The 523,462-nt window shown below is 39.6% G+C and overlaps 1 protein-coding gene and 1 long non-coding RNA gene across 3 annotated transcripts; both read right to left on the bottom strand.

Moving 5' to 3' along the window:
- Window positions 1-1,121: 1,121 nt before the first annotated feature.
- On the bottom strand, window positions 1,122-310,323 carry GRIK3 (glutamate ionotropic receptor kainate type subunit 3). The gene is made up of 17 exons (XM_074216447.1): window positions 310,317-310,323; window positions 309,294-309,428; window positions 147,111-147,287; window positions 137,894-138,151; window positions 130,962-131,143; window positions 115,540-115,593; window positions 99,290-99,463; window positions 97,160-97,303; window positions 83,233-83,340; window positions 73,866-73,979; window positions 58,284-58,487; window positions 46,350-46,573; window positions 34,010-34,128; window positions 24,036-24,253; window positions 3,951-4,173; window positions 2,848-3,098; window positions 1,122-2,056 (listed from the first exon to the last, which is right to left on the bottom strand). The coding sequence occupies exons 1-17, from the start codon at window positions 310,321-310,323 to the stop codon at window positions 1,862-1,864; spliced, it is 2,787 nt and encodes a 928-aa protein (XP_074072548.1). The 3' UTR covers window positions 1,122-1,861.
- A 140,992-nt stretch (window positions 310,324-451,315) lies between these two features.
- LOC141508712 (uncharacterized) lies at window positions 451,316-508,346 on the bottom strand. 2 transcript variants are annotated; one of them, XR_012474481.1, is made up of 7 exons: window positions 507,734-508,346; window positions 492,782-492,821; window positions 472,867-472,928; window positions 471,210-471,637; window positions 470,781-470,842; window positions 465,706-465,760; window positions 451,316-464,315 (listed from the first exon to the last, which is right to left on the bottom strand). It is a non-coding gene; the product is annotated as an uncharacterized LOC141508712 (long non-coding RNA). The 2 variants fall into 2 exon arrangements; XR_012474482.1 differs by lacking the exon at window positions 465,706-465,760.
- Window positions 508,347-523,462: the final 15,116 nt, after the last annotated feature.

Below are 523,462 nucleotides of genomic sequence, written 5' to 3' on the forward strand. Positions count from 1 at the left end.
GGGTCAATCATCCCAGCCCAACCCAAACATATCTACCCAGTCAGAGCTGGGGACATGTGATGATTCTATAAGTAGGCACTGGGTCTGTCCCTCAGTCCATGGGCTACAGAGAGGATACTCCTGTTTAGGCTGTAGTGCATGGGGAGCACTCTTTGCTTGGTCCTTTCTAATCCCAGGAGCGTAGGGCCAACTTCAGAACAGAAGTTTGCCTGCTTCATAGGGACTGGGAGAAGGGTAGGAGAATTCAGAGATTCCTTTTTTTCTGAGAAACCCCAAGAATCAAATTTAGCTCCTCAATAACAAGGTCACTTCAGCAGAGCTGGGGGGCTAGGGCAGGACTGAAGCATCATGTTTGAGCCAGGTTTTGGAGCCTTCACTCTGGCCCCCACCCTGAAGAATGCCCTCTCTGGAGGGCAATCCTCCTACTTGAGCAGAACCTCTTAGGCCAAATCATGCCTTCCTTAAGTACACTTTGTTCCTTTCAGCATTCCCTGTTCCCCACTTCTCTGGCCAGTCCCCCAAAGCACCACAGTGTCCCCACCATTCCAGAGGGAATGAAGAAAGAAGTTGAGGGGTGACCTGGATGGAGGTCACCTTGTGGGGTCTTTGGTTAATGCTTCTAGGCACAGTTTCCGTCTCCCACCCTGAGGAGATGAGACATTGCCCAGAATTGCCATTGGAAACAAGCTCACAGTTTCTGAAAGGTCCTGAAGGTCAGGGCCTATTGTGGTCATCTCTTTAACCACTTGTCCTCTCCATGTTCTCAGATGTCAGCCTCTACAGGATGCTATCTAGCCCAAGGCTCATCTATGCTCTGAAAAAATGAGGTCTGGCTTCCTCTTTAGCCTGGGCCAAGAGTTAATTTCTTTTTCATTCGTCCTCTGAAGAGGACAGAGGGAGGCAGATAGAAAAGAGTCAGTGTCAAAGGAGGCAGGACATGATCAATAAACCCTTCAGGCTCCAAATGAATATTAGCCTGGCTCTGGCAATTGCTTGGTTGCCTCAGTCGAGAGCCAACTGCTTTTTCCATGATATATGTCTTCCTGCTTGGCTTTGGAGGGCAAAGACTGGTGGCTGGAGTTTCTGGACCTTTCTCTTAGACAAAAAAGATATCTGTCCCTTGGGCCTGGAAGAGCTTGTTGAAGAATTCATTGTGGTTACCTCCCTCTACTCTTGAGTCCTCTCAGCCTATTATAAAAAGAGGTATCTCATCTATAAAGAGTTCAAAATGTCATTTCTTCCTGGGTCATTCCATCACCACCAACATGGAGCCTTATGTAAGGCCAATGGGCTTCAATCCTCTTGACTACTAAGGATGAGGTCAGCAGTCAGTATACAAAAGTCGTTTTCTTCCAGTCCATTGGTTCTGGGGGGGTGTGGGTGTCCATCTGTCCATACTGATGGCCATTCCCCCTTGGTCAACATGACTGCTGCTTTTTTTTTAAATTGTCATACTTCTGGAAGCCCATGGGACAGAGTTTAGACAGGGACTTGGGATCTGTCACCAGAGGATCCACTGTATGATCCCTAGAAGATGGGGAGTGTTCCTTCTGAGGGAGGAGTGTGTGTGTGTGTGTGTGTGTGTGTGTCTGTGTGTGTGTGTGTGTGTGTGTGTGTGTATTCTTTGTCTTTGTCTCTTCTGCTTTAGACAAAGAGAGAGATAAACAAAAAAACCCACCTACTACACATTCAATCCCCTAACCACAGGCTGGGGTCTGGTAGGTTCATTGTAGGTAAGCGAGTAGGCATGGGGCCAGCTTCTTTCACTGACCACAGAGTTGGAAGAGGGATCTTTCCTTCTGTCCCCATCCTTTTCCCTAAAGGAACTGCTTCTAGCCAGCCCCTGACCCTTGCCCCAGTCCTAGGGGAACACGGGTGCCAGTGCAGTATTGCAGGTCATGCTGTCCTTGCCTGGGAGTCGACGGTCATTGAATGTGTGCATGTTGATGACAGCGTCGGCTTTGACCATGACTGGTGGCTGAGGCTTGTGTTTGACCCGTCGCTGGCAGGTGAGGGAGAATCGGATTTCGTCAGCCACAGTGCTGCAGAATGAACGCTGGAAGGAAGAGGGAGGAGGAGGCCTGGTGTTATTCCCTGTGTGGTATAGAGGGCAGAATTATACTTGGGGTAGTATCTATCTCTTTGCAGGAGTTAAGAGACCAACATTCTGGCCCCAATTCTGCCACTAACTCACTATGTAATCTTGAATATATATCTCATTCTCTGCCTGACCCTCAGTTTCCCCATCTGTACAATGAGGACATTGGATTGTAAGAACTCTAAGATCTTTTCCAATTCTGACATTCTATGTTCTAAAGGCCCTCCCAGCCCTGACATTGTGTTTTCTAAGGTTTTTCCCAGTTCTGTCATTCTATTCTCTAAGGTCTTCCCCAGCTCTGACATTCTATACTCTAAGACCTTTCCAGCTCTGACATTCTGAATTCTAAGAGCACCCCCCCCAACCCCAACACTGCCATTCTGTGTTCTAAGATCCTGCTCTGGTATTATTAAAGACCCTCCTAGCTCTGACATTCTGTTTAATAAGGTTTTCCCAGTTCTGCTATTCTGTTCTCTAGGGTCTTTCCCCAGCTCTGACATTTTATATTCTAAGACCCAGCTCTGACATTCTGAATTCTAAGAGCCCCCCCCCCCCCAGCACTGCCATTCTGTGTTCTAAGTTCTCTCAGTTCTGTCATTCTGTTTTCTAAGATCCTACTCAGTTCTGACTCTCTCTAAGGCCCCTTTCCCTCCCACCAGCCAATCTTTGCTCAGTCATGGTCTCAGATAAGCCCCCCTCCCACCCCCAGGCTTGCCCCTGAACCCCCACCTCCTCGAGGAAGGGGTTACCTGTTCCCGCTCGGCTGTTTTTCGGAGTTTGTAGATGAACTCGCCCACAGCCACCAGCACAGAGACCACCAATCCTGCGGCGAGCACAATGAAGATGCCCCCTATCTTCTGGATCCCTAGGGCGCTAGCCTCCTTATTCTCCTCCTCTGGGCAGCCATTCCCCCGCCACCACTTCTCCTTCATAATGTGAAGCTTGTCTTCCTCCTGGAGCTGGAGGATGGCAATGGTGATCTTGTCCCTGTAGGGTGAACCTTGGGGAGGGGGCCAGAAGAAAATTCTGTCAGTGAGAACTGAGTACAACCTTCTCTTGACCTGGCCTCACACCCTTTTTAAATAAAACAATTGCAGAAACAATAAAAGCTCACATTTCTATGATGTTTGTCTTACCCCAGTGAGGTAGATCAGGAAACTGAGACCCAGGGAGGGAAGTGATTTGTCCATACTCACATTGATAAGTGACAGATGCCTGAACTACTTAATCTTTTGACTGCAAATAGGTATTAGCTGAGATGTGAGGGTAGGGGAAGGAAGGAGGGAGAAAAGGACCTTTGCTGGGTAGGGGGCTTATCTCTCTAGCTCTCTCCCCCTTAGCATATTAGTCCTGTTCTAAGGAACAGGGAGATCTGAATTTGAATTTCAAATTCTGCCACTATGTGACCTTGAGTAACTCAGTTTTCCCATCTCTAAAATGGGATAGTAATCCCTGCCCTGACTCCCACCCAGGGTTGTTGTGGGGATCATTTGAGATAATAGATGAGAAGACAGCATAAAGGTGAGCTTCTAAAGGTGAGTTATTATGGGTCAGAAGATCATATGACCAAGTAATTGCTCAGCTACAGGCAGAAAACCCCCCAGCTGTCAAGCAGGAGCCATATGAGCCCTTCACAGTATTGATCGGGAATAGAACTTTTCAGACTAGAAGAGACCTCATGAAATCTTCAGATGCATCCTCCCATTTCTAGGTATTGCTAAATTTCAAACCTCCAAGCTACCTGCATAAGTGATCCCAAGCAAGTCATCTCTACCCATTTTTTTTTTACCTCACTCCCTTGCCTGGGTTGTGAATGATGGATAGCTTTGTCTTTGACTGGATACCCACTCACCCATAGGTGTGCCGATCCCATAGCCTTTGGAATCAATGAGGCCCCCAATTTGGGTGAGGTTGCAATTCCTCTGAGTGATGTATTCAATGGCTGTGGATTCCATGAGCAAGGCGTAGTCGGCTGTAAGGGCTCTCTGGATGCCCTCCTCATTGTTCTTCACCAGGGCTGAGGGTTTGCTGCTCATGAATGCCCACATCTTCTCAAAAGTGGAAATCTTGGATTTCTGGAAGAAAGAGGGGAGTGAGGGAATATAAATGGAAAAGACAGAAAAGATTCAATGCAGAAAGGAAATAGCATGTCAAAGAGAGGGAGAGAAAAGGAATTGGGGAAGTAAAAGAAGGAGAAAGGAATAAGAAAGGAGAATGGGGAGGGGAAAGCAAGGGATAAAGGAGGAAAATAAGAAGGGGGTAGAGAATAAGAATTAAGGAGAATGGAGGAAAAATGAATGAGAGAAAAAAGGAAAGAAGGAAAAAAGGGAAATCATATTACAGAGGAAAGAGTCAAGAAGAAGGAAGGAAAGGAACAAACCAGAAGATAGGGAAAAGTAAGAATGAGGGGGATTGGAGGTAGAACAAAGGAGAGGGAGGAGAAGAAGAGAGGGTAGAAGAAGGGAGGGAGGTAAGAGGAGAGAAGATGATTGAGAATAGAAGGGGAGGAGGCAGAAAGGAGGGCAGTTAAAGAAGGCAGGAAAGAAAACAAAAAAGGAGTAAAGGAGGATAAAAAGGAAGGAAGGAAGAAGGAAAGAAAGAAGTGATAGAGGGAAGGAGGAGAGAAGAGGGAAAAAGTAATGAAAGAAGAAAGGAGGGAGAGAGAAGGAGGTAGAGAATGGAAAAGAAGGAAGAATAGATAAGAGTAAGAGGGAGGATGGAGGAGAGTGGATGGAGGTGAGGGGATGGAGAGAGAGGAAGGAAAGGAGGGAAGGCATAGAAGGGAAGTCATAGGAGGGAGGAGACAGGTGATAAAAGAGAAAGGGAGAAAGGGAGTAAAAAAGGAATAGAGTAAGAGGAAGGATGGAGGAGAGACAACAAAGAACAAGGAAAGGGAAGGAAGGAGGAAAAATGAATGAAGAAGAGGGAGGAAGGAGAGAGAATGGAGCAAAATCAGAAGAGGGAAGGAGGCAAAGTCTCAACTGCAAACTCTTCCATGTAGAGACTCCTCACCTGGAGTCTCTCTCTAAGGAGTCTGGTTCCCATCCAAGGCTACTGAGACCCCAGGAAAGATCAGGAAGGGGTGGCTGTGGTATCCACTAAGACTTCATCCAAAGGGAGGCTAGGTGGTGCAGTGGATAAAGCACCGGCCTTGGAGTCAGGAGTACCTGGGTTCAAATCTGGCCTCAGACACTTAATAATTACCTAGCTGTGTGGCCTTGGGCAAGCCACTTAACCCCATTGCCTTGCAAAAATATAAAAAAAATACTTCATCCAGTATAGTCTCATCCCCTCCTAACATCTCCCAATGCCTGCCAGAGATTTAACCGATGGTGATACAACTGATGTGAATAAAAATGACCAGATCAGAAGACCTGGATATACAAGCTTGAACTAGTCCAATTCCCATCTCTGAACTTCCATTCCCTCATCAGTAAACTGAGGGAGTAGGATGAGATGAGTTGTGTCCCCTTTGACCTCTGTTAGTCTATGATTTTACAGTTGCCTTGGTGATTCACAGTGAATTTGTAATCATGACCTAGCTTCCCATCTCCTTCTTTTTATTCCTGATCTCCTCCCTCCCTCACCAGGAGAGACCAGAATTGCAAGCCCCTGGTCTAATGGGGAGAAATCAATCATAACTAAGAAGGTGAGACCATTGTGTGGAAACTTACAGAGTACTATCTGAAGCCAAAGGAAAGTGAGTCTGGGATTATCCAGACCACTGCTTTCCTCTGTCAGGTGACAGAAGATTGGCTGCATTTATATTTTCTCAAAGAAACTCAAAGCATTCCAGAAACAATTCATTTTATTTTCCACTTTGCTTGCACTGGGAGCAGGGAGGAGATCAGTTACAGCCCCTGAGGATGGATTTAACTACCCTTCCCTTATCTGTGCTCTTAATCAGACCCTCTTCTATCTGTCTGTATCTGTTGCCAAAGATCCCAGCCTTCCAGGCTGCATATGTACCTAGACTGGTGCCACATTCCATTGACACTAATCATTAGAAATTCCACTCACACTTCATTCTTCCACACAAGCCCCATGTGTACCTTGTGGGATCGGAGCTATTTGTGGAGATTTTGTACATACTTAGAGTTCCCTAGAGATTTTATTAATGGGTCACACAGAAATGTAGGGGGAGGAGAACTTCTTCCTTTCCTACTTTCCAGTTATGCCACTGGTCCTAGGAGGTGCCAATCATCAGACCTACTGAGAGTTACAATCATTATGGAACAACTGGTTGGTCCATTGCTGATCTTTAGCTAAACCTACCAGTATGAAGATTTGAGGAATGTTTGAAGGCAATGTGTCTCAAATGAACATGAGGAGACTCCAGATACTTGAGTGCAAACAGACTGCTCAGATGTCTAGGAACATAGCCTGAGATGGTTAGGGTCTTAGATTGGCTGAGACCCAGGAGCAGGAGGATGGATGGGAATTTATACTCCTCTTCCTGAGATACAGAAAATTTGAAGACAATCATATTGCTCCTAATCAAATACCCCTGGAATCTTCTGGAGAGCCTGGCATCATCTGAGTCATGTCCACAATGCTCTAAGCAGAAATACCATAGGGAAAGGAGACAGATCATGGGTTTCCCCACTGATATACTAAATCTGAAACCTACTTCATCATAGGTCATTTTCTAGTTCAAGAATCCTTAACCATTTTTGTGTCCTGGATCCATTTGGTAGACTGATGAAGTCTATGAATCCACTCTCAGGAAAAAAAATTGAAATTCACAAAACAGAATACATAGGATTGCAAAGGAAATCTATTATATTGAAATATATACACATATATAAAATCTATGATTCCATAATTTTATCTATCATCTCTCTCTCTCTTTCTCTTTATCTATCTATCATCTATCTATCTATCTATCTACACAACAGATTGAGGCAACAGATTAATGAGTCAATAAGTATTTTTGATCAATATTTTCTATAGTCAGGATAAATCAGCAGTGCACAGGGATTCTAGTGGCTTCCCTCTGCTAATTATCTCCTGTTTATTCTCTATATATTCTGTTTATCCATTTTTCTTTACATGTTGTCCCCTCCATTAGATTGTGAGCTCTTTTGAAGGCAGGGACTGTTTTTGTCTTTCTTTGTACTACACTTAGTATAGTGTTGGCTGTCATTAGTGCCTGGTTTATCATTACTGAATAATTACTGACTGCCTGAAAATGGAAGGGACTTAAGATAATAAGGATATGCCCAGGAAATCCTAACCATTATAATCCTTCTGTTCAGTCATGCTCAAGAGGCCCACATAGCTGCTCCTAAAAACTTGGATAGTATTATAGAGAAAATGTTGGATGCAGGAAGATCTGGATTCAAAACCAGCCTTAGATACTTCTTAGCTGTTCAACCTTGGGCAAGTCATTTAAACTTGGTTTCTTAATTCACAAAATACATGTACTTGATGAACTTTAATCTGTGATCTTATACCCACTTCCCCACATTGTATATGTGATCTCCATACAGCTATAGGATGTTGTGGACCAGCCCCAAGATATAGGCTGTGATCTTCACATTACTTCATTTCTTTGGAAACTTTTGTTGATAAATATCCTGAACAATGTAACCCAGAATGGAGGCACTTGCATGGTCACTAAGTGAGGCACCATATAATCGTATAGCTTTGACAGTAATTAAGAATAGTAACTCAGTCTTCTAACCCTGTAAAGTAAATGAAGAACTTTAGTTAATTTAGCTCTCTCACAACCTCGAGAGGCTATTCAAAATCTTCTCTCTTCAAGCCCCCCCCCCACTCTTCCACTGTCCCCTTAGTAGGGCATCTTGCCTCCTATTTTATTAAAAAAAGGCATCTGACTTCAGCTCTATTTTCTTCTACTCTAAGCCTCAGACCTCCTTTATACCATTCCCCCATTTTCTCCTCCTTTGTTCTAGTCTCTGAAGGATAGCTACTTTGCTCTTCATCCCTGTTTTTGTCTTTGATCTAACTTTCTCTCATGTCCAGAAGCTTGCCACTTACATCATCTCAACAACTCCCATCTTTATCATTGTCTTATTTGTTGCTTTTGAACCCTTTTCCTACAAACATACCTAGCTTTTCCCTTTCTTAAAACCTCTTATGGCCTTATCATACTGTATAAAAATGACAAGTAGAATGGCTTCAGAAAAATCAGGGAAGATTTGAAAAAAACTGATGCAAAATGAAATAAATAGAACCAAGAGAACATTGTATACAATACCAGCAATAATGCAATTATGATCAACTGAGAAAGACTTAGCTATTCTGATCAAGACAACAATTCAAGATAATATCAAAGGATTCATGATGAAAAATGCTATCCACCTTCAAGAAGAGCCAATTATTGAAGCATACTTTTCAAAAAAAATATTTTTCTTGTTTTTACAATATAGACACTATGGAAATAGGTTTTGTATTACTTCACATGTGTAATTGATATATTGCTTGTTTTCTCAATGGGTTTGGGGCAGGATAGGAGGGTGGAAGAGAATTTGGAAATCAAAAAACTTAAAAATGAATATAAATTTTCAAGATTTAATTAGGAAATACTTACTGAAATCTCTTATTCCAAAAATTTCTATCCATTCTTCATCCCCTTTCTAAAACATCTCTCTTCCTACTTACTGTCAAAGTCCTAGCAAGAGTTGCTTAGAATCCTTGTCACCTTTTCAATCCAACTTTTTTTGAGTTAATCTCTTCCAATTTGGTTTCTGATACCATCACTTCACTAATTTCTAATTCACATTATTAATGATCTTTTAGCTGCTGAATCCAATAGCTTTTTCTTAATTCTAAATTTTCTTGACCATGCTGTAACTTTTGATTCTATGCAAGATAACTTCCAACTTTTGAGTTCCAGCACATCACCAGCTGCATTGTAGCCTTATTGGCATCTCAAATTCAACATATCATTAATAGTACATTATTTTTCTCCCTAACAGTCCCTTTTCTAAACTTTCCTGTTTCTGTTGCAGAAGCCACCATCCTTTTCTTCTTGTTGTTGTCACTTTATTTTTAAAATTATTTTTAATCCAATTTTATTTTATTTTTAGATTTTTGCAATGCAAATGGGGTTAAGTGGTTTGCCCAAGGCCACACAGCTAGATAATTATTACGTATCTAGGCCAGATTTGAACTCAGGTACTCCTGACTCCAGGGCCGGTGCTCTATCCACTGTACCACCTAGCTGTCCTCCAATTTTTAGTTTATTATGATGTCTGCACTCTCTTTTTCTCTTCTCTCTTCTTTCCTTCCTCACCCCTAGTTGCCTACATTCTCCACCTTAGAATCAGCTTTCACTCTCCACTCTCCCTCAACTCTCATATCTAATTGTTGAGTCTTGTCCAATCTGCCATGATCACATCTCTTTTACACACATGGCTACTACTTTAGTGAGGCCCTCATCACCTCTCAGCTTGACTTTTATAATAGCTTCTTAATTGGTCCCCTTTCTTCCAGCCTCTTGCTTCCCTGATCCATACTTAACACAGATGCTAACACAATCTCTCTAAAGACAAGGTCTGATGAGGTCACTCTTGAACTCAAGAATTTTCCTTATAGACTCTAGAATACCAGACAAATTCCTCTGCTCAGAGTTTAAAGCTCTGCCAAATCAAGCTTCAACCTATATTCCCAGACTTATTTTATACTAATCTCCTTCAAATTCCAGCCAAACTGGCCTCCTTATGGTTCCCCAAAATTGACATTTGCAATATTCCCAGTGTCTAATCCAGAGATTTGACTGCAGTAGGTGTTTAACGAATCTTATTAAATCGAATTGAATTATGCTGTAAAGTCTTCTCAAGTTCTGAGATTCTAAGTTCCCTCTCATCAGTGACAGTCTATGCTCTAGTGCAACAGTTTTGAAAAGATGGTCTGTGAATCCTTGCTGGGCCCAAAGACCCTTTAGGTGTGAGATTCCATGAGGTCAAAACTAATTTCATAATATACTAATACATTATTTGCCTAATAAAATATTTTTCCCCTTTCCAAGCACATATATATGTGAGGTTGAATTTCTATGCAGCATTGTAACAGATTGCATGCAGAAGCAGAAAAGAGAATTCAGCTGTCTTCTAGCCAGTCATTAAAGAGATTTGCAAAAATATGTAAAACAATGCCAGGTTTCTCACTAATTTTTTTCATGTTGGAAAATGTAGTTATTTTATATAAAATATGTTATGTAAATTAAAATACAATGAGTTTATTATTGTTACTCATAAATAAGTATAAATTAGTATTTCAAACATTTATCATTTAAAATTTCTAATATGGTAAATATTGACAGATACAACGCACATAAATAAAAGTTCTTTGGTGTCCTCAATAATTTTTTAAGAGTATAAAGGGGTCCTGAAACCAAATAGTTTGAGAATTGCTTCTCTAAAGGCTCTCTTTCTGACATTTTATATTCTATCATCTTTCCCAGCTCTGAAATTTTATGTTATGCGTTCTGAGACCCCTTTCCATGGTTCTGTGATTCCATGTATGCCTCTTATTACTGTAGATAAATGATATCTTATAAAAGTGATGCAGACTTAGGTTTCTGGAATGCTAATATCATTATAGGCCAGTACTTGGTTGTCTGACAGTAGACAGAACAATAAAGAATCCAAATGAATTCTGACTGATAGATAGGGTTCTAGGGTGAGGAATATGAAATGCCATAAAAGGACAGAAGCATGAATGAGGAAGATGGAAGGAAGCATCAGAATTCAAAGTTAGAGCTAAAGGATGTCAGCAGGGAATAGACTCAAGTATGGCATCTCTGGAAACAGACTAATTAATGATCCTGATTGTGAGACAAAGGGAAGGGGAGATAAGGGAACAAATTTATTATTTGTGACTTCTATGTACTATCCTAAACTATGCCAAACACTTTACAAATATTATCTCATTTTTCTCCTCACGACAATCCTGAAATGTGCTATCTTTCTTTAACACTTGAGGAAACTGAGGCAGACAGCTATTAAGTGACTTGCCTAAGGTCATGTTACTAGTAAATGTCTAAGGTCATAATTAAATTCGGTCTTCATGATTCCAGGATGAGCTCTTGATCCAATATGTTGAAAATTCAGTTCAGGGCTTCAGGGGACCACCAGGGGATTATTTCAATCTGAATTAGGGTAGGGGATATAGGGAATACTTATTCACCCATTCATTCATTCATCTACTTGTCAAACATTTATTAAGAAGGGGATCTGTGCTTGAGACTGAGGACAATGATGACTACGTGACACAGATCTTATCCTGGAAGAACTTATGGTGAAGTTTGAAAGGAATCTTGGGGGCTGTCTAGTCTAAACTAATTTTACAGATGGGAAAACTGAGATTTGAAGAGAGAATTGAATTTGTCCAAGATCACACACATAACAAGTAGTAGACCCTGATTCTAAATACAGTGTAATAGTAGTAGAAAATGTAAAAGTACTTTCTGAGTTGGCAAGCTTTCAGCCCAACAAATTCATAAATATGTGAGTAATTATTGGCCCAGGGATCAAAATGGGGGGTATATACCCACCTCTATTGCAAAAGGGGAAACTCTAATACTTAGCAGGCAAATCTCAGGTATTTAATGAATGATTCTTGATTTGACTGAGACCTAGAGAATGAGAAGGGATTTGTACCATGATAAAGAGAACCAAAATTAGAACACAGATCACTTTATTTGAGTCAAGGGACATTAATCTTATACTACTTGGTGTGTAACTTTATACCAAAGTGAGAATAGGCCTGGCTTGGAAGTCAGAAGTCTAGTTTTGTGACCCTGACCTCACATGTCCTCCTGTGGCCTCAATATACTCATGTATACAAGGAAAGGAAATATAGGCAAGGGGGAAGAATGCTAACTTTGGTATGAGGATCTAGGTTTAAATTCCAAGTCTGTCACCTACCAACCTTGGACAAATCACTTATCCTCAGTTAGCTCCGTTACAAAAAGAAATATCTAAACTAGGTGAGGTTTAGATAAAGTCCCTTCTACTTATCAATCTGGGCTTCTAAGACTAGATTAAATCTAAGGTCCTTCCTAGATCTGACATCCTATGAATCTGTGACACTATGATGAGAAAGCTTCCAGCAGGTAGGAGTTGGGTTAATGATGGCAGGCATCATGTGGGCTCAGCCCTGACTGGAACTGTCTTTGTTGCTTCCTACTGATTATGGAAAAGAGGAGATGCTCCTGTCCTGGGGTAAAGCAGAGCCCACATGGTCAGCTAGTATTGTCACCAGCCCCTCTAGTGACCATTTTCTCCCTGTCCCAGCTCAGGAGGTGGCTTTAATAAGCAGTGTTTCAGGACCAGTCACCCAAATAAATTAATGCAACCGTTCAGAGCAGCCAATATGGGGCACTTTGCCAGGACACAGATGCTTTTTTTATCAGTGAAATTGGCAAGAAAGTAAGTTTTGGGCTCTCCACTTTTAACTCTAGCCTCCTGGAAGAAGTAAATTGATTTTTCCCAATTGAAGATACTTAATCTTGAGAATTTAACATTTCATCGTGAGACAATATATGTACATATATTTATATAATATTAAACACACACACACACACACACACACACACACACACACACACACACACACACATATATATATATATATATATATATATATATATATATATATATATATATATATAAAATAGTATTAATATATTCCAATAGCAAATGAAACCTGGGGACTAGCCCTGGGAGGTAACTTCTGTGAGGCTTTGTAGAGAACCTAGGATATTGTCTGTACTGGAAATGAGATCCTTTTCCTGAAATTAATTGGTCTCCTTATCCCTAGGACTAGAGTCTCTGGCCCTTATCTGATCCATGCTTGAGAACAGTTCATCATTTCTCTCTAGTTATTTCTAGGGGACTACAAGTATTCTCGGCTGCCTGGCCCTTCCTGGTTATCTATTCTATCTTATAATAAAAGCAGTCTGTCCCCTCTGTAGCCATCTGTCCAAACTCCCCCCCCTCTGTACACCAGGGGTTTATATAAGGGCACTGCTTGGAATAGTAATGATGACATACCCTTTTCTTCAGAACCTAAGGCTTACAAAGCACTCTCTGGTACCAGTTCTGTGAAGGTAGTACTGTTAACATTTCTTCTCATAATATCAACCTTCCACAGTGGAAACTCTCCATGCTTAGAGGATGTTTTGCTTTTGCCAGTGTGACCCCAGAGCCTAACATGGTGCCTGGTTTATTTTAGGATGTGGTCATCTGGGCTTGTGATTTCATCCATGTGAGGGACTTCTTAATCTTTTTTTTTGTACATGATGTTTTTAAATGCAGAAAACTATAGATGGGATTATAAAGAAGACAAATTATATTGGAATATAATAATCAAACATTTTCCCTCCATGCACTTCAGATTAAGAAACCCTGTTTCAAAGAGTTGCCTGGGCTCACTGGGATACTGTATCTTTTTTGTGGCCACAAAACTAATCTATATCAAAGGCAGGATTTAAGTCGGGTTTCCTAAATTCAAGGCCAGTTTTCTACTTTAGCATCTACTATGCCAGCTTGCTACTTCGCATAAACTAGTTATATATTGATGATGAGGTTTGTCCTTCATTTTCAAGAAAGACCGTGACATCAGGGAGGTGATGCCATGACATGCAAGCGAATTACATTTTATTGAGAAACTGCTGTGCTAAGTCACCAGCCTCTTTTTTCTCCAGAGCCATTTGGATCCAGTATCCAGATATAGAGCAGGCGACTGGAGCTGGCACTGGATGCGAGGCAGTCATGTTTACATGACTTTTCCAAGCTTTCAAAGCTAGTAAGTATTTGAACTCAGGCCCTCTTGACTCCAGAACTGATACTCTATTCACTGCTTCACCTTCTTGAATTATATTCCAGTCACTTACTAGATGAAGAAATTGAAGACGAGAGGAAATGATGGACCTAAGATCACATAGATAATCAGCAGAAACACTGGATAATAATTCTATTTCCTTTCTTTTCATATCTAACACTCTATGGTTTCCAAGTGTTGACAAAATGATTTCTGCCAATTTTTTCCTTTGCGTTCACTCTCACTATCTCATCACCCCCTTTTCTTCATGAATCACTGCCAGGATTTTAAATCAACGTCAAGAAAAGTTTCTCAGTTCTACCTCTTGCCAATTATGTTTTACCCTGGACTTCCTGAACATTTTCTTCTTTGTAAAGAGCTTCCTCATTCTATAGGGGATGACTGCAGATTGTTTCTAGGAGGAAATTAAAATTGAGTTAAATTTTTGAAAAAGTTTTAGTGATCATAAGAATTTTTTTTATAAAATTTATGAATCTATTGTCAAGTGTCCCGAATAGAGTGGCTTCTTCTGGGTGATATTCTTGGGCAAAAAATACCCATCTTTTTATGCCAAAATCCTTCCAGTGATATAATACTGGTGGATCCCTTATCAAGAATGTATGGAATGGGAGCAGCAAGGTGGTACAGTGGTTAGAGCATCAGCTCTGGAGTCAGGAGTTCAAAATTGGCCTCAGACATTTATTAGCTGTGTGATCCTGGGCAAGTCACTTAACCCTGATTGCCTCTCAAAAAACCAAATCAAAATGAATGTATGAAATGCCAGGGACAAGAGTCATATAGGAGAAGGAGATAGGTGGTAATAAGCAACAGGTTTCTTTATCTGTAAAATGTGGAGAGTTTAGACTCTAAAGTCTATTTCAGGTATTTTTGAAAGTTCTTTTAATATCTGACCTTTTATTTTTGATATTATAAGGTTTCTCTATGATCTAAAATTATACATTCTATTTTGAAGTTTCTTCCCAGTTCTGACATTCCTAGTTCTAAAGTCTTGGCTCTGAAATTCTCTTCTATTTTCTAAAATCAATGACTTCATGGATTGAATTCTGGTCAGTCAACTCCATTTTTTTTTGTCCAATTTGTAAGGCTGCAGTCCACCAGAAGGGAAGAAATTCTGTCCCACTCTGGCCCAAAGCATCTAGAGGACTGGCCTCTTCTTGCCTAGGGCAAGATGTCTTTCTACATCCTCCCTTGATCAGAGACAGACAAGGAGAGTGGATGTTCAGATTCACTGCTGAGGACTTAAGAGTGGGTCTGTCAATTGTCTTCTCTTTTCCTCTCTGTGGCAGAGATGGGGTGTGGGTGACCTTCTTTTCCTGGTGGGCTGACTGAATGACTGGGGATTTGAGATGAGAGAAATGAACAAGACCCATCTCTTGAAGGTACCAAATGTGCCATGCATCTGACATCTCAGGGTTCCCAGAGAACTGAAGATGATGGTGGTATGATACAGGGAAAAATAGTTTTTTTTTTCTGGAGCCAGATCCTATCACTGATGCTTACTTCTTGGATAATCTTGGGCAAGTCATTCTACAAGTTTTGATTCCCTTACTCTGTAAAATGAAAGGGTTTAATTAAATATGCTCCAAGGTCTCTTTCAGTATTAGATTTCTGTTCCTATCAAAAGGATCACCAGTCATGGCATCCCATTTCTAAATGGCATCTTTCACAGAGTCAGAGAATCTCAAAGCTATAAAGAATTTCAGAGAGCCTCAGGTTCAGTCTTCATTTGATGAGGAAAACTCTTCACAGCTTTCCTGATAAGTAGTCATTCAGTTCCCACTTAAATACTGTCACTACCTCTCCACGTAACTAACCTATAGCATTTTGGATTGACCCCAATTAGAACCTTTTATTATAGTATTATTAGAATTCCTTTCTTGATTTTTTGAACTTTTTCCAACAGTTTTCTCATTTCAGAAGTTCACTCTGCCCTGCAGATCCTTCCTCTGATTAGTCATCTTCTTCTTAGACCCTTCATTTTAAGGAAGATGGCCAGGTCAGCCATGTATTCATTCTTCTCCAAAGTATGGTCTTGAATTTCTGGATTTTCTCTACCATGTTCTTTTCCATCCCCATTTTCAATGTGTTGTTTTCCACAAATTTCTTGCCACACAGGAAACACTTAATAGGAAGCTTGTTGACTTTAACGGTTTCGTTTTTCTTATACAGAATCCAAATATCCCTTTCTACTGCCCTTTGAGGCAAAGTAGACAATGTCTGGGGTAGCTAGATAGTATAGATAGATAGAGCACCAGCTCTGGAATCAGAAAGACATGAGGTCAAATCTGGCCTCAGACACCTTACTAACTATGTGATCCTGACCAAGTCACTCAGCCCTGTTTGTCTCAGTTTTCTCATCTGTAAAATGAACTGGAGAAGGAAATGGCAAAATACTTTCAGTATCTTTGCCCAAAATGAGATCATAAAGTCTTAAAAATGAATGAAATGACAGAAGAATAAGGAAGAGGAGAAAGGAGAAAGAGGAGGAAAAATAGGAAAAAGGAAGAAGAAAGAAGAGGAAGAAGGAGGAGGAGAAGATGATGATGATGATTATTCATAGGTTCATAGGAGTAAGAGCTAGAAGGGAGCTCAGAGTTCATTGGTCTATTTCCCTTGTATTACAGATAAGGAAAGGTAGGAGAGCTAATAGCATTTGTTCAATGTCATAGCAAGCAAGATTCAGAATGGGGATTTGAACTCAGTTCTTTTATATCACAATCCTTCAAATACTACAAGGAAGTTATTATGTACTTCTCTAAATCTTCTCTTCTCTAGGATAACCATCTCTGGTTTCTTCATATGCAGGTAATAGGTGGAAGAGGTAGAATTTGAACCTAGATGCTTTGATACCAAATCCAAACTGCTTTCAACTGTCTAGCCTCATCTTCATTTTCCTGTTTAAAAGGCTCACACACACCTAGAGTTTTCCTATTTTCCTAATTCCAGGGCTCTTCCTGTACTCTTGGTTCTCTTGGCTTGAGCCTGGGTGATTCCTTCCTTCCTGTTGAGAGCGCTGATGATTTTTTTTCCCTTTGAAGGCTTATTGGCTCTTAAGTGAAAGAAGGTAATAATATAAGAACAAGCTGTTGGAGTCTAGAAGTAATGAGTCACATCCTATCTTGACATATCCCTGATCAGCATCAAGGACTGATTTTTTGCCAAGTCTTTTTATAAATATTATCTCATATGATCCTCACAACAATCTGAGAGGTAGGTGCTGTTAACAATTAAACTCATTTTACAGTTGAGGAAACTGAGGCAAAGATTAAATGACTTGCCCAGGGCCACAGAGTTAATGAGTGCCTGAGACTGATTTTGGATCCAGTTCTTTCATGGCCAGTATTTTATCCACTGGATCACTCAACTTCCTCTAAAAGGTTCAGTTTTCTCATCTGTAAGGAGGAGATAAGATGTGTTGTGTCTTCTTGACAGCATAGGGTTGCAATGAGGATCAAATGAAATAAAGTTTGTAAAGCAGTGGGTAAATCTAAGAAGACTATGCAAACACCAGCACTTATTATTGTGGTTTCTGGCTTTAGCCTTCCTTCTCTTAGTCACTACTAAAATTTCTTTTAGGGGCAGCTAGGTGGCAAGGTAGATAGAGTACTAGTCTTGGAATCAGGAGGACCTGAGTTCAAATTTGACCTTGCACACTTAATAATTACCTAGCTGTGAGGCCTTGGTCAAGTCACTTAACCCCATTGTCTTACAAAAACAAACAACAAAATTTCTTTTGAAAATTCAGCTTCAGTTAATAATTAGATGAATGTATTCACCTTTGATCAGGAGAATATATGGGGGTAGGTGGGTGGGAAGAGGGCTATTGTCAGTGGGTTGTTTTGTGCTGGAAACCAGACGGGAACTGGGAGAGGGGCACATGGAGAAGGGACTAGAGAGAACTGTATACGCTATGAGTTTCTTTAGGGTCCAGAGTTTTTCATTTTTATTTCTATATTCCCAACCCCTAGTATAGTAGATATTTAATAAATGTTCATTCATTGATTAATGAGTTAAGGGAACTGCCTTCCCTTCAGTTTTTGGGGGGTGACCTCTTCTCCAGTAAAGAAAAACCTGATCTAGGTCTTCATTGGGGTTTGTATAGGATTTTTATGGAATGTTGGAGCAGAAAGGGATTACAGAATTATTTATCTCACAACCTCATTTTATAGATGGGGAAATTGAGGCCCAGGAAGGGGAAAGGTCTTGTTCATGAACAGCAGAGTCAAAAACTGTCAAATCAAAGGATTTGAATTGAGGACTCTTGATTTCAATTTAGTATAATTCCTATTTAGTAGGAATGAGAATAGAGTTGTATAGTGGATCTGTTAGTGAATCAGAAATAAATGAGAATGGGGAGAGAGGTTTTTAAAGTCGCCCTCTCCAGTTACCTTTTCTTTCTTCTTTCCTTCCTCTTTCTCCCTCTCCTACTCCATCCTGCTTTCCTCTTTCCCTTTCCTCTCCCTCCCCTCCCCCTTCATGTCCCTCTTCTCTCTCTCTCTCTCTCTCTCTCTCTCTCTCTCTCTCTCTCTCTCACACACACACACACACACACACACATACTTTCTCTCACCCTCTCTCTTCTTCCCACCATCTTTTCCTTCCCCTCTCCACATCTCCCTCCATTTTTCTTCCCCCTCTCCCTTTGTTCTTTCCTTTTAGCTGAAATTCCTTGGTTGCAAATTCTTGGATCATCCAAAGACCATCGAGTTGGGAGAGGCCAAGAGAGTGTCTGATATAACTGGGGGTGCATTATTGGCCCACTGAAAAATCACAAACCCAGGAGCTCCCTATTGCTGATTTCTGACTTCCTAAAGTTGCTGCTACCATTCAAAAGTCCATCAACATAATCCCATCCAGGTTAGTGAAGCCACTGATAAAAAAGAGGGAGAATTGCCTGGGATTAGAGATGGACTTATTTCAAAGGAGTCATCTCCCTCTTGGGCTGCTTCCTGTTTCTTGCATTCCCCTTCAGTCTTTTACATTTTTTCTTTTGCATTTTTACCACCAAACAGTGGTTTCAAAGGCCCTCTTTTTCATCTTGTAATTAATTTTTATCTTCCAAGGAGGGAGGACAACATGAGGCTGGTTCTACAGGCTGGTGCCTGCCGCTCTCAGACAACTTTGAAAATTCTGATTTCCTTTTAACTCTTGATGGTGCCTGCATTCATGTTTCCCACTCCCCCTCCATTCCCTAAGCCAAGGAAAGAAGAAAAAGGGAAGGAGATGGAGAGCTGGTCTAGAGCCCACCTGGTATCTGGGTGATAATGGAGAACCTGGCTGACTTGGTCTATCATTGACCCTTGATGCCACTCTGTGCTGGCAATGACCTGAGCACTGATTCTAAAGAGCCTTGGTTTTCATCTCCCCAATTTCCCTTCTTTCTTAGTGTCATCTAAATTCTGGGGCATGGAAAGTCTTCATGTTCTACTCCTGATTTCTTGAGAGTTGATATATGCATCCATCTATATCTATCTATCCATCTAATCTATGCATCCCTCTATAAACTTACATATCTATAATTTATAGACAGATGATATGTAGTAGATAAATAGTAGATAGGTAGGTAAACAGATAAATAGATGAACAGACAGGTAGAAAATAGGTAGGCATATAGATAAGTAAGTTAATGGATAGATGAATGGACAAACGGCTAAACAGAGAGGTATAAAGATAGATGGAAAGAGAAAGACAGACAGACAAATGGATAGATAGATAGATAGGTATATATATATGTATATATATATGTATATAAATGGATAGACTAACAGATAGATGAATGGAAGGAGAGATAGATAGACAGACAGGCATATAGATGCTAAACATCAAGTACTATACAAGTACCCCACTCTTCTCTCAATTTTCCTCCTTTGAAAATAGGAATGACTATATGACTATCTCTGTTCTGCCTCCCTCACAGGTCTGTTGGGTGGCTCAGACGGGAAATTTAAGTATTTGAAATGGTAAAGTGACATATGCTATGTCCTGCTGGAAGATGGCCTTATCATTAGTACCCTTCTCTACAAATGGTCTTGTAGTTGCTTATCTAAGAGACAGCATGATGCAAATGGTGAATAAGGAATCAGAGATTCTAGTTCAGTAGTCAGGAGAGCTAAGTTCCTCTTTTACCTTTGAGTTTTATTCCTGTACTGAGTGACTGTGTTTCCATTCTATTAGCTCTAAGTTGGCCCAGGGTCGGGGGAGGACCCAGTGGCCTCCCTTCCAGGCTCAGATCTGTGATCCAATGAATATAAGCTCTTTGAGGGCAGAACTGTTTTTTATGGTAGCTTCGGTTGCTTAGTGTTTGGCATAAAGCAGACGCTTAATAAATGTGTATTGAATTGATTTAAACAAGGGCAAGGTCGACTGTTATTATTATTATTATTACTTTCTCAAGAGTATGTCCCAGTGGCCTTTTCAAGATGGAGGTGAGAGGAATCCTTGCTGAAAGCTGAAATTACAAGTTCCATTTTCTGATCAATGGTATCCTTGTTGGCATCCATCCTGGAGAGAATATGCATGACAGTATGACACAGTGCAGGGAACACTGAGGTCAAAATCAGTGATCTGTGTTGAAATCTTGACTCTTTGACTTCCTCCTTGTGAGACCTCAGTTTCCTTAACTGTAAAAAGCAGGGTTTGGCCTAGCTCATTTCTAATATATCTTCTGAATCCTTTGAATCTATTGCCAAAGGAGATTCCCTCCCCTGCCCACTCCACCACCCTCACCATTAACTGGGGGAAAGAAGTAGGTTTTTGTTAGTTTCTGCAATGAGTCTGGTCTACATACATTCTTCACTTTCCCTGCACAACTTATTTGCCCTACTGTTGACAAAGGAAATAAAAGAGTCTGGCAGAAAAATTTTGCTTGGATTAAAGTGTGAACAATGGTGGTGAGATATAGAGAACAATTTCTTGACCAACTGGGGATAAAAACTGGAAAGGGTTCCCCAGGGGATAATATGGGATCTCTTTTTTATTCACCTTATGGAAGGTAGCTTGCTTAATGATCTTTCTCTTCCCCTCTTTCCTCTCTCTTTCTTCCCCCTTTTCCTCCCTCTTTTCCTCCTTTCTTCCTTTCTTCCTTTCCCTTTATGCTTTTTCCCATTATCTCTTTTCCTACCTTCTATTCCTTCTCTTTCCCCCTTTCTCTTCATTTCCCTTTATTTCTCTTCATTCCTACCTTTTCTCTATCATTTTTCCTTTTTCTTCCTCTTTCCCTCTTCTTCTGCTCTTTTCTTACTCTATCTTGTTACTCCCTCCATTTCTCCTATTCCTAGTTTTTGTTCCTCTTTCTTCCTTCTTCTCTCTATCTCTCTTCCTTTTCCTCTCCTACCACTATCTCCATTCTTCTCCCTTCTCTATTTCTTGCTCCTCTACATTCTCTTCTACTTCCCATCCTCTGTTTCTTTTTCTCTCCTGTTCCCTTCTTCTCCCCTCCCTTCTTCCTTTTCTCTTCACCCCTTTCTTCCTCTTCACCATTCCATCTATTTCCCTGTCTCCTTCCCTCCCTTCCTCTCTCCCTCCATCTCCTTTCCTGCTTTCATCTCTCCCCTCCTTCCTTTCCTTTTCACTTCTCTCTCTCTCTCTCTCTCTCTCTCTCTCTCTCTCTCTCTCTCTCCTTCCCTCCCTCCTTTCTTTTTTTCCTTTTCTCTATGCAGGGAAAAGATGAGTATGTATGTGTTTGGCTGGGGTGAGGTGGCATTGAGGGGAGAGGCAGCTGCTCAGCATGAGGACAGCATCTCTGTGGGGAGCTGGAGCCTGGAAGCCAACGTGAGCCTTCTCAGTGGGGAGGGAAGAGAAGAGATCCAATCATTGGTGGTGGTCGATGACTCTGGATAGGGCTTGCTGGGGCCCCTTCCCTTTGATGGGGGAAACTTTGCTTGGAAATAGGGCTCATGCTTAATGTATGAGCCAAGGCTCTAACACAGTCAAAGAACCTGATGTAGCCCAGAATATTCACACCCACAAGCCTTCCCCCACCCCCTCCCCTCTCAGCTTTTCCTAGGCCCAAGGCAAAGCCCAGAGCCTTTAACTTCCTGCCAATCTGTAATGCTCAGTAAGGGCACTTCTGGAGGGAGGGCTAGAATCAAGTCAACGAGAAGGAGGAGGACAAAGCTATTTCCCTCTTCCTTTTTTCCCTCTTCTTCTTAGAACAGCAGCACCAAATCCTCCAAAGCCTCCCCCGCCCCCCCGCCCCCCAGGCTCTGTCTCAGCCCTTTCCCTTCTTTCTCATTCAAGCCCCATTTGTAGCTCATCAGCTGCTGACTGTCTGCAGAAGCATTTCTTGGAAGGAGCTGAGCTGAGCTGAGCTGAGATGAGCTGAGGGAAAGGAAGGCTTCAGGGGGAAGGGAAGAAGGGTACCAGAACAGAGAAAATACATCTAATGAGAGCAAGGCCCTGCACTGGGCCATGGACTGAGACAAAACCTTGACAAATTCTTGGGGCCTGGAACTCTTTCATATTTAACAGCCAGCATCGTGCCTCCAACATAATAGATGCTTAATTAATTGAATGATTGCTAAGCTGTAGATAGTCTGTTAGAGTTCCAAAGCTCTTTCTACATCAGAGGCTGCTAGATGGAGTAGAGGATAGAAGCTGACTTTGGAATCAGAAAGATCTGTGCTCAAATCCTGCCTTGGACACTTACTAGTGATGCAATCCTAAGCAAGTTGCTACTTTCTGCCTCAGTTCCCTCATCTCTAAAATGGGGATAATAATAGTTCCTCCCTCCTAGGGTTGTTGGGAGGATCAAATGAGATACTATTTTTGTAGGTACTTTGTAAATATTAATGTAATTTATTAATGATTATTATTGTCCTTTAACAGATGAGGAAACTGAGGCACCAAGAGGTATGTAGGAGCTAAATTTAGAACCAGAAGGCATCTCAAGAGGTTATCTGTTCCAACTCCATCCTTTGTCAAACAAGGAAAAGGAGATCCAGAGATACCTCCTTGTGACTTATCTGATGTCACACAGGTAGTGCGGTAGGACCAAGCTGATACAAAGTCTGGAGGCACGATGCTGGCTGTTAAATATGAAAGAGTTCCAGGCCCCAAGAATTTGTCAAGGTTTTGTCTCAGTCCATGGCCCAGTGCAGGGCCTTGCTCTCATTAGATTTCACCCTGCCAGAATAGCTGATGTGGTCTGGAAGGAGGTCAGACAGTCAACCAATAGCTACAAAGCACCTACTAGGTGACAGTGCTGTGATAAGTACCAGAGAGACAAAATACAAAAGTCAGTTCTTGCTCCCAGGGAGTTCAACATGAGGGAGGCAACATGAAAATAACTAGGTAAAAATAAGCTAGAGACAAGAGAAATGGGAGATAATCAATGGCTGGTAGGTTAGGAGAGATTCCTGGAAGTTTCAAAAGCAGTTATATCTTTATGTGATTTGAGGAAGGAGCTATTCCTTCAGTCACTAGGTAGATTTGGATTTGGTGGCATAGCTCCCAAATCAACCCTATCTCTATTTTCTCCCTGGCTGCCGTTACCATCCATGCTGAGCTAACTGCTCCCAGCATTTCAACTTGAACACTCTGGGTCTGTGCTTCCATCTGAATGGGGAGCAGGCTGGGCAAGATTATTTTTAAAGGCCCATTCTATTTCTATACTCTTAAGGATATATTGCTAAACTTGGACTTAAAAGATCTTGGTTCTACTCTATACTTTCCAGCTGGGTGATGTTGGGCAAATATATTACCCTCTTTGGGCTTCATTTTCTGTTCTGTGAAGCAGGGATAGTTATGCCACCTCATAAAGAAAAGTGCCCTGCAAACTTTAAATGACAATCAAAAGGCAAGCTCTGATTATTATCTAAATTGTATTCAATTCAACAAGCATGAATTAAGGACCATGAACCAGGTCAGTAGTGCCAGGCACAAGGGGTACAAAGACAAAAGTGCCTGCCCTTGAGGAGCTGTTAATCTAATGCAATAATGATTGACATCTTCTTAAGACTATCCTAAGTCTCCTGAAGTTAATCTAAATGATTAGGTATTTCAATGAGTCTGTTTGGATGAAGTCATCTGAGGAAATGCTCCTTGGTATGGGGTCCTTGGGGGATAGATCCTGGATCACCCTTTTCAGATTCTACCAGGAGGAAGATGCTCTGGGAGAGCTCACCTTGAAGAAGGTCATGGTGGCCCCATCCTTGACTGCCCCATACTCAATCTTGGTCTGCTTGGCCAGATCATCTGCTGAGTCAATGGGAGATTCCATCCGTTCTACTGTCAGGAAGGCTGCCAGATTGGCTGTGTATGAAGAGATGATGATCAATGTGAAGAACCACCAGATGCCACCAATGATTCTAGTGGACAGGGCTTTGGGCATCAATTCGGACCCTGAGAGGAAAGAAGGAAAAGGAGAATGTTACAATATCTGAACCCATAAACCATCAGAGATAGGAGGGTCTTAGAGATCAGACAATTCAATTCCTTCCTTTTACAGGGGAGGCCAGAAAAGGGGAAGGTTTTGCCCTGCTAGAGTCACAATTAGGATCCAGGTTTCTTGAATCCATTTAATTGAGATTAAAATATTGTTCATTTGTTTCAGTACTGTGTGACTCTTTGTGATTCCATTTAGTTTTCTTGGCAGAGATACTGGAGTGGTTTGTCATTTCCTTCTCCAGCTCATTTTACAGATGAACAACTGAGGCAGACAGGGCTGAGTGACTTGTCCAGGGCACAGTCTAAGGCCAAATGTGAACTCGGGAAGATAATTCTTCCTGACTTTAGACCCAGAACTTTATCCACTCTACCATAAATCTTAATTGTATTTCCGCAATGTTCATTGCATCCAGCCCTTTCTGACTATTGCTACTCCTTCAGTTCACTTCTTTGCTACTACCTCTTGCCTATACTATTGCAACAGCCTAATTGGTTTCTCTGTTTCTTGTTTCCCTTCTCCAATTCACACCTTCTATAATCTACACAATAGCCAAAGCAATCTTTGTTAAATGCGCATCATTGCTTTCTCCAAAAACTTCAATGGTTCCCTATTGCTTGTGAGATAAAATACAAACTCTGAATTTTCAACCATTCACAACTTGACTTCAACCTTGCTATAACTTTCCAGTTGCATTACTCTCCTTCATATGTATTCTATGGCCCAGCCAATTTGGCTTTTTCTCTGTTGCTATACCTAACAGGTCATCTCCATCTTTGCAACTTTGCTTTGACTTTTCTCTCCCTCCACCCTTAACCTACCATCAAGCTTAGAATGACCTTCTTTCTCATCTCCACCTCTTATATCCTTTTGCTTCCTTCAAGACCTAGCACAAACACCAGTTTTTGCACTTTTTTGTGTCCCTAACCCTCACTCCTCAAATTCTGGTGTCTGCACCCCCAAACAACTTGATATAATTTTTTGAATGTTCTGAATATATTTATTCATGTACATATTTGTCTTTCTCTGTCCCTCCCATCATTGAAGGAAAGGGTTCTTTTGGTTTTGTCTTGGTATTCTTAGCATCTGGTATAGTGCTTGAAATATAATAGGTGCTTAATAAAGTTTATTGTTTATTGATTATTATATAGTGCTTTAAGGTTTGCTTTATGTCAAACATGTATATATGTTTACATATATATTGTGATATATCAAAAGTTTGAGAGATATAATTCTGGGTAATTAATCATTTTATTAATTATGCTAGTCAATAATTAATAAAAGGAATTGGTGACACTTTTGAATGCCAAAGACCCATGGGACCTACTCAAAGCTAATATGCCTTTGGAAGACTGGGTATTCCTGAGGGTGACAATGTATTCTGATTGGTTAAAAAGCAATGAGAGAATGAATATGACATTGAGAGATGGATCTATTTTAATGAGAGGTTGGGGGGATTATGTCTTTGACTATTTTCCCTCCTAGACCACCCTCGGCTTCAAGCAATCTAGACAAAGGATCTCCCCTCCAAGCCTGGGTAGAATACAATGGGTTTCCCTAATTGGGTGAAATCTAAACAAGATTGAGGAGAAAGTTGATTCAATTTCATCTTCAGCAATGTCCTTTAGATTTAGACTTGACCCAGAAGAGAATGAGAAGATAGGGAGAGGAAAAAAAAAACCTGGATCTCTACAATATTATTTAATAATAATTTCTCTCAATGTTTTAAAATCTTCATGTAGTTTTAAGTTTATAAACTCCCAACTGTGGTATGACTTTTGGGACACCCTTTTTATCTCATTTATTCCTCACAACAACACTAGGGGCTAAGTGTTACCATTATCATTTTACAGATGAGAAAGCTGGAGACTGAGAGTTAAGTGATTTGGACAAGGTCACAGAGCTAGTAAATATCTGAATCAGGAATCAAATTCAAGTTCATTTCTCTGTCCATTATGACACCTAAGTGGTTTAATTTCACAAAGGAATAAAAAAATTTTGGCTAGAAAGTTCAGACTTCTGAATTCTTCTGTTGGTTTTGTTTTCTCCTTGCTGTGTGACCTTGGGCTAGTTACTTCCCCTCTCTGGACATCAGTTTCTTTACCTATAAAATAAGGGAGAGTCATTCCTCTTTTGGCTCTGTTTCATATGGAAAGTATGAAGAAAAGATGAGAGAATCTATAGGAAGATGCTTTGGACATAAAAGGCCTGTAGAAATATAAGGCTGCTATGAAGTATGAGGCGAAAATAAACATTTTGGGAGATGCATTTTTGCCACTCTTTATCTCTGACCTTGGGTGTGGGGCATAATTTGGAGGAAACCTTCAAACCAAAATAATTAACTAGGCTGCTTTCAAGAGATTTAAATAAAGGGTGACTCCTGAACTTCGCAAAATATTTGGTCCCACAATTTTAAAAGCTTTTACTTTGATATGAAATGGCTGTTTTCTTTTTTTTTTTCTCAAAGAAATCACTCGAGGGAGAGTTTTTCAAATACACAACTATTTTTTTCTTTCTCCTAATCAAAATGGGTGAAGGGGAATGAATACATTAGGGAATAAGGGGGGAAAGATATCAGGGGACAGAGCTTTGAAGAGTGAGAGCAGCAAGAGAGGGGGGAGAGAAAGAACCATTACCAACGTCCAGGGGGGACAAGGTCTCTAACAACTGTCATTGAATAGGGATGATGGATGGATGAAGTGGTATGCAAGGCTCTCAGGCATCTATTAAGAGAGGGGAAATAACAAGGTGCTCCACTCCTCCTCTCCCTAAGGAGACATTCATTTCAGAGGGATTTCCAAGCATTTTGCATTCCACTGAAGGGAGGTTAAAAAGACTGGCTAAGATATCTCTGAAAATGTTGATAATTGGTCCTTGAACCAAAGTAGTGGTTCTTAATTGGGGTCCACAGACCTCTGTACTTTGTGGGTAGATTACTGGGGGAATCTGTGAACCTGGAGGGAAAATCAAAACTCTACATAACTGGATTTAAATATACATACATACATACACACACACACACACACATACATATATATATATATATATATATATATGTATGTATTTAAAAACCATTATTCTGAAAAGGGGTACATGGATATCAGACTGCGAAAAAGGCCCATGTCTCAGAACATTTAAGAATACTTGGAGAAAAGAATGGAAGAGTTTTCTTTCAGCATTTATTGCAGGTCTACCTGAGCTGGGCTTACATAATTTTCCCCTACCTTCCTAAATTCCTAAATATCCTTGCCAGGTTAACACTTGGAGCAAGCATCAAACTTGGGATCTAAAGATCTGGGTTGTATCTCAGCTCTGCAGCTTACTGGCAGTGTGATTTCTCCCATCTCTGAACAAATTTCCTGTCTCTGTTTCTGTCTTTCTCTTTTTTCTTCCCTCTTTCTGCCTTTTCTCTCTCCCTTCTCTCTCTCTCTCTTCTCAACACATCCCTCTTTCTTTGTATTCCCAGGATTTAGTACAGTTCAGTTTTTTTCAGTAGTGTCTAATTCTTTGTGATCAGAGATGGGGTTTTCTTGGAAAAGATATTGGAGTGGTTTGCCATTTTCTACTCCAGCTCCTTTTACAGATGAGGAAATGGAGGTAACCAGGATTAAGTGACTTGCCCTGGGTCACACAACTAGTAAGCCTCCGAAATCAAATTTGAACTCAGACCATCCTGACTCCAGATCTGAAGCTCTATCCACTATGGAATCACCAATTCATCGATAAATGCTCTATTAAACAATTACTAGGTGCCAGACATAACCCTAGACACAAAGGATACAAGTCTAAAGAGATAAACAATGCCTACTCACAAGTAGCTAACAGTCTAAAGGAGTAGAGCAAGGAGAAGTGGTGGTATAAAATCGGGTGGTATAAAAATATAGACAGTATCAATAGCTTAACTGTCAAAAGAGAATTTTGCTACTAGCATTAATAGCTTCAGGCCTGTTGTGAGAAAAAGTCCTTGGTAGATTGGAAATACTCCAGTGGTCTGAAGTACTCAATCCCTAGAAAGTATTGGAAGCTATAGAAATGTGAGTGATTCTTCTTCATTGTTATTCTGTCTCCACTGGGCACAAGCAAGTTATGCTTCAAGGGGTTCTGATACTTCCCATTTCTGTCAAGGACATCACCAGTCTTGCAGGTACCCAGGGTCACAACCTAAGTGTCATCCTTAGCTCCTCATTTTAGATAATAATAATAATGATAATAATAATAATAATAATAATAACAACAATAATAAAGTGCTAGTTTTCATATGACACTTTCAGGGTGTTACAATAATTTCCAAATATCTCATTTGACCTCGCAATAGTCCCAGGAAAGAAGTTCTATAATTATCCACTTTTCTATAGTTTGAAGAAATTGAGATAGGTAAACATTAAATGAATTACCCAGGATTACATAACTGATGAAGGTAGAGGATAGGGAATGAGCCCTTATTAAGGTCTTACTATTTACCAGATACTGTTAAATGATTTACAAATAATATTTTATTTAATTCCCACAACCATGTGAGATAGGTGATAATATAATCCCCATTTTATATAGTTGAAGAGAGTAGGCAGGAAGAGTTAAATGACTTTTTCAGGGTTACTCAGCTAAATATATGAGGTCAAATTTGAACTCAGATCTCCCTGAGTTCAACCTCTCTGTTGCTTTGGCAATATCATCAGTTGCCAAACCTTGTTATTTTTTCCTCCTAAACATCTCTCATATATGTTCCCTTCTCCTTCACCCACACAATCATCACCATAGGCTCATAACAAGCCTCACCTCCTATTTGAAGGAGTAACCTATATATTCTCCTTACTTCAAGTGTTTCCCTTTCCAGTCTTCTCCCTTTCCCTTTCCCCTCTCTTCGTTTCCCCTTTTCTTTCCCTTCATCAAGTGCCAAAATAATTTTTTCTTAAATCATAGCTCTTACCATGTCCACTCTCCCCCAACCCATAAATTCCAGGGGTCCCCTATTACCCCTAGAATTCCAAATGAACTCCCCTTTTTGACATTTAAATCTCTTTACAATATTGGCTATATCCTACCTTTCTTGCCTAATTATACTCCCTTTTATATTCATCAATCAGCCAAACTGCCTTTCTTCCCTAGTTCTTACCCGGAATTTGATTTCCTGTGTCTTCCTTGGGAAAAGTACTACCTTCTTATTATCCACCTCTTGGAATCCTTAGTTTCTTTCCTTTAAGATTTGTGTCAGATATAAACTTCTTTTAGAAGATTTTTCTAGGGGTGTCTAGGTGGCATAGTGGATAAAGCACCAGCCTTGGAGTAAGGAGTACCTGGGTTCAAATCCGGTCTCAGACACTCAATAATTACCTAGCTTTGTGGCCTTGAGCAAGCCACTTAACCCCATTTGCCTTACAAAAAAAACCTAAAAAGAAGCTTTTTCTAGTTCTCCTTGTGTGCCTTCCCTTCCATGGTTATCTCTAGTCATATATGTCTATATATAGTGATATTGCACCCTCTATTAGAATGTAAACCCTTTGAAGACAGGAGCTATTTTGCCTATGTTTTTGTTATCTCTAGCACATACCTAGTAAGTGTTGAATACATTATTGTTGATTGATTGGTCGATTGGATAGCATGGGCATGCTTAGGCATGATACAGAGATCAGGAATGGAGAGAGCTAGGAACCTATTCTTCACCACAATAAAACATGCTAGCCATAAAATGCAAGCTTTGTCAGATTCTTTCAAGCTGGAGAGAGTCTGAATTTGGGCTCTGTGGTAGACTGGGAGGTCTGTAAACAGATTTGGGATTCATCACAGAAGGAGTGGCCATCCAGGGATGACTTGTTTCAGCTCTATCCATTCTAAAAGATATCTATAAAGAAGTGGAGGTATTGGGCACCTTGCATGAGACTTTGTACACAGTAGATGCTTATCAAATGCTTTTTGAATGCTATTATACAATAAACTGATAAAATTTTGAATCATTGAGATACTGTAAGTCTATATTTTGTTGGATAAATGGTGACATCTTTGTAGGTACTGTCTTAACTGGAAAGAAATGATGATAAAGATGATGAAGATTACAACAACTACCACTATTACTATAATCCTCTTTGGGACTCAGTTTATGCTTCTGTAAAATGGTGAAAATAATACTTGCACAGTCTACCTTGGGAGGGAAAGCACTCTGTAAACCTTTGAGGATCATAGACTCATAGATTTAGAGTTGGGGGGACCATAAAGCCTAACTAGTCTACCTCCTTCATTTTTACAAATGAGGAGACTGAGTCCTAATTGTGCTACAGAGATGGATGCTATCATTATCTTTAGTGTGTTTATGTTTTTCTCTCTTTTCTAGTAGAAAGGTTTTAATGAAACAGTATTATTTGACAATGGATTCAACATTACAAGACTTTGGTTCCATTCTGGTTGCTTCTTATAACTAATGTTACTTTATTTAAACCTCTTTGACTTCAGTTTCTCTTATTGAAGGGTTTGGAAAAGGCAACCTCTGAAGACCCTGTTGATTCTAAAGCTAAGATCCATTTAATTTCTGTGTCTGATCACCTCAGAGCTTTGGAAGGGGGACATAGAACAGGAAGAGCAATTTCTGAATTCTAAGCTACTGTCAACTCTTCCTGTCCATGCAACTGGATAGAGGCAATTGAGCTGATAATCTGAAACTGTCAATAATGCCAAATTTGTGGGATCATAGAATTATCAATCCAGAGTTGGCAGAGACCTTAGAGTTCATTAAGTCCAATAACCCTCATTGTACTGGGAAGAAACAGCAATTGTATTAAGTAATTTTCTTAGAGTCACACAGTTATGTGCCTAAGGCAAAATTCATGACCCAGGTCTTCATGACTTTACCTCTAGCCAGTCAACCAATAAGTATTTATTAAGTTTCTTTGTGTTAAGAGTTGGAGATACAATAATAAAAAGATCAGAAACCGTGGGATCTCACATTTCAATGTGAGAATGTAAACAATGACATATATGTTGTTTGGATATTCAGTTGTATCCTAATCCTTGTGATCTCATATGGGATTTTAGTTCAAGTCCCTTCTGTTAGTGATCAGGGAACCCCCCCAAAATGGGAGAAACCTTCCTAAGGGAGGTTGAGCTTGTGTTAAAAGTCAGTGATGGGGCTGGAGCAAGGGCAGGGAGGCTGACTTTGATACTGGGCATTATCTTTTAGAAAGAACATCATGCATACCCAGAGGTGGGTGACAAGAAAGGAAAGGGAACTAGAAACCTTTAGAAATTATGTTGAAGAAACTGGGGATACTTAGAGAAAGGAAACTGCAGGTCTTTGCAATACTTGAAAAGGTACAGTCTATTGTAAGAGGGATTACTTGGGTTTTCCTTGGTTCTAGAGGGTAGAACCAGGAACAATGGGTTTGGTAGGTGGGTCTAGTTGTAGGGATGTAGCTTTCAGCTTAATATAAAGGACACTCCAACACAGATGTCAGAAATGAAGGCTGTCTAGGGGTAGAAGAGGGTATATCCTTTATGGGGCCTCCCATGGATGAAGCTGGGGGGTCACTTTTTTTCAGGAACATTACACAAGGCATTGCTATTCAAGTGCAATTTGAGTTTGAGGTCCTTTTCTCTCCTCTTTAGCTCTTCTATTCTATGCCTATGTGTATTTCAGTCACATTTTCGCATGTAGATGGCTTCATGCAGAAGCCACACTTGACTAAGTGAGGGTTGATTGCCATCTGACCTTGTCTTTCTGAGCAGTTGTCTCTGTGCAGGATGGTGTGATATGCTTATGCATGAGACACAGGTAAGGTATGGAGAGAGACAGGAGCCTACTCTTCATCCCAACAACACATCCTGAAGATCACCAAGAGTCTCTTTTGAAGCCTCTCAAGACAACTATTTTACTTCTTTTTCCCTTAGTGAGGTTTTTTTGTGCCTGAGCCATAAGATTTCTTTATGCTTTGAGCCATAAGCGACTTGACCTATTAGAAGCAACTCTTGGGGGTGGGATATTGCACATGATCTGGAGCCTGGTCTATGCAGGGTGGCCCCCATCAAGTGTAGGTGCCTTGGGGACCTTCTCAGAGGCTTCGTCCCTGAAAAAGAGTTATAAGATAGCCTCTCACTCTTCCAGTTCTCTGTAGAAACCTACTTCTGACAGCTCCCCTGGGGAAGGCCCAGTCTCCCTCCCTCCTCCCTATCCCTAGCCTTTGGCAACAAGGACCTTTGGAGGAAGGAGGGAGGGAGAGGCTTGAAGCCTTAGAGAGAGAAGTGATTAAAGGCCCTTGGACAAGAACTTTATTTAATTGGGAGCAGTAGCAGAGAAATGGTATTCCTACATAATCCTAGCAAGAGCTCCTAATAGACAGTCTTCACTAATCAAGAAAATGGGAGGGGGAGAGAGAGAGAGAGAGAGAGAGAGAGAGAGAGAGAGAGAGAGAGAGAGAGAGAGAGAGAGAGAGAGAGAGGAAAAAGAGATAACAAGAAGGGGAGGGGGAGGGAATCAGCAACCAAGCAATTGCCAGGCCTCTTTCTCAAGGTCTGATCCTGTCTTGCCTCAGTGAGTTTAAGCTCATCTGCTATTTTGAATGTGTCTCCTAATGAATTGAGGCTAAGCTGAGGGCAGATCTCTGGACCAAGAGAGAGGCAAAGCAGGGGAGTAGGTGGTAAAAAAGGGGTAAAAAGTAGTCTTTATTCTGTGGCTGTTCTAAAGTCACAGACACAAGAAGACCTCAATAAACATTTGATGACCAGTAGAGCCCCTCCACAGGGAGGGCTTCATATGGAAAGATAGCTTCCATACTCTGGATGGTCTCCCAGGGAAGTAGTTCTATGTGGGTCTCTCAGTTCTACCCAGGTCTCAGTTCTACCCACTGCCTGTAATTCTATGGGTTCTTTTTTCATAAAATCATAAAATCAGACTTTTAGAAGTATCTTTGGTGGTACCCACATTTGAAAGGAATCCTGAATTAAAGTGTTCCTAGGCAAAAAAGCTGGGCATTAAGATGGCATAGTGGATAAAGTGCTGGTCCAAGAATCACAAAGTCCCAAATTCATATGCAACTTCATATGTATGATGCTAGACAAGTCATTAAATCTCTGTCTGCCTCAATTTCCTCATCTGTAATATGATGGTAATGGTGAAGATGCTAGTGATCTCAATGATGACAATGGTGATGACATAAATTAATTCCATTCTAGGCTGCATTTCTACAATGGGTCTCTAACCTACCCTGTGACCCTTTTTTTTTTAAAAGTTTGTTTTTTTGCAAGTCAAATGGGTTAAGTGACTTGCTCAAGGCCACACAGCTAGGTAATTATTAAATGTCTGAGGTCAGTTTTGAACTCAGGTACTCCTGACTCCAGGGCCGGTGCTCTATCCATTGCACCACCTAGCTGCCCCTCCGTGACCCTTCTTAAAGGTCCTCCTTAAACTTACAACATTTCATGAACAAAGTCTGCTTATTCTATCCCTTGCCCTAGGACTGGAACAGAGTTGATATAATGACCAAGAAGGATCTAAAGGGGACTACAGAATCCCAGGACTGGAAGGCAATTCAAGGATCACCTAGTTCAAGCTCTTTTCCCAGTCTGGATTCCCTTTCTATGGAGGACAGGGACTCGTTTTATTGTCTAGGTCAGTCTGATCCTTTGACTGAGATTGGTAAACCCAGCCCTAACCTACAGGAATTAGAGACAGGACCAGAGCATGAGGCCATGATAGAAGGGAAGGTGAAAGCAGGATGGGAAGGTCCTACCTTGCTGCATCAAGGAGCCCATCCCAAACCAGAAGCTGTTGAGTAAAGTGAAGTTGTTTTCCACGATGTCTGAGCCAGGGTTACAGGGATGAGCATCGTACCACTCATAGGGACTGAACCTGTAGAGGACAAGGGAGAGGGAAGTTGTGAGACTGGGGAAAGAGAATGGGGGAAGGGGATTAGGGGAAACACAGGGAGAAGTGGTGAGCTGAAACATGAGAAGGGGATGAGGGAGACTGGATGAACACCAAACATCTCCCACATTAATAATATAACAAGACCAGACATCCAATAGTTGCATAAAGGCTACTATTAGGGAATAACAAAACAATGATGACTCAGAACTGTGTTTCCAGTCATGATCAGAGTGAAAACTAAGTCTAAAATATGAAAGTAACAGCAGAAGAGTAATGTCTGAATCCCTTCTCTAAAACATAAAGCTTGAGATTCAAATGTGTTTATGGATATTCAAAGCCCTAATAGTCACTGCCCTAAAAGCCACAAGGAAGAGGATTGGCACACTGCTTGTATTACTTAAAATAAACCAATCAGTAGCCTTGAAGATAGTCATGCAAAGGGAAATCAAGTTAGTGGCTTTGCCAACTTTCTTTTCATGATAGACCATGAGATGATGCTGGCCCTTGAGCCAAGACCCTGCTCCCAGGGGTCTGCCCTTTCTCTGACTGAGTTAATAGTTTCACAGCCGTGGAGACACATCCCCTCAGGATCCCAACCTTTCCTGAGCAATTGGATCCAATGCCTAATTGTTGTAATTGCCTTCAAGCCAGATGGGCTAATTATTCTCCCTTTTTCATCCCTCAGGAGAACCCTAGAAGTTCAATGATAAAGCCTGAATCTGGCGCTGTTCCTGTCACCATCTTGCCCCATTGCCAGAGAAGAGACAAGGCTAGTCCTGGGGCAGGAACTTAAGAATAGCGTGGAATCTCTGGGACCAGTTTTCAGTCAAAGGGAAGAGATATCAAGGTAGGAATTTTGAAGGTTAGCCTATCAGGAACAACCTGGAGTTGGGGTTTGTTTCCTCAAGTCAATCAATGAGCATTTAATGTTCCAAGGCCTGTTAAACAAACAAAACTTCCCCAGTGCCACACAAAATACACATAGACAATTTTGAAAATAGACAGTTGGTCTAGCAGGTCACCTCCCCCACAATACCAGAATCATGAGAATGAGCAAGTCACAGTCACAGGCTACCAGGTTTTGCATCACTTCCAAATACCTCCTGTCAGGGAGGCGAATTAATGACTTCCCAGCTGTCAAGGGCAAGGCTGTGAGTTCCAGGCAATCAGGGATAATAAGACTGATGGGGCATAGTGGAGAGTGTTGAAATTTCCCCTTGAACTTGGAATCAAGGAAAATTTGAATCCTACATAACTTAGTGATAACCTATGATAATGATAATCTATGTGACTTTAGGCAAGTCACGTAATCTCTCTTAGACCCATTTTCTTCATCTGTAAAATGAGGGGGGTTGGATTCTTGATGATTTTTCAAGGTCCCTTCCTACTTTAAATCAAAGTTAGAAGGAACCTCAGAAGCCAATCTTCCACATTTTAGAGGTGGGAAAACTAAGGCCAAGAGAGGTTAAAGTGATTTGGCTAAAGTCATACAACTATCGTTAAGTAGTGGAGCCTTTATCTGAATCCAGATCTCTTTCCAGTTCTTCTACTAGGACCATATTTCTCCTTTCCTTTCTCCTAAAATCTATAGAGTTGTCCAAGTTGCTTTAAATCAGTTTTCTTTCTTCTATTAGACTGTGAACTCCCAGAGAGTAGGGACTGTTGTTTTTTGTGTTTGATTTTGTCTTTCTTTGCATCTGGTACATGTAGTTGGTTTTTAATTAATGCTTGTCACCCTGATCTGACTAGAGCACAGTGTCTATTTGTCCAGTAAGACTTCCTGAATGAGAAGCAGCTTAGATAAAATAGTATCTAGTAGAAAGTATATTGTCATCTTCCTTCATTAGACTAACAAACTGAAGCACAAGGAGTTCATCACTTAAAGGTCAAAGCTGAGAATCAAACACAGGTTCTTTCCCTTCTATTAGCCTTACAGCTTCCTATTTATCCTCCCTGTATGCCCACTTATTTTGCAGCTTTCAGGAGGTCTTCCTGGTCCTTCAGTCTCGAAGAACATCAAGACATCAGGGAAGTGATGCCAAGACACGCACATGAATTGAATTTGAGTGTTATGCTAAGTCACAGGTCTCATTTTCTCCTCCAGAGCCATGTGTGTCCAGAGGCTATCAGGGAGATAGCCCTGGATGCGAGGCAATCAGGGTTAAATAACTTTCCCAAAGCCACACAGCTAGTAGGTGTCAGAGGTTGGATTAGAACTCCAATCCTCCTGATTCCAAGGCCAGTGCTCTATCTGCTGTGCCATCTAGCTGCCCTCCGGGAAGGTGCTTTCTATCAGATAACCCACAAGATTTGGAGGTAAAAAGCCAAGGGTGGTTCAGACTGATTTATGGAAGAAGGACATTGAAATGTTGAAATGAAGTCAGGAAAGAGAAATATCATTTTCCAGAATCCTGGGGGGGGGGGGAGGAAAGAGAGAGGAGGGAGGGGAGAGAGAGAGAGAAAGAGAGAGAAAGAGAGAGAGAGACAGAGACAGAGACAGAGACAGAGACAGAGACAGAGACAGAGACAGAGAGACAGAGAGACAGAGAGACAGAGAGACAGAGATGGAGCTAAAGAGAGACAGAGAGACTACTACTCATATAACAAGGAAGGCTCAGACAATTATCAAGTCGTCAGAGAATGTCTCCAGGGCTTTCAAGGTTTGTAGGGTCTTTAAAAGACAAAAGGAATAATGAAAACTTCCATTTCAAGGAGCTTCTTCCAGTGTAGCAACAGGACTGGTGGCTGCTCAGGAAGGGTTGTGCATGTTGAGATCAAGATCCAGGTCAGAGATGGTCTCCCCTCTTCAGAGCTGGGAAGCTTAGAAGCCTTGCTGACCAAGGACAGTCTTATCTCAAATGACTTCTTTTTGGTTTATATAGCAGTGGTGGAGAGCAGTAAGTATTTCAAAGAAAGCTCCAAGGAGAAGACCCAAACTTGAAATTCTTAGATCTCAAATTGCCTCTCTAGAGAAGGCTCTGATGAAGGACTTGACACCTCCTCAAACTTTAAAGGAAAACAAGAAGCAGAAAAGGAGAAATATGAGTTTTGTGGAAAGATGTGGGGGATGTCAGTAAGGAACCAGATGGAGGAGGCTGAACAACACATGGGCCTTCATTGACAGCTCATAGCTCCTACTCTGCTCCAAATGACTCAAGACCAGGAATATGACTCAAAATCTGGAGCCTGGCCCTGTTCTCAGTCCTCCAGAAATTTAGAGAAGGGGTTCAAAGAAGAAAGTCAATACTATGACTCCAGAAAGAACACTGAGGTCAGTTGTCTTGAGTTTTGAGTCCAATCTCTGACATATAGTAGCTGTGTAATCCCCCTGTGCCACATTTTCCTTTTCTGTAATTTGGGCTATTTGGCCTTTGCATGAGCTTTATCACAGGAAAAAACACTTTGCAAATCTTTCAGGGCTATAAAAATAAGAATTATTACTTTGAGTAGTATCTCCTCATATCTTTTCATGGAATTAAGATAGAAATAGTCCTTGGGCAAATTGCTAGCCTACTATTATTCTTTTGTATTTAATATTACATGGGCCACTACTGCTTTTTGTAGTTTTTTTCCAAAGAATTCAGATTTAGGCTCATCTTCTATACACTTTGAAAACATACTTGGTATACCTGTTTGTAAAACAGGACTGCAGGGATAATATACATTGTGTCTTGTTCTCAACATGCTTTTGACCTTTTGCTATGTCTCTATTTTGAAAATCTTTCTTTTATGTAGTTTGATGAATTATGAGTGTTTGGAGTGGTAAAATCTATTAAAAACGTTATTCTTAAGTTTTTATGGATCAGTGTCAAGATGAAGCAATTATGGGCAACATTTTGGTCTTCAATAATGGTCTAGATTGAGTACAGTTTAGATAGTGAATAATTCAAAATATTTAAAAGTCTATATTTGTAGAATGGTAAATGAAAGATAACAAGCTTTTGATATGTAATTCTAGCTACCAGGTCACAAATTGCTAGGTTTTGAGTAGGTGTTAATTATTTATAATCTAAAGAAATATGTAGATAGTGTCTATCATTTCTTTACATAACCCACATTGGTCCCTACTTCTTAAGGATAAACCTGATATTAATTCCAGATGTAATGACCAGACTCTGAATCACCATTATAAACCTTTTGTTTCCATCAACATATACATAATTCAGCAGCCTGTTCATTGTTCCATCATAGGCATATTTCTTTGTCAAGTGGAGTTCATGTGGGTGTTATCTATGGAACACCTTTTGATCCCAATCTTGGATCTTGGCCTTTTCATAGAATTCATCCAGTAGCAAATCACTTTAAGTCAAATTTGTCTCATCTTATATGTGAATTTTCTATCAGCCTTTACTATTGCTCATTGAAATGATGCCTGCTTTTTCCAAAACTGTTTCTTTAGGTCTTCTAATTTGTTAAATTCTCTAAGGATACCTTCTTCCTTCTTTTCAGCAAGGAAGTGTTAATCTTTCTATAATTGCCTAAAGGGTTATGTGTTTCATAATATCATCTAGGTTTTGTGAGAATACTTTCCAAATCTTATTATTATCTATTTTGTAGTTCTAAAAGGACATATCAGCATGGTCTTGCATATATGTTCTTCCCATACATCTTCTATTTCAGAATGCTAATAAAACTCTTAATGTATTCAAACACAGGCTTCCCTTTGAAATCTTTATGCCTGATGTTTTTTGTCTGGAGGAGACCTATGTATTTGTGGGTATCATCTTCAATCATTGGTTCAATGTGACTTCTAGATTTAAGCTTGAAGCCTTCACTTTCTTTCATTGACATTCATTATAATCTTTGCATTTTGGGGGTCCAGGAGAAAATTTTGTATCATTGAGCAATATTTGATGAGCAAGATTCAAAGGAGCTGTTTTAATTTTTTTGGTGGAACTATATATAACCCAGTGATTATTAAGATGTGTTGTTTCAACTTCTCCCAGACTATGTTTGGTACTATTTAGGATAAATAACCATATATTTAAAACAGGCAGATCTAAGTGGGTTTAATTGGTTTTCCCCTCAATGCAATGCTTTATGTCAATGGTTATTGACATTATGTTGATAATATGTTTTTACATAGAAAACAGTTTTCCACATGGTCATCAAATGCTACAGTTCTCACTTCACTGGGAACTCTTTTTATATATTTGCATTATATGAATAAATCATAAGTGTACAACTGAATCAAAGGTTCTGAGATAATCAACAGAAGGAGTAAAAAACTCATGGCACTTTAGGGCAGCTTGTTCTATAACTACTGAATCAGTAATAAGTTACTCTTTATACCCTCTGGGACTTTTTGACATACTCTTTTTGTTCTTCAGCCAATATATTGCTTTCTTGTATTTATGGATTTTTTAAGTGATGCAAGCTATAAGTGCTTTTTATAAAATGCATAAGTATATAATTGACCTGTATTGAAAGGGGTCCCTGGTATTCTCATCTTTTAATAAAAGAAAAAGAATTCTTGTTAGGAATGAAAGAAATAATTTTAAAAGCATTTATTAGGCACTTACTACATGCTAAGCATTGTGCTAAGTGCTGAGGATATACAATTGGAAAAGTGGATACAGTTCCTCTCTCAATGAGCTCACATTCTATTGAATGAGACAATATATATAGGATGTTTCAACTCAGATAGCAAGATCTCATGGTCTTTAGGGTGCAGAGGCAATGCAATTAGTAATGAATCTTATTTAATGTTATATGCACTAAAAAAATAATATCTGTTTCTGATGTTGAATCAATTGATAGGACTTTGGTGGTAGGAACTTTCTTTTCTGAGTCTTCACTAGCTATGGCTGCTGAGGAGGTGAGGATTGTGGCAGAAGTAGTGGTCAGGATACATCTCCAGGTTGGCTGCTGTCCTGGATTGTGGGTAGGTAAGCTGGGGTGGAAGCAGGACAGGTGGTAGGACTGGAATTGCTGTTCCCAGAAATCTTGGGTTTTGGAATGTCTATCAAAGTCAGAGGGCAGGTGGTGGTCAATGATGGTGATGGTTTAACTTGATTGGCATATGTGTTTTTCTGTCTCCCTCAAGGTTCTTTGCTGCTTCACTTGATAGCAGGACTGATGGAATCAAGACTGGCAGAAGCTGGTAAGGTCCTTTGCTGCTCTGTTTTACACCAATTATTATGGATGGTCTAACTGGTTTAGCAGTTTTGCAAAGAAGCTAGAGTTGTAGTCACTTCTCTTGAAATAAGTTTTTTTTATTCATTATATTGGAGATATGAAAGTTGTCTGGTATTCATTTGATCCAACTTGAATTTCCATTGTACCAGTATTCTTTGTTGTTGTTGTTTTTTGGTGAGGCAATTGGGTGTTAAGTGACTTACCAAGGGTCACCCAGCTAGTAAGTGTCAAGTATCTGAGGACAGATTTAAATTCAGGTCCTCCTGATTCCGGGGCCAGTGCTCTTCTACTATGCCACCTACCTACCTCTTAATAGAATTCTTGTGAGTAGAGAGATAACTGGAAATTTTTCATATCCCACTCCCTCTAGGATTTTCTGTTATTTTGCTTCTCAAGTTCTTTATTAATGTCTTTGATGTTGAAGTTTGTTTTGTTTTTAAACTGCTTTTTACTACTTCTTATTACCTTAACTGTTAAACTGTTATAAAGGACTCTCAAATTTTTGATATCCTTTTACTTTCTGGATTCTTTTCCACATTTTTTTTATTTTTGCTATTAATTGAGCAATATAATCATAATAATAGCTAACATTTATGTAGCACTTTAAGATTTTCAAGGTGCTTTAAAATATTATTTTTTAATAAATCACAATAATTCTGAAAGGTAGGTATTATATTATCCCAATTTTACAGATGAGTAAACTGAGGTAGCTGATCTTGGACTGGATTTGAACTTGGGTCTTCTTGACTCAGATTCATCACTCTATATACTGTGTATAGTCAGTCAGCTATACAGCTGACTAGAAATTTGAACATGACATTCAAATTTTCTAATCCATGTGCCAGTCAGATTTTGTTGTGATTCTCACAGATTTTTAATAGCTCTCTCAGATTACTTCTGCCATGGGAGTGGGCGATCCCCTTATTTCTTGATGGCTCCACTCTTCTTCCTTGGCTTTTACTCACATGGCAATTACTGCCATATATATATATATATATATATATATATATATATATATATATATATATTTATATATATATATATATATAAATATATATATATATATATATATATATATATATATATACTGCTATGTGCTGATCTTAAAATACCTTTAAACTTCCTATCAAATACTATAAGAGAATAAGTTTGACTATGATGGTAATACCAGATACCAGTTTAAAAAAAATATTCTGTTTTAGTCTTTCAGTTAAATTCCAATCATAGTATGCACATTTCCTTCTCAAAATTACATGACCTCCCAGGACTCGATTATCCATTTTTGCATTAGGTATAATTTCTAAAGTTTGCAGAAAATGGAAATTTTTAATGACTTCAGGGTCTTCAATTGTTCCTTCTTCAGATTTATAGAAGCACCTTCATTTTTATCTTATATTTTATGCAATCTTGGTTTCAGGATGAAGTTAATTTTTATAATTATTCTCCTGGTAATTGGACAGTAATATATTATTATATGACTTGTAGGAGGGCACTATTTATGGAAAGCAGTGCTTAATTCTGGTGGCATGTGCTATTAGTTTATTTTTTTATCATGCCCTCTATGGTTTGCTATGTTTAATGGTCAGCACTCTGTGTGTGTGTGTGTGTGTGTGTGTGTGTGTGTGTGTGTGTGTAAGCATGTTTCCTTTTTATTAAGCAAGTAGAGGTGGTGTGCTTTGGTGGAAAGACCATGGAAGTATTTTACCAGGCAGGACATTTATTAGTATTTTTGGCTTGTTTCAGTGAATCTTATCTTCTCCTGATAACAGAATGTGAATGCATGTTTAGATCTTCAATGTTAAGGTTATCATCACCATGGTATTTGAGCAGGGCCAGATTTCAAGCCATACTACTTCATGTATTTCCTCACAGGACAGTTCCATCACACTAGCTGGGGTGTAGACCCAATAAGAGTCTAGAGCTACCAGACCCATATAGGTACCATAGTGATCTCAGAGAACAGAAAGTCCTTCTAATACATGACTCTGACTGACTTTCTGTTTTACTATTGATCTCCACCTCCCTCCCATCCCAACCTCACAATATGGATGATGGATTAGACTTTAAGGAGGATTATAATTATTCTAGATAATATATATATATATATATATATATATATATTCTAGATAATATATAAAAATATATCTGCAGATCTGGTTTCTGATTCTTGGGCTTCTAACCAGCATCCCTCCTTTTCTTCTGGCTCTTTAAGATTTTTGATCTGGACTAATATTGGCCCTCTGAATCTTGGGATTCTTTACATATTGGGATTTAAAGAATACAACCCAGGGGTCACTTATTTATCTGTCAGTGTGTCTCATTCTTGCCCTGAATTTGAGACCGAGTCAAGGGAATTCTCCTATAAGAGCCAGATGAAGGGGGGTAAGGGGAAGGTGCCAAACCTATCACTTGCCTGGAGGAGGAAGAAAGTTCAAGGTCATGTCCAAGTGTGAGCCAGATGTGCTGGAACAGATGAGGGAAACAGCAATGGCCCCTGAAACAGTGCAAGGTCTCCAAGGTCAGAGGTATAACTTGGACAGAATTGGTTTCCAGAAAAGACCCACAAAAAGACAGTGGCTCCCCTCTGATAAGGGTGAAATTGAGAAGTATTCTACTTAATCCCCAAGACCTGAATTGCCTCTAAGATACAGGTATGAGCCCCAGTATTTTCAATTCCCTTGGCAGGGCTTTCTGTAAAGGGACTGGGTTAGCTCTGGATGGGGGGAGGGCGGAATTCCAGTTTAGCTCCCTTGAGTTCCCTCTGGCCTTTTTTTCCTCCCTTAGAATTAGAATTAGAAACATTTTAAGAACTCAAAAAACTCAAAGACCACATGACCAGTCCTCTTATTTTATATATAGGGAAACAGAGGCTTAGAGTATAAATAACTTATCTGAGTATACACAATAAAGGTGCATATGTGTGTGTCTATACATGTATATATGAGTATATACACAAATTCATACATATATACGCATACTATGTATGCGTATATATGTATATATATAATATATGTTTTATTTCCTTTTCGAAGTAGCATGATAAAGTATGAAGAGTGCTGGACTTGTAATTAGAAAATTTGAGTTCAAATCAGTACTTTGCCATTTACTATATGACAGGGAAAACCCTTATCCTCTCTAAGCCTCAGATCCCCTATTTATAATATTATAAGGTCTGCATTAAAAACAGCATCTAAAGAATACTTTAAGGTTTGAAAAGTACTTTACATGTTATTGCATTTGATTCTCACAAAAACCCTGAGAGGTAGGCTCATTTTACAGATGAGAAAACTGAGGTTTCAAGAGTTTAAATGACTCATCCAGAGGTATACAGCTAGCAAAGAACTGCAGCAGGATTCAAACTTAAGTCTTTAGGATTCCAAGTCCTATTCCTTTTATATTGCCCACCTCAAAAGGCTTTGGTGAAGTTCAGATTAAGTAATAATAGGAAAAAGGGCTTTCTAAGCCTTGAAACTTACATAAAAGTCAGATATTATCATGGGATGAAGATGATGCATGTCCTTTGTTCTTGAAGAAGACTATGACATCAGGGAGGTGATGCCATGTCAAGCACATGAACTGGATTTGAGTGAGGAGGGGCTATGCTAAATCACCAGCCTCACTTTCTCTTCCAGAGTCACCTGGATCCAGTGGCCATGAATCAGGACAACTGGAGATCCTGGATATGAGGCAATCAGGGTCAAATGACTTGCCCAAGGTCACAAAGTTAGTAAGTGGCAAGTATCTGAGGTTGGATTTTAACTCCAGTCTTCCTGACTCCAAGAGCAATGCTCTATCCACTGCAGACAGAACACTGGATCACCTGATAGGTCCTACTGAAGGTAGCGATTTCTTCTGTTCTGATAATGGAATGAGCTCTGTGTGGGTATTCCAACCCAGGCTCCACCATCTTGTTAGAAATTAAAATGCCTCCTGTATTCTATTTTCCAGGTCCCAGGATCAATAACATCTCTATTATTTTCTACTATACAAGAGGAATAAGCCAGTGGCTATCTGCAAAAGGTCCTTCACATATTCTAGTTAATTCAGAGTTAGAGCTGGAATCCCTGACCCTTCGATCCTTATGTTACATGGTGCCTAAAGGAGGTGATGGCAGGAGCCAGAACACCTAATTCTCATGTATTTGGGCTGTTTCATATCTGCTGGCATCAGGGACCCTGTCACACTGAGATGTGACTGGAAGGGATAGTAGTTTTCTAAAGGAAGGCAGTCTGTTGGTTAACAAGCAACTACCAAATAGTGCTCAGAATCATGGAACCTCAAGATAAGGGAGGTCAGAAGTCATTTGGTTCATCTCTTAGCTGAAGCATGAATTCTCTCTACAACTTCCTTGCTCATTAAGTTTCTGAACAAACTCCTTCAGTGATGAGGAACCAACCAACTTGCCAGAGAACTCATTCTATTTTTAGGAAGCTTTACTTCTTCAATTAAATTTGACAGGCACTTGCACAATGGATAGAGTTGGACTTGGAGTCTAGAAGAGTCAAATTCAAATCCTGCCTCACACAGGAACTCAGTGACTCTGGAAAAGTAACTTAACCTCTGTCTGCCTCAGTTTTCTCATCTGTAAAGTAATGAGATTGGATTAGATAACTTCTAATGTTCCATTCAATTCTAAATTTATGATCCTATTATCCTGAGTTTATTATGTACAAAGTGCTGTCCAGTGTGTTTGGATTCTTTACCAGACACTTCCCTCCCTGTCCTTGATTCCCAGACACCTCTGTCTCTGGATTCCTTGTGCCTATCTTTCTCCTTGAACTCATGACCAAGCAACTATCTCCTTAAGCTTCAAAAGACACCAATTTTCCCATTATCTTCCCCATGTCTAAATCTCCTCCTTGCTGTAGATAGATCAGAGAATTTCTGGTTCCTGACATTGAACCTGTAGCATCAATCACTTAAGGTTCATTCCTCTGATCTCTTCTAACCTCTGTAAGATGTTTCCTGATGTCTTTGTGCTAAAAACATCACTGAGAAGACTCCAAAAACATTTGATGTGCCCTTCCCTTTTCACATTGCTCATACAGAGTGGCAAGACCCAGTCCTGGGTTGAATTCTTGGGGCTTCTCTTGGATTAGCAAAGTGGCTAATGTTCTAAGAGAAGCAGAACCTGGGCACACCATCCAGCTGACAGAAGGCTGTTGCTCTTAGGAGGGGCACAAAGTGTTGAAGTAATGACTGAGAGAGGCAGCTAAGAGCAGCTTGAGGTGGCTGCTTTGCCCCAGATTGGCAATTGTGGGAAAAAAACAGGTGTGAAGGAATGTGTCCTAAGTTATATAATGTGTGCATGAGTACACATGAACACATACACATAAATACATGTGAGATGTCTGCATGGGTGCATGGACACATGACTACTAGTATGTATGGCATCAGATACCCTATGTATTGTGAGGGTTCTCTGACTAAAGTCAAATCTCCTTGACCCTTGTAACCCTAAAGTAATCTCAAGTTTACCATGGAACTTGGCTTCTCCTGGTAGTACTATCTTTAGTTACCAGCTCAATCTTCCCCTGAATGACATGATGATACTCAACCCTAAGACAGAGCCTAGAGCTTCTGGGAATTCAAATTTTTGGAAACAGAGTCCAGGTCATGGATAATTCTGGGTTCTGAAGGTCAGTCCCAATTCCCATTTTTAGAAGTTCTCAGAGGCCCTGGCAAGAGGGAGAGGGAGCAGAAAATCCCTAACCTTTAACCCTGGATCTGGTACTGATACAATAAGAATGGTAAAGATGCAGATTGCATAGTGGAAACTAAGGCAGAGAAGGAGATAGTTTGTCCAGTCACATGGTGATTTTGTGAGTGAGAATATAGGGATACAAATCTAGATATCTTGATTCCGTGTCAAAAGTTTTGCCTCTTGACCCATTTTGTGCCTTCTTCCCACAATTCTTTATCAATACAACATGGCCCCATGTCACATACAGTAACCCTAGAATAATAGGGAACCAAACACCATGGATGATGAAAACCCCATCTTCCTCATCATAAACAAACACCATTACAACCCCAATCCATGAAGCTCTGAAGTCTCCCCTTACCTGGCAATGACGAAGAGAACACAGCTGACACCCAGATAGGCAAGAAGGACATACATCCAGATGTCAGGAGACAAGGGATTGAGGAAGGAGAATACACCTGGATTGGTGCCATTGGGTTTCCGGTACAGGATACTGACGCCGAGGGTCATGAAGGGCTTGGAGAAGTCAATGGCTTTTTCACGGATATGAGTGATGGTCAGAGGGGCTACAGCCAGGTCTGCCTTCTGCATAGAGTTGGGGAGAGACATGGAAAGAAGCTTTGAGAGATGGAACTAGTGAAGGTTTAGAAGAAAGGGCAATAGGGTATTGCTTAGGGTAGCTGGTGGAGAACCTTTTCTGTGAACTGTATGCTAGGGAAGGAGTCAATAGACATGAACCCTGGTAGCCTAGATTTTTGAAGAAACTAGTTCCAGAGGAGTGAGTGTATTTACTTTTATAGGGAGAATATTGAGGAGAAAAAAGCATGGAAATGTGCTAGATTTGGAATGAGAGGGCTTGGACTTGAATACTGTATCTATAATATATTACTTGTGTGACCTTGGGTAAATCACATTCCCATGTAAAATGAGGACATATCAAAGTTCCTTCTAGTTAAAAAGATATGAGCTTATAACCTCTGGGCCAATTTTCTTTGCAGCTAATATATTTGAATTCCCAGAGGAATACTGTTCTTCTAGGATATATTAAGCAAGCCATACCTCTCCTGAACAGTAGCCCATTGCTCTGGCCAGGAGCAGGAACCACATACTGTAAATATAGAGAGGAAGGACTAGCCACCTGGCATTGAAAGGACAGGGCTTCTCAGGAAGATTATTCAATAGTGAGTTCACTCAATTTAATTAGTGAAACATTTGTTAATCATTTTTATGTGAAGTAGTCTATGTTTAACCCGAGGATACAAAAATGAAGTAAGAAACAGATTGCACTAAAGGAATTTACAATATAATGGGGGTAGTGGGAACATGTTATATAGATAAATAGGAGGCCAGGAAGTGCTAACACAGGAGTGATTTATTCAAAGTCCTAGAAGATTGAGGAGGAAAATATCATTGTCAGTGGGGAAGGGAACTGTGATAAAGATAACTGGAGGTGTTCTTGGAGTTGGCCTGGAGGGACAAAGGCAGAGGTTGATGGGAAAGAGTAGAAGGAGTTCATCTCAATCATGGGGGCAGGGATAATGTGGGCAAAGATAAGGGTCTATAAGAGCAGTAAGTATGTGATGGTGAGTAACAGAAGGCAATGCTTGAGAAGAAGGTTGGAATCAGATTGTGGAAGATCTTGAGAAAAAAATCCCTCTGGATTTTCAATCAAAAGGCCTGAATTTGAATTCTGACTTTGTTCCTTAATAGTTCCCATTGTGACTTTGGGAGCAGACCCTTAATATTTTAAAATTTTTTTATTTATTTAAGGCATTGGGGTTAAGTGGCCTGCCCAAGATCACACAGCTAGGCAATTATTAAGTGTCTGATGCTACATTTGAACTCAGGTCCTCCTGACTCCAGGGCCAGTGCTCTATCCACTATGCCACCTAACTGCCCCGCAGATCCTTAACCTTTTCAGGCCATTTCTCTCAGCTTTTTTCTTTTTTTAATAAAGATTATATTAAAGGTCCCTTTCAATTCTACTACCTCTGAGAATCCAGGGTCAGCAGGTTATACTTTATTCTACAGAAAACAGGAAGTTATTGAAAGTTTTTTAGCAGGGAATTGATGTAACCAGAAGAGAGTAATTAAACTGCATGTGCTGAGACTCACTTTCATGGTAGGGTAATCATTTATCTAGGGTTATAGATGGACCTTGGAGGGCAACTTGCCCAGATATGTGGAGTACCATTTTGTGGCAATGTTATTTCAGGACCACAGACAGCTCCTAATAGTTGTACTTCAGATTCCAAGCTACAGAAGTCAAGTTTCTGATATCTTTTCTGTTTAAAAAAAAAAAAAATCTATCTATATGTATACACATATATGTATATACAAACACACACATGTGAACACACATATATGTATGTGTGCATATATCAAAATCTCTCTATATCTATATCTATATATCTATAGATATAGATATCACAGTCACACCACCCACTTCAGACCTGACCTTAGTCCTACTCGCTGACTGGGCCTTTGATTTTCTCATATTGAGAATAATTGAATGAAAGACTAAATCTGATTAAAATCTTCCTTTTGATGTGTTACCATGGAAAAATTCCTTAGTTTCCTCACCTGTAAAATGGAATTAATATCTGTAGTAATTGCCCTCTAAGGTTGTTGTGGGGCTCAAATAACATAATGTGTAAAAAAGGCTTCACAAACTTTGTAGATCTATATCAATATAAGTTGTTGTTATTATTATATTGCAGTCCCATCAAGCCTCAGGGGTTTCAATGAGATTATATTTACTGCCTTGTGTTAAAATCTTGAGTTCCGTTTGTTTATGACCCACAGTTGGCATATTGGTTTATGGATATTGGAGGCTATAAGTATTTTCCCTGACCCTTTTCTGGTTATTCCTCTCAGTGAATTACTGGCTTCCACCTCCTCCATTATTTGTCGTTCTTTGTCAACCTCATATCCTAGATAGTACCTAGCTTTGCAGTTTGAGCTGGCTATTTTCTTCTTCTGTTTTCTAAAGTCCTTTTGCCTGGATTAACAAGTCTCTGGTCAAATAGTCTCTTGCCAATATTTGTGACATGTACTCAGTGACCAGCTAGAAGTTTACCATTTTGATAATTTAAGTCATAAACCAGGAAACTAAATTTCATTCTTTGTTATGTTCTGAAAGCTTCCCTTGATAGGGAAACAGGAAGAAAAGATGAAAGTAAGAAAATACCAGATAGTAGAAGCTAGGCAGATTGGAAATAAATTTTTCTGATATCATAATTTTCTACAGGCCTGTTTTACTTTTGGGGGCTATATCAGAGCAGGCATACATCCATGCCATATAGCTGTGACTAATGTTTGTTTAGACTTCAAGAGATAAGGAGGCAGTTTAGGTAGTACAATGGATAGAATACCGGTCTTGGAAGTCAGGAAGACCTGAGTTCAAATCCAGCCTCAGACTCTTACTAATTGTGTGGCCCTGAGCAAGTCACTTAACCCTGTTTGTCAAAGTTATCTCAACTGTAAAATGAGTTGGAGAAAGAAGTGGTTTATCAGCCATTATATCATTTTTGATGAAAAAAACTCCAAATGGGGTCAGAAAGAGTTGACCATGACTGAAATGACTGAATAACAACAAAAGAAAAGAGAAAGAGAAAGAGAAAGAGAAAGGAAGGGATAGGAACCCTTTCTGATTAGATTGAGATAATAATAGATCATAGAGAGAAAAGAGAATTTAAAAGTCCTTATTTTTTTCTTACTTTTGCTATCAAGGAGGCCAATCTTTATATCAGGAATGATAGAAGAAAAATATTTAAACAGGGACTTAAAAAACCAAGAAGAATGAGAAGATGGAAGGGGAAACATAGAACTGTCCTTGATGAGTTCAAGTCACAAGTTCCAGACAAATTTCAACCCAGTATATTGAAAGAAGTGGCTGATGTGATTGTTGAGGTGCTGTCACTAATTCTGAAAAATCACAGCGAATGGAAGAGGTGTCATAGGAATGGAAAAGGGCAAATAGTCTAATTTTCAAAAAAGGAAAGAAGATGAATACTTCAGCCTCTAAGTTGGTGAGCTTGACATTGATTCTAGGTAAAATTCTAAGGTAGACTATGAAAAGGGTGGATTGTGAACACTTAAAAGGGTTCAGAAGGTGATCATTAAGAACCAGCATGGGTTCATTAAGAACAAGTAATGCCAGACTAACGTCAAGTCCATTTTTTACAGGGTTACTAGCTACGTATATCAGGAAAATTCACTAGCTTAATATATTTGGATTTCAGCAAGCATTTGGCAGTTTCTCATGATATCCTATTGAAAAATTTGGAGAGATGTCAGCTAGAAAATAGTTTTTAGGTGGGTTTAGAACTGGCTGACTGACTGAACCCAAAGTAGTGACTAATAGATTGATTTCAACCTGAAGAGAGGTCTATAGCATAGTAATCATGGTTCTATCCTTGACTTTTGCTCTATTCAACTTTTTAAAAAATTGATGGCTTTGATGAAAGCATAAATGGAATACCCATTAAATAATCACTTATATTTATATAACTCCTTAAAGCTTACATTACTCCCTTTGACCCTTATAACAATTCTGTGAGGTTTCTTACAGGTTATTTTCTTAGAGGTTATATTTCTCATTTTAGAGATGAGGAAACTGAGGCTCAGAGTAGGTAAATATTTGTCCAGAATCATATAGCTAGCATTAGATGTAAGACTTGAACCTAGATCTTCCTAACTCAGGTCCAAACAATCTAAAGATGGGAGTGACATTTAACCTAACATACTCAAAAACTTTTTTAAAAAAGGAATTTTAAAAGTGGAATGAAGTTAAGGGAAAAATGAATATGAATAAATGTTAAGCTCTTCACTTGGGTTCAAAAAATCAAATGTATATGTATAGCATGAAGGATATTTGGTTAGACAGCAATTCATGTGAAAAAGATGTAAGACTTCTAATAGGCTGCAATTTGGATATGAATTAATATTGTAAAATGACCACTAATAGATGCAATTTCATTTCAGGTTGTGATAAGAGAAATCAAAGGATCCCAAGCAAAATAGCCAATAGATCCCCTCTCTTCGATTCTGATCAAACTCATTTGAAGTATTTTGTTCTATTCTAGTCACTATATTTTAGGAATGACATTGACAAGTTAGACAATATCAATAGGAGAATAATTAGGATTAAGGGTTGACTTGAAACCAGGTCACAGTGAAGTTCATTTGAAGTCAATGGAAATGTTTAGTCTACAAAATAAAAGACTTGGGGGAGATATAACTGATTTATTCGAATATTCAAAGCACTAATAAATGGAAGAGGGATTAGCTGGATTCTGATTGACTTTGAAGGATATCTTAGTCCAACTCCTACCTACTGAAGGAATTCCTTCAGATGGTCAAACGGTCTCTTGTTTGAGTCTCTCTAATGATAGAGACCTCACTTACCATATGGGAAAGTTAATTCCATTTTTAGAGTTAAGTTCTTCCTTGCATTATTGTGACTGTTACTGGACACAATTCCATCCTCTGGAATCATTCAGAACAAATACAATTTCCTTTATTCATGGCAGCCATTCTCAATCTTGTCCCTCACTTTTCTTTTTTTCTTTAGATGAAAAAATTCTCAGTCTTACCAAGCAAAGTTCATTTTCCTAGTCACAGTTGTAGCCAGAGAAGGCTACTCTCTTTCCTGTCTACTTATCTGTGTTAGCATCACAGAATTACAGACTCTAGAACTTAACTGAAAATCCTCGTCTGATAAAGAATCCTGTTTATATCTCCTTGGCATTCATCTGTTGAAGATTCCTAGGGAAGAGGATCTCATCACTTCCTGAAATAACCCCTTTGACTTGTGGACAACACTAATTAGTAGCAAGTTTTTCCCTTTTTAAATCAAGCTTAATATGTACCTTTCTATATGTTCTTCTACTTATTTTTCCTAGCTCTCCCATCTGGGGATAAACAGGTGTCCTTTCTATAATATAGTCCTTCCAATACCCAAGTCAGCTATTAGGTCCTTGCTAAACTTCCTTTTCTCCATGCCAACTAATTCTATCACCTTCAACTGGATGACAGTATTGAGATATTCAATGTCTTTGAAGGCTAGTTCAACTTTCATCACCTTCAAGTGTTTATATGAGATAACTTTGGGATGCCTCACTGATCTGGTCATTGTCTCTCTTTTTAAAAATTATCTTTATTTAGTTATCAATTTTAATTTATCTATTTATTTTTTAGTTTTTTTTTGGTTACTGTCTTCTAAATGCTCTACAGTTTACCAATGTCCTTCCTAAAATGTGCTAATATTTGAATAGCATACTTCAGATGTGGGCTGACTGAGGCAGAAGAAAATAAGACCATCATCTTCCTTTTTCCAGATAGTGTTTTAGAGAAGGATGCTAATCCACAGATACTATTCTTTTCTCAAGCAATTCCTAATTTCATATTTTTGCTATAAACATTCTTTTGCCATTTTGGAAACTTAATGATAATGATAACAACAATAATAAAATTGCTAAGATGACATGTAAACACAGTTGCAAAAACTGTCATTGAAACTGATCACATTGACTTTTCCCTGGTAATTAGAGATGTTCTCAAAATTCAAAATCTCCAAGTAACATTTCCCAAGCCTAGGTTTCTTTTTTAATTTAATTTTTTCCTTAATTATATGTAAAGATAATTTTCAGCATTCATTTTATGTAAGATTTTTGAGTTCCACATTTTTCGCCTTCTCTCCCTTTCTTCCTTTTCCCCCTCCCAAGACAACAATTGATCTGATAAAGATTATACATTTACAATTATATTAAACATATTTTCACATAAGTCATGTTGTGAAAGAAGAATCAGAACAAAAGAGAAAAAAAGCATGAGAAAGAAAAAAAACAAATTTAAAAAAGTGAAAATAGTATATGTTTTGGTCTGCATGGACTCCAAACTTCTTTCTCTGGATGTGGGTATGCTAAGTGCTTTTTAGAGTTATCTCATTTTGTCTTCAGAAAAATCTGGAAGATGTTAGCATTATTATTATTATTATTATTATCATCCCAATTTTATAGTTGAGGAAACTGATGCAGACAAAGGTTAAGTGACTTCAATCATCACTTTTCTGAATCTAAATCTGAATCACATCTTCCTGACTCCATTCCAATACTCTATCCACTGTACCACTAGGTGCCTCTTTTTTTCTTCTTCTTTTTTTTTGGAAGGCAATAGGGTTAAGTGACTTGCCTAATGTCTCACAGCTAGGTAATTATTAAATGTCTGAGGCCGGATTTGAACTCAGGTCCTCTTGACTTCAGGGCTGGTGCTTTACACTAGGTGCCTCTTAATACAGCCAAAGGTGAACTTAATTTTTTTGAATGTGTAGGTAACCAAGAAAACTGAAGAAACTCCATTTTTGTTTTGTTTCTCTTGTAGCCCCTCTCTATTTATGACCTTCCTTTGTGCTGAAACAGCAAGTATCCAGAACAATTTTATTTATTAGGGCAAGGTTATGAGAAGCAGTTAACCCAAACAATTGTCTGTCCTGTTACCACCAGCCCCACAATTTTAACCCCAAGTCCCTGGTCAAAAGCCTTGTCCATTCAAGAGGTTTCTTGTATTCAATTTACTTCCTCCTTATTAAAATCTATATAAAATTTATACTTTTGTTCCTTCAGCAAGTTTCTCTCTGTGCAGATAGGGTTCCCTTGCTGGCAAACTCAGTAAACCCTCTTTAGTTCCTAAATTTCTGGTTCTGGTTTTGCTTTGTTCTAGTACTGGCAATTATATGGACAGTAAATGATGGTTGCAGTGGGATTCCTAGATGGAGAGGCCTGTGGACTAAAATCCAGGATTGGTGACTAGAGGAATGCCACAGGTTCTGCACATTCTGGATAAATTTTACATCTGTACTGAAACCTGCTGAGTCCTTATAGTTGGGTGGTCAAGAATTAAACAATCTGCTCTGCATATAGCAATATTCTCAATGGCATGACATGTGACTGACATTGTGATTTCTCTTCATTAAGACCCCCAGATATTTTTCAGATGTACTATTATCTAACCATAAATTTTATATCTTACATGTGAATTTTTAAATTTGAACCCAAGTGTTCCTCTTACTAGATTTAGGCCCATGTTCTGGCCTTCAAAGACATTGAATATCTCAATACTGTCATACAGCTATCACTCAGGTTTTCTGCTTGAAAATTTGATGATCATGGTATCAATGCCTTTAAGTTATTGATAAAAAAAAATGTGTCTGGACATCATTATTATTTTCCAGACATACATTCACCCATCACTGTGCAGCTCACTCAGAGACACATTCCTTAGACCATCCTACATGTAAATTTACTATTGTACATTCATTCATTCCTCCCATAAACATGTACTGAGCACCTCCCATATACGACACCCTATGGTAAATGATGAAAGGGAATGCTATGCAGTCTAAACCATTCTTTTTTGCCCTCAAGCAGTTTAGAGTCTGGTAGGGATGACGAATACCTCAAGTAAGGTATAAAAAGATAGTCATACATATGTATGTATTCTGAAGATATCTGTGTATGCATATATGTGAATATAAATATATTATATATATATATACACATACATACACACAGATAAGAGAGAAAAGGGAACAGAAAGAAAATGAGAATAAAGAATTAGAGAGGAGGAGAATAGTGGAAAGAAGAATAGGGGAGGGGAAGACAAGGAGACAAAAGAGGAGAAAAGGATTGAGCAGAAAAGTGCAAAGAAGGGGAGGGCAGAGGATTTAAATCTATATTCAACAAGGTAATCTGTCTGTCATTCAGTCATAAGGTGATGAATGGACTGATACTATGTTATATTCTGAAGGGGGACTCTTTCCTTCCTGCTTTCACGCCTCTCTAAGTTTTCTTTCTCCTTGAGGCCAGTGTATGTGGGAGTTAATGTGGTGGGAGGGCTATTTTTCTATGAAATATTATTTAGACTTTACCGGTAAGTGATTACTTCTACTTTCCAACCCCTTTTAGCTTGTAGAAGTGGGTGTTTTAGCAGCTAGCTCATTGTTCACTAAACAATTGGCAATTATAGCATTTGGGGGGCTATAGAGCAATTGTCATCAGCTATTACCTCATATGATTCTTTCCATAGCCCTGTTGGATGGACAGAGAAGACATTTTCCAGATATAGAAACTGAGACTCAAAGAGGGGAGGCAATTTTCTTTCTGGCAGAGCTATTGCATTCTGGCAGAGCCAGAATCTTATTAAAGGTCTTTAGATTCCTGGATACTTTCCTCTACTCCACTGCCTCTTTATAGTTATGGCTTCATTAGGGTTAACTAATAATGAAGCAATAATATTTCCAAGCCTTGGCTATACTTTCTAGGAGATGGAGAGAAGACTAATTATCTGACGACACTAATAAATGGTTATGATGTTATTAAAAATGGCACCAAGCTAGGATTAATAGGCCCATCAATTGTAACGAATCAAGTTTAACAAGGTTCCCTGTATCTCCTGTCAGTGCCCCGTTGCCTTGATGAACACCATGAATTTGTAATAAATGCACCGTGTATAAAGACAATAGATTAGTCTCCTTTCATTTTTACAGCTTTGATTTCGCCTGGGACAGCTCTGGCATCAATTGAGTGTTTCGATAAACTGCTTCACAAACGTGCCTCTGAACTCACCAGATCTATCTTTTCTTCACTCAAAAATCTTCAGCGGCTCCCTATTGCCTCTAACTAAAGTATAAATATTTTTAGTTCAACATTTCAGGGCTCCTCCTTCTTTCCCAGCACCAAATCCAATCTGGAAAGTTTGTTCATCATCTGATGAACATCCATTGAATGTGGAGTCAAAGGACCAAGGCTTGAATTCCAGCGCTGTTAATTAAAAACTATATGACTCTGGGTAGTACTCTTCACCTTTCTGATCCTCTTTCATTTATAAAATAGAGGTATATCAGGCATGTACAAGGAATTGTGCTAGGCATTGAGTGCACAGATAAAATAAAAAAAATAGTTCTGTTTTCAAGAGATTCTAGATTCAATTTAAAGAATTCAAGAATTGAACATCTATCTCTAAGGAATTAAAGAATCTTAGGTTGGATGTGACCTCAGATGGCATCCAGTTCATCTACTACTTGAAGTATGACATCTATAGAATGTGACAAGTGATTTTTCAGCCTCCCCTTGGCTATTTCTTGTGACAAGAAGCACTACCTTTCAAGGCATCCTATTCCATTGTTAGAGAGCTTTAATTGTTAGAATTTTTCCTTGTATATTGGATTTCAATCCTTGGTCATGGTCCCAAGGGAACCAGAGAAAATAGGGGTGATCTAGCTTTGTGACCTCTTTGCCTTTTGGAAGGAGTCCCCCATGGCACCCCTGGAGTATAGTGTATACTTCAATCTTCTTTCTGTTCAAGACTTGCAGCACTATGGAATATGGTTCAAGTAACCCAGAAATTTATCTTACTGGCAGGAGATACCTAATATAATACATTTTCCCCAGGCCCCTTACTATATGACATGTCCTAAACTCAGGTCCTTTGACTCTCCTGGGAGGGAAAAACCATGCATTGCATCTTTTTAGGGTTGCTCAAGATGGGGACTCTGGGAAGTTCCTACTTTCCAGCCAACGAATAAGAAAGGGAGAGGAAAAAACTTCAGACTTCCCAAGGGTCAAACCTATGCATGCATGCATGCATGCATGCAGAATTAATATGTGATTAAGTTGAATCACTACATAGTAATGTGGGTTGAGTCTCAGAAAATTCTAACAGTGACTAGCAGGCTCATATGGGTGCCCATGAAGCAATAGACATTCCAGTCTGGAGGAATTATAGGATTTAGAACTGGGGGTGACTTTTACATATGACTTTTAGAGATCATCTGGTCCAGACTTCTTAGTTTTACAGCTGGAAAAAATGTAGACAAGCTTGTTTGATTGCCCTAAAGTGCATAGTAAGTAGGATTAGAGTCCAGATCTTCTGATTGCACAATTTTCCTTTATATATGTTGATTCCTCAGAATGGGTCAAGTTGGAGAGAATAGTTTACAAATTAAGCTCACAATCTGGGACTGATCATGTTGATTTTTATATGTACTTAGAACGTTTTGACCCTAATGTCATATTTCTGAATCTGTATATATTTCCTTTTCCTTTGGGAATAAACTCTAAAGAAAGTCACATGTATGATGGAAGAAGATGGAAAAGAGAAAAATTCACTTTGGTCAGGAATACAAAGGTACACAGATTTCAAGGCAGCAGGGGAAGGGGGAAAAATCAGAATAGAAACAGTAACAGTGCTTTGTAGTCTAGAAAGCATTTTAGAAATTTTATCTGATTTTATTCTCACAATAACCCTGGAAGGTAGGTGCTATTATTATCCTTATCTTACAGATGAGGAAACTGAGGCAGACAACTTTTAAGTGACTTGTCCAGGACCATACTTAAGGAAATGTCTGAGGTGGCATTTGGATCTCCAATATTCTTATCACTGGACCATCTAGCTGTCCAGGTCTCTGGGAAGTCAAGTAAACTCAGGGATCAGGAAAGTCAGGAGGATCAAGATGGGGCTCTGGGAAGCTTCAAAAGGAATAGAAAAATCAAAGCCCTGCCAAAAAGTTCCCAGAATGGAGTGTCAGTAGAGAAACTAGTCCCCCATATAATCAATTCAGGGGCAAAACTCAAGGAATACAAGGAAGACATTCACTTGATCACTGGGGGCTGGGGTAAGAGGTGAAAGAGAAAAATTCTAGGATTGAGAGTTGGAGGACATCTTAAACATCATTTAGCTCAGTTCTTTTAATTTACTAAGTGTTTAAAGATGTGACGTGATTCAATCAAGATCATCAGCTAATCCAAGTGAGAGAGAAGACCCAATGATAACAGGTAGATACAACCAAAATCAGCATTCAAGAAATTGAGATAACTTCCCCCATGCACTTCTGGGGTTTTGATCAGAGAAGGATTCAAGTCAGATTGAGGACTTGTGATGGAGCAGGAAATTTGAATCATAATGAAGGAAGGTGTTCTATCTATAGACTTCAGTTCCTTGGGTGGGGGGAACTACATCAGAGGGCAATGACCCTGTTTTTCCCATTAAACCTAGGCCTGAATCAGACCCCAGGGTCTTTTCCCCTTCATCAGATCTTCATTCTTAGGGGTTCTTCAAAGTGGGGGTCATGGTTCCTCATATTCCCAAGACAGGGTCCTTTAGCAGGTCTGGGGTAGGTATACTTCTACCATAGCATTACAGAAAACATTAGAAATAGAGAGGTCCCATGCATTGCCCAGAGACATCACCACATGTCCATCCCCACCCCCTACATCCATCATGCTCCCTTACTTACGTGGTCAATGAGCTCCTTAATCATTCCATTCCACTGGCCTTTCTCATCCTGTGCCCCATATTTCCCATCTTCTACCAGCCGGATCTCATAGGTGAAGCCCAAGATGTGGGCCAGTTCCTTCAGCAGGTCAATGCAGTAGCCCTCAAACCGGTCATTCCCAAAGAGGGTCATGTCTGATTTCCGGAACATGACAAAGGGCTCCTCCTAAGGTTGACAGATGAGAGGGGATGGGGAGGTGGGAGGAGGAAGATGGAAACATGGAGGTTTTTGTGAGGAAGGGGATGGGGCAAAATTTCCCTACATTCCCCTAGATCTGGGCTTCTCCTTAGGCTGGACTACATTCCTCCATTGTGAGGGATTGCTTTGAGGGAAAATATTCATATTCATTTTTCTCTGCCCCACCCTCATCACAGTGCAATGCATACTTGAGTTTTTCAATAATCAATCAGAATATATTTAAGTGTCTACTATATATCAGACAGTGTTTCTAGGCCCTAGGGATACCAAGTTGAAACAATTGCTGAATTTGGAAAACTTACATCCAGTAAAAGACCATTGAATGAATAAAGGCATTGTAAATAAGAGCCATGACATTGATTTGATCCCAAAAGCATCTTTTGGAGGTGGGCGGGTAGAGAGGTGAGTTTATAAATCAGATCTCCTCTCCAGACTTGGAGTGACACCAGAATGGAATTGGAAAAACTTAGTAAAAGACTGAGCCTGCCTAGGGTTTCAGAGTTCAGAGGAAGCCTTTCTTCCACCCCTACCCCTTGTCCATATTTTTCTTTTCCATGGAGGAAGAAAATATTGACTCATCTTGAGACGTTCCCTAGTCTATTTGAGCTCTCAGAGAGTCTCTTCTCATATAATCAGAATTCTATAATTGCTAAATTTTAGGATTGAAAGAGATCTCAATGGCCATCTAGCCCAATCCATACTCCCAAAGAAATTCCCACCACGATAGACCCAACAAGTAGTCATTTACCTGTGTGAAGGCATTTGCTAAAAAGATAACACATTATTTCTCCTGCCCCTATCCATTTTTGGACAGCTTTTAAATGTTGGGAGTTTTTCTTTGAATCAAGCTTAAACTTACATCCTTGAAATTTCTTCCTATTTCTTCCATTTTGCCCTCTTCCACATGCCAATCCTTGAACTATTTGAAGACAGATATCATTTTTCCCTGAGTTTTCTCCCCCCCCCCCAGCCTAAATATTCCCAGTCTCTGACTTGCCTCCCCAAGGAACAGATTAGAATGGAAATTCCTTGGGCATGAAGTTTTTTTGTTTTTGTTTTTGTTTTTGGTGATTCTTTGTGTTTCTAGTGCTTGTCATAGAAACTGTGAGAACCACTTAATGTTTATTGAATGATTGAATAGAAATAATAAAAGAGAGTTCAACCTCTAGGATTAGAAAATCTGTAGTAAGACCTCCCCACACATTAGCTGCAGTACTGTTGCTTAATTAAATTTATAGATTCACAAATTATTAGATTTGGAAGATATCATCTAACTTTTGTTATCTAATCCAATACCTCCATGAATTGGGCTAGATGGCCAACCTGAAGCTGAGAGTGGGGGACAGGTTTGCCTATAGCTACAAAACAAGGAGCATGCTATTGTGGAAAGAACATTGGATTTGAAGTAAAATAACTTGGGTTTGAATATTGGTTCTATTCTCTAGAAAGCATCTCCATGACCTTGGGGAAGCTGCTTCATCTCTATGTATGAAGTTTCCTCATCAGGAAAATGGAGGGGTTGGATTAGATGATCACCAAGATCTCTTTCTGCTCTGAAATTTTGGATTCTATTTTCATTACTTGAAAAAATAAAAGTTCAAAAATATATTTAAAAATGGTTCTAATTTGCTGTTCTCCTATTTCCAGTTTACCTTTCACAGATCACATAGCTTCTTATTTAAAATGGCACTCAAGAGATTAGGGTGTGTCAGGGATGTGAAAGTGTAGAAACTTGAGATAGTGAATTTAGAAATGAAGTTTGCCCCCTCCCAGATGATGAAAGCACGGGAATTATTAGACATTTATATCATCTTTAATGGGTGAGAGTTTCTCTGTCACAAGCTGAATAATCTTAAGACTTTAACAACATAAAGGCTGGAAAGTTGCTCATACATAACTTAGCCTAGTATTTCATTTACTTATTATATATTACTTCATAGAATCATAAGATCAAAATATAAAGCTGGAAGGGATCTCAGAGGTCATCTGAGCCACCCAAACTGAGATTCAGTGAGGTGATTTGACTTACCAAAGTCAAAATTTGAACTTAGGTCCCACAGGGCAATTAATACCACATTCCACTGAACCAGATTGCCTTTCCTTTTCATACATACTATCTGAAGGAGAAAGCATTAGACTTGTTCTGCATGACCCAGAAAAGCAGAACCAGTAGCAAAAGGTGGGAGTTTCAGAGAGACATATTTGGAAGGATTGCCTGAAAGAGGTCTATTCAAAAGTGGATTGGGCCTCCCTAAGAGTCCTTGTGTTCCCATGACTAGAAGTCTTCAAGTGTTGTCTAGACATTTCAATGAATACACATTGGAAACTTTGTTGAAGAGATATCTTTTAAAGCAAGTATTACACAAGATTCTCCTGCTCTGAGATCCTGTGGTTCCATTGAAATGTCAAAGATACCAAAGAAATTCTCAATTATAAAAATCAGAAGCTAGTGGGTGGCAACTAGTGAAACTGGGTGGGTGTCTAGGAGAAAAAAAGCTTAATTCAGATGATTCCAAGCATGGAAATGACAGAAAGTCTAGTCTTTCCTCCTGAAAGTAGTTTCTTCCAGAGTCGGCAGGTTGTGCTTAGTGCTCACGGAAAAAGTTCTTATTTTTGCTACTAGTTCTGCCCTTTTGGGACCATGAAGAACAAGTCTAATGCTCCTTCAGATAGGCCCTCCAAAACCTTAAGAGATCTCTATTTTGCCGGCTCCCTTGCCTCTTCTGACCCAAGTCTTCTGTTCTAGGTTAAACATTTCTGTTTCTTCCACTAATTCTCCTTTAGCATAGAATCCAGGAAGTGTGGCACTGTGTTTTGTGTTTTGCTTATTTGTTTTAGACTAGCTCACTCTATCTTACCTGGGATGGAAGTACAGGGTTACTCATTTTAATCAGCATGGGATCTTTGATCTGTTCCATTTCCAGGACAGCCTGGTGACCTTCCAGTCACAAAAGGGCTCACAAAATTAATGCTAGAACTAGTGTTGATATCCAATTAGCTTAGCTAGTTCAGAGTTTCTGAGGTCAAGAGGAAAATCAATTAACCTTTCTTTTCCAGTTTCTGTGATCCTATGATGCCTCAATAACTTGCTAAGTTTCTAGTGCGTACTGGCTCAATCCTACTCTTCCTTCATTGTGAAACCTAGAACTAAATACAGTCCACCAGATGTGAACTGACTAGGGTAGATGGCAGTGGAATGATCATTTTTCTGATTTGGGATCCAAGATCTCTCTAAATTCAGTTTAAATTTTTGTTTACTTTTATAGCTGTCATATCCAGCTTGTGGTCACTAAATCTCTGGGAGCTTTGAAACAAGGAAGTCTTATAGCAGCATATCTCCCCCATCTGACCATGGTGAAGCTTATAATTGTATTTTGTATTTTGAACTTAGCAATCTGCTCTATATCCTCCCCAACCCTTGCCTTTCTCACTATTGTTCTGTTTCTGTCAATCACTTACATTAGCTCATTATAAAATCAACTTCCCCCAGGCCCACATTTACATTATCCTTGCATGAGACACTTCTTATTATCAGACAGAAAGGGACACAACTAGGCTGCACATGGAGCTGAGAATCAGAGCCCTTTATTGTGGTCACTTGGCAAGAATAGTGTGTTGGAAATACAATTGTTGTGGTAGAATAAGCAGTGAATAGGGAGTCTTAGGGCCTGGATTCAAATCACAGCTCTTCGCCTTGTACTTTTGTACTCTTGGACAGGTTATCTTCTCTGATTATTTGTTCAGCACCCAGGTGTTCAATGATCATTCCTAAAAAGATGATTCCTAGAACTATAAATCCAGTCCTAGTGTCTCTCCTGAGCTCCAGGTCATTATCAATTAATTGTGTAAAGGTATTTCAAACAGCATGTCCAGAACTTATCTCTCTCTCCCTCCCCCACACACATACAAAAAAATTCATCTTCTCAATTGCCCTAATACTATCAAAGGAATCACCATCTTCCTAGTAACCTAGGAACACAACCTTAGCATAATCAATAACTCTACTGCCACTCACCTCAAATATCCAATATGTTGCTATTTTTTGTTTTAACTTCAAAACATCTTTTGTAAATCTTTTTCTCTTCACCCACATAGTCATGACTTTAGTTCACAGCCTAATCACTTTTTGCCTAGAATATTGCAATAGTATTCTCAATAGTCTCCCTCTTCATGTCTCTCCTAATTCCAATTCATCCTTCACTCAACTGCCAATTTGAATTTTCTAAACAGTAGATCTGACCATGTCACCTTTCTGCTCAGTGAGCTCCAGGGACTTTCAATTACATTTAGGATCAAATATAAATTTCTTTGTTTGACATGTAAAGTTATTTATAACCTGGCCCTAGTCCCCTCCTGCCCGTCCAGGGTTCTTATATTCTACTCCCTCTATGTACTCTATGATCCAGCCACATTGTGGTTCCTTGAATAAGACCCTCCCCCTTCCATCTCTATTACTTTGCCTTCACTGTCCCCTATGTCTGGAGTGAGCGATCTTCTCGTCTCTGGTTGTTGGTTTCCCTGGCTTATTTCAAGACCCAATTTAAGTTATACTTTTTGCAAGAGACTTCTTCCCCACCCCTCCACCCCCACCCCAAATGCCTTCTCCTTTAAATTATTGTTATTATTGTTCAATTATTTTCAGTCCAATCTGACTCTTATGGACTCCATTTGGGTTTTCTTGGCAAAGTTACTAGAGTGGTTTGGAATTTCCTACTCCAGCTCATTTTACAGATGAGGAAACTGAGGCAAACTTGCCCAGAATCACACATATAGTATCTGAGGCTGGATTTGAACTTAGAACTTCCTGACTTCAAGCCTGGCTCTCTAGCCATTATGCCACCTAGATGTCCTCTGAGATTACTTTCTATCTACTCTGTGTTGATATTGTATATATATCTAGTTATTTATAAGCTGCCTCCTTCATTAGACTGTGAGTTCTTGGAGGGCTGGGATCATGAAAAAAATGGCCTTTCTTTATATTTCTGAGAACTTAGCAGAGTACCTAGAACATTTTAAATATTTAATAAATGACTATTAACTATCTGACATTGTCTCTCTACACCACATGGTCCCTATTTGTAAAATGAGCAGGTTAGATTAGATGATCTCTGAGGTCTTTTTTTTAGTTCTGACATTCTGTCATCGCAGTGATATAAGTTTGAGGGACTGTGCAATGGAGTGTGGGAGTAAAGGGGACTTAAGTCAGGAAGATGGATTGATTGATTTCATCCTATTCCACCTGAGAAAGCTATGTGGTCCAGAGTTAGAAAGAACTGAATTTAAATCCAGCCTCTAACACTTAGCAATCTTGGGCAAGTCACTTGATTTCTGTCTGCCTCAGTTTCCTCACCTGGAAATGTGGAATAATTATAGTATTAGCTCTTAGTGTTGTTGTGAAGAGAAAATGAGATATATTTATAAAGCACTTTGCAAATCTTAAAATGCTGTATCAATTTTGGTTATTATTGTTGCTATTGTTAATTCCTCTAGTGCCCTCTTTCTCATTGGCAGTGAAATAGAAGATGGACTCTTTAGCAACTCTTTCCCCTATCAATTGTCAGAGCTAATATGGTCAAAAACCCTTCTCTGAATTAGTCTGCTCCAAGACAACAAAGAATTGTCTAGTTCCAAAGCATAGGAATCTCATCCCTCAAGATAACTTTTCTGTCCTTTTGTGGTCCTTGGTTGAACCACATCTGGAGCATTGTACTCACCTTTTGGTACCTCATTTTAGGAATGACATTGAGAAAATGAAGCCCATCCAAAGAGAAGATTATGAGGAGATTGAATATTAATTTTATGTGAAGACTAACTGATACAATTAGGTATATTTATTTTCTATTTTGGAAGGGGGAAAGAGGAATATGAGAGTTGCCCTCAAGGGATTAGGCCTCCATAAAATAAAACCTGGGAAGTAGATAGAAGCTGCAGAGAGAAAGGTTTTGTCTCGGGGAACATTTCTTCATTGTTTGTTGCTGTTCAGTTGTGTCCAACTCTTCATGATCATAGCACACTAATACTATCAATGGGTTGTTGGTTTTGTTTTGGGGGGGGGGTCCTGTAGTGGTTTATCATTTTCTTCTTCAGTGAATATAAAGATAAACAGAGGTTAAATGACTTGACTACATAGCTATTCTATCTGAGGCCAGATTTGAACTCAGACTTCTGACTCCAAGTTCAGTATTCTATCTGTTGAATCACCTAGCTGCCACCTTCTAAACCATTAGAGTTGTCCAAAAGGGAAATGGGCTGCATAAGGAAGTAGTCTATTCTCTCTCAATGGAAGAGAGACAGACTGATCACTTCTCATTGACTTAATAAAAGGAGAATTTGGTTGGGAATAGTTTGGAATAGATTACTTTCCAACTGTGATATTCTGGGGTATCCATAAGCTAGCCATTAAACTGGGGGAGTTTGGTAGGACTAACCTCTCTCCAATGACTAACATCTAACCTGGCCACCATGGTCCCATCATCTTGCCATGGGAGAAAGACCTAGTATATAGTCTCCCCTGATCCCTCTGAAATCTAACATTCACCATTTCTCTTTTTTTTTGAGGTATCAGGGTCAGACTTCCAAGTTCTATCAGTTTTTCATGGCCATCCTTGTTTCAATAACACTTGGAAGCATGGTGTAGTGAAAAGGAAGCTGGATTTGGAATCACAGAACCTGCATTCATATCCCAGCTTTGTCCTCTACTGCCTGTGTAACCTTGGACAAATTATTTACTTATTTACTTTCTCTTGGGGGTGGGGTTTGCAAGGCAATGGGGTCACACAGCTGGGTGATTAAGTATCTGAGGTCAAATCTGAACTCAGGTTCTCCAGAGGTGCTCTATCCACTATGCCACAAACTTCCCCTCACTTACTTTCTTATGGTCCTAATTTTTCTCATCTATAAAATGAGTTGTTTGGATTTGATTACCTTTATCAGTCTTTCTAATTCTATGACTTCAATCTCTCATACCAGATCCTCAAAAAATAGATGTATACAATTCTTAGCTATTGTAAGGAAAAAGAATTTCTCTAGGGGCTGCATGCAACGGGTTAATCCTACCTAGGATTTTAAACACTCAAGAATTCAAACTTTGGATAGTCTTCTAAGAAGGAGCCCAGGTTCACAAAGAGTCTCAAACAAGCTTCTTGTCCTATTCTCTGACCTAAGTTCCTCAGGCCTCCAGACAGATCCTTGAAGAGGGACCAGCAGGCCAGGAGGGAGAATATCTGTTATCTGATTCTAAAAGGGGGCTCTTGACTTTTTTTTAGGAGTTCTCAGAAAATCACTTTTCCAACCTAATTTGGTACAGAAAAGGAAGTCTCATCCTTTTAACTCATCTCTACAGTCAATCTGCACCTCCCCTTCATCATTGACCAAAGTAATTTGAGGAAAGTAGTTGAAAAGAGGCTCTTTGGGGAGAAACCAAACTGGGAGGAAAGGGGGGCTTCAACTGGAGGAGAAAGCAAGCAAGAGAGGAAGCACAAGAGGCTGGCCCATCAGAGCTCTCCAAACCATCATGAATTCAATGTGAGACACTGTAAGCTCTGCTCACATGCAAATTACAGGTACACCATACAAAGTAGTATTTAGCACGAATCTGACATCTCTTCACAGTTTAACACACACTTTTGTAGGTTACTAAGCAAGAAAAAACCCATTTATAATGGAAGTAACATCCCCACAAACTGCCCCCTGGCAAAATCTACCTCTTTCTTCCTGTGCTCTTTAGAGTCCTTGGTCACCGTGCCCTCTAGTGCCATTGTGTCAATTCTCTGATGTCACCAAAGGTTAAGCCATAAAGGTTCCCCAGACACCTTGTTCCCCTGTTTTCTCTTCAGGTCCCTCCCTAACACTCTCCTTTAAAATTAGCAATTCATTTGTGAGCCCACCACAGCAACTGGATCTATACATCTCCATATAAATACGCTGGCTTCGGAGCAGCTGTAAAATGCTATTAATTTCGGGAAGTGCTTTGGGGACGACATACATATTTAACAGCAGAAGCACTGAGCATTAAGACGGGGCTCGCCTTGGTAATGTGTCTCCAGGCCGGCAACATTTCCTAGGGGGTAATTCTGAACTCCACGAGCTACTTATTCATGGACTATTTCACAATTTATTACTGGAAATGTCCAGACAGCCAATTCACAAGCTCTCTCGGCTGCTAATCGATTGCTCAGTGAAGGTGCCCTCAATTTCATAACTTCACGCTCTCATATTGCTCTGGGAGAACGGTGGTGGTAGTTGGGGTAATATTTCTCTTCAACAAGTCACAAAAAACAGGAGCCTAGAAAAATAACCTTTTCTAGCTTTGTGTTTCTGAGGCTCTTGCTCTGGTTTTTCTACAATCACTTACAACAACATGGAGCCCTGCCCAGCATTAAGTTATCTCTTGACAGGGTCTATGGAATTAGAACTTCTGGAGAGGTTTTAGGAAGGATGCCCCAAGTGAGAAGGGCTTTGCTTTCAGCCAAATAACAGCTACCTTCCTATTCCCCTTATTCTATTTCAGTATTTACAGATGAGAGACAGAAAAACCTATACATGTGTGCATATAAATACACAGAACATGTATCTTAGTGATGTTCACACTCCCAACACAAATCTCACAGCCCAATGCAGATACAAAGAAAACACATACTGACCCAGTACTGACACACAAAATGGACTCATGACTCAACATATCCATAGAAGCAAACACTTCAACACAGACACAAAAGATACAAAGAATGTACTTACGTATCTGACAGAAGACTCACTAAGACAACGAACTCGACAAGGACAAACAGAACAGATCTATGACCACACACTTACCTTATCACAAATAGGACTGAATAGACCAAAAAAGATACTTGTAGAAATATATATCATATATCCTAATGGACACAAAGAACATACCCCAAAACTAGATGTATGATTCACTCAACATACAACCATACTAACACAGACAATGATGCAAAGAATATAAAAATATACTTCAACAAAAGATACAAAACAAACACATCCTAATTCAGCTCCAAAGAACACCCTCCTCTTTCCAGAAAAAAAGAAAAACCCAGATGCATGACTCAATGAATATATAAAATGTATGCACAGGCCCTTGACTCTGATGATGTTTGCCCTTTATTCTCGAAGACCATAGCATCAATGAGGAGATGACATGACATGTACATGAATTGGATTTGAGAGCCAGTTTTGGATCAGGATGCCTGGAGATGGCCCTGGAAGTAAGGCAGTCAGGGTTAAGTGTCTTGCCCAAGGTTACTTAGCTTGTGTCAAGTGTCAGAGGCCAGATTTGAACTCAGATTCTTCTGACTCCAGTACTCTATCCATTGAGCCAACTAGCCACCCTTAACTCTAAGACATGACTCAATTGACATTAAGGATGTAATACACACTCCAATACTACTCACATACAGACAATGTATAGAGGTACTGATACACACACACACACACACACATATATTTATAGAACAGTTCTACAAAATAGATTTGTGACTCAGTTGTCACACAGAATATACATAGAAACACACACACACATACACACAGAGACCATACATAGAACCCTGACACAGTTATAAGTATCGTGTGCTATTCTATGGCTAAGAATGAGTCCTTGTCCATGAGCTCCTGGAAAAATAGGCTCAGGAGGCAGAGGTTGAGGTTTGGCCTTACCAGGTTAGGTGATGGGCCCATTTCTTGCTCAGCCTATTTTTCTCTTTACCACCAAGCCTGGTGGGGGTAGAGGGAATAGAAGGGAGAAGGCAGATTAAGGCATTTTCAAATTACAGAATGAAGGGTTCTGCTATCAGACTAGGCAATGTGTCTACCTCTGCATCTTTTGGTGGAGGGGCAGGCTGCTTGGGAGCTACATGAGAGAGGGAATTCTTCAACTATCCTCCCTTCTTTCTATCTAACATCTCAAGGCCTAGGCCCTAGGATTAGGACCTAGAGGTCTAGGGTCCAGGGAGACAGCCTGCTATAAATGGAGATAGACTGATGTAATAGAGTCAAAGTAAAATAGAAACAGATCCCAGCCAGCAGCATACTGAATTAGAAACAACACACACATCTATGTTATATTGTATTTTTTTTGTTAAACATTTCCTAATTACAATTTTTTCATTATTTCCTTATTTCCAAATTCCTAAATTCCACATTTTCCTAATTACAATGGTTCACTGGGCTGGTAGTTCCCCCTAGGCAGCAAACTTGACACTGGGAGTGGAGACATCAAAAACTAGACTTTAAAACCTCAAATACCAGGGCAGCTAGGTAGTGCAGTGGATAAAGCACTGGTCTAGAGTCACGAGGACTTGAGTTCAAATCTGACCTCAGACACTTAATAATTACCTAGCTGTGTGAGCTTGGGCAAGTCATTTAACCCCATTGCCTTGCAAAACCCCCCAAAAATAGTTAAAAAACCCCACCTCAAACACCTAAGCTATATGATCTTGGGCAAGTCATTTAACTTTAATGTGTCTAGGAGGGATTTGTACATTATGGTCTCCATTACCTCTAAGTGCTGATCCAATGGCCTGGAGCTGAGCGGCTTAGGTGTAAGAGTCTTAGGATCTTTGGACTTGAAGGATTTAGGGCATCTAGGGTTGTGAGGTTCATCACTTTGAGGGCTCAGAATTTTGGGGAAGAATAGATAAGAAAAGCTTATAATCATTATCCATTATAGGGGGAGGGGTGTGTCATCCCTCTCCTCCCACCCTCTAACCCATTCTCCCTCCCCCAAGAGACAGCACTTTTTAAACCTCTAGGCTTCCTAGAAAACAAGCAAAAGGAAAAGTCTAGAAAGCACAGGACCATCTTGAATATGGAAGTGAATATTTCTTACTTGCCTAGACTGAATGCCCAATTCTTTTCCCCCCATCATTCAAACAGCAGTTGCTGTGACAACCAGCATATGCACTCATGCACACTGGTGTGTGTGTGTGTGTGTGTGTGTGTGTGTGTGTGTGTGTGTGTGTGTGTGTGATTTGCATTTCTGGATAGCTAGGACATAAAAAGACTGCGGACGGGGAGAGGGAACAGCCCCAACTCCAGCCTGTGGCTGGTCCTTTTAGAGGTCATCTAGTCTAGTCTTTCTTATTTCAAAGATGAGGAAACTGAAGCCCAGAGACGCCGAATGATTTATGCAAGTCCATACAGTGTCATAAGAAGTAGAGGCAGGATTTGAAACCACATACAAAGCACTTTCCCCTTGCACCAAGATGCTGCCCTGCGACTCCCACTTAATGAATGGCTGTTGAATTGAACAATCCATTATCTCTCACCTCTGTGAGGGCAACACAACTTTTGCTGATCCAAAGAGACAATAAAAATTAGCCAAATTCATAAACCTTGTTTCAGCAGATTCTTATATGGCGTGTTGCCATTTGTATACTAATATGACTCACCTGGGTCTCCCATGTTCTTCCCATTTTGCTGAACTCTTATTTCAGCCATGGGGATAGGTACACTCACTTAGTCATTCCAGTAACCATTAGAAAGATCATCAACTTGTCTGGCTCAGCATTCTCTGAGAGTGGGACCAGAGCTCGGCCTATGGTCAGCCTTTGACTGGGACTAGAACTCAGTTGGTGTCATGTACTTCTGCTGTGTGAATACATAAAATGGGTGATCTCAAAATGAACAATTCCCTATCTCCATAGTACCTTACACTCCATCAAATAGACTCATTAAGTAAATAGCCTAAAAATTATTATCCTAGGCAGCTAGATACTCCAATGCATGTACTTGGAGTAAGGAGGACCTGAGTTCAAATTTTGCCTCAGATACTCACTAGTTGTGTTACTCTGGGCAAATCATCTAACCTCAGTTTGCCTCAGTTTTAAGAAAACTGTAAAATTGGTATTATAATATAATCTATTTCCCAATGTTGTTGTGAGGATGAAATGAGATGACATGTAAAGAACTTTGAAAAACTTTAAAACACTATAAAATGCTAATTTTAAAAATAATAATATTATTTTACAGATGAGAAAACTGAGGTTTAGATAAGGGAAGTGACTTTTCCAAATTACATAATCATAGATTCATAAAGGATCATAGAAGCCACATAATTAAACCTGTGCTCGAATAAAAATTTTTCTCACAATATTCTTGAAGACAGACCATCTTATGTTTGCTCACAAAGATAGTGATGAGGAACTCCCTACTTCTTGAGGAACACCTCTTCCTTTTTAGACAACTCTAAAGGTTAAGAAGTTTTTCCTTAAGTAATAGGGAAAGAGGATAAGAGAAGGGAAGATGATTAAAAGGAAGGGCAGATTGGGGAAGAGGGGGCAGTCAGAAGAAGAGGGACAAGGTGAAAGGAGAAAGAACAGAATAAACAGGAGAAATAGGATGGAAGGAAATACAGTGAAAATGCAGTGGAAAAAATTGAAGCAAATTTCTTTTATAAAGGACCTAATTTCTCAGCAGTAGAAAATGGAGTCAAATTTGTAAAAATAAGAGCCATTCCCTAATTGGTAAGTGATCAAAAGATATGCAAAGTTTTCAGATGAAGAAATCAAACATATCAGTAGCCATATTAAAAAAATGTTCTCACAATTGATTGGAGAAAAGCAAATTAAAATAATACTGGGGTACTAACTCATATCTATTAGATATACTAGTAGGACAGAAAAGGAAAGTGATGAATTTTGGAGGGGAGGTGGGGAAAAATGAGACATTAATGATTTGTTGGTGGCATTGGGAACTGATTGCATACCTTTTTACCCAAGCAATACCATCACTAGGATTATATTCCAAAAGAGAAAAACAAAGGAAAAAGGAAAAGGATCTATATGTACAAAAATTTTTATAACAGCTCTTTTTGTGGTGGCAAAGAACTGGAAATTGAAGGGATACCCATCAAAGGGGGAATGGTTGAACAAACTGCGATATAATTATTATGGAATAAATACTATTCTGCTGTAAGAATTGATGAGGAGGATGCTTTAAGAAAAATTTGTAAAGACTTCTATGAACTGATGCAAAGTGAAATATAATGTGTGTAAAGTAACAGTAATACTATAAGATGATCAGTTATGAATAATTTAACTATTCTAGCAATACAATGATCCAAAACAACTTTGAAGTACTTCTGATGAAAAATGTTCTCCATCTCTAGAAAGAGAACTGATGGTATCTGAATACAGATAGAAGCAGACTTTTTTATTTTATTTTTCCTGTGGACTTTTTCCTAGATTTTCTTTCACAATATGACTTTTATGGAAATGTTTTTCATGATTACACATTTATAACCTGCATTGAATGGCTTGCCTTCCAAATGGTGGGTAGGAGTGGGAACAAAGTGGGTAGGAGGAGGAAGAAGGGAAAGAATTTGAAACTCAAAGTTTTAAAATTATTTTTACATGTATCTGAGGAAAAAGAAAACACTAAATAATTAACCAAAAAAGAAGTTTTTATATTTACCCTAAGCCTAAATATGTGTCTGTAACTTATACCCATTGCATATTAATATATATGTATACACACATACATAACATATATATATACATATATATATATATATGTATATATATATATATATTTATAGTTGTGCCCTTTGCTGCCAAAGGGAAAGAGTTTAATCCCATTCCACATAATAGTCCTTCAGCCATTGGCAGATAATGATTCTGTCTTCCCAACATTTCCAGTTCATTCAAATGAATTTCCTATGATATGATCTCAAAGCCCTTCACTAACCTGGTTGTGTTCCTCTGGATGTTTCAGTTTGTCAATGTTTTTTTCCTTAAAAATGTCCAGGTCCCCAAGCTAATAAGTGACAGGGTTAGAACTCAGAGCCCAGCCTTCTGCCTGAAAATGAGTTGGTCCTCAAGCATTTATTGATTGCTTTCTATGTCCCTTCTGTTTCCTAAATGCTGAGGATAGAAAGAAGGGCAAGTATGTTGTACCCATGCCTCTTAGGAGTTCACATTTTAATTGGGTAGAAGACCTGTAAATCGGTAGGTCAGTACATGACAAATAGAAAGTGAAGGTAATGAGGAAAGGCTACCCACAGAAGGGCTGATTTGAGCTGAGTCTTGAAGGAATATTGGGAAGTCAGAAGATAGGAGTGAGCAGAGAGAGAATTTCAGGTGCTTTCTATAACCCCCAATCCCTCTCAGGGTAATTCTCTGTTTCTAAGGTAGATTCTAAGATCTATCCCATGTAGGATCCATCCCTATCAGCCCTACTATGGCTATGAATGGATCCCAAAGTTCTACCTAGATAGACCATGATGAATACCCCTTCCTCCCCACTGGCAACATCTGGAAGCCAGAAGGAAGTTAGTGTAGAGAGCCATAAGATGTTGAGTTGAGAGGGAGGTGGTAGAAAATCATACAGTGCTTGGATAATTAATACTCCCAGATCACCAGCTTTGCTAGAATTGGTACTGATTTTATGACAGCTAAGGACCTCTTAGTCCTGACATTCTTGGAGATGGGAATGAAAATATTTGGTTAAAGCTTCTCTTTCCTCATATTCATCTGTTTCTTCAAAAATATATATTGCAGGACCCCCATTTCATATTTCTACATGGTAGCCCATCCATTCCCATTCTGGTGATGGGATTCTTAGTAAAGAAAAAAAGGAATCTCCAGTTGTGCCTATAATGAGGTACATGAGGTCTTTTGTCATTAGTCCATTCATTCCCCAACCTTTCATCTCCTGACCTTCAGTTCTCTTCCTTCTACCCCAGTCTTTCTCTAGTCCCTTGATGCATAATCTGTCCCTCCCAGGTCCTATATCCCTATTCTCTCTGCATTAGTCCTTCTAACCCTTGTCCTGCAAATCCAAGTCCTGCATCCTCAGACCTTCTAACTCTGGTCCCTCCATTTAAAGTCCTGTATACCTGGTCCCTCCACCCCTGGTCCTCTCATTTTAGATCACAGACATGTTCTAACTCCAAGGTTTGCTGAGAAATTCTTGGATTTTTTTCATGAGAGTCTCCAAAATCCAAGAGATTGTTAACTGGGAGGGATCTGAGATATCATCTGACCCATCTCCTTTACTTTATAGATAAGAAAGTAGAGAAGGGAAGGTAGTAGTTGCCCAAGTCTGCATCAGTGGTCAGTAGCAGATTCAGGGTTCAAATCCAGGTCTGTGGGCTCCAAATTCTAAGCTGGACTATGCCAAACATTCTGTTCTTCCCTCCCTTGTCTCTCAACTCACCCTAGACCAACAGGTTCTTCCTGTTTCCCTGAAAAGACTCTATTGGGAACTGGGCACTATTCCCAAGCATAGACTTGTCATTGGAAAATGAGCTCCTCTCCTTTTACTCCCTTTCTCCTTTATCTCTTAATTTTATATTCTTTAGGGAGGTCACATAGAACTTCAGCCTCTTACCAGTACAGTGGTGACAATGAGAGATCTGTTGGTCAAGGAGTCAGTGACGTTGGGGCCCCGGCCCTTAGCAATCTCTGTGATGTTGAGACCATCAGAAGGACACCACACACCCACCTAGACAGTAAACAGAAGCACAGTCAGAAACATGAAGGAATTGGCGTTCTAAGCAGCAATAAAAAAGAGACTAGATATCTTAAAGAACCTGAGTTCAAGGTCTGCTGTTAGCCATGTATGTGAGCTTGCAAGAGTCTATTCCCCTCTCCAAGACTCAGTTTCCCCATATGCACAATGAGGAGTTCAAACTAGAACATTCCAAAGATCTCATCCAAACCTGACATTCTGGGATTCTCTGAAGTCTCAAAGGAGACACATGGAATTTCGATCAATAAAACCATTATTTTCTGCTTCTCTTTCATCAGTCAATATTTTCTAGTTCTCCATGGATAGAATGAGGGTAGAAGCCCAGAGTTGGAAGGGACTTCAGAAAGGCAACTAATTCAACCATTATTTTATAGATGGTGAGGTTCAGTTCCAGAGAAGTCAAGGGACTTGTCCAAGATCACATAGCTGGAAGACTCAAGGTTGGTTCAGGTCTTCTTACTCCATAGAACAGGCTTTCAGAGTTGGAGGGAATCTCAGAAAGCAATGAGTCAAAGTCTTATTATCTCTTCTACATTCCCCATTGATGGCCTTTGAATTTTAGTTATTTAAATTGAGTGATTCTTCTCAAATGAGATCATAGTCCTGTCTCTTCATTTTACAGATGAGGAAACTGAAATTGAGGAGGTGAAGTGATTTGGACTTAGTTAAGGTCACCCATTAGAGTCAGCATCAGAGGCAAGACTATTCTCAAACTCCAGGGTTAACACTACCTCTTTTGGTTTCTACCATTAGAACTAGGTGGTACAGTGGCTAGAACTCAGGCCTTAGAGTCAGGAAGATCTGAGTTCAAAACCAGCTTCAGACACTATCCATCCCTGGGTAAGTCACTTAACCCCAATTTTCTGAAAAAAAGGTAGAATGTAACATTTTTGAGGACAGGGACTGTCTTTCTTTATGCTTATGTTTGTAGTCTCAATTCAGGCTCTGTCATATAGTAAGTGTTTAATGTTTGTTGCCTGTTGTATGCTTACCTAAACAGCTCCCTTCTAGAATTGACACCTGGTTAAGTCATCATGTGCTCTCTCTGAACCTTGTTCTTTCACGTAAAAAGAGACAATCCTTGTATTAACTGTTGTTTAAGAATACCTGAAGTACTTGCTAATCAGGGTTACTCTAGGGTTTAAGAAAGTTCACATAAATTTTTGTGAGTTTTTATTAGTAGTGTTATTACAAAATTTACTCATTGGAAACACCATAGTAGAATGGATATTATGATGAAATATGTGTCTGAAATGCATCCTGTCAGGCAGCAAAACATATTGGATAAGGAGCTGACCTTAGAACTCAGAAACCTGATTTCAGGTTTCTCATTGGGTACATATTGGTAATGTGACCCTTTAAACTCTCAAGGTTCTAGGCATCTCTCTATGTTAATAAATTGCAAAGAAGGTGTTTACCTATATTAGTAATGGGAACCTAGTATTGGTAAAAAGAATCAGGAAGATCTGAGTTCAAATCCTGCCACCTCTGACACAGGTCTACATGACCCTGAGCAAATTACAGCATCTCAGTGTTGTAGGTATTTTTCTAAAAACAATGTTACTGATCCAACCATTTTAGAGAGCAATCTGGAATCATGTCCAAAGAGTTAGAAATACTCTTTGACCCAGTAATACTGCTATTAGTTTCTTAAAATGATTAGGAAAAGGAAAAGAAATTATATGTTCTAAAATATTTATAGCAGCTCCCTTTGTGTGACAAAGAAATGGAAATTTAAGGGAAGTCCTTCAATTGGGAATGGTTAAACAAGTTGTGTTATATAATTATATAATCATATAATGATTGAATACTACTATGCTATAAAAAAATGATGAGCTGATGGATTTTAGAAATCATGGAAAGATTTGTATGCTATGATGAAGAGTAAAGTGAGCAGAGCCAGGAGAACATTGTATGTTGCAAGAGCAATATTATTCTAAGAACACTTGTAGATAAACAAGTCATTTTGAATATTATGAATTACTCATATCAATTATAAACGACTTATGAAGGAAGGTACAATCCATATCTGGAAAAAGAACAGATAAATATAAATATGTATAGTATGGCTTGACATATGTGCACACAATTGTGTCTAAGTCTAGGGTAGGGTGGGAAGGGAGGAAGATAAAAATTAAAAGTGCCCAGCACAAAAGAAAACAGAAGGAAACAGAAAACCAGGGTAGCTTTGAAAAGGATGTGTTGTATTTATTACATAGTTTTTTAAAAGCAGTAATAGTATAAAATAGAAATTCATGGTTTTATATTGAATCCTTTTTAGTTTTGTGTTGTGCATGTGGATTTTTCTTTTGTCATTTTATATTTGAAACTTAAAATGAATAACTTTTCTTAAAGGTAGTACATAGCAGGGTAGTGCAGACCTGCATTGGTAAAGGGTCTTCATCTTGGAATTCCCTTTATATGAAATCACAGGTATAATCTCTGTTCCTATTATTATGAAAGGGAGATTACGTAGTAAAGCAGTTAATGCAGAAGAACCCAGAGATAATCAAAGAGAGGCGATGGCCTCAAATATGGTAAATGAGAGATAATGGCAGAGAGATAATGAGGACTCAGGTAATGCATTTCATCAGTGGAATTACCTCAGGAGGCCACAAACACATATGCCGGGGTAATAGGTTCTTGTCCCAGGGCAAGCCCTGGGAAGAAGAGGGAGGGGGAGACATTTATTTTCCAGAGGAAGAGATCAGGGATCATTTCAGAGACCACTGAGGCTGATCTGACCAGCTGGTGACAGACAAATGGGAAAACTGTCTCCAAGATTTCTGGCTTGCTAGGGAGTTGAAGGCTATTTTAAATTCAGCTTAGATTGAAATCCCCCTCACCTTTTCCCTCTATTTACTTCCTCTGATGCTGTACATATGCATGTGTGTACATGGATGCATGTATGTGCATGTGTGTATGAAGTGTTGAGAGAAGGAAACTGGAGGGAAGAAAGAATATGTAATGATTTTCACAGTTCTTGATGGACTCAACTATGGAATCACAGAATTGAAGAGATCACAGAGAGCTTAAAGTCCAACTTCTCCCTGGGCAGAACCCCCTTGGCTACATTATCAATAAATGGTCCTCCACTCTCTGAATTTGATGTTGACTCTAATGATAAACTGACCCTCACTAGTTGTGTAATCCTGGGCAGGTCATTTAAATTTCTCTAAGACTTAAACCATAAAATGGTCATAGTAATAGCAGTGATCTCACAGCAGCAGTGTCAGGGTTTCTGAATGATCCAGCATCCTTTCCACAGGATCAGAGAGAGAGAAGCTAGGTGGCACAATGGGACAGCATGCTTAATTTGGAGCCAGAAAGACCTGAGTTCAAATCCTGCTTCACACATTTACTACATGTGGGACCTCAAGCAAATTACATAACACCTTTGCCTCAGTTTCCTCATCTGTAAAGCGAGATAATAACAATACATTACAAGGCTGAGATAGTATCTTAAAAGCTCTTTGAAAACTTTAAAGTTCTGGATAATGCTATTATTATAAGGAGGGGCCAATGTCTTTCCTCAGTCAAGATGTTCAGAACTTGATATTCCAAACGTAGCTTGTGTAGCACAAAGGACAGTGAAGCAATCACCCCATTCATTCTTGACACTAGACTCCTATTAAGGCAGCCTTGGATGACATTATCTTTTTTTTTAGATGCCAAAATATACATCTCATATTGAGTTTATAGTAACTACTCCTACCGCACCCTGTCTTTTAAATAATATTCACAAAATCTTGAATTTCCCCCAAATTCATATTATGCTCTTCCCCTCCCCATATTATGCTCTTCCCACCACCCTTTAGAAACAATCTGATCTCCCAAGGCTGTTCATGCCCTTTCTGTCCTTGGCCAACCTCAGGAGGAAATCATCCTCTTTAAGGAACCCAGGAAACTTAATCAATTAACCAGAGAGGCAGACTACAAATATCCCATTAAGAGAGCTGTGCAAACCAGATAGCAAAGAGACATGTAATTATGCTCCAGTAATTCTGCCTTAATCCTCCCAACACCCAAGCGGGCAGGATCAGGGCCCATCCGGCTTAACAAACAGTAGGGCAAACACAATACTGGAAGACTGTGATCTGACACTTGGCCAGCCATTCTGTACCCCCGCCCCCCTGCCTTTGCTGCCTGAATGATGGAGAATATGTGTCCTGGAGAGGACCTGGAAGGGATTAGATCAAAGTAGACTGAGTGGCCCATTGCTCACATTTCCTAAACTGAGATTAAAGCCCAAAGCAGGTGTGAAATTCCAGGGCCTTCGGACAATCCTGCCTGTCCCCATAGTCCCATAGCAGGATTGGATAGCTAGTACATGATCAATAAATGTTGTTTAATGATTTTTTCATGAATTAATTCAATCATTCAATTAAGCCAAGCTATGTTATATACCATTAGAGGCAACATTGAGAGTTTGATATAGATTAAATACAACAAAAGTGTTTCTGCCTTCAAAGAGTTTACATTTGAATGCCAAGTGTATGGGATATGGTAATGATGAAGATAATGCAAAGTACAAAGAGACAGAAGCAAATGGGAACTCCAAAAAAAAGTCTCCAAAAACTGGAAGGATGAAAAAATACTTTAATGTGGCACCTGAACTAAGCCTGGAAGGAAAGGAAATATTCTGGAAGGTGGAGATGAGAAAGTAGTGCATCCTAGGCATGGGAGGCCTCCATCTTCCTACCTTGCCTCATTCCTCCCTGCTTTGTTTCCTTCCCTCCTTCCAAAACTCTCTTCCTCCTTCCCTAGATCCTTCACTTTCTTAAAGGATGAGGGCAAGCACTGACTTTCTTTTTGTCAGCCCAGCCCAAATACCCCCAAAGACTATGGCTCAGATGGAGGGATGGCAAAAGGTAGTCATAGGTATTTTACAGCATCATACTGTTTCTTCACCTCAATCCCTATCTTCTAGGTCTGGGCTTTATCATCAGGAAGAAAAACTGTGACCCCTCTCACAGCAAGGCTAGAGGTTTACAAGAGTTTACAAACTGCTTGATGGAGAGGACAGGGAGGATACTCCTTAAGGAGTTTCAGGAAAAACCCATCTTCCCCCATTTCCTGAAAAACCCTAAATGAAGTATCTACCAGAAGCAGATGTGGTCAGAGCACCCATGGTTCAGAGATGAGAACTGACAAATCCTCCCCAATCCATTCCTGCATTTCAGACAGTTCTCAGCCCAGCCATTGAAATTCATCCACTCAGGTCCAAGACCTTGGCAGTCATGAACTCAGCTACTGACATTCAGGGTTGACTTGTCACAGGCCACATTTGCAACTTACAGCCATAACTTGAGGGTCACTCTATGGTTAACCCATCGGATAGCTATGGGGGTGGAGAGCAAATGAGCAAATGAAGAACTATGATGAGAGACGGTGTTGGATAGGAAAAAGCATGCTGGCCTTGAAAGAAGGACAGACTGGGTTAGAATCCCTCCTCTGATGCTTTCTGGCTTGGACACTTTCTGGATGTGTAAGTATGGGCAAGTCACTCCCCCTCACTTTCATAATCTATGAAATGGGTTTAATTATTGTAGTACTGCCTACTTCAGTGGACTGTAGGGTATTTTGCAAACCTTGAAGGCTATGTAAATGTCAGTTATTACTGTGAAAAGAGAATAAGGGAGAGTAGGGAATGGAAAGAAGGAAGATAGGAAAGAGGAGAAGGGAAGGAAAAAATGAAGAAGAGAAATGGGAAAGGGGAGAGAAAAGAAGGAAGGCAAGAGAGGAGTAGAGAGGAACTTAAGAGGGAAGAGGACCTAGGTAAATTACTTGTTGACAGATATATTTTGTTGTTTTTGTCTTTGTGACTCTGATGCTATAAATGTTTAATAAATGAATTTTACTTGAATTATAATTGTTCCCACATCATCACTAATAGGATACAAGTACCTGGAAAGCAGGGTATATGTTGGTTTTATCTTTGCATCTTCAGATGCTAATATATTGTCTTGAACTTATGTAGGCTATGTGATTTTCTTGACATTTGGGACATCTGGTAGGGGAGTCTCCTCCATCAGTGCAGATGACAATTCTTCCATGATTTAATAAATAAGTCTATGGAGTTTTCTGAAGTCTTTAGAGGTTAAATGACTTGCTCCTAGTTGTACAGGTAATATATTTCAAAATGTATTGGGAAAACTTTTGTTGTATTTAATCTATATCAAACTCTCAATGTTACCTCTAATGGTATGTAACATACCTTGCCTTAATTGAATGATTGAATTAATTCATTAAAAAATCATTAAACAACATTTATTGATCATGTACTAGTATTTGAACCCAGATTTTTCTGATACCAAGCCCAACATAAACTTTTTAATACCTTGAACATAGTAGGCATTTTAATATGTTTGTTGAATTGAATGAGATTGAATCCAAATGTAGAAGCCTGTTCTTTAAGCATGGGAAAACACACAGAGGGGAATTTGCCCATCTCTTCAGTGTCAAAGAATTCATGGCCTCTACCTTTACCAAGTTGAGTCCTCTATTTCCACATCCATTCCTTCCCTCAGGACCTTAAAGTCAGGGATTTATCAGAACCATGGACAGCTTCCAGGTTTTTCTATTCTCTGTATTCATGTTTGGCCTGGTGAGAATGACACGTGAGACAATGGAGTAATTTCCTTGAATAAAGAACAGAGGAAATCACAGAAAATGTGAGTGCAAAAGATGATTCCAGGAGTCATCTGACAAAAAGACCACTTGGACTCACATTTTTTTCCAAGGCCTGGGGATGTATCTACCTTCCTCTTGGGGTGGGGGAGGGATATGGAGGTATCTCCCATACTAATAGGTATGACAGCCCTTCTCAGGAATGATTGGTCCTAGGCACCTGTCCAATTCATTGCCTGAACAAACTTTTTAGCTCTCATGTGGGGATACCCTGTCAGCCTCCAGGCCTTGGCTCTTATCCTTCTCACCACTAGAAATTCCCTAAAATTATCACTTCTTTCTCTCTCTTTTTTTTTTTTTTTTTAGGTTTTTACAAGGCAATGGGGTTAAGTGGCTTGCCCAAGGCCACACAGCTAGGTAATTATTAAGTCTCTGAGACCAGATTTGAACCCAGGTACTCCTGACTCCAGGGCCAGGGCTTTATCCACTGCACCACCTAGCCACCCCTATTGCTTCTTTCAAAACTTTACCTCCTTCAGGAAGTTTTCCATGACTAACTCCATCCAGCTTGGTGTGGATTTGTACTTCGGTCACTTCAAAGCTCCTTACATGTACTATTTGCACTATTGTGAGTCCATCCCTATAAGGATGGATATATATCATCTAGTCTTAACCTTGCGGATAAGCATGTTCTATACTATCAGAAATTCTGATTCAGTGAAACACAATGATTATGTATATTATGATTATGGCTTTAATCACCAGTTGTGCTTCACATATTCAGACACTAGAGATGACTGAGTCCTTGGAGGTTTCCAGTCTAAACCACTACCTGGTACCTGACAGGAGATCATGAGTCCTTTGCTTGAATACCTCCAGTGTTGGGAAACTTAGTACCTCACAAGGTTGTCCAATCCATTCTTAGTAATCTTTTTCCTTACAAGTTGCCTCTCTTCAATGTCTACCTACTATTCCTAGCTCTTCCCTCAGGGGCTAAACAGAACAAATCTAGCCCCTAATCCACATGATAGCCCTTAGATATTAGAAGAAAGTCATTAAGTTGGTTCCATTTTATCCAAACTATTTTGTGTGTGTATATATATATATATATACATATATATATTTACTCTATATTGATAAATATGTATTTTTATGTATACATATATGCATTTATATGTATACATGTATGTATATTCTCTCCTATTAGAATGTTAGCAGCTTGCACATAAAGATTACTTCATTCTTTATATTTCTATCTCCAGTGCCTAGTCCACTGCCTATCACACAGTAGATATTTTATAAATATTCTTGATTAAATAAATAATTCTCACTGTCTTGTATAGATCACACCATCCTCATTTTCTTTGAAATGATATTCAAATGACATAATCTGAGTCCCCTCCTCATCCCAAATCTCTTACTGAGCACATTCTACCTTGTCACTGCTTCTGTTATGAGTAAGGAATGATCCATAGTAGTGTGGGAATTACTGGATATAAGAGCTTCCTCCTACTCCATTCCACATACTGAAATCTTTTCTCAGTTCTCATCCTTCTTGGCCTCTCTGCAGTATTTGATACTCTTGATTATTTTATCCCCCTAAATATTTTCTCCTTTCTGGGTTTTATGACATTCTATCCTAGTTTTCTTCATACTTTTCTGAGTCTATCTTGCAGGATTAGCATCCATGTCCCATTATATAACTATAGGTGTCCACCAAAGCTTGATCTTTTGCTGCCTTCTCCTTCTCTGATATTCTTAGTGATTCAGCCACCTTATCTTGACTTTTAAATCTCTTCACTATCTTGCTCCAACCTACCATTTCCATTTTATTATACATTACTTGACTGTTCCTGGAACTTAGGACTCCATCCATCTCCAGTCTCTGTGCCTTTAGCCAAGCTAGTATTCACTCTATTCTCACTTTTTCTCCTTAGAAACAAGGTGCAGCTCAATTGTTACCTCCTACAAAACACTTTCCTGAAATCCCTGGTTGCTAGTGCCTTTTCTCCCTACCTATATTTTGGTTACCTGTTTATATTGTGTATCACACCTTGTAGGGCAACTAGATGGCATAGTGGATTGAATGTCAGGCCTGAAGTCAGGAAGACTTATCTTCCTGAGTTCAAATCTGGCCTCAGACATATATAAACTGCGTGATCCTGAGCAAGTCACTTAATTCTGTTTCTCTCCATTTCCTCATCTGGAAAATGTATTGGAGAAGGGAATGGCAAATCTTTACAGGTCTTTGACAAAAAACATGCCCAAATTCCAAATAGGGTCATAAATTGTCATAAACTACTGAAAAAGACTAACCAATAAATCCACTATCTAAGCTCCTCAAGGGCAAGAAGTTTTAAACTTTATGTTTATAGGCACTGAACCTAGCACCATGCTTGGGACAGAGTAGACATTCATGTTGAAGGATTGGATTGGAAGTGGGTGATTTGTGGGTTAATTCTTTGGGTGTGGGTCACCAGAATCCAAAAGGAATGTAAGACCTAATTTCTTCAAATTTATTGAGAAGTAGAAGGACATTCCTTGGAATGTCTCTTGCCTCTGGTCAGCAGCAAGTATGCTGGGGGCCTTTACGCACCTTCTCCAGGCCATCTTCCTTTAGGCTGATGATATCCAAGTCAAAATCAGTCCTTAAGCCACTGGTTTTGTTGAAAACAATCCGTCCAGTTAATCCTTCCCATTGAGCCTGCCGGAGGGAAGAGGGCAGAGCTGCAATTACTTAGCCTCATAAATCATCATTCGGTACAACTGTACAATGCTTCATTTTAATTACTCCTTACACCGAGACTTTTCCCCAAAGACCATGATTAATTAATAATCACCTCCATCATTGCAGGCTGCAGCACAGGCCGGTGATTTCCATAAATTCTATTATACTCTTTAGCCAGACTTACATTTGTACCTTTCTTGTTGAACATCGATCTCAGATTTGCCCAAATGAGCCCCCTGCCTCTGTGCTCAGTGCAAATGTTGCCTGCCTTTCTCAGATCCCAGAGGAGGGGGAGGAGAGGAAGGACTAGGGACCAAGCTGAGCAGAGAATGTTTAGTATGATAAGGGTCTCCAGAGCAGAGCAGAAGAGGTCCCTGGAATTGTGACAGAGAAAGTCCAACTAAGGGAGGAAATGGAATATGGAAGGAGTAGGAAGGCCAGCAAGCACAACTCATCAGTACAAACCTAGACTAGTCCATAAACTCAACTGTGATGAGAACAGGCAGAATAGAGAAAAGAGCAAGTGAATCATGGAGAGAGAGAGAGATAATAACAACTAACAGAGATTTAACTATACAGAGATTTAAGATTTACAAAGTCCTTTATTTACATCATCTCACTTGATCCTCACTACATATCTGTGAGATAGGTAGGCACTATGAGTATTATTATAATCCATCTTTTTCAAATGAGGGAAGTGAGGCCCAAAACAACTCCTAAATGACTTGCCTAGGATCACACAACTAGTAAGCATCTGAGATGGGATTTGAACTCAGGTCTCTCATGATATTCTATTACACTATGGGGTTTAGTGGGGTAGGGAAGAGGAGAAAGAGACAGAGGGACAGATTGAGATAGAGGCAGAGACAGAAACAGAGACACCAAGAGAAACAGAAACTTAGATACAGAAACAGACCCAGAATGATAGAAAAAGAGAACAATGACCAAAATAGAGGCTGAGAGAGAGACATAGATAAGAGTCATAAACAGACATAGATAGAATCAGGGAAGGAGGAGGGAAGGAGACATAAAGAGAAAGGAGAGAAAAAAGACAGAAAGGAAATGACAAAGGAAGGGGAGGGAATAGAAGAAAAGGATGAGAGGTCAGGGCAGGACAAGAGGAGAAAGGAGAGGTGAGAATGAGAAAGAGGAGGGACAGATGAAAGAAAGACAAAGAGACATGGATACAGACATAGAAACAGGCAGAAGCAGATGATAAAGATAGAGAGAAGTCAGTCCTGTTTAGACTAGTTCAATGACTAGTCCAAAACTGTTCATCCTTGAATGCTCAGGAAAGCCATAGCAATACAAAGCCTGGAACCCAGGCATCAAGGATTGTTGTGGCTGTGATGTTGTTGATGAGTTGTAACCAAATGACTGAGAGGTGGCTCAGAATAAAATACCTCAGACAATTGTTTGATTTACAGAGGACCCTTACATACAAATATATAAAAGGTTACTGCCATTCTGGGGCCTCCTAAGCCCTCCATCTCTTGTTACTGTTGATGTTGCTGGAGCTGTCCAAGGTCATTTCATTCTACTTCTTCAGACCTCCCACAACCAGTCTGAGTACCTAGGCTAGTACCACACTGAGACCACGACCGACTTGAGAGTTTCTCTGAAACTTACCCTTACTAGTCTTACCTCTTCCCAAAGTCACAACCAGTCATCCCAAGACCTAGGATAAGTATCACAAAAATTCCTGGGGGAAGGTAAGAGGTGGAGAGACCTTTGGGAAAAAAAATATGACCATTATTGCTGCTGGGGAAGCCCTGTTCAGAAAAGGTACAAAGACGGAGTTGTCTTGAGGAGGTATGCACCTGGAGCACCATCATACCACTTGGGGGGGAAGAAGTAACGTTTGGTCGCTTTCTATTTTAACTAATTATTCTAGTCAACTAGGTGCTAAGTAGTTAGCTGCAGAAGGAGTACATATGTAGTCAATATCTTCAAATTATGGTGTTCTAGAGCTTTGTTCTAGTCATTCTTACTTAATTCTGATTTTTGTTTTACGATCTGAGATCAAAAGAACAAGGGCATTATCTCTGAAAATATTTAACATAGGGATGATATCTTTCAAGTAGTCTTCTTCATCCTATCTCACTTTCTCAGGGTTCTTACAGGAAGCATAAGAATTCACTGCAGAGTTTAGTGGAAAAAGTCTTGGAATTGGAAAAGACCTGGGTTTGAATATCATCTCTGACACTTATTATCAATCAGTCAAGAAAGAAACATTTATTCATTATCTACTATGGGCCAGCTACCAGGATAAATATGAAGAAAGGTCCCCCCAAATCCCAACAAAACAAAACCAAAAACAAGAATCATCCCCTGCCCTCAAGAAACTCACATTCCAAAAGGTTGATATCATAGCTATATACAAAGGTGATATCATAGCTATACAAAGGTAAAGATAGATGTATAGATAAATTAGATAAGGAAATCTATATCCATATTTCTATATATGTAAATTTGTATATGTATTGGAGAGCGAGAAAGAGAGAAAGGAGAGAGAGAGAGAGAGAGAGAGAGAGAGAGAGAGAGAGAGAGAGAGAGAGAGAAGAATGCATCAGCAGTAGGGTAAGATTGGCAAAGGCTTCCTACAGAAGGTGAAATTCAAGCTGCAGCCATGGGAAAAATTACTTAACCTCTCAGAGTCTGCTTCCTCATAAGCATCATAGGGATGATAATAATCACAGACTTAACCTCATTGAGTTGATTTGAAAATCAAATGAAACAATGGATGTAAATCTCAATCAAAATAATGCATCATTAGGGCAGCATCTGTATGGACTGGGAAAAACTCTGGTCTTCCTATTAGAAGATTTAGGTTCAAGAAAAACATTTACTTTCTATGTGACTGTGGAAAAACCTCTTTAACTCTCTGAGATTTCCCCAACTATAAAATGGTGATGCATACAATTCATCCCTCATAGTTCAGTGAACAAAGTACTTTGTCAGTCTCTGAATGCCGTGTCAATGGAGTTATCATTACTACTGCTACAACTACGATTATTATTATTATTATTATTATCCTTTCCAGCCTGAGTTCCAGGCACAGCATGTCCCTCTGTCAGTTGAGGAAGAAGGAAATGTCAGCAGGTGCACAGGGTAAAGGGAGAGAGGGAGCCCCTCCTCATCCTCTCGCATTTACCCACCTGCCAGATACACTCCAAACAGCAGCCAGTGCTACTGAGGATTCGCTAAATGAAAGATGCCTTGTATGCTCTGAACTTTGGCCTGGTATTTTCCACCTCCTCTCAGAAATGCCAAGTCCTTAAAATGCCTTATTTTGGGGCTGTCACACAACTAGACAAGAAGACATAGATCCCTGAATGTGGTTGGCTAGGAAAAGTCATCAGCTGAAAGTTAGGCATCTCCACCCTGCATTTGAGATGTTGTGTGACCTTGTTCAAGTTTCTTAACCTGCCTGGACCTTGGTTTCTCTAACAGTATATAGAGATCATGAAATAGGTAGCACTCCTAACATACCTACCAAGGTTGTTGTAATAATTAAATGAAGCAGGATTTCTCAAGTTGTTTTGAGACACAATCATCTCAAAAAATTTACAATGAATTCATTCTATATGTTACCTTTCTACTCAAGTGTATTGAGAGACAGTGTGATGTATAGGTTTAGAATGTTGGGCTCAGAGTCAGGAAGACCTGGGTTCAAACCTGGCCTCAGCCATTTACTAGTGCTGTGATCCTGGTCAAGTTGCTTAACCTTTTACATCTTCAATTACCTTATCTGTTAAAATAAAGGTCTTGGACTCAATGACCTCTAAGATTCTTTCCAAATCTAAAGCTATGTGAAAGTCCCCTCCATGCCCTAATAGCTTTAGCTGAATAAATTAACTCATTAGTGTCCAAGTTGCATGATGAGGAGTAATAATAATAATAATGTTTGCCATTCATTCTCGAAGAAAACCATGTCATCCTGTGAGGTGAAGCCATGGCAAGCACATGAATTAGATTTGAGTGAGGGGGAGCTGTGCTGGCAGCAGCCTCACTTTCTCTTCCAGAGTCATCTGAGTTCAGTGCCGATATGAATCAGGATGACTGGAGATGGCCCTGGATGTGAGACAGACAGGGTTAAGTAACTTGACCAAGATGACACAGCCAAGTAAGTGTCAGAGGATGGATTTGAACTCCCATCCTCCTGACTCCAAGGCCAATACTCTATCCAATGCACCATCTGGCCGCCCCTATGATGAGAGTATTTTTGTACTCAGCTAGCTGGTTCCTGAATGATGGGCACATTCCATTAATAGATCTCATTTAGAAAACTTTTCAGCTGCCAGAGTTCAGGCTCTGTTGGCATAAGTTTAGAGAGTCAGAGAATCATTGACCTTAGTTTGGAAGGGACCTCAGAAGTCATCAAGTTCAACTTCTCAATTCTGAAGAAGTAGCAAAAACCAAGTGAGTTATTAATTGTCCAGGGTCACACTCTAATGAATTAAGCTCTTGGACAAGTGGATCAGAAATAGCAGGTTTAAGTCAACAAAGGGAAGCCATTCAGTAATTTTAGGAATTCTTAATGGTTTGTGTCACACACACACACACACACACACACACACACACACACACACAACACACAATCTATTGTATCATGTTATTTTCCCCTGATAAAATGTAAGCTCTCTGAGAACAAGGGCAGTTTCATTTTTGTCCTTGTATCCTTAGTGCCTAGAATATATATGGCAGTTTTTTTTTAGTTTTTGCAAGGCAATGGGGTTAAATGGCTTTCCCAAGGCCACACAGTTAAGTAATTATTAAGTGTCTGAGGTCAGATTTGACCTCAGGTCCTCCTGACTCCAGGGCCGGTGCCCTAGCCACTGTGCCACCTAGCCGCCCCCATATGGCAGTTTTGTAGGCACTTGATATATGATTGTTGATTGACTGATTCATAGTTGTGCCTTGGAGAACTAGAATACTTTTATCTTTGGTGCCTTATAGGAAAGATTGCTCCATAAAAAGAGTTTTGGGATACATTTGTAATGGATTCCTCTCCAATGAATTTCAAAAGGAGAACCTTAGCCTGAGTCTCTCTGTATAACATGAAGAGCCAAAGTAAATCTCTAAAGCTTTTTGACTCCAGTAAGAAGCACCATGGGAGGAGTACTGAACTAAAGAGGGCTCAATTTGTCCTTACTGGGCCTGAATTTTAATCCCACTTCGGTCCCTAACCAGGTGTGTGACTTTGGTCAAGTCATTTCATTCTTTGGTTTTCTTATCTATAAAACAAGGAGTCATGGAAGGTCTAAGGGACCTTGAGGGTCTCCTTCAGGTCTAGATCAGTGACTCAGGATAATGCTACTGATTCCTATAGACACAAGTTTAGCATCTATTAGGTATAGCTTAAACCTAAAATTCACCCAAGATAGAAAACAATAGGGTGCTGACCTTCTCAGTAAGCAAGACCCTTTCTCAAGAAGCTTCTGGCTCAGGGGATCACAAAATCATAGACCTTCACACCTGGGATGAATCATGGAGAAGTCTATGGAACCCTTTAAAATGCTAGGTTAAGGACTTTAGACTTTATCCTGTGGTAGTAGGGAGTCACTGGAAGTTTAAAGAGTGACCTAGCAAGATTATATTGGAACCTGTGTGAAAAATAGATTGGAGAAGGCAAAGACTAGAGGCATGGAGGTCAGCTAGGTAGTTATTAACAACTGATATTGTGGCTCTTGTTTAGTCATATTTGGTTCTTTGTGACCCCATTTGAGGCTTGTTTGTTTTGATTTTGTTTTTGCAATGGTATAGCTATTTTCTTCTAGAACTCTTTTTTTAATATGAGGGAATTGAGGCAAACAGGGTCAAATGGCTAGTAACTGTAAGTGACTGAATTTGAACTCCTGAACAGTTCAAGCCCGATGCTCAAGCCACTGAACCATCTTGCTGCCTTTACATTCAAATAAAGGAAGGCAATTGATAAAGGGGCAGCTAGAAGGCAGGAAAAAAAAGAAGGGCTTAGCCATGGATAGAAAGTCAGAAAGATCCATGTTCAAATCCTACTTTATTCTGGCTATGTGCTTCTGGCCTTGCCCTTTTTAAATTGTGCCTCCATCCCAGGGTTGTTGGGAGAATCAAGGCAGATAATATTGCCTGGCACATGATAGATATTTAATAAATATTTGCTTTCTTCCTTCCATATTTTAGCATGGTTTGGAAGTGGTCTGGTTCTGACCAAGATGGGATAAAAGCTCGTCTATCAGAATCCAAGAAGAAAGTAGTAATCAATTAACTGATTAATCAAGAACCATTTGTTAAGTATCCACCATACTTTAGGCAAGGTATTAGGTGCCAAAGGGACAAAGAATGAACCAGTTCTTCTCCTCAAGGAGCCTACATAAGTGACTTGAAAGTTTCAAGTATGGATGGTTGGGAGGGACAGAACTAGGCAGATGATGAACTTGACTTTGTGTATGAATTTGAGGTGAGTTAAGGACATATAAGATTTAGAAGCATAGTTGGCCACTGCAAAAATGCTGAAACAGAACATAGTAGAGAAGATGGAGCTAGAAATACAGAACTGAGAGTACTGCATATAGATGCAAGGATTAGAGCCTTGGAAGTAGATGAATAAGTTAAGGAAATATTTTAATAAAGTAATACATAACATATAATCTATAATGCTTTAAGGTTTATATAAAATGCTTTAAGGTTTATAAATTGTTTTATACAAATTATAAAATGATTTTCTTACAGCAGCTCTAGGAATAAAGTATATTATTGTCCTCATTTTATAGATAAGGAAGTTTAGTCAGATTTTGCCAATATCTGAGGCTAGATTTAAACTCATTTCTTCCTGACTCCAATCATTAATTACCTGCCTTATAGAGAAAATAAGAGGAAGAAGATGAAAACAGAACCTTAGGAGACACCTACATTTAGAAGGCAGGAGGAAAAGAGTGAAGGAGAAGTTATAGCCAGATCATCTGTAGGAGAGAGAGAGAGAGAGAGAGAGAGAGAGAGAGAGAGAGAGAGAGAGAGACAGAGAGAGACAGAGACAGAGACAGAGACAGACAGAGACAGACAGAGAAAAAGAGAGAGTCAGACATAAAAGACAAGCTATGGTGGATCATATGTATCAAGCATGTCAACAAAGCTATGAACTAAGAAAAGGTCATTTATTTGACAACAAAGTGGTAACCCGAAAGAATTCAGTCAAAAGCTGATTTCTCAGATACAAAATAAACAAAATCATACAAAGAATCTTTAGAATTTAGGGAGAAACAGGAAAAGCCTTTAGTAAGAGGTGATCTTTGAGCTGAACTTTGAAGGTAGGTAGAGATTCTCAGCTACAGAAGGGATGCAGAAGGGCAATCCATGCCTGGAAGACAGCCCATGAAGAAGCAGAGATGGGTTATGGAGTGTCTCATGTGAAGAATGGTAAAGAGGCTAGATTGGTAGGATCGAAGACTACATGAAGAAAATTAATGTGAAAAAAACCTTCAAGTAAGGAAGCTGGAACCAGGCTGAGAAGGAATTGAATTGCCAAATAGGGCAGTTTACACTTCATCCTAGAGGCAGTAGGGAGCTACTGGAATTTATTGAGCAGGCGAGTGATGAGATCAGACTTGTGCTTCAGAAATCTCACTATGGCAGCTGTGAGGAGGATGGATCCAAGAGGGGAGAGATTGGATGTAGGGAGATCAATTTGCTATTGTCTAGGTGAGAAGTAATGAGGGCTTGAACTAAAGTGGTAGCTGTGTGAGTGGAGAAAAGTGGAAGTCAGACTGCAAAGGGTTGAAGAGTGAGTGGGTGGTGAGGCAGTTAAAACAGCCTGCGTAGATGATTCTTTTTAGAATTTATCAGTGAAAGGAAGGAGAGAGCTAGGAAGGTAGTTTGGGGGGGTGCATCATCAGAAAACTTTTTTATTGGGGAGACTTGAACATCTAATCTGAGGGAAAGGAGTCAGTTGAAAGGCAAAGAGGGTAGATGAACTAGAAAGATGGCATGAGGAAGGGTTCAAGGTCTTGGATTAAGTGGGAGGGGCAGAAATGGAAACAAGGACACAGTGGAGTGGTTCGTTTCTGCATTGGATAGTCATCTCATCCTCTCAGAGAAGAAACAGAGAAGAGAGGGTGTTAAAGAACAATTTACTTTGGTGTTGGGTTCACTTAGTCCCATAGCTAGCAATCAAGTATGAATTAGAATTCAGATTCCTTTACTTTTTTGTCCATTACTTTCTATCTCATCACTTTATCCTGCCTCCCCCAGCTGATGGAAAGATGTGGGGGGGGCCTTAATTCACCACAAAATCAATATGAATCAGTAGCCAAAATAATATTGCAGTCTTAAGCAGTATTAATGGAAGTCTAGGAAGAGATTATCTTGCTGTCCTCTGCCTAGGCCAGATAACATCTGGAACATTGTGTCCAAGAGTGCCTCATTTTAGGAAAGCTATGAACAAGCCCTTCTACCAAGTCCTTGTATAGGATAGGTGCTTAAAAATGCTTGCACCATGAATAAGAGGTTTAAAGGCATAGAGGAGAAAAGATAAGAGTGTTTGGGTTGGATGGCCTCAGTCTTCTCAGCAAAGTGGCTCCTGAGGTGGGGTGTGGATGGAGGGGAGTTTTAAGGAGAGAGGTAAAAAGGTTTGGAAGAGACTGAGAAATTTCATAGAGAGTTAACAAGAGATGAATAAAAGGACTGCCAAATAGCAGTGGGAGCCTGGGGAGATTAAATAGCATGAATTTGTCAAGGACCCAAACAGCAGGGTTTTGAGACTTTCTCCAGTAATTCTCAATAGCCCAGGATGTAAGTAGATTTGTTACTGGTGGACAATATTGAGAACTGTTAGAATAATTCATGTGTTTGGAAAGAGGAGATTTTTTTCCCCAGCACTTTTCTCCTTCCCCGAACCCCAGCCCAAATCCTATTATGATTTCCTTGGGAAAGACTCATTATTTGCCAAAGGAAGTCAGCTTCTTCATTTTTCAGGAATGTGAGAAATCCTATATTGAGGAATTCCTAGCCAGACCTCCCTCTGGATGGGCATATGGCAGAAGGATGTGTGTGAGCCCCTTAAATAACAGTAATCCTGTCTGGTAATGGCCAGATGCTCTGATCCCAAAAGGAAACCATAAAACAAAATGTCAGAGCAGCAAAGATCCTTTCAATACTAGGGAAGCATCTGCCATTCCTGCCTGCCCTCATCTCTTCAACTCTGAGACACCATGAGATAGCACACACTTGATGAGCTGGAACTTTCTGTTGCTTACAGCAGGTAGCCGACCTGTTAGTAGTTACCCTTCCCAGATCTGCTGGAGGAAGGCAGAGGCTGTGACTGAGAAAGGAGATTGCTCAAGGGAGACTCAGGAGCACTTAGAAAACAAAGCCAGCATGGGTTCATCGAGAACAAGTCATGCCAGACTAACCTAATTTCCTTTTTTGACAGGGTTACTAGGTTGGGTAGAGCAGAGGAATGCTGAGAATATAGAATATCTGGATTTTAGCAAGGCATTTGACAGTGTCTCTCAAATAGCCTTGTGGCTATAAGAAGATTTATAACTATTTAAATAACTGGACCCAAAGAGTATTGCTCCATTAATCCACAATAACTTGGAGGGAGCTTTCTAATAGTGGCCTCAGTACTTTGTCCTTGGCCCACCCTTGTCTCTTAAAATCTTTATTTATTATGACTTTAATACACTCATAAATGGGAATGGTAAATGTTGGAGAAATAGTTAACACACTAGATCAAAAATTAGGATCCAAAAAGATTGTGACAGACTAGAATAAAGGGTCAAGTCCAACAGTGACATTTAATAAGAATAAATGTAAAATTTTATGCTTGGGCTCATAAAGTAAACTACACAAACACAAATGTGGAACAACTGGTTTAACAGCAGAGATCACAGAAAGTAAGAGGGACCTTTGAAGTAATCTAGTTCCATCTTCTCATTTGAAGATGGGAAAACTGAAAGCTAGAAATGTTGACTGACATCCAAAGTCACACAACTAGAAAATTGGAGTTATAACTAGAATCCTGGTGTCTCTACTGCTAATCCAGTGGGTTCTCTCCCACCCCTGTAGCCACCAGTTTATGTGAAGACTTTGGGTTTTAACTGACTATCCTAGTTCTTTTCTTTTTGTTGTTTTGTCAGTTAGTCACATCTAACTCTTCATGACCCCATTTGGGGTTTTCTTGACAGAGATATTGAAGTGAGTTGCCATTTTCTGCTTCAGCTCATTTTATATATGAGGAAACTAAGTCAAATAGGGTTAAGTGATTTACCCAGGATCACATAGCTAGTAAGTGTCTGAGTCTGGATTTAGTTCTCCTGACTCTAGGTCAGTTCTCTCTTTCTCTCTCTCTCTCTCTCTCTCTCTCTCTCTCTCTCTCTCTCTCTCTCTCTCTCTCTCTCCACTGTGCCACTAAGCTGCCCTATCTAAAGCTAATTTCTCCTTCTCAGTCTCTCTTTTGATCCAGCAACAGAGGTCATGCTTTCTATAAGTGGGTGTTCCTCAGAACTCTGTTCTTGGACCCTCTATTATTTCATTTGGAGATCTCATCAGCTCCCATGGGTTCAATTATCATATTTTTTAAAAAGTTCATTGTAGTTTTAATGAACATTCTCAAATCTACTTCCCCAGCCTTAACTTCTTCATTGCCTTTTAGTTTGACATCTCCAGCTATCTAATGGTCATCTCAAACTGATCTTCTGTAGGCATTTTAAACTCAACATGTCCAAACTGAACTCATCTTTTCCTCAAAATCTTCCCTTCTTCTGAAATTTCCTATTACTTTCTAAGGTACAATGTTCCTTCCAGGTACCCAGGCTTGCTACTTATCAGTTATCCTAAACTCACTCATTTACCACCCAGTTGATTTCCAAATCCCATCAATTTCACCTTCATGAAGGTGTTGTCCCTTCTCTCCTATGACCCTGCCGTTACCCTGGGTCAGGGTCTTATCACCTTATGCCTGAATTTTTTTCAAAAACCTACTGATTGATCTCCCTGCCTTTCTGTTACTCTCCACCTTAGACCATTGTCCACTCAGTTGTCATATTGATCCTTCTAAAGCACAAGTCTCATCATCTCACCCACATACCACCCTACACCCCATTTGATAAACTCCATTAATTCCCTATCACACCCAGTATCAAATATAAAATCCTTTATTTTGGTATTCAAAGCCCTCATAACCTGCTCTCCTCTTTTGGTTTTCTTTTTATCTTACTCACCCTCACTTTGATGATCCAGTGACTCAGGCCTCCTTCCTGTTTCTGGCATATAACATTCTATAGCCCTACTTTGGACATTTTCTCTGACTGTGTCTGCCATACTGAAATTCTCTCCTTCTTCATCTCTCCCTTATTGACTCCTTTAAGTCCCTGCTAAAATCCCACCTTCTCCAGGAAATCTTTCCCACTCCTCTACAATTCTAGTGCCTTTACTCTGTTGATTATCTCCAATTCATATGGTTGATATCTTGGTTGTTCTTATTTTGTTTTGCTTATTGTCCCCCCCATAAGATTGTAAGCTCCTTGAGGGCTTGTTTATTTGTATTTGCTTATTATATACTAAGCCCTAAGCACAGTGGTGCTTCATAAATGTTTATTGACCGATTGACAAGCAATATGAGAATCAGTAGTATGACAAGCCTTGAGGACATTAAGAGAATTCCAGTGTCCAGAATGAAGGAGATGAGCATCTCATTGTCCTCTGCCCATATCAGTCCACATCTAGAGTATTATACTCAATTGTGAGTCCCACATTTGGAAGCGAGTTGTCAATCCTTTCTACTGAGTTACTCTTCTTAACCTCCATCAGGGCAAGGAGGTGACCATCAGCACTCCAAAATATTACTAAGCTCTGGCAGGTCCACCCAAGCTGAAGAGTCTAAGACCTGCCAAGTCTTCTAATGATGGACAGCAAGAGGAATAAAAATAACTTTCTTACAGAGAAGTATAAGATGGGGAAGGCCCCAGGTATCTTTCCAAAGATAGGAGGTCCTTCCTTCCTACCAAAGGCAAGGCCCTCCAGGGCCATAAAGGGATGGATGATAATCAATAAAATGAGATTAATAATAGGTATCTATTATCTATCTCCCAGGGCTATTCTGAGGAACAAACGAGTATTTGTAAGCTATTTGAAACAATGGCAAATAGCAGGCATTTAACAAATCCTTGTTTCCTTGGATTCCAATCTGGGGATCCCTGACTTCATGACAACCCCTAAAACTCTTTCCTGTATTTTGATAAATAACTTTAGTTGCAGGCAGCTGAAGACCATCAAGTATTTAACCCTGAGGATCCCCACTCCCTACCTAGTCTCTGTTCTGATCTTGTCCATGTGCTCTCCAGGGCTGGCAGAAAGGGGGATGGAGAGAACAGATAGAGCAAGAACAGACAACAGGAAGCCCTTTCAAATTTTATCTTCTGACCCAGTCTCCCACTGGGGGCCTTGGCTGAGTCTAGAGGTACATGCTGGGAAATTGTTTTGGGGAAGAAAAAAAAAGTTAAAAGAGTATTGGAGTCAATGAAATACCTTTAGTTAGCTGTACCAGTATGGAGAATCAACTGTCCATGAAACACAACCTAGGACTCTGGGTAGACTGGAATCTCAATGGGAGATAGATATGTCTGCATTGGGAACCACTTACATTGGCAGAAGCCCAGTCAACAAAATAGGGAGGAGGACTTTGTCTGGAATATTGGGTTCAGTACTAAAGACATTTTAGGCAGGGTATTGACAATATGGTGGTTTTCTAGGGAAAGGTGGCTTAGATGGCATTGAATCTGAAGAGCACTTGAGGGAACTGAGAGGTGGTTATTCTGGAAAAGGGAAGATGGGATATATGGGATGATCTTTAAGTATTTGAAAACCTGTTAAGAAGAAAAGGGATTAGATTTCTTCTTGGACTCAGAGGAGACAACTAAAAGCATATGATGAAAGTACTGGGGACACAGATTTCAGGTTAGGAAAAATAAAAATCTTATTGAACACAGAATATTTTTCTTTAGAGGGCAATGAGTTCTCTATTACTGGAGGTCTTTAAGTGTAAACCCTAAAAGGACTCATGAGTCATGTTACTCCAAAGGTAGGATTCTAACCTTTCATCATTTGGCAGATGGGCAGATCTGAGGTCTACTAATTTGTTGTTTCCCAGGTTTAAGGTGTCCCCATGCTTTGGTCTTAGTCCAGAAGCAAAGAAGGAAACAAGCCTTAATTAAGCGTCTACTATGTGCTAAGCACTTTACAAATGCTATCTAATCTGATCCTTAAAACAAATAGGGGAGAGAGGTAGTATTATTATTATCCCCAATATTCAGTTGGGGAAACTAAGACAAGTATAGTTTCAGTACCTTGACCAGGGTCATACAGCTAATAAGTGTTTAAAACCAGATTTGAATACAAGTCTTTCTCATTCCAGGCCCAGTACTCTAACTAGTTGTTGTACCTGGAAGTAGGAGTTCTGGACAGATTTCACTGAGACAATAGGTTTCAGGAACATGGCATCATCATTATCTAATCTTAATAAAAGCAAAACAGCTAGGTATGTTTGAAAGCACTGAGTTAGTGGTCACGAAATATTGTTCAAGGTTTGGTTTTTCTACTTTAACTGTGAGCAAGCCACTTCTCCTATCTGTACCTTAGTTTCCTTTTGTGGCACTGATAATCCTTGTTCTACCTACCTCACAAAACTTTGTGTCCTTGCCTAAGACCCTGGCCATGGGCGTGCCTTTCTTCCTCCCTCTTTCCTGCCCTATGCTCCCTCCCATCTGGGGTTGAGGGCTTTTCTCCCACCTCCATGTTGGTCCAGACAAAGACCACTCACTTCTTTGATGAAATTCATGAAACGACCTCCAAAGCGCCAAGCTTTATGACGGTGACACTGCAGCGAGTTGACAGTCATCTGCGGAGCTCGTTGGTAGCACACAGAAACGATATGGACAGCATCATAGAGCAAGGCCGCATCTGTCTGGAATGGAAGGGTAGGGAGGGCAGCAGAGCTAAGGATAGCTTCCCTAAGGACAAGGGAAGCTTTATTCCATTTAATCCTTCCAATTCTCCAATCACCTCCTATACTCAGTCTTGGGGGCTGCAAAAGGGACCTGGGGCAAGGAGGATTTATTTATCCACACTCTTACAGTATGGAATGACTACTCCTGAAACATTTCAGATAAGTGGAGATCTCTCCATCCCACAAAAAAAAAGAAAAAACTGAGGCAGCAGGCCTAACATGGTATTTTCCCAGAACCAGGGTCCAAAGTATTTCTCTAGGTCCTTGTCTATCTTACCCTAACTGGTTGGTTCATTCTTGTCCTTTGTTCTTGAAGAAGAATAAAATGGCACCCCTATGTTTGAGACAAATTACAGTGTGACTTACTGTGGCTGATCAGCCCAATATGAGCTCAGAATGCTCTACCACAGGCTGGGCACGAATAGTTCAGGTGAACACATGTGGTGGGTACTCTAAACTTTTGGATGCAATACTTCCTTTGAGCTGCTTCTATTCTGTCTACCTCATAGACTGCAGCACTCTCACTAATGAAGGCATGCCCATGCTGGGTCAGGGTAGCCTATGGAAACCCCACTGCTTCCTGGGGAAGTCCAGTCTGGTCTAATAGGACTGTTAACTCAGTCTTTCAGAGAAAAGTTTTTCATCTGTCCCAATTCCAATCTGAGGGACATAAATGTGCTCATGTGGCACAGTCATATGAATATACAGGTGGTTAAATATGCTTACATCTCCATGCAGATGTATGCAAGCACACAGTGATGCAAGCACAGGTAGAATTTACTTGCGTACATACTTTCAAGCACATACACAACAAATACACCTTTCTCTGCACACACAGAATCATTGCAATTTGCAACATACCTACATAGTACTCTACCTATATGATCTTATTTATCACCTTTGTGTTATAATTATCATACTGTTATTCCCATTTTACTGATGGAGAAAGTGAGGCACAGACAGTAAACACTGAAGACAGAAAGACAGAAGATCTTTCCGGCTCCAATTTCAGCACTCTACTAGGCCACACTGAATCACAATATATATATTCAAGTAGCTGCTTATTTGCACAAAAATGTGGTGTGGCAGAAAAGAACACAGAATCTGAGTGCTTCTTCTACTTCTCTGTGGCCCTGGACCAATCCCTTCCTCTCCCTAGGCTTTAGTATCCTACTCTGTAAAATTAAGGTGTGAGACTAAATGATCTCTAAGGGGTCTCTTGGTTCTAAATTGAAACATACATACACAACTAGTCACATATTTACCCAATGCTTGTACACTGTATGAAGTGTCGTGCTATTGTTCTGTACTCATATGTACAATTATGCATGTCTGTACAAACAAAACAGGTTTTTAGAATGCAATCTACTTCATACATGAATACATTGAAACAGACAGCACACATGTATATACATACAAACTATACCTATACACATACATACATATATATCCACATAGGTACCACCAATACACATATCCATTTATGCACATGTGTACATATAGCATATATGCATATGTATACAACATACACATGTGTATACATAAACATAAACATGTATACCCCTCAAACACACACACATGATAGGTGCCCTAATTTATTTGGTTATCTGCTCATCTTTCTCCTACCCCCCAACAGATAAATCATCATTAAATAAGACACCCACCTTTTTATCTTTTTCCTGCCAGGCTAGTACTGTCAGGAAGAGGCTAGGATCCCACTTAGCTTCCCAGAGCTGAAGTCTTTGTGCCAGCTGTGTTGATGATTGGCACAGAAATGATTCAGACTCACCTCCCACTCAGTAGTGATTATGCCCCTAGGGTGACTCAAATTTCACCAAAACTTCAGACTCCTACTTGGTCACCATAATTATGGATAGATCAGGAGGAACCCCTCCCTAGTTCCTTTGATAACTACTCCACCCAGCCCTGCCCTGCCCTGCGCACCATCATCACCCCATCCAGGAGGCCAGACTCAGCCCGGGGTGCCGCCTGCAGTCTCTCCATGGACCACTTCTCTACAATGGCTGACACATGGGGGTTCTCCACATTGAGGATCCGGAACCCTGTCAGATTCACTCCAGAGTAGCGATAGGGTTCTAAGTCTAATGCATAAAGATCCTTAAAAAGAGAGAGAGAGAGAAGCAAATAAATTTAAATTATCTGAACACTTGGGTCCTCTCCTCCCCTCCTCTCCAGGGTCTGGTGGGGGGGGTAAAGGTCATTAGAAGAAACCCTGACCCTGAAATCAGGAACTGTGCCTGGTAGTATAGCGAGGCAAGATATTTTATAAATGTGTATTTCCTTCCTTGGATATCAATAAATAATAATACCAATAATAATTATAACAACAATAGCTAACATTTATGTGACACTTTGCATATATTATCTCATTTAATCTTCACAACATCCCTGGGAAGTAGAAGTGCTTACTTACCCCACTGTTTAGCACCTAGTAGGTACTTGATAAATGTTTATTGATGGATTGTTACTATTAAGCAACTTCCCCAGCTAGTAAGTATCAAACAGGATTTGAACTCAAGTTTTACTACTTAGCAAATGAGTGATTTAGGGCAAATCATTTCTCCTCTCTGGGCCTCAATTTCTTTATTTGTAAAATGGGGATGATAATATTCAAAACTATGTTCCTAGTAGACAGGATGCTTCATGGGCAGACAGTTCCCAAGGGGATGTATTTATTCCTAAACTCTCCCATTATCTTTTTTCAGTTCAGAAGAAAATACTTCCTTCCCAGAAAGAAAGAATAAGAGGTACCTAGCCCTGTGGCCTTGGGCAAGCCACTTAACCCCACTGCCTTGAAAAATCTAAAAAAACAAAATGAATAAGAGGCCTACTAGGGTATAGGGAAAAGCCTCAAGCTGAGAATCAGGAAACAGGGACTTGTCCATTTGCCCTTATCTAAAGTCTCTTCCCCTTAGTGGACTTTACTTTCCTGCTTTGTAAAATAAGGTGGCCTGATTCATTCTTGGAGGTTTCTGCTATCTTTGGTACTCTATGTTCTAAGATCATCACTCCTAGCTTCAAAATTCTGTGTTTAATGTCCTAAGGCTCCTTTCAGCTCAGATATTTTTTCCTCTTCCAGGTCTGACATACTGCATTCTAAAGGCCTTCCAGCTCTGACATTCTTGTTCTAAGGGACATCTCAGTTCTGATATTCATGCTTTAAGGACCCTCCTAATTCTGACATTCTGAGTTGTAAGAACCTCCAGTTCTGACATCTATGTTCTAAGGGCCCTCCCAACTCTGACATTCTGTGTTCTAAAGTCCTTCCCAGCTCTGACATTCTATGTTCTAAGGATCCTCCCAGTTTTAACATCCTGTGTTCTAAAGGCCCTCCCAGCTCTGTCATTCTGTATTCCAAGGGCCATCCAGGTCTGACATTTTATACTCTAAAGGCCCTCCAATTCTGAGATCCTCTGTTCTAAGGGTCCTCTCAGTTCTGACATTTGTGTTCTAAGGACCCTCCCAGTCTGACATTCTGTGTTCTATAGTCAAATCTGACAGGGACAGAAAACATTTCTGGATGAGACAAGAGTCCACAGGCCATGTTGCTATCACATCTCCTCTCTCTCCAGAAGGTCTGGTGCCTGAATGATGAGGAAGGTGGGATCATGAGAGTCCTTGATCATTCTAAAGCTTCCTCCCTCCTCCCCAATCTGCCTTGTCTCCTATCCTTAGGGCCTGCTTGATGTTGTGCTAGGACTATCCCATTCCCAGCAGGAAATCAGGGGACTAATTAGGTTTGTTGGGACCCTTTGGTTGTATTTTACTTTCCACAGCTACAATTATCCCAGATTTTATCATCCAAACCAGCCATATTTACAATTTTTCTGTTGAATTAATTATGTTCTGGAGGAGAGATGAAGGGTAATAAAACTCGGAGCACATAAAACAGAGACTGCCACACTGGGCTGGCTGCAGCTTGGACCAAGATCCTCTTAATTGATACTAAATTCCCTTTGTTCTGCCTTCTCTCACAAATTCATCTTCTTCATCATTTTTTAAGAAGGGGAAAGGAAGGGTCAGAAGGGGAACAAAGGTTCTTTTGTCCAAGAAAGTTCCTATCATAGATGCTAGATTTAGGAATAGAATATTATCTATTCCAAACTTTTCATTTTATGGGAAAGGAAACTAAGACCAAGATAGAGGAGAGAGAGATCCAGTTAGGAAATGGGACTTGCACAAGGTAATACAATCAGAATTTGAGACCTTTCATCATTAGAAAAAAAGTCTCTTGGCTGAGCCTGGGTCAGTAAAACTGGAAACACCATATCTGTTGAAGTAGAACTTTCTGGAATATGGAATGTCATATATATTCCAAACAATGTTTTTTCCCCTAATTAGAGTCCCCTGGAAACAGGGAAGGTCTTACTGTCAAGTGGCATAGTGGATAGAGTATTGGGTTTGGAATCAGGAAGACTTCAGTTCAAGTCTTGTCTCAGAGACTTAGAAGTTGTTTGACCCTGGGCAAGTCACTTAACTTCTCTGTCCTACAGTTTACCTGTGTATAAAATGAAGAGATTGAAACAGTGGCCTCTTGGTTCCCTTCCAGCTATAAATGTATGATGCTATGCTTTTTCTGTGTGTATCCTCAGTCCTTTGCAAATTGCCTGGAACATGGTACATGATAAATGCCTTTCCATTCAGTATAACTAAGAAATTTCCAACATGTCATTCCATTAGATCTAGTAAGCATTTAAGTGCCTATTATGTGTAATGCATGATGGTGTATATTGGGGATATAAAAACAAAAATAAAACCATTTCCTGCTATCAAGGAGTTATTCTTTTAGGAAGAGAAGTGGTAGGAGAGAGTAAGAGTACTAGGAAGTGGAGGAGGAGGAAAGTAAGAGAAAGAATACAGGTAAGAAAAAAATGGCATTAAGATGGTAAAATAGATGAAGTTCTGGGCCTGGAGTTAGGAAGAAATGAGATTAAATCTGACCTCAGACACTTAATTGTTGTGTGACTCTGGGCATTTCACCCTGTTTGCCTCAGTTTCCTCATTTGTAAAATCAGCTGGAGAAAGAAATGACAAACCACTGCAGTATTTTTGACAAGAAAACTCCAAAAGGAGTCATGGAGAGTCAGATATAATTGAAAATAACCTATCAACAAAAGTAAAAATGACAAACTAAGAAAGGAAGTATTAAGATATGGACCAGGGAAGACTTCATGTGGGAAGTAATTTAGAGTCAAGCTTTGAAGAAAGTTAAGGATTCTAAAAAACAGAGGTGAAGTGGAACCATGGTCCAGGTATGACAGACAGTCTGTGAGAAATAAAGGTCTGAGAAAACAAGTTGTTCAGTTGCTTCAAAACACAAAGGGGAAGTAAAGTTGGAGTCTGAGTTGGTTTTAAATGCCAAACTGAGGAGTATGTATTTTGTTTTAGAGGTGATAGGGAGCCACTGAAAATATTTGAGCATGAGGATGACATCGAGTTATGCTTTAAAGAAGATTATTTTGACAGTAATATATTCCTTAGCACTCCTGAGGAACTGAACTAGGATAAAATATGGCCTGAACTAGGATCAAATGTAATTGGGAAATAATTAACAAAACAAATAAAAATGAAGTAAAACATAGATAATGTCAATGTGTGTTTTTCTAAGCCAATATTTGGCCCATATAGTTTAGTGGGCCCTATTTTTATTTGACTCTGGCAATGTTTGTGGATTGGAGTGGAGTGGAGAAGTAGATTGGAGAAGGAAGAGCCTGAAAGAAGGGAGATGAATTAGGAGACCACTGACAAATTCTGGGTTAGGAATGATAAGGGCCTCATCACAAGGGTTGTGGTTGTGTGAGTGGAGATTCAAGAGACTGGTTGCATAGGGTACACTCAAGATCTGGCAACGATTCAATGTGAGGGATGTGGGAGAATGAGGAGAAAAGAACAACTTTGAAGTAGTGGACCTGAGTGATAATAAGAAAGACGGTTCCATCATCAGAAAAGGGGAAGTTTGGAAGACTGGTGATGACACCTTGAGGAACAGTAAGTTTCCCAACAATAAAGGTCTTCAAACAGAAGCTTGATAACCATTGGTCCAAGATGTCATAGAGGGAATTGGATTTGCCTATCTTCTAACTTTGCTTCCAGTTCTGCTCATTTATTGCCTATGTGACCTTAGACAAATCACCTAATCTCTTAGGACCTTATTGGTAAAATAAGGATGAACTTAGATGATCTCTAAGGTCCCTTTCACTCTGAATCCTCAGACAGCTCACTAAAGGACTTCATTAATTTTTTTTTGTTTTTTGCAAGACAATGGGATTAAGTGACTTGACCAAGATCACATAGCTAGGTATTTATTAAGTGTCTGAGGCTGGATTTGAATGCAGGTTCTCCTGACTCCAGAGTTGGTGCTCTATCCACTATGCCACCTAGCTGCCCTCATTCATTTTTATGCTGATTTTATGCTGATTCTATAGGAGAGATGGATGGGAGTTGGGGTATATAAGAGTATACTTGGGGCAGGATTTGGAGCAGAACAAATATTTCTCTCCAAGAGGAAGGGTCTACTTGTGCTCGTTTGAATAATCTCATACTTTGAAAGGCAGGGAAGGAGGTATGGTACCAGTCCCAACCTCTCTGATATGGGTACTACAGACTCCATTTCCCTGGCTATCTGCCCCCCCCCCCCGCCCCAAGCTGCACCTGTTTTTCAAGGGAGAAATCCCAGTCTTAGCATTTTTCTCAGAAGCTGCATCAGAATGAGTCAATTCTGAGACGTTAGGAGAGGATGACACAGGACAAGCAGCCACTGGCAGAGAGAAGAAAGGCAGCTTTTGGCCCCTTGGCTCAGTGCCACATTTTTGATGGATTTTTGGAAACCAAGCCAGTTTCTGCCTTTACAAAGAGTTCTGCTTAGATACCAAGGTGTGGGGGGAGTGGTAAATGGGAATGGGGGATGAGGGTCTCATTGATGAGAACTGGAATAGAAGAGATTAGGAATAGTATAGCCAGGAAAGTTTGCTTCCATCACAAATTCTGCAGGTAGAAACCAGGTCTGTTCTCTCCACAGGTTTCACAAACACTTGCTTATTGACTACAGCATAGTAGGAAATACTCAATAAATGCCAATAGATTTTTTTTTTAAATTCAGGGAGGTGTGATTATTTTTCCATATAGGAAACTGTCAAAAAAGCATTTGGAAGGGTGGCTAGGTGACACAGTAGATAGAGCACCAGCCCTGGAGTCAGGAGTACCTGGGTTCATATCCAGTCTCAGACACTTAATAATTACCTAGCTGTGTGGCCTTGGGCAAGCCACTTAACCCCACTGCCTTGAAAAAAATAAAAATTAATTAATTAAAAACTAAAAAAAAAAGCATTTTGAAAAAAGTTGGTTCCATCTTTTTTTTTTTTAGATTTTTCAAGGCAATGGGGTTAAGTGGCTTGCCCAAGGCCACACAGCTAGGTAATTATTAAGTGTCTGAGACTGAATTTGAACCCAGGTACTCCTGACTCCAGGGCTGGTGCTCTATCTACCGCACCACCTAGCTGCCCCGGTTCCATCTTAACATCTCAAAACTTATGACTTTTCATAAGGTAGTACGCCCTCATTAAAAATCAGAGATGTGCCCACCCAGACACCCCTGCTATTATTACTATTTTATTTTATTTTGGGTCTTTCTTTTCTTTTTTCTTTTGGTTTTTGCAGGGCATTGGGGTTGGGGTGGCTTGCATGTCACACGGCTGGGTGATTGTTGGGTGTATGGGGCTGGATATGGGCTCGGGTGCTCCTGGCTCCAGGGCTGGGGCTCAGTCCATTGCGCCACCTGGCCAAACCTATAATTATTACTATTATTTTTTAAAATTTTTTCTCTCCCCTTTACTTTATCGCTCAAGCAAATCTATATTTTGTGGGGGGAGGGGGTATTCTGTTTACTCTTAAACAACAATATTTTATTAATGTATAAAAACATTATTTGTACAAAAAGAGAATAAATAATTATTTAAAAAAAGATTTTAGCTTAAAAAAATAAATCAGAGATGTGGACACAGCATTTTCTGAATATTCAGACTTCTTAAATACTGCTAAGATAAACATTTCTTTAAGTGTTAATGGAGGAATCACAGGCTTCCATTTTGGGAAATGCTGGCTGGCAAAACAGATGCTTTCAAACAAATAAACAAAAAAAATGTTTGATTTGGGCTGTTGAGACTCACAGAACATGACAAGTTAAGGGTTAGAAACATATCTTCAGGACTGACAGGGCTATAATGAGATCTCTTTCCCTCCAAATTGAGAATAGCAATCATACCTTGTATTTAAATAATATTTTATACTTTATAAGCCATTTTCATATATGAGATCTTTGCAATAGTTCTGGTAGGTAGGATGATTATCAATGATCATCTAGTTCAACCCCTGTCCTTTTATAGATGAGGAAACTGAGGTTAGGGAAGGAAAATAACTTCCTAATCATACTTATGCAACGCTTTCCACCTACTAGCTCTCTGAAGAGGGTAGGGCAAAACATTACCCCAAATGTATAGGTGAGAAGGCTGAGGCTAGGGAAGGAAATTGTCTTGCTAAATTTGTGACTTTAGCTACTTCAGTGTCAGCCATTCCTCCTGGGGGTCTAACATGACTCCTTTAAGACTAATAGGATCATATAATTAAAGGTCAAAAGGAGTCATATTATCATTGTATCCTATTCCCTTATTTTATAGATGAAGGAAAACTCACACTTGGAGAAGATGACTTAACCAAGGTTATAGGGGCAGTAGGTGGCAAAATCAGGATTCTGCTTCTAAAGGTAGGATGTTCTTTGCATCTCATGACTCTGGTTCCCATCATTCAGGATGAAAAGCAGGATCCAGTCCTCATCATTACTAAGACATGTATCTCTGTTAGGACATGTGGACAGTGGAGAAGGTTCTTGCTCCAGACCTAATTTTTTCTCCACAGCTGGATGGGGCCAGGACCCTGGGTCCTATAGGCACTGAACTACTCGCAACCTCACTGCTTGGCAGGAAGTTGTAGCTCTGGATGCCAAATGTTGACACACTGTATTCAGTATCGACTGGGGACCTTTTAGAAACATTCAGTCTAACATAATAGACTAATTCATTAGCACCCCATGGGTCTAGCCGGGGAGATGCTGAAGCACAAGCATCATGAGCTAGAAAAACACTGCCTTAAGGAATGACAGATTAAAATATCTTTCCCGTGATATAACTGTTAGTGCAGGGAAGTGGCATTAATTGTGATTGCTTATCTATTAATTTATTATAATTCTTTTTTTTCCACCTCCAGGCGTTTACCTACACATGACATGTATGAGGGGCTCAGCTGGGGCTGATTAATACGAGGTTATCTGCAAACGGCTCGGAGCTGCCTGGAATAGATAATGGCAGCCAGGGTAATTAAAATGTCTTCTGCATTTGAGAAATAAGTTTCAGTAATTTTTTAAATGGGTGAGTCTGTGACATGGGTTTCTGAAAGGGAACAAGATGGATAGCCTTTCACTCCTGACCAAACACGTCTATTTTGGGCCATCTGCCTGGAGTCAACATGAAAGTGGGAAGGAAGCTCTGTTGTTGTACCTGTAATTCAGTTCAATTCAATGGAATATATTAAGTATCATGTAAGTGCATCTATTAAATATCTACTAGATGTGAATTCAAGAAGCAGAGTAGTTAATGCACAGAGAACCGGCCTGAGCATCAGGGATACTTGGGTTCAAGTTCTGTCTCTGAAACATGGTGTGACCTGAGTCTTAAGGTCCATTTATATGAATTTCTCTTCTTTGGTGGAGACTGATTATTCAATGCTCCTGAGCCTGAATGAGAGGCAGAGTTGCTGAGAGTTTGGAGGAATAGAGCTCTTGGTCTTCTTGCTTTCAGTTATTCTACACTTTCTTCAGTTCCCTGAAGGGTGAGAAAGACTCAGGGAAGAAGCCGGAATGATCAAGGTTCCAGCTCCTTTGCATGTCATAATACCAGGTAGTGAAGTAAATAAGAGTTCTGTTTCTAGAGTCAAGAAGAACTGAGTTCAAATCCACCCTTAGACACTTGCTAGTGGTATGACTTTCTGCAAGTCACTTAACTTCTTGCCTCAGTTTTTCAAACTATAAAGATGCAGATAATGATAACAACTACCTCTCAGGGTTGTTGTGAGGACCAAATGAGAAAGTATTTGTAAAATAGCACAGTTACTAGCATACAGTAAATGCTTAATAAATGCTATTAAGTTAAAGATGAGTTGCTGGTCTACATTAGTGAAATAATTTACATTAGTGGAGGATTTTTTCATGTAAGAAGTTTACTGTATAAATGGAATTATAAGTCAGGGACAATTTTTTTTTTTTTAAATCTGAGGCATTGCGCTAGGGTAGAAATGCAAAAATAAAACAACATAAGCACTGCCCTCAGGAGACTTACATTTTACTAGAGGAATAGGTTATGTGTACAAAATGAATAGAGAACAAGGGAAATTGTCTTTCAGGGAAAGAGTCCTTTAGGTCTTCAGGAATCTGAAACTATTTAAGATGAAAGGCAGATTAAAAATATGCCAAGATACTTATGATTTTCTGACTCCCTCCTCAGGTTAACTCTTCTTGGAGTCTGATTCATAGCAACTGGCCCAGAGCAGGATTTTAATGTTAAATATGGTGGACTGGGTGGGGTTGGTTTTCTTTGTCTTTGGTTTCAAAGAGGACCAATGGCATGAAAGTTGGGACTGGCAATGGCCTAGGATGCAGTGGATGACCTTGGCCTTTGATGTCTGACCAAGCTCTAAGCGTTTACACAGTGCCTGCTTAAGCCACCTTCATAGCCATTTGAACAAATTTTTCTCATCACCTATTCCACTTAGTATGTATAACCATCCTGAAGTCTCTAGACCAAGAATAATGAGTCCAGCTCTTCTTTACTGTTTATTCCAGTGGTCTGGCAAAGGGGCTAAGTTTCTCCTATCAGGGTCACTTGGGTAAGCCCATCGGGTCCCAGAAGAGAAATTGTGGGTTGGAAGGAGAAACTTCTAATTCAGCCCTGGAGGCATTAAAGGAAGGCCAAGCATAGGGGAGGACTTGACCATATAACATGAAAAAGAAGAGACAGTGGGTAGGTGGGCAACAGGTTACAAGAGAGACAGATCCCTTACAACAGCCTGTGGTCGGGAGACTAGGGAAGACCATATGAATCATTACCCATGCCAAAAAAGCGATCTTTTCCTTTCTTGATATCCTCCACAGCATTAAGGACAAGAAACTGTTTCATTGTTGTTCAGTCATGTATGACTCTTCATGATTTCATTTGGAGTTTCCTTGGCAAAGATACTGGAGTGATTTGCTATTTCCTTCTCCAGATCCTTTTACAAATGAAGAATGGTGGCAAATGGGGTTAAGTGACTTGCCCAGGGTCACATAGTTAAATGATGTCTGAGGCCAGATTTGATCTGAGGAAGATTTCTTGACTTCAGACCCAGGACTCAAAGCATTATGGTGCTACCTAATTGCCCAAGGACAAGAAGAATGCCCAGTAAAAACATGAATCTGAATCTGAGAGTGAGTGAAAGAAAGATAAATGGAATCCAACAGAATCCCAAAGGCATGCCTGAGAGAAGAATGTTGAAAAAGTAGAACATTCTACTTCCCTAGAAGTCACAAAACTTCTGACAATTTCTCTACCATCCTTGGAAGAGCCAAAGAGACAGAGTAGTGTATCGCGTAGTCTACTGAGGATGGAATAACAAAATAATAAAATCTATTATTCATATTTAAATTTTAAGGTTTGCAAAGCAGTTTGCAAATATTGTATCATTTAATTCTTATACTGGGAGATGGTTGTTATTATTATCTCCATTTTATGAATGAGGAAATTGAGACATGCAGAGGATAAGTGACTTGTCGAGGGTAATACAGCTACAGAGTATTTGAGCTTAGTTTGAATTCAGAACTTCTTGATTCCAGGCCCAGCATAGTATTGAAGTTGGAATCCCAGAATAAGAGCATAGGAACAGATTTAGAGCTAGAAGGGACTCATTTTAAAGGATGTTGGACTTGTGGTCGGGAAGGCCTGTGTTCAAATGTTGGTTCAGATGCTGAACTAGATGTGTGACCCTGGGTAGGTCACTTCACCATTCAATGTCTTTATTTGTAAAATGTGAAAGAACATAGCTCCTATTTCCTAGGTTTGTTTTCAGGATCAGACGAGATTATGTGTAAAAAGCACTTTTTGTACTTTAAAGAGTCATGTAAAACTGTGATTGTTATTTTTTGTTATTATCATTATTGTCATTTTTATCAACTGACTGAAGTGAAAGGACTTGTAGTGCAGAACCAGTATTTGAACTGAGGTCGTCTGACCCCCAAATCGAACCCTCTTTCCACTAATATCAAGTTTCTTAATGTTTTTCTATTTGTGGGACCTTGAAGAAGTCATCTTTCTCTTCAGACTTCAGTTTCCCCAACTGTAAAATGGGAAGACCAGACTAGATCATCTCCAAATTCCCTTCCAATTCTAAATCTCATGATCCTACCAGGGCTTGCAATGTCCTCCGGATGCCAGAAGTCTGTATCATTCCTGACTACCCCTCTCTGTGGCTACCTTCTCCTATAACAATGCCCAGGGAGGGATGTGACATGCTGGAAGGATCCTTTCCTGGGAGAGGAAGCAGCAAAGCTCTGAACCCTTGGGTTCAGATGCCCCTGGGTTCTGGAGTGGGGTAAAGCTTAGGATAAGTGAACACCTATGAAACGAAGGGTACTGTTTTCAGGGCTGGATTCCACTCATCAGGGCTTCCCCAGGGCTTCCCCGTGCCAGTCAGACCGTCTGGCTGCTGGGGAGAACCCAAGCCCAGGACTGAGACTCTGCAGTCTAATCAAAACACAGAAGGTTAATGAAGGAACTAGCTCACAGCCTGCCATCTTCCGCCGGAGTCGCCTGACCTACAACACTCCCCAGGGCTCAGCCTGCTAATCTAATAGGTCTCGGGTTGTTGTTGTGCGTTGGGTTGGGGTTTTTTTTTCCCCCTTTCCCCTCCTTTCTGTCTCTTCAAGTCTAGGACTGTGGGTCTTGCCATAGAAATTCAAATTGGTCGCTGCCCGTGGTGATTAGGAAACAGGATTGAAGTCGGAGAAGAATGAACAACTTCAAAGGAAACCTTGGCTACTAAAGAGCTCAGGCCCCTGGTGGTCCCGCCCGCAGTGCCCGCCGGAACCCGGGCCAACGAGAGAGGAGTCTGCAGACACTGTCTGTCAAAGAGGAACCCAAGGCCCCCGCAGAAAGCCGGCCAGATTTCAAACGTTCTCGGCGTGCTCAGGGCTATGCATTATGCATCTCCGAGAGAGAGAAGGCTGACTAAATATTGATGAAGTGGAGGCCGCCTCCAGCTTTCTGATGCGCCCCAAGGCCCCCTGGGCTCATTTGGTTCGTCCGGGTCCCCCCCCCCCCACTCCTGCCCGTAACACAGCAAGAAAAATCAGGGAAAACATTCCAAGATCAGAAAAGCGCATGGCCGTCAACAGCACGGGGCAGGCCGGGCTGTGCAGTCATGCGGCCGGTTGTGTGGTCAGTGCTAGGGGGCAGGGCTCTGGAGCGGAGGTTTCCCCAAAGGGAAATCCTGGAGGCCATTCCAAAGCCCCTTACTCTCTTACTCAGTGGAACTGTGGCCAAAGCTGTACATCAGCCAATCTGCCCAGAAACTCTTCGGTAACCACTGCTTGTGTGGAAACCAACACCCCCGGGCTTTCAGGCGCTGCCGATTGGCTCCTAACCAGTCTTCCTGGGGACTTATTTCAGGGTGTTAGTTCTGAACCCGACTACAATGGGGGAATATATTCAGGCCGTGGTGCTCCAAAGAGCTCCATTTGCCTCACCTTTGTGGGTATTTCCCAGATTCAAAAGCCAATCTTAAGAAAAATGGGTCTCACCTCTATGTTCCTGAGGAATCATGGTGCTCTTAGAGGTTTGGAATGGGGTGTGTGTGTGTGTGTGTATGTGTCTGTGGGTGTCTGTGTGTGGGTGTGTCTGTGTGTGGGGTGTCTGTGGGTGTCTGTGTGTGTGGGAGTGTCTGTGTGTGTATGTGTGTGTGTGGGGGGTGTCTGTGATGTGTGTGTGTGTGTGGGGGGGGTGTCTGTGTGTGTATCTGTGTGTGTGTGGGGGGGGGTGCCTGTTGTGGGGGGCGTGTCTGTGTGTGTGTTTTAGGTAAAGGGGTGGAGTGGGGCAGGTCCAATCTGGTCAGTTCCTAGGAAGTGGCAGCTGCTGATGGTAATCTGCCCCAGGCCACCTCCAACTTTGCTTTGAGAGGCCAGTTTCAAAGTGTCTCTGTTAATATTCTAATCTCTAATTGTTTGCAATTGGGTGGTTCATTGGTTCTAGACCTGCATTATCAAAGAAGCCAAAAATGACAGTGTATCTGACTGTGACTGATCAGACCAATAGGAGCTTGAAATGTTCTATTACTGGTTGATAGCTACTCTGTGATTCACTGGCACTAAGTCCCAACTAGAATCCCACTTTCTTTGCCAAACCTTTTCCAATCTCTCTCAATTTTAGTGTCTTCCCCTTTTTGATTATTTCCTGTTTATCCTGAATATCTTGTTTTCATAGATGTCTGCAGTTGTCTAACCTCCATTAGACTATAAGTTCCTTGAGGGCAGGGACTGACTTGTATCTTTGTTTGCTGCCTGTAGTGTCTGGATCACATAAGAGTCACTCAAGAAATATTTTTGTTTGATGCTATTTGGCCTTCCTTCTTGATATCTTTTGTTTTTAATGTCACCTGCACTTTCAGATAAGTGTCTTGTTTTTTTTTTTTTTTTACAAGGCAATGGGGTTAAAGTGGCTTGCCCAAGGCCACACAGCTAGGTAATTATTAAGTGCCTGAGGCTGGATTTGAACTCAGGTCCTCCTGAATTCAGGGCCAGTGCTCTATCCACTGTGCCACCTAGCTGCCCCCATATCCTTCATTCTTGAAGAAGACCATGACATCAGGGGGGTGATAAGCATGATAACTATGATAAGCACATGAATTGGATGTGAGTGAAGGGGTGCTGGGTTAAGTCACCAGTCTCACTTTCTCCTCAGAGAAATCTGGGTCCAGTGGCCTGATATGACTCAGGACAACTGGAAGATGGACTGAATATGAAGCAATCAGATTTAAGTGACTTGCCCAAGGTCACACAACTAGTCAGGGTCAGGTGTCTGAGGCTAGATTCGAATTCCTGTACTCCTGCCTCAGGGCCAGTATTCTATCCATTGTGCTACTTAGTTTGCTCTCATTTACAGACTAATAATTGACAGCTACATGTTGGATTTTCTGAACACTCTTAAATGCTTTCAAAGGATGAAAATGGACAAAGAAAGGGAGAAGGGAGAGAAAAAGAAACATGAGAGGAAGGAAGAGAAAGAGATGAAAAGAAAGGAGGAAGAAGGGGTAGGGGTATTTGATGCAATCCGCAGTGTTCATTTAACTGAGAATCAATGGTTCCAATCTACAGACTGAATACAAAGGGGGCTGAGGGAGGGTCATTACAAGACAGAAATGCCTGAAATTGCTGCTCAGCCTTTTTTCAAGCCCAGGATTCTTCAACTTCCTCTCAAAAGGAAATGCCTTTCATTGAAAGGATATTAACAATGCAGATGTTGAGGTTCCTATGACTCAAAATCTCATTTTTTAAGTGATCATGGGAGATAGTAACCCATTTTTTCTAGTCAAATCCATTCACTTCCGGTTCTATGAAGGCAGTATTCCCCTCCCCCCATTCCTCCATGCTTCTGAGTGGGCTGTCCGACATCCCTGGTGTAGACTTGCTCCTCATCTCTAGCAGTTTGAATCCAAAGCTTCCTTCAAGGTTTAGAACACACTACAACCTCCTACTAAGAATCCTTTTTTATTTTCCCAAATTGTTTGATACTCTTTCCCAAATTTAATGATCATATATATATATATATACATATATAGATCTGTTTATGTGACATACACCTCTAGTAGATTGTAAACTCAATGAGGGTAAGGACTTTTTTTTTTTTGCTTTGACTTCTTATACATTTCAGCACACAGGCAGCAGAGTGGATAAACTTGAATGAGACATTTAACTTCTTAATGCTTTCAGCAGGTCTCCAGGTGTGTGAGTGATAGAGGGAATATCCTCATCTAGGAGTTCACTATTTTAAGGAAATCACAGGTTCAATACCCCTCCTTATTTGTAACCTAGGTTCGAAGCACATAGTGGCCTTTTTAAGGAAATGCATTTTGATTGGATTGGACCCTGAAAGATAACAGATTTGATTCCCACATGGGCAAGTTTGTTTATTCTACTTTTCTTTCCACTAGAGCAAATTGGCTAAATCCTTTGTACATAGGCTTGTCTGTCAGTAGGGAATTTTCCCAACATGGGTCATGACATCAACATCTTAAAACACTTGAAGGCAATGTTTCTATGTGTACAATTCCAGCTTCTTTCCTGGTCTGAGATATCTATGGGAGAGGACATTGAGTCTGTGCTTGGACCTGTGAGGAAACTAGGCTGTTGTTTTTCAACAAAAAAACCTATCATCTATATGTCCCTGATGTGTCTCAGGTTCCTGCTGGTCTCTGTGGTCTGTCCACTGTCAATCTGGGACCAGTACATAGGTAGCAGTGACTATGGTACAATAAGTAAAGAGGAGAGTTAATGTATATGTAGGTAGGCAGGTATGAGTAGGCCTAGAGAAATGTACATATATATATATATATATATATATATGTACATATACATATATATATAATATGTATTTAAATATACATTATAAAAATACTCATACAAATAAAAAATATAAACTCCTTTATTGAATTTTTAAAGCCCCATACAACTTAGCTCTAATATTCTTCCCAGTCCTGTGATGCAGCTAAGCTGACTTTCATTCTGTCCTCCCATCACTCTATCTCTCATCTCTATGACTTTGCCCTGGCAGTTCCTTCCTGCCTGAACTTTGTTTTGTCCTCAGCCTTTGTCTCCTACAGTCCTCTTCCTAGAAGATACAGCCCAGGCACTGGTTTCTGTCTGAAGCCTATCCTGAGCCCCCTAGTGCCCTTCTTTCAAACTACCTAATATCTCATTCCTGTGTGTGGAGATAGACAGAGAGATGTGTGTGTGTGTGTGTGTGTGTGTGTGTGTGTGTGTGTGTGTGTGTGTGTGTCCACCCAGAGAAGGTAATTACAATAGATACATGCATATACATTTGACTATTTATACTGTGTACATTTTATATGTAGTCATCTCCCTCATTAGATATGTAAATCCTTTGCCAGTAGGGATTATTTCATTCTTTGTACTTGTGTTCATAGCCCCTAGCACAGTGCTTAATAAATATATGCTGATTAATTGTGTATATTTATGCATATATTTGTGTATATACTATTCTAAGACTTTCAGCACACCTCATATATGCCTATGTGTGTATATATATACAAACATATAATATATGTATACATATATATCCATACGTATAAAAATTATCCTAAAAAATCTTAGCTTAGTTTTTAATCTATTAAAGCTAAAATTGCTGTGTGTGTTTGTGTGTGTGTGTGTATGTGTGTATGTGAGCATCAGGTGATGAATGGAAAGGTAAGTAATAGGTAAAGTAAATAAGGAAGGTAAGGTTGGACAGATCAGTGGAGGGGAGGGATGTTCTTGAACTCCTAAGGTTTGCAAAGCCCTTTATTCATATTGTCCCACTTGGACCTCACAATAATCCCCTGAGGTACAGGCTGTTATTAGTTCCATTGTACAGGTGAAGAAACTGAGACTCAGAGAAGTAATCACTTGCCCCAAGTTGCCCCAGGAAATGCCTGAGGTAGTTTAGATGTCAGGTCTTTTTGGTTCCAGGTCTTTCCATTAGAGCAGGCTGCCTGCTTTCCTCTCAGTGGCTGGGAAATACCCATTTAATTGGTACAGGGGAACCGTGAAGCTGGTGCTTGGATTCAGGGAGCTCCAGTCATTTGCAGGACTCATTTCAAGGTCAGCCATGGCTTCCTCAGAAGCCAGAGCTCAATGTAGCAACCTAAGAGGACCTTTTACAGCAAGTTAAAACCAAACAAAAGGTATTCTCCCCTCCCTAGTCCAAATCTCCCTTCCACCGAGCCCCAAACTCTGCAGAACAGGAAATACCGCCGGTAAGCTATCTCCTCAAATCTTCTCTCAAATCTCCCTCCCTGCCCCAAACCAAGAGGAGGTCATACTTTACCAGAGTTGTGAAGATAAAGTGGTAGTACTCAGTCATCATCCCCATTGCCATGGCCTTTGGGAAAGAAGAAAGCAGAGTTAGCATCAGTCCACCAAGGCCTGGTCCTGAAAAACTGGACATCACCTCTTCCACATCAATGCTCACATCTTCCTCCCTCAATCCCCATTATGCCTAAAGAATGTCAGAACACCATTAATCTTTTTTTTAAAAAGGAGATCACTCAATTAATCTTAATAAAACCAAATGAGGAATTTATTGCAAAGTTACAAATTTTAAAAAGTAGACCAAATTAATCTTTCTCCCTCTGATGCTAGAATAACAATTCCTTTCTCAAAGTATGTATATAGATCTTCAATGCAGACAGGCAATGGAAGAAGTCAGGATATGTGTATGAGGAATGAAAGAAAGAAGGAGAAAAGAATAAGTCAAGCAACTGATTTCAATTGTGTCAAATTATACTTCCAGCAGTAAGAAGTCTTAAGCCATCTATATTATGTTGCCCAGTCTCACTTTTAATGAAAGACAAGCATGAATAATGTGGCTAGATGACCAATGACAAGGTGTGGTCTGGATTTTTCTGGTCACAAAATGAGCCCATACAGTTTCTTCTTCTTCATAAATATTGTAACATAAGAACAGTGCTATACCATGTAAGCAGGGCATGGCAAACATCAGGTGAGTGGAGGCTGCTCTCTCCTAATGTCTTCTAGGGAAAGATATTTTCCTACCCTTTCACTAGGGTTCTCACTTGCTGTAACTGGGGTTGCTCCTGCACAAAATGCCCTAGTCCTTGGGCATGTCATCTTAAACTGCTTATCTGAGTGTTTCAATTTGGGGAGGAGTTCTAGAATTACTTGCATTGATTCTGGAAGACTGAACCACTGATCCACCGAGGCTGAACCCCAGAATTGGGGTAGGGACAACAAGGTGTTGGACATGTAGCCTCTTCGTGCTATCAGAAAAGTTGCAGAAGATATTCTTTTCTTCTCCCACTCCCTCATTTTGGCAGATTCTCACTTTGTATCTATAAGATGTTATTTAAGATGTTAATTTTAAGAAAACCCCCCAAAATGGCCACTCATTTAAACCATTTTGTCTGTGTATTCTTCCTCTTTCAAGTCAATTAATTCATTTCAATTAATAATTATCAAGTGCTTTCTATGTGCCAGACATTATGCTAATTGATGGGGATACCAAAAAAGAGGTAAAAGCCTCTGTCTACAAAGCAAGTTGTGCATAGGATCAATAGGAAATCATCAACAGACGGAAAGATTGGCCACTGATCCTTCCATTCTCACTACTTCTGAGTTGGGATTGGTCTCTTGTCCCTTGATCTGCTACTTACTAGTTGATAGCCTTAAAGAAGGTATTTCACATTTCCCCTCTGAGCTTGCAGTTCTATGGAAAATGAGGAGATGGGATTCAATTAGGTCATAGAGTTAGTCCGAAGGATTCATATCAAATCAGGCATTATCACAATCAATGAACAGGTACCAGTAGGGTCAGAGAAAACAAGGAATAGTAGAAGTCTCTCTACTCAAAAAAATTAGGAATCACTAGACTCCATGACTTCTAATACTTGTTTTCAAGGCTCTCCTCCAAAATACTTTATATTGGGAATGAGAACAAAAATGTTACCAGTCTTGTAATGTAAGAATAATAGCAACTATCTATTCAGATACAGTAATGTGCTAGAGGTAGTGTTGTTTAAATTGACTAATATGAAAATATAGTTGCAGGCTTCTAACACTTCTTAAGGCCCCAGTAATCAGTCTCCCATATTGTAAATCTCAAGACATTTGCATAGGTAACTGAGTTTTCACCTAAACTTACTGAATTGTCCTTAAACTGTGGCACCTAGGACTAATCCCAATTTGACTGATCGCATCTAGAGCTTGGAAAGGAAAAAAGATAATCAATAATTATTTGTTACTAAGAGCAGTGTGTAAGTGCTAGGGATAACAAAGGGGGTAAAAGACTGTCTCTACTCTCAAGAAGCTTATGTCTAATGAGAGAGAAATAATATGGAGAGCATCTAGATAAATTATTATGATTGCTGTTGAATTTAGGGTTTGAACCCAAGTCTTCTGATTGTAAGTCCAGGGTTCTTTTCCATTATATCACTGCCTACTTCACATCCTCTACTGAATTATACAGAATCTCAGAGTGAGAACAACTCTCAGAGGATATTTGGTCTGACACCCAAACCAGAAGCCTCTTACACTATCCCAAAGAAGTGGTTGATATAGCCTTCCTTTTTTTAATACTTTTAGTGAATGGGAGCTCATTACCTTTTGAGGCAAACCATGGCACTTTAGGGGTGGCTCTAATTATTAGGAAGTTTTTCCTTATGTCAAATTGAAATCTGACTCTCTGCATCTTTTAGCCACTACCAAGTCTCTCAAAACTCTCTGGCATCAACGAGAATACGTCCAACTTTTCTTTCATGTAGCAATCCTTCAAATACTCAAAGACAACCACTATGTTTCCTTTTAACTCACATCTTCTCTAAGTAAAATATCCTGATTTCCTTCAACTATTCTTCATATGGCATAAGCATTCATCATCCCAGTTGTCTTATCTGGAATTTCTCTAACTCACTGAGTTTCTTCTTAAAATGTGACAACCAGAACTGAACTCAGTATTTCCAATATACTCTGACCAGGATCACTGATTCTCGTGTTCTGGATGCTATGCTTCTTTTAGTAAAATCTAGGATTACATTAGTTTTTTTTTTTTTTGATTGCTAGGTCACACTGTTGACTCATACTGACCCTGCTGTCCACTCAAAGCACTCTGGTCTTTTTCATATAAAAATAATGCCTTACTTATCCTATACTTATAAAGTTGATTTATAGCAATTTAAATGTAGAAGATAACAATAATTAAGCCCATTTATATAATAATAGCATTCCAGTATTTCAAAGCTGTGTGGGTGCTCTTTCCTCCAACAGAAATTCACATTGGCCCCTATTAAATTCCATCTTATTAGAATCAACTAATTCTTTGTTTTAGCCTGCCAAGGTGCTTTGGCATCTACCTTCTTTAGGGAGTCTTGCCTTTCCATCCCTTCTCTCCCCACCAGCAACATTGCCATACTAGTTAAAACAACCATATGCTATTTAATAATGTCCTATTTCATAGGTGTACATCCCATCTCCCCATCTAAACTTGAAGCTTCCTGAGTGGCTGACAAGGACCACCTCCCCTACCTTCTGTATAAAATCATAGGAAAAACTGTTTGGGGATTGTAGAGAGACACATATATAATTGGTTTCTGTGTGTGCATGTCTCCTCAGTATCTCTTGATATTAGTATATGACCTACATATATTTAATTAGCTAAGTTAAACAGAGAACTTTAAAAGCATTTTGAACTCCATTCAGATATTCTTCTCAGGGCAATAAAACTTCCCTTAAACATATAAGCACACACACACACACACAACACACACACACAATACTATCATAGCTCTTTTCTGAATTGTTCATTAATAGAATTAAATCCTTTAGTGAAGAGTCAAACCACTCATGGGCCTAGTACCCTTGTTCCCCTATTGAAAGAAATAAAAGACCCTGAAGAGTCATATTTCATGTACACTTTCTTCCCACTATCCTCCACTCTAAGCAACTGGAGGCTATCCAGGGTGCTGAAGGAACCCTATAATCTCTAAGGATAGAGAGAGACATTAGCAATGTTCATGGTAGCACTCAGAACACATGTTGCTTGGTATTTGGCCTGGAAGTCTTCCAGCAAAGGTGACTGCAGATAAAGCTTTTCATATGAATGCCTTTTTCCCCTCATCAACTTTTGTTTAGAGACAGAGTCTACTACACTTTCACAAGCACTGGGAAAATCTGGCTCCCAGGAATTTAGTTGATAGGATTTAGAGCTGAAAGAAACCTTAAAAAATCCTCTAATTTGGGACTTCTTCATCTGTGGTCCATGACTTTTAAAAAATATTTTGATAAATATTTTTAGTTTCTTTTAAAATATTATACATTTTATTTTATTTATTTGAAAACATCATTCTAGGAAGGGGTCTATATAGTTCACCAAACTGCCAGAGAGGTCCATGACACGAGATAGTTTTAAGAAACCCAACTCTGCTCAAATCAAACTCTATTTTGTGCAACTGGAGACAGTTCACATAAAGGGAAAGGACTTGCTTCTATTAATAATGCTGTAATTTGCAAGTTATAGTTGTTAAGTATTTGTTATATATTCTGATGCAAATTATATAGCATGTGATATGTGACATGTTTTATAACATGTGCATATAGATGAATGTTAGAATGTAGCTATATAGATGGTATAGATATAGATATGGATTATATAGATATCTCAGCATTGGTACTCACATTTCATTAATACTCAGTGCTATCTGCTTCTTTGATTGGGGTGCTAGGATGTGTGGTAAAATACAAATCCTTCTAAAGTCTCCATTTTAAGAGGGCTCCCAGATCCTTCATAGATCTTCGTTTAGATTGCATCATATCACAAAGATGTGAATATATGAAGATAACTATCATTCCATGCAGTCTTGTTCAACTTTTCATTCTTCCATTTGGGACTTTCTTGGCAAGAATACAGGAATGGTTTGTTAGTTCTTTCTCTGGCTCATTTTACAGATGAGGAATCTGAGACAAATAGGGTTAAATGACTTGCCCAAGATCTCACAACTAGAAACTGTATGAGACCAGATTTGAAGAGGAGTCTTCCTGATTCCAGGTCTAGCACTCTATCTGCTACAGTACCTAGCTGTCCAATATAGTATTATTCAAATGTAATGAAAGATCAGTTAGATATGATGACACTGCACATGAACAAAATGTCATCAATTATGTTTGCATTATTTATGTTGTGTTTTGTGTACCATATGATATATATATATATATATTATGTATATTTCATAAATTAGTGAATCTGTAAGTGAGGTATATTACATAAGACATGTATGTTTTATATCTGTTTGGTGGCATTTACACATGTGTGCATATGTATTTAGAGAACAAGGTTGGACTAAAGCCCAGGTTTCCTTGGCTGTGAGGCTGGCTCTCTCTCCATTCTTCTACTGTGTTTCTGAAGTAGGAGACTTTATTCCTGACATCTTAAATAATACTCTGTGAGTGATGACTTTCAGCTCTTGACCTAGGAAAATTAAATTTATGACTAAAACTTCCAATCAGCAACTTTTACTCCAATAAGTCTATGGAAAACTATCCATCACTGATGGTTGCAATATACAGACTGGTGGGTTACTGTGGGAGTCCTTTTTTTGTCAGCAGTTGTTAAAAAGAGAAAAAATATATAGTAAGAGCAATTCATCACAGGTTGGGCAGCAGTTTAAAAAACCAAGCAAGGAATTGTTGTATTTTTCAATTATCTTCAATCATTTGGGGGGGGAAAGGAATGAAAATAAGGAGCAGATGTTAAATGGAAATAGAAGATAAAATTCCCTCCAGTCCTAACCTGTTTTTGAAAAACCTGTGAATGAAAGCCTAAAACAGAGATTCTTACAAGTTGAGGAACAATCCCTTCCCCCCAATATTTGAGAGTCTAAATATTTTTCTTAACTGGCAAACCTTTTGGGAAATGCAGTACAGAGAAATATAAAAGTAGCATCTCATGCAATCTAACCCAGTCTAGTCCTGTTCATTCTGATTCTATCTAGTTCAGTCCAGTGTAGCCCCATCTGATCTAGGCTAATGCACTCAGGCACAAACTGGTCCAGTCTGCTTTAATCTTGTCCAATTCAATCACATCGGATCCAGTGAGATCCAGATTGTTCCAGTCCAAACCAGGCCAGTCTAATTCAATTGAAACAGTACAATCTAGTCCAATAAATAGGTGTTAACGTTACTACATATAAGCTACTCCATTAGCTGAGTGTAAAAAGACAAAAAGATACACACTTCACAGAGGAGGTGATACTTGAAGTAAGAGAAGGATTCTGAAAAGTATCTGTCTGTGAGGATGGAAATGAGAGGGGAAAGGGATTTCAAGGCCATGGAAAAAAAATTATTTCCAGTGACTGTAATTAGGCTGACTTCTACATCATAGTTGATCTCTCAGATGGGATTAAAAAATATGATAGGGAACTAGTGACACAGATAATAAATAAAGAAAAATGACTCACTCAGATGGTTCTTTCATCAGCTGTACAAAGTGCTCATGACATAATGGAACTTAAATTCTGAGTGAACTATAATAATAATTAAAATAACTTTATATAGCACTTTAAGGTACATGTTACAAATTGTGATATGGAACTTATTACCACAAGCAATATGTTACTGATTGTGCTCGCATTATTAATGCTATATTTTGAATATTATACATATACATTATATAACATATGTACTATGTGTGTCATGTAACAATATTATATAGGCATGTCATGAGAATGTAATAAACAGCATGTTGTATCATGTGTGTGACACATGTTATATATATATATATTAATTATGTACCACACACATATGAATATAGTGATGTCACTCACACATCGGTATATTCAGTACATTCTGGTCTTCTGATTGAAAGATTGTTGGGCTGGAGTGGGGGGCGGGGCAGAAAAGTTTTTCCAAAGCCTCCATTCAAAAAGAAGTCCAATGAAAGATATCTCAGTATGTCCCACCAGGTTCACTCCTTTTACTTGATTCTCTCATGTACCTAAGAAGCCTCTTCATCAGGGAGCTTATTATTCTTTCATATTATAGCAGCATTGAAAGTCACATCTCATCATTACCTTCTGTTACCTGTAGCCAACTGATTGGAGCTCTGGAGTATTAGACTGAGGAATAAAAGCACCCTTTCTGGGGTCTCTGTCTGTCTGTGGCTCTCCACATTATGCATATATATATATATATATATATATATATATATATATATATATATATATATATATAATATATATATATATATATGTGTGTGTGTGTGTGTGTGTGTGTATTTATATATAAATGTGCATGTATACATAAGTATTTTTACACATATTACTCATATAATTTTGATATATCCAGAAGTAACCTTATAGCTCACTGCTAAGTAATTAGTTCATCATAAGAGATACTTGAACAGAAACAATTGGTTGGGGATATTGAATAGGTATTTGTACTTAGGTATGAGTTGGACTCAATTATTTCTGAGGAACCTTCCTGCTTTGAGATCTCATGATTCTATACCTTTCCCTTCTGGCAAAGCCAGTACTAAGGCCTAGCTCTCCTGATGCTTTGTCCTCTGCACAATGATGCAAAGCCAATAAAGCAGATTCAAGATGCTGTTAGGCACTATAGATTTGTTTAGAGAAAAATTATGCATGAGTAAAAGAAATACATAGATGCTTCAATTCCTCTTTAGCAATACTCTAAAATTCTTTGTCTACTCAATATTTAATTAGGGATGCTTTCCTATCTCAGCCCATGTTCTGGGAAGGGACTAATGATAACCAAAACAGAAAAGAGAAGGAAAATGTTGAGATTTAGCCACTACTGGGGACTCACTATAGGACCCAAAGCACTGTTGTTCAAAATAGCTACCATCTTAGATTGAACTGATGATCTTTCTGTTGTCTACCATAGTCATTTGAAAAATTGTGTCTACTCCTTGAAGTACCACCTTTTAAGAAGTTCACTGACAAGATGAGAGTAAACAGAAGAAGGTAACTAGGCTAGGGAGAAGACTCAAGACCATGAAATATGGGAATTAAGTGAAGGAATTGGGCAATGTTTAATTTTGAGAAGAGAAGGGGGCGGTTAGGTGGCATAGTGGATAAAGCACCGGCCCTGGAGTCAGGAGTACCTGGGTTCAAATCCGGTCTCAGACACTTAATAATTACCTAGCTGTGTGGCCTTGGGCAAGCCACTTAACCCTGTTTGCCTTGCAAAAACCTAAAAAAAAGAAAAAAAGAAAAAAAAAAAGAAAAGAAGGCAAAGGAGAACATGATATCAACCTTCATGTGTTTGAAGTGTTTTCATGTGGAAGTGGGATATTTGAATTTTATGTTTGAATGGATCATTTTTTCTGCAAGGAATAATACGAGAATTAATAAATATAAATGACAAAGACACAGATTTAGATTCTAATTCCCAAAAGTCTTAGTGCAGTTTTAAGCTAAAAACTTAAAATTGCATTAAGAGTTTGGGACACCATGTATAAAGATAACTTCCAAACAGAGCTTTTCAGTAAATGGGATATAGTTTTCATACATAATAAGTTCTTCATTTTTATAGGCTTTCATGAGTGTAAATAGCAATTGTTTCTATTTTGATCAGAAATTCTGAGGGTCCTTCCTTCCCAGGCTGAATCTTTTGTGAAAGCAATCTAGGTAATTTTTTGCCTTACTTCCTAGATAGCCTTTAATCACTGAATAGGTGTTGCCTCAGACAAACTGAGACCTGGGAAAGACTTTAATTTAAAAGATCAAGGTCCACCCTGCATTCAGAGCCAGCACCAATTGTGCACTGGACTATGATGACTGAAGGAGAAAATGAGGCTGATGAGTTTGCGTAGTTTTGTCTCACTTAAATCTATTTCACTTGCAAGTCAAGAAATCACCCTCCAGATTAGTTCCCTTCAAGAATGAAGAACAAACAACTACAATGAGAACCTAAACAATCTGATGTAAGGTAGGTTTATGGGGGGTTTCTGCATGGGGAGGAAGATGATACTAGAGACCTCTAAAGCCCCTTCTTCTTCTGATATTCTAGCAATTATTCAGACCAAATAGTCTGAGAAAGAGATGAGCTGGCTTCTCTTGCAAAGGAAAAAATGGCCTTGGAGCTTTGTTCCCAAAGCTTAAGACCTGCACAGACCTCATTGTGCTCCTAATGGAAGGACGATTTCATTTCCAACTCAATTCTCTGCCCTAGATGTGACCTGTGGTAGTCAATTATTCAGTTGGGGAAGACTTCAGCAAAGTGGAGAGACCAGTCTCCTCTCATTGGCCAAAGAGCTTCAGTTATCAATGTTCAGTCTAGTCTAATGGGAGATGAATGGGTGGAGCTTCCACTAACTTCATCTTTTCCCCTCTCTGTCTCTTGATTCTCCATACACTTAGAACACTGGGTCAGTATAGATGGTCCAAATGGCAACTTAAGGTTCCAAAACTTACCTTCAGGAAAAAAAAACCATTTAGAATTATTCTTCTAAAGTTATTAAAATGTGCATACCTTTTTGACTGAATAATACTGAAACCAAGGCCATAGTTAAAGAGATTAAAAAAAGGAAAAGATACTTTGTAGATATAGATATTGATAGCACTATTTTTCATGGTAGCAAAGTACTAGAAACTAAATAGGTATACAACCAGGGAATGCGAATTATGATATATGAATGTAACAAAATACTACTATGCCATAAGAAATAAAAAGATAATTTCAGAGAAATCTGGGGAGACAAATATGGACTGAGGTCAAATGAAGTGCTATAAATCAAGAATAATTTATACTTGTAACACTGTACATAACATAATCAACATTTTATATAAATATGGCTGGTTTTTGTCCTTCATTATCGAAGAAGACTAAAATGATATGGCTATGTTAATGTGCCTGACTGAGACTAATCAGACCAATAAAAGTTCGGAATGCTCTACCACAGTTTGGAAACAAATAGTCCATGTGAACACCTGGGGTGCTTATCCAGACTTACATATCTTTTTTTTTTCTTTGAGTTGTTTCAATTCTGCCTTGCTCATAGGGCAAAGCACCCTCTCTTTTGTGGGCTTGCAATGTTGGTGGTCCTGTGCTAGTGTTACCCATACTATACAACCAAGTCTAAAATTCTTAAGAGAGCCCTTTGGGGGTGTCTCTGTATTTCTTCTATATGATGTCTTTATAAATTAATGTTTTTGGCAAGTGTATGTTTGGCATTCAAACAATGTGTCCATCCTATCATAGTTGGCTATTAAGTAGGCAATTAAGCTTGAGAAAGGATCTCAGTATCTGGTATCTTCTATGGCCAGGTGATCTTCAGAATTACATATATATATATATATATATATATATATATATATATATATATATATATGTGTGTGTGTGTGTGTGTGTGTGTATAAATATATAAGTACATATTCATATATATGTATAAAACATTGTTGTATAGTTATTATATGACATTGTAAAACCATTTATACTATCAATATTGTAAACTTGAAAGACTTTGAAAGACTTAATAACTCTGACCATTGCAGTGATTACCTGACTCCAAATGACCAGTGCTGTAAAGACAACTTGATAGAGAGGTGATGGACAAATATAGAGAATAATATGGTCAATGGAAATTCATTTTGCTTTCACCATGCTTATTTGTTGTAAGGATTTCCTTTTGTTTTGGTCTGGAGGAGGAAAGATGTAGAGAGGGAAAATGTTTGATAACTGAAAAAATAATTAAATAAAAAAATTTCTCCTCCCCCAATCCTATTTTCTCCTGCAGCAAGGCTTTCTGATTGGATAAGTGGGATCTCTGTTCCAACTTTTATTAAGTTATATGCAACCCGTTCAGTGCGCTGGCCAGGAAGAGAAGGCAGATCATGACAAAACAGATATGGGAGGTTAGTGACCAAAGCTCAATAAGTCAATAGTATGACATCTTCTTTGGGATTTTGAAGAGTATGTAATTTCATGTTTGTGGATGATCCTTCTATTGACAAGTTGGAACTTGTCCAGAGGATGGTGACAAATATGGGGCATAGATTGGATTCTTTGATATACGAAATCAATGGAAGCAACTGGAGATGATTTGGTAAGGAAATGATGTAGATCACAGACTTCTTCACAAGATGCTTTGGCAAAAAATTCATTACCCAGAAGTTAACCAAGTGATGAGTCCCTCTGAGCCAAGTTGGGCTGGTGTTGAGACAACAAACATACAGTCCATCCACAAGTGTGCCATCACATTTCAACACAGCTGATCCAAAAATCAACTACCAATTTTAGGCTACACTAATAGAAGCCTCATATCCAGTGAGGGAGACAGTAGTACCACAGAACTTTTCAGATACAGCAGTATCAGTGTGTTCAATTCTGGGAGGCCACATTTTATGAAGAAAATTGATAAACTGCTCCATTGGGATTCATGCATCAAGCCTTCTAGAAGAGTGGATGTTCAGTGGATGGCTCTGTAGAGACTTTAGAGGAAGACATGGCCAGTCACATGGACTGAGAGAACATAGAGGAAGAGTGATCTCCATCCCTAGAGAAAGTGCCCATGTGGATAAGACCACATTGAAAGATCAAAATACAAATACTGCTGGAAATTGTCCAGGTGATGATGACAAAGATAGAAGACTGGATAACTTGCCATATGAGAACTAAAGAAAGCAATTGAGGATGGTCAGTTAGGAGAAGAGAAAACTTGGGCCAGTCACAGTAACTAACTTACAGGGTCTGCAGGTATGTCATGTGGAAGACTTGTTTTACTTGGCCTCAGAGGACAGAAGAAGAAGGACTTGGGAGTGGGAAAAGAGGGTAGAGCTCAGTTCACTTCTAAGAGATGACTGCTGGGGCAGCCCAACAGTGAACTCCTCCCAAGAGTTATTAAGCTGAGACTTCCTTGGGTTGGGGTCTTGAATGCCTGTGATGAATTGAGGACCTCAATAAAGTAAAGAAGGGGATGCCTAAATTCACAGCCCAATACAGACCCCATTTCCTAGGATGTTTCTACTTCTCTTTTTGCTAGACCTGAACCTTGAGTTACCAAAGCTATCACTGAGCTCTTACCCACTCCAGGAGCCAAGCAAGGAGTAAAGGTTTAGGACCTGGGTCCAGTCTCTCTTCCCTTCTGCCTGGGCTTGGCCTGTGTGCCTGGACAACTTCCCTCTCCCCTGGGGTTGAACTGTTTGTCTGGGGTTGGACTGATTGTCTGAACCCTCCTGGTTCAGGTTGTGTGTCAGGGTTCCTTTCTGGGGTTCTAGATGTATTGTAGCCCCTCCTTCTCCACTTGGGATTGGACTTTGTGTCCTAGATTCTTCTTCCTCTGAAGTATGGCTTTGCAACTGGACCCCTTCCAGCCCGTGTAAAGTGGGAACCTAGGGGTCCAGTCCCTTTTTCTTCCTGCCTGAACTCTGTCCTATCACTTCTCCTCTCACCTGCCCAGACCAAGGTGGAAGTTTTCCTAATAAATATGGAGATTTTTCTGGGACAATATAATTGCCTTTTAAAATATGCACTGGTCCAAATCAGAATGTTTGTTGTTTGTTCGACTGCACCCGCTGAGGGGGGTTTGAGGCCATTTTGCTATTTTATTTCTTGGACTGGTGGCAGTGGTTGGCCTGCTTCCATGTGTACACCATGCTGTGACTGTGTCCTGAAAAGAAACCCCGTCCAATCTCAGAAAGCCATTCATTCCCCCCGCCCCTCCCTCAGCCTTTGCCTGAGATGAGTCAAGCAGATGGTACAATAAACTATAATAAAGCACATAATAAGCGAGGACAGCCGGCGGGATTTAATCGCAGGCAGGGGGGAGTGAGTCACTTTGGGGGTCGGTATATGCAGGCTGCCCAGCCAACCCCATGTCTCTCCTTCATTCCATGGCCCCTCAGTCTGTGACAAGAGGTAGGCCTTCTCTTCTCCAGCCCTCCAGCACCACAAGGTCTCCTTTATCCAGAAGTGGAATTTTGCAGGTGGACAATTTTTGCTGCCAGCACTCGGATAACTGGCTCCCATTGCCCAGCTGCCCTAGGCATTGTAGGGGAGAGTTGCTTATCTTGAGTAGTGGCCACTGTTGGTCAGCCTGTGCCCCAGGTTTAATGGGGGCTTCTTATTCTATTTCCCTCTCCTCCTGACCAATCCTACCCTACTTCCAAAGTCTCTTGAGACAGCTCAGAGCATATAGAAGGGGGCCTTCCTAAGACTTGCCAGCCTCTGCCTGCTGTAACTGGATAAAGATGTGGTCCCTTGAAAATCTCTCCGATTTTCCCCCTCCTGCACCTTCCATGCCCAGCCCTCACGTTGTATACTTGTGAATCCATCCTTCTGGGACAGAATCCATTCTGATCTCCCTCTGCCAGGCCTCAGCTGGGACTTTGTCAATGCTCTCTGACTCAGAGTGAGCCTGCACTTGTGTGTCATCCCCAGAGGGCACAAACAGCTCTCTGCCACTCTATTCTGCCATGCTCTGATAGGAGCTCAATGAAAGCTGGAGGAGGAGAAAAGAGAAAAGGGGGGGTGGAGAGGAGGAGACTGAGGGAAAAAGAAAAAGGAGGAATCTGGGGAAAAGAGGAGGGAGGAGGGGGAGAGTGAGGGGAAAAGGGAGGAAGGAAAAGGAAGAGACTGAGGGAAAAGAGGAGGGAGGAGGGGAGAGTGAGGGGGAAAAGAGAGGAAGGAAAAGGAAGAGACTGAGGGAAAAGAGGGAGGAGGGGAGAGTGAGGGGGAAAAGGGAGGAAGGAAAAGGAAGAGACTGAGGGAAAAGAGGAGGGAGGAGGGGGAGTGAGGGGGAAAAGGGAGGAAGGAAAAGGAAGAGACTGAGGGAAAAGAGGAGGGAGGAGGGGGAGTGAGGGGGAAAAGGGAGGAAGGAAAAGGAAGAGACTGAGGGAAAAGAGGAGGGAGGAGGGGAGAGTGAGGGGGAAAAGGGAGGAAGGAAAAGGAAGAGACTGAGGGAAAAGAGGAGGGAGGAGGGGGAGGAGGAGACTAAGGGAAAAGGAAGGAGGAGGGGAGTGGAGGAGGAAAGAGAAAAAGGAGGAGGAGACTAAAGAATAAGAGGAAGGAGGGGGAGACTGAAGGAAAAGAGGAGGGAGGGGGAGATGGGGGAAAAGAGGAGGGAAGAGGGGGAGTAGAGGAGGAAAGAGAAAATGAGGAGGAGGCTGAAGGAAAAGTGGGAGGAGGGGAATGGAGGAGAAAAGAGAAAAGAGAGGAAATTCTGAGGGAAAAGAGGAGGAGACTAAAGGAAAAGAAGGAGGAGGAAGGAGAGTGGGGAGGAACGAGAAAAAGAGGGGGTATGAGGAAGGAATTAAATGAAAAGAGGAGGGAGGAGAGGAGGAGGAAAGAGGAAAAAGAGGGGGAAGGAGGATACAGAAGGAAAAGAGAAGGGAGGAGGGAGAGTGGCAGGGGAAAGAGAAAAAGAGGAGGAGGAGAGTGAGGAAAAGAGGAGGAAGGTGGAGACTGAGGGAAAAAGAGGAAAGAGGAGGGAGGAGGAGGAGTGGAGGATGAAACAGGAAAAGAGCAGGAAGGAGGAGACTGAGGGGAAAGAGAAAGGGGGAGGGGAGAAGGAGAAAAAGAGGGAGAGGAGGAGGAAGAAAAGACAGGAAAAAGAAGAGGGAGGAGGGGGAGTAGAGGAGGAAAGAGAAAAAGAGAGGAGGAGAGTGAGGAAAAGAGGAGGAAGGGGGAGACTGAGGGAAAAAGAGGAAAGAGGAGGGAGGAGGGGGAGTGGAGGATGAAACAGGAAAAGAGCAGGAAGGAGGAGACTGAGGGGAAAGAGAAAGGGGGAGGGGAGAAGGAGAAAAAGAGGGAGAGGAGGAGGAAGAAAAGACAGGAAAAAGAAGAGGGAGGAGGGGGAGTAGAGGAGGAAAGAGAAAAAGAGAGGAGGAGATACTGAAGGAAAAGAGGGAGGAGGAGACTAAAGGAAAGGAAGGAGGAGGGAGAGTTGGGGAGGAGAGAGAAAAAGAGGGGTAAGAGGAAGAAACAATGAAAAGAGGAGGAAGGAGGGGGAAAAAGAGGGGAAGGAGGAGGATACTGAAGAAAAGAGGAAGGAGGAGGGAGAGGGGAGAATGCAAGAGAAAACGAGGAGGAGACAGGGAAAAGAGGAGGGAGGAGGGGATCTGAAGAGGAGAGGGATATAGTAAGAAGAGGGGAAAGAGAATAATGAGGAGGAGGAAGAAAATGGTTGAGTAGGAGAGGAAGGGGAGAGGAGAGGGAAGAGGAATTGAAGAGAAGATGGAGCTAGAGGAAGGAAGGGTGGGAGATGGAAAAGTAGAAAGCCAGGAGAGAGGAGAAATGGAAGGATAGGAACTTGAGAGGCAGAAGCATTTATTTCATTCATATTATATTCTAGAATTTGCAAGACATTTTTCTACAAACGTCATCTCATTTGATCCTCACAATAACCCTAAGAGGTAGGTGCTGTTAGTATCTTCATTTTAATAGTTGAGGAAACTGGGGGAAACAGAAGTTAAGTGACTTGCCCAGGGTCACATAGCTAGTGTTTGATTTTAACTGAGGCTAAATTTGAACTCAGATCTTTCTGACTGTGGGTCCGGTGTTCTACCCACTGTGCTAACAGCTGCCTATTGGAGATAGAGAAGGGTGAATGGATGGATAAGAGATGGGGAAGGAGGAGGAAGTAGAAGGAGAAGAAGAAAGGGAAATGGAGAAATAGAAAAAAGTAGAGGAAGGAGGAGGACAGCAGAGGATGTGAAGGATCAGGAAAGGAGGTAAGAGATACAAGGAGGGAAGAGGAGACTACACCTGCTCATCTGTACTTACCTGCTTGAGAATCTGGGCAGCCATAGTGTGACTGCAGTCAAAGATGATGCGGAATTCTCTGCCTCTCTTCATCTCCTTGAGCAGGGGCCGGGAGTCGTCGGAGTCGATAGGGAGTTGGCGTATCTTCAGGCGGATATTATAACGTGACGGGGCCATGATAAGTTCCTGTAGCCGGATAAGGCCTTTGGGGAGGGGAGGTCAAACAGTGCACACACACACACACACCAAGTTATTATCCAATAGCATGATCTCCAAATCCTATGTTCTCTCCACCCTCAGTTATGCCCCATCCCTGTGTTGGGTATGATGCCCAACTAAGCCTTGGGTTTACATAACTGGAGGCCAGTGCCTCTACTTCTGTGCAATAAGAACTCATGAGCTTAGGAGAATTTGAAAAATCACACTGAACAAGAGTCAGGGAGGCTGGTTGGCTTTTGAGAAAAGGAGTTGGGGAGATTTATGGGTTATGTACTACTCTAGCTGACCCAGGCCCTGTTCAGAGAATTAAGAACCAACCAGTGTTTGTGAATACTGAGGTCTGTTGTTTTCTTCCCTGAAACAGGGCATTCCATCCTTCACCCTGATGACCTGCACAGCCACTTAAATCAGATACATTTAGCGGAACTCAACCTCACAGCACCAGCCCTAAGACCAAACCGTTTCTTCTAAGATAAATGGTCTTTTTAGGTCCAATGAACTTCCTTACAGGAAGAGAAACATGTCAAAGGAGGGGAATCTCTCTACAATTGGAAAGAGATTACCGGGTTCTGAACTTGGATCTAGTTGACCTTTCAAAAATATCTTCCTGTCTCAGTGCCTCAGTTTCCTCCTCTGCAAAATAAGTTGGATTGGGAGGACTAATGTAGAGCTGCAGGACCATATAGGTCATCTAGTTCTAGGGCCATAGACTTAGAGCTAGAAGTAACTTTAGTGGTCATGGAGCCCAACCTTGACATTTTATAGATGAAAAGGTGAAATGGTTCAGCCTTTGTTACACAAGTAATAGTCTGAGATGGGATTCAGACCCAAGACTTCCTGATTCCAGAGCCCTGTTTCCTACTTAAAACACTGATACAGAGAAAGGTCAAATTCATATTATTGGTGGGTGTTTGAGGCAGGATTTGAACCCAGGTCTTCTTGACTCCAAGTCTGGTATTCTCTTATTTATTACTATTCTTAGTAATTATTAATTAAAAATAAAATAATTATTCAGTAATAATAGTTTGTGCTTCCTAGCTATTCTCTGAACTGAGTTGAGTCAATTTCTTTAGTCTGAGTCCCAGAAAAATGAATGACTTGCCCAACCAGCCAAACTGGCATTTGAACCAAAAGTCCCCTATCTCTAGATTTACTGTTTTTCTCTTACATCAGGTTGCCTCCCTCACAGGTCTCCAAAGACCTCATTCAGCTCTGATATCATATAAGATATGTCAGATTAATTTTGTTGTATATTCTGTTTCATATTGACACTTGATATTGGTCTTGTGGGCTCCGCCTACCTGGTCTTTTGCTGGTGTCTATAAATGTCAACTTACGAATGAAGCCTATTAGAGAGAGAGAGTGCTCAGGATACTATTTGAGGACCCAGCCCTCCTAGTTCCTGGTCCAGTCCATGGCATCCATTGCTTCTCATTTTATCATGTGTATCGATCTTGGGAAGGGGTTGGGCATCTGGGAAGCCACAACTGAGGGGAAGGGGCCCCTGGAGGCTGCAGCCAAAGTACAGACTGAGTCTGGTGTATTGTGACCCATATTCTCCAACAGGAAATGTCAAACCTGTTTCCCATCAATGTATCTCTGGAGGATGCCAAGGTTCTGCTTGGCTCTCTATAGTAAAAGCAGAGAGTAGGGGAATGAGAGGGAGCAACATGACTCTTTTCCTGGATTATCTGTAGTGAAATTTCCTTCCTAGTTACTTTCTTAAACCACCTTTCCAGAAATATTATCTGCAAAGAATATTGGTTATTCGTTAAATGCTTTTCACATTTTCCACCTTCCATGAGCCCTTAATGGTCTTTTATGAGTCAAGGTGGTAGGTCTTCTGTCCATTTTACAGATAAGAGAAGTGAGGTTCCCTAGGCTGAAGTGATAAGACTAGACTCACCCAGGCTGTAAGTGGCAAGGCTGGGCCTTGAATCTGGGCCTTAAGATACAGCCTCACTCCTAACTCCTTTATCTCATAAATTGAGACTCATAATTCATCAAATCACTTCATCTAACCCCCTCATTTTTCAGGAAACCAAGACCTAAAGATCTCATGCCAGGTCCAATGTCACAGAGCTAATAAATGACATTAGCTGGGCTGGGCTTAAATGAGCCTTCCTGACTCCCCACCCCCAGCTTCTTTCCTCATACTGTGCTACTTCCACTTACTACCCCAGGATACTTCTGAGTCATTTCCCTCAATCATCTTGCAAGCTCTGGGTGGGTTGGGGAAATCTATGCACAGAGTTGATTAGGAGAGTCAATCTACTGCAACAACAGAAACAGCAAACCCACAGGGAAGGAGTAGGCTTAGTGACAGAGCCTTTCCTGCTACATAGCCTTCCTGTAGCACCAACGTGAGACAGCCCAGGAGGCTGGAATTGGGAGACAGAAGAGAGAGGTCTGAATCCAGGCTCTGCTCCTTGGGCTTTGAACTAGGACAAATCTATTGATCTTTCCTGGGCCTCAGTATCTCCATCTGTTACATGGGTATAATAATAATAATGATGATGATGATGATGATGATAGTGGGACTACCTCACTGGGTATTGAGCTCAAATGAGATCAAGTCTGTGAAGCATTTGGCAATACCTGAAGCCAAGACCAGGCTTGGAAGTCCCTTCCAGCTCTGAATCCTCTGCAGTCACAGACCCAGAGAATGCCTTGCTGGACAGTGCTGTTCTGTCTCTCTGTCTCTCTGTCTCTGTCTTTATGACTCTCTGTCTCTTTCACTGTTTTCCTGTCTCTCAACATTAAGTGAACTCTGTTGGGTTAAACTCTAGGTAGCTAGGTGACTTAGTTGATAGAATATTGGACCTAGATTCAGGAAAATCTGAATGTGAGTGCTGCCTCAGCCACATTTTACCTATGTGACTCTTAATAACTGTCTGCCTCAGTTTACTCCTTTGTAAAATGGGGACAATAACAGCAACTATATCCCAGGGATATTGTGAGAATTAAATGAGGCAATAAATTATAGAGCTCCTTGTAAGTATTAAAACACTAATTTATATTAGCTATTATTATTATTATTATTATTATTATTATTATTATTATTATTATTACATGATCCAAATTGATCTCATGTTACCACCACCTATTCTGATTTCTTCATTTTTGGAATGGTATCATCATCCTTCCAATAACCTAGACTCCACATCTTGGGCATCTTTGACTCATCCCAGAGGACCTGGTTTCCTGTCTCAGATCTGGTATTCACTGGCTCTGTCAGCTTGGTCAAATTATTTAACCTCTGGGAGCCTCAGTTTTCTCATCTGTAAAACGAGGGAATTGGATGGACTCAGTGGCCTCTGAAAGCATCTAATTACACAGAAGTTAGAGTTAGTATCAGCTTCCGAAAGATCAGAGTTCAAATAAAACTTCACGTTCTTACTAATTGTGTGACCCTGGGTAAGTCATTTAAAGGGGGTTTGCCTCAGTTTCCTCTTATGTAAAATGGAGATAATTATTGCACCTGCCTTCCAGGGTTGTTTTGTGGATAAATGAGTTAACCTTTGTGTACCTCCAATGCCAGAGAGAGTTTCCCAAAAATTTCATGTAGTTTACACTTTAATAGCTCAAAACAACACTAAGAATTTGGGAGTACCTTGAATAAGCACTTGATATACATATCATTAGTCTTATTATTTCCATAATTTATGAAATAAAGATCTGATCCTGGCATTAAAGGCCCTTGAGTCCTGGTCCCAGCTTACCATTCCTATCTGATCATTAGTATGCTTAGAAATCTTCAGTTCCTAGGGGCCCCAAAGTTCACAGAAGCAAAGTCAGTCTGGCTCTCTTCCCTCAGAATGGAGAACTGACCCACTTAGAGTCTACCATGGTGTGGGGGAGGGAGAGCAGACATGGGGGATGAATACTGTGAGTTTGTATGACCTTGGATAAGTCCCCTCACTGTATAATGAGATATTAGACTAGATGATTTCTCTCCACTTCCAGATGTCAAACTGTGTTTCCATTTTAAGGCTGGAGGAGGTTTGAAGAAGAAATGGAGAGAGAAAAGGTTGCTTTCAGTAGCTTCAAATTGCTTTTGGAAAGGAGCAGAGGGGAAGAAGCATTTATGTGCATATATATATATATTACATATTATACATATATATGTATATATATTACATATTATACATATATATGTATATATCAGGAATTATTACAACAATTATTACAACAACCCTGAAAGGTAGGTGCTATTATACCCATTTTACAGTTGAGGAAACTGAAGCAGAGGCATTTACCTTCTGAGACAAGAGATTTAGTGACTTGCGCAGTATCACACAGCTATTAAGTATCTGAGGCTACATTTGAACTCGGCTCTTTTTCAAGTCAAAGCCTATTGCTCTGTCCTCTACACCACCTAGCCATCAGAAAGATGCAAATGGTGGAGGTGAGAGAAGGTAGGGATTTTGAGTCTTTAAATTCAGTTTAAGCCCTGGAAAAGGATAATAAATTGTAGGTTGTGAAAATGTTGGTAGAAAGAATTCTGAATTTTCAGTCTTGATCCAAATCTCAGCCCTGTTACTTCCTGTGTGACTTTGGGAAAGTCACTCAAACTCTCTGCGCTTTAATTGTGTCTCCAATGCAAAATTAGGGCTTTGGACTAATTTGATCACTACATTCCCTTCAAGCTTTTAGCTTTTCTGATCATCCTTTTTCTTATTTTCAAATTCTTTTTGGATTGAACTTCCCATTCTCAGCAAAGGTGCTTGCGGCTTTTACATATCACCTGAGGGCCTGTGGTGACAGGAAGTCATTTCCTGCCTGAATCTGAAGACAACTGAAGGAAGCAATTTAAACTGAAGAATCAATCACAGATGCTATGAAAGTTTGGGTCTGGGATTCAGAAAACTTGGGGTGCAGTCTGGGTACTGGTACTTACTCCTGCTGTGAAGCCTTAGGCAAGGACCTTCCCCCTCTCCCTGTGCCTCAGTTTCCCCATCAATTAAATGAAAGGACAGACTAGAATATTTCTAAATGATCTCATTCTAACATTCTCTGATTCTAATTAATCAATTAATAGTTACTGATTACCTACTATATATAAGATCCCTCATTAATCCTTTATAGAGGAACTAACTAACAAATTATGGACCTTTTTCTAGAACTCTTTAAAAAAGCTCATTGATATTTTTATGACTGTATATCTACATATTTTACACACATCTATACTTAGTAATATAGTTAACATGCTATTTAATAGAATTTCAATATATTATATAATATATATATATCCTACATTTCCCAATATATCCCTCCCAACTCTCCCTCCCAGAAACCCACACCTTATAAATAAGAATTAAAAACCAGAAAGAGAAAGGAAGGAAAAAAATTCAGGGAAACTAACCAATATATCAACTGAGACTGGGATAGCACAAGGTGTTCCAAATGGCCTAGTGTAGTTCCAAGCTACTAGAACTATTTTAATCTTAACTTAAAAATCCTCTATGAATATTTTTTTGGAAGGGAAGATAGGTGGCACAATGGATCAAATATTCTACCAAGCCTGTAGTCAGGAAGATCTGAGTTCAAATCCAGCTTCAGATATTTACTGGCAGTGTGACCCCAGACAAGTCATTTAACCCTGTTAGTTTCAGTTCCTTATCTGTAAAATAAACTAGATACAGAAATAGAAACCCTCTTAGTATCTCTGCCAAGTAAACCTCAAATAGGGTCACAAGTCCAATACAATTGAAATGACTCAACAACATTAGTAACAAAAGATTTTTGGAACACCCTGAAGTGTTCCAAAGCTGTGGTTTCTCATCTCTGCCAAGATCTTTAGTTCTCTTAACATTATGACAGTAAAAGGTCTCCTAACATTGCTGGGAGAGTATGGAAAAGAGTCAAGATAAGAATCATAAATATACACAACAGTGCTGTAGTCTAACAAATAGTAAAGAGACGTCTGACCCCTTTTGATTCTAACATATTGACTATGATTCTGAGAGGTAAGTGGTCAGGGACCTTAGAAATCACTTTACAGAGGAGGAACCTGAGGCCCAGAAAGGCCAGCTTGGATCCAAGAGATAGATCCAAGGTCATACAATTAATAGATCAGAGAACCAGGGCTGTACCCAGATCCTCTACTTCCGAATCCAAGTTGGATGTACAGCAGGATCTCAGTAAAAGGACCTGGGGGTAATCAGAGAAGGCTTCATGAAGGAGGTGGAAACTTATACTGGGCCTTGAAAGATGGATAGACAAGAAATAAGCAAATATTGCTGAGAGATGACATTGAGGGAAGAACTACTGTTTCTACAATTTATTAAAAAGCTCTTTCTTCATCAAAGAGCTCTGCTGTTCTAGTATCATTATCCTTAATAAAGGAGGAAACGGAGGACCAGAGAAGTTACATCATTTGTCTAGGGTTATATTGAAAGTCATTGAGGAATATTCATCCCTGCCAATCTGAATGCAACATCATTTTGTTGGAAAGGTCATTTGTGTGACTTCTGAAAGGAAGGTGATTTTCATAGTATTCTTTCCCAGAAGCCTGGCTTTGGAGGGCTTGGGAGTGGGGTGGCTGGGAACAGATTGGGGAGGAAGAGATCCTACCTGGGGGCTTCTGCCTAGGAGGAAAAGAAGCAGTTGTGGACTTTGGGTTGGAACTCTGTGAAGATGAGTTGGTTCACACTATGTGTGTCCAACCATTCTTGTACTAAGACTTTGGGGATTTGGACCATTCCCTGTGATCCCTCTACCTTGGCACCTACCTGTGCTGTCATCATACACCACAGTTGCTGACCGCCATTTCAGATATTGGACAAGGTCAAGGATGGCATGACTGAGGGATGCATAGTCAGGGTAGAGATTCACATAGAAGGTGTCTTTGTTATCCAAAGGATGGTGTTTCCAGCGTAGTTGGATGTGGGGCACTTCCAGTGCATTGCAGATAGACTGGACTGCATTGGTGCAGGAGCCTTGGGAAGGTCCAAAAATGGCTACGACCCCCAGGGCCAGCTGGTCACAGGCTGCAATAGAGAGGAGTTAGTCAGAATATTGAATTGCAGCAGAACCATAGCGCCAGAATCCTCTAGCTACTGACACAGGTAAATGCTCCCTCTTCCTTGAGAAAAAAGAAGAGGTTACCAATGATACAGCTATCACTAAACAGGCGATACTCATCCCATTCTATTCCTTTGTGTTCTGTGCCAAAGATCTCAGGAAGCCACAGTCCAATGATTGAGCTTTTCCTAGGGATACCCATAGCACTAGGGAACATGGGCTCCCAGGGAAAGTCACAGAGGTAACCAGACTTACCAAAGCAAAATTTCTCTGCTACAAGGAGATTTTTTTATAGGGCTCTCTTGCTATGTCCTATCCGCATATTCTGCTCTTTGTGTCTTTGTGTCTTTGTGTTAGGGCCAGTTAATTGACAGGCCCAGGTTCACAAGGCAACTAAGTGTCCAAGACTGGATTTAAACTCAGATCTTCCTGACTCCAGGTCCAATCCTTATCCATTGAATCACCTAGCTACCCAAATGATCATTTGACAACAGTGGGTTTTAATTATCCAGACCATGCATTGTTTATGTAATGCTGTCTATATTCAGTCATCCTAACACAAACCCATGCTATAGATACCACTTGCTTCTATGTGTGAAGCTCAAACGAGGTCATATATATATAAAATGTGTTTTCAAGTCCCATGATGCTTTAAAAATGACAGCTATGCTCATGTTCAAGTCTTGTCAATACCATGCCCACAATCTCTCTCACATTTGTGCCCTCCTTTTGACTCCCTCACCTACAATCCTAATGGGGCCTACATGGCCTCATCACCTGTCATCTGGATTATTGCAAAAACCTCCCAAGTGAACTCCTTGTCTCCAGTCTCTCCCATATCTAATCTATTCTTCACACCATTGCCTGATACACAGGTATGACTATGCTATTCCTTGGCTTCAAAGGCATTTAGCAGTTATTTTAACCCTGATAAATCATTGGAAGTCTTCAAATGAAGTATGAATATGCCCTCTTGGGTCATGCTGTCAAGGAACTCCTGTTCAGATATAGGTTGAACTGTATTCAATACAATTTATAGGATCATTGGAATATAAACTTAATGTAGAGAGTGATCTTAAGGGGCATGTGGTTCAACCCCTTTATTTTATAGGTCAAAAGAATGACTTGATCAAGTTTACACAAGGAGCAAGAAGAGGTATGATTCAAATTCACAACTTCTGATTCCACCTTTTGACTATGCTGCTTTTGTCATGGTACAACACTGCTTCCAATTGAATTCAATTTTCTAAATCTTTATTAAGCCCCTACCATGTGCAAGGTGTCATGCTAAGCCCCAAAGAGAGAAAGATAGCAAATATAAATTCCTTGTCCTCAAGGAATTTATGTTCTAAAGGATGTTTGTTTGACCTCTTCTGACCTCAAGAATCTTAGATTCTGTAATATATCAGCTGAGTTCTCCTAGGCTGCTAGCCCCTGCTAAAATTACCTTGCATTTTTTCATATATCTGGGTATATACTATTTCCCCCAATAGAAAAAAATATAATAATTAGAGTGGTTCCAAAATGCAATCAACACCTTGCAAAATATGGAACTTTTCAACACTATTAGAAAAACAGCTTGAGGGGGCAGCTAGGTGGCACAGTGGATAGAGCACTGACCCTGGAGTCAGGAGGACCTGAGTTCAAATCCAGCCTCAGTCACTTAATAATTGCCTAGCTGTGTGGCCTTGGGAAAGTCACTCAGCTCCATTGATCTTAAATAAAATTAAAAGAAGAAAGACAACTTGGCATAGTGAATATATGGTGAACTCTGAGTCAGCAAGAACCTAGGTGACAATCCTACCCTTGCAATGTTGAAAAGCGACGTTTAGCTGTTATTTGCCTTTCAGTCTCTGATCAGCAGGAAAAGAGATGGACTGGCTCTGGGTACAGCCTCAGAACATGTGAACAAAGGCATATCACTTAGACATCTTGGATCTCAGCTGAAGTTGCTTGAAGGCAAAGACTTTAATTTGTGTTTTTCTATCCTCAACACCTCATGGGATTCCTGAGACAAAGTAGGCAAGTTTGTTGATTGATCAACTGATTGATAGATTGGTGCTTATAAATAAGGACTGGTAAAGCCCCAGCCAGTACCAACACACCTAGGATAGCCCCATCTGAGTCTAGGGGCAGAAACACATGACCAGAATGAGATTGGAGCCATTCTCTTTCTCTTTTTTCTTTCCTTTGGCTCCTCTGCCCCTCTCTCTCCCTTTCCTCTTCTCGTCCCTGCACTCTCTGTTGTACATAATGATGCTCTCAGAAGAAGGAGTCATGGATGGGGGATGTAAGCAGCAGCTTCTGCTCTTGCTGAGGCCAGGCACCACCCCCAGAGTTCTCAGGGCAGCAGGAGGCCCCTGTTCTAACAGCACTCAGAGCCCGGGCAGTAATTACATTACTATACGAGGCTTCAATTTCGAATCCATTTTCTGGCCATTTCCCTGTGACTCTGTGGCTCACAGTCGTCACTGGAATCCAGTCTGAGTGCAGAATGGTTTTTCTCCTTCCGTGGCAATTGTAGTTAAAGCAAGAATTATCCCAATCAATTTGTGTCTTAAAAGGAATTGAGCAACCCAGAGAATAAGTGAAGGGACAGGAGCCTAGGGAGTGCTGGGTCGATTCCAGACTTGTTCTGCTCTGGCCAGGAAAGAGAAACAGCTTCAGTCTAAGTAGTACAGAGAGAGGCTTTGTAGCCTGCTGGCTGAAGGCCAGGCCCCTCTGCCTGCCCTTTAGTCTCCTTTCATGAAGGAAGGCCAAACCTTGGACTTGAGAGCCTTTGACCCCCCTCCCCCATGACTGTTTTAGATGGAGACCACCTATCTGTGGTTTAGGAGAGTACTAGCCCATCATCTTAGTAGATGCAAACCTTTTCTAGACACTAACCATGTACAGCAACATACAACTCTCATTTCCCTATAGGTCTCTCATCAGCCGGAAAAAAAGATGGACTTGCTCTGGGTACAGCCTCAGAACATGCAAACACCCAGAAACTGCAGTTTTGTTTGTAGGAATACACAGTCATCCTACTTCTCCCTCTAATCCCCATCCAGAAGACTTTCTAGGCTGGTTGGACTTGACCAATCAATCAACAATCTATTAAAAAGCTATTTCATGCTAGGTTGTTAGAGATAGATACAGAAAAATAAAGAGTTCTTGCATCCCAGAAGTTTATATTTCAGGGGTTCTTAACCTGGGGGCACATAAATTTTGATTTTAATATATATTTAATAAGTGTACTTCTATATAATTAGTTAATATAAATTTTATTTTTTGCATTTATAGACATTATTCTGAGACAGGGTTTATAGACAACATTAGGGTCAGGACACAAAAAGTACTTGGATATACTTTACTGGGGGGAACTACCCTGAATATGTTCAAAATAAATAAAAGATAATTAGTGGGAAAAATACTAGCTACTGGGGGTTCAGGAAATAATAATGATGATAATAATAAGAACTAACATTAATATAGTGCCCGTTATACATCAAACACTGTGCTAAGCGCTTTGTAATTATTATTTGATTCTCCCAAGAAACCTGGGAGATAGGTGCTATTATTACTCCCATTTTACAGATGAAGAAAGTGAGACAGAGTTTAAGTGATTTGCCCAAAGTTTATAACCAGTTAGTATCTGAGACCAAAGTTGAACTAAGGACTTCCTTCAGGTCCTTCCTCTGGTCTAGGTCCTGAATACACCTAGGAAAGACTGCCTATACTGAAAGACACCTGAACTGAGCTTTGGAGGAGGCTAAGGGTTCTAAAAATGTGAAGGGAGAATGGAATGAATTCCAGGCATCAGGAAAAGTCTGTGCAAATTCAGAGAGACTAGAAATAGAATGTCATTTGGGAGGAGACCAGTATGTGTGTCTGGACTGAAGAGTGCATAGATGATAGTAATATAAACTGTGGAACTGTATAATGAGCCTAGAAAAGTTAAGATGGAACCAGGTGGTGAAGAACTTTCAATGCCAGAATAGTTTAGGAGTGAAAGGAAGTATGAATGAGGAAGTAAGGGACATGGTCAAACTTGTGCATTAAGAAAACCCTTTGGCAACCATTTGGAGGATAGACTAAAGCAAGAAAGACTTGAATCAGGGAGATCAATTAGGAGGCTATTAAAATGATCCAAGCAAGAGGTAATGAGGCTCTGAAGAAGTGTGGTGCCTATGTGGCCAGAGAGAAGGGGATGGATGAGAGCAGTTGGGAGGAGAAATAACAAAATTTTGGCCACGGATTGGATATGTAAGGGAGAAAGAATAGTCAAGGATGATTTCAAGGTTTGGAACTATAGTGGAAGGAGAAAAATAAGAAATAAACACTTAGCTTTTCTTAAGAATCAATAGTAGAATCTAGTTTTGATTGAGTCTGCACAATTGGGCGTAGGGCAGAACTCAATTTCTGAGGCAATCCATGGCCCCCACAAGTGGAGTCCCAGAGAGGGGGCACAGGATTTCCACACTTTCAAAATGGTCTGTGACACAAAATATAGAGCCCCTCTTCTCCTGGTTCACTCTAATTTTTTGATTTCTCTTCACTGTGATGTCTACCAACCTAAATTGTCTCTCTCTTGGACTATCACCCAACCAACTAATCAGTATACATTTATTAAGTTCCTATTATATGCAAGAAATTGTAAGTGCTAGGGATACAAAGGAGCTTGCAATCTAGTTGGAGGATACAATATGGTATTGTGGAAATGATGCTGATCCTGGAGACAGAAAATCTGGGTTCATATCCTGCCTCTGCTGTCTATTTCCTGTGTGACCCAAAACAAATCACCAAGATTTATCTGGACCTCAGTTTCCTCATCTGTAAGAAGTAATGAGCCTAGAGGCCACATTCTCCAGTTTCCAGAGATGAGATAACTGGAGAATGTGGCCTCTAGGCTCATTACTTCCAGTTCTGAATTTATAGTCCTCTGGTTATAGGATTAAGTAAATATTAGGTATATACAAAATGAAGGCATAGTGATGGTAGGGGGTTACCATCAACTGGAGGAAGCAGGAAAGGCTTCTTGAAGAGAGTTAAGGGTACTTTATAAATGTTTGTTAATTTGAGTTGATGTTCAAATCACAGACTTGCCTGTCTGGAGCCAGAATCTGAGCCTGAGCTCTGAGATTGGGCCAAAGTAGTCCTTTGTCCCCAGATTTTGCCAGCTTCTCAGTTTCTCACCCCATCCTGGGCATTACTTTGTGAATTTGACTTTTCAGTGAAAGGCTGGGGATCTCTGTGACTCCTGTTGGAAGACTTTGGCTTTGGCTTTAGAGCCCCAGGAGACCTTCATTAGGAGACCTGGAGGGAGAGTGGGAAGCTTGGAGACTCTCAAAGCAGTGACTTTGGCTATTATAGGTCAATACAGTATGGAAGAGACATGAATGATAGCTTCAGAAAGCCCATAGTGTGGGAAGCTGGGACGTACCATTAATAAAGCAAGACTCTAATTCCTTTGCAGTGCCAGGGAAAGGAGGGAACCATTAACATATCCATCTTCACAAGGCCAGGATCCCTTACACTGAGCCAGGCCTTCCAGGCCTTGACCCAACAGAGGTGTTGCTAAGGGTGTTGCTAGGTTAAGTTCTCATGTCCTGAGGGGACTTATTTGAGGACTTGGTCTGATTGGTTGAGATTTGTCATTTCCCATATCCTGGGGAAAAATAAAATCACATATTCAGGGTCCTAAGCTTTTCTTCTTTCTCTCTTAGTCTATTTTTTCTTCTAGTTTATTTTCATCTTTCCTCCCCCTTCTTTCTCCACATCTAAGTTCTCCTTTTTCCCCCTCTTCCCTGTCTCAATCAGTTTTCTTTTCTCCAACTCTTCTTCTCCTTCCTCTTCCTCTTCTTATTCTCATTCTCTGACTTCTACTTTTCTCCTCTCTTCCTCACTCTCCCCTTTCTTCTCTCAGCCTTCTTTTTTTCTTTTCACTTTTACCTCTGCTTCCATTTCAGAGTTGGAAGGGACTTTCTAGTCCATGCTCAGTTGAGAATACTCTCTAAAATATTCTCCAAAGGATGACAATCAATTGGAGAATGATTGAACAAGTCCTTGAATATGATTGTGATAGAATATATCATTGTGTTATAGGAAATGATGAGTAAGTTGGTTTCAAAAGAACTTGGGAAGACATATGAACTAATGCAAAGTGAATTGTGCCAAACTTTGCATAGGAGAACCGTACACAGTAAAAGCAATATTATATGAGGATCAACTCTGAATGACTTAGATGTTCCCAGCAATATAATGATCTAAGACAATTCCTGAGAATTTATGATAAAAAATGCTATTCATATCCAAAGAAGAAATGTTTAGCTGAATTCATAATAAAACATACTTTTTAAACTTTATTTTTCTTTTTCATGTTGTTTTAATCATTTTTTTGCAACATGGCTAATATGGAAATATTTTGCATGACTTCATATGTATAATCTATGTCAAATGCTTGTTTTTTCAAGGAGGGAAGGAAAAGAACTTGAAACACAAGATTTAAAAAATGTTTAAAAGTGTTGTAATTGAGAAAAATAAAATAAAACAAAGAAATAGAAACATTAAAATAAAATATCCTCCAAAGTGATTATTCTGTTTTCACTTGAAAACCTCCAAGGAAAGGGAACCACTAACAATTCATTCTCCTTTTAGAGAGATCTAATGGTTAGGAAGTCTGTCTTTCTGTAACTTCTACCCATCATTCCTAGTTCTGAGTCCACTGGAGTGCCTTTCCATAGATCAGTCCTTCATATACATGTTAGATGTGATAGTTAACTATTATGGCTTCTAACTTTTTTCTCCAGGTTAAATATTGCTCCATTCCAATTCAATCAATCCTCCCATGATCTCAAAGTTCCCCCACTATCCTGATTGGCTTCTGCTGGGTACTCTTTAGTTTATTAATACTATTATTAGGAATAATATTATTTATAGTATATTTAAAATAATACTATTCCTAAAATTAGGTACCCAAACTATTAATAGTCCAGTTCTAGTCTGATCCAGAGTAAGATGAGACTATCAACTCTTTTGTTTGTGATTAAAATTATTAAGCATCAACTATATACTGGCCACAATGCTAGATAATGCAGTGAGTCAGTTCCTGCCTTCAAGAGAATTTCATTCAGGTAGGACTAGATAAGACCTAGAGAGGAAGAGTAGATAGCAAAGAGAATTTTAGGGTATAGGGAGTTACTGGACTGGTTAGGTCAGGCAGTTGTCACACCTTTTCCATTAGCCATGATTATACTGATTTGATTAGTCTTTCCAAAGCAAAAGATGGAGAGGTGGGAAGGGAGAGGTCAGTCAGTCAACACATATTGATTAGGTGCTTACTGGGTGTCAGGTACTATATAATATGCTGGGTAAGCAAAAAAGGTAAAAAGCCAGCCCCTGTCCTCCCAGATCTCTCAGATTATGGAGGAGACAACTTGTCAATGATTAGGTGTAGAGTTTGGGAGGAAAGATGCAAGGTCTTCAGCATGGGCAGACCCTGGTTTTCAAGTGAGTGGTTGGACAGCAAATGAAGCCTTAACTGAGACAAATCAGATATGGATGGGTGACTTTGAACTCATTCATCCCACAGTATCAGTCAGCACCAGAACAGAATTCAAAACTAGTGGAGTAACTTCCCCCAGAAAGGAAGGTTTGTTCTGGAGAGTTGCTGTTCCAGTACCTCTCAATATAGCCTAGGAGCTCATGAACATATTTGGTTGACTTGTCACATATTGAGTTTGCAATTCTCTAAAACCACCAAACCTTTTTAATAGGGAAGTCTGTCTAGCTATCCTTCTTAAACTTAGATTTTTAAGGCTGATATTTTGAACTTAAACTTAAGACTCTATATTTATAACTATTAAATTTCATGTTATATAACTCAATCCAATGTTCCACCTTATTATCCCTTTGGAACCTGTCATCTCACCTCCCCCCTCACATTAAGCTATCACTTCATGATTTGTATAATCTTCAAAATTTTATTGACATACCATCTGTACATTCATCCAAGTTATTAAAACATGCCCAACAACATTGAGCTAAAAAATCAGATGTAGCACAATTCTTAGTACATGAAAGCATTTAATGAATGCTAGTTGACTAATTGAACTAACAATGAGTTTCTGGGGCACTACATTAGACACCTCTCACAAGCTAACATCTATTCCTTAATAACATCATTCTTTCCTTATCCCTCCTTCCTTTTCTCTCCTTCTTACATTTTTCTCTTCCCTTTCCTCTCCTGCCTCTTTCTCTCCTTATTTATATCCCTTTTCTCCATTCTTATGCTTTCTTCTTCTGCCTTTTTCCTGCTCTCTGTGAATTGCTACCCCAATAGTTTCTACCACTTTTCTCCCTCTTTCTTCTTTTCTCTCCTCTTTTCCTTTCCCCTGTTTTCCCTTTCTTCCTTTCCATCTTTTGCCACCTTCTCCCCTATTTTTCATTCCTTTCCCATTCTTGCAATGTTTCCTCAGCAATCTTTCTTCTTCCTCTTCTTTTCCCTTCCTTTTTTCCTTTCTTCCCATGCTTTCCTCTTTCTCTTACTTCTACCATCTCAACCCTATTCTTCTTATTCCCCTCTTCATGTCTCTTTCCCTCTCCTTTTCAACTTCCATTTTTAATCTTTCTATCATCTCTTCCCCCTTTTATTGCCCCTTTCCTATTTTTCCTCATCTTCACTTATCCACATTTCTCCTTCTTCTTTCTTAACTTCTTTTCTTTCATTTTTGTCTTCTTTCTCTCCCATCTTCTCTTTCCCTTTCTCTCAATTGCTAACCCCAAAAGAACTAGGAATAAATAGGTTCCTAAATCTGTTGGGAACACCATGCAGCTCCAACTCCATATTCTTGGTCATGGTTTTTAAGGTATTTAGGCAATTGAGGCTAGAGTAAATCCTTTATCCCATAAAGAGAATGGTCAAGAAAGGGACTACAAACTTACCTTTCTTAGTGGCTTCGAAGCTATCATGGAAGTGTATCCTTTGAATATCATATGTCAAAGTAGTGTTGGGCAACAAAGTCCTGTTCCTGTTGATGATGTTGGCAGAAAATCGGAATGCTTGCTCTTCTGCATTCATGACCTGGGCATTGGGGCCATCTGCATACTCAAAGATTCCCCCTGCAACAAAGATGCCTTAAAGTTAGCCTGGTTTGAGAAATTCTCCTCTGTCTTTCAAGGCAGAAGTCAAACCCACAGCACTCAGTGATCAAGGAGGGAGAGACCAGATTTAACCTCAGGTCTTCTTGACTCCAGGTCCATCAATCTATCTGCTATACTGCTTAGGGCAAGGCATTTTCCTTTAGCTTTTGTATTTCTGGATTCTAGCCAAGATACTTAATAAATGTTTGTTAGATTAGAATGGATTGAGAGTCAACCTTTCTCAGAGAGGGGGCATCCACAGCTATAGAAATAGAACAGAGATTATTATCCCTAGTGTATAAGTGAAGAAACCAAGGACAAAACTAGGGATATGCGTCCCTGGGTAAAGAAAAGGCTAGTAGGTGATTGGGGAGAGAAGATTCCTGGCAACAGCAACTTCAGTTCTTTGGCAGCAAGCCTAATACCTTTCCTTTTCCCCCTTATCCCATTTATACTAGCTAGCTGGTTGGTTTTAAGGTTTGGAATACTAATAATAGTAGATAATGTTATATAATGCTTTAAGGTTTATAAAGTGCTTTACAACTGTTATCTCACTTCATATTCACAACAGCCCTGTCATGTATCATTATTATCCTAATTTTACAGTTGAGGAAACTGAGGCAGTCAGAGAGTTAAAAGATATACTCAGTATGTAGCTGAGGTTGGATTTGAACTCAGGTCTTCTCTTCCTCACTTTTCAAGTCCAGCCCTCTTACTCATTGATCCACCTACAAATATTATATCTCACTCTACCCATATGATCACATTATAAAGTAAGTGCTAATGAATTAGATAAAAAAACCTGAAAGTCAGAGAAGATAAGTGATTTGACTAGGGTCATAGGGATAGCAAGCATGGGAAGCAGCTCCTAATGACTCCTAATCCAAGACTATACATTGTCTGTAGTTGGAGTTCTCCAGAGGGAGAAATCCATCCTTTGGTTAGAAATGAGGCTAGAGAGGAAATGTTCCCCAGGATTTCAGCTCCCATCAAGGTTTTATCCTCCAGAAACAATCAAATTCTGAATCAGAGGAGGTGATGGGACTTATTAAGAGCAAGGATTGCTTCTCCAGGGACGAGCCCTTCCTCTGAATAAACATTTGCAGAGGAAACCCCCTAGAATATTATCCATGTGAACTTGTGACTCTACCAACAAATCATACTATAGTTGGAGAGCAGCCTGATATAACCCCCTGTCTACACCAACAACTTTCTTTGGCAGAAGAGCTTTACAAGTTATTGCCATCTGGGGACCCACTGTGGCATAGCTTCCTTTGAAATTGCTTGTTGTGTTGATACCTCCATCTGTTGACCACTAGCAATCACTTTTGTTACTGGATTACTTGATGTACTGATTAGTGCTTTCTGTTAATGAATAGCACCCCCTTTTCTGAATAGCTTGCTCTGTTGGTATCCCCCTCCCTCTGGTGATGACCCTCATTCACTCTGCTGAATTACTTACTCCCTTAACATCTCTCTGTGTGTGTTGACATCTCAAAATCTCTAATTGATCTCACTTTACATACAGCAGGGAAGCTTTTTGAGAGAGGAACACTTAACAACTTAATAAATGCTTACTGTTGATAAAAAATAAGACATACTAGCTGAGAGATAATAGAAGGAAAGGCATCTCTGCTAAAGTTGCTACTGTGGAACAAGGAAGAAGAGAATCCAACCCTTACCCAAAGAAATAGCTGGGGGCTAGATTCCAGCAACTCCTGAGTCATTCAAGTTTCTTTCTTGTCTTTGATGTGTGTTCCTGGAATATCCATCAGACCCATGTTCAAACAGAAGCCCCCAAACAGTCTCTAAAGCCAAGAGGAAATGACTCTTGAATGAGCTGTCATTTTTTATTTTTGATGCTTCTGTTCACCTCCATTAGTGTAATCAAAAACTACCCCTGATCCCAAGACTATGATCAGAAGTATATATATATATATATATATATATATATATATATATATATATATATATATATATATATATATATATATAAAGTCTTTCATGTGATGAAAACACACAGGGATCAAAAATATTTGAGAGAGTGATAACCTGACAAGACCTACAATTTATCTGAGTTCAAAGGGAGGATAGTGTTCTAGTCCAACTCCTTCATTGGACAGATGGAGAGAATGAGGCTCAGAGATTAGAAAGAATCTACCCTAAATCACATAGCCCTCCATTGGCATAGGGACTGGAATGCAATATTTCCTCTTTTCTCAATCCAGGGTTGTTTTCCCTGTCTACCAGGAAATCTTAATACAAGATAAGATTTACTACTTATAGAGGATCCCACTACAAGTTTTGCTGCTACACAGAAAGGCAGCACCTGCTCTGAATGAGAATTCTTTTCTAGGTATGTCCTCAAGGGAACAAGTCACTGATCTTGACTTCTCCTGGTTCCTTTCCTTCCTTCCCATATATTTTCCATGATCGCTATTTAAAGAGGCTAATAAGTAGGTTGGCACAGTTGATTAATGCATAGACTTAATCATGATTGCATAGTGTAATTGGCATTAATTTGAAGAGCTAGTTAATTATGAAAATAATTGTCATTCCTTTCAGTTTTAAAACAATGGCGCCAAGGAGCTGAGTCTCTAGGGTTGCAAAGGAAATCAAGGACCAAGGATTGGGCCCACAAGACACTAGAGGTAGGCACCCCTGGAGAGGGTCTGTTTGGGTTACAAAATCTTCCACATAATACAAAATGTCAGAGCTGGGAGATTCTCTAGAACATACAACCCAGAGTGTCAGAGCTGAAGGGAGCATAGAACATAGAACATAGCATGTCAAAGCTGGGAATAGGCCTCATACATAGGATGTCAAAGTTAGAGTGAGTCTTGGAATATGGATTATAGAGTCAGTACTTAAAGAGACCTTGAAGCAAACAAATGAACAAAGAACAACAAAAAATGCCAGACCTAGAAGGGACTTAGAACATAGGATGAAAGCTTGATATGTCTTAGAAGGGAGGACATAAACTGCCAGGGTTGGATGGCATCTTAAAACATAGAGTTCAGAAAACAACTTCTCCATCAGTCAACAAATATGAAACGCTGACTATATACCAAGTTTTAGGGACACAAAAAAGAGGAAAAAGACAGACCCTGCCCTCAAGGAACTTATCATCTCCAAGGGATTCTCTGGAATGGCCTGAGACCAGAAGGCTCTTTGGCACCATCTGATCCAAATCTGTTACATTACAGCAATTGCTTCTGATCATCACTAAGTCTACCATGATAGGGAGGCTAGGTGGCTCAGTGGATAAAGCACCAGCCCTGGAGTCAGGAGTACCTGGGTTCAAATCCAGTCTCTGACACTTAATAATTACCTAGCCATGTGGCCTTGGGCAAACCACTTAACCCCATTGCCTTGCAAAAAAAACAAACAAACCTAAAAAAAAATCTACCATCATAGCCAGTGAACAGGAGACAGATTCTCAGATGGGAGTTCAGGACCTTCTTGCCCTCTCTTCCCCATCACCACCCAGAAGCAGGGGAAGGTCATACTATACTTTCTTAGCCCATAGAAACAAAGAGTGCCTAGAATAAAACAGAAGCCCCCCCTCAAAGATAATAATTCCTCTGTTCAACTTCCTGCCCTCCAATGCCTATAGGCTTCATTCCAGGCTGACCCTCCCTATTTCCACTCTTTAAGATGGTGCAGTTAATAGACACTAGACTTAGAATCAGAAAGACCTGAATTTAAAGACACTTACTAGTTTTACTAGTTATGTGACCCTCTTTAAGTCACTTAACCTCTGTCTACCTCAGTTTCCTCACCTAGAAAATGGAAACAATAATACCTACCAGGGTGGTTGTGAGGGTCAAATGAGTACAGCATCTGTCACATCATTAGCACTTTAAAAAAATGATTGTTGCCTGCCTATTCTGGTCAGCCTCAGAGAACCTCTGGCTTCAGATCCCAGTTACTGAATAGGAACAATTCCACTTAAGACACAGTTAATTCAGTCCTCAGGTCATTCTATAGTCAGTCCTGCTTCCTCTGGAGCCCATCTTCCCCTTATGTCTTTCTAAGACTTTCTTCCAAAGTCTCTTGCTGCTCCATAGCAAAACAATGCTTCCATTACTGGGATCATAACATTGTGTTATTACTCTCTGTTAGCCACTACTGAAACACTGGAATTTTTCCTGTCAAATAGAACTTGGAAAAGGGGGGGGGGGGAAGAGATCTGTGTGGCCTAGTGGTGGTGTTATACTTATAAATTTCTTTAAAGGGGAAGCTAGGTGGAGCAGTGGATAGAGTACTGGCCCTGGAGTCAGGAGGACTTGAGTTCAAATGTGGCCTCAGACACTTAATAATTACCTATCCGTATGACCTTGGGCAAGTCACTTAACTTCATTGCCTTGTTTAAAAAAATCCCTCTCCAAAAAATAAATTCCTTTAAACCTATAAAGTTTGTTATCAGAAATATATTTGACCTGAATGACATCTTGCTAAGTTCTTCCTCAATCCAGCCCTTCAGAAATCACCACCATCAGGTCTCATTTTATAGCATGGGAAAATGAGACCAATAATAAGATCTGCTCAAAGTGTTAAACAGCCACAGTTCACTGGGTCTCTTGATTCTCAGTAATGTGGTCCTTCCACCGAGTTCATTGCCAATCTTGGAGAGACTGACCCAGACCCCAATCCATGAATCTCATCAAACTTAAGTTCCTTTTCTCGAGGCCTCTCTCTATCACGAACACTTCCTCTGGGGCACCAAAGTTTTTCCATCTTTCCATTACCCTCACCTAGGACAGTGTCTTCTACCTACTAGGTTCTTAGTAAAAGTGTCAAATTTGAATTTACTGAATGTAATATTCTCAACATTTTGTAGACTCTAGCACTGGGTCTTTCAAGTAACACATAATTAATAGCTAACATCAATCTATCACTTTCCTGACTGCCATATCATCATGAGATCTGATTTATGACCATCTCCCTCATCTCCCTTCCACTAGAATCTCAGACTTACTCTCTAGGTCTTCTTGTTGGGACTAGACCTCCATACTTTTTCCCAGAGGAAACTGAAGCCTTTGAATTAGATGCACTCTAAGGTGTCTTCTAGCTCCAACTTTAGGATCCCAGTTAAATAAGTAGGTACAATTACCACATCTGAAAAGGTCTACAACATTCTGTCCCCATGGGTGCCATTTTCTCTGCCAAGAGAAGGAAAGTATCTTTCCTTTTAAAAAGGGTGTTGCCCTTGAAATCAGGAAGAACTAGGTTTAAATTACCTCTCCAATACTTAATAGTAGTGTGACCCTTAGGATTTAACATCTCTGTGCCTTATCTTTCTTATCTGTAAAATGGAAAAGTTGAACTCCATGGCCTTTAATGTCTCTCTTATTTTAAATGTATGGTCTGACAGTTCTAAGTTCTTTGGCTCTTTAAGCACCAACTATAAGCCAAGATAGAAGTGAAATATACCCTATCCTCAAATGAGTTGACATTCTTTTTTTTTTTCTTTTAGGTTTTTGCAAGGCAATGGGGCTAAGTGGCTTGCCCAAGGCCACATAGCTAGGTAATTATTAAGTGTCTGAGGCCGGATTTGGACTCAGGTACTCCTAACTCCAGGGCTAGTGCTCTATCCACTGTGCCACCTAGCTGCCCCGTGAGTTTACATTCTAAGGGAGGGAGCCTTATTCCAATTCTCTAGAATCAAAATTGTTTATTACAACTACAGATCTTGAGAAGAGAGGTGATCAAGAGAACTGAAGGATTGATGATATGTAGGGGATGGTAATGAAAGAGAGGGAGGAGTCAGAGGTGACCCTGAGATTTGGAGCCAGAGTGATTACAAGAGACAGGAAAGTCAGGAGGAGGAGCGTTCTTGGGTAATTTGAGAGGTATAATAAGGAGTTCTCATTTTCCCCTCCCTGGGGTACAGCTCTCAATTGACCCCAAGGGTTCCTCTCGTGTTGTTTTAATTGATCTGCCTTATGTCAAGTTTTGTCTGTACAACACAGGGACATGCAAGTCAAATATTTCTCTATCGACCTAGGCCAGAGGATCTCTAGCAACTTGGCTTTCTACCAGAGGCCCAGAAAAGAAGACAGTGGGGTGGGGGTGGAGGTGAGGTGTCATTATGCTGGGAAAGTGGGTGATCAGAACACCAGAAGAATGATATTTCAGTGCTCTTGCTTCCTCCCTGATCTCCCCTGCCACTTCCCTCCCCTTGTGGTTAACCATGAAGCTGACAGAAAGAAACTGAGGGGGCTGGTTGGGAAAAAAAAAAAAAAAAGCCAGGCTGGTAGATCAATGAGACTGTCTGCAAAACAGGTCCCTTTGCTCTCATCTCAAAGACCAGCCAAGACATCATAACATGTGGACACACACACACACACACACACACACACACACACACACACACACAGGCACAAACCTCTGAATTTTTTATTTGTTTTCAGAGTCAGGCTGTAGTCAAAGGGTTTAATATCTACTAGCAGAAACCTAGGAAACGGCCAAAGTTGGAGGGGAATTTGAGATCTGGAAAAGGGTTTAATAACAGCTTTTCTCACTACAGCTCTAAGCTTCATGAAATAAAGATGGCAATCCCCTGAGATAGGTGTGGCAAGTGTCTTCACTAAGATGCATCCTAGTGTTCAAACCTGAGTCTTATTTCTACTTCAGCCTTTTTTAAATGTCAAAAAGTGATGGTGAAGAAAGTACGCTATAAACTTTACAATGCTATGGAAAAGGATAATTATTACCCTCATTTTGCAGAAGTCTTCCCTGGGCCTTGATTTCCCCAGATGTAAAATGAGATTTGTTGGATTATATGACTTCTAAGGTCTTCTTGAGCTCTTTGTCCAGTGCTTAGAAGAGTTCTTAGGACAGAGTAAGTTCTTAATAAATGGTTGTTAATTTATACAGATTGATTAGCCCATATTGGCACCCTGATAGAATAAAAATTTCCTGTAGGTGGGATTGTTTTATTTGTCTTTGTACCACCAGTGATTGGCAGATTTCAGAAAAACCTGGAAAGACATGAACTAATATTGAGTGAAGTCAGCACAACCAGAAAATAATTGTTCACCTTAACAGAAACATTACGTAATGATGATCAACTCAGCAATATAGTGACCAAAGAGAATTATAAAAGAATTATGATAGAAAATAATCATCTACATTCAAAGAAAGAACTATGGAACCTTAATGCAGGCCAAGTATACTATTTCCACTTTTTAAAATTTGTTGAATTTTTTCTTTCTCATGGTTTTTTACCTTTTGTTCTGATTCTTCTTTCACAACATGAATAATACAGAAATATGTTTAACATGATTTTACATATATATATATATATATATTTAATTATTTTAGGCTTTTTGCAAGGCAGTGGGGTTAAGTGGCTTGCCCAAGGCCACACAGTTAGATAATTATTAAGTGTCTGAGGCCAGATTTGAACTCAGGTACTCCTCTGACTCCAGGGCCAGTTCTCTATCCACTGTGCTACCTAGCCACCCCTTACGTGTATATGTATAACAGATTATTTGCTGCCATGGGGCGGAGAGGAAAGGAAGTGAGGGAGAAAAATGGAAAATTGAAAATTGGAAAAAATACAATTTAAAAAATAGTAAGTGTTGAATTAAGTATTTGTGGTTAATTGATTATGACTTCCAGGTCCAGTTCTTTTTGCAGTGTGGCTACTACCTTTCAGAGAGAGAATGTTAAAACAGAATCTGAGAATATCAAGTTAAGATGGACTTTAAAGTTCATCGGATCCAGGGATATTAAATATAGGTCCAGGGACCCCTAAGGGGCATATAGATATATTTCCCTTGGAGGAGGGAAAATTACAACTTTATTTCAATAAAATTGGCTTCCTTTGCATTGCTATGTATTTTATTTTATGCATTTAAACACATTATTCTGTGTTTAGGTCCACAGATTTCACCAGAGTTCCTGGGGAGTCTATCTCATCAAAAAAATTGTTTAAAAGCCTTGATCTAGTAGAATCTATACTTTTATAAGAATCTCCTCTGTGAAAATAAAACCCAAGAAATGGTCATTCAATTCAATTCAATCCAACAAGCAACAATTAATAATAGTATCTGACCATTGTATAGCATTTTAGGACAGCTAGGAGGTGACAGAGGGAATCAGGAGGACCCAAGTTCAAATCTGCTCTTAAATACTTGACACTGTGACCTTGGGCAAGTAACCTGATTGCCTCACATCCAGGGCTATCTCCTATATCCTCTTGATTTATATCTGACCACTGGACCCAGATGGCTACATGGGAGAAAGTGAAGCAGGTGACTTAGCACAGCACCCCCTTACTCAAATCCAATTCATTTGCTGGTCATGGCATCACCTCCCTGATGTCATGCTCTTCTTAGAGAACAAAGGACAAACAGCAACAAGGCTTACAAAAATCCCTTTGAAGACATGGATCATCCCAATTTAGTACCATCCCAAATTTGAATTTACATCCCCAGAACTTTGCATAGTTCTTGGCATATTGTAGACTTTTAATAAATGTTTATTAATGAGCAGATATAAAATTATTTAAGTTTCACAATAACCCTAAGAAGTTCCATTATTATTGCTCCTCTTCATTTTACAGATAAAAAACTGAGGTTTAGGGAGATTGCATGAATGAATTTGATAGGTAACACAATTGAATATAGCTTTGGGACTAGAATCAAGAAGATCTGAGTTCAAGTCCTGCCTCAGCTACTTCTTAGTTATATGAATCTAGGCAAGTCTCTAACCTAGTTTCCTTATCGGTATAATGGGGATAACAACAGTACTGACTTCCCATGTTGCTGTGAGGCAAAATGAGATAATATTTATAAAGAGTTTTGCCAACTTTAAAGTACCATAGAAATACTAGTTTTAATTAAGTGACTTGGTCATTAATACAGTTAGCTGTTATTAGAGGGAGAATATTAAACAAGGCTGTTCCAGGTTCAATACCAGTCATTAAAATTCATTGCTCCCAAATGCAAATCATTGGGCTGGGTGCAGAGTATATAGCAACAAAGAAGGAAATATTCCTTGCCTCAAAGTGTTCATACTGTACTGGATTACTAGAGAAATATATAAATAAATAAAAACAAACATACTCAATTAGAGGAGGGAGAAAATGCTAACAATTAGAGAGATCCATTTGTCAGTCAACTTGCATTTATTAAGCATCTTTTATGTGCTGGGTACTGCATTAAGCACTAGAGAATCAAAGAAAGGAAGGAAGGAAGGAAAGAAGAAGGGAAGGAAGCAAACAAGCAAGGAAGAAAGTCAAGAAAGAATGAAATGAAGGAAGGAAGGAAAGGACAAAGAAAAGGAGAATGAAGGAAAGGGGAAAAAATGAAAAAACCCTTTTCTCAAGGAATTTACAATGTAATTCAGGAAAAAAGCATGAAAACAACCATATACAAGCAAGATATATATATATATATATATATATATATATATATATATATGTATATATATATATGTATACACACATATATATGTATATATATATATATATATATATGACAAATTGAAAACAATTTCCAGAAGGCAGACACTAAGATTAGGACTAGAAAAGACTTCTCTGCAGAAGATAAGCCTTAAACTAAAATTTAAAGGACTCCAGTGAAGCCAGGAGGTGGAGATGAGGAGAGAGTGTTCCAGATCAGAAAAGATTTCCTAAATATATGGTACATAAACTGAGCCTTGAAGAAGTCAGAGATTTCATGAGATACAGATTAGGAGGGAGAATATTCCAGATATAATGAGCAGTCTGTACAAAGGTATGAAATGGGGAGATAGAGGACCATGTTTAAGAACTAGCAAGTAGCCTGGGCCGAAAAGTAGAGGGCATAAAAGGGGGCAATATTCAATAAGTCTGGAAAGGATCTAGATCATAAAGGTCTTTAAACCCTAAGTTGAGAAGTTCATATTTTGTCCCAGGAATAACAAACAACCACTGAGGATACTTGTGTAGGAGTGTACCATAGTTATATAGTCTTTTCTTGCATACTAGAGAAGGAGCTACCACTATCTCCAGGGGAGATGATTCCATTTTTGTTAATGTAAGGAAGACTGGAGACCATCATTTTACAGATAGGAAAACTGAGGCTTGGAAAGATGTAGTAACTTGCCCAAGATTCAAAATGACATATTGGCAGAGCAGGGGTCTAAACCTATATTATTGGAATCCCAGGTTATTACTCTTTTCTCAACATTGTGTTGCCAAGCTAAAGCACAATTCATATTATCTCCATTGAAAAGGGAAAGGGATTCATTTCTTTCTCATTTCTCCTATGATCCCTCATGCACTATCATAGTCTATGTTGAATGTCCACACTGAATAAATCTTTGCTTGCTAGAGCTGCTACTGGGTCACTAGTGAGTATACAAAAAAAGGCTCATGCCTAGCTAATGGGGTTAAGCTGAGGGGGGAGGGGCTACTCTCTGAGCGGCAAATTTATGACAACCAAGGGTAAGGATCTGGGCTCATTAGCAAACTTCAGAAACTGGAAAGACATAGTGTTGACTTGATGAATAATAATGCTTGCTCTGGTAGGCTGCTAGCCTGAGCTTCCGGGGGCTCAGACAGCAGCAGGTTAAAGCTCAGGGGCATTTCTGATATCCTGGAAGGAGGATGATGTAGACTGGGGGAAAACAGGGCGTAGGCCATGAACAAAGTGGAACCCCTCCCCCTTCTCTTCACTGCCCCTTCTGACTGTATTTTAAATACCAATTGCTATGCAGGTTAAATACTTATTCAGCTGCTGCATTTTAGCTTAAAAGCCAGCTAATTGATCTCTAGAGATCCCGAGTGAGCAGTCAAGAAACGGCCTTAATTAGAATCAACTTCTAGTTCTTTTTTCTTATCTTTTTTTTTTAATAAAGAAAATACAATTGGAATGACAGGGCCCCTGGAATCAAGGTGCAAATATGCATTTTATTTGTAAAGGAGCAGTAAAGCTATTTGTGATTCTCTAGTATGGAGTTCCTACTCCACCATACAGATAGCTTGCCCGTGAGAAATCTCACAGGTGGGAGCTGTCCAAGGTAGGTCTTATAGCCTGATCTCAAAAAGGCCAGGATGTCCAGCAGGTGGATTCTCTCACAATTGGGATTTCTTGCAGGGAGAATGGAAGTATTCTCATGAAGTCTATTCAAGGCAGGATATCAAAAATCTATATGTTTAGAGATCAAAGGGAACTTGGAGACCATTATTCTTCATCTCCCTTCTTGGATTCTTTTGTTTCCCTTCAAATGTCACCTTTATGATGGTTATTCTTTTTTTTTAAAGAAAGATTTTATTTTGAGTTTTACAATTTTCCCCCTATTCTTGCTTCCCTCCCCCCCACCCCCACAGAAGGCAGTCTGTTATTCCTTACATGTTTCCATGATATACATTGATTTAAGTTGAATGTGATGAGAGAAAAATCATACCCTTAAGGAAGAAAAAGTATAAGAGATAGCAAAATTACATAATTAGATAATGGTTTCCCCCCCTAAATTGAAGGCAATAGTCTTTGGTCTTTGTTCAAACTCCACAATTCTTTCTCTGGATACAGATGGTATTCTCCATCATAGATAGCCCAAAATTGTCCCTGATTGTTGCAGTGATGGAATGAGCAAGTCCATCAAAGTTGATGATCACCTTCATGTTGCTGTTAGGGTGTACAGTGTTTTTCTAGTTCTGCTCATCTTGTTCAGCATCAGTTCTTGCAAATCCTTCCAGGCTTCCCTAAATTCCCATCCTTCCTAGTTTCTAATAGAACAATAGTGTTCCATGACATACATATACTACAGTTTGTTAAGCTATTCCCCAACTGAAGAACATTCACTTAATTTCCAATTCTTTGCCACCACAAACAAGGCTGCTATGAATATCATTGTACAAGTGATGTTTTTACCCTTTTTCGTAATCTTTTCAGGGTATAGACCCAGTAGTGGTATTGCTGGATCAAAGGGTATGCACATTTTATTGCCCTTTGGGCATAATTCCAAATTGCTCTCTAGAAAGGCTGGATGAGTTCACAGTTCCACCAAAAATGCATTAGTGTCCCAGATTTCCCACATCCCTTCCAATATTGATCATTGTCCTTTCTGGTCCTATTGGCCCATCTGAGAGGTATGAGGTAGTACCTATGAGGGTTATCCTTGATTCTCCCAGATTCTAGCTTTCCTGCCAGTATTACATTATAGTTCTTTTGTATATATTTATATGTTACAACTTCCCCCTGATATAATGTAAGATCCTTCTGAGCAGGGACTATTAAAGCTTTGTCTTTCTAATGCCATACCTATTACTGTGCTAGGCACATAGTAGACACTAAATAAATGTTTGTTGATTAATAATCCCATATATAGAAAGGAAAACCAATTTAGGAAGAGGAGAATGAGTTGCCTAAGACCACACAACATGAAAGAGATGAAGGTGAAAAAGAAAAATGAATCTCTTGATTACCTGACTGCAGAACTTTCAAAACACATAGCACTGCCCATCCCAGCTCCTGGATTGGGGGTAATGGTACAGGAGAATATGAAGATCAAACTCTTAATGAAATGACAGTAGTGGGATTCCTATAGCCTGCCTAACTTCAGGAATCAGTGCTTGACTAAGAAAAAGAAGGAATTAAGACTCATGATCAGAATGAGAAAAAAATGGAGAGAGATAATATAGGAAGCTAATGAGGTAATAATGCATAATAATAATAATTTTAAATCCAACTTTTTATAAATATATGTTTTTTAAATGAGAGGCAGTCCAAGTATAGAGAATTGGTCTTAGAGATGAGAAGTCCCAGGTCCAAAACACATCCCTGCCATATAATGATCATGTGACTAAGTTATTCAACATCTTAATACTCCCAAACATTTCTCTGAGTCTTTAAGTTGCAGAGCTAATGTGATCTGCATTGGTAAAGGGAATTTCCCATCTGAAAGTTCCATAAATTAATGAAATCAGAGATCTTGTTCAAAGCAAGAAAAAGAAATAAGCCACAAAATTCTGCTTTTCATGGCACTTATGGGTTTGTTTTGTGATTTCCAACGTGTTACTGCAGAAACTCAAAGACTATTCTACATGGCAACACACGGGGGGAAAATGATCAAACTTTGTATAGTGCATAATGATGTCTTGTTATGGCCCTGTCTGTGATCATGGCTCTGTCTGAACTATGGGAGACACTCTCAAGCTCTCTGCCTTTTATTTCATCATCAATCCTTCAACGGAGTCCAAGAGTCTAAGATCTGGAAATGACTTCAGATGCTATACTTCAAACTCCTTCCCAGTGGAGGAACTATCCCTATAACATTATTAAGAGGGGTCATTCAAATTATAGATCCCAAGCTAGGGAACTTACTTTGTTGAACAGATCTGACTGTCAAGAATATATTCTTTCCATTGAGCTGAAACCTACCTCATTGGAGCTTTGGATATGGTCAGAAGAATATAGAAGATTTGTAGCTAGTGGACTTGGGTTTCAGTCTGAGTTCTGTCTCTTGAACAAAAGTCCTCAATGTATGATTTGAAGAAAGTCACTATAGCTGTCTGGGTCAGCAGCAAGATGGTAGAGAGATGACACTTTAGATCAGAGGTTCTTTTTTTGAATCATGGTGGAGGGAGAGGAAGAGCAAGTATTAAATTAAATGCTTACTATTAGGCAATGTGTTAATTGCTTTACAAGATTATCTTATTTGATATCCACAATAGCACTATGAGGTAGGTGCTATTATTATCATCCTCATTTTACAGTTGAAGAAGTTGAGGCAAATAGCAATAAAGTGACTTGTCTAGGATGACAAAATTCAGGTCTTCCTTTTTCTATGTTTAGCACTCTATCCACTGAGGTCCCCTAGCTGCCTTTAGTCTATTAATTCTTTTTCAGAAACATATTTTTAAACGTCTCAATATACAATTAATTATAAAGGAAACTAATATTGAAATATTATCAAAATACATTTCTTAAGTTTGTGGTCCTCAGGCTAAGGACCTCTGTTTTAGTTGCAAGTTTCCACTTAGAAGTGGAAACAGCTGGGGCAGCTAGGTGGCGCAGTGGATAAAGCACCAGCCCTGGAGTCAGGAGTACCTGGGTTCATATCCAGTCTCAGACACTTAATAATTACCTAGCTGTGTGGCCTTGGGCAAGCCACTTTAACCCCATTTGCCTTGCAAAAAAAGAAATCTTAAAAAAAAAGAAGTGGAAACAGCTGACCAGGCTTATCTGTAAACAAGGGGGAAGCAAGTGATATAGATTTGAGATTCACAGACTTGGCTAGGGAGAGGGCTCGCTCTCTGGAGAAGTGAAGCCGAGAAGCCCCACAGCGGCCACCCTCCCACCATGGCTCACATCCTCTTTTTGGTCCTGGGGCAGCTGTACTTCCTTCCTTTCCTGGATGCTCTCACCAGTTCTCCCAAAGTGCAGGTTTATTCCCACCATCCACCGGACAGCAACAAAGAAAACTTTCTAAATTGCTATGTGTCAGGATTTCATCCTCCCCAGATTACCATAGAGCTGTTGAAAGATGGCCAAAAGATTGAGAAGGTTGAACAATCCGACCTGTCCTTCAGTAATGATTGGACATTCAACTGCCTTGTCTCTACTTCTTTTGATCCAAATTCTAAAAATGAATATGCTTGCCGAGTAACCCATTCTACTCTTGAGAAGCCTAAAGTGATTAATTGGGACCCAGAAAACAACTAACCTGTATTATGAAGGGTTCCAGAAATCTGAAAATCTGGACTGAAATTGAAGAATTTTAAATATTCCACTTGTTTTCCTGAAATTGCACTTAAATGAGACAGCTTTAATTATCTTTAAAATAGCTATATTTAGCTAAATAAGCATGAAAATGCTAACACAATCTTTTTTCTTAAAGTTTCACTTTAGTTATTTACCTTTCATGCATGCACCATTCATTATCTAGGCATTTGAACTTTGTAAGAATGTTCAATTCCTTGTAACTATTTAGGAACTGTTATGCATAATGATTGTACATTTTGCAATTGTCAGAAATTGGCTGATAAAACTGATTGATGCTCAGAAAAAAAAGATTTGAGATTCACAATTTCAGATACAATCTTATTTTTGTGTTCTACTTTGGAAATATTCATTCATGGTTTGGATTGTTTTTTGGTTTGGGTATTTTACTTCGATGCTTGTTAATTTCAGAATAAAAAATAAATTTAAAAGGGAAAAAAGCCCTAGAGGTCAGACTAGATGTTCTTTAGCTCATCTCTTTCATGTTCCTAAATGCTGCTGATTTCTTCTTGTTCTGTCCTCTAGAGCCAAGCAAAACAAGTCTAATCTCCTTTCTAAGCAACCTAAAACAATTTATTATTTATTTCTAACATCCATTTTGAATTTGCTTATCTGGGAGTATGTGATGTCCCCCCCACCATAGAAAGCAAGTTTCTTGAGGACAAGGATTGTTTCCAGTACCTAGAACAGGACCTGTAGCACAGTAAGTACTTAATAATAAATGCTTATTGAATTGAGGGGTTGAATGCCATCCCTTCAAATATCTAAAGAGAGTAGTTGTAGTAGCTTCTAGCCCTTCTCTTCTCCAGGCTCAACCATTTCCAATTGTAAATAATCCTCCTATGGCCAAGGCTTCAGTTTCCTCATAATAATGGATACATTACAATTTGTTAATGGCCCTCTTTATATGTTCCTACAGAATGTGATACAAATGCCTCAGGTGGAGTCCAGGTGATCTTTGCTCTCCAGATCAGACCCTAGGAGTTATGAGCCAATTTATGAGCAACCTTGTGTTTTTTCTTTCCCTTCCTTGAGCAGATTCTGTGCCCCAAATCAAGATGCCCGACTGACAGCTCACATATGACAGCATCTGGGTAGTTAACAGGACTCATCTAACCAGCTCTTTCAACATTTCATTGGAGGAAGAGGTGAGATAGAAAATTCACCCTCTCTTGAATGAAGATCTGGCCACTTGCTTTGAAAAAGAATGTCACTTATAGTGAGCATGCAACTTCCAAAGAGACATGGGTGAAAGGGAAAGGGGCTAGATAGGTTATCTACATATCTACCTAGTCTGATCAGCCAAATCTATTATGTTGAAGCATTAAGTAACATTGATTCTATTCTTGAACTCTGCCACTAATTCATCATGTGATCTGGTGATGGGGGTAAGGAGTACTTGAACTAGATTAGAGATACTTTATCTGAGATCCACATCCTTAGTCCATGAATAGATTTCAGGAGTTCCATGAACTTGTATGGAACACACACATGCATACATGGGATATATACATGGAATGTCTAGATCTACATGGGATATATATGTGCATGTATACATACACACATGTTACATAAATATATATAGAGAGACAGAGACAGAGAGAGACAGAGAGGGAGAGAGGCACAAACACACATATATATGCTTCAGTATCTCTTACATATTACTTTATTACATATGCATATATATTGAAATAGCCTTTGGGTTCCCTTTATAATCTTATATATTTTATTATATGCATTTATAAACATTATTCTGAGAAGGGGTCCAGAGGCTTCACCAGACTACCAAAGGTTAAAAAAAATCCCTGGTTTAAATGGTCTCTAAGATTCCTTCCTACTCTGATGTTCTACAAAAGCTCAAGACTGCACATATAGAGATCTGGGTTAGAACTCCAACTATGCAAACAATTGATTGCATACCCCTAGACAAGTTCTTTTCTCCCTCTCAGTCTCAATTTTCCCATCTAAGTTTGGATTAGATTCTTTCAAAAGCCCTTCCCAGCACTGACAGTCTAAGTAGGAACTGCGGGTCTGATTCTAAAATGTCACAGTTGGATTCCCCTTTGTGTTCTGTAGCCAGATTGGGAAGGGAACACTGGTCTAGTCCCAACTGGAGAAAGTGACTAAGATAGTATTGGCCCTTCCTCCCCTTTAGTGACCTCTGAACTGGGAACAATTATCCATGCAGTAAGAGAAAACAGCACAGCTGAAAGAGATGAACTAAAGATTTCAACGGCAGCTCTTCTCATTACTAGACATATCTTTGGGTCAGTTATTTTCCCTCTCTCAGCCTCAGTTTTGTCATAAATAAAATGGGAATAAAAAGCCACAGGCATGCTGTGAGATCAAATGAGACAATGCAGCAGAGTGCTGTGCAACCACAAAGCATCATAAATATATGAGATATTAATATGCTCTGGTCTCCTTTGCCTGAGATTCTCCCCCTCCCCAGTTCTAGTACAAGGACCTGACTGCTTTGCTTGGTAAATAAGGGAAAGTCAGTGGTTGGTGGTAAAAGAAGACTCCATTTCTCAATGGGACCAATTTGTGAATTTTCAGCAGAAGCTTAGCCTATCTCTCTCCCGCTCAGCCTCTTCTCTTGTCTTCTCACACACTCTCACGCTGTGAGGATCCTGAAGGCAGCAGGAGAGGTGGAAATTATCCCTAACAGGTCCTGCTACCAGGCTCCTATTGCTACCAGCTGGGAAAGGACAAGCAAATAGCTTACCCATCAGAGAGGTCAGAGCAAGAAGGTAGCTCTGGTTCCTCACCAAATGGGCAGGGCCAGGAGAGAGCCTGGGATCTAAGAAGAGGCTTCTTTTATAAACAAGAAGGGGTTCTCTCACCCTCCTTCCCTGGTACTTATTCCCTTCTCACAGATTTCACACAGGATAGTCAACAGAGAAATGGCAATGTTAGCAACAGAAAAATGCTATGTTAGCCCAGCTTGGCTCCATGGTGAGAGTCACAAACCTTTCCCTATTTTCCACTTTTGAGTTGATCCAACCCAAAGCTAGACCCTCCCCAGATCAATATCTGGGGCCCTCCGCACACTAATAGGTGGCTAAATATACAAGATGCATTAAGTTTCTCATGGGTTCTGCCCCCATTATCAGATCATCCACAGGCACTGGGAGCTGCCATTGTATTTCAGATCTCCCTCCTTTTCTTATTTTTATCTTATTTTATCCCTGTTCCCACTATGTTCTCATTATGAACTGTCAGAGCTTTTGAACTCAGGGAAATCATAGGTTCAAAAACAGAGAACTGAACAGTCTCAAAGAACACATATTCCAACCCTTTTATTTTACAGATGAAGAAACTGAGGGACATATCAGTAAGTGGCTTGCCCAAAATCATAAAGGTAGTAACAGGCAGAATTTGAAATCAGTTCCCCTTACTCTGAATCCACCATATTTTCTACTCCACCAATCTGCCTTTTACTTTAGTCAGGATACTTTAAGGGAAGACAAGCCCTTAGAATGTCACAAAGTTGGGATTTGAACACAGATCTCTGTCTCGAGACAAGGACTATTTCCCCTTTGCCCTATGTTGCTCAACAGAATACTACCTTTAACCCCTCCAGGAATTTGTTCCCCAAAGAGATTGGGTTCAGCTTTATAGAAGGTAGGCACATAAAAATAAACCCTGGGGATATCTGATTTGATGAAACCATTGGACCATCACACAAGCTAATAATGTGTGAGGTGTGGCTGGTCAAACAATTAGTTAACAAGTATTCACTGAATACTCACATTAAGTATAGTATGGAGAGGAAAGATGAGGAGCATAGAAAACATTATTTCTCCTCTAAGGGAATCCCAAATATTGTGACTTTTGAGTCCTTGGGGAAAGTATTGAATTTAAACTTTAATTATTGATTAAAATAGAAGGGATTTTGAAGGTCATTTAGTCTAACCTCTATATTTTATAAGAGATCATTTACTTCTCAGTATCAGTTTCTTCAAGAAGTAAAATGAAGATTAAATGATCTCTACAATTTGCTTCAGTTCTAAATATTATTATCCTATAAGGAGATATCCTATAAGGAGCATCAAGGCATTATAATTATTATAATTCACTTTAATCTTTAATTGGATAAATATTTTCCCCTGCATTATCTTATTTGATCTGCATGACAGCCTTATGAGGGATGTAGAGTACTGATTCTTATCCCCATTTTACAGATGAAGGAAACTGAGGTCAAGAATGCATAAACAGCCATAATCAGACAGCTAGTAAATGATGAAGCCAAATTTTTTACCCAGTCTTCTCTCACTCCCTTTGCATTGGATTGATGAGGGAAATGACTTAAGAACAATTGCAAAGCCACACTTACTTTTTTATAATTTGTTTTTATTTTTATTTATTTTTTTAAAGCCACATTTTCTAAAATATATGCTGTAAAGCCTATAACCCAAGGAATTCAATGACAAGAAAAAAAATATACCTTTAGCATACACCAATATACTTCCAATTTTTGTGGTAGTAAAGAACTAGAAACAATTTTCCATCAAATGGGGAATAGTTAAAGGAGTTGTCATACATGAAAGAAATGAAATATTACTACATTGAAAGAAATGATTAATACAATGAATATAGAAATACATAGGAAGATTTATATGAACTGATACAATGGAAAGTAAGCAGACTCAGGAAAATGATATATATAATTGTTATAATGATGAAATTTAAAAAAACCCAACAAAACAATCAGAACTGAGTACTATGAAATTGGCTCCAAAGAATGAGAAGGCAACTGCACTCCCTTGCACTGTGGATATGGGATACTGAGTATTACATGAGACTTTTTGGATGCATTGGTTAGTTTTGTTGAATTATTTGGACCCCACTACTACCTTTTTACTCTGTTATAAAGATGGCTGTCTTGGAGGGTGGAAGAAAGGGAAAAGTAATATTAAAACAAAGTACAGCAATAGAATTATTTTTTAAAATATGCTGAACCCTCTGAACCTTAGTTTTCCTGATGGTATCTCTAATGGCTCTTACCCAAGTCAGGCAGTGAAGAAATGAGGCTCATTGTTGAAAATGGGAGTGAGGAAGTTGAATAGCTGAATCCTGAATGAGTGTTGGGACATACCAGCCACAGCCCCAGCTCCTTGACCTACCTCATTTAGATTAGTAAAATAGTATAGACCTGGATTCCCTTTCTGGATTATTGCATTCAGCTCTGAAAATTATTTTTGGAAGACCATTATGCACAGGACAGTCTCCAGAAAAAGGTTACCAGATTGATTAAGGGCCTCTAATGCTTTACATAACGATCAGGTAAAGGAACTGGGGATGTTTAGTATAGAGAAGGGGAAACTTATGATGGATATGATAACTGTTTAAAATGTTTCAATGACTTTTATGTGGAAGAGAGGTTGCATATATGTTTTGATTTGGCTTAAGAGGGAAGAACTAGTTACAGTGGAGGAGACTGCAAAGAGGAAGATTTTGATTTGGTGTCTGGGGAAAAATCAAAGAGAATTGGTTTGATTTTTTGAAGGCAATAGGTTCCCCTTCAAGGAGGATCAAATGAAATATAGGTCATTACTGACTATGATGTAAATGGGATTCTTATTCTATTATGGGTTGGTCTACATGGATCCTTTCTCACTATGAGATTCTGTGATTCTTTGTTGGAAGTCAAACTTCAAAATAATATGGATTTAGTTGCAGCCTGCTATCTATGAGTAGGGACCAGTGATGGAGAGGAATCTCCTTGTCCTAGCTCTGTCTGGAATCAATAACCTCCTTTCCAAGTCCTGAAGATGTAGCATTTAAGGAAGGGTCCTAGTTTTTCTGGAGCTAACATTCCAGAGGGAGACTTCCTTTCATGCAATCTGAAGGAGTATGTTAAAAGCACAATATCTTAGTTGGGGTTCATAACCTAGTCAGGGGATCACCTCCTCTGTGGCATTTAAAAACAGAGTAGGTCAATGTTTTGCTGAGAGACCCAAAGTCCCCTTAAATCATCTGATAAAGTTAGAGTTTCTAGCTCAGAGATCAATCCCCTCATTATACATATGGAAGAACTGAGACCCAAAGTGGAATGAAGTTGCTCAAGGTTAAACAGTAAGTCCATGTACTTACAATCAGTAAATTGGCAAAAGTAGAAAAAAGATAAAAATAATCAACTTAGGAGGGGTTGCAATAAGGTAGACATGCTATTCATTGCCGATGGAACTGTGAATTTGGTCCAACTACTAAGGAAAGCAATTTGGAATTATGCTAAAAGAAAGAGATTAAAATAAAAAAAACCACAGGACTCTTAATATTAATAGCAGCAGCTTTTATGGTAGCAAAGAACTGGAAACCAAGTAAAAGCCCATTCATTGGTGAATGGGTAAGCAAATTGTTGCACATGAATGCAATGGAATATTGCTAGACTATATGAAATGAAGAACATCATAAACAAAGAGAGGCATAAGAAAGTTCATATGAATTGATTAAAAAGAAGTAAGGAAAAGCAGGTAAACAATGTACACTAAGAACAACAACAACAAAAAAGAAATTACAATGATCAAGAAGTTCGCCTAGGAGAAGAGTTGAGAAAGTGTGCACCCTTCACTTCTTTGTTGAAGTGGTAGATTGGGTACATTATATTGCTCACTGTTATTTGTCCTTCATTTTTTTTTTATTTTTTCCTTCATTGTTAAGGAAGATCATGACATCAGGAAGATGATGCCTTCACATACACATAAATTAGATTTAAATGAGGGGGTGCTGTGCAAAGTCACCAACTTTACTTTCTCCTCTGGAGTCATCTGGGTCCAGTGGTAAATATGGATCAGGATAATTAGAGAGGCCCTGGATGCAATGGAAAACCTTTGCCTTTAAAAGCTAGGTCATACATTGCTCACATTGGATTGCTCGTTTAATGAAGATTACCATTGGTTATACTAATTTGATATTTTTTCTTCTTTCTTGTTTTTTTGATACAAAGAATAGTTTATTCTATAGGATAGGGAGAGAAGATATAAGCAGAAATGAAGGTGATATGAATTAAAACACATCACTTTTAAAAATTTGATGCTGAGGGATGGCTAGGTGGCACAGTGGATAGAGCACTGGCCCTGCAGTCAGGAGTATCTGAGTTCAAATCCGGCCTCACACACTTAATAATTACCTAGTTGTGTGGCCTTGGGCAAGCCACTTAACCCCATTGCCTTGCAAAAAAAAAGAAGAAGAAAAATTTGATGCTGAGGATTTTTATTTAAGAACACTAGGATTAGTTATATCCATTGGTCACAGGTTTATTTAGCATGGGATCAGAAATTTAAGATGAGAAGAAATCTTGAGAGACCAATCTCATCATTTTACAGATTAAAAAAAAAATGAACAGAGAAGTTAAATGACCTCCCCAGAGTCACACAATAAGTGTTAGGTCTGATTTAAATTCAGTGATTATTCATAATATCATAGATCTTCAGTTGGAAAGGATCTCAAGAGTCATCCTAAATCAATCCCATCATTTTACAAAGAGTTAACATGATAGAGAGGGCCCAAGCTCTTGCCCAAGCTTCCACAGTGTAGGAGTGGTGGGACCAAGATTTGAATTCAGGTCCTAAAATCCAATTTCAGTACTATTTCTTCTGTTCCATGTTGCCCCCTGTTCACTGAATCAAAAAGGATGCATTTTTTTCTAAAACCAGAACTAACTGGAAAAATGTTGATCAAAGGCAAGGAGCAGGGCCTTGGTCCAGGCTGGGCCTGGGAGTGTATGGGCCAGGAGGAGCTGTCAGGCACGTTCAGTCTCCTGCTGTGGAGTCCCCATTAAACATGCAGCTTCTCATCCCATTCCCAGTGTGAGGGCGCCCAAGCACAGGAGGCCCTATTCCTCTCCAACAGGTAAGCCGTTCAACAGATGAGCAGCCTTGTGGCAAAGAAATGCATTATTAATGTTTCTGGTTAAATTAACTGATTAAAACCACCCCAGGTAAAAAATGTACGTATCAGCTCTTCGCCGACAGCAAATGAGGAATTAATGGAATAAGCCTGCGTCTCTTTAATGAAACACAGATAGGGGCTGCCTGAGAAGGTACACTCACTACAGCGGGAGCCTCCGATTAGTGATGTTGGGTCCATCTGCTAAAGGGGTGTCTGTTGATTGCAGCCTGGGGAGAGAGATGGGTCAAGAGAAGCTTCCAAGAGTCCTCTAGGATCCAAGTGACCTTGACAGTCCTGTGCTGAGTCTTACTCTACCTGGAGTCTATTGCAGTAATCATAACCTTTCCAAGCTGCTAGGCCTTTCTCAGTTAATTATCAATAAACATTTATTAAGTGCATATGATGTGCTAGGCATCATGTTAAGTGCTGAGGAAACAAGGAAAATGGGCAAAAGCAACCTCTGTTCTCAAAGAGCTCACAATCACAAGCAATTATGTACAAACAAGTTATATAAAGAATAAATTGGAGATAATCAACATGAACATTAAAGGAGATTAGGAAAGGCTTTTTGTAAAAGGGGTGATTTTAGATGGAACTTAAAGGAAATATGAAGTAGAGATGGGGAGAGAGCATTCCAGACATGGTGGACAACAAATTAAAATACCTGGAATCAGAAGATGGAGAGTTCTGTGTAAGGAACAGCACTGAATTGTAGAGGATGTTATGGAAGTGGGGAGAATTGTAAGGTAGAAGAATAATAGAAAGGTAGGCAGAGACAAGGTAATGAAGGGCTTTTTATGCTAAGCAGAGGATTTTATATTTGATCCTCGAGGTGTTAGGAAGCCATTGGAATTTATTGAGTAATATGGTCAGAACTTGAAAAGATTGCTTTAATAGTTGAGTAGAAGAGGGATCAGAATGGGAAGGACTTGAGGTAGGGAGAATAACTAGGAGACTATTATTATAGTCCAGGGATGAAGTGATAACAACTTATGCCTAGATACTGGCTGTGTTAGAGGAGAAAAAGGAAAATCTAGGAAAGAAATTGTGAAAGTAGAATCAACAGAACTTATGGACAGAAGGGAGATGGGGAATGAGAATGAGGGAAGACTGGAAGCTGAAACCTAAATTTTAAATCTTCTTTACTAAAAAGATATGGTACTCTCAACAATAATAGGAAAGTTAGAGAGAGAGATTAGGGTTCTGGGGAAAAGATTATGAATTTCATATCAAACATATTGAATTTAAGTTGTCCAGGGGACATCCAATCTGAGATACACAATCGGCAGTAGAAGATACAAGGTCAGCAGCAAAGATGGGATTGTGCAAGAATAGAGCATCATAGGGAGGATAATTGATCAGCCAATGAGATCACTAAGTGAAATATTACTGAGGGAGAAGAGGACTCAGGACAGAACCTTGTGAGATAACCATAATTAGTGGGCATGACCTGGCTGAAGATCCAGCAAACTGAGGCACAGTCAGGTCAATGATAGGAGGAGAGCTAGGAGAGAGCTGTGTCATAAAAACGTAGAAGAACAGATCTGGGCCAGTTTGGGAGGGTCACAGACACACTGCCTGCCCTCAGAGACTTCCCATAGCATTTTCTCTCTGAGACTGTCTTCCATCTGCTCTTTTTATAAATACTCTTGTATGTAGAATTGCCTCCTCCCATAAAAATGTGAGTAAATTCCTTGAGTTTAGGAAGTATTTTTTTTTCTCTAGGGTTTAGCATAGTACCTCAAATATAGTAAAGCACTCAATTAATGCATGCTGACTGATAAGAGACTCTGACAAAGGACAAATGCATAGATAGAAAAATGAAAATAATGAAGCAGGGTATGTAGACTAGGAATCAGGAGATCTGGTTTGTAGTCCTAGCTCTGCCACTCATTTGCTGTGTGACTTAAGCAAACTTTTCCCTTCTCTGTTTTTAACTTTTCTCATTTTTAGAATGAAAATGTTAAACTAAAAGATTTCTGATAAGTCAGATATTGAGATACTTATATCACATCCAGGTCCAAGATTCTTTGGGCTGGCAGTGAAGATGTATATATAATTGGATGGGAAATCAGAAAGTACTTCTCTTTTCAATCTGGTATGGCTTCTTGGAGGAGGTTGAGTAATCATGGTGCACTGCTGCACTCCTAACAATATTGTTTTGTAGGGGGGTGGGGGTAGAGAGGAAAGGAAATGATTTGTTCAACTAATCACATAACTAAGCCTGGACTTTTTTTGGGTTGGAAAACCCTGATCAAACTACAATCCAAGCTAACTCATCCTCCCCTCCTCTCTCCTTCCTTCTTCCTTCTTTATCCCTCCCATTCTGGTCAGGTTTCCTGTGCTTTAAAGCTTTTTTCACTATCACAATATGAATGTTTGGACCTTAAAGTGATCATTTGCAAAGATATCTCCTTATGTTCTGCAGAATTGTTTCTTTTTCTCTCCCAGCTTCCCTGTAGGGAAGGGAGGGGGGAAAATGAAAGGAGAGATAAAACTCCCCACTGCCCAGTCCTTGTTGCTTGCCCATCAGTCACATTGCAGGCTCAGGGGCCCAAATCCATCCTTTGTTTGCCTCTGAGGGCACATGAGAATGAAGGAGCAAGGAAGAGAAAGGCACAAACCTAAAGCTTCCTAATGACTTCTCAGTACAGGCAGTGGGTGGGGAGTTCCCAGGTCATTGCTGATATCATTAGCTATTTACCTTGCAAAAGTTCACACTTCTGGAATCCCTGTTCTAGCTGTCAGAAACACACTACATAGAGAGCTCACAGCCCTGCTAACTGTGTTCCCCAGACATGGGAAAAGAAAATATTTAGCAGACATATACACACAGAAATGCACAAACACAGAGAAACAGCCACATAGATCTTGACACATAAACATAGACATACAGATATAGAAAAATGCATCACAGACATAACATGAGACCTGAACATATGCACATAAACATGAAGACAGATAAATACAGAGGGACACAGGAATAGACTACAAAGAAAAAAAAAACAGGAAAAGATAGACACATAAATACATTTAGACACATCACAAAAAGGCACCAACACAGACACATACACAAATTCAGAATAATCAAAAAGAAGTAGTGAGTGACTTGGCAGCTTTTCCCACATCCTTCCCCTGGAAGAGCCAGTTATGTTCCATTTTAATTCCAATAGGGGAGGCTAAACTCTTATCAGGATTCAAACTCTTAGAACTGCAGAAATGCAAAGAACCCTATAGAACAGATTTAGATAATATGGGTAGGCAGGTACCATGGACAGCAACCTCTTCATTTTTACAGATGATTGAAACTGAAGACCAAAGCAGAACCAAAATTCAAAACTAGGTTATTTCACAGACCCTCTAATAGGAGTGGAGGAAAACAGCCTTACAGAAATGACAAATGAAATCCAGGAGAAAGTCTTGCCCACCAGTACACAAAGACTAAGTGGTCAAGCCAGGACTCGGATTAACATCTCCTCATTCTTCATCCAGTATCCTCTCCCCTAGACCCTCCTGCTAAGAGTTTGAATTTAACTTCTTGGGTCTCTCTTCTTTAACTTGCCCTACTTTTTATAGTTCCCAGGATAGGGGTAGAAGGTCACTTTGTTCTCCACTCTCCTATTAACTTACCTGAATTCCTTCCCTTTGCTAAGCATGGTTAATCATATTGGTAGTCACAGAAAAAGAGACTGTGTTGTGATTGGGATGGTATCCAGGTGGTGTTGGCAAATCCCAGATGTTGTGTGGAAACAAACAAACCCACAGAAAGCAGAGCTCTTAGTTTTGTTTCCCTTTCTGCAGGAGGAAGCTCTGTGTTAGTCATTTCTTCTCACTAGTTGAGTCCCAGAGAATGGAGGATGGGTTGGTGGTGTGGTCAGTATGGTCAAAGTCAGAGATTAAGTCCATCCCAGCTATGAAAGCAACAGTCAATGAAGAATTTAATGTCTTGTGACCTATCAGTCACTTAACAGATAGAAGTAACCCAACCCTAGTTTGAGAGACAATAAAAATAGCATTTACTTAGAAGTTTAAACTTTTCAATGTACTTTACATATGTAATCTCAATTGAACCATACACCATTCATGGGAGATAATGGCTATTATTATCCCCATTTTATATAAGAGTAAACTGTGGTTGGTTAAGTTAAAATGACTTGCCCAGATTCACATAAATAGCAAGTGTCAAAGACAAGATTAAAACTCAGTTCTCACTGAATCTAGGAATGCTACTCTATTCATTGTGCCACCAAGCTGCCTCTAAGGAATGGGGAAAGAAAAGGGGAGGTGGGAAGGGAGAAAGAAGCAAGCTTTTATTAAGTACCTATTATTATCCTGGTACTGTGTTAATCACTTTACAAATATCCCATTTGATCCTCCCAATAAATTTGGGAGATCTGTATCTTCATTTTATAGTTGAGGAAACAGAAACAAATAGATGTCACAGGTAGTAGGTGTCTAAGGCTGACTTTGAACTCAGGTCAACCTGACTTCATCTGCTATATCATCCAGCTACCTCATTAAGAGTAGACGATTGGGCAGCTAGGTGGCACAGTGGATAGAGAACCGGCCCTGGAGTCAGGAGTACCTGAGTTCAAATCAGGCCTCAGACACTTAATAATTACCTAGCTGTGTGGTCATGGGCAAGCCACTTAAACCTGTTTGCCTTGCAAAAATAAACTAAAAAAAAAAAGAGTAGATGAGTACTCTGTTTCCCTCATTGCATTTAAATAGGGTGTTCTTCTTATAGTTCTTTACTCACTGACTTCCCAGATCATCATATGGTGCTTCCTAGGAACACTGTAGAGAAGTCCCTGGGATCACTGCCAACTTCCAGGACTGGACATTAAATGCCAGCTCATAGGACCACTGTCAACTGATAGGGTCTCCTAAAATATTGACACTTAGGGATGATTGCTGTTGGGGGTCAGTTTTTGCAACACACAGGGGTGCTGTCCATTGATTTCTAGAATCACTGAATGCTGAAAAGTCATTGCCTGTAGCTCCCTGATAGGGCTAACTACCAAAGAATTCTTGGGGCCACTATTGCCAGAATTCCCATGAGTATCACACTAGGATTTGTAGTCCCAGGGATTCTGCACATCAATCTTGGGAGAAATTGCACACTAACTTGATTGGGTCATTGTACTCTGATTCTTAGGGTCATTGATATCTGTTCATGGGCAGAGTGGAATATACCATAAAAAGATCAGTGGAAGGCAAGAAGAGGTAAGTCTGGGTATATGCTGATATTAAATGACAATGCCAAATAAATTGACCCCTTGTGAGGCTGTGCCCAAGGGGAATAGTTTACTTCATACTTATATATTTGGTGGTAATCTTGGATATTGTCTTATAGTGTTCTACAAAAAGGTGGGAAGTAGTTACCTGGACCTCAGTTTCCTCATCTGAAAAATTAATGTTTTGGACTAGATGACCTAAGAGATTCTTTCTTCTCTTAGAAGAAGATAACTCTACTTCTACGGTCCTATGTTGTTCCTTTGGGAAGAAATAGAACTGATTACAATCATGGAGAATTACTGCTGTGGTTCAGGGAATGACATCAGAGTTAGGGAAAGGGACCTGATTGGAACATGACTAAAAGGATGAAGGATCAACTAGAACAGGGGACCATGGTTCTCTCTGTCAGTCTGTGAAATATTTGTCAAAAAGATATATTTTTCAGTGCATAAAATAAAATACATAGGATTACAAAAGAAATCAATTATATTAAATTATAATTAATAACATTTTTTAAAAGTCATGGATATCAGAATAAGAACCCCTGAACTAAATTAAGGAAATCTATATAGATTAGTGAAGCATTCTAACTATGTGGTCAAATACTGGGTGGAGAGATATTTGACTTTGCACTATGAATACAAACATGACTCTTTTGACTTTCTATAAAGTACCCAAAATAGGATGCCTGCTTAATAATACTTGTCAGTTGACAAGTAACAAAATAAAAAACAACCTCAAGATCCTGCCATTCAAGGCCTGTAGTACAGGAAATGAGGGACCACACAGAAACATAGTTTGAAATGCATGACTACTCCAAATATTTGACAATCACTGGGGGGTGGGGGGAGAAAAATTACTAGGGAGTTAGACCCAGAGGTGGGTTCTGAGACTCTGGCTAAACTAGGGGTTTGGGGAAACCAGAGGATTTTGGCACACTCTTCCTAGTAGATTGAAAAGATATCTATGAACAGCAAAGACTTGTCAGGTGTCCAAAATGAGTGAATCTAGTTGGCTGGTGAAATCAGACTCACTTGATAAGGGATTTCTGGTCAATGTGGACATCTGTGTCTACATTGTTATGGATACTGAACATCTTTAGGAAAGTACATTTGTCAGTAGAAGGTCATTCTTTACAATACCTGGATATGACCATGCAGAAGATAACCACAGTGTCTGAGGATAGACCTCTACCTTCTCAAAATCCTGCCTTTCCCTAAGAAAGAAGCAGAGAAAAAGAAGAGGGAAGATATTCTCTTCTTGAGGAGAGTGAATCATGATCAAATCAACTCTGCTATTATTCCCAAATGGAATATGTCAGCCTATTATTCTCCTAGAACCCCCTTTATCATCCCTGTAATTCTCCAGACCAAAGTGTCCTTCCCAAGCCACCAATCCCTTTTGTGAGTCATCTTCTCCATTAGAAAATAGGCAAACTACTGAATGACATTGGCTGTATAAATAATAAAATAATAATAATTAATATGTATATGGTGCTTTAAGATTTTCAAAATGCTTTTCAAATATTATTTCTTTTTATCCTCACAGATAGGAGGTCTTATTATTCTGATTTTATGGATTAAGGAAACAGATCAACAAAGGTTGTGACTTGCCCAGGATCATACATTGTCTCATACATGGGACAACATTTAGACTCAGGTCTCCCTGACTACAGGTTGAAATCCATTGTGCTATCATGCTGCCACTTGAACATGACTGGTTGTGTGCAATGCATGTTTTCAACTCTGATTCTTGGAGCACTTATATGACTGTGTACAAGCATGTGTATGTTTTACAAGCAATTGAGTGTGTGTGTGTGGTTTTGTAATTAAGCATCTAAAATGGCATAAGTATACATGTGTATATCCTTACATGAGGGTATATATGCCTGTATCTATAAGAGCTTTTTGGTCATTGGCTATAATCCAAGTCCCTAATGAATAAGCCAGGTTCAGGACAGATGGAATCTAACTCAACAAAACTGGGGATTCCTTTTTGTTTTGTTTTGTTTTTTCAGCACATAGTACTTAGGTTTTCAAGTGGAAAGAAGTTTTGTTCCTGGTTCCCAAGGCCCCTACTCCCCCAAGTTCAGAACTGGAAAGGAGTTCTGTCTCCCTCCAGAGAATAATCCTTGAAATCCTCTCAGCACCCCAACCCCCAAACACATTCCAATAGACACATTTTCACAAATGTACACCCAACTACATATATATCACAGCATATTATTCATGCTTATAATGTGCATATACACATGCCCATTTCTACACATACATGCTCCCAAAGAGATACACACAAATCTTTATCCTTTTTTTTTTTAGGTTCACTCTTTCTTCCCCTTCCCCCTCAACTTGCTGGGCAAAGGGAGAAATAGTCTGAAATGTCCAGCTGTGATATCTGATAACAATTAAAATGGGAAGCCAGAGGCCCATGGGCAAGATGATGGGGAGAAGCCAAACAGGCTAATGGGCAGGCAGAAAGGTGTGTACAAGCCCCCAGACACAAGCCCTAATAGCTGCCCAACTCAGACTAGCCTGCAAAATCTGTCTTTTGAGGTTAAATTAAAGTCCACGTTTCATTTTTGACACAGCCTAATTCCTCTCGTTTTCCCTTACAGCCGCCAAAACCCAGAGCCTTAAGTGGAAAAGATGCATTGTACAGCAAATACAATTCAACAAATATTGTGCTGTGCTGTTCATCACAGGCCCTAATGGGGAGAGGTTCAACTTTCTGAGCTTTTATTTTATTTTATTTTTCTGGATGCCATGAATTTGCTACTAATAGACCTGGTGTCATCAAAGATCCGGTAAGGCCTGGTTTGCAAAATAAATGAAGTGAATTCTACTTGGGAGCTAATGACCCAGGCTTTGCCAGGCTGGGATAGAAAAAGAGGGGGATGGACAGCCAGGATAGGGGTAAGAGTGCTGGACTATGGGGTCAGGAAACCTATTTTTTGGGGCCCTGGCTCTGCTTGGGACCCTACCTATGACTCTAAGCAATCCTTTCCTTTTTCTAGGTCTCAGTCCATCTGCTTACTGCCCGCCCCCCGCTCATCCTGTAAAATGAGGGAAGTTAAACTAAATGACCTCAAAAGTGCCTTCTGGTTCTAAAATTCTGTGCAGGAGGGAGAGAAAGGAGAAAGGGCACAGACATTTCCAGTGGAAAGAGACTTTAGAGATTGGCTGGTCCATTGCCCTCATTTTACAAATAAGAAACAAGATCCAGGGATGACTTGCTCAAGGTCACAGTCTTACTAAATAGTAAGATCAGACTTTTTGCCAAGGTCTTCTGCTGTCTTTTTTACAGTGCCACCTGACTTCTCCAAGGATAATGGGTGTGGGTGGGAGGGACAGAGATAGTGAGGGAGTGGAGAATGGGGAGGAGGAGAAAAATATATAGACAGGTAGATGGAGAAACAAAGAGAGCTGTAGGCAGAGGAAAGGAGGGGAAAGAAGAAGAAGAAGGAAAAGGAGGAGGAGGAGGAGGAGGAGGAGGAGGAGGAGGAGAAGAAGAAGAAGAAGAAGAAGAAGAAGAAGAAGAAGAAGAAGGAGAGGAGGAAGAGGAGGAGAAGGAGAAGGAGAAAGAGAAAAGGAGGAGAAGAAAAAGAAAGAAAGAAAGAAAGGAAGGAAGGAAGGAAGGAAGGAAGGAAGGAAAAAAGAAAGAAAGAAAGAAAGAAAGAAAGAAAGAAAGAAAGAAAGAAAGAAAGAAAAGAAAGGAGGAAGGAAGGAAGGAAGGAAGAAGAAGGAGAAAGAAAAGGAGGGGGAAAATAATTTTCCAAGCAATTTGCTTTCATTGAATCTTGTTTCTTCTCTGCATAAAATTCCTTTGTGAAACTGGGCTGGTAAGATGGGGGTGGGGAGAAAGAAGAGGAGATGAGTAGAAAGACACAGAGAGACAGAAACAGACAGAAATACAGAGAAGGGAAAGGAGGGAGAGCAAGAGAGAAGAGTGTGGAAGAAGGTAAAATCTCCCAGGCAATTCATTTCTGCTGAATGCTGTCTCTTCTCTGCAGAAAGCTCTTTTGTGTAGGAAGAGACCAAAGGTCTGTAATAGATTTCAACAAGTTCCGAAGAGGCTAGTCCCTGGCTGCTCCAAACTGAGTGGGAGGGTAAGAGGCTCCCAGAAATGCAAGGGGAGAAAGATAATTGGAGACACAGGGCCCTGGCCTGCCCTTTGGTTCCTGATTTCACAGATTTAAGAAGAGAAACAGATGGTACTGGAAATTCACCCTGTATCTAAGTCAGTCAGGCCCTCCAATGAACAGAGCATGGAATAGTGTGGAAAGCACTGGTGTTCAAGTCTGCATTCAACTTAGGACTTCATCTCCTGTTTCCATATATAGTCCTATACAAGGCTCTTATCTTCTGTCTCTAGGCCTCAGTTTCTCCTTTTGTTCATTGTTGTTAGGAAAGTTGAAATAATGACTTCTATGGTAGAATAAAGGTAGTACCCCCCACTTGAACAGATCTGAGTTTGAATAACACTTTACTAGCTTTGAGACCCTGGGTAAGTCATTTAACTTATCTCCACCTCAGTTTCCTCATTTGTAAAACAGGAATAACAATAAATATATCTTACAGAGAGATTGTAAGGATGAGATAACATAACATATAATGACTTGGAACCTAAAATAAGTAGGACTCAGGTTCAAATCTTAGCACTTTTTGTCCCCCAGCTCTGTGATCTGGGGCTAGTTACTCAAACTCTCTGAGCTTTGGTTTCCTCAACTATAAGGGGATAAGATCTAGACCTGTGATTCCATTGCTACAGAGGACTTCCAGGTGAGAAAACATCTTCTACCTTCTCTGCAACAGTCTTGAAAATACTTAGAGCAATTGAGTGATTAAGAGACTTGGCCAGGGTCACCTGGCCAGTATATACCAGAGGCAAGTCTTGAACCCAAGTCTTTCTGAGATGTAGATCAACCATTCTGCCACCTCTCTTCCTTGAGTTCTTCCAGGGAAGATGCTGTTTTTGCTTTTCTTCATATCCCAAATACTTAACACAGTTATTGGTATATAATAGGTGCTTAATAATTATTGATTAATTAATATACACAGTCTCAGATAACTGCTCTTTTGCTTTCTATAGTTTTTAATGCTTTCAGGATTTCCCCAATTCTCTAGATCCATCTAGGCTCCCTTTTGGCTTCTGCTAAGTTGTCACATCTTACCTGCTATTCTAAAGTCACCGTTTCTTTACCAACCTTTAAGGTCCCTTTCATGAGCAGTACCTGCCTAGACCTTTGCAAGAGCTTCCCAGTCAGGCTCCCAGTCTCTATCCTATTCAACCCATCTTTCACATGTGACCAGGTTAATCTTTCTGCATCCATCTGTTCATGTCTCTCTTCTGCTCAGAATCCATCAATTGCCTCCCTATTGCCCACTGAGTAAAGTTCGGACTCCTTTATCTGCCATTTAAGGCTTTCCACAATCTGCCAAAGCCCTATCTTTTCAGGTCTATCTCCTGTTAATCCCCTCAATGCACAACATGCTGCAGCCAACTTGGGCTAGTCTGTCCATTAGTATATACTCCAAGTTCTTCTTCTGTGATGCCTGGAATCCTTCCCAACCACCCCACCTGCTATTAAATTTCTACCCATCCTTTTAAAAGTCTGAATTGAATGTCACCTATGCCAGGATGCCTCTACTGATCCCTCCAAATGAACTTTCCCCCCTTGGACACACATAGCCTTTTGTACCTCTCTGATACTCAGTAGATCAGGAAGGACCTGGAGTCAGGAAGGTAAGTTCAAATCTGGCCTCAGATCCTTATTAGCTGTGTGACCCTGAGCAGGTTACTGAACCTCTGTTTGACTTAATCCATTGGAAAAGAAAATGGCTAATCACTCCAGTATCTTTGCCAAGAAAATCTCTTGGATAATCTTGATGTGCTATAGTCCATAATGTCATAAAAAATCTCAAATGACTGAAGAGTAACTGAACAATATCATCTCCCTGATATACATTTATTATTAAGGGAGAATAGAGAAGAGAGAATTAGAGTTTGAGTTCAGAGGAGCTGTGTTAAAATCTCAGCTCTGCCAATACAACCTATGTAAATTGAGAAAAGTTTCTTTATCTATAAAATGAGGGGAACTGAATTATCAATGATTCTCAAAATTTTTGATATTGTTCAGTTGTACCCAACTCTTCATGACTCCTTTTGAGATTTTCTAGTCAAAGATACTGTAGTAGTTTGCAACTTCCTTCTCTAGCTCATTTGACAGATAAGGAAACTGAGGCAAACAGGGTTCAATGACTTGCCCAGTTACACAGCTAGCATCTAAGGTCAGTTTGAACTTAGGAAAATGAGTCTTCCTGATTTCAGATTGTCCTTTTACTAAACTACCTTAGCCATTCCAAAATTTAATGCCCCCCAAAGAGCTCATGCTTCTATTTGATATTTACCTTACTAAAACTTCTTAGAATTGTTGAAAAAATAGCTTTAACTTTGTGGGCCCCCAGGGACACTAGCTCTGGAGTCAGAGAACCTGGTTCAAATCCTAATTCTGACACTACCTGGGCAATTTTAAGTCACTTTACTTCCCTGGGCCTTAATTTTTCTTGCCTGTAAAACAAGAGAGTTGACTTAGACGCCCTGTGAGGTTATCTTCAGCCTAAGAGCTATGCTTCTAAATTTTTCATCAACTGGCTCCTTCCATTTGCTTACAAACATGCCCAGGTCTCTCTAATCTTTAGAAATAAAAGTATTTCCTTTGGAAATAAAAACTCTTCTAGTCTACCCAACTTCTGCCCCAGTTCATTTATCTTTCACTGCTAAATTTCTTAATTAAGAGGTAAAGGAAATGAAGTCCTCTAACAATCAGAACCGTCCAAAAGTAGAATGGACTGATTCCAAAGATAGTGGGTTTCTTCTCCCTGGAGGTCTTCAAGCAGAAACTGGATGACCACTTGTTAGGTGCATTAGAGTGGTGATTTCCTTTTAAGTGTGAGTTGACTTAGTTATCCAGGGAGGTCTCTTCCAACTTTCAAATTGTGCATTTCGTGGGAAAAAAAGTTGTTCCGCTTGATGCCATTATTTCATCCCTGCCTATGCCCAGAAATAGTTGGGCTTCTATCCCAAGTCCCAATGACCCACTCTACTGTAACCTCCCTCACTATGACCCTCTAATTGACAAATTCACTCTTAAAAAAATGAGCCTTTATCTTCCTTGATTCCAATATCTTTTGCCCTCTTAATCAACTCTTCCAACTACTTTCTTCCCTTGGCTTCTGGTGCAGCTTGACCTTTCAATACCTACATTTCTTACCATTTCTCTGTTTCCTTCAATAATTCCTCACCCTTTTCCCAGGACCTTAAATGTGAGTACTCCTTGAAGTTTCATCCATGACTCTCTTCTTCTTTCTCCATTCTCTTCTTTAGTAAAGCTTATTCACACAGCTTCATCTACCACCTCAAAAGAGATGACTCCTGATTTATATGTCTCATTATCTATGTCTCCACTCTTGACCTTTATTCTAGGCCTAGACTCCAAGGTCAGTTTGATGAAGCAGTGGATAGATAGAGTGCCAGGCCTGAAGTCAGGAAGATTCATCTTCCTGAGTTCAAATCTGGCCTCAAGTCAGTCAGACCCTGGGCAAATCACTTAATCCTGTTTGCTTCAGTTTCATAGTCTCTCCAATGATCTGGAGAAGGAAATAGCAAACCACTTAGTATCTCTTGCAAGATGTGGCTACAAAAATTGAACATGACTGAAAAACAACCACCACAACAAAACCCAAACCTATAACCACTCACAGCTCAGCTCTACTTCTTCTTTTTTGGGGAATGTACAAAAATTCAAATTGTTGAACTTCATCCTTAATAGTTTCTTTTGACTGGACCATTTTTGTGATTCTTCCATTGCCTTGGTTTCCCATGTCAAAAATCTTGGGGTGATCTTTGGTTTTTCCTTCCCCCTCATTTTTTTATATCCAATAGCCTCCAATTTGTGGTGATTTTGTTGTGGAATTATACCTTGTACTATACAGAGGCAGAGTATCAGAGTAGAGAGAACACTGACTGACTCTCCAGCATTTGTGGTGATTTATGGTGATTTTTGTTGTGGAATTATGCTTGTACTACACAGAGGTAGAGTATCAGAGTGGAAAGAACACTGACTCTTCAGCAGAGGGCCTGGGTTCAAATCTCATTTCTGACATTTACTGTTTTTGTGACCCTCCATGGGCCTTCTTTTCCTTACCTGTAAAATGCAGGGTTTGAACAATACAATCTCGGAGGACCCTTCCCAATATACATCTATAGCCCTATGCTCCCTTCCTAGCTCAACTGTCAAGACCCTAACACAGGAACTCATTATCACCAACTTGTATTATTTCAACAATCTCATTTCTGTCTTGATTCTTCATCTATATTGTCCCTCAATCAATCTTTTGAGTGCAGAATTGGTCAATTCACTCCTCAGCTCCAACCCCTACATTAGCCCTCTATTTACTGTACCAAATTCAAGTTTGTGTGGCATTGAAGGCTCTACACAATCTGGCATCACTCTACCTTTCTAATCTTATCTTCTGTATAGAGTACTGAGCCACTGAGCAATCCTAGCTTAATGATCTTTCTTAGAGAAATCACCAAACCTGTCATGACTGGCAACATTTTGGCATAGGAATTCTTAATATTTTTTATCCTCTGGCAATCTGGAGAAGTCTGGAGATCCCATTTTAGAATAATATTTTATAACATTTAAAACATAAAATAAAAGGCAAAGAATTACAAAGGAAACAAGTTATATTGAAATAAAGTTACCAAATTTTAAAAACACAAATTCACAGACCCACTATTAAGAATCCCTGTTTTAAGATATCAAGTTACAGATGAAATAACAGCATTTTCCTTGATGGAGTGAATTTTCAGGGTGAGAATCCCCTTAAAATTTTTGATCTCAAGAACTCTTTATCCTCTTAAAAATGACTGAGGACTACAGAGAGTTTTTATTTTATAGGTCATATCTATCAATATTTACCACATAAGAAATTAAAATGGATTATTTTTTAAAACATTAACTTATCTAAAAGTAAAAATAACAAACCCATAATATGTTAACACAGATAATATATTTTATGAAAATAACTACATTATTCCAAAGCAAAAAAAAAATAGTGAGATAAATGGCATTGTTTTACACATTTGTGCAAGTCTCCCTAATATATGGCCTAATAAGAAACAGCTTCTGCATTCAATATGTTGCAGTATGCTGTTTGGGTTGAACTATATAAAGAAAATCTGTCCTCACACAGATATGTATTTGGAAAAGGGAGGCATATTTTAATAGACAACATCTTAGAATAATGAAGGTGGTTTTTACCTTGAAGATCTTGAGAATCCTCAGAAGTCCTTGGACTAGACTTTGAGAACTATTGGCTTGCACAATGAAATCACAGAACCTTACTCCCTTTTAGATTTTTAGACAAATTGGACAACTCTATCTCTTGGTCACAAATATAATCTGATGGTTCTATGACCACATACTCAACTTCACTTTTTTTCTTGAAAGCCTAACATCTCCTGCAGGAGACTTCCCAGAATCCTTATCCAACCCATATCACATAGCACTCTGTAACTTTCTAAAATGTCATATGATATTCTATATTATAGGTTAGCATCTCTTTCCTTCTTAGCTTGTAAACTCCCTTAGGTCATGTCACTGATTTCAACTTTGTATTTTTTCCCTGTTCTATACCCAGGAAGCACTTACTAGATTTCTTGTATTGCATCTACTGTATCCACAGAAAATTTAAGGAAAGCAAACACTGTGTACACAGACCAGTCAAGGTAGGACAATTTAAATCCATACCCAACTTGTCCCCTCCCCCAAGGACCAGCTGAGATAAGATGAATGATTGACAAAGCTTGAAAGATCCAGAAGTTCTGTTGAATGATCTTGCTAATGGTAAATTGATGAGATTGAATTCATTTAAGTAGGAAATGAACCAAATATATGCAAATGTAGCTGAATATGCATTATTTAGACTAAAACAAACTAAGAATGAGACAGGAAATAAAGAAGAGGGAATTATTAGCTTGGCAGCTCAAAGAATTGGAAAAACCTGAGCCATGTTCCAGTTATAGAATGGCATGAAGATTGTTCCCAGAATCCAAACCAATTAACCATAAATTGATAGCACACTTGAAGACTTACTATCCACATCTCTCCAAAATCATGTTCTAATAATGAAGGGGGAAAAGTTGTAGTTATGTATATGTATTTGTGTGTGTGTATGTGTGTGTGTTTGTGTGTGTGTGTGCATACATGTAGTTTGCTTCCCTGAAAATGGCAAACTTGGGGAAATCACAAACAGATCCAAGAAGTAGAAGAGGTGACACCAAAGCCCCATGTACTTGGCCACACTTCCAACTCCAAGCATTTTCACTGAGTTTCCTCCCTTTTCACCACCTCCTAGTTACTTGGTTTCTTTCAAGTCCCACCTAAATTCTCATCTTCTGCAAGAGGTTGGTAATTAAATCTAGTGCTTCCCTATTTAACCTGTATATATCTTGTTTTACATAACTGTTCTCCCCCGTTAGATTATAGATGCTTTAAGAGCAGGTTTGGACAAGTCATTCCCCAATTGACAAATGGTCAAAGGATATGCAATGGCAATTTACAGATGAGGAAATAAAATCTATCCGTAGCCATACTAAAAATTGCTCTAAATCATTACTGATTAGAGAAATGCAAATTAAAGCAGCTCTGAGGTACTATCTCACATCTGTCAGATTGGTCAATATGATCAGAAAGGACAATGTTCAATGTTGGAAGGGATGTGGGAAATCTGGGACACTAATACATTGTTAGTGGAGCTGCAAACTCAACCAACCTTTCTGGAGAGAAATCTGGAATTGTGCCCAAGGCAATAAAAATGTGTATTCCCTTTGATCCAGCAATATCACTACTTGGTCTATATCCTACAGAGATCATGCAAAAGGGAAAAACATCACTTGTACAAAAATATTCACAGTAGTCCTGTTTATGGTAGCAAAGAATTGGAACTCAAGTGAATGTCCATCAACTGAGGAATGGCTGAATGAATTGTGGTATGTATTATGGAACACTATTGTTCTATTAGAAACCAAGAAGGATGGGAATTCAGAGAAGCCTGGAAAGACTTGCATGAACTGTTGTTGAGTGAGATGAGAGAACCAGAAAAACACTGTACACCCTAATAGCAACATGGGGGTGATAATCAACCTCAATGGACTTGTTCATTCCATCAGTGCAATAATCAGGGACAATTTTAGAACACTTGTGACAGAGAATACCATCTGTATCCAGAGAAAGAACTGTGGAGTTTAAACAAAGACCAAAGTCTCTTACCTTCAATTTTTTTTAAAAAAAAAGTGTCTTATGTACTACATAATTTTGCTATTTCCAATATTTTATTTTCTCCTCAAGGATATGATTTTTCTCCCAACACATTCAATTTCAATCCATATATAGCATGGAAACAATGTAAAGATTATCAGACTGCCTTCTGGGGGGAGGGAAAGGAGGTGGAGAAAAATTGTAAAATTCAAAACCTTACAAAAATGATAGGTAGAAACTACTATTGTATGTAATTGGAGAACAAATAAAATATTAATTAAAAAATAACAAAATAAAAAAGAGCAGTTTTTGTCTTTCTTTGATCCCTAGTAGGTATCACAATATCCTTGTTGACTTGACTTGACTTATCTTATAATCTGAGGATATAAATACAAAACTGAACACAGTCCTTACCTTCAAGGCACCAACATTCTAACTTATGTTCTAATGGGGGCAGATAACACATATAGCTGCTCACTCCTCTCTGCATCTGCTGCTCTGCCTAGTTGTCAGCTCCATGGAACAAGAAGCTCTGGTTAACCAGCTTAAGCTCATCATCAAGCTGTTAACTCAAGTCTTGATTGACATCATTTTCCCCAGTCTCTTCTTCCCTCTGATTGGAAGGCTGGAAGGTAGAGTACCAAATTCTTCCCAATACCTTCCTTTATGGAGGGGTAAAACTGGACTTGACTCCCTCATTCTACTTTGCATCTGCTGCTCTGCCTAGTTGTAATTCCAATGAACAAGATGCCCCTGTACTTTGTACCTGCTGGTGTCCCACACCCTTTCCATTTTCCTCACTCTTTTTGTATTTTATCTTCCTACAAGCTCCTTGAGGGCAGGAAATCTTTTTATTAAATATATCCCCTAGCATGAGGCCTAGCACATAAAGATCCTTAAATAAGTTTTTTTGAATTGGATTGGAGTGGTAGCCAAGGAGTCATTTTGGTTTGAAAATTTGGAGGGAGAGTGAATAGAGTCACAGTGGTGACATTCTTTCCAGTGATGGGGGAAGTATTGACTTGACTGTAGTTCCAGAATTGGAAAGGGAAGAGGACAGAGGGTAGCCATGAACAGTGGCTGGCAAGAAGGAACAAAATAAGTCATGGCTGGGGTCACCTAGATATCATGGACCATGTGAGGCACTTCCCAATGGAGTGGAGGGAGGGAAATGGGTCCTAGCCTAATTCCTGAGTCAGTTATTAATTCCTTCCTCTCACCTCGAATTACATTGTATTAACTTATTCATATATATCTCATTTTCTCCCTATTAAAATGATACTTTTCTTAAGATCAAGAACTTTTGAATTTTTGTCTCGGTTCCCAGTCCAGTGCCCAATGCAGGGTAGACATTTGACAAATATTTATTAATTGAATGGATGGATAAATATTACTATTAAGAAGATGTCTTTGTAGGAATAATGGAACCATTGAGACTAACACCAAGGATAAAATGCTTTTTCCCTGAATACTTTACAGCATCTGCTTCTTTAGAGGTCAACCAGGCCTCAGCTTTTCTTCTACTTCAGTGGTTCTAAGAAGGAAATTCTGAGCCTGTCTTTTTTTCATAAGAGTCCTGAGGGGATTCATGCTGGGCATGGGAAGCTCACACCTGAGCATAGCTACAGCTGCAATATGAAGAATTTATAATTTCTGGAACAATCACAGAGGGAGAATGAAAGAGAGCAAACAGATGGTCAGCCCAAGAGGAACATGAGCCCTCTTCAGAAACTAAAAGAACCACAGGAAGGCCTCCAGATCTCTGGGTAGACCCCCATGAAAGACGGGTAGGAAAACACAGATGAGAGTGGCAATGCACAAGAAAGTTGGTAATTATATCCATCCACCCACTCATCCAACCAACCAATCATCCCATCATTCACTCAGTTAATCAACAAGCATTTATTACATTTTTCCTCTAAACCAGATATTGTACAAGGAGCCAGTGATAATGAGACAAAAACAAACACTGCCTACCTTCAAGAAGTTGTATTCTAACATGAGAAATAATATGCTTTGATGAAAGAGAAAACTACATATTCTTATGGCATCAAACTCAGCTATCAGTGAGGTTACACACCAGAAAATTCCCTTAGAAATCTAGAAGACACACTTTCTCTCTGGATTATTCATAATCTAAAAGGCCAGAAATGCTGACAAATCCAGAACACAGAGAGGTCTGTTTAGGAGACTATAATACAACTGCTCTGGGTCATGGAAAAGCACCATGTGAAAGCTGCAGTAGTTATCTGGAGGAGATCTTGTCCATCTATATGCTTCTTAGGTCTTCCTTCAATTCCATCCAGGTCTTTCTAAGGCAGGAATCCTACTCCACAGGTCCTGAGGAGGCAGAGTATGATACATGACCCAGTGTGGTACATTGTAAAGGGTTCTGACCTGGAAGTCAGCAGACCTGGTTCAAATTCTGGGGGTTCTTTGCTACTGGTGTGATCTTGGGAAAGTCTCAATTTTGCCAGGTTCTTTATCAGTAAAACAAGATTGGACTTCTGAGGTCCCTTTCTCCTCTATATCTATAAGCCTATGAAAGAACCCTGGATTGAGAGTAGATCTGACCATAAATCTAATTTAGTCATCAAATAGCTGTGTGATCATAGGCAAAGTCTGTTTCTCTATCTGGACATTTTTTTCCTACACTATAAAATGAGAAGGTAGGTTTAGATTTTCTCTAGGGTCCCTTCCAGCTCTGTTCTTGTATGACTGTGGATTCTAGAATTGATAGGAATATGAATATTCCCAAAAAGATCTAAAGTTAAAGACTAGAATCAAAGACCCTCTAAGCTATAACAGTTGGCTAACATTTAGAAAAGTTCTTTAAGGTTTGCTTTTATCTCATTTGTTCTTCACAATTGTATGAGATAGGTATCATTTTTAGTTCCATTTTATAGATTGGAAACTGAGGCACAGAGAAGTTAAGTGGCTTGTCTAGGGTCACACAGCTGCTAAGTATCTGAGATGGGACTCAAACTGAGTTTTTCTTGACTCCAAGATCCAATTCTAAGCACTGCACCACCTAGTTGTCTATAAGAAACACCTTGAGGTCATTCAGTCCATACTCTGTCAACACTAGGCTGCCAAAGCACCACCCTGAGCTAATAGCTGTCTTTTCCTTTGCTGAAACCTTTCTAAAGATCCCCAGAGGTCCCTGACCTGGACAGGCAATTAAAAACCACTTCCCATCTAGCCTGTATACTGCTTAGGCTGAATGGAAGAATCTCCATTAAAGATGGAGAATCAAGTTGATAAACTCAATTAATAATATATATAACTATAAGGAAAAAGGAGTGGAAGGAGGGAAGTTAATGCCTTTCCAGGATCTTAAGCTGGGAGGAAGGAACACCTCTAGATAGATATGGTTGAAATACCTATCAGAATCAGAAATGAATAATTGCTAATGATGACCAGCTTTATCCCTAAGTTCTGGAGATTCTGTTTGGTTTCTTATTCTTATCCCTATCCCCATGTCTATTCCTATGTTCATCTCTATCTCTATCTCCATCTCCATCTCCATCTCTAACACCATCCTTATCTCTATCCCTATCTCTGTCTCCCTCTCCATCCCTATCTTAATCCCTGTCTCAATTCTTATGTCTTGATCTCCATCTCTATCCCTATCCCTTATATTCTTCTCTGTCTCCAACTCAATTTAACCCCTATCTTTATTTCTGTCCCTTTCCTGATCTCTATCCCTATCTCTGTATCCCTATCTCCATCTTCATCTCTATTTCTATCCTAATCCCTACGTCTATCTCTGTGTTGTTTCTTAAACTAGTAAAATAGTTCTTTCACTCCAATTGTGTCCTCTTAAAAGAGGCAAAGAAAAGTTTTAGGCATCATGGGTTTGGAGAACTCAGATCCCTTCCCTTTCCAGAAATGAAGTATACCTGTACAACTCAGTAAGTGGGGAATGTCTAGAAACCCAGAACTAGCTATAGAGTCTGATTATGACTTATGCCATCTTTGACCTCCCATAGCTTCTAGATCCCATTTATTTCCTAGGTCACCAATCAGTCAGTTAATAGGGATTTATTAAGTGCTTATTACCTTGTCAGTAACTGTACTAAGTCCTGGACAGCAGCAAGTTTTCTGTCTTGCAAATTAATATCATTCAATATCATTCAATTTTGTCTCACTCTGGTAATGAGTAACAGAGATCAGTAGATATCAAGACATAGGAACTAGGATAGCTGTGATGTAGGGGCATGAAGGTAACCACTTTTGAGGTTACTAGGCACTGTATCACTGTGAGGTTGCTCACATATATAGGTAAAATCAAAGGGAAACAAGATTTATGAACCAATTCTAATTTTGGAAGGAGAGCAAGGAAAGGAAGAAGGGAGACAAAAGTTAGAAAGACAGATATGTAGAGTCAGATATGCAGATTGACATAGAAACAGAAAGGCAAAGATAGAAGTGTGTGTGAGGCCTCTTCATAATATCCCTTGATAATTTCCTCTGTCTGGGTAGTCTAGCCTGATGCTTCACCCATCTGTCTGAATATTCCTCAGTGTCTTTTGCTTTATCTCCACCTAGAACATGCCTGCTATCTGAAGAAGTCCCCAACACTATCCTGAGCCATCTTCTCTTCTTCCTCTAAAGTAATTCATTTGGTAGATTCATCATTTCCTAAATTCAATTATTATCCCTATGCTGATGTTTTACTTATCCAGCCCTAACCTCTCTCCTGATCTCTAGATTCACCTCTCTGATTGCCTGTCAATCACATCAAACTGATTGTATTGTAGACATCTTAAATATGTCCAAAACTGAACTTAGTATCTTTTTCCTCAAGCCCTCTCCCCCTTCTAAACTTCCATGTTTCTGTCAAGGGCACTTCCAACTTCCCAGTCCTTCACCCTTGTCATCTTCTGAGGCTTCCACAACTCTGGCCCAAATTCTCATCCCCTGGACAACTGACAAAGACTTCTGGTTAGTCCTCCTGACTCACCCCCCCCCCCACATACTGGCTGTAGTCCATCTTCCAGTAAAATATCAAATTAGTACAGAACTAACTGAATCATCTCTTATGTACTAAATTCTAATGATTCCACATCATCCCCAGAACCAAATATAAAATCCTTTGTCTAGCATTCAAAGCCCTTCATAATCTAGTTGCCTCCTACCTTTTCTGGCTTGTTCCACCTGACTTCCCTCTAGGTACTCTTTGATCCAGTGACCCTAGTCTTCTTCCTGTTCCACAAACAAGACTTCCTACCCCTCATTTCTGGGCATTTCCTCTAGCTGGAATGCTCTCTCTCCTCATCTGTGTACCTCCTGGATTTCCTGACTTTCTTCAAGTCTGAGCTAAAATCTCATCTTTTATGAGAAGCCTTTCCTGACTGACCTTAATGCTAGATCCTTTCCTTTTTGATTATCTACAGTTGATTCTCTAAATAACTTGTCAGTCCGTAGCCACTTTCATATTGTCTCTACCATTATCCTATGAGCTTCTTGAGAATAGGGTTTGATTTTTGTTGAAGTTTTGTCTGTTTCTTTTCTTTTTTTTTATTTTACCTCTTCAGTGCTTAGCACTGATGCTTAATAAATTCTTATTTACAGACTAAAGCAATGGGTGGCATTCCTGGGTGACTTTCCCACTTTCCCCATGGGTACTGTGTTTAATCCTTAAAGGTTTTTTTTCTTTAACCTGGGATGCACTGTGGGCTGCCTGGGGCCTTGGGCATAAGAGACAAGGAAAGCAATAATAATTCCATGCAAGAACTGATGATATGACAATGGTTTCTGAGTGCTTAAGTTTTTAGAACATGCCTATTCTACAGGACCCTGACAGAAGGATTAAATCTCTGCTAGAAACACACCTAGAATGTATACCTACCTGTCTGTTTAGGCTAAGACAAGAGGACTCTTCAAAGACCCTTCTGGGTTTTTTATTTTAAATTTATTTATTTGTTTTCATCCATTTGTATATGCATATTTCCAAGTTAGAAAATTTCCCTCCACCCTCTCTTTCCACTCCCCTCCCCTCAGCAGGGAATAGTTAGGTCAGCATTTTACATACATATTTTGTTAAACATATTTACAAATTAAGAACAGCTAGGTGGTGCAAGGGCAGTGAGGTGGCACAGTGGATAAAGTACCAGCCCTAGAGTCAGGAGTACCTGGGTTCAAATCTGGTCTCAGACACAATAATTACCTAGCCATGTGGCCTTGGGCAAGCCACTTAACCCCATTTGCCTTGCAAAAACGTTCCAAAAAAAAAGGGTTTACAAATTAGTAATTTTTGGCATGAGGAATTAGGATTAAGGGAAAGAGATACATAAGAGATAATTTTTATAAAGTGTTCATCAGATTTGGAAGGGTTGGGTTTTTTTCTCTGTTTTTTGTTTTGTTTTTCTTCCTCTGGTTGGGGATAATATAGCTTATAACCAGTCAAATACAGTTGTGCTAGCTCTCTGGATTGCAGAGGAGTTGCATCCATCAAGGTTATCCATCTCATAATGTTGTTGATGTGTACATTCTTCTCTTGGCTCTACTCCTTTCACTCAGCATCAGATCCCGTAAGTCATTCCATGCTTCTCTACCATTTATAGTTTCTTATAGAACAATAATAGTCCATAGTATATGTACCATAACTTGTTTAGTCATTCCTTAGTTGATGGGCATCCCTTCAATTTCCAATTCTTTGCTCCTACAAAAAGCTGCTATGAATATTTTGGGACATGTAGGACTTTTCACATTTTTTGCAATTTCTTCAGGATATAGATGTAGAATTAGAATTGCTGGGTCAAAGGGTATGAACAATTTTATTGCTCTTTAGGCATAGTTCCATATTGTTCTCCAGGAGGGTTGGATCTGTTCACAACTCCACCAATGTCCCAATCCTCCCACTGATGCAGGGGAGATGAAGAGAATTGTGAATGTAGAAATTGGGTGGAGATGTAACAGTTGACTAGAAGTAGAGAATTATAATTGCAATAGAAACAACTGTAATCTTAAAAGCTGCTTGGGTGGAGACCCCCCCCACCCACCCATGTACCATTGATTCATTATTTAATGTAAAATTTGTATCTTGATCTCCTTAGGCTTTATCCTCTACCTAATTCCTGGTCCAGTATAGGGAAAGGGAGTTCACCTTTTGCTCTCTGGATTAGAGGCAAGATATAAAAAACTGGGTTGGACCCTGGCTCAGGGCCACAGTCTTTCCTACCAACCTGTGGGGCCCAGCCAACACTGCTTGGCTGTTCGTTCTCTCTCTCTCTCTCTCTCTCTCTCTCTCTCTCTCTCTCTCTCTCTCTCTCTCCCCTTTCTATGTCTTGTAACCTTTTAAATAAATTTTTGTTTTATGTCCACCCATGCTTTTCCAAGTCTGAATGATTCCTCATAGGCAGAACCAAACCCAAGTAGCCAGTGGCTACACCACAACCTCTCCAGCACTGATTATCTTCCCTTTTTCTCATTTGGGTTAATCTAATAGGTGTGAGATGATACCTCATTGCTGTTTTAATTTGCATTTCTCTAATAAATAGTGATTTGGAGCATTTTTTTATATGATTATATATAGCTTTAATTTCTTCATTTGAAGACTGCCTGTTCATATCCTTGGACCATTTATCAATTGGGAAATGATTTGTGTTCTTATAAATTTATTTTATATATTTTATATATATTTATATATATTTTTATATATTTTTATTTATTTTACATATTTTAGAAATGAGACCTTTATCAGAACTCCTGTTCCTAGATTTCTGCTTTTCTTCTAATTTTGGCAATATTGAACCCCTTCTGTTTTTAAGGCTTCATAGATAAGGGCTATTGCTAAAGGAAAAGAGCAAAAAACTTTATACTCGCCTTTCCTATAAAGACATGCCTATACCTATACAGACAGGTGTGCCTTCTTAATGGACACCAATCCTCTCACTATTCTGCACAGCTGGGCTACAGCAGGCGGCCTCTTCATGCAAATTAAATAAAACAACCTTTTTATCTGTTGGCTGATTCCCTCTTTTGAAGAAATCAACCACAAATTCACTTTTCCGGAGAAGCAATTATTATGATGGATGAAATGTCAGAGAGAGCTAACTCCCAGGCGTTGCAAACCCAGCCGAGAAATAGTTCAGTTAATCGTAGGTAAAATGGGACCATCCTGCTGGCTCTTGATCTCCCAGGTGTTCTCATCCCACCCTTTAGCTTACCCCCCCCCTCCTCCCATCATCTTTCCATTCCTCATGAATCACCACTCCCCCTCTCTACCCCATCCCTTCAAGATAGGGAAAAAACAGTTCTGCTGTCTGGGAATTTCTGAATAGACAGGGTCAGATTTTTCATTTTCTGTCTGAGACAGAAAAAAATCAGGGAGGTCAGAGAATGTCACAATTCCTCACCAAATATAGAATGCCAGAGTTAGAAGGGACCCCAGAGAATATAGGTTCCAACCCTCTCATTCTGCAGAAAACTGGGCCCTGAGAAGAAAGGCACTTATTCAAGGTCACGTATAGTGTTAGGATCAGGTTGACAACATGGGCCTCTTGACTTAAAATCTAGTGTTCCTTCTTTGCCATCAGGTGACCTTCAGTGAAAAAAATAACCACCAGAAAATGAGAAGAGGATCTAGTTTCCAATTATGTAAACAATGAACAAAATTACAAGTTGGCAGAGCTTGAAGTAACCTCAGAATGCATCTGGTCCCAATTGTGCCAGAGAAGGTAATTTCCCTCTATAAAATCCCCAACAAGTGGTCAACCAGGCTCTGCCCAAAGGCTCCCAGGGATCTCTGCATTAACCAAGATAGATAATTACATTTTAGGACAACTCTATTTTTTTAAAAGAAGTTTTGCCTTACAATGAGTTGAAATATGTCTCTAGTTTTTACCCATTGATCTTTGTAGTATTCTCTGGGGCCAAGAAGAACAAAGCAAATTAATTCCTGTTCTCTAAGACCTTTCAAGTACTTGAAATCAGTACACACTACCTGCCTCACGCACCCCGCCCAGTCACGCCCAAACCTTCTTTTTTCCCCGGCTATCATTCATTTGATCACCAAGGGGCATTATCTCCAATCCCTTCTCATTGTAGCTGCTTTCTTTCTTTCTTTTTTTTTTTGGTCAGTGTTCTTCCAAGCATATGCTACATGCAAATAAATCTAATATCCAAATGTGACTTCATCAGGATACTTCTCTTCCTCCTATCCTCACCTTTTCTCTGTTTAGCTCTTCTGAGCCCTATATCTGGACATTTCCTATTCTGAAAAATAGAAGGGGGAAGGAGTTAATAATCTTTAAAACCATTCCTAGCTCTGACATTCTATGGTCTTTTATAATCTAAGGTTCCTCCTGACTTTGACATTACATTTTCATTCTCAAGTTCCTTTGAGCTCCAAAAGCTTATGTTGGATGATTTCCTCCAGCTCTAGAATTCTATTAAATTCAGAATCTGAAAGAACCCAGAATAAGTTTCTCCTTCCTCCTCTTCCCTTGCTCCCTAAAACTTTCCAAAGCTTTACAAAATGCATCTTGAGGAATAGTGAGAAAGGCCCCATATTTTCTCATCTTTATTCTTTCCTAGTTTTGAAATGACATAGCTGAAGAAAGCAATAAATTAAATACATTTATTAAATATCTGCTATATGAAAGAGACCCCTAGTCCCTCTCTTGCTTTCCATGCCAATCCCAAGAAATCTTCCCTCTTCTCCTTTCCCCACCCAAATATTAAGGATTAAATCAAAAGAACTTTCTATTGCATAACCAAAAATACTCTGAATGGTACAGACTGGAAGCAATGAATCTAGTAACCAGGGTTACCACCCTAACTACAGAGTCCTTTCTGAGAGTACAAATCAGAGAACAGCTCTTAGAAACACTTCTGCACTTCACTGAAAGTCTTTAAAATAACCAAAAAAAAATTAGTAAAGAGGTCTCCAGGGAAAGATTACAAAGTTGCCACAAAGGAAACCCCTAGGGACTGACAGACTAGCTGTACGGGTCTAAACAAGCTGACTGTCTCTGGGTCAGCTAAGTCAGAACACCCGCAAGGGTCGCTGGATAGGGATCATGCTTACATTCTTCTCTGTGCCTCAGTTTCTTCATCCATAATATGGATTCATTAGGGAAGTTATTGGGGTCACTCCATCTGAAGCAGGGGAATGAACCATATGATTTTAGGTTTCTCTGACCTAGGGAATAAAAATTTTTGTGGAAAATGTTCGTTTGAAAGTATTTTCACTCACCATGGCCATGTAAGGTAGGCAGCATGAGCATTAGTATGCAGAGTATACCTGGGAATAATGATAAAAGCATGGGGTAGCTAGGTGGCCCAGTGGATAGAGCACCAGCCCTGGAGTCAGGAATACCTGAGTTCAAATCTGACCTCAGACACCTAGCTGTGTAGTCTTGGGCAACACATTTAACCCCATTGCCTTGCAAAAGCCTAAAAAAATAATCAAAAACGCTCTGGTTGGGGCAGCTAGGTGGCGCAATGGATAAAGCACCGGCCCTGGAGTCAGGAGTACCTGGGTTCAAATCCCGTCTCTGACACTTAATAATTACCTAGCCTTGTGGCCTTGGGCAAGCCACTTAACCCCATTGCCTTGCAAAAACCTAAAAAGAACAAAAACAAAAATGCTCTGGTTTTTAAGACCAAGGACCTGTACCTATACCTTGGATCTGCTCTTTAGTACCTGCATGACTGTGACAAATTACAACATCTCTGGACCTCGGTTTCCTGATTTGCAAAATAAAGGAACTGGACTATACCTGCATTCCCATTTTAGAGATGAGGAAACTATGAAACAGAAAAGCTAAAGAACTTGGCCAGTCACACAGCTAATAAGTGTTTTTTAAACAATAAACCAACAAGCATTTATTAAAGCATACTAAGTCCCAGATGAAAAGTTAGGTGACACAGTGGGTAGAGGGGGTCAGGCTTCTTCCTGAGTTTAAATTTAGCCTCAGGTATTTAATTAGCCAGGTGCCCCTGGGAAAGTCACTACATACTGTTTGCCTCAGTTTCCTCATCTGTGAAATGATCTGGAGAAGGGAATGGCAAACCACTCCTGTATCTCTGCCAAGAAAACTCCTAATGGAGTCATGAAGAGCTGTACAGAAACTCAATTTTGTTGCAATAACAGCAAAATGTGCCATGCAGGTAGTGTGCTAATTGCTAGAGAGATTTAAAAAAAGGCATAAACAAAGTACTAGCCCTCAAGTAGCTTACATTCTAATGGAAGAGACAATATGTAAATAACTATGCACATACAAGACATAAAGAAAGTGTATAAAAGATAACCTCAAAGAAGAGGCAAAGGACATGGGGGAGTCTGGGAAGAGTCTCCTATAGGAGGTGTGTTTGAACTTTGCCTTGAAGGAATCCAGAGAAGATAAGACCTAGAGGAAAGGAGAGCAGATCTAGCATTAGAGAGAGCCAGGACAAAGACATTGAGTCAGAAAAAGGAGAGAATAGTCCAGTGAAGCAGAATTGCAGAAAGCATAGAAGGGAGTAATCTAAAAGAATAATGGAAAAGTAGGGAGAGAACAGGGTTTTAAATTCCAAACAGAGGACTTTATATTTTATTCTGGGGCTTATTGTGGAGAGGGGAAAGGGGAGATAATGGGGTCAGATCAATGCTTTAGGAAGATCACTTTAGTAGCAGCTGATACAGGGTGGATTGGATTGAGCAGAGACTTGAAGCAGAGAGACTAACTAAAAGGCTACTGTAATAGTTCAGTAAAAGGGGGAGTCAGCCATTTCACTTCATTAGTGGAAAAGAAGGCGTGTATAGGAGAAATGGTGCAAAGGAAAAATTAACAAGATTAAATGAAGGTGATGCTTGATTAAGGTATCAAGGATGACACCAAGAATGTGTGCCCTGATGATTGGGAGGATGGTGGCACCCTCGAAAGTAACAAGAAATTGTAGAAGTAGAAAGGGTTTGGGGGAGGAAGATGATCAGTTCTTTTTTTTTAGATGTTGAACTGAGATTCCTATGGGACATTTCATTTGAGATGTACCTAGGAGCTTAGAAAGGAAATATTATAGTAGTTAATAGAGATGGTTGGATCAAGAAAGATTTTTTTAAGAAGGGGAAGATATGACTATGCTTGTATGCAGAAGGGAAGGAGCCAGTTGACATGAAGAGATTGGAAAATAAGAGAGAATAGGGATCTTATTGGTGAAATCTACAGGAAAAGTTCAGAAGAAGTAGGATAAAAGGTATAGGAGAATGACCACTTCATCAGAGATAGAAGTAAACTGGGTAAGGAGGAAGATATCCAAGATATGAGGAAGAGGAAAGAATTAGCAAGAGTAACAAGACTTGAGTCTCAAATATTTACTAGTTGTATGAGATAATATTTGCAATGTGTTTTATTATTAATATTAATGTCATTACTACTACTGGAAAAGAAATTTTTGGTACTGGGTTTCAAGTCTCTGGGATTTCTCTGGACCTCACTCATTCTTTCCTGCAAGATAATCATCTTTGTTCTTCAAATCCTATAACTCCTATAGTCTTCTCTGTCTTCATTCAGAGGATGCCGGATGTAGAAGTTAGCAAGAAGAAACCCTGGATTACTCAACAGCCTCAGGAATATTAACTATGGAATTCCAGAATCCCAGTTGAAAGAAACCATGGAAGGACCCTAGTCTATCCTCATATAGGAATCTCCTCCTGGTTTCAGCCATTTACCATTCATCCAATCAATATCAATTAAGTACCTGATTGATTGGTTCTTGTCCTTCATTTATGGAGGAAGACCAAAATGACATCATTATGTTTGAGATGAAAGTGTGTCCAACTGTGATTGATCAGACTAATATGATCTCAGAATGCTCCACCACAAATAGTTCATACTTACATATGTCACATTTCCTTTAATCTGCTTCAATTCTACCTTCCTTATAGAATGCAACACCCTCACTGTTGAGGACACACCATGCTGGGTGCTTTTGTACCAGTGTGTCCCAAACTATAATCAATTCTAAAGTTCTTAAGAGAGAGCTTCAGATGTCCCAGTATCACCTCTTCTTATCCCCTTGTGAATGATGTAGGTTCTCTTTCTGGCAAGTACATTTCTGGCATTCTAATAACATGCCCAATCCATTGTAGCTGCACTCTCTGTAGTAATGTTGGCATGCTAGGCAGTTTAGCTTGAGAAAGGACCTCAGTGTCTGATATCTTCTCCTGCCAGTTGAACTTTAGAATCATTCTAAAACAATTTAAATGGAATCGATTCAGTTTCCTGACATGGTGCTGGTAGATTGTCCAGGTTTCACAGGCATACAGCAATGAAGTAAGCACAATGGCTCTAAAGACCTGTAGTTTGGTAGTCAGTCTAATACCTCTTCTTTCCCACATTTTCTTTTTCTTTTTTCTTTTCTTTTTTTTAGGTTTTTGCAAGGCAAATGAGGTTAAGTGGCTTACCCAAGGCCACACAGCTAGGTAATTATTAAGTGTCTGAGACCAGATTTGAACCCAGGTACTCCTGACTCCAAGGCTGGTGCTTTATCCACTATGACACCTAGCCGCCCCTCTCCCATATTTTCTTACAGAGCCTCCCAAATACTGAGTTAGTTGTAGCCATGCATGTGTCGATCTCATTGTCAATGTGCACCTCCTTGGAAAGGACACTACAAAAGTAAGTGGATTTGTCCACTGTATTCAAAACTTCTCCATTTGCTATAATTGATGTTTCCACATATAGATGGTATGTTGTTGGCTGATAGAGCAGCTGCGTTTTTCTTAGTGTTCATTTTTAGGTCAAAATTAGCACAAGCAGCAGAGAATTGGTCCATACATTTTTGCATATCAGTTTCAGAGGCTGCATTGAGTGCACAATCATCTGCAAACAGAAGATCCTGCACCACCAACACTCCCTCCACTTTGCTCTTGGCTTGTAGCCTTTTCAAGTTGAAGAATTTGCCATCAGTGCAGAAGCTGACCTTGATGCCGTGTTCATCCTCAATGAAGACATTTGAAAACATCATAGTAAGAAGCATGGAAGCAAGGAGAAATACTTGTTCCATTCCAATGGTGACTGGGAAATGTCAAAAGCATCATTCACTACCCAGAACCTGTGCATACACTCTGTTATGAAATAGATGTACAATACTGATGAACTTCTCCAGGCAATAATTTTTGACATAATTTTCCATAAAGTCTCATGAGTGATGGTATCAAAGACCTTGGTCAGGTCTACAAACTTTGTATATAGATCTCTCTTTTGCTTCTGGCATTTTTTCTGGAATTGTCAGATAGCAGACACCATATCAACTATTCGTTAACCCTTTCTGAAGTCACACTGGCTTCAGGGAGGTGCCATCTTCTAGGTGTAGGATCAGCCTATTGAAAAGGACTCTGGCAAGAAGTTTACCAATAATGACTAAAAGTGAAATTCTTCTGTGATTGTCACAGGACAATCTATTTCCTTTACCTTTATAGAGATGAATGATGGAGGCATCCTTTAATTCTTTGGGAATAACATCTTCCTGCCATATAACCTGGAAAATTTCAGTCAACTTTTAGATGAGCTTTATAAATCTCAGCTGGAATAGAATAAGCACCGGGTGCTTTGCCTATTGAAAGAAGCCTAATTGTATTCAAAACCACATCTTCAGTTAGAACTTCATCTAGGGACTAAATGACTTCAACTTGAGGTAGAGTCAATGGCTTCTGCATTGATTGATGCTGGTCTGTTGAGAACACTATGTAAGTCTTCAACCCATTTCTCTAGTATCATATCCCATTGTTAATCAATATGGAGACATCAGCACTGAGTAGATGAGATGCACCATAGGTCTTTGGCACATAAATTGCCTTCAGGGCATCATAAAAGCACTTTGGACTGTTGCTGTCTACATAAAACTGAATTTCATCTGAGCTAAGAGTCCTGAATCTCTCTAAGCTTCACTTGGACTTTTCTTTTGATGGAATTAAATGCTGCCTTCTTAGAAGTGGATGAACTATCCTAGTGGTAAACCCTGAAAAGTTCTCAATTTTCATTTAGCAGCTTCTGTATTTCCCCATCATTTTCATCAAACCAGTAATACTTAATGGGTACAGGAGGCACTAAAGAGATATAGACTTTAAATATAATATGGTCTGTGTTTTAAGGGAGACTATAAACTAATAAGAGGGAATAGGGCACCAACATGAACTTCATTCCTGAAATTTCCCACAGCGGTTTGGTGTGTCATTCCTTCGTTTCAAACGTATTCTACTTTGAATGAGAACAACTATAGCTAGCATTTATAGAACACTTTATAAATATTATTTCATTTTTTCCACACAATAACCCAAGGAGATAGCTGCTGTTATTATCCCCTTGTTATGTATGAGGAAACTGAGACAAACAAAAGTTAAATGACTTGCCCTGGGCTACAAGGATAATAAGTATCTGTGGTTGAATCTGAATTCAGTTCTTCCTGACTCTAGGTTCTATGCTCAATTCATTGTACTACATCTTAATGCCTTCATCTTACTGATTTGTGTACATGTCTCATTCTCTGTTTCTTCACCCCATGTCCCATTTATAAAAGCTATTTGAATTGCAGCTATTTGCATAAAACTGAATTTTGTCTGAGCCAAGAGCTTGCCATCCCTCATTAGACTGTAAGTTGGTTGAGGGAAAGGTCAATGCCGTTTTTCATCTTTTTATTCCCAGTTATTCCCAGTTGATGCTTAAAAAATATTTTAAAATTGAAATTATGGACAACTACAAGACATAGCAAGGTGTAAATACAACTCTAACAGATTGGGAAATGTCACAGTTAGTGTGGGACCAAGATGCAGCTAGGTGGCAAAGTGGTAAAAAGAGGATAATAATAGCATCTTTCTCTCAGGGTCATTGTTAGGGGAAAGGTAATATTTGTGAGGCTCTTTGCAAATTTTAAAGCACTATAAAATGTTAGCTTCTACAGCAGTAGCAGCAACAGCAACGACAGAAACAACTATTAGTGCTGCCACTGCTGCTGCTGCTACTAGCTAATTCTACTGCTGCTATTGCTATTGCTACTGTTATTACTGCTGCTGCTACTGCTCACTACTACTACTACTACTACTACTATTACTACTACTACTACTACTACTTCTACTACTACTATTGCTGCTGTTGCTGTTGCTGTTACCACCACATTTCTAAACTAATGGATCCAGACCCAGCTGGGAAGGCAACTGCAGTGTAGACTCGGTCTTTATTCCTGTTTTGTTCACCTCTTAATTAGACTTGGATGAAGATATAGGATCTTAGATATAGAACTAGAAGGAACTTAAAGGTCTTCGGGATGAATCCTCTCATTTTTCAGATGAGAAGACTAAGGTTGAGATAAAATTACGTAATGTCCAGGATCTAAGAAATTGCTGAGATGACATTCAAAGTTAGGTCTTTTAATACACAACAAATACTTTTTGAATTGAATGGAACAGATTGTGAAGAGTTATTTAGTTATATTGAATGAAAAATCAGGAATAAAAAATATTTATTAAGTAATTAGTAACAAGAACTATTCTAAGTACTGGCATTAAAAATGGAAAAAATATAGTCAGAGATTTGGAGGCCAATCGAGTTCAATTCCTTCATTTTAGAGATGAGAAACTGAGGCAGACAATAAGTGACTTTCAGGATCACACAGCTAGCAAACACATGAGGTAGAATTTGAAAGTAGGTCTTCCTAACTATAAGTTCATCTTTCTATCCACTTTGGCACTTTGCTACCTATAGATGACATAATCATAATATGTTTCAATTATGCAAAGTTGGAAGTGACAGACAATATAGTGAATGTCATAATCAAGATGCCCCACCCCCCACAAAAAAGTCTTGAAAGACTGTAAGGATGGGTTTTATTTTTCACTTGTGATTGCAACTCATGAAAGATGATTTTAAGAGAGATAACGTTTCATATTTAGGTTAAAAAAAACCTCCAACTGCACAGTTTAGACAAGGGTGGGGCATGACTAAGTTATCATGTGAAAAGACTTGTATTGAAAGCTCAGTGTGAGTTAGCAGAATGCAATGGTAACTAAAGGGGGGGGAAAAGGGAATGCAACCCTTGATTATATGAGTAAATGCCCAAGATCCAGGATTCATGAAGGAATAGTTAGTTCTCTTATTTTAGGGCACTGTTAAACTCTCTGTTTGAAGTATCACATTTCGTTCTGGGGCTATGTGGCAGAAAGAACATTGTCAAATGGGATTGTCTACTAAGGAGAATAACCAGAATGGTATGAGGTCTCCAAAACATGTCATCTTGGGATCCATTGAAGTAACTAGGGAAAGTTTATCTTGGAGAGCAGAATTGGAGGGGCCATTATCATTATCTTCCGACATTTTAAGGGCTCTCAAGTGAAAGAGGAATTAGATTTATTCTGTATAACTCCAGAGGGCAGAACTAGGATTAATGCAGAGACAGATATCATCTCATCATAAGGAAAAAGTTCCTAATGAGTAGAGCTGTCCAACAAGATAATGCACTATCTCAAACTGTAGTGAGATCTCTGTCACTGGAGGTATTCAAGCAATGGCTGGAAAATCTTCTGTTGAAAATATCATAGGCAATATTCCTTTCTAAGGGATTTGACAATATGACCATTGAGTTCCCTTCTAAAGCACATGATAAAACTATATTAATTAGGACAATGTAATCAGTGCAACAAAGATAATTTAGCATATTTGAGGATAGTCTATGGAAAGGGGTTCAAATGGGTTCAAATCTCACCTCAGATAAACATTATTTGTGTGATCCTGGGAATGGCACTTAATGCTTCATAAAACTCCATACCTGTATGTTGCCAGTAGATGTCAACATGCATTTGAGATATTGCCTCACCATAAATTCCTTTTATTAATGAAATCACAGTTTGGGTTCAAATAGACCAGTGAAAATATCAACTACTATAAGAAATCATATTTGACCAGCCCTGAATTATCCAAAGCCCAAGTCCTTTTCTCTACATTTTCATGACACTGGTTTCTGCCAATTCTACATCTTCCTGATTAACTTTCAGTCTCTTTGATGAATCGTCATGCTCACCAATTGTGGGTTTCCCCTCAAAAACCTATCATGGATTTCTTCCCTTATCTCACTATACTATCTCAATGATTTCATCAGTTCCCAGGTATTCAATGATCATCTCTATTTTAATGATTCTAAGATCTCTACACATGCAGACCTTTTGAGTTCCAATCCATACCACCAACTTATATTTTAATGGGAGAAAGAAAAAGTGCATGCATGTATACATACATATATAAATATATATAAATACATATCTTTCATATAAATACAAAATAAATATAGCACATATGTAGTTAAATACAACATAGTTTGAAAAAGAAGGTACTAGAAGATGGAGATCAGGAAATACTTCTTGACTGACTGAATTATATGTCCAATTCAGGTTAATTCTCACTAGAACTATTGTTGATAATTCCTGTTGGTCATGAACCTCTGAAGTCCTTTATTTGAATCCTAGAAATGCCAGGCCCAGAAGGCTTAACCTTTCATTCCCTTGATTCTAAACAAGTTTATCCATATTAGCACTTAAGAAGGGGATAGGTCTCATCTTGTCTTCAGAGGTTTCCAATAGCAGCCTCCTTCCACTATCAGACACAGCATCTCCTACTCCTGCCGGGAGCTCTTTCCTTACTTCTGACCTCAATCCCTCCTACTGTGGCCAGTCATTGTTGGCTTCTCCACTCAGTGCCTAAATTAGCCATAATGCCATCTCCATGGAAGACAATGGGTTGCCAGCAAGCAGTGGGTGGGGAAGTACCCATGACTCAGCCATTCCAGCCAACAGGCAGTCAGGTGTGCCCAGGCCGCTGGCCCCTAGCCTTAACATTCATTAAGCAAATGGGCTGTAAGAGCCAATAATCACCAAGACAGACGGATGTATTGCTCTCATAATTTTTCTGTAATCAAAGGAACTCAGAGTCTGTTAGCAGAAAGACATCTAAGTGGGACATATTTCTTCTGATGTAGCAGTTTAAATGGTCTTGTATTGTCTCCAGATAAACACAGAAGTTACAGCAATTGGTTTCCCAGATGAGATGCCCATTTATGGGAGAAACAGGAGAAGAGAGAAGTATGTGGGGGGAGCAGGAATGAGCATAAGGAGAGATGGTTCTATGGAGCTGTTTGAGAATTCTAAGCCAAAATTGACAGTGCTCTGTCTGCCACCCAGCCGCCCTACTATTATTACTATTTTATTTTGAGGTCTTTTTCCCCCCCCCTTTTCTTGGTTTTTGCAGGGCAGTGGGGTTGGGGTGGCTTGCATGTCACACAGCTGGGTGATTGTTGGGTGTATGGGGCTGGATATGGGCTTGGGTGCTCCTGGCTCCAGGGCTGGTGCTCCGTCCACTGCACCACCTGGCTATATCTACAATTATTATTACTATTATTATTTTTTAATTTTAATTTTAATTTTTTTCTCTCCCCTTTACTTTATTGTTCAAGTGAGTCTATATTTTTTTGGGGAGGGGGTATTTTGTTTACTCTTGTACATACACTTTTTTTTTCAAGGCAATGGGGTTAAGTGGCTTGCCCAAGACCACATAGCTAGGTAATTATTAAGTGTCTGGAGACCGTATTTGAACCCAGGTACTCCTGACTCCAGGGCCAGTGCTTTATCCACTGCACCACCTAGCCACCCCCTTTTGTTTACTCTTAAACAAGATTATTTTATTAATGTATAAAAAAAATTGTACAAAATGAGAATAAATAAATATTAAATTAGGGGGAAAAAAGTAAAAAAAAAAAAGCAAAATTGACAGTTCAGTAAGGAACAAGGTTCCCTTTGGATAACAAAATCATAGATAGCTGTCACTCCTCAGTCTTGTAAAAGTCCTATTTTGGATCAGAAGGGAGAAAAAAGAGGGAGAAAAAAATTATCTTTTCCTTCACATAGTTTGAAGTTTAAGGGCAAGATCCTAGGAAGTTCCCTGTTTGAGAGAGAATACAAAGCCTTGACCTCAGGGAAGTCCATTCCCTGTTACTCTTCATTATGAGGGGAATATATGAACCTTTTTGAATTCAATTCAACTGATCCTTGGACAATGAGCATACATTAAATCCAGACCATTCTTAAGGCCTCTTTATCTTAGTAGGATCTACTAAGATAGCTTTTGGTATCCAAGGTCATGGGCACATCACAATAAGGGTGTGGCATAGAACTTTGGTGGTGGTCTCTTCATCCTCAGATTTCCCTTTAAATTTCTTCATCTTAACAGTTTGAATATTTGCTCTGATAATGGTGGAGGAGAAGGAAGAGGGCAGAAAAGGAAGAGAAAAGGAGGAACAAGAAGAGAAAGAAAGAAGATAGAGGAGAGGAAGAAGAGAAAAGAAAGAGAGTAAGAGAGATGGAATGAAGAAAAGGAAAAGGAAATAAAAGGAAGAGAGAAAGAGTAGGAAAGGGGATAAGGAAGTGGAAGAAGAAAAGTAAAGAGGAGGAGGGAAAAGAAGAGGAGAAAGAGTCTTACACTCCTTGATTTCATCACTTCCACTCAGCTTCTCATAATCTGGCTCCAAAATCATGCGTGGTCTCTCAATTTCCAATTCTGATGCCCTGATCAGTCTTCATCCTTTGTGATCTATAAATAGCATCTGCATACCTTTTCCTTCATAATATTCTCTTCTTCCTAGGGTTTAATGATACTGCTCCCTCTTGGTTCTCCTACATTTCTAAGAATTCCCATTCAGTCTTCTTAGTTCATTCATTTTCCTTCCTTCTTCTGTGGGGCAGAAGATTCCAAAGCTCTGTTCTAGACCTATTTCTCTCTATCCTCTTTCTTGGTTATCTCCTCAGTTCTCATGAGTTCAATGATCATCCCAACTCCAAGACCTATATGTCCAGTGTTAGTCTCTCTTACACTCCAAGTCTATGTCTCCAGCTGCCCATTTCACATTCTAGACTGGCTGTCCTATGGGTCATTCAAACTTAGCATATCTAAAACTCATTATCTTTCCTACAAAACCCACCCTTCCCCATAACCATTCACTTTCCAGGTCTTTCCAGTCCTCCTCCTCCAGCTTGTCTCATACCCATTCTTTTCTATTCACTTACACAACTGCCACACTAATTCAGACCCAAATCACTTTTATATTGAATTATAGTAATAGACTCATAATTGGTCCCCTTGCTTCTTGTCCCTCCCCTACTTCAATCTTTCCTCAATATAACTATCACAAAAATCTTCCTGGAATCACAGCTTTTACCATTTCATTCCCTTGATCAGAGCCTTCAGTAGCTCCCTATTGTCTCCAGCATTAAAAAAACAACAAAAACTCCTCCTCAGCCTAGCATTTAAATGACTTCATAATCTACCTTCAACCTACCTTTCCAGGTTTATTTCAAAGTGTTCTCTTTGATGTTTTCAATCAGATTTCCCACATACTGGATTACCAGATATCCCCTAAATTCAATATTTCATCTCCTGTCTCTATAATTTTGCTTCAACCTTCCACTGTTCTCATCTTCATCTCTCAAAATCTGTATTTTCTCTCAGAGTCTATCTCAGGTTCCAACTCCTATGTTAAATCTTCTTGATGACTCTAGCTGTTCATGCTTTCCTCCCCAAATTACTACATTTTTACTTACCCATATTTATGTTGCAACCCCTAATAGAATATTGACTCTCTGAGGCAGGGACAATTTCATTTTTACCTTTGTGTACTTGAAAGTTGATAAAGTACCTTGCACCTGGTAGGTACTTAATAGATGATGTTGAATTAAGGAGGAAGTAAAGAAATGAAGGAAAAGAAGAAAAGAAAGGAGGAGGAAATGAGAGAAGAATAAGAGTGATATAAAAGAGGATGAAAAGTACAAATGGAGAAGAAAAAAGAAGAAAAAAGATAGACTTTACAAGAAGAGGAAGGAGATAAAAGGAAAAGAGCAATAAGAATGGGGATAAGAGGAGGATGGGGAAATGTAGAAAGAAGGGGAAGGGGATAGCAGAGGGCAAGATTAATAATAACTATTTATTCTGGCAAATTATAAAGAAAAGCTGGGCCATCTGTGCAAACAGCTCTGCTTTTCTTACCAACGATACATGAGCTAAATGAGTGAGCTATGCTTAGCTCCAGGGAGCAGCTGGGCATTCCATCAAAGTGTCACCGCCAGGGGGAAGGAGAGCCTTCTTCTCCTTGTCTCTTGCCCCAAAATCCCACTGGTCCCAAGCCAGGTGGAAGGGAGGGAGAAGGACTATGGACAAGAAGGTGGAGTTTCATCATAAAAATAAGGATCGAGGTACATCCCCCTGTAGAGCAGAGTCCAGCTCTGCTTCAGGCTGATAGATGACCTCAGCTCAGTTAAGATCAGGACATGAAGTGAGACTCCTTGGATGCTTCCCAAGGACATGAAATAGCCATTGGATGGAGAAAGTTAGGATGCTTTTAGGCCAACAGTATGACTAAGGATCTTGGAAGGGCAGCAGAGGCAGGACAGGTACGGAAAAAACCTTCAAATTGAATCAATCACCAAAGCACTGTATTTCTTTGAAAATCTGTGTTTTGTGTTTGTGTGTGTGCGTGTGTGTGTGAGTATGTGTGTGTGTGTATGTAATTGTATGTTTGTAACAATCAGAATATACAGGATGAATCTCAGGCCTGGAATTCCCTACCTTCTCTCTGCTTCCTGGCTTTACTAATTTCCCTCTGTTTTGATCTAACCTCCCACCTCCACCTTCTACAGGAATCCTTTCCTGATTTCTCTTCATTTTAGAGTCTTCTCTGTTGAGTATTTCCCATTTTTCTTGTATATAATTTATCTGTACAGTTATTTGCATGTCTTCTCCTCCATTAGAGAGTGAGTTTCCCAAGGTCAAGGACTATCTTTTGGTTTTCTTTGTGTATTTAGGAGTATTTGGTTTAGCATATAAAGCATAGTAGGCACTTCATAAATGTTTGTTGATTGACTGATCCTGGAAGGTAATTGTAAAGGAGATGGCACTAGCTGCTGGAGTTGGGGGTGGGGAGAGAAATAAAAAAGACCTCCTGGAAGGGTGTCAAAGTAAATCTGAGAAGCAGGGATTCTAAGAGTCAGAGACTATGGGGGAAAGAGAATTTGAAGCTTAGGTGCAGTCAGGACAAAGGCAAAGAGGTAGGAGGTAGCCTGTCTTAGTCAGAGTAGCAAATTGACCAGATAGGATCAGAGTTCTCTTGAGAGGAGTAGAATGCAAAACAATTGGAAAGGTAGGGGTGGACAAGGTTATAAAGAGATTTAAATGCCAAAGGATTTTAAATCTGGTTCCTAAAAGGTAATTGGGATCCCCTGGAGAGGGAATGACATGGGCATCCCTACACTGAGGTAAGTGAAGAGATACCAAATGCAATATTCCCAGCTTCTCACAATGCAATGGCCTTCCCATTCCCCTTGGAATACAGTTCTTTTTCATTCACCATCCATCCTATTCATCTTCTCATTAATGATAATTTTAAAAAGTAGATACAATACACATTTTCCCATTCTACAAAATTTGAAAATCTTTCTCATCTTTCAAAGACAAAGAACTCAGCTACTCCAGGAAGCCATTCCATCAAACCAACCCACACTGACTTCTTCTGAATTCCCATGATACATTAATACAATTGTTTGCCTGTGACTATTTTATGCATGTTTGCATTGTCTTCCCTACAAGCTTGTGCACAAAGATTGCCAAACACTTTCCCTACCTCCTTACATTGCCTAGATAAATAGGTATATACACACATATATGCATTTTCTAATGTAAATATAACATTATATGGGTATATATACATATTCATAATATACCTACACACATGTGTATATGTATATTTTCATGTAGATATGTGCATTTATACACACACAGGCATACAAATGATACATTGTCAGAGTGGAAGAGATCTTGGGACATTTCACCTCTGAGATGAAAAGAAAGATGAAAGTCGAGAGGCAGAGTTAGCACATACAGACCACAGTACTTGGAGTCTGGGAAATACATTAAAAATTCTGCCTCTGGGACTCACTAGCTGTGCAATCATGAAAAAAAAATCACTCAGTTTTACTGGACCTCAGTTTCTTCACTGGTAAAATGGGCATAACATTCTCATGATACCTTCCACATAAAGATGCTATGTGACTCCAGTGACATCATGCATGTAAGTACTTTGTGAATTTTAAATAACTACAGAAATGTTATTTATTATTGTTTCATCCATCTCATCACTTAACAGATAGAGAAACTGAGACCCAGGCAAGGGTCTCTGGTAAGAACTAACCCCAGAGGTATATGGTTGGACTCCTGTCTCACAGGAATTCCAAGACTTCTTTCTAACTGAGCTAAAACTGCTGGGGAAGGGGCAATATCTTTTCCAGATGAGCCAGTTCTCTCCCTCTCCCTTCAGACCTTCCCAGGTCCTCCCCAGGGATGGAGACTATATAATCTATTTCATTTGTGTTTTACTGGCCTGAGCCAGGAAGGTCTAAAACAAGCCATACTATATAAAATAAAAAAGGTAAAACATGCCCCAAATTAGAAGGATTGTTGTGTAGAGGAGGTCCCATAAGGCTCACCAACCCTATCAGCTTCCTGCCCAATCTGGGTCCATTTTACTCTGGAGAAAAGAGGCTAAAAAGCTCATGAGGTCCTCTTGGGACCCTTCTTGGAGCTAGCACAGAAATGGAATTCAAGCATTAGCCTCCTGAGACTAGCCAAAGGGGCCTATTGTACCTTTCATCGGTACAGATGTCTCCCAGGTGTGCCATACACAGATGGCCCCATCACTAGGGGGTGAGAGGAGGTGGTATACATTGATGGCTCCATCACTCAATAACAGGGTGTATGCCTTTGGGCTTCTGGTTCCATGGGGACTGATATTACTCCCATGGACAGACTTTGATTTTTCTTTTGTTTATGTTTGTGTTTTGTTCTTTCTTCCTTTGTCCTCTCTGTGAACATCTGGCCACATGACTGGCTGTCAGGGTCCAGGTTGGTCTGAACCCCAGGCCCTTTCTTTACTGCAGTGTAACTTCTGGCCTATTTCTGTCAAGGCTGTGACTGCAGTGGGTGAGCAGATTAATGAGATCCAGGCTGTGGCTGGGCCTGAGGGGACTTGCCTCATTTTTAGGTGACCAGGGATTTGAACCTAAATTAACTTTGACTCCCCTCTTTGTGTCCCTGCTCTCCTGCTTCCTCCCCCCCCCCCACCCCAAGCACCCATCCACACACAGGAAGAAAGAAAAAAAGATAAGGAAGAAAAGAGGGGGATGAGGAAGTTGGAGTTCAGTCATTTCAGTTGGGTCTGACTCTCCATGACCCCTTTTGTGGTTTTCTTGGCAAAGATACTGGAGTGATTTGCCATTTCCTTCTCCAACTGACAGATGAGAAAACTTAAGGCAAGCAGGGTTAAATGACTTGTCCAGGGACATAGAGCTGGTAAGTGTCTGAGGTCAGATTTGAACACAGGAAGATGAGTCTTCTTGATTCCAGGTCTGGTACTCTATTCACTGTGCCGCCTAAATGCCACCCATAGATGAGGAAGAGAGAGTAGGGGAAAAAAAGAAGAGAAAGAAAAGGTGAAAATAGAAGAGGAAGAAAAAGCAGAAGAGGAAATGAGATGATATTGCTCATTATCATTGTCCAATGGGAAGATTGGATTACTAATTACTCAACTTCTCCTTTTCTATCCTATCTCAACATGCATAAGTACATACCTCATAGGTCCACAAATATTTGCCAGACTAGATATCCATAGAGAGTTACCAGTACAGCAAATGAAGAAAAATGGCAAAAAAGAGTCAGCCCTACACAGAAGACAATAGTCAATGATAAGTGATGAAATCCATGACTTCAGATATCCTCCCAAAGGTGTGCAAGATATAGGCAATAAACAAGGAGAACTGGGTGCCTAATGAATGATATATCATATCTAATAAATGTTACTGGCATTTAATAGGGAAGGAAACAAGAATTTATTAAGTGCCTATTATATACTGACACTGTGCTAAGTGATATACATATATCTTGATTGTCACAACCCTGGAAGTTTTTCACTTCATATTTTATGTTTGATCCTAGAGTAGAATTGATTGACTAGGGGTTCGATATATCCAGGCTTGCACTTTTGAAAGATCAGTCTGACATTCAAGAGGAAGATGGACCAGAATGGGTGAGACTTGAGACAGGAAAGTCAACCAGTAGCTGTCCAAGTGTGAGGGGATAATATCCTGAACCAGGATGATAGAAGTGTCAGAGAAGAGAAGGTGGCATATGATAGAGATGAGAGCTATTCTAGAAGGAGAGAAATATTCTGGGTGGTGCAGTGGATAGAGTGCCAGTTTTGGAATCAGGAAGACTCATCTTCTTGAGTTTAGATCTGACTTCAAACACCTACTAGCCCTGGGACCCTGGGCACCTCACTTCAGCCTGTTTGCCTTAGTTTTCTAATCTGTAAAATGAGCTGGAAAAGGAAATAGCAAACCACTCTAGTATCCTTGCCAAGAAAATCACAGATGGGGGCAGCTAGATGGCCCTCTGAATAGAATGCTGGCCCAGGAGTCAGGACATCCCCAGCCTCAGATACTTGATGCTTACTAGCTTTGTGACCTTGGTCAAGTCATGTAACCCCACTGCCTCATCAAAAAGAAAAAGAAAAAAAATGATGGAATCATATAGAGATGAACACAATTGAAAAATTACTGAACAATAACAAAAAAGAGATATTCTAAAGTAGAGGTCAGCAATCTGTGGCTCAAGGGCCAAATCTGGCCTATAGCTATCTTTTTGTATGGCCCACAAGCTACAAAATAGTTTTTACATTTTTAAACATTGGCTGTAGTTTGCCAACCCTGTGATAAAGAAAGAAAAGACTGGCTTGGCAACAGATGGATTGGATATTTATTTTGCTTGTTTTCTCAACTCATCATTTAAACACCAGTATTTTTCTGGTGTTGTTCCATGGCTGGTAATCATGGAAGATTGCAATTTCTAAAGAATCAAAACTGTAGGTGACCCAATGAGCTAGCAAGGGACTTACAATAGGCACAACTCTGCTGCAGCGTGATGCCAGTGATAATAACCAATGTTTATAAAAGGTTTTTAAGATTTGCATTTGGGTATTTAGTCAATCAAGTGCCAGCTCTAGCTCTAGCTAGCATTTATATAACACTTTAAGATGTGCAAAGCGCTTTATAAATATTTCATTTGATCTTCACAACCCTGAGTCACAGATGTTGTCATCCCTATTTTACAAATAAGGAAACTGAGACAGAAGTGAAGAGACTTTGCCCAGGTTGATGCACCCCGTAAGTATCTGAGGCTGGATCTGAATTCAGGTCTTCCTGACCCCAGATCCAATGCTCATGTGTTATTTAGCTGGTAAATTACTGCAATATAAGTACCAAAAAATGAAATAATCCCTTCTCTGTCTGCATCAGTTCACATTCCTATGGGACATCAAATACATGTGAAATTATATACAACATAAATGAAGCTAATTCAAATTTATAGGAAGCTGTTAAATGCAAAGTAGCTAACCATAGGACTGCTGGGTGGTGGCACAGATAAAATGCTGGATTTGAAGTTGGGAGGACCTGAGTTCAAATCCAGCACCATACACTTACTAGCTATGTACTTAACCCTGTTTGCCTCAGGGTTGGGAAAATGAACAGGAGAAAGAAATGCAAAACCTCCACTATCTTTGCCAAGAAAACTCAAAATGGAGTCACAGAGAGTCAGACACAACACAGAATTAACAGCAATCCTGTGAGGCCCTAGAGGAATAATTCTAATTACATAGAAGAGTTGATAGAGGTTAAATAACCTGCTCAGAGTCATATAGTATATATCTGAGGCATTCTTTGAACCCAGGTCTTCAGGACTCTAACCCTCAATACACCACACATTGCTGTTTTTCACAATAATTGCTTCTGTGCACAAAACAAATGGTAGAAAAATACCATTCAGGAAATGTATATTTGGAAAGGGAGGTGAACCACTCATGCTGCCTTCACATGCACACACATTAACATCTTATCTTGTTAACCTAGTAACATCTGGTATCTGCCTATTTGGATTCTTCCTTGATTTTTTAAAATGATAAAACACTGAGATTTAATGTTCTCTAGTCTTTTCCTATTAGTATAGAAAAATCTTCCCGACAAAAAGTGTTGTGGGACATCTGTGCATCAACAATTCAATTCAACAATCCATCAGGTACTTCCTAAGCACCTACTTGTGAAAGGACTTTTTGTGATATTTTCCCCAAAAAGGCAAAAGTAAAATTGTCCCTATTAAGGGTGGAGAAGGGAAGATACCAGAAATTTCAAAATACAAAGAAATTTGAGCTGGGAGAGAGAACCAAGACCTGAATGGGAATCCCACAAGACTTCCCAGAGCAAGTAGCATCAGATTTGACCCAGGAAAGAAGATAAATATTCTGAGAATTAGTGATATCTCAGCCATGGGTGCCAGTGAATTTATGGAATGTCAAATTTACTGAACAACTAGCAGTTTAACTGAACTGGAATATGAAATAAACAAATGAGAAGTAATGTGAAATAAGATTGGAGAGAGAGTTTGGAGTCACATTGAGAGGGGTCATACCAAAGAATTTGCATTTCATACTAGAGGCAATAGGAAGCCACTGAAGGTTTTTGGTTTTGGTTTTGGTTTTGGTTTTGTTTTTTGCAAGGCAATGGGGTTAAGTGACTTGCCCAAGGCCACACAGCTAGGTAATTATTACAAGTCTGAGGTTAGATTTGAATTCAGGTCCTCCTGACTCCAGGGCCGGTGCTCTATCCACTGCAACATCTAGCTGCCTCCCACTGAAGGTTTTTGAGAAGCCGAGTAGACATACTGATTCTGAATCCTAAGAGATGATTTTATCAGTTCAGGAAGCATTGAAGGAGAGACTGGAAGCAGGTACAAGTAGGAGTTATTTTAGTAATTCAGAGAAAAGATTTTCTAATCAGAAAGTGAGCAAGCTGAGGGAAGGGGAAGAGAATTATATGGCCAATTTTATATCATAGGAAGCTTATTTCAACAATTGTATGGAAGATGTATGGGAAGAAGGGCCACTGGAGGCAGGAATGTTGGTGTATCATTGGTATCATCTGTATGACTGGCAAGTCACCTTATCTCTCTAGCATCAGTTTATCTCTGAAATGGAGACAATAATCTTTGTATAAGGTGTTGTAAGAAGCCCTGCAAACTTTAAAGACTCCATATGAGCAGAAGTATTAGTATCCTTTATATTATTGTTTTTACTGTTGTTGAGAGACAGGGCCATGCAAAGGAAGGAATGGTGGTGAATCGAGTCATAAGAGGTACATTGCAAGACTTAGCCACTCACCCATTGTGTGACTTGAGCAAGTCATTCTCTTTCTCTAAGCTTGTTTTTCCCTTAAAGAAAATAAGGGTCTGTATAGATTTTTCAAAGTGAAAGTCGATGATTCTAGGTGTCTATCAAATCCACTGGAGGTTCAGAAGAGTCCAATGAACTGGGAAATGTGAGAGGTATACAAAAATAGCGTAAGACCCTTGATTTGATGGGAAGAAACCACTAACCTACTCCTAATCTCCAGGTCTTTTAAATGGGATGGATTCTAAGTCATGTTAGATTCAGCCCAGCTCCAGAGGCAGGAGAATAGATCAGGTGACTTCTTAACATCCCTTTTAAAAGCTCATTGGAATTTGGAAAGCCAATTGGAAACCAGTCATGACTAGTGTGTATGAGGGAAAGTAGAGGCAAAGAGGAAGAGAGAGGCACCTCCACCTTCCCCACACTCAAACACACACACACACACACACACACACACACACACACACACACACACAGACATACGAATATACACATACCAAACATACATCCTTGCTTCTCCAGTCTCTCAGAAGGAAAGGAAACCAGGTGGCCAAGGACATCTGCCCCACCTCCCCCCCCAGGGAGAGCCTGGGATTGCTAGGATAACTTGAAGCTGCTGCCCAGACATAGAGGAGGGGGCAGGTTGGTGACATGACTAATGGCCCTATTTGCTGAAACACAAAGGTTTCTGTCTTTCGCCAGGTTTGCACAAACAGCAGCTGCCTGAGCCCTGGGGGGTTACTGGAAATCGGGACCATGGGTTTCTTTTTCTCATCTGTCCAGTTTATGGCAGCACAAGAGTCTGCCCAAGATTTAGAGATATGAAAATTTTAAAATCCTATCACCACCCCACCCTCCAGGAATAGAATTGGTGCCAGTGGATCAATTGGACCTTTAGAAATTTCAGGATCATTAGTCCAGAAAAACTCATCTTTTATCCATTCCACCTTAGAGGACCTGGTGGGGGAAAGAGAATACAAGGTAGAGAAAAGTGATTCTTTTTTTGGAATCATGGAATTTGGGTTAAAATTCCAATCCTATCTCTTACCATTTGTGTGACCTTGGACAAGTTGCCTCACCAATTCTGGATTTCAGTTTTCTCATCTCTAAAAATGATGGTGTTGAACTAGATGCTCTTAAATTCAATCAGAATTATTACTAAAGTTATGCACCTGGATCTAAGTGGCACAAAATGTGGTCAGGGTGCAGGCTTCTCTTGAAGTACTTTTGCAGGGGGAGGGAGGAAGATTCCAGGGTTCCCTAACTTTGCTCAATTACTTTTATTAACTAGATGCTAAGCTCAGTTGTTTCTAAGCTACTAAAGGATTCTAAGTATTGTTAGCATTTTTTAAATTTTGACCCCCTGAGCAGAGCCCCAGCTGCTCTGCCAAAGTTAAGACCATTTTTTTCAGCTCTAAGTCTATAATTCTATGATCTGACTCCCCATATCCAATCCTGACTCCACATACTCTTTTCAGGATTCGCCTTTCTCAGGGTTTCATTGTTCTGGAGAGCACCTACCGCAAAGCTCTATTTGGTAGTTACCCCATATGGCACATAATTTGTGTGTTGTCTCCCAGCCAAGGAATTTTCACACCAACCTTTTAAATATTTCCCCCACCAGGCCCCAGGATCAAAGAAACTCATAGAGCTTCTATTCTAAACCTCCCATTGAAAATGTAGTAACTCACTTTATCAAATTCCTAAGAAAAGGCTGGGCATTTGGGTGGCTAACTAGATAGAATGCTACACCTGGACTCATGAAATCTTTTGAGTTCAAATTTGTTCTTAGTCACTAAACAGCTGAGTGATCCTGGGTCAGTCACTTAGTCCTGTTTGCCTCAGTTTCCTCATCTGTCAAATGAACTGGAGAAGGAAGTGGCAAAATACTCCAGTATCCTTACCAAGAAAACCCCAAATGGTCATAAAAAGTCATAAATGACTGAAAAACAAGAGATCGTTCATCTGAGTTCAACTAAAATAATTCTAAGCACAGGGAATTCATCACCTCAAAAAATAATTAAATTATGAGTACCATAGGGTCCCAGATTTGGAGATAAGATAGAAACCTTAGGAGTCATCTAATTCAAGTCCCAAATATTTTACAAGTAAAAAAAATCAGGACCCAAACCCAGACTTGATTAAGATCATAAGTGGTATAATCAAGATTTGAAACTAGGACTTTTGGCTTCAAAGTCATTCATTTTTTTCCCACTATGGCACATTCATTGCCTCCATTGTTGGGTAGGACAGATTCACAGAATTTCAGAGTTGTAACAGACATCAAGTAACCCAACCCACACCTGCCAACACACTTGACTAATAGATGACCAACAGAAGGGCAGCCTATTTGGATACTTCTAATTCATCTGGATTGTTCTAATTCTTAGGAAGCTTTTCTTGGCATCAAGTTCAAATTTACCTCTTTGTAATTTCTACCAAATTTCCGCCAGTGTAGGTGGCACAGTGGATAGATAGAATGTTGAATCTAGTATCAAGAGGACACAACTTCCTAAGTTCAAATTTGGCCTCAGATATTTTCTAGTTATGTGATTCTGGATAAGTTATCTAACACTTTTTTGCCTCAGTTCTTTCATTTGTCAAATAAGCTGGATAAAGAAACAGAAAACGACTCTAGTATCTTTACCAAGAAAACCCCAAATGGGGTCATAAAGAGTCAGACACAACTGAAAAGACTGAATAACAAATTTCCACCAATTGGTGGAACCAATATGAGATCAAACCCAGGGTTTTAAAAAACCTTGTCCCTTTCCAATGATGATTTAGCAACCAGTCAATAAACATTAAACACTATGTGCCAAGGATTGTGCTATGTATATAAAACCAAATATTTAAAGACCTTGCCCTCAAGGAGTTTACATTCTTTTGGGAGGAGAATACTTTTTTTAGTGTAGTACTGAACCCACTAAAATATTTCTTTGCCCTTCTCCCCTTCTCTGTGATCTTAAAAATTATAGCTGGACCTTTTTTTTTTTTTGACTCCTGATGCTAAGAAAAATATTGAAGTTTGTTTTTCTTAAGAAAAAAATAATGCCCTCTAAGGTAAAGTTTGGGGGGGGGGATACTAGTAGCTGGGGAATCAACAAGGACCTTGACAAGTTTTCAAGGACTTGAAGACAATTGTCATGGTCCCCCAGACTTGCTTCCCTCCTGGTGGTTCTATGTTACATATTCCTCTCTTAGTTTTCTCTTCTCTGGGCAAAGTATCATCAATTACTTTAGCTAGTCTTCATATGACCTGCTCTTCGAACCCTTCTACTAGATGTTCCCTAGTTCCTCCTGTCCTGCCAACCTTCAGTCAATGTTCTGTCAACATTTTTCCTCAACAAAGGCTAAATACAATGCCCCAGGTGTGGCTTCATCAATTGGTCTCTCTCACTTCCCTAGTCCTGGCCACAACACCTCTCCCTCTATAGCCCAGGATCCAATTAGATTTTGGGGTTACCATTGCACTGCGTTGATTTAGATTGACTTTTACTGTCCTCTAAAACTCAGACATCTTGTTTAGATATCTTCTTTAATCTAGTCATGCCTCTCCTATCTCAAGCTTAAGGGATTGATTTTTTTTTGAGTCCAAAATGTAAAAATGACTATAATTGTCCCTATTATATTTGAGCATATTTGAATGAAGCCAAAATTATAACCTGCCTAGATGTTTTAGGATTCTGACTCTCATCCAATCTTTTAGCTATCCATCTCAACTTTGTCACCTGAACCATCTAGCAAACATTTCATTTATGCTTTAATTAAATGGCAAGACCAAGAACAGAGTGTGGACGTACTCTATTAGAGACCCTCTTCTACATTCATATCAAACTATTAATAAACTTGACCATTCAACCAGTTTCAAAAACTTTTTTTAAAAATGATATTTAAAAAGATTTCCCCCATAGCCCAAAAGCTCATTATTATCCCTACAAAATAAAAGAATATTGAAGAGTTGAAATATTTTGAGGTCAATTCTGTTTTACCACCCTCTTTATTCAGGAGTAGAATGTAATTCCACAATGAGTACTTGCTTGTTCTGTATGTTATAAAATAGCATAACCCGATCAACCACCCTGAGCACCCTCCCTGGATTTGATAAGCCAGTTTTGGTTTTATCATGCACTAGTCCTCCTAAGGACTCTACAATGCTAACCATGCCACTTGGTTAAACCCTGTCCCTTTCCAGCCTCTTTGTGTCTCATCTTCCCCCATTAGAATGAAAGCTCTTTGAGGTCAAGGACCATCTAGTATGCTTTTTGTTTGTTTCCTCAAGCCATTCTGACATATAGTAAGCAAGCACTTAATAAATGCTTTATTTATCTTTCTATGCCATGAAAGGACTCTTGAAATTCAGTCTTCTGGAACAAAGTCCTAGTCACCTTGGTATGCCTCTGTCCTCAAATCCATTTCTCTTTTCTGATCAAGGAGAAAGTTATACTATGCTTAAGTAATCCTGAGCCCCACCCCCTTCTCAGTCTCAACAGCAGGAATTTTCTTCTGATTCAGGTTGGCTTGCTGCAAGACTCAATGAGTTTTGAAGTTCCAGCACCAAGATTTGCCTCACCTCCAGTCCAGGGCCTTTAGCCCATTCTGGACACAACCATTGCAGAAACCAGCTTCATTTCCTTCCTCTAGCATTCAACTCTGGCCACAGAAATATCTTCTCAGTGTGTCACATCAAACAGACTGCACAATCACGTGCATTAATTTTAAGGGATAAAGGGAGGGTTGTCTCTTAAGAGACCAGCAATTTGATGAGAAGCTCACAGTCCTTAGCCCTTTGATCCTTGATGGAAGGTTCATTCTGATCCCTTGGAATGATTTTTTTTCCCTGAGGCATTACCCCAGCTCTCACCCAATGCTATCCTTAGAAGTCCAAAGATTGGGTTAGATACTTTTCTCCCACTATTTTCCATAGTGAAATTTTCCCCAAAGCTCAATCTCTTAGGCAAAAGAGGGAACCAGGGAAAGGGGTGGGGGAAGGACAAATAAAAAGGGATCAGAGAAGAAAGAACTGCTTATAGCATTCTCCCCTCTCACTCTTTACACTCTGATCTAAATCTTTGGGGTTGGGGTAGAGGTATCTCATCTCTTTTCCCCAGAATCTTGTTGCCCTTCTCTTCCTGGTTCCTTTATGTCTGACTTGGCTTCTATGGGGAGTTGGATGGGCTGAAGTTTGGTTTTGGGAGCTTTCCTTAATCAGTGGTTGGAATGAAATTTAGTCTCTAGTTGGAAAATGTGGGTGGCAGACAAAGAGGACCTGAAAAGAATAGTGCAGAATAGTCCTCAGTTGTCCTATCCCTCATCCTCATCTCTTTCTCTCTTTTTACCAACTTGTGGATTCAAATGAAATTGCTCATTGGAGAAAAGGTAGAGAAAACATTTAGCTGGAGCTCCTGCTACCTACATGCATCCCTAGAATCCCTTCCTACTCTTCCAAAATATGGCAATGATATCTGTGCCTGAATTTCCAACTACATTTTCTTGGGTGGAATGGGGATATAGTGTCCAGGTCTCTCAGTTCATCTAGCTACAACCCAGGAAGATGGGACAGCTGGAAAGGTGGGCTCTGTGAACAAATGGCCCTTCCTTTACCCTCAAAAGAAACTGAGTATCAGTGTTTATAAATAATGTATCCCAAATGCTTAAAACTAGTTGCTGGACTTCACACTAGCCTTTCCCTGGGACTATGAGCTAGAGATCAATACTCTCATACACAGAAGAGAGGGAGAAAAAACTTAGTGGGTCTGGATGAGTAGGAGAACATTGCAAATGTAAGATACAGTCAGACTTGGAAAGGGATGGAGGGTGGTTTGGAGCCATAAAAGGACATTTCATAGCTTGATAGAGGGCAATACTACCTTGGTGCAGGGAGATGGTACAGAAGAGTTATGGCAACACAGAAAAACAGAGAAACTCAGTAGGAACAGAGATAAAAGGTAACTGACTCTGGAAGACCAGCTGGTTGTAATGGTGGAGAAAGAATGAAAACCCATTTGAAAATAAGATCACCTTTAAAGACCTCTCTGACATACTTAGGACCATCTTCAGGAAAGGGTCTTATGTTCTAAGACTTGCCACCTTGAGTAAATGTTAGTTTGCTTTATAAATCTTAAAGAACCAGAGAAAAATGAATTTACTACTATTGTTCAGGTAAAGTCTCTTTCTGAAATCTCATTTCTTATCTTATATATGCTAAGTATTTGTGTTGTTTATGTTCCCTTGAAGTTTATAGTTTCTTAAGGACAGTGGAGTTGGGACAGAGAGAGAGAGAGAGGGAGAGAGAGAGAGAGAGAGAGAGAGAGAGAGAGAGAGAGAGAGAGAGAGAGAGAAGGGAGGGAGAGGGGGAGAAAGGGAAGAGAGAGGGGGAGGAGAAGAAGAAAAGACAGAAACACAGAGAAGGAAAGAGAAGGGGCAAGAGATAAAGAGAGAAAGAAGGAAGAAGAAAAGAAGAAAGAAGAGAAGAAGAGAAAGAAAGAAGGAAGGAAGGAAAGAAAGAAAGAGAAACAAAGAAAGAAAGAAAGAAAGAAAGAAAGAAAGAAAGAAAGAAAGAAAGAAAAGCTTTCCTCCCCCAAAACTTTGAGAGATATGGGTCTTTCATTTATCCAGCTGAATTCAGAGGAGTGGATCTATGTGGATCACTAAGGGTTGGGGTAGATGCTGACCACTAAGCAGACCATGGATCTAAACACTTATTATATGCCACTGTGTTAGGTACTGCAGATATAATGTCCTTGCCCTCAAGTTGCTTCCTTCCCTTTGAGGAAGGGGGACAACAAAATGCCTCCAGAATAGAAAATTCAAAATACTATACAGAGAGGTTTCTTTAGAGTCCCTTCAGCCAGGATGATTTATTCCCACCTTCTCTCCTATGTCAGTCCCAGTGAGGTGGCCAGTTATGACAGACCCTTTTGGACCAGGTCCAGTCAGGTCTGGGCCAGGTTCCTCTAAAAGTCTCCCTCCAACCCCCTTCAGCAAGTAGATCTGGGGGGTCAGTTTCTTCTCCTTTGGTGTTTTCTCCTATCACCAGAAAATCTCCCAGGCTCAGAATCAAAGAACAGACAGAAGGGGCAAGGAAAGGCAGACAGGGAGGGAGTGATGGTGGGGAAGAAACTGGGCTTGGCTGGGGAGCCCAGGGCCACTGGACTGCTGCGTAAGCAGAGGAAAGTTACTTAGGGAGATTAAATGAGTCAGTGCAGTATCTCAAGCACAGTCATTTAAATGACTCAAAGCCTGGATTGTGAAACAACGACAATTTACGGGGACAACGGCTGGTGTCCCAATTGCTCTAGCTGAGACTGGAACCATAAAGAGAGAGACAAAGCACATGGAAGGAGGGGGGGAGGGAGTTTGACTATATTAACTACTCTTTTACCAGGCTGCTGCCACACTCCACAGGCAAGGAGAGGGGGTTAAGGGGGGGGGTAGCTGACAGCACACCCAGGGGTCCATCTCTAAGGCAACAACAGAAACAACACAATAGCAATAGCCCCCAAAGAAACAAAAGCTTGGTGCTTTTAAAAAGATTTCATGTGAAAATCATTGTATACCTTACTCAGAAAAAAGTGTGAATAAGTAAATGTCAAGCTTGCATGATTCATTCCATCATTGATTATAGGGAGCTTTCAAGTTAGCAAAGTATTTTACATGTAAGAGTAAAGTATCAAAGGTGAAAATGGGGAGAAAATCCACAGAGGACCATCCCAAAGATAGAGGAATGGCTAGTTCCAGTAACTGAGTTAAAACAGTGACGGGGTAAAGTTAGCATAGATCTTAGCCCTAAGGATTGGATCTATTGTAGATGATGAAGGACTGGAGTAGAGGTTGACCACTGATGAAAGAAAGGTCATGACTCTAAGTGCTTATTTTAGAGATGGGAAGGGTTTACTCTTAGTCCTTTGCCCTTAATCTCTCCCCTGTAATCGGTGACTTGCCAGGGTCCAAGCTTAGTCTCTGTCTAGGGTCAGGGTCAGAGATCATAGCATAAGACTCGTACTGGGATTGAGGTTAGGACTTTTAAAAAGTAGGTTTCATAGGTTGTTCCTGACTAGTACAAACACATGTGAACATGTAGTCATTTACCAGTCCTCATTCTCTTCTTTGCCATATAGCCAGTCAGCACTTGGCACCCGTCCATCTCCCTCCTGGAAGAGCCACTGAATTGGGCCCAGCAGCTACTCAAGAGCTCCTTGCAGGCCAAACCACCCCTTGGACTCATTCTCAGTGGCAGAGACTAAATCCTGAATCTGGACAAGAAGACTGGTCTTAATTAGCCCCAGGCTTTCAAGCTTCTTCCTATCCATGTTGAAGGCTCTTAACTGATCATTTCCCAGAGTGAACTGGACTGGACTGGGCTGAACTAGATAGCTCAAGTGGTTGAAATCAATGTAGATGATTATACATGTACAAACTATATAAGACTATTCACTGCCATGGGGAGGGGAGAGGAAAAGGAGGATGGCAGAAAAATGTGGAGCTCAAAAGCTTGCAAAAGGAATGTAGGAAACTGCTTTTGCATGTCATTTTGAAAAAAATAAAATTTTAAAAAAATATATTTTAAAAATCAGTGTTGATTTCAAGAGGTTGTTCACTAAGAAGATGATTATCCAAAGATATTCTGTGTAGTGTAAAGGCAGAAGTTGCATGGCCATACTGGCAAGCCTACAGCTAGGTCTGATGTTTCAGCGCCTGAGATGTTAAAGTCCCTTATAAAATAAGAGTGTAGCTAAGCAAAAGAAAACACTTTAGCCATGTCTGATGATACATGTGTCATTCAGCACCCATGGTCCTCCACTTTTCTGAGGTTGCAGAAAAGAACAATGCCACACATGAGTACATTGGGATCAGAAAAGTCAACTTCAGACCTGGTCACTACCTGGACCATCCTGTCTTATTAGGGGTTATTGTGTCTCTTTGGGGCGGACTTAAAAAGCCTCATGGAAGTGACTCCTGTAGAGGAATATGTGAGGCAAAGTAAATCATGTTTTTCTTGCTTGGGATCCTTCAGAGAATCATAAAATCTTAAAGTTGGATAGGACCTAAAAGGTATGACTTCCTTATGGATAAATCTGATCATGACATTGCTTAAAAACTTTCAGTTGCTCCCTAGAGCAGACTAAGCAAAATTCATACTCTTCTGCCTAGAATCTTTGTTTTCCTTTGTTTTGTTTAATTTAAATAATTTTATTGATTATTCCTTTCCACTGCTATCACTTCCCAAAGCCCTCCCTAAAAAGAGTCCTCCCTTATAAAAGTGCAGCTAAGTAAAAGAAATCAACACTTCAGCCTTGTCTGATGATGTATGTGTCATTCAGAACCCATAGTCCTCCACTTTGCTGAGGTGGCAGATAAGAGCAATGAGTGCATCAATCTTCTGAATCATCAATGATTAGATGACCAATGTCCCTGGCTTCTTACCTGGCCTCTCTCCCCTCCCCTTATTCTCAATACTCATACTCAAATTCTCTTCCAACTTTTTAAATAACAGTTCACATTTTATAGTCTTTCAAACTTGTTTCCTTTGTACTCTTAATTATAAATATATAAATACATATATAAATTATACATATATAATATTATATATATAAATTATTTTTCCCCTTCTGCTGTATATTGGCTGTGAATTTGAGAGTCAAGAAGGCTAGGGCTCAAATCCAAACCCCCAAACTCTTACAAGCTTGTGACCATAGGCAAATTAATGTTTCTCAGCTCCAGTTTCCTCATCTGTGAAATGGGGATAATAGCATATACCTCATGAGGTCATTGTGAGGATCAAGAGAAATGTAAAATGTTTGCCAACATTAAATTACTTCAGTGTTAACTATTATTTATTAGAATTCAAAGCCCTCTATAATCTATCACTGCCCTGCATTTCAAGCCTTATCTCCTAGCACTACCCTCCACCTAGTCTATGCACTAGTCAAATTAGAGAATTCTCTGATTCCTGAGATGATCCCTTCCTCTCCCACCTTTGAATCTTTGCTCATGCTACTTCTTTTCTTGAAATTTCCTTTCACTCCCTTTGTCTATTGAGTCAAACTTTAAATCCTAATTCCAAGAAGTCTTCTCTGATTTCCTCTCAACTGTCATTCACACATCATTCACACTTTACCCCTTTCTGATGTATAGTGAATATTATTGTGCATCAGTTGTCCTAAGCTGCCATATTTCCCCTTCTGGACTCTGAGCTCTGAAAGGGGAGGTACCTTGACTTATCAAAACTTTCTTTCTCTTCCTCCAACTTGTTTCCTCTACTCAAACTGCAGGCATTTAATTCGTTGTTTGTTGAACTGGGGGGAAAAAAGTGTCATCCCTTACCCCTCCCTGTCAGATTTCTGACAGCAGAAATCATCCAAATTCTACTAGCACATTTGCAATGACAGAAAACTCACTCAGAGGATCCTACCTTATTAAGTCTAAATGAGACTTAGCTGCAAGTTTGTTATTTTAACCAAGCAAGGCCTACTCCTTAAATAAGACAAAAGTTAATAGAGCATCTACCGTAGTGGAAATAGAGTAGGGTGTGTGTGTGTGTGTGTGTGTGTGTGTGTGTGTGTGTGTGTGTGTGTGTGTGTGTGTATAGGGATAAAGGGACAGATAGGAAAGTTCACAACTCTCCCTTTATGAAGAGGGAATGGGCCTTCTGTCCAAGAGGGATGATAGGCAGTCCTGCCTTGTTGCTTCATTGAGGAGGGGTGAGATAGATCAGTGGTAAGCCTTTTGAGGACAGATGCCAATAGCTCAGTGAGGAAGAGTCACTGATTCCCTAAGGAAAGAATCTTGCTAAGAGGACCCAAGAAAGAAGAAGCTGTCAGTTCTTGAAAATCACACTAGTATTTAATGTCTTTGCCTTTCCAGGGAAATTTCCCCACACTTAGAGAGCCCTGTGAGGGTAGGAACTATGCTTTGTCTCCTATCTTTAGCTATCATAATCTCAATAAATGCTAGTTCAAGAGCATTCCCAGGCTACCAGCCTCTCTCACCTCCATCTGTGTTCTCTGTCCTTCACGGTCCTGGCTTCTTGCTTGGCCTTTCTTCCTTCCCTTTGCTCTGATGGCCCTCACACAACAGCTTGGCCATACACCCAAAGAACAACAAACATTTCCCATTGTTGGACAGGACCCTATGAATAAAGATCAACTGGGCAATCAGAAATTAGGGGAAGATAGTGGGCCATGGGACAGGCTAGAGAGCTTATTGCAAGACAGAAACCTGGGGTTGGGTTCTAAGGTGGAAACAATGATCAATGTAAGTTAATGAGGGGATGACTGGGGGTGTTATGGGTTGTGTTTCCATCCTTTACTGGGGGTTGATGGTGATGAATGGGGGAAGGGGAGTTCCTTACAATTATCCTTCTCTGAAATGAAGTCATGGAATCATAGCAGTTAGAACTGGAGAACTTTTATGCTTGATACATTGGAAATGGTGCTGAATCTGCCAAAACAGGATCTGAGTCATAATCCCACCTTTGCCATTTATGACCTGAATGACTTGTGCAACTTAAGGCAAATACGTTAATCTAGTTAAGTTACTTTTGGGTCTCAATATCTTCCTCTCTAAATCAGAGAATTGGAAATTGGACTAGAGAGCTTCTGAGATCTCCTGTAACTCAAAAATTACCATCCTATTATTTTATTTTTATTTAGTCTTTTTTAATCAACAAAATAGAGTTCACCTAGTCAAAATCCTTGTTTCTCAGAGAAGGTATCTGAATCTAAAAAAGAAGCCATTTCTCCTAATTAACAGGACCAGGATACCAACCAAATCCTCAGGCTCTGAATTGAACACTGAGCTCCTGCTATGTAATTCAATGCTTTTTTTCTCTTGCATTGACACTACCTTCCCCACATACCCACACAAGAGAGGATTTTAAAAATTCTTTCTATTGTATTTAAAGAACAGCCAAATCCAATTAAAGTATAACCTATCAGCACATTTAGCAAGATTAAATCCAAGGGAGACATGGAAAATACTCCTGGCTTAGAACTGAAGAAATCTAGGGACTCTCACCAGCCCTACCTCTCTCTTACTATATGGTGGACCCTGAATTACTGAGTCTCTTTCTCAATTCTTTTATTTTCCCATTTGTAGAATGGGGGGAATTGGATTGATGAATCTCAGATCATCCCAAGATTAAAAGTTTTTTGAGCCTTGGTTTGTCATTATGATGACTAGGTGGATTTTTTCTCATTTCATTAGGATAGTGATTTGGGAGAACTGGCATGTCCCTACAAGCTAGGAACCGACCAGAAGAAAAGGGTCAAGAAGCACCATGGAATGGTTGATATGAAAGGATCAGTAGACCTGGTGTTGGTGGGCCCAGTATAAGTCCCAGGAAGACCACTAACTTGGTGGGTGATTGAGGACAGTTCATTTTATCACTCTGAACCTCATTTTTCTCATTAAAAATGTGGATTATAATATCCATTTTCCCCTCAGAGATGGAATTGAGAAACAAATGAGATAATAAAGAACTTTGAGAATTGCAAAACATTGTAGAAATGTGGGCTGTCACTTCCATCTTGTCTTTGCAGAACGGCAGACTACATGTTTGAAATATTCCAATTACTGTCAGAAACACCTGATGTGTTGGTTAATTTTACTTGAATTATTCCTTTTATCTTTATTGTCAAATATTTGTTATAATGGATGTTTCACAGGAGAGGGAAAAGAAAATATTCCAGAATGAAGGACTGTAAAAATTTTGTTGTTGTTAAGTCATTTCAGTTATGTCTGACTTTATGATCCCATTTGGGGTTTACTTGGCAGAGATATAAAAGCAGTCTGCGATTTCTTTCTTCAGTTCATTTAACAGATGAGAAACTGAGACAAACAGGGCTAAGTGACTTGTCCAGGGTCACACAGCTAGTAAGTGTCTGAAGCTATATTTGAACTCATGAAGATCAATTTTCCTGCAGGTCCAGTGCTCTATCTACTGTGCCACATAACTGTCCCTATTTAAAATAAAAGATATCAATAAAACACGATTTTTAAAAAAGAAATGTGAAAAAATATTATGATTTCTCCTTACCTGGGATCCTTTGAAAGAATTAATCCTTAAGGTAGGACCTTTCCCTTATTATTGGAAGTGATATTTGACCTGAGACTTGAAGGATGGCAAGATTCTGAACTGTGTAAATGGGAGAGAGAGTTTTCAAAATCTAGGGAATGATATATGCATAGGTAGACTGGCATAAAAATGTTGAATATGGATGGGCATGAGGGATAGGGTAATTCAGACTGCCTGGAGAATAGAATACATATGAGATAATCTTTTTGAGCAAGTCATGTCACCATGCATATGGAGACATGGTTCTTTTCAAGTAGGAAGGATGAACATCATCATCCTCATCATAAAAGATATGGGTGGTAGTAAAGTACAGTGTAAATATTACTGAATTTGGAATCAGAGTATTGGGATTCAAATACTCACTTTTCCATATAGCCAAATAGGCCTCAGTTTTTTCACCTGTAAAATGAGGCAGTTGAATTAAATGAACTCTAAGGCTCTTTCTGGTTCTTAATCTATGGACCTATTAATGTGAAAAGCTTTGAATGCTGGCCAAGGATCTTATATTTTGCTTGGGACTGATGAACTATTTTGAGCAGGAAGACATGATGCATGTGGCTCAATGTGAAAGCTAGATAGAAGAGGAAAGAATGAAAACAGGAAAATCTGTTAGTTAGGAAGATATGGCATTAGTCCAGGAAGGTGGTAATGACATCTTGTGTCTAGATGGTGACTTTGGGAGTAGAGAGAAAAAGATGGATGGTAGACAGAAACATTGTGCTAGTATCATTTCTTGTGAAATCACCTTGCCTTTATCCTGTCTTTACTTCATGATATTTTTTTCCAATTCTTTAACATATTTATTTTAAGTTTCAAGTTCCAAATTCTATCCTTCCTTCCCTTCCTTACCTCCCCCTCCTTGACATGGTATGCAGTCAGATATAGGTTATACATGTGCAATTATGCAAAACATTTCCATATTAGTCATTTTGTATCAGACGATTTGAATAAAATGAAACAAAAGTGAAAAATAGCATGCTTCATTCTGTATTCAATCAATAGCAGCTCTTTTGAATATAGATAGATAGATAGATAGATAGATAGATAGATAGATAGATATAGATAGATAGATGATAGATAGATATAATGTTGTTATTTCAAATGATAGAATCTAAGTTATTTTATGGTAGGGGCTATTTCATTTTAGTCTTTGTACAACATTCCCCTCACTGTAACAAACACAATGTACAAGTTCATGGTCTTCAATTATGAAGGTCAACAACCACAAAGCATTCTAAATGTTAGCCCAGTGCTTAATAAATAGTGTTGCTGATCACTTCTTTTAGCTGTATCTGATTTTCTGTGACCCTATTTGGAATTTTCTTGGCAGAGACACTGGAGTAGTTTGCCATTTCCTTCTCCAGATTATTTTATAGATGAAATGGAGGAATGGTAAAGTGACTTACCCAGAGTCACATAGCTAGTAAGAATTTGAGGCTTGGAATTTTAACTCAAAAAACGAAGCCTTCCTGACTCCAGGCCTGGTCCTGTGTTCACTGAACTATCTAACAGGCATTGAATAAATGCTTCCTGATTCATTAAGATAAATACACTAGAACTTAATGGCTGGGTCTGAGAAGTGAAGGAAATAAAAGAATCAAAAATTACTCTCAGGCTAACATGTAAGGGCAAAGAATCCTAGATCTGTTGCTGACAGCTTGAAGGGATCTCAGAAGGAATCTAGTTCGACTTGCTCATTTTATAGTATAGAAGTCAGGGTCCAAGGAGATCAGGTGATTTGAACAGTTATCCTTATTATGAGCATTACTGTATAATTTGAACCCAGGTCCCATAACTGTAGCATCAGTGCTCATTCCAATATACCTAGGACTTTAGAGAGAGAGAAAAAAAATTCTGAAAGATGGTGATCTGGCCTTTTATATCCCATGCCTGGTTTGGGTCTCCCAAGTCCAGGAACTACCACAGAAATGTTGGTGTCCCTCCCTTTCTACAACCCCAACATAGGAACATCTACCTCTAAAGCAGACACTGGGTGAGAAACTTCAATTCACAAAAGGATTTAGCATTGGATAATGAGCTCTCCTGGTGCCCTTAAAACAGGATTTGATTTATAAAAGGATGATGGGAGATCAATTTTCCTGGAATGCATCAATCGCAGAAAGGAAGGGGCAGCTGATTCATGTCACTGACTCTCACAGAGTCCAGAACAACAGGCAATTGGTGAGGAGAGAGAACAAGCTGGGAATGTTGTCTTCATCTGTTTCTCCTGCAGCTATCCCCAAAGTCTAGAACTTAGGAAGAGCTCAGTGTATCGCTGTTGTCTAGGACCTGGCCCATACTGGATAAGCAAATATTAATATTAGTAGCTGCTGCTTCTCTACAACACTCAAAGATTTACAAAATTATTTCCTCATTGTGACCTTGTGTGTGATATTTGATGAAGGCATTCTTATTCTCATTTTAAAGAATCCAAATGCTTTGCCTAGGATCCTAGAATTAGGAAATGTCAAAATTGAAATTGAAACCCTGGTCTTTGAACTCCCAACCGTCTGTGTGTGTGTGTGTGTGTGTGTGTGTGTGTGTGTGTGTATGTGTGTGTGTGCGTTTCCTTCACTCCATCAATTAACATGTAAAAATGAATGAAATATCAATTGTGTTTGGATTTCTTGGCTGCTTCTAGGAGCAAGATAAGGTGACTGGGAACCTCTTAGCTATGTCTGTATGTCTGGGGTATATGACAAAGAGATCCTCAAATGCATACATGGCAGCTCTGACAAATTCCTCTCCTTGATAGAGAAGGGTGATGGGCTTATTTCTGCATTTGGGGAATAACTGTGGAAATCTTTAGCTATTCTAGAAGTTGATGATCATAATGGAGAGAGAAGATGGGATTCAGGATATATATATATATATATATATGTGTGTGTGTGTGTGTGTGTGTGTGTGTGTGAATGACAACCAAAAGACTTGAGGATGGTTTGCCTAGAGAAGAAAGATTGAACAGTCACCCTACCATAGCTGAATCCAAAATCATCCCCAAACCAAAGAACTTTATAGCACTTTAATATTTTCAAAGCACTTTCCTCACATTGCCTACCCTTTCAGGTATACAAATTAAGACTGAGAGAGGAAAAGCCTTTCCCAAGGTCAAACTGCTATTGAATGACAAAATCAGGAATCAAATCTAGCTCTTTCAACTCCACATCCAGTACTCTTTCTACCATACCACACCACCTATTTGCTAAGTTCATAAGGCTCAGAAATTCAGGAAAGGATCTTGTTTTTCAATGGAGCAAGCAACTTGGTGAAGCTCAAGATTCAACACAAAAGAACACTACACCTGAAGGAGATTGACCATGGGCATCCATAGACCCTTACCACCCAAATGCAGCATCCATGACATGTCCTGTGGGAAACCACCAAAGAGGATAATTTAAGCAAAAATAGTATTTGTTTCCCAATTTACAAGCAATTACATGTGATTTAGAGGCCTGCCTGACTCTGGCACAAGCCACTGGGTAATTTACAGGACCATAAAGTCAGGGGCTCTAATGCTCCCACCACAATAAATCTGGCTGGGGACGGTGACTCAGGATGAAGATGATTAATCTATCTTTCCAATGATGCGTCTGCATATTGCTTATATTAGCTAAGGATGCAACATGCTGAGGTAGCACTTTTCAGTCCCCACCCTTATAATGTTTGACTCTCAAAGGAAAATATAGTCTACAGGACCAAAAGAAAATTTTATTTCCTGTCATATGCCATATGTGATTGAGAAGATAGCCTGTTGCCTGGAAAACAACTGTAATACCACCTCCTCCAGGAAGCCTACATTGATCCCTACAGTAACCCCCTCTGAATTTTCACACCACTTCTTTTCATATATAATTCACTCATATAATTCCTGACTATAGAATTATATAGATCCCTAAATTAAAAACAGGATTAACTATAGAAAATATAGAGAATATGTGTGTGAATGTGTGTGTATGTATATATATATATATATATATATATATATATGTATATGCATACTGTTTATGGTCTACTAAAATCCTTTTAGTGTTCATTGCATCATCATCATCTTAATTGTCACTATCATTGTTATTTTATACTTGGTAGACATTGTTACCCTGAATGCATGTACTTTGTGTGTTGAGATGTTTCATCTCACTTAGGACTGTACAACCTTACTTTTAAAAGTTTTTGTTGAAATAATAGACAATCTATTTTGATTTGCCATTTTAGAGAGAGCTCTGTGGTAGCTCAGCTTCATTTCCTGAGGCATTTAGTAAACCCACAGGGAGCTGTAGAAAATCACACTGCGAGTCACATTTTGGACAGTCTTGATCTATACCTTTAGAGACCTGTATTTCAGAAAAATCTGGGGGGAGGGGAGATTAAGTTATGACTGGATGCTTTGATCTTGTCCCCAAGATTGAATTTGAAACTAAAGATTTGGGTGCTATGTCATGGGTTATATTTATTTATTCAAACTTACTACACTTTGCATGAATGGTTCACACCTTCTGTAACTGTTTCATAGAATCCCAAGCTTTTTTCAAAGCACATATAAGATACTAACTTCTTTATCAAGCTTTTCCTGACCTCTCCTTCTTAGCAGTTAGTAGTTTTCTCCTATCTTTAAAATAATTCCCAATGTGCTTTGTACCTACTTGCAAGTATATTGAGTCCTCTAAGTAAAATGGAAGCTTCTTGCAGGAAAGGACTATCTGGATCATCTCAGCAACTAACTCATCACTTAATATCTGGCAAGTGATTAATTAATTAATTAAAGCTCATTAAATTTAAATTTAATTTGAACTGAATTACTTTTAGTCAAGTAAGAATCAAGCAAGTGATCCAGGATTCAAGCCCACATCATTTTGCTCCCATTTTGAAGCTCTCACCACCACCTCTTGAAACTTCCATACTTTAAGGTTAAAGTTTTTCTCCATCAGAACCACTTAGTGAACAAAACCCTTGATTTGGAATCAGAAAACTTGGTTTCCTGTCTTCTCTAAGATAATCCATCCACTAGTAATATAGTTATGAGCAAATCCCATAGATTCTTTGAGTCTTTCTGTAAAAAGGAGACAACAGTCTTGATAGCACCTACCTCTCAGAATGCAGGGTCATACCTATGGGAGGATGACTGGAACTTTGTACCAGGGTGATGAGCATGGGGCCAGGAACCTATATGTTAAAATAACCATTTTTGTGCCCTATATAGCTTCACAACCCCATTCCTTCCCCTAGTCCTGTACTTCCACACTCAGGATTTGAAAGGCAGTATGCTATGGCAGAAAGAACATGTCTTAATTAGTGCCTGCATGACTTTAAAAGTAACCCAGCCTCCCTAGGCCTCAGTTTCCTTATCTGTAAAATGAAGTGGTTTGGTCAAAGAGCTGCTGAATTCCCTTATAACTCTACATATATGATTATCTTCCTGAGAAACTCACAATATCCCTTCCCAACAAGAGTAAAAATTGAGCTATCTAAAGGACGGCTACTCCTCTCCTTTCATAAGTGTGATGCTGTAGATTGATGCAATTTTTTGTCCCCTCCACTTTCTGCTACAACCCATTCAACTGTTTTTGTCCAAGACAAAATAATTCCTAGTTTTGACTCTAGGAAACACTCTGTAAAGCTAAAATGCTTGTTATCATTATCCCCAAGAAACTGGAATTATGATTAGCTATCACATACCACAGACATGGAGGCTCCTCCAAGCATCCCTTTGCTTGGAAAATAGCAGGGATCCCTATCCACCTCTGGGTACTTCAGTTTGTCCCTAATTCATCCCAATGGACAATTTCAACTGAGTTCTAAGACAGTAAAGAGTTCCTAATCATCCTTCACTTAGCTCCATTGACCATAGCTAACAGTGGGAAGCTTTAGAACAGATGCACTTGGGGTAGCCATGCCAAAGGACCCTGGCTCACCACTGAAGCCTTCCTGTTGTCTGACCACAGCAATTTGATCAAAAAGAGTGACTCACTGCCAGTCACAGAGACTGGACTCAGGCTCTCCAGGCTTTCCCATCATCATTACCCTCCATGGGCAGGGAAACTAATTAAACAAACTCACCCACCCATATTCCTACCTTGCCACCATCCTTAGAGGCAGAAGCACCAACATAGCTGTAAATGACAACTTTTAGTCTCCTCAAATTATAATGGTGGTACCTTTCTTTATTATTTTCAACTTCTGCTTCACAAACATGTCATCTTTCTAGGAAGACAGACCAGTCCTCTGTGGACCAGCTCCTCCTTCCAATTAATTCCATGGGTCACATCTGTCACTTGTTCATGTCCTTGGCCAGGTCCCTTTCAATTAGAGTGAGGGAATAGAACTGTGAGGAACAGGATCTAGGCACTCCAGCTCTGGCCTCCACCTCATAAAAACTTTAGCTCTCTTCATGGCTTAGTTCAAATTTCACCCCCTACATAAAGTCTTCCCTGGTCCCCTCATGAGTTAGTCCTTCTCTGTTCCCTATTCCATTTTATGTGCCTCTGAAAATACAAGTAAGAACAATTCTCGTTTAGATTTTAACATTGTTTTACAATTCACAAAGATTGTAGGATTTTAAGCTGGAAGGAACTTTAGATAGTTTCTGTGGGAAAGGACATGCTCATAAACAATAATAGACTCTGAGAATTGTAAGGGAGAAAGTAGTAGCAAGAGTAAGGATCTGATGAAAAAGGGTAAAAACATCACTCGTACAAAAACATTTATAGCAGCCGTGTCTGTGGTGGCAAAGAGTGAATGTCCATCAATTGGGGAATGGCTGAACAAATTGTGGTATATGTATGTTATGGAACACTATTGTTCTAATAGAAACAAGGAGGAATGGGTATTCAGATAGGCCTGGAAGGATTTGCATGACCTGATACTGAGCAAGATGAGCAGAACCAGAAAAACACTGTATACGCTAACAGCACCATGAGAGTGATGATCAACCTTAGCGGACTTGCTCATTTCATCAGTGAAACAATCAGGGACAATTTTAGGGTATCTGTGATGGAGAATACCATCTGTATTCAGAGAAAGAATTGTGGAGTTTAAACAAAGACCAGAGATTATTATCTTTAATTTTTTTTTTAAAAAAAAGGTATTTTATTATGTAATTTTGCGATCTCTTATATTTTATTTTTTCCTTAAGGATATGATTTCTCTCTCAGCACATTAAGTTTTGATCAGTGTTTTGCATGGAAACAATATGAAGACTATCAGACTGCCTTCTGTGGGGAGTGGGGGGAGGGAAGCAAGATTGGGGGAAAAATTGTAAAATTTGTAAAATTGTAAAATTGTAAAAACAATTAAAACAAGAAAAATACATTTACTGAGAAAAAAAAGAGTAAGGATCTGAAGTCATGTCTTCCTGACTCCAGTTCTAAGTTCTCTTTCCAACAAACCTCTCACACCACATCACTGGGTCTTTCTGTGTGAGAAATAAGCCAAATGTCATTATGATGATATTTGTCTTTCATTCTTGAAGAAGACCATGACATCAAGGGAAGTGATGCGATGACAAGCATGTGAATTGGATTTGAGTGAGGGAGTGCTATGCTGAGTCACCAGCCTCACTTTCTCCTCCAGAGTCATCTGGGTCTAGTGGCTACATATGAATCAGGAAGACTGGAGATGGTTCTGGATGTGAGGCAATCAGGGTTAAGTGACTTGCCCAAGGTCATACAGCTAATAAGTTTCAAATGTCTGAGATTGCATGATATCATAATTTTAAAATACTTAGCATAGTTGGTCTTATAAAATATCTGTTTTATTTGGTACTTAAAAATGCATGTTCTCTTCCACTTCTTTTAGCCTCCCCCCCATTTGACAAAGGGGGGAAACTGAGGTTCCAAAAAAGGAAGAGATTTGTCCAGGGTCACAAAACTTGTAGTGACAGAGTCAGGATTTGAATCTATGTCCTATGACTTCAAGTTCAGCGCTGTCTTCATAATGTGGAGCACTCCAAAGTGTGATGCACTTTGATTCATTACCTGTTAAATCACATTCATGATGTTATTCTCTGGTATGGTTCCCTATTCCATAGTGGAAGAAGACAAGATTCCTGAGGCTGGCATTCAAGACACTCAATGAAAGGGCCCCAGATTTATCTTCTACTACCTTATATACAATTTTCAACTTAATCATCTATTCTTTTCATCATTTTCTCCAATATCAAACTCATTCTCACTCAGGCAAATTTCAAAATCATCTCTCTTCATTCTAGGTAGCTAAACCTTTCAATCCTTCATAATCAAGTTTAGATACTTCCTCTTCTAAGAAGTCTCCCCAGATCAGTGCTGTCCACATCGATTCCTCACAGTTTGAAACTCATTAAACTGTCTGTATCCCCTCTTTGGTGATGAAGAATTACTAATCCTCTGACATCATCATCTACCTTCCTTCTATCCCCTGCATTCATATTTGTCATGTCTCTGGTTGGTCAGTTATCTCTCAGAGAGTAGATGTATGTAACTGTGTAGGAAATGGGCATAGTTGGTGGCCCTTGTGTAACTGTCCAAGATGCTGTTTCAGTCAAAAACAAAGTTATTAACTATCTAGTATGCCTCAGACACTGTTTTAGGCTCTGAAAATACAAAGAAAATTTTTAAAAAACCAGTCCTTGCCCCTCAGAAGCTTACATTCTGTTGGGGAATCAACATATGCAACCATAAATAAAGATGAAATCTATAGAAAATCAGTGCTCGGGAGACCCATGCCTATTTTAATATTTTCCAACTCTTTTGACCCCATAGGGCTTTCTTGCAAAGACACTGGAATAGTTTCCCATTTCCTTCTCCAGTTCATTTGACAGATGAGGAAACTGAAGCAAACATAGTTAAGTGGTTTACCCATGTTCACACAGCTAGTAAGGGTCTGAGGGCATATTTGAATTCAAGTCTATCCATACTCCAGGTCTGGCATTTATTCCCTACACCCCCTAACTGCCCATAAGGCAGATCTTACCAGCTGGAAAAGTAAAGGTCTCATATAGGAGGTGAGTTGGGATAGGAAAATAATTAGGAATTCTTAAGAGACGGAGGAGGAAAGCAAGTGCATTACAAGAATGTAAGGCACACAGATAGAATGGGAATGTTGTACGGAAGTAACAACAAAGAAGCCATTTGGGCTGCAGAGTAGAGTGTAAAGAAGAGTAATACAAAATACATATGTGGAGATAGTCCAGAACTGGATTTCAAATGCCTTTAAGTGATAACCTGAGGTATTTGTAGCTGACCCTAGCAGCAACAAACAACCACTGCTCACATCTATAGCTTTAGGGAAATTTTGTTTTTGTTAGTTATGTGGATGATGGATAAAGGAGGGTAGAATATTTTCTTTCTATTATAAAGATTCCAAGTGTTACTTTTTGTCTCCCTAGTTTTCTAAAGAGAAAGGACTAAGTCTCTTGTTCCTTTGCCCCAACTGTGTTGACATCCTCATGCACATGAGATGCTCGTTCCATTCAAGAACATCAGCACGACAATGCTTCTTAGAGACAATTTTGTCAAAACCCCCTCTAAGGGTAGGGAATTTGACAGAAGAAGCAACTGAAGTCTAAAAGGCAGAGGGACTCACTCAAGGTGATACAGTGAGTTAGTGTCAGGGCTGGGAATGCAATTCAGATCTCTGTACTTATGGCTTTATTGGGGTCAGTTTGATTTGGTTTGAGAGAACCAGTTGTCCAATTTCCAATGTGAGTATTTGCATCTCTGAAATCCACAAACATTAAAAATCAGGGGCGGCTAGGTGGCATAGTGGATAAAGCACTGGCCTTGGAGTCAGTCAGACACTTAATAAAATAATTACCTAGCTGTGTGGCCTTGGGCAAGCCACTTAGCCCCATTTGCCTTGCAAAAAAAAACCAAAAAAAAAAATCAGGGTTAGTGTTTTGTTGATAGAGTAGACTTAAAGTGATTGGGTCACATAATAAGAATGCTGATTAAATTTGAGTGTGTTCTACCTTTTTAGAGGAATGGGTTGTTAAAAATTTGCCAATGCATCTTTTGCCTTGGTTAAAAATCAGCAATACTGAATTTCCTGAAAGGAAGTAGTCACTGTGCCATGGTTTCATTAGGGCAAAGTTCTACCACAGGATAAGATTCATATTTTTTTGGTTTTTGCAAGGCAATGGGTTAAGTGACTTGCCTAAGGTCATACAGCTAGGTAATTATTAAGTGTCTGAGATCAGATTTGAACTCAGGTCCTCCTGACTCCAGGGCCAGTGCTCTATCCAGTGCACCACCTAGCTACCCCCCCCCCCACAGGATAAGATTCAAAGCTGGAAGTGACATTAGACATCCCCTAGGCCAACTCTCTCATTTTATAGATGATATAATTAAGACTTAGAAAGAGGCCTGCTAAAGTCATGATTGGAATAACTAGCACTATAGAGGTACGTTACCCAGTCCTGACTTCAAAATCAGGACTCTTCCCATTATATTTACAATCTACCCACTGATTCCTCCCTCAGCTAAGCCTTTCCGTGGTTAACATTCAACCAGAGATCTTACTTGACTAGACACCTTGGGAGCTGGTTGGGAGTGGAGAGGAGGTCAGGACCAGGCTCAAGCAGCTACAATAACTATATCCATGATATTCAACTCATAGAGCTTATCCCTTGCAAAAGAGAAGCTCCACAAGGGAACCTTGAAACCCTAAGGGCTGTCATTTTTAATGCCTTCTGTCTTCTATGAACTCCTAGGCACACCATGGAACCTGAAAAAGAAGAGTATTCTGAACACACTTGAATGAATAGTCTTTTGTGATGAAAGAAGGATGGTTGAGATCTCCTACGGATCTTGCCCCTAAGGGAAGAGCAGGAGGTGAGTCTTGGGTACATGCTAGAAGCTGACCTCCTGGACAGAGGAACTGGTAAAGGATGCTAGATATGAGTCCATCCTCATTCTTATAAAGCCCATAGGCTACTCATGAAGTACCATGGATCACAGACTCAGGCCTGAAAGAGATCTCCAAAACCATCCTTCCCAATCCCCTTATCACAGAGAAGGACATCTAGGAACCAAGTAAGGTGAAGTGATTGTCCAAGGTAGTCCAGGTAATCAGTAAAAGAGGTTGGATTTGAATCCACAGCCCAGCCCAAGCCCAGATTTTACAAGGTAAAAGGGAGCAATGCAGTAAAGCATGGGCAGGAAGGGGCTGGGCTCCTGAGGGTCCAGGTGAGGCCTCTCTATTTGTCCTTGATGTTCCACCCTGCTTTAGTGGTGGAAAACTGACATCTTCATGACTCAGCTTCTTCTTCATCTTCCCCTGCTTCCAACCATCCTTCCCAGGCCTCTAGGGTTCTCTCATTTTCCCATATTTCCCAGGCCTTGGCTTGGATATTACCCTCCTTCCTCTAAAGTTTATCTGAGACAGATGTTTGGTTTTTCCAAAGGTACTTAAGGGAAAGAGGGTAAAATAAAACAAATTTAGAGAGGACCAAATTGGGGAGTGACAGAGCCCAAAATTCCATACTAAGATAGCCTGATGGGGCTATGGCAGCCAATACAGCTCACTGAGCTACCTGGCCCCACTGTAATAGTAATAATCACAATAATAACTCCCATTTATATTGAACTTTATGAATTTTCATTTTATTTCAATGTGCAAAATTTCCATTTTACAGATGAAATAAGTTGAGGCATAGTGAGATTAGGTGGCTTAGTTCATAAGATTTAAACCAGAAGGGACCCAAGATATCAGAATTCAGGGGTTCTTTTGTGCCATAGATTCTTTTGCTGGTGAAGTCTATGTCATAATTATGTTTTTGCATAAAATAAAACACATAAGAATCCAATTATATTGAAATATAATTATCAAAATATTTTTTTAGGTTTTTTTTTTGGCAAGGCAATGGGGTTAAGTGGCTTGCCCAAGGCCACATGGCTAGGTAATTATTAAGTGTTTGAGACCAGATTTGAACCCAGGTACTCCTGACTCCAGGGCCGGTGCTTTATCCACTGTGCCACCTAGCCACCCCAGTCAAAATATTTTTAAAAAAACATTCATGGATCTTAGTTTAAGAACTCTTGATTCTGGTCCAATTCTCTAACTATATAAATTAGGATACTAAGGCTAACAGTAATTAAATAAAATAACTGAAGTCTTTAAAGGGAGTAAGTAGCAACAGATTTGGTAATCAAACCCAAGCCATCTCACTCCACATCTCTTGTGGTTCTCAAGGTCCCAAGATAACTTTTTCAACAACTCTCTCCCCAACTTCTCTGTTCTCACAATTAAGAATTGTCCAATAGGGGTTCAAATCCAGGTCCTCTGATCTCCAGTTTGTATGACTTCACTTAGTGAACATGGAAATTTGTATGCTTTTTTGCAGCTGAGTCCTTTCCCTGGATTTTTCTGGATTTTCCTGGATCTTACTCTATCCCTCCACCTTGTCCCACATCCCCTTCATTAGAGAAAACTTCACAGAGGTTCTGTCTACCTGCACTAAAGGACATTTTTTTTCTGTAGCTAAGGCATGTCTACTACTACTCTCCAAGCTCTCCAGAGCACACTCTAAAAGGGATACCTATGCAGCCAGAGCATGGGTCAGGAGAACCAGAAAGTAGTCACCTATGTCAAGGCCCCTCCCAGGACCTACTGGGCCTTTATCCTTTCTGGATGCACTGATTAAGGTACCATGGACAGTGTTCCCTATTAGAGCATAAACGAATGCATTATGTCTTTGTTATGCTAATGTCACAATTTAAATAGCACTCCCAGAAAAATTAAGTATGTTCATTGACACAGTGAAATGTTTTCACCCTCGATGTAACCTTCACAGATTCTGTACAAAATCTATCAGTCAGTGAGCTATTCATCTGCGAATGCTTAGCAATTATTATGCTAATGCCTTACAATACATTACAGCAAATTCCCTTTAAATGCCAGGAAGTGCAGATGTCTGGCATGTTACTGCGCCCAGATTACGGGGCCATCGATCAATAAACAATACAATATTTGCAACTGGAGTCTGACCGCATGCTCAGGACAGGCGTCAAAGACTGGGCTTCCCTTGCTTGAGAGCCTAGCATCGTAAATCTGAGGAGGTCTGCACATGGGGCAGTCAGGTGGGGGAGTGGGAGGGATGCTTCAATAATCTATTAGGTTTTGGGGACCCTGATGGAATTCCACACTGGCAAGTGAGGCCTGACCTCCCTGCAGAGTTAAAACTAGGAAAATTTTCATCTGGAGTCAAAATAATTCAATCATGAATCCAATCATGTTGGGGTAGAGGAAATTTGACTCTCATCTTCAGCGGAAATTGGAAGGGAATAGAGGGATATTATGGGTATGGGACCCTGGAAAATAGACAGGAACCATTAGTACTGGTAGAGGATGGATGAAGACTGTAAGGTGAAGCCTGGGAATGGGAGCCAATGGGAAGGAAGTCTGCCCCAGACTGTAAGGTGAAGCATGGGGATGGTACCCCCAGGAGACAATGGCACTCTAAGGTAAAGTCCCATTCATATCAAGATAGTTCCACTTCTGTCCCACTTACCCCTGAATCCTACGAGTAATCAGAGCTCAGCAGTTATTGTTAGCCATCCTACTGGAACACACAGTTCTCATCTCAGTACTGCCAGAAAAACCCCACACTCAAACAATCTCAGAAAGGAGAAATGAGGGGTAATGATGCCTTCCATTGCTAGAACATAGGTTCTGAGTCACTTTCTCAGCAACCAGCATGGACTTCTCCATATTGGATTTCTCAGAACCCTTTATGGTAGAAGGAAAATGTATGCTAAATCATCATTCATGGAGTTGGGGGCCCCAATTTGTATGTGTCCCCAACAAAGTCAGGATGCAGAAGTAGTCATAAGGATATTTCAGTAGATTCACATCTCTTTGGTATGAATGAAGCTTCCTCCAGAGTAGGTTGTAGCCCTCCACACCTCTAAGCCTGTGGAATTCTGAGAGACAATTTTAGAATCCCTAATTCTCCTCCAGAACTCAATTCAAGGATCACCCACTTCTCTCATGTATGAGTTGAACCAGCTGGCTACTGAAGTCCCTTCTAGTTTTCAAATTTTTTAATTCTATGGTTTTTCCATGAGATTTCTTCTGATCTCCCAGCTTCTAGCGTCTTCCCCTTCTCTCCCCCCTCAAAAAATAGCTTGTATTTACATTATATTTTGCAAAACCTTATTAGTGTACATTTTGCTTCCCCCAACATACCATAAGCTCCTTGAAGGCAGGAATTCTTTCAGTTTTGTCTGATTCCAAGCAGGGCTCCTGGCATGAAGCAGGTGTTTAATAAATGTTTGTTTATATATTATGATGTGATGAGATGTGACGATGTGATGTGATGTGATATAATATAATCTAATCTCTAATTTCTATAGTGCTTTAATAATTACAAAATGTTTTACACGTGATGCTCTTCTATGATAAGGAATATAATGTTTATTATCTTCATTTTATAGTTGAAAAAACTGGAGGATTAAGATTTTAGATTCTTCTACAGGGTCACACAACTAGAAAATATCAAGGCAGCTCCAGTGTGAAAGAGGCTGATGTCCTTACCACTCAAAAGTCAGACAAGCTGACTTGGATTCCCTTCTCTTACATTACTAGCCCTGATTTCCCTGTCACTAAGCTTTCTTGAACCACTTAGCAAATTCTCCTCTGGCCCCTCTTCCAGCAGCATTCTGACCTTACTCTAACTTGACATACTCCCCTTTACTTGCTCTCTGCCTGACTTTGACCATACTCCTAACATAGCCCTGAAGTCTAATTATCAGTCCTGACTTGCTTTTGATTTTAGTAAATCTCCTCTATCCTAGACCGAGTCCTAAGCTACAAAGTCAACCTTTCATCCTTTCAAGCATTACCCACACTAGCCCTCAGCCTAAACATAGCATCTTTTTAAGCATGGCAATTGGCCAAGCTGTTTTTAGCATAGGCTGCAAGCATCAAAATCCAGAAATCAAAAACAGCTCTAATATTATTTACACCTAAAAAACTGGCAAAAATACTAATAGGTGAAACTACTTTCTACTGGAGAGGCTATAGAATGATGGGCTACTAATACACTGTTGGTGGAATTGAGAATTTATCCAAACTGAAAGCAATTTGGAAATAGGCTTTTATAAAGTGATTAAAATAACCATCCTATTTGACCTAGAGATCCACTGCTACTTATGTATAGCAGAGAGATAAAGACAGACAGGTCCTCTTCACACCAAAATATTTATAGCAATACTTGTTTGTAGTATATAGGACTGAAAACAAACTCTCAGTCCATTGACTGAGGAATGGCTAAACAAATTGTGGTACATGATTGAAAATGGAACATTACTGTATTCTAAGAAATGATCATTATGAATAATTCAAAGAAGCATCAAAAAACTTCTGTGAATTGATGCAGAAGTTGATTAGCAGAACCAAGAAAATATATATTACTTGACTACACCAATAAAAGTAGAAAGGAAACAAATAAAACCCAAAACAGTCATTGTGTAAATATAATGATCAACCTTAGCCCTGAAGAAGATTTGAAAAAATATATCTCCTTTCCTTCTTTGTGAAGGTTGACAACTACAGGCCTAGAATATTGCTTTACTGTCGGACACTGTTGAAGTATTAGTTGCATTTATTCCTGAACTGTCTTTTCTCTTACTCTCCTATTATCTATCATAAGGGATGGCTCAATAGACAAGGAATGGGGGAGAATTTTATTCAGAAATGAATGTAATGTTAAAAAAAGATATAAATAATTTTAAAAGGTTACTAGCCAACATGCTAAGACTTAGTTAAGATAAAACTAAGTATCCTCAATAAGATTGAGGGTTTTGCAAATGAAACAATCATTGAAGGTACTGCTATGTAAAATACATTTATATTACCTCTTTCAGTCAGTGCAATAAAACTGGAAACTAAGGGAGTGTCCATTAGCTGGAGAATGCCTCAACAAATTATGGCATATAAAATATGGTATATAAATATGGTATATAAAATACTAATTGTTTTAAACAATGATGAAGATGGTTCAGAAAAATCTAGGAAGGTTGGTATGAATTGATGGAGAGAAAAGTGAGCAGAACCAGGAGAATAATCTATTCAATGACAATTATAAAAAGGAACAACTCTAAAAGATTTAAGAAATCTAATCAATGCAATCCATGATTTCAGAGCACTGATGATGAAGAATGCTAACTACCTCCTGACTGGGAGGTGATGGATTCAGTTTACAGAATGAGGTATACTTTTTAGATATGCCCAATGTGGTATTCTTTTTTTTGCTTAACTATACATATTTATTATAAAAATTTTTGTCTTTTTCTTCTCCATGAAGAAAAATGAGGTAGGACGGAGAAAAAAAATGTTGGCTATTTCCCCCCAAATAATATTCCCCAACTCAATCAATGAAATACAAGATTTTGAAGTCTATAGAATACTGAAAAAAATAATTTCATAAGCAGGGAAAGAATGAGTGAGTACATGGGGAATATGGATTAGGTCAGAAGGACAAGATCCCGGAACTCCAAGCAGATGCTGAGCTCAGGAAGAATCAGGATAAGATGAAATGGGTCAAGTGAGCCAAGAGAGATGAGAAGCTGAATACAACAAGATGACAATTTGACATGCTCAATTCATGGTCTGTTGATGGTATTTCTACACCATATGCTAATCGTGTTTCCTTCTGTTATTTCTAGTGGAGATGTCTAGCAAGGCAAGAACTCAGTCTGAGTCTGGTGTCCAGGCTCATTCTGGGTCAGGCTTAGTGTTCATGGTATCAGACTTGGGTATCAGTATCAGGTCAGACTTGGGACTCAGTCTTGGACTTGTTTGAGGGCTAGAGTTGTTTGGGGTTATTGTATAGATTGATGCTATCTGATCCATTTAGACAGTTAGGGTTAGAGTGGACAAGAGTTCTGGACCTGGAGTAAGGAAGAACTGAATTCAAATGCTACCTCAGCCATTTACTAGCTGTGTGACTGTTAATCTTTCTTGGTTTCAATTTTCTCATCTTTAAAATAGGTATAATAATAACATCTTTTCCCCAGGGTTATTGGGAGGATTAAATGGGATGACATATATTCCATGCTTTGCAAACCTTAGAGATTCTATACAAATACTATTTGTATTAAGAGAGTTTTGAGGCCTTGAGAAGGATGCTAATTAGACCCAGAACATGTGTTTGACATTATTATTTTTATTGTTATTATTATTATTATAGCTTCTTAAAAGTGGTATACAAATGTTATTTATATATACTATAGTACAGCACCTTTAAGAAGCTAGTACTGAAACCATAAATGTTTGAACTCTAGAGAAGCATGGAATGACTTACGGTATCTGATGCTGAGCAAAGGGAATAGAAGCAAGAGAACAATGTACACATCAACAACGATATTGTAAGATAAACAGCCTTAATGGAAGCAGCTCCTCTAAGCAGTTCAGAGAGCTAGGACAAGTGTATTTGACTGACTATCAGTCATCCAGAGGAAGAAAAACAAAACAAAACACACACACACACACACACACACACACACACACACACACACACCCTTCCGAATCTGATGAACACTTTATAAAAATTATCTCTTATGTATCTCTTTCCCTTAACCCTAATTCCTCAGAATGAAAATTACTAATTTATAAACATGTTTATTAAAATATGTATGTACAATGCTAACCTGACTGTTTGCTGCTGAGGGGAGGGAGGGTGGAAGGAAATTTTGTAACTTAAAAATATACATGTGCATATGGACGAAAATAAATAAACAAAATATAAAAAAGAAGCTAGTACTAATTGTTATTGTGGATATTATTATTTTTGGGCCTAATCAGCATCCTTCTCCAGACCACAAACTTCATTCATGAGACCCCTGCTGGGGCAGGACTACATAGACAGACTCCCACTGTTGATTGGGCCTTTGAGCCAAAGGGAAAGGAAAGTGATGAGCTGTGTAAGTCACTGGGTGAAAGATGACAAGATCAGATTCTGAGGACCCAGTCTGGGTTATGCTGATTCAACAAATCCTTTTCTTCTTCAGTCATCTGGTCAACCCCTTCAGGATAACAATGAGACCCTACCATGCATACAGCTACCTACACACACCCCCAATTTAATTCTCAAGAAAAGTCCTGCAAAAACAGTAGGAAGAGGGGAAGAAAGCAGAACAGGTTTTATTAGTCCCAGTTATATGTGGTGGGTGTGGGGGGGAGGGGTTAGAATTGATATTCAGAGACAGGAAATGACCTATCCGAGGTTACTTAGCCGCAGAGCCAGGAATTTGTCCCTGAGTGGTGATGACTAGAGAAAGAGGAAAGTAACATTTGTAAACCAATCCTAAACATTATGATGTTGGGGTTTTTCCCCCCAAAACATTAGTAGATGCATAGCCCTGGCCATTCCCAGAGCAATTTATTGCTGGGTAGCAGAATATATAACATATAGAAAGATAAAACATAAACCACCACCCCAATTTGTGCCAGTGTGCATAAACACACACACACACACACACACACACACACACACACACACACACACACAATCTTTATAGTGTATCACATCCCAGCTCTACTCAATGCTCTGAAGATGGGTTATAGGTTAATAGAGCACCAGAAATTTGGGGTTTTGAATTGAATTTTAAGCTATGCCCCCCCAATTCCTTATTCTGCCCCCAGGCCATAGATTCCTTTAAGTTATTCTTGCTGGCCCAACCTGTCTTTATAAAACAGTGACCCAAGGTACAATGGCACTACTTCTGGTACAAAAATAATTGGAATCCAAGGCAGAACTCTGGAGTTTGAGTCCAGTTCTGCCACTAACTCTACATAGACAACTCCCTTATAGCTAGCTCTAACCTCTTGTAAGCCACGACTCTGTATTGCAAATTGGATATTTCTTAGGCATCTCCAACATGTCTGAAGAGGTCCAAAATAACACTCATCCTTCTCTCCAGACTCTCCAGTCTTCCCAATTTCTATATTATTGTTGAGGACATCACGATCTTCTTAGGCTCCCAGACTTACATCTTAGGTGGCCTTGATCCTCTCTCCAAGGACTTTTGCAACATCCCTCGAATACTTCCTCTTCTTTCCTCTGAAGGCTCCTACCCTGATGCATGTCCTCATTCCCTCACACCTGGACTATACAATAATCTTCTGGTGAGTCTGCTTTCCTCAAATCTTTCCCCCAATCCAATCAATCCATCTTCTATTCAACAACTGAAGTGATTTTCCTAAAGTGTAGCTTTGATCATGGCATTCCCTGGCCCATCTCAATAAGCTCCAGTGGCTCCCTATTGTCCTTAGGGTAAAAATCCTCTGCATATTATGCATTTCAATGACACTGTTCTGTTTCTCTAACTTTCAACTTAGGACATTTTCATTTTCATCTGGAATGTTCTTTTTTCCCCATCTCCATTTCCTGGTTTTCCTGGCTTCCTTCAGTCCATCTTAAACCCTACTTTCAAAAGAAACTTCATCCCTCTGACAATTATTTATTATATATATTTCATTTGTACATACTTTGCATGTTTCCATGTTCCCCATTAGACTATGATTAACTGGAGGACAGGAACTGTCCTTTTGACTTTCTTTGCATCCCTACTGCTTAGCACAGTCTATTACACAGTAAGTGCTTAATAAATGCTTGTTGAATAACTACCTGACTCTTGCTATACTTTGTCATTTTTGTCTTCACAAGATTCCTTCGAGCACTCACAGAGGTACCCCTGTGGTGCAACTCAATCGGCTATAGCCTTCTAACTGAGCTCCCGGCCACAAATCCATTATACCCACCGAGCCTCTTCCTCCACTCCACTTAAATTTCTTCCCTCCGGGCAGTCTATGACTCAGTTTATACCAGCTTCCTAACAGTCTTTGTACATAGTATTCCATCTCTCATTTGCAATACATAGTATGGTATCTCTTATCTAGAATACATTATATTCTATCTCTCCTCCTTGTACATAGTATCCTATCATGTCCTCCTTTCTTCTGAAAGAAGCCATTCTCAGTCTTCCTACCTCCTAGTGCCTTCTTCTTTGAATTTCCCTTCTAACTATACTGATTTCTATACATCTAATTACATACATGTTGTCTCCTCTATTAGAATAAGATTCCTGAGGGCAGGAACTATTTCTGCCACCTTTTTTTTTGTTTCTACAGACTTTGGTGTTTGTAATGCTTATTAAATATTTATTGGGTTAGGGTTAGAGTTGGGGAATGCAAAACAAAACATACTATTTTCATTTTAAAAACATTTTATCCCCCCCTTTCTCATGATTTTTCCCCTTTAATTCTGATTCTTCTTGTACAACATGACTAATTTGGAAATATGTTAAACATGATTACATATGTATAAACATTATCAGATCACTTGCTATCATGGGGAGGGAGGAAGGAAGACAGGGAGATAAAAAATGTGGAACTCAAAAGTTTACAAAAAGATGAATGTTGAAAACTATCTGTGTGTAAATGAAATAATACCATAAAATAGCATTCACAAAAAAGTGTGTTGACTTGTTCACTACTCACTATGTGAGACTGATCAATTTACACTTTTTTTGCTTCAATCTTCCCACTTATAAACAAGGGTATTAGAATGTATGATCATTTAGGTGCCTCCAGTCCTAAGATCCAATAAGGATACTGGGTGAGGAAAGGACCTTTCCTAATAAAAGGTGGATAGTAGCAAAGACACAAGTACTGGATTCTCCCTCTTGGCTTGGATTCCCCAAGTGGGGAGTGGAAATATAGTTTCCAGATGATGATGTAGAGAGGGGAGAGGTCATGAAGGAAGTGTGTGAATTAGAGGTAAGGCACTTCTACAAAATAGAGGAGGGAAAGGGAGAGCTAAGGACCTTCTAGAGCCCATCCAGGAAGATTTCTTCTCTTTGGAGCAGGAGAGAAACTGAGGCTGTCAAGGACATCTTCATGGTTGAAATGATCAATTTGACTGTGAAATTCTGAGAGTCTGGGACAAGGACAGAATTAGGAACTAGGACAGGATTAGAGATGAGAGAAGAACCTCGAATGGAGGCATGTTAGGATGAAAAACAAGGGAGGACTGAGGACAATTACATGGAAAGGAAGAGAGAGAAAAAGCAGATAGGGAGAAAAGCAAGGAAGCGACAGAGACATGATAGAGGCAGCAGACCCAGACAGGTACAGGGCTGGGGACTAAGATGAGACATGGGAAAGGGGTTGGGACTGAGAGAGATGGGCAAAGACAGAAGCAGGAGCAGGGACTGAACAGACACAGAGGAAGGATTGGCATCCAACAAGTAGGGCATCAGGCCCATTACCATTCAGGCTGAGTGTTAAATGACTCCCAAGAGCTACATCATCTCCATGGACAATTAAAACCTGTCAGTCACCCAGTCCTGGCGGATTTCAGCTTACCTGCTTTTCAAATGGACACACACACACACACACACACACAGACACACACACCCCAAGCAAAGCTCTTCTATACACACACCAATACATATATTCACACAAAGACACACCCAGACATCACTCATTTACATACATTGAAACATATTTGTATAGATGTTCAAGGTATGCATTCATGCATTCCATTCAAACTCATATCCTCTCCACACATATGATATACACATAATCAAATTGAAATATGAAATACAAATGCACAGTGTTTCACAAATCTAAAAGTACTCTATATTTGCTGTTAATAGTATGTATATTATATATATTATATAATATTATATATATATATATATATATATATATATATACATATATTGGATAAAGGACTACCCTTTGGACGGTGAAGACTTAAAATCAAATCCTGCCGGTGCTATAACCTTGGACAATATATTTCAGTGAGAGAGAGACACACACACATAGAGAAAGAGAGAAAGAAGGGAAGAAGGAAAATGGAAGGAAGGAAGGAAGGAAGAAGAAGAAGAAGAAGAAGAAGGAAAAAGAAAGAAAGAAAGAAAGAAAGAAAGAAAGAAAGAAAGAAAGAAAGAAAGAAAGAGAGAAAGAAGAAAAGTTGTTTTATATAATATATTTATATGATATATTTAAAATATATCACATGTCTATATGTATGTCCTTTATTCTTGAAGAGGACAAAATATTAGTCTTACAGTGGTTCTGATTATGCCTGATCAGATCAATAATAAGCTTGGAATGCTTTACCATATATATCAGGAACAAATAGTCCATGTGAACACCTGGGATGGACAGTACACACACATACACATGCATACATATACACACATCAACTAACTAGAAAGGCAAAAGGGAACATGTATTTGAATACAGATAATTGATGTTTGGGATGGAAAGAGAGCACACAGCAACATTAGCAGAAAAATTCTAATTTAATTTAACCCCAAACAAATTGATGGATAAGTGGACCTTCAAATGAGTTGCTTTGTCTCCACAAAACCAACATATGGTTTGATTGTTTCCTCTGCTCTGGACAGCTTGGTCTCTTTGGGTTTTTTGTTTGAATCCTCTGAATCAGCAAGTTCATAGAATTGTACAATTCTATGTCTAGAAAGAGCCTTTAGAGACCATCTAATTACAGTCCCTTCATTTTGCAGAGGTGGAAACAGATGCAGTGAAGGAGATAGATTAGCCCAAGGTCACAAAGAAAGTTGTTGGCAGGGTCAGAACCCTGGTCTCCAGGCCTGTAAAGATGTACCCTCTGGGGATCTGAGGTTTGTGGTCTTGATTTAGCACCCCCCCATCACTGCACGAATCAAGAAGATGAGGCCCAGAGAGGAAAAGAGACTTGCCCAAGGTAGGTAACTAGACCCAGAAACATCATCTCTCTCAGTCTGGTTGGCAAGAGAGCATTAGCATTTCTGCCTGGGAAAATCATCTTTCTAGGTCTAGGCAGGATTTGGACAAAGAAAATTTTTGTGCTTTGCCAACGTCACAAGTCACAATGAAATTCCAAGGAACCCCTAGGCATGCCAATAATAACTAACCCATGATTGTTTCCAAATGTCAAGAAATCAATAGAGGTCAGTAGTCTTTGGAGAAAGAGGGCAAATCTGGAACCCAGCTGACTTGAGCCATTGTCCCTGTTGACTTGAGTTGATGCCTGGAAAGGATGTGTATCTGTGTGGTTTTGTTTGTATATTTGTGTGCCTATTAGTGCTCATGCAGAAATGAAGGTCTCCATGAAGCACAAGAAAGCCAGGACCTGGAAGGGAAGCAATGGCAGGAAGTTAGAAAGCAAGGAAAACAGGTCCCTGAGCTGAGTTGAGTCAAGTCAAGCTTTGGAGATGTCTTGGCTTAGGGTACACTCAGGGATCAGAGCCAAGATAGGAAGAGGGGTTCTTTCTCATCAACTGAGAGCCTTCTCAAGCCCAGAAGCCTGCTGCTATGATTGCAGTTAATTCAGTAATCAGGATTTGGGATCCTTCCTGACCATTGCAAGAAGCAACTAGGCCTCTGGATCTAACTCAATTGGCTGTATCTTATGAATACATAATGGCTCCTCCCTGATCTCAGGGAATAACTAGAGTAAGGACCTATCCAGGGAAGGGAGGAACTGGGCTGGCTACAACTATTTTATCCCATAGAGGTCCTAGAGAGATAGCTTTTTCTAGAATTCCTTAGAACAGCTAAGAATAAGGGGTGGCTAGGTGGCATAGTGGATAAAGCACCAGCCTTGGAGTCAGGAGTACCTGGGTTCAAATCAGGTCTCAGACACTGAATAATTACCTAGCTGTGTGGCCTTGGGCAAGCCACTTAACCCCATTTGCCTTGCAAAAAAAAAAACCTAAATAAAAACAGCTAAGAATAGAAATCTAAGACGGGAGGGAGAAACAATGGAAAAGATTCAAGATTTAGGGTCAGGGAATATGAATCTGTGTTCATACATACTGACTGCTATTTATTGTGTGGGTGACCTTGGCAAATGGCCTTATGTCTCTGGATCTCAATGCCTTCATCTACCAAATGCAGGGTTTGGACCTGAATCCTATAAACATGATTCTATGACTTCTGGGCCATGTTTGTAATCTAGAGTAATGTACTATCCTGACTGTGAGGATTCAAAACTACTAACTTGTTAGGTGACCTTGAGCAGGTCAGTCCTCTTCCTCATCTCTCTCTAATCTCAGCTTCCTCTTCCATAACAGGGGGTGTGACTAAATGGTCTCTAGGTCCCCTTCTTAATACAACACCCCATTGTCCAGGATTGTAGTAGATGACCTCATCAGTTCTAATTTCAAGATTCCAGAACCTAAGTTCAAGATCTCCAATTTCAAGAGTTCCCAACAAGTGACATCAACAATCAATACCTACTGCCTACTACTACCTACTGCCACCATCTTAGCACAAACAGAACTGAAAAAAGAAATGGGTCAGGGTGCATAAAGGAAATGTTTAGGGAGATAGGAGAAGACCCTGAACATCCTTGGTGAATCTTTTTTAGAAGGAATGGAAATATTGGAAAAGTGTGGAAAGCTCTGCAAGGATCTCTGAGGCCAGCTCCAGGTTTTCACCTGTAATGTAGCCCGAGGCAAGGCTCTGAGGCAAGCTTCAGATTTTACTAGTGATGTGGCCCAAGGTTTTGCTGACTGCCTGTGATCAGGACCATGTCCTGTACAGGTATGGGCTAGCCACATACCTTGATAAAATCATGACAAACACCTGTGACCCCTGTACCTTGACATTATGGAATAACATGATCTATTGATAAGAATAATAAGCATTGTAAGAGCCAAGCAGGATAGAAACTTGTTTACTGCTGTAGTTATAGTATAAATATCCTGGACCCCTGATCAATAAATAAAGTCATTTATGAGTCTCCACTTGGCTCGATTATTTCTCTCATTGCTGCAAACACACGCCCAGGGATACTGGCATCAGGAAATCATCACAGAAGATGTGAAGTTGTGTAGATATTGACTGGAGGCCAGGGCATATATTTGAAATGCCCTGGCCTCCAGTCAATGTCCCTCTATAGTTATAAATTTATAAATTTATATGGATTTATAAATTTTATAATCTTAAAATTTTTAATTTTTAAATTAAGTATCTAGTAAAGATCCCCATTACCAGCTAGAATTCTAATTCTCTTATCTGTCTCCACTTTCTCTTCTGCTCCAATCCATCCTCCACTGGCTGTCAGATATCATCCTTATTCACCACTATGATATAGGCATATGTATGACATTCATAATGTATGACACTGTCATGCAAACTATGACATAGATGGTGAGCTTTCTGAAGGGAGGAACCTATTTAATTATTATCTTTATAGCCCCAGAAGCCAGTGATATAGTAGATAGAGCCCTGAACCTAGAGTCTGGCTGACTTGAGTTCTAATCTAGCCTCAGGCACTTACTAGCTGTGGAACCCTGGGCAAATCACTTAATTTCTACTCGCCTTTATCATCTTCAACTGTCAAGCAGGGATAATAATATCCTCTACCATTCAGGGCTGTTGTGAGGATCAAATGAGTAAAAATAGGGTCTGGAACTTAGTGTTTCCTGTATTCTTGTTGAATGAATAAATGATGTCCCTCTGAACTTTCAGATTCCCTGTTACTAAGGGAACAAAATTCAAGCCTGTGTCTAGTGATTTAGCATCTTTCCAGGCTACCAGTTATTTACTACAATGGAGTGTTTACTCCATTCAAAGTAGACACTTTGTTTCCCTACCTCTTCCACAACATATCCCAAGCTCTCTTAACTTTACTAAGTCTGCTCCTTCACATATTTGGACTGACCTTCCCTACCCCTTTCCTGTTGAATACCTTAAGGGAGAAGGCACCTGAGATCCCGCTGATGCAGTTATCATCATTCAATTCATCTATCTCTACCGATGCTCTACAACCACTGTCCCCATCCTCCCATTGTTTGTTCAGATGTCAATTAAACTGCAAACACTTTGAGGTTTCTTTCAACTCTGAACTTACAAGATTCTGTATAAACAGACCATCAGCTGTCTGAGGGGAGGAACCACCATCTTCTATAATCTTTGTAACTTCCTGCTGAAAACAATTCTCTGTCCATGATGGGTTAAGCATTGGGGGGGGGGGGGTGTTTCTCAAGGCAATGAGTTAAGTGACTTGTCCAAGGTCACACAGCTAGGTAATTATTGTCTGAGGACAGATTTGAACTCAGGTTCTCCTGACTCCAGGGCCAGTGCTCTATTCACTGTGCCACCTAGCTGCCCCTAAGCATCTATTCTAAATAAATACATAAATGAGTATTGAGAGAATGGAATAGCCTTATTCCAAGTTTCTGGAAGGGCAGAGAGAAAACCAGGTTTTGAAGTGACTCTCTAACCCCTCCCTTCCCCTGCAACCTAGACAAGGAAAGGCTGGGGCTGGGCCTTAAGCATCCCCACTCCCAAAATGGAACATTCCACTCTGCCGATACAGAAATAATCTGAGATGCTAGAAGACAGCCTACATCCTCGGTAATAACATGTGACCTTTTTACAATGGTTTACAGTTTCCCACATTTTTTCTTGTACACTGGATCCCCACCAAGGGAAAATCTCTATGGTGATAAATGGTACCAACAACCCCCATCTGGTGCCTGTGAGCAGGCTCAGACATTCCCTGCCCTTTGCAGCCTGTCTGCAGGCTCACGATGGGCACTGAGGCATGGTCTGAAAAGACCCTTCCTGGTCAAGGAGAGCAGGAGACCTCCCTTCCCCTCTAGCCTCTGGGTCTTTCATGTCTTCCTTTCTCAGAAGCTCTGGCTTTGCCAACCCCCCCCCCCATCCCACCATACACACAGAGGCTGCTATTCTCAAAGGAAAGCCACTGCATTAAAAGATTTTTTCAAAAGCTAGGGAACTTGTCGGGGGTGTAGTTTATAAATACATAATACATACAGGCATGTCCATATATGTCTAATGTTCACATAATATAGTTATTGAGGTTCACAAGTATACTCACTCATGTGTAAAATGGGCATAACATTTAATGATGCAAATCCAGATCAGTAGGTGTACATGTTAGATGCTGTCCAAGCATACACATATGCACAAAACACACGCATGCATATATATACCTACAAAAGAATCTTTTTAATTCTATGTACTGCAAAGAAGGAAAAAGAAGGAAGATTCCTCCAAGACTCGGCAAGTCCAACTCTAGTCCATGGCCCCAGGCCCACTTCATCTTTCTCTTTCAAAGCTGCTTTTTTGTCTAAACTTAGGAGAATGGGATGGGGAGGGAGGAGGGAGGAGGGAGGAGGGAGGAGGGGGCTCAGTACATGCAACTAAGTCAGAAGTGAAATGACCTTTCCCGGCTCCCAGTGCTCTCCTGTGGCTCACTTCCCACAGAATTCTAAGGCTGGGGCAGGGGAGTGCAAGAGGAGAGAGGGGATGAAGGGAGGGAGAGAAGAGGGTGGTGTGGAGGGTAGGGAGAAAGCAGGGAAGAGAAAGGAGGAGAAGGAGAAGAGATGTAAAGAGAAAGGAAGGGAGGAGAGGGAAAGAGGAGGAAAAGAAAAGAAAGGGAGGAGAGGAGAGGGCAGGGAAAGAGACAGGAGAGGAAGGGAGGGAAGAAGAGAGTGAAGTAAGGGGAGGAGAAAATAGCTTCCCTTCCTTTCTTTTCCTTTCCTTCCCTTCCCTTCCCAAAATCATATGTCAAATGGAGGGGGGGGGGGTTCAGTTAACTTTCTGTGAAAGCAAAGCAGGATTCAGTAAAAATTGAGAGGGAGAGAGTTAAATCAGGGAAGGAGGTGGTATTTGAACTCAGCTTTTAAAATAGTATTTCAACATAAAGAAACAAAGAAAGAGTAAAATTAAGACATGGAGAACAACTCCAAGGTTGGAGATAATAGAACCAGTTCAGGGAACAGCAAGTAGATCAATCTGACTGGCACAGAAAAATCATGAAAGAGAGCAATAAGAAATGAAACTGGAAAGGGAGATGAGAACCAGGATGTGGGAGACCTTCAAAAATAGGGTAAAGGGGTATGCACTCTATCTTAAAAACAATAAAGTTTTGGAAAGACTTAAATGAATTGATGCTAAGTGAGCAGAACCAAGAAGCTATTGTACAAGGTAACAGCAAACTCTCTAACTGATGATCAACTGAACTCTTCTCAGCTATAAAATGATCCAAGACAATTCTAAAAGACTCATGATGGAAAATGCTACCCACATCCAGAGAAAAAATTTTGGAATCTGAATGTAGATCAAAGCATACTATTTTGTACTTTCTGTATTTTTTTCAAGGATTCCCCCCGCCCTTTGGGTCTATCTTCTTTCACAACATGACTAATATGGAAATGTTTAATATGATTGCACATGCCTTACCTATATCCTGTTGCTTGCTGTCTTGGGGAGAAGGCAAGAAGGGAAGAAGAAAAATTTGGAACTCAAAATCTTATAAAAATGAATGTTGAAAATTAAAACTAAAATAAAAGAGACACAAAAAATTTTCTTTTTCTTTCTTTTTAGCTCTTTTCAGATGCTACTTCCACTATGAAAACATCCTTAGCCCCCTAAATGAAAGTGTCTTCTTTCCTTTTATTTTCCAGGAGCTCTTGGTCTAAGTATCTCCTTTATCACAGCACTTTTCACCTTGCATATTGCAGTTATCACTGTTTATTCAATGTTTTCCCTGTAGAATGTAAGCTTTTTTGTGGGCAGGGAAAGTGCCTTTTGACATATTTCCATTGCTTTATATGTGGTAAGGACTTGATAAATGTTGGAAGAATTTAATGAGTAAATGGATCACATTTTTGTATTAGGAAAATCACCTAATTCCATTCAAACACTTATTAGCTGTGTGACCCTACTCCAGTTTTCTCATCTGTAAAATGAGTTACAGAAGGAAATGGCAAACTACTCCAGCATCTCTGCCAAAAAAAATCCAAATATGACCACAAAAAAAGTCATATACCGCTAAAAAATCAACTGAACAAGAATCACATTCAATGCCCTTTATACAGTTTCTTGGTTCTGAGCTTGAATGACTTGAGGAAGGGGTAGGGTAGGATGGTGCTGCCATCAACAAAAATCTAGAAATCTAAAGAAGGGTCAGATTCATGTGGGAAGAAAATGACTTCAGTTTGATTCTATTCTTTGTCTTTAGACAGCTCATCTAAACCCTTCCTAAAATGGATGCCCCTAAGATTGGAACACAAAACCGACCAGCTCAGGGGACAATGAGACTATCACTTCCCTCATTCTAGACACTATCCCATTCTTGTTGGAGTTTTTTTGAGTTTCCATAGCTCATAATGGAGTATAACATCTCCCATCCAAACCAAAGGCTCAGCTCTCCTGGAGAGCCCAAGAGGATGTGTGAGCCTGGGAGCAGAATGAATGAGTGACATCACCCTGTGCAGGGAGTTGACATCTTAGGTCAGTTTACAGCAAAGATTGTCCTCACCTTCTAGAACTTTCATCCCAGAGCTCTGCAAAGTGAAACTGCCCCAAAGTGCAGAGTCACAGAAAACGGGAGATTCTTCATAGGGAGAATAATGAGGAGATAAAAGCCAATGATAAAGTTAAATAATTTACCATAAATATCCAAAGCCCTCCAACTCAGCTTCACATTAGCTGCCTATGTTTCAAATGATCTTTGCATTCACAATGTCACAGATGGCCAAGGCAGACAAGAGAGTCCTTGACAAATCCAACCGTAATTAGCCCTTCCCCAGCTGCGGTGACTGAAATGCCTTTTCAAGGAGGCTGAATGGAGCACCAGCCGCCTGAAAAAGGAGAGCTTTGCCTAATCTGACAATGAAGCTCTTGAAATGCATGGGGGTTGGATGGGGGAGGTTGATTTCCACTACATCCTAAAAGCTGTGCCTTCACGACATACATGTGTGTCTACATGGATGCACCTGGGAACAGGGGTGCCCAGAATGTAGATTCATACATGGAGTCACATGTAGATATATTTGAACATATGGATACATACAAGAAATCACTACCCAGACATGTAATCATGGGTACATCTACATTAAAACACACACAAAAATATTTGTGCATGTATGTATCATATACATATTAACAAGGGGTGGATGACCAAATGGTTTTTCTTCAAAAGTGGATTATATGTAATATATATGTATGTATCTTTGACACACACATGAATGTTCATCACATACACATAGGAGCAGAAAATGTAATCTACTGCCCAAAAGGCTTTGAGTTCATATGAATACACACACACACACAGAGCTACAAGGCACCATTCACTGACCAGGAGGTTGATTAGACTGAAGATACACATATGTGAACATGTATGCACTCAAACTTATAACAAACCCAAAACACATAGATGAAAACACACAGTATACACCCAGGATTAGAACTCACCATGAAGAACCCAGAAATAGATTATGGCCAAGGATGCATAACAATACATGAGAGGCAATGTGTTATAGTTCAGTTGTTTTATTGTCTTTTCCGTCATGTCTGGCTCTTCATGATCGCATTTGGGGGTTTTCTTGGCAACGACATTGGAGTAATTTTCTATTTTCTTCTTCAGCTCATTTTATACATGAGGAAACTAAGGCAAAGAGGCTGAAAATGACTTGCTCAGAGTCACACTATTAGGAAGACTCTAGGTAGGATTTGAACTCAGGTCCTGCTGACTCCAGGCCTGGCACTCTATTCACTGAACCACCTACTTGCCCATATCAGAGTTTAGAGAGAATTATCTTTGAAGTCAGGACATTCTGGCTTTAAATACTGCCTCTGGCATAACACTAATTATGGTATCTGGGCAAATCAAGGATACTCAGAGATCTTCAAGGCCTGGCCCAGAGCATCACACTCCACCCCACCCCCCCCAGAACCTAGCAAGTCCAGCTCAGTCCTAGCACTGCCTCAGGCCCACCTGCCTGCAGCTTCACCTCTCAGTTCACCCAAGCATTTCTCTAAGGACCCTCAGATTACAGAGGGGGTGAATGGTCTATACAACTAGAGAGAGTGTTTCTGTCTTGGAGCTTCCCACCCTCCCCACTAATGAAATCAGAGGTCTTTGTTAAACAGGTGCATAGATAATCATGCACAAGTACATGTGCAGATAGACAGACAGATAGATATAGATGTAGAGATAGGAATGTGTATATGTATTCATGTATGTATATATATATATATATATGTATTACTGCAAGTGTATATTGTAGCTATACCCACAAACACATGCACAGATATGAATAATGCATATAAACACATACATGAACATGTATATTCATGTACATTAACATAATATATATGTAATATACACATGTAATGTTCATCACACAGAAATTCAAATGTGTGTTGGAAAGCACCATTCAAGCCATTCCAGGTAAATCAAGCTGATAGTGCATTGGAGTGAAGGACTCAGATCCTGGGCTTCTGAAAGGTGAGTACTTGCTGCCACGCCCTTTCTTGTTGTGTCAACAAAAGAAAAAAATGTATCTATATAGAAAACAAAAGAAAATATATGAGAGAGAGAGAGAGAGAGAGAGAGAGAGAGAGAGAGAGAGAGAGTTGGCCTTCAATAATAGCAGACAAGTACCTTGGAGACCAACTTGCAAAAGGAAGAGAACTAGCTCCAAAGAGGTCAAGGTGACCCTCTGATTGCTGGCGAAGGCTCCTCCCAGGGGCCTGGCTGCTTAATTGCTTTGAGTCAGCCATGGCAAAAGAATGTCCGCTAAATCCCCCCTCAATATCAGGTACTCAGATCTGTGTGCTCCTCCAGGTTTCCAATTCAGCTAACCCTGCCCCCCCAATCTCCACCAAGTGAGCTGGAGCTCAATTCATGCCTCCTATCTCATTCCCTTTCAATCAACCACAACATAGAGACCCCAGGCCTAAAGAGAATCCAGAGAACCAAGGTGGCATTGCTGTCCAGCCCAGGGATTCATAGGTATCTCTAGACCTATTAAAAAGACTCCAGGTCTTCCATTCAAGAACAGTACCACTGCCCAATGCCAAGGGGACATATTTAACATAGAGGAAGATAATCAATACAAAAGGGAGGTAAAGTGGGGAGGGCTTACTTAATGGAATAAAAACAATATGAATCAACACTATGAGTTGATATCCAAGATATGTAATCCAAATGAATCTATACTGGTCAGAGTAAATCTAAAGCACTATATCCAGATCTGGGCCGCACATTTTAGGAAGGGTATTGATAAATCAAAAAAAATTAAAAAAAATATTCAAGACAGAGAGAAGGCTAGAGACTGTTTCCTTCAAGAAAAGACAAGAGTGTAGTAGAGAGAGCACAAGATGACCATATAATGGTGTGTTTTATGGAGTGTTGTGGGAAAAGGATGAGCTTTATTCCATACATTTTCTCCAAGGTCAGGCTAGGATCAATGAAAAGTTTCAGGGACACAGATTTCAGCTCAAACTAAAGAAAATTTTCCTAATAAAAAAATTATTTCAGCTCAAAGTAAGAAAAAATTTCCTAAGGGTAAAAACTACCTAATAATACAGTGAAGGGACCCGAGGGGTAGAATCATGCAGTAGAAAATAATCTCAAATAGGAGTCAGAAAACCTGAGTTAAAATCCACTTGCTTCACCTCCTCCTCCTACCCCTCCCTTAGGACTGCATACAGTTAATTCACCCTTCTGGAATTCAGTACCCCCCTCTCTAAAATAAGGGAGTTAGTTGGTTAGATCAGGGCTTCTTAACCTAAGAATAAGATTTTAGGGGATATGTGTACTTGGATGAAAAATTATTGCATTCATTTCCACTCAGATTCACTGAAATTTAGCATCTATTTCTATTATGATTGAGGCAATAAAAATATTATTCTGAGGTGTGATTGCCAAAAGAATTCACAATACAACAAAAGTCAAGGTCTTCCCTTCCCCAGGCTAAACAATCAGATCTTTAAGATCCTTTTCAGGTTTAAATTATAGCTAGTGAACTCCCCTTTAGTGAAAATGTTCCAATACAGCCTTGCTGACCAATTATCTTGGAGTTCCCATTGGGTCTAGATTGGAATAAATGATCCTTGAGGTCCCTTCTCATTCAATGACTAAAATCATCTGCACTCCTAATGGGTGAGACAAGATTGAGGTGAGGAAGAAACATAGACAGCTAGGGATTAGGAATCCAAATGCTTTGCTAGTCATGGCTAGAAGGAGACTCTAAATTATGGCATCACCCCAATGTTAACTGGTAGAACCACTATCCCATAGTGAAGCTCCTTTTATCCCTCAAATCACTTTAGGGTGAGAAAGACGTTGTCCTCTCCAACAATAATGAAACTGGACCACTGGTTTGAGTGAAGAGAGAGAGAGATAATAAATGGAGACTGCCTTCTCTGTAAGGGTTTGGGGAAGAGGGAAGCACGTATTGAATTCAAAGAAGAGCTAAATGAGAAAAGGAAAAGAAAAGATAGCCCCCCCTTTGACAGTGTCTCCACAGTTTCTAGATTTCAGGCTTGGGTCCCATAAAATGCCTTAACATCTAGTGGAATTTATTCCCAAGAAACATCTTTTGTTATTGTTGTGTAGGCATGAAGGACTGTTGTTCTAAGGATGTTTATAATTTATTATTATTAGAGTGTTACAGCAAATTATGTCAACAAGCACTCTTTAAACACCTACCATGTACCAGGTGCTATGTTAAGTGCTGGAAATACAAAAAAGGCAACAAAGGCTGATCTGTGCTCTCAAGGAACTTAGTCTATTGGTGGAGATAATATGCTATGAACAAACAAGTTGTATATAAGATAAGCTGGAAATAATCAACAGAGGAATGGCACTAGCATTAAGGAGAATCAGGAAAGGCTTTCTCTAAAAAGTTGGATTTTAGCTGATATTTGAGGGAAGCCAGGAAGTAGAGATGAAGAGAGAGAGAGAGAGAGAGAGAGAGAGAGAGAGAGAGAGAGAGAGAGAGAGAGAGGAGAGAGGAGAGAGGAGAGAAGGTATAGAAAAGTCAGTGACAATGTCCAAAATTGGGAGATGGAGTATCTTATGCAAATAAGAGCAAAGAGACCAGTGTTCCTGGATCAAACAGTAAATGAGAGGAAGGGATATGGAGAAGAGTAAGGGGTAAGAAGACTGGAAAGATATAAAGAGGCCAGATTAATTGAACAGGAGATTTTATATTTGATCCTTCAGGTAATGGGGAATCACCAAATTTTACTGAATGGGTATTGAATCGATAACATGGTCAGACTATTACAATAGCTGCTGGTGGTTCTGCTTTCCTCAGGTCTCTCCCCACTCTGATACATCCTTCAGTCATCAAAGTGATTTTCCTAAAGTGCAGATCAGTACAGATCATCCCCCATAACCAAGAAACTCCAGCAACTCCCTATCATTTCCAGGAAGTCCATCTCATCACCTATAACCAAAAATTCCAGTAGCTCCCTATCACTCATAGGTTCAAATACAAAATTCTCTGTTTGGCATTCAAAGCTCTTTACAATCTAGCCCCCTATTACTATTCCAATCTTCTTATGCCTTACCCCCAAAATATACTCTTCAGTCCAATGACACTAGCTGCCTGGCTGTTCCATAGACAGAGCCATCTTTTAGCTCTGGGCATACTCTATAGTTGTCCCTCCTTCCTGGAATGTTCTCTTTCTTCAATGTCTCCTATTGACCTCCCTGGTTTCCTTTAAGTCCCAACTAAAATGCCCATCTTTTACTAGAAGATTGCCTCAACCCCTCTTAATTCTAGCCTCTTCCCTCTATTACTTATTTCCTATTTATCTGTGATATAGCTTTCCTTGAACATATTTGCTAGAATGCTATCTCTTCCAGAAGATTATAAGTTCCTTGAGAGCAGAAACAGTATTTTTACCTCCTTTTGTATCATCATCACTTAGCACAATGTCTGGTCCATAGAAGGCATTTAATACATTTTATTGATTTGATTGATGTGTTCAATTTATTGATTTATTTGATCGATATATTCAATAGTCAAGAGTTGTGAGAATGGAGATTAGGAGAAAAATCAACTGCCTAGAAATAATAGAATCTATGGAAGTTGATAAACTCTGCAAAACAAATACTAGAGATTGAAGAAAAGAACCCAAGACAGAACCTAAGGAAACACCTCATGTTAGGGAGCATGACCTATTCAAGATCCATGGAAAGAGACAGAGAAGGAAGAGTCAGAGAGGGATGAAGAACAATTAAAAACTAATCTGAAAACCTAAAAAGTATCAAGGAGAGGAAGTGATCTGTATTATCATCATCATCATAAGAAAAAGTTAATAAGCTAAAAAGTACAAGCCCCTCATTTTATTCATTGTTTGATAAGTGGGGGAAGGTACCTCTTAGGATAAGAAGTCTAAAGGTTGTGAACTGTTAATTTTATTCTTGTATCATGTTTTGCTCATTTTAAGTTTCTAGAATGAAGGGGATTGAGTAGATCATAGTCATCATGGTACAATGGAAAGAGACAGAGTTTGGAATTAGAAGCAAGGTTTTCAATCCTAACTCTAGTACCTATGGTCTGTTGGACCTAACACAAGTGACTTCACTTTCCTGAGAGGGACTGGTCTCAAACTTCTGAGGTCCTTTTCAAATCTAGATCTGCAACCTTCTTATTTCTAAGGTTCTTTTCAACTCCAAATCTCATTTCCCTAGAATTCTAAATAAAGAGCATTTTTTGTTTGGAAAAACCTCAATCCTTTCTGAAAGAAGAAGATACATCTAGACCTTGTTATTGTTGAATTGTTTTTTTCTTGTATCTGACTCTTCATGATTCCATTTAGGGTTTTCCTGGCACAGACACTGGAATGGTTTGCCATATCCTTCTCCAGTTCATTTTAAAGATGAGGAAACTGAGGTAAATAGGGTTACGTGATTTGACCAGGGTCATGTAGCGATTAAGAATCTGAGGGCAGATTTGAACTCAAGTCTTGCTGACTCCAAGTCTGGCATCCTATTCACTCCAGATCCAGTGCTTTATCTACTGTGATACCTAGCTGCCATCTAAACCTGGGCTCTCTCTATAGGGCAGGTGTGGGTGCCCCTGAAAGTATAGGAGCTCTAACTGATTTCATGGGTCCATATACACAGGCCAGGTCACATCTCCTTGGAATGATCAGAGCAGGAAGTAGGGCTGGTGGTTGAGCTCTATCACATGCCCCAAGGAGGTTTCAACAACCTCATAAGGGGAACCTCCTGGGAAATGTAGAATAACTGAATTTAAGTCTATCAGCTTATTAACATTTTCTCTATCACTTTCTTAAGTCTAAACAGTCAATAAAACAATAACTCAAGTCCTGATTTATAGCTTTTGTGGATTCCTGAGGTCTAATTTAACATTTAACAGTCAGTTTTCTTAATATGGGTTCTAGCTAGGTTCCAGGAATGCCCCACAGAAAGGAAGGACCCACTTATCAGAGGATTTCAGGATTTTAGAAGTGGGAAGAATCTTAGAGATAGTACAAGCTCTACATTTTACAAATGAGGAAATTTGAGATTTAGGGGAAAATAATGTTCCAGGCTGGTCTTTTTATTTCCAAGTTCAGAACCCCCTTCAGAAGCACCATAGCTGCTACCATCAACCATCTTCATTTATTTAAGAGGAAGTTGGAGCTTGGGAGGGGAGAGGGAGTGGTCCAGTGACTTACTCAAGGTCATACCTTTAATGACTAGCTGAGTTGGCACTAGAAGGAGGGTCCTCTGTCTACAGTTTTCTGACTGCCCTTTCCGCTACATTCATATCTGGATCCTCCCCCAGAGGAATCAATAGAGGTGACCCACCTCCCTCTCCGGCTGTCCCTGCCTGTGCCCAAGAGCCCTCTGGTTTACCCCCAGGATCCGGGACCACCCCAGGGAAGCGCTCGCTTGGCTTGTCAGGCAAGCTGCATGCCATCTGCTTCTAGAAGCAGTTGAACAATGACCACACTCAGGCCAGGCTGAATCATTCATTAGGTGCCTGCCTGCCCCTGCAGAACAGGGGAGGGAGGGCATAGGGCTGCCATGGCCCACTGGAGCAGGTCGAGAATCTGAGTCTGTCTCTATCTTCCCTAGGTCCGTGCATCCACTCTGAACTCAGAAAAGTGCATGGGAAATTTCATTCTGATTCTGGTCATCCAATTTCTCAGCACTCTTCCTCCAGCCCAGTTTGTCCACATCTGCTTTGCCTTTAACACTACGGGCTGGGCACTATAAGGGGATATGTGGGAAGAAGAAGGGAGGTGGGGGAATATGAGTCATAGAAGGCAAAATCCTTGCTTTTGAAGATACAAGTGTCCATCAGTCTATGATTTTCCTATCTAGAATGCACTCCTCTCCTATCCCCTCCTCCCACATTTACTCACAACTCCCTTCACTTATTGAGTCAGTGTGATACACTAAAGAGCCCTGGGCTTGGACTCAAAAAGCATATGATAAAACCTCAATTCCAAATACTTTAATTTAAAAGCCATGTCCCTACACAATGTATAGTGTGATCTTAGTTGAGTCCATTCTTTCCTTGAGCTCCAGTATCCTCATCTGTAAAATTCAATGATCCACAACAATTCCAAAGGACCCATGACAAAAAATTTACCTACTTCTAGAGAAAACTGATGAATTCATAGGAAAGATTGGATTTCACTTTGTTTTTCTTGCTTTTTTTGCAACATGGCTGAAGTGAACAAGATATGTTTTGAAAGACTTCATATGCAAAATGGCATCCTATTTCTTATTTTTTCAATGGATGGGGAAGGGGTGGAAAGAAGAAAATTTGGAACTGAAAATAAGTTTAAAAAACAAAATGGGGGAGTGATAATACATTTATAGTCTGAAAGCCAGGAAGACCCAAACTCTGATTCTTATATATGCTAAGTGTGTGATAGTGGGTAAGACACAATTCATTAGTGCCCTAAGTTTATTGTTGTTGTTGTTAAGACACTTTTCAGTTGTGTCTAATTCTTTGTGACCCTAATTGAGGTTTTCTTAGCAAAGATACTGGAATGGTTTGCCATTTCCTTCTCCAACTCATTCTACAGATGAGAAAACTGAGGCAAACAGGGTGAAGTGACTTGCTCAGGACCATACAACTAGTAAAGTGTCTTGAATATGAATTTGAACACCAATCTTTCTATTTTTTAGGCTCAGTACGTTGTATACTAAGCCACTATCTAGCTGCCTATGCTCTAGATATCTGAGACTAAAAAGTGAAGAGAAGATGACAACCTGTGTTGATAGAGGGAGTTTCCTCATGGAGGCATTCCCTACAGTACCCGAGATCACAAGTCTTAATGTATTTCTGTAGCCTCTTTCACAGCCTATTTGTGAAGTATAGTAGATAGAGTGGATGGACCTGGAATCAGGAAAATCTGGGTTCAAATTCTGACTCAGATGCTTACTAATTGTTTTACTCTTTGCAAATTATGTGACCATTTCAACTTTGGTTGCCTCCTCTGTAAAATGGGGATAATGGTATCACAAACCTAAAGGATTGTTGAGCAAATTAAATAAGATTATATATGTAAAGTCTTTGATAATATTACAGTCCTATGTAAATGCTAGCTATGATTCTTGTGAGAAAACTACTTTCTTGGGGGGGGGGGGTTGCAAGGTAATGGGGTTAAGTGACTTGACCAAGTCACAAAGCTAGGTAATTATTAAATGTCTGAGGCCAGATTGGAACTCAGGTCTTCCTGACTCCAGGATCAGTGTTCTAGCCACCATATCACCTAGTAGGTCCAAGAAAAGCACTTTGCAAAACCACTCTCCCCCTCTAAATTGGGGGTTATTATTATTCTTATCTAGGGAGTGAGAATGCACTTACTACTACCAACATTAATAGTGTCTCATTTATACAAACCATTAAGTTTTTCAAAGTGCTTTCCCTTCCCTTTTAGGCATGCCATGAAAATTGTTCATACCCCTTTCACAGATGAAGAAATAGAGAAGACTTCTCAGACTCTCAACAACTGGGACAAATACAGCAATTGTGTCAAACTCAAATAAAAACAGGAGTCACCAATTTGTACATAAAGAACCCACGGAGACCACCAATCCATGCATAAGGATTCTGTTGGGGTCATCAATCGGTATATAAATAATCCACAAGGGGCCACCAGTCTCTCTATAAAGATCCCACAGGGGCCACCAATCTGTATATAAGGATCCCATGGGGGCCACCAATCTATATATAAGGCTCTCTGTGGGATGCATATTGACCGAGTTTTTGAACAATGCTATCCATGTTTTATTGTATTTTTATTTATCTTGTTAACTATTTCCTGATTACATTTTAATTTGTTACAGTCTTGTGGGACCCTACTGGTGGCATGTTTGACATCTCTGCTGTGGAAAATAACCCTTGTATGCAAAGTTCACACCTAGAAGAGAAAAGCTTACCACTCACATGTGCATGTCTATGTACTCTGGGTCCTTGATGTTCCTATGTATGTGTCTCCAGGTTCACATGCGTGTCTGTGTGTGTGTATATCTGTGGGTGCAGTCAGTTCTTTCAGGAGCTGAAATATTCTTTTTTGAATATTCGGATATTCTTTTGAGTTGTCTGCACTTCTCTGACAACCCCTGGCTCAGATAATAAAGACTTGGAGACTAGGGTTTGATCTTTTTGTTTGAAGGATGAGGAAGTCAATGTCTGTAATACATACCAGTGCATATGTTTGAATGAGTCCATGTGCATGTGTTGTATGTGAACATTGATTTGTGGGTGCTGAGACAAGTTTTTATGTGGATAGGGTGATAGACAAGGAACCCACAGATTAAAGCAGCAGAGCTTTAAATCCAGGCTCTGAATTACTACCTGTGAGAACATCTCTGAATCTCAGTTTTCTCATCTGTAAAATGAAAGGGTTGGACTGGATGTTCTCAGAGGTTCCTTTCAACTCTTTACCTATAGATGGGCTTGTGCCTCTGTCCCATCCCTAGGCTGGGCTGTCTTGGCTTGCCTTTATGTATCCTGGAAGGGGTAATAACACTCTTCCTGTCTTTTCTTCTTCATTTTATCATCAGTTGTTCCACTTGGCAATTTCTGGCACTCTCCCTGCTCATCCTCACAGTGAATCTGGGAATCTTACAACCATGATTGTTTATTCCTGTGCAATTTGCTAATGGCGCACTTAGTTTAGGCCTCATTCCTACCAAAGTCATAGTCCTTCTAGATGTAAACCCAAGGAAACAGCAATGCAGATCATCCCTACTTCCCCACACCAACACTGAACTTGGAAATCTGTCTGGTGTGTCCTTTAGTTCACCTCACCACAAGAAATCAGAGCCCACACTGAAGCTGATAGCATGCAGAAGAGTTGGCTGTGCCTCTTTAATGGTCATTGGCCTGGGCAACAGAGACACTGATGTCAAGGTCTAGCTGCTTTCTGGACTCCAGTGATAACATAGTACCATGAAATTTTGGATTTGGAGTCAAAGGCCTGGGTTTCTGCTAATATCATCAGGGTAACTTATTTGGGTAAGTCACAGCTTCTCTGGGCCTTTGCTTTCTCATCTGTAAAATACAGCCATTTGGCTGATTGGTTTTTGTCCTTTGTTATCGAAGAAGACCATCACTATGTTTGAGATAAATTACAGTATGCCCAACTGTGTCTGATCAGATCAATGCAGACTTGGAATGCTCTACCACAGGTCAGGCACAAATAGTCCATGTGAGCACCAATGATGGTACTCTAAATTTACATATGTCATGTTTCCTTTGAGCTGTCTCAATTCTTCCTTCCTCATAGAGTGCAGCAGCCTCACTGATGAGGACATACCAGGCTGGGCGGTCCTGTACCAGTGTCTCCCATGTGGTACAATCAATTATAAAGTTCTTCAATGAGACCTTCATAGCATCCTGATCCCCTTCTTCTGATCCCCTTGAGAGCGCTTGTCCTGTGAGTTCTCCATAAAACAGGTTTTTTGGCAAGTGTAAGACTGTCATTCTAACAACACATCCAGCCCATTGTAGTTGCACACTGTAGTAATGTTGGAATGCTTGAGAAAGGACCTCAGGGTCTGGTATCTTTTCCTGTCAGGTGATCTTCAGAGACGTCCTAAGATAATTTAAATGGAAGCAATTCAGAGAGCTAGATGCCCTCTAAAGTTCCTTCTAGTCCCAAGTCTGCCCTTCTATGATTCCTCCTCATCCCATCTACCTGCCTCTAAGACTCCTGACCTCTAACATTTTCTGTTTTTTAATTTAGTATTTTATTTTTCTCAATTACATGTAAAAACAATAATTTAACATTCACTTTTAGCATGTTGAGTTCCAAATTCTTTCTTTCTCCCTCCCAACTCCACTCCCCCATTGAGAAGTCTAGAAATTCAATTAGGTTATACATGCTAACACTGATTTTCAAATGACAGATTCCTTAGGGCCCAAGAGAGTCTTAGAAGCTTCTTGATCCAAAAAAAAAAAAAAAATAGACAATAGGATGGATATCTTTGCTGTCACAGGACTCAGGAACTCTATCTCTCCTTTCTCTCCCTCTGTCCCCAGCATGTTGACCCTCAATCATCCTGAGGAAAGCATCAATATTATATAGCTAGACTTGGGGATGAAATACCCAAGTAACCTAGAATGACTTGGTTTCTTTCTTTTTCTACTCCAGTCTAGGAGAGTTGGTGGTGGTCTTAGGAAAAAAAAAGATCTTCAAATGATAAAAGCTACAAGAGGCTTAAGTGAGCATGTAATTCAGTTCCCACCATTTTGTAGGAATTCCCTTTATAGCCTCCCTAAAAGATGATCATCCAGCCTCTTTCCACTGATGAAGAAATTACTACCCAATAATGCAACATATTCCATTGTTAGCCAGTTATAATAACTAGAAATATATTCCTTATATTAAGCCATTTCTTATTCTCTGTAACATCTACCTTCTTGTAATAGAGTCACTGTAGGGATCACAGTCTCTCTCTCTCTCTCTCTCTCTCTCTCTCTCTCTCTCTCACACACACACACACACACACTCACACAAAAATTCACACACACACACATACACACATACATCCATACACATACTTTGTCTATAAACTTTCTCTTCATAATAGTTCTTCTGATATTCAAAGGCAAATATTTTGCAGTCCTCTACCCAAACCATACCACTTATTCTTCTCACATCTACAAGCTAAATGTTTCCAATTTCTTCAACTGATCTTCATGGAACATGATTTTAAGTCCCCTCACAATGGCAATCACATTCATAGGATCATAGATCTAGTGATTATAGAGATTGTACAATTATCTGTAATCATCCTTCCCCAAAAATGTGATCCCTCTGAATAAAAAACTGAAGATATGATCTGGCTAGAGCAGAATGAACACCCTTATTCTATTATAGCACAACTTAATATTCTACTAACTTTGGGAACTGCCCTGAAATACCATTCACTTATATTCCAGTTAGTTCCCTTTTCAGTTAAACAATCATCTATCTATATCTTCACCCACCCACCCTGCATATTGATTTTTTGTACCCAAGTGTGGTACTTTTCATTTATATTCATTAATGTTCATTGTCTTGATCCATTAACCTAACCCATCATAATCATTTTCAGTTTATTTCTGTCATTAAGTAAATCAGTAGTCCCTCCTGGCATTGTATCATCTGCTACTGCAAAAAGTCCTAGTTACCAAGGAAAGGATGGTTGGAAGGGCTAAGTTATTTCACATAAAAGAGGCAAGGAAAATGCTTTTGCAGTGGAGTTTCCACTCCAAAGGGGTAAGGTGAGGGAAAATGAGTGAACCTTCACTCTCATCAGAAGTTACTCAGAGAGGAAACAATATGCACACTCAATTGGGTATAAAAATCTATCTTACCCTAGAGGAAAATAGAAGAAGAAAGGGATGGGAGAAAGGGGACAGGGGAGGAGAGGGGGGGTGTAGATGATAGAAGAGAAGGAAGATCATGGAGGAGGTCAGTCAGATACAACACACTTTTGAGGAGGGACAGGGTGAAAGGAGAGCGAACAGAATAAGGGGGGGAGGAACAGGATGGAAGGAAATATAGCTTGCAATAGCAACTATGGGGAAAAATATTGAAGCAATTTCTCTGATAGATTTATGATAAAAAATGCTATCCATCCCAAAGTCAGAGATTTTGGTGTCTGAATACAAACTGAAACACTTTTTTCCCCCTCTCACTTATTTTTTTTTTTTTTGAGATTTCTCTTTCTTTGTGGGAGGAAGGATTGTGCTTATTTTCACAAGGTCATTATAGTAATGTGAAAAAAAATTTAAAAATCGCAGTTACAACTCTTTGTCTCATATATCCCATAGAAGGATTGATTGATATCAAATAGATGTAAGAAAGGACCTCCTTCTTGGAAGATCCAAGAGAAGGCTCCAATGAATCTCATTTTCATAGCAACACTGGATTCAATTCATTCAATAAAAGTCCATTAACTACCTACTGTGTGTAGAACACTGTTAGGTACTTAGAAGAGACAAATAAATAAGACATACCAGAAAACAAACTGAATAGGACTTTTATGTTTTCTTTAAGAATTGCTAGGCTCAGAAAGTTTGTTGTACTTGCTTGTGATCCCATAGCCTAGAAAAGACATAGATATAAGTGTTCTGGAAACCTAGCAGAGGAGAACTCATTTATCCTTCAAGATAAATGACAGCTTATATTTGTGTGGAACTTGGTTTTACTATCCTGAGAGCTTGAGCTTTCTTGAGCATTATTACCCATCATTATATACATAACTTGGGTCTCTGATGCTTCATAATGGCCTGGAGGTAATTCTAGTCCCTCCAGTCTAACAGTAGTGGCTAATATTTATAGAGAGTTTTAAGCTTTGCAAAGTGCTGTACAAATATTATCTTCTTTGATCCTCCCAACAGCACTGAAATACAGATGTAATTATCATCTCCATCTTACAGAAGAGGAAACTGAGGCTTAGACAAGCTAAATACCTACTCAGGTTAATAAGTGCCCGAGACACAATTCAAAGGCAGGTCTTCTTAAAGGCAGGTTCAGCCACCTAGCTTTCTATGAAGGTGGAATTTTCACTCTGCCAAGTCATACTGAGATGGGTGAAGCAGTTAGTTGACACCATAATGCTTAAAGTGGAGTGAAAGATGCATCATCTTGAATTCAGAACTGGCTTCAGATACTAGCTGTGTGAGTCTGGGCAAGTCACTTAATACTGCGAACCTCAGTTTCCTCATCTGTAAAGTAAGCTAGAGGAGCAAATGAAAAACTACTCTAGTATCTGCAAAGCAAATCATAAATGTGCTCATGAAGAGTCAGACACAATTGAAAAAGCCTAAGATGGGGATCATAGATGTAGAACTGGAAGAAGCCTAAAAGGTCCTCCTTTCCAAACTCTCCCTCCCCATTTTACTGATGAAGAAACTGAGGTCCAGGTTGATGAAAGGACTAGTCCAAGACAGTAACAGCTCATTAGACTCCTTTTTCTACCTTCTTTCTGTGGCACTGAACTGACAAGATTTAGGGCAGGCATTAAGCTGGGGTTTACATCCAAGGAGCTGTCCAGCTAAATACTGAGAAGCAAGTCATGTATTGTTTGTCATAAAGAATGTCTTCTAGAAGGTATAGAAAAGGTTAGAGATTTGCATGAACAGAAGAACTCATTCAAATGTGATCTAGAGATTCTGGAAGCCTTGAAATATCACAGGATTAATGTTGATGGAAACTTCCCCACAGTCACACAATTAGCAAGTTTCTGAACTAGGACTCAAAGCCAATTCCTTGGACTCTTCAGTTCAGTGTTCTTTCCTTGGTCCCATGCCAAAGGAAGGGCCAGAGGAGACAAATATCCATCCCATAGGCATGACCTGAACCTGGGGAGTGGGGGGATTCAGGAAAGCACATGTGGCTGATGACTGGAAAGGAGGGAGCTTTATAGCTTGCCATGTTCACTCTTTTAATTAAGCGTCTCAAATAAGGATTTAATTGAGCTGTAACAAGCCAAGCTATTGTATGTTAGCTAAACACCTGGGGATTATTAAAAAACATTTTTTAAGGCTGTAAAGCTTCACAACCAACAGTTGCAGTTGTTAAATTTAGTAAAGATGCTTCCAAAGTGAAATGAGTTACACAGTTAAATGAAGTCCAGACGCCTACCTTGGGAAGCAGCCTCTGACTGCGGTGTCCCCTGGGGTAGGGGAGGGCCCGAAGAATTCTGTATCTGAAAGACACTGGCATGAAGCCTAGGGCTTCTCTTGGAAGTCTGGGAGGAAGAGGTAATTGGGGGAGGTGCCCTCTCAACTCTGCCCCCAGGGCAATATGATCAGAACACTGCTGGGGCTCTCAGTTTCCAAACATTCTTTGTTCCGATTTTGATACTTTAATTCTCTTTCTGAAACAAGGTTTCACTGTGTCATCCCGGCTGGAAGGACAGCAGCCACTGCTGCATGATCATGCGGTAGATTGACCCAGTCCATTTTCAATCTGGGCGGGATTCACTTCTCCTTGGGCAGCCCCGTGAACCCCTCCCCCACTCTTGAGGACTCATCATGCTGGTGAGAGACTTCATCTACACATCCGATTGGCTTCAGCCCTACTCTAGTTCAGAACTCCAGAGTTAAATTGAGCCCCCATTCTCTATCTCCCCCAGTAGCAGAGTTTATAGATGTATGCCACTGCTATTGGGGATACAGTATAGCCTAAAAGTCCTTCCAAATGTCACATTGTATATTCTGGACATTCTGTCAATTCTGACATTCCATTTTCTAAAGGTCTTTCCAATTTTAACATTGTATGATCTAAGGTCACTTCTACTACTTATCTGATGTCCAATGTTTTAAGGCCCATTCCAATTCTGACATTCTTGTTCTAAAGCTTCTCTCAGTTCTGATGCTCTATGAGCTAAGTTCCCTCCCTATTCTGACATTCTGTGTTCTTAGCTTCCTTTCATCACTAAAATTCTATAATCTAAGGTCTCTCTCACCTCTGATATTCTGTGTTCTAAGGCCCCTCCCAGTTCTGATATGCTGTTCCAAGGTCCCTTCCAGATCTGAAATTTTATAATCTAAAGTCCCTTTTAGCCCTGACATTCGTTATCTAAGGTCTCCCTTAATGCTGACATTTGGTGTTCCAAGGTTTCTTTCAGCTCTGAAATTATACATTTTAGAGACCTTCTAGCATTAACATTCTGTACCCAAAGGGACTTCCTAGTATTGACATTCTTTGTTCTAGGGTTTGTTTCAGTTTTGACATTCTGTGTTCTAATAGATTTCCTAGAGCTATGTTCTAGAGTTCTTGTTGGTTCTAATATTCTGTGAAAGTTCAAAGGTCCCTCAAGGATCTTCTATTCTATATTTAAAAGTCAACAAGAATTTATTATTGGGGCGGCTAGGTGGTGCAGTGGATAGAGCACCGGCCCTGGAGTCAGGAGTACCTGGGTTCAAATCCGACCTCAGACACTTAATAATTACCTAGCTGTGTGGCCTTAGGCAAGCCACTTAACCCCATTGCCTTGCAAAAAAACCCTAAAAGAAAAAAAGAATTTATTATGTGCTTACCATATGTCCCTTAAGTGCTGGAGATTCAAAGACAGACATAATCATTGCCTTCAAGAAACATCTATTCTAATGGGTGGAGACATAAGCAACTATATATATATATATATATATATATATATATATATATATATATAATCTATACAGAATAAATTGGAGAAAATTTCAGAGGATAGGCACAAACCCTGGGGTGTGCGAAAAACTTCTTAACAAAGATAAGATTTGAACTAAATCTTGAAGGAAGCCAGGGAAGGCTTAAGGTAGCAGTGAAGACGAAGATCCTTTCAGAAATGGGGAAATGTTAATGAAAATGTCTTGAATGAAGAACAGCAAGGAAGTCTGACTGTCATTGAAGTGCAAAAAAATATAGAGGAGAATAAAGTATAAGAGTACTGGAAAGGAAAGAAAGAGCCAAATGGAAGGGGAGGGTCTTTTATTATTTTGGATCTGCCCTCCAGCTCTGCCATTCCTTTTCTGGTTCTGATATTCCATGTCCAAGCTCTGACATTCTACATTATAGGATCTGTTCTAGCTTTAACCCTCTGTATATAAGAAGCTCTCTATACAGAAGCTCTCATCTGCCCCAATTCCAGCTTCTTTCCCTTCTCACCTAAAAAGTGTTGTTCTCCAAGCCTAGACAGAGGCTATGTCCTGGTCTAGATGATGGAAAGGAGAGAGAGGAGAGAAAAGAAGCACATAGGCTCACCTTTGACCAGCTGTCTCCCTGCTCTCTCTCTCTCTTTTCATTCAGCAGGGGAGCACATTCTTTATTTCCCTCTCCTGAGCCCTAATGAATAAGTGACTATAAGGGGCTAATGGGAAGCAGGGCAGGCTGCTTGGCCTTCCCCTTTTTCCATCATCCCCTGATTCATTTCCAGTCTGCCAGGATAATGAGGGTGTGACAAGCTGGCTACTTTCTGACCTTTGTCACTTTGAAGGATCCCCTTTAAGGTGCTCCTGCTCATAGGACTTGTCAACTCAGACATGCTTTAGTGTTGAGACAGGTTGGCAAGCTGGTTTGTCCTCTTAGGTATGCTTGTGCCAGGTTCCCATAGAGAGGGGTCCAACAGGTCCTTTCTGGTAGCATTCTCCCTTAAAGTAGAAACTGACCTCTGACAGAGGACAAGGAACCGTAACCAACATGGAATCTTAGAAGTAGAAAGGACTTTAGGGATCATACAGTCAAACCTCAAAATGAGAAGAAATCCTGTACACCCTACCTAACAGTAACATGGGAGTGATAACCAACCCTAATAGACTTGTTCATACTAACAGGGCAACGAGGAGGCACAATTTTGGGGTATCTGTGATAGAGAATGCCATCTGTATCCTGAGAAAAATTGTGGAATTTGAACAAAGACCAAGGACTATTACCTTTAATTTAAAAAAATGTTGTCTTATTATGTAATTTTGCTATATCTCATACTGTATGTTTCTTCCTTAAAGATATGATTTCTCTATCTTCACATTCAACTTAGATCAATGTGTACTGTGGGAATGATGTAAAGACTAGCAAACTGCCTTCTGTGGGGGGTGGGGGGGAGGGAAACAAGATTGGGGGGAAAATTGTAAAACTCAAAATAAATAAAAACCTTTCTAAAATTTAAAAAAAATGAGAAGAAATCTACCCCCTACTACCTTAACAAAGGGTCTTGCTTTAATAGTGCCTGGAATCTTTCTATCTCTCAAGGAAACCCAATCTCCTGGATCATAGGGCATGACCAAGCAAGTCATGGTAGTTACCAGTTCAGTAGAGCAACAAAAGAAGGAACAATCTGGAGTCTAATCTGGATATCTGCTTTATTTATAGAAACACAGGCACATAGAAACTCAGAACTAGAAGGAACTTTAGACACTAGAATTTAATCTTCCTCTCTTTTTACAGAAGAAGAATTTGGTTGTTTAATCATTTCAGTCATGTCCAACTCTTTATGACCCTATTTGGGGCTTTTTTTTGGCAAAGATACTGCAGTGCTTCACCATGTTTTTCTCCGGTTCATTTGATAGATGAGGAAACTGAGGTAAACATGGTTAAGTGATTTACCCAGGATCAAAGTCAGTAAGTTTGTGACATCAGATTTGAATTCAGGGAAATGAGTCTTCCTGACTCCAAGTCCAGCACTCTATCCATTGTGCTACCTAGAAGGTAAGAGCAATCTAAAGCCCAAATAAGTGAAGAAGAATTTCCCAGCTCTGACATTTTATGTTCCAAGATTCCTCCTAGCACTGACATTCTTTGTTCTGGATTCTTACCAGCTCTAATATTCTATTAGTATTCTAAGGTCCCTCTAGGATCTCATATTCTATATTATTGGGGTCAAGCATTTATTATGTATTTACTATGTACTAGGCAGTTGCTAAGAGCTGAAGACATTAAAAAAAAGCAAAAATAATCACTGTCTTCAAGGAAAAAGAAGTGACCTGCCCAAGGTCATATAAAGAACTTCTAACTCAAAATTTGGCACTCTTCCCACTATATTTATTGAAGGTTGTTGGATGAATGAATTAAATGACTGTCTTCTCATTAGTGTTGGTGGAACTTGTCTTCAATATTATATGCATAATCGGGGCAGCTAGGTGGCGCAGCAGATAGAGCACTGGTCCTGGAGTCAGGAGTACCTGAGTTCAAATCCAGCCTCAGACATTTAATAATTACCTAGCTGTGTGGCCTTGGGCAAGCTACTTAACCCCATTGCCTTGCAAAAAACTAAAAAAATATATTATATGCATAATGTTCTGATATAAGCAAAATTTGAAGCAATGTAGTACAGTGGAAAGAACTTTGAATTTAGAGTTAGAGATCTCAAAGACACTCAGTTCAAATCTCAATTTTATTTATTACTTGTGTGATGTTGGGTGAGTCACTTAACCTTCTTGGTTTTAGTTCTTGTAACTATAAAAAGTGAGGGGGTTCTATTAAATTACCTCTAAAGCTCCTTCCAGCCATAACTATGATCTTATAATCCTTTGACCTAGTCACTCCAGTTGGCTTGAATCAGCACCTTGAAAGCAGGGTAGAAGGACAGAGTGAGCAGTTGAGATGACATTCATAGGAATAGTGAATGAACACTTTGGGTGTTCCAAGACTCAGTCTTGACAACTGGCCAAGAACTAAGTTTTAGTGGAAATTCCCAGAAGGTGGAACTTGATGGAAGGAGCATGAGGGGATGGGAAAGAACATAGGTTCTGGGAATTATAGGGGGCAGAAAGATCTCAGCTTCTCCAGAGGTCCTGGCAGTGACTGTGGGAGAGGCCAAACCTAAATGCAGGCTCAAGCAAAAGACTATAGAACAGAACATTTTGTATGGTAATTTCTGAGAAAGGTCAGGGCATGGGTCAGGTACGACTGGACACCAAACAGCTCTAAAGGCTTGTGCCAGCCCCCAAGGCAAGGTCAAGGGAATCTTAGGCTGGACCCAGGGCTCTGTGACTCATCATTTCTGGTCTCAGACAGCTTGCTCTTTTATTCACTTTCTTTCCTTATGCCCTAGTAAAATTCTTTCTGAAAACCCAGTTTCTATCTGGAATGAGCTGAAGAGAAAAGGGTTTTTGTCCAGGCCTGGACCAGGACACCAGAAGGTATCCAGTATTCCCAAAGGCCAGGCAATAATTGGAGGGGGGGGTGTGTGTGGATCTTATAGGAGAGGGCTTCTCAAGAGAGGAAACAAGAGAATCTTTTCGAGGAAGGCAAGGTTGGGGTTCTGAGAAAATGAACAGAAGAAGGAATGTTATGAATAAATGAATTAAAGAATGTGAGATTTGGAAGCAACCTCAGTGGCTATCTAGTCCAGTTTGTACAGAGAAGAAATTCTTTCTATAATGAACCCAACAGGTTCCAAGAGAATAGAACCCTCCACCTCCAAAAGCAGTTCATTCAGCTACTCAACAACTCTCAGTGTAAGCATGGTTTATTGGCATCAAGCTTAAATGGGCTTCTTTGTAGCTTCCATCTGTCCAGTAAGGTCAAAAAGAATAACCCTAATCGATCTTTAAAACAACAATTCTTCAAATACTTAACCATAATTACATGCCACTCCATCTTGAATCACAGGCCAGTGACTCCCAGTGAAGGAAGCTAAGTGGTACATTGCCAAGCCTGGAGTCAGGAAGACCTAAGTTCAAATCCAGCCACACTTATAAGTTGTGTGACTCTGGACAAATCACTTAACCACTCTTTGCCTCAATTTCCTTATCTGTCAAATAAACTAGAGAAAAGAAAGGCAAACCAATTCAGTATCTTTGCCAATAAAACTCCAAATGGGGTCATGAAGAGTTGAATATGATGAAAATGACTGAACAACAAAAACCCCCAATGACCAATTTGCATGAGAATTAGGGATCACCAGTAATGACATTTTTGGGCAAAGGTAGCACCCTCTGAAATCCTGGAGCCCATCTCTGAGGAATATTTTGATGAACAGCCATGAGATCATAGATTTTACAGTTAAAAGAGATCAAAAGATCATAGTTGCAGAGCAAGAAAGAAAATCTAATGAAACTTCATCATTTGATATTTAGGGAAACTGAGACCTTGAGAGATTAAGCATAGGTCACAAAAAGCACTGTCAGAAATGGGATTTGAGGAGCCAAACTTTGTCACTATTATTTTTTACAACAATCTTTTACATATTTCCTTCCCTTCACTCATATCTTCTGACTGCAGAACCAGTATTTTTTCTCTACACTATGGTGAGTGCTCTAGGAGATGAACCCATATCCCAAACATGGCTCTCCTTCCAGCAACCAATTCCACATTCTTTCTCAATACATCCATCAAACCTTGGGGGATGCATCTCTGTTTCTTATCTGTACAATGTCTTCCAGCAGCCATGCTCAGAAATATATTTCCTGCTGTGAAATCAGCACTCGCTTTTAGTTCTACTTGAATTCCTATTTTTTTTAGCTCCAACAGGGAGGGAGTAGTTGGCATATTTGAGGGTATAATAAAGAAGTCCCAGCCTCCTCTCTTCACTCCCTTTGTGATTGATAGCATTTGGTTCTGGATCTGTTTCATAGTTCATCTTTCCAGACTTAAGAGTTCGCCAGCCATCCACTTTGCTTACTCTGTCCACCTGATCAAAAGTTTTCAGTTGGCATTGGATAGAACAATGGAATTGGAATCAGTGAGGGCCGGGTTCAATCTGACTGCATACTCTGACTAGCAGTGTGACACCTTGCAAATCATTTGCTACTTCAGACTCTCTGATCTGGAAAATGAGGGGAATGGACTAAGTGTCCTCTTAGGTCCTTGGGTTCCTGTGACTCTTCAACTTGTGTGAGTGCTATAGATTTTAAAGCCTTTAAAGTGACCAGAGGAAAAGGGAGCCAACCACAAAATCATAAATTTTCTGAGATATTCACACACTCAGACAGGACTCCAGACAGTCTAGTCTGGGACCAAGTTTTAGTATCAGCTGCTTTCCCTAAGAACCTGAACAACTTTACTCAATTGCCAGACCCTGTCATTTCTATTTCCAATACCTCTGCTCTCTCCACTTATGCTTCCACCACCTTAGCTCAGACCCTCATCGTCTCTTATCTAGACTATTCCAAGGGCTTCCTAAATGACCTCTCTGCCTCAAATCTCTCTGCTTTCCAATTCATCAACATAGCATGGAGCTGATATGTTGATTTTCCTAAAGCACAAATATGAGCATGTCATTCACCCCCCCATCTTCAGGACCAAATTCTGTTTTGAATTTAAAGCCTTCCATAATATAGATCAGTAGATAGAGCACTGATCTTGGAATTAGGAAGACTGACCTTAATGAGTTAGAATCTGATCTCAGACACCTACTGTGTGACCCTAGGCAAGTCACGTAACCTTATTTACTTCAATTTCCTTATCAGCAAAATGAGCTGAAGAAGGAAATGGCAACCATGCTAGTATTGCTCCCAAGAAAATCCCAAATGGTGTCATGAAGAGTTGCATAGGAAATGACTGAAGAACAAAAACAACAATATAGTTCTCAACTTATCTTTCTAATCTTATTGCATATTGCACCCCCACCCTCCCAACAAGTATGTGGATCCACATGTACACACACACACCCATACCCCCCACACACACACAGCAATTCAGTCATACTGACCTTCTTCTTGGTCCTTATACAACACACAACTCTCTTACCTCTAAACCTTTGCATGCGTCTAAAGGGTCTCCCATGTCTGGATTGTCCTGCTTTACTCTCTCATCTCTCAGTATCATGATCTTCTTTTAAGGATCAGTTCAAGTTGCCCCCTATATAGAGGCTCCTGATGCCTCTAGCTGCTAATGACTTTGCCCCTAAATCACCTCATTCCTATTCTGTATAAATTTTAAACAAAATAAACTTTATATAAAGTATAAATGTACACAAAAATTTGTGCACACAACACATACATGTATAATTTACATGTGTGTATATACATGCATATATAAACGCATATATAAATATATTCATATATAGATATGCCTATATCTCCACACACATTTATAAACATATATACTCATATAAACATAAACATATATCCATCCATATCTATAGCTACATATATGTGCTCACATCTATCTATACACAAACACATCATATGTATGCATCATCTCTTTTGATAGAGGCTGGAAGCTTCTTGAGGATGAAGTATCTTTGTCTCTGTACCCCTAGTGTCAGCAATGCCTGGCATATTATAGTCATTTCTTAAATATTTACTGAAACATATGACTAATATGGAAATATGTTAAACATGATTGCACATGTTTAACCTATATCAGATTATTCACTGTCGTGAGGCAGGGGAAAGGAAAGGAGGGAGATGAAAAAATGTGGAACTCAAAAGCTTACAGAAAGATGAATGTTGAAAACTATCTTTGCATGTAATTGAAAAAATAAAATGAAATAACATTTAAAAAATTTGCTGGGGATGGCTAGGTGGCGTAGTGGATAAAACACCGGCCCTGGAGTCAGGAGTACCTGAGTTCAAATCCGGTCTCAGACACTTAGTAATTACCTAGCTGTGTGGCCTTGGGCAAGTCACTTAACCCCATTTGCCTTGCAAAAACCTAAAAAAAATTTACTGATTGATGATTGCTAACTCAGACCAGACCCTCTCCTAAGATCCATAGATATATAGAGAGGAAGAATACCCCCTCCTTTCTCAGGGACTCAGAAGACAAGGTCTGTATTGCTCGGGATGGACTGAGCTAATCCATCTATGTCTATCTCACACAAAGTTAGGTCAGCCACTGGACACAGCATGGATGGGCTCCTCAGTTGTTCCCAGGACCTGCCCATGTTTCTAAGTAATACTCTGTACCAATCCTCTGATAGAGTCTAGTCAGAATTGCCCACACCCAGGATGTCCCAATACTAGATTAAAAAGCATCAGTCTAACTGTTTCTTGAATTATATTTAATTTGAGTCTGTGACAATTGGAAAGCTTGTCACAATTCTCTCCAGAAACAATCTATAGTTCCCGGGTTGCTGCCTCAGAGGGGCAAACAGCCAGCAGCTACCACAGATCCAAATGAAAAACAAGATGACAGGCTCAGGTCCGCATCAGACAGAGAGCAGATATTTGCCCACAAACTCAGCTGGTTGTCCACATTCACAGACCACAGAAAAGCAAAGAAAACAAATCAGAGATGCAGGAAGGTTGTCTGTTTGGTAAAACCTGAGAACAACCAGGGAGACCAGGGTTTATATGCACCAATAGGAAGCAAACTCTCCCAGAACAGGAACGATCATTCTGTTTCTTTATGTCCCCAGTAACTAGCACTGGGGTCAAAACAAAGCAGGTTCCTAATAATGGCAATGGAATGTCACAGTGGGTAGAGTCCTTGATCTAGTGAGTTCAAATCCAGCCTCAGACACTAACACTATCTGCCTCAGTTTCCTTATCTGTAAAATGGGGATGATAATAACACCTACTTGTTGGAAGGATCAATTGAGAGATTTGCAAAGTGCTTTGTAGACCTTAAAACACTATGTAAATGCTGGTTATCAATATAAATGTTTGGGAAGCTGAATTGTATAGAAGGTTTCTCATGTCTCTGCCAAGCACTATGCCCCCATAGTAGGCACTTAATGGGTTTTTTTATTGAATTTCCAGAAGAATAAAGCTCTGGAAGATGCCAATGAATAGGAAGGGTTTTAAGTATAAGCCCATCAATGGTCATTTTTGGACCAGCAAAGTGTTGAGATGCTTGTCAGAGTCTCAAAGGGTTAACTGTCAGTAGAGCTAATTATTTGGCCAGAGCACCTCACAAAGACTGTCTATGAAAGGGTGGAGGGTCTACACACATACATACACAGAGCAGTGCCCACAACCGTGGAATCAAGGATCTTTTGAAGGATAGAAGTCCTTAATAGGGTGATCGTGAGGATCAGATGAAAATGCTCATGAAAAGGAGCTTTGAAAAGTACAAAGTGCTGCAAAAATCGTAAAGTGTGATTGTTATAATCTGTCACTGAAATATCAAGGACTCTAGAACAAAAAAAAATGTGTGAAACTGTGACTGGACCTCAGGGTCAGAGGAATGGGGGAAAGAGAGGGAGGGGTGAAGTCTGGTGAACAGATTTCTCTGCCATCCCCACTGCAAATTTATCAAAGGACATAGTTCTAAAGATGGAAAGGACCTTTCAGGCCATCTACTTCAATACCTTTATTTTCTAGATATTATTAAATATTAAAAAATATTATTAAATTGGACCTCTAAGTAGCACAGTAGATAGAGTGTAGTGGCTGGTGTCAGGAAGATTCATCTTTTTGAGTTCAAATCAGGCCTCAGACACTTACTAACTGTGTGACCTTGGTCAAGTCACTTAACCTTGCTTGCCTTGGTTCTTCATCTATAAAATGAGTTGGGGACGGAAATGGCAAATTTCTCCAGGTCCTTGCCAAGAAAATCCAAATGGGATGACAAAAAGTTGAACATGCCTGAAAAAATGACTAAATGACAAATTATTTTTCCAGGAAACTGAGACCTAGAGTGATAAATGATATATCTAAAGTCAACTAGTTTTGTAGTTTGAGATTTGAACTCAGATGTCACTCCCCAATCCCCTGTTTTTTTTTCTCATATTGCCATATGACAATATGGGTCAGGATAATTATCTACTTTCCGGTTAACCTGGGAAATGAAGTTATTGATGTCCTCATGATTTTAGAGGACCTGGTCTCCATGAGGAAATCACCATGAATTGGAACCAGGGGTGGAAATTACAGGAGCATCAGCTCAACACAAGGAAGAAATGGCCAACAAGAAAGAGCTATTTGACAATAAAATGTATTGTCTGGGGAGGTAGTGAGCTCTCCAATGCTGAAAGTGTTTAAATAAAGGTTGAATGTTAGTGTAAAGGGGATTCCTGCCTTGGATTCAATTGGACTAGATAAATCCTGAGGATTTTTTTCTAGTTGTGATAGCTTGTGATTCTTTGATTTCTTCTGTGATTTCTACCTTCATAATGACCTCCTGTCCTCAGAAGAGATGCAGAGCTATAAGGGAGGAATGGGATAAGAAGTAACTAGAAATGTTTATGCCCAAAATAAATAAACCAAATTACTCTTAAGGGAAGTAGGGTGGAACTTCAGTTTGGGGCCAGGGAAGGATAGCTATACCAGGATGAGATGACTGCTGAGGACGTCATGCTTGATTGGAGAATTAGTGAGTGAGGAAGAACAGAGTGGAGCAGAGAGGGAGCTCTGCCAGGAGCTCTACCCAAGTCTGCCACCTGTTAACTTCCTATTTTAACTACTCCTGCTAATTAGGTACTTCCCTGATGAAATTCTGTGAGTGCCATTGCACCTTTAAATTCAACCCTCTGATTCAAACCCTTGGATGCCTGGCCTAAGTTACAGCCCTAGCTTCAAATAGAATAACACTTTCCTCAGTTCTAACCTAGTATGGTGGGGGAAAAGGATACCCTCCTTGACTGCTAAATTTCTCTTGAGAGTAAAGTGCCAGAGGTGGGCTTTAGGTAACATAATGGGAAGCATTAGAATCAAAATCCAGAAGTTGATAAACTACAGTTACCAGACAAATAAATAATCAAGTGTAGCCATGGTAGCAGAAAGAGAAAGCCATTAGTTCCCTGAGGGTTTTGTGGGTAGAACTCTCCAAATAAATACCAGAATCTCAAGGAAATTCAGAAAAAAACATAGCAAAGTAGGAAAAGCTTGGAATATAGCCTAAGGAAATAGGGGATCCAGTCTATTACTCCATCTACTAAGTAGCTGGCATTAGGCAGCCTAGGTAAGCAGGCTTACCTAAAATCAACTAGAGAGCAGTTTTGTAGTTAGAGTAGTTTGAGATTTGAACTCAGGTCCTCTGACTCCCAATCTCCTGATCTTTATATGATGCCTGTTTTGAGTCAAAGTTTGCCCATATCTATAAAAACCAGGGTAAAAATATCTGTCCTAAGGGCTTGAGCATACACACACACACACACACACACACACCCCTACTTCAAAGAGCTCATATGAAGGTGAAATGAAAGGAAGTCAATGAAAGCCTTTTGTAAACGAATGTTCTTTGTAGAAATGAAATCCTATTATTGTTACTTTCATTCATTCATTCATTCATCGTGGACTTTATCCATAAACATTTAATTGGAACCCATTCTGTGCAGGACTAAATGAATAGGTGCTGAGGGGAAGAGAGGAATGAATAAATCACTCCATTAAGTATTCCATGTTTTACTTGAAGGAGGAAATACAAAAAAATAATAATAATCAAATATGTAAATGTGTATTACATGAATGAACATGTATAACTATAGCAGATAATTTGGCATCCTAGGATGGGGGAAGGGAAGGGTGGAAGGGAGAAAAATTTACAGATATGAATGTTAAAAATTATTTCTACATATAATTGGAAAAATAAAAAATAATGATACAAATGAAACAAAATAATAATCAAATAATCAACATAGCAAATTAAAATGTATATACCACTTTACCTACAGTATTTTGCTTGCATATGTTTTCATTTTCCAAATGAGAAAAATGAAGTCAAGTTGGCTTGAAGGGTGGTGAAGGAGAAAGAAATCTGACTTTCCAATCAGGGGAACATGGTGCTAGAACTTGAAGGCTCTAATTCAGAGTTCTTATTTTATAGATGAGGAAGCTAAGGCCCAGGAAGGTTATCTAACATGACAAAGGAAATTTGAGTGATGAGTATCCGAGGTAAGAGTTGGACATAAGTTCTTAAACTTCCAAGTCATTTTGAACTGCAGCAGCTGGATGGCACCATAGTACACAGAGTGCTGAACCGGGAGTCAGTAAGCTCTGAGTTCAAATTCAGCCTCATTTAACTGGGCTCATATAACTTAACCTCTGTCTGCTTCAGTTTTTCTTCTAGTTTTCTATCCTATTATCTGAATCCACAGTGAAGTGGTATAATTTAAATAACAATGGGGTTGGAGTCAGGAAGACCTGAGTTCAAATGTTGGATGCACATGCTTACTAGCTGTGTGACCCTGGGCAAGTCACTTAACCTCTGTCTGCCTCAGTTTTCTCCACTGTGAAATGGGGATTAAAATAGCTACCATCTCAAAGAGTTATTGTGAAGATCAGAAGTGGGAGCTTGATAAAGGCTTATTTCCTTCCTACCTTATCTCAGCTCTCCCACAATCTCTATGACCTTGGGTAAGTACTTCCTCCTCCATAAAAACAAGAGGTTTTATTCTCTTAGATTCCATTCAGCTCTAAATTTATAATCCTATGAACTCAGGACCTCTGAACTAAGAATCCAGTAATCTTTCCACAACCAGAAAGCCTTCTGAGGGACCTTTATACCTTATAACAAAAAAAATGCCTGTAATATCAGTTCCTTTCCCCAACAAGTTCAATAAGCAAGATGTATCTGCATTCTAGGAGAGAGGCAATTAGGAGACCGGACAAGGGTGGAGACCACAGGGAATTGAATAGAGGAGGATGTACTGGCAAGAGGCTGTAATGATGAAGAATAAGGCAACGAGGGGCCTGCTGAGCTTCCCTTTCTGGAGCCTCTCACCCTCCTTCTGACAGACAACTGTCACAAGCATTTATGAATTACAAACCTGTTGGCAACCACATTCATTATTCATTGGGACACAGCCTGCTCCCCACAGCTGGCTAAGCTCAGGAAGCCATCCAGCCACTCAAAGTGACCTTAATAATGTAGGTAAGAAAGAAATTCAAACCAAGCGGCAAGTCCTAAATATAGTCCATCAGACCATGGGTGGAAACACTCCATGGAGTTCACTTAAGAGAAAGGCCAGCCATTTCTTCCACAAGGTACTGCACTCCACTTCAGAGTCATGGGCAGCTAGGCCAAGCCAATGGGCCTTTGGAGTTTTCCTTAAATACAGAGGAAACATTAAATGATTTTCTTCAAAAGTCTCAGTGTGAGAGGACTCACAGCTAATGGAAAGCTCAAGTCAAAGACCAACGTGGTCAATACATTGCAGGCTTTTGTGGACTTTGTATGTTCAAAATGCAAATCTCTTGTGACATTTTCACATGGCAGGTGGTGCCTTTTGTCTCTTTGCAAAGGGCTCAGAGTAGGGAGGGATCTATTTCTCTTTGTTAGAGTGGTTTCTATCTAGGGAAAGAATCTAGCAGCTCAAAGTGAACATTAAAGTTCACTGAAGGAATGATCTGAATCCACAAGGTCTGATTTTAGAGAGTTGGATCAAGACCATATGCCCAAGCCTTGCTCTGTTAGAGTCAGTACAGATTCATGGACAATAAATTTCCTCTTGTGGAAATGGTTATGAGAAATCAGGAAGATTTCATTTCAGATTGTAACTCTAACTCTTACAGATCAGTGCCCTACCACCTACCTACACAGAGCATGGACCAGGAGTCATCTTTCTCAGTTCAAAGCTGACCTTAGAGACTTAATAGCAGTATGACCCTGGGCAAGTCATTTCACCCTGTTTGCTTCATCTGAAAAATGAACTGTGAAAGGAAACAACTCCAATATCATTGCCAAGAAAATCCCAAATGGGGTCAGAAAGAGTCAGATATGACTAAGCAATGACAAAATTCTTACAACATGGCCCCTGGCAAGATACTTAATTTCTGTGTACCTAAGGAAGCTTCTTATGTTATAAGGGGCAGCATGGAAGCCCCCTTACAAGAAAAGGGAAGGCAGATGGGAAGAATGCTGGGTTTGCAGTCAGGAGACTTGTATTCAAATTCTGCCTGCACTAAGTTACTATATAACCTTGGGCAAGTCAGCATGCTTTTTTGAAACTCAGTTTTCTCACCTGTAAAATCAGGGGGAAAGTGATTTCTTCCAGTTGTAAATCCATGATCTTATAGACTAGATGACTTGTAATGTGAATTGGTGAAATTAATTCCCAAACCAGTAATTCCCCAAATACTACATTAGTAAATCAGATAAATCAAATCAGTAAATCAAATCCCTTTGAATTAGGGATTGAGAAGCCAAGATTCTAGCCCCAGATTTGCCATGGATCTGTTGTGTGACCATCAGATTCACTTCATTTCTCTAGACCTCAGCTTACTCTTCTGTCAAATAAGGATAGCAATCTCTTCCCTACCTCCATCACAATGCTGAAGGCTATACTAGAATGGTAGTCATGTGGGTGGAAGGAGAATGACCTTTTCTAACAAGTATTCATCAAAGTTTCTATTTGAACAAAGGAAATTGGAAGACAAAAAGGATAAAGAACTAGTCCTGGAGTCAGAAAGACCTCAGTTCAAATTCAGCCTCAGACATTTACCTGCTGTGTAACCCTAGGTAAGTCATTTTAACATGCTTGCCTCACTTCTTTCAACTGTAAAATGGGGATAATAATTGTTGTTCTTTGTTCTCAAAGATGACCATGATATCAGGGAAGTGATGCCATGATATGCATATGAATTGCATTTGAGTGAGAGGATTCTGTGCAAAATCACCAACTTCATTTTCTTCTCCAGAGCTATCTGGTTCCAGTGGCCAGATATGAATCAGGATGACTGGAGATGGCCCTGGATGTGAGGTAATCAGGGTTAAGTGACTTGACCAGAGGACAGCTTGGTGCCACAGTGGATAGAGCACCAACCCTGGAATCAGGAGGACATGAGTTCAAATCCAGTCTCAGACACTTAATAATTACCTAGCTGTGTGACCTTGGGCAAGTCACTTAACCCCATTGCCTGGCCAAAAAAAATTTTTAAATGACTTGCTCAGGGTCACCCGGTTGATCCTACTGACTCCAGGGTCCTAATAGTATAATAATATCAACTATCTCTCAAGGTTTCCATAAGGAACAAACAAGAAATATGTAAATTTCTCAGCAACCATGTCCCTAGCATATAGTAGCTATTTAGTAAAAGCTTTAAATTTTTTTGGAAAGTTCACTACTTCATATTCCCTTTATGAATATAACAGAATACTTTTCTGTCATAAAATTATGAAAGAAATTGTTTCAGAGAAACCTCGGACAACTTATGTGAATTGATGGAGATTGAAATGAGAAGAATCCAGAGAAAAATATATACAATGTTGTATATAATAACATTACATATAAATAAAAACATCATAAACAACATTGAAACACTGCACAACTCTGATACAAAAATGACTTCCATTTTTGGACAGTGCTAATTGACAAGTAGCCTTTAGTCCCCTTATATTTGCTCAAATCTGCTTTTAGACAACTTCTACCCATTAGTTTTGCCATCTGGAGTTCAGAAGAATAAGTCCAATCCAGGTTACTATTCTTCATGACTGTCCTTCATATATTCGAAGGCTGTGATTAATCCCTACCCTAGTCTACTCTTGTCTGAATGAAATGTCTATTTATCATAGGCTCACATCATCTTACTTTCTGTTTGGCTTTTCTCGCTGTTCTTTCTGGACAACAGACATCTGTAAATCCATCCTAAAATCATCCTAGCCCTTTTGGCTGCACACAAAGTGCTCACCTTGATGCTTCCTATAACTCATGCTTCTATAATATTTGAAAGATTACAAAGGCACTCACTCTCCTCAATAAAACCTGGTGAGATAGGGCAACTGTTATTATTCCCATTTTACAGGTGAGGAAACTGAGTTTGAGGGAGGATATGTTGCCTGACCAGTGACTATCAGAGTCAGAACCAACTCTGGATCTTCCATTAATCTCTCAGGTGGTTGTGAGTATCAAATGACAAAATATTTGTAAAGTGTTTAGTACAATATAGGTACTATATAAACGCTTCCCCCCCTCCCTCTCTGCATTATATTGTCCATGGGCACTCAGATAGCAACTGTTGACTCTGAGGTGCAAACTCAGTCTCTTGAATCTTATTTCAGGTGCTGGTTTTGTTGCATTTTAACTTCTTAGAAGTAGGGATACCTACACAGTGTGGTAAAAACAGCATTGGACTTAGGTCCAGAAAATCTAGATTCAGAAAGATTTGATTCATGTTACTTGTAGGCATTTATAGAAAGTTCAAGGGAATAGGGATGCATGTAAATTTTAAATTCCCCCTTGGCATGCTGCTACCATGTCACCCTTTTTGAGTCCAAATGAGTTTACAGTCCAGTACAATCTCTTAATCTTTTTATATAAATCATTCTTGTGTAGTTTTCCCCCCGCCCACCCAAAGGGTGGGACTTTTCATTTATCTTTTAAAAATTTCTCTTAGAGTTTTATCATCATTTTAGCCTGATAAATTTTGGGGAATTCCAATTCTGACACCCAACACCTCAGTCATCTCTCTTAGGTTCATGTCCTTTGCAGATGGGATGATTGTGCCTTTGATACTTTTATCAATTAGTCAATCCATCAATGAGTATTTATTACTAATTATCCACCAATAAGCCTGGCATGATATAGCACCAGGGATCAGATACTGGGGATACAAAGTCCAGAGAATGAAACAATCCTTCAAGTCTGTGATGAAAATGTTGGTTGGAAAAAGGTAGAGTGATGAGAAGGCACTACAGATTGATTGCCCTGAGTGGAGATCCTCCCACTGCCCTAGATCCTGGAACACCCAGAGAGAATTCCAAAGGCTGCCTTTGTCTACCTTGGTCCAGCCAATTCTATTGCCTAGTGAGAGAGGAAAGAAAGAAATCAAACATTCTCTGGTTATATCCACATATAAAGCTAAGGAAACCAGGCTTCCTGTGTTGACTTCCTCAGTTTTTTGTTCACCTGGTAAGGTATTCTTCAAAGTGTTCTATCCTAGATGACTCTATTCATCCCCAAATCTGATTCCAGGCCCACCAACCTTCTAAGTCAGACTTTACAGGTGCCATCTTTTTAAAATCTAATCTAAATCTAATCCAACCTTTCATACATGTCCATACCTAAAAGTTCCTTCCCAACTTCAGGTCAACAGATTAAGGTGGTTTACATCCCTCTTCCCCACCCAACCCCTACTAGAGAAAGGTTCTACCCCATAAGGTTGGGTGGTGAGGACCCTAAAATGACTTCCATTTCTAGGATCATTTCATCCCAGGTCTCAACAGCACAAACATCTCCACGAATAACCAAGAAATATTCCCCTGTTCCAACACAGAGATGTTTGACAACAGTAAAAAGAACTACTATATACAGTCAAAGTCCATCATAGAGAGTATTTTATGGCATCAAATATACAGAGACAGAAAAAGTGTGAAGACACAAGTATGTAGTAGAAGGGAATAGAAGATGATGCAACTAATTTAGGATATAGACTCAGAATAATAACTGACAATTATTATACATCACTTTGAAGTTTTGCAAGCACTTTTACAAAGTATTATCTCATTTGATTCTCACAATAGTGCTGTCAGATTAAGTGTTATTATCCCCATTTAACAGATAAAAACATTGAGGTTTAGAGAAATTAAACAAATTGCCCAGTCACACATACTGTACTCTCACATGCTGTACCACATTACAGCCCCAGTCTCTCTCTCACTGGTCATCCCTTTCCCATTCATAGGATCATAGACCTGAAAAAGATCTTAGAATTCTTCAAGTCCAATCCTCTCATGTTACAGATGAAAAAATTGAGGATGGGAGAAGTGATTGCCCAGGGTGATATGCCTAGCAAATGTTTTAGATAGGATTAGAACCCAAGTTTTCCTGACTCCAAGACCAATATTCCATTCATTATGCCAATCTTAGTGATTCAATGGATACAGTCTTGAGCAAGTAAGGAAGACCTGAATTCAAATCCAGCCTCAGACACTTACTAGGTATGCGATACCCTTAACAAGTCCCTTAATCTCTGTTTGCCTTAATCCACTGGAAAAGATAATAGCAAACCATTCCGGTGTCTTTAATAAGAAAGCTCCATGAACTAAGTATGGTTCACAGAATTGTAAAGAGTTAGACATGACTGAATGAAAGAACAGTAACCATTACCTATAAGAAGCAGCACAAGGGGCACATTAGTGCTTGGCTAGTAGCACTAGGGGCATATTTGTGATCTGATTCTGGGTCTGGCTCCTTTTCACACATAGGTTTCATTAGATAAGCGTTTAAAACATGAAACTCTGGACAAATTTGAGGATGGGGAGTTTCAGCACTACTGGGTAGCTTCAGAAATTCTCCCCCTCTGGTGATGTACATACCTTTCTGATCTCTATGTGTGCGTCCCTATGACTCCTATGAAATGTACCCTTCAGAAGGTGTGCTCTATCTATGGGTTCCCCCAAAATGGAAACCCCTGGAAGTGAACAAGAGACCTAGCCTGAATTGGTAACTGGAAGATAAGACAAGTTTTGAGGACTGGGCCCTTTTCAACCAAATGATTCTTGCATGAAGTGGGATGGAAAAAATGTCCCTGAGTCTCCCTCCACCCCGCCCCCAGCTTCTGTTCTCAAGGAAAGGCACCTGGAGACAAAGATAGTACTTTCATAATGTTCACAGTACAACTAGAAACCATTATGGAGGCTTTAAAAAAAAAGGCCTTCTTTTTTTTCCAAGACAGAAGGAGAATAAGATTAATAGAGGTTGAAATGGTAATAAATGCCAGTGGTTGAAGGAGGGTGGTGTGTATGTGCATTTCATTTGTGTGCATCCCATGTCCCCCCACCCTCCTTTGAGAGAACATGTCAGATTCTTGGAGGAAGAAGTTTTAATTAGGTTCGAGTTGCCTCCAAAAGTACTAAAATTAAGTATGAATCCATAATGCTGAGCATCATGGCTAATGGTATGCAAATGCATTGGGGCTGGGACCCAAGCTGGAGCAAGGAGCTGAGAGCTGGATAATTGGGAAAAAAGTCCACAGGCCCAGGAGCTGAAGCATTAACAATGTAAGCTGAGAAAGGAGATGGACAGAACCCTTCATGTTCTTTGCCCAGAGAGGGAAGGAACCAATCCCCTATTAATGAGAGAAAAAGAGATGAGCATCAGACCTGTTGATCAGAGCTTTTCAAAGTTTCTCTGAGACCTCTCTGAGGAATGAACATTTCCCTGGTCATTAGGATGATAATCTAACTGACCTAATTTCATACCACTTTAATATTTTTTTTTGCCATTCCATGTCACTTAAGTGGTAGAAGACATGGAAAATTGAGGTCCTGAGAACTAGTGGGCACACAGCTAGTGAGGGTTGATGATCTAGTGTGAGATAATGATCTAACTGGCTTAATTTCACACTACTTTAATGTTTATTATATGTTTTGCCATTGTGTCACTTTAGTAATATGTACTTTTTAGGAAAACTGAGCTTCTGAGAACTTATGTACCCTGCTACCTAATAGTTAGTGAGGGGTTGGCTCTGGGGTGCAAACTCATGTCTATCCCCTTACTAGTTCTTTCATGGGTTAGTTGTGTGTGTGTGTGTGTGTGTGTGAGTTGTCACTTCCTAAAAGTAGTCCAGGGCACAAGGTGTGGGTTTAAAAGTCCTGGCCATCCTTGAGTTCCTTTTTTTCCAAGACAGAAGAATAAGATAGATAGAGTTTGACATGGTAATAAACGCCAGTGGTTGAAGGCGGATGTTATATGACTCTGATCAAGTCACTTCATCTTTTTTGCCTCAGTTTCTTCATGGGCAAAGATGATTTGCAGAGGAACTATGGATCCATATTAGTTTGGAGTTCCCCCGGCCAGCTGTTTCCTCATGTCCATTCCCCCCATTAATCTCAGACCTAGGATCCTCTGAACCATCCATGTCAACTTCTTATCCCCTTTCCTCTGACTGTGTAATGCCAGACATGAGCTTTGGCTTCCTCATCTGCAAAATGGAACTAATAAAGACCCCGATTCTACATGTCTCAGACAGAACCATGAGCTTTAAAGTAGTTTGAATCTCAGCAAATGTCTAGTCTGACCCACACCCAAACAGAAACACACTTAATAAAACAGGTTACTTGAAGTGAGGAAAAATGTACAATTTACACAGAAAGCCCAATCCAAGTTTGCACAGATCTAATGTTTAGGAAATTTTTTTTCTGATACTAATCCTACACTTGTCTCTCCAGCATCTATCATTCGTGCTCATTCAGCACCACAGGACCAATAAGAAATACTTCAAAATCCTCTTTCATATGACAATGTGTCAAATACTTGAATTTAGCTGCCACCCTCCTCCCCAAGTCTTATCTTCTCAATTTAAAGAGAGAAGAAACATAAGCATTTATACAATACTTACTAGGTACTACATGCTTTACACATATCTCATTTGATTCTCACAGTAACCTTGGGAAACAAGTGCTTTTGTGATCCTCATTTTATAGTTTGAGAAACTGAGGCAGCAAAGATTAAGTGACTTGTTGAGGGTCACATAGTTGATGTCTGAGACCAGATTTGAATTCAGGTCTTAACTCCAGGTCAGCCCCTCTGTGCACAGTACCACATAGTTGCCTCAGGTTAAATATCTGCAGTACCTTCATCTGACCTCTTACAGCATGAACTCAACACCCTTTATTGTCTCCAGGAATGTTGAGAAAAATGAATTGAGATCATAGGTGCAAAGTGCTTTGCAATCCCAAGTATGATCACTGAAATGTGAGTTGTCACTATCATAATCTAACTCTAGAGGTTGATTAGAAATCCAAATTTTTAATTCTTTTCTTTTTGGCACAATGGGGAAAGGCATAGTGGTAAAAGAGAAGTTAGGCCTACCTTTGTGCTGATTCACAACACTCAAGAACATGGTTGGGAACAGGAGACCACTGATTACTGACTCATAAGGCTAGGTTCTCACTAAGGGTAATGTAATGGTTATTCTGAAAAACCTCTGAGGAAGGAGGAAAGAAAGAACAGCAGCAGTAACATGGGGCAAGGCTGTTGGTCTTACCAAAGTAAAGAAACACAATCTGTGAAATCACTGGGCATGGGAGATAGAAGTTGGATCTAGAATCAGGAAGACACATATTTCTGAGTTCAAATATGGCCTTAGATGCTTCCTAGTTATGTGAGTTTGGCCAAGTCACTTCACTCTGTTTGCCACAGTTTCCTCATCTATCAAATGAGATGGAGATAGAAATGTCAAACCACTTCAGGACCTTTGTCATGAAAGCCCCAACGTATCTAAAATGACTAAACAATAAACCACTTGTCAGATCATAGATATCCTGACACAGTAGAAGGAAGATGGTTCTATTCCTTCATCCCCAAGCAAGCTTCTTTTAAGCCATTCCATTCAGATAAGGTATACATTCTCTTCACAGAACTAAAAGAGATCTAAGGGGTCATCTCATTTCATTTCCACTTTCATGAACAAATCTCCCAATACGGTTTATGGACCACTTTGCAAAAATTGTCTCACATTCCAGACAAGGGGCCAGGCAGCATTAGCTTAAAAATTCTTCCAGTGAAAGGGAGCCCACCACCTGTGGAAGAAGCTCAGTATACTCTTGGGCAGCTCACTCCAGGTTCTGTGGTCTTATGGTCAAAGATCCTGAGAGAGTCTTGGTGATCCATTCCCTATTGAAATATACCAAGTGACAGGGAACTCCCAGCCCCAGAAGCAGAAGATTGTAGTGCTGGACAGCTCTATTAGGAGTTTTTTTTTATCCAAAACAGTTTTCCTTAGTTTCACCTCATCTAAAGTTGGAAAGAAGATATCTGGCCATGCAGTAATTTTAACAAATGAGGAAATAGAGGCCTGAGGTTGATCATTAAAGAAACAAATGTAAGAAGTGAAATCTGAACTCAAGTATTCTGACCACAAAACCAGTGGTTTTTTTCTTAGCTCTGGCTTCTAGAACCAAAAGAAGCAAGTCTAAAAATCTCTTCCCTTCAGATATCTGATGTGCCCAGTCTCCTCTTTTAGAGAGACAGTCAGTAGTGAGATGAACTTGGAATTTGGAAATGATAATAACAATAATAATTAATAACAGAGAGGAAGAAGAAAAAGGAGGGGGAAGGAAAGAAGAGAAGAAGAAAGAAGAACAAGAACAAGAACAAGGAAGAACAAGAAAGAAAAGAAGAAGGAAGAAAGGAAGAAGGAAGGAAGGAAGAAAGAAAGAAAGAAAGAAAGAAAGAAAGAAAGAAAGAAAGAAAGAAAGAAAGAAAGAAAGAAAGAAAGAAAGAAAGAGGAGGGCAGGAGAAATGGCTGGTGTATCATGTATGTATGTATGTATGTATGTATGTATATTTTTAAGAGGACTTTAGATATGCTATCTCATTTGATCTTCACAATCCTGGAAGGTAGGTACTATTATTATCCCCATGTTACAGATGAGGAAATTGAGACAGAAAGTAATTAAGGTATCTGTCTAGGGTGATACAGTTAGTACCATATTTTCCCTAACAGGAAAATAAGTCCTAGAATGATTTTTCATGATGCTCATAATGTAAGCCTGACCCCCAAAATAAGCCCCAGTTAAAACTGTCAGCCCGATGGATGTACTTAGTACATCTATTGCAACACATAACAGATATACTAAATTATAAAATAATAATATTAATATATAATTAAATATAAACAAGTAATACTATTGACATTAATCCTTAAAATAGAAATAGATTGTTGTATGTAAAAAAAGACATACCCTGAACATAAGCCTTAATGCATCTTTTAGAACAAAAATTAATATGACTCAGTATTACTTTCGAGGAAATATGGTGTGTGGAGGAGACAGGATCTGAATTCAGGCTTTCCTTGCTTTGAGTGTGGCACTCCATCCACAGGACCACCTTGTTCTCTATAATGAGAAATTAGAGTTCCTTGAAAAATAAGAAATTTGCAAGTGTTAAAAGGAAGAAGATAAAGTTTAACTGTATACAGGAAACAGGTTGTTCATGGGACATCCATCAAAATGATATATTGATCAATTTTTTGAGCATGACTAGTTCAGAGACTTTGTTGTTGGGTTTTTTTTTAATGATCACAAATATGGAGAGAGCACTCTGTGGGATTGGAGGGAGACTTCCCAGATGAGGACATTTGTATTTCAGAGCCCTGACAACTTCATCTTTGGCAACTTTCTGCCAAAACAGTGAGAGGATAAGCTAAACTCAGTTGCCTAGTTCAAAGTTGGGTTCAGTCAAGAATTTGGTCTTTCATCAAGCAGACATTTCATTGTATATAAGCTAATGACTAGATTATCAGCTCCTTGAAGGGAGAGATCATGGTTTATTCTTCTCTTCTAACCCCACTATCTCCACCATAACAATGTGTAACATAGCATTTAATGTGTGTTCCTTGCTCAGACGGATGCTGGATAATTGATTGGTTAATCCAGGTGGACTGTGTCAAAAAGCCCATACATCTGGATGATTGACAGAATGGTTTTGCTGTTCATCCAGATGTTTGGACAGTGTGTGAAGGTACAGCCTAGTTTTTTCCTAACCTTTAAAGAGCATAGGATTGCAAAGGAGGAGAGGATTGGAAATTCAATGTATTCTCTTCCCACCTGCTGTGGAATGATTTTCCATCTTCAGGAAGTTATTGGTTTTGAGTTCTCTTAAGGATTCACTTGGTCACAGAATCTCAGAGTATGATAGTTGGAAGAGATTTTAGAGTGCAACCCAAATCATTCAAGATAATAATAATTGGGGTGTATATAACAATTTAATATTTGCAGAGTGCTTTATAGAAATTCTCTCATACTCCAGATGAGAGGTCCTCCAATCTTTTCTTAAAGACTTAAAATGAGGAAAAACACACTGCCTCCCTAGAAAGCCCATTCCCCTTTTGGACATTTGGCTCTGGGCCTTGTGACTTTACAGCCAAAGACCTCTCACTGAAAAAAGCTTGCTGCTTCCTAAAGGGAAAATCACTCTGAATTGGAGCAATAAACAGAAAACATTTAAGGAAAGCCAGAGGGGGTGAGAAATTTCAGGACTGTTCTTTCTCATTGACCCCTTTTAACCTCAGATGACAAGTCAGTTGACAGTCTGGGTCTTGGCTGCCCAAGCTAGCCACTAACTAACCTGGGGAAAGGTCTAGTATCCTCAAGGTCCACTCAATAGCCTCCATACTTGACTTCGTGTCAACACATGCATGTATATATTTATACAAATGTATGTTGTATGTATGTGATATTATATAAGTGCCTATATTTTACATGTGGTATGTATGTGTGTATACACACACACATACATATATATATATATGTATCTTTTTAAATTATGTCTAACTTTTTCTGACACCATTTGGTATTTTCTTGGCAAAGATACTGTAGTGGTTTGCCAGTTCCTCCTCCTGCTCATTTTACAGACGAAGAAACTGAGGCAAACAGGATTAAGTAACTTGTACAGAATCACACAACTACTAAATGTCTGAAACTGAATTTGAAGTCAGGTCTTCCTGACTCCAGGCCTAGCATTCTATCTATCCATTATGCCAACTAACTTCTATATATATACAAGTATGTGTATCTCTGTATCTGTATTATATGTGTGTTTTGATATATACCATATACACATATGCATTTCATTCATCATCCAGATGTGTGGGCTACATGAAGCAAAGCACCCGGATCAGTTGGTCAATTATCCAGTATCTGAGCAAGGAACACATACTGAATCCCCTGGTAGATATCATTGTGGGGAATAGAGTGGGGTTAGAATAGAAGAATAAATCGTGGTACCTCCCTTCAAGGAGCTGATAGTCTGATTATTAACTTATATAGGATGAAACAACTACTTGATGATAAACAAGTTAGCCCAAGCCTGAAAGTAAGATGGGGGTGTGTGTATATATATGTTATATATAGATATCATATGAATACACAAATATAAATATATATGTCTGCATATATGTATACTCTTCATGGATATATTCTAAATCCTATTACAAACAAGACTCTTTTCTCAGTGTTTTGATAATAATTATAACTGACATTTCGATAATGGTCAAAAGTTTGCAAAAACCCCTTCTGTCCATTGCCTCTTTTAATCCCCACCCCAACCATGTACAATAAGTATTGCAAAAAAAAAGATATATATTATCATTCACATTTTACAGATGAGTCACCTCAGAGAAGTTAGGTGACTTGCCCAGAGTCACCCTGCCATGAAGAACTTGGGGCCAGATTTTAACCTGACTCCAAGTCTAGACCAGCTATGCCCAAAGCTTTGAAGATGACAAAGATGAAATCAATGAGGTAGGCCCTGCTCTAGAGGAGTTTATAGTCTAATGGGGGAGACCTGACTACAAAGACTAATAACTCCAGGCATGAACAAAGGAGAGCTGAATGCTCACAGAGGGCAGGAACCCTTTTCAGCTGATAAAGGGGAAAAGGAGAAAGGTAAAAAAAAAAAGTTTCTTGGAAGAAGACCCTTTAAGTTGGGCCTTGATAGAACTAAAATATTTTAAAGAAAACAGTTCCTTACTCTGTGAATAAGCACTGGAGATCCATAAAGGGAGAGGAATTTCAAGAGGTGGGGTTGGATGGGGAATCTCCTCCAAGCTTGGAATAGGAGTGACAAAGGCAAAGAAACAGGAGACATCAGGGGGAGAATGGGAGATGCAGCGTCATCCACTGAAATGTAGACTAGTTAAGGGGAAGAGTGGGACATAGGGCTAGAAAGGTTAGCGGGAACAGCCTCAATCAGTCTTAAACTAAAGGCAACTCGATGGTACTATAGACTTGGAGGCAAGAAGATTATTAATTTGAATCCTGCCTTAGGGTAAATCACTTAGCCTAGCTTCAGTTTCTGCATCTAAGTATAAAGGAAGATAATAACAGCACCTTCTTCCCATGGTTGTTGTGAGGATTAAATGAGATTAATACCTGTGAAGTGATTTGCACACTTTAAGGTGCCATATCCTCATTACAATTGATATTATTCAGTAAAACAATCCATATTTTATAGAGAATACTGAGTCCTGAAAGAGATAGGGATTTGCTCAAGGTCAGGCAAGTGGATCCTGTAGAAAGAATCCAGTTCTTCAGAGGCCCAGCCCCAAACTCAAGATGTCCTCTGGGGATGTGGTCCTCCATCAAAGGACCCTGGGTGAGCCTAGACAATTCAGTAAAATACCAGCCCCTCAAGGGCAAAGAAGGCTTCATTTTTCTCTCTGGGTCCCTAGTATCTAGTGTTGAGCCTCATATGTAGTTGGTGCTTAATAAAGATTATTTGTTATCATCACTGGATTTGGGAATCATTGTCCCCAAAACACAGGTCATAGGCAGACAGACAGAACCAGGGTTAAGTGCCAGGGTACTGAGCCTTGAATTGAACCCAGAAATGCAGACTGAAATACCCTGAAAACATCTAGAACCCTTCCCCTGAATCAACTCCTAGTCTTTTGACTCTGAGGCATCTGTAAAAGGACAGAATCTCTGAATTCTGTGACTTAAAGATTCTTATCAAGAGCTATAGAATGTATAGGTCTATTTTATTTTTAAATTTCTCTCAGCATCTGCCTCCTTATGTCCACATGAATATCCTTGATGCTTACCAGTCTCCAAGAGCATTCCTGGCTGGCTCTGATGGAGACCCTGCGGGAGACCCATGTGTTACACCCACAATCACAGAGGTCCACGTGACTCCACCGCCCTGGATCCCCTGAGCCAGCTGTGCCTTCTCTCCACCCACTCTGTTTCGTCCAAGAAGACAGCTGCTTTGCAATGGCCCAACCCTCTGCTATCGCCCCCGGCCCTTCTTCTGAATCTCGGCACTGACCTGATGGGCATTTGAAGGATGGAAAATGAAGTTCCATCAGGAGGCCCATTAGCTGGGCCCAATTAGTGGCAGGGGCCATGTCAGAGTGATGCCCCCCACCCCCACAGCAGGCACAGAGGAGACTGGCAGAAAAGGGAAGAAAGCCGGATTGTTCAAATGCTCCTGCAGAAAAAGCCCTGATGCCAGCCCCATGTCCCCTGTCCTCAAAGGCATGATAATGTGAAGGGACTCACAGCAGATAGTCTTCAGGGCACATGTTCACTTAGCTGAGGATGCTGCCACCCAGGAGCCAGTAATGGAGAGCCAGGCTTCCGAAGGAAGGGGGGGAAGGAACCCAGAAATGGCCCATTTTCCAACTGAAACCTTACTAGGCTGCAGGATCCCCTCAGTTGGGACTCTGGTCCCTGTGTTCATGCTATGGATGTGGACACACTGCTATCACATGGACATGTCATACTCTATGACATATGCACTCAATCTTTCCTCACTCCCTCTTCCTCTCTCTCTCTCTCTCTCTCTCTCTCTCTCTCTCTCTCTCTCTCTCTCTCTCTCTCTCTCTCTGCTTTCTGTCTCTTTCTCTTTCTCTCTCTCCCTCTCAGTCTCTGTCTGTCTCCCTCTTTCTGCCTCTCCGTCTCTCTGTCTCTGTTTGTCTGTCTCTCTCCTCTCTTCTCTCTCTTCAAATTCTCCTCTCTTCTTCCTTTCTCTCTGTCTCTGTCTGTCTTTCTGTCTCTCTCTGTCTCTCTCTGTCTCTGTCTCTCTCTGTCTCTCCCCCCCAATTCTCCTCTCTTCTTTCTCTCTCTGTCTCTGTTTCTCTGTCTCTCTGTGTCTGTGTCTGTCTGTCTGTCTCTCTCTTTCTATCTCTCTCCCTCCTCTGTTCTCTCTCTCCCAATTCTCCTCTCTTCTTCCTCTTTTTCTCTCCTTGTCTCTCTCCTTTTCTCTGTTCTCTCTCCCTTTCTGTCTCTATCTGTTTCTTTGTCTCTCTCTGACTCTGTATGTCTGTCTCTCTCCCTCCCCATGTCTCTATGTCTCTCTCCCTCCCCTCTCTTCTCTGTCCTCTATCCTCTTTTCTCTCCCTCCCTCTCTCCTTCCTTCCCTCTGTCTTTCTCCCTCTTCTCTCTCTTTCTCTCTTCTTCCTTCTTCTCTCTCTTCTCTCCTATCTTTCTCTTCTCTCTCTCTCCCTCAGATACATACACACAAAGTTTGATTAAAAGTACAATGTCTTCAAACACAAAGACTGATAATTTTTCTTTCTCCCTCCACCATGCCCATGACCACACACACACACACACACACACACACACACACACAGTCCTATGTCTCATAAAGCAGGCTCAAACACATGCACATAAACAACACACCTGAGTAAACTCACCTCTCCAGTTCAAGGAGGATCATTGGGTGGACAGTGGATAAAATGTCTTGAAAGTCATCTTTTAAGAAGGCCTTTGGCAAGGGGGAGAACTGAATCAAAAAGGGATTGGGAAAGATCCTAGCTACAAATAACAGGTGATGGTGCAGGGGATGTCTAGCCTGAGGAAGAAGTCTTTACAGAGAATATTCACTGTCTTCAAGTATCTGAAGAGAGATTAGGCTTCTTCTTGGCCCAGAGGATCAATTCAGGCGTGAGGGAGGGAGTTTGTGTTCAATACAGGAAAGGGGCTGAGGGATTTGTCATTCAGTAGCTTTCAGTCATGACATACTCTTCCTGAGTTTTCTTGGCAGAGATACAGGAGTCGTTTGCCATTTCCTTCTCCAGCCATTTTACAGATGAGGAAGCTGAGACAAACAGGGTGAAGTGACTTACCCAGGGTCACACAGCTAGTATGTATCTGAGGATAGATTTGAACTTATGAAGATGAGCCTTCCTGACTCCAGCCCTAGGTACTATGGCACTATCTAGCTTCTCCAAAGAGTCAAGACTTAGTTTCAAATCCTGCCTCCAGTCTCACTGACTTGGTGACCCTGGGTAAATTACTTACATTTTCTGGGTCTCAGTTTCCTCATTTGTAAAATGAGGGGACTGGAATGAAGCATTTCTAAGATTTGTCCCAGCTCTAAATCTATGATTATCTGGTCCCAGGAACTAGGGCTGAAGGAAAAGAGGAGGGATACAAGGAGAAAGGGAAGACTATCAGGAAGAACTGATTTGAATGGTGCTGAATTGGGGAAAGAAGAGGTCTTAGAAAAATCTTTCAGCTTAGACACTTGAGGATGAAGTTAGAGAGAAGGATAGAGAGAAGAGGGAGAAAGAGAGAAGGAGGGAGAGAGGGAGGGAGAGAAGAGAGGAAAGGACAGAGAGAAGAGAGGGGAGGGGGAGAGAGAGTACATGAAGATAGAACATATCCTAGGACTGAGAATGGAGCCCAGACTAAGTAAGGGTAGGATTGTGGGTGTTGGAAGAAGAAATAGTCACCTATCCATGAGAACCAGTTGAAGCTGGGACCAAAGTTGACTTCTGGTTTTATGCCATGACCCAGGACTGTGTAGCACAGAGTCAGTCTTCATGCATACTGTCTCATCTCTTTCTATTCCCCTCCAGAAGCAAGGAGTTTCTGGTGGCTTCAAAAAAAAATCTTGAAGACCATCTTAAGGGGGAAGGGGAAACAAAGGAGAAGAGTCAAAGAAGGTCCCTTGTAGAGGCTCAGCTAAGGAGGCAAGCCTATTAATCAATCAGTAAACATTTATTAAGTGATTACCATGTGCCAGTGCATTGCAAAATGTAATACAAAAATGAAAATGAAATTATGTGTGCTCTCTGGGTTTAGAGTTCAAATCCTAACTCTGCTTTTTACTACCTATCTGATGTTAGGCAGAGGAGAAATAAGTACAGTATAAGGAATAGATATCCAGCCTGGATATCAGGAAGGCCTGGGTTAAAGTGCTGCCTTTGACCTTACTTAGAGACCAAGAACAAGACATTGAATTGCTCAATGCCACAGTCACTGTAATTAAATGACTGCAAATGTGCTGTCCAAGCCTGCATTGCTGAAAACATTTTTACATTGAGAGATCCTAAATCTAGACTCCCTCCTGATTTCTTAAAAATAAAACAAAACCTTGAGAAGATTATTTCCCCCTTCAGCCCCTCATTTAAGTACCATTTCCAATATTCAATTCAAATTTCAATTCAAAATTCAATAAATGCCACTAAGTAACCAAAGACACAAAAGTCAGATTAGTTCTTCATTGGTAACTTTATCAGACTATGAGCTCTTTGGGGGTAGTATTTTGGAGTTTTTTCCATGGTACTTAGCCTAGTATAAAAGGGGTTTCTTTGACTGAGTTTGGAGTTCAAGAAATTTACATTCTTTGGGATTTCATCCATTCAGTAGAAAAAGTTGATGAACACATAAATATAGATTTGAGGATGTTGGCAAGAAGGGACAGAGTCCAGATCTGTGATTCCACTGGTATGGGGAACTTCTTTGGACAAAACCCCTTCTACCAAGGTATATCAGCAACCATTGTATAATGAAGAATTTCAGAGACTTGACAGGGTCACTTGAAATATGAAGTAGCTCCTTGAAAATCACACAGACATTTGGTATAGCAGAGGCAGGTTTTGACCATGGTCTCCTAAAGAAATCAGTTTTGTACTTTAGAAATGAAGTAACTCTGAGGTAAGTTTTGACCAGAGGTCCTAAGTCCCAGACCAGTTCTACATTTGACAGATGAAGTAGATCTTGGAAGGTCACTCAGACATTCTGTGTAGTAGAGGCAAGGTTTGACCTTGGGGCCTAAGTCCCATACCAATTCTCTCTCCTTTATCCTTCTCAAGAGTTAGTCAGGCGGAGTGCTATCTGTGGGGTGGGGGTGGGGGAGGGAAGCAAGATTGGGAGAAAATTGTAAAACTCAAATAATATCTTTAATATAAAAAAATAAAACAAAAAGTTAGTCAGGTCCTCTTGAATGAATGATCCTTGACCTGAGTCTGACAGGGTCCCAAGGCTTCAATGAGGTGGGGCAAACATCCCAAGTATGAACAGAAAGATAACTTTAGGATTACAAGTAGAATTTATTCCTTTGAAAACTGCCTGTTCATTTCCTTTGACCACTCATCAGTGGGGGGATTGCTCTGATTCTTATAAATTTAAGCCTTTCTATCTTGGAAATGAGACCTTTATCAGAGAAATGAGCTGCAAAGATTTTCTCCCTAGGTGACTGGTTCCCTTCTAATCTTAGTTGCATGGATTATGTGTGTGTGTGTGTGAGCAAAATCTTTCTTTAATTTTGAGGAGTCAAAATAGTCCATTTCATCTTCTGTGGTCTTCTCCATCCCTTGTTTAAACTCTTTCCCTATTCATATATTCAAAATACAATAGGATATAGGTGCTATTATTATTTCCATTTTACAATTGAGGAAACTGAGGCAAACAGAGTTAAGTGACTTGCCCAGGACCACACAGTTACTACATGTCTGAGGCAAGATTTGAATTCAGTTCTTCCTTGACTCTAGGCACTATACCACCTAGTAACAGCAATAATAATAATATAGCACTTTGAGATGCATAAAATATTTTAGATGTGTTAACTCTTTTGACCCTCAAAAAAACCTTGCAAAGTAGTTGCTATTATTATCTTCATTTTTACAGATGAGGAAAGTAAGGCAGATAGTTAAGTGACTTGCCCAGTGTTACTACACACTAAGTATCAAAGGCTAGATTTGAACCCAGGACATCTTGATTCTAGGTTCTATAATCTATTCATCGCATCTTGCAGCTGCCTCAACTATTTCTACTCACTGTGTCCTCCCACTCTGAACCCCTGTCCACTTTTCCCATTCTAGAGCTCCCATATCACTGAGCCTTTCTAAAGAGAACCAGATGACAATTACCTAAACTCAGGAGTCAAGACATAACTTCTATTACAAATTCTTCTAGTGCCTTTCTATTGTACTTATGGACCCACTCTGTGAGCCTCAGTTTCCTCCTCCACACAAAGTGTAGGATAAGCTCTAGCCTTCCCTGCTCTCATAGACCCCAGATGAGGAGAGTTGAAACTAAGTAAGTAAAAGTTTTGACTTTCTCAGGAGAGGATGAACATTCCAGAAAGCCAGGACATTCTTTGTTGTTATTAAGTCATTTCAGTTGTATCTTACTTTTCATGACCCCATTTGGAGTTTTCTTGGCAAAAATACTGAAGTAGTTCGCCATTTCCTTCTCTGGCTCATTTTACAGATAAGGAAAGTGAGGCAATAGGGTTAAGTTATTTGTTCAGGATCACATGGCTAATAAGTGTCTGAGACCAGATTTAAACTCATGAAATTGAGTCTTCCTGGTTGCAAATGTTCTATCCACTGAATAACATTCCTTAGGAACCCCTCAAACCAAATGTGGGTACAGTGGTAACCAAGGGGATTTTGCTTTGCCCAGATGAAATATACCTAAGACACAGCATCAGAAACACTCTTGTCTGTGCCTCTGGGGAGAGTGATTGCCTGGCACTGATGGATCACTTCAAAGTATTAGGTAGATAAAGAAATTGATTATTCCATAAATCATTGTCTCCATGAAAAACCCAATTTTTTAAAGAGAAAATATTATAAATCTGTCTGAGCTGCGTGAGCGACAGTGTAACCATTTCAATGTAATTGTTTTAGTACTTTCTCCCCTGTGCCAACAGGAGGGGCAATCTCCAGGCCCCCCTCCACCCTGCCTGAGTGCGCATGCGGATGTTATCTTGCTGGTCACTACCTCCATCTATCTCTTCCCCTCTGATAGCAGAACCAGAAAGAATAGGCTATCATTGCATCTGAATGGATAGAGGTCAGGCATGAGAAAGGACTGACACCTCGCTCCAGAAAAGACTGTAAAATGATTTTATTGTGATGTGGATAAGGACCCTCCCTGCCCATCCTAAAGCACCTGTGTCTTGGAGGACTTGGCTGTAGCCCTGCCCAGAGGCAGAGGGGTGGACAGGATGAACCCTGGAGAGACCTGCCATAATTGGAGAAATTTTCAGCAATCATAATAATAGCTTACCATGGTAGAGACCCAGAATACCTCAACTATTCTTCACTTCACTGGATTTCACAGATGTCATGGATCCCATGGATGGAGACATGAGGGAGCAAGGCAGGGTGGGTATTTGTATCCCCATTTTACCAAAGGAAGAGTCAAATTCTTGGAGGGAAAGTGATTTCTCCAAATAAATGGTATGGTTAGTGAGCTGCCTCAGCCATGTACACAAATGCATATATATATATATATATATATATATATATATATATATATATATATGTATATGTGCCTTCACACATACATAGAAACATATGGGACATTAGGTAATGAAATAATCTCTGTGGACCTAGTGAGTTGGGTAACACTAGGGCAAATTAGAAAGGACCAAATGATAGAGTTGACTGAAAGCTTTGGTGAGTGATCCTGGGCTCTGCCACTAATTCTACTGTGGGACCTCATACAATATATGTTCCTCTCTGAATCTCATTATGATAGACTGGGGAGATCATCTTTTGCCATGGGCAAATCTGGTTTATCAGACCATAAGGTCCCTGAAAGCCAGGACCAGTTCTTGTTCAACTCTGCCTCCCCATTGACCTCAGGGTCCATACCCAGCAAGTGTATAAAAATGTGTTTGAATTACAAAATGTTATAAAACATCATACTATCATAAGTGCCCCTAGGTGAGTCTAGTGGTGCTCATACCCTACTCTACCTATCCACCATATGCATGCATACACATATATGCAAACATACACACAAACATGAATGAAAAAAAAAACCATATCAGGGCTGGGAGGGACCTTTGAGATTTTCTAGTGCAGTCCTTCATTGTAAAGAAGAGAATCCAAAAGCTTAGGAAAGGAGAAGTGATTTAACATCATGCATACATGATACCTACAGCATACATGAATATATATATATATATATATATATATATATATATATATATATATTGTAAAACCCATTTCACAGCCACATCAACACACTGGCAGAAGTGCATGCATACTCAGAGCCTCATATGGGCAGATACAAGTATGCAGAAGCATGTGTAGGTACATACAGAGCCATAGGTCCACATACAAACTCACCCAACTTTATGAAAAGATGTACCAGAATGCAGAAGAGAAGATATTGAATGGAGGCTCAGTAAGATATAGTTTTGAATTCTGTCTCTGATCTTTCCTGGTTATGTGATCTTAGATGGGACCTGTGTGCCCACCAAACCTCTTCAGTCCAATGGGGACAGTAATACCTTAGGGGGATGCAGTGAAGCTCTAATGAGAAAAATGTGTCTAAAATGCCTTGCTATAGAAAAATGCGAATGCAATACAATGACGATGACAATATAATCATCAGCTGTAACTATTATTTGTACTAAAAGCTCCCATTGGAGGTCTCCATAGACTTCCACTTCTCTTCTCTAAGATCTGGTCACCACCCCCAGATACCCATGTTCCTTTCTAAGAGGCCCATTTCACTGGTGAAACCCTTGTAGCCTTCTCCATTTAGATGACCTTGCCTGCTACCCCTTGGCCAAGGGAAGATTTCTTAGACCCAGGAGGAAAAAGCTGGGTTCAGTTTCTCTAGCAAACAGCTGGGGCTCTCATTAGTCTCCCTGCCTTGCCCAAGCCTCCAAAGCCGCTGTCTAGCCCTCGGTCCCCATGGACTAGCTATAACTCAACAAAACCTGCACATTCTCCCATATTTTATTTACTGATTCGATGTTACGAGACAAGTAAAATAGACGGCTGTCACCTCTATTAAATGGGGGAGGAAAAACGGCAGAGCTGGCAGCGGCTTCCCACACGTGTGTTCTCTCTCTCTCTCTCTCTCTCTCTCTCTCTCTCTCACACACACACACACACACACACACACACATCCCCTCCCTCCTTCCCTCCTCTCTCCCTCTCCCTCTCTCTCTCTCTTTCTGTCTCCCTCTCTGTCTCTTTCCCTCTCTCTCCTCTTACTCCCCTTCCCTCCACTTTCCTTCTCTCTCTCTCTCTCTCTCTCTCTCTCTCTCTCTCTCTCTCTCTCTCTCTCTCTCTCTCTCTCTCTCTCTCTCTCTCTCCATTCAATGAGACACATCTGTACACCTGGGAAGGAGCTTCAAGGTTCCAAGGTTCCCTAGGCTTAACCAGGAGATGTCCTGGGGCATTCTTTGGGGTCATAAGAGGCAAGTTTCAGACGTGGCTGAAGTCCATCTAGGTTAATGGTTGACTTACCTCCATGGGGAGAAGCAAGAGGAGAAATGTGGGCAGAAGCTATGGCAACCCATGCAGAAAGCTTATTGAAGTTTCCCAGCCTCAGGGTCTTCAATGTCTTCCTTGATATCAAGAGAAGATAATGCCCTGACTGGGCTTGCAGAAAGAGGAAGATGATTAGAATTGATTAAGGAGCTCCACCTCTCTTTCTATGTCAGTCTTTCTCTGTGTCTCTTTCTGTCTCTCTCTGTCTCCCTCTGTCTCTCTACCTCCCTCTCCCCCCTTTCTATTTCTCTCAACCTCTCCCTCTCTCCCCTCTGTCTGTCTCTCCTCTGGCTGACTGGTATTTATTTGTCTCTGTCTTCTGTCTCAGAAATAGCTGAACAAGCTACTATGTGTCTTGCTCCTTCTTCCCTTATGAAAACTAAGAATGTCTGACCTGATCATTGCATAGCCATGTTCTAGGAAAGCAATATGGACTGATGTGGTAGAGTCTAGGGGTTAAGAGTCAGGTGAGACCTAGATTTCTGAGCTTCAATTTCCCCATCTGCAAAATGAATATAATGTAAAGAAGGTACTTTATGACTTTATAGTATTTTAAGCACCATATAAATATCATGGAGTTTTGTTGTGCTTTGCTTTAGGGTAGGTATTGAGAGGTATCACTGACTTCTTATGCATAAGATACTGGACTTAAGTCCCAAAAGAACCAGATACAAAAATCTCCTCTGAAAGAAACTCCTTTATTATCACCTCACCCCTTTGAGTTTCCTTTTCCTCATCTTTAAATGGAATTTTGAATGTATGTAATACCAGGGGCTCAGTTTGGATTTGGGTGATCTTGAAAGATGTTGTGCTGTAGTAGAAAGTAGAAAAGCCTAGACTTGAGGTTAAAAAGACCAGAGCTAAAATGTCACCTAATTCACAGTATTGATTACCAGGGATAATTTATTACTGTGGGTTTGGAATTAGGAAGACCTGAGTTCAACTACGCCTTTGGACTCTTACTAGCTATGGGACCTTGGACAGATCTCTTAATCTCACTCAGCATCAGTTTCCTCATCTGTAAAATAATAACAATTATAATTTATATAGTACTTTCAAGTTTTACAGAGTGCTTTACAAATTGATCTCATTTCATTCTCACAACAACACTAGGAAGTTGGAGCTTTTATTATTCCCATTTTACAGATGAGGAAACTTAGGCAGGCAGAAATTAAGTGACAAGTTCTAGGTAATGATATTTGTCTTTGTTCTCAATAAAAGACCATGACATCTGGGAAGTGATGTCATGACAAGCAAATAAAACGAATTTGAGTGAGAGGAGCTGTATTAAGTCATCAGCCTCACTTTCTCCTCTGGAGCCAATCTCAGTCCAGTAGCCAGATATGGATCAAGATGATTGGTGATGGTCCTGGATGAGAGGCAATCAATTAAGTGATTTGCCTATGATCACACAGCCAGTGTCAAGTGCCTAAGGTTGGATTCAGGGCTAGTGTTTTATCCACTGTACCACCTAACTGCACCCCCTCCTCAGTATATGAAGCCAGATTTGTCAAATTATCCTGAATCTAGGACTAACCCTCTATCTCCATGGCCACGTACCTCAGAGGTGTTATAAGAAACAAATGAAATAATGCTTGTAAGATACTTGTAAGCCTTGAAAAATGCTACATAACTGGTAACTTTCATTATTATTGATTATTAATAATTATTTATTCTTATAATTTTGATATAAGACCTAGTTTTCACATCTGTAAAATGGACACTTTAATACCCCAGATATCTATTTCTCAGGTGATTGTGAGGATCCAGGGAAATCATGTATGTATATAACCTTGCAAACTTTCAAAGACCTATTTAAATATCATATGTTGCATATTAAAAAAATTTCATAAACATTTGCTAAACATTTCTGTCCACTGATAAGCCCTATGATTCAGACCTGGAGGACATACAAGATACTATTTCTAGGAACGCATATTTAGCTGTGGTATGGATCAGACATATATATATATATATATATATATATATATATATATATATATATATATATATATATATATATATATATATATATATATATACAGAGAAAGAGATTACATAAAGTAGGTACAACAAAGATGTAGAAACCAAGTATGAAGTGAAGCTGGGGTAGGTGAGAAATCATTACCAGCTGGAAGAAGGAGAGCCAAGCAAGGTAGATATACTGGAAGGTGAAGCATTTGAATTAAATTTCAAAGGAATTGTGCAATATCAACAGGTAGATATGGGAAAATGGTGATAATTCAAGCAAAGGAAACAACATGAATACAGAAAAGGAATGCAGAGAGCAATCCTTTTTGGACTGATCATAGAATACATGAAAGGCAGTGTGGAAAGGGTGCATGGTGCCAGATTGCAGAGGGTCTTATATGCCAAAGTTTAGAAGTTTGAACTTTACAGCATGGACAATAGGGAGCCACTGCACAGGGTTAAAATGGAGGAATGATGAGCACATCTATGCATTAAGGGAAGATAAACCAGTCAATCAACAAATATGTATTAATTGTCTCTCCTGTTCCAGGCACTATACAAGGGGATAAAAATGATATAACTGAAACATTCTCTGCTTTCAAGTTGTTTCAATCATATCCATCTCTTTGTGACCCCATTCAGGGTTTTCTTGGCAAAGATAGTGAAGTGAATTGTTATTTCCTTCTCTAGTGCATTTTTACAGATGAGGAAACTGAGGCAACAAGGGTGAGATGATTTGCCTAAGGATACACAATTGGTAAGTGTCTGAGACTAGATTTGAACTCAGGTCTTACTGACTCCAGACCCAACATTCTATATACTCAGACACCTAATTGCCTGGATATATAAACACAGTATTTGGCATAAGGTTAGCATAAGCTGCTGAGGGGATCAAGAAGGACCTCTAGTAAGAGTTTGCAAAGTGACAGTTGAAGGGGAGAGAGAGCAGTGCAGGAGGCTATGGAAATGATCAAGGTAAAAAGTGATAAGGGCCATTTCTAAGGTGGTGACTATGGGGCAGACCAAGTACACATATACTATATGATGGCCACAGTGAATCTTAGTTGTCATTCTGAAGGAAGGGATGGGCAAACTTTGGTCTATATGCCACTTCAGAAAACCAGAGTATAAACATGTCTTTTTAGAAACAAGGAAAGGTGCATATTGTGAAAAGTAGGCAAGAGAAAAATATCTCCTGATGGTGATGGGGCTCCTATAATCCAGATGGAAAGCTCCACCAGGGAGCTCAAGGCCAGCTGGAAGCTTGATAGGAGAGGAACTTACTTAGTCTAGTTCCTCTAGGAAGTTTGGGTCTGTTATTTTACAGCCAGTAGAGGGGGTCCCACTATGGGACCTCTGGGTTCTGTATCTGACTATTTTTGTGAGTTGGTATTTTTTTACTTCTTTCCTTGAATGACTTCAAAGCCTATTTCAGTATGTTACAGAATCACAGAATCCTAGGATTGAAAAGGACCTCAGAGGCCAACTAGCCCAACCTGCATACAACCAGGAATCTACTCTATGACCTCCCTGGGACTGGAAGTGGTCATTCATAGGGCTGAGAGCCAGAGAAATGCAAGTTATCCCAGGGCAGCAGATTCACTCTCGGGAATAGCTCTAATTGTTAGGAAATGTTTTCTTTTGTTAAGCTTCTATCTTTCTCTCTCCAACTTTCACTCATTACTCCTTGTTCTGCTCTCTGGGGCTAAACAGAGCAAGAATAATCCTTCTTCAAGATAACATGTCAAATACTTGAAAACAGCTATCCTATGTCCCCTAAGCCCTCTCTTCTACAGGCTGAATATCCCTTGTGCTTTCAACCAAGCCTCAGAGGGTATGGCCCTTTACCCCCTTGATGACTGCTTCATCAATTGCTCTCTAGCTTATTATCAATGACCCCTCCCCCCCCCAAAATGGGTCATGAGAATCAAACATAATACTATGGTTGTGGTTTGATCAGGGCAGTTTCCTTGAAACTAAGACCAAGATGGAAATCACTTTTTTAGTTATGATACCATATTGTTGAGTGAACTAATATGATTACTAAAACCTACAGATCTTTTTCAGAAAAAAAAAACAAAATTCTGCTGTCTAATCAAACTTTCTTTATCATATATTTGCAAAGTTCATTTGTTAAAACCCAACTGCAAATCTCTGCATTTATTCACATTGAATTCCAACTGTTCAAATATGGTCAGATGTGATCAGGATTGGAGAGAGAATAGGGAGACAAACCTGGAAGGAAAGAAGACCTGGGTTCAAGTTGTGACTTGGATGCCTTGTGGCTGTGTGACCTTGACTAGTAACTTAACCTCTCGATGTTCTTGATATCTCTATAATTTGTAGGGAAAAAAAACTGTGTTTCTCCTGAGGTCTCCATTTTCTGAATTTCAATACCAAACTCAAGTACCTTCACCCCTCATCTTTTCAGCTCCCTTGTATGTATTATCTCCCTCTCCTCCATTAGATTGTAAACTCCTTGAGAACAGACTGTCTTTCTTTTTACCTATATTTGTATTCCCATAAATGACACACAGTAAGTGCTTAATTACTTCTTGCTTTACCTTGCCTTGCCTTGTCTTGAATTGGAGAGAAAAGGGGGTGTTGTCACACTAAGGAGTGACCTGGGATAATGAAACCATAGCACCTGTCCCTAACCTGAAATCTGGCTAATATACTAGGGTGTCAAGAGTCCTTTGGATTATGACTGTCATTTAATGACTTTGTGGTAATTTACAGTTTTGTGTCACTTGAAAAAAATGATAGGTGTCACATCTATGACTTTATGCAAGTCACTGATGAAAATGTTAAATAACTTAGGTCCACTGGAGACCACCTTTCCAGTTGACATCAAGTTATTAATGATTATTTTCTCCACATTCTAAATAGTCTCTTCATCTTGTCTACAAGAATGTACAAGAGATTTTATCAGGGGCAGCTAAGTGACTCAGTGGATAAAGCACTGGCCCTGGAGTCAGGAGTACCTGGGTTCAAATCTGGTCTCAGACACTTAATAATTACCTAGCTGTGTGGCCTTGGGCAAGCCACTTAACCCCATTTGCCTTGCAAAAACCTAACAAGAGAGAGAGAGAGAGAGAGAGAGAGAGAGAGAGAGAGAGAGAGAGAGAGAGAGATTTTATCAGAAATATTACTCAAATCTATGTAAACTCTATTGATAGAATTATCCAATATATCAACAGCCTACCTTATCAAAAAGAGAAATAAGAAAAAAGAAAAAAGAAAAAGAAATGAAAAGAAGGCCAGGCTGGTATAAACTGTTCTTGAAAGAGCTATGTTGAATCTTTGTATTCACTGCTTTCTTTTCTAGGTGCTTATTAGCCATCCTTTAATAATATTTTCTAGAATTTTTCCATGAATAGGAACGATCTCTTTGATTTATAGTTTATAGATTCCATTCTCTTCCATCTTTCTTTCTTTTGGCATTTGGGACATTTGCCCTTTGTCAACTTTGAAGCAACCATCCTATTCAGTGATCACATTTGCTAGTGCTTTCAGTATCCTGGAATATAATTAATCTGGATTTAGTGACTTGAATTCTTCAGTGACAATAAGATTCCCTCTCATTACTGCAGGTTTCAATTCTCTATTAGTCTTGCTTTTTCTCCTGTACTTTCATGCAAAAAAATATTTTCCTTGAAGAGTTGAACCTTCTATCATTGATTATCACTGTCCCATCCCCCTTCCAGTAGATCTTTAGTAATCATTACCTTCCCCCTCAACAGAATTTTTAAAAAAATAATAATAAAGATTTTTTGATGTCTTAGGATTATAGTATCAAGTCTTTAGGTTCCTTTGTCAACCTCAGTGCATTCAGAGTTTTAACACTCATATCATTCTTATAATTCATATATATATGCATAGATAGATAGATAATTCAGCCTCCATTATTGGCCCTTATTTCCATTTTCCATAAGTTTTTAAAAATCATTATTTAATTATTTTAATATTCTTTTATTTTCAAATTTTGAGATCCAAATTATCTCACTCCTTTCCACCCTCCCCTCCCCACTGAGAAAACAAGTATAATGAAAGCAATTATATGTGTGTGAAATCATGGAAAATAAATTTCCATGTTATCCGAATTGCAAAAATGAAAAAATAAAGAAAAATTTAAAAATTATACTTGTTTGCACTCAAAGTTCATCAGTACTATTTCTGGAGGTGGATAGCATTTTTTTTCTCATGAGTCCTTTAGACTTGTCTTGGATCACTGTCTTAATCAGAGTGGTCAAGTCTTTCACAATTAATCTTAAATATAACATTGCTATTATCACAATGATCTCCTAGCTCTTCTCACTTTACTTTACATCAGTTCATATAATTCCTGCTTGTTTTTTCTCAGATGTGTCTTAAAAGATAAATTACGCTGTGCATCCACATTGGTCTCTTTAGACAACTTCTTCCATTACTCTCCAAAAGGATCTTCAGAATTTCATTCTGGGTTAGTTCTCCACCCCTCAGTGGACTTCCTTATAGAATTTTAGGCAAGAGGATCCTTTCTATTCTTTCTCAGAACCCTTTGAAATTTTCTCTCTAAAAATCTATGGTGCATTTCATACAATATCCAAATTTCCTCCCTGAGTGATCACTTCACCCTAAGGTTCCCATAATTTCTTCTTAAACAAACAGTTCACCTTTGTTGGTAAGAATCAGGTCTTGAATATAAAATCCTCACATTGGTTGCTCTATCTTTTGGTTATTAAGGTAAGCCAAGAAATTCATTGCTCTGCTTTTGGGAAAAGGGAGAGACAGATAGCTAGACAGACAGAGACAGAACCAGAGAGAGAAAGAGAAACAGGGAGAGAGAGAGAGAGAGAGAGAGAGAGAGAGAGAGAGAGAGAGAGAGAGCTATCAGATCATCAGATGTCTAAATAATTGAAATTTCCTATCACTACTTTATCATGCAGCCATGGTAACCTTGTGATTTATTTTGTGAACTCTTCATTAAATTTCTCTGACAATTCAGATGGATTGTGTTACATGTTGAGGAAAGTGTCATTTTTTGGACCATCTATTCAGCCACTAGGTGGTGCAGTGGATAGAGTGCTAGACCTGGAGTCAGGAAGACTCATCTTTCTGAGTTCAATCTAAGCCTACTTCTAGCTGTATGACCCTGGATAAGTCACTTACTCTATCTGCCTCATTTTCCTCATGTGTAAAATGATCTGGAGAAGGAAATGGCAAGAAAACCGCAAATTGGGTCATGAAGAGTCAGACACAACTGAAAAATGACTTAACAACAATACAAAGACTTGACATGTCCTTGATCTTTTCTTCTCATTTAAAAATATGTATATTAATTATTTGGGTGAAGTTAAATACTGCATGTACATCAAAATTTACAAGTGGCAGAAAGCTAAGAGAGATAGCTAATAGATTGCAAAAGAGGATAAAATTCCAAAAGATCCTGAAAAGTTATGATGATGAACCAAATTAACTAAATTTCAGACTAAATATAAAGCCCTACCCTTAAGTTTAAAACATATGTAGGATTAGAGAAATTTGACTAGGAAATAATTCATATATAAAAGATTTAGGTGTTTTCATTACATTGAGACAAGTTTCAATTCACTATGAAGAAGAATGTTCATCAGACATTATAGCTGCCCAGCAAAGGAATAGGCTTCCTTGGAAAGATCTCCATCAATGGAAATATACAAGCATCATCTGAATGATTATGTATTGAAAATGTTGTAAATGAATTTTCTACCAAAGGCAGGATATTGAAATGGATGACTTCTGGCTAAGATGCATTCCAAGCCTGAAACTCTAAGATTCTAAGTCAAAGGGAAGATAAAATGATGCTTAGAGAAAGAAGAAAGGTGGCACTAGTTACCAGATTCTGCTTTCCCCAATGAATCCTGCAGTCTCTTAATTAAAATATAATTTGACACTTCAAAGCAGGGATGGGTATGTGATAGATTGAGAGTAAGGTTTGAATCTTGGATCTGCTCCCTTACAATTTCTGTGTCCTTGGGCAATTCATTTAAATTTTCTGAGCCTCAGTTCCCTCCTAGGATGAGGAGATTGGCCTTGAGGTCTCTTTCAACTTTGGATTCTATAGTTAAAGAATTCTTCCCTAATTTCCACATTAAGGATCCCTTCTTTGCAGTGGTTACAAAAACTCAGTAAGCTCTCCCTTCTATTTTCCCTTTATGTTTGCATCAAGCTCTTTTAATAGGGCAAGGTTTAATTGTCTCCTGTGGATTGGAACCCTCTTCATACATCCCAGAATCTTATTTCCTTCTGTCTCCTTTTTTCCCCATCTTCTTTCACAGTCATCATTCAGCATGGCACCAAAGGCTTTTCAGTCACCTCCTCCACCCCCACCCCCCCAATCTCCCTCCATCTCATTATCTCCAATCTGTACCACTCCCACAGGGACACTTTCCTCCTCAATTTTTTTTTGCCAATGGCCTCTTTACCTGATAGTTTCTCCAGGAACCCTGGAGTCCCTCTCTCTCAGGGACCAGTCCCTTGCCAGTGGCCCTCTGAGTGTCACTGTCTTTTCATTGACCCCCTAGGGGATCCATCCACCCTGTACCAGGAAGAAATTCAAAACAAGAATAATCGGGACTTGTCTAGCAAAGTCCCAGAAGGAGACTCCCAAAGCAGGCAGGAGACAGGCTTCCTAACTCTGGAACACATGCAAAATGCATTTCAATTAAAATGTTGGAAATGTGAAGAGGAAACAATGCCCCATGGGCCAAAGACATGAGATAAATACAGTACAATACTACCCTGAACTAACACATTAGAGCATTGCAGAAAGGGGCAATCAACTCACTTACTAGAATGCAAGTCCACTGAAATATATTGCCAGCTCTAGTTATTGTCTTTTGCCCCAAATCTGATAGAATCTCTCACAAAATCATTGTAGAAGTTAGAGAGATATGAATTCCATGATAATATAGTTAGATGAGCTCAGAAATGGCTGAGAGATTGGAATGGACTCAAAGAACAATAATCAATGGATCCATGGCAACTTGGAGAGAGATCTTTATTATGACATGCCTTGACACTGTCCTGTTCAAAATTATTGCCTATGCTTTGGATGGAAGTATAAAGTGGTATGTTTATCAAATTTGAAGTGACTGAAGCTAGAAGGAGAATTAATATATTTGATGGCAGAATTAAGATCCACCAAGAATTCAACAAAATGAAATTAAGAAGGTTGAAATGCAAAGAGAGTCAGGCGGCTAGGTGGTGTAGTGGATAAAGCACTGGCCTTGGAGTCAGAAGTACCTGGGTTCAAATCCAGTCTCAGATACTTAATAATTACCTAGCCGTGTGGCCTTGGGCAAGCCACTTAATCCCACTGCCTTGAAAAATCTAAAAAAAAAGAAATGTAAAGGGAGAAATGTAAACTTCTACATTAAGGTTCAAAAAATTAATCATGTAAAATGTAAGATGAAACAGACATGACCAGTGAATAGAAAAAAGACCTGGTTTGGGGCAGTGGGAGCTGAAGGGTTGGTGGACCACAAGTTCAATAGAAGAAAATGAAGTGGCATGGTGTCCCTAAAAGGTTAATAAGATCTTAGGAGGCATCATTAGAAGCATAAGGTTAAAAGCAGGAGGTATGTGAGAAGAAGTAAACATGGGGTGTGTGTTGGGGGGAGAGTTCTACTATCTATCAGACCCCATCTGGAGTTCTTTATCCATTTCCAATTGGATGATTCAAATGAAAGAAATTTGGATCAGATGATCTTTAAAGTATCATCTCTAAGACACTATACTCTTGTGCTGCTGGCAAGCTAGATTATGTTCAGAGGAGGGAGGGAAAGAAGGAAGGAAGGAAGGAAGGAAGGAAGGAAGGAAGGAAGGAAGGAAGGAAGGAAGGAAGGAAGGAAGGAAGGAAGGAAGGAAGGAAGGGAGGGAATGCAAAGGAAAGGGAGGGATGTGATTTACAAACATTTTATTTGCTCCTCATATTAACCCTGGAAGGTAGGTGACATTATTACTCCTATTTGATTGTTGAGGAAACTGAGATTTAGCCTAGAGTTACACTGGTGACTAGTAAGTATCTGAAGCTGTATTTGAAGTCAGGCCTTCCTAATTCCAGGCTTAGTGTTCTAACAACCCAGCTAATTCAGGGAGAGCAGGAAGATGAGAAGTCTGAATACTATGCTAAATAAGAACCCATTTAGGGAATTGAGAATACCTTTAAATATCTAACATCCAGACTTTCATAGGGAAGAGGGATAAGATATCTTCTGCTTGTCTTAAAAAAAAAAAAGAACAACTAGAAATAATTTGAAAGAAGGTGAAATAATGGGGCGAAAAAGAACCACAAAAACTTCCTGAGGCATTCAAAGATAGGATGAGCTACCTTCTAAGGGAATGAACTCCATGTGTCTAGAGGTCTGCATTTGGAATTTGGGTGGCTATATTAGGGACATTGTACAACTAAAAGGATATTGGGTCATATTTCCTGTGAGGTCCTTTTCAACTCAGATAGTCCACCATGCTAATATTTTTTTCCTCCCAAGTTCCTTCCTTAAAACTATGGGTGATCCTAAGTACTCATGGGAGTAATCTCCCCTCCCCCCCCCCATCTTCCATGGGACTTCCCTAGTTAAAGACTCAATGAAGGACAGATGTAGTGCGACTGACTTTGCTTCCTCCATTCACAGCCTAATTACTCTCCTTGCTAGGTAATATATTTGCCTCATCCAAGGACTTTGCTATACACATGCTGGTTTCAACCCAGCAGGTTCTTAGCCTAACAGGGAAAGGAGAGAAATTCCAGCTAGCTCTCAAAACTCTAGGAATGGAAGATATCCTGGAACTCCCTTATGCATATATTTAGGGAGAATAAAAAGTGAATCCTTTGAGGGCTAGAGGGGCAACAGAGCCCCTTCAGGAGTTGGCTGTGCTATGAGGATCAATCCCCCTTCTGGGACTTTATAATATGCAAAACTGATTCTGAGGTGAACTTCTAGACTCTGACCCTGTCGACCCCTGCTTTTTTTTCATTTCTTTTTTTTCCTCAGAGGGCTAGTCTGATCTACCAGGTCCAAATGTCTGACCAATTTTTGAAAAAATCCTGGTGTGTATGGAAATATGTTAAACATGATTGTACATGTACAACTATTACCAGATTGTTCAGCACCTTGAAGAGAGAGGGGAAGGAGACTGAGAGGATATGAAATTTGCAAGATGAATATTGAAAACTACCTTTGCATGTATTTGGGAAACTAAAATAATTAAGAGAAACATCTTGGTATGGCAAAAAGATCAAGAGATTCAATGAAATGGAGGAGGATGTTAGTCTGGTAATTCAGGAAGTCCTGAATTTGAATCATTCCTCAGACACATTTAGTTCCATAACCTGTAAAATGCAATAACAATAGCACCTTAACTCACTGCATTATTGTAATGACCAATGGAGATTTTTGTGAAACACTTTTCATACTTTAAAGCAATATCTAAATGTTAACTTTTAATATTAATTATTATCAGACAGACAGAACCCTGAGATTAGCAGGACTAAAAAAAGAACCAGACAAGACCATACTGAATCTAAGATTTAAATCCCTATGTGAGGAGTAGAAAGGAGACAAAGTTCTTAAATCAATTATCCAATGTTAACCTCATCATGATATACATACATACATATATATATATATATATATATATAATCTTTTCTCATTATCTTATAGACATAGGGAAAGGTACTGGATTTGGAGTCAGTTCAATAGTTCAAGTCCTGCACTTACTAGCTGTGAGACCCCTCAGCAACTTACTTAACTTTTTTCTGCCTCAGTTTTCTCATCTGTAAAATGGGAAGAATAAAGCACCTACCTCCCAGGGTTGTTGTGAGGATCAAAAGAGAAGATTTATAAAACATTTATCTCAGTATCTAGCACATAGTGTTACTTATATGTTTGTCCCTTCATCTTCATTCGCCAATTGTCCTGGAGATTCATGCTTCAAATAAAGGTTGAACCTCAAAAACGCTTTCTGATTTCAAGATGCTACAATTTTACCTAATCCCTAGTTGGGGTGCTCTCACTTCCACTTCTTACCTTTCCTAGCTTCAGATACTACCTTTTGTAAGACATCTTTCCTGATACTCCTGCTGCGGGTGCCTTCCCTCTGAGATTACCTTGATTTTAACATATATAGTATATGAATATATTAATAAAACATTATGCATAACATAAACAACATATTTTAATACAATGCATGAAATGCCCATGTTTATTGTAGTTATCGTAGTGCAGTTATTTGCATGTGGTTTCTTGCCTTAGACTGAGCTCCTTGAAAACAGAAATGAATTATTTGTATTCCCAATACTTAGCATAGTGTTTTGAACATAGTAAGTGCTTAATAAATGTTTGTTGATTGATGCATTGACTGCCATATCAAGCAACCTTAAACACCTGAAAAGAAGGAAAGAAAACCCAGGAACTTGAATGCTACTTAGAAGAACATAAGCATGGATGCAAGCAGTATGGAAAAGATATTGGACAATGAATGAAAGAACCTGGTTCACATCTTTTCTCTGCTACCTGTGTGACCCTGGGCAAACCATTTAATCCCTCTCGGCCTCAGTTTCTTCCTTTGCAAAATGAGGAGGTAGAACAGAATAACAATCTAAGTTTCCTGTTGATTCTAGAACCATCTACCCCTGTAACAAAGCCCAAACCTTTCAGAAAACCTTTTTTGGGAATACCCTTCAGAACAAAAGATCTCAGAAGAGATCTTCAAAGACAACCCTTTCATTTTACAGAAGAAGTCACTGAGGCACAGGAAGGTCAAGCAAATTATTCAAGATAACAAATAACAGAGCCACACTGTGCACAGAATTCTAGACTGAAAGATGGAATGGTTCTTAGAATTCCCCAGTTAAACCCCTTTATGAGATCGAAATTGTACTGAATTCCAAAGTCTTTCTCTAAGGCTCTTTCTATTAAACTGGTGCATTTTGATTTCGCGTTTTTTGTTTATTTTTTGCAGGTGCGGGGGGAGGGGAATACAACACTGAGGACAATGACCAGGAAAATACTATCTCAGTTCATGTTCACCCGCCTGAGAACCCTGAATCCCCTTTTTAAAGCATCACCGGGAGCAGCTAGCACCCAGTGGGAACCCCTTCGGGGACATCGCCATCTCAAGGTGTGTGGGATGCTGAAGCACGTAGTCGAGGCACACTGCCCTCTGCCGCTGTCTGCGTGGAATCAACGCCGGGAAGACGGAGGGATTCCAGAGACGCCAACCAACCAGCCAGCCAGCCAGCGGCCTCTCCCTTTCCATGCCTGCCACTTCCGCGGCTGCGAGCCCTGCCACTCGCAACTAGCTATCCAGGGAAAATCCCACACCTTGCTCAGGATTGTTCTCCTCACACGATTTCTCCTCTTGCCTCAGGAGACCTCCACAGCCACGGAAGGTGAGATGAGGCATCCCTGTCTCTGAATCAGATGCGGTTGAGAATTGCCAACTTGCATTCTGCCCTTCCATCAGCCCTGAATTTGTTCTGGGAGGAGGGTGCCCAGAGAAGGGAAGATTCCTAGGCTATAGACCCTGAACTGTAAATGGTCATAGGGAGAGAGGGTCACTTCATGACCTTACCAAGCCCCCAAAAGGTATAGAAAGTTGTGCCTTTCACCCAAACCAGACCAATAGTACCAAAAATTATGGCTAATGTCTTATTTGTTCACCATAATTTTCACTCTCTCTCTCTCTCTCTCTCTCTCTCTCTCTCTCTCTCTCTCTCTCTCTCTCTCTCTCTCTCCCAAAACAGGGCAAATCAAAATAGACAGGCCCAATACCCATCCCTCTGGTTTTTAGCCAGAAGGGTTTGTACCTTCCGTGAGTAACAGAATGCTGCTCTTTTGTTTCCTTTCTCCTCCCCATTTTCAGCACTGTTCCTCTTATAAGGGGGGGTGGGGGGTGGGGGAAGCAAACCAAGTGCCAAAGGGCTCTCCTAATGAGAGATGGTGTTGCACCCCCAGAGTGAAACATTTTTAGAGCATAACCAGTTTGGAGCTTGAAGGGATTTTAGAAATTACCTAATCTAACCCCCTCGATTTGTGGGTGGCAAAACTGAGGTCAGAGAAGTGCAGACTGGCTCAAAGGTCACCCAGGCAATTAAATAGTTGTTTCAGAATTCAAGGCCAGGTTCTCCCATTTCAAATCCAGTGAGTTTTCCTCTGCACCATACTCTGTCAGTTGCCAATTCCAGAAAAAGGTTGGAGAGCCTCCTCCCTTCCCCCAATCCCTCCATCCTGGGCATGTCTTAGAATAAGACAAGTAGTGCTGCTGATTCTGGACTGTGATCTGGACTCTGGAATGTCTCAACCACCCTGCCCAGCAGCAAAGAGATGAACTTCATGATCCTTGAAGAGCCCTGTCAACACAGAATTCTTATCTCTCTCCCATCTCACCTTGCTTAAATAGTACACACACACACACACACACACACACACACACACACACACACACACACACCACACAGTTCACCCTGACATCAAAAAACTATATAACACAGTATGAGAACCACATCCAGAAGAAATTAACCTCACAATGGAGAAAGGGGAGTTGGAGACTGGGGTTGGCAACAGCAGCTGGGCTGGTAGGTGGAGAGGCACAAACTCTTGAATTGAGTGCTTTCTAAGGCCCCTCGGCCACTCCCAGGTGGCAGGAAACTACTTGTCTGAAGCTATTTACTTCTGGGGTGGGGGGGGAGAAACCCTATTGATCTCCATTCAGCTCTTGTCTGCTCCTACATAGGGATGTTTCATCGCATCGCTGGTCACCGCCAGGAATTTCTCATTGTTTCACTTGCAGCAGCTCCCGAACTCAGAGAGCGGTTCAGGACCATTTGGCTGAACTGACATGAAGAGCTTCAAGCCTCTTCAAGGGTCCTGGGGGAAGCCCCTGTCCTGGACTAGGCACACACTAATCACTGTGGACTTTTGCTCAGGCAAACATTCAGAAAACCCATGATCCATCAGCGAGGGTTTTTGCTGTTCAACCCTGTCCTTGTCAGTATTTGGAGGGGGGGAGAAGTCAAAATGAGCTTCCCCAGCCTCCAATCAGCTGCCTAGCTCTACCTGACTCAGCCATGGACTTTCTCCTTGGCCCTGGCTCCATTCAAAGTCTTTATTAGACACCAGTGTTTGAACATCATTTCTGGCCTTTCATGCCTTAAAATCATGGCTTTCTATCTTGATACCAGTTTGTATAGCTCAACACTTTATCCTTCACATAAAAACCGTCTCTGGTTATCTCCTGCAAAGAATCCTGGAAATCGTAGAACAATATAGAATCATGAATTGAGAACTGGGGTCATCTAGTTCAATGAGGACACTAGTGAGACATAGAAAGATTAACTAATTTGCCCAAATTCACATAGACATATGAGTAGAGGCAGCATTTGAACTCAGGTTCTCTGAATTTAAATCTAGAAATCTTTCTGTTGTAACACAATAAGCAGAAAAGGACTTTAGAGACCAAGTAGTCCAACCTCATTTTATATAACTGGAAATTGAGGCTCAAGAAAAGTTTGTCTCAAGGTCACACAATGCTAGCAGACACCCATTCCAGAGCTCTTTCCAATAGATCTTCCAACTGAATCATTCATATAATTTTAGACCTAGAAGAGACAATAGAATTTTAGACCTGAGAGGTGACATCACCAGGAGATTCTGATCCCTACAACACATCATTGAAGCACTCTTGACCAATCGGTCCATCCATTATAACTATTGCAATGAATTAAGACCAGATTCATTTGAACGACAATGACGGCAACAACAATACTCTACGATATGCTTTATAAACCTTCAAAGAGCAATACTTGGAAATCATACAGAGAATATAATCTCCCACATATTCATATACAATATCAATGGTGGGGTTTTTTTTCTCCTTGGGCTACAATCCAATTATTCTCTCCCCCTTCCTCCCTCGATCGCTCTCCTTTCTTACTTGCCACCCATCCAAGCAATCAATGCCTTGACCTCTTCCTCTGATAGACACAATTACAAAAAGACAGAGCAGAGCAATTCATCTATTCAAGATGGATTGTTCAAACACTCCGTCACGCGGCAGGGCTCCCACTCGGGCTCCCTGTCTGAATGGAAATTTAAGCCCCCAAAGAGGCCAATAAATGGGAGTAAAAACCACCCCTCTTTGAGCCCCCAAACCCCCTCTGCCTCCACACCTTCAGAGAAAGCGTCCTTCAGTGTCCCCAACCTAAAGAAAGAAAAAAAAGCCCTTAGTGTAAAGGCAGCAAGTGGCAATATAGGAATCGGCAATCAAAAAGGAACTGTTCCCAGGACCTGCACTCCGTGTCTCCACCTCAGTCCCAGAGCCCTCTCCCCTCTGATAACGATACCTATCCAGACAATGAGGTCACTGGAATGGGGGGTCTGGGGGATAACTCGGATTAGGGGTTATGTTGATTGGACTGTTGTTTGAGAATATTTCTCTTTCTTTATGAAAAGACCATCAGGGCTAATGTAGGGGCAGATTGTCAGGCTTAGCTCTCTCAGGGGAATGTTCCAGGGAGCTATGAATGCTACCCCAACATTGCTTCTTCTCTCCAGGGTTGGCACTCTCACTGGCTGTCACGTTTGGCATCTACACAGCTGCCCATTCTAAGAATAAAATGGGACCAGGGTGCCTGGGATATGAATGGCCAGGTCTGACACATGATAATTAATCCCAGGGTTTAATATGAAGAAGATTAGAGAAGCCAATGCTTTGCCCTCCTTTAATTATGCTATTACATGGTGAGGCCCAGGGAGGGGGAGGCAGTGGGCCTGGGCAATGTGCCACCTTTCAGTGGGGAGTCCCTGACCCCATCAGCCATCTTAGTTGTAAAGGAAGAGCCATCCTCTGATAATCAATTTATTTCTGATAATCAATCATTTGGTAAAGGTTTTGCTGGCTAGTACCACCACTTTAATCCTTTTTGTCACCCCCCCCCCACAGTCCATGTGACTTGGATTGTACTGTGGCCCTCCCCAAAAATACATATATACCCATCCTACAGAGTATTACAGTCCTCAAGTTTAGATTATTTCCCAAAGGGCCTCCTTGCTTAATCACTGAAGACAGACTAAGACCATATCTAAATATAATGCATAGATTCAGAGGTCTGTTCAATATCTACTCTCCCCATAACTCCCTCTTCCCCCAACAAATAACACACAAATACAAAGAGGGGAAAATAGGAAAGACAGAGGTATCTGCAATGCGTGAGTTGGCCTCAGAGGCCCCATGGGCACCCATAAGGATTCTCCCCACCCTTACCCTCATCCCCTGCTTGTTATTTCCCCTTCTCAACCTCTCCAAGGGCACCCCACTGCAGAAGGTTTTAGGCCTTCTACCTACTCTCAAGAAAGAATGAAAAAGAAAGGGGCCCTTTCCCCAGTTGGTGGAGCAAGTCCTGGGGGTAGTAGGGAAGTTGCTGTGGAATAGAGGAAGGTAATGGAGGGAAAGGGAAGAAATCCCTAATGACCAGGTAGCGTCCCCAAGGTCTTTAAATGGTTAACTTTGGAGTGGGGAAAGGGGGGGGTGTAAAAGGAGAGCACTATAGGAGATAGAAAGCCCCCACTGCCTTCCTTGCCTCTGAATTGAATACACCCCTCAAAATAAGCCCAGAGAAAGGCCCCAGTTTCAGGAGAGGACATGTGGGCTGCCTACTGCCTAGGGGATTCCATAACACCAGAAAGGGGTCCCTGGACCTAATGTGGGAGGAAAGGAGTAGGAAAACAGTAAAACTCCAAGAAAAAGCTTCTATGGGCCCCAAAGCACTGATTTTGGCAGGTTTAAAAGCACAGTTTTCAAACAGAGACAGTATTCTCTCCCTCTACTCCCAATCTAGTGCATGTAGAATGGCGATTGGCAGCACAAAGCCAAGAACCCAGACTCATCAAGGCTGCAGCCCTCCCCTCCTTGGCACTTAAAGGAAGAAAAGGGGGTTCATATGACTCCTATGAGATCTCAGCTCGCTCTCTCTCTCTCTCTCTCCCTCTCCCTCTCCCTCTCTCCCTCTCTCTCCCTCTCTCATGTTGTTCTGAAGGCTACAAGGGGAAAAAATAGGCTCTTCCAATTGACCAAGCCAGAGAGCCCTACAGCCTCTTTCTTGCGGAGAATTCCCCATTCCCCCACGGGCCTGGGGGCAACACCTCTCCCAGCTGGGTGCCCACTCGACCCCCTCCTCCTTTACACATTGCACCATCTACCCCTCATCCAGAAACAGGAAGCCAGAGCTACCCACCACAGGCCAGCGGCAGAGATGTAAAACAAAGTTGGATTCTTCTAGTTACTGCCTTCGTTAGAAACAAACAGAAAGGAATAGTCAGCTCCAGCTCTCCACCCAGGCTGGTTAGATTGGCAAGCCAGAAGCTGTTCGGCCCGTTAGTGATAACTTAAAACAAAATCGGAATATGCCCTCCACTTCGGCTTTTCCTCCCTTAGTCCGCACCATGAATCCTCAAGCGTGGAGGAGAGCTCCGGGGAGACCCTAGGCGAGATGGAGAGGATCGCCTTCTATCAGGAGAGTGCTTGGCCGAACTGGGTGCGGGATCCCAGATATAAGTCCCAGAATAGTCGGGTCCAAAATTGAGGTGACGCTCGCCCCTGGTCCTCAGGCCCAGTAAGACTGGGGGAGGGGGGGAGGCACTGTGAAGAGAAGCCTGCAGAAGTGACCGACCCAGCATGCAGAAGCCCGAAGTTTGCTGCACTCCCGACCCCCCACCGCCCAAGGCTTCAAGCCTGGTCCCGACTCTCTGCCCACTGTTGGATTCCAACCTTGAAGGTCGTCCCCCGGCTGCCCCTAACCCTTCAAAGAGATCCGAGTCCCGAAGGTGAGGAGGGAGGTGAAATCGGGGTTCTCCACTCAAGCACCCATACACTACCCTGTGAGCCCCTGGACCACCCGGGCCCCCTTCTGGGTCAGGAGAAGTGTAGACAAGAAGGCGGGCTGGGAGGGGGGACTTCATTCCCGAGCGAGACCAGGAGATGCGGAGCAAACCGCTCCTGAGCACGGACCCCGCTTGCGGGAACGGCAAGGAGAAGGCTTGAATCCGGGCGGAAATGATGGGACCGGAGCGTCCGGAGTCAGTTGGGCCACCCCCACCCCAGTCCTGCCTGGCCCTGGGCGCCCCGCCCCAAGGAACCAAACCCAGGGGCTTGGGCCAAGCCGGGGAGCGGGTGGGTGACCCAGAGCGGCCGGGCGCAGGGGAGGAGGCGGGCGGGCGCGCCCAGCGGAGCCCTTACCTATCCGGATGACATGGGGCATCCCCCGAGAGTCCTGAATCCAGAGCACGCACACCAGGAGTCCGGCCCAGTATTCCCAAACCAGACTCTGGAGACGCCGCCAGGGACGGGTCATCGTTGGGCAGCGAGCCTCCGGGGCGCGGCCGTGGCGGGCTGCTCCGCTGCCTGGGGCGGCCGCTCTACCAGCCGGCGCGGAGCCCGGGAGCCGCCGCCGCCGCCGCCGCCGCCGCCTTCACGGTCTCCCCCGCGGCGGCCGCCGCCGCCTCCTGGCCACCGAGCCCGGGTCCGGAGCGGGGCTGCGAGTCGGGAGCGCCCCGCTGCGCTCTGCACATCTTACTGGGAAGCCCGCCCGCCCGCCAGCTGCGCCAGGGCTGCCGGCTCCCGCGCCCTCTGGCGACCCCGGCTCCGACCCCGACCCGACCCCGGCTCCCTTCCAGGGAGGCTCTCGGCCGCGCTCCTGCTCAGCCTCGCCGCCCGCTCCGGCTCGGGCTCGGGCTCGGGCTCGGGCTCGGGCTCGGGCTCGGGCTCGGGCTCGGGCTCGGGCTCGGGCTCGGGCTCCGGCTCGGGCTCGGGCTCCGGCTCGGGCTCCGGCTCGGGCTCCGGCTCCGGCTCCGGCTCCGGCTCCGGCGCGGGCTCCCACCTGCACCGGCTGCCGGGCTGGCGGGCGGGCTGCACGCGTCTCTCTGTCCCCTCCTCCTCGCCGCTGATGCTATCGCCCCGGCTCGCACAAAGCCCCGGAGTGGAGTGACACGCGCACGCACGCACACACACACACACACATACACACACACAAACACACATTCAGCGCTCTCACACTCGTGCAACACCAGAGCACGCTTTTACACACGTACACAAAATGCTCTCATAGATACACCCATTCACACACACATACAGACAAACGAGGCACACACAGTCTTACACTCACTCGTACACACACACCTCACACTTGCACATACCTATATGCTCACTCACACCTGCAAGAGAACACTGCGGGGACAGTCAGGTCAGGCAGAAAAGGGCCGTGGGCTGAATGTGGAGGCCGCCTAGAGCTGGCCTCCCTTTCCTACTTCTCCCTCTCTCCCAGTCCCCTTGGCTTCCCCCCCCGCCCCTGCCCTCTCCACCGGGTCCCCTTGGCTGGGAGGACCAGGCCTTGGGCTTGATAGAGGGCCCTCAGCTTCGGAAGGCGGCTTCTGGGAACCCACCCTCCTTCCTTTGCAAGGTCGTGGAAGAGAAGGGCAACAGGGAGGAAATCTGCAGAGGGGGAGCGGAAAAGACTAGGGGCTCAAATTCCTAACTCCCTATTCCAACACCAGGTTACGCTAAGGTCGACCCAGGACTCTCCAAGGCTCTGGGGAAAGGGCAGATGGGATAGGGGTAAGAAGAGAAGGACTAGGAGGGTGGCAATGTATGCCCAAAGGGGATGCCCATGTACAGGAGAGCCGTGGGTGCTGGAGTCCGGAGAGGGGAGAATCCAAGCTCCCAAAGCTCTGAAAACCAGGCCAAAAAGAGAATACCTGTTTATCTCGAGAGTGGATACTGAATGAACTCAGACGTAAGAGTCCCCTACCATTCTCCCACTTCCCAGTCAGTCCTTCTGGCCCCTTCTCCCCTCCAAAGTTGGGCACCCTTTGGAAGCTGGTGCAAGGAGAGTAGGTGTGAGCTCAGCTAGGGAAATTCGGGGCTTTCTCTAGCGCTGAAGCAGGGCCCGTAGGGGGTGGGGGAAGAGCGTCCCCGGAAGGGTTAATGAAAGCACCTTGTTTATTATTGGAGATAATAAATTTTTTTCAAGTGTTTCATTGTGGTAAAAGAAAGAAGACTGGGAGGGAGCCGCGCCCCCGCGAAGATGGGAATTACGCAGTTAGAGGAGTTTAATGACCTTTTCGACAGAGACAAAGCGGTAGGACTATAGTAGATAAACCCGAGGATCTATCCCCCGGCTGGGGCTAGGCTTGTGTGTGGATTCATTTTCTTCATTTAAATGGTTTAAGGTCTTCGTCATTTTCAATTTCTCTCACATGCCAGCTGTCTAGCAGGAGCAGGTCCCCTACATCTGAAAAACAAAATTTTCCTTTTCTTACACACACACACCGGATGGGTCTATATCCATTCATCCTTTGAATTTTCCTTACTATTTCATTCCTCTTCCTCGGAACACAGGGGTTGGGCCTTTGGGAGAGAGGGAGGGTCGGTGGCCGGTGCTGTCTTTCAGGGCTTTTCATAAATGAAAGAAGAGGGGGAAGGGAGTCTATTCTGCCTGAAATGGAGGTTCTGACTTTGCCAGGGAGGAGGGAGGGGGAACATGAAGCAGAGAAGAAAGTCTTTATACATCTCATGAGGACATCAACCGAAAGCATGCTTTAAAAGAAAAAAAAAATGTTTTTCCCCCATCATCTTCCAGTAGGGACTTCAGGATGTTTTGTCTTTATCCGGCTCAGTTCTTCCGAAAAGAGTGCCTGGTTTCCTGGGGCAGTCACTGGAAAATGGGGCCCCAGAGAAAAGAGGGAAGGGCAGAGAAGCAGCAGCAGCCAGAAAACTGCAGTCAAGACCTCCCATAAAAGGGTCGGGTGTTCTGAGGAAAGGAAGCCATCCTCACCATCTTCTAGGCAGAAGGAAAGGTCGGAGGTGAACAAGTGAGTCAACAAGTATTTATACTATGTTCCCGATAAACAGAAGGAAGGGCTTACTTAGAGAGGGCAAAGATGCCCTCCCCGAGCCACCAACCAGGTGCTCCCAATTTTCTCTAAGCCCAGGACCAAGTGCCTAAGAGAAGAATGTCTTGTCTTAGGGGAGTAGTTCACTGCAAAGCCTCTCCTCCCTGCTCCCCGCCCCCCCAGTCAGATTTACTATAACTTGGATATTTCCAAAACCTTCAGGCTCAGCATAGATGTGTAACAGAACTATCTGTCCTCTGGCTGAAGGAGAGAAAAGACCTGATTTTCCAAGAATAAAAATGTCAATGGTACAGGGCAAGAATGACAAGAGAGATTGTGGCAGGGGAAAATGATGACCGAAGAACTCTACAGGCCCCAAAGGTATGGAAGTGGGGGGACTAATGTACATTGGCAGTTTACAGAAGGTTTTGGAGATGCTGTCAGCTGATGGAGGGGGTGGATAGAAGGATGTTGGGGCAGGGGAAATGTTTAGGGATCCAAGATGATGTCCAAGAATTGGAGGAGAGAAGAGAGTAAATAGAAGGGAAGGGGTGAGATAATAATCCCTGAAATGGCCATTGGCAGTGGCCAGGAAGAAGAGAAATAAAACTACTGAAAGTCCTTTGTGATCCCAGGAAATAGGGATGAATTTCCCTCTTAACTCATCTAAAACAGAAGCTGGGACAGGATTTACATGTCTCTTCTGATGAGTTTCCATGAGCATAAATCTTAGGTAACTCTCCCAAAGAAATCATCGTGCTAAGATATCAAAACCTTAGTCGTGTTAGGATGGTTCATCCTGAGACACTGGATAAAGAGATATGACACAAGGCAGGAAGGGGACTAACTCTGCTGGTGTTGTCCCCAGTCCCAGCTAATTTATTTTCTGCTGAGGCTGAGGATTATCTCTTTTCGTCTTTACCAATAGAAACAATAATAACTAAAATTTATATGAACTTTACTCTGCACCAGACACTGTTAATTATCATCCTATTTGATTTCCACAATGACCTTAGGACACAGGTACAAGTGTTGAACCCATTTTACAGATGAAGAAACTAAGATGAATTGAAGTTAAATGACTTGCCTTAGGGTCACATAACTAGGAAGGATCTGAGGTGGAATTAAAATTCAGGTCTTACTGACTCCAGGTCCTGTACCCTATCCATTGTGATGCCTAGCTGCCTTCAGCCTCTAATAAGCCTGACCCTCTTAAAAGTAGAGTAGTAGAGGGAAAAAATCTGTCTCTCAACCCTGCCCTAATATTGACTATATGATCTAGAGCAAGTCCCTTGTCCTCTGTGGATCTCATCATCTTCTTCTTTGAAATGAGGAGTTTGAACCAGAGAGATTCTGAAGTCTCTTCCAGCTCAGTAAGTTTTCTTAGCCTAGACATTTCTTGCTCTTAGTTTACATGAGGCAGAAGAATCTACCCCTAATCTTCCCCGAAATCACATAAGAAATTGAGTAAAGATGGAAAGGCCAGCAGAATGTTAAATGAAAAGTCTTTTCTGGGTCATAGGGTGACCCTATGCTTGACACAGTGATGGGTCCTACAGGACAGCCAAGGTGCCTCATAACTCCTTTGAGTTGTATTCTACTGATGGGGAGTGTAGACTAATTGTCTGTCTGTCTATCTATCATACAAATATTATGTCTTCTCACATGTGTAAATTCACACACACACACACACACACACACAGACCATCACAGTTCAAAACATCTTAGAAACTATCTAGGCCAGGAGTTCTTAACCTTTTTTGTTTCATGAAATTTCTTGGAAGTCTGGTGAATTCTAAAGCTCCCTTCTCAGAATTATTTTTTTTTTGCAAAATTCATAATTGAAGGGAATGCTAAAATTTTGCTGCAGATTACTACAAATAAAGGTGTTATTTTCCCCATACAAGCTCACAGATCCCATGAATCCCAGGTTAAGAGGTCTTGATCTAGTTTAACCTCAAAACTCCTACATATCCCTGTTTTACAGATGAAGAAACTAAAGCCCTAAAACAGCAAGAAACTTACCCAAGGTCACACAGCTAATCCATGACAAATCAGATCCAGGACTTGAACCATTTCTTCTGCTCCCCATTTCAAGGATGTTTGTTCTCTCTCTCTCTCTCTCTCTCTCTCTCTCTCTCTCTCTCTCTCTCTCTCTCTCTCTCCCTCCCTCCCTCCCTCTGTGTGTGTATTTCTCTCTTTGTCTATGTGTCTTCTGTCTGTATATTTCTTTGTCTTTCTGTCTCTGTGTCTTTGTGTATGTGTGTCTCTTTCTTTCTATGTATCTGTCTCTTTCTCTCTCTCTTCCCATGGAATACATAATATACTTTCTATTTGTGCCAGTTTGAGAGAGCTATTCATACACTACTTATGAAAGAAAACCTATTGCTTCAGCCTACTGTCATATTTCTCCCAAGGCTTTGTGTGGCATTTGCATCTCTTCCTGAATTAGATGTTGAGATTCCTGGGCAACTGGTATTGTTGGTAAACAAGCTAACAGATTCTCCTTTCCACCGCTCCTCTCTCTCCCTACTCCCATCCTCTTCTCCCCAAGAGCCTACCCTGGGACTCACCGTGCTTCCCAGGCATCACATAGTCTAATTTGACTTTTCACTTCTTTGTAAAAGGAATAGGATCTGAGAGGACAAGTGTGGGGGCACCCTATTAGAATTACAGAAAAGGTTCATCAGCTGCTCTAACTAGATTCATGTCTCCACACAGGCTCACGTGTGAGAAGCAACCTGGCATTGTAGGAAAGGAGTTTTGCATCAGAAGACCTGGCTTTGGATATCAGGTCTCTTGGGTTTGACTGCTTGGTGATAAGGGTAGTCACTTCCCTTGTCTGGGCTTGAGTTTCCCCTTCTGTTAAATGGGCTGAATAATACAAATCCACCTTATAGGGCAGGTTTAAAGAAATGGCTTTGTAAATTAAATATTCTGAAAAGGAGAGTCATTGTCAAGTGACATATGTAGAAAGGACAGGTATTCATCGCCACTTAAGGAATCCCCAAAGGGGAAGGAAGAAAAGAAGAAACAAAGGAAGGGGGGAGGGAGGGAGGGAGGGAGGAAGGAAGGAAGGAAGGAAGGAAGGAAGGAAGGAAGGAAGGAAGGAAGGAAGGAAGGAAGGAAGGAAGGAAGGAAAGAAGGAAGGGAGGGAGGGAGGGAGGGAGGGAGAAAAAGAAAGGAAATGCTCATTCCTTTTCTTCTTGGGGGAGGAGAGAGGGCAGCAAGTGCTATCTAAATTAGTTCAGTGGAATAGGTCCCGCATGCATGTGTTTTGTTTAGAGTGATGCACTCTTGGCTACAATACCACTACAATCACTGTGAGTGATGAGGCCCAGGGCTCGAGTTACAAAGATTCATGATCTCCAGTTCCCTGAGAAGCCACAGAGCAAATGCAGGGGTTTGGTAAGTACAGATTTCTAGGACTTGAGTGCCCTCTGCTGAAACGTTTCTTGTCATCCCTCCTGTTGGCCAGGAGAAAGGTGATTGATGGGTACTGAGGCCGCCTCATTGAGGGAGACATACTCCAGGACTGGCTTTGGGTGGCAATTACTGGCCAGGGGTGTGTTCTGCTCTGCCCTTTGCTTCAGTTTCCTGTTCAGCTCTGCCCTGCTCCCTTCAGTTTGTACTGCATGCCGCCTTCAGTTTCTCAAGTCCACTGGTTCTGATAGCAGCACTCAACTACTTCCCAAGGTCCAAAGAATCATAGGTTTCTACGGCAAGAAGCAACCTCAAACGTCATCAAATTCAACCCCTTCATTTTGTAGATCAGGAAACTGAGGATCATGCAAATAAAATGACATCCTTGAAAATTAGAACTGTCTTTCTCCTTTCTTTTATCCCAAGATCTTAGGATTGCATTACATTGTGAGTATGTAATAAATGTGTGACTGACCAACATGCCAAAAGTCACACAAGTAGCAGGTGATCAGAAACAAAATGTGAATGCAGGTGCTCTGACTCCAGAAATAGTATCCTTTCTACTATATCACGTGATACATTTAGACCAAAGGCAGGGGAATGCCTCTCTCCTAAACGATTTGCTGTTTGCTGATGCAAAGAAGGAATGGTATTTTCATCCATCCTTTTTAGCCTATAATTCTTGCTTCACTTAAAAAATTAGGAAACATACAAAGGAATAGATTTTAGCAGATGCTCGTCATGAAAGCCCTGTTTGGGGAGTTCCTGGAATCATTGTCACAGTACCAATCTCAGTATACCTATAACAGGTTTCAATAGCTTTAGTCATAGCAGCAGTATTGCGGTCCCTAGGAAGAGTGGCCTTGCCTTCGATTCTTGTCAACAGTCAAGTAAGTTCATTCCCACGGAAGTCAATTCCTGTGTTTATTGTCAGCTTAACCCAGCACTGCGAGTTATTTCTCAGCAGTGAGGTAGACAGGGAGACAAGCCACCAGAGAGATGTTATTCTGCTGACGACGACATCTGCGTTTCAATAGTTCAGGAGCAGTCTTAGCTGCGGAGTAAATGATACACTATGCTCTTGTTTGTACCTATACATAATGTAAGAGTCTCAGATTTGGACTGGAAATATATCCAACACCAATCCTGGATGGATGGGAGAAAAATGGAAACTGGCTGAGGTTATCCCAGGCCCATGGAAAGAGAGCCCTAGACTTATATTCAGAATAACAGAGCTGTGAAGTTCCACCACTGGCTAAGTTACCTTAGATTACTTGATTCATTTTTCTGTGCCTCAATTTCCTTGTCTGAAAAAGAGATGTATGATGTTACCTTACAGGAATACGGTGAAGGAAATACTTTAAAGGACTTCTTAGATGAGAATTATTATTCAAGCACCTGGGAACACTCAAAGCTTTTCCCCAACATAAGGGAGGTGTGCCCAAGAGTTTAGGTAATCACTGATCCTTTCATGTTTGAGGGGAATTCTATAGGGAAGACACAGCCTCTTTCTCCCATCCTTCCATCTCTCCTATATGGTAATGTAAGGAACAGGAAAATGCTTACTATGAACACAGAGAATTCATTTACTATCTTTTGGCTTCATCAATAGAAAGCCTTGTGGTACCCTAGAAAGTAAAAGCTATAATGGGCTTAGATAGAGGCAAGGAAAACCACCCTGGAACAAATAAGATCATATAGATTTTTTTGGTTCTACCAGTAAACTGTTTGTAGGATCTGAATGCCCTTGTTAAACTGGATCTACTTGATTGGCTTATATACATTTCTTTCCTACCTCCTGTCTTTGCACAGATTGTCCCTTCTTCAAATGCTCTCCATCTTCACTTCCTCCCAGAATTTCCAGCTATCTTCAAAGCACAGCCTCAGGGTGAACATCTATAGAAAATATTTTCTGATTTTCTCCCCTTCAAAAAAGTAAAATTAATTTTGCATATATGTTGTGTTTGCTTATCTCTGTATATGTTTTATTCCAGTAGCTCCTTGAGGGGAGGCACTGTTTAGTTTGTGTCTGTGTAATTTCATTGACTACCTTGTGGTAGAGATTCAATAGATGCTTGTTTTTATTGAACTGAATTGGATTTGGGAAAAACCTTTTTAGAGCTTAGTTTTTAATCTTTGAAAACTGAAAGGGCCTAAGATCCCATAAGAGTTTAACCTCTTAGGTTTCTAGCTCACCTAACCCTATCTCTATATTTTACAAAGGGGAAAATTGAGGTCTAGTGAGGAAAGGACTTAGCCAAGGACACACAGATGGAACCTAGCCATCCTAACTCCTAGTTTTCTTCTATCCACTATTGGTCCCCTGCCCCTGTTTCAAAGGAGACCCCAAGACATCGTGCACCGAGAAGATGCCATTTATTTGGCAGCTAAGTGTTAATTTCTTAACAGTCAACCTACGGGGATAAAAAAAAAAAAGGTCCATCCCTTGTCCCTCCTTTTCTCTCCCCTCAGGCAGGAGCCTCTGGCTGAGGCTGGCAAAGCCTTCTTTGGAAAGAGAGTTGTGAACACCCAATTGCTAGTGATGAGAAAACAAACAAACAAGTTTCTCTGGGTTTGCCAGACTTCCCTGCCCGAGGCCAGCTTAATTCAAGTTGCTGTAGAATTTTAAAGTGGGAAGTAATTAGGGCCAGAGGAAAGAAAAAAATAGAAAAGAGAATTGAACAGAGAGGGAGAGAGGAAGGAAAACATTGTTTTGCTTTGTGGTTTTTTTTCTCCCCTCCTTCTTAATTATGCAAGGCTGCCTTTTCCTGTGGATCCCATCCCAAATCTGCCCTCCGCCAAGATTCCGGCAGGTGGTGAGCTGGGTAAGCAGTGCAGGCACACCTGTGCCTCTCTGGCGTACAGGTAAGGTGTTGTTTCTGCCTTCGAGACAGGCAGGCAGCCAGCCAGGTTTGGAACACGTCACCTATGGCTCTCTAGAGGATACCAAAGAGAGAGGAAGAGAGAGAGGAGGGAGCATTGAGCTGGGGTGGTGGGAGTCATGATAGTCGATTAGAGGGAAAGGGGCAAAACTTTGCACAGATAAAGAAGTTAGCAAACTAAACCCTAACTCCCCCTTCGTTGTCATCAGTGAAGGGTGGATTTAAAAACTAGTTTTGAAATCAGAAGACCTGGGTCTTAATAATCTTCGTTCTTTCCTGCTATTTACTGTGTGATGTTGGGCAAGTGATTCACTTCTGGGCCTCTATTTTCTTCTCCAAAATAAAGGGTATTTTGGTTGATTAACCCATCTTGAAGATTCTTTCCTTCTTTAGTTCCTATGACTTGTGAAGGTTAGTCTTGGATGATGGTGGTGGTACATTAGCCCCATGGTTTAAGTTAAATAGGAATTGCATGTCAAAAATCCTTCTGTCTCGCTGAGTTTTCCTCTCATCCTGAAAGGTCCTTTTTGCCTCCGCCTTTGCTTGCTTCTCTTATTTTTCTTAGACAGTACTTGGGCATTATAATTGGTGCTGCTCTATGCCTCATTACGAAGGCTCTCACCTCAAGTCTCCTTCCAGTCCATCAACCCAGAAATTCCTTTCAAGGGTACACACACACACACACACACACACACACACACACACACACCTGTCCCACAATTTTGCCCCTACCTGAGTCGGTCAGAAAGGAGAAAGAGGCAAATAAGAATACTCACTCAGTTTTGTCCCCTCCCACCAACACCTTCCCCCCAGAAGTTTAACGGTAGCCTCCCAGGTCCCCAGTACCATCAGCAGACACAGCAAGCCAGTGTTAGGCAAGGACCCCAGGAGCTCACAAGCCACCTGCCCAGCACAGATGCACTGCCCCCCATGGCAGGCAAGTGTACACTGTGGGATCAGGGATGGGGCTTTGGCAAACAGCCCGGTAGGGGGTGGGGGAGCACAGAAATGAATGAATGCTGTCAGATGAAACTGTTATCTATAAAGCGGCAGGAGCAAGTCTGTTGGTGGATAAAGGGAGCAGCTTTTGCCAATCAGTTAGAATCAGCCTCTTTCCCCACCGTGTGTGTGTGTGTGTGTGTGTGTGTGTGTGTGTGTGTGTGTGTAACTGCACTGTGGACAGATGCCTCAGCTCATCTATATAATTTCCCAACAGCCTTCTCCATGTGGATGTGAATTCATTTTCTCTATCAACTCAGCCAGGACTTTCCTTTGCTTCTTTCTCTTCCCTTTAAGACATAAGTCTATTTTTTTTTAGGTTTTTGCAAGGCAAATGGGGTTAAATGGCTTGCCCAAGACCACACAGCTAGGTAATTATTAAGTGTCTGAGATCGGATTTGAACCCAGGTACTCCTGACTCCAGGGCCAGTGCTTTAGCCACTGAGCCACCTAGCTGCCCCGACATAAGTCTATTTCAATGGTAGAGGAAGCTGGATTAGATCTTCAGGGTTCAACATATCAAAGAATGTCTATTTGTCTTCTCCACTAAAAGTGTCTCTGATCTGGATCCAACCATGAGGTCAGACTGGCTTCAGTGCTGGGGAAGCCCCAAAGACTAGTGAAAGACTAATTTTCCTTTTTCTTGCATTATTTAGTTATTTAAAACTCAATTCTAATGGCTTAGGACCAATCATTTAAAGCTTAGAGTTTCCCCCCAAAAGAAGAATTTAAAATAAGTACCGAATGTATATTGTGGATCAAGTACAGGATAAATATTTATCTCCGAAACACAACAGAAATGAAAAAAAACCCCAGAGCATTCACAACACAATTTGACAAAAAACAAATTTAAGATTAGTGACAACTCATAACTGTGCTAAACATTTACTGGGAAGCTTACTCTTAAACTTCATCAGAGCTCTTCAGATAGTAGTTTGTAGGATTACTCATTAGGTGCTTTATATTTCACTTCAACTTTGTCCTCTCCAGTCAACAGGATTTATCTTCTGGTGAAATGACTGGATTTGGGACAGATCTCTTTTCAATATCATCTTCAGTGAAGAAACTTCCCCTGCCTCCAGCCATCTCCACTTACTAAACTCAGAACCTTCAGACCTCTTAAACACATTGAGTATCTCTGAAACTAAAGTTCAACCACCCACTGAGGAAAGGAAATAAAAAGCAGAAAGGCAGCAAGGAGCCTAGAGTTCAATCCTTACTTCATGTGGGAACAGCATCAGGGTAGAGAAAAAGTACTGATCACCCATCCATCCATCCCCATCTAGGAAATCTAAGAGACAGAGCATATTCCCTGTCATTCAAGAGAGTCAAACAAGAGAACCCAAGCCAGAAACTAGTTTTCCCTTTAAAAGATCCATGGAGTTATTGGTTACTCCAGCTCAGTAGCCAATGAGGATTGTTGGGCATGGGGGGACAGTCACTTTGTTGTTTCACAGTATTCTTCAGAATTGATCCACTACGTGACCAGAAGCAACCAGGGAATTTACCATTTCTCATTCATCCAAATGTTGAAACATCATTTTCCTGGAAGTTTCAAAGGGGACGGGGGACGTTTGGTGGTGGTAAGGAATGTCAGTCACAGGATTCTTGGGATTGCCCCTTTAGTCCAAGTCATTCTTTATTTCAAAAACTATCAGAAACTCAAAGGGACAAGAAATTTCAAAGTCCTCTTTGCCCAGAAATTAAGGGAAATCCTAAAATCATAGTCCTAGAGTTAGGAGATAGATTCCTTAGTGATGCAATCATACCTACACAACCTTTACCTTTACCACATAATAATAATAATAATAATAATAATAATAATAATAGCTAGCATTGATTTGGCACCCTAAGATTTACAGAGAGCTTTACAGATATCATCTCTATTGATCTTCACAATAACCCTATCATACCCATTTTTCTGATGAAGAAACTGAGGGAGACAGAGTTTGAGTAATTTGCTCAGGGTCACACAGCTAATGAGCATCTGTACAATAGTGGAATTTAGTTCTATTCTCACTCTATGTACCACCAAACTGTCATCATACTGGAAAAGTGATCACCTGACCATTGCTTTAAAACTTCTGATAATGGAGTATTGGGGGGGGGGGTGTCCTACTATTTCCAAGAGCTGCCTGTTCCCTTTTTGGATAAAACTAATTAAACATTCCCTTACCTTTTTCTCCCTGAAATTTCCACCTACTGCTTCAATTTGGAACCAGAATGAACAAATCTACCCTCTTTTCCATATGACCTTTAAAGTACTTGCTGATGGGTATCATTAGAAGCATCACAGCAGCTCTTGAATCTTCTCTTTTCCAGACTCAAAATCCCTGGAGCCTTCAACTAACCCTTAGAAACCCAATCTCAATCACATCTGGGGATTTTGTTTTGGTGAAATCTACTTCTATAAGTACTTGTCCCAAGGTCCTGCACTTATTGGTAGATAAGAAAGGAAGTTGGGACTATAAGATTATTGATATAGAGAAGGAAGGAACCTTAGATATTGATTGGATACAGATCCTCTTATTACAGGAGAAGAAAATGAGGACCAGAAAGGAAAAGTTACTTCCTAGGGTCACACAGCTAGCGAATATCTGAGGATAGGATTTAAAGTCTCTTCCTGGTTTCAATTTTAGTGTCCTATTCACTAATTCACACTGTCTTGTTTTCTAACTCCCTGGCGATTCCATAGTTCGGGGGGGGGGAGTTTGTTTCTTATTCAAAAGACCTGGATTTGAAACACACACTTCTGCTGATTATTGGCTGTATGACATTGGGCAGGTCACTTAAAACCTTAGCCTCAGTTTCTTCATCAGGAAAATGGGAAAAATAGTGCTTCCTTTGCTTTGCTTTCCAATGAGATCATGTATATACATGTTTTATAAAAGTTAAAAAATCAGACATAGCAGCACATAATAGTGATCTCGGCTAGTAGGGAGACTAAGATAGGTGAATGCCTTGAGTCTGGGAGTTCTGAATTGTAGAGAGGTTAAAGCAAGCTGGACGTCCACATTAAATCTGCACAGATATGGTGAACTCTGGATTCTGTTGGATTCTCATAGACTGTGAATGAAGATGAAGCCTTGGTATTTATCATCAAGCTATGAAGGCTTTGCACATAAGGAACTCTGCACTACACTGAGAGTATGTCATCTGAGGTCCAACCTCACTAAATGTGGAGGAGGTTATCACTAGAATCTTAATCACCAGATAATGAATTATGTCAGCCTTATAAGCTATTAAAACCATCTATTAGGGCTCATCTGTAAACTGGGAGTAAATGGAAGGAATGTCAATCACACTGACAAAATCATGGATCATTGGACTATTATCTAGTTGCCACCCACCCCACCCTACCCTGATTTGTGTAACTGACTTTTCTCTTTTATTCATTTATTCATTTAGGTTTTTGCAAGACAATGGAGTTAAGTAACTTTTCCAAGGTCACACAGTTAAGTATAAAGAGTCTGGGATCAAATTTGAACTCAGGTCCTCCTGACTCCAGGGCCTGTGCTCTGCCCTGTGTAACTGACTTCTTGAATCCAAGGGTAAGATTTTTCCATTTCTCTTTATAAAATGTCATCTTTTTAGATTTAGTCCAATGCTTTAACCTTTCAAAATCTTTTATGATCGAGACTGTCAACCAGTGTATTAGCTGTCCTTCTGAGTTTTGTATTATCTGAAAAATCCAATGAAAATGGCATCCTTGCCTTTATCCAAGTAACTCATGGAAATTTTCAATGGAATAAGGGAAAGCATGTATCCCTAGGGCTCTACACTAGAAAGATCTTTAACCAAATTAACATTGAACTAATAATGACTACTATGGATTAGATATTCAACCTTTTTTCACCAAAATATACTGTTCTAGCTCACATTTTTTCCTACCTTTTCTCACAATAATAACATGAGAAATTTTATCAAATGTTTGTTCAAATCTAAGTACATTATAGCCATCCTATCTACCAGTCTAGAAACCCTGTCTTGAATAAATCAATAAATAATTGTCAAACACAATATCCCAGGCACTATACTAAGAGCTAGGGATACAAAAAGAGGCCCAAGACAGTATCTGTCCTCAAGGAGTTTACTGTCTAGTAGGGGTGACAGTTGTGATGATGATGATGATGATAATGATGATGATGATGATGATGATGATAATGATGATGATGATGATGTTTGTTCTTCATTGGTGAGAAAGACCATGGGATCAGGGAGGTGATGCCATGACAAGCAAGTGAATTGGATTTGAGTAGGGGGATGCTGTGCTTAAGTCACCAGCTTCACTTTCTTCTCCAGAGCCATTTGGGTCCAGTGGCCAGATATGGATCAGAATAATTGGGGATGGTCTTGGATGTGAGGAAGTTAGGATTAAATGACTTGCCCAAGGTCACATAACTAGTAAGTGTTGAATGTCTGAGGTCACATTTGAACTCAAATCCTCTTGGTTCCAGGACTGGTGCTCTTTCTACTGCACTACCTAGTTGCCTCGTCTAATGAGGAAGACAATATGCAAGTATGTACAAAACAAGCTATATAAAGGAGTAATTAGGAAATAATTAACAAAGGGAAGGCATTAGAGTTAAGAGAGATTGAGAAAGATTTCCTATAAAAGATGGGCTTTTAGGAACAGCTAGGTGGTGCAGTGGATAGAGCACCTGCCCTGGAGTCAGGAGTACCTGAGTTCAAATCTGTACTCCTACACTTAATAATTGCCTAGCTGTGTGCCCTTGAGCAAACCACTTAACCCCGTTTGCCTTGCAAAAACTAAAAAAAAAAAAAAAGATGGGCTTTAGTTGAGTCTTAAAGGGAGTCAGAGAAGGCAGTGGGATTGGAGTGACCTGTTCATGATGAGGTTATGTTGCCTCTTTGTGATTGCTACTACTTTTCTAGTGGTTGCTTACTATCCCTTTAACCACATATTCTAGAAGTTTTCCGGGAATCTGGTTTATCTAGTCAAACTCCTTCATGCTACAAATGAATAACTGAGACCCAGAGACTGAAAATGACCTGTCCAAGATCTCACAAATCTGATACCAAACCCAGGGCTCTTTCTACAACAATACAATGCCAACTTCTTCAATTTACCAAGTGTTTATTAAGTACACATTAAGTACAAATTCCTCAGGCCTAGACAGATTCCATCTGGAGATTGTGTTTCAATCTGGCTGCTACATTGTAAAAAAGCACAAAACAATCAATGACAGCACCTGCCCTAGGGAATCCAATTAAACAAATATTATTCAGAGGTTACTTTGTAAAAAAAAAACACAGTGATGTATTCTCAGTGATGAGAACACCAAGATAAAAACAAAATCCCTTACCTCTGCCCTCAAGGAGCTTACATTGTACTGGTCTATGCTGTTGTATAGAATGGGTGAGGCTAGCCTAGCTGAAGTAGTAGTGTATCCTAAGGGAGAGACAGGAAGCCATATCTGCCAGGCACTTCTACCACCTTGATCTCAGTGATCACTCAGACCCTGATGGAGATAGTCCAGGACCCTGATCCCAAGAGTCTTGACTGTGGCAATGTTTTCATCTCAATGCTGTCATCCAGGGATGATGAGATCTTTAACCTTTGGAGATGCAACTTCACATTTCTTCCTGCTGGGGCTACAGCTGCTGCTATTGGGGATTCAGAAAGGAATAGTGTTCTTGGTACTGTCTAATGATTCAATATGGGAAATTGATTCGATTTTATTTGTGGAAGTGCATTAAACAATATTTGCTTTGCTTCTATATTCTAAGGACCATTGTGATTTTATTACTCTAGGGAGCTGTTAATGTAGATTAACAACTATTTTGGAATTTGTAGTCTTATTAATTTTTATTCTAACACTTATACAACACTTTAAGGTTTTCAAAGTGCCCTTAGATATATGCATTCATTTGATCCTCACAACAACCCTGGGAGGCAGGTGCTATTGTTATCCCCCTTTCTCACATGTGGAAACAGAGGCAGAGAGAATTTAAGTGACTTAGACAGGGTCACATAACTTGTAAGGATTTAAGGCAGAATTTGATCTTCCTGACTTCAAGTTGTATACTCTATTCAATTTGCTACCTAAGCTCCTAAAGCTTTAGATAATTGCTTGTGGTTACTGAAAATTTAATTGTGTTATACAGGGTCATAAGAGTCAACATGTGTCAGAAATTAGATATGAACCTAGGCCATAGTGGTTTTGATTGTGATCTTAGATTGCTCTAGCCTGGTACTGGGAATATATAAACTAATCATCCTACCATTCTCAACTCTTTGTCAAATCAAATCTTGAGTCTGATTTCCATTTTAATGGAAAACATTGTTCAGTGCTTTTAAACTCTGGGTTTACATGGACAGGGTACAATTTGGAGAGTTTTTTAAAAATTATTTATTTATTCCTCTCATTCTCATGCAGGATTTGCTCTGAGTATCTCAAAATATAGCCAATGTCTAGCTCTTCACATGTATGCATAATAGAAACCAACTCCTCTGCAAGTACTGATGGTAACAATGTATATCAGGGATTAGGTAAACTTTTTTTTCCATTCCAAAAGGATTAAAAAAGCACAAATGTACTCAGAGTAGTTTATAAACAATTGAAGTTCTCTCTGTTTAGAGAATCCTTTTATAAACAGTCCTTCAGATTCCTAACATGATTCTGTGGTTTAGACCCCCCCCAAGAAAAATAAGCTTTAAGTTATAAAATGTTTCCAGTGTACCCCAACTATAACTAGAGACCAAAAGAGACTTTCAGCCTAAGAGCTAGGATATTCATTTGAGATAGTTATAGAAGTAACCTCTTTCTCATCTAAATAATTCATGTTAGTAGCAGAGGACAAAAGTTAGTATTTTGCTCCTCCATATTGTAATTCAGTTTCATTCTGTTCCTCCAGTTCCAAGTTCCTGTGTCCAATCTCCTTCTTTTCAAAAAGTTAATGTTGTTCAGGTACTTTCATTTCTCTCCAGAAGACTGAGTCCCAGAACTCTTCACTTGAACAATGGAAAACTCTTGTTTTACTTTGATTTCCCTCACTGATTCAATATAATACACTATTCACATCCAGTATCCATCTTTGTATTTAAAAAAACAACATTCCATTTCATCTTTTACAACAACCCTGTGAGGTAAGTCCTGCAGGTATTATTATTTTCATTTTACAGGTGAAGAAACTGACATCCAGAGAGATAAATGATTTTCTGGTGGTCAATATAGCTTATGTCAGAGGCAAGATTGGAACTCAGCAATAGCTGTGTTCTTTTTTATTATTTTTTGCAAGGCAGTAGGGTTAAGTGACTTGCCCAAGGTCACACAGCTAATTTTTTTTAGGTTTGTTTCGCAAAGCAGTGGGGGTTAAGTGCTTGCCCAAGGCCACACAGCTAGGTAATTATTAAGTGTCTGAGGTCGGATTTGAACTCGGGTACTCCTGACTTCAAGGCCGATGCTCTATCCACTGTGCCACCTAGCCACCCCTACACAGCTAATTATTATTTGTCTGAGGCTGCATTTGAACTCAGATCCTCCTGACTCTAGGGCCAGTGCTCTATCTACTGTACCACCTAGCTTCCCTGATAGTATTCTTTTAATTACATTTATGATGCTAAACATGAGAGTGGAATTCGAACCTAAGAAGCCCCAAAACCTGACAATGAGACAGGAGGGGGTAGCATTTCAAAGCGGACTTAGAGTAGGAAGGAAGCAAGGAAGCAAGAAAGCGAGGGAAGAAGAAAGGGGGATAGAGGGAGCAAGGAAGGAAGGAGAATATATAAGATGCTAAATGATTGGGATATGCATACAAAAGAAAATAAGCTCTTGCTCTCAATGAACTTATATTCTAATAGTGGTATGGGACAAACACCATAAAGAGAAATGGTGGCCAGAGAGGAGCACTTTAGGCCAGAAAATTCCAGGTATAGGGAGTATATAGTGGGTCTATAAGGGAACAAAGTGGCACAGCTTATCCAGGAATAATGGCAAAGTCAATTTGATTGTGAATATCTAGATTCAAATCCTGCTGCTAAGACCAAAGGTAAACAACTTTTCTTAGTTTACTCATCTGTAACATGAAAGATATATATTAGATGCCTCTAATTTTCCTTCAAACCCTTAATCTATGTTTCTTGTCCTTCCCTAATTCCCCATCTTTCTAGTCTCCTTAATTTTAAGTTCTTTTGTAACTCCCACTATAACAATATGGTGAAGTCCCAACCAATCAAACGCCTATCTCCACTATTTTATCTGTTCCCCTTCTGTCTTCTTGGTAGTAAAACAGTTCAGTAAAATTGTTCTGACTTAGCCTTCCACTCTAGCCAGATCTAGAAATATTCTTTCTCTTCCATCTTTGTCTATTGCCAATGAGGATGAAAAAATTTCAGGCTGAAAAAGAAACTTAGACATCTCCAGGGATTCATAAACTCTTTTGTGTGTCCTTTATCCCTTTGACAATCATTCTGGTATATCTGAGGACCTCTTCTCAGAAAGTTTTTAAATGCTATATTAGAATTTATATGTATAATCACACACACACACATATATATATACATACTTTTTATATGCATGTATGTATGTATCTACATACATCTACCTATATGTATTTGATTCCAAAAGAAGCCAATTATATTGAAATCCAAATATCAGAAAAAGGTTTTTAAAAATTTATAGACCCCAGATTAATAACTTCTGAATTTAAATCTCTCTCTCTTTATGGATGGAAAAAGAGACCCAGAAAGGGAAGAAGATTTTTCCAAAGTCACACAGCAGTCTAAGCCTAGAAGCCTATATTCTTGTATCTTATATCACCACTTCCAAATCTTTGCCTTATCCCCAACAAGTGGTTTTTACTCCACAGCTCTCCCTCACTTCATCTTCCAAGAACCTCAAAACTCATCAAGTCACAACCTCTAGGTCTCCAGAGACAGACACTCTCTCTGTCTTGTGCTCTTATTCCACTTAGAGACTATTGGCTTATTCCTATCTCCACTTAGGCAGGAGGTTAATTCAAGTGCTTTCCAGCTTATCAAGCAATAAACAATTTGATGTTTCACTGAGCTGTTCATCATGTAATATTTATGGGCTAGAAGCAGAGTGGTTGGAGAGGGGGGTCGCACAAGGGGGTTTTATATTGAGTGCAGTTCCATTACGTAGTGGTGTACATGTTCTTCCTTAATTACATTCCTCCTTTAATTAGATGCTGGGGTAGAGTGGAGATGTGACTAGGTGGGAAAGACTAGATTGTGAGCAAAGAAAAGTTAGTGCAGAGAAGACAAGGAATTGATTTCTCCACAGCAAGAGAGATTGGCTAAAATAAGCATCCTCAAGAGTCCTGGATCTAGTCACAACTGGATCATATTTGTTTTTCCAGGTTTTCTGAAAGCATTCTGCTCATCATTTCTTGTCAGTCATTTACCAATGATGAACATCCCCTCACTTTCAAAAAAGAGCTGCTATAAATATTTTTGTACATATGACTCCTTTTCCTTTTATTTTGATCTATTTGGAATTTAAAAAAAACTAGTAGTGGTATTGCTGGGTCAAAGGGAATGAACAATTTTAAAGCCCTCTGGCTTAAGTCCCAAATTGCTCATCAGAATGGTTGGATCAGTTCACAACTCCACCGACAGTGCATCGATGTCCCAGTTTTCCCACATCCCCCCAACATTTGTCATTTTCCTTCTTTGTTATATCAGTCAATCTGATAAGTGAAACACAGTACCTCAGAGTTGTTCCAAATTGCATTTCTCTAATCAGTAATGATTTAGAGCATTTTTCACATGAGTATAGTTTTGATTTCTTCTTCTGAAAACAGTTGTTCATATCCTTTGATCATTTATCAACTGAGGAATGACTCATATTTTTGCAAATTTCACACCGTCTTCTAAATGTCTGAGAAATGAGATCTTTATTAGAGACTCTTGCTGTAAAAATTTACCCAGTTTTCTGCTTTTTCCCTATTCTTGCTTGCATTCTTTTTTATGCAAAAACTTTAATTTAGTGAAATCAGAAGTTTTCATTTTATATCTAGTTATACTTTCTCTCTCTTGTTTGGTCATAAATTCTCCCCTTAGCTATAGGTCTGGCAGGTAAAATATTCCATGTTCCTCTAATTTGCTTATGCTACCACCCTTTAAGTCATGTACCCTATTTTTGACCTTATCTTGGCATTCAGTGTAAGATGCTGGTCTATATTTAGTTTCTGTCAAATTGCTTTGATTTCTGTTAGTTCGTGTCTCAAAAGTTTGGATCTTTGTGTTTACCGAACACTAGATTATTATGATCAGTTGCTACTTCCTTTTGTATGTCTAATCTATTTCACTGTTTTACCAGAAATTTTTAGAGCATTTGTGTGTATGCCTGTATTTGCATATGTTGTTCAATTATTTCAATCATTTCTGATTCTTCATAAACTTATTTGAGTTTTCTTGGCAAAAGTACTGGAATGGATTGCCATTTCCTTCTCCAACTAATTTTACAGTTGAGGAAACTGAGGAAAACAGGCCTTAGCTGGGATCAGATCACACAGTAAGTGTCTCAGGCCAGATTTGATCTCAGAAAAATGAGTCTTTTTAACTTCAGGTTCCCCATTCTATCTATTGTGCCATCTAGTTGCCCCATATACATTTATAAAAATATTTATTTTATGTATAGTAAGTTTTATATATATGTAGACAATTATATGTGTGTATGTATATGTAGATGAAATGTATATATAGTCAGTTTACTGTCTCTGTCCCTACCTTATGACAAAGAAATAATGCCCAAAATATGCAGAATAAGACATATTTTTTAGACAGTCAATATGGGAATTTTTTGCTTATTATGCAAATTTGTCAAAAGGGTTTTTTTTTTAGTGGAAGGGAGGTGGGAGAGATACAGAAGAAATGCTTGCTAATTGTATAACCATAATAAGTGACATTTACAAAGTGTTTTAATATTTGAGTTCTGCATACAAGATTTCATTGGATCTTCACAATAATTGTGTTAAATTTGTTCTATTATCTCCATTTATAGGTGATGAAAGTTAAGCTCAAAGAGAATTGATTTACCTAGGGTCCCTCAGTAAGTGTTGGAGGTAGAATTGGAACTCAAGTCTTCCTGAATCTAAGTCCAACACTCACTTCACTAAACCACACTCACAGAGTTACAGTCTAGCAGAGAGAAAGTAAGGGAACATGAAAAAACCTTGAGTAGGAATAATAAAAGAATGCATGATTGTTGAATTAAAGAAGAAAAAATGACTGTGTAAAGGAAGTCATTATTGATGAAGAGAAACAGATCAGTGAAGATTTCTTGGAGGAGAGGACATTTAAGGCTGAGAAAGAATTGAATACTGGCTAAAAGAATGGATGACATTTCAGGCATAGGGACAAAGATACCTAAATGGAATTGAGCATTCCATGTGTTTGATAAATTTATGGAATCATATATAGAGTCAATATCCCTTTGCCTTAGCTATCAAACTCAAGACTTGAACAGCAGAAAACAACTAGCTCAAATTCCTTGCTTCTTAAAAATCTATCAATGTTTCATAGGAAGATAGTGAAAAGAGCTTTATCCACCTTTTCCCCACTGGGAATCATCACCTAATGTCTTCTGAACCACACTTTTACCATCCCACCTCCCAATCTTTGCCCAAGAAGTCTTGTGTGAATGAGACCACTTTTCATCCTTGGCCAATCATCTTATTCAAGTTCTGATCTTCCCTTATGGCTTAGCTCAAAAGACTGCCTCTTCCAAGAAGTCTCTAGATTTACTGAGTCCATACTCTAATTCTCCAAAACAATTCCTGATTCTCCCCTTTCCTTGATTTTGTAATTTGTGCTTTCGTTAACTTGGGTTCTCCACACCACCATACCTTTATGCCTTCTAAACCTTTAGGATCTTACATGCCTTCTAATCCTTTAGGATTCCTTCATGTCTTTTCTAATCCTTTAGAATCCCACAATCTTTCACAGAATATGTTCATCCGAAAATATTAGTGGCCATTCATTCAAATTTCTACTTCCAATTAAATATTAGAAGTGTTTTATCCTGTAGATACTAGCAGAACACTCCAGTTATTCATTTTATAGCTCATAGAATCATAGATTAGGAGCTCGAAATGACCTCAGTGGGTCAACTAGTCTAATCTAGCCATTTGATAGATGAATTGGAGACCCAGGGATATTAAGTTAATTGCACAAGATTATCCAGTTAGTAGGCATCAGAAACAGAATTTGAATCCTAGCCTTCTGACAGTCAAACTAGTATTCTTTATATCAAACTATTCTACCTCCCAAATTTATGATCTCTGTCCCTCATTTCTTGAGCAATAAATTCCCTCTTGCAATCATCCATGTCTTTGCAAGAACCCTATATTTTGCTTCTTGTGCATGCAAAAAAAATATTTTTAGTAAGATGCTGTATCTTGATTTTACCCACCATTTATTATTATGATTGAATTAAATTAGACTGAATTGCTTTAGGTCTCCTGCAACTGTGATTCTCCCACAAAATTGGGGTTTCATGATTTCTGGTCATAGAACAACACAAGTACTACATTAGTATTTTAAAAAATGGAATGAGTGATCAAAGGAAAAGGACCCACATATATAGCATATTTATAGCAGCTCTTTTTGTGATGACAACAACTGGAGAATGGCTGAACAAGTTGTGATGTATTATTGTGATGGAATACTATTGTGCTATAAGAAATGATGAGCAGTATGGGTTCAAGAAAACCCATGAAGACTTATATGCACTGATGCAAAGTTAATGAGAATAATCAGACAATCATCATGCATAGTAACAACAATATTGTAATGATGATCAATTGTGAAAAATTTGACTATTTTGATCAATTAGTGATGCAAGACAATTCCAAAGGACTCATGATGAAAAAATGTTATCCACTTCCAGAGAAAGAATTGATGAACTCTGACTACAAATTGAAGTATAATTTTCTCATTTATTTATTTTTCTTGTGTTTTTTTGAATTTGGCTAATATGTTTTGCATGATTTAACATGTAAAATTGACATATTTCTTGCCTTCTCCATGGTTGGGGAAGGAATAGGAGGAAGGGAGAGAATTTAGGATTCAAAATTTAAAAAAGGAAAGAATACTAAAATTTAATTATTTAAAAAAGTTTTTTTAAAGGAGAAAAATGGATGAGTGAGATAGATAACATCTTAGGAAAATACTATAGTTTTTAAACATCCCTGTTTTCTCTCATCCTATTCAATTCTCAGTCCAATTCATCATTGTATTTATTGTATTTGTAATTATTCTAAGCGTATTCGTTATTTATATGTGTCTATATTGCCTTCCCAAATAAAATGATAATTTTTTGAGAAAAGGAACTATTTTATTTTAGTCTTTGTATGTCCACAATTTATAGCAGTGCCTGACTTATAGAAAGAACTATAACTGTTTGTTGATTGATTGATTGTTCATTGGTAGTTCTTGTCCAAAATAGCTGTGCTAATGGACCAGGTGAAAGAAAGAGGTTACCCATTTAACTGTATGTCAAAAACTAGTCAATGGGCGTTTTTCATACACTTCATTTTTCCTGTGTGAAAAACTCATCTTATCTCTCTTGAGTGATCATGAATCTCACCAAGGAGACCCAATAATATTCCAGAGCTCAATGTAATCAGCAATGCAGTAGATAATCTAATGAACCAGATGAGAGGCTAGAGCATCTCCCTATATGTCACAATCTAGTCAATGGGCATTTTTTATCCACTTCTTTTTTTTTCTTTGTGGATGGCTTATCTGATCTCTCTCAAGTGACCATGAATCTCAGTAAAGAGAACTAGTAGCATTCTAAGCTCAGTACAATGTCATCAGGACATCTATGAACAAGAGAATATGAAGATCCTCATCATTTGTAAGGAATTTTTTTCAGGATATTACTTCAATACACTTACATCATTTTTCAGTGATAAGTGCATCCCATGTATCTGTGTCAACTGCCCTCTTAGCTTATAAAGTCCTTGGTGGCACAATAAGTCATACTATTATTCATATAATGAGAACTCTAACAATCATAGAATATTTAGAACTGGCTCTAATGAAGTCTTCTACTCTAGCCCCTTCATTTACACATGTAGATATTAAGGTTCAGAGAAGGAAAGTGATGGATTCAAGGTCATTCTATCAGTGTCAAATCCAGTGTGAAAGCCTGGGTCTGTTATTTCCCAGTCTAAAATTATTTCCACAAAGTAGACTGATTATATGCAACTTCTCTATGAATATCTCATTATCCATGTTGTTTGGAGAAATCATATTGGTCTTCTAAAGGTTGAGGGAAAGAGCCTGACTTCCAAAGGTCAGATAAGTAGTCACCAGATGTCCAAGTGACTACAGCCTCTGGTTTATAAACTTCTTCAAACTAGAACAGGACTCCTCCAGGACCCTGCAAGCAACTGCACAATAGGGCCAGCCTTCCTCCCCCTTTACTCCCATTTCCCATGCCAACTCTCTTCCTCTCATCCCCAGTGCCCGTGGGGGGAAGTACACTCCTCACCCAGCCCATCTGCTTCCCTTCCCATCCATTCCAGAGAGGCTCCAATTCCACATACCAGATGGGAAATGGCATGAACATTTCGGATGGTGATTAGTGGTTTTGTTTTTTCCCTAACTGTGCAAGCTAATGGGGCTTTCTGTAAGGAAAGTTGGAGAGACTCACTTCTCTAACCTCCCCCCAAACTGCTTGTAAATCTTCCATGGGGAAGATTCTAACTCAGTTCCTGGCTACACTGGCCAGGCTTGTCACCTGGTCCTAGCCAGAGCCAGCCTCTGCATCCATGGCTGTGGGCCAGGGAATTCTTAGTGCCAAGCCTTTTGTCTGTGATTTCATGGATAAATTCAGCAAAGGAGAAGATCAAGCAGCTGTGGAGCTCTGGCCCACAACTCAGATATAGCATCTGGACCAATGTCCAGGATAGGAGTTGGGCAAATCACAATTCATACACTGCAGTATTAGAACCTAGCAGGGAGAACCAAGATAAGTAAATAAGGAGTATATGTTGATACTGAGATACAAAGGCAGGCTGCATTCTTGTTGTCGCTGTAGCTGTTTTGCTTATGGCAAGGAGGGAGGTTCGGAATTGTGACTTCATTGATGTGAGGAAATTTAGTGTGGAAGATAATCTCATCAATACAGATCAGCAGCTTCTGCTACTATGGTTTTAGGGCATTGCCTGGGGCTCTGAGAGTTAAGGCACTTTCCTGGATTTATATATACAATATATGTCAGTGAAAAGATTTGAACCCAAGACTTTACGAGACTAGTCCTCAGAACAATAAGTCATGTGTCCTCAGGTGATTTCAAAATCCTAGGGTACAAATAAGCTACTGAATTGTATCATTGGTGGTGGTGGCAGGCATCCATACAGCAAGTTTCCCACACCAATGAATTAATAGGACTGAACCTACTCAAAAGTCTATTTAGTTTTTAATCTATCTTTCTGTCTATCTATCCATTCATCCAGTCATCAACTATCAATAAATCTATCTACTGATCATCTAATCATCAGTCTACCTTCTTATCTAGCTATCCATTCATTCATCAACTAACAAAAAGGTCTGTCTATTGATCTTCTATCTGTTTGGCTGTCTGGCTGTCTGGCTATTTGACTATCTGTCTATCTGTATATCTATCTATCTATCTATCTATCTATCTATCTATCTATTGTATTACGAGCACACACTGCTTACTTAGTTAACTTACCAATACCAATTAGACTTCAATGAATTACTACTGTGTATGAACTGCAGGGTATGTTGTTCCTGTGCTGGGATAATGGGTCAGTTGCTGCATACAAGGCTAGCCATGCACAGATAGGTATCATCTTCCTCTGATGGAATGTAAGTTCCTTGAGGATAGGGCCTATTTTGTCTTTTTTTTATTCTCCTACGCTTAGCATATTATTTGGCAAATAATAAATGCTTATTAAAAGCTCTTTTGTGAATGAATATTTCATTTTCTCTCTCTCTATATATATATATATAAACACATACATTCACACCTAACAACACCTTCGTGGAACTTTGTGGGAGACAGTGAGAAGCCCAAATAAGGAAATATTCAGATAAAATGCCTTTAATTTGATCTTGTTGCTGTAAAGGAAAATGGAATCAAATAAATTGAGTGTGTAAATATGCTCAACCCTCCTTTACCCTCAGTCCATAAATCAAAAAGATATGCTCATACTATTATCACACATCCATTTGTATAAACTCATTTATACACATATTTGTAATTATACTCATACATGCACATAGATGTGCACTCATATCACTCTTTCCTAAGAGACTGTGGTAGAAATAAAACTTAAGGATAAATTTCATTAGAGATCTCTCTGGAAATAAATATGAGAAATGAATCCAGAAATAGCTTCGTTCTCTCCTTCTTCTGTGTCTTTCTGCCTTAGCTCTCCTCATCCACCCCATGCTCTTTCCTCAGCTCATCCCTTTCTCCCTTTTCCTCCCTTTACCTTTACTAGGGAAAAAGAAAAGGATCAGAGAAAGGAAAAGACAGCTGCTGTATAGTTGGGACAATATTAGGGGATGGTAGAGAGAGGGCAGACAACTTTTCTTTTGCTTCTATTGTCCTCCCTGTGCTGAGGAGAATGTTCATTGAATTGAAAGGACAAAGCAAACATGGTTGCTGTGGAGGTGAAATCCAAGACAATCAAGAGATAGTAAAAGCCCTTTTCTGGCACCAATTCTGGCAAACTACAATTCAGGATCTGTTCATTTCAGTGCAATTTAAAGGATCACGGAGAGTGGGAAAGATCCTGTAGAATGAAGAGTTTCCCCCTGATTTTCAAAAAAAATGGAAGCTGGAGGACTTGGTTTTAATTTCTGGAAATGTTCTGGTACATATTAGTAAAGGGATGTTTAGTTGGTTGGTTGGTTGCTGTCCTTAGTTCTTGAAGAGGACCAAAATAACACAGATATGTTGGGGGTCAAGATATAGTATATCCAACTGTGGCTGATCACAACAATATGCACTTGGAAGGCTCTTCCACAGGTAGGCACCCAGTCCATATGAAGATTTGGAGTGAAGATGCCTCTAAATTTTCACATCTCACGATTTCTTTGAGCTACTGAGATTCTTCTTTGTTTGGAGAGCAGTATCTTCTTTGATAAGGGTGCATGATGCTGGGATGTTGATTAGCAACCATCTAGAAAAGGAAACTATCATTGAAAAGAACCAGCTTCATCAACAATAGGGCATGACAGATTAACCTCACATCCTGTAACTAATAAGAGGGCAACAAGATATAGAGCAGTGGATAGAGTGCTGGGTCTGTAGTCAGAAAAATCATCTTCCTGAATTCAAATCTGGCCTTAGATACTTTTTTTTAGCTGTGTGATCCTGGTCAAGTCACTTAATCCTATTTGTCTCAGTTTTCTCATCTCTAAAATGAACTGGAGAAGGCTTTGACAAATCATTACAGGAATCTCTGCTAAGAAAACCCCAAAAAGAGGTCAGAAAGAGTCGGACATGACTGAGCAATAGCAAAGATAACAAGAACATTATAGGTACAGCTTAAATAAATTTCAGCAAAGTATTTAACAATGTCTCTCATGTTATCCTTATAGAAAAAACAAAATTAGTTAAATGTCCAGATCCAAATAAGGTGTTGATGTCAACTTGAAAGTACATTTCTAACAAAAGAATGTGAGATTTTTCTCTCTCTCTCTTATTATTCTTGAGGTTTCTCATCTTCTTGGGGGGGGAGTTTGTTTACTCTTATAACAAAATTATTTTAATAATATAAAATAAATCTAGATCCTTAAAAAAGAATATGAGAATATGTGCTATTTGTTATTTATCATATTGACTATTTTAAGCAGGTGCAGGGAACATCCGGTCCAAGGACTGTATAAGGCCCTTGAAATTATTTGATAAGGTGTTGTCATGGCAACCACAGGAAGGACTTGAAATTTAATAAATCAAGGAGCATTTCAGGAATGAACTAATTGGATGCTTCGTAGGCTAATTTTTAAGTTACTAATTTTGTAAGACCCAAGAATGATATTATAAATATAAATATATAAATAACTAAATGACCATAGGCCAAGACAAGGTTTCCCACTCCTGATATAAAGGTATAGATGGCGGGTTTATCCAATCTGTAAGTGAAAAAAAAGGTGCTGGGAGGGGTAGCTAACTTTGTAGATGTTAGAATTCAGGACTTAGAAAGACAGGCTTGTCATCTTCAACCGGTCAGAAAAATCCTGAGAAACTAAACTTTTGGACTAAACCTAAGAAGATGAAATTTAATAGAGATAAATGTAAAGTCTTGACCTTGAAGTTCAATAAATCAGCTTCAAATGAGAAGAAGCCCAGTACGGCTAGATATCAGGTCATCTGAAAAGGGTCTGGGAGTTTTAGTGGACAGAAAACTCAATGAGAATCAGCAACATCATATGGCAGCCAAAAAACCCCCATTAATGAAAGAATGGTGACTATGAAAGATTTGTCATATTCTACTGTTGTCAACACATCTGGAGGAATGTTCATTTCTGTCAATGACATTTTAGGTGTCTAAAAGTCTAGAAATACTCTCAAAGGAGAACAGCAGACAAATCTAACATGACCTCTTTGTAGAGTTACATTTGATTCTTTGATCAGTTTCCTTTTCTAAATTCTCACTAACCAAAAATTTGCAGAAATTGTAAAGTCAAGCAATATCTGGAAGACAATGACAAGGATGGTGAAGGACATGTAGGTCATATCATAAAAAAATTAAAGGTATTCCATCACATGGAGTCTGATTAAAGCAAATGAGGTATGTTTTGCTGGAGGAGACATTGATGGAACATAATAGTTTTCTTCAAGCATTTAAAAGGTTATAGGAGAATCAATCTTATTCTGCTTAGCCCCAAAGGACAGAAGCATGAACAATCCTTCTTAATCTACAGGGAGGTAGATTTCTACTCCATATGAGGAAAATTTCACTAACAATGAAGAATTCTCCAAATTGAAATATGTTCGCTGTTCTCATGGAGGGCTGGATAGCCATTCAGCAGGGATGTTACATGGAGAGTTGAACATTCAAGTTAAGCTAGTGGACTTCTGAAGTCCCTGAAAATTTCTGCAATTCTCTTTCCAAAGAAGGCAAAGGGGTATAGTATAAAAACAACAAATATGAAGACAGGAGAGTTAGAAATGTCACTTCTCCCCTCGAGGTCCTAGTTTTCTCATCTGTAATAATACCTTCAACTTGTAGGGTATAATTTCTTACAGCTACAAAGGTCTAAAAGGAGGTTACTTGTCTCTTCTAGATCAAATATTCTCTTTCCTTATCCATTCTTCCTCTCTCCAAAAGTGGATTCATGGGCATTCTGGAAGTCACTGGTAGTCTCAATTTCTTCTTTGAGGGCTGACCCCTCACAGTTAAGGGGCCAACTGTACAGAAGGCAACTATCAATTCTAAAATAAGCCCAATTCCTGCTAAAAAAAATCCTGTAGCTGAGTATGTGACAATGGATAAGTCACAATTGGGCCTTAATTTTCACATCTGTGTTACCAGCTTAGCTCTACATAGTGTTCTTTGACTCCAAATATTTTTTTTCATTCCTTGAATCTCAAAATAACCTTGTAGGGAAGTTGAGGTAGAGAGTATTGTCTTTACTTGAAGTTTGAACTAGAATGCCTTCCATCTTAATAGCTTTTCTCCTCTTCTTCTTCCTTTTCTTTTCTCTCTATCCTTTCTCCCTCATCTTCTTATTCCTTCTTTTCCTTAATATTTAACCTCTCCCTATTTCTTCTTTCCTTCTTTAATATTCCTATTTTTTAATCTTTTCCCATCTACCTTTTCTTTCTTCCCCTCCTCCCCTTCCCTCATATTCCTACCCTTAGATTTTTCTCCTTTTTTATCCCTGAATTAAACTCAACAAAAATTACTCTTTGATGACCAATTCTCATTTCACTTCCAAATTCTGGGAGGACTCAGACAAAGCTAAGACTCTGCCTTGCTCAAAGCAAATGCTGGAAGAGATAACTCCTTTGGTAAGGAGGAGAAGGAAGGCAGAGTATTCACATTCCTCATTAACTGACTCATTTGATGAAGTGGGGATCAGAAAATATAAGGTCTAAATAATTTCTTTCCCAATAATGCATGATCATTTAGAACTGGCTCTAAGTGAAGGTGAAAGAGGTATGGGGAGAATTTTCCCTTAAAGTCTCTTACAAAGATTTAGCCAATAGGTTGGAGAATCTTAGTAATACCAGTTGGGGTGAGGAGGGGAGGAGGCAGATTTACCATTTTTAAAAAGTCAGTGATCTTCAGATCAAACCACTGGCCTTGTCCCCATTTTAAGGGAGTCTCCTCTCATACACCATTCTTACTGACTGGAACCCAAGACTTCTGACTGTTGATCTCTATCACAGGATCTCACAGACTCTGTCTCATGATGGCTCATAGTAATTCAATTCAGTTAAATTTCATGTTTCCAGAAAGTCCAAGGAATAACACTTGTGCTACAAATTTCAGCAGCAGGAAAAATGAGAAATATACTTGGGACAAGAAACCACACAAGTATCTGTTTCCTTCATCTCTGAGTAGGGCTGGCCCTAAGAGAAGTTGTCACTCTTGTGAAAAATGATTACCTGCCTCCTTCTAGTTCTTTCCTGAAGAGATTCCCTACCAATCAATCACTTCTTGGAGTTGCTTGGATGATGTTGCCTACTAGAAACAGCCCAACAATAGTTCTTGTTGACATCAATTCTTACTTCCCTCTCCTGTTCCTAAGCTGGTGGTGTTCCCACGTCTGAAGGCTATTTGAGTCATGCCAACAGAAATGCCTTTTATCCCTGAGTGAGGTAACCTAGACTCCATTCAATAGGCACTATAGTGAAAGCCAGCTGATGGATCAAGAGCTCATCTGCTTTCCATGTTTAGTGGAGGAATGGATGAAGACCAGAAGGGATGGACAATGGTCCATTTTGCCCTGACTCATCGATCTCTTCTCAGGAATTAAGACTTCTCTTTCTCTCCTTCCTCCTAACCCTATCCCCACCCCCTCCCCATCAGAGCATAAGATCTGACCAGGGCTTTCTAAGCCTACTGCCTCTCTTCTCCAGGGAAAGGGAACAAACAATGACTTTCCCCTTAATATCAGTTGGAATTCTATATGCTATAACTATATTTATGAGTCTTTAAATTGTTAGGGAGAAACATCAAGAAGTAGTGAATAGGGCCAATCTTTGAGTAAGGAAAACTTGAATTCAAGTCCACATGCAGCTAGGTAATGCAATGATTCACTTGGCAGCCTTGGAATCAGGAAGACTTGAATTCAAATCCAGCCTCAGATATTTACTGGCTGTACATCTCTGGGCAAGGCACTTAACCTTGTTTGTCTCAGTTTCCTCATAAAAATGTGGAAAATAGCACCTACTTTCCAAGATTGTTGTAGGGATCAAATGAGATAATAATTGTAAAGCATTTTATATACTGCCTAGTCCATAGATAGTAACATTAAAATGTTAGGTATTATTATCATTATTATCATTATCATTATTATTGTTATTAATATTATTATTTCAGGATGACAGAAGGGGAACTAGGTGGTACAGTGGTCTTGGAGTCAGGAGGGCAGAAGTTCCAAATCCAGCCTCAGACACTTGACACTTGCTAGCTATGTGACCTTGGGCAAGTCATTAACCCTGATTGCCTCGTATCCAGAACCATCTCCAATTGCCCTGGTTCATATCTGGCCAGATGACTCTGGAGGAGAAAGTAAGACTGTTGACTTAACACAGCATCCCCCTCACTCCAATTCACTTGCTTGTCATGGCATTGTTATTATTATTATTATTACTATTATTGCTATCATCAATATTAACATTACTACCTTAGGTTCATATAACTGTGCCTGAGAAGTTCTTTAAGATTATAAATTACAGAATAGGTTCTGACCTGTTTTGAGAAAGGAAGGAAGAAAATATAGCATTTATTAATTTAATTTTTATTATTATTATTATTAAATTTTAATTGATTACTTACTGGATGCTAAGTATCATGCTGAGTTGCTTTACAAATATTTTCTCATTTGATATCCTAGGTGCTAGCATGATCTTTATTTTACAGTTGAAACAGAAAGAAGGTAAGTGACTAACCCAGGGTCAAACAGTTCATATGAGGCTAGATTTGCACTCAGCTCTTCCTGACTCTAGACTTAGTATTTTAGCTAACGAGTCACCAGTGAGATACCTCACTGGAAGTTCCCTATACCACTAAAATCACAAATCTAGTTCAAAAATGGTAGTGTGACATTCAATTATGATCAGTGTATAGCTTGGAAACAATGCAAAGACTATCAGACTGCCTTCTGGGGGGAGGGAGAGGCAAGAGAGATTAGGAGGAAAATTGTAAAATTCAATAAAAATAAAAATAAAAAATATGTGAGACTTTATAAAAATGGTAGTGTGAGCTCTGGCTTGACCTGTCATTTTTAGTAACTTATTTTGCCACCCCTGACAAGGTCCTCCCCTTCTTTGCATCTCAGTTATCCTATCTGTTCAATGAAGAGGTTGGACTAGCTGATTCATGCAATCCCTTGTCCTCACAATCCTGAGATTCTAATGACTTCCAGGGGGTAAATGGCATATTTAAAGTTCTCTACAATCTAGTATCAACCTATATTTCCAGACTATATTTCTTTCTTTCTTTTTTAAATAAAAGCTCTTTTATTGATTAATTTTGTTTTGTCAGAGCCATTTCTGGAAATAGCTTTATTCTCACTGCAAGTCATATTGAGCTCCTCCTATTAACAAGTAAAATCAGAGGAGCAAAATGAGAATCTGACCTCCATTGCCACAGTTTCAGGAGCTAGTAAGTCAAAAAGCATACCTACTATGTAATTAATAAGTGTTGGGGTTATCAAGAAAGGCAAAACACAATTCCTTCTGAGGAACTTACAGGCTAGTAGGGAAGACAACATGGAAACGACTATTTCCAGACAACCTATATATATATAAGATAAATCATTTAGTTCTCTCCCTAGAGTATCCTTGGGTTTTATGTGATGCTACTTTGCTCACTATCAGAACTGCCCCATTCTTGTGTCTTCACTCTTCTCTTTTTCCATTCCTTCTATGAATTTTCACTGTCATATTAAGGAACTGAAGATTAAAGAGTAGGCGTGACCATGTCAAGCACTTATCATGTCTCTCACTCAAAAAAAAAAATCCCATGGTTTTTCTCTTACTTCCAGGATCACATAAAAATTGCCTATTTGGTTTGTAAAGCCTCCCACTATCCTCCTTCCCCCTCCAACCTTTCCATTTTTCTTTTTACCTTTCTCCCTAGGCTCCATTATTCTACCAGTGATACTGGCCTCCTTTTTGTTCCTCAAACAAAACACATATAAGCATTTTCATTGGCTCTTCCCCATGCCTCCTCATTCACACCTTCTGGTTTACCTGACTTATTGCAAGGTAAAATCCCACCTTAGACAAGAAATCCTCCCTTATACGTTAATGTTAGTGTCTTCCCTCTGAGGTTATCTTCAAACTATCCGGATTAGAACTCGTTTATATAAAATTGCTTCCATTAGATTGCCAGTACTTTGAGGGGAAGAGCTTTTGCCTTTCTTTGTATCTTCAGTGAGATGCTTATTGACTCCTCATAAACAGTGTAGGAAAAATCTCTAAGGCTGGAGAGTCCAGGCATGATCTAGATCAGGGGTTCTAAGCCCTTTATGTGTCATGGTCCCCTTGGAAGTCTGGTAAAATCTGTGAAGTCCTCAGTATCATGTTTTTAAATATTTGAGGGAAATGCTAAATTTCATTTAGAGGTTAGTGGAAATAAAGGTGTTGTCTACCCACTCTACCTCCATCTAAATTCTCCAAGGTCCTGAAATTTAACAGGTTAAGAACCTCTGCTTTAGGCTATTATCCACAGTTGGAGGGTCTGTCCTTTGGGCTTGGACACAACTTCAGGGCATCTAGGAGAGAATAAGGGTAAAGATAATTAGTGAAAGAGAGAATTCCAGACTCAAAAATCCATGATAAATGCCCACTCTAAAAGGCAAAAGAAACTACTTATTACGTTAAGTAGAAGAGAATTCTAGTCATTCTATTGACTGGTTCCCATACTTTGATGTTCTCTGGCCTCACCTCCACCTCTTAGAAGTGTTCATTTCTTTCACAGATCTGCTTAGGTGTTTTCCCTCATCATCTTTGTTAATGTTTCCTCTTTCTTCAAATTATATTGTGTATAATTAACTGGGTGCAAGTCATATCCCCCACTACCATCACCATCAATGGAAAATAAGTTCCTTGAAAGTTGACCCCTTTTAAAAAACCTGTCATTATTAGCTTAGCTACTCTAACCAACAAAACAATCCATGACAATTCCAAGAGATTCACAATGAAAAATATTCACCTCCAGAGAGAGAACTGATGGATTCTGAGTACAGACAGATCCAAGTGCTCTTTTCCCCACTTTCTTATTTTTCTTTCTTTCTTTTTTGGAATATAGTTAATGTAAAAATGTTTTACATTACTTTATCTTATATAATGGGTATCATATTTCTTTTCAGTGGGTGAAGAAGGGTTGGAGAATTTGGAATTGTAAAATAAAAAAAATTAAAGTTACCTAGCATTAAGTCTTACACATGTAGGAATATTGATTTGAAATATGTAGAGAATGGGGCGACTAGGTGGTTCAGTGGATAGAGCACTGGTCCTGGAGTCAAGAGCACCTGAGTTCAAATCTTCCCTCAGACACTTAATAATGACCTAGCTGTGTGACCTTGGGCAAGTCACTTAACCCCATTGCCTTGCAAAAAACAAACAAAAACAAATATGTAGAGCCTCGATGGGGAAAAGAAGTATTTATGAATTGCCTCTATACACCAGCATTCCCCTGAGAACCTTACATATATTCTTTCATTTGATCCTTACAATACTGTTAAGTAGGTATTATTATTATTATTAGCCCCATTTTAAGCTGATAAAACTGAGGTGAACAGACATTAGGATAATAATATCCTTCATTTTTGAAGAAGATCATAACATCAGGGAGATAATTCCATGACAAGCACATGAATTGGATTTGAGTAAGGGAGTGCTAGGTTAAATCACCAGCTTCACTTTCTCCTCCAGAGCCATCTGGGTTCAGTGACCAGATATGAATCAGGAAGACTGGAGATGGCCCTGGACGCAAGGCAATCACGGATAAGTGACTTGCCCAAGATCACACCACTATTAAGTGCCTTAGATCAAATTTGAACTCAGTTTCTCCTGACTTGAGAGCTGGTACTCTACCCACTGTACCATTTAGCTACCCAGGCAGACATTAAGTGGTTTGCTCAAAGATAGTAAGTGTCTGAGACTGGCTTTAAATGCAATTCAATAAACATTTTTTTATGAACCTATCATGTGTCTGGCACTTTTGTGCAAAGTACTTTTAACCCCAGTTTAAAGTTGAGAAAATGGAGGTAGACAGAGATTAAATGACTTTCCCAGGGACCCAGATAGAAAGTGTCTGAGGCTAGATTTGAATTCAGATCTTCCTGACTTCAGATCCAAAACTCTCATTTGATATCCTAGGTGTCCATAGCTGCCTCTAAAGTAGCTGCTGCACAAGTTGATGCTATGCCATAAAGGTCCCTGGAATTTGAGTCAAGGGCCTTGGGGTTAGAAAGATGGTGGAATCAAAGGATCATAGACTTGGAGTTGAAAGAACATTAGTTATCATCTAGTGCAAACCTTTTTGATTTTACATATGAGGAAATAGGGGCCCAAAGCAGGGAAATGATTTGCCTAAGGTAACACAGCTAAAGAGGCAGAGTTAAATTCCCTCACTCCCAATTCAACATTCTTTCCAATGAGTGATGGAATGCTAAGAAACATAAGGAAAGAATAAAGCAATGTGAGTATAGAGATACGGAAAAAGCACATGGATAAAGCACAGTAAGTTGGCAGGTCTAGGTTTGCTAGTGTTTTCTTGTGGACTAAGCAGGGTTCATCTCTCCGCAATAAATCCCAGCTCTAGATTAAAGATGATCAGTTTTATTTCAAAAGAAGAGGACACCAACTTCTTGTTTCTAAGTTAGAGAATAGTTGTAAAGTGCTTTGTAAACATTTGTTGATTGTTCAGTTGTTTTTCAGTCATGCCCAATTCTTCATGACTCCTTTGCAAAGATACTGAAATGGTTTGCCATTTTCCTCACCAGTTCATTTGACAGATGAGGAAATTGAGACAAATAGGATTAAGTGACTTGTCCTGGGTCACATAGTTAGTAATTATCTGAGTACAGATCTAGCACTCTATCCACTGTGCCACCTCTCTGCCTGTTTCTAAAGCACTAGATAAATACTAGCTATTATTACAATTGTTATTATTACTTTCCTTTTGTTATTCCAGTGCAAATATTCTTCATGGCAGAGGCAAAATCAGACTTGAGCAGCTAGCTTTTTCTTCTCTCTTTGCTCAGTTAAAAATCATTCCATCCACTCCATAGCAGCACCACTATCCCTTTTTTTCATCCTTCTATTTTCTTTACAATATAGCAAAAGTCCTCTTTTATTATCTTTGGCATTTTTAAAAGCTTTGGCTCTTCTGAGTTTCAGCGCTCATGATGCTATTTTATAGGAATTTGCCATTCTTTTAATATTCATCTTCTGTTACCTTCCTTGTTTTCCTCTTCTTTATATATTATTTAAAAATTTAAATTGTACAAGTAGGCATGACTTGTTCTCTGTGTTGCTGGGGAGGTGGAGGGTATTTAATTGCTTGACCTTAAGATCTGAACTATAGAGTAGGACCAAGTCAATTGGATGTAACACACTAAATTTCACACCAATGGGGAAGCTGAAGTAGCATCAGGAAGTAGTGATCAGGAATGCCTCAAGGAATGACAAATTCCTCTTGTCTGTTACCTAAACTTCGGGTACTTGTACCTGGGCATTTGAGGCCGTGGATTTTATTACTGGTTCCATTATAGAATTCTCTCCTATGAACTTATGGGTGCCTCAGCTGCTATTATTCATTACAATTACTGTGATATATAGCTTGATGATTACATAAAGCAATTTTCTCTATTCTCATCTTTTTTTATGTAAAGACCTTTTGATCAGATTTGAAATATATCATGCAAATGTATACTGATCAGCCTTTGTTCGGTGGATTTCTTTGCAGCTACAGCTGCCCCCCTCTATTAACTCACCTCCCACTGGCCTTACCACCCCCGCATGGCTCCTAGAATTCAGCTTTGGCAGAGAATTGGAGCATGAACCAGGACAAGCAGCCTGACTCCCATCAGCTCATTAAATCCACAGGTATTTTCAGAGTACCTGCTGTATGACCAGTTGTAGGCTGAAACCCAGGGCCAGTTCTCACATTGGAGGATAAAGACAACTTTCTGTGGAGTGGAGCAGTCTCCTTTTGCCTTTAAAGATAAATCCCAACTCTTTAGGGTTGCCCATGGGCTTTTCCTTCTTCTTTCTCAGACTATACACACCCGCCCCTCCTGAACTCCAACCACCCCCCTAAAGCCAGATCTCATTATTCAAAGGGTAGAGAGCTGGGAATGAGGCAATTGGAGCAGATGAGCTAAGGAGTTTTCAGGCAATTGTATTCTGGGAATGATCAGCCAGGACTTGGGGGGGGGGGGGAGGACAGGAGAAGCTAAAATGCATATCCACTCCTCAACTGCCAGAATAATTCTCCCTCCTTTGGACTCCCATTTTTAAGACCTTAGTGACAGAGAAGAGGCTAATGGGACAAAGGACCTTTGAAAGTAAACATAATATGGTCCTATAAAACAAGTAGTCTGAATGCTGAATCTCTGAGTGAGCTAAAACTCTTGAGATAACCTAAGGAAAAATAGGGAGATCTAAGAAGGGATGGAGATGACTGCTTGGATTGGGTGGGATGTTGCTAATTGACCACAGAGAGAGGAGGAGCTGCTCAATTCTAATTTTGCACAGTGAATAGAGAACATAGGGTCCGGAGTCAAAACTTAACTTTGTTTGCCTCAGTTTCCTAATCTGTCAAACAAACTGGAGAAGTCTTTCCCAGGGACACTCCAATATTTTTGCCAAGAAAATTCCAAATGGGATCACAAAGAGTTATACATGACTAGAAAATGAATGAAAAATAGCAAGCCTCAGTTCTTAAAGTGACAGCCTATTATAGCTATTTAAAAGTTGGGCAGTGAAGGTAGCAAAGGGCATCAAGTCCATATTGCTTGGAGATTAATGGAAATACCAAGGATGTTTAACCTGGAGATATGAAGACCAAGTGAAAACATGATGGCTTTATTCAAGTGTTTAAAGGGCAATAATAGATGAATGAGAGCTGTTCTGTTTAGTCCCAGAGGGTATATAGAGAAGTGATAGTAGAAGCTGCAAGGAGATTATTTGGGTCTTGATGTCAGAAAAAATATCAAAACATCTAATAGGAGCTGTCCAAAAGTGAAACAGGTTGCCTTAGGAGATGGACTACTTCTTCTTCTTGGAGGTCTAGTCCAAGCAGGAACTAAGCAACTACTTGTTAGATTTTATTATTTGAGCATTCCTTTTAGGTATGGTTTGTACCTGATGATCACCAAGGACCCTTCTCACTGTCAAATTCTATCATTCTGTGACAAATGGAGAGACTTGTTTCTTAATGAAAGATATTCAATTGAGCACTGGGGATCAATGCTAGAAAAAAATCATGAAGACCCAGAAGATCTTAGAATGTCTGCACTTGAAAAAGACTCTTGATGAAGTATTTCATTTGACAGAGCAAGAAATAGACTCAGAGAAAGGGAAAGGACTTATCTGGGATCATAAAACAAGTTAGCTATAGAACCTGGTCTAGGACCCTGGCCCTTGAACTGTCTCTTGATTCCCAATCAAGGTGGATTTTTATGGTGCCTTAATACTTCTCACACTGAGATTCATTCATTGATTCATTTGTTTATACATTCAATCAATCAACCTTCAGTAAACTGTGTCTATTTGGGCCTTGTAGTGAGATATAACTGCAAACCAAATAAAAGATAGATTCACCTGGAGACTATATAGTTTATAAGGGTGAATAAAAATTACTTATAAAATAAAAGACAGATGTATGAAATGTTCAAAATAAGGTGTTTTGAGATCAGATAAGGGAGAGCAAGCTGTCTTGGATGAGAAGACTAGTACATTGAATGACAAATAGAATCTCTAAATATCTTGAATTAGAACATAGAGCTGAGACTAATAAGATGAAATTTAATAGGAGAAATGCAAAGACCCACACTGAGGTTCAAAAAATCAACCTCACAAGTACAGAAAATAGGAGGTGTAGTTAAATACCCATTCTTCTGAAAAAAAGCTGGAGTTTTAGTGAAGTGAAAACTCAGTAAAAGTTAACAGAAGTAGGGCAATCAAAAGTAACTAATTCAATCTTGGGAAAGTAGTTTGAACTAGGATTATTCTTTCAAAATAATCATGTGGTCAAGACACATGAAGAGTATTTTTTAGACTTTCATTGGGTATAAGTTGGACCACTCCAGGTTTAAATCTATGGTGGTGACCTTACCATACTTCCAATAACCAAGGCTCAAAACCTTGGAGTCCTCTTTTAGTCATTCTAATTCTTTACCTCCCACGTATAACCCATATCTAATCTAAGGCCTATTTATTATTTCTCATTACCCATCTCATTACCCATTATTTCTCTTTTACCTGTCTACTTTCCCACCATGACCACCATCTCACCTTTTCTCTCTCTTGGATGAAAATAATAGAAAATAGAAAATAATAGAATCAAACTCCTTCTTGAAGTCAGTTCAAGAGACCTCTTTTCCTTTTACAAATTTCTAAGCTTCCTTGATCTCTGAATCCTAACCTGAAGCCTGATATCTTTTTTGGTCTTCTTGAGCACTAAACCTTATTGGATCCCTTGACTCAGACATTTCCCACTAGATCTTTAATTAGATTATTCCCGTCCTGCCACTGTCAATCATCAAATACATGTTAAATGTTCACTGTGTACTAATTATCGGGAATGTGAAGGAAGACAAAAATGGTAGCTGCCTTCAGGGATCTTACATTCTTTTTATAATTAATTGTTAAAAATTAATAGGTTGACTGCCCTCAACCCTAGAGTAATATAATGAGTAAGCTACCTACCTCTTGATAGAGAAATGGCAGACTGTATGCAGACTCTGTGTGGACATGACTGCTGTGGGAGGGAAGCTGTTTTCCTTGTCTTACACATTTATTACAATGGTTCTATTTATTTGTTTGTTTGTCTGTTCCAAGAGTGGTAGTGGAGGCCTGAAGGAAGGGATGGGAGGGAAAGAAAATTAAAAAGAGATTACATTCTAATAGGGGAGACAATGTGTGTATAAATAGGTATTTATAAGATACATGCAGAGGAGGTGGAATGTAATTTTAGAGGGGAGGTCCAATGTTGGTATCTCCTCCCTCTTTCCATTCTCATTTCTGCTCGCATATATTTATACCATGGCAGTGTGTGATCTTAAATGTGTAACAACAATAATAACAGCAACAACAGAGCACAAAACCAAACCCAACCCCCATTTTTACACCTCATCATAACTTGAAGGTAATTTCTTTAGTTTTGAAGGTTATCCCAGTAAAGTGAAAGCTCAAACCCTACCAAGCTAGAAAGCTATTATGTCTCTTGTGCAAGGAGCAACCTAGCATGGAAAGACATGACTAGGGGTTCTTCAGGCTGCTCTTCTTTGCTGTAACACAAGCAGTTGAGCCAATTAGGAGCTCTGGACAGCAGTTCTCCCTTGATGGCTCCCCGTCAAGTTCCAGAAGGTGAAGATCATAACAATCAATCAGTAAACATTGATTAATGCCTACTCACTGCCAGACACCATATTAAATACTGGAAGTACAAAAAGCAAAAGATAGTTCCTGCCCTCAAGGAGTTTACAACCTAGGGGGAAGACAAGCAAACAAATATTCCACATGCACACACACAAATGTCTTCTCTTCTGATCTATCCAGCAAAGTGGTAGAGTGGATAGAGCTCTGGCCTTGGAGGCAGGAGGATGAAGACTCACTAGATGTGTGACCTTAGGCAAGTCACTTCACTCTGATTGTCTTCCATCCAGGGCCATCTCCAGTTGACTTGATTCATATCTGGTAACTAGATAGCTCTGGAGGAGAAAGTGAGTTTGGTGACTTAGCACAACTCCCCTCACTCAAATCCAATCCATATACTTATCGTGGCATCACCTCTCCCGATGTCAGGATCTTCTTTGAGAATAAAGGACAAACATCATCATCATCATCATCATCATCATCATCATCATCATCATCATCATCATCAACCAAAACCAGGCATCATTATTTATCTCCCTTTTTATAGAAGAAGAAACTAAAGTTCAGAGAGGGGAAATGATTTACCCAAATTTATTGGTTATTTTAAATGAATCAACACTTCAAGATGCATTCTCTTTAGAGGATGAATTTCCCTAACTATGGATATACAAAGGAGACAAAGGCATCACAGCTGAGGTCCTGAAACTGCCTTAAGAACCAGGTCAACTTCAAGACCCTCATCCATTTCTCCTTGCCACATGAACCTTCAGTGTCCTCAGCCTATGAATAAGATCTAGTTCTGACAAAATCTCCAGTAATTAGCTAATCAGGAACCCCATTTCTCACTCAATGATTCTTTGAGGTGATCAGTGGTCACAGTGAATAACTTACAGAATAATGAGAGAGACTATGCTTTCAAGTCTACTTGAGGACTGCTTGGGAAAGATGACAGTTAAGATTTTAATCAGAAAAAAATCATATTTTTAAGAAGGCAATGGGATTAAGTGACTTGCTGAAGGTCACACAGCTAGGAAATTATTAAATGTCTGAGGTCACATTGGACCCAGGTCCTCCTGACTCCAGGGCCACTGCTATATCCACTATGCCACCTAGCTATCCCAGAAAAGTCATTTTCAATGGTGACACTGAACTGGGCCCATTTCTGACCCACCTGCAAGTTCGCTACAGAGATACCAATGTTTTGGTTTGTTTTAAAACCTAAAATCTTGGAATATCAAAGCTATAAGGAGTTGTAGAACCTGAAATATAGAATAACTGAGCTGGAAGAACCTTGGTAACATAGATCAGGGTCCAGGAACATCTGACCCATAGGCCCCATAAGGCACATGAAATCATTTGGTCTGGCCCTGCCATGGCAACCACAGACAGTATTCAAAAAATTCAATATATCTAGGAGCTTTTAGGGGTGAATTCATTGAATGTTTGACTAAATATAGCAGGCTAATTTTTAAGCTGATAATTCTGTATGGCTTGCAAATGATATTATAAATTTTCAAATGGCTCTTGGCAGAAAAAAGGTTCCCTACTCGTGATGCAGAATCAACAAAATGATCAATTGACAGACATTTATTTAATATCTACTATGTGCTAAACACTGCTTGGTGCTAAGACACCAAAGACAAAAATGAAAAACATTGCCTGTCCTTAAGGAGCTTCCACTCTTTTCAGACAACATGTTCACAGAAAAGTATAAATAAAAAATAAAATAAATGCATATAGATCAGAGATGGTCAACTGAAAGCATCAGAAAAGGCCTCTTGAAGAAGATAACCCTGAAGATAAACTTTGCAGAGAACTTGGATAAGGAAGGAGTTTGGCTTAAAGGTAACATGGAATAAAGTGAATAGGGAAGAATGGGTCAATTTAGGGCCACTGGCAGGGTATATAAGTGAAAAGGAGTAATTTGCAAGCGACCTAGAAAGATACATTGGAGATATTGTGACATGTTTTTCATGCCAAATAGAAGCATGCATATCTTGTTTTAGACGTGATGAAAAGCCACTGTAATTTCTTGATCAAGACATGGTCAACCCTGCAATTTAGGAATATCAATTTGGCAAGCTGAGTGGATGAACTAGAGAGGGGACAATGGATGTAGAGAGATAAAGAAGAATGAAATTGCAATTTGGGCAGTTAAATGGTGATGAAAGCCAAGATGAGGGTGGTATTTGTCTATGTGAGTCTAGAGAAGAGGAAATATGTAAGAAAGGTTAAGAAAGTAAATCAATGAGACCTGACACCTGATTGAGTTTGAAGGATGAGGAGAAAAATTAGTTGAAGATGACTCCTAGTTGCTCAGAAAAGTGCTCAGAAAAAAATGTTGGTGTCTGTCAATTGAAGACAGAGAGGGATTAGGAGACAGAGTAGGTTTACGGGGAAAATATGAGTCCTATTTCATACTTGTTAAATTTGAGATATTTATGAGTCATACAAATGACGAAGTGCAGGAAAGAGATGAGGTCTATGTTAATTTGTTAGTCATATGAATAGACATATTAATCCAAAGGATATGATGACCTGGAGTGGGGGGACAGGATAGAGCAAAGTCACAAAAAGCAAGAGAGGGTTGTCTAGAAAAACGGATGGTCAGCATTGATTTAGCAGTATGGGGAGGTGAGGTGGGGAGAAGAGGTGATGAAGGCATGCTCAAAGATAACAGGGAATGAACCCCAGTGGATCCAGAACAATTCAGAAATGCCAAAAATAGGAAGAAAAATACTTATATATTCAAATCACAAGAGGAATCAAGAAATAAAATCAAGAGAACTATAGTAGAATTCCATTATTACCTCCAGTATCAGATATAAATTCCTTTGTTTGGGATTTTAAACACCTTCATTTCTTGACCCTTCTTTTCAGTATCTAAAATCTCAGAATATCAAGGCTATACGGAATTTAAAAGCTGAAACATAGAATCCTGAGCTGGTAGAATCCTGATAACAAAGATCAGGAGCTTGGAACATCTGGCCCATAGGCCCTATAAGGCCTATAAGAACTGAATTCATTTCTGTCCCATCTGCAAGTCAGCTACAGAGACACAAATGTTTTTGTTTGTTTTAAACCTAAAATCTCAGAATATCAAGGCTATAAGAAACTTTAGGAACCTTACTGTCCTCCATGTGCTCTAGGACCCAGTGACACTGATTTTCTTGCTGTATCTCACATTTATTAGACACTACATTTCAGTATCTTTGTACTACTTATCTATCCCCCATACCTCAAATATTGTTTCTCCTCATCTCTGCCTCCAGGTTTCTTTGGCTTCCTTCAAGACACAATCTCACTGCAAGAAGTATTTACTGTTTCCCCTTAAAAATAGGACCTTTCCACTATCGACTATCCCCATTGCACCTTGTACATTTTACTTTGTACATAATTGTTTGCATGTTGTTTCCTTATGAGACTGTGAACTTCCTGAGGCCAAGAGCTGTCTCCCCCCCCCTTTTTAGGTATCTCTGGTGCATCACACATAGCAGATGCTTATTATATGCCTATTGATTCAAGATAGTATGGTTGACTTGGGAAAGAAGGACCACACTATCTTCAGAGACTGGATCTCCCATGCTTCAAATGCACACTCTCATCATCTCTACCCTTGAAAATTCTTCCTTAAAAACTCAGCTCAGTCATTTCCTCTTTCATTAAACTTTTTCTATTTTCCTACATTACCTTGTCTCTCAGAAGTAGTCTCTTCTAGATCCAGCTTTTCTCATAGTGATTGGTCTATACTTCACATATAGTTTACCTTCCTTTGTTTCATTCTAAACCTGGGTGCATGACACGATTCCTAGTAGAAAACTCTTTGAGGACCCAGACTATGTCATTTTTTAAAAGTTTTGCCTTCCCCCACCTAGGACAGCACCCTATACATACATAATATATGCTTACATAGTAAGTATTTATAGATTCATTTTAAATTTGTTGAATTAAATTTCTCAGTTCCCAACAGAGCAGAAAGAAAAGGATTGGGGAGCAGGAAATATTTTTCTACTAGAGAGAAGAGAGTTTAATTCTATCTTGGGCCACATCCCTAAACATTCAGGATAACTTGGAGTTTCTTCCTTGAAATTTAGATTATTCTTTTTTTTTCAAGGCAGATGGGGTTAAGTGGCTTGCCCAAGGCCACACAGCTAGGCAATTATTAAGTGTCTGAGGCCGGATTTGAATCCAGGTACTCCTGACTCCAGGGCCGGTGCTTCATCCACTGTGCCACCTAGCCTCCCCTGAAATTTAGATTAAATGGGAGGCTCTACAGTATAGGAGAAAGAGCACTGGCTCAAAAATCAAAGGATCTACATTGAAATCCTGTCTCTGACTAACTGTGTGACTTCAGGAAATTTACTCCTCTGGGTCTAAGTTTCTTTATCTTAATAGAAAGTTGAACAAAATATTCTCTGAGGTCATTTTGAGCTTTAGATAAATGTGAATAATGTTTTTTTCTATAGAATTTTATAGTGTCCATAAAGCACTTTCTTTACTACACTCTGTTAATATCTGCAATAAGTTATTTAACCTTTTTGAGCCTCAGTTTCTTTCTCTGCAAAATGAGGATAATAAAAACATAGGTTCAAAGATCAAGGATTGGGTGGGACCTCAGAGATCATCTAGTCTGACATCTTCCCCAAATTCATTAGAGGAAGAAAATAAGACTCAGGAAGTTTGCAACTTATGCAAGATGACATAGGTAATAAGCATCACAGGTAAAATTTGAATGTAGATTTTTTTTATTTCAGAGTCCATTCTCTTTCCATATCACTCTGTTTTTCTTTACTTTCCAAGGTTATTTAGGGAACAATTAAGCTTATGTACATATGCAAGTCTTAAAGTGTTTTATAAATGCCTAGAACCATCACCACTACCACCATCACTTCCACCATCATTGTCACCACCATCATTATAGTTATGAACATCACCATCCTCACCAACATCACCATCATCTCTATAATTGCCCATTTTCATTCCTACATTTTTTATTCAATAGAATCCAGAGAGAGATGATCCTAAGAGAAGTTGTTATCCTAATGCTTGGTGGACAATTCTATTGGCTATTGTGGTTAAAATTATGTCTTTGTAGCTTAATAAAAGTGTTGGTCATCTGCAAGCTTAATGGACGTATCTTAAGAAGGACAATTCTTGTAGCAGACAGTTTTGCAGGGATAATATGTACATCTTCCTCTTCCCACATGATTTGGATTTTTATCATTGTTGTTCTGATGATTAATTTTGTCCCTATTTTGTAGGTGATAAAGTTCAGTCTCTGAGAGAAATGACTTGCCCACAGTCATTTATCTGGAAAAATGAAAGAGCTGAGATTTGGACATCGAACTGTCTCGTTATCATGAAATAGACCTTTCAGGAAGCAAAGCAGAAACCTGTGAGTGTCTGAAGAACCCTTACCACTTTTTTCTCTATTCCCCCCAAAATTAAACCCTGGTTCAGGATGACAAAGGAGTAGAGCAATATTATGGTTATCTTCCCAGGGAAGTCAAGGACTGAGAAATGAAAGTCTCAAATCAATGGGAGCTGGTGGGGTAGCTAATGACTCTGAAAACTTCAGCAGCCTTTGAAATGAAACAGGGGCATTCATAACTGTTATATCCCAATGACCCGATTGATTGGGAAATTCAGTTTACTTCTGAGTGATCATTGGCAAGAGAGTGGCGATGCCATCTGATATTCAAGGCCGTCCCCCCAGGTAATAGCCCATGATTGCGGGAGCTAGAAGCTGAAAGGGTAGGGGGGGGTGTAGAAGAAAGATTGTTTGAGAAAACCCATTGTTTATAATTGTCAACCAAATTACACCGTTGTTATTGAACTTAAAAAATGAAGCAAAAGAGGCATTACTTATCGATCCCTTGCTGTTACAAACAAGAAGCCAGTGCTTCTCAGAACTGAGGACTGGGCTCTAATTGATTTTTTTTCTTCTCTTTTCTTTTGAACAACTTGTAGTGGATTTTAGGTATGATTTCAGCTTGGGATTCATTCAGGCCTGGATTTCCCTCAAAGGGACTCAATATGAGAATAGGAGTGAAACTTTGGGGGGAAAAACAAGACATCACAGAAAGCATCAGAAGGTTATGGAGTCAAAGGACTTGAATTCAAGTCTCACCTTAGATGCTTATTCCCTGTATATCCTTGAAGAAGTCACTTACCTTCCAGAGACCCAGAGATATTTTTGGTAGTCTTTTTTAGAATATACATGATGAAATCTGTTAACTTCTTCCCATATCCCTTTTCTTTAATTCTAGATATAGAACAGACCTTGGGTCTATAGAACCCTTGCAGGAAACAGGACCTGGTTCTTTGGTCACTTGGCTATTTCAAATGTGGACTTAGGTATCCCCAACCCAACATGGAGAGGTAGATAAATGAATTTCCCCCCAGGGAAATCCACTCTTCTGACCTATAGTCTGGTAAATATACTCACATAGGAAAGAAGTTGATCCAGAAGGAATCTATGGAAAGGGCAGAGATCTGTTAAAACCAGCAGCTGGAGGTTCCAGTCCTTTCAGAGTAAGAATCAGTAGAATGTAAGCTCTATGAAAGCAGGGATGGTCTCATTTTTATATTTATATTCTTAGAGAATTAGATTTATTAGCTTAATGCATTACATAGTAGTTTCCCAGTCTACACTTACGATAGATTGATTGACCAGTGAGTCAAATGTTAACAACAGTCCTGCTTTCCAAGTGATATAGCTTTCTCACACAATTTTACCAGCCCCCTCAAATTATCCAATTTATGAGACTCTGGCTAAGCATTTCATGACATCAACTATCCAGAAGAAAGGGAGGGGAAAAACCACTGCTCCATCTATTTCCAAATATCCCAATTGGGAGAGGTAAGTTCAATTCTAATTAGCACAGTGAGAGTCACATATCTTTCAGATACTGTAGACCCACAATCCCAGCATGCACCAGTGGAGAGCTTCTATGGAGAAGCTTCAGTGATGGACAGAAGATGAGCACCAGACAGACAGTGTTGACATTAGGTGTTCCTGCATCTATAAGATTCATGGGCAGCACGATGTCTCACTGACTGATGTCTAGTCAGTGTTGGATACTGCATTTCTTTAGACCCTTTGGGCACATTAGGTATTTATCTACAAGAGCCTTTGTTCCCCCTCTAGCAAATACAGCCGACGAAGTGGAAGGAGTTAGCCCTGACAAGTACCATGCAAACCTTCGCAGCAGGACCAGGGTTGGTCAAGGCGCGCTAATTGAATCACCAGCTGAGAGGTGGATGGCTTGGCTGGCCTGGCTATCCATCTTTTCTGCTGCCCACATCCCTTTGCCTTCCCCCTGCTGGGCAGCCCCAGACAGTAACTGTCTCTTGAATAAGCATCTCTAGAAAAGAAAATGCAAACTGAGAGAGTTTTGGAAGGAGGTTGATTGAGAGGGACCTTGAAAGATCTTCCACAGGTATCTAACAGAGACTGCCCCTTCAGGAAGAAGAGAAAGATCACTACAAAGTGTGTGGCTATACAGTGGGTGGCTATCGCTAGTGGCATTTATCTGATCAATGGTTATTCCCCTGGTATCTGCTCTGCTTAAGGTCCTGTACCAATATCTTTCAAACCAAGGCACATAACACAAATAACAGTGAGCAGGAACATCCCAGGGAGCATGTACCCACAGAGTTATAAAACTCAAGATGAATCCTTTGACTTAATTTTCTAATTTATATTACAATTAAATATATTCTTTTACATTTTATAGATTATATAAATACAAAATACAGTTAGTTTGGGGGCAGCTAGGTGGCGCTGTAGATAAAGTGCCAGCCCTGGAGTTTGGAGGACCTGAGTTCAAATCCAGTCTCAGACACTTGATAATTACCTAGCTGTGTGACCTTGGGCAAGCCACTTAACCCCATTGCCTTGAAAAAACAAAAACAAACAAAAATATAGTTAGTTTTATATATTTACATGAACACATATGTATATGTTTATAAATATATAATGCATGGATACACACATATACAGCTAGATAATTCAGTGAGTAGACCACTGGACTTAGCATCAGGAAGACCTGAGTTCAAATCCTACTTAAGATACCAGCTATGTAACCCTGGGAAAATAATTTAATTTCTGTCTGCTTCAGTTTCCTCAACTGAAAAATAGAGGTAATAATAGTGTCTATCTCACAGGATTGGTATGTGGATCAAATGGAATAATCCATGTGTATTTTGCAAACCTTGAAGCAGCATATTATTGTTACTTTTCTTATCCTATCAGACTGTAAACTTCTTGAGGGTGGGAGCGAGGCTGTTTATCTTTATATCCCTAGCACAAAACCCATGGAAGATATATCTCTTGAGTTGAATTGAATGACGCACAGAGAACTTATATAGAAGGAAAGAAGCTCAGAACATCCAAGGGCAATGTGCCCAGGACTCTTTCCTGTTGGTCCTGAATGCCCTAGACCAGTCTAGAAAGTGGTAGGAGCTTGCAGGTGGGGGAAGAGAAGGGACAGAGAGGAAAAGGCATAAATATTTCTGTTGTTCCTACTGGGAGTTGTTAGCCCCGAGCCCATCTTCAAAGGACCTGTAGTGAATTACCCACCACCTCTAGAGCCAGGGACTCACCGTATTCTAAAATCTTGTTTCAGCTCTATTTCTTCTGGGAATTTCAAATTAAGCCTTTCAGGATTTAGGGTTTTAAGTTCCCTAAGGGCAAAGCCTTTGAATCCTCGCCATTATAGCTTTTGTCACCTGGGAAAGCAGGAATCTCTGCTTTATTTTATGCCTCATTCTCCAGGCACAGGTTTTCTTTTGGATCATAAGTCAGAGATTTCAAACAGGGATTTCAAAGGCTATCTAGACCAACCTCACTCACTTTATAGAGAAGGAAGGGAAGGGACTTGCCCAAGACCACAAATGTAGTAAACAACCCGAGGAGATTTTGAAACCCCTCCAGAGTTAAAGCTCTTTCTCCTATGCCATGTTAAGTCTTCGTTTTATAATGAAGGAACTTAGTGTCAAGTGCTGAGGTCAAATTTGAACTCAAGTCCTCCTGACTTCAGGGCTGGTGTTCTATCCACTGTGCCACCTAGCTGCCCCCCCCCAGAGGGAAAATGATTTGCTCAAATCACACAGGTAACAAGCAACAGAGCAAAGATTTGAACCCAGATCCTCAGATTCCAAATCTACATTCCATTTTCTGAGCCAAGCATTTTTCTCCAAAAGGGGGCAGAGGCAGGGAGAAAAAGTTGAATCAATGATTTTCAGAACCTTCCAAAATAAAAAATGAATTCACTGTCTCAGTCTTTTCCTTTTATTGCCCCCCCCCAAATGGAATCTCTGGGTTCTTTCTGGGAACTTCAGTCAGTTCCCTATATTTCTTTTTGCTTTAGTTTCTTCTTCTATAAAGTGAGAAGATTGAACTAAATAAATATCTAATGAATATTCCAGTTGAAGTATAGCTCAATTAAACCTAGGAACAGGTGAGGGTTACTTCAAAGTCCTAAACAACACACAGAGAAAGTGCCATAAGAGAGCCCTCTGGAGTGAGGGTTTTGGTGGGAAGAAAGAAAATCCCTGAGATAGAAATGTATACCAACAACTCTCTCACAGTGACCAGATCAGACATGATAATGAGAGTAAAATACAATTTCTTAAACTTTCTCACAAAACCCACAAAATTTTGACGTGTTCCCCAGGGGCTTCCTTTTGTCCCTGTGGCAGTGGTTGCAGTGTGGAGGCCACTGTGCTGGGAGATATAGGAAACTGAACAGTTACTTGACAGTGAGCTGGGCAAAATTGGGTCCTATTTTTATTTTCCTGTTGTGTGGATGTTGGAGATTTTTAGGGGTTTTTTTTGGTTTTTTTTTTTCAGCAAAACAGCTGAGATGAAGTCAAAGTTGATAGGTGCCATTTGCTCTGCTCAGCCTCTGGTTGCCTAAAGAGATAGTAAAGGCTAATTTGGGTAAAGAAAGTTACATGTTTCTGAGGATAAAGAAGCCTAGCCTGGAGGGTAGTTTGCTTCCTTCCATGTATCAGTGGTAGCTTAATTGTTTGGAGACATAATCTTGAAGCAGAAGGAACCCTGGACTATTAGTCAAGAGAAATGGATTCTAGTTCCAGCTTTGCCAATGCTACCTTGGCCAAATCCTTTCTCCTCTTTGGTTCTCCTTCTTCCCATCTATTAAAGGATTGTACTAAACTCTGAGAAACTTTCTAGTCCTTAAATTCTTTTTTATTTTTTTTTACATTATCAATTACTTTAACTTCTCTCCCATTCAGCTCCTTTCCACCCTGAAAAAAGTATTTTTTGATTATTTATGTATATATATATATGTCAAGCAAAGTAGATTTCCCATATTGCCTATGTACAAAAATGTGTGTCTCTTGAAATTCTAAGATTCTGCTTCTTTCTCCATGTCTCTAAGTTTTTCTAATGAGGATTCTGTGAGGAAAATTGTCAGAGAGAATGCTGTCACTTTTCCAATAGTTCATTTGCTATTAGAGATGGCATAAGCCTCAGAACACTCATCTACCTGTTTGGGTTCACTTTTCATCAATGGAGATGATCCTCAAACTGACCATTCCTGGTCAGTCCTTAGCAGTTTGTATTAATTACCTAATATTTTGCTATTTTGAGAAGGGAAAAGAAGGGAAGGAAAGAGAAGAGACAAAATCCCTTCTAAATTGCTCAAGTATGTAGTAGGTATTCAATCAATATGCATATAACAATTGAATGGATATTGAATATTTGGAAACATTAGGCCTCATGTTTTTCACTTCTTATACAAATGTTTCAGCTCTTATTCATTTGTTTATTGGGTATTTCAGTATGGATATACAAAATTCAGCATATCAAAAACAGAACTCGTTCTCATCCCTTTCCCTCAAACTCACCTGGCTTCCAAACTTTCATATGTCACCATGCTTTAGCTATCCAAATTTTCAACTGTCATTCTCAACTCCTTATTCCCCCTCACCTCACATAGTTAATTAATTAACAAATTATGTCATTTTCCCCCTTCACAAATATACCTACTATATCTGTTGCCTTCTCTCTATTCGGATAACCACAACCTTAGTTCAGTCCCTTATCACCTCTCTCATAGTCTATTGCATGTCTCTTAATTGTTCTGCCTGCCTCAATTTTCTCCCTATTCTAATATATCTTCCACAAAGCTGCCAAAGTAAATTTTCTTAAGTGCAGGCCTTATTATATAATCACCCTCCACAATTCCATAAATTCCCTAAGATAAAATATAAGCTTCTTTGTTTAGCTATCAAAGCCCTTTAAAACCTGGACTCATTGGGTATTACTCTGCTTCCTACATTTTGCAATCTAGATAAACTGGTCTTCTTGCTTTTCCTCTTGCGTAATTTTCCATTTTCCAAGTCCACTGGTCATTTCCAGGCCTAGAATGTATCTACTACTCATAAAATTCCAGGTTTCCTCAAAGACTCAGCTTAAGCATCACCTTCTGTGTGAAGTCTTTTCCAATCCCCCAATTGCTAGTGTCTTCTCTCCCCCAACTACTTCTTATTTAGCTTATATTTGTTCACTTATTCTGTATATACTCATATATACAGAGACAATATGGCATAATATAGAGAGAGAAGATTTGAGTTGAAGGTAAGTCTGACAAGCTGTTTGTATGACTCTAAGCAAGTCACTTAGTCTCCCTCCCCAGCCTCATCTATAAAATGGGCATGGTAATAATATACCTCTAGCAGAGTTGTGAGAATCAAATGAGATGTGTATAAAGGTTTTGCAGGTCTTAAGTGCTATAGAAATACTATTATCATCATTATTATAATTTCACCTCTCAGACTATTTGTCTGGCAATTCTCTAGGACTATTTGTAGAAAAAGTGTCAACCTACATCAGTAGAGGGAATTTCCTCATATGGAAATGCCACATACCAATGAAATCATAGGTCCACTTCTTATCCCATGTTGTTTTTCAGTCTTCTCTGACTCTTTGTGACCCCACTGGGGTTTTCTTGTCAAAGATAATACAGTGATTAGCCATTTCTTCTCCAGCTCATTTGACAGATGAGAAAATTGAGTTAAACAGGGTTAAGTGACTTGCCCAGGTCACAGAGCTTGTATCTGAAGCAGGATTTGAACTCAGGAAGATTAGCTTGGTGCTCTCTGCACTATGGCACTACCTAATTAGCCCTTATTCCTACACTAATATTCATAGATGCCATCTCACCTGATAGAATAAAATTTCTTGTAAGGCAGAGACTGGTTGAGTTCTTTCTCTGTATCCCCAATGCCTAATACAGTCTAGCATATAATAGACACTTAATGAATGCTCATTGCCTGAATGATTGATTAGTGTTTGGTATTGGTGTTCATGATGGGGATAATAATTGGTATTGGTATTCATAATATTGATAATAATACTAATAGCTGACATTTCCAAATTATAGTTACAGAGACTTTCACTTTCAAGTTTTTCATTTGATTCACTGGGAAGTAGGCAGGATGGGTGTTATTGTCCCTATTTTATTAATGAGGAAACTGAGGCTCAGGAAAGAAAAGTGCCCTCCCAAAAAATCACACCCCCTGATAAGTACTGGGACCAGGACTAAAGTCCAATTCTCTGGATTCTCAGTCCTGTGTGATACATAATAGTAACTACCAGCAGGCAGAATCAGGGATGGGATGGGGGAAAGAGGAGATGAGGGAGGGAGGAAACAGAAGGATGTAAAGAGGGAGAAGAGAAATGTTTGCCAACTGATTAAAAAATTAAAGGGATTTTTATGCAAAGAAAATATTTCACTTGGCATTGTCTTCCTGGCCAAACGTTGGCTTCCAGGAGAAAATGCTCCTGTTGGCAGCAAATGTTTCCAAAATGGGAGCTATTGTCGCTTGTGCTGTGGTCACAGAAGATGGAATTTCAACAACCCTTATTACCCACTCCCAACCCATACTACTCAGAAGTATGAGGGGGCGGGCAGATTTTTCAGGACAATAAGAATAATAAGAATAACAATAATAATGCTAGATGGCATTTCTCTAATGCTTCATTTTTTCCCCAAAGCTCTTTTACCTATATGATCTCATCAGAACAAAGGAGAAAGAACCCTGTTCTGAAAGCCAAAGGACATGGGTCTCATTCCATTCTGATTCCATTGTGTGATCTTTTGGTAATATGGAATTATAGTTTTAGAACTGGAAGAAACCATAAAAGTCATATAGTACATCTTTTATGGTGAAGCTGGATAGTTCAGTGGATACAGCACAGATCCTGTAGTTAGGAAGACTCATCTTCATAAGTTCAAATCTGGCCTCAGAAACATACTAGCTATATTATATAACCCTGGGCAAGTCATGTAACCCTGGTACCTCAATATCCTCAACAGAGAAATGAATTGTAGAAGAAATGGCAAACCACTCCAGTATCTTTGCCAAGAAAATCTCAAATGGAGTCACAAAAAGTTGGATATGTCTATAGAAAAGCCCAATTTTTACATTTTACAGATAGGGAAAATGATTTCTAACTCCAGAAAGGTGCATGTTCTAGATCATACAGAATTATTATTTCTAAGTATTAATATTAATTATTACTACAATGTGCCACAGTGGATAAAGAATCAGTCTCAGTCAGAAATACCTTGGTCTCTACCTCTCACTCAAACTGACCATGTGACTCTGGGAGAGTCTAGGCTACTTTTTAAAATTTAAATTTCATTTTTCAACTACATGCAAAGGTAGTTTTCAACATTCATCCATTAGCAAGTTTATGAGTTCCACATTTTTTTCCTAACACCATCCCTTCCCTCCCCACCCCCACCCCCATGACAGTGAACAATTTGGTAAAAGTTATACATATACAATTGTATTTAACACAGTTTCATATTAGTCATGTTATGAAAGAGGAATTAGAACTAAGGGGGGAAAACATGAAAAAGAAAGAAAAAGCATGAAAGAAGTTTTAAAAAGGGAACATAATATGATTTCAGACTCCATAGTTTTTCTCTGGATGTGGTGTAATTGTCCATAACAGATCTCTCAGGAGTGTCCTTGATCACTAAATTGCTGAGAAGAGCAATATCCATCACAGTTGATCATCTCACAGTATTGTAGTTAATTTGTGTAACATTCTCTTGATTCTATTCACTTCACTCAGCATCAGATCATGCAAGTCTTTCCATGCTTCTCTAAAGAATGACCCCTGATTTCTTACAGAATGAGAATGCTCCATAACATATACCATAATTTGTTCAGCCATTACCCAATTGATGGACATTTCCTTCATTTCCAATTCCTGCCAGTACAAAAAGAGCTGCTATCAATATTTTTAAACATGTGAGACTTTCCTCATTTTTTATGAACTCTTTGGTATATAGACCCAGAAGTGGTTTTGCTGGATCAAATGGTATGCACAGTTTTATTGCCCTTTGGGCATAGTTCCAAATTGTTCTTCAGAATGATTTGGATCAGTTTTCAACTCCACCAACAATGCTTTAGTGTCCCAATTTTTCCATATCCTTTCTAACGTAGATCATTTTCAATTTTTGTCATCTTAGCCAATCTGATAGATGTGAGATGGTACCTCAGAGTTGTTTTAATTTGCATTTCTCTAATCAATAATGATTTGAAGCATTTTTCAAAAGACTAATCTAGGCTACTTTCTAAGATGTGTATATAAAAAAAGTATTGACCTGCATTGGTAGAGGGCATTTCTTTATTGAAGTTTCCTATATTAAATTAAGTTCCAGGTTCTGTCTCTATCCCTATGCATGTATTTAAATTAATAAGTGGTAGAGCCAAGATTTGATCTCATCCTCTGATTGCAAGCCAGCAAGCTTTCCATTGCACAGTACTGGCTCCTGGGGCTTCAATTTCTCCCTCTCTGAGTCCTCTTCTTGATCTGACATTCTAGGGTCTCAAAACCACTATAAAAATGGAGTATTCTTGTTTTCAAAATTAAGAACAGAGTAGGGGGTTCTCATAGAAATGGAATGGAGATGGGGAAGGAGAATCAGACTATGGGGGAAGGCAATTGACATAAGAAAAAGAAGAGGTTGGTTTGAAAGTTTGATGGAAGGTGAAGTTACTTCAAGCCCATAAGAAGTTGGGGGATCTGCCCCTTGCCTTTATCCCTTTATGGTATGTAGATTCTCTGATTTGACCCCTCCCTAAAATCTTGGGCAAACATTTTTATTCCAGTTTTACAAATAAGACAAGTGAGGCTCATCTTTCCTGTTAAAAAAATGGAAATGCCTTGTGAGTTATATCCCCATCCCACCACTCTGGAAAATTGTTTGGGATGTACTTGGTACTTAATGAATACTTGTTGACTGAGAAGCAATTAGCCCAATTTCACAACATTTGTTAGTGGTAGAGTCATTATTTCACCTCTGGTTTCCTGATTCCTAGCCCAGAGCTCCTTCTGATGTATTGAACTGCCTCCCATGGCTTACATTCAATAGGTCTCTGTATCCTGACCCCATGGAACTCTTGCAAAATGACTTTGCTGTAGTCCTTAATGGATAAAAATGCAGAGTTGATGGAAAACTGTATCTGCAGTCAGGAATACCCAAACTCAAAATCCTATCTCAGACATAATAGCCTTGAGATTCTAATAAAAGTAATTTAACCTCTCTCAGCCTCAATTTCCTCATCTGAAAAGTAGGAAGACTATTAATACACACCTCATAGAGTTCCTATGAGGACCAAAGGAAATTTTAAGTGTAAGATATTTCTGTAACTTATAAAAGATGCATGGATACTGCCTAGTATCATTGACCATTCTCCATTCCATCTACACTATGTCATCCTGCTTCCTTGTCTTTGCCCACCCCATTGGCCCCTCCTGGTAGCCCATCCTTTCTCTGTTTATCCAAATGTCAATCCATCAAAGCTAAGCACTTCCCCTCTGGCAACCTTCCCTGATATCCCCATCTCTGTATGCTCTCTTTCTCTCTCCCTCCATTCTATGAGCAGCAGTGACTGTCTACATGTATTTCCCATGTGCTGCCTCATGACTTGGACCTGTGACACCTCAGTTATTGCTGTTTAAATTCATGCCTAAGGCTTGTCTCCCCAGAGAAAGTCTATGGAGCAATTTCTTATTAACATTTCCAGCAACTCACCTTGCTCCACCATTTTGCTCTGGGTTACAAAGGGAATTTCACATTCCTTTAATACTAACAACAACCTTCCCGAGTAGGACATATCCATATTTTACAGATGAGAAAACTGAGGCCAACAGGATAACTCAGTAGAAGCGTATTGACTAAAATTAGTAAAGCGATAGTACCACGGTACCACTAGCTGCTTTGATCACATCCCATTAAGAGTGTTGAGGAGAAGTCTGGATTGGTACCATACATTGTAGGAAGAATATTGACAAATCAGAACATCCAGATGAGGATGACCAGTTGGGGGAGGGGCTTGTAATCTTAAGCATAAGAGAACTGGTTAAGGGAATTAAGGTGGATCATTCTAAAAAAAGAGAAGGCCTGGGATGTCAATGAGGGATGGTAGGGTTGATACAAAGATGAATTAATCTTGTTTTGCTTGGGCCTTTCTGGGAAAAACAGAGTGGCAGGTGAAAGTTTCAAAGTCAGATTTGGAACTCTACGAATAGATGGGTGGCTTCAGAGTTCTGGAATTGAATTAAAGTCCTGCCTTTGACCCAGACTAGTTATATGATACTGGGGTAGTCAAAGCTTCCCTTGGCCCCAGACAATCATCAAGTTGAAGAAGTAACTGTTCTGCACTGGTTGAGAGAGTTGAATCACTAGGAGTTTCCTCTACCAATTGGTTGCTATCATTCAGTTGTGTTTCTCCATGACTCCATTTGGTTTTTTCTTGGCAATAGTACTGGAGTGGTTTGATATTTCCTTCTCCAGGGCATTTTACAAATGAGGAAACTAAGGCAAAAAGGGTTAAATGAATTGCCCGGTGTCACATAGTTAATAAGTGTCTGAGACCAGATTTGAATTTAGGGAGATAAGTTTTTCAGACTCCAGGCTTGGTACTCCATGTACTACAACACTCCCTTAACTCTGAACCAACAAACCAATCAATATATGAATGAATGAACGAATGAATGACTTTCTATTTATTAGGGTTCTCCCAAAATAGAATAAATTGCTTTGATGACAATGAGTTTCCCATCCCTGGTATTTTCAAAGAAGGCTATATGATTTGTTATCATGAGTATAGTTGAGGGACTTTTACTCCAGGACAGGTATCTTCTGAGGTCCTTTTCCAAACCTGAAACCATTGCTTCTGTGGCTCACCCAAAGTTCCATAAATAGAGGTAGCAGGCTACCTCTTGAAACCAGGCTCTCTGCCACCCAGATCAACTTCTCTTTCCACTGTCCCTAGCAAGCAACACCATTTTAGAGTTCTGAGTTCATGAACTGTGTCATTAGTTTCAAGGGTACACATCCATCTGGAGCATGGGTGATTCCCAAAGTGGCTCTGCCTCCAAGATGACCAGAAGTGTTCCCGAACCATACTGGCAGGGTGACTGGAATGCTAACCTTGGAGGCATGAAGACCTAAGTTTGAATCCCACCTCAGACACCATCAGTACAAGCATGGATAAATAAAATCAAATGATTTCTCTGTGTCTCAGTTTTCTCATTTTTAAAAAATTGAGGAGTTGGGTTCAAATGTCTCTAAGATCCTTGTAAATTAATGATTCTCTGATGAACAGTAGTCTTGGCTTCCTCTTTTCTTTTTCATTTCCCCCTCAACCATGGCTAGCAAAAGGTCTGTCAAGTCCTAAACTTCTTGACTCAAAAGTGAAACCCAGGGTAAAGGGCTTAGAGTCACCCCATATGATTCTAAGTGAAGGGCTTGTCTCCATCCCTGGGAGAGGTTATAGGGAGAGAGCAGTCCAATCACCAGTGTCCCTGCTCTGAATTCTGAGCCTTGTATTGAGAGAGAGAGAGAGAGAGAGAGAGAGAGAGAGAGAGAGAGAGAGACAGAAATAGAGACAGAGATGGGGGAGGGGGGAAAGACAGACAGAGACAGAGACACAGAGAGAGACAGAGGCAGACAGAGGCAGAGAGATAGAGACAGAGATAGAAACAGGGAAGGAACTAGCTCCCATCCTGCAGAATGCTTAACTCCCTTTTCTGGTTTCCCCAGACCCAGCTCTGGAGCTGTCTTTGTCTTCCCCTTCAGGAGCCTTTCAAATCCCTGGTTAAAGAAGGCTGTTGATTAGGTCTAAAATTTTCAGTGAATTGAATGAAGGATTAGCTGCTTAGCCATCATTGACATTATTGGTTTAAAGATGCACTGTCCCTGTTTCTCAATCAGTCAACTCTCTGTACCAGCCAAAGCTGCTGCCTTTCAGAAGGAAAGGCATACAAATGTGTGACTAGGAGTCAGGTGCCCCCTACCGGGGGGGCATATCTACATGTACATATGTGCATATAGTTATGTGTCTGAGTGTGTAGTATGCCTCTGGGATTCGCATGGACTTGTCACAGGCACAGTTCCCATTCCTATTGAACTTTAAAACTTGCCCAGAATTTTCATCACAAGAATAGGGGGAAAGGGAGCACAAGAATTTCTCCCATATTATTAATGCATATTTTACAGAAGTGTAAAGTGAGGCTCAGGGAAAGCTAAGGAAAATGCTCACGTTCACATATCTAGTTGGTGTCAATAGTGCCATTTGAAACCTTGTCTCCTTAGGGGTAGCTAGTGGTGCAGTGGCTAAGAGCTCTGACCCTGAAGTCAGGAGGACCTGAATTCAAATACAGCCTCAGACACTTAATAATTAATTACCTAGCTATGTGACCCTGGACAAGTCACTTAACCCCATTGCCTTGCAAAAATATAAAAAAGAAACTTTGTCTCCTGCCTACAAATTGTTGTTTCCAGTCATCTCTGTATCTATGTGCTATACATGTAAACATATTTCTGTGTGTATTTGTTAGTGTGGTCAAGAGTTGACCTTGATAGAGTAATAACAAGAATAAGTAATATTTTTATAATAACATTTAACTATTATCTGCCAAGCTAAGCATTTTCCAAGTGTTATCTCATTTGATCCTCCCAACAACCCTGGTAAATAGGGGACATTATTAGCCCTATTTTACAGATCAGGATACTGAGGCAGATTAAATTTAAATGAGTCATCCAAGGTCACACAGCTTGCAAGTGTCTGAGGACAAATTTGAACTCAGATCTTCCTATCTCTGAACCCAGCACTCTATCTACTGTGACACCTAGTTGCCTCAATAAGGTCAAGGAAAACCTGGGTTCAAATCTTGCCACTTATATATCAGCGTACCTGAAAATGCTCCATATTTGTTAAGTTATAAATGAGCAGTCTCATTTGCATCTATAGGCAAAGGGAATTTCCATATCACCTATCTCAGGACCCATAAAGTCATAGATAGGAATCCAATAGATATGAATGTGAAAACTTGTACACATGAACCCTGTGTGGAAATATATCTGTATCGATGTGTATATATGTGTGTCTACGTATATACCTATTTGTATAGATCTGATTATCCAAATGTAGATATTTAGATAGAAAGATAGATAAAAAAGATGGATAGATAGATAGATATGTGCATATGAAATACACATCTGTTTATGCAGCCAAGATGGGCACTACCTGTATACAGGACACCCATGTGTACTCATACATGCATGAATCTGAATATGGATACATCATAGACCTGTGGACAGATTGCATACCTGAAGGAAAATGCACATATCTGTGCACAAGTTGCCATGTGCATATATTAACTAAAGGCTACAGCAAAGGCTTCCAGTGTTTCTTTCCTAAGTGCCTTAGATAAATATTCTCTAATGCATAAACTTCACCCCCCAGTAGAGGTTAGGAGGAAGAAAGCGTTCAGTGGGAAGCCAGCCTGCTTATTCCAGACAAAACTGAAAGCTGGCCAACATGTGGAACCCAGGCTTGGAAACTGCCCAGAGTCCTCTTCCCCAGGAAAACTGGATTTCAGTAGGAGTCTCTGGCAGTGGTCCCAAAGCAAGAGGAAAGGAAAGAGGGAGGTGTGAAGGAATATAAGGAACAGATTCAGAGAAATTACAGCTCAGATACTTGATATAGAGTTCATTCTGAGGGAGGGGAATGGAGAGGTGTTGTTCTGCAAGAGAATTTCCTGTCTCTAGTGAGAATGGTTTTGGAATCAAATTTCGCCTTTGGAATTCAAATTTTGCCTTTAATTCTTAGGACCTGGGTGACCTTGGGTCTGCCACTTCAGTTCCCCAGGCCTCAGTCTTCTCAGTTGTAAAATGAAGAGGTTGTTCTAGAGGATCTCAATGGTAGCTTCTAGCTTCAATATTCTATGTTATAAGGTCCGAGCCCATGTGTCTCTGCCCCCGTGGCTAGCAGAATATAGTATTAAAAGTCACTAAGTTCAATTATCTCATTTTAAAAGAGAGGAAACTGAGTTACAGAAGAATTATGTTTTTCCTGAGATCAGGCAGAGAAGATAGAATTGAGATTAAAACCTAAGTTCTATCTACCTAGAGATCTTTTCATTGTACCACTTTTCCCTTTGGGAACATTCAAGATCTGACAGAAGCATCCAAAGGGAGGATGATGGTGAGTGTCACAAGATACCTCAGGTATGGGGGAGGTAGAGATACTTAGAATCTGCTCTACACTTTCTAATACCTTATTATATTTTGCCTTTTTAGAGATACCTCTGATTTAGTGAAAACTATTCTAGAGACCTGGGTTTGAGTCCTGACACTTGCTCTTTGTTAGCCCTGTGTCTCCCTGCACTGTGCCTCAGTTTCTGTGTCTGTAAAAATGGAGAACCTAGTACTTATACTGCAGGTGTAGAGTAGAGTAAAAAGATTGCTAGGTTTGGAGTAAGAAGTGACCTGAATTCCACCCCTCTATCCCTTACATGTATTTGTTGTGACATTTTAGGCAAATTAAGGTCTCTGAGTCTCAGTTTTGTCATCTGTAAAATTGGAACAATAATTACCTACACAGGGGATAGAGGTCTGAATCTTCATTCAAATCCTGAGTTCCAATCCATTCTACTACTAGCTGTCAGATTTTGGGCAACTCCCCTCGGTTTCTCAGCTTCTTTGTCTGAAAACGAGAATAATAACAACATCTGCATCCCAGGGTTGTTTAGAGGATGAAATGAGTTAATATATATGTAAAATGATTTGCCGACCTTACCGAATCACGTTTAGAATCAAATGAGATGGTTTTTATAAAGCATTCAACAAACCCTAAAGGTGTTATATAAAAGGAAGTTAGTATTTTTAATGCCCCTTTTTTTCTCAGTGTTGTTACAAGTGCAAACACTTTATAAAGCACTAGACATATGGCGTGGCTATGTGGAAGAGTGAATGGAGTTCTGGGCCTGGGATCCAGATGAATTGAGTTCAGATTCTACTCTAGACACATATTAGCTGTGTGACCTTGGGTAATCGCTTAAATAAGGGTCATAACAACAATACCTCCTAGCGTCATTGAGAAGATCACAAGAAATATTTGTCAGCTGCTTAACATAGTGCTTAGCAAAGAATAGGCACTATATAGATATTGTAGATTATTATTGTCATCAGTGTTGTGATTGCCTCTTTCCTGTGAGTCTATAAGTCTTATTATCTCAAAGAGTAGACTAGGAACTCCTTGAAGAGAGGACTGATGTCTTCTCATTTTTCACACAGGTGTGGAAAACCTAGCATGTGAGTATAAGGGATGGTTCCCCATGAAGGAGTTCAGGAAAAATTCATGACTAAATTTGATTGTCAGTAATGAGAAATCCTAGACTAGAAGCTTAGCAGATGTTGATTAAGTTGTTAATATGTTGACTTGGAGTCAGAAATTCGGTTCCAAGGTCCATCGGGTTAAAGGTATGACCTTGGAAAAGTCACTTCCTATCCATAAGCTTTACTATATAGGAAAAGGATAATAATTGTTCTGTCTCCCTCTCAAAGCTATTGTAGGAATTTATGAGATAATATATATGGAAATACCCTGCAACTTTAAAGAGCTAGAAAATGGCAAATTGTTATGATTAGGTAATCACTGTCTTGGGATTCAGGAAATCATCATCCCAGATGTGCCCTTTAATAGATTAATAGTGACTTTGCCCAGGTCCTTTTTCCTATCCAAGTGTCAGTTTTCTCCTCTGTTGCTCCAACTGTAAATGTTCTAATCTACTGTTTACATTCTAGCATTCTGTGTTCTTTTTCCTGTAAGTCCCTTCTAACACTGATATTCTACGTTCTAAGGTCCCTCCACCCCTGACATTCTATGTTCTAAAGCTTTCTTCCAGCTCTGATGTTCTATGTTCCAAGGTCCCCTTCTACCTCTGATATTCTATGATCTAAGTTCCCTTCCAGCTCTGACATTCTGTGACCTAAGGTTTCTCCCAGCTCTGCCATTCTTTGTCCTAAAGGTGTCTTCCATCTCTGACATTTTGTGGTTCTCTGGTCCTAGCCAATAGATTCTGCAGCTCTAAGCAGATGTATGAGTTTGTGGACATAAGAACTCTGCCACCCCTGCCTCAGGAAGATGCTATCAAGCCTACAGACGCCTGTCTTGGGCTCCCTTTCGTTGAGAGATTTTACATCAAGTGCTTTTCATTCAGAACTGAAGCCTTTAATATGTTTTACAGGAAGCCCTTTTATGTGTCAATAAAAAACAGAGCGATTATAGCAGGCTATGAAAGGCAGTAGCAAAGCAGCTCGGAGCTGCTGTATGTTTAGAAAGAGCAGATACATTTCCCCGGAGAACAACATGATCAGTTCCTTTACTGGTTCATTATTGTATCAGTCATATATGAGATCTTGTTAAAGAAATACACAGTCTTCTACAATTGCTTTAGAGAAAGAGAGAGAGAGAGAGAGAGAGAGAGAGAGAGAGAGAGAGAGAGAGAGAGAGAGAATGAGAGAGAGACCCTCCTGGCTGGCTCTAATGTAAATCCTTTTCTCTTTCTTTACCAAGTCTTGAAGAAAAATAGATGGAGGGAAGCCAAAGGCAGAAACCAGAAACGCCAAGGGCAATTAACTTGGTATTTTAATAACTCTTTCTAATCCTCGGGCTATGAAGCTTCCCCTATTCATAGAATCAGAAAGGCTGTGATCTTAGGTAATGTTAAAAGAGGACGATGCATCTAGAATACTGGAGGTGAGTGTTAGTGATAGGCCTAGAGGTAGAAGAGATCTTGGAAGTCATCTAATACAACCAACCTCAGAGTCACCCTGCTTTTGTCAGACCACTTCCAGAGTATGGGGTTCAGTTCTAGGTGTTATATTGTGAGAAGAAAAGAGACAAACTTGAGCCTGTCTAAAGGGGAAAAGACAAGATAGGAAAGAAAATTGGAGCCATGGGGATCAGCCAAAGGAATTCAGATGTTTAAGTAGCTAAGAGCACAGGGGATAGAGGTTGAATCTTCATTCAAATCCTGAGTTCCAATCCATTCTACTACTAGCTGTCAGATTTTGGGCAACTCCCCTCGGTTTCTCAGCTTCTTTGTCTGGAAAATGAGAATAATAATAACAACATCTGCATCCCGGGGTTGTTTAGAGGATGAAACGAGTTAATATATATGTAAAATGATTTGCCGACCTTAAAGTCATCATATAAAACGTTCACTATTATTACTATTATTTATTAGTTTGGAGAAGAGAAAACTCAGGTCAAGGGACACCTTGGTAGTTTTTTTTTAATTTTATATTATTACAATAATTTTGTGAGAGTAGTCATGACCCCCCCCCCCCCCCAGGATGAGAAACCTCAAGAATAGTGAGAAAGAGAGAGAAAGAAAAAAAATGTATTTCAGTTTGTGTTCAGATTTCAATGGCTCTGTCTCTGGGATGCGTTGCCTTCTCTAAGTCCATCAAAGAAGTTGCTTCAATATTTTCCCAACAGTTGCTATTCCTAGCTGTATTTCCCTCCAACCTATTCCTTCCCACTCTCATTTTTTTCTATTTTCTCTCCTTTCACCCTGTCCCTGTTCAGAAGTGTATTGTATCTGAGTACCACAATCTTCCCTCTCTTCTATCACCTATTCCACCCCTTCCCTTCCCCATCCCCCCTTATCCCATCCCTTTCATCTCATTTTTCTCTAGGGTAAGATAGATTTCCTCACCCTATTAAGTGTGTATGTTTTTTCCTCTCTGAGTCATTTTTGATGAGAATGAAGGCTCACTCATGCCCTTCCCCTTCCCCCATTCTACTCCATTGTAAAAGCTTCCTCTTGACTCCCATGTGAAATATCTTAGCCCCTTCTTCCTCTCCTTTCCCTTCCTCCTCCTACTTTCCTTTATCACCCATTGACTCCATGATTTTACTATATTATACCACCATATTCAGTTGCTTCCTGTGCCTTGTCTATATATGTTCCTTCTAACAGCTCTTATAAATGAGAAAGTTCATATGAGTTATCAGTATCTTCTTCCCATGAAGGAATACAAACAGTTCCATATCATTAAGTACCTCATAGTTAATCCTTCTTGTCCACCCCTTCATGGTTCACCAGAGTCCTGTACTTAGAGATCAAGCTTTCTGTTCAGCTCTGGTTGTTTCAATAGGAAAGTTTGAAAGTCCCATGTTTCATTGAAAGTCCATCTTTTCCCCCTGAAAGAGGATGTTCAGTTTTGCTGGGTAGTTGATTCTCAGTTGTAAACCAAGATCTTTTGCCTTCCAGAATATCATATTCCAATCCCTACAAACTATTAATGTAGATGCTGCCAGATCCTGTGTAATGCTGACTATAGAGTCACAGTAGTTGAATTGTTTGTTTCTGGAAACTTTTAGTACTTTCTCTTTGACTTGGGAGCTCTGGAGTTTGGCTATAATATTCCTGAAAGTTTTTTCTTTTGGGATCTCTTTCCAGAGGTAACCAGTGAATTCCCTAAATTTCTATTTTATCCTCTGTTTCTGGGATCTCAGGGCAATTTTACTGTATTACTTCTTGAAAAATGAAGTCTAGGCACTTTTCTTGGTCATGACTTTCAGGTAGCCTAATAATTTTTAAATTATCTCTTCTGGCTCTGTTTTCAAAGTCAATTGTTTTTCCAATGAGATATTTCACATTTTCTTCTAATTTGGGGGTTTTTTGGTACAGTTTTATTTCCTCCTGGGTTCTAACAAAGTCATCAGCTTCCTTTAGTTCCATTCTGCATTTGAAAGAATTATTTTCTTCAGAGAGCTTTTTTATCTTTTTTTTGTTTGTTTGTTTGTTTTTTATCTCCTTTTCCAGTTGACCAATCCTGCTTTTTAAGGCATTCTTCTCCTCATTTGCCTTTTGTGTTACTTTTCCATTTGGCCTAAACTGGTTTTTAACTTATTTTCTCCAGTATTTTTTTGTATTTCTTTCACCAAGTTGCTGACTTGGTTTTCATGATTTATCTGCATTGCTCTCATTTCTCCTCCCAATTTCTCCTCTACCTCCCTTAATTGCTTTTCAAAGTCTTTTTTGAGTTCATCCATAACCTGAGCACATTTTCTATTTCTCTTGGAGGTTTTGGATAGAGAAACTTCAATTTTTTCAGCATCTGAGTTTGTATTTTGGTCCTCTAAGGGACCAAATTAATTTTCTATGGTCTGATTCTTCTTTTTCAGTTGTTTGCTCATTTCCTCAGTCTATGACTGAATTACCACACACACACACTTCCAAGGCCTTGGGGGGGGGGTTTAGGGACAATCCAACAGGATCTTAATTCCTCTAAATTCTTATGAGAGGCTTCAGACCCTCTGCTCTGCCCTGGAGCTGTGAAGATGGTCTCTGCTTAGTTATGGTAGTGTAGAAGCCCAAACTGCAACCCAATCTGAGTGTGGACAAATAGCTGAGTCCTGCCCCAGGGAGAGCATAAAGATTTCTTAAGTCTCTTCCAACCCCCTTACCATCTATGGGCTGAGAGCTCTGGATATGCTGAGTTGCTCTGCCGATTCCTATTGTAGGTTCTCACAGCTAGGCTGCTCTGAGGTCAGTGTTCTGCTCCACATTCACTCTGATATGGTAAAGTTCTCTCACCACCCATTCTGGCTACTCCCAATGATTAAACCACCTCCTCTGCCATGGACCCAGGTGTCCAGCCCAGCTGCGCTGCACTGTGGCTGAGCTACGGGTTTTTCCAATCCCCAGTCCCAGTGGGATAGACCTGTCTCAGAGATCTTCTAAGTTGTCTTGGACTAGGAAATTGCATCACTCAGCCTTTCTGTGGGTTCTGCCCCTCTAGATTTTGCTTAGAGTCATAATTTGATGGCTTTTGAGTTTTTTGGGGAATGAGTTTCCTGGAATTCCTTCCTTCCAGCTGCCATATTGGCTCTGCCCACTCATGATAGAAGTTTTTGAATGATCTTGAAAACTGACATCTGGAAGAGATTCTCGACTTGTGCATGCTTGTTCCTAAGTAGGAGAAGCAATGGGTGGATGTTGTAGATTCAGTTTGATGCAGTGAGAAAAACTTACTAATAGATAAAACCAAACAAATATTATACATCCCTCATAAAGTAACGAGTTCCACATCACTGGAGGTCTTCTAGAAGAGCTTTAGTTACCCTTTTGTCAAGGATATCATAAAGAGGATTCCTGTTGAGATACAGATTGAATTAGAAGTCCTCTGAGATCTAGTCTGGTTCTGGGCTTCTTTGAGACTATACAGAAGAAAAGGCAGCAGATTGAAACAAGGAAAACTGGTATTAAGTCCCAAGCTGTCTGACCTTGTTGCCTCCCTTAGCCTCAGTTATCTCATCTCTAAAATGGGCAGTTCACATGTCTACCCTTAAGGAAAGTAACCTGTAAGCTATAAAACTCTATAGAAATGGAGGCAATTATTATCTGAAAATATACCTAAGTCTATCAGATGCCAGAATAGTTTTCTGAGTGAACTGACATCATTCTTATCTCTCCAGCCTTCTCCTAGACACTGTAACAATCTAGAGATCAGCAGAAAAAGGAAAATCACTGACTGGTCCAAGCTAACAAAAGAAAAGCATGGGGTTTAGAGATGGAAATGACCTTTGAGGTCATCTGTTCCAACTCTTTCATTTTACAGATGAGGAAACTGAGGATCAGAAAAATGAAATAATTTGCCCAAGGTTGTAGATGAAGTAGGAAAGAAAAGTAGAAAAAAGTTGAACCCAAATCATGTTCACTTAAATTCAATTGGGTCACATGTCTTGACATCACCCCATGATATCCTTAGTCCTCTTGAAAATAAAGAATAAATAACAACATCAAATTCACTGCTTTTTCTAGAACAGCAAAGATGCTTAACCTTTTTTGTACCAGGAATTTATTAGGCACTCTAGTGAAGCCTATGGACCCATTTTAAAAATATTTTTTTAAAAATAAAATTAAATAATAAATTTTATTCAAAATTAAAGAAAATTCTAGATTTCACTTAGAGAGTAGAGAAAATAAAGATGCTTATTTTTCTATCCAAATTCACAGATCTCCTGAAATTTGTCCACTGATCAGGCCAATACCCCTATACTTCAGGGAACAGGGAGTAGATCAGAGGTATGAGACATGGGTTATGTAATGAATGAGAAGACTTGTAGTTTGAAGTGCTGCATATGCTGAGTAATATCCAGAAGATGGGGGGGGGAGGATGATAGAGAACCTTAAGTCCATGTCACCTAAGGATCAATGAAAGGAACTGGATAAGTTCAGATTGTGGGAAGGAGGAAGAAAGGCATAGGATTCAAGTATTCCAAGGACTAGCAGGTTTAGAGGGGACTTGTTCAACTTCATCTGAGTGGGAATAACCAGGAGCAAAGGGTGCAAGTTACAAAGAGGGGCATTTAAGCGTTTAATATCAGGAAAACTATATTAGTAAAGTCCAAAAGTGGATGCTTCAAGGAGTGATGGGGTCTCCCACATCTAAGCAGAGATTGAAAAGTTACTTGTCAGATATGGTTTTTCCTTTATAGATTTTTTTTTAAAATATGGATTGGATATACTGATTCACTTTCTGATTCCCATATTTTGAAACTTTTTTGATATGATGGAAAGGGATAGTCATTAAAAATAAGATCCCAAACTTGGATAGCATATGTATCTGTGTTGAGGTTTTATCTCCTTACTAGATTTTAAACTTCATGCAACTTATTTCTAACTTCAACTTTACATCTGTCTAGCAACTAATATAAAGTTCTGAAGATGGTATCATTCATTTGAACAAAGGATACCTATTAAGTATTGACTGTAGGTCAGTCATTGTGCTGACAGTTAGGACAGCAAAGACAAAACTGAAACTTTCCTTGCTTTCAGGGAACTTATATGCCCATGGTGGAGCAGAAGGGAAGCATGTATCCATTCAAGTAAATTTTAAAAGTGTCATTTCAGGAGAGGTACTAGCAGTTTGGGGTGCAGCAGGAAAAGAATTATTTAAGAGCTGGGTTGAGTTTTGAGCTAAACTGGAGGGATTCTAGCTTAGGATTGCCAAGACAATGCATTTATTTGTTCGAAGTTGTTTGAATATTGTCTTCCCCATCATACCATGAGGTCTTTAGGGCATTGTCTGTTTTTTGCCTTTCTTTGAATTCCCAATAATGACTGGCTTCTAGTAGGCATTTAATATATGCTTTTTGACTTGATTTGAAGAGTTGTCTTCATGTAGAGAGGGTGGTTTAGAGATAGAGCAAGTGGAAAACTTGGGTTTGTATCCCAACTCCAACACTTACTTATCAGTTGTGGGACCCAGGGTGAATCACCTAGTATCTCTGAGCCTCAGTTTCCTCTGTCAAATGGGGTTAATAATATTTCTTTTTTTGCAAGGCAATGGGGTTAAGTGGTTTGCCCAAGGCCACACAGCTAGGTAATTAAGTGTCTGAGGCTGGATTTAAACTCAGGTCCTCCTGACTCCAAGGCCAGTGCTCTATCCACTGTGGCACATAGCTGCCCCAATGGGGTTAATAATATTAGCACCAACTATCCTCAGAGGGATATTGCAAAGGAAATGTTTTGTAAGGACTAGAGACATCAGTGTTGCTTTCATTTATGTTTGCTGTATCTGCACTACTACACACAGGTTTTGGGGAACCCATAGCTATAGCAGAAGCAGCCCCATGATTGACCTGGCCTGTGGAATTGTTTAATAGGAAGAGGAGCAAGACTGGGCCAGCCTCCCAAATAAAGAGCTGAAATAGTGCAGTAGGTCTAGAGTCAGGAAGTCCTGAGTTCAAATCCAGCCTTGGATACTTATTAAGTATGAGATCTGGAGCAAGTCTCTTAAGCTCTGTTTTCTCAACTATGAAATGAGGATAATACCATTTACCTCCCGGGATTGTTATGAAGAACAAATGAGATAATCTTTGTAAAAAGACTTTAGCAGAGGGCCAGGCCTATAATAGGTAAGTAACGATTCTTGTTCCACTGCTTAGGTTGGAACCTTGGGCTCTGGAACCCATCACTTCCAAGTCTTGACAACTCATTAGGGTTTCATTTTCCTTTACTAGTCAAGGCTTCATAATAGGTTGTCTTACCTATTATGGGGGATCCATCCCTATTGGGGATGGATGAAGGGAAAGACATCAAGACATGCTTGAGAAGAATGAGATGGGCTCCCAGGTACGCCAGGGGCCAGTCAAGTACTGAGGAAAGCAGAAAAGAGAAAGGGACTATCCCCCAGGTACAATGGACTTCTAGCCATCAGAGAGGCTGGCAAATCTGGGTACCTTAAAATTCTAAATAAATATTAGTTCTAAGTAAAACAAATTCAGGGTTTCTGACAAGTTACTAATAACAGTTAATAATTATGCAGTATTTTAAAGCTTGCAAAGACTTTCATATTTTTATCATATTCAAACCTCACAACTCTGGGCAGTAAGTGATATTATAATCCCCTTTTTCTAGATGAAGAAACTGATGTATAGAGATGATAAATGACTTTCTCAGGATCACACAATAATTAAGAATCTGAGATATGATTCCAAGTCAAAGTTTTCTGATTCTGACTCAAGCATTCTCTCACTAATCAAATCTTGTCCTGACTTCCTCCCTCCTCAGAGTTTCAGTTTTCTTATTTGTATACCAAAAGCACTGGATTAGACCATCACTAAGGTCCTTTTCAGCTCCAGAGTTCATTTGATCCAATAATCTCACTTCACAAGTAAAAAAACTGAGGCCCCCAGTGGGCTCTGGAATACCCAGGATTACACTGGGAGTTGGCAGCAAAGGCAGGCTTAAAATTGGGTCTTCTTTTAGGAGAACCCATCCTATGGGGACCACTTTTTCCCTGACCTATGCTACACCTCTTGTGTGGCATATCCTAAGCCTAGGGCATAGCGAATTAGATGACTTGGCAATGGAAATAGGGAAGGCCCTGTAACTAAGGATGTGAGAGAAAAGAGGACAAAGGAACACGAAAGGAAAATGTAGAAGGTTTATTAATTGTCAGCTTCAGTGCCTCAGCAGAAGGGGGAAAGAATGGCAAACTTTCCTGTCTCATTAATCTCCCCTCGAGCCATGGCCCTGGCAGGCGCCCATTGTCGGCTGGGTACAAAGAAGGCTCTAGTTTACAGCAGACATGCTAAGTGCCCCCAAAATGGGAGCTCGATATTGAAAGCATTTTCTCCCTAGGCAGAGGTGCCCATTTTGAGTCCTTTCCAATTTATGTGCTTTTTCTCCAATGACTGCCCAGGGTAATTACGGCTCTTTTCACAAATGAAGTCAGGGGGAGATGAGACAGAAATTCAGCTGTCAATATCCTCCACTCTAAAGGGAGGAGGCTGGGCAGTCCTGTCTGGGCCCAACACACAAAACACTGATCCTATCCTGGGGGCCTCCAAGCATGAAAAGGAAGACACCTTAGGAATGGTGGATAGAAGGGGAAGGATCATTCCTTTATCCAGACCCAAGCTCTCCTGTTAGGGCTCTGGTGATAGCCCCAAAGAGGGCCTGGTTTGTTCATAATTGTTTGCAGATGATGCACCTATTCATAAATTAGGTGCAATGGAACAAGTCTGTTGTCTCTGAAGGGGGGGGTGGTGTCAGCTGGTCATGATCTCCAGGGAGGCACTCACTTGATCAATTTACTATGTTCCTAGGATCTGAATAAAGCACTAAGGACACAAAAAAGGCAAAAAACATATTCCCTATACTCAAAGAGCTCCCATTTTAATGGGAAAAACAAAATGTAAATACCTATGTACATGCAAGAAACACACAGTGAGCATGGGAAGTAAACTCAAAGGGAAGGCTTTAGTGGTTTCCTGCAGAAAGCAGGAGTCTTAAAACTTTGTCTTGAAATAGGCTAGGGGAATCAAAAGGCAAAAATGAGAAGAGAGGACATTTCCAAAATGGGGGACAGACAGTGCAAATGGATGGAATAAAGAGAAGTTTCTTATGTGAGGAACAGCAAGGAGATCACCCAGTAGATTATAGACTATGTGGAGAAGAATGAAAGATAGTTAGACTAGAAAGACTAGAAAGACAAGAAGTAATCAGGTTGTTAAAGGCTTTACATGCTAAATAGAGGACTTAATGTTTGATCTTAGAAGTAATGAAGGATTGGCACTGGAATTTATCGAGTAGGAGTAACAACATGGTCAGATGTATGCTTTAGGAAAATTACTCTGAAAGCTGAGTGGAAGATGCATTAGAGATGGAAGAAAACTTGAAACAGTTTGACCAATTAGGCTACCATTATAATAATCTATATGAGTGGGAATGAGGGTCTGAAATAGGGTGATTGGTTGCATGAGTGGAGAGAAGGGGATTTACTCAGGAGAAGTGATGGTAGGGATGATAAGATGTGATAACAGATCGGATATGTGAGGCAAGTATGAGGGAGGAATTGAGGATATAGAAGTGACTAAAATGATCAAATGACCATTGATAATTAAATATAATACATAACTAGAATATATTATACTAAAATGTAATAGCAATAGCTTGCTTTTTTTGAAATGTTTTAAAACTTTCAAAGTGCTTTACAAATATTTCATTTGATCCTGACAATAACACGGGAGGGTGACATCATTAGCCTATTTTAGAGATGAAGAAACTGTGGAAGACAGAGGTTAAATGATTCACCCAGGGTCTCAAAGTTAGTATCTAAGGCCAGATTTGAATTCAAGCCTTCCTGACTTTGAGTTCAATTTCTCAACATAGCTGCCGCTATGGTCAGTGCATGAAAGTATGAAGAGAGCAGATGAAGCAACCATTCCCATCCTAGACCATCAGAGAAGGTTCTGCAGTGTTTGATAATGCTCCTTGAAGGATGGATAAGCTGTCAACAGGCAGTGAAAGTATACTTTTGAGTGTGGGGGTCAATATGAACAAGGGCATAAAAATGGGACAGCAAGAGAGAGAGATGGATGGGGCAGAAAGATCTAGTTTGGCAGCATTGGGGACTACATGGGACTATGATAGGATCTCTTGAGAGATTATTACACTCGAAGGAGATCCATAAGAGGGAAGTTAGAAAGACACATTTGGCTAACTGTACATTCAGATCTCAATTCTGCCACAGAAAAGTGGCAGGAAAGTGAGCAAATGCTTTCTTTTTCTCTGAAGCTCAGTTTCCTCATCTGTCAAATCTGGATTGTTGGTCTAAAAGACCCCTAAGTTTCATTCTAGCCTGAAAGTCTCTGTGGTAGGCTTTGAATTTAAGCTTCATCTTGTGATAAATGAGTACACTCTAAAGAGTTGAAATGGGTTGTGGCTTAGGAAGTTCATTCAGTTAAGAAACTCAGGAAGAATGAGAGCTATTCTGGCCCCTGATGTCCAAATTTTATCATAGGATCACAGAGCTAAAGCTTGGAGGATACCCAAGAGTTCAACTATTTCAACTCCATCATTTTACAGTTGAGGAAAAAGTTAGGAAGATTTAATAATTTATCCAAGGTCACTTGAATAATAAATAACTGAACCAAAATTTGAACCTTGATCCTCTCATATCAAAAATAGGCCAAGGGATGGCTGGGTGGTGCAGTGGACAGTGCACCAGCCCTGGATTCAGGAGTCATTGAGTTCAAATCTGACCTCAGAAACTAAATAATTACCTAGCTGTGTGGCCTTGGGCAAGACACTTAACCACATTGCCTTGCAAAAACCTAAAAAAAAAAAAGCCAAATAGGACAGAGTGAGAGGACTTTGGCGAGAGTCAATACAACTTAGTGGGGCTGGGACACTCTGAGGGCTAAAGAAAATAGCCCTAAGAGGATAGAGATGATGACCATGGAAAAGAGTCTTCTGGCTGAAAACAGAGTGACTGAAAATTTTGAGAATGTAGTGGCAGTAGAGTCCGTTGCAATACCTTCCAAGTCCTTGGTTCCTATCTTTAACCATTCATCTTCTCTGGGTTGGATCAATCTGGATCATCCTCATGCTACCTTATTTGGAACTTATGAATCCTGAGAAAACCCTCTAGCCTCAGGCTCCAGTTAGGGCATACATCAAACCTGGACAGCAACGAGGATAGACCTGATGGCAATACTTTAGCTTTCCTTTTCATTAAAACAAGTAAGTCAGTGATAAGCCAAATACAGGATAGTGTTTTCTTGCTTTCTAGATCTCTGTGTCTCTCTTTGTACCTCTCTTTAATTTCTTTGTGTGTGACTGTCTTTCTCTGTGTCTCCTTTTGTATTTCTACTTCTTTGTCACTGTATATGTGTGTGTGTGTGTATATATATACACACACACACATAAAATGTCTATCTTTCTGTCTGGCTCTCTCTCTCTCTCTCTCTCTCTCTCTCTCTCTCTCTCTCTCTCCCCACCCCGGTGTGTATGTGTGTGTGTGTGTGTGTGTGTGTGTGTGTGTGTGTGTGTGTGTGGTTTAGATATCTCTCTCCTTCCTCTCTGTCTACCACCATTTTTCTATGTCTACAGAAAATTGAATATCCAATGTTCCCTCAACTTCAATCCTCTGGATAGAGTTCTAAACCAAACTGGGATAAGAAGAGAGAGAAGCAATGGTCTCAGAGACTAAGCTAGAAGAAGACCCTCCAGTCCTCAATTCCCGTCATTAAGTATTTATTAAATGTCAAACACTGGGAGTAAATATGCAAGCAAAAAAAAAAATAAGATATTCTCTGCCCTCAAGGAACTTAGACTCTAATGGTGGGAGAAAAACACATAAAAAGCAGCCTTTCAGGTCTTTGATATTCCATTTCAGGATTCCATATGGGAGTCAGATGTGGGAATAGTCACTCATGAATTTATTAACTCATGCTTAGTAGACAATCCTAACAAGCTAATAATCTGATTTCCCAGCCCCCACAGATTAGAAATAGCAAACTAGAAGGAGGTAAATTGGATGAGACTATTAGAGGTAAGCTTTCTGACAGCAGAAGTGACAGCTGTCAACCTAACAGCAAGGGAAGAGACAGACACACTCAAAGGAAGACACAGAATTCAATTACCCACAGTACAGTGATGTGTGTTCCTAATGATGACCCTGAGTCATCAAGAAAAGATTGTTATGTTCAGCATCCTCTGAAAGAAGGCAAGTGAGTATGAGACATTTCTATGCAAAACTACTTTAAAGGTTTGTTTTTTAAAAAAGATTTTTTGGCATCTAAAGAGGTAGAATGTCAGTGCTGAAAGGGAGCTGAGAGATCCTGCAGACCACATAATTCTTGAGTACAGCCAGACAAGATAAATGTAATTGGAAAATGTTTAGCAAAATAAACAAAAATGCAATTTGACACAAATAATGTTAATTTATGGTTTTGAGGTCACTATGTGGTCTTTGTCCCCATTAAGTAAGCTTGATGACTCAGCAAATAGAGACCCCCCCCTTAGGTCTAATATCAGAAAAACTTATTTTTTGAAGTTCAAATCTGAATTCAGATACTTATTAGCTGAGTGACCTAGGACAAGTCGCTTAACCCTGCTTGCCTCTGTTTTCTCATCTGTAAAATAAGCTGGAAAAGAAAATGGAGAACTATTCTAGTATGTTTGCCAAGAAAACCCCAAATGGGATGACAGAGAGTTGGATGCAACTGAAACTAAGCAACAGCAAATGGACTTTCTCACAGAGAGGTCTTGACAGAGGTTACCTGTCCAAGGAAGACAGATTGAAAGAAGTGGGTGTCAGAGATCCCAGGAAGAAAAGCACCACCCTCAAAATGTCCTTAGATTGGAAATATGCAAATTGATTCAAGAGAAGTCATCTAGTCATTACTCCCTATTTTTCAGGCTAGTGTGGCAATGCTAATTCCATTTGACTGATAAAGCAACTGAGGCTCGGAGAGTGACTTGCCCTATTTTTCCATTCTCTGTTCCCTGGATTTCCAAGGGGAAACATGGAAGTTTAGGTTCACTTGTAGCAAGCAGGGAAACTTCTTGAGAGTCATTAACCTCATTTCCTAAGAAATTTACATATCTTTGCCCTAAAGAAGTTGAGATTTTGTCAGAAAGTCTCAACCCCATCCTCCACCTGGCCTCAGAGTTCCCCTTCATTCTATCTCCACTGTCTTTTGGACTTCTATGTAGGTTAGAGCCCTTACAAGTCATTAATTCTCAGGATGCTGCCTCCTATCTTTGGCAAAAGAGTCCCTCCTGCAAATTAAAAATGTATTGGCTAATGGGAGAAAATGGGCAGAATGGGAAGGAAACAAGGGCCTGGATTCAAATTCAGTGTGATCATTCTGATCCTATTGCCTCATTTATAAAAACAAAGAGGTTGGGCTAGGTTTCAAGTTATCCACAAAATCCATCCTAGCTCTAAACTTGTGATTCTGAATGTGGGTCTGGGCTACACAAGTGAAGCAATTTAAAAGAACTTTGCTTCTCTCCATTCCCACAGGCCAACTTTGGCTCATGTTCTCCCTCATTACTTCTGGACTGGACTTCTGTAATAGCTTCTTAATTGGTCTTCTTGCTTCAGGTTTCTCCCCACTCCAATATACTTTCCAAGCAGTTACTAAAGTCATATTCATAAAGCACAAGTTTGACCATGTCAGTCCCTGCTCAAGAGGGGACTTACAGATTCCTCTATTTGACATTTAAAACACTTCACCAAATGTCTCCAATCTACCTTTCTAGTCTTATTACACAATATTGCCATTTCTATCACCTGATATTCTATGGTCCAGTCTGTACTGTTCTCCCACAATATTCCACCTTCCATCTCTGCCCATATACAGACTAGACCTCATGTCTATATCTAACATTCTATAAAAGGCCTTTACTGATTCCTTAAGCTGCTAGTGGCCTTCCTTATTCAAATTACCTTTTAATGTTTATGTTTTGTTAGTTTTTAAATTATTCTCTGCTTATATAAGAGACAAAGAATTGACCTCGGGACCAGGAAGACCGGAATTCAAGTTCCACCTCTGATTGTGAGACCTGGGCAAGTTACTTCATTTTCCAATGCCCCATTCTGTCAAAAAAAAAAAAGGAATAATAAAGGAGATATTATATCCTACAATATAATAAAAAGCTCCTTGAAGGCAGAGACTTCTTCATTTTTATCTTTGTAGTCCCATTGACTGGCAAATAAAAGGTACTTAGTTAAATGCCTATTTATTGATTAATTAATTGGAGATATCCAGTTAATGAGATGATTCAGCCCTCCTCTGCTCTTAGGCTCAGAGGACTTATTTGATCTTTATAGTATTCATCTATCTATATGGGTGCAGCTAGGTGGCGCAGTGGATAAAGCATCGGCCCTGGAATCAGGAGTACCTGGGTTCAAATCTGATCTCAGACACTTAATGGCAAGCCATTTAACCCCATTTGCCTTGCAAAAACCTTAAAAAAAAGTTAGATTTTATTTATATCATGACTATGAAATCTTTGTTTCTTCTCACAAAGATTTGTTCAATTCTATTGCACATCTCCCTCAGAACATAATAAAAGATTCAACTTCCCTCTTTGGAATGGGCAGACTGGATTATCTCTAGGGTCTTTTCCAGATGCAGAATTCTATGATTCTTTGATTTTATAGTTGAGGATACTGAGCCCTCCAGAAAGGGAGTTATTTACCCAAGGTTACCCAACTAACAAGGGAAAGTACTAGAATGAGTCTCCAGGTTTACTGATTCCAAATCTCTTTCTACCACATTTTAATAGTGACTGCTTGGATTGTAGGCTCCTTCTATGCTACTGCGCTTTTCACCTACAGTGAAGAGGAGGTGAGAGGTATCCATGTGCAAGCATGATCTTGGAGTAGCATTCCCTTAAAGTGGAGGAGCTCTGTTGGGGAGGGCCAACCAGCCCCATCTTTCTCTCCCCAGGGTCTCCCCTTCTAAATACAGGACTGTGTCAAGGAGATGTGCCCTTAAGTGACTCCTCTAAACTGAAAAGAGTCAGAGAAAGTTGAGTGTGACTGGGGATTAGATCTGAAAAGACAGGCTAATGAGGCAATTTAAAAACAATTGTTTGGAAGACACAGAAATATGGGTAATAATAGACTACAAGACAACTGACCGGAGAATTTTCTCTGGGCCACTAACCAAATAAAATCTCTCTATATACATATATATGTATATAAATGGAGAGAGAAAAAGAAAGATTGAAAAGCCACCAGTGGTAGCAGCTTACAACTTCTTTTCAACTTGGGCCAAACATGCTAAACATATTTCTAGAACACCAGGATGACTCATCTATTCAGTCATTCTGGCCTGGTGGCATGTGTCTGTTGTAAACCCTTTGTCAGAACAGGTATGTCTACATAAGACATGTATGTGAACAAAATACATGTATGTTTCATTGTGTGTAAAACAAGTAGGCACATATCATAGAATGTCAGAACTGGAGAGTCCTTAGAAACCATCCTACCCTCATTTTATAAAAGAAATTCATGGGGAAGCTAGGTGGTGCAGTGGATAGAGTACTGGCCTTGGAGTCAGGAGTACCTGAGTTCAAATCCGGCCTCAGACACTTAATAATTACCTAGCCATGTGGCCTTGGGCAAACCACTTAACCCCACTGCCTTGCAAAAAAAAAACTAAAAAAAAAAAAGAAATTCAGACTTAGAGAAGGGATCACACACATATAGTTAATTCAATAATCTTACCTCTAGGTTCCAGATATTGAAAAAGAAAAGAACCTTTGCATACACAAATATGCATTCACACAGAGACAGAAATACACACACATGGAAAAATCAAACACAGAAATACATGCACAGACATGTTATAAACCTAGACATGTAATAAAAATACACACGTGCAATTTATATGACATACATATTATTTGTGTGCAGAAACAAACATGTGTATATATATGCATAAGATTTATGTGCATATAGATGTATTAAAATACCTGAGCATTGCATTCATGCAGACGTATTTGTATACACAGACCCACACAACAGACATGCTATAATGAACATGTATGGCTACAGAAATGTGTGTCCATAGATGAGCATGTAATCAAACATATATGGGTTTGTCAGACATAGAAACACAAGACAAGACACACACTGATAAAGATATATATACATATATATATGCACACAGGTTGGGGGGTATTGTTCCTCAAGGAAAATGTCTTCCCCATTTGGGTATAGTCATGGATGATTGCTCACTGTGCACCCCAGATCTGCTCTTTGTAGGGGAATAGGCTCTGATCATGGGATGGATCAAATAATGGGCCCTGAGCATTACAAGCTGGTAAGGAACAGAGTGAGGGCATCCGTTACCTAAAAGACTGTCCTTTCCAAGATGGTTCTTTCTTTGCTTGGAGTCATTGACAAACACATCCCAGATCTGATGGGGCTATACCAACACCCAGAATGGAACTGGTGCATGTAAAGAAATGCACTGACTTGGAAGGAGGCAGCATGAGGTAGCTGAGTCCTAGATCTCTGCAACAATTCTGTTCAGTTTTGAGAGAGGACATCCCCTGATTTTCAGCACTTGGGAAGAGGTCAGCAATAGGCAATCACCAATCCCTCCGTGAGAACCCTTGTCTAATCTCTCCTTTGCTGGTCCTGAGGATTCTTCAGCTGTCCAGCTTTATTGAGGAATTTTTATTCTCTTCTCCTAATGCAGTGGAGACAAGATTGTGTTGGGGCTGGGGGCAGTGGGAAGGGAGAGAGGAAGGGGTGAGACAATGTTTGCCTAAATCAATAAGAAGAGAGGAAGCATGGAGTAATGGATGGATGGCTAGCCTTGGAGTCAAGGTCTGAGTTCAAATTCTGATTTTGATATGTACAAGCTATGTGACTAGGAAAGTCATTCAACCCTTCAGTGCTTCCAAGACTCTCTATTTCTATAAGTGAGTGACAGATAATTTTCCAATCTAAATGCACCTTCAGAGAGAGTTCCTACACCATTGAAACCCCAGAGTAGGCCAAACAAAAAAAGAAACAAAAAAAGGAAACAAAAAAACCAGACACATTCATATGGTGCCTACTAATGTTAGCTTTTGTGCTAAGTGCTTTTTCCCCCTTTTTTTCTTTTTTAAACAAATTTGATCTCATTTGATCTTCACAACTAGGTACTATAATTATCCCTATTTGAAAGTAGGGAAACTAAGGACGGAGTTGAAGTGACTTGTCTAGGGTCACACAGCTTGTGAGTATCAAAGACTGGATTGAAACAGCTCTTCCAGACTTCAGGTCCAATGTTCTATCTACTGTGCCACTCAGCTGATGAAACGATAGAAAGTATATATGGGTAAAAGACCTTGCTTGGTCTAACTTTGTCCTTGTGTTCCCCTTCATCACACTTTAGCTTCCTTTTTCCATGTCTCCCCTTTTGATAAGAATTCAAAAAAAGGTATTGGGAAAGAGGAAGGCTAGGGAAGGAGTGATTATATTGTAGAAAGAACAACATGTCAGTCCTTGGAAAGCAATGTGTCATTTGGCTTAAGGGTTAGCCCCAATTTCTCTCAGAATCCTAAGATTCAGATTTGGAAGTGACTTTAAAGACCATTTAATCAAACCTCCTCCTCCTTTTATAGATGAGAATCCACGATCTGGAGAGGCCAAGGGATTTAACAAAGGTCACACAGTTAGAAGCAGAGACAAAAGTTAAACCCAATTCCTTGGACCAAGTATACTTTCCAATCAACATCAAAGATCCCAGGACATGATAGATGGCCGCATCAGTCATTAGACATTAATCTACATCAGATATAAGACAAACATGGCACCATTGAAACAGTCTTAGTTTTCAAGTCCTAGGATCACAAACTAGAAGGAACCTCAGAAGTCACAGAGACCAATTCCATCACTTTACATATGAAGAAACAGAACCAGAAAGGCTGAGTGATTTGTACATGGACACACATGTAGTAAGAGGCAAGTCTTTTTGAACTCTACACTCTACCCACTACATCAAATTGTCATAAGGACTTGACGACTCAGAGGTCCTGGGTTCAAAACCCAAGACCATTTGGGTATCTGGGGAAAATCACTTAGTTTCTCTGGGTCCCAGGTTCCTCATCTGTAAAATCATAGGATTGATCAGGTCAGCCTCGTGTGTCCATCTATCAACTTCTAATCTATGATCCTATTAATATTGTAGAGTCTATTTGAAATCTTAAATAGAACAAACAAGGTAACAAAAAGAGCAATGGAATATTCCACCAGACATTGCTCATGCAGAAACTGAGGGAGCCCAGGACTGAGAAGTGGAAGACTCTCTGCATAGGTAAACGGCACATCTCTTTCCCTTTCTGGGCCTCAGTTTCTTCTCTGTAAAATGAGAATTTTGTACTAGTTACTCTCTAAGGACTTTGCAGTATTAACGTTCTATAAATCTACATTCCTGCCATGTTCTCCCTCCCTCCTCCATCTCATCTCTCAGCATAATTGAGGTAGGAACATGACAGGGAATCACAAAGGTGAGAAAATGATCATCTCTGCTGTTGGTTGAATTCATCAGCACAACCCCCGACGAGACCATAATGGGTGTTTCCATTTTGAGCAGACACATTATCTTAATGCCTCGCCAATTTTTGCCATTAGCCAGATTCCCAGAATGTCACCTCGTTTGCACATCCCTTAGACTCGAGGGTCACAGCAGCAGACAGATGCCACATGCTTGACATGTTTTGTCTGGCTTTCAAATTTAACAAACATTCCTTAAGTGCCTACTATGTGCTGAACCCTATTATTGACAAAGGAAATTTTAAAAATAAAAAAATGACAGAGTTCTTGTCTTCAAGGGGATTTTAGTTTAACAGAAAAAACAAAACAAGCATATAAATAAGATAAAATGTGATTACTAACAAAAGGAAAGATTCATACAAAGTGTTCAAGGAAAATTAGAAGAAGGAAAAAGAGGAAATTGGTACAGAGAAAAGAGCATGAACTCTAACTCAAAAGACATGCATTCAAATTTTTCCTCTGATGTTTAATACCTTTATGATTTTGAGTAAATCATTCAACATCCTTGAATTCAGTTTCCTCTATAAAATGAGGGAGGCTGAAAAATGGTTTCTGAGGTCTCTTTTGGTTTTGTATCCATAATCCCTTAATCTGAAGTTTTCCCTCCAGAATTTCCCTGAATTGTTCCCTCTCTTCTCTAAGTTTATAAAGCCATAGAATGCTGGAAAGGACAACTGGAAAGGACCTTAGAAAGCATCTCACCCAACCTGCACATTTCAGAAATGCAATAAACTAAAGCTTAGAGAGAGAGACCATTGTTTTGTCAAGATTACATACACAGTGAGAAAAACCATATTGAGAGAACCCAGGTCTTCAGTTTCCAAATCCAGAATTCCTTTACACAGTGACTTGTTGTCAAATGCCCCACCCTTTTTTTCCCATGACAATCTTTGTTTTTTGCCAGCTCACATTTCATACACTGTTGGAGCCCTAGTTGACCCAGAGAGCTCTTAGGGAATCATGAAAATGTCCATCCAGCTTTTTTGGCAACATTTCCCCAACATTTGTCAATTGCTGAATAAATAATTTCCCCTAAACAGCCTCAGGCCTCCTAGTCCAGTTAGTCTACAGTTTAATTGTAAAGAATTCCTTGAACCCAAACTATTGCCTACCTTGTTTACCTTCTCCCCCCCCACCTTAATCAGGACCAGATCCCATCACCCAACAAGTATAGGAGGAAAAAAAAGAAAAGAATAAGGAGATCTAAAGTTTTTTTAAAAGGCAGAAGAGCTGGAGAAGGCCCACAGTATCTTTGCAGCTGGTTCCTGGGGGCTGTGCCTGCAGCCATCTCTACTGCCTGTAAGTGGCTGATGCTTCTGTGAATCTCCCAGAATCCTCATCCTGATGGTGGTTTTTTGGTGATGCTGCTAAACTATGTTATTACACTTGTCAGAGCACTCAACAGAAGCAAAAAAAAAAGGTTCTTTGTCGTGTGTACAGGTGCCTGTGTAATAAAAGAAAGAAAGAAGCAACTGTCATCCTGATGTCTCTCCTCCCACCTCCTCTTCCCCACCCCTACTCCAAGCCAGGGCCCAAGTCTTCTTAGACTGAAGTAGGCTGATCCGCCATTGGAGGTTTCTAATTTTTCCTTCTCTAGCCAGAAAGCTGAGCCTTGTGATACTCCAATGAGGTGACTTAGAATAGAGGAAAAAGCCCTGGAAGAGGAATCAGAAGACTTAGGATTGCATCATGGTACTGCTCCTAAATGATATGTGATCTTGGGAAAGTCATTTTCCTTCCTCTGGGTCTCCATTATTTTTTTGCTTTTGCAAAATTAGAAGAAATAAGATATCATAGGTGGTATATTATATTTGGATCTAGGAATAGATAGGTTTAAATCTTACCTCTGAAACTAATTAGGTGTGATCTCTCTAAGCCTCAAACAACTCTCTAAGACTATGACAAAATCACAGGTCTTTGGTGCATTGAAGATAAAAGAGGATTAATAATAATATTCACACTACATATCTTTCTAGGTTGTTTGGAGAAAACACTTTACTAAAAATATGAGCTATTGTGATTTTTGTGAAATTATAAGAGATGCCCTAGTTGGGTTCTTCCCTAAGAACAACTGATACATCTACTTAGGTTATAGATGGAACTAGTGAGAAACAGTCAATGGACCCAAATGATAGCAAAAGCCTCAGACCTGAGAAGAAGGTGAAAGTTATTTTTAACCTAGAGAAGGAAGGGAAGGGAAGGGAACTGGGTAAGGACACTCAGAGGAGGGTCCCTCTCCCAAAGGCAGGATGGTGGTACCATCCTCAAGAAGAAGTTAGACTTAGATAGCCATTAAAGATGTTGAAGACTCCATCTGTGGGACTTTGACATTGCTCAGCCTAGTTTAATATCCCTGCACATATGTCCTTTTCTCAAAACTATGTTCCTTGAAGGAAGAGACTGCTTTTGTTCCTTTGTTTCTCCAGGGCTTAGCTCAGTACTTGAAGCATAATTAGTGCTCACTAAAGATATATTGATTGATTGGAACACATAATAAATAACAATTGCCTTTTGCCTGAGTGCTATTAGCTTTCACTAGAGAAAAGCTTCATGGTGTAGTGAAGAGAGAAGACATGGGAAGAAGAACAAGAACAAGAAGAAAAGAACAAGAAAAAAAAGAATAAAATAAGGGAAAATGATGAAAAGGAAGAAAAGGAGGAAGAGGAGGAAATTTCCTAGTATAAAAGAGTGTTCACTCTTCCAAATTCTAGTGGATTGGTAAACCATTCCCTCCTTTGCTTTGCCTTGCAGAATTTTTCTCTTAACCTGTTCTGTTTCCCCCAAATGCTTGTGCCCTCTCTCCTCAGTTCTTCTTTTTACATTTGTTCTGAATATTCTTGTATATGTAATTGTCTTTACTATTAGAACGTTAGTTCGTTGCAAATTGGGATGACTTAGTTCATCATATTTACTTCCCCAGCACCTAATATAGCACAATAACTGACACATAGTACGTGCTTAGTAAATGTTTATTGTTTGAGAGGCCCAGCTTGCCTCTCTGAGTTTTTTTCTGTCTTCCTGTGTTAATTTTTACTCCATAACCCAAACATATACCCATTCTCCCAAACATATACCCATTCTCCCATATTTCCTCTCCACAAACTTTGAGTGTGATTCTAAAGGTCCCCCTCAGAACCCCAAAAATGAAGGAGGTAATAGGGAGCAGTTCAGCATGCTAGTTGGGCAAAGGGCTCCATGTAGAAATACTAAATACTTTTCCTCTCATTTTTACTACGTTCAATAAATTATGTGGCCACAGTATGATGAATGCTTGTGTCTTGTGAATGTAGAAGTCATTAACTAATAGGAATAATCTAGATGCAGGTTAGAGGTGGAACCAATGATTTAAAAAATATTTGAACAATATTTCATATCACTCTCTTGATTAAATTCAAAATATGACCAGCATGTGCTTTAAATGATTGGCCACCACATGTCATGCTCTTCAGCACATATGACAAAGAGACTCTGATGAGACCTCCTGTGTGGTGACATGAGTAGAATGACACATTCTGGGTGGCTCATATATTACTTTTCTCCTTGCATAATTAAGAAGAAAGGGTGCAATACCAAAGCTTCTTTAGACTGGTTACATATCTTTCCACTGTCCATGCAACATGTTATACACATAAGTTGATATCCACAGGAGTCACAGTAACAATCACTGAAATACAAATGTTCAATGGCTTGGAAAGTTCTTTAGATACATTATTTCAGATAGTTTAAGGGAAAAAAATTGCCTAATGATAAGAGCTAAAGTTGAACATGATGTTTCATGACATAGTAAGCTCCAAAACATTAAAAGTCTTTAAGAAGAACCTGTGTGGTCCCTTGTTGGAATGCTATAGAAGGGCTTCTTGCTTCAGGATAGGCTAGACTAGATGCCATCTAAGATCCTTGCCGTCTCTGTGAGTCTGCAATTCTGATTCTCCAGTCCTCTATATTCTGACTATCCTTCTTTGCAATAGGTGAGGACCTCATGTTGTGTGTCCTATGATCTGTTTTAAAAATTGAATGACAGGCAGGCGGGGGTGGGATGAGAAAGTAAGGAAGGAGAAGTGATGAGTCAGGAGAGAGGAAAGGCTTGAGTTAGGGATTGAATTCCAGAAACACAAATAGGCATGAGAAATGTAGAAGTTATTTAAAAAACTGAGGAGCATGCTGTAGGATTAGAAACAAGAAAATCTTGCAACTTGGCAGGATCAGGACAATTAGTACAATAATTAGGATCAAGGTCACTGAAGTGGAACAAAAAAACATTGATATCAAAACAGAACTTGCTATCTTCCCTTCTAACCTCACCCCTCCTCCACAATTCCCTACTTCTGCCAAAGTTATCACCATCTTCCTAGACACTCAGATTCAAAATTGAGTCATCCTTGACTTTTTCCTCTCCTGTCCTCTCTACCCCCAAAATCCAATCAGTTGCCAGGTCTTGTCAATTCTAGCTCCATAGCATATCTTGCGCCTTACTCTTCTCACATGGTCACAATTCAAGTTGAGGACCTCATCACCTCTTGCCTGACTTTTTTACAACGCTTACCAGAGGCAGCACAAAACCTCACTATGATCTCAAACACATAAATAACTGTGTGACCTTGAGCAAGTGATTTGCCCTCTGTTTGCCTCAGCTTCCTCAACTTTACAACTAACCTTCAGGGTTGTAAGAACCAAATAATATTTGGAAAAATCATCTAGAATACAGAAGAACATTATACACACTAACTGCAATACTGGGTGATGATCAACTATGATGGACTTGTTCATTTCAGCAGTACAATAATTAAAGACAATTCTAAAAAACTTGTGATGGAAAACACTATCTTTATTCAGAGAAAGATCTGGGAAGTTTAAATAAGATAAAAACTTACTATCTTCAATTTTTAAAAGTTGCCTTATGATTTATGCTTTTTTCTTTCTATTATTTTTCTCCATTTTGATTTGATTTTTCTCTCACAACATAACCAACATGGATCTATATTTAGCAAGATTATTCATGTATGGCCAATGTTGGATTGCTTTCTGTCAGGGAAGGGGAAGGGAAGGGGATGGGAGCGAGAAAAATGTAAAAATCAAAACCTTGCAAGAATGATTATCAAAAACTGCCATTTCTTGTAGTTGTGAAAATAAATAAAATTTTGAATTATTAGAAAGAATCTAGTAGTATAGTGCCCAGCACATATTAGGTGCTTACTAAACACTTGTGGCCTAGCTTTTGACCTAGATATGTTTTATCCTTCATTTTTGAAGAAGACCATGATATCAGGGAGGTGATGCCATGACAAGCACATGAATTGGATTTGAGTGAGGGGGAGGCTGTGCTAAGTTTCACTTTCTCCTCCAGAGTCATCTGGGTCCAGTGACCAGATATGGATCAGGATGACTAGAGATGGCCCTGGATGTGAGATAATCAGGTTAAATGACTTCCCCAAAACCACATAGCTAATAAGAGTTAAGTGTTTGTGGCCAGATTCAAACTCCTGTCCTCCTGATTTCAAGGCCAGTGCTCTAATCCACTGTACCATTTAGTTGCACTTGACCTAGAAAAGGATAGACTTGAATCACATTGTATACCTTTATCTAGGATTTGTACTCTAACTATATGAAAGCAGTTCATTAAATGTTACAAGACCAAATAACTGAATTTGAATGAGTGGTCTCCCCTAAGAAGGGACAAAAAGTATATTTGGCGAAAGAGTTGAATAGACCCCTCTTAGAACCACAATTGAGAAGCATCCTACAGATACAGAACTATAGGTTTATAAGGAAAATGTTCTGAAATAATGAATGACAACTCAAAAGAAGAAGAGAAGGAAATTTCAGATGAGTAGTAGATATAAGCCAGCCAGTTTTAAGAGAGGGGCACCATGAAAATAGGACCTCAAGACCAAACTGGTAGAGCAAGGTAGTAGAGGACCATACAGAAAAATGATAGTAGAGTTTCTGGACCATCTTAGTTTGCCCAGTCCCCCAGCCCCAGGAAGCTCACTTTCCAAATTTTTCCATACTAGTGAAAATCCCAACCTAGTTGTAGCCCTGGACTAAAAACAACGAAATATTCTGAGGCCCTATATCATCTTCAACATTCCCCCCACCTAAACCCATCTCTACTTTACTAGAAGAAACCAGTGAAAGATCCAGGATACCGTTTAGCCCATTATGAGGCAAGCTTTGGTTTAGCAGCTGTGAAGTCGACAAGGTGTTACTACTATATTCTAGCAGCCACAATTATTCAACTCCTTCCCAATGTGAACTGCCATTTGATCAGTCTAAGCCCTTCCAAACTGTACCATTAAGAGGAATTATGGGAGGCCAGGAGAGACAATTGTCCCCTAAGGATGCCCTCAGAGGCTAAGCCTGAAGGATTAGCCAAATCATTTCAATATCACTTATGGAATAGGGACGTCACAGTACAATCTAGGGAGAATGTTAGCACTTGACTCTGACAACTGAAAAGTGCCCAGATGCATGGTTATATCTGTGTCTAGGGAGCAGCACCAACTCCAGGGGGGGACTTGTTCTGTGCTGCATTTCATTTCCCTCCTGCATAGGAACTCCTGCAGCCCTTCCAAGGGACCAGATCATAGACACAGAGAGGGAAAAAAGCAATCTCAGGAGATGTCCTGAGTTTGGCTGCCTGGAGAACTCTAGAATCCCAGAGCTAGAAGAAACTTATAAGGGCATTTGCTTAATTTAATTTATTCCTGAAGCATGGACCACAGTATAAATGAATGCTCAATGCATAGTTGGTCAGACTCTGTTCAAAGATCTCCAATGATGGGGGCTTTACTATAGTAGGAACTACCATCTTTCTAGTCTCTGGAATTCATAGATTTGGCATTATCTTGTACTCTTCATGCTCCCTTTCCTCTTCTATCCAGTCAGTTTCCAATCTTGCCATTTCTATGTATACAAAATCTATTCAATCTGACCCCTTCCTTCCATTCATACATCTTCCACTTGAGTTTATAGAATCTCAATTAGACGATTGTAGCAACCTTGTCACTGACCTCTATTACGATCAATCTTATATATTACAGCCTTAAGCTCAGATCTGACCAGGTGAATAATCTATTCAATCAACCTCAGCAGCTTCCTATTCCCTTTAAGACCTAATATAACCTCTTTTGTTTAGCTTTTAAAGCATTTAGCTGTCCTGAATTCACCCTATTATACTAGCATCATTGGATGTTATATCTCCTCCCAAACTGCAGACCAGAAACATTGGGCTTATCTCTGCTCCTCACACTCAACACCACATCATCAGCCTCCTGCCTTTGTGTGCCTGTCTCATGGACTGGGTATACTTCCTCCTTGCCTCATAGAGTCCCTCCCTTAATCTTCTTCCCTTAAGGTATAGCTGAAATACCATAATCTTGTCTGATTTTGCCTTCCTCACTTGCTAGTGTTCTCCTTCAGAAACTATGTAGTTAAAAACTACTTTGCCTATATGGGTTTATTGACTCTATCTATATTAATGCTAAAATAGTTTATATATATATATGTATATATATATATATATATTCATCTCTCCCATCAGAAAGTAAGTTCCTCATGAGAAAGAATTATTTTATTCTTTGTAAATGAATCCCCAGTTGATTTATGGATGAGTTGATTATGTGGGGCTAAAATCTGCCTTAAAGTAAATAAGTCACAGAATTGTGGACTCCTCAAATTCAGGGTCGAATTCATCTAGTGGATTGGAAACTCAGGAAGAGTCTTTTGAATGCAAGAGCTTGGAAGAGAAAGGAAGAGTCAAAACTGGATCTCAAAAGAATCAAAGGATCTCATTGGACACTTAATCCAACCTTTAGCTAAAAAATAATCCCTCTAATAATAAATGTTAATAGCTAACATTATATATCACTTTTAGGTTTGTAAAGTTATTTTAAATAAATGCCATTGTTGTCAACCCTACTTTGCAGATAAGGAAACTGAGGCACACAAAGATTAAGGCACTTACCCATGGCTATTAAGTGTCTGTGAGTTTTGAACTGAAGTCTACCTGACCCCAACTCTAACGCTCTAGCCACTGCACATTTTGCTGTCGCTAAGTTTGCTCAAATTTGCCTCTGTAAGTTAACCAAAATGTCACAGAATCCAGTAAGTTCAGGATCCAAGCTTTGTCCCAGGAACTCTCTACCTCTAGAAGGAGCTCTTTCCACTTTTGAATAGTTGTAATTGTAGGAAGGTTGTTTTGCTTTGTTTTTCCTTATAGAGAGGCTCAATGCTGCTTGCCTCTCTAAAATTTCCTTCTATTGTTTAGTTCTACACTCCAGGACCAAATAGAAAATGACTAATTCCCCTTCCATAAGACAGTCTTTCAAATACTTGAAGATAGCTATCCTTTGTAGCTATCCTTTTGCTTAGTATTTTAGAAGTCCCCCCCCCCAAAAAATGCTAATAAGCTTACCTTTTCACTTTCTCTTGATGGCTTCTGAAATTTCACTGTGGAATGAAGAGATCTTGGTGTCTCAAAAGTAATAACAGTGCCACTCAATCTCAGGTAGATCCTACAAATGGTAAAGGTATCCAGGTCAGACCCAGCAATGAAATAAATCATTTAATTCATCAACAAAAATTTATTATGCTCTTAACTGTGACTGTCACCCAGGGACCATCCTGGCTAGGTCCATTCAGCACATCAATTCAACAAGGATTGATTGAGAGGCATTTATAATGAATGCAGGATTTGACATCTGGAAATTACAGGTTCACCATCCTTAGATACCTTAGTTGTGTAATCCTAGGCAAAGCAATTAACCCTTCTCAGCCTCAGTTTTCTCATCTGCAAAATGGAAATAATGGTAACCCCCTACTTCCTAGAGTTATTGTAAGAAAGAGATAATGTATGGAAAGCCTTTGAAAACCTTCAAGTACTATGTAAATGTCAGCTCTTATTGTTTCAGTGTCTGGCTCAAACTCCCAGCTCTTGATTCCCAGACCAGGCCTTTTTGGCTCTCTGCATGACTGCTTCTCAGCTCTTGCTTGGAGCCAAACTTTGGAGTTGTGTAGAAGTTGAGGCATTTGGAGTCTCCTACTGTGAACCCTGAATTACTTTCCAAGCAGCTCACAATGACAATAATTATTTTTTTTGGCTAGAGACTGTCACATAGTAGGTGTTTAATAACTACTTGTTGATTGATTGATTGACTGGTAGTTGCTGCTTAATGAGTACTTGTCAAATTGAATTGAGCACCTACTGTGTGCAGGCTACCATTTTCATTGTTAAGGAAGGCTCAGTTTAGATAATTTACAGTCAAATTTAAAGCATAGTAAGCTAAGTTCAAGGGAGCTTATCCTAGGAAATTTGACCAGCCAGTGATATTTTTTTTTGGCCATATGAATGAAAGAAATTGAATGGGACTAAGAGATTCTCATGTGTGGAGACAAAATCAAATATTAATAAAACTATTGATTTTTCCATTAGGGTTTCAGTTGAGCTCTTTTAAGTTTCATAGGTGGGCATAGCTAGAAAAGGTCATCCATGTAAACCCTTCAATTTTATAGGTGGAGAAATAAGGCCAAAGTAGGAGAGGAGTTTCTTTAAGGTCACAGAGCAAAAGTAGTGGAGGATTCTGATTCAAACCCAGTGCTTTTTCCTCACTAAAGAGCATCAAAGCAGTTGCCTTCCAGCTGTATGCTCACATTGTCCCAGCAGGGCCCAGAAATCATGGTGGTAGAAGAGTCAGCCTGCCAGGATTCCCTGGAAAGGGTCCTAGTTGGAGATCTAATTATGGAGAGAAAGCAGTTGAACATGTGAGAGTCAGGATCCAAGCAGAGAGCTGTTTCCATGTCACTAGAAGTGGATGTCTTTATCTTGTCTACATACCATTTTTCTCTGAGCTCCTTCAGGACCTATAGCCAGGAATATGAGACAATGATTTCACTCATTGGAGAATACTTTGAAACGTGGTTCAAATAAATTTCATCCTTCTAGGGAACTGAGACTCAAACAGAAAGAACCACAGAGGAACAGAGATAGCAAGGACCTTAGAATGAAGGACTCAAGAGGTTAAGACTCTAAAAACTTAGAATTCTAAGGCTAGAACCTAGAATGTAGAATGTTAGTACCAAAAAGAACCTTAAAATACACAATACCATAGGGCAAGGGACTTTGAAAACAACATGTTCCAGCTAAGAAGGATATTAGAACTGGGAGACTCTAGAACATAGAATGTCAGAACTGGGAGGGATATTGGAACATAAAATGTCAGACCTGGAAAAGGTTGCAGAACATGAGACAGAATATCAGAGCTAGGAAGAACTTTAGAACATGAAAAAGAAGGTAAGAGGAGATGTAGTCTTAAGAAAACATAATGATAATGGAGGAAAAATTAAATTAAAATATAGACAGAGATGATGTACATGTAGATATAGATGAAATAGCTATAGCTATATAGTCAGGGCAGACAGGGATCTTAGAGATCAATTCATTGAATTCTTTCATTTTGTAGCTGAAAAAACTGAGACCCTTGATGGAAAGTTTGCCATGGTCATACCCTAAAGGTGTCAAAGAAGTTATCTCTGGTCTCCTTGTGATCTCTGAGTCTCAGCTGAATGAGAATGAGGTCAACTGTCTAACCCCTACCCTGAGTAGAGTATGGACTTGCATCAAGAGCTAGGGCTGTTTGATAGTATAGGAAAAAAACATGCTAGCATTATGGAAATGCTTTGCATGACTACACATTGATAACCTATATCAGATTGTTTGGTTTCTTAATGGAAGGTGGGAAGGGAGGAGAAAGGGAGAGAATTTGAAACTCAGTTTCAGAAGCAAATGTTAAAGATTGTTTTTACATGTAACCAGGGAAAAATAAAATACTAAATAAATACATTTTAAAAAAAAAGAAGGGGCCGCTAGGTAGCGCAGTGGATAGAGCACTGGCCCTGGAGTCAGGAGTACCTGAATTCAAATCAGGCCTCAGATACTTAATAATTACCTAGCTGTGTGGTCTTGGGCAAGTCACTTAACCCCATCGCCTTGCAAAAAAATCTTTAAAAAAACCCCATGTCTCAGTACAAGCAGTGACTCATACCTTTTCAATGCCCTTTCTTCTCACCCTTCCTGGCTCCCTCTTAAATGCCACCTCTTACAGAAAGCCTTTACTATGCACATTAATTGTTAATGTTTTCTCTCTCTTCCTCAAATTATAATAAATGTATCTCCCTGTATGCTTACACATTATATCCCACCAAGAGAATGTAACTTCTTGAGGGCAGACTGTTTTTTCCTTTTGTCTTTGTCCCTCACATTCAGTATATCAATAAATATTTATATTTATTAAGTCTATATTGTGTATCAGGTCAATATTAGAGACTGATAATACAAAAAATGCATCTAATAATTTACAATCTAATGCTGCCAACATAACATGTACATATGTACTTATATTTTTAAAAATAGAAAAAAAGATGGAAGGGGCTTCAAAGATGTTTCTTAGATTGGACTGAAATGAATCCTTATTTTACAGATATTTTACAGAGGTCAAAAGCAGTTACATATACTTTCCTAGGATCAGTGGTTTTCAAGTGTGTGATCTAAGATTTCCAACTCAGGTCTCTTGGCACTTTAGCCTGCTGACTCTCAAGTCCGACTTGGAACCAAGCTCTGGAGTCACTCAGAGTCGGAACACTAGGAATCCACCCCCGTAAACCCTGAATTACATTCTGAGCAGCTCACAATGATGACGCATTTGCAATAGATATTCATTGCTACATTAAATTCCATGATATTGCTTAAGAGAATGTTCGTTTAATTTCCTTGTGACCGTGGTCCAGCTGATTTTTAATCGAAGCTGACAGCAGCAATTTACATGAGGTAGCTGCACTCCCTGGTCTTTAAGGCAGCTAGGGCTGGCATGAATATTAAATGGAGTGGGCCAGTTGGCAACACTAATGCTATTTAAATAAGAACAAGGCAGACGACAGACCTTAATTATTCATGTTCTCCTGCTAAGTCAGACCCTGACAGAGGAACTGAAGGCCTAAGTTCAGGAAGGGTCCTCTGTTACATGGTATAAGATGGGAGACCCCAAAGGGTGACTGGGAGCTAAGTTTCTTGGGATAGACTTGTGACCCAAAAGTCTGATGTATTTCCAATATGTTGGTCTCCTGGGGCAAAGGTTGGGACGCAGGGAGCAGGGCAGGAGTCCCAATCAACTCATTTTCTGCCTAATAAGAATATCACTCTCCTTGTTTCTGTAGTATTTTATGTGTTAGCTCATCTGATACTGAGAAGGACAGGAAATTCTGAGTCAGGATGGGGATTATTTATGTCTTGAAGAGTTCACTACAGGGTGGCCATGTTGGATCTGGAGTCCAGAAGACTTAACTAGTTTAAGTAACTCTCTCAGAACTCAGTTTCCTCATTTGTAAATTAAGGATAATAATAACCTACCTTACAGGGTTTGAGACAACAAATAGAAAGTGTAATTCTATCTTACACTATATGTACTATTATATACTAGATATACTAGATATTTATCATTATTATTACATACTATTACATACTAGATATTTATTATTATTAATTATTGCAAAGATTAGTTATTAATAATATTAATAATTAGAGTCCAAAAAGCATCCCAGGAATACCTGAACTCAAACTCAGTTCTGAACTCCACTTCAATTCGATTAATACAACTCACTTTCTTTGCTTATGGTGCCATGGGTAAAATCTCTTCATTTGCCTAAGACTTGTTTGTTTGTTTAGTTAATACTAAATGACCCAGAAGGTGGGTAGTATAAACATTACACTACTAGTAATGTTTATACTACCCACCTTCTGGGTCATTTTAAAACTAAGAGTATGTTCAAAGTCCTTGATCATCACTAAGAGCTAGATATGTTACTGTTGTCTTCAGCCTGCATCAAAGATGCATGATTTCATTGGGATGGAAACTCCCTCCACCAGTACATATGACAACCAACCTGAAATCTATAATCTTAACATGTTCAAGGATCAAGGAGTTAAGTGATTTGCTCATGGTCTTTTTTGTTATTCAGTCATTTTCAGCTATTTTGACTCTTTGTAAACCCATGATAATAGAATGGTTTATCATTTCCTTCACCAGATCATTTTACAGATGCAGAAACTGAGACAAATAGAATTAAGTGATTTACCTAGACTAGTCACAGAACTAGTGTCTGAGACCATATTTGAACTTAAGAAAATGAGTCTTCCTGACTTCAACCTGACCCTCTATCTACTGCATCACCTAGCTACCCTATCCTATTTTTGCAAATGGGGAAACTGGAGCACAGAGAATTTAACTGACTTGTTCAGAGTTACATAGTTAATGAATGTGTGTCAGAATTCAAATTCAAGTATTCCTTATCCATGTCCCATGTTCTAACCATTCCACCACCTAATTTCCCAACAGCTATTGAAGAAATTATTATTGCTTTAATGATTGTATTGATGTTGATGATAATGAGATGTCAGATAGAAAGTCAGTCAGTATCTTCAGTGGGTAAGGAAACCAGACAGAGATAGAGAAAAAGAAAGATTCTTCTTTCAGCAGTTGACTTCTTGGTATTGAATTTCCTAGAAACCCATTTCCTGAATAATCATCCTCCCTTTCAAGTACCCAGCAGTTTGCACTGTACAATGGTGCATTTATATTCATTGTCACATTGGCTCTTCACAAAATCCATGTGAAGTGAGGAGGGGATGTAAGGATGACTATTATAATGTTATAGATAGGAACCTAAGATAAGTTAATTAAGTTGCCTAGGTCACACAGCTAATAAAGGCAAAGGAAGGATTTAAACCCAGTCTCCTGAGACTCTAAGTCTAACCCATTTGCCTCTATACCTGAGATCTTACTGGCAGGAAAAGGAACTGCATGCCAAGGGAAGACTTGCAGGTGAGGTATTAGCCTCAAAAAGGTCTCAGAAATCATGTTGTCTGACCCCTTTATTTTTTAGATGAGGAAATTGAAGCCCAAGGATGTTACATGATGCTGTCCAAGATCATACAGGAGGGACTTGAACTCAAGTTCTCTGTTTCCAGACTCAATAACCCAATATCACACAGCCAGAGCCTCAGTGATTTCTCTGCTTGCACCCCACTCCAGTGTTCTGTCTTTCTAGTACAAGTTGGTTCAGGAAACAGTGGGTGGAAAAAAGCATAAACATGAAGATACAAGTGATGTAGAGGTGAGTATTAGATTTAAAATCAAGTAAACATATATTAATCATCTATTATCTTCCAGTTAGGGTTTGGAATAGGCTATCATTCTGGGCTTGCAATCAGGAAGACTAATGCTCATGATGTTAGTGTATGACCACGGTCATATCTGTTTGACATAACTCTGTTTGCCTCAGTTTCCTCCTCTGTAAAATGAGGTGGAGAAAGAAATAGTAAACCACTCTAGAATCCTTACCAAGCAAACCCTATGGGGTCATAAAGAGGCAGATATGACTAGACAATCACAAAATGTTCCATCTATCCTGGATTATGCTAGCAAGGTAATAAGCACACATACTATTGTTATTTATCATTGATGTTCTGTATTGCTGTATATAAACTCATACTTATATGAATACAAAATTTATATATGAAGCTGCACAAAACGACTGGGGAGAAAGCATCAGTAGCAGGGAAGATCTCTCATGGGAGGAGTTATTTGAGCTACATCTGAAAGAAGGCTAGGGAATAAAAGCCCATGCAAAAATATGAAGATGGAGATGGAATGAATGCAGTTGCCTGAAAAGCAACAAGTAGGAGCTTTTGGCTTGATGATAGAGTGAATGAGGGGGAGTAATGTGCAAAATGTGGAAAGGTGGGCTGAAGCCCAGATTGTGAAGGGCTTTAAATGCCAGAGAAGTTTGTATTAAGGATTAAGGAAATTCCTATGTTTTACCAACACATTTCTCCGGATTTCCTAGGGAGTGAGTCAGGCTGCCCTCCCTCTGCTATCCAGGGTGCTAATGAGCAGACTAGTCTTGAATTTTTTTTTACTTCTTTTTCTACCATTTCTTACTTTGAAAGCTCCCTCCAGTCTCCTCCTCAGTCTTGGACCCCTTCCTCTGATTGATCAATTCCTTCTGGAATCTCCATTTTAAGGAAAGTTCTCAGACCAGTATGTTTACTTTATTCTTCTTTGCTCTTTGACCCTTCAGATTTATTTTTATCTACCAGCTCCTTTTCATATTACTGTTATCTTATCCCAGTAGAATGTAAACTCTTTGAAGGCAGGAACTGTCTTTCTTGTTTTTATTCCAGGGTGTGCTGGTTAGCAACCTGGCTGAGGGGGAGGAAGGAAGGGAGAGAGATAGATAGTACGTACACTTTATAAAGTTTAATCAGCATTATTCACACTATCTTAAGTCTAGACAATCAACAAAACAATAAATCAAGCTCTGATTTATAGCACTGGATGATTTCTAAGGCATAAATGTTTTTACTGAAAATTCCAAGTCAAAGTTGGTTCTAGCACACCCCTGTTTGCCAATATTGGTATTCCCAGGGGTGAGCAAAATACCAAGCACATAGAGAGCTGGCACATTAATAAATGTTCCTTTTCTTGACTTGATTAAATGCTAGAAGTGCAGAGGATAAATGAAAATGTAAATAGATGACTGGGCTCAGAGTCAGAAAGACCTGAATTCAAGTTGAACTAACTCCTATATCTATTTATTTATATCTTGTCTCCCACATTAGAATGTAAGCTTCTTGAGGGCAGAGGTGGTGTTTTTACCTTTCTTTGTAAACGCAGCACAGATCAGTACTTGGCATCCAACAAGCAGTTAATAATTTACTTCTTGAATGACTGATTGGGTCTCTGATAAAACACAGTTAGGTACCAAGTGGGCATAACAAGTATTTCAAAAATCTTGGATATTGGTTAAATGCATTCATAGTCAATGGAATTCTATGTAGGAAGTCATATGGAGATAGAATTGGAAGAGATTTTCCAGTTCATGTAGTTCAATCCATTGATTTTGTAGATGAGAAAACTGAGGCACAGAGAGGTTATTTGTCCAAGGTCACACAGACATTGAGGGTCAGAACCAGGATTTAAACTCACATCCACTGACAACAATACTGGCATTGTTTCTGCTATGTCATACTATTTCTATGTCATGCTGTTTCTAGATCATGCTGCATGGCTTTCAATATTTGCAGTATCATCATTATCATCATCATCATCAATTACATATAATATGATACAATATGTAATGTCTTGCATTTAGTGCATTGGTAATCATTACTACTACTGTAATTATTATTCTTCTTCACCCCCTTGTATCCAGATTTCTGAATGAGACTTTCTGTTCTCAAATGGTCTGCCATTTGACCTACATCCACTGACGGTCTGAGTCCTCTCTATGACCCTCATTCAACAAATCCCTTCTTTTCTCTGGACCTCAGTTTTATTCTTCACAACCTGGGAGCTTCAGAGGATTTTAAAAAATAATTGATAATCATAAACCCTCCCATTTGTATAGCATTTATAGATGAATTTTATGTGCATAACCTCATTTGATCATCACAATGGCCCTGTGAGGTACCCATTTTACAAATATAGAAGCTGAGACTGAAAGAGGTTAACTAGCTTGCCTCAGGCCACATGGTTAGCCATGTATAGTACTAGGGACTAGAACTCAAGGCCCTTGTCTCCTAATCAAAAGTGTTTTCCATTGCATAGAAATATGAAGGAAGATGGAGGAACTATTGGTTTCTATGGAAACAGATGCACTGAATTTCAATTCCACTTAACTAACAAAAATTAACTGGATATCTACTGTGTACAAGACTAATAATAGATAACTTATATATATATTTGTATATATATATATATATATATATATATTATATATCTTATTTACTATATACCAAGGACCAGGCTAAGTGATTTGCAATTTTAATTTCATTTGATCTACACAACAACTCTGAGAAGTGGTTGCTATTATTAATCCCATTTTACAGATGAGGAAACTGAGAAAAGCAGAGGTTAAGTGTCTTGCTTAGTTGTTATTATTAGTCCTATTTTACAAATGAGGAAACTGAGAAAAACAGAGGTTAAGTGTCTTGCTTAGGGCTAAGTGTCTGGGCTGGATGTCAACTCAAATTCTTGACTCTAGACTTAGCTTGCCCAAGGTGAACAGACTGCTTTTAAAACTTTGTGATTGGAATGAATAGGAGTTGGTTGGGGGTTAGTTTAACTGAGTCACTGCATACAAAGGTAGAAAATTTTCCTGTACAGCACTAATAACCAATGAAAATTCTAGTCCTCTAAAAATAGACTCTTGGTTGATGTTTTGCTGGGGAAGGAGAACATTCGGTTAACATTCCGGAGCTGATGCTCTCCACAGGGAAGGGGGAAACATGCAATTCAGAAAGTGAATTGCCTCCCTTCTTCTAGTGGAAACTAAAAAGATTCTGCTGTTGCAGATATCATAGGAATTAGAGCTGCAAAGATCCTTCGTGCTCATTTGGCCTGACCCCTTTCTTTTAGAGAAGAAAAAGAAACTGAAATCCAAAAAAGTTATGACTTGCCCAAGGTCATACAGCTACTAAATAGCTGCATTACCAGAATTCAAATTCAAGGTCTTATTCACATTATTTCCACTATGCATTGCTAACTCTAAACAACCCTCCAGTGAGTTTGAGTTTCTCTACAGGCAGCAGTCATTTGAAATTCCCAGCCCTTGAGAATGGGGTAAAGTTGGCATATTGAATACCAGAGAGAGAGAAATTGACTTACTTAAACAACAGAGACTTCCAGTTTTTCCCTTTGTACCTACATTGCTTTGGGATTTAGACCATGGTCCCCATATCATAAATTGAGCTTGCTCCTGGAACATCTATAGCTTATCTTCTAGTTTCATAAAGTAACCCCTAAACTAGAAATATCCATTCTTCAGATTTCCAGTCTCTAAAATGTGCTCAGAAAAGGAAACATAAAGGCAGAAGAAGGCAGCTAAGAACTGGAGGTCTAAGAACTTAAGCCCCCTGGATAAGCATAAGCCACTCACCATGTGTACCCCAGCGAGGCATGACTCTCTCCCATAAACCTCTCTAAACTATCATCAAGTGCCTTGTGGTATGTTCTGCCAATACTACTGTAGACACTGGCTACTTAGGTTTGGTTCTGCCTATGAGGAATCATTATTCAGACTTGGGAAAGCATGGATGGAAATAAAACAAAAATTTATTAAAAAGGTTACAAGACACAGGAAGAGAGAGAGAGAGAGAGAGAGAGAGAGAGAGAGAGAGAGAGAGAAAAGGCTGAGGTGGCCCTGAACCAGGGTCCAACTCAGGATTTTATGTCTTCCCTCTCATCCAGAGGACAAAAAGTGAACTCTCTTCCCTTATACTGGACCCAGAATTAGGTAGAGGATAAAGCCCAGGGAGATCTGGATACAAATTTTACATTACTACAATGAATCAATGGTATTTTAAGAGTGGGGAGGGTCTCCACCTAAGATTACAATTGTTTCTGTTACAATCATAATTCTCTACTTGAAGTCAATTTACATCTCCACCCCAATTCTTTCTGTTACATTCAAATTCTCTTCAACTTCCCCTGCATCACTACCCCCTCTAACATATTCCAGAACTTCTCATCCATCATTTTAAATGGCAAATCTTGGCATCCATAGGCCCTTCTTCCCAATGGAATTTGGATCCAAAAGGGATCTCAAAGCATAGAATGTCAGAACTGCAAGAGATCTTGGGAAGTAGAATTTCAGAACAAAGAGTTAAAAGTGACCTTAGAAGAAACAGAGAGCATCTGAATACAAGGAATTTTAGAATATAGCATGTCATGGTAGAAGGGACCTTAGAACATAGAATGTCAGAGCAAGGAAAGGAACTTAGAATAGAGCAAGTGAAAGCAGAAAGAAACTATAGAGTTTAGAATTTCAGAGTTGGGAGAAGCCTTAGAATTCAGAATGTCAAAACTTGTTAGATCTGAGAGATGTTAGAACACAGAATATCAGAGTTTAAAAGGTTCTTAGAACACAAAATATCAAAATTGGGAGGATTCTTAGACCCCAGAATGTCAGAACAGGGATGGACTTTAGAGAACAGAAGTTCAGAGCTAGAAAGGACCTTAGAACCCAGAATGTCAGAACTGGGAAGGAGTTTAGAACCCAGAATGTCAGAACTGGAAAGGAGTTTAGAACACAGAATGTCAGAACTGGGAGAACCCTTAAGACATAGAAAGTCAGGGCAAGAAGGGACCATAAAAAAAGAAAATTTCAAAACTAAGAGGCATCAAAACTAAGAGAAAATCTTCCTCAAGCATTCGAATGTGGAAGAGAGATTAGAGTTGATCTGCTTGGCCCCAGTGAACAGAAGTAGGAGCTGTGGGTGTTAAATATAACAGAGGTACATTTCAGCTTGACATAAGGAAATATTCATTCACACTCATAACTGTAGCAAGTCTTTCACAGAGGCCTTCCAGTCAAGCCTGAGAGAGAATACTTGTTGGAGATTTTGTAGGGTGGATTCCTGCATAGGAAACTTCCAACTTACCTTTAATAATATATATAACTCTACCATATATCCCTGATTTGTGGATCTGAATTCCCTCATGGATCCCTCTTCTCCCATAGAAGGAATTTCTATTCAGGTACAGGAAGGACATTTTCTAGTCCCTTTAGCTGAAGCTTCTGTGATTTCTATGACTGTATTTTTTTAAATTTATTTTTTAAAATTTTCATCCAATTGTACATGCATATTTCCAAATTACGAAATTTCCCTCCACCCTTCCTTCCTACCCCCCTCCCCTCAGGAGGGAATAGTCAGGTTAGCATTTTACATACATATTTTGTTAAACATAATCACAAATTAGTAATTTTTGGCATGAGGAATTAAGATTAAGGGAATGAAATACATGAGATAATTTTTATCAAGTGTTCATCAAATACAGTAGGGGTGGTTTTTTCCTGTGTTTTTTGTTTTGTTTTGTTTTTCTTCTTCTAGTTGGGGATAATATAGTCCATAACCAGTTTAATACAGTTGTCTTAGCTCTCTAGACTACAGAGATGAGTTGCTTCCATCAAGGTTTTTTATCTCATAATGCTGATGTGTACATTGTTCTCATGACTACTCCCTTCACGCAGCATCAGATCCTGTAAGTCATTCCATGCTTCTCTAGAGTCCAACCATTTATGGTTTCTTATAGAACAATAATATTCCATAGTATTCATGTCAACTGGAAAACAGTATGGCAAAAACTAGGCATAGATCCACATTTCACACCATATACCAAAATAAGGTCAAAATGGGTACAGTATGTAGACATAAAGAGCAACACCTTAGATAAATTAATAGTCCAAAAAACTATCTGTTTAATTTGTGGAAAAGGGATGAATTTATGGCCAAATAAGAATTAGAGCACATTATAAACTGCAAAATGAATGATTTTGACTATATTACATTGAAAAGTTTTTGCACTAATAAAATCAAGGTTGCCAAACTTAGATGAAAAGCAGAAAGCTGGGAAACAATCTTCACAACCAGGAGTTCTGATAACAGTCTCATTTCTAAAATATAGAGAGAATTATATCAAATTTATAAGGTCACAAGTAATTCCCCAATTGATAAATGGTCAAAGGATATGAACAGTTTTCAAATAAAGAAATTAAAGAAAATAAAAGAAATTAAATAATCATATGAAAAATGCTCCAAATCACCATTGATTAGAGAAATGCAAATTAAAACAACAATGAGGTATCATCTCAACCTATGAGATTATCCTAGATGAGAAAAAAAGAGAAGATGATCAATGTTGGAGAGGTTGTGGGAGGATTGGGACATTGATGCATTGCTGGTGGAGTTATGAATGGATCCAACCTTTCTGGAGAGCAATATGGAACTATGCCCAAAGAGCAATAAAATTGTTCATACCCTTTGACTCAGCAATATTATAGGGTTATATTCAGAAGAAATTGTAAAAAATGGGATAAGTCCTGCATGTTCCAAAATATTCATAGCAGCTCTTTCTGTAGTGGCAAAGAATTGGAAATTGAGGGGATGTTCATCAATTGGGGAATGGCTAAACCAGTTATATTTCTGGGACATTAGAATATAGAATATCAGAAATAAAATAGATCCTAGAAACCACTATGTCCAATTCCATTATTTTACAGAAGGGTAAATTGAGGATAAGGGTGGGAAAGTGATCTGCTTTAGTTCATACAATGATCTAGAGGCAGAGCCAGGATAAGAATCCTAGTCCCCTAGTTTCTTGCATTCTTGTTCCCATGTCTCAACAAACCTGTGTCCCCAACTAGGTTTGTGCTAAAGTTGGGGTCACTTTGCCTAGATCAAGGAGGATTTTTAAAATTTCTCTTCATCCAGGTTGAGCTGAAATTTGCATCCCCTGCTACAGGTCCCCAACCAGAGGGAGAAAGTAAACGGAGAGTCAGGCTCTGGCTTCCGAAAACTATTTGCTCTCTCAGACACTTAACATTTACACACAGTGTGGGCCATTGGCGATAAGAAGGATCCAGGATTATATATGTAGGAAGGCTTAGCCCTGCTCAGGATAGTGGGTGGGGAGTGGCAGGTGGCAAGGCCCATAGACAGGCTAGATGGCGGCCTCAGTCCCACTGGTCTGACAGTGGAATTTGAGATGGAAATTTTAAGATTCAGTATCTCCTTGCAAACTGAACAAATGCCTTCAATGTTCCCTCCCAGACTAGCAAAGAGCAGATCACCCACCCTGGGGAGAGTAGTTTTTGACTCTGACTCTGGCTTCTATGAGATAAATGTGTCCAGATGCTTACCTGCAAGGCAGCCTGACTAGAGTTTTAGGTGAAATGGACAGTTACCATCACAATTTCCCTCACCATCATCAAAAAATTTCTTCCTTATCCTCTCCCTAACCTGGAATCAATTAATGAACAAGCATGTATTAAATGTTTATTATATCCCCAATAACTTCTAAGTAGATTGAAATATAAAACTGAAATTCTCAAGTAGCTTGCTACATATAAATTTTTAGGTATGTGCAAACTACATACAAAATACATGTAAGGCAAATTTGAGGGTGGGGTGGATTTCCTGAGAGAATCAGGAAATGCTTCCTGTAGAAAACAGGGCTTAATACAAGTGTTCAAGGAGAACAAGTAAAGAAAGTCTAATATGGGGGGAGGACATTCTAGGACAGTCATTGTGAAAGTATGGAGATGGGAAATGAGAGATTGAAGCATTTGCCTGAGAAATAATGATCCAGTGTAGCTAAACTATGGCATATATGAAGGGAAATAACATTAAATGAGACTAAAAACTTGGATTCAAGTTTTGAAGGTCTTTAAATGTCAAACAGGAAAGTTTAGATTTGGTTCTAAGCAGTAATAGGGAACCACTGAAGTTTATTGAGTAGGAGAGTTATCAAGGTAAAGTTAGAGATGTATTTCTAAAGCCAACAAATAAGGGACCCCCAAAAGCCACAGATAAGTAAAGTTGGTCATATTTCCCTACAACACTCTGTTTTAGGAATGAAAGGATGCATTGGGAACAGCATCAGAATGCTAGAACCAAATTCATCTAAGGGACCAGAACGAAATCAGTGATCTGAATTTCAGAACAATGGGTCCAAAGTCAAGGAATACAAGGGGTGGAAAATGGAAATATTTTGCACAAGATAGGAAAAATGTACAGAGAGAAATATACAGCTCTTTCAGGAGGTTCTGAGGCATTTGAATGTTAGCTATTATTAGCATGATGAGGATTGATCTGAGAGTCTTTGATCAATTTAATGAGTCTTTTCAGTCAACTTGATGAGATTACAGGGCATGGACTTTGTCAGAATGGACACCTCCTATGAATATAGACATGCATTCTAGGTCTTTGTTGAGTGGACTAACAAAACTTTGACTGATTCTCAGTAATTGGGATGACATAGCCCTGAGAATAGGGAGGAGAGGGAAGGTCCAGACTGGAAGATTCATTTTGTCTGGGGTCTATAAGACTGAACAGTGAAATGGGCTACTTCTGCTGCTGTTTTTCATTTCCCCAATGATTCCTCTCTTTTGGACTTCCAGAACTGAGAGCAATAAGAGATTGGGGAAAGGGGATATCTGCTCCCCCAGAGAACACAATGACCTCCAAGGGAGCATTCTTTTATGTACTCTATAGTCAAACTGTTCTTCATAGCTAACCATCTCTCTATATCCCATTTCTCATCTCTCATCTCCAGGACTTTGCATTGACTGTCTTCAAAGACTATTCTTCCCTCACCTTTGATTCTTTGTATTTCTTGTTCCCTTTGCTTAATATGGGTCAAGGGCTAAGGACACTGAGACTGGAGGTTTCTAGCTTTGGAGTTTAGAGAATACTGATTTTCAAAGTTCCTGAGTTGGGTACCGACTGCCAAACAGCCAAGAGATAGTTCATTGAAGGGATGAAAAAGCCACCAACAATAAAAGAACTAAAGCCATTCCAGAAGGAGTCAGAAAATCTAGATCTTGCCAGTCCTCCTTGAGGATTTCTTTGAATGGTCATATATAGAATGTCCAAGGCAAATGAGAAATATCTGTTGTCATCCCACAAATGTCTTTTATCTCTAGGAAGGAATACAGCGAGTTGTTGCAGTTGATGCTACTGCTGTTGTTGTAGAGTTGTTTCATTCATGTCTGAGTCTTCATGACCTCATTTTGGGGTTTTCTTGACAAAAATACTGGAGTGGTTTACCATTTCCTTCTTCACATGAAATGAGAGCTATGGACTATTTTAAGACTGCTTTGTTTCCTGTATTTGTTCATATGAATGGGAATCCTTTGTGTCTTATGCATCTTCTGTGAAACTCTCCCATACCCTGATACCAACATTGTATACTGAAGACCTTTGCAGAATGTGTTGAAGAAATTCTAGGCACAAGCCATACTTAAGCTCCATTTTAGAGGATTCCCTGAAATTTTACTCTAGGCTGTGTGCATAATAAATCGAAGACAGAAACTGAGTTAGAATCCATGAGCCTGGAGTTATTCCTTGGGAGTGGGGGCTGGGTGGTCAGGAGGAAGCATCTTTACTACTATTCTGATCCTCTTTTTATATTGGATGAAGTTCAGGAAGAAACATTTTTGTAACAGGTTGTTATATTACTATTGGTCTTTTGTATTTAATGAGTATTGCATGAGTATCTAAAATGATTGCTTTTTGTAATTGAATAAGGGTACTTGGTTGTTAGCTCATCTTCTGTCAACTCTCAAAAACATCTTTCAGGCATCTTCAAGGGCAGACAGGGCAACAAGGATAATGTCTACTTCATCCTTTCCCTACATGATTTTGATTTTTTCATGTGAGTCTCTATATTTTTAAAGTTTTTAATTCCATGGAATTTGAAGGTCATAAGCATCCAATGTGGCAAGTTATTCAAAATATTGTCCTCTATTATTATGTTTAAGAGGTTGTAGACACTGATTTTCTTTTTGTAAACTGCAGTGCCTTGCTGTACATTTTCACCATTTCATTGCTTCATCTGCATTGATCAATAGATCTAGATGCCTCAAGATAACCTTTCTGTAATCTTTGGTGACCAAGACCTCATCATGAATTACTATCAAAACCCCTACTTACTAGAAACAAATATGCATTCTTTGACTATTTCTTCTGTGCTTTTTTTCCCCCCTTCAAATACTGCTTGAGTTCATCTGGGTGCACTCATAACCTCAATAGAAAGCAATTCAAGGGCTTGCTATTCTAAACTGCAGTACCTCAGTTCTTCTTAGGGAGTCACTATCTATTGAAATCTGACCCATTCAGGTCAGGTCTCTGGTCATTCTTGCCAGCAATTAAGGAAATACAGAGTAATAGGACAGTTCCAGTCTGGATTTTTTGCTTTCCTGAGAATTCATGTTCAGGATAGATATACATGTTATCTTTATACTTAGGATTCTGACCCAGAAGGAAACATAAACTCATATCAAAAACTAGTAAAAGAAAGGACAGATCTTTTTGGAGTACATGAATATTATAGCTGTAAAATCATACACAGGTTTCCCTCATTATATTGGGAAAGCTACAGAGTTTGGAGGAATAGGGGTGGTGGGGGTGGGAGTGATCATAGTGATCACATCACCAGCATAAGAAAAATCCTTCATTTTGGGTCAAAACTTCCCAAGAAAATGACTATATTGGTCCAAAAATAGTCTCTTTTTCTCCTAAGTTTGGTTTATAATACTATAGTATACTAAATATTTAGAGCAGGATAAAGCAGCAGGTGGGGGATGAGAGAGACACCTATTCAGCTCTAATTAGAAATTGTCCTGAGTCAGGGACAACACCCAGAGAAGGTGTCTTCTCCTTTCCATAATTCATTCAACAATCATTTAAGGGGGGGATGAGGGGGAAGGGAATAAACATTTCTTGAGCACCTACTACCTGCCAGTTAATGTGATAAGTGTTTTATAAATATTAGCACATATAATACATCAACCAAGGAAAGTAGTTACTATTATGACCCCATGTTACTGCTGAGGAAACTAAGGCAGAAAAAGGTTAAGTGAGTTGCTCTGGGACACACAATTAGCATTTGCCTGAAGGTGGATTTTAATTCAAGGGTTCCCAGTTCCAGGTCCTTTGCTCTAACCACTGTACTACTTAGCTGCCTAAATAGCTACTATGTCCCAAGCACTATACTAGATACTGGGGAGACAGACAGAAATGAACCAGTCTCTATCCTCAAGGAGCTTACATTTGATTGGAGGGAAAAGCACATGAACATATGTAAAAACAAAATGAATGTGAAGTAAATAGAAAGAATTCAGGAGGAGGAGAAGAAGAAAAGAAGAAAGAAGAAGGAAGAAGAAGAAGAGGAGGAGGAAGAAGAACAACAAGAAGAAGAAGAACACGAAGGAGGAGAAAAGGAAGAACAGGGATAAGAACAAGAAGCATTTGGCCAGAGGAAACACTGACAAGAGCAAGCATTTATTAAGAGCCAAATATGGGTCAGACAATATGCTACGCACTTTATAAAATTATCTCACTTAATTGGCCATGCCTACTCTCTGCCACCTGGGGAACAATGTGGGAATCCAGAATGCAATTAATCAATTGTATTTGTTAAGTGCCTACTACATGTCAGGTCCTCTGCTAAGGACTAGAAACAAAAGAGAGACCCTGACTTCAAGAAGCCCACAATCTAATGGGGGAGAAAATATATACAGTGAGCAAAAAAAACCCCAGAATAAATAGGATATAATTAACAGAGGGAAGGTAATGGAATTAAAAGGATTAAGGAAAGTTTTTTGCAAAATCCTGTGGGATTGGGAGCAGCAAGCTAAATGTCACTTCAGTGGATAAAGAGCTAGACCTGAAGTCTGACTTCAAATCTGGCCTCAGACATTTACTCACTGTGTGATCTTGGGCAAGTCACTTAACCTTGTTTGCTTGAGTTTCCTCATCTGTAGAGTGAACTGAAGAAGGAAATGGCAAACTCCTCTAGTATTTTTTGCCAAAACAATCCCAAATTGGAGTCACAAAGAGTTGTACATGACTGAAATGACTCAACAGCAAATTAAGGGAGTCAGATCAGTAATCAAAGTTAAGAAAGTCAAGCATCTTCCCTCCCCCCTCCATTCTCTCATGATATTATCACCTTATAGGAAGTTTTTATTCCAATAAGGAAGATTCCTAACCCACATCTCTCCACTCATTCTGCCCTGCCTCAATGGGCCTTAGTGTCCATTCAGTTTCCATTACCTCCCCCTTAGCTTTGACTAACTGACCTTTGACTAACAGGTCTTTTACAGGGCCTGTCATTTATAGGCTTTGTGTTTTATTAATCTAATAAAAAAAAGAGGGGGAGACAGAGAAGAGGGATCTCCTATAGCTGAGTAGGGGAAAGCTCTGCCCCGATAGCCATTTAGGGGAAGAAATATTGCAGGGTAGAGCTAACCTTGCACCATTTGCTGGGACTCCTTACTGGAAAACTGAAGAGCAATTCATTTTATTCTCCATCAAATAACAGTGAGACACAAAGCTTAATTTAATTTTCTAATCGGGGAAGTGCAGAGTGAGGAGCACTGTTCACTGTGTTTATTCCATTTTCCTTTTTAATAGGATCGTTGACATCTTGTGTAAAGCAGAGTCTCCATGCAGTAAAAAAGACACATATAAACATACACATTTTATATAAATCCATGTAAGTTTATATTGAATACATATGGACATTTCCATCCTATACTGCCTCCTCATTTGATTCCTTTGATGGTTTGGAAGTGACCCTGGACTCTTCTAGGTTATTCCAAGTGAACACCAAGCCCTCACAGGTCCTAACAAATGGGAAAGGTGTCAAGAATGCTCAGCAATGGGTAATATGTCATTTTCTGATTGTCAAGAAAAACTACAGGTTCCTAGACACATAGCCTGAGAGCTGGAAGGGACCTCAGAGAACTACATTTAGACCATCAGCCTCATTTTGCAGATGAGGAAACCAACCCAAAGAGAAATGAAGATACTTGTCCAGGTTCACAAAGTTAATAAGTATTTGAGGTCATGTTGAAACTCAGGAATTCTTGACTCCTAGTCCATCATTCTGTCCACTGTACAACAAAAAAGATGAAATTTCAAAGAACTAATAGAATTTTTACATTTTATTTTTAATTCATTAAACAAAACAAGAATTTAAAGATGATTTTACACAAAACTCCAAATCTACTATGTACAACTTGCTATTTTTTCAAATATACAATAAAATTATATCAATTTTTTCTTTATTTTCCTTCTTTTGCCCTCCCTTGTCCTATAGATGGCTACCATTAAACACATATAGGTGTATATATGTAAAATTATTCTGTACCTAATTCTATTTATCAGTTCTTTCTCTGGATATAGATGGTCCTTTCCTTCACATGCCCTTTATAGTTAATTTTGGCATTTATAATAGACAACTTATTTGCTCAGTCATTCTTAATAATAGTGATAGCTTTCCAGTTCACATGCTGCCTCATTTGGACAATCCCTCCCTAACATAAGGGCTATCTATCAATAAGTATTATTAATCCTGTTTTATATATAAATGAAAAAACTGAGACTGAGAGAGGTTAATCTCTTCATTCTCTGAAGAGACTTGTGCCATGGTCTCACAGATAGTAAATATCTTGTGCCATGGTCCCACAGTTAGTAAGTACCTACTGAAGGATTGAAATACTTCCCAATTCCAAACTGAGCTCTCTAAATACTGTGTCATGGCAATTCACAGAGTAGAGGTTTACCCTGAGCTCAAATAACAAATTTCAAAAGGACATCATAAGGAAGGCATGACTAGGCAGTAGTATGCTTGACAAAGATGAGGGGGCTTTTGTGGACTTCAAGATCAAGAGAAGGCAATAATGAGACCTAGCATCCCCATCTCCCACCAGGTAGCACAATCTTGGGCTGTATTGAGAGATTGGAGTGTCTAAGACTAGGGAGCAGGAATCTAACTGTCTTCTGATGGAACCAGACCTCACTTGGAGCAGGATCTCAGTTCCAGATATTGTATGGTAAGAAAGTCCTTGATAAGCTGAAGAGTCCATAGGCCTGGCTTCCTTCAAATCCCAGCTAAAATCCCATCTTCTCTGGGGAAGAAGGCTTTCCTGATCCCTCTTAATACTAATGCCTTTTGCTCTATTAATTATCATATAGTATTTCCCGGTAATAGTTTGTGAATAACTGTTTACATGTAGTTTTCATTAGACTGTGAGTACCTCAAGAGTAGAGCCTTTTTTGTCTTTCTTTGTATCTCTACTGGGATAACTAGATGATTTGGTGAATATTGTGCTGTACCTAGAATCAGGAAGGTCTGATTTCAAATCCAGACTCAGTCTAGCTATGGGATCCTGGTCCCTTAACCCTGTTTGTCTCCATTTCTTCATCTGTAAAATGAGCCCTAGGAGGCAACAGACTCCAATTTCTTTGCCAAGAAAATCCCAACTGGGGTCAGGAAGAGTTAAACAAGACTGAACAATATGATATCCCAATCACTCAGCACAGTGTTGATTAATCACACAATATCGCTTAATAAATGCTTCTTGATTGATTGATTGGTTGCAACAAGATGATGCAGAGTCTCCAAATCATTTACAGACTATCACCCATACCTGTATTCTCCTCCTCTAAATCTCTTCCTACTCCTCAATTACCTGGCTTCCCTTAAGTCTCTGTTAAAGTCCTACCTTCCGGAGGAAACTTTTTCCAATCCTCCTTTTAGTGACTACCCTATGAGATAATCTCTACATTATAATGTTTAGATCTTGTCTACACATAGTCTTTCAGGTGTCTTTCCCTTTTAGACTATAAGTTACTTGAGAGCAGAAACTGTTTTTTTTTTCTTTTCCCCCCTCTGTGTATCTCTAGCACATAATATGGTTTCTGGTACATAGGAGGTATTTTTTTCAGGTTTTTGCAAGGTAAATGGGGTTAAATGGTTTGCCCAAGGTCACACATTTGGGCCAGATTTGAACTCAGGTACTCCTGACTCCAGGGCCGATGCTCTATCTACTGTGCCACCTAGCCGCCCCACACATAGGAAGAATTTAATAAATTTGCCTGTTGACTGACTAGTTCAATCCCTTAATTTTACAAATGAGAAAACAGGTAAAGTAGTTTGCCCAGGTCATTAAGGAAGTAAATTTCAGAGCCAGGATTCAGTCACAGAAACCCAAACTCCAAAGCACAACCCTAATGTTATCATACCATTTTGGTGGCATCATAGTAGATAGATTGTTAGGATCATCTTCCTGAGTTCAAATCTAGCCTCAGACACTTATTAGCTAAGTGATTCTAGACAAGTCCCTTTAACCTGTTTGCCTCAGTTTCCTCATCTATAAAATGAGCTGGAGAAGAAAATAGCAAATTTACTCCAGTATCTTTGTCAAGAAAATCCCAAACAATGTCACAAAGAGTCAGACATGACTGACATTACAACAACAAAAAAACCTGGAAGAAAGAAGACTTAGGGTAGGCATGTTAAATGTCTCCAAATATTTGAAAGACACCCATATCAATCAATCAACAAATATTTATTAAGTGCTTACCAGAAATGGTTAAAACATTCCATACCCATACCTCTAGGAGCTGAAATTCTTAGAACATGAAAGATATGTGAAGAGAAATTGTGACTTGCTCAAGGTCTCACAGTAAATTGATGACAGAATCTGACCCATGCCTTATGACCTTCAAATCTAGTGCTCCACCAACTTCACAAGGCTTCTACTCTTATATCTTTCCTTCAAATAGATCTCTGTGGTTTGTTGAGCAAAGTCATAGAGTAAACATGAAAGAAGTGATATTTAAACAACAGACGAATGCAAATTATTTTAGGAGCCTTTATTTGCTCTACCAATATGCTTTTGTGCCAGTCTTCTCTTCTTTTAAGTAATTACTTGTTCTAAGGAACAGTAGGAAACACAGAATCTTGTAAGTTGCTGGGTGAGCCTTAAAGTAATAAGACTACATTTCTTTGTAAAGATCTGATCATTCAGATTTGTCATTCTCCCAACCTCTGAATTGAATGAGGTTATCTATTCATTCTAAAGAGTCCTGTGCTCAGCACTAGGAGAGGTAGTTACCCAATTCTGGCCTCCATTTAGCCCATAATCTAGTGATGGCTAAAACATAAGCATAGATAACTATGATTCATGATATCAAGTGACAAGTCCATCAAAGTGATGAAAGTGGAAAAAAATGGTAGTATGTGAGGTCTAAGGCTAAAGGTTATCACCAAGGAAGTAAATCCAAGAAAATTAAATAGAATATGTTATAGGTATCTGGTATTACCCATATGCATTTGATAGCCAAAGAAGGACTGAGCACAAAAACACAGAATCCCAGAGTTAGGGCCTTCAGGCAACATCTAGCCCAGTTCATATCAGAATAAGAATTACCTTCATAATATACTGAGTAGGGTATATTCACCTCAACTGAAGTGAACTGCAAAGGACACTTATGGATGGCTCTAATTTTTAAGGATTTTATTTTTATAGCAAACTCAAAATCACCTATTTAAAACTTCTGTCTGTTCTACAATTTTTTGCCACCCTGCCTCACTTAAATCCAATCCATGCCCAAGTCAAGTCACCATCCTGTGATGTCCTCTTTGAAGAAGGAAGAACAATAAGAAACCATGTATTGTTAAGAAGAATAAGTTACATCTCTCTTCCAATTAGTCATTTAACATTTAATTGGAGGGTATGGGATGAGAACTAACATCTTTGTTGCTGTGAGGACTTGCTGAACCCTTTCCAGGGCTGCTCAACCACCTTGGATGTCTACCAGGAATGAATACCAGTGTCATCAGAAGGACTTATTCAGGTTGAAGATAACCAGGGGGTCTCAAACTCCTCAATGAGTAGGGGAGTTCCCCCAATGGAATGGGTAGATGAGAACAATTTGTTCCAATAGCCATGAAAGTGACTGAAGCAGGAGCTGTGGAGTGCTTCATTCATTTAATCATTCATTCATTCATTCATTCAATGAATGAATCATTCTTGTTTGTCTTGTGTTCTTGTCCATTTGTCTGATAAAAATCAGGACAACTGAGATGGACCCAGATACAGTGGTAAACTTTGGCCTTTTTAACTAAGATCTTTCTCAAATCTCAGTTTGACTGAGATTAAGGCTAGTAAGAAATGAAGCAAAGAATGGCTCTTTTACATAATCAAAAAAAAAATGGTCCTCAATACATTTATGTATAGTTGAGCAATACAAAGTCCCACATTGCCTAACTCCAAAAATGCATTCCTTTCTGTTTCTTAAATTTATTTCCTCTGACCTTATTATCTTTCACATCAAACCTTCCCATCCTCCTAACTTCCTCCTAACTTCCTCCTATCTGTCAAAGGCACCCCATCCTCTCAGTCGCCCAAGCACCCAACCTCAGAGTCATCCTCAACTTCTCATTTACAGCCATCCCACATACCTGATTTCATCTCTTCTTGTTTTAGAATGTTGTCATTTGCATATGTCCCCCTTTGACACAATCATCACCCTAGTTCAGGCTGTAATCACCCCACTCTTTTGTCACTGCTCTAGTCTTCTGGCTGGTCTCCCTGCCTCAAGTCTCTCCTCACTTTAGTCCATTATCTATTCAACTGCCAAATTGATTTTCCCTAAGGTTTTGGTCTGACCAAGTCACCTCCCTGCTCTGCTAAATCAGTAAACTCCAGTGGCTCCCTATTACCTTCAGGATCCAATATAAAGTCTTTTGTATGGCATTGAAAGCTTTTCATATCCCAGCTCCCTCCTACTTTTTCAATCATGCATCTTACTCACTTTTACAAAACTTACCATATAGTTCAACCGACATTGTTAATCTTCCCTGTACACAACACTCCAACTCAGATTCAGGTTTTTTGTAATCTCATCTACTCTCCTCTTGACATGCCTGGTTTTCTTCAAAATTCAGTTCATATCTCACTTTCTGGAAGAAGTCTTCCCCAGTTTCCCTGTACTGTGCCTCTCCCACTCTCACACCGGATTTTGTTCTAGGTTCCTGATACCTCACAACCCTCTCTCTGGCTGAGCAGTGGGTGACCACAGACAAGATCACCTTGATTCTCTCTCCCTCCCCCATCCCACTCCACCCCACCCCCATCTCTGTATGTTGTGTGTCTTTGCCTCTCTCTTTTTAGCACTGCTTTGTATGTGTGAGGGTGTGTGCATGTTTGTGTGTGTGTACCAGGATCAAGTACTCATTGTGACAGAGGAAGAAAAAAAATACGCACGAGATGAAGAGATCATGGATATGGCAGAGACTGCATGTGGAATTGTGAGAGAAACAGACATTAATGAGACAGATAGCATTTGTATGATTCACAGAAAATGTGTGTGAGACCCATAGATGATGCAAAAGATAGAAATAGTGGTATGCTTGTGGAATTGAGAGGATTCATATGTTTGTAAGACAGAGATAAAGTATCTGTGACAGAATAAGAGTGTTTTTGTGTTGACTTACAAAGGCAGAGGTATAGTTTTTTGAGACAATGTTTGTATTTAGGAAATAGAGCATATGTGAATCTGTGTGTATGTGAAAGATAATATGCGTGAGAGAGAAAAAACATGCCTGTTATGATAATAGTGTATGATAGAGGAATGTGTCTGCAAGACAGATATGTATATATGAGAGACAGTATATAGCTATCTGTGATACAGAGTAGGAAGGGAAGGGAAAGAGAAGAGAATGTGTGTGTAAGAGGCAGAATATGTTTGTGAGAGAGAGAGAGAGAATGTGTATCTATGAGAGAAATAAAATGAGTGTGTGCGAGAGAGAGACAGAGAGAGAGAAGAGAGTAGAACAGGAGAATGTATTTATGAGAGAGTGAGTGAGGGTTGTGTGTGTGTGTGTGTGTGTGTGTGTGTGTGTGTGTGTATGTGTAATTACATTTGTAAGCCAGAGTGCCTATGAACAGAGAGAGGAATGTAAAACAAGGAGGATATGTGTGTTTGTGTGAGTGGGATGGGAGTGGAGAGGGGACCCAGGGGACACAGTGGTGGGTAGTTTCATCAAATATGGCCATTCTCCTCCCATCTCCCCGAAGGACCCAGTGGGATAAACAAATCTGGCCTTCAAAGGGTCCTGTTGATGTCTAGGGACCCTGTAGTCAGTGATTTGGGGGGATTAAGAGGCTCTTGGAAAGGGAAGAAAAAAAAGGTAAAATGAGAGACAGGTTTGGGGGAGATAGAGCAGGAGAGCTGGCCGCCTTCCAGTGCCAAACCATCCTGAAAGACGTCCCATCTAACAGAATAATCATCCCAGAGCATTCTGGGGGATGGAGCTCAGGGCCTGAGCAGTCCCTGGCCCTAGACCCAGAAGCCCTGAGCCCCAACACTGCCACTGCGCTAGTGCTGCTGTTGCTCTGATATTTTATTGATTATATAACAGCCTTCAGGCACCTTCATTTGGGCACGGAGAAAGCAATTTTCTTCTCTTTCCTCTGATTTTCTGTTGGATGTCACCGTTTGGTGGCCGCCCGTGATCAGACAATTCCTGTCGCAGAGGCAAAAGCGCAGACATGAGAGCCTCTGTCTGATACCAAAATAACTGACGCCATCTTGGGCTGCACAGAAGAGACCAGAGGATTTTAAGTTGAAAGGGTCCTTGGGGGTCTTCTAGCAGACCCCCACATTTCATAGATGAGAATACTGAAACAGGAGGAAAAGACTGACCCAAGGTCACAAGATAGAAAGGAGTTGGAATAGGATTTGAACTTTTTATCCAAATATAGGATTCTTCTTACTATATCTAGAAGTCTAAATTCATAATGAAGGAGACTCGCTGCTCTTGTGTTAGTCATACTTCATCTGAGATACTCTAAGCACTCTATTTTTGGAGGGGCATGGATAAGGTGCAACATTTCCAGAGGAGAGCAAACAAGATGATCAGTGATCATGGACTGATAATTTTATAGCCACAAGGGACTTGAGAGGTGAACACTTCCTATCTAAACTCTTCAATTTACAGGTAAGGAAACAGGGACTCAAAAAAGTCAAATGAGTTGCTAAAGGTCACACATTTAGTAAACATCAGAGCCAGAATTTGAACATAGGACCTCTGACTCCAAATTTAATTCTCATCCTTCTACCCCATACAACCTCTCCTGATGCAAGTTTGTGCCTTCCTCCATCCATCCATATGTGAGCCAAGGACAGGATACAGAAAGAATATTCTGAATGGGAATTCTCTGAACCCAAATTATTCAAATCTGGATAATCCAAAGAATTAATTTGAAATATTCACCTTCACATCCATTTACCTAATTCATTTTAATATCACCTGTCACTAAGAAAAATGCAGCCCCATGGGGGTTGAGGGAATGTGATTTGTGACTGGATCACACAGTACAGAAGAATTTGGATTCATATCTTAACCCCCTAATTATTCATTACAGAACTCACATTCTCCATCCATTCTTTGACAAAGGCAAAAAGCAATTTGGCATCATGACTAAAACCCTGAACTTGAAATTGGGCAGATATAGATTCCAATTCTATCTCAGATACTTAATATCTTCTCTTTTTTTCTTTTTTTTTTTTTTAGGATTTTGCAAGGCAATGGGGTTAAGTGGTTTGCCCAAGGCCACACAGCTAGGTAATTATTAAATGTCTGAGGTCAAATTTGAACTCAGGTACTCCTGACTCCAGGGCCAGTGCTCTATCCACTGTGTCACCTAGCCACCCCTGATATCTTCTTTTTACATCATCATAGTATTCCATATATCCCTTCCCTCTCACAGAGAGCCATCCCATATGACAAATAATATTTTAGAGAGAAAAAAAACCCCTAGCACAACTGACAAATTCACTGAAAAAGTCCAAAAATATGCATAATGGATAATACCTATGGACTTCTCACCTCCACAAAGGGAGAGCTTGGAGGTGTCTTCTCATAACTCTACACTTGTGTCCCACTAGTCCTTCATGATTTTGTTATCTTTGGTTTTTTGTTTGCTTATTTTCAAGGTAATCAGGTTTAAGTGACTTGCCCTGGGCCACACAACTAGTAAATGTCAAGTGTCTGAAGTTGGATTTGAACTCAGATCCTTCTAATTCCAGTACTCTACTCACTGCTTCACCCAGCTGCCCCCACATTTGTTTTTGATTTTTTAGTGTGTAATTGTATTTTCCATTTCCATTGTTATATTTACTGGGTAAATTGTTCCTTGACTCCACTTACTTCACTATGTATCAGTTCATATAAATCTTTTCTTGTTTCTGTTTATTCATCTCAAATAACATTTCTTACTGAGAAGAAATATTCTATTACATTCTTGGATCATAATTTGCTTAGCATTTTGCCAATTCTCTTAAAAAGTGCTGCTGTAAATATTTTGGGAACTTTTTTCTTTTTGATGGCTGCCTTGGAACATAAGTCCTTAATAGAATCTTTGATTAAAAGAGTTTAGACAATTTAGACACTGAAAAATTTCAAATTCCTTTCCAAAATAGTTGTAACACATCAGAATTCCATTCACAATGTATTAATGTATATTATCCTACAACCTCTCTAACACTGAGAGTTGCCATTTTGGTCAATTCTCAAGTTGTGAGGTAAAAGTTTAGAGTCATTTTGATTTGCATTTCTCTTAGCACTGATTTGAAGTATTTTTTCATGTGTAAATATTTTGCACTTCTTTTAAGAATTGTTTGTTTAGGGGCAGCTAGGTGGAGCAGTGGATAAAGCACCGGCCCTGGAGTCAGGAGTACCTGGGTTCAAATCCAGTCACAGACACTTAATTACCTAGCTGTGTGGCCTTGGGCAAGCCACTTAACCCCATTTGCCTTGCAAAAAAAAAAAAAAACTAAAAAAAAAGAGTTGTTTGTTCATATCTTTTCACCATTTATCTATTTGCTCTGTTGATTGGTTCCTCCTTCAACCTAGGTGCAAAGGAAGATTTCCAGGAAACTCATTCAACAGCACAGAGCTGCAGAAGAAAAACTAGTACCTTTACAAACTTTCTCCCTTTTCCTTACTTCAACAAAGAGATGATAAAAAGTCTTCACCCTTCTCTTTCTTGGTGGCCAGGATGGGAGGGTAAGATAGGCAATAGATAATCAAAAGAGATCTGAAGGTTTTCACTTTCGCTTCCAATTTTCACAATAGTGGAGAAATCAAAATTGTCTTCTCTAGATTATAAGTAACATGAAATTTGGGGGCGGCTCCAAGTTGAAATTTAATTTAAATTAAATTTAAATTATAATAATTTAATTTAAAAATCAATCAGTCAAATAGCATTTACTAAGTGTTTACCATATACCAAACACTTTGCTAGTCACCAGGGATGCTAAAATAAAAGTGAAAGTGTCTGGCCTCAAGAAGCTTACATTTCATTAGGGGAGACAGTTTATTTAAATAGATACACACAAATATATTTTAAAAGGTAAATATTAGGGGTGGCTAGGTTGCACAGTGGATAGAGCACCATCCCTGGAGTCAGGAGTACCTGAGTTTAAATTCAGCCTTATACACTTAATAATTTCCCAGCTGTGTGGCCTTGGGCAAGCCACTTAACCCCATTGCCTTGCAAACACCTAAAAAAAAAAAAGGTAAATATTAGTGACCTTAAAAGCACTTATTATTATTATTATTATTATTATTATTATTATTTAAGTGCTGTATGCAAAAGAAGATATACAGTTGGAAGATACTTGTAGCAGGAAGATATAGTTTTAAATACCAAATCAGTCACCTACCAGATTTTGACAAGTCAACTCTTTGAGCCTCAGTTTCCTTATCTATAAGAATTTTGATACTTTGAGGGATCCATGAACTACTTCCCAGGGTTGTTGGTAATGAAAGCATTTTGTAAATCCTCCTACACTCACAATGACCTGAACACTTATAGCCCCTTCTGAAGATATGCCAATCCTACCCAATTCAGTGTCTCAAAACTATTTCTATCACTCAAAGAAACCCAAAGGTAGAAAGAGACCTTAGAAGACATTTTAATCCAACCCTCTTATTTTTACTGCTACATAAAGCTGAGGTCCAGAGAGGAAAAATGACTCACCTAAAATCACGCAGTGAATTTCTGCCAAAACAAAAGTAGAATGTGGTTTGCCAAGTTCATGGTTTAGGGCACCTTCCTCTGCACTATTAGATTGACTGTTAATTTTCAAGGGAAGAGATTATCCAGTACAACTCTATCATTTTATAGAAGAGAAAACTGAGTTTCAAAGAAAGAAAACAACTTTCCCGCGATTATACAGTAAAATTAGTGACCAAGCTAGAACAATGACCCAGGTTACTGGACTCCTAGATTGGCAATCTTTTCATTGTATATCTACTTTTCTCATCTCTTCTCTTTATGACCTGTGTTTCTACCTGAACTCCTTTTATCCATAGTCCATGAGCCATAGCAAGAAAAGGGGTCAAAAAGGGCAAGAACATATGGATTGGGGGAAGCAATTCAATAAAATCTGCATAAAGTCACTGGTTAACCTTCTCTCTGCTTCTCTTAGATTGGTTTTACCATCTTCTTCAGTCTCTTTCCCTTGCTTCTTTCTCTCTACTTTCCTAGTTCAGAGAGTCAGTTTCACCTGCTTCCCATTGTCTGCCTCTACCACTGAACCTTTCTTGACACTTTTGGTATTTTCAGCAAGAAAACATTCAGAAGCTATATACATTGCACACTGAACTTTAGCCAAGGCTACAGAAGATGATTAATAAGGTTCTGGTAATATTCCTTCTCCCACCTGTCCACCCTCAGAATCCCCACACAAATCCAGACTCTTCAGTGGTGAAGTTCTACTAAATAAGAAATCTACAGTCTCATCTTGGGTCTTAAGAACAGACATCTAGGGTATTTGTTCATGGGACTCATTCGCAACAGATCTAGGGATATATATATATATATATATATATATATATATAGATAGATAGATAGATAGATAGATAGATAGATATAGATATATATAGATATATATAGATATATATATAGATATATATATATAGCTGAGGGAGAATCATAGCTGAAAGAAGCCCTGATGTTTGTTCTTCATTCTCAAAAAGGACCATGACATCAGGGATGTGATACTGCAATAAGTTCTCAAATTGGATTTGAGTGAGGGGGGATGCTATGTTAGGTCACCAGTCTCATTTCTCCTCCTGAATCATCTGGGTCAGATATGAATCAGGACAACTGGATATGGCCATGGATGTAAGGCGATCAGGATTAAGTGATGTGACCAAGATCACACAGCTAGCAAGTGTCAAGTTCTGAGGTTACATTTGAACTCCTATCCTCCTGACTCCAAGGTCAGTGCTCTATCCACTGTACCACCTAGTTATCCTTCACTGGGCACAATGGGGTTACAAGTGACTTTCCCAAGGTCACACAGCTTGTAAGAAACAGGTGTCTGAAGTCACATTTGAATGCCTGACTCCAGGGCTGGTACTCAATCCACTATGCCACCTAGCTGCTCTAGAAGTTTATAGACTATTGTATTTTAAAGGCATCTCAGAAATCATCTACTCTAGTACCCTAATTTATAGATTTGGAAAACTAAGACTCAAAGACTGGAAAACCACATCCAAGGCAAAGCAGGGATTAGAACTTCTATAATTATAACAAGATATTCTCTACTGTTATCTAGTCTACAGAATATCAGTACTCAAAGTGCCCTTAAAAATTTAGTCTAGGGGTGGCTGGGTGGTGCAATGGTTAGAGCATGGGCCCTGGAGTCAGGAGTGCCTACCTGAATTCAAATCCGGCCTCGGACACTTAATAATTACCTAGCTGTGTGGCCTTGGGCAAGCCGCTTAACCCCATTGCCTTGCAAAAAAAAAAAAACAAACCTAAAAAAAATTTAGTCTAAGACTTTCTAATGAGGAATATTTTCTATAGCATCAGTCAATCAATTAGTGTTAGGCACCTTTACTTTGCCAAACACTATGCCAAGTTCTATTTACAAACACAGAAACTGAAAGTTCTAGCCTTTAAAGAGCTTGCATTTTTCCCCTGACAAAGTAGTCTTCCAAACTACACAGGAAGAGCTTCAGGAATCTGGAAACTTCTATGTTCTAGGATAAGCACAACCTGCTTTAGAACAGACCTGACTGTTAGAGGAAATTCTTATACTGAACCAAGCTTTGCTTCACTCATTCCTGCTCACCATCTCCAGTGGATTGTCTCCTCTATCATCCCTACTCCTTCACTGATCTTTAATCTCTGTCTCTGGTCTGCTTTCCTTCTACCTACAAATATGTTCATGTCTTTCCCATTATCAAAAGAATCCTCATTTGATCTATCCATCTCCATTAACTATCATCCTGTATCTCTCTTTTGCTCTTAGGTTAAATTCTTTAAGAAGATGGTTTACAGTTGATACCTCAACTTCCTTTCTGCTCATTCTCTTCTTAACTGTCTGTCTTCTAGCTTCCAACTTCATCATTCACCTGAAACTGCTCTCTCCAAAATTAATTGCTAAACCTAATGGCCTTTTCTCAATCCTCATCTTTCTTGACCTTTCTGAAGCTTTGATACTATTGATAACTGTCTTCTCCATGAAACTTTTCTCTCTAAGTTTTCAAGGCATCACTCTCTCCTGGTTTTCCTTCCACCTATCTGAGTTCTCCTCAGTCTTTGCTGGATCTTTGTCCAGATCACATTCCTTAGTTTACCTGTCAGATCTATGGAAAGGGGAGCAGTTTATGACTAAGGAAGAGTTGGAGAACATCACCAAAAACCAATTAGATGATTTCGATTACATTAAATTAAAAAGCTTTTGCACAGATAAAACCAATGTAACCAAGATCAAAAGAAATGTAGTAAATTGGGAAACAATCTTTACAACTAATGATTCTGACAAAGGACTCATTTCTAAAATATACAGAGAACTGAGTCATATTTTTAAAACAAAAAGCCATTCCCCAATTGTCAAATGGTCAAAGGATATGCAAAGGCAATTTACAGATGAGGAGATCAAGCAATTCATAGCCATATGAAAAAATGCTCTAAATCATTAATTATTAGAGAAATGCAAATTAAAGCTTCTCTGAGGTACCACCTCACACCTCTCAGATTGGCCAATATGACCAGAAAGGATAATGATCATTGTTGGAAGGGATGTGGGAAATCTGGGACACTATTACACTGTTGATGGAGCTGTGAACTCATCCAACCTTTCTGGACAGTTATTTGGAATTACGCCCAAAGGGCAACAAAAATGTGCATACCCTTTGACCCAGCAATACCACTACTGGGTCTATATCCTGAAGAGATGAAGAAAAAGGATAAAAACATTACTTGTACAAAAATATTTATAGCAGCCCTGTTTGTGGTGGTAAAGAATTGGAAATCAAGTAAATGCCCTTCAATTGGGGAATGGCTTAGCAAACTGTGGTACATGTATGTCATGGAATACTATTGTTCTATTAGAAACCAGGAGGGATGGGATTTCAGGGAAGCCTGGAGGGATTTGTGTGAACTGATGCTGAGTGAGATGAGCAGAACCAGAAAAACACTGTATACCCTAACAGCAACATGGGAGTGATGATCAACCTTGAAGAACTTGCGCATTCCATCAGTGCAACAATCGGGAGCAATTTTGGGCTGTCTGCAAAGGAGAGTGCCATCTGTATCCAGTTAAGGAGCTGTGGAGTTTGAACAAAATTCAAGGACTATTCCCTTTAATTTAGAAAAAACAGATATATTATTGTCTGATCTTGTTACCTCTTAGAAGAATTCTTGTCTCTTCTCTAAGGATATGATTTCTCTCTCATCACACCCAATTTGGATCAAGGTACAACATGGAAACAAAGTAAAGACCAATAGATTGCTTTCTGTGGGGGTGGGGTGGGGGTAGGGAAGTAAGATTGGGGGGAAATTGTAAAACTCAAATAATATCTTTAATAAAAACTAATAAATAAATAAATGAGCACATAAATAAATAAATAAATAAATAAATAAATAAATAAATATGGGAGTCCTGAAAGACTCTGTCTTGCACCTCTTCTTTTCTTTCTCTATATAATTTCACTTAGTGAACTCATCAGCTTCCATGAATTCAATTAGCATCTCTATGCAGGTGATTATCAGATCTATTTATCCAACCCTAATCTTTCTTTTGACTTCCAGTCTCCAATTTCCAACTGCCTATCAGAAATCTTAAACAGGATATCCCATAGGACATCTTAAACTCATGTCCAAACTGAACTCATTATCTTTTTCCCAAACCCTCTCCGCCTCCAACTTACACATTATTAAACAACATAATTTTCTCAGTTACCCAGGTTCACTTCCTGTCACCCTCAACTCCTCACTTTCTCACACAATACCCCCTCATATTCAATATGTGATGAAATCTTATCATTTCTGTCTTTACAGAATCTCCTGTATATGTCCCCTTCTCTCCTCTAACACTGCTACCACCCTGGTATAAGTTCTCATTGTTTTATGCCTGGACTTTTGCAATAGCCTTCTGGTTTCACTTGCCTCACTCAAGTCTTTCCCCGACTCTAGTTCCATTCAGTTGCCAAAGTGATCTTCCTAAAGTATACTTACTAAAATTTTAACCACTACTCAGTAACCTCTAGTAGCTCCTATTTACCTTCAAGATCAAATGTAAACTCTCTGTTTAGCATTTAAAGACCTTCACAACCTTGTTACTGCCTACATTCCCAGTCTTTTTATACTTTCAGGTACTTTTCTCTGTGTGCTCTTTAATTCAGTGACACTGACCTCCTTTCAGATTCTCAAATATGCCACTCTTCCCAATTCTGGACATTTTCACTTGCTATTCTGCATGCCTGGAATCTTCTTTCTCATCTCCATTTTCTAACCCCCCTTACTACAGTTCCAGCTCAAGAAGTCTTTACCTGATCCAGTTAAAGCTAATGTCTCCCCTCTTAGATTATTTTCAATTTTTCTTCTAAGTATTTAACCTATTTTTACATAGTTGTTTGAATTTTATCTCCCCTTAGCTTCCTTTTTGTACTTCCAATCCATAACAAAGTGTCTGTCCCGATTACAGACAAACAGAACAAGTGGTCTAGGATAGTATCTCTACCAGAGTAGGTGTTTAATAAATGTTTGTTAAATTGAAAGGAAAATTCTACTGCCTCTTCTGCACAATAGCTTTTCAATATAGAAAGAAAGTTATTGAATAGTATTGCTAACATTTAGACTATTTCCCCTGTCTCCAAACAGAAGTTACCTGCAATGATGGGAACCCTTGAGGTGACGTGATCCTAATCCAGTCAGTTCCTCAAAGTCAAGAATGATGATGGCATTATCATATTTTTTTCAGAGAATCATAGAAACATAAAGGTGGAAGAGAGCTTGGAAGGTATCTGATCCAACCATCTCATTCTACAGATGAGAAAAACACAGACCCAGCAAGGAAATGATAGCATCCCAGAGAGGAGAATTGGCTTACCTATGGTCATAGAGTGAGTTGATGGGAAAAAACAAAACAAGAACCAAGGTTTCTTGATTTCCAATCTAGGAAGCTTTCTACTGTGCCCTCTCTGTCCAAATCCTCCATTCTTCAGCTGAAAAAAATTCTCATTTCCTTCAACCAAACAACCTTCAACTATGGGTCTAGCCCTAATCAATCAATTAACCAATGGATAAGTATCCATTCATACCTAGCCATGTGCTGGACATTGTACTGCCTGAAGAGCTAGAAAAAAGTGAAACAAACACTCAATAACCCTCTATTCTAATGGAAGAAAAAATATACACATAAAGAGACAGAATATATATGAAATCAATACAAGGCAATATGGGAAGGAAGTATATGAAAAACCTGGAAAGATAAAGTTTCTTGTAGAAAGTGGCTTGTTAATAAAAATTAAATAGGAATTCCAAGAGGAAGAGTAAATGGAAGTGCATTCAAGATAAATGAACAGAGAGATGGATGGACAGACAGATGGAGAGATGGATAGATAGACAGACAGACAGATGATAGATAGAACATTTATCGAGTTCTTCCCATATGCCAAGCACTATATTCAGTGCTGGAGATACAAATACAAACAAGTAAGATAGTCTCTGCCCTGAAGGAGCTTGTAATCTAGTGGATAAAGACCACATATAAAGGGAAACTGTAAAGTGGGAAGGAAATATTGGAAATAAGACTTATACGCATTAGGCAAAGAATTCCAAAGGGTAAAGATTGGAAACAAGAGTTAAGTGAGTATGGCCTGGGCACCTCATAAAGGCCAATCCAGTCCAAGAGCTCACTAATCATGAGGATGGAGGTATCACCAAGATGAGAAGTCTCTTGGCAGGAAGAGGGGGAAAGAAGGGAAAGTAGCCCAGAGAGAAAAGAATGGATCCAGGAATGAAGTGAGCATGGAGTAACATACATAAAGATCAGTAAGTAGACTAGTATGGATGGATAGTTGAATAATCATTGAGGAATAACATAGAGACTTGAAGAATTTTCAACATTATTCTGGATGTTCTCCTCTGAAAACATTTCAGTTTGTCTTTGTCCTCCCTTAAATGTGGTGTCCAAGTCTCAAACCAAACTGAAACTCAAGAGGGATCAGCCCTTTCACCCTCATATTTTCTCATTCAAGGAGATGAGTAAACAGGACTCCTGGAGGGGCAGGCAATATAAGAATATTGGAAGAATTCCATAATATGGGGGTAATAAAGTGCCCCCATTTTCAAGAGGAGGAAGAGTAATGGACCAGAACCCTACATAGGTTCCTTAACCAGAGAGATGGTGCCTGATTCTTGTAGAAAATGTTGCAGGTGACTAGAAATCCAGTCTGTGGGAAAGATCCATCTTTAGGAAAAGCACTGGGTCCAGCCTACTAGAAAGGTGCTAACAACACCAAGGAGTTTCAAAGTAGGAACTGTTCTTTAGGAGGAAGGAAACCCTTCAGAGAAGGAAGATGTGGAATAGACTTCTTTTCTCACAATTGGAGAGTATCTTGCTTTTTTGTATTGAAACTTGGGGCTAAGCCAGTGCTCACTGACAAAAACATCCCCATGCATGATATTGATGACAGAAACGATCTTTTCAGAATATTTTTAAAGTAAGGCTTATTTTCATATCTGTAGAAGGTGACAGATGGACCGGGGTACTCAGCCGGGGTATTTTTAATCTTGGAGTCAGGATTATATAATGATGGGAAGAGGAAAACTAAGACAGGTGGTGAGTCATCTGGAACCAATATGGAAGGAATGTGCATCTCATCTGAGCCTTCTTCCCTAGCATCTGCAGGGACCCAAACTCTCCACACAAACACTCTCTCTCTCTCTCTCTCTCTCTCTCTCTCTCTCTCTCTCTCTCTCTCTCTCTCTCTCTCTCTGTCTCTATCTATCTATCATCTATCTATCTATCTATCTATCTCTCTGTCTCTCTGTCTCTCTGTCTCTCTGTCTCTCTCTCATAGACTCATCCACACACATACCCTGCTGTGTCAAAGAGGCTAGAAAGGGATAGATGTGAGTGACACTGAAGGTAATAAGGGAATAGAGGGAAGGGTTAAGTCTGCAAATGCCAAATTGAAAAAGCACCTGGGACAAGAAAAGAGGAAAATAGAAAATTGATATTGGCACTGGTCTTGAGTCCCATCACAAGGGCTGAGCTTTGGAGACACTTGGCTATTTCCAGGAAAATGTAAAAGGCTTTGGAAATGTTTTCAAGAGCATAATTGGCAGCAAACTCTAGACTATGTGTCATCTCTGACTTTCAAGTAACTGGCTCACCTGCTAATCCTGGAATGGGGCGCCTGTGAAGCTCATATCTAGGCTGGCTCCAGACTTTCTGAGATGCATGATCTAAAATTCCTCTATGGAAGCAGAGAACAGATCATGCAGAAAGGGCCTGGTTAGGAAAATGAAAACCTGGGGAACTAATCTCTGATCAGCTTCTATCTATTTATGTGACCTTGGGTAAGCACCTTGCCTTCTATAAAAACAAAGTAGTCAGACTGATTGCCAGGGCTCTTTGGTTCTTACTTTCTGGAAGTCTGTGATATCGATTGTTCCGCAAATCTATAGAGCACCGAAGAAGTATGAATCATAGAAGAGACATTGTAGTTGAACATTCGGAAAATATTGACTATCAGGGACAAAATATTGATTTGTCAGGTGAAGGGATAGGTTATGAAATACCTTTCCCTAAACCATAAACAGCTATCCTTCCTGAAAAATGCACATTTGAGAAGTGGTCCCTGGATCCTATGAGAGGCTAGAAATCTAACTTGATTAGAGAGGTTAGAGGCTGGATCAGATAACCTCTTCCTCCTTTTTTATCTTGTGAATCTGAATCTGTGCACATTACCTATCATGCATTCACATTTCACCATGAATCAATCAAAATCTGAGAGGAGGAAAGGACCTCAGAAGTTTATGAGATCATTTAGGGAAAAAAAAAAATAACCTACAATACTGTATCCAACAAATGGTCGCTCAGATCTCTTAGCACCTCCTCACCTCTCTAAACTGTCTATTCCACTTTGATGTAGCAATCATTGTGATTCCTAGAGTAAACTGACTTCCTTGAAACTTTCACACACCATTTCTGATTCTACCTTCTGGGGTCAAAAAAATCTCCTTCACAAGACATTCACTCCCACCCCAGTGTTTTCTGCTTTATGCTAAACATACCCAACTGGAAGCCCTATTTCCTAACCTCTACAGAACTCCTCTTTAAAAATGAGAGCAATGGACCAGGTGATTTCTAAATTCTAAATCCTGTGATCCCATAATCTCATCTTTTCATTCCATAGGAAATGAGACCAGCATTATAATTTTCCTATCAATGTCAGTGTCAGTATCAGTCTCATCATTGTAATTAATAATAATAATAATGATACTAATAATTCAAGAAGCATTTATTAAAAGTTTCCTATTTGCAAAACACTGAGGATTCAAAGACAAAACAAAAGTAGTTTCAGCCCATACATTCTTCTGGGGAGAGATAGAGAAATATGCAATTGAAGAACAGAGTGGAAGGGAATGCCAGCAAAAGCTTCCCTGAGGAGGGAAGTTTCCTTCCCTGAATTTTAAAAGAAAACCAAGAATTCTATGTAAAGATGAGGAAGGGAAGAATTCTAGGCATGCAAGAATGCAAGATAGCTTATAGAAAGGCAGAAAAGCAAGAGATGGTATAGCAGCAAGCAGGCCAATTTTACCTACTCAGAAATGGAAAGTAGATGAATAAGAGCCATGTTGAAACTGACATAAAAAGTCATGTTTTTTTCTGTCTAGAAACATAGACTATGAAGAGCTTAAAAAATGCAAAACTGAGGATTTTGTTTTTTCTCCCAGTGACAGTTAGTGGTTCTAGTCCTTCATTATTGAAGATGACCAAAATGACATCACTATGTTCGAGACAAATTAGAGTGTATTCAGCTATGGCTGATCAGACCAATATGAGCTCAGAATGCTTTACCACAGGTCAGGCACAAAGTTCATGTGAACACCTGAGGTGGGTTCTCTAAACTTACATATGTCATGTTTCCTTTGAGCTAACTCAATTCTGCATTCCTCATAGAGTGCATCTTCAATGATGAGAGCACACCATGCTGGCAGTCCTGTGCCAGTGTTCCCCATGCTGTACAATCAATTCTAAAGTTCTTAAGAGAGAGACCTTCAGGGTGATCCAGTATCACTTCTTCTGACCCCCTTGTGAGCACAGCCCTATGTGAGTTCTCCATAAAGTAGTTTTTTTGGCAAGTGTACATCTGGCATTCTAACAACGTGTCTAGCCCATCATAGTTATGCTCTCTGTAGTAATATTGGAATGCTGGGTAGTTTAGCTCAAGAAAGGACCTCAGTGTCTGTTATCTTCTCCTACCAGATGATCTTCAGAATCTTCCTAAGACAATTTAAATGGAAGTGATTCAGTTTCCTGACATGGCACTGGTAGACTGTCTAGATTTCACAGGCATACAGAAATTAACTAAACACAACAGCTCTATAGACCTTCAGTTTAGAAATTAGTCCAATATCTCACACTTTCTTTTGGAGCCTCCCAAATACTGAACTAGCTCTGACAATGCATGTCAACTTCATTGTCAATGTGTACCTCCCCGGAAAGGACATTGCCAATGTAAAGTCAACTTTACTTCTCCATTTTCTGTAATTAATGGTTCCACCTGGTTGATGTGGTGCCCACTGATGGAACATCTGTGTTTTCTTGGTGTTAATTGTTAGGTCAAAAGTAGCATCAGCAGAAGAGAATGGATCCATTGTGACATCTCAGCTTCAGAGAATTCATTGAGTGCACAATCATATACAAACAGAAAATCATGCACCAACACTCCCTCCACTTTGGTCTTGGTTTGAAGCCTTTTCAAGTTGAAGAATTTTCCATTAATGAGGTGGCTGACCTTGATAAATTTATGAATGAAAGAATTTGATAATATAGACTAAAACATCATAGTAAGAAGCAGGGGAGCAAGATCACATCCTTGTTTCACTCCACTGGTGACTGGGAGATCTCAAGAGGATCAGCCACTATCCAGAATACACTGTCATGAAATTGATGTACAATACTGATGAACCTCTCCAAGCAACCAAATTTTGAAATAATTTCTATAAACTCTCAAAGACTTTGGTCAGATCTACAAACATTGTATGCAGACCTCCATTCTGCTCCTGGCATTTTTTTTCTGGAGTTGCTCAACCCTTTCTGAAGCCACATTGGTTCTCAAAGAGGTGGCCATCTTCCAGGTGAAGGATCAGTCTAATGAGATGGACTCTAACAAGAAACTTACTGGCAATGACTAAAAAATAAATACCCCTGTTAGTGCCACAGGATAACCTATTGTCTTTACCTTTATAGAGATGAACAATGGAGACATCCTTGAATTCTCGGGATATAACTTCTTTATGTCATATAACCTGGAAAATTTCATTCAAATTTTGCATGAACCTTGTTGATCTCAGCTGGAATACATTTAATACCAGGTGCTTTGTCACTTGAAAGGAGTCTGATGGCATTCAAACCCCTTCTTCAATTGGAATTTCAACTAGGGACTGATTGACTTCAACTTCAATCAATAGCTTCTGTGCTGATTGATGATGGTCTGTTAAGAACACTATGGAAATATTCAGTCCATCTCTCTAGGATAATCCCAATTGTTAATCAATGTAACTTCATTAGCACTGAGTAGTTGAGATGTACCATAGGTCTTCGGCCCATAAATAGCTTTCAGAGCATCATAAAAGCACTTTGGATTGTTACTATCTGCATAAACCTAAATTTCATCTGAGCCAAGAGTCCTGAATCTCTCTAAGCTTCAATTCTACTTTCCTTTTGATGGAATTAAATGCCACTAACTTAGAAATGGATGAACTATCCTGCTGGAAAACCTGTTAAATTCTTGATTTTTATTTAAGAGCTTCTGTATTTTCTCATCATTTTCATGAAACCAGTCTTGATGTTCTGAGTATTCAGACCCAGATGAGCAAATACAGTGCTATACAAATTGATCTCTGAAAGCTGCCCACTCTTTTTTCAGCTCCATTGTAGCCAGCTTTGTGTTGGTTCACTTTCCCCTCCAAGTTAGCAACAAACTGTTGCCCCTCCAAGAGACACTCTAATCTCTTGACATTAATTCTTCAGGTAGTCATTTTGCCTTGGGGCTACCACTTCAGGTGAATGTGAATATTTAGTTTAGAGAGGATGAGTCTGTGATCAGTCCAGCACTCTGCACCACACATCATCTTTGTCATTCTCACATTCTGTCTGTCTCTTCTCCTTACAACCTCATTAGATGTTACTGTTTGCTACAAGGGTGGAAGTTTTATTGCTTTTATTATTTATTTTAGGTAAATGAAAGTATTTGTCATGAGAAGGTCATGCAATGCTCAAGCCTTTAGTAGTTTATAACCATTGTTGTTGCTGTTTTGAACTCTATTCCAAAGACTCCCTGTCATGTCTGGTAGTCTGAGCCTACTTTAGCATTTAAGTCATACAGAATGATAAGCTTGTCCTCTTTCTACATATTGATGATAATGGCCTCTAGGTCTTCATAAATTTTTCTTTGTCTTCTTCAGGGTTCATGGTACCGATGATGATGGCATAGTATTTTCCGAGAAGTGGCAATCTCATTGTCATGACCTTGTCATTCACTCATTTTGGTAAACATTCAGGCTTGTTGACTAGATTAATTTTGATAGCAAAATTTACTGAAGCTTCATGGCATTCCCCTTCACTGAGGTCACTACAGAAAAACATATATCCAGCTCTGACTTCAGTAAGCAGGCCTTCAATTTGCCAGTCCTGTTTTGCTCAACACTACTATTTGGATATGATACCTGCTGAGTTCCCTTGCAACAAGAACTGTTTGTCTTTCAGATCTATTGGATCTTATGCTGTCTATGAATGTGCATACATTCTGTGCTCTGATGGTGAGAGGAATCTTCTTTGAAGAAGTTTTTGTACATTGTTTTGTGTCTTGATCACATTGTGGGATCCCCATCTGCTTCAGTAATCAGGCCAGGGCTGGGTAAGCAGACAATTTCTAAGGTACCTTTTCTAGCACCTTCCTCATACCAGGAAGTAAGAAGTGAGGTCTTTAAAAAGGCTGTTCAGACAACCAGGGGACTACTGAATCCCATTGCAGCTTTCAGTGAGGAGACAACCTAGATCACTTATGTGCAGGATTATAACTATAGCTCCTAGGATATCCACACCTGCTGCTTCAACACTTGCCTGATGCCAAAGGCCTTTGAGATAGGAATGGTAAAATGGTATGGGTGTGTCTTTTTTGATGTGTGCATAAATTGGATTTAATTGAGGCAGAGCTGCATGAAGTCATTGGCCTCACTTTCTCTTCCAAAAATCATCATGATCCAGTGGCAAGACAGAATCAAGACAACTGGTGATGGCTCTAGATTGGTGTCTTCAATGGCTAACCAAGTTCCACTGCATCTGCTTCAGTTACTTTCATGGCCATTGGAATGAAGTAGTCTCATCTACCCATTCCACTAGTGGAAGACTTCACATGCTTGGGTAGATACCCCCTTAACTCTCTGATGAGTTTGAGATTCCCTTGGATACTTGATTTAGCCTGCCTGCCAAAACAATTTACTGAGGTATGGCCACTGCAAGCTCCATGTTCTTGGAGGTGCAGGTGAGTTAGATGTACATCGAAGATAGAAAAGTTTTCAGCAGCCCTCACATCACAGGTACTAATCTTCCTTGAATACACCCTACACCACCCCACCCCCTGCAATGGCAGTAGGGAGTTCCTGAATTTTCTTGAGAAGGGGAATGGTCTAATCTGGGATTTACTAATAAAAAGTTTCCCTTTTTATAGTGCTTGCCGGATGTTCTCATTGATGAATCATAGATGATGCCAGGATTATTACATTTTTTACAAAGGGGTAGGGAGGAAAGAATCACTTGTCTAAGTGGCATATGGCAAGACTGGGGCTGGATCCTTAGTCTTTTGACTATAAGCCCAGGGGTCACTTTCAATGTTCCATAATGTTCCATAATCCATCCTCTCTCACCTATGCAGACTACTTAATCACAATTGTGACCAACATGTAAGGAAAAACTTCTGAAGTAAATACTAAGGGAAGAGTTCTTGATGTCTGGGGTTCCCACAGGTCAAAGCTATCCTTTAGCCCAGGAAGGATGTCATACACAAATCAAGGCTGGCAGTTGATTTGTCCTTTCGTGACTGTGTCTGACTTTTCAGTCAAACTCTCTTTCTGATCTAGCCAGTGAGCAGAAAGGTCTCTAGGCTACTGAGGAGGCAACAAGTGCCCATTATAGTCCTGGGCAAGGAGGAGGTTGTCAAGTCACCTAGGTTTGATGGTTCTTCAAAATCCTCAGCCTTGTCAAAGCAGCTGGGACCCAAGAAGGGAACTGATCAGCTTAGATGCCGTCTTTGCTGCCTGCAGGCATTCCTTGCTGTTTTCCTCCAAATAAACCAAGTATTCTTTTATTTCTAAAGAAAATCTTGTTAACAACCAAACTCTGTACCCTTGTGTTCAGATACAAAGGACTAGTAGTAGTGTAGCACCCTTGACAGAGGATTGATTGGGAGAAAAATGATTGTGGTTGCCCACACTTACCCAATCACACCAATTACCAATCATCACTGCCTCTACTAGCTGCAGTGAGGATAGACCAGGAAGAAACAAAGGTGGGGGAGTAGCTCCCTGGGAGGCAAGTCAGAAGTCAGAGGGTCTATTTCTAATCCTACCCCTAACCCTCTGTGTGATCTTGGGCAAGTATCTTCCCTCTCTGGTCTTCAGTTGCTGCCTTTCTGAAATAGGGAAGCTAGACTTTGTAAAATAATAGCATTCTCTAAATATTTATTAAATACCTAGCATGTGTAGAATATCATATTGAGCACTGGGAAATACAAAGTTTGGCAAATAAGTTATCTTTGCTGTCAAGAAGTTTTTTTGTCTAGGAGGAGAGAAAAAACAAACAGGTAAATAAAAAATGTGGTATTGTAGGAGACTTAGCATTAATATAGCACCTTACTTTACTTTTACTTTTTAATCCCATTTGGGTTTGATAACCTTGTGAGGAAGGAACTATTATTATCCTCATTGAACAGATGAGAAGAAAGAGAGATTGAGTGACTTGCCCAAAGTTATACAGCTAATTAAATGTCTGAGGTCACATTTGAACTCAGGTCTTTCTGATTTCATGTTCAGCTGTCAATTCATTGAACCGCCAAGCTACCTCTGTGCTACTCAGCCACATAAAGAGAAATAAACAAAGTGATTTATGAGACTAGGAGACCAGTCATGGATAATGAGAAGACTTCATGGAAGAAATGCTATTTGATTTGAATTTTTTAGGGTTTTTTTTTTTGCAAGGCAAACAGGGTTAAGTGGCTTGCCCAAGGCCACACAGCTAGGTAATTATTAAGTGTCAGAGACTGGATTTGAATCCAGGTACTCCTGACCCCAGGGCCAGTGCTTTATCCACTATGCCACCTAGCTGCCCCTTTGATTTGAATTTTAAAGGATGTATAGGAGTATAAAATGCAAAGAAGGAGGATACTTGAGGCATTGAGATCAAGGAACAGAGACTTCATAGATCTTTTCTACTCCTGTCTTTCTTCTCCTCCTGGTTTCTGTGCCCAGAGGAGAAAATTCTCTCTGAGTAGATCTTTAATATACTCATCTGGTTTCAAGTATCCTTCACTGACCTGCAGGAAACACTTCCTACAATCCTTGTCAAGAGTTCCCTCTGACTCTTCTCAAAGAATCATCAGACCATGAGTTAGAAGGGATTCAAGGGGTCAACCAGTCCAATTTTCTCATTGGACCAAGGAGGACATTGAGACACAAAGAGGGAAATGAGATCTTAAGGTCAAGCAGGTAATAAGTAGCAGCATTAAAATTCAAACTCAGATCTTCTGATTCAAGTCCAATGTTCTTTTTGCTACTTTGCAATGGCCCCCTTCCCAGACAACCTTGCTAATTTTCTTCATTACTTATCTGTTCCCTTTCCTAAAAATGGGCCTTCAATTATCCCTAGTGTATATTGAATCTTCTGTTCTAATTGTTTCTCTAGAAGACACTCATGATTCTTTGATGCTATTAGGGAGGAATCCTGAACAATTTCTTTAGCATCACAGTCAATGTGGCAACTTCTATCTTGTCCTTACCATATGGTCTTCCCCAACTCTCCTTGATTACTTCAGAATTTAAGATTCAAGGTTGAGTGTTGCAGCTAGTCTAGCATTGATGCCCTAACATTCAAGGAGCAATCTTTGGGCAACCATCTAGACCTGTGCCAAGAAGACCCAAAATGAAGAGCCATCCAGTTTTGGGCATGAACTTGGTGGGACCAATGTTATATTCGAGTTGTGATAAATTAGGAAGCTAATTTCCAAGACCACCATTTCATTCCTCTCCTCAAAAGACTGAGAAGGTATAAGGGAGATTATATTTATACATTTTTCTAGTTATATCTTTGAATAAAATAACCTTTCGTAAAAACCTACCTGGTGCTATGTGATTAAAAGGATCTGGGACACTAGTCATAAGTCCTAACAATGGTGGAACATAACTGATGAGGTCTCAAAATGATGAAAGTATAAACACTTCTAAACTCCATGGGTACCTGGGAACTTTGAGGGGTTGATATAGTCAACTTAGTCCTAAGAGACTGGGTACAGAACATACTCATTACAGTTAGAAGGTCTTGCCCAAAATCATCAATATAGTATAGGAAGACTTTCATTCAAATTCCCTCTCTTCTACCTCTGTAGCTGGGGCAAATTACTTCCTCAGTTCTCTTCTCTATAAAATGAAAACTATCCTCAAAGTCTCTTCTATCTCTAAATTAGTAATCCCAAGAGCACATAAATTCCAAATTCTCTAGTTGCTGTTTTCATATCATGCTACCTTGCTTGACTTATATTGCAATTTTGTTCTTGCCTGTTTGGGTTGTCCGGCTCATAAAGTGACTACTTTTAGTTGAATCCTTTGGCTTTGTGACTTCATGTGAATCTGGGTGAGGTCTTAGAAATCATTGGCCACTCAGGTCTTTCCCAGAAAGAATTGTGGAAGGCAGCATGTCCCCACTGGGCAATACACCCATCAGCCCCCAGATCCAATCAGCTTGACAAGTCTTATCCATTTTATCTTCCCATTTTTGTCTTCCCCATTTACCTCCTTCCTCCACCCCTAGTTCAAGGTCTTACTCATTATCTCTTCATTAAAATTAAACCCCCTAGTAAAATAAATCCCCTAATTGATTCCCTTGCCTCCAATCTCCCCTCACTCCTCTAGCAAAGTCATTTTCCTCAGAGTTGTCAAGGAGAATGGGCAGTTAGGTTGCCTAGGACTTCTGGCCCTGAGTTTACATTTGACCTCAGACACTTACCAGTTGTGTGAACTTGGACAAGTCACTTAACCCCAATTACCTCACAACCAGGACCATCTCCAGTCATCCTGATTCATATCTGGCCACTGGACCCAGATGGTTCTGGAAGAGAAAGTGAGAGTGTTGACTTAGCACAGCAGCCCCCTCACTCAGATCCAATGTATGTACCTGTCATGGCATCCCCTCCTTGATATCATGCTCATCTTCAAGAATGAAGGACAAAACAATAGCCAAGGATAATGTGCCTTGAAGCACACATCTGTCTAGGTCCTATAAAATACCTAATTTTGAGTCAAAAGATGATGGACTGAGAGCTGATGTGTTTTACACATCAGAGGAAACTGAGACTCAGAATTCAATGCCTTTCCCAAGTTCACAGAGATAGTAAGTGATCAAGGATGGAGTTAAACCCAAGTGACATGATCCCAAACCCAGTTCTCCTCCCACCAGGGCCATCCTTGACTTCTGTTTCTTTACCTATAAAATAAGAAGGCTTCCCTGGGTAAATTCTGAGATCCCTTCCACCTCTGACTCTATACTCCTTTGACCTTCACTCAATTGCTTCTAGGATAAAACACAAACTCCTCTACAACATTTCAAGTATTTCACAATCTGGTTGCATTCGATCAGCCTGGGTTGATTTCCCTCTGCTTCCCTGGGCACATTCTACTCCACAGTCAAGCTAGCCTTGTCACAACTCTCTGTCCAAAGCATCCATCTCCTCCCCTTAGGCCTATACACAGACTCTCTCTCATGGGCCTGGAACAATCTCCCTCCTCACCTCACCCCTTAAATCCCTAAATCCCTTCAAGATTCAGCTTAAATTCCACCTCTTACTAGAGACCTTTCCTGCCTCACCATCCCCACCTCTGTTGTTAGTGCTTCCCCAATTCCCAGAAATGACTTTGCATTTATTTAATATTGGGAAGGGAAGGGAATAATAATTTCTATAACACCTTCTTCATGCCAGGCACTTTGCCAAAGTGCTTTGCAAACCTTATCTTTTCATTCTCCACAATTCTATAAGATAGGTGTTGTGATTATCCTCATTTTTGTTGTCATTCAATCATTTTCAGTTATATCCCACTCTTTGTGACTCACTTTGAAGTTTTCTTGGTAAAGACTGAAGTGGTTTACCATTTCCTTTTCCAGTTCATTTTACAGGTGAGGAAACTGAGGCAAATAATTAAATGACTTATCTACAATCACATAACTGGTAAGTATCTGAGGCGGAACTTAAACAGGTCTTCCTGATTCCAGGCCCCAAGCTCTATCTACCACACCTCCTATGGGTCCCATCCTCATTTTACAATTGAGGAAAATGAGGCATAGACTTACCCATAGGTCACACAGCTAACATTATGGGGTTGGATTTGAAATTAGGTCTTTCTTATTAAATCTGGGACATCTAGGTGGTTCACTGAATGGAGCATTGGGCCAAGAGTCAGGAAGATGAGACTTCCTGAGTTCAAATCTAGCCTCAAATACTTACTAGCTGTGTGATCCTGGGCCAGTCACTTAATCTTGATTTGCCTCAGTTTCCTCATCTGTAGAATAAGATGAAGAAGGAAATGGTAAACCCCTCCAGTATCTTTGCCAAGAAACCCCAAATGGGGTAACAGAAAGTGAGACATAACTTTTTTACTTAAGCTCCAATGTTCTATTGATAACACCACCCAGCTGCCTCTGTATCACTTTAGATTTGTACATCCATTTACATCTGTATTTACAGATCTAAATGGAAGAGCACATTGGAAGTCCTCTGCTCTAACCCTCACCTTTTACAGATAAGAACAATAAAACCCAATGAAGTTGTCACTTGGGCAAGCTTACAGATATATTCAGTATTAAAGTTAAGATTTCTGACATCTCATTTGGCCTTCCCACAGTATCTCATATTATTCTCCACCCCACCCATCCAGCCTCAAGAGCAATGATTGTTTTATTTATAAATGTCAATGTGTCACCAGTGCCTGTTCATACTTAATGATGAATGAACAAATGAATAAATAAACTCATGCCGAAGTTTGTCTGCTTGGTCTTACAAGGCAGCCACCAACCACCACCTGGGTAGGAATTTCCACCAACACCATGGCTCAATTACAGTACTTCCAAAGGCCCTGGTGAACAAGAAGGCCTTGATAGTAGAGGGGAAACTTGCTGACCAGCCCCTTATTCTCCCCTGTCAGGGCTAATCAACATCAGAGAAGTTAATGGGGAACACAAAACCTATTTAAAAGCTACATTTCCCACTTGGCTGGCTCCATTATACTGAGAAATATCTAGGTGTCACATTTTCTTTCCAAATGCCTGTCTTAACGCTGTTGAAGCTGCCAAGGTTAGCAGTTACCCCAAGAATCACCTGCTGAAAAAGACCCTTCCCAGGCCCAACCCTGTCCCCAGATGCTGGAGAAAAGGGCAGCACTGGGAAAGAGGAAGGCCCCGCCAAACTGGACATATCAGCAGGGTTGGCCTGAGCCCAGTGGGGTGCTCTTTTCTTTCCCAAAAGCTCCTTTGATCATTAGACCCAAGTCAAGCCATAGACTCATGCTTACTGAACTGAGTAGACCTGGAAAAAACTGAAATCAGTTCTCAGGAGAATTCCTCTCTATCCCAAAATCTAACCAAATCCATACCCTGATGCAGGTGCATCTGGATCTCAAATAACTCTACTCCACTCCACAAAGAACACATAACCAGACCCAGTTCGTTTTGACTTTCCAAGTCCCACACATTAACAACCCCAAAGAAAGAAAGGAGGACCAAGCACCATACTTTGTGGGCAAGATGGAATCTACCCACATTACCTTAAATTGTCTTTCCCAGGATCCATCTCTGTTGAGAGTGGTTATATAAGACAATTAGCACTGGAGGGATTTCCAGGCTGTATTTACTACCAACAAAAATATTGAAATTCTTAATGGAAAAGTAAACTCCTATACTGGTGTCACCCCAGTCACTGGCATAGATGGCCACACTCAGTTTCCATCACTATACCCCAAAGCACCTGAGCATCTCTACTTCTCCTGCAGAGACTAGTAGTAGATATGACAGTTATGACCTTCATTATCCCTTTTGGAGTCCTCTGCTAATATGGGGAAGGTGTCTATACACTGCACAACCACAGGTTCCTGAGGGAGAATGGTATTCCCTCCAAGGGACCTCTCCCCATATTCTACTGCCTCAATGAGTACATGCCATAAAGAGTTGGGTGGAAACTCCTAAGATCTTCAAAAGGTATTATCTACCTCCAAACCTCCTGTAGCCAAGGACTGGGTCTTTATTCTTGTATCCCCAGTATCTATACAGAATAGATATTTGATACACTCAGTAAATGTTGTTTGAAATGATTATTTTTAGTTGTTGTTTAACCATTTCTGCCATTTCTAACTCTTCAGGACCCCATTTGGAATTTTCTTGGCAGAGGTAGTGGTTTATCTTTTTCTTTTCCAGTTCATTTTACAGATGAGAAAACTGAGGTAAACAGAATGTGACTCCCTGTCTGAGTCACAGACCTGAGTCTTCCTAACCCCAGACCTAGCACCCTATCTACTCTGCCATCCATCTCACATCACTTCTGTATCCATCACTGCCTCAATACTGATCATCACCTCTATTGAAAGGCATTGGGGTATAATAGAAAGAGTAATAGATGAGCAGTCACAAGAGGTCTGTACTTACAAGTAGTATGACAGTGAGTTCATTTCATTTTCTGTAAAATGGACTTAACAGGGGTGGCTAGGTGGCACAGTGGATAGAACATCAGCCCTGGAGTCAGGAGTGCCTACCTGAGTTCAAATCTGGCCTCAGATACTTAATAATTACCTAGTTGTGTGGCCTTGGGCAAGCCACTTAACCCCATTTGCCTTGAAAAAACTAAAAAAAAAAAAGGACATAACAACACCCTCATCATCTATTTCCCCAAGGTTGCTGTGAGAACCAAGAAAGATAATCTATGTAAAAATGCTTTGCAAGCCTGAAAGTGATATATGAAGGTCAGATGTTCATTGTTCATCTCCATCAGTGGCATCCTGAAGTATTAAGTTAGATGGCTCTGTCAGGATTCAATTCAATTAATCAGTTAAAAAAATTCTGAGCTAAATGTTAGGGATACAAAAAAGAGGTAAAAGAGAGCTGCTTCCCTCCAAGAGCTCATAATTTAGTTATTCCAAGTAATTTGGATACCCCCAAGTCCTCATAGAGTTCAAGTGGCTACTCCTCAAATGAGAGGAAAACAGCATGGCTCAGTGAAGAGATTTTTGAAGTCCAAGAGTCTGTATTCAAATCTTTCCTCTACTACTACTACTACCTGTATAACCATTCTGAACCTCAGTCCTCATCTGTAAAATGCAATAGTTATATTAATGCATTTTAGGGTATGTTGCTGTTCTAAATTCTATGATCATTTGACCTTGAGAGGAAAACTGTTTGACTTAGAATTTCAAAAGTTGTCAAACTATGCCTCAGTCTTCTACCCTTCCATCTAGTTACTGCTCAATTGGGTTATTGAAATTTTCTAAAGAAAGTTGTGGTTGACATATCATAAAAGAATTTCCTTGGGATGACCTTACATGTAAGCCCTCCTCTCAGTGTGTGTGTGTTTGTGTGTGTGTGTGTGTGTGTGTGTGTGTGTGTGTGTGTGTGTGTGTGTGTGTGTGTAAGAAAGAGACAGAGCAATGGAGACAGACAGAGACCTAGGAGACTTAGCTAAAGAAGTATGGCACTGAGAGCTCTGTCCTGGAACCATAACAAATACTGATGGCATATTTTATTAACCCTTGATCATCTCAGAAAATAACAGAATGGAAATATTGTCAATTTAAGTAGCCTTGAGCCAACATGAGGTATCAGAGAAAAGGTGACAATGAATCGGGAGATCTGGGAAACTGCTTCTTTCTAGACATATAGCTTTACCTTTACAACCTTCTGTTTCCCCAGTTGTTAAAATACACTGACTTCCTCACAATGCTGTTGGAAGGAAAGCACTATACAAATCTTTAGACTATTATAGAAATATAAGCAGCTATTATTTCATAGGCATTGGATGCAAACTCTCCCTACTTCTGTGGTTTTTTTCCTACTATGTCTCTATATGAAACCAACAGTTTAAGCAGATATCTTTGTTTTCTGGTCTCTGCTCCTTTTTAAAATGTTCCCTTTGCTTGTGGTGCCCTCTTTCTTTCCATTTTAGTTTTTCTTACCTAATTCATCTGAATATCCTATCCATCTTCCAAAGTCCAGATCAGTTGCTATCTCCTCCAGGAAGTCTTCTCTGATGCCTCACCTGAAAGTGACTACTTCCTCCTCTAAATTCTCAACTTTTTGGATCCATCTTATTGCATCCTGCATTATACTTAAAGGAATATGTTACCTTCTCAAAGTGGCAATTTCTTTTAACAGATATATGATGCTTCCCTGTGCTTCTTCTCAATGATATGTAAGCTTAAGGTCAAGGCATCTTTCTATTATATCTTTGTATTTCTCACATCTTCCCCAGTGTTTGACATTTTCAGTAAATTCTTTTTGAATTGAATTGAGATGAACTACAAAACTGTGATATCACCTCCACTAATATCATAATCATGATATTCATAAAGTGAACCTTAGTGACCATAGTAGTTATCTCCATCATTTTTATAGCTGAGGAAACTGAGGCACAAGGTGATTGAGTGACTTGTTGATAGTCTTACAACTAGTAAGTAGTTGAGGAGGGAATTTGAACTCAGGACTTCTTGGCTCTAAGCTCAGTGTCATATCTCCTTTACTAAATTGTTTCCTTATCTTAGTCATTTCTGGGGGTACCCTGAGCTCACAATCCCTTAGGAACTCAAAGAATGTTTTCTAAATTCAATTCAACAATGAAACATTTAATAAATGTCAACAGTATGCAAAATACTGAATGAATGTCCTAAGACACTAGGAGAGTTGCACAATCAGGCTAGTATCCTTATATTTACAGAAGAACCCAGTTCTACTATCCATGATTTTCCCAGATTAGCAACACCACCATCACCCTACCAGCCCACCACGACCAAAGGCTATGTAAAAGCACAGCATCATAGAATTTAGACATGGAAGAGATCTTAGATATCATCCAATTCAACCTGATTATTTTATAGATGTGAAAAATGATGGGTGAAATAATTCATTCAAGTTGACAATAAGAATAATTAGAGCTAGAATTTGAACTAAAGTCTTTGAAGGTTATTATAAGGTAGAAGGGATTAGGCTCCAGAAGCTAGATGGCACAGTGGAGAGTGATGGACCTGGAGGCAGGAAAACTCTTACTTCCTAACCTCAAAGCTGGTTTCAGGTGCTTACTTGCTCTGTGATCCTGGGAAAGTCACTTAACTTGTTTTGCCTTCACTGTCTCATTTGAAAAAATGAATGGCAAACTATTCCAATATCTGCCAAGAAAATCCCAAATGGAGTCACAAAGAATCATAAATGACTGAACCATAACAATACTCTTGGTTCCAGAGGGAAGAACTAGGGACACTGGGTAAAAAATAAAGGGGGAAAATTGAGTATTAAATATAGGTGATAACAACCATTATTATCTCTCACCTGAACTTTTTAAATAGACTCTTAATTGGTCTCCATGCCTCTTCAGTCTATCTTCCACACAACTGCAAAAGTGATATTTTTATTTCAATTTTATTTTTTCCATTACATGTAGAGATCATTTTCAACATTCATTTTTTGGTAAAATTTTGAATTCCACATTTCTCTTCCCTCTCTCTCTTCCCTCCCCATCCTCAAGGGTTAATGAAAGAAAAAGTTTCCCAATCAGAGCTATTAAAAAGTCAAAAGGACATTCACATGAAATAGTTGGTGTTTCCTCACTTGAGGTCTTCAGATGAAGACATGACTATGTAGAAGGAATTCTTGGCAACTAGGTGACCTCTGAGGTTCCTTCTATTCTATGATTTAGACTTCTGACTTGTGAATATAATGAACCTATAACAAAATTGTAATCCTTGTAGAGGATCTCACCATATATTTTCCCAAGATGGCAGTGGATATTAGTGGTAGTGGGACAGCAAGGTTAAACCTGGAGATGAAGGAATATGAACTTGAAGAGGTAGAATGATAATAACAACAGCATGAGAAGAATTCCCAAGGAACCAGAGGAATTCCTGAAGCAAGCATCTTGGACATAAAAAAGGACTTTTCTGGACAATGCCAAGTTCTTGGACCAAGCAGGAGTTAGAGAGGGAAATAACTAAGGATTAAGCCAAGATGTGGAGAAGCCAATCTGCCCTTCACTGGTATTTTAAGTAATGTGGACTGTACAAATTCAGGGGAAAGTAGTCAACTTTTTAGTGATAATAAGTTCTTATCTATTTTGAAGGGTTGTGATAAAGATACTGATCCTAGGATGGCCAGGTGGACTGTGCAAACTCCTTGAGGAAAGTAGAAGCCTATTGAAGAAGAAAAAAAAAGTTATTTGAACTGTTTATGGAGTAAAATAAAGCCTGTTCTATATTCAGTGTCTCGTTTGTTTGACTGCTTTCATAGAAACTAAGAACTCTTCTTCTATAGAGATTACGCATGAGACAAATTATGCTGTTCTCATAGGAGACCTTGGGTAGGAGTCCAAAGACTATGATTTTTTTTTGTTTTGTTTTGTTTTTAGGATTTTTGAAAGGCATATGGGGCTAAGTTGCTTGCCCAAGGCCACACAGCTAGGTAATTATTAAGTGACTGAGAACGGATTTGAACCCAGGTACTCCTGACTCCAAGGCCGGTGCTTTATCCACTACGCCACCTAGCTGCCCCCAAGACTATGATTTTTGAGACACTCTAAAACTGAACTCTTTCTTATAATCTAAGAACTTTGGTTTTAAGCAAGAAATTACAGAGAAATCGACTCATCCTTTCTGTTCCCTAAAATAACATCTTCTATAGGACTCACTTACTCTAGTTGGGCTCCTCAAACCCCATTCAGTTGTTGCTCTTATTTTAGAGTCACACCCTGACACCTTCCTCCCCACTGCAGTAATACTGATTAAAGTATTCTTGTAATTTTTGTCAACCAAAAGGTTGACCCCACCCCAAACCAATCCCAAGGACCTAGAGGAAATGGAATCTGGAGTTGGCAGTCTGTCTCCAGATCCTAATTAAAATAATGGCAAAAAAAGGACTGGTGCCCTAGGAACTCCTAGTTTCAGAGTCTCTTACCAGAATATAAAGTGATCCTTTATTTTCATTGAGGAATCACAGAGGTTTATAACCTTGGGATCATCCTTGATTCTTTACTCCCCTCCTTGCCCCACATTTCTGATCATTTCTAAGTCTTGTTATTTCTGTCCTCACAGCATCTCATATCAGAATCTTCCTCATTCACATCATCATCACCCTAGTCTGGATTCTTGTCATCTCTTGAGAGGCATTTAGATGGTTCAGTGAATAAAACACTAGGCCTGCAATCAGGAAGCCTTGAGTTCAAATCTAACCTCATACACAAACTTTGTGACCCTGGACAAGTCATTTAACTTCTATTGCCTCTTTCCATACCTGTAAACTAGGGATGGTAATGGTGCCTACCTCTCAGGTTCTTTCTTGTGAGTACCAAATAAGGCAATAATTGTAAAGCACTCAGCTTAGGAGGTATTAAATATAGGTGATAACAACCATTATTATCTCTCACCTGGACTTTTTAAATAGACTCTTAATTGGTCTCCATGCCTCTTCAGTCTACCTTCCACACAGCTGCAAAAATGATATTTTTATTTCAATTTTATTTTTTTCCATTACATGTAGAGATCATTTTCAACATTCATTTTTTTGTAAAATTTTGAATTCCCCATTTCTCTTCCCTCTCTCTCTTCCCCCCCATCCTCAAGACAAGTAATCTCATATAGGTTATACATGTACAACTATGTTAAATCCATTTTCTTATTAGTCATGTTGTGAAAAAAAATCAGAATGAAAGGGGAAAAAACTGTGAAAAAAACAAAAAAGCAAATTTAAGAAAGTAAAAATAGTATACTTTGATCTGCATTCAAACTCCATAGTTCTTTTTTCGAATGTGGATGGCATTTTCCATCATGAGTCATTTAGAATTATGTTGGATCAGTCCTGCTGAGAGGAACTAAGTCTGTCATTGTTGATCATGACACAATGTTTCCATTACTGAGTACAATGTTCTTCTGGTTCTGTTCACTTCACTCAATACCAGTTTATGTAAGTCTTTTCAGGTTTTTCTGAAATCCACCTCATACACCTTTCTTACAATAGTAAGTCACATTTCTAAAGCTCAAGTCTGGTCACATCATTCCCCTTCTCAATAATCGCAGTGCCTTTCTCTTGCGTCAGGGATCAAATAAAAGCTTTTCTTTGTGCTTGGTATTGAAAGTTCTTCAAAATCTGCTCCACTCAGGCTTTACAGTCTCATTACATTGTAGTAAAGGCTTTCCCCCATTCCTGCATTGAACATGCTCAGTTGCCATTCCTGGTTCTGTGCAAACACATAGAAGCTTGGGGCTGCCATATATGATCCATCACTGAGGGGCTTGAAGTGAGGCATAATGAAGTTTCCCAAGGGTGGCAGCTGAGCAAGATGAGTTGATGACTCAGAGATAAACAAATACAAGCTCTAGGTTCTACATTCTCTCTTGAAGCTAAATCCCAAGAATCAGGTTGTGAATAAGAGATTTCACAGTCTTCTACCTGTCCATAGATGTGAGCATACAGATTTCTCTATCTCTTTTGTATTTGCTATTTCCTAATCTTAGGCAAAAAAGTATTCTGTGGTAGACATAACCAAGCTTGGAAGTGATCTTGTGAGTTGGAAAGGTCCAAAAGTTTGTGAGTGTGACAATGACTGCATCTACCAACCAGCCCAGTGGCAGTACTATCCACCAAAATATTTAGTTGTGGTTGTGATAGCAGCAGGAGACAGTGAAAAGAGAACCACATCAGAGAAAGTGGTCTAGTCTAGCCTTTCTGCTAGCAAAGTATTTACACAGAGAAGAACCAAGGTGAAATGTAAAAAGTCTAAGTAGCTGAACTGAAAAACTGCTTAATATTCTGATAAGGATTCAATATTATCCTCCTGGCCAATTGTACAAGTAGATGTTAGAGAATTTAGTTTTCATAATTCTATTAATGCTTGCTGTGGTTCTTTTTATGTAGGAATATGTAGGAATAAATTAGCCGTCCAATACTTGATTCACAGTGCACATGGAATAGCTTTCTTAGTTACAGCACTTTAGAAGGGAGTCATAGACTCATGTGCCATAATCTATTTCATTATGTCACCAGGTAGCCAGAGTGTGGAGGGGGGAAAGAATTGAGAACAAAATAATAAGTATGAGAGGACGAAAGCCCTCTCAGTAGAGTCAGATCTCACAGAACTGGGTCAGATCAAATCTAATACTAGGAAAGGCATATATATCCAGCAGCAACCTCTCTAAGTCTCAATGTAATTGTTTGATGTGGACACTTAATGTGCAGAGACCTTATACATTATCCATTTCCCTATTTATTTAACATAAAGTAATTCTTCCTACACAGTTTCCAAAAGAAAAAATCCCAGCTGGCAACATCCATATGAAAAAGTGATCAAAATTACTAATAATTAAAAAAATGCAAATTAAAGCTACTCTGAGCTTTCGCTTACCTCTCTCATAATGAAGAAAATGAAAATTTTTGGAAAGTATCTGGACAAACAGACATGCTGAAAATTCATTCTAGAAAGCAATTTGGAACCAGGTACAAAATGTCACTATATTCGTATGTATCTTTTGACCCAGGGATGCAATTATCAGAACTATACGTTGCTCAACGAAACAAAAGAAGGAAATGATGCATTGTACAAATATAATTATCACCATTCTTTTTGTTAGAACAAAAAGCTTTTTGTTAGAAACAAACTAGTTGCCCATCAACTGACAAATGACTGAAAAAGTTATGGTATAAATGTAATGGAATATGATTGTAAATGTCAAAAGACATAGTTTCATAGAAACCCAAGAAGACTTGTATAAACTGATGTGGAATGAAATGAACAGAACCAGAACAATTTATACAATGTTATTAAGCAAAGCATCTTTACAAAACTAAATTCTCTAATATCAGTACTTATGCAATTGGCCAGGAGACTAATTTTGAATCCTTATCAGAATATTAAGCAGTTTTTCAGTTCAGCTACCTAGACTTTTTACATTTCACCTTGCATCTTCACTGTCTAAGTACTTTACTAGCAGAAAGGCTGAACTGAACCACCTTCTCTGATGTGGCTCTTTTTTCCCTGGCTCCTGCTGCTCTCATATCCACAACTAAATATTTTGGTGGACACTACTGCCACTGGGCCAGTTGATGGATGTAGTTGTTGACATTCCCACAAACTATTGGACCTTTCAAACTCACAAGATCATTTTCAAGCTTGATTATGTCTACCACAGAATACTTATTTGTCTAAGACTAGGAAATTGTGAAAATTGTTTGACTATTCAAATTTGTTAGAAGGACTTTGAATTTTTCTTCTATTCTTTGGGGTTGGGGTGATAGAAGGAAGGAAGGAAGGAAGGAAGGAAGGAAGGAAGGAAGGAAGGAAGGAAGGAAGGAAGGAAGGAAGGAAGGAAGGAGAGAGGGAGGGAGAGGGGGAAGTAAAGGGAATGAAGGAAGGATGGAGGGAAGGGAGGGAAGGGAGGGGAGGGAGGGGAGGGAGGGAGAGAAGAGTGGAAAATAGGGAGGGAGGGGGAAGGAGGGGGAGGAAGTAAAAGAAAAGAGAACCATTAAAGTATTTTTAATAATAGAAAACAGAAGGAAGACCACAAAGAATGACAGACAAACACAGCAACTTTGAAAATTTACATTCTCTTTTGTGTGTGTGTGTGTGTGTGTGTGTGTGTGTGTGTGTGTGTATGTGTTTATTTGTTCAATTCTATTCACGGGTAGTGTGATTCTTTTATACTTAGCATTCCTTTTTGTTAGTAGAAATAAAATACCTGTCTCTTATTCTATTATTTTTTAAAGTAATGCTTATTGTCTGAATAAGGGCCTGTGACTGTCCTGCTCAAGGATGCTATGTATTTTCTATATGCTCTAGTCTGGCAACCTCCCAGATAGAATATTTAAAGTTCATGGTAATACCAATTGAAAAGCAAAGAGGAATATGGTAGAGTGGGAAGTAAAAGAGAGACACACACAGATACTTAAGAGGCATAGAGGTCTACTTTGACCATTACATTTCTCATTTTCCAACCTGCTACTTTTCTGTCACACTTTCCAAACCCAAACATCAAAGATCATGCTTGCGAGGAAATAAGCCATGCCTCTACATCACTAGGGACCTTGCAGCCTCATCTTACCTACTCCCCAACTCTCCCTTTTTCCATCTCTTGCTCTGAGGACTGTAATCCTATCAATATTCTCATTGTCTCTGTACAGCTTTCATTAAACATTATTGTGACTTCCCAGACTACAATTCCCTTATCTGATTTTTGATTAGTCTCCTCCATTAGCATGTAAGCCCTTTGAGGGTAGTTAGGTGGTGCAGTGGGCAGAGCATGGTCCTAGAGTCATGAGAACCTGAGTTCAGACCTGATCCCAGATCCTTGATATTTATCAGTTGTGTGACCTTTGGACAATTCACTTAATTCCATTGTCCCAGCAAAAAAAAGAATGTAAGCTGCTGGAGGGGAGGAACTGCTTTGAGTTTGTATTGTGTAGCACAAGTACTTACATTAGTTCAGTGTTTGGCACATAGTATTTAATCTATGCTTTTTTTCATTTATATTAAAAAAACTTTTTTTACATCAGTAACCATTGCTAAGATAGTCAATATATGTTATAAAGTATAGTAGGAGAGTAGGCAGGAGAGTAGAATTGAAAGAGCACTAACTTTAAAGTCAAAGGGACTGAGCTCAAATGTAGCTGTTCTATTTATTATGTCCATGAACTTGGACTGATAACAACCTCTCTGATCTATAATTTCCTCAGCTGAAACATGAGAGGTTTAAACTAGGTGAGGTCTGAGGTCACTTCTTAGAGGTTACGGTCCTTGATATCCTATATTATTTTAGTGTCTTCCATTAGTGTCCTCCGCTGATGCTTCACTATAGCATAGAGATGACCCTGAGTTCTAGAAGGCCGTGCCAACAAGGTAGAAGCTCTGGCAAGTTCTTCCCAACAGAAAAGGTTCTAAGATTATAAAGGTATTTTCTACGAATTATCCAAGGAGCAGTCTGGCTAAAGGTGCAATGACATCACCAAAGGCATAGGCAAGTTCAGCAGTATCTCTCATGTGCCAGTCATTGAGTTAGGTATTGGGAATACTAAGAAAGGGGGAGAAACCCAGTCTCAGCTCTCAGAAGTTTCATTGTTAGGGAAGACAACATATAAATGGTTATATTCAAATAAATTATATACAAATAAGAAATAGGCAAGATATAATGGAGATAATCAAGAGAGGAAAGGGAACAGCAAATAGGGGGATTGGGAAAAGTCTCCAGAGGGTGGATTTTAGCTAGGATCTGAAGAAAGTCACATTTTTAGGACCTTTATTCACAGATACAGTCTCTCCATATAGTCAAATATCTTAGCATAGAAGAATGAGCAGTAGAATGAGCCAGGAGGAGCCAGATTCAAATCCAATCTCTGACAAGTCCTGGCTCTAGTTCCCCTGGGCAAATCAATAAATCACCAAATATTTATTGAGTGTTTTATTTGTGCTGGGGATTGTATTAGGAACTGGAATACAAAAGACAAGAATGAAAAAGTCCCTGTCATCAAGGATCTTAAATTCTCTCAAGTCACTCAACTCTTCTAAAACTCAGTTTCCTTATCTACACTAATATTAAAAATACCAACATCATGGATTTCTGTGAGGATCAGTCATATAATAAGGGTAAAACATCTCACAAAGTTTAAAGTCTACATACTTGTGAAGCTAGATGGGTTGGACCTGGAGTCAGGAAAACCAGAATTCAAAGGTGACCCCAGATACTTACTAGTTATGTGACTCTGGACAAGTTTCTTCATGTGTAAAATGAAGATAGCAATAGCACAGGGTTGCTGTGAGGATCAAATGTCATAATAACTATTCTTAGCACAGTGTCTGGCACTGGTAACTGCTATATAAATGTTAGCTATTATGTACTAAGCACTATCTCCTATTTTGTGCCAATCCTGATCTTCCTTGTTGAGAGCCTTTTAATCTTTTTTATGTTCTGAACCATCAGATAATTTGGTAAAGTCCTTGGATCCCTTCTTAGAATTAGGTTTTTAAGTGAATGCAAAGGACTACAAACTAAACTTAACTACACTGAAATAGTTATCAACATATATTTTAAAGCTCACAGAATCCAAGTCAAGAATTCTTTCTCAAATGGTTAGTACTTCCCACTCCCCAAATATCTATATTTTATTTTTATATTTATCTTGGAGCATAAATGACTTGCCCCCAGTAGAATGTAAGCTCCTTGGCAGGGACTTTTGTTTCTCTTTGTATCTTAGAACACAAAGCCCCTAGGACAATATCTGGAACATAGTATGCCATTTTAATAATTACTATTTGAATTAAATTGAGGGCTAGCTATCATTTTATAATTATCTTTTGATTCTTTTTAGGAAATATAAAATTCCTGTTCAGTGCCCAGGGTCTCCCTGGTTCAGGTTAGGACTCCATCACCATACCCTGTCTGGAACAGCTCACTCTATGGATTCTTTATAGGCAAGATTAGTGCAGAGAGATCCATAATATGTGTTTGCAACCCACTGCCAGTCTCAGTCCTAGTATTTACTAGGTATAGATGGATGAGGAGTCATTTCCTCGAAAGGATTCCATGGAATAAGATTCCACTTAATGAAGTCTACCTGTGTGGCACAGAGAGGAATGTCTTCCAGGCACACCAGCCTGTCTGGGCAGCCCTAAGCCCAAATATATATATATGTTTTGTGTGTGTGTGTGTGTGTGTGTGTGTGTGTGTGTGTGTGTGTGTGTACCCCAGGCTGCCTGGGCATTTGTTTGCAACATACATGATTAGATGCCAGCATGTCTGGGCATCTCTTTGCACATAAGCACACACAGTGGTCTGAGAATCCTGAATCAACCTATTTGGGGATCTACATGCTCCTTAGCCCCAACATGCATACATCTCCTGGGATACTTCTTTCACAAGCATGCATATGAGCACACTTGTATTCATATACAACCATATGAACATCTCCATGCTAGCAAGCTTGTATACAAAGACAAGGTTAGAAGCATTTGCTAATGTTTACCATGTGCCACACAACATGTTAGAAACTAGGCACACAAATGCAAGTAAAAAGAAAAATGGTCTCTGCCTTTAAGGACCTTGTATTCCATCGAGCAAAAACAGCATATAAAAGGGAATTAAAATAGAGACATGGAGAGGGAGAAGACAATTAGGTGGAAAAATGGGGGCCATATCTAGAGTCGGAAGCACAGCCAAGAAGAAAGTAATGGTTGACCTATCTGAGGTCCTCCTCAAAATGAAGGCTCTGGAAAAGACATACCAATGAGAGAAGGGACTATAGAGGTGGAGAGATATCCTAGGGTGAGAAGGTACATGGGATTTGATGGTAAAGACTGGAAAATCAGGCACACAAACATACATGCACACTGACATGTCATATATATTTATACTCTTATCCCTACACAGAAACCTTCCTGAGCCATGGAACACACACACACATACATATACAAAACCCCAACATACCTATGCATATTTATACCTATATGGCCCCCCAAACCTGCCCAAGCTTCCCCATGGAACAAGCACTCACACATACACGTATACACACAAAAACACACAGCCCAACATGTCTGTGCATATTTTTTACCCATATCCCCACCCCCCACACACATACATGCACATTAGTTTTTCTTGGCATCTCTCTAACCCCTGCCATCCACATCCCATCTCATCAGAGCACCTCTGATCCTACACAATGGGCATCTTTTTGTTCCGCATGAAGATTTACCAACTTGTCAGAGCATCTCAGTCAATAAATATTTCTGAAGTCCTTCATAGATGCCAGACCTGTTCGAAGTGCTGGGCTCATGTACCTCTATCCATGTACATACACACACACAAATAAACACACCCTCAAAGATGGCACACCTAGAGAATGGGTCACTTGTTTCTCAGCTCCAACAGCTATTTTGCAAATGACTTGGCTGATGTTGGCAGACATTAAGAAGCAATTTCTGCTTGAGGTAATCAGACCCAGGCAGCCTTTGCTGAGAAAATAACATTAGCACAACTGCTATCCCTCATAGGGCTGTTTGTGAGCCTTAAATGGGATAATATGTGTAAAGTGCTCTGAGAACTTTAAAGCACTATGCAAACGTCAGTTATTGTTATTTTGATTGTCATCAGAATGGCTGATATTTACGGCCTGCTTTAAGGCATGTAAAATGCTCTACATTTTTCTTCTCATTTGAGCCTCACAACAACCTTGTGAGATAGAAACTATAGACATTTTCATCTCCATTTTACAGATGGGTAGACTGAGGTTAGATAGGAGAAGTTGACTGTTTTGCTTAGGGTTACAAACTAAGAGGTATCCAGAGTAGGATTTGAACCCAGGTTTTGTTTTGTTTTTTATTTCAGGGTCCGCTCAAGCATTATATCATTACAACTAGGTCCTTATTAGTGAAAATAATGACTCCTGTGAAGAATACACTTTAATACACACTATTCAAAGTTATATTCATGTAAAATGTAGTAATTGATTCTTTCTGATCAGTTATTTTTGTTACATTTGACTCTGTGAATCCATTTGGGGTTTTTTCGGCAGAGATACTATAGTGGTTTACCATTTCTTTCTCCAGTTCAATTTAAAGCTAAGGACATTGAGGAAAACAGGATTAAGTGACTTGACCAGGATCACACAGCCAATTAGTGTCAAGTGTCTGAGGCTGGATTCGAACTCCCATCCTCCTGAGTCCAAGGTCAGTGTTCTATTCACTTCACCACTTAGCTGCCCCCTCCTCATTGATTATAGCCCAGTGGAAATAAACAGTGGTGTACAACCATTTCCAGTCTTTATTATTTGAACTGTTGATGGACCTAGTCAACCCTTGAACTGAAATTAAACATGACTGATATACAAAGATTAAAGATATTGTAAGTAGAAAATGTGACAAACATGAAGGAGTCATCCCATAATTGTGTTAACAAAGAGTCAGTTCAAAGCATATGTATATGTGAAGGGCCCCTCATTTGTTACAGTCATTGCCATGGCAAAGATAAAGAATGGAAGATGGCTTTCTAGTGAAATGATCACAGTTTCATCCATACCTAATTCTGGGACAGCAATTCGATATCTGTTTCTCTGTCAACAAAGGAGGACATAGAATTACCTTAAATGTACAGCAGTACACTGCATTGTGTTTCATAAAGCAACAAGGCAGACACACACAGAGCCAGAGACTCAGGGCATCTAAGGAAAGTCCTCAGTGTTGAGAGGGATTGAGCTACTGCAAATCATTTAACACCTTTGCAGCAATATTTAAAGAGTTCCCTAAATCTAAGTGCATTAAGACCTAAAGAGAGTTCAGTAGAAGATGGGATGAGGGGTGGGGCAGTCTAAGTTCTGAACATTTCTTTATGGGCTTGAGGTCAACTGAGAATAGAGATCATAAAAGATGGGACATTGAAGGACTGTCAAGGGTCCCTTAATGAGATAGAGAAGATAGAGAACCAAGCATAGCACTTACTAGAAGGGGTATTGACCTTTAAGTCCATAGACAAGATATCAAACAAGATATGGAAGGATGGAGAGGTGAATGGCAACTGATGGTGGAAAAGGGTAGTTTGAAAGTGGCAGTGGGAGCAAGGATCATGTCTCTTCCCTCCTTCCAGAGGGTGTAAGAGGAGGAGCAGCCAATCTGCATCCTTCTAGAGGGTGCAACAGATGGGTTATCTTTGTTATGGGTTATCCATTTCACTTGAGCATCTGAAGGAGGAAGGGGCAGCTAGGTGGTACAGTGGTTAGTGCACAGGAAGGGAGTTCGAATCCAGACTCAGATACTTGACACTTATTAGCTGTGTGACCAGGCTCAAGTCACTTAATTCTGATTGTCTAGCATCCAGAGCCATCTCCAGTCATCCTGATTCATATCTGACCTCAGGATCCAGATGACTCTGGTAGAGAAAGTGAGACTGATGACTTAGCATAGAGCACCCCCTCACTCAGATCCAATTCCTATGCTTGTCATGGTATCACTCCTTGATGTCATGGAACTCTTTGAGCATGAAGAAAGACAAATATCATCAGAAGGAGGAATGAGGGAAAGAGATCTGGGATGAAAAAGGGCATGTTCTTAGAAGGAGGTTCAAGAAGGGAGAGCAGAGTTGTTTAGGGACTGAGAAAGGTCAGAGCTAAGTTTTCTGAATTTGCTAGTTAAGATAGGAGTATGCAGCTGCGAGTATCCACTGTCTTCCCTGGGTGAGTTTATCATGGAGGAGAGGGCAATAACTGATTGCTACATGGCTGACTCTATTTCTTCCTTTTCTCCACTTTCCATTACATTCTGAACAAATTCCAGGTTTTTTATTTGAGTGCTCCAGACCCCCAGAATAGGTACACATGGCAAGAGGTGGGGGGAATGGGGTGCTGAAAAGAAAAGGAGATTCAGTAATATAATCAATGGGATAAGTGGAACCCTAGAGAAAAGTGGTGGTTACTCAGGATGTGAGGGGTGAGGGAGAGACTAAAGGGGTTCCTACTGTTCTCACTGAGGGCAGGAAGGAAGGTAGAATGAGAAAAAATTCACACCAAGAGAGAAAACTGGCCTTCCTTATATGAGAACCTAGAACAAAGCTCCACCTGATCTATGTTCATTCTGGCTTTGGGATAGGGGTGGAGGGGTAAGGGAGCTTCCTCTTTAACTTAGAAATCATCAGTGTTAATTGTGCATGACCTTTGGACACAACTAAGGTTTCACTACAGCATTTGTATCTCTCTGGGACAGGGGTTCTTACCCTGGGGTCCCCTTGGAGGAATCTCTGAAAGGATGTCAGGAGATCCAAAAATTAGAACAAATTACCTCTATTTTCACTAATCTTTGGTTTCTTTGTCATCCTATGCATTTCTATTTAAAGTATTTAAAAATATTATTCTGAGAAATGGACAATATACTCATGATAAAATATGCTATACGCCTCCAGATAGAAAACTGATGAATTCAGAGTGTAGACTAAGCATATTTTCTCTTCTCTTTTCTTCTTTTTCTTTCTTTTTTATAGATATGGATAATACAGAAGTTTGTCTTTCATTTCTATGCATATTTATAATGGGTTTTGTTTTTCTTGCCTTCTCAGTGGGTGGAAAAGGCTAAGAAGGAGAAAATAGGAACTAAAAATAAAATGAAATAAAATTAAATTAAAAAGAAATGGTCCATAAACTTTTGTCAGAGTGCCAAGGGTGGGGTTGAAAGGGAGAAGGGTCCATGGTAGTTTAAAAAATATTTAAAAAGAAAGCTCTGGTCTATGGGAATGCATTGGAGGAAGCCTGGAGTCAAGGGCTCTGAAAGAATACCTTCCCATCTCCTTATCATCCCATACTCTCCATCATCAATGACTTCTAGTTTCTTAGGAGTTCAGGTTGAAAGGGATCTCAAATTCCATTTAATCCCACCTCCTCATTTACTGTCGAGGAAATTGAGCCCCAGGGACATATTTTGCCCAAATTCACAAAGGTTAGCTGCATTTCAGAGACAGTATTTGAACCTAGGTCTTCCAACTACAAAAGAAGCATTCTTTTCATTGCACCATCTAGAACTAGACATACGATCAGAGAACTAGAGTTAAAGAGACCTAGGGAATCATTGAAACCAGGACTACAAAAATTCATGGGGTCCAAGTCAGGTAGAATATGAAAAGTCTATGCAGAGTCAGTATCTGGAAGATGGGAGACAAAGGGTTTCAGGATAAATGCCATTAGACTTGGAAGCTATTAGATTTATTTGGAGCTCCCTACTCTGACATTTACTAACCTGGGAACTTTTGACAAGTTCCTTTACTGCTCTGGGTCATTTTTTTCATCTGTGAAATGCAATTTCACACACTTCATTGGCTAAGTCCCTTGGTGCAAAGAGACCTGTGGACAAAGTCAAGTGAACCAAATGGATCCTCTTTCTTTCTACTCTCTGCTTCCTGACTTTGATAAGTTCTGAGGCCATGGAATCTGGACTGGGCAAGTCACTTAACCCTGTTTGCCTTGGTTTCCTCATCTGTAAAATGAGCTGGAGAAAGAAATGGCAATCTAGTATCTTTGCCAAGAAAACCCCCAGGGACCGCTAGGTGGCCCAGTGGATAGAGCACTGGTCCTGGAGTCAAGAGAACCTGAGTACAAATTTGACCTCAGACAATAATTACCTAGCTGTATGACCTTGGGCAAGTCACTTAACCCCATTGCCTTGCAAAAAGAAAAAAGAAAGAAAGAAAAGGAAAAAGAAAACCCCCAAATGGGATCACAAAGAATAGGATATGACTGAAAATGATTGTCCAACACTTGATGGGGCTAAGAGAAAATTCTAGGTCAGAAGTCTGAGGTAATGAGTTCACATCTTGCCCTTTGATACTATGTGAGCACAAGCAAATCTCTAAGTTAACTTCTATGGATAATAGTCTCTTCATCTGGTAAATGAAAGGTTTGAGATACATGATCTAAAATTGCAGGGTTCTTTCCAACTCCAACTCTATGATTCTCTGTTCCTATACTTAAATTCCCTACTCTGCAGGATTTGGGAAAAGCACTTTGCACACTTTAAAGCTCCTAATTGTCTCGGTAGCATTTCAAGTCTTTTCAGCCTGGCTCCAGTCTGCCTTTCCAGACTGATTTGATTTTGCTTTCCCTTACACACTCTTCTTGATAGTCAAAGTGGCTTACCATGCTTGACAATCCCTGTTCATTACAGGTCATGTCCTTCCTCCAAGTCTTTGCCCAAGTCATTCTTCATACCTGCGATGCACTTCCTCTTTCCCTGATCTCTTGGTTTTTATTTTTAGTTTCATTTAAGACTCACCTCAAGAACCACCTCAAGTTCAAGACCTTTCCTGATCTGTCCAATATTTATATTTATTCCTAAATTACTTTGTACCCACTGTGTAAATATTTTGTGTTTACGTATCTGTACATGTGTTGTTTCTCTGCCCAGGTTGAACATAAGCTCCTTAAGGACAGTTCATGTTTTCATTTTTGTTATTGCACTTCCAATAGTTAACACAGTGTCTGGCACTTGGAGAGTACTGAATACAATTTTATATTCAACTAAATTGAATAATGAAATGTAGGCAATGTCAGTAAGAGTATGGACAAGAGCAGGTGGATATCAAGAACCGAGGAGCTAGGACTGACCACTGAGCAAAGACACGGCAGAGGAAGGATAGATGCACCAGATTAGCATCAGCTGATACTAGATCCCTTTCTCCCTTCTCTGAACCAATCCTGAAGGATTCTCATTTGGAAATCCCCTTCTAACAAAGACAGTTGACTAGAAAAAGAGACATATATGGATGCAAGATTTTGTATCTGTATATGTCCCAATTTTCCCTTGAAGGTCTTGGGGTCCCTCCATAGAACTCTGATATGAATTGCGTTTCCAATTAGGGTAATATAGATGAGAGGTGAGTGGGAGAGAGACTTGGCCAATTCTAGCTTGAGAGGCCCTGAATTTAAACATGCAACTAGCAGAAACAAGCTTAGGAGAACTTGAGAGGGGAAGATCCCTAAGGAACAGCCCACAGCCCCCCTCCAGCCTCCTCACTCTAATTCCACCATTCAGGCCACACAGGCAGGTTGCCATGGAGATGGGGGCAGCGACAGGCCCAGGGCAACAGAGAGGAAGGCTCTCAGCCAAAGGCAGCATCTGTTGGTCTTGTTTTTATTCATTTTTTAAAGAGGGAACCATGATTTTTTCTTTCCCTCCCCAGTCTCTCTACCCATCCCCCACTTATATTCTCTACTAACCTCCCCAGGTGTCCCAATAAGGCAAAAGGTCTGATTTCTTCCTTATGGAGATTCTTAGCTTCAGGACCTTTGGTAACAAAGCTTCTAGCCCTATGGTCCATAGGTGTGAGACAAGCAATGAACTAATAACCATAAGCAATGCTACCTGCCTGGAGTACTCAGTCTCTGCATTAGTGGGTTCAGGGAACTTGATGTCCAGGACTAGAGCAAGGAAGGTCTCATTCTCAGGATAAATTCATCCTTGCATCTTGATTCTGATTTACTCAGAGGTAGGGACCATCCTTGAATCTGGGGCAGAAAAGAAAAGAACTAATTCTGGGACTTAGCTGTTTAACACTTATTAAACTCTCACTATGCACCAGTTACACTGCTAAACTGAGGGATGCCAAGCAAGGCAAACGCATTCTAGGGAGAGAAATGGCATGTGGATAACTATGCACAAAAGGAGTCTTGAAAGAAACCAAGGAAGCCAGGAGGTAGAAGTGATGTGACAGAGGATAACCAGGGCAAATGCTCAATCAGGAGACAGCATCTTCTTCAAGGAATAATAAGGAAAAAGGGGATCACAGTCACAGTTTGTTCTGCAGGGTAAAATATAAGAAAACTTGAAAGGCAAGAAGAGGCCAGGATATGAAGAGTTTTAAATACCAAAAAGAGGATAAGAGGATCCTTCCCTCCTCTCTCTCTCTCTCTCTCTCATTTTCTGAGCTAAAAGTTGGGAACTACTGAATCCTGCTCCATTAATTAAGTAGCCTACTCTGGTATCAAGCACATACCTGCTGGGAATTCACCTGACTTAAGGGTCTTCAAGGCCTAGTTTTCACAGGTCCTCCAACTGTAGGAGTGATTGACCAACCACAGAAATGAGGAGATAGGGTCATCAGGAGCAAAGCTCCGCCAGAACCATCTCTGCCTCTTTACCTGACCACAAGCACTCTGAAGACCTGTCCATAGTCCAACCCCTTGCTGGCTGTATCTCTATCAATCCATTGAAGCACCCAGTGTACAGACCCTGGGTGTAAACTACCTCCATGGTATAATGTCCAAGTCCACAGAACCCCATGTATCATAGCTGCCAAATGTGCCCTGCCAATAAGCAATTTAACTTCCTGGCTCAGGACAGCTGTGATTGTCTTTCTCAAGTACCTAGAAGGGAGGGGTTCTATGTTGGGTTCCCCTGTTCTTGGATTAATGAACTCATCAACAAATTCCCATCTCTAATGGAAGTTTCCACTTACAGACACTTCTCTAAAGTGGCCAGATTTCCCATTTCACCTTTGCTCTGGAGGAGGCAGCAGAGACTCTTAAATTTCTCTGTTCCCTACTAGAACTTGGGAAGCAGCTGGGTGGGTCAGGGCACCGGGCGGGGGAGTCAGGAAGACCAGAATTTAAATGCAGTCTCAGACACTTTCTAGCTGTGTGCCCCTGGGTACACTTACTGCACTGGAGAAGGAAATGACAAAGCGCTCCAGTACGTTTGCCAAGAAAACTCCACAATCAATATCAATGTGCTATAGTAACAAGAAGTGTTGGATACACCTGAACAACTCCTAGGACTTGGGCTCTAGAAAGGGTGTTCTTGCTGAAACCTTGCGGTCTCTCTTTTTCCGTACACGTGCCATAGAATGTTTTCTCTCAACTTTGTACACATTAACAGTAACAATGTGTGATGATCAGCTAGGATAGTCTTAGCTCTTCTGAACAATAGAATCATCAGACTTGTGATGGAAAAGACCATCCACATCCAGAGAAAGAACTTTGTAATCTGAAGGCAGATCAAAGCATACTATTTTCACCTTTTTTAAATTTGTTTTTTGATTTTTTCTTTCTCATGGGTCTTTCCCCTGTTTGTTCTGGTTCTCCTTTCCCTAATTTGGAAATATATTTAACATGATTGTACATGTAAAGCCTATATCAGATCACTTGCTGTCTTGAGGATGAGGGAAAGTTGGAATGGAGGAAGAAAAATATGGAACTCAAAAAATGAATGTTGAAAACTATATTTACAAGTAATTGGAAAAAATAAAATACCATTAACTGGGGGGAAGAATGTTTTCTTCCTAGCTTTTGGTGATTTCCTTGTGCCTGAATATGAATTTGTGGGCAGGAGATTAAACTCATAAGTCAGTATGTGTGTTTCTTAAAGGGAGAAAGGGAGTAGAGGGTTAAAAAGCCTGCCCAGTTACTGTTTTTGGCTAGTCTCATATTCCTGAATTCTAAATCACAGCTTTGATCTGTGACCAGATGGAATATAGCTTACCTAGTGACTTTACTCTAGATGATCCTGGCTCAGAATTCCCCCCTAGGGGCCCAAATGTTCTTGCCTACATTCTGTGTGGATACCCCACTCTCCATAACCCCTCCATAGCCTTTCATCCACTTCTCAGGCTTCCCCCATCACATGCAGCTGTTCACAGATCTATCTACAGCTTATACACAATGGTGTTCATTTCATATTCCCCTTCCTGTCCTGGATAAATGGCATTCAGGATTTGAATTGGCAGGAAAAGTTAGGTGGATAGTACCCTTCCCTCCAAATACTATTCTTTCCCTCAATTTTCTTCTTTAAAAGTGAGGGTTCTGGGGTGTCTAGGTGGCACAGTGGATAAAGCACCAGCCTTGGAGTCAGGAGTACCTGGGTTCAAATCCAGTCTCAGAAATTTAATAATTGCCTAGCTGTGTGGCCTTGGGCAAGCCACTTAACCCCATTTGCCTTGCAAAAACCTAAAAAAAGAAGAAGTGAGGGTTCTGCAGTATTCTGTCACTTCATATCATCTTTGACTTTTCTCCTTCCTTAATCACCCACTACTATCAATTATGGGATAATGGATCTGGAGCTGGGCGGGACCTCAGAAACTATCTAGTACAACCTGGACTTTTGACACGTGGGGAAACTGAGATGCAAGAGTTTAAGTGAGTTGATCAATATTACAGAGGTTGCAATTGCCAGTGAGGGAATTTGAACAGCAGTTCTCTGACCCTAGATCTGGGACTTGCTCTACTAAACCCTAACTAGTCACCAGTTTTATGAATCCTACCTCTCCAGAATCAACATCATCATTATCATCATGTTCATCACCACCACCATCATTCTCTTCACCATCATCTTCATCACCTTCATTAACAGCTATAATGCATTTTAAGGTTTGCAAAGTGCTTTAGATATTATCACATTTGATCCTCATCTTTTGTGTGTATACATATATGTGTGTATAGGTGTCTTCTTTCCAATAATACAGCCATCACCCCTAATTCAGGGCCTCATTACATCTCCATAACCATGATAAATGTGTCCTAAGTTATTTTCTGCTCTGTTTCCCCCTTGCCAATCCAACTTCCACAAAGTCACCAACATGATATTCCTAAGACTTATATCTGACCATGTCATTGCTCCATTCAGAAGTCCATTTGACTCCCTGTTACCTCTAGAATAAAATACAATTGAATTATCCTGACCTTCAAGACTTTATATAATCTGGATACTGCCTACCTTACTAGAATTGTTTCCCATTACTCAACTTCCCAAACTTTCTATGCTAGTCAGACTGAACTATTAGCTGTTCTCTGAGTGCCATACTCTGTCTCCTGCCTCTGGCTTCCTCACTATCTAGATGTACCTTGTATTTGAACGTCCTTCTTCCTCATTTTTGTCTATCAGAATCCTTTTCTTTCTCCAAGGATCAGTCCTGATGTTATTCCTCCTCATCTCAGTTTTTATACACTCTACCTCCTCAAATCACCTTTATATACATACATATATATATGTATGTATGTATGTATCCAAAAGAATATAAATTTCTTAAAAGCAAGCACTACTTCTTTTTATTCTCTGTATCCTTCCTGCCAAGCATGGGGACTTGCACAGAGTAGATTTTTAATAAATGCTTGAAGAATTGTTAAACTAAATTGTATTACAGACGAGGGGAGTCTAAGAGCAAATGCCCAGAAGCAGAAATGAGAATGGTTAGAGAAACATTTATAGAAATGAGGGAAATGAAAATCCTCTGTCCTCTGCCTGGGCCAGATCATATCTGGAAAACTACATTCTGTTCTGAACACCACATTTTATGAAAGATATTGACAAACTTGAGTGTGTCCAGAGAAAGGTGATCAGAATAGAGAAGGGGAGTGAAAAACACATCACAAGAGGATGTTGAAGAAAATGGGAATTGTCAACCTGGAGAAAAAGAGATTTTTCAAGGCCAGGATTCTGATCATCAAATGTATGAAAGTTTGTCTTATGGAAGAAGTATAGAAGTCATCCTGCTTTAGTCAGTGGGCAAAACTGGGGCTCTTTAGCAGAGGTTACAGAGATCAATTTGGGTTCAACATAATGAAGAACTCTATCACAATCAAAGTTGTCCAGAAGTAGAATAGATTTTCCCAGAAGGTAGAAAGGTCATTCAGCAAACAAGGATTTATTAAGCACTTATAATATGGCAGATGCCCATCAGTGGAGACTTACTGACTACTTGATAGTTATAAAAAAGGCATAAGGTTCAAGGTCTCTTCTTTTGCAGGCACTATGGAATTCTGAGAGATATGGGGGAAACAGCAAAGAGAAAGGATTGTTTGAAACAGAATATATGTGTTGAGAAGCAGCAAAAAATGATGCCAGATGGGATGGGTACATGGAAAAGAAATTTGGTTTAGTGGACAGAGGAAGACCCTGAAGGAAGAGCTGATTCAGGTCCCATTTTATACTAGTATACTATAGTCCCACTATACTATACTATTAAGGACAAAACATTTAACTCCCAGTTCCCCAGGTAGCTCTCTCAAAGTTATAGATAAGCTGGCAATATGTATCAATGAAGGGAATTTCCAGACTAGGTGTTCCTAATAATAGTAAAATCATGTGTTCACACATCAATTTCCTTTCCATCCCCACTCTTTAAAAGATATAACCATAGGTAGAATATAGACAATCTTGACTCCCAGGATAAAGAGGTTAGACATGATCTAATAAGTAACAGAGAGTCATTATAGATCCTTGAACAGAACAAGGACATGATAAAAAGGAAATCTCATTATAGGGACAAGGAATAGCTTTAATTTTAATCTCCAAAGAGAAATTCTACTCTGTTCCCCTCACCTTTGATTAGTCTTAATGGAATGGGTAATTGAGAAAATGGAGGAAATGTAGAAATATGGGGATAGGACAAGGAGGAACTTGGTGTATGGTAATAAGAGAGTTCTTTACCTGGGATCTTAGAATTTGAGTATTTTGATAATTATATTTTGATATAAATGTATTATAATCTAATCTATATATTTATAATATTCTTCAAAGAAAGAATCCATAGGCTTTACTGATTTACAAAGGAGACCACAAGATTTAAAAGGCGCCTATATATCTATATATATATATATATAGATATATATATATAGATATATATATAGATATATATATTCTCTCAAGAGAATTAGAGAGATTACATGACTTTCCCCACATTTACAAAGACAGAAGTGAGATTAGAATGCAGGTCTCCCTCATTTCAAGTCCAGTGATCTCTGCATTATTTCTCACTAAACAGGGAATGCATGTCAATGTTCCAAGACTTCATTGGAAGTGGGTGGGAAGGAACATGTGAACAATTTCTGAAGATCAGGGAAGATGAGCTAGCTTGATTCTCCCAATGGGTACTTACTGAACGAAAAGCAGATCTAGTGTTCCCAGTTTGGGGGGAAATCACCAACAATCCTCAGTTCTCCTAGTTACCAAATAAAAGTCAGAGCTGGCTGCCTCTATCAAGTAGAGGGTTTATAGGCATCTTAATTGCTTAATGTTGGTCTGGGCAGGAACAATGGCACCCAAAAAGCTTGTCCTTGTCAATGGGATAATTGATGGAACCCTCTTTCTCTCCATTAAAGGAACAAGCTGTAACTATTTCTCTTTCTTCAATCAAACGCTCTTGAAAGTGAAAAATTGATTCCCCCCCTTTTCTAAACTGGGTTTCAAACTGAGCAATGTCTTATTCTGAGAAGTCAATCATCTTCAGCGTCATAGTAACTTCCTCAGAAATCATTGTCCCACTAGACAAAAGGATTCATTCAGAATGGAGTTTCTACATGGAATGGCTAAGTGGTCCATTTTTTCCCTCCCCTCCCTCCCCATCACTCCATCATCAAGTCTTACAAGGCACCTTTCCACTATCCTGCCTCCACTATCATCTAATCGTTATTGACAGGCAACAAGAGGAGTGGATCTGAGAATCTCTCCTCCAAGGGTTACCTCAGCATCCCTCTGTCTCCAGGTCAGATGGCACCCCCCCAGTCCAAGGGGCTATTGAAATTCCAACTTTCTAAGTTCATTTAAGCTTTGGGGACTACAAGATGGCATAATATAATTGAAATTAAGAAGATCTAAGTTTGACTCTGACTTCAGACATTTGTCACCTTGGTAACACAGGACAGATTACAACCCCATTGAGTTCCCATATCCTAATTGGTAAAATCAAATAAGATTTGTTAAGTGCTTTCTATGAACTATGAATACAAAAATAAAACAGTCCCTGAAACTTTGAGCCAAGGGAAACAACCATATAGTAGAACAAATACTGCTTATGGAATTAGAAGACCTGGGTTCAAATCCAGTCACTGTTACTTACTTTCTCTGTAAGTCTGGCAACTGGTACTCAGTTTCTACATCTGTAAAATGAGGAAATTAGATGGTATATTAGGCCCTTTATAGTTATACATTTGTTATCATTTGATATTATAATTAATTACAAAGTAATGAATTGAGATGACAACAGTTATGAGAATCAAAAAATTATTCTTCTTTGGAGTAGTATTTGTACTCATCTTTGGAGACAGCTATGGATTCTTAAAAATGAAGACGTAGATCATTACAAGGCACTGCTACAGTCTATCAAAAGGTTTAGAGATAGAAAATTCATTATCGTGAATGAGGTAAAGCAAAAGGACTTTTTTTCCTGAAATCTAGAGTTGTATGGATGAGCGGTCATGTACAATGAGCATAGAAAAGTAGTCTAGACCTTGACTATTAGATATCTTAAATGTCAAATAATGAAGTTTATAATTTACTCTAGTGTTATTAGGGAGCCACTGAGCTTCTTGCACAGGGGATTAATGACATCAGATCTGTGCTTTACAAATGTCAGTTTGGTAGTCATATGGAGGATTGCATGGAGAAGTAAGAGAAGAAGTCCCTAGGAATAGCCATTAGAAAGCTACTACAATAGACCATCTGAGAGATGAAGACAAAAATCTAGCCTAGGATGATAAACTTAGGAGTGAAGAGAAGGGGACAAAACACAGACATAAGGAGAGAAAATCAACAAGGTTTGGCAACTGGTTAGAGATGGGTGTTTAGAGGTAAGACTGACAGAAATTTTTAGCCTAGGTAACTAGAAGGATGGTGGTGTCCTCAATGGAAGTAGGAATATTAAAGAAAAAGCATAGCCTTTGGAGGAAAGATATTGTTGTCTACTTTGGCTATAACTGAATTTGAGATACCTGCAGAACATCCCAATAGAAATGTTTAATAAACATTTTATGATGCAGAACTGGAGGTCAAGAGAGAACTTATAGATAGATAGATAGATAGATAGATAGATAGATAGATAGATAAATGATGATAGATAGATAGATAGATAGATAGATAGATAGATAGATAGAAGAAGATGATGATGATGATAGATAGATAGATAATGATGATTGATAGATAGATAGAAGAAGAAGAAGATGATGATGATGATAGATAGATAGATAGATAGATAGATAGATAGATAGATAGATAGATAGATAGATAATCTACAGTATCTAATGAGGGACAGAGAGAATGTCCAGAGAGGAGAGAAAAGAACTAGAAGAGGGTTTTGGAAATAAGTTCACAGTGTAAGGAAGAAGAGATCATAAATAATTAAGCAGCTCAGGTAACTGTGAAAGATCAGCCAGACAAATATAAAGAGAATGAAGAAATATAGCAGTGTCACAAAAACCCAGAGAGGATAGAAAAGGGAGGAGGGAAGAGTGTTCAGTGGTATCAAATGTTACAGAGGCATCAAAAATAATAAGTATTGAGAAAAGGCCATTGGATAGGGCAATTACGAGTTCATGGGGAACTCCAGAGAGAGCAGTTTCAGATGACTGAGGAATGGAAGTCAAATGGCAGAAGGTTGAGAAGTAATAGCAAAAGAAATGGAGGCAATGAGTACAAGTGTTTTTTCCAAGAGTTTGCTCATGAAAAGGAGAGATGTCAGACCACATAGTCTAAGGGGATGGTATAGATAAATAAAGGTTGATGTTGGTGTTTTAGTATGGATGTGTTTATTAGTAGCAAAAAAGTCAAGAAATAAATATTGAAAACTAGGAATCAAGGATAATTACAGAGGCAACCTGTTAGAGATGAAAGAGAATGGGATCAAGGGTATAAGTATAGTATTTTCCCTTGGTAATGTGAAGGATTATTTCTTCATCAAATACTGGAATAAAGGAAAGAATTTTGGGTGATTTCAAAGTATTCTAAGGCATAGAGTAGGAAAGAAAAAAGATCTTGATGTAAATGACCTCTATTTTCTCACAGTAAAGGATAAGGCAAGGTCCTCTACTAACAGGACTTGAAGAAGGATGATATGCAAAAAGAGAAAGAGGGTAGAACTATCTATTGAGGGGAATGAAACAGTAAATGATTTAGTGGTAAAAGGATTGCCTTGCTGCAGTGAGGGTTCGTTTGAGTTTAGATTACATAAAGTTGTAGAGGACCCAACCAACACAATTGTGTGAGTTCTTCCATCATGGTTCAGCATTCTAGGTAAGAAAGGAAGGCCAGAGGCAGATGGTGGGATACTGGCAAACACAGTATAAAGTTAAGGTTTATTAAGAGGCATGATCATCAGGGATTCAATGACAAGGAAGTCAAGAGACGAGAGTATAGAGCTAAACTAATAAAGGCAGCTAATTATCACAGTGGATAGAGTGCTGAATCGAGAGACATGAAGACCTGAGTTCAAATCTGTCAGACACTTATTAGCTGGGTGACTAAGCAAGCAAGTCATTTAACTATGAGTTGCCTCAATTTTTTTCTTAGCTGTAAAAATGATAAAAAATAATAGCACCTACCTTCCAGGGTGATAATGAAGATCAAATGAGATAATAATTACAAAGTACCTGGCACATAGAAAGAATTATATAAAAGATATCTGCTATTGTTATTGTTAGCTGTAGGGTTAAAAGTGAAAAGGAAGGAAAGTGAAGCCTGAGAAGGGAAAGCAGGAAGAAGTGGAAGGGCTGGAAGTCAGGGTGAGAATGAAGAAAAGATTTAGAATGAGTAAGTCATAGGAAGAGATATAGGTGGTATTTGGATAGAAGAATTTCATGGGCTTTGATCTTGGAAATATAACACTCTCAGGTGGTGGTGATCTCAAGAGTATGACCATCCGTTAATATGGCTCAAGTGAAGACTGTCTTGGGGGTTGGGGATGTTAATGAACTGGGAGGAGGCAGTGCTTGAGCAAATATCAGTTTGTACAAAGCACCCTAGAAATTGGTGAAGAGCGCACAACATTGAGCTAGGCATTGATCTCTTTGTTAAAAGAATGACTTGGGTATTTGGAAAGGGTGAAGGTAGTTGATAATATCATCTACCTCGAAGGGTTGTTGTGAGAATGAAATAAAACAATGTATGTGAAGGACTTTATATACTGTAGAGTTGTATATGTATACATATAGATACAAATCTATGTCATGAGAGAGTGTCCTCAAAATATAAGTGCAGTTTTAAGGTTTAATAGCTTAGAACTGTACCAAAACTTTTGAATCAACCTGTATATACATGGAGAATAATAATAGTTTGGACATATATATTATATTTATGTGTGTATGTGTGTATGTATATGACATATATATGAAGATATTGAGGATTGGGTGGGGTATATATTCACATATATATGAGCTATTATTATATATGTATATATGCTTTGGGGATTGGCTAAAACAACATATATATGTATATATATATATATATATATATATATATATATATATAAAGATAGTTGCATACCTTTAAAAGCAAATAAGTGCAAATATGCATAGGATGTCCCAAGTATCTTAGTATAGTTTTAAGCTATTAAGCTAATAAAACTACAAAAAACCTTTTAGGACATGCTCTGCATGTGCATGTATGTGTTTATTCATATACACACATAGAATACATTATTCCTCAGAATTTCATTCAGTGAATTTTCATTAAATTCTTACTGTGCTAGATAGGGGAAGAGGGAAAGAGATTGTCTAACCAAATACTGCCCCCCCTTCCTATGGCAGTATACAGGGAACACTCACAGTCTAGAGACAACTGGGTGACTCAGTGGAAATAGTGCTAGGTCTAGAATCAGGAATACCTGAGTTTGGCCTCAGATATTCACTAGCTATGTGACTCTGAGCAAGTTTCTTATTTTCTATTTGCTTTAATCCACTGGGGAAGGAAATGACAAGCCATTCCATTATCTTTGCAAAGAAAACCTGGTATGAGATCACAAAGACTCAGATACCACTGAACAAATAAACATCAACAACAAACATAAAGCCTTTCCAAGACAACAAACTTTCAGAGATAAATAGGTTTCTCCTTAATCTTCTCTCATCCAGGCTAGACTAACCTCATCCCTCAGATACTATCAGATTTTCTAAGCATTAACAGTGTCACCTTGGCCCTAGAAAGGACACACAACCCTATGACCACTGATGAATGAACCAAGAAACCATACTTCCTCTGTGATTATTGTCATAAAATTTCATATGATTTCCGATGCTTGAAAAATGCTTGTTGACTAACTTTCTGATGATAGTGAACACCATGTGTGCAGAACTTACCATGTTTGCTAGGAGAAATAGTGTGATATATTCAAGACTTCATGGAACATGTATATGGGATAGTAAAAATAATGAGAGTTGTCACAAAATGGTGCTTCAATATTTTACATGTGCTATTTTAAATTTTTTTATTATAAGTTTAATCAATGAATATTTCTATAAACAAAGGACACAAAAGAAGATTATATATGGAATTGTAGACTTCTGATATAATTTATTTTTAAAGTATATATTAAATTTAACAGTTTAGAAGTAAAATTGTCATCTTTGTGTGCCTTTTTCTGAACTGTTTGGTTTGATGGTTTGGCAGGAGGTTGGGGAGTGCCTCTGTGTTTTTTACATTTAGTTTATGTTATTTCTTTTCTCTTTTTTTTGTAGTTCTATTACTGTCCACTAAATCATATGCACCAAACTTTCAAATAAAAGTCTTTCCTTATTAAAAAAAAAATAAACATAAGGAGCAGCTGGGTGGTACAGAGGATAGAGCACTGGCCCTGGAGTCAAGAGGACCTGAGTTCAAATTCAGACTCAGACACTTGATAATTATCTAGCTGTGTGACCTTGAGCAAGTAACTTAACACCATTGCCTTGCCAAAAAGCACACATACACACATACACACACACACACACACACACACACACACACACACACACACAAAACTAACTAGGAAAAATAAGCATAACCCCACAAAACAAGTCAACGTGTTCCCATGTCTGAAAATATATGTCAAGCTCTGCACTTGTAGTCCACCACCTCTCTGCCAAGAGGCAAAAACCAGGTTACATCATTGTCCTATTGAAGTCATGACTGGCAATTGTAAAGATCAAAGTTGTGAAGTCTTTCAAAGTTTTACTTTATACACATGAGCACACAAGAACATAAGTATGGGCTATGTAACCCTGGACAAGTCATTCAGTCTCACAATGCCTTAGAAAACTCTCTAAGACTATCAGTTATAGAGAAGATATTGAGAATCATTAATAGAGAGACTTTCTTTATTTAGGAAATTCTAGTTTCAGCCCTTCTCCTTCTACTTTTCTTCACATTAGTGGGTAAATTTCTTTCTGATTCTGCTTATTTCATTCTACATCAGTTCATTCATATCTCCTCCAATTTTTCTGACTCTATCATATTTGTTATTTCTTATGGTATGGTGATGGTCTATAACTATTCCAATTTGAGCTAAGACAGTTTGCTCAGTCATCTCTCAATTGATGGTTTTTTACTTTATTTCCAGTTCAAAAAAACAAAGAGGCAGCTATAAATATTTCTGTTTATGTGGATGTTACTCTAAAAAACAAAACAAATACAAATATAGAACATACAAAGCAAATATAACACATAAAAATCAAAGTGCTGCTATAAATATTCTTTTATGGGCATTATTTTATCTGATTCACACTATTATCCCCATTCTATAGGTAAGGAAATCATGGCTCTGAAAAGGGAAATAACTTTCTCTGCTTTGTTCACTCTGTTAAATGTCAGAGGTAGGTTTATAAGTCCAGGTGTTTCTAACATCAAATTCAACATTTTTCTTACTGTACTATGGTTACTATCTATGAAATTAATTTAGGAATTGGAGGCAGAGAGTATAGGTTCAGTCCTCGACTCTGCCAAACTGCTGCCTTTGTTACCATAAGCACATCACAGGCAGTTTGGTGAATAAGTGGAGAGTGCTTTGGACTTGGAATTGAGTTCAAATTCTCTTCAGCCAATTATTAGCTGTGTGAATTTAAGCATTTAATCTCTCTTAGCCTCCATTTCCTCATCTATAAAATGATGATAATTATAGCACTTAAATAAAAGTGTTGTTATAAAGATCAAATGAGTTAACACACACACACACACACACACACACACACACACACACACACACACACATATATATATATATATATATATATATATATATATATATATATGTAAAGTGCTTTCTAAGAGCAGCTGGATGCTATATTTGCCTGAAATCAAGAAGACTCACCTTCCTGATTTCAAATCCAGTCTCGGACACTAAGTGTGTTTTCTGGTGCCAGTTACTTAACCCTATTTATCTCCATTTGCTCATTTGTAAAAATTAACTGAAGAAGGGAAATAGCAAACCACTCCAGTATCTTTGCCAAGAAAACCCTAAATTGAGGGAGGAGGGGAAGAAACAAAATATAGAAGAGAAAGCAAGGACTCACCTGAGCTGTCCCCAAAACCTCTTCAAAAACATTTAAATAATGCCTTAAAACAAATTTTGGAGTGGTAGAACCCATAGAAGGATGCAATGAAACAATTTTCCATGCCAACACAACTTGGAAGTTTGGTAGAAAAGGTCTATTTCACCAGAGTTAAGAGTGGAACACAGTCCAATGTATGTCCCTTTAGCAGCAAATAAGGTTCAGGCATTGGGAGTAACAATCAAAAGTACAGCAGTTGCTTCCAAAACTCTCAGACCACAAATAGTAACGTAATCAAACAATTAATCATAAGGAGATTACAGGGGTCTCTCTGCTAGCAATAGGGGCAAGAATCTGTTGCTTTGCTCATATCCAATCTGTGTTACAGTCCTGGGTAGCAGTACTAGGACACAAGCACATCAGAATTTGTGGAGCAAGGACCCTCATCACTATACCAGGGCAGAAGAGAATACCTATGGTCATTCACAGATCAGAGTACTTGTCAAAAGAGTAGTAAACACAGCTATCCTTAGATCATAGCACCTTGAAAGAACTAAAATGTATAAGGCTCTAGAAGTATATTTGAAAACAGTTGCACAAAATCTCTAAATCTTGAATCAGTGTACCCTCCACTCTGAAAGGAGAGCCCCACTTAAGTAAAGAGCTAAAAGTCAAGAAATAGGCAGGAAAAATGAGCAAACAACAGAAAATATTTTGACTATAGAAGACTATTATGGTGACAAGGAAGAAAGGAAGATCAAAACACACACTCAGAAGAAGACAGCAAAATCAAAACTCCTACATCCAAAACCTCAAAGAAAAATATGAATTGGTCTCAGACCATGGAAGAGCTCAAAAAGTATTTTTAAAATCAAATAAGAGAAGTAGAGGGGAAAATTTTAAAGACATGAGAATGGGTCAAGAAAATCAGGAAAAAAATCAACAGTTTGGTAAAGGAGGCACAAAAAATACTGAAGAAAATAACACCTTAGAAAAACAGAAAAGGCCAGATGGTAAGAGGTACAAAAATCATTGAGGAAGAAGAATTTTTTGAAAAACAGAATGGCCAAATGGAAAAAGAGGCACAAAAATTTACTGAAGAAAAGAACTCATTAAAAAATAGAATTGGTCAAATGAAAAAAAGTTTCACTGAAGAAAACAATTCCCTAAAAATTAGAATTGAGCAAGTGGAAGCTAATGACTCTGTGTGACATCAAGAAATAATAAAACCAAAAAAATGGAAAAAATAGGAGACAATGTGAAATATACTGGAATCTAGGGGACCTGAGTTCAAATTTGACCTCGGATACTTGCCTCCTACTAGCTGTGTAACCCTTGTCAAGTCACAATTGCCCCCAATTGTCTTATCAAAAAGAAAATTAAAAATTGGAGTGCTTAACATTGTTTTGTTTTCTTTTTTTTTGCAAGGCAAATGGGGTTAAGTGGCTTGCCCAAGGCCACACAGCCAGGTAATTATCAAGTGTCTGAGACCAGATTTGAACCCAGGTACTCCTGACTCCAGGGCCAGTGCTTTATCCACTGCGCCACCTAGCCGCCCCAGAGTGCTTAACACTGTTAATGAAGAAAAATCACTTTTTTCCCTCTAAGACTAGAGAGAATATATAATGGTAGAGAAATAGATTGATTTATATGCTGTTATAAATAATTCTAGTGTTGTATTTCTCCAACAACCTTTTTAATTGGGGAAAAATAAAATACTAAATTACAAAAGAAAACCTCAAATGGACTCATAAAGAATCAGACATTAATGAACAATAACAAAAGTATTTTGCATGCTTTAAAGGGCTATAAAAATGTAAATTATTATTATTAACTGTTTATATTTCTTAGACTCTGGGTCTCCGTTTCATCTATAAGATGAGAGGAGAAGGCAAAATGACATGTCTTTCAACTCTAAATCCTATAATTCCTACATTACATGGGGTTATATGACTTGGCTGTGTTTCATATGTGTCAATTGTGTAATAAGTATATGTCTCTTTTTACAAAAAAGACAGGTTTCTGAACCATTCCCCAGAAAAACTTTAAGAAGTTAACCAGATGAAGCTGAATTTTGACATGCTTTCTCCTCTATAAAAGGTACCTCAATACTTCAAATAAAGGGATTTAATTGAGAGAAAAGAGCTTCCAAAAGGAAGGGCTATTTCAGTATGTTCTAGGAGTTGTTTCGGGCCAGTTCAGGAAAAAGGTCACTTCAGCTTGTCTGTAAGATTATTCAGAAAGTCTAAGAATATACTGTCTGTTCTGAGTACTAAGAAAGATGAATTCAAGACAGGGTAGTTACCCGTAATAGGCATTCAATAAGCGTTTAGTGATGACTGAAAGAGGGTAAAGGAATCCAGTGAAGTTTCTGGGGTTTGTTTTTCTCAAAATAAGGGAAACCAAAAGAAATCAAATTGAGAGTTCATGTGGAGTGTTTAATCTTGTTAAAGAAGGAAGTCTTTTTTTTTTCCCTCTGAGACTAGAGAAAAGATTTCATGGTAGAGAAGGCTTGACAAGTAGATTGACTCATATGCTGTTATAAACAATTCTAGTGTCCTATTTCTCCAATGATTAAGAACCTACTGTGTGTCAGACACCATTCTACAAACAAGGAATACACACACAAAATACTTTCTCATGCTTGTAATATAAAAACTGATAAATCAAAACAATTTATATGCAATGTATTTGGAGGGAAGGGGACAGCAAGAACAACTGAGGCAGCAAGGCAATGGGGGATTAGGAAATGATTCTTGTAGAAGGTGACATTTGAACTGAGTCTTAAAGAGAGCTCTTTGGGACTCTAAGAAGCCATGATAAGAAAGGAGTATATTCTAGGTAATCTCAACTGAAAGTAGGATGACAAGTAGAGTGTATAAGAGGGAATAATATGTGATCAGTCTGGAAATACAGTCAAAATGTGGAAGGATTCTATTACCCACCAAACTATAACAATTTAAACTGTTATACAGTTACTCCCTTCAAGGCCCAACTCCAATGTCATCTTCATTAGTGATATCATTCTTGATATCTCTAAATGACAATGAATTCTTTATTCTTTAATTTTTCATAGCACTTTGCCTAGACCTGAGCTCTACTCTCACATCAAAAGACAGTTGTCTTTTGGACATCTTGGCCTAACTGTTCCTCAGGCTTCTCAAAATCAACATGTCTAAAATACATTTCATCCTATTTCCCCAAACTCTTCCCTCTACCCAACTTCTCTTGTTCTCAAGTTACCATCATCTTCCCAATCACTCTGGTGTTATCCTTGGCTCCCAACACACCATATCTTATGTATCCAGTCTATTGTCAAATCTCATTATTCTGAAATTCATAACATCTCTTATAAAACTTCCTTTTCCTCTACTCACAGTCTCTGCCTAAATGCAGATTCTCATCACATCACAACTAGACTATGACACTCACCTCTTGGTGGATGCTCTTACTCAAGCCTCTTCTCACTCCAGTCTATCCTCTACTCAGTTGCCTAAATCACAGGTTTGATGTCATCACTCCTCTACTTTATAAACTACAGTGGCTCCCTATCACACCAGTTTGAAAAATTTTTGACTTTAAAAGCCCTTCACACTCTGGCCCCTTACTATCTTTCCAGATATCTTTCATTTTGCTTTTCTGTAATTCAGTAACATTGGCCTTCTTTCTATTCCTCAAGCAACATTCATTCTTCCAATTCTATACTCTTTCACTGGTTGTCCCTTATGCCTAGAAAGCTCTCTCTTCTGTCCTCTACCTCTTGGCTTCTCCAGCTTCCTTCACAACTCAACTCAAATCCCACCTTCTGTTGAAGGCCTTTCTCAGTCTTCCCTGTTATCACTGTTTTCCTTTGAGATTACTTCCTCAAGATAAGGAAATGCTTAATAAATATTTGTTAACAACTACTAAAAATAAGAGCTAGCAATACATTTTAAGATTTGCAATGCACTTTACAGATGTTATTTCATTTGATCCTCACTGAGGAGGATCTGAGATGTAGATGCTATGATTGGTCCCATTGTACAGAAAAAAGAAACTGAAGCAAACAGGCTAAGTGACCTGCCCAGGGTTACTTAGCTAGTAACTATCTGAGGCAGGATTTGGACTTAGATCTTCTTGAGTTCCCATTGACTAATTTATCCACTAATTCATTTTTGCAATTCAAAGAGCCTAGAACTGAAAGGAACCTGGGACATTTATAATTCAGCCTTCACCTGAACAATAATTCTCTATACTCCTTGACCTATCATTCGATACTTCTGATCACTCTGCCCTCCTCTTAATTGGCTTGTTACTTGGCTTCTCCAACACCCTTTTTTTCTGGTTCTCTTCCTATGTGCCTGATCACTCCTTGATTTTCTTTACTAGAACATTTTCTCTCTTTTCGTCCCACTATTATAGCTGTCCCTAAGACTCCATCCTGGGCTGTCTTCGCTTCTCTTTCTAATATCTCTCCTTGGTGATCTATTCTGTTCCTTTTGTTTCAGTTATCATCTCTACACAGTTGACCCCCAAATCTATGTAATCTTATGACTAAAACTTCGGGGAGTAAAAGGAACACTTCTCCCAAAAAGTCATTTCTTTGACTCAGGTCCTTGTCAAGGAAAATAAACAACCTAAAGCTCTACAAAAATAGAACTTAAAAGGTCCTCAACTCCCATGCAAGTGCTCAGGTCAGCAATATAAAAGACAGGCTTTATTTCACCTAGCAGAAAATGTAAAACATGAAGGACCTACCAGATAAACAGTTTAAAGTAATTCCTTTCTCCTTAGCACTGTAGGGGCACCCAGGGAGGACTAACACCTCTAGTTTAGAACCTATAAAGTCCTTTTTAGCTTTTTTTTTAGTTTTTTTTGCAAGGCAAATGGAGTTAAGTGACTTGCCCAAGGCCACACAGCTAGGTAATTATTAAGTGCCGGAGGCTGGACTTGAACTCAGGTACTCCAGACTCTAGAGCCAGTGCTCTGCACCAACTAACTGCCCCTCAAGTCCTTTTTAGAGCTGCTTGTTCACCTTTGGTTCACCTTTCATCTAACTCACCTGTGGCTCCAAAAAGCTGTAGCATGTGCAGCAACCATACCCCAATAAATCTCTCTCAGCAGACAGGCTCAAACAGGTTGAGGGAAACTGACAGACCTCCTTGGAGCATTCCCCATAGCAGCTGCTTCAAACCTCTTACATCCCCCTCAAGCTCCTAACTCTCTCTCTCTCCCCTCCCTAAAACCTCAGTATTTAGTAGAAAATTGACTAAGACCTTTGCCATAAATTTCCTTCAATCCCATTTTGTATTGTCTTAAAATGCCTCTACCTTCAACAACCACACCTTCTCCCTTCCTGTTTCAAAGGAAAAAGAATGTTTTCCTTCTTGTCTTAGGTTTCCTCTCTGCTTCTGCCTTAAGTTAGGGGGATATCTACCCCAAGTATGTGCATATTTCTCCCGGGAGAATAGTCAGATGAGAAGAATTTGTTCCAATGACTATAAAGCCATCTGAAGTGGAATAGTGGTATACTTGGAGCTTCAGTAGATAGTGAAGATGCCAAGGTCATCCACTGCATCCCAGGTCATTGCCAATCATCTTGACTTTTGTCTTGTCACTGGACATGGATGACTCTGGAGGAAAGAGTGCAAGTGATGACAGCACAACTCTGCCTCACTTAAATTCAGCTCATCTATAAGTGAAGATATCATTGGTACCTCAACATTTTGATGTCATTGATTCTCTTCAAAAATTAAGGATGGGGGCAGCTAGATGGCGCAGTGAATAGAGCACACTGGCCCTGGAGTTAGGAAAGCCTGAGTTCAAATCCGACCTCAGACACTTAATAATTGCCTAGCTGTGTGACCTTGGGCAAGTCACTTAACTCCATTGCCTTAATTTTTCAAAAAAGAGCCGCAAAAATGAAGGATGAATATTAATAGCAGTAAATCCTTCCCATAAAGACTTCAACAAGTCTTCTGGACTTGTGCTATTTCCCTACAGTTGAAAGCCCCTGGAAGGAGAAAGTACTTGAGGATAATAAAGAGTTGATCATTCACATCCTCTAGGGATCTATAGGTCCCTCAGACCTTAAGGATTTCTGAAAAGAAAGAAAACTGGTATACTAGAGAATCAATCTTCTTCTAGTTTATAGCATTATTAGCTAAGACCAAAGTTTGTTCCTTCCATACTTCAGCTTGGTTAACCACAATTTCAATGTTATCAATGGCAATATGGTCTTGGTTTCTTGACCTTCTGCACTTTCCCAACTCCCAGTCCTTGGGAGACCTACTCTTACTTGCAGTGAGGCTGCTTGCTGTTCATTGCAAAGGAAAATCAAAATTGGACTGATTGGGTCCATTAATGATGTATACTGTTGGATGTCATTCAGGCCCTCACTGCTGCTCTGGCAACCCCTTTGTTAATTTCCTGATTCCTTGGAGCATTCCCCACAGCAGCTGCTTCAAACCTCTTACATCCCCCTCAAGCTGCTAACCCTCTCTCTCCCCTCCCTAAAACCTCATTATTTAGTAGAAAATTGACTAAGACTAAAGCCTTTGCCATAAATTCCCTTCAACCCCATTTTGGATTGTTCCAAAATGTCTCTACCTTCAACATCCATACCTCCTCCCTTCCTGTTTCAGAGGAAAAAATGTTTTCCTTCTTAGGTTTGCTCTCTGCTTCTGCCTTAATTTCATCCCCTCCAACCTCCTCCAGGATCTTAGTTCAAACATTCGCTTGATTGTGCAGTTTCCCTCTCTCAACTGCTTCTTTTCTTTTTTTTTCCCCCTACCAAACATGAGTTCAGGTCTCTCCTAGTCTAAAAAAAAATTTTTCCTTCCATCTGATTATATCTTCAAGGTCTCTTCCTTTTCCCTGAAAAAATTTGTCAGTATACTGCCTCCATTCCTTCACAGTCTGAAGTCTCTGCAATCTAGATTTTATTGCTAAATTGAAATAATTTTCCTATGGTTACTAATTTCTTTAATGCTAAATCCAATTATCTTTACTAAATCTTTACCCTCTTTGATTTTTCTGCCATTTTATATTTTAACCACTTTTTTTTCCTTATTAGCTTCTATGTTGAATACTGTATTCTCACTAGTCCCTTCTTTCTTTTCTAACCACTTCCCTCTTCTTAGATCTTCATTTCTTTCCTGATCACCAAATACAGGCAGATTTCAAAATTCTGTCTTCAATTCTCTTATTCCCACTACCTACTCCATCCCTCGGTAAGTTCATCCATTTCAATGGCATTAATGATACTAAGACTTTGTAAGATGATTTATAAAACTATACAAGTACCTTTGACCCATGACTCTTTGATTCTAGTTCCTTGTTTCCTAAGGCCTGGCATGTATCTCTACCTGATACTTCAAACTCAATGTGTCCAAAATAAATTCAGTTTCTTCCCTTCCAAAACTGCTCCTTCTTCATTTCTCTGTTTCTGTCTAAAAAGCATTGTCCTCCTATTCATCCTAATGTGAAACCTAAAAATCTAATCATTAAACCTTGACAGGTCTATCCCTAAAATATATCTCACGTCTCCTCATCTTACAAGAGATAAAAAAAATCCCCTCTTACACAGATATCTAACTATGTTTATTGCTACACTATGTAGGATAAAAAAAGAATGCCATAGATTTTACAATGACTCTAGACCCATACCTGTAGGGCAGACCACAGTAGAAATACTAAACCTAGAGCATAATTAGACCTGAAGTCAGAGACCTAATCCTAGTTTCAGCTTTGCATCAAGTCAGCTTTATAGTCTCAAGCAATATGGAACCAGAAAGAACCACATAGATCATTTAATCTAACCCTTTTATTCTGCAGATGAGAAATATGAAACCCAAAGAAATTAAGTGATTTGTCCAAGATTATATAGGTTGTAAAGAGGCAAAATCACACCCAGGTCCCTTGTCTCTAAATCCATTCCTCTGTCAAAGAAAGGGTTGGATTAGATGATTTCAGACTGAAAAATTCTGATTTCTAATTCAGAACTCCTGAAGCTCTGAAATTCTACATTCAATGTAATGTATAGCTCTATTCAGGGATGAGTTGAATCCTTATTAACTTAGGTTTAAATGCAGGAGTTTTATGTACTCATGATTTGATGTTGAGGTTGGAAGTGGCTACCATCTTTGATAAATCTAGGAAGGTTTTTTTGTTTTGTTTTTTCTTTGAAGAGGAGGAATTTCAGTGGCAATGAGGAGGAAAATGGCTGATCAGACAAAGGGGAGAAGATTCCTACAAACAAATCAGTGATCCAGCCAGATTGCCCCTTTAGTCTCTGATATGGTGGGCAGAAGCCTATCAAAGCAGAATTTAAGAGCTTGTCCCATTCCAGGGTCACCAACATCACTATTGGTGACACCAGTATTTCTAAGATATTGTGTGGGTTCAGCTCTGTTCTCGCTCCTTGCCAAATCAGAAGATGGGGTGAGAGGTGAAGTAGATTCTTTTTTCTTTTCTTTTTTCCCTCTCCCACAAGAAGTTCTCTGAGCATGCTTTTGTGAGTCCCAAATGTTTCTCCCTTTGTTCTGATTTAATCCTCCTTATTTATCACTCTCTTGTACCTGTTTATTATTTTCCATTTTTCTCTGGCAGCTCAGGCTCAGTGCCTCTGCCACTGGGATCTTATCAGCATACTTAGGTGAACACAATCGAGGCTGCTGTGTTGTCATCCAGCTTTGATATGAAAGGGCCAGAGAAGAAAAACAGTACAAGTCAGAACAAAATATCCAAATGGATTTAAAAATAAACATGAATACCATTGCCAGGCCCCCTCAGAAAAAAAAAAAAACTAAAAGCCTTTAGTGGAGAACAATGCAATGGCCCTGTCCTTCACACTCAGCTATACCTCTCTCCATCTGAGAATGATGCTAGGCAATGGAAATGGAGACCTTGAAGGTCCACTCCCCCCACTCAGAAACTAAAGACTTGGAGGGAAAGTTCTACTTCAGGGGGACAAGGAGTGAGGACAAGAGGAAACATAAATGATATCTGTTTACTAGACTCAAGCGCACTAAACTCAGAACTTTAATAATAATAAATATGTTTTCATTTGTTCATTCAATCACATAGATGTGGGTCCCTGCTAATGAATGATCATAGCTAACACTTTATGGTTTACAAAACAATTTTTTTGATCTTCACCACAGCACTGCTAGGTGTCTACCATTATTATCTTTATTTTACAGATGAGGAAACAGGCTGAAATTTTGACTTGCCAGAGTTGCATAGCAAGTAGGTATCAGAAACAGGATTCTAATTCAGATTCTTATGACTGTTCACCTAGAACTGTAGTCATTTTTCTTGATAGCTACCACTCCTCAGCATTTTAAAAGAATCAAAGGAAACTGAGAAGGAAAGGATCATCAGGGTAGGTCAGAGGACACTAACTTATCATCCGGCCTTGGGATCCTTGGCCTGGAAGAAGTCTTAGACATCATCAACATTCCGCACCAACCCTCTCTCGCCCCCTTATGAGAGCCAGAGAGGTTAAAGGATGTTGACAATGACACAACTAGTAAATGACAGAACTAAAATTCAAACCCAATTTCAGTTCAAATTTAAATCAATTTTTCTGGGTCTTATTACCTCAGTGTGTAAAACAAGGAGTAGGACTAGATAGTCTCTAAACATCTTTTTCCATCCCATTATGAGTTTCTATGGTTGTAGGGAAAGCTGTGTTTGTGCCAGGTCTGAGTTGGGGACTCCTAGTCTGGAGTCAGGAAGACTAATCTTCCTCAATTCAAATGCAGCCTCAAACACTTACTAGTTGTGTGAACCTAAGCAAGTCACTTAACTCTGTCACTTCGGTTTATTCGTTTATAAAATGAGCTGGAAAAAAATGACACACCACTCTGGTATCTCTGCTAAAAAAAATACCCTCAAATCGGGTAACCGAATCAGACAAAACAATAAAGACTGAGCAATAACATATCTCATGATATCAACCCCTAGAGGAGAGTCAAGCTCAACACTGGTGAACTGTATATGATAAGATCAGTAAGGGCTCCCAAAAGGTGGAGTGCCCAAGATCCCTGACATTGACTGGCTGGTCAGGAAGTCCTACCCCTGGGCCAGAGTGTAAGAGATTCAAGTCACAGTTACTTTCTCTCAGTCCCCAAGGGAAAGGACCCACATAGCAGGGTATCTTTTCCAGCTCAGATATCATTCTGCTTTATACTCTGAATCTATATCAAAGGCTATATACATTGTCTAATATTAGCCAGGATAGACACAATTAGATATGTGTGGTAGGAGTGGTGTAAAGGAGAAGATGAATAGAAGAATAATGTATGGCATTTAGCCCAGTTGGGGGAATGTGCTATCAGCTTCAGCAATGAACAGCACAGAGGGGCAAGCAACCTTTAGAGTATGAATTATCTTGAAGGGTAAGATTGGAAGGAGCTTAGATAGCATCCTCTATCACAAAGTACCATGGAAGATACATGATCCTTAGAGGAAAGTACAGGCTTCCCTTAGGGCCTAGAGAAAAGTCTCCTGTTTTTCTATACTCCCTGATGGAGTGACCAGAATGAGAGTAACTCTTATTTTTTCTCCATTTCTTCCCCCAGGATGGTGTCATAGATAGAATGCTAGACTTGGAAAGAGGTTCTTTTGAATTTTGCCTCAGATACCTCCTAAATGAGAGACCTTAGGTGAGTTAGATGAGACCTCTCTCAGTCTCAGTTTCCTTATCTGCAAAATGAGGACAATTATGTCACCTAGTTTCCAGGACCATTTGCAAACATCATTGTGCTATAAAAATAATAAGATAACCAGAGTTTGCATGATAAAAGAGGAAATTAAGAACTCTGATCCTAACCAAAAAATTATCTCCTGTCTATTTTTGTGGGGCTTGAGAATCCCTCTTTGAATTGTAAGTTATCATATGATTTAGAATTAGAAGGGATGTTAGAAGTCATCTAGTTTAATTCCCTCATTCTACAGAGGAAGAAACTGAGGCACAAGGAAGTGCTTAAGGTCACATGAATGGTATCTAATAGGTCCCTAATTCAACTCCAGTTCTTTCAACTCCACAATCAGTTCTCCAATCCTGCCTCTGTGACTAATTACTTGTGTGACCTTGGGTTAGTCTCTTCATCTTGGTTTCTTCAATCACAAAATGAGGAGGTTGACCTAATTGGTCTCCAGGTTTCCTTCCATCTCTAGCTCTATGATCCTCTAGCCTCATAGTCCTTCCTCTTGTCTTTCCACTAACATATGTGTTACCTTGTAGAGGGGAATATCTTTGCTAATCTCCATTAGCAGGCATCCGTCTATCTGTTTAACTAGGAGCAAATGATAATGCTTTGTCCTTCATTTTCGAAGAAGGCCACAATGTCAGGGAGGTGATACCATGGCAAGCACATGAATTGGATTTGAGTGAGGGGTGCCGTGCTAAGTCACCAACCTCACTTTCTCCTCCACAACCATCTGGGGCTGATGACCGGATATGAATCAGGACAACTGGAGATGGCCCTGGATGTGAGGCAATCAGTATTAAATAACTTTCCCAAAGTCACACAGCTGGTAAACCTCTGAGGTTGGATTTGAATGCTCATCCTCCTGATTCCCAGGCTAATGCTCTATCCATTGTACCATACAACTGCCCTTTGGGGGAGATAGTGACCTTTTGGAATAGATGAAGAACAGTGCCAGACAGGGGAAATTAGAATGAGATAACCTGGCAAGGAATCTAGGCAGGAGATCCATTTGAGCACCCTAAAGCCAATTCTAACATTTTTGCTTCCCACTTCAAAAAACTTCAGTAGCTCCCTATCACTACTAGAATAAAATCCAAACATAATCTGATCTTTAAAGGCCATAAGGGTCTTGTTACATTCTATCTTTGTGAATTTATTTCAAATCATTCCCTTTCATTCACTCCATAATCTATCCAATGTTCCTCAACCTTTTCCACAGATCGTTCCCTTATGCCCTCCCTCCTCATCACCTCTTCTTGGAATCTCAAATTTCTTTCAAGACTCAGCTCAGGTGCTGTATCTTTCTATGTGAAAACACTCCTGATCCCCACTACCTAATATTCTCTTCCTCAATAGGAATCTTGTATTTGTTTATAGGTGGTATCTATCTCAACAAGAAGCATATGCGTTCCTTGAAAACAGGAACTCTTTTACATTTTTTTCTGCATTTTACCAGTGAACTACCCTGTACATAAGTAGACACTTAATCATTATTTGTTTAATTGAATTGTCTAGGAAGAAAAGATACAACTCATGAGGAATAGAAATAGAGAAACTGCCCTAAAAGTAAATCTTTTTCTGGAGCAGATCCTGAGTATGTACATCATAACTCTACCCTATTCAGAAACCTTCCATGACTACCCATCATTTAGTAGAACAAAAGCAAACTTACCTTGCATTCATGGTCCTCTATAATCCATGTCCAACTTATCATTCAGTTAGGATCTTGCCTGCTCAGCCTTCCTTGAAAATAACATAGTTAACAACATACCAAGCTAGCTTCTAGTTTTTTTAGAATTAGAAGGGGAAACAGAATGATAGACCTCTCTTTCAGTCAGCCTTAGGCAACAAACAGAGTCCCCATGAGTCATGGTAACTGGATTGAGAAGATGGGTTTTATTTTGTTTTTTATTATGAATAGGGCAGGACCTTTTTGATCCAAAATTGAATTGCCCCTTGGAAAAAGCATCTACGGCTTACAGATCAGGTATAGCTGGTAAGATACTGTTTCTAATCCACTGGGAGGAACTGAGGGGCAGAATTGAATATTAGCAATTAATCAATAAACTTATTAAACAATGACCATAAGTGGCTACCATCTTTGATAAATCTAGGAAGGTTTTTTTGTTTTGTTTTTTCTTTGAAGAGGAGGAATTTCAGTGGCAATGAGGAGGAAAATGGCTGATCAGACAAAGGGGAGAAGATTCCTACAAACAAATCAGTGATCCAGCCAGATTGCCCCTTTAGTCTCTGATATGGTGGGCAGAAGCCTATCAAAGCAGAATTTAAGAATTAATCAATAAACTTATTAAACAATGACCATGCTTTTGTGAGTCCCAAATGTTTCTCCCTTTGTTCTGATTTAAATTAATCAATAAACTTATTAAACAATGACCAGGCTGCTGTGTTGTCATCCAGCTTTGATATGAAAGGGCCAGAGAAGAAAAACAGTACAAGTCAGAACAAAATATCCAAATGGATTTAAAAATAAACATGAATACCATTGCCAGGCCCCCTCAGAAAAAAAAAAACAAAACTAAAAGCCTTTAGTGGAGAACAATGCAATGGCCCTGTCCTTCACACTCAGCTATACCTCTCTCCATCTGAGAATGATGCTAGGCAATGGAAATGGAGACCTTGAAGGTCCACTCCCCCCACTCAGAAACTAAAGACTTGGAGGGAAAGTTCTACTTCAGGGGGACAAGGAGTGAGGACAAGAGGAAACATAAATGATATCTGTTTACTAGACTCAAGCGCACTAAACTCAGAACTTTAATAATAATAAATATGTTTTCATTTGTTCATTCAATCACATAGATGTGGGTCCCTGCTAATGAATGATCATAGCTAACACTTTATGGTTTACAAAACAATTTTTTTTTATCTTCACCACAGCACTGCTAGGTGTCTACCATTATTATCTTTATTTTACAGATGAGGAAACAGGCTGAAATTTTGACTTGCCAGAGTTGCATAGCAAGTAGGTATCAGAAACAGGATTCTAATTCAGATTCTTATGACTGTTCACCTAGAATTGTAGTCATTTTTCTTGATAGCTACCACTCCTCAGCATTTTAAAAGAATCAAAGGAAACTGAGAAGGAAAGGATCATCAGGGTAGGTCAGAGGACACTAACTTATCATCCGGCCTTGGGATCCTTGGCCTGGAAGAAGTCTTAGACATCATCAACATTCCGCACCACCCCTCTCTCGCCCCCTTATGAGAGCCAGAGAGGTTAAAGGATGTTGACAATGACACAACTAGTAAATGACAGAACTAAAATTCAAACCCAATTTCAGTTCAAATTTAAATCAATTTTTCTGGGTCTTATTACCTCAGTGTGTAAAACAAGGAGTAGGACTAGATAGTCTCTAAACATCTTTTTCCATCCCATTATGAGTTTCTATGGTTGTAGGGAAAGCTGTGTTTGTGCCAGGTCTGAGTTGGGGACTCCTAGTCTGGAGTCAGGAAGACTAATCTTCCTCAATTCAAATGCAGCCTCAAACACTTACTAGTTGTGTGAACCTAAGCAAGTCACTTAACTCTGTCACTTCGTTTTATTCGTTTATAAAATGAGCTGGAAAAAAATGACACACCACTCTGGTATCTCTGCTAAAAAAAAATACCCTCAAATCGGGTAACCGAATCAGACAAAACAATAAAGACTGAGCAATAACATATCTCATGATATCAACCCCTAGAGGAGAGTCAAGCTCAACACTGGTGAACTGTATATGATAAGATCAGTAAGGGCTCCCAAAAGGTGGAGTGCCCAAGATCCCTGACATTGACTGGCTGGTCAGGAAGTCCTACCCTGGGCCAGAGTGTAAGAGATTCAAGTCACAGTTACTTTCTCTCAGTCCCCAAGGGAAAGGACCCACATAGCAGGGTATCTTTTCCAGCTCAGATATCATTCTGCTTTATACTCTGAATCTATATCAAAGGCTATATACATTGTCTAATATTAGCCAGGATAGACACAATTAGATATGTGTGGTAGGAGTGGTGTAAAGGAGAAGATGAATAGAAGAATAATGTGACTCTGGAGGAAAGAGTGCAAGTGATGACAGCACAACTCTGCCTCACTTAAATTCAGCTCATCTATAAGTGAAGATATCATTGGTACCTCAACATTTTGATGTCATTGATTCTCTTCAAAAATTAAGGATGGGGGCAGCTAGATGGCGCAGTGAATAGAGCACACTGGCCCTGGAGTTAGGAAAGCCTGAGTTCAAATCCGACCTCAGACACTTAATAATTGCCTAGCTGTGTGACCTTGGGCAAGTCACTTAACTCCATTGCCTTAATTTTTCAAAAAAGAGCCGCAAAAATGAAGGATGAATATTAATAGCAGTAAATCCTTCCCATAAAGACTTCAACAAGTCTTCTGGACTTGTGCTATTTCCCTACAGTTGAAAGCCCCTGGAAGGAGAAAGTACTTGAGGATAATAAAGAGTTGATCATTCACATCCTCTAGGGATCTATAGGTCCCTCAGACCTTAAGGATTTCTGAAAAGAAAGAAAACTGGTATACTAGAGAATCAATCTTCTTCTAGTTTATAGCATTATTAGCTAAGACCAAAGTTTGTTCCTTCCATACTTCAGCTTGGTTAACCACAATTTCAATGTTATCAATGGCAATATGGTCTTGGTTTCTTGACCTTCTGCACTTTCCCAACTCCCAGTCCTTGGGAGACCTACTCTTACTTGCAGTGAGGCTGCTTGCTGTTCATTGCAAAGGAAAATCAAAATTGGACTGATTGGGTCCATTAATGATGTATACTGTTGGATGTCATTCAGGCCCTCACTGCTGCTCTGGCAACCCCTTTGTTAATTTCCTGATTCCTTGGAGCATTCCCCACAGCAGCTGCTTCAAACCTCTTACATCCCCCTCAAGCTGCTAACCCTCTCTCTCCCCTCCCTAAAACCTCATTATTTAGTAGAAAATTGACTAAGACTAAAGCCTTTGCCATAAATTCTCTTCAACCCCATTTTGGATTGTTCCAAAATGTCTCTACCTTCAACATCCATACCTTCTCCCTTCCTGTTTCAGAGGAAAAAATGTTTTCCTTCTTAGGTTTGCTCTCTGCTTCTGCCTTAATTTCATCCCCTCCAACCTCCTCCAGGATCTTAGTTCAAACATTCGCTTGATTGTGCAGTTTCCCTCTCTCAACTGCTTCTTTTCTTTTTTTTTCCCCCTACCAAACATGAGTTCAGGTCTCTCCTAGTCTAAAAAAAAATTTTTCCTTCCATCTGATTATATCTTCAAGGTCTCTTCCTTTTCCCTGAAAAAATTTGTCAGTATACTGCCTCCATTCCTTCACAGTCTGAAGTCTCTGCAATCTGGATTTTATTGCTAAATTGAAATAATTTTCCTATGGTTACTAATTTCTTTAATGCTAAATCCAATTATCTTTACTAAATCTTTACCCTCTTTGATTTTTCTGCCATTTTATATTTTAACCACTTTTTTTTCCTTATTAGCTTCTATGTTGAATACTGTATTCTCACTAGTCCCTTCTTTCTTTTCTAACCACTTCCCTCTTCTTAGATCTTCATTTCTTTCCTGATCACCAAATACAGGCAGATTTCAAAATTCTGTCTTCAATTCTCTTATTCCCACTACCTACTCCATCCCTCGGTAAGTTCATCCATTTCAATGGCATTAATGATACTAAGACTTTGTAAGATGATTTATAAAACTATACAAGTACCTTTGACCCATGACTCTTTGATTCTAGTTCCTTGTTTCCTAAGGCCTGGCATGTATCTCTACCTGATACTTCAAACTCAATGTGTCCAAAATAAATTCAGTTTCTTCCCTTCCAAAACTGCTCCTTCTTCATTTCTCTGTTTCTGTCTAAAAAGCATTGTCCTCCTATTCATCCTAATGTGAAACCTAAAAATCTAATCATTAAACCTTGACAGGTCTATCCCTAAAATATATCTCACGTCTCCTCATCTTACAAGAGATAAAAAAAATCCCCTCTTACACAGATATCTAACTATGTTTATTGCTACACTATGTAGGATAAAAAAAGAATGCCATAGATTTTACAATGACTCTAGACCCATACCTGTAGGGCAGACCACAGTAGAAATACTAAACCTAGAGCATAATTAGACCTGAAGTCAGAGACCTAATCCTAGTTTCAGCTTTGCATCAAGTCAGCTTTATAGGCTCAAGCAATATGGAACCAGAAAGAACCACATAGATCATTTAATCTAACCCTTTTATTCTGCAGATGAGAAATATGAAACCCAAAGAAATTAAGTGATTTGTCCAAGATTATATAGGTTGTAAAGAGGCAAAATCACACCCAGGTCCCTTGTCTCTAAATCCATTCCTCTGTCAAAGAAAGGGTTGGATTAGATGATTTCAGACTGAAAAATTCTGATTTCTAATTCAGAACTCCTGAAGCTCTGAAATTCTACATTCAATGTAATGTATAGCTCTATTCAGGGATGAGTTGAATCCTTATTAACTTAGGTTTAAATGCAGGAGTTTTATGTACTCATGATTTGATGTTGAGGTTGGAAGTGGCTACCATCTTTGATAAATCTAGGAAGGTTTTTTTGTTTTGTTTTTTCTTTGAAGAGGAGGAATTTCAGTGGCAATGAGGAGGAAAATGGCTGATCAGACAAAGGGGAGAAGATTCCTACAAACAAATCAGTGATCCAGCCAGATTGCCCCTTTAGTCTCTGATATGGTGGGCAGAAGCCTATCAAAGCAGAATTTAAGAGCTTGTCCCATTCCAGGGTCACCAACATCACTATTGGTGACACCATTATTTCTAAGATATTGTGTGGGTTCAGCTCTGTTCTCGCTCCTTGCCAAATCAGAAGATGGGGTGAGAGGTGAAGTAGATTCTTTTTTCTTTTCTTTTTTCCCTCTCCCACAAGAAGTTCTCTGAGCATGCTTTTGTGAGTCCCAAATGTTTCTCCCTTTGTTCTGATTTAATCCTCCTTATTTATCACTCTCTTGTACCTGTTTATTATTTTCCATTTTTCTCTGGCAGCTCAGGCTCAGTGCCTCTGCCACTGGGATCTTATCAGCATACTTAGGTGAACACAATCGAGGCTGCTGTGTTGTCATCCAGCTTTGATATGAAAGGGCCAGAGAAGAAAAACAGTACAAGTCAGAACAAAATATCCAAATGGATTTAAAAATAAACATGAATACCATTGCCAGGCCCCCTCAGAAAAAAAAAAACAAAACTAAAAGCCTTTAGTGGAGAACAATGCAATGGCCCTGTCCTTCACACTCAGCTATACCTCTCTCCATCTGAGAATGATGCTAGGCAATGGAAATGGAGACCTTGAAGGTCCACTCCCCCCACTCAGAAACTAAAGACTTGGAGGGAAAGTTCTACTTCAGGGGGACAAGGAGTGAGGACAAGAGGAAACATAAATGATATCTGTTTACTAGACTCAAGCGCACTAAACTCAGAACTTTAATAATAATAAATATGTTTTCATTTGTTCATTCAATCACATAGATGTGGGTCCCTGCTAATGAATGATCATAGCTAACACTTTATGGTTTACAAAACAATTTTTTTTTATCTTCACCACAGCACTGCTAGGTGTCTACCATTATTATCTTTATTTTACAGATGAGGAAACAGGCTGAAATTTTGACTTGCCAGAGTTGCATAGCAAGTAGGTATCAGAAACAGGATTCTAATTCAGATTCTTATGACTGTTCACCTAGAATTGTAGTCATTTTTCTTGATAGCTACCACTCCTCAGCATTTTAAAAGAATCAAAGGAAACTGAGAAGGAAAGGATCATCAGGGTAGGTCAGAGGACACTAACTTATCATCCGGCCTTGGGATCCTTGGCCTGGAAGAAGTCTTAGACATCATCAACATTCCGCACCACCCCTCTCTCGCCCCCTTATGAGAGCCAGAGAGGTTAAAGGATGTTGACAATGACACAACTAGTAAATGACAGAACTAAAATTCAAACCCAATTTCAGTTCAAATTTAAATCAATTTTTCTGGGTCTTATTACCTCAGTGTGTAAAACAAGGAGTAGGACTAGATAGTCTCTAAACATCTTTTTCCATCCCATTATGAGTTTCTATGGTTGTAGGGAAAGCTGTGTTTGTGCCAGGTCTGAGTTGGGGACTCCTAGTCTGGAGTCAGGAAGACTAATCTTCCTCAATTCAAATGCAGCCTCAAACACTTACTAGTTGTGTGAACCTAAGCAAGTCACTTAACTCTGTCACTTCGTTTTATTCGTTTATAAAATGAGCTGGAAAAAAATGACACACCACTCTGGTATCTCTGCTAAAAAAAAATACCCTCAAATCGGGTAACCGAATCAGACAAAACAATAAAGACTGAGCAATAACATATCTCATGATATCAACCCCTAGAGGAGAGTCAAGCTCAACACTGGTGAACTGTATATGATAAGATCAGTAAGGGCTCCCAAAAGGTGGAGTGCCCAAGATCCCTGACATTGACTGGCTGGTCAGGAAGTCCTACCCTGGGCCAGAGTGTAAGAGATTCAAGTCACAGTTACTTTCTCTCAGTCCCCAAGGGAAAGGACCCACATAGCAGGGTATCTTTTCCAGCTCAGATATCATTCTGCTTTATACTCTGAATCTATATCAAAGGCTATATACATTGTCTAATATTAGCCAGGATAGACACAATTAGATATGTGTGGTAGGAGTGGTGTAAAGGAGAAGATGAATAGAAGAATAATGTATGGCATTTAGCCCAGTTGGGGGAATGTACTATCAGCTTCAGCAATGAACAGCACAGAGGGGCAAGCAACCTTTAGAGTATGAATTATCTTGAAGGGTAAGATTGGAAGGAGCTTAGATAGCATCTTCTATCACAAAGTACCATGGAAGATACATGATCCTTAGAGGAAAGTACAGGCCTCCCTTAGGGCCTAGAGAAAAGTCTCCTGTTTTTCTATACTCCCTGATGGAGTGACCAGAATGAGAGTAACTCTTATCTTTTCTCCATTTCTTCCCCCAGGATGGTGTCATAGATAGAATGCTAGACTTGGAAAGATGTTCTTTTGAATTTTGCCTCAGATACCTCCTAAATGAGAGACCTTAGGTGAGTTAGATGAGACCTCTCTCAGTCTCAGTTTCCTTATCTGCAAAATGAGGACAATTATGTCACCTAGTTTCCAGGACCATTTGCAAACATCATTGTGCTATAAAAATAATAAGATAACCAGAGTTTGCATGATAAAAGAGGAAATTAAGAACTCTGATCCTAACCAAAAAATTATCTCCTGTCTATTTTTGTGGGGCTTGAGAATCCCTCTTTGAATTGTAAGTTATCATATGATTTAGAATTAGAAGGGATGTTAGAAGTCATCTAGTTTAATTCCCTCATTCTACAGAGGAAGAAACTGAGGCACAAGGAAGTGCTTAAGGTCACATGAATGGTATCTAATAGGTCCCTAATTCAAATCCAGTTCTTTCAACTCCACAATCAGTTCTCCAATCCTGCCTCTGTGACTCATTACTTGTGTGACCTTGGGTTAGTCTCTTCATCTTGGTTTCTTCAATCACAAAATGAGGAGGTTGACCTAATTGGTCTCCAGGTTTCCTTCCATCTCTAGCTCTATGATTCTCTGGCCTCATAGTCCTTCCTCTTGTCTTTCCACTAACATATGTGTTACCTTGTAGAGGGGAATATCTTTGCTAATCTCCATTAGCAGGCATCCATCTATCTGTTTAACTAGGAGCAAATGATAATGCTTTGTCCTTCATTTTCGAAGAAGGCCACAATGTCAGGGAGGTGATACCATGGCAAGCACATGAATTGGATTTGAGTGAGGGGTGCCGTGCTAAGTCACCAACCTCACTTTCTCCTCCACAACCATCTGGGGCTGATGACCAGATATGAATCAGGACAACTGGAGATGGCCCTGGATGTGAGGCAATCAGTATTAAATAACTTTCCCAAAGTCACACAGCTGGTAAACCTCTGAGGTTGGATTTGAATGCTCATCCTCCTGATTCCCAGGCTAATGCTCTATCCACTGTACCATACAACTGCCCTTTGGGGGAGATAGTGACCTTTTGGAATAGATGAAGGACAGTGCCAGACAGGGGAAATTAGAATGAGATAACCTGGCAAGGAATCTAGGCAGGAGATCCATTTGAGCACCCTAAAGCCAATTCTAACATTTTTGCTTCCCACTTCAAAAAACTTCAGTAGCTCCTATCACTACTAGAATAAAATCCAAACATAATCTGATCTTTAAAGGCCATAAGGGTCTTGTTACATTCTATCTTTGTGAATTTATTTCAAATCATTCCCTTTCATTCACTCCATAATCTATCCAATGTTCCTCAAACTTTTCCACAGATCGTTCCCTTATGCCCTCCCTCCTCATCACCTCTTCTTGGAATCTCAAATTTCTTTCAGGACTCAGCTCAGGTGCTGTATCTTTCTATGTGAAAACACTCCTGATCCCCACTACCTAATATTCTCTTCCTCAATAGGAATCTTGTATTTGTTTATAGGTGGTATCTATCTCAACAAGAAGCATATGTGTTCCTTGAAAACAGGAACTCTTTTACATTTTTTTCTGCATTTTACCAGTGAACTACCCTGTACATAAGTAGACACTTAATCATTATTTGTTTAATTGAATTGTCTAGGAAGAAAAGATACAACTCATGAGGAATAGAAATAGAGAAACTGCCCTAAAAGTAAATCTTTTTCTGGAGCAGATCCTGAGTATGTACATCATAACTCTACCCTATTCAGAAACCTTCCATGACTACCCATCATTTAGTAGAACAAAAGCAAACTTACCTTGCATTCATGGTCCTCTATAATCCATGTCCAACTTATCATTCAGTTAGGATCTTGCCTGCTCAGCCTTCCTTGAAAATAACATAGTTAACAACATACCAAGCTAGCTTCTAGTTTTTTTAGAATTAGAAGGGGAAACAGAATGATAGACCTCTCTTTCAGTCAGCCTTAGGCAACAAACAGAGTCCCCATGAGTCATGGTAACTGGATTGAGAAGATGGGTTTTATTTTGTTTTTTATTATGAATAGGGCAGGACCTTTTTGATCCAAAATTGAATTGCCCCTTGGAAAAAGCATCTACGGCTTACAGATCAGGCATAGCTGGTAAGATACTGTTTCTAATCCACTGGGAGGAACTGAGGGGCAGAATTGAATATTAGCAACTAATCAATAAACTTATTAAACAATGACCATGTTCTAAGCACTGGAGTTAAAAGCCTATGGATGAAAGCCTCTGTCCACAAGGAACTTACATGCAATTATGCACAAAATTATATGCAAAATAAATACAAGATTATTTTTGTAGAGAGGCTTTAGCAGCTGGAGGAGATGAGGAAAACTATTGAGGAGATAGTGGCATGTGAGCTGAGGTTTTTTCTTTTTTTCTTTTTTTTTAATTTATTTTTTATTAAAGTTATTATTTGAGTTTTACATTTTTCCCCCAATCTTGCTTCCCTCCCCCCTCCCCCCCCCCCACAGAATGCACTCTGTCAGTCTTTACTTTGTTTCCATGTTGTACCTTGATCCAAATTGAGTGTCATGAAATAGAAATCATATCCTTAAGGAGAAGTCTAAGAGGTAACAAGATCAGACAATAAGCTATCTGGGTTTTTTCCTAAATTAAAGGGAATAGTCCTTGTACTTTGTTCAAACTCCACAGCTCCTTATCTGGATACAGATGGCACTCTCCTTTGCAGACAGGCCAAAATTGTTCCCAATTGTGGCACTGATGGAATGAGTAAGTCCTTCAAGCTTGAACATCACTCCCATCTTGCTGTTAGAGTGTACAGTGTTTTTCTGGTTCTGCTCATCTCACTCAGCATCAGTTCATGCAAATCCCTCCAGGTTTCCCTGAAATCCCCTCCCTCCTGGTTTCTAATAGAACAATAGTGTTCCATGACATACATATACCACAGTTTGCTAAGCCATTCCCCAATTGAAAGATGCTTACTGGATTTCCAATTCTTTGCCACCACAAACAGGGCTGCTATAAATATTTTTGTACAAGTAATGTTTTTACCCTTTTTCCTCATCTCTTCAGGGTATAGACCTAGTAGTGGTATTGCTGGGTCAAAGGGTATGTACATTTTTGTTGCCCTTTGGGCATAGTTCCAAATAGCTCTCCAGAAGGGTTGGATGAGTTCACAGCTCCACCAACAGTGTAATAGTGTCCCAGATTTCCCACATCCCTTCCAACAATGATCATTATCCTTCCTGGTCATACTGGCCAATCTGAGAGGTGTGAGGTGGTACCTCAGGGAAGCTTTAATTTGCATTTCTCTAATAATTAATGATTTAGAGTATTTTTTTCATATGGCTATGGATTACTTTGATCTCCTCATCTGTAAATTGCCTTTGCATATCCTTTGACTATTTGTCAATTGGGGAATGGCTTTTTGTTTTAAAAATATGACTCAGTTCTCTATATATTTTAGAAATGAGTCCTTTGTCAGAATCATTAGTTCTAAAGATCGTTTCCCAATTTACTACATTTCTTTTGATCTTGGTTACATTGGTTTTATTTGTGCAAAATCTTTTTAATTTAATGTAATCAAAATCATCTAATTGGTTTTTGGTGATGTTCTCCAACTCTTCCTTAGTCATAAACTGTTCCCCTTTCCACAGATCTGACAGGTAGACTAGTCCTTGATCTTCTAATTTGCTTATAGTATTGTTTTTTATGTCTATGTCCTATAACCATTTGGATCTTATCTTGGTAAAGGGTGTGAGGTGTTGGTCTAATCTAAGTTTCTTGCATACTAACTTCCAATTTTCCCAGCAATTTTTATCAAAGAGAGAGTTTTTATCCCAATGGCCAGACTCTTTGGGTTTATCAGCAGATTACTATAATCATCTCCTGCTTTTACACCTAGTCTATTCCACTGGTCCACCAATCTATTTCTTAGCCAATACCAAACAGTTTTAATGACTGATGCTTTATAATATAATTTTAGATCTGGTAGGGCTAAGCCACCTTCTTTTTCACTTTATTTCATTAAGCTCCTGGCAATTCTTGACTTTTTATTTCTCCATATGAATTTACTTACAATTTTTTCTAACTCATTACAGTAATTTTTTGGAATTTTGATTGGTAGAGCACTAAACAGATAGTTTAGTTTTGGTAGAATTGTCATTTTTATTATACTAGCTCTACCTATCCATGAACAGTTGATATTTGCCCAGTTATTTAAATCTAATTTAATTAGTATGAGAAGTGTTTTATAATTGTTTTCAAAAAGATTCTGAGTCGGTCTTGGCAAATAGACTCCCAAATATTTTATATTGTCTGAGGTTACTTTGAATGGGATTTCTCTTTCTAGCTCCTCCTGCTGTTTCTTGCTAGACATATATAGAAAAGTTGAGGATTTATGAAGGTTTATTTTATAACCTGCAACTTTGCTTAAATTGCTAATTGTTTCCAATAGTTTTTTAGATGATTTCTTGGGATTCTCTAGGTAGACCATCATGTCATCTGCAAAGAGTGAGAGTTTTGTTTCTTCCTTCCCAATTCTAATTCCTTTAATTTCTTTTTCTTCTCTAATTGCTGATGCTAACATTTCTAATACAA

Source organism: Macrotis lagotis, chromosome 1 (assembly GCF_037893015.1).
Source record: "Macrotis lagotis isolate mMagLag1 chromosome 1, bilby.v1.9.chrom.fasta, whole genome shotgun sequence".
Lineage (NCBI taxonomy): Eukaryota > Metazoa > Chordata > Mammalia > Peramelemorphia > Peramelidae > Macrotis > Macrotis lagotis.

Coding starts and splice junctions, on each gene's coding strand:
- GRIK3 (XM_074216447.1), bottom strand. Junction 97,304..99,289: donor TCCTGGATGGGGTGATGATG/GTGCGCAGGGCA, acceptor CTTCCATTCCAG/ACAGATGCGGCCTTGCTCTA. Junction 73,980..83,232: donor AGGAAGATGGCCTGGAGAAG/GTGCGTAAAGGC, acceptor TTTACTGTCTAG/GTGGGTGTGTGGTGTCCTTC.